General features: G+C 42.0%; 5 protein-coding genes, 3 long non-coding RNA genes, 1 other non-coding gene and 1 pseudogene across 36 annotated transcripts; 5 read left to right on the top strand and 5 right to left on the bottom strand.

Annotated features, from left to right (window-relative positions):
- Nucleotides 1-12,425: 12,425 nt before the first annotated feature.
- TMED5 (transmembrane p24 trafficking protein 5) lies at nt 12,426-27,684 on the bottom strand. 2 transcript variants are annotated; one of them, XM_031680444.2, is made up of 5 exons: nt 27,089-27,684; nt 21,979-22,076; nt 16,598-16,781; nt 15,822-15,876; nt 15,129-15,244 (listed from the first exon to the last, which is right to left on the bottom strand). In XM_031680444.2, the coding sequence occupies exons 1-5, from the start codon at nt 27,266-27,268 to the stop codon at nt 15,183-15,185; spliced, it is 579 nt and encodes a 192-aa protein (XP_031536304.1). In that variant the 5' UTR covers nt 27,269-27,684; the 3' UTR covers nt 15,129-15,182. The 2 variants fall into 2 exon arrangements, with proteins under 2 accessions (XP_031536303.1, XP_031536304.1); XM_031680443.2 differs by lacking the exon at nt 15,822-15,876 and having other exon boundaries at nt 12,426-15,244; nt 27,089-27,603.
- CCDC18 (coiled-coil domain containing 18) lies at nt 26,952-128,314 on the top strand. 11 transcript variants are annotated; one of them, XM_072968204.1, is made up of 33 exons: nt 27,738-27,872; nt 28,374-28,556; nt 28,974-29,049; nt 29,732-29,867; nt 30,364-30,538; nt 32,754-32,915; nt 34,417-34,523; nt 34,990-35,118; nt 41,617-41,713; nt 43,027-43,148; nt 44,052-44,343; nt 46,537-46,661; nt 47,519-47,679; nt 58,837-59,057; nt 60,203-60,313; nt 60,780-60,911; nt 73,467-73,601; nt 73,772-73,849; nt 78,538-78,654; nt 82,436-82,603; nt 85,636-85,778; nt 89,652-89,815; nt 90,031-90,244; nt 93,605-93,704; nt 97,608-97,724; nt 98,728-98,871; nt 100,421-100,624; nt 102,342-102,479; nt 106,449-106,649; nt 107,315-107,353; nt 112,122-112,589; nt 116,292-116,345; nt 127,990-128,314. In XM_072968204.1, exons 4-32 carry the CDS (start codon nt 29,734-29,736, stop codon nt 116,304-116,306), a joined length of 4,413 nt encoding a protein of 1,470 aa, XP_072824305.1. In that variant the 5' UTR covers nt 27,738-27,872; nt 28,374-28,556; nt 28,974-29,049; nt 29,732-29,733; the 3' UTR covers nt 116,307-116,345; nt 127,990-128,314. The 11 variants fall into 11 exon arrangements, 10 of the variants coding, with proteins under 10 accessions (XP_072824301.1, XP_072824305.1, XP_072824303.1 ...); XM_072968202.1 differs by having other exon boundaries at nt 29,699-29,867; XM_072968200.1 differs by lacking the exons at nt 27,738-27,872; nt 28,974-29,049 and adding an exon at nt 26,952-27,091 and having other exon boundaries at nt 29,699-29,867.
- LOC140698306 (archaemetzincin-2 pseudogene) lies at nt 103,863-104,909 on the top strand (annotated as a pseudogene).
- Nucleotides 128,315-155,916: 27,602 nt separating the features above from the next.
- Nucleotides 155,917-157,873, bottom strand: LOC116281800 (uncharacterized). Of its 2 annotated transcripts, none has more exons than XR_004191259.2 (3): nt 157,780-157,873; nt 157,529-157,710; nt 155,917-156,530 (listed from the first exon to the last, which is right to left on the bottom strand). It is a non-coding gene; the product is annotated as an uncharacterized lncRNA (long non-coding RNA). The 2 variants fall into 2 exon arrangements; XR_012076022.1 differs by having other exon boundaries at nt 155,917-156,421.
- A 7,378-nt stretch (nt 157,874-165,251) lies between these two features.
- DR1 (down-regulator of transcription 1) lies at nt 165,252-182,107 on the top strand. Its single transcript, XM_006197327.4, has 3 exons — nt 165,252-165,750; nt 173,742-173,905; nt 179,702-182,107. The coding sequence occupies exons 1-3, from the start codon at nt 165,531-165,533 to the stop codon at nt 179,846-179,848; spliced, it is 531 nt and encodes a 176-aa protein (XP_006197389.1). The 5' UTR covers nt 165,252-165,530; the 3' UTR covers nt 179,849-182,107.
- A 29,692-nt stretch (nt 182,108-211,799) lies between these two features.
- Nucleotides 211,800-212,518, bottom strand: LOC116281795 (uncharacterized). Its single transcript, XR_004191250.2, has 2 exons — nt 212,381-212,518; nt 211,800-212,123 (listed from the first exon to the last, which is right to left on the bottom strand). It is a non-coding gene; the product is annotated as an uncharacterized lncRNA (long non-coding RNA).
- Nucleotides 212,408-314,255, top strand: FNBP1L (formin binding protein 1 like). 4 transcript variants are annotated; one of them, XM_072968192.1, is made up of 15 exons: nt 212,408-212,547; nt 262,001-262,116; nt 273,974-274,027; nt 275,279-275,426; nt 276,189-276,251; nt 283,486-283,590; nt 287,072-287,200; nt 289,373-289,519; nt 291,215-291,418; nt 299,606-299,715; nt 301,642-301,774; nt 302,165-302,259; nt 304,148-304,296; nt 305,690-305,848; nt 314,233-314,255. In XM_072968192.1, the coding sequence occupies exons 1-15, from the start codon at nt 212,524-212,526 to the stop codon at nt 314,238-314,240; spliced, it is 1,644 nt and encodes a 547-aa protein (XP_072824293.1). In that variant the 5' UTR covers nt 212,408-212,523; the 3' UTR covers nt 314,241-314,255. The 4 variants fall into 4 exon arrangements, with proteins under 4 accessions (XP_072824293.1, XP_006197392.2, XP_006197391.2 ...); XM_006197330.4 differs by lacking the exon at nt 314,233-314,255 and adding an exon at nt 307,121-310,749; XM_006197329.4 differs by lacking the exon at nt 314,233-314,255 and having other exon boundaries at nt 305,690-310,749.
- A 4,531-nt stretch (nt 314,256-318,786) lies between these two features.
- On the bottom strand, nt 318,787-506,924 carry BCAR3 (BCAR3 adaptor protein, NSP family member). 11 transcript variants are annotated; one of them, XM_072968184.1, is made up of 13 exons: nt 506,692-506,924; nt 468,036-468,247; nt 414,634-414,961; nt 389,751-389,790; nt 343,929-344,057; nt 340,637-341,067; nt 337,391-337,494; nt 335,686-336,338; nt 330,795-330,910; nt 327,079-327,250; nt 324,273-324,384; nt 322,257-322,469; nt 318,787-319,463 (listed from the first exon to the last, which is right to left on the bottom strand). In XM_072968184.1, the coding sequence occupies exons 3-13, from the start codon at nt 414,948-414,950 to the stop codon at nt 319,282-319,284; spliced, it is 2,469 nt and encodes an 822-aa protein (XP_072824285.1). In that variant the 5' UTR covers nt 414,951-414,961; nt 468,036-468,247; nt 506,692-506,924; the 3' UTR covers nt 318,787-319,281. The 11 variants fall into 11 exon arrangements, with proteins under 11 accessions (XP_072824285.1, XP_031536285.2, XP_072824286.1 ...); XM_031680425.2 differs by lacking the exon at nt 468,036-468,247 and having other exon boundaries at nt 506,692-506,712; XM_072968185.1 differs by lacking the exons at nt 468,036-468,247; nt 506,692-506,924 and adding an exon at nt 445,476-445,578.
- On the bottom strand, nt 338,786-338,862 carry TRNAP-GGG (transfer RNA proline (anticodon GGG)). The gene has a single exon. It is a non-coding gene; the product is annotated as a tRNA-Pro (tRNA).
- LOC140698301 (uncharacterized) lies at nt 421,061-438,975 on the top strand. 3 transcript variants are annotated; one of them, XR_012076014.1, is made up of 4 exons: nt 421,061-421,578; nt 432,448-432,572; nt 436,041-437,030; nt 437,122-438,975. It is a non-coding gene; the product is annotated as an uncharacterized lncRNA (long non-coding RNA). The 3 variants fall into 3 exon arrangements; XR_012076015.1 differs by having other exon boundaries at nt 436,041-437,241; nt 437,387-438,975; XR_012076013.1 differs by having other exon boundaries at nt 436,041-438,975.
- Nucleotides 506,925-533,034: the final 26,110 nt, after the last annotated feature.

The raw sequence follows: 533,034 nt of genomic DNA, 5'->3' as shown, positions 1-533,034 counted from the left end.
CAATGTAGCAGTGATGAAGTCAGATCTTGCTATGGATATATTTTGTTACTAAATGTTTAACAGAAGCAAATGTTCACTGATGTGTGAGTTGAAGGTATTTCTCTTTCCCCGCTTTTATTTTAGAGGTATGTCCAACTATGCATTTTTGGTTTCTATTGTGCATGTATTCAGAGGAGTTCTATTAGTGTTGGGGGTAGAGCTAACTGTGTTTTGGGCTATTTGATAGAGTTTCTACTAGGTGCTGTTACATTTTTGGTTGGAACATGATCTGACTTGCATAGTTAAAGTAGACTTTCATAATCTGGTTCCAGAGTTGTTTGAATGAAGATGCAAAGGCAAAGGAAGATGTCTGCAACTTTGGGAAATAGTGAAAAATGCCTTCTTTATGTGGGGAAGTTTTCCTCTTTTATTGTATTTGAGTACTTCTATGAATACACTCCTACAAATCTCCTTTGGTTTCTTCTCTGGAAGTTGATCAGTCATGTTCTTTCCTCAGGAGAAGGAAAACTTGACAGTTAAATGTAAAGTGAGAATTTTGTCTTACAGTGGGATTCTTTTCTAATTAGTAGCAGTTAAGAAACTAGATATCTATCTGATACAAAGTTGGAGATGGGGAGGTCTGTGAAAGCAAACTGATTGGCTGTCTAACTAACAGGTAAGTGGGAGCAAGTACAGTATTTATAACTTTTAAGTCATAATATCAGAATACCTTGGAGCAATAACTAGATCAAAATACTATGTGGTCGTTATATTTTAAATTAGAATAAGACTGTAAGTTAACTAACTCATTCTTCTTTTTCTCCCCTACCCCTCACTTCTACCCAGCAGAATCTCTTTTTGCTTATTACCCTTGAGTTTTCTCTTTGTTGGAGATGATGAGTGTTAAAACTGGATGCTTAGTAATAACTCCTCCCTTTTGCAGGATCTTCAAGGAATGATTTCTTGTTCAAGAAAATTTTCTACTGGATTTAAGCAAGCAAACAAATAAATTCTTCATAAATGATAAAATAAACTTAATGCATAAAGCAAAAATATATCCTGTTCAAAATCATTAGTCTAATTTCTGCTCCATGTACTTCCCAAAAAGAATTCGATCCTTTTCTTCCCCTATACCTATAATGCTTTCCCAGTGAGGGGAATATAGTCCGTAATTGGGCACAAATTGGCTCATTTGGCGGCAAAGGGGAGGTGTGTGTCAAAAAAATCTTAGAAAATGGTTTGTGGTCCTCCAAAGCTCAACTACCTGACAAAAATCTTTTTCCTTAGTACATTACCTTTGTTGAGTTTTTTGAAGTATCACAAGAGCAGTACGGACACTAACTGAGTTAGTTCATGGAACATACACAAAATAATCTTAAGATCAACGCTGTGAGTGGGGAAGGCATAGCTCAAGTAGTAGAGCACGTGCTTAGCACGCACAAGGTTCTGGGTTCAATCCCCAGTACCTCCTCTAAAAATAAATAAATGAATAAACCTAATTACCTCCCCCCCTCAAAAAACAAAACAAAACAAAATTTTTAAAAAAAGATCAATGCTGTGAAACCATGGCAAATGTGTAGCTACATTCCAGAAGACTGAGTGGGGTAAGTCTGGAGCTCACGTCGTGAGCGGTGGGTCTGCACATCCCTGCTGGCTTCTGCCGGCTCCCTTGTGGATGCTGTTTATGCTTGATCCTGAGTCCTCTTGTGTGACCTGGACTTGGAGAAGTAAATAAAACTAGCTTATATTTTGTTATTTTGTTCTCAAGGTTGCTTAGCCCATCATGTCAGGTGCTGAAAAGGAAAAAATACTGAGAATATCTGATTATCTAGTAGCTAGTTGAAAGTAAGTTTTTCATTAGAAACTCATTCTTGATACCTCTTTATAAACTATAGTTGCTCTTTAAGCAACTTTTAAACCATTAAAGGTCAGAAACATTTAAAATGCTGCTTCATTGAAGGTTTTTCTAGAGTTTATTAAGTACTCCATGTTTTAAAAAACACCGTTCTTAGCATGGTAACCTTCTCCTAATCACTGACAGGTTTTGAACATTGATTTATTGTCTGTTGCTGTAAAATGGTTGTCCTCTCAGGGATCCAGATGTGAGTCTTAGTCTTAGGGACTTAGGCTAAATAGAGCTTTTATATTTGTCTGCTTTTCATGTATCTTTTTTGTCAGTTTCCGTGTTAATAATCCATACTTACTCACGATGTATTGTGCAGCTTTCTCCCATTCCAGTCAATCCCACCTAGATTCTAATCTTTATTAATTTACTGTAGACTGGGAAGAATTTAAGCAAGGTTTTCTGAAACAGATAGTAACGATGTAAATAAAAATTTGAACCTTTTGTTACCCATAATTCTGATTTATTTATAGATTCTTGAGTAATGGTTCAAGAGTGATTTCCTTTGAAAAAAAGTAAAATGTTTTTAAAAAATCATTCATTACTCAACACAAGTTTTTAAAAACTAACATTTTAATTGAAATATTTATGATCATAGGTTGCATTAGGTTTTCTGTTACCAAAGACGCAACTAAAATAGTTATTCAACTGTCATTGAATAATTGAACACAGAAAATAAAAAATCTTCCATTTACAGGTTCCTAGAGTTGGAAAAATTCTTCAGCATTCTGTATTACATCTTGTGTGGCATAGAAGGCTTTGTCTGGTCACCTGGGAATTTAAAGCCCTGATTAAGAAGCCTAATTGGTTGTAGAATCCATGGCAAAATAGAATTGCGATAAAACCACAGGAATGTGTAGCTGAGGCAAGGGTCAGCAGCTGTCGTGATGATTAAATTCAAAATTTCCACTGTCTCCTAGCCTATCACTGCGGAAAATGCATTTATTGGAGCAAATTCGGCCATTGGTTGTGCAGATTGGATCCATTTCTCTGGTGCAAAAATTAACCGATCTACATACACGTTACAGTCTGGCATTTTGCACATGTCTCCTGAAGGTGCAAAAGCAGTTTCAGAATAAAGAAGTGCCAAGTTAGTGATGAAAATAACTTTGATCCTTGATGAGAAAACAGACATTTCATCAAATCTTTTTCTTTTTAAGACTAAGGAAGTGTCATTGTTCTAGGCAGTCAATATCGTTTTGAGTAATTAACAAGTTTTTGTTTTTCTTGCTTCCTATTTTAAAACATATAAGTGGTTGAGGTTTTTTGAAATCTCGACAGCTGGAAAAGTGAGCTAAGTGTAATACAGGCTAGAGCAGGTTGATTATTCTGAGGCTCTAATGATCTTCAGATTGACTTAAGTTGGCAAAACTATATGGCAAAAAACCCCCAAAACCAGTGTGCTTGCAGGTACACTCGTGGTTATTGGTGATGGATTCAGGAACCAAAACTGTTCCTCTGTAAGTGTTAGATGAGCTGGCTGGCTTTTGCTTTCCAACAAGGTGTCAGAGTTGGCTTGTGCCGTCTGTGCATTATTGTTAGGGAACAGGTTTTTTTCCATTTTGGACTTGTCACATAAGACTAGTATTATTTTAGAGAATAGCAAATTGACAACGGTTTTATTACATGCACATATTTAATAGTCATAAAAGTAGTCTAAAGGAATAGAGAGGAGATGGTATTTCAATTCAGTAATTCAGTACTGATTTTCATGACATTATAGGTTAAATGAATACAGAAATTGATTGTAGTAAAGTAATTTCTTAGTGCTTTTAAGTGCTGAAATTGATCACAGTTAAGCTTTAAAATGTCAATCTTAAGAGGATCATTATTTCAAAGAAAATAATTGTTTTACCAAATTCATACAGTAATGTTTGTCAGCTAAATTTGGTTTGTTTTTTGATCTTGGCTAAATAACTGAGGAAAATGTAAAAAATAATTTACCTATGCTATTCATTGCCTTTGGAAGGTATAATTTAAAATGTCTCAATAGGGTCAAACTCTTGGTTTTCTTGAGGTTATTTTTAAAATAATTTTCAAAAATTTGATAATATTAAAACTAAGTTTGTACTTAAAAAGTAATACTTAATATAAAAATGTGCTTTAAGATATAATTTACATTTATTTGGGGGCCTTTTCTAGAGAAAATGTGTGTGTTGTCAGTCATGTTATAATCAAGTTTTATCTTCTGGTTGAAAATACCAGTGTCATAGATGAGCAAAATTAACAAAATACGCAGTTATTTATATTTGGAATTTTATTGTCTGAGGGTCATTGAAATTATCTTTGTATTCCTTAAGCATACTCTGACTTAAAAAAGCAAATGTTGGATAACTTAGAAACATGGCATAAGGGTTAAAGGGAACCACTGGATTACATTTTTTTTTTTTAGAGAATAAACAAAATAGTGACCCATACCTAATATCAAGTTACACTGAAAATATGGACCTTCACCATTAAGAACAACTTTAAGATTTATGTTGTAGTGAAAAATACCTTCATGAAATAGAATCTGATCTGTTCGTCGTGATTATTGTCTTGAACTTCTTACAGCATATCTGGGTATAACTTTGGTTTACATTTTTAAAATGATATACTTCGAAAAAAATTAAATTGAAGTATTATTGATTTACAGTGTTTCAGGTGTACAGCCAAGTGATTCAGTTACACACACACATATATATATATATATAAGTATGTGTTTTTCAGATTCTTTCCATTGTAGGTTATGACAAGATATTGAATATAGTTCCCCATGCTATACGCCAGGCACTTGTTTATATATTTTATATACAGTAGTGTGTGTCTGTTAATCCCAAATTCCAGATTCATCACTCCCCCTAGCTGTGGACTTTTAATGCAAGACATTATTAATTGAGAGGTTGCCCTGATCTGCTTATTTATAAACAAGATCCACCTTATCATAAGTTCAGGTAAAATACAGTTTTTGTTTAAAAAGAAAAACTCAAAATGTGTTTATTTCTTAAGGACTTCATTATTGCTCTTATTTTTTAAGATGAAAAGGTTATTTTTCTGGCTATTTAAGAAGCTATTTGTATTAGTTTCCTAGGGCTAACCGTAACAAATTAGCACAAACTTGAATAAAACTACAGCAGTTTATCTCTCACGGTTCTAGAGGCTAAAATCTGAGATCAAAATAATGACCAAGTTGGTTCCTTTTGGAGCTCCTGAGGGAGAATATTCCATGTCTCTCTTTTGGCTTCTGGTAGCAGGCAGCAATCCTTGGCATTCCTTAACTGTAGACATATATTCCATTTTCTGCCTCCGATTTGCACGGCCGTACATGGCCTTACTCTGTGTCCAGTCTCCCTCTCCTTTCTCATAAAGACACCAGTCATTGGATTAAGGGCCCACCCCAAATCAGGACGAACATAATCTCAAGATCCTAAATTACTTACATTTGGCGAGACCCTGTTTCTAAATAAAGTCACAATCACAGGTACTTGGAGTTAGGACTTAGACATCTCTCTAGGAGACAACCCACTTAAGTGGGTTTTTCAAACCATTCTGTGCTATTTATTTAAATGCAGCAACTATATTTTGAATAGAAAAACCTATGAGTTGCTTATAAAAGAAAAATAAATTTTTAAGAGCCCTACTGTGGATTCTTTTTTTAAAAAAATTTTGGGGGGAGGTAATTAGGTTTTTTAATTTAATTAATTGATTAATTTTTTGATGGGGGTACTGGGGATTGAAGCCAGGACCTTGTGCATGCTAGGCACACCCTCTACCACTGAGTTACACCGTCCTCCCTGCTATGAGTGCTTAAATTATGCAGTGCACAGCGATAAATAGAACTAAATTTGAGTTGAAATACGGTGAGTACTGTGGAATGTTGGTACAAAGTTCCATAGGAACTTAGAGTAAATCTAAGAGAAGCATTAATGAAGAATTCATTGAAGGGAATCTCATTTGAATTTGGTTTTAAAGGATGGTAGGATTTTGATGGGGAAAAAATGGGGTAGAATAAGAAGCAGCATAAATAAATTCAAAGAGTTGGAATTTTGACAGGGAAAGGGGGAGTCCAGTGAATATTACTTGAGGGAATGTTACAGTCTTGGGGAGTTAGGACATAAACATGAGAACCAAGCAACATTTGAAAATCGCATACGACTGCAGGTATCCAAATACGTGCTGTACCACTGGGGAAGTGAGGTTAGTTTGGACTGCAGTGTTTGTCAGATTGTACCCTGGAGGATGGTTCGGTTGAAATAGCTAAAGGAGAGAAAAGCTCACGTTCAGAATGAGGGAACCCGGAAGGGATAGGCCTGAGAATGAGCAGTTCATGTATTGTCTGAGGGCCTGCTGTTTTTCAGGACCCAGCAGGAGAAAAATGTGACGTAGATAACAATTGCCTCCTCTTTGCTGGGAGATTTAGAATGTTACGCTGAACTATTTAAGTGTCAAGAGTGCCAGGAGGATTTAAGGGAAGGGAGAGCTTAGTTTTGCCTGGAGCCTGGCTGTGGAGGACATTTGGGAAGAAGGAATTATTGGTGGTAGGGATCTGTGGGGAAGGAAATCTTTTAATATTAGGGCATTGCACAGAGCAGGAAGAGCAAGCAAAGGCATGAAGCCTGCACAGAGAAGGTCGGTTGGGCCTGGGTAGTGTGGCATGGCTGAGGCTGGACATGACCTGGGTCCTGATGGGACTGCTGGGCTAAGCTGTGTGTTCGTTGATCTGGCCCTGGTGTGCAGAAAGGGTTAGAGGGAGAAAGGTGCACAGCCAGCGGGCGCTAATCCCAAGTTGAGGTAAATCTAAGGTAGGAGAAGAGGTGGGACTGGGAACACTTTATAACAGCTGCTGCCTTCTACTAGGCATTTCCCAGAAACTTCTGCTCCTTCTTATTAAACACTTGCTCATCACCATTCTTTTTTTTTTTTAAATAGACTTTCTTTTTTAGAGCAGTTTCAGGTTTACAGCAGAATTGAGCAGGAAATACAGAGTTCCCACATAGCCCTCCCCACCCACACTTACCTACTCCCCTGCCTTCAACATCCCTCGTCAGTGTGGCATATTTGGTACAATCGATGAACCATTCTTTAAGCAAAGGCCTAGAACACTCAAATTTCTTCATGGTTGTACTGTGGAAGGTATGTAGACATGTTTTAATAAAAAATTTAAGGGTCTTACCTGCTATCATAGGATAGAAATAATGATTAGAGCAGGTTTAAGGTATTAGCTGAACAAAAACCATATTTGTTTTGTTGAAACATGTAACACCTATATAGTGGGAAGCCACTGTACTGTTTTATTTGAAAGCTTACTTTGAAGCAAAAGCGCTTGGAAGTGTTTTCAAGAGGATGCTTCCTGGGGCTTTCCAAGTAGATCCCCTGTAATGGGTATTCAGAAGTCCACACTGCTCCAGAATGGTATTGCACAAAGAGCAGGTTGTAATAAAAATCAAACCTGAAAGTGTTTTTTAAAAAGAAATGTTGAAAAAGACTAATGTGCAAACAGTTTGGGTTTAAAAAAAATTAGGAAGGTACTCTGTCCTGGGAAGAAAAATTAACAATAATACATTAAACAGTTATAAGATATTCAAAATGGTGAGTGAAAATGTCATGGTTTTCTTGGCAATCTCCAGAAAGCAGCATTAAAATATTTCAAGTAGTTAGTGAAACTGACCTCTTTAAAAATTATACGTATGTTTTTGGCATTGACAAATACAAATTTAGGTTAAAAAATGTCAAGCATTTGCTGTATCTATAGTAGTAAAAATTGAAAACTAGTTAAATGCTACAATCAGTAAGTAATCCATTCCCTTCATGAGGAAGCTACAATAGTCTCCAATTATGGATTTTCTCGTAATAGAAATTGCTCACATCTGGGGTTAAAAGTAATGTTTTTTCCTCATCTAAACCTGACTTGGAGGAAATAATGCTAATTTGTTTCTTAATGTATTGCTTTTCTGCCTACCCTCCGGTTGTTGCATATTAGCTGGCAACAAAAAGGAGAATTAGTGAAGTGGTTCCAAGAGAGTGAAGATGTGGTTTAGAGGAAAGAGGCGATGATGGGGAAGTACGGAGGATGTAGATGAGAAAAAACAGGAGGAAATCTTTTATCAACTTGTTTTTTACCCCAAGTGAAAAAAATTTACTATTTCCTAACTATGATATAAAAAATATTTCTCAGTGAAAAATTCAGATGACACAAAACTTAATAGTTTATAGTTCTGAAAATCCTCCAAGTTCTACAATCTGGAGATAATGGTATATAAGCCATAGCCTTCAAGCCTATCTCTGTTTGAAAGAGGATTGTTCATGCTGTTTTGAAACTTCACTTTCCACTTAATAGTGTGCTTCATCTTTGTTCCAGCAAACACTCTTCTGGGCATTGTGGCACAACAAATGTGTTCTGGGCATCGTGCTGGGTGCAGTGTTTAGAACAGACACATTCTCTGCCTTCAGATTAATAGAGTCTAGTAGAGGGTTAGTGTAACTGAAGTCTGATACAGTGTGATCAGTGATTTGAAAGGGAAGTGCAGAGGGAGCATGGGAAAGGGGCACAACCTAAGTTTGAGGGATCTGGCAAAACCTCCTGGAGCAACTAATGACAAAGCTGGAAAAATGAGTGGCTGATAATTCCTGAATATTACTACTAGTATTCTTCCCCAGTTACACTTCCAACTCTTTAAAGGCAGATTCTTTGCTTTTGTATTCCCCAAAGTACTGGACATAGTGATCAAGTTTTCCTTTTTCTGAAATATTTAACTTTGCCTTGGGTATACTGTGATGCATGTAACGGGTACTAGAGGCTACGGGGAAGCAAAGGTATCACACCCTGACCTGCCCTTGAGTGCCAGAGAGGAAATGCTCTCCTCTGTTTGGACATAAGCCCTTAGACGTAGTGCTCCTTCGTCTAAACAAACTGAACTTTGCAGTCTTTTCTCCTTTGCTGTTTATCCAAAGGATAGTAATTACCAGCACACTTGTTTTTAAATGTATGGCAATAAAGAACTTACAATGGTTTATATTATACTTAATAAGTTGCTTCTCAGTTGCATGTCCTGTATATGTCTTAATTCTAAAATCCTTTACAACAGATTTTGTTACCTTTATGGGTGAAGGAATCAATCATACAATGTTTAAGATTTTCCTTATACATGTGTTCCATGATTGTCCACTGAAAAGTCAGCATTTGAAAAAGCCAACGATAGCGTCTCTTGAGATTCACATAATGACTTTTCAACATTTGAGAAGTAAGTGTAGTCTTCCCATGTTGGTATTCTAATAACCACTTATTGGTAATATAATCTCTGGACAATTTGGGGGAATGTAATTGCTCTGAAAAGGAAAAAAGGTTAACTTTGGACTCTTCTTTCATATTTCATGTAAAAACGATCAGGCTCAACTCCTTAGCACCTGGAAGAATACCGTGTTTCACCTTCCTGCTAATAACTAAATTCTTAAGAACTGAACCAATACCTAAAATGACAATTGTTTTTTCAGTAAGAATATTTTGGTTTTATTTAAATTATTTACTCATTCGTGGATTCATTCAGAAATATGTATATTATAACACACTAATGTCTGTTTCAGGTATAAAATTCACCTGCCCCATTTTTGTTTTAAATTTTTATTTTGAAATAATTATAGATTCACAAGACATTGCAAAAAACCAAAAGTACAGGGAGTTCCTGTGTACTCTTCAGTTTCCCCCAATGGCGACATCGTACGTATACCACAGTATCAAATCCAGAAAATTGACGTTGATGCAATCCAGAGTTTATTCAGATTTTACTGATTTTAGAAGCACTCATTTGTGTGTGTGTATATAGCTCTGTGAATTTGGTAACATGTATATTTGTGTAACCATCACAATCAAGACTGAACTGTTCCACAACAAGCCTGACTTTTTTAGCCACATTCCCTTTCTTCTCTCCATTCCTAACACCTGGCAACCACTAATCTGTTTTCTATTGCTATAATTTTGTTATTTCAAGGATGTTACATAAAAGGACTCATACAGTGTATAAGCTTCTACAATTTCTTCCCCACTAATCATAATTCCTTTGAGGTCCATCCAAATTGTTGCATGTGTCAATAGTTTGTTCCTTTTTATTGCTTCATTGTGTTCCATAGTACGGTTGTACCAAAGTTGAACCATTCACTCTTTAAAGGACATTTGGGTTATTTCCAATTTTGAGCTATTACAAATGAAGTTGCTATGTATAATATGTGTGCAGGTTTTTATTTGAGCTTATGTTTTCATTTCTCAGGGATGTGTCCAAGAATATATATGCTGGCTTGCATGGTAAGTGCATATATAGTGTTAAAAGAAACTGCCAAAATATTTTCCAGACTGACTCTACCACGTGAGTGTGATCCAACTTCTCTTACATCTTACCAGCATTTGATGTTGTAACTATTTATTTATTTTAGCCACTGTGGTTGACATGTAGTGACTAGAATTTTTCTAATGGCTAATGATGCTGAACGTCTTTTCATGTGCATATTTGCCATCCACATATTTCTTCAGTGAAATGTTTGTTCATGTCACTTGCTCATTTTTTTGCTGTTGAGCTTTGAGAATTCTTTATATACTCTAGTCCTTTCTAGGATACGTGGTTTCCATCTATTTTCTTTCCGTTATCAGCTTATTTTTTCATCCCCTTAACATGTTGATCGCTCACTGTGGAGTGAGTGCCCCTGAGGAAAAACAACTGTCACCCAGCTTTGGGTGAAGTAGCGATCAATGTGTTAACAGTCTTCCATAGAGCAAAAGTTTTCACTTTTGATTAAGTCCAGTTTATCGGTTTTTCCTTTTATGGGTTTATTTGCTGTTGAGTGTGGAAATTCTTTGTTTCGACCTAAGTCCTGAAGATTTTCTCATTTTTTTTCCAAAAAGCTTTATAGTTTTAACATTTAAGTTCATGTTTTTACCTGTTTGTCCCAGTTGCTTCACCATTTAAAAAGCTGTCTTTTCCCTATTGAATTGCTTTTGCACCTTTGTTAAAAATCAGTTGGACTTGGTGTATTCCAGAATCCCTGTTCCATTGATCTATGTGTCTATCCCTGCACCAGAACCACACTGTGTTGACTCCTGTAGCTGTTAACATAGGGTAGACTATTTTTTTAAGATTGTCTTATTCTTTTGCCTTTCCATTCTGTATAAACTTTAGAATAAGCTTGTCCCTGTCTACAAAAAACAAAATGAAATTTTGCTGGATTTTGATAAGAATTATGTTAAACTTGTAGATTAAGGAAGAATTGACCTTTTTACTATGTTGAGCTTTCCAGTCTCTGTACACGGTATGTTTATTTATTTAGGTTTCCTTTCGCCAGTCATTTCATATTGATCCTGTACATGTTTTGTTAGATTTATACCTAAGTATGTCATTTTCTTTGACAAGCAAGAATCAAGCAAAAGAACTCTAAAATGTGTCTTTTGAAGCTCTCGCCTTTTCTTTCAGCTTTCTCCTATCAGTAATATTACTGAGTGTTTTTGGAATTGAAGTTAAGAATAGAAAGTTCATGTTTATTAGGCCATCCTTCCATTTTATTCCAGATGTAGAAATAACCCCTTTCACTGGGGGTGGGTAGAGCTCAGTGGTGGAGCACATCTGAGCACCCACAGGATCCTGGCTTCCATCTCCAGTACCCCCATTAGAGAGAGAGAGAGAATCCCATTCACAATGTCTGATCATTATTGCCCCTCGAAAAATTCCAGGACCGGGGAGCAGTCCCTTCCTTTACATGTAAGGGAGTTCATCTCACTGTTGGACAACTGATTTTCATTGTTCATTTTGCTGTTGACTCACGGTCATTAAAGACCTCCAAATTTTTTTCCTGCCTTGTTTTCTCACTTTTCCTTCCAGATGCGGGAATCCAGAGAGTCCATCTCAATGTGCTCTCAGGACATCATCTTAGGTCTGGATTCTTCATTCTGTGTCCTTCTCCCAGATACACATTAGGTGTTAATTATGGCTCCAGTTTCCAACAATACAAGCCTTCTAAAAGCCCAGACACCGGAAAGTGATGGGAATGCAGAAGCAGAAAGGTGCCTAAGGAACCCTACCGGCTTGTGGGGGAAGAGTGGTATGAAGGAAGTCACCAATAACACGCCAGCCTTCACCATGCTCTGGACTCTTACACGCTCTTATTTCCGCAGTGGGGCGGAGGAGGAGGACAAGCTCCCTGGGCGCTTACCTGGCGTCCCAGACTTTCCGAACTGTGCCCTTTGCCTCTGTATGCTGAGCACCTTTTAGTTACAATGCATGTTTGGGCAACAGAAGAGTAAGTGCATATATAAACAGAACTCTAATGCAGGGTAGAATGATACACGATAAAAAGTGCAGAGAAGTATGGGTTTTCAAATGGAAGGGCTAAGATGACATCAATAAAGGTTCTAAGGATGGGACAGCATTTACAATGACTGGCAGGTAAGTAATTCATTCTTTGTAACATTTACTATATATATTCAGTGCAGCATTCACTCTTCATTTAGTGTGGCTGCGTCCACAGCTATCAAGAAGTCTGAGCGACACTGACTGTGCATTATCACACTTCAACTAAAAAACCATCACAGAATGAATCCATTTATTTAAAAACTTCAGATAAAGACTTTTCTTTGGGGAAGCATACAGTTATAGGGACTCAATTTTTATCAATTTTAGGACACAATGCTTAAGAAGGATAAACACACCTAATGTAAAATTACATTTCAGTTTGTAATTCATTTCAATGTTACTTCAACTACTTATTCACCTTCTATGTCTTGACATTCACATGAAAGAACAGCAATCATTAATGAACCGAATGCAAACCATAGTGGAACTCTAGGCCTTAGATATTGTATTTTAAAAGTGCACATAAAACCTGAAGACAAAAGCATATTAAGTGATAAATAGCTTACTCAACTTTAGCCTAACTTCAGTTTCAAAACTGAATACTGACATTATAAAACCATATGATGCAGATAAACAATATTCCTTTAGAAATATTAAAGAATTTAGTTCTTTGCTTACAAGTTTTACTTTTTAGATAATACAGGTAACATGCTTCTTAAATAATCTCTCTTTCCACTTTGTCTATAAAAATAAAATTGTCCTCAATATTCCTAAATTTGTTCTCCAAATAAGGCCATTATTATATATTGAGAAGTCACTGAACCAAAGGTGTAGATTTAGTGGCACAAATCACATGTGGACGAGGATGTAACAAAGTCATTGTCAGGGAAGGAGTCGGAGCACAGCACAGTAACCAGCCATACGTAAGAGGTAGAATCTTAATCACAGTTTCGTGGGAAAGATGCAGTAGTTTGTGTCTGTGTTGTTCATTAGGTATAGTACTTTAAGTTTGCTTCTCACCATGAGTTTAGCAGAAGGGGATGGGGGGGGGCTCCTCATGGGCAATAATCTTACTGGCCCTTGTGTTACAGGGGCTACTCCTGAACACTTAAAGCACTTTCTTGGCCAGTTAAGGTACTCAGTCATCTATGGATGGCATTTATGTATCTCATTTTTAAAAAGGTTCAGAGAAGGGAAACCTAAGCTATTCTCCCAAAAAGAAGAGGGAAATATGTAAGAAGGAGGGGGAATGTATCTCTTTCTGTACCCCTCTTGAAGTGTAAATTACAGATGAAACCACTCTCTGGATATCATTATTGCTTATTCACAGTCCCAGCAGTTCTAACCTACAGACGTTGTTCTGTACTCAAGTTTGTAAGTTGATTGTTTTGAACTCCTATGTCATAAACAGTATGACAAATGGGTGTAACCTAAAAACTCTATGCCATTCATAATGTAACTAAATTACTAGTACTTGAGTAAGAGGGGATGGCAGAGCCGATACGGTCACTCACATACTGAGTGTTTAAACTTGGAATTCTGTGGGTTTCCAATCCTTGCTTGAATGTCAGTAAATAAAGTGGTCAGAAATGTCATTTTATGTAAGTTATAATAAAAACTGTAATAAATATGTACACCCAGGAGAGTTTATGTTCCATAAAATGTACCTGAATAATTGAAAGATAATTCAAAACAGAATAAAACAATTGTAAAAAGTAAACCCCACAGCCAAAACTCAGTTTCTTCCAGTTAACTGAAAATTAATCTCATGATTGATATTAGGATTGAGTCATTATTATGAGCCAACCAGATTCCAGATACCTGTTTATAGTTTAAGTCAACTTTATTTTGACTGGATATTCTCAGATTTCCCTAATTTCTTTTATATTGATTTTATTTTTTATTGATTTTGAGAACTCAAAAAAGGAGATATTTATATTAGGCCCAGATCCTTTTAGCAACATTTCCTTCACAACTGCTGGTAATAATGTATCATCTAAGTCAGTAAATATGTTAAAACTAACGTAACACTGTTGGTAATATAAAAATAAAATTATTTTCCCTCACATTTAATTTTAAGATCCTGTATCTTAGTTAAGGACTAGACAGAATGTATCCTTAGGGAGACTGAGAGCAATCTTTAACTTCTTCACTTCAAAGTGAAAATCTGTCCTAATTTTAATAAGTTTGGCAGCATTTTTAAGAATTATTCAAAATGTCAGCTTTTATGAGTACAGGCTAAGTATATAAAACTAATGCTTTCTGCTTATTTTTTAAAATGAAACATACTTGGTTATAAAAAATCTCCCATCTGTTTTTCACACCTATGCTTGTATTTACATCATAGGAGATACCTGTAAAAAGCTGAGTCTTTGTCTTCTGAAGATATCCATGGTTAGGTAATTCTCAGGTGACTTATAACTTAATATACTGAAAAATTCTACAATTAATTTATAATTGCCACATTTACAAAGAAACTTCTGGGTAAAAGAATCTTTTAAAAACATTGTCTGGGGTTACATTTAGACCCAACGTTCATTTATTTAAATCACCTAAGACAACTGCAAAATTTTTTCAAATTAGGAAACTGCCGTTATTAATATGGCTTCATTCATTTGTATCTGTACCCTGTAAGTTATTTGTTATACACTTAAGTACAACTGGAACAATAAGATTACTTGTACAGATGACAGTGAAGACTTTTCTTTCACACTGAAATTTACTTATGATAATGCCTGAAAATGTTTTGGAAAAGACTATTAACAGTCGACTGTAATAGTTTATTGCATTTTTCTGTCCTTTTTTTCAACGTTAAATACCCAAGTTTGGAGTTTTAAGTTCTACTTTTCCTCTTATCTTCAAACAGACTCTTCAGCATATAAACCTGAATGGCTGACACCACCACCATTACTACTAAATTAACCACAGACCAGAAATTGACTCTATCAAAGTTGCTTTCTTGTATGTTTCGATCACGAGCTTCAAATGCTCTAAGCAAAGTTTGGATATGACCACTTTTGCTTAGTCTGGACTTGATACTGTTGATGGATTCCTGGAGATAAATAAAATAATTTTAGTATAAAACAATGCTCAGTAATTTTAAATTAATTAAAAATGTGCTTCACAGTACTCAGTTTAATATCCAATTACAATTTTAATTAAGAGAGGTACTACTTAGATTACCTAAAGATCTTTATTACATAAAGTTTATGGAATAGTCCTCATAATGTATTTATTGCTTACAATTAGTTATTTAAAAAAAGAACAAAGCTACTGTGAATTGAAAATAGGTAATATGAAAATATATTTGCATGGCATAGTGTAATTTAGACATACATTGTCTTCTTAGCCCTTACAACTGTAAGAAAAGGACTATGTTTTAAAAAACCTAACTGATGACAGCTTTTGGGTATTTACATAATGCACTATGCGTTTGTAATATTTTCTTCTTTGAATGTTGGTCTGGTCCAGTTTGGTATCCAGAAAAACATACAATGTTTTTATCTCACAAAGTAGTAGTGAAATTAGAAATATTTCAATTTTAGATGCTCTTATTACTATACATCCAAAAGTATAATCTGTTTTTAATACAAAAATGTTCCAGGATCACATTTATAAAACAGGCTTACCAAGAGGCATTCTAAGTTGTACATCTTCCAAAAAAACTATTTTTATAGCAGGGTCCTGGTGAAAAATGCCTTGACAACTATAAAAGGTCTACATGAATATAAGGTAAACTGAGATTCAAAATGATGTCAAGGTATTGATGGCAAAAAAAAAACCCCCCAAAAACCAGATTTGCTTAAAGTCCTCATTTAAATGCAAAAAATATACACAAAATTTCAGACTGCTCTGCTAAATGTATAAAACTATATTTCATTATGCATATTTATCATAAAGCATAAAGCAATACAAGCAAAGAAGCCATAATTAAATGTTTTTACTCCTGAGTATAGTGCTAGCTTCTGATAATAATTGCTAGGTTTGGTCTGAGTAATGTTAACAGTATTGCCAAATTAATTAATCAAGTAATATCAGATTCCATGTTATAAAAACTATGCTGTGAGAAGAAAAAAGCCTGTACATCTTAAATGTATACAAATTACTCAGTTTTACTCTATGTGCAAGTATGCCACAGATCATTACACTCTTCTGTCTGTGAACGTTCTAAGGGAGTCTGTGTTCAAATTCTAGCTGTCCCTCTCTCTGGTTATGTGACAGAAACATTACAAAATATCCCTAAGTCATAATTTTCCTCATTGGAAAGATGGAGATGATAATCCTCATAGAGGTAAGTAAGGATAAATGAGTTAATGCAGATAAAATGCTTAGCTCAGTGCCTATCATGTGGTAAGGTCTCTGGATGTTAGTAATTTGTATTATTTTATTAAAAGACCATACTGACCAGAATGTCTTCCAGTTTCATATCCAACATATCTGTGCCAGTAATGTATTTCTTCCAGTCCTCTTGTTCTTGCTCCTGTTCTCCCATGTTATCCAGGATTAATTCAAAGAAAATCACCTTCTCAGAAATGGTACTGAATGTATTATCAAAGCAAAACATGTAGTCACCAACTTCTGTCTCTATCCTGTATTTCAAAAAAGGACATGTCTTCAGTTATCTGCACTTCCATCTGGGATCAAAGGAAAGACTACTATAAAAGAGAAGAAATAACATCGTTTATAATAATTGGATAGCTTGTTGATAGAAAGATTTCTTTAATATTGAAAGATAATTAATAATTTCTTGGGAAAGTGGCAACCTGGAAGTATACGTTCAAGTACTTGCAACTTAAGATGTGCTTGGTGTTTACTCAGTGAATTATGGTAAATAATCTTGACCTAATTTTTGGAAGAGAACAGGATTAAAAACCTAGATACATGATAATTCACAATGAACCTTAATATTTGCATATTATTGAAAATAATTTGTAATGAGTTCAATTCATACGGAAATACCACTATAAACCTCCCCTTTAATTGAGATTAATCTGTAAAGTGAGTTTTGTTTTGTTTTGTTATGAAAAGCAGTGATGCAGACATAGAAAACAAACTGGTTATCAAAGGGGAAAGAGACTGGGGGGAGTGATAAATTAAGAGTTTGAGATTAACATATACACACTACTATATATATAACATACATAATCAACAAGGACCTACTGTAGAGCACAGAGAACTATATTCAATATCTTGTAATAATCTATAATGGAAAAGAATCTGAAAAAGGACATATATGTATAACTGAATCGCTTTGCTGTTTACCTGAAACTAACGCAACATGATAAATCAACCATACTTCAATAAAATTTTTTAAAAATTAAAAAAATAAAAATTAAAAGTGATGGATTGTCCTAAATGCTTTTTTCCAGGCCCCTTACGAATTAAATACATCTTTATAATATCGTTTACAAAGATTAGGGATGTGTTCAGTGGCCAACAACCAGAGATTTACTCAAAGCGGCATTACCTTTACTGAATAAATGCCACTCACATCTAAACTGAACTTAGGATCTTGGTCCCATTAGTGTCACAGTCAAGATAACTGGCCTGGGCAGAGTTACTTTAGCAAAGTAGTTTTCTAATAATTTTTTTGTAGGGAGAAACTTTAACAAACAAAATACTGCACAGGCTAATGACATTAACTACTGCTGGCCATAAAAAAAGTTCAAAGTTCAAAATGTTTTAGTTTTTGTTGTGACTATTCATGTGAAAATCTAAATGATTTTCAATAATCTCCAATATGCTGGACTGCTTAAATTTTGAGGCAGCTTATATTATTTTCTACAACTTTCTGAACAAAAAAGATGTGATTCTCACATCTTTTAAGCCAATCTCCATCCTCTCCCCCCCTTTTCTGACTTAACTGTTTTGTTGAAGCGTACGAGAGAACTACTCAGCAATGTGATTGGATTTTAGCATATATACTACAAATAAAAATAGCCAGTACTTGTATACCCCTTCATAATTTACACACTGCTTTCATATATTTTCTCTCTTTTAACCCTTACCCTCATGTTTGAAACTGGGCACAATTGACCTTTTCAAGGTAAGTAGAACAAGGTTCACATAGATGAAGACACTTGCCCATGATCATGCAGCCTGTTACTGGCACAGGTGAAGCTGGGTTTTCTGCCTCTCTAGTTACTTGATCTCTCTACAGCACTGTTCACAGCCAGCCTGTATTCTTCACAGTCTCCTCAATCATGACACACCTTTGTTTTTTGAGAGTGCATTTCACCTTTGGAAGGAGCCTGAAGCAAATGCTGGTATGAACACAGCAGGGAGCAATATTAAAAGGAATAAAACAATGAAATGTCATGACTGTTATGTAACATGACCTAGATGTGGGGCATTTCCTGAGGAAATTTTCCCACTATATTCTGATTAATGGCATCACTGTTACAGTAAGTGTATAATCACCAAAGGTGACTATTCTGAAGGGCAGCATTCACTTAGACTGTGCATTCTCGGTGGAGGGATACTGCCCCCTAAGGGAGAAAACTGCTCAAGAGGGGCAGAAAAATCTTAGACATGGTGGTACTGTGACCCTCCAAAGCTCAATCCTACCTGACAAAATCTTGTTCCTTTGTATTTAATTTTCTCTTATTGGATTTTCTTGAGCATATCACAAGCACTATGAGTTCTTGAAAGATATACAAAATGTATGCAGGACCAGTGCTACAAAATGTTAGCACACAGCTGTGACGGGAGGACTGTAGGTGGACTGACTGCTTGATCCAGGAGTCACGGTTGAGGTGGCCTGCACATGCCTGCTGATGCCACAGGCTCCCTGGTGGATGTGTGCGTCTGGCCGCCTGGTGTTATTCTCTACAGCCTTCTGTGGGCCCAACTACTTAGGAATGTGACTAGATTTTAGCATATATATTATAAATAAAAATAGCCACCAACACCTGTACATTCCTTCATAATTTACACACTGCTCTCATATATTTTATCTCTTTTAATCTTGAATTTTGGGAGGGAGTTTGAATAAAACTAGTTTATATTTTATTATTTAATTTTACAAAGGTTATTCAGCTCATCATTAACTATGCCAAACACAGGGGAAAAAGTCAATAATATCTGAATGACTTTTTGAGTAGCTAAAGTTACTTTCCCACATCAAGCAAAAGTTTAAGGTCACTGAAAGAAATTAATGTAATTTGTTTCAATCATTCTACTTTCCTTGAAAAATGGAATGATTTAAAAAATTTTAATTACATTACTCTTATGTCTATAAATTGCTAATTTGCATATATAATTAACAATATATAAGCAAATAAATCATATTAAAAGTTATTCAGAAAATACAAAGTTAGTGTTAATGGTTTTTCAATCTTTTAATTTTGTCTTAGTTTTACTTAACCCAACTTTATTTAGCCATTCTTAACCCTGCAATGGATAAAAAGGGTAAGCTGTGTAACTATTCTTTTTATAGATAAAGCACAGATATACAGCAAGAAAAAAAAAAAAGGGCATGTGGTATATCTTTGGTATTAAAATTTCATGGGAGATGATGAGGGAAAAAGTCCTAAAAAGGCTACATGGGGACGGTGGAGAAATGAAAAATGTCTGAGAAGCACTGACTCAGATATAGGAGTTTAGCACGTGTATACAACACACAAAAAAAAGATGTTTACTACATTCTAGTTAATATAAACCTCTTTTTAAATCTGTGTTGCCTGCCTTTAATACAAAGGACTCTTATTACTGCAAATGATACAAAATATTATCCAAATAAAAGCAGACAAAAGAGTGAATTTTCCTTCCAAGTAGAAAAACAATTAGCATTCAGTCGTCTGGTGTGAGTTTGGGTAATAGTAATTCAGTGGTTTAGAAAAACGCTTTTATATATGACTCCTCCTCACGGCAGGCAGTGCTAGACAAACAGGTATTACCTACACTGTCTAAGGCTCTGTCTGGAGACATTTTTACCAACCCTGACTTCCGGAAGGGACAGTATTTGTTTCAAAGATTTAATTTAAGGAAAAAAAACTACTTCAGTGGTATAACTGAGATTTTAGTTGCCTTTAAAAAGTTAATATAACTAAAGATACAATTTCTGTTTACGTCTAATTTTTAGAAAGTAGATTTGTAAATTTGGTGTAGTGGTTAAGAGTTGGCCTGACTGGTTTTAAATCGTTGCATCGCTGTTCATTAGCTGTGTAACCTTCAGCAACGTACTTAACTGCTCTGTGCCTCAATTTCTTCATTGGTAAAATGATAACAATATCATGTACCTCACAGGACTGTAGGGAAGAATAAAAAAATTAATACATGTAAAGTGCTTAGAACAGTGACCTGGCACATCAAAAGAACTCAATAAATGTGAATTCTTACAAACTCATTCTTTTCTCCTGTGGTTTAATGAGAGGTCATTCTATGCAAAAAAGCAATAAGATACTTTCCCCCCTAACGGTTAATTTTAATTTATCTATAACTGAAAGCAGGAAATTAGAAAGAAATTTAAATTGGCAGAAATTCTATACATTTCCCATATTCTGACATTTGAAGATGAACTACACTTTTACTTCTTGTTCATACACCTATCAAGAGAAAGCTTAGTTAATTCCATGTATATCAATCTCAACTGACTTTAAAATTACTATTCCTCTTATATTTATCAACAGTTTGTGCAAATTTTTTGAGCTCTGCATAGGTAAAATGCCGTTTTCAGAAGCAGTTTTAAATGAGTATCTTAAAAAATTATGGTTGAGACTTTCCCCCCCACTCTCGTTCACTCATACATGTATTCAGTAATTACTGAGTATCAGTTACATGCCAGGTACTTTGACTAACAAAGGCCAATGAATTATAACAATAGCTAGTACTTAACACAGTGCTATGTGCCAGAGATGTTCTAAGCATCGTATGGTATAAAGCAGGAATTTTGGTTCATCCTGCCTCCTCCTTTTAATAAATGTGTATCCCTGCAGACTTATTTAATTTCTCTGAGCCTCCTGGTCTGTAAAATGGGAATTGGGGAATCAAAGAATCTATCTCACAGTGCGTTGGAATGATTAATTTAGAAGCATATAAAATGCAAAGCCCAGTTTATGGCAAATATTAGACACTCCATACTTGCTCTTCTTATTCCTATAAACAGTTTGAACATAATAACGAGTAAAGAAAGCGCCACAATAAAATAATAGACTGGAACAGACTAACACCTCTGAGATACGAGCAAAGAGAAATGAGACATCAGAGGACAATGTATGGCCCTTTTATCAAACTCTAAACTCAAAGAGTAATAAGAAGTATTTTCTTTCTCTATGGTTTCCTGTGGTCAGATCTTTTTACTTTCAGGCCTTCTAATTATCTAAAAAGAGTGAGGTTCAAGTAAAATAAAAAGTTATACATGTAGAGGTGTATTGTTCTGTTGTTTCAAGAAAGAAAACAACAGGCAAGGAAGATAGAGCTAGCAGCTCAAGGAACTTAAAGACACATACCTGCAGTAGTAACTTATAGCTAAGATGGAAAACGCCTGTGCTGTCCAGAAAGGCAGGCTCACAAGGCCTCAACAGACTGAGTGCCGTACCTAGGGAATACCTACCTAACCAAAGCAAAGGAAACATTCAGTCAGGATCAAAAAAACATGCCTAAACAAAAAGGAGGTTAACAGAAGGCATTTTAGCTTAAGACAGACCACTATCAAGGACGGACTAACACGTTCACGTGGAAGCATTTGATGCTGCTCCTTAGTATCAGATGTGCTGAACCTGCCTGCTCTGCCAACAGCCCCCTGGCGTGATTCAGACCAAAGAGCTCAACTAAGTGATTACTTACGTGTGAACTCCATCTGATTTTCTTTGTTCAAAAACTAAGGTTCTTCCTTCTGGAGAGGCAAGATGGAAATCAATATCTAATCCTGCTCCATCTAAAACCTACAGAAAGGCACAGAAGAAGAGAACACATTTTACAAATTCTGAAAATAAGTTATATTAAGTAGATCCTTTATGAGAAAATTTCATTTGTAAACCCACAGGGTAAGACAGTCAACAGACTCGTCTCAGGGCTAGAAAGGAGCACAAAGACCATCTGGTTCAAAATTCCATTCATTTTTGGAACATGTCCCTTTGGTGCCAACTCCTGTTGCCATCATTACATTTAGGCCTTATGGGTATTACCAAAATAATCTTCCTAAAACAGTGCCTTCATTGAAAAGCCCTGCAGAGTAGAAAGAAACACAGAAGAGAGTTCAACTTGGGCAATTTACAGTTTGCTATGTAACTTCTGAGTGTCTTTCCTCCTCAGTAAAATAATAATTAGCTACTTCTTAGCCTGGAACCCAAGGACTCCATGATCTGATTCCAACCGACTTCAACGCATCATCTACTATTTCTCAATATGAACTGTATAATCCAAGTAAGCTATTTCCTTACTGGACAATAAACACAACCTTTTCCTTTACAGTCTCCAAATGTCCTGATGATGGTGACGATGGCAGCTAACAAGCACAGTTTATGCCACACATTGTTTCAGGTGCTTTATCCTTCACAACATGGCAAACAAGTGGCACGGTCAAAATCTGAACTCAGCAATCTGCCTCCAAAGGCTACTCTTTTTCTTATATAGCATCACTTTATTTTTTTCTTGGTGGCTTTAATGGAGCAAGATAAAATATTACCTAACTCCTATGCTCTACTTAACCCATCAACAGAACTGGTTTCAAATGGCTAGCTAAATAGACATAATTCTTTTTCTTCTTTAAATCTCAATGAAATGAAGAAAACATAACAGTACAAATAATCCATAACAACACTTGAAATCTAGGAAAGCTGTTAACAGTTTGAAGAGTAAGGAATTTCTGGAAGATAGTCCACTGAGCTACCAATACCTATCAATCTCAAAAGTCTCCCACAGACTAGAGAATCACCAAGTGTTTGTTGAAACTGATGCCCTGATTTTCATATTACTGGTTTTTCTCAGAGAATCAAATTCTGAAAAAATAATATAAATAAACTTTAAAATGCTTGTATTATATATCAGATAATTGTATTATATATCTTCAGAGAAAATCAAGAATGCAAAATTCATTAAAAAATGAAGATGCTGATATGAAAAAGTTCTTAGAAAAAACAAAAATGTGATTGCCAAAATAAAGCCTTAACAAATGTAATGACAGCAGAATGGACAAGGATAGAGACTAAAAATCAGAGAACTAGAAGGAGCCAAGAAATTCTCAGAACGAGGTAAAAAGGTATAGGCAGATAGTCTGAAGGCAATGGTAAGACCCGTATGAAGGACAGAGCTAAAGATTTCAAATATCCACCTAGAGTATTTCAAAAAGAAGAACCAAGAGAAATGAAGAGAGGAATTTATCAAATTAAGAAAATAAAAATTCCTGCACCAAAAGATAAAAATCTTTAGACTAAAAGGGTCTAATAGATGTGAAGCAGGACAAATGAAACAAGGTTAAAAAACCCTACTGACTTTTCCAACGGATTTATAAAGAACAACCTAGAAACTCCCAAAGCGAAGTAGCAGAGAACTGAAAAAAGCAAGAACTGGCACCAGCACTCCTGCGTATACACCAGATGCAGAAATCACAATGAAGTCACGTCTTCAATGTTCCCCAATGAAAAAATTACATTTACTGAAGTGAAAGCAAAAGGTAAAGCCATTTTCAGATATCCAAGTACTCAAAGTGCTCAAAAGTATTACTCAAGGTTATCCTCCAAAAAAACCAAAACCATATCCATTAAATCAAAAAACAAGCAATATAAAAAAACTAAACAAAGACGCGAGCAAAGCAAAAGATATTATTGGTAGTAACTGTCATGCTTCATGAAATCGTTAAAATGGTATTTAAAAATACAGAAGGTAACTTAAAAATTATACAAAATATCTATTGAAAATATAAAATAAAACAGTACCATAATCTGAAACTAAACTTCCCAGTGATTTCAATGGATCACGTCGGACGACTGCCACTTTCCCTGCTTTGTAATAGTCTTTCAGTCCCTCAAAGTGTTACTCAGTCTTCTTCCTCAGAGCCTCGCATTACCACATGTTGTTCTGTTCACCCATCGCCTTGTTCCACTCCCCAGCAGTCCCCCTCCTCTGTTATCCCTAGTAAGCCTTCCACAGATCTGAATTCCACTTCTAGGATGTCTTCTCTCACTTCCCAGATGAAATCAAGCTCTCCTACTAAACACTCTCTTAGCTTATGAACTTAGCTTCACAGCAGCACTTAGCAGAGTTCTAACTTCACACTTATTAGTATAATACTTTGATAAACGTCCTTCCCCTCACAAGACTGCATGAGTGCAGGGAGGATATTCTTCTCATCATTGCATCTATAATACCCAGCATATGTTTACACAAATTAAGCACTCAATAATTTAAAGTTTTAAGTGAATGATATATTTTATTTATAAGATAAATGTATTGACATTAAAAAATTTCAAGAACTTAATACAATGTGGGGCTGGTCAATTATCCTAAGTGTCCTGCTACACCTGAAAAGTAAGTAATGGTTAAAATTGTTCAATATGTCACAGTAAACCAAGGACAATGTTTAGAATGTCTGTTCCCTGACATTTTATTTTTTTAAAGGAGGTACTGGGTATTGAACCTAGGACCTCAAGCATGCTAAGCATGCACTCTACCCACCCTCCCGGTTCCCTGACATTCTAAAAACTAAAACAAAACCCAGTAGCTTGTAGTTACTGGAAAATTAATCACGGAGTTGGAAAATGCAAAGGGCTGAAGATGATTTCCACCCTATCAACTGTTCCAACACTGTCTAGGACAACAGACACGTAACAATTTTACTTCTTTTCTCAATCAAAACGATTACATTGTTTAGGGAGAATGCTTTAGGAGAATAGTCCCTTTGAAAGTGATCAAAGATGCAAAATATAAGGCTAAACCACACCAGCTACATAACTCTGTATGTGTAAATATAAAAAAAAAGCGAACATTCATTGAATGTTTACTAAGTGTCAGGGATGGTACATGAACACTTAGGTCAAATCAACTTTTACTAGTACCATTTCGATTTTAAAAGTGTAGGGTTAAGTAACTTGTTCAAGATCATACAGGTAGTATGTGACAGAGTCAGAATTTCAACCTAGGCATTTTTTTTCTCTACTGTTGGAGCTCTTAATCATAAAAGGTTAGGAGTTTAAAATTGATTTCTTCCTTAATACCTGGGTAAATACTGATGAATTCTGAGCAATAAAAATTGTTTTCTTATCTAGACTATTTCTCTAACCCTGTAGCTGGTTTCCTTGCCTTTAATCTTGCCCTCCTTAAGTCCATCTTCCTCACTGTAAAACACTTTTGACTCTTACCACAGTGCTTATTAATCTTCAGTGTCCCTCGTACAGAAAAAGGTCAAAGCTAAGTAGCATGGCGCAGAAGCTAAGATTCATGATTCATGATCTAGCCTCCTGACTGCTCCAGTCTCTTTTTCTTCTCTTCCCTAGACTTTATCGTCTGAAGGTCCAACAAAAACTCAGCACTTGTAGTGTCCACTACACACTGCCCACTGCTAAAACACTCATACTATGCATTTTCAGAACTTTCTATTCATTTTGTTCCTTTTCCTGAAATGTCCCTCCTTCCTTGCATTCCTGTATCACTTAAGCATCTTTCTAGATTCCAATTTATTTTCTCCCAAAATCATTTTCTGAAACCCCAGAAGAAGCCCTCCTCCAATAGCACCTAACCATATTTTACTGAAATTACATGTTTATGAGCCAGTACTTAAATATTAAGATCCTTGAAAAGGGCTCTTTTGCTCGTTGGCTCCTCCATGTCCAACCCTCCACCCTCAATTATTGACACATGGTAATTGTTCAGTAAATGAACTTTGAACTGGACTGGAAATCAAGAAATATTGAGATCTAGCCTCAATTTTGCTCACTAATTATATGACATTAGATACTTTACTCTCTATGCTTACTTTATGCATCTATAAATCTAATTCTAGAGTTCCTTTGGATGAAAATTCTACTTGGCTCTATATGTGACCTGTTTTTGAAAAAAAATTCTCTACATCAACTATAAAAAATTAACATCTGGTTAAAAATTAAGTAACTTGTAAAAAATTTAAAGATGACCCATACCAAGGTTTTTTTTTTTTTTTTTTGCAGTGCTTCTTAGAAACATTGAAATCAGATGTATTGGAGCTAACAAGATTTCTTCTTAGAAATTACTCTCTACCAGAATGACTACATAAATCAAGACAATTCCCCATTAATATTATGCAGACAGTAAAAAAAGAAAGCAATGGTATGAGAGAAATGCTAAGAATGCTGAATGAAAGATTATAAAGTTTTAATATACAATTTTTTAAATGGATATATAACTGAGAAAAAAATGTACCATTAAACACACCAATAGCCCCTTTCAAAACATTCCAAAATAGGATTTAGTGATAGTCACATGGTCACAGTTGAAAAATCCTTAACTGAAGCAATGACCGTGTAGATTTATAATACCGGAACTGGGTGAGAGTGGTGGGGGTGATTAAAGCGAGTGTCACCATCTCATCCAATGACTAAGGAGAACGTGTATTAGGCCTGTATTGTGAAATTCCCAGGACTGCAGCGTGTCCGGGCTAGAAAAGCCTTGGGCGAATTATGAAACCAAGAGAAAAATCACCGACATCACCAGAGCTGGCCCCTTTCCGACGGGAGGAAAGGGTCAGGGTTAGGGTTGGAGCGCGGCTAGTGGTTCCAGGTCCCGCCCGGCGTCTCGATCCCCAGCCCCAGCGAGCGCCGGGCCTCGCGCGCCTGCGCGGAACCGGCCCGCGTCCCTGGCGGCCTCGCCCTGCACACTCGCCCCTCCGCCACTCGCGCCGTCGGCAGGAAGTTTCCGAGCGGGTGAGAGGCGGCGAGGCGCAGCTACGCCGAAGGAAGGAGGCTGGCTCGGCCGCGGCACTTACTTGGTACTCGATCTCCAGCGAGGCCTTCAGGGGCATGGGCTGGTAGAAGCACTCCTTCTGGCCCGCCGGAAGGGTAAACGTGAAGTCGCTGTCTAAGGAGGGCGTGAAGCCGGCCGCCCCCGGCAGCAGCAGAGCGCCCAAGAGCACCACCGGGAAGGGCAGCCAGATCTCGCCGCCCATCCCTGCCGGGCCGACCACGGGCTGAAAGAGGCGTGGGAGGGGGTGTTCCTGGGGCCTCGGCCCCGCCTTTACCCCCCGGAGTCCTCGAGGCGGGCAGGGAAACTCGGAGACTGAAGACACTCCAGGCGGAGGCCGGGGCGGAGGGGCGTTTCTCACGGGGGAAACGCCGGCCTACCGAGGGTGGGGGCTGAGGGCGGAGCCCACCGTCCGCGTGCACACCCTCCCGGGCCTCGGCTCCCGCAGGCCCGGCGTCAGCACCGCCCACTTGGCACCCCAGCGGCCTCGGCGCTCCGGCTCCCCTCCCACCAATGGGCGTCGCGGCGGTGACTGTGGGAAGTGTAGTTCCGGGGGAGAGGCTGGTCCGCGCTCGCGGACCTCAAGTCCCGACAGGCCCCGCGCCCGGGGCCTCTCCACGCACGGCCTGCGCGGGGGCGGGGCTGCGGCCGAGGAGGCGCGTCCCCAACGGCTCCCGCGGCGGTTGGAACTCGGCGTGGCTGGGGCTCGCTGCTTTCCCGCGTCCTGTGTCGGGGGTTCCACGCCCGGGCCCGCCAGCCGGTCCGAGGTTTCCGAACGCAGACCGCAGCGCGGCGTGCGCCGTCGTCGGGTGGGTCTCTCACCGCGACCTGGGTGGCGAGCGGCCGCCTCTGAGGGTGGGAAGCGGCCCGCCTTGGGGAGCTCGGGTCCGCTCCCTCTCCGTCCCTCGGATGCGTTTCGTGTGGTCCGCGCTCGCTGCTCTGCAGGGTTGTATTTTAGCTGAAGAGAAGTCGGAGGGGAAGCTGTCATGTTTTCCTCCGCTTCTTGCAGGGGAACCGGTTCTGTCAAATTGAGCGTTCTTGATACAGGACAGTAACTGTAAAGTTAGCACCTCCTTCCTGCATGAGGAGGCCTTTCCCACCGCAGCCCATCTCCGTACGGGCAGGGATGAGCGCTTGCTCTTCTGCGTGGCGGGTGTGCGTGTGCACCTGCACACGCGTTGTTCCTGGGGCCTGTAGGTACCTGAGGGGCTTTCCCACGTACGTGGATTTGGTTGAATCATGATATCGAGTGGCATTTTAGAATTTGTCCAAATTTTCTTTACCCCTTTTTTCCCTTCACCGCCCTGTAGGGAGCTAGAGATGTTGCAAAGGTAAAGCTGAATGGGGACCGATCCGTTGACTTTTGTTTGGGAGAGTCTTCTCATTTAAGCCGAAGCAAATTTGTGGAAACAAGAGGAAAGAGGATAGAAACATTTTTTTCTCTACAAAGATCCCATAACATTTAATTTCCTGCCACAGTTTCTAACAATAAGGTGGGAGTTTTCTTTTGATCTTACTCTCTACATTTTGAGTGAGGAATAAATTTGTCATGTTATTTTAGCTGCGTGAGGAGAAGGAAGCGCAGTTTAGTAACCATCATATTCGAGGAAAATATTGAGTTTTTCTTAAGTGCTTTACAGTCCTGAACAAAATACACAGGACTCCTAACCTTTTGGAGTTTGAGATGCTGTCAGCATTCTAGAAGGGTGATGAAAGAGATACTACAATGATAAAGGTAAATGGGAACTGAAAGAGGAATGTAATTTTAAGATATGCAGAAAGGTGTAGTAGAGATTACAAAGCCTTCATTTTAATTGTATTATTAATAATATGTGTCTTAATATATAATAATTATATATTTGTTATTACTAATAGAATGTGGTCCTTTATCATGATTTTTGTGTACAAAGGTACTTAGAGAATTTCACAACCCTAAAGATACCCATCAGTTGAAGAAATAAAAGCTTTAAAGCCTCATATATTTCTGTGAGTTAACAATTCTGCTAATGTCATTTTGATCTCTGTGGTTGTGATGTGAGTGTGTATGATTTTTAAATTTTATAAGCATAGTGAATGGGAGATCAGGATAACTTTTATCTGATATAAATTATCTTTAAGAAAATACGAATGATTTTAATGATACCAATTTTGTTAGACGTTCAGAGCTTGTAACGTGATTGTGTAAGTTCAGACACTTCATATTGAAGTTAGTCTGTAATAAGGAAAATGCAGCGTGACAGTTAAAGGGTCTTTGGATCTTGATGACTTAGGTTCAGGTCTTGGTTCTACCGTTTACCGTTTGTGTAACCTTGAACAAGTTATTTAGTTTGTCTCATTCTTAGTTTCTTCATCTTTAATATGGGATGAAAATACTTAGTTACACAATTGTTAGAAGGATTAAAGGTGCTTAGTAAAGGGGAACTATAGTAACTATACCCTGGCTATAATGAAAAATGGATTCATTGAAATGCTATTGAATTTTCCATTATGGCTTTACACTGCAGAGAAGTTGATTGTTGCTGGGGGTTTTGTTTTAAATTACCATGAAAGATTTAATGACATTTGAAATAGAAAAATGATGAGTTAAATTTTATTAGTGTGAGAGTATTTTGACTGACACCACAGATTCTTTCAGGCAGGGTACGAGAAATTCACTTCTTTTTTAAAGAAATGGAATCTAGTTCATCAGACTACTATAATAAAGACAATGAAGAAGAAAGTTTGCGTGCAAATGTTGCTTCCTTAAGACATGAACTGAAGATAACAGAATGGAGCTTACAGAGTTTAGGAGAAGAGTTATCCAGGTGAGTTAAGTAAAATTACATATGGAATTCTGACTATGACATTAATTTATGAATGTAAAATGTATGAATTTCATTATTAAATACTATGTTTCTGATGTGTCTGGAATAGGAAACAATGTTCTATAATTTTGAATATAACTCTTGGTTTAGGGAAAAAGTAGAACTATTAGAGAAACACTTACATATTAAGACCTTTAATATATTGGGACTCAGCATATAAAATACAAGTTTGTGCTTAGTTAATCTTTTATTATTATGACTGTTGTTTGAAACTTAAGTTACCTTAGCATAGAGGCTCTAGAAATACATAGATTGCTAGTTTAAAACTAATTATGGTTTATTTTAAAGTTATGAAATACCTTAAGTTCATTTGTGGCATCTGATTTCCAGCAGCATTTCAAGTTCTTCCCTTTGTTTTTTTTAAGTTAATATATAGAAATTTAGAGTGAATACTTAAGTATCGAATAACTGAAATGTATTTTTCTTTTTTTTCTAGTGTTAGTCCAAGTGAAAATTCGGATTATGCCTCTAATCGCTCAAGGTGTGAAAGGCTTATTCTGGAAGATCTTTCTCAGCCTAGCCAGCTTGGATTTTTGAATTACTCACCTTATAAAAAAGTTTGTAAGATGCCCAATGCGGGTACTGATTTTCAAAAGAAGCCAAGAGATAAGGTTATTGTTTTTAGCTCTGTTTACTTAAAAGAGTTTTAGTTTTAGACCCGTCTACTTGAAATACTTTCTCTTTGAGTTTTTTCTTCAAATAACTTATTCATGTTTTCCATAGTCTTTTACTATAGTGCTCAAGACTCGGAATTTAAATATAGTGGTTCTTGTTCTGTCCTAACAAGTTAGAGAGTAGTTATTTTGGTGTACTATCCTATTTTTAAGCTTATATATTTATTACCTTTTTGCAGTTAAGTATCTTGTTTTCTTAAGTAAATTGTAACCCTCTTGATTATAGCACTGTACCACACACGTAATAGATAATCAGTATTTATTAAGTCGTTACAGTATACTTACTGGTTAGCCTGGATCTGGTGCTCCTTTCATTATCTCTAAATTTTGTGGATGATGTTAGATGTCTTTCCTGATCTGGAACTCACTCTCTCTCCCTCTTTTTTATTTAGTCATATTATCTATCTCCCTGTGTGTACTCTTCTTCCTTACTCAACCCTTTTATCTCCTTTTCCATTCTCTTCTTTTTTATTACTCCTCTGCCAGCATGCATATATACATATGGTTGCATATGCACACTGTAATCTTTTTTGATAAAAATTTGCTCTTCCCTCTTCAGAAAGCCAACAACTGAGATTTTCTTTTTTAAGGAAGCTGCTTGATGAAGCTATCTGAGCCTACATTTTAGAAAATAAATTCAAATTCCATGTCTACAAGGATTATGTAACTTTGGGAAATGTGGTATCTATTCTGAATTGCTGATTGTTTTTATTATATATATGCCTTCGTTGAAATCACTGAATTTTACCATAAGCAAAATCAAAAGACATATGACAAATTGGAGGGGACAAAATATTGGTCCCTATTAAAGACAAAGAGTTAATCTCTTTAATATATAAAGAGCTCCTAGAAAGAAGGAATGATCAACAATGCAGTGGAAATATGGGCAAAAGACGTGAATGGAAAAGGAAATTAAAATGATCTTCAAACAAATAAAAGGGTGTTCAGTCTCAGTCATAATAAGAGAAATTCACTACCAAATTATTAAACATCCAGATATTTGACGCTATTTGTTGGCGCTATTAGAGGGAAATAGGCAGTCTCATACATTGCTGATAGAAATGCAAAGTAATACAACCCTTATGGAGAGGCATTTGGTAAAATTTACCAGAATCACAAATGCATTTACCCTTAACTTGGAAATCCCTTTTCTGGAAAACTACCTTATACAGGTACACCTGCACAAGTTCAGAATAAGGCATTGTTTTTCATAACAGAAGACTAGAAATAGCTCAAGTGTCTAGTAATACTGGACGAACAAACATGCAGTGGAAATTGTAGCTGAGGGGGTTAAAAAAAAAGAATAGGAATTTCTCACTAAATTGATTGTTAAGAGATTTCCAGAATAAATTTTTTAAGTGAAAAATGTAAGATGCAGAGCACCGTATGTACTATGTTGGTTTTTGCATAAGGAGCTGTGGGGACTGAGTAATTTGTGTTGCTTGTATATGCAGGTGGAAACACTAGAAGTCTAGATTAACACCTTCAATAACTCTCCTATTTCAGGAGTTTACTACTTTTTGCTGTCTGTTATAGAAAAATTCATAAACATGAAACTTGTAAAGATGGTTGCCTGTCTACTAAAGATGGGAATGATCCTTCTGTATGTACTCTTTTATATAGTTCTGACTTTTTAATTGCATAAGTATATAACTTATTCAAAAAATAAAATTGAAATCATTTTGAAAACCTCAACTCATGAAAATTAAAATAATTTAAAATGTATATTCACAAGAATATAATAGAAATATATGTACAGTTAAAGAATAATTTATCCATTTTGTTTTTGGTGGACATTTGGGATTTTATTGTTTTTACATCTTTAATCTTCAGGTGCAAAAGCTTCTACCAGATTTATACCCAGGGGTAATATTGTTGAGTTGTAGCATGTTCGGCTTTGCTGGATGACATCAAGAACTTTTCGAAAGTGTACCACTGTTTTCCAAGCTGTGCTTAGTTATGCACATGTTCACCAGCAGTGGAGGAGAGAGTCCTGATTGTCTCACGTATCCCCACCAATACTGACTAAATGTCTTAATTCAGTTTTCCAAACTGCTTAATCATTTTATTGATAATTGTTCATTATTTCCATTAATGACATGTAATACCTACTGAAATAATCTAAAATAGATTGTTCTTTTTCATTTTTCAGATGTCTTTTTCATCTTCTGCCTCTGTGGATCAGGAGATCAAAAGTCTTCGAGAGAAACTTAATAAACTTAGGCAACAGAATGCTTGTTTGGTCTCACAGAATCATTCTTTAATGACTAAAATAGAATCTGTTCACTTTGAATTAACTCAGTCAAGAGCAAAAGTATGTTTCTTGAAGTGGTGACTATGCCAACAGAAAATAATTCTAATCATTTTAGGATTTATAATTGGAAAAATGTTCATTGTATTGCCTTAGTGTGTTATGCATAATCATTTTTATTATGATAATATAGTATCAACATGTTATAGAATCAGTTTTATGTGAATTTAATATCTGAAAAGTAGGAGAACTTGTGTAGTTTATGCATTTAGATAAGTCATGGTTTCTAAACATTTAAAGATTACCAATTTGTATGGTTTTACTTCTTGTAGAAAGGAAATATAGCTTGCTTATTTTCCCCTTTGAAATAATAAATTTTCATATTGAAAACTTAGAATAGAAAAAAGAAAAGGGAGAAAAATAACCAGTTTCCACCATCTAGGAACTACCTAATTGGTTTATACATAGTTGAATCCAGACTGTTTGAATAGTTTTCTTTTTTCCTGTGTTTTACTTCTTACGTAGTCAAAGCATTTTCTGATGTACTTACTTAGCTTTTACAACTGTCAATTTTTTATGGTAGCATAATGTTTACTTATGTGAGTATAACCATAATTTAATTAATAATACCCCTGTTTAAGTGGTTTCCTATATTTTGCTGTATGATACAAAAAATTAGAAGAAACCAAAATGTCCAATAATAGAGGCACAATAAAATAAATAATATATATATCTGTGCAATGGATTGCTACAAAGCTTTTTGTTTTTTAGGCAAATATATCAGTACAAAATGCAAAGTTGACTTTTATGTACCATTGTTAGGTTTAAGTGGTACAATATGTGTAAAGGCACTTACAGTGGTGTCTGCACAGTCATTACTCAAAAACTTACCTAATGTATTTAGTGGCAGAAAAGCATTAAAGAGCAGCGCACACATACAAACATATACAAATATAATAATTGTTTTTTATGAAATGAGCACACGTGTCTATATATTTGTGCTTGTGTGTGTATAGCTATACATACATATGACATCTAAGGACAGGACTATGCTTCACGATGCTGTTGATAACTTCAGGAAGGATTAGAAGGTCATGGTAAGGCTTTCACTATTTGCTTTTATAGATAGACTGTTTTAAAATGGGAGCTTTTTATTTGTGTGTGTGTGTATTTTTCAAACAAAACAACTGAGCTGAAGGAGAAAAGGTGCTGCAGTGACATAAAGCTTTTTTGGTGTTTGGGATTATTTCTGGGATAGATTTCTAGAATGATCAAATCACAAAGAATTTTTTCAGGCATTTAATTGCACGCTACATTCAGTATTCTAATTTTTGGTGGTTGTTGCATTTCTACATTTTAAAACTTCTTTCTGGGAAAAATATTTTGTTTCTCTTGCTGAGACTGGATTGTGATGATGACATGCCCATGTAAATCAATAGACAGGATGCGTTTCACAACTCAACAGCTGAGGAGTAGAACCCCCTGTCAGAGGGTAGAAAACTAAAGACCAAGCAGATTAATTTATTTTGTGAGGAAAGTACTCTAGAAGTTGTTTTTGTTCTAGGTTTCTATGCTTGAATCTGCTGAACAACAGGCAGCCAATGTGCCAATCTTAGAAGAACAGATCATAAATTTGGAAGCAGAAGTTTCAGCCCAAGATAAAGTTTTGAGGTAAACAGACTTTTTATAGCTTTAAAATTTTTATTTCCTACTCTTTGACGTATCTTATTAAATTTTGTCCGCCACCCCAATAAATCTGTAGTGGTCTGTATACTGTCTTAGAACTTGTTGAATCTATTTTTGGTCCATCATACTTCCTCTTGGCTGCAGGATACATGTAGTAAAATGGGGGCTAAAAAAGACTAAGATGATATGATATGATAATGCTTCTAGTATCTGATCATTAAATAGGATATAAGCTTTTATTTCAGATACATTAATCATTTGATAGAAGTATCCTTTTATTCCTTATAAAAACCCATAGTTGACAAGTAATGAATATGCCTTTTTTCTATCTCTTGTTAAGTATTTATTTCTCTTAACTGAGTGATTTAGGGAATAGAATTCCTGAAGTTGAACTATTCTTGCATACCTGGAATAATCTCTTCAACAGCCTTTAAAAAAATCTGTTTTATAGAGAGGCAGAAGATAAATTGGAGCAGAGTCAGAAAATGGTGATTGAAAAGGAACAGAGTTTGCAGAAATGCCAACAGGAATGTATAAAGTTGAAGGTAGACTTACTTGAACAAAGTAAACAAGGAAAGAGGTATGCGTTTTTAAAGCAAATAATTGTTTTTATAGGGGGGAAATATATAATGCCTATTTAAAATTCTACCTGGTTTTTGAAGTGGAAAATTTTTAGAAATCTGGCAGTAGGATAATTTAGTGTTCTTTTTTTTTTGTCCAATAATTAAAAAAAAATTTCCGTCAAAATTTTCACATGTGAACTTTATGTTATTGGTATTTTGAATTGGTATTAATTCCTTAAAGCGTGGTAATGTTTATCAGTGTAACGGTATTTACTTACTTCTGAAATTAAATAAAATTCGTAAGTGTGGTTGGGTCTCCTTTAGGAATATATAAGTAATGCCAAAATACCTATTTTGTATAAACCATGCCCTAAGATAAAGTTTTATAGGTAGCCTTGACCGTATAACCATTAACTCCGAATATCAGTTAACTTTTAAACTAGTAGAGATTATAAGTTTCTTAGTTTAATGAGATTTTACATTATAATAATGTGAATTATGATGAAAATTAGAAAACCTGAAGCAGTGATGTAAAAAATATTGCATATCACAGCTTGTGATATTCTTAAGGGAAAAACTAAGCCTCCTGTGCATATATTAAAATTAATATATGAATAAGCTAAAACATGCAATTTATATAGTCAGGAAAAAGACATAAAAGAAAAAACCTCAAAAGAAAAATATAAGTAATTAAATAATAAATATTTAAGGGTGAAATGATAAATAGAAAGCAAAGAAACAATAGAGAATCCCCAAGGCCTAAATCTGGTTCTTTTCATAGTGACCAAGATAATGGGCATCAGACAAGGTTAATCCAGGAGAAAAGACACAAAAAACAATATTGGAATTGAAAAGGGACTCCTAAGTTACAGATTTAGCTGTGATTTAAGAAAAAAGGCCAAATACTATGAACCATTTCAGCATAATACATTTGAAAACTTAGACTAAATTATTTTCCAACAAAATAAAGTTTAACAAAACTAACTTGAGAATAAATTGAATACTTTACTAGATGTCTAGCCTGTAAAGATACTGAGTCAATAGTCAGAAACTTGTCCACAAGAAAGTGAAATAATTAAGATGATGATGACAAAAGGAAACAGTCCCATTATGGGCCACAGTGGCTAAAATGAAAGACTCATAGTGTCAAGTTTTGAATGTTGTGGAGCAGCTGGAATTCTAATACATTTCCAGTAGGAGTATAAATTGATAGAACCACTTTGGGAAACTGTTCGCCAGTATCTACTAAAGCTAAACATAAGTAACAGAAATGAAGGCCTGCATCTGTCAAAGGACATGTGCAAGGATGCTCAAAGTCGTTTTATTCATAATAGCTAAGTGTTCATCAACAATAGAATCAATCAATAAATAATATTCTATTCACATTATGAAGTATAGGCATCAGTGAACAAGAGCGACTATAGGTATTTAACAATAGGGATGAATGTCACAGATACAATGTTAAGCAAAGGAAACCAGATGTAAAAGAATCCTGTGTATTTTCTTAAGAACTCAAGAATAGGCAAAATTAATATATGGTATTAAAAATACAAATGGTGCGTACCTTTTTAGGTAAAGAGTATTGGCTGAGAGGGTGTACAGGGAGCCTTTTGGGTGCTGGAAATATTCTATATTTGATCTGGATAGTAGTTATGTTGGTATATACATATATACAGATTCATTCACCTCAGACTTGAGCACTTTACTCAATAAAAAATTAAAGTAAAAACTGTAGGTTAAATATGAAAAAACCTACAGAAGATTTGTACACTCTTACTGGAGTTTTAAAAATGTTCTCAGGATGTGTTTTCATCAGATCTGGAAAGACATGCAGACATGGAAAATGCTGTCATGAAAGAAGCGTTTATACTCACAGATTTCTAGAAGTAGGAGACATGACATGTCATGTAGACCATACAGAGAAGTATCAGGGTTGATTAGGAGGCAGAGAGAGTTGAGGAAAACATGAAAAGAGATTTTACTGTGGTTTCTGTGGGAAGAAATGGTTGAGGTAGGGTAAGCAGCCTTTGGATTGGTTAGTGTGAATACTCTCAGTGGGCTGAAGTGTAAGACTGTCCTGAGTTGTCTGGTACCTGGTCTGAGGGTGATGAGGAATTTTGGCCCAGAGCGTAAGAGCCAGATAGAGGAACGGGGAGTGGGCTCTGGATTACTTAGTTTGCACGTGAAAGGTGCATGCCCAGGTGAGGAGTTTACTGTCTCTGAGAATTGGCTAGCCTTGGGAGTGCCAGTTTTCCTAGGGTCAGTAAGGCCCCAGATGTCAAAACATCAGAATAAAAAGACATAGTGCAATGGAGAAAGTCATAAAGGTTTATTGAAAGTCTTAAGATCTAACTAATAAGGTATATACCATTTTTCTGGATGGGAACCTAATATAAAGGTGTCATTTTTTCCTAAAATAATTTATACATTCAGTATATTTCCAATCAATATCCCAATAGAATTTTTGGTAGAACTTAATGAACTGACCCTAAAAAGCATATGGAACCCAGGTCCAGGAACAAACAAGGCAATTTTGAAGCTGTGGACCAAGGGGGAGAACATGCCTATAGATACCAAGACTTAGAAAGTTATGCTAATTAAGTCAGTATGATACAGTTACAGCAATAAGAAGATCAGTGATACAGAACAGAGACTCTAAAGCAAGCACACATACAGTGGAAATTTGGTATGTAACAGGTGCCATTACGAATCAGGGCAAAGGATGGAAGAATCAGTAATTAAGGTGCTGGACGAACTGACATTATATGTTTCATATGTGATACAATGAAAAGGGCACAGCACCGTTTATGTGCTATGCCTCTCAAGAATGAATAGCTTGAATCTAATCATGAGGAAACATCAGACAAGCTCAGGTTGATCTTCTGTAAAACAACTGTTTATTCTTTACAATTGTCAGTGTCATGAAAGACTAAGAAAAACTGAGAAGATGTTCCAGATTAAAGAGACTTAACGAGACTTGATAACTAGAAGCAGTGTGTGATCCTGGATCAGAAGAAAGAAAATTCCATAAAGGAATTATTGGGATAATTGATAAAATTTATATGGGAATTTTGTATTAGACAGTGATACTGTATCAATTTTAGATTTCGTATGTTTGGTAGATACTTGTGGTTATATGAAACAACATTCATATTCTTAGGAGATAATGTGCTAAAGTATTTAGGGGTAAAGTAATTACTCTAGCATACAGTTTAGTGCAAAAAAATCAAGTGAGAGATAAAAGGCAATGGTGGCAAAGTGTCAAAAAGTGGTGAATCCACATTAAGGGTGTACTGATTTAAAATTTTTTTTTTAAGTTCAAAAAGTGATGCTGGGAGAATTGATTATTGATTAAAAAATTAGATTTTTTTTGCCTCATACTGTACCTGCATTTAAAAAAAAATTACAGATGCATTAAAGGCCCAATTGTGAAGGTAAAACTTTTAAGAGAAAATACAGGGGAATAGTTTCTAGGTTCTTTCATGATGGGGAAGAATGTTTTAAAATGAGAGTCAGAAGGCATAAATATTATACAGGGAAAGTGTGCTTAATTTTAAGTTCATTAAAATAAAAGCCTCTGTTGTATAAAACACATCAATTAAGATGTAAAAAAGACAAGTCAGATGCTTGGGAGAATACCTGCAAATAATATAGTTCACAAAGATTAGTATCCAGAATTTGTAAAGAACTCGCATGAATCAATGAGAAAAGCAGGGGAAAATCCAGTAACAGAAGACAGAGAATCTGAAGAGGTAAAGGACAGGAAACTCAAATGGCCAATGAAACATGAAAGTTGCTTAATCTTGCTGTCATCAGAAATGCAAATTAAAACTTCAGTGAGGTTGTAAAGCTACAGTCATCATTAGGTTGACAAAAGTTTTTAATTTGATGATAGTTATAATACCCTAATGAGCATTTCTTGTGTGTAAACATTTTTCTAAATGCTTTAGGTTTATAACTTTATTCCTCAAGCACATGAGATCACTAATATACTCATTTTATAGCTGAAGAAACTGAATTAGAGAGAAGTTAAGGTCATCAGTTAGAAGGTGGTAAAGGTAGAATTTGAACCCAAACACTGTGGCGCTAGGGCCCCCTGGATTGAAATCCATGCCCAAGGTAGTAGTGCAGAGCAGTTAGCTAGAAAGATTTTGGAAACAGATTCCATTCCCTATAACCTGTGAGATCTTGGCCAAGTTACTTAACCTCTCAGTGGCTCATTTTTGGGGAACGGCCTTTATTACAGATTGTTGGGAAGCTTAATTAGGTTACTATTTTATTGTTTTTCTATACTGCTTCAATCTAAATGTGGGTGAAGATGTGATGCAACAAACTCATACACATTTCTGGTTGGGAGAGTAAATTGTTATAATTGCTGTACTGATTTTTTTAAAGGATTTAATAAAATGGAAGGTGCACTTTCTTAGTACCTTCAACTTTGAAATACCTTTTGGAAAATGTCTAGCAGTTCAGCTGGTAGTTATTTGTCTTAAAGAAACTCTTGCACGTATTGCCCAGGAACTGTGCACGGGAATGTTCATTGCAGTGTTGTTTGTATTAGCTGGAAGCAACCTCAATGTCTATCAACTTAGAAAAAGAAGGCAAATGATCGTATTTATACAACAGAATAGTATATAGTCGATTTTAAAAACTGAACCATAGTCACATGGGTGAACATACTGATAACAAACAAAAGAGTTCTGCAGAAGGATGTATACAGTGTAGTGCCATTCATATAAAGTGTAAAACATGGAAAAAAGGCTACGATATTTCATTGAATGTAAGATTCCACAGATTTTAAGATGCATTGTTATTTTAATAATCACTAAGAAAAAATATCACCATGAAACTATGACATACTATCAGTCATAAAATATGTATCAGTTTTAGAGATGTTAAAAAACGTGAAAACAGTATTTGTATTAAAATAGATAAACTATGATGTACTATTTGTGGATTTTTAGGTTAACATGTGAATGTACAAAATGTAGGGTAATTAAAAAACGAAGTCAGACTAGGGTTACCTCTGTGGAAGAAGTCAGGGGAATGGGATTTGGAGGAGAACACACAAGGACCGCAACTCTGTAATGTTTGTAATGTTTTATTTACCTAAAATAAAGAAGGCTACATGAAACAAAAATAGCAAAGACTTAAGATTCATGAAAGTTGGGTTGCTAGTACCTGGATATATTTATCCATTCTTTTCTGTGTGGCTGAAAATATCATGACCTTTTTGAAAAAATTGGTGGTGAGAAAGTGTAGGTACGTGTGAAGTGGATAGGCTTAGCTTGAAAGGATGGATGGCAGAGGAAAGCAATATATCTGTTGAGATTTTTGTCTGTTTAAGTGAGCAATGCAGGTTCTCTGAATTCTAGCTCTGCCAGCTAAGGAATGGAATATATTCTCTTAGATTTTCAAATAAATCCCTTATTGTTTAAACTCTATTTTTTTATCTGAAACTTGGAACCAAGTAGACATCTCTTATATCCACAGTTGCTATCCAAACTTAAGAACCACATATATTCAGGAAGTAAGAGATACTTTCACTTGAGTTTGTAAGCTAATAGAGAGGAGACTAAGGATATAGAAGATAGAATAAGTTCCTGAAAGGGAAGAGCTAAGGTCCAGAGTATAGATAAAGGAATTCACCTTGAATAAGAGGAGAATCACTAACTTCAAAGGAATTGATGAAAATAGGTTTGAATATAGAAAAGTTTTTAGGTGTGAGTATGAAGCTGATCAAGTTCCAGCCTAGTAGTCTCAATTCAGTGTGAGAAGTACGAGGAAAGGTCCGGGTCAGCTATGAGGTGCGACAGCGTTGATGGGCTAAGACAGTGCTTGGTACTGGTTGGATTTTGTTGTTCAGATTTTATATCTTGTATTAATAGAAGTTACTGTTGAAATACCTTTTTGAAAATTTAATTGGCCTTTGCAAAGATCACAGAATTAACTGAGTATTTTTAATATACTAGACAGTGGACTAATTCTGTAATACCTGATCTTTGAAAATTTATTAAATAGCCTCAGGCTACATCCCTAATTGTTTTTTACAGACAGAGAAAAAATTACCAACAGAATGTATGTATGTTTCCAAGTTTGTGTTTGTAAGTGTTCTGTGTTATATTTTATTTTTCATATTGTTAGAGTGGGGAGATTATTGTAGTCTAATCTTCATTTTGCCATTTGTAAGCCTTGTACTCTTTTTTTTAAGCTACTTGATGTTTTATTTTTATTTTTTTTAAACATTTTTTTAAATTGAGGTGTGGTCATTTTACAATGTTGTGTCAAATTCCAGTGTAGAGACAATGTTTCAGTTATACATGAACATACATACATTCACTGTCACGTTCTCTTTTGCTGTGAGCCACCACGAGATCCTGTACTTATACTCTTTTTTAGCACAGAGAAATCTGCTTCTCTAGTTACTCCTTACAATACAGGTTACTTTGAAACTTAAGTATACAAGTGCAGAGCATTCTTTACTTTTTTATTGATTATCCCTTTTTGAATTTTAGAGCTGAACGACAAAGGAATGAAGCACTATATAATGCTGAAGAGCTGAGTAAAGCTTTCCAACATTATAAAGAAAAAGTGGCTGAGAAACTAGAAAAGGTAGGAGGAAGTTGTGCAAATTCAGTGTTTTGTATTACTGTTCATATTCTGAAAATAAAAATAGACATCAGTAGAATATCTTTATCGTTAAAGCAGGGAGTAATTTTTATGATCTCATTCATAATAAAATCATTAAAACAAAGAATTTATAACTATTAGGTATAATCACAATTTTCTTATAATGAGCTGAAACTTTTTATCCAAATAAGGAAAAGAAGATAAGAGAAGGAAAAAAGTACAGAGAAAGGTGGGGTGAATGAGCAGAGCCTGGAGCTGCAGACGTAAAAGCAAGAAATTTGTTCCCATCACCTCAGTGAAAATGAAGGCAGAGTAGATTATGTAGCCTTATAGTGGCTTAACTACATTCATTGAGTATCTTCAAGTAATACGAGTTAATAACCCTGTTTCGAGGGAGGCCACATGTTGGATGTTCAAAATGTTATTCAGATAAATTCTTTATGTCCTTAACTAATATTTATAAATTCTGTTCAAGGAAACGTAGAGGAAAGAAATATTATTGTTTAAAATAAAATCAAGAGCCCATTAGATACGGAAATCTGAAGTGTGAAATTAGTAAGGTCACTATTTTGAAAGGCTTGGAAAAGACCCCTGTGGGAATGAAATACTGTAGAAGGGATTTCTTCCTAGGGTAATCTGGAGGGGGAGGTAGGATAGAGTACCTAGTGGGGGAACATCCTCTGGGAGAGGGAGGACTTCAAAGAGGAAAGAGAGGAAAATGTAAGAGATGATTTTTTTATACTTCTCCTTAGAATTATGAGTTTCAAACTGCTCAGCAGAGACCTGTAGTTAGATAGATACAACAATGGAAGTGGGGCAGATCTGTCCAGTCCTCCCCTCCCCCTACTCAAACCTGGGTGCTTGACTTTTATCTATTTTAAATTTGGGGCTGCGATTTAACTGGGGTGTTCTGTGGCTAAAATTCAAAAATTACCTCTCTGAAACATTTGCACTAAAGTCACATTATTCTGTAGTAACTTGTACAGCATCTTTACGTGAGTTGCTTGCCTTGTCCACATGATGCCAGAGCACTTCTGCTTTCAGGTAGTCGTGCCATTGTCCCTCTGTTGAAGGTTCTTAACCTTTTCTGGACAGGTAGTAGCATCCTCCTCCTTGTCCTTTGTTACTGCCTAGGAAGTTCACTTTGCTCCTTTCACTACAAGGCTGGGGACTTAAACTTGTGGAACACTTACTCCGCTCTCTTACTTATTTCTGAAATCACTACATTTTAGTTTGAAACACCTACAACTTATGACCACATTAGTGTGTCCACTTAAAACAAATTATTGTTTTAGGTTCAAGCTGAAGAAGAAATATTAGAGAAAAATCTAATTAACTGTGAAAAAGAAAATAAAAGGCTACAGGAAAAGTGTGGTCTATATAAAAGTGAACTTGAAATTCTGAAAGAGAAATTAAGGTACAGTATCCTGTTGTAGAAAAGGATTTTTGTGTGGAAATAGAGAAAAGCTGAAACATTTTAAAATAGAATATTTTGAATACTGTAATTATGGCCTTAAATTTTATAGAAAGATATAGGCATTGTAACTGAAATTGTTTTCTATATATAAAGTTAGGATTTTAAATGAATGAAGCATGGTGTTGATATTAATATACTTGTAAATATAAGTAATATCAACATATTTGCTTTAAGTATATTTAGAAAATATTAGCACAGACACGATGTCCTTTTAGTGTGACCGCATTAGCTAGTTAGTAAAATATGTATTCTTAATGTCATCAAGAATCACTAATACAACCTTCTCATTTCAAGGATGTTAAAAATGTGAAAAGAGGAACTGATAAAATACAATAACAGTTCTAAACATTAGATTGTTCAAATGTGTGACATGTTTTTATAGATACACATAGATATTAAAAAATATTACTGCCTTGTAATCTGTTAATTGTTAATTAGACTCTGTCTTTTAGAATTGTGGCTAATAATTCATGATTTTTCCTTATACTATCTGAAACTTCTTTGTATTGCAAACTGTGTCAGGATTTTGGAGTTAGCTTTCCTGTCATACAAAGGGAGCAGAAATGCTTCCAAGATAGTGGGGTTATTCTGCCCAACTACTTACTATGAGACACTGGGCAAGTTTTGTAACCTTTCTTTGCTTCATTTTCTTCATCTATGAGCAGGGTATAACAGTAGTGCCAACCACATTAAGTTGTGAGTACCTAGCATGCAGAAAGTAGGCACTTAGTAAATGTGAGCAAGTATTATTATTTCAGAATTAAGCCTTAAAATATCTTAAAAGTGAGATTAACTAAATATGATTATTGAAAATGAATGTATATTTTCATTTTTGTTTCTTAGGCAGTTAAAAGAAGAAAATAATAATGGAAAAGAAAAATTAAGGATCATGGCAGTGAAAAATTCCGAAGTCATGGCGCAACTAACTGAATCTAGACAAAATATTCTGAAGCTAGAGAGTGAGTTAGAGGACAAGGATGAAGTACTTAGAGAAAAATTTTCTCTAATGAATGAAAATCGAGAATTAAAGGTTCGTATTGCAACACAGAATGAGCGACTGGATTTGTGTCAGCAAGAGATAGAAAGTTCAAGGGTGGAACTGAGAAGTTTGGAAAAAATTATGTCCCAGATGCCAGTAAGTATGTGTGACAAGGAAAAGTTTACCAAAGTGCTTTATTAGAGATCATTTTGTTGTTGCTTTGTTACCTTCTGTTTGTTTACCTTTACATGTCTACTTTCAGTCATCAGCTCTTTTCTAATCCTTTTTTCCCCTGCGCTTCCCTTTCTACCATTCCACCCTTTCTCAGTCTCTCAGACACCATGTATAAGAATGGCACCAAATTTAAAAACAAAGAATAGTTTTATTGAAGTAACACTTACATACCACAAAATTCACCCATTTTAAGTGTAATGTTTCAGTGATTTTTAGTAAATTGACAAGTTTTGGAACAGTTACCACGATCCAGTTTTCAAACACTTCTGTCATTTCCAAAAGTTCCTTGTGCCCATTTATAATTAGTTCCTGTATTCACCCTCACCCCTGGGGAATCACTAATCTGCTTTCTGTTGGAGATTTGTCTTTTCTGGACATTTCATATAAATGAAATTATACTATATATGGTCTTTTGCGTTTTTCCTGTTTTTGAGGATCATTCATTGTGATGTATATTAGTATTTATTTTTAATTATTGAGTATTATTCCTTTATATGGATATGCCACATTTGATTTATTCATTCACCAATAGATGGACATTTGGGTTGTTTCTGCTTTTGGTCTATTATGAATGATGCTGCCATGAACATTGGTGTACAAGTCTCCGTCCACATATTTCTCTTGAGTAGATACCCAGAAGTAGAATTGCTGAATCAAATGAGTAAATTTATTCCAAACTGTTGTCAAAGTGACTGCACCATTTTACATTCTCACCAGTAATATATGGGGATTTCTGTTTCTCTGCATCTTAGCCAACATTTGTTACTGTCTGTCACTTTGATTATAGTCATCTTAGTGGGTATGAACTGGTATCACCCTGTGGTTTTAATTTGCAGCTCCCTATTGACTATGTTGTTTAACTTTTCATATACCTATTAGAATTGCACAGAACATTAAAATGTTTGTATGGTAGTAGCTTCTCTATGAGTTATATAGATGACCGTATTATAATTAGGAGATTAGGAAGAAGGTAAGTATACCTGTGTTAGAAATTTGTTATTGATAGGTTCAAAATAAAAGTGAGATGAGAGAAAGGTAGATAAATGTGTCATGGCTAGTTTCACATTTGGATGGATGGTAGACGCTTACCAATTTTAAACTGTCGTGGAATTATGAAGCTGAAAGGGACCTTAGTAATCATCTGGTTTAGTATCGTCATTTTATTGGTAAAGAAATGTACTCAAGGAAGTAAATAATTTGTCCAGCTAGCTAGTGGCAAAATTAAAACTAGGATGTGTGATTCTTGGTTCTCATCCCTCTGCTGTATCTACTTTCCTAGAATACTGATTATTTGCTTAGAGTTTTAATGTCCTGTTCGCTTTTGAAATTTGATAGTAATCAGATTAGGTAGTATTCATTTTAAATTGATACTTCCATTTAACTCAGTGTCAAGAATTAATTGATATGTGATTCTCAGAGTGGTGTGGTAATACATGCTTGATCCTGGGTGACATGGTTTGGAAATGTGAATTTTTTCTATTTCCAGAAAGTGTGATTTAGTTACAGGTTGAAGGCAGTAGTCAGTAAGTGCTTACCTTGCCCCTTTTCACAGCTAATTTAAAAAATTCTCTATTTCTCCCAACATATGGAATATATATAGAGACCAATGTAGCATATTTGCTAAATCTGGGAAACATATTGATATCTACTTCAGATATTTTTAGATTAAAATTTTATAGGGAAATAAAGCCTTATTTATATACCTCATTAGCTCTCCATTGCCTTCCTCTCTCCTCAGAGGTAGCCACTGTTCTGAAATCCATGGGTGTCCTCTGTATTTTAAATATTGTCATATATGAATGTATCTAGAAATATGTGTATATATATAGTTCAGTGGATTTTTGAAAATACTACATGTGTTTCTGTTGTTTTTCACTCAATATTATGTTATGTGATGTCTCTGTAATAATTTATATGATGCAGGTTTATTTTAATTATTGTAGTTTTTCCATTATGTTAATATTTCATAAGGAACATATACATTCTCCTATTGGTAAGTGTTAGATTGTTTCTATTGAATTTTTCAAACACAGTTTTTCAAACTTGGGGTTTGTCATAAAACAAATTGTAACATAGATATTATAAGTTTATATATGTTTGTTTTTAAACTTGCAGTTAAAAAGAGAAATGTTTGGTTTTAAATCATCTCTTTCTAAGCATCAGATGAGTATTTTGTCAAACAAGGAAGACAGTTACATTGGCTGCTGTGAGACGAATAAAATGGTGATTTCAGAATTGAGGTACGGTTTTCAGATACTGAAGTTGTAGCAAATGCAATATTTTAAATTGGTAATCAGATTAAGATCTTTAATCAAGAAGTTGAAAAATATACAGAAAAGTCCAGAGAGTATTATAACAAATATCCGTATTTCCACAACTAAGAATTGATTTTCCTTAACATTTTTTGATATTTTTTTCAAATCCATTTCTTTAAATAAAAAGTAGAACATTACAGGGTGGATAATACCCTTGGATCCTTCCACAAGTCCCATTCTCCTCCTGAGTATCCCCCATTACGAAATGGGTGTATATTCTTCAGTTCATTTTGTGTATAATTGGACTCATACACATAAATACACTGTTTTTATGTTGTTTGTAATTTTGCTTTTTCACTCACCATCATTTTTTAAATTCATCCATATTCAGGTAGGTAGGTAGAGTGATTGCTCAATGGATGGATTAGTTTAGTTAGTTTTGCTTTAATAGCTATGTAAGAATCTATCCTATAACTACGTCACAGTTTATCTGTTCCTTATTGATAGTTACCTTAAAATTCTAGTTTTTTTTTGTTACAAATAGTCCTGCAGAGTACATACTTATACATGTTTCCTGTACAATATGCGAGAGTTTCTCTAGCAGATATTTCTAAAAGTGAAATTGCTGGGTCATAAGGTGTGTTATCAAGTGTCTAAAGTAGCTGAACCAGGTTATAATTTAATCAGTAGTATATGAGAATTTCTCTGTCCAGCCAATAGTAGACTAATACTAGAGTTTAAAAACTTTTTTTAATTAAAATTTTTTTAATTTGAAAAGGTGACAGCTATAAGGTACTTTTCTAGAATCTTTCTAATGTTTGGTTTATTTTCTTTTGTGCCAGGATTAAGCTTGCAATAAAAGAGGCAGAAATTCAAAAGCTTCATGCAAACCTGACTGCAAATCAGTTATCTCACAGTCTTTTTGCTTGTAATGACAACCAAGAAAGTGGCAAATTAAATAGTTTAGAAACAGAACCTGTAAAACTAGGAGGTAATCAAGTAGGTGAGTATATTATATTCAATTCTTTCACTAAATTATAATCAGAGTTCTTCATGATAGTTTTTTAAAGAAACAGATTATCAGTTATCAAACATACTTAATAATCTGTTGTTGCAAGTTTTGTATTGCTAAAACAGCTAAAAGTTCAAGTTATTTCTTGAACTTTGCATCATTCTTTAAAAATGTACTTTATTGAAGTAAAATGTGCTTACAGTAATGTGCATCCATTTAAGTGTAAATTTCTATGTGTTTGGTTAATGGTTTTTTTGATATGTTTATATACCCGTTACCATCACCACCATCAAGACATATAGTAGTCTCCCCTAATCCTCAGAGAATACTTTCCAGGACCCCCGTGGATGCCTGAAGTTGGAGATAGTACTGAACCCTATACAGTACTATGTTTTTTCCTATGCATATGTACATAACAAAGTTTAATCTATAAATTAGGCACATAAGAGATTAACAACAACTAATAATAAAATAGAACTATTATAACAATATACTATAATAAAAGTTATGTAAATGTGGCCTATCTCTCCCTCAAAATATCCTATTAAAAATCATATACAAATTTAATGCAGTTTCCATCTTCACACATTGTGGCTGTAAACTTTTTGCAGTTTGAGATGTGACAGCAAAACTAGCACAAATTTCTTTTTTCTTCTTCACAATTTCATGAAGATTCTTTCTTACCATAGGTCTTAGCAACCTCAATATAAGATTTCTTTCCTTATTAAGTTTAGAACTTTCACGTTTTCCCTTATAGGAAGCACGTTACAGCTTCTCTTTGAGATACTTGAATTGCTAGCATCACTACTCTTGCACTTTGGGACCATTGTTCAGTAAAGTAAGCATTCCTTGAACACAAACACTGCAATACTGCGACAGTGTTTGATTTGACAGATTTGATAGGCTAGATGGCTACTAAATGACTATTGGGTGGGATACATAAAACAGAAGGGTTATTTCCATACTAAGGAGTTGGAGCTGGATGGCGAGGGACAGTATGAGACTTCATCGTGCTACTCAGAATCTCAGAATGGCACATAGTTTAAGACTTATGAATTGTTTATTTCTGGAATTTTCCATTTATGATTTTTGAGCCTCATTTGGCAGCAGGTAACCGAAAGCATAGAATGCAAAACTGAGAAGGGAGAACTACAGTGTAACATTTTCCTCATGATCCTTGTACCCCTTCCCAGTTTACTTTGGGTTTAATTTTCTCTTTTAAAAATTTTCTTAAAGTGAAAGCTTAGATTGTCAATTTTAAACTTTTATTCTTTCCTAATGTATTTTTTTTACATTTTTTTATTGATTCATAATCATTTTACAGTGTTGTGTCAAATTCCAGTGTTCAGCACAATTTTTCAGTCATTCATGGACATATACACACTCATTGTCACATTTTTTTTCTCTGTGATTTATCATAACATTTTGTGTATATTTCCCTGTGCTATACAGTGTAATCTTGTTTATCTATTCTACAATTTTGAAATCCCAGTCTATCCCTTCCCACCCTCTACCCCCCCCGCCCCGGTAACCACAAGTCTGTATTCTCTGTCCATGAGTCTATTTCTGTCCTGTATTTATGCTTTGTTTTTGTTTGTTTGTTTGTTTTTGTTTTTTAGATTCCACATATGAGTGATCTCATATGGTATTTTTCTTTCTCTTTCTGGCTTACTTCACTTAGAATGATATTCTCTAGGAGCATCCATGTTGCTGCAAATGGCATTATGTTGTCGGTTTTTATGGCTGAGTAGTATTCCATTGTATAAATATACCACATCTTCTTTATCCAGTCACCTGTTGATGGACATTTAGGTTGTTTCCATGTTTTGGCTATTGTAAATAGTGCTGCTATGAACATTGGGGTGCAGGTGTCATCCTGAAGTAGACTTCCTTCTGGGTACAAGCCCAGGAGTGGGATTCCTGGGTCATATGGTAAGTCTATTCCTAGTCTTTTGAGGAATCTCCACACTGTTTTCCATAGTGGCTGCACCAAACTGCATTCCCACCAGCAGTGTAGAAGGGTTCCCCTTTCTCCACAGCCTCTCCAGCATTTGTCATTTGTGGATTTTTGAATGACGGCCATTCTGACTGGTGTGAGGTGATACCTCATTGTAGTTTTGATTTGCATTTCTCTGATAATTAGTGATATTGAGCATTTTTTCATGTGCTTTTTGATCATTTGTATGTCTTCCTTGGAGAGTTGCTTGTTTAGGTCTTCTGCCCATTTTTGGATTGGGTTGTTTATTTTTTTCTTATTGAGTCGTATGAGCTGCTTATATATTTTGGAGATCAAGCCTTTGTCGGTTTCACTTGCAAAAATTTTCTCCCATTCCGTAGGTTTTCTTCTTGTTTTATTTCTGTTTCCTTTGCTCTGCAGAAGCTTGTAAGTTTCATTAGGTCCCATTTGTTTATTCTTGCTTTTATTTCTTCTAGGAGAAAATTTTTGAAATGTAAGTATTTAAGTATATAAACTTCTTTAGGCAGTGTTGTAGCCGCATCCCACTAATGTTTGTATGTTATGTTTTCATTTTATTCAGTTCAGAATAACTTACCTCTTGTGTGTATTTCCAAATATTTAGACATTTTCCAGTTATCTCTCTGTTATTAGTGGTGGACATTAGGTTGTTTCCATTAATCGAAAGAATTAATGAATGAACCTGATTTCAGTTTTTTAAATGTTTTAATACTCAGTTCATTTGCCAGCATATGGTCTGTCTTGATGAATATTCCAAATTCACTTGAGGAAAATCTGTATTCTGTCATTACTGGGTGGATTTTTCCCCCAGTTCTTTCGAGATACAGTTGCCATGCAGCACTGTGTAAGTCTGTGCATAGTTTGATGACTTGACTTACATATATTGTGAAATGACTACCACAGTAAGTGTGGTTAATCTTCATCATCTCATATACATACAAAAAAAGGAAAAAAGTTTTTTTCCCTTTTGATGAGAACTCTTAGTATCTACTCTCTTAACAGCTTTCAAATCCATGATACAACCTGTAACCTACTGTCATCAAGTTGTACATTTGGACCCACTTTTATTTTTAATATGCTTGGTTCTTAGCTGATAATTAACATGAAGAAACCACTGTCCAGAAGAAAACTTTCAATATTTGTAATAATAACAAATCACTTGAATATCTTTTTACTTTCATTTTTCAGTTTTATTAGGTAGAATTGTTAAAATGTGACTGCACATATAATAATATACTGCATGTAAATACATATATTCAATATGCTGCACATTTTAAAAAATTTACATATATATACTGTTCATTGTTTCTAAGAAAGTTTAGAACTTTAGCTTTTTTTAATAAACATTTTTTTTATTGAGTTATAGTCATTCCACAATGCTGTGTCAGAACTTCAGCTTTTTAAACTTACATAGTTATGAAAGGAATAAAGCCAACTACAAAAAAAGAGTTATTTCAAAAAGATACATATACCCTACTATTAACAGCAACATTATTTATAATTGCCAAAATATGGAAGCATCCTAAGTGCACATCAATAGATGAATAAATAAAGAAGATGCAACATTTATATGTAATGGAATACAACTCACCCATAAGATAGAAGGGTATTTGCCATTTGCAGCCCTTCATTCACTTTTTTTTCCTTTTCACTTCAAAAGCCAGAATTTTATAACTGGCATAAACATTTCCATTGCATCAAAAAGAACAACATGCCTAGAAAAGCTTAACCAAGGAAGTTACCTATACTCTGAAAACTCTAAAACATTGATGAAGGAAATCGAAGACAATACAAAGAAATGGAAAGATGTCTTGTGCTCTTGGATTGAAAGAATCATTATTAAAATGGCTGTGCTACCCAAAGCAAAACTACTCAATGACATTCTTCACAGAACTAGAACAAATAATTCCAAAATTTATATGGAACCATAAAAGACCTCAAACTGCCAAAGCAGTCTTTTGTAGATCTTTTTTTTTCTTCTCTTTCATCTTTTTTTTCTCTTTTCTTATAGTTTGATGATTAGAAAAGGTCCTTTAACATTTGTTGTAAAGCTGGTTTAGTGGTGCTGAATTCTTTTAGCTTTTGTTTATCTGTGAAGCTTTTGATTTCTACATGAAATCTGAACGAGAGCCTTGCTGGATAGAGTGTTCTGGTTGTAGGTTTTTCCCTTTCGTCACTTTAAATATATCTTGCTACTGTCTTCTGGCCTGTGAAGTTTCTTTTGAAAAATCAGCGTATAACCTTATGAGAGTTCCCTTGTGTGTTATTTGTTGCTTTTCTCTTGTTAATTGTAATATTTTCTCCTTATCCTTAAGTATTGTCAATTTGATGACTGTGTGCCTTGGTGTGTTCCTCTGGGTTAATCCTGTGTGGAGCTCTATGTGCTTCCTGGACTTGGGTGACTGTTTCCTTTCCCAAGTTGGGGAAGTTTTCAGTTATTATCTCTCCAAAAATTTTCTCAGGTCCTCTCTCTCTTCTCTTTCTGGGACCCCTATAATGTGAATATTAGTGCACTTCATGTTGTCCCAGAGTTCTCTTAAACTATCCTCATTTCTTTTCATTCTTTTTTCTTCTTTTCTGTTCTGCAGTAGTGATTTCCACTAATCTGTCTTCTAGCTCACTGATCCATTCTTCTGCCCCCTTTAGTCTTTTCTTGGTTCCTTCTAGTGTGTTACTCATTTCAGTGATTTTATTCTTCAACTCTGGATATTCTTTATATTTTCCAACTCTTTGCTAAAAACTTTACTCTGTGCATCTATACTCCTCTTGAGTTGTCTGAACATCTTCATCATTATTTTAAATTCTTTCTCAGATAAATTGCCTATTTCCTCATCACTTATTCTTGGGATTTTATCTTGTAACTTGGCCTGGGAGATATTCCTCTGCTGCCTCATATTGTTTACTTTCTATTTTTAGGTAGGTTATTTAATGTTTCTTGACCTTGGAGAGGTGGCCTTCTGTGGGAGACGTCCTATGCGTCCCAGCAGTACACTCCTCTCCTGTCACCTGAGGGCCAGGGTCCTCCAGTCCCTAATGAGTCTGGCCTGTGTTTGTGGATTCCTTCCACAGGCTTTGGGGTTGTTGTTTTCTTTTTTCTGGTATCTGCCCCCTGGTGGATGAGGCTGGACTAGAGGCTTATTCAGGTTTCCTTGCAAAAGGAGCTGGTGCTTGCCCACTGCTGGGTGAAGCTTGGTCCTGGACCTCTGGTGGGTAGGGCCCACCAGTGTGTAGAGTCCTTTGTGGCTTAGGAAGTCTGATGATGGGTGGGGCTGTGTTCCTACCCGGTATGTTGTTTGGCATGAGGCTTCCCTACAGGCATTTGGGTGAGGCTAGATGTTGGTACTAATGATCCACTCAAGATGTCAGCCTCCAGGTAAGCTCATGTAGATGAACATTCCCAGAATGTCCACCACCAGCTTTTACGTCCCCTGGGTGAGTTGCAGCCGTCCCTTACATCCCCAGGAGACCTTCCAAAACCAGCAGGCACGCCTGGCCCAGGTTCCTATGAAATCACTGCCTCTGCCTTTGGACCCGGCACACTCGAGATTCTGTGTATGCTTCCCAAGAGAGTGAAGTCTCTGTTTCTCCCAGTCCCGTGGGGCTCCTGGAGCTAGGCCCCACTGCCCTTCAAAACCAGATGTCCCGGGGTCTCCTCCTCCCAATGCCAGACCGCCTGGCTGGGGAGCCTGACTTGGGGCTTGGAGCTCTCACTCCTGTGGGAGGGCCTCTGTGACTTAATTATTCTTCAGCTTGTGGGTCGCCCACCCCTGGGGGTATGGGGCCCAATTGTATAGTCAGCTCGCCCCTCCTACCATCCTGATGTGGTTCCCTCTTTGTGTTTCCCGTTGAAGACCATCTTTGCTAGATTCCGGTCTTTTTTTTGATGTTTGTCTAGCAGTCAGTTGTGATTTTCTTGTAGCTACAAGGAGAGGCGAGCTTGTGGTCCTACCACTCTGCCATCTTGACCGGAAATCTTCTGGCCCTTTGCTTTTTTTCTTGATGAGTCTGACTAAAGGTTTATCAGTTTTGTTTATCTTTCAAAGAACCAGCTCTAGTTCCACTGATGTTTTCTATTATTTTTTCTTAGTGTCTATTTCATTTATTTGTGCTCTTTATTATTTCCTTTTATTAACTTTGGGGATTTGTGTGTGTGTGTGTGTGTTCTTGTTCTTTTTCTGGTTCCTTTAGGTGTAAGGTTAGGTTGTTTATTAGAGATTTTTGTTTTAGGAGGTAGGCTTGAATTGCTATAAACTCTCTTAGACCTGCTTTTGCTGCGTCTCATAGATTTTGGACATTTTGTTCCCATTTTCATTTGTCAACAGGTATTTTTTAATTTTCTCTTTGATTTCTTCAGTGATCCATTTGTTGTTTAGTAGCATATCGTTTAGCTTCATGTGTTAATTTTTTGTGTTTTTTTGCCTTGTAGTTGATTTCTTGTCTTACTGTGTTATGACCAGAAAAGATGCTTGATACGATTTTAATCTTCTTAAATTTATTGGGACTTACCTTGAGGCCTAGCATGTTATCTGTTCTGGAGAATGTCCCATGTGGACTTGAAAAGAATGTGTATTCTACTGCTTTTGGATGGAATGTTCTATATATATCTTTTAAGTCCATCTAGTCCAATCGTCATTTAAGGCCAGTGTTTTCTTACTGATTTTATGTCTAGATGATCTGTCTATTGATGTCAGTGGGGTATTAAAACTCCCTACTATTATTGTGTTGCTGTCAGTGTCTCCCTTTGTTTAATATTTGTTTTGTGTAACTAGGTGCTCCTATGTTGGGTGAAAATATATTTATAATTGTTATATCCTCTTATTGAATTGATCCCTTGATTATTATGTAATGTTCTTTGTTTCTTTTTACAATCTTTGTTTTAAGGTGTATTTCATCTGATGTAAGTATTACTACCCCAGCTTTCTTTTTGTTTTTATTTGCATTTATGTATATCTTTCTCCATCCCCTCACTTTCAGTCTGTCTGTGTGTTTAGATCTGAATCACTTATAGGCAGAATATATATGGGCCTGTTTTTTTTTAATCCATTCAGCCACTTTATGTCTTTTGATTGGATCATTTAGTATATTTTTCCATTTCCCCCCCATTTACATTTAAAGTAATAATTGACATGTATGTACTTACTGTTGTTTTGTTAATTATTTTTCTGTTTTTGTAGTTCTTTTTTGTTTCTGTTGCTCCCTTCCCATGTGATTTGGTGACTGTCTTTAGTGTTATGATTGGATTTCTTTCTCTTTTTGTGTCTATGTAGAATTTTGATTTGAGTTCACCATGAGATTTATATGTAATGTATTTTATGTATATATATATATATGAATGATTACTTTGAGTTGATAATCTCCTAAGTTTGAACATATTCTAACAGGATAGAGTGTTTTTTGAATACTAATCATGTTAAATTTGCTAATGGTGTTGTTTACACTTTTTATTCCTAATGGTTTTCTTTGAACTTGTTCTAATCAATTACTGAGAAATTAGTGTTGAAATCTGCAGATATATATGTGGGTTTTTAAATTTATCCTTTCAATTCTGTCAGTCTGATGTCTGCTTTGTCTGAACTTAATATAGCCACCTCAGCTATTTTTTCAATTGAGGTTAATTGACATACAACATTGTAGTAGTTTTAGTTGTTCAACATAATGATTTGATATATGTTAATACTTCGAAATGAATACCAGAGTAAGTTTAATTAACAGCCATCACTATACATAGTTAAACATTTTAAAAAATTTTAGTGAGAATTTTTAAGATCTACTCTTTCAGCAATTTTCAAATGCACCATACACTATTATTAATTACAGTCACCATGCTGTGTACTGTATCCCTGGAGCTTATTTATCTTATAAAGGAATGCTTATACCTTTTGACCACTTTCACCCATTTCATCCACCCCCAGCCCTACCTCTAGCAACCATCAATCTGTTCTCTGTATCTATGAGTTTGGTGTTTTGTTTTGTTTTGTTTTTTTACATTTAGCATATAAGTGAAATATTACAGTGTTTGCCTTTGTCTGTCTGAATCATTGCAATTAGCCTATGTCCTCAAGGTCTAGGATGTCCTTTTTTTGGCAGTATAGTATACATTTTATACATTTTCTTCATCCATTCATCCGTCAGTGGACACTAGGGTGTTTCCATGTCTTGGCTATTGTAAATAATGCTGCAGTGAACATAGGAATGCAGATGTGTTTTCAAGATAGTGATTTTGTTTCCTTTGAATAAATATCCAGAAGTGGAATTGTTGAATCATATGATAGTTGTATTTTAATTTCTTGAGGAACCCGTGGTGGCTTTATAGTAGCTGCACCAATTTACATTCCTACCAGTGGTGTGTAAGGGTTCCCTTTTCTCAACCAACAGTTGTTATTTGTTGTCCTTTTGATAATAGCCATTCTGACAGGTGTGAGTTAGTATCTCACTGTGGTTTTGACTTGGATTTCCCTGATGATTTGTGATGTTAAGCACCTTTTCACATACCTGCTGGCCACTGGTGTGTGTTGTCTGGAAAATTATCTATTCATATCTTCTGCCTTTTTTTTTTTTTTTTGCTGTTGAATTATATGAGTTTTTACATATATTTTGAATATAACCCCAGATATATGATTTACAAGTATTTTCTCCCATTGCATAGATTGACTTTTCATTTTGTTTGTGGTCTCTTTTGCTGTACAGAAGCTTTTCAGTTTGATATAACCCACTTGTTTGTCTTTGCTTTTGTTACCTTCACTTTTGGTGTGAAATCCAAAAAAATTCACTGCCAAGACTGACGTCTTGGAGCTTACAGGCTGTCTTTTCTTCTAGGAGTTTCATGGTTTCTAGTCTTATGTTCACATCTTTAATCCATTTTAAATTAATTTTTGTGTATGGTGTAAGATAATGGTCTAGTTTCATTATTTTATTTTACATTTTTTATTGAGTTATAGTCATTTTACAGTGTTGTGTCTAGTTTAGTTCTTTTGTATGTTGCTGTCCAGTTTTCCCAACACCATTTATTGAAGAGACTATTCTTTCCCCAGGGAATATTCTTCACTCCTTTGTTGTAAATCAATTGACCACATATGCATGGGTTTATTTGTGGTCTTTCTAGTTTGTTCCATTGGTCTGTGTCTGTTTTTATGCCAGTACCATACTTTTTTGATGACTGTAGCTTTGTAATATAGTTTGAAATAAGGCAGCATGATACTCCAGGTTTATTCTTGTTTGTCTTTTGTGGTTCCATATAAATTTTAGGATCGTTTGTTCAATTTCTGTGAGAAATGCCATTGGAATTTTGATAGAGGTTGAATTGAATTAGTAGGTCACTTTGGGTATTATGGACATTTCATAATGTTAATTATTCTAATCCATGAACTTGAAATATCTTTCCATTTATTTGTGTCTTCAGTTTCTTTCATTGGTGTTTTATAGTTTTCAGTATATTGCCTTGGTTATATTTATTTCTAAGGAATTTTTCTTGACTCAATTGTGAATGGGATTGTTTTCTAAATTTCTCTTTCTGATAGTTTGTAATTAGAATGCACATTTTTCCACTTGAGGTGAAATGTAGGAACTTTACAAGGTTAAATTTCCCTTTACCATTCCTATTTTATATTATAATTGTCCAGTGTATTACACCAACATACATTGACAATGTTATTTTTTCTTTTAACTGTCATAGATCTGATAGTTCATCACTCCTGCTATTTTTGATTAGTGTTTACCTAATAAGACTTTTTCCAACCTTTAATGTGTATCTTTATATGTAAGTGAGTTTCTGATAGAAAGCATATAATTAGTTCTTGCTTTTATAACCAGTCAGACATTTTTTGCTCTTTAATTGGAATGTTTAGATTATTTACATTTAGTGTATCTATTGATCTTTTTGGGTTTAAATCTACCATCTTGGCATTTGTTTGCTATTTATTCTGTTAGCATTTGTTCATTTTTCTTGCCTTCTTTTAGATCAGTTATATTTTAGCATTCCATTTTTTAATGTCCTCTATAGAGCAGTGAACTGTACATCTTCATTTTTTTAGTGGTTGCCCTAATCGTTAACATATGCATTTTTAACCTATCATGCTCTGTCTTCAAATACAGTGGAAGGGGTGGGGGTGGTTATAGCTCAGTGCTTGAGCCCATGCGTGGCATGCACAAGGTCCTGGGTTCAATCCCCAGTGCCTCCAAAGGAAGATTAAATTGTAAAAACTCACAACTAAATAAATGATAAAAAGACACAATGGGCTGCCGGTAGCAGAACTGGCAGCAGAGAAAGTTAGATATCAAGATAATCTAAATGATTAGAGGGAAGAGAACGATGGGATCAGCAGAGGGAATTCGAGTTATTGGAGGTGCTGAGAGTGTATGTCACAGATTCTCTAATATCAGAGAGGAACAGAGCCAATGATAGTTTGCTTAGAAAGTGAAATGTCAGGGGGTATGGAGAACTGATGGAAAATAGTACTGATGCAGCCCTTGAAGGCGTAGTACATCTCTGCACGTTTCCACCTCTGTGTGTGCTCATACCGCCATCTACATTATGCGTCTACTTTAAAGCATTCCCAAAAGCTTTTTTGCCTTTGGGTGGGCATAGGTAGGTACATTTATAGTGGAGAAAACCTGCATTCATGCAACTACCTCTGATAACTCTCAGTAGTTTGAAAAAGCATCACTGAATTGTCATCAGCTAGTTTGGGTTAAGCCTTCACTGTTTTTGGCTATTGAACCTACATCTGTATATAATATATTGAAATATTAATGATCTCAGGTTATCCAAATAAATTAATGATGTATTTCAGTTTAAAAAAATAGGACAATGTTTGGGTGTTTGGGTTTGTTTTTTTTTAAAACAATGTTTTGTATCCAGACAATGGGATTTTTAAAGGTGGAGAAGGGCTCTTTGTAGTACGAAGGAATAGTTCTTCTTGTACGAAGGAATAGTCTAGAAAAGTGAATGATTCAGAGGAACTTATTCCTGTTTTGTTATGTATTTAATAATAGAAAGTACTTTGCTTACTGTGTCCTTTTTAATATTTTTCTTAGTGTATGTTTCATTCTCCATCCCTTTTAGTATTCTTTAGATCAGAAACTGAACTTTTTATGATTAAATCTTTCAACACTGAAATAAGTTTTTATTTTTTAACTTTTATACAGAACAATTTTCCTTTTATGTTTATTAACAGAAAGTATAAAAGATAAAAATCAACATACTGTGAACAAGCAATATGAAAGAGAAAGGCAAAGACTTGCTTCTGGAATAGAAGAATTACGTGATAAGTTGCTGCAAATAGAAGCTGAAAATTCTGATTTGAAGGTTAACATGGCCCACAGAACTAGTCAGTTTCAGCTGATTCAAGAGGAGCTGCTAGAGAAGGCTTCAAACTCTAGCAGACTTGAAAGTGAAGTAAGCTTGAATTAGCTGTTGATACATACTAAATTTTGAGACAGAAAAAAAGTATTGTTGCGGGGTTTTGTAAAAATTGTATGTTAAGGTCCAGATTTATACATTAAAAAAAATTAATGGTGCCAACATAAGTTACGACTTTTTAAAAAATTGTCCTTGGAAATTTTGGGTTTTTAACATGTTAAAAGTAGGAAAATACTCTAGTGGCTAAATTTGGTGGAACTTAAACTATACTGCAATCTATTACTTCTTCCAAGAGTAAGTTAATATGGCTAATACATATTTACAAGTAAAAAAGTTGGATTACTGTAAAAAAGGAGTAATAATAGAGGATTTGAAATTTTAGCCAACTGTAGAAACACCTGGACAGCCTGTTAAACATGCAGGTTTTGGGTCCTATTCTAGTGATTCTGATTCAGTAGATATGGAATAATGCTAAAGAGTGTGCATTTTTAAACATCTACATGTGAATCTGATGCAGATATATTATTCGTTACCTCCTGAAAAGAGGATAATGTATGCTTTGTGACTACCTGATCTTCATTTCCACTGAAAAGAGAACAAGGATGCCTTCTTTGGTAGTTGTGGACCAACCAGGACCACATGTGTATATGCTGTACTCAGCCTTCAAACCAGAGGCTGCAGCTGTCTGTAGGGGCACTTTTTATATGCTTGATTTCTCATCTTAAAGCCTGTAGCCAAGACTGGGAAAAGACCTGTGGGATAGGAACTTATGTAAGTAATGGAAAAGGAGATTTAGGCAGTCTGTAACTATAGCCATCAGCTTACTTAGAAAATTGCCAAGCACTGAGGTTAATAACTGTTTTTTAATTAAAAAATTAACACAGTCTTGTTGAAAATACAGAAAGGGACAAAGAAGATAATAAAACTGGTAATTCTATGACCAGAAATTATTATGGTTAACATTTCATTATACTGATTTCAATCTTTAACAGCTACTTTTAAGAAATGAGTTGGGGTGCAATTCTGTTTGAACACAAGGGTCTGAATTAAGTTAGGTATGTATTACACAGATGGAATAAGCTATGTCATATTTCTAGTCTTCCCTTAACTATTTTTTCTTCTGAATTATCTGTCATTTATTTTTTAAAAATAATTTTTTATTCATTTCAATGTGTTTTCAGATGACAAAGAAATGTTCTCAGCTTTTAACTCTAGAGAAACAGCTGGAAGAAAAAATTGTTGCTTATTCCTCTATTGCTGCAAAAAATGCAGAACTAGAACAGGAACTTATGGTAAAAATTATTCTCTTTTTTTTTTCTACAAATTCACCGTGGCTTTAAGGAACTTAAATATGCTTGTAACAGCATGTTGTTTTAGTATCATTATTCTAAAATATGCTAAATAGGAAAATATAAATTCAAACTCTTGATTGTTCAGTTTTTATTCCTATATTTTTTAAGTTAGTATGGCAATTTATTATCTAAAGTTTCTTATTTTTATTTTAGTAGAATTGAAGGAGATGATAGTAGTTTTTTGATCTGCTTCACAGTATTTTTAAATATCTTACTCGTATCATTTTGATACAATTTGTGAAATAACCACTTTGTCTTTTTATAAATATTTAAATATTTTTGAAATTTGACATGTTAACTACTATTATTCTTTAAAGAGCAGGGTATGATAAAGTATGCTTTGCTAATGTACTTTTATGTAAAACTATTTTAATTCTATTCTTTTAAAGTGCTTTTGTATTTCTAGGAAAAAAATGAAAAGATTAGAAGTCTAGAAACCAATATCAATACAGAACATGAAAAAATTTGTTTAGCTTTTGAAAAGGCAAAAAAAATTCATCTTGACCAGCATAAAGAGATGGAAAAGCAGATTGAAAAAGTAAGATATTAATTATGTTTTTACAAGTAGATGTAATGTATATTCAGGATGTGAATGCTGAAAAGAACTTCTAGCACTATTAGCCCAGCTTGCTTTATTTTAATAGATGAGGAAAGAAAAACTTAGAAAAGTTACTAGCAAGTACTATAATTAGAATCCCATTACGTCTGGATCATTTTACAATGCTTTCTCATATGGTACTCCTGCCATTTTGGTCCTGATCATTATTTTTTGACATTATCAAACTAAGAGTGATTCTGTAGATTCTTTTCCACTAGAGATACCATTTGCTTGAAGATCAGTTGAGAGTAGAAGCCCTCTTAATCTTGGGCTAAAAGCTAAGAGTAAAAATAAAAACAAAAGTAAAGTAGAAATTGTGAGACCAAAAACACAAGAATAAATAAAAAATAGATAATTTGGATGGATTTAATAGCAGAATATAGCTCTCACACACATACAAAAATATGAGCTTGAAATATGGTGCAATAGAAAGTATTCAGTGTAAACAGAAAAAAAGATCTGGGAAAAAGTGAACAGATTCTCAGGGACCGGCTGGACAGTATCAGAAGGTCTAACATTTATGTCATCAGAGTACCAGAGAAGGGGATAATGAAACTGGTGCAAAAACTATTTGAAGGAATAATGACTGAGAACTTGGCAAATTTGTGAAGGAAATAGGTTTATAAATTCGACAAGCTCAAAGATGATAAAATCAGAGAAAACCACTTTTGGACAAATCAAAATAGTTGCTGAAAATCTTGAAAGCAGTCTGAGATAAATAACACATTGCCTAGAGCAGCAAAGATTAAAATTACTGCAGACTTCTCATCAAAAAATAAAAAACTATGAAGGTTAGAAGACTGAAGGTTTTTTTTTTTCAGTCCTGAGAGAGAAAAATTGTCAGCCTAGAATTTTATGTCCAGCAATAATATTCTTTAGGATATATAAAGATATTTTTACATGGAGGACAATTTAGAGAACTTGTCACCAGCAGTCTTGTTCTAAAATGAAGGATAAAGTTCTTCAGGCAAAAGAGAAATCATACCAGAGGGAAAATTCAAGCTTCAGGGATGAAGGGAGGGCAACAACAACAGTAAATATTTGATTAAATACCATGAGCTGTATTTCTTCTCTTGAGATTTTTATAACATCTGTGACAGCTGAAAGAAAAATTTGTGTTGTTTACTGAGATTTTCAGTGTATGTTGGTGTAATACATTGGACAACTACAGTATAAACTAGGACCGGTAAAGGGACCTATAATCTTGTGAAGTGTCTCCATTTCACTTCAAGAGGAAAAATCTTAATTCTGAGTAAACTATGGAAAGTTAAAAACACTGGTTTTCCCTTATCCACAGGTTATATGTTCCAAGACCTCAAGTGGATGCCTAAAACCCTGGATAGTACCAAGCTCTGCATATACTATGTTTTTTCCTATATTTTCATATTTATAATGAAGTTTAATTTATAAATTAGGCACAGTAAGAGAATATCCAAATTGCCAGCATCACTACTCTTATACTTCGGGGTCATTATTTAGTAAAATAAGGGTTACTTGCATACATGCATTACCATACCATGACAGTCAGTCTGATAACTGAGATGGCTCCTAAGTGACTAACGGGCAGTGTGGATATGATGGGCAAAGAGATGAGTCACATCCTTGTCAGGAAAGAGTTGTCCCCATGGTCTCGTCATGTTACTCGGAATGGCGTGCAATTTAAAACTTATAAATTATTTCTTTACGGAATTTTTTATGTAATATTTTCAGACCACAGTTGACTGTGAGTAACTGAAACTGGAGAGTGAAACTGCAGATGGGGGTACTACTGTAGATACACTAGAATCCCTAGAGCAACCACTAAAAAAACTGTACAGATTCAGTAAAAAGCCAGTAGATAGATTAAAAAAGAATTCTGAAAATATTCATATATTTGAATGAAGGCTGGAAAGGGGAAACAGGAATGAAAAATATAGGAGACAAAGAGAAAACCAGTAACAAAGGGATGTGTACTTAAATGCAGGCATATCAAATATTAATTTAGATGTAAGTGTTCTAAACACACCAAATAAAACATTGCAATTGTGAGACTGACAAAACAAGACTCAGGTATATACTCTCTTCAGGAAGTCCATGGTAAATATGAAGATTTAGACAGGTTAAATATAAAAGGATGGAAAAAAATGTACCAGGCAGACAAACAATAATCAAAAGAAAGCAAGAGTGGCTATTTAAATATCAGAAAAAGTAGACTTTAGAACAAAGAAAAATCCCCAGGGCTGAAGAGGAAAATTATGTTATAATAAAAGGCTCTATTCACCAAGAAGACGTAACAGCCCTAAGTGCGTATCTACCTAACAGAATAATTTCAGAATATGTGAAGCAAAAGTGAAAAAGTCTGAAAGGAGAAAGAAATTGGTCCAAAATTACAACTGAAGATATCAACATTACTCTTCTTCTGCAATTGATAGAATAAATAGATTAAAAAATCAGCAAAGAGCTTCCCTGAACAACAGTCAACCAGCTTAGCCTGACACATTTATAGAATATTCCACCCAACATCAAAATGCTCATTCTTCTCCAGGACACCTGAAATATTCACCAAGATACACCATACCCTAGATCATAAAATCAGTCTTACCAAATTTAAAAGAATTAAAGTCATATAACAGTTGTCTCTTGGTATCCATGGACAGTTAGTTCCAGGACCCACTGTTGGAAGATCTGCTGATGCTCAGGTCCCTTGGTCAGCCCTGCATGTCTGCAGTTAACTAACCGCGGATCATTTAGCACTATGTATTTATTGAAAAAGATCTGCCTATAAGTGGACCTGCACAGTTCAGACCCATGTTCAAGGGTCAGCTGTAGTATGTTCTCTGACCATAGTGGAATTAAACTAGAACCATCGACCAATGAGTAAGTCTCCGGGGAAACTGAAAATACTTTGAATGAAAATGAAAACACAAAACATCTGAGCTTGTAGAATGTAGCTAGAGTTCTTAGAGCTTTATAGCATTAAATGCATATGTTAGAAGAAAATAGAGAAAAATCAATAATCTAAACTTCCACATTAAGAAACTAGGAAAAGAAGAGCAAAAAAAAAAAAAAGAAACAAAGATGGAAATAATAAAAAGCATAGTTGAAAGGAGTTGGAATTCGAGAAGAGAATGTTAGAGAAATCAGTGAAATCCAAAGCTGGTTCTCTGAAAAGATCAATATTATGTATAAACTTCTAGCCAGTCTGACCAAGTTAGAAAAAAAAGAGAGGAAACACAAATTACCTGTGTCAGGAGTGAGTAGGGGTATGTCACTAGAGACCTCAGCGATATTAAAGGCTAATAAGGAGAGGAGAGAGGTTTATCCTGTGAATAGAAGGCTGGCTCAACATTCAGAAAAAAGTCACTGTAATCTACCATATTAGCATACAAAAAAAACCTGTAAGATCATATCAATAGATGCAAAAAAAGCATTTGACAAAATTCAGCATTCTCCTATGATAACAACTCTCAGCCAGTTAGAAGAGTACTTTATTAACCTGATAAAGGGTATCCTCCCCCAAAATCCTATAGATGATATCTTTTTAAAAAATTTTTATTGAAGTGTAGTTGATTTATAATGTGGTTTCAGATGTACAGGAAAGCGATTCAGTTATGCGTACACATACATATATATTTTTCTTTCCAGATTCTTTTTCATTATATGTTATTACAAGAAATTGAGTATAGTTCCCTGTGCTATATCCTACAGCTATAGGACAGTAGGTTCTATAGATGATAGCTTAATAGTAAAACACTTAATACTTTCCTGTAAGATTGGAAACAGCAAGAATATCTACTCTCATCACTCCTATTTAAATCATACAGAAAAGCCCAAAAGAAAGAAAAGACATATCTATCAGAGGAAACAAAACTATCCCTGTTTTCAGACAACATGATTGTCTGTGTAGAAAATCCCAAAGAATTTACAAAAATACCTTAGAACTAATGAGTGAGCAAGGTCACAGGATGCAAAGTTAACATCCATATCAGTTGTATTCTGTGTATAGTTGACCCTTGAACAACACTGGTTTGAACTGTTTGGGTCCCCTTATCCTCGCATTTTTTTCCATTTGTACAATGCTACACAATCTGCGGTTGGCTGAATCAATGGATGCGAAACTGCTGATGGGGAGTGCAGACTGCAAAGTTATTCAGATTTTCGACTGTGCAGGGGGTTTATGCCATTAACCCTCGCGTTGTTCAAGGGTCAGTTGTACTAGCAGTGAACAAATGGAAGCTAAAATTTAAAAATCAGTACTACTGACAATAGCTCCAGGGAGTTGAAGTACACAGGTTTAAGTACAACAAAACATGTGGACTATCTGTGGTGAGAACTGCAAAAGGTTGAGAGGAATCAAAGGCCTTAAATAAATGGAAAGAAATATCATTTCTGTGTGTTCAAAGTCTCAATATATTTAGGAAGTCAGTTCACTTGAAGTAGATTTCTCAATTTAATGCATTTCCAATAAAGATCCCAGTAAAATTGTTTGTTTACATAGATAGCTGATTTTAAATTTTGTAATGGAAAGGCAAAGAGACTAGAATAACCAAAACAAGTTTGAAAAAGAACAAAGTTAGCGTTAGTGAATTTATGCTACCATATTTTAAGACTACAGTAATCAGTACAGTGAGGTAGTAGCGAAATAATAGACACATAGATGAAACGAATAAAATATAGATTCTAAAAACAGACCTGGTAAATACGGTCAGCTGATTTTTAACAAAGGTACAGAACCAATTTAGATTGGAGAGAGAATAGTGTTTCAATACATAGTGCTGGGACAATTGGACATTGTATGCAAGAATATGGAACTGCAATATATATCTTATATAAAAACAAATTCTAAGTGAATTGTAGATTCAAATATAAAATTTTAAAAAACTATAAAATTCATAGGAGAAAATCTTCATGAACTTATGTTAGGAAAAGAGTTCTTAGATGTAAAACCAAAACACTGTAAGGGAAAAATTGATAAATCGAAATTCATCAAAATTAAGAATGTTTCTTATGTGAAAGACATTATTAAAAGAATGAAGAGACAAGCTATAGACTGAAAGTATTTGTAAATCACATATCCAACAAAGAACTTTTACCCATTAAATATAAAGAATTCTCAAAATTCATCAATAAGAAAACAACCCAATATAGATGCTTCATCAGAAAAGATATACAGATGGCAAATAGACGTATGAAAACATGTTGAACATGATTCATCATTAGGGAAATGCAAATTAAACGCAAAATGAAATACCACTGCATTCCTATTGGAACACTGAGAATGGCAGGAAGAGAGGAAGGAAGGATGGACTCGACAGTAACAAATGCTGCTGGATGCAGAACAGCTGGGTTTCTCAAATATTGCTGGTAGGAGTGCAAAGTGGAAAATTGCTAAAACAATTTGACATTTTCTTAAGAAGTTAAACATTAACATATGGCCCCACACCCCTAGATATTTGAAATGAAAATTTATATTTACAGTAAAACCTACTACATATGTTTATAGTAGCGTTATTCATAGTTGCCAAAATCTGGAAACAACCCAGTGTCTTTCAGTGGGTAAATGGATAAACAAACTATGGTGTCGCAGTACAGTGGAATACTACTCAGTAATAACAAGGAATAATCTATTGATTCAAGGGAAAACATGGGTGGCTCTCCAAGGCGTTATGTTAACAGAAACTGATTGTAAAATATTATGTACAATTCTATTTCTTTGACATTTTCAGTAAAGTCAAAAGCTACAGGATGAGATAAACAACCAATTTATACTGTATAGCACAGGTAGGTATATTCAGAATCTTGTAGTAATCTGTAATTGAAAAAATATGAAAACGAATATATGTATGTGTATATATGACTGAACTATTATGCTGTGTACCAGAAATTGACACAACATTGTGAAATGACTGTACTTCATTAAAAAAAAAAGCTATAGGATGAATATAAGTTTATTGGTTGCCAGGTATTGGGCAGGATGAAAAGTTTGACTATAAAGGATTAACATGAGAAATCTTGAGGGTGGAGGAACCATTCTGTATCCTGATGGTGGTGTGAGTTTTATGAATCTATGCATGTGTTACAAAAAAAACCCTCAGAATCATACACCAAAAAAATGAATACAAACCAAGTTTTTAAAAGTCTCCCACCCCAGAATCATTGTTACACTCTTAGTTTATATCTTTCAGAGCAGTTTCTCTGCATCTTTGCAAACTCAACATGTATGTAGTATTCATTTACACAAACACACATGTACATAAAGTAAATGTAATTTTTAATAGCTTCATTTTATAGAATGGTTGCTATTTGAGTTTTCTGGTTTTTTAGAATTATAATTAGTTTTCAGTAACTTCGTTGTAGTTTGTTTAACTTAGCATAATGTTCTCAAGGTTAACCCATGTTGTAGCATTTTGCAAAATTTCCTCCATTTATAAGGCTGAGTAACATTCCATTGTAGATATATACCAAAGTTTGCTTATCCATTCATCTGTTGGTGACCACTTGGTTTGTTTCCACATTTTAGCTATTTTGAATAATGCTGGTATGATGATGAGGGTGTACAAATATCTCTTTGAGATCCTGCTTTACATTATTTTATGTATACATCCATAAGTAGAATTACTGATAACATGGTAATTCTATTATTTATTTTTTGAGGAACCACCATGCTGTTTTCCACAGCAGCTATACCATTTTCCAGTCCTACCAACAGAGCACAAGTGTTCCAATTTCTCCATATCTTTGTAAACACTTGTTTTCTGTTTTTTAGATAGGAGCCATCCTAATGAGTGTGAGGTGGTAGCTCACTGTAGTTTTGATTTGCATTTCCCTAATGATCAGTGATGTTGAGAATCTTTTCATGTGCTTGTTGGCCATTCATATATCTTCTGTGGAGAAATGTCTGTTCAATTCCTTTGCTCATTTTAAAATAAGGTTATTTTTGTGTTGTTGAGTTTTAGGACTTCTCTGTATATTCTGGATATTGATCCTTTATCAGGTATATGATGTGCAAATATTTTCTCCCATTCTGTGAGTTTCCGTTTTACTCTGTTGAGAGTGCCTTTGGATGCACAGAATACTCAAATTTTCATGAAGTCCAGTTTGTCTGTTTTTTCTTTTGTTGCCTGTGCCTTTGGTGTCATATCTAAGAAATTATTACCACACCCAATGTCATGAAGCTTTTGTCTTATGTTTTCTTTTAGGAGTTTTATTGTTTTATGTCTTACATTTAGGTCCTTGATGCATTTTGAGTTAATTTTTGTATAATGCTAGACAAGGGTCCAACTTCATTCTTCTGCATGTGGATATCCGGTTTTCTCAGCATCATTTGTTGAAAGGCCTGTCTTTCCCCTACTGAACGGTTTTGGCACCCTTGGCAAAAATCACTTGACCATATATGCAAGGATTTATTTCTGGGTTCTCTATTCCATTGGTCTATATGTCTGTTTTATGCCAAAACTACAGTTTTGATTACTGTAGCTTTGTAATAGATTTGACGTCAGAAAGTAGGGGTCCTCCAAAATTGTGCCGAACACTGGAATTTGACACAACATTGTAAAATGATTATAAATCAATAAAAAATGTTAAAAAATAAAAAAAAGAAAGTAGGGGTCCTCCAGTTTTGTTCATTTTCAAGATTGTCTTGGCTGTTCAGGGTCACTTGAGATTCCATATGAATTTTAGGATGGGTTTTTCTTTTTCTACAAAAAAATGCCATTGGGATTTTGCTAGGGATTGTGTTGCATCTGGTAATATTGGCATTTTAACAATATTAAGTCTTCTAATCCATGAACATGGAATATGTTTCTATTTATTTATGTCTTTTAATTTCTTCTAGCAGTATTTCATAATTTTCATTGTATAAGTCATTCACCTTCTTGGTTAATTCCTAAGTAATTATTCGTTTTGATGCTATTGTAAGTGAAATTGTTTTCATAATTTTCTTTTCAGAGTGTTCATTGTTCATGTATAGGAGTGCAACTTATTTTCGTTGAATTGTGTCCTCTACTTTTCTGAATTCATTCATTAGTTCTAATAGTTTTATTGTGTGGAATCTTAGGGTTTTCTATGTAAAAGATCATTTGATCTGCAAACAGATAATTTTACTTCTTCTTTTCCAATTTGGATGGCTTTCATTTCTTTTTCTTGCCTAATTGCTCTAACTAGAAGAACTTCCAGTACTATGTTGAATAGAAGTGGTGAGAGGAGCATTCCTTTCTTGTCCCTGATCTTATAGGAAGAACCTTCAATCTTTGACCATTGAGTATGTTACATGTAGGTTTTTCATATAAGGCTTTTATTATTTTAAGATAGTTTCCTTCTATTCCTAGTTGGTTGAGTGCTTTTATCAAGAAAGGGTGTTGAATTTTGTCAAATGTTTTCTTCTGCATCAATTGAGATGCTCGTGTGTTTTTTTTTTTCCTTCATTCTGTTAATACTGCATGTAACACTGACTATTTTTCATTGCATTCCAGGAATAAATTTCACTTGATCATGGTGTTTAATCCCTTTAGCATGCTCCTGGACTTGGATTGTTAGTATTTTGTGGAGAATTTTTGCCTCAGTGTTCATAAGCGATATTTTTCAGTAGTTTCCTTTTCTTGTAATGTCTTTGTCTGGGTTTGGTATCAGGTTAATGCTGGCCTTAACAGTGTTAGGGAACGTTCTCTCCTTAATTTTTTGAAAAAGTTTGAGAAGGATTGGTATTAGCTGTTTTTTATATGTTTGGTAGAATTCCCAAACAAAGCCACCAGGTTCAGAACCTTTCTTTTTTGAGAGATTTTTGATTACTTATTCAATCTCCTTACTAATTATAGGTCTGTTCAGATTATCTATTTCTTTATGATGTAGTCTTTGTAGGTTTTGTGTTCCTAGGAATTTGCCCATTTCACCTAGATTTTCCAATTTGTTGGTATACAATTATTCACTGTACTTCCGTATGATTTTTTTTTTTATTTCTGTAGAGTTGGTAGTAATATCCCTACTTTCATTTCTGATTTGGGTAATACTGAATTTTCTTTTTTAGTTCACCTAGCTAAAGATTTGTCAATTTTGTATGTTTTTTTGAAGAACCAATTTTTCACTTAATTGATATTCTTCATTGGTTTTTTGTTCTCTGTTTGTTGATCTTTCCTGCAATCTTTATTATTCTTTCCTTTCCCTAGCTTTGAATTTACTTTCTTTTTTCTAGTTTCCTATGTTTTAAAGTTAGGTTATTAACTAGAGGTCTTTTTTTTTTTAATGTAAGCATTTATAGCTATAAATTACCCCCTTAGCATTGCTTTTGCTGTGTCCCATAAATTTTGGTAAGTTTTTTGTTTGTTTTCATTCATCTCTAAGTATTTCCTAATTTCCCTTGTGAATTCTTCTTTGACTTATTGGTTTTTTGAAAATGTATTGCTTAATAAATACCACAGTTTCATTAATTTTCCAATTTTCCTTTTGTTACTGATTTCTAACTTCATCTCACTGTGGTTGGAGAATATATTTTGTATGACAGCTATCTTATAAAGTTTATTGAGACTTAAATTTGTGGCCTTGACGTATTGTCTATCCTGGAAAATATCTCATGTGCACTTGAAAAGAATGTGTTCTCTGTTGTTTGGGGGTAGAGGATGCTGCATATGTCTATTAAATATGATTGGTTTATTGTGTTGAGTCCTCTGTTTCCTTACTTATGTTCTCTCAGTTGTTCTACCCATTATTGAGCATGGGATATTGAAGTCTTCCAACTATTATTGTAGAACTGTCTATTTCTCATTTCAGTTCTGTCCATTTTTGTTTCATATGTTTTGAAGGCCTGTCTTTGGTGAATAAATGTTTATAATTGTTGTATCTTATTGCTGTATTATAATAACTTTTTATTAATTTAATATATATTATCTGTCTTTGCTTCATATCTTTTAAAATTTAAAGTCTCATTTGTCTAATATTAGTATTGCTACCTGTGCTCTCTTTTGGTTACTATTTTCATGGAACATCTTTTCCTGTCCTTTCATTTTTAATCTATTTGTATCTTTGGATCTAAAATTAGTCTCTTATAACAAAATGTAGTTGGATGTGTAGTTTTCTTCATTCTGCCAGTCTGTGTCTTTTGGAGAGTTTAATCCATTTGCACTTCAAGTAATTACTGATAAGGAGGGACTTATTCCTGTCATTTTGCTCTTTGTTTTCTATGTGCCTTATAGCTTTTTTATTTCTCATTTCCTGCGTTACTATCTTTTGAATTTAGTTGATATTTGGTAGTAAAATTTTAAAATTTCTTTTTGTGTCTACTTTATAGCTGTTTTCTTTGTGGCTACCACAGGAATTATATTTAACATCCTAAAGTTATAGCACTCTAATTTGAATTTGTGCCACCATAATTTCAATAACATACAAAAACTCTGTTCCGTTATAGTTTCATCTTCGTGCCTTTCAGTTGTTGCTGTCACAAATTTACATCTTTATATATTGTGTGCCCCAAAGCACAAACTGATTATTCATTTGAATGAATTAGTCTCTTAAATTACATAGAAAACAAGATTTGGAGTTACAAACCAAAGTTACAGTAATACTAGCTTTTACACTAATAACTATTTTTTTCCTTTAAGTGTGTTAGTCTCTTAAATCATTTAGAAAACAAAAAGTAGAAGTTACAGTCCATTGTTACAATAATGCTACCTTTTACAATTGCCCATATATTTAGCTTTTTAAAGATTTTTGTTTCTCCATGTGGCTTCAAGTTACCATCTAGTGTTCTTTCATTTCACCTTGCAGAATACCCTTGAGTATTTCTAGCAGGGCATGTCTAGTGGTCAGAGACTCCCCCAGCTTTTATCTATCTGGGAATGTGTTAATTTCTCCCTCACTTCTTGAAGAAGTTTTGCCAGACAGAAGGTTCTTGGTAAACAGGTCTTTTTTTTTTTTATTTTGAATATATCAGCCCACTATCTTCTGACTTCAAGTATTTCTGATCAGAAATCCGCATGTAATCTTACTGAGTATCCCTTGTATGCACTGATTTGCTAATCTCTTACTGCTTTCAAGATTCTCTCTCTCTTTGCCATTGTCTTCTGAAAGTTTGACTATAATGTATCTCATTGTGAGTCTCTTTGAGTTCATCTGACTTGGATTTTGTTAAGATTCCTGAATGTTTAAATTCATGTTTTTCATCGAATTTGGGAGATTTTCAATCATTATTTATTCATATATTTTTTCTGTCCCTTTTTCTCTCTCACCTCCTTCTGGGACTCCCTTGATGTGCAGGTAGATCTGCTTGATGGTCTCCAACCTGCCCTTATGTTCTGTTCACTTTTCTTCAATCTTTTTCCTTTCTGTTCCTCTAATTTCTGATGTGTTGATTATTTTTATTTGTGGATTTTCATTTCACAGTTTCTTGATTTTATTATTTTCTAGTTAAACTGTTGCTGCTATATTTTTATTATATTTATGTATATGTGATATATAACACATATGTATAATTTTTATACATTTGTATAGATAATATGCACATATATACATATAAGCATATCAGTTTATTCATATTTTGACTTCACAAAAGTTTTTTAGACATTTGATTATACCAGTCAATTAGTGATGGAGTTGTAGGGAGTGAGACTCTTGTACATTTCTAATGAAAGTATAAATTTTGATGTACTTTGAAGAGAAATACCTAATGAAGTTGGAAATGTGCATATACTCTAGCCAGGAAGTCCACTTCTAGGTGGCATGTTCTAAAGAAATTCTAATACATGTACATAAAGAATATTATTCTAATACATGTACAAAGAATATTATTGTAACATTGTCACAAAAGTGGAAAAGCAGAATATTTAACTGTTCCTAAGTGGAAGAGTGAAGAAACTGGTTTCTTGTTAGTGTGGAATATTATATTGTCATAAAAAATGAACTAGAGCCACATAAAGATATATGGATAAATATTTAAACAATACTAAGTGAAAAAACAAGTTGCTAAAACTTACAGAAGTGTTGATATTGTCTATATAAATTTTCAAAACAGAATATTACATACTGTTCATGGATCTACATATGTAGTTAAAAGCACAAAACACATGTATGAGAATGAAACACACCGGAGAATGATACAGACCATAGTATTGGTAAGGCAGGAAAGGATAAAACATGGGCATGTGATTTCATTTCTTCTCTTGAGAGAAACTAAAGGAAATCTGGCAAAATTCAATAATCTATGTAATTTAACATGTGGATATTATATTCTTTTCTCTGTACTGTTGACCCCTGAACAATGTGGGAGTTAAGAGTTCCAACTCCTGTGCAGTTGAAAATCCACGTATAACTTTACAGTCAGCCCTTTCTATTCATGGTTCCTATGTGTGGATTCAACCAACCGTGGATGTTGGGAATGATGTAGTACTACAATACATATTTATTGAAAAAAATCTGCGTATAAGTGGACCAGGCAGTTTAAACTTGTCTTATTCTAGGATCAACTGTATTTAAAATGTTTCAAATTGTTTTAAAAAATGAAAATTATTAAATCCTATTTTTTATGTTTAGCTTGAATCTCAACTAGAGAATAAAGAACAACAATTTAAAGAACAAGAAAAGACTATATCCATGTTGCAGCAAGATATAATATGTAAACAACATCATCTTGAATCACTAGACAGACTCCTGACAGAAAGCAAAGGGGTAAAATCATCTTTATAAAAATGCTGTCGAAAAACTGACCAATATTTTAAGTTTATGTTTCTTTGACATGCTTTTAATTCTAATCAAATTGTTTGTTTAACAACACGTTACTAATGCTGAAATAGTTATACATATACAAATATTTTTGCTACCATTCTGTATGTTCTCAGGAAATGGAAAAGGAAAATATGAAGAAAGATGAAGCTTTGAAAGCATTACAGAACCAAGTATCTGAAGAAACAATCAAGGCTAGTATACTTATGCTTAAAATTTTTATTTTACTTTATTTTTTTGTTAATGGAGACATTCCTGGGCTTTTTCAATTTTCTCTATAACTTGTCAAAATCATTTACATAAAAATAAATTAACTGGTAAAATCTTTACCTAACTTGGTTCCTTTAAGTAGTATATTTTTCCAGTGTGAATGTGTCTTAATTATTTGATAGTTGATAATCTAGTTTGTAGATTATCTAACATCTTTTCTTTTTGCCTTAAGGAAGGCTTGTGTTTTAATAAAAAAAAAATTTTTTTTAACTGTAGCTTCTTACTGATGTTACCAGTAAAGAATTAACAGAGGAAATGATGAGAGATGAAACTACAAACAGTCTGGTTTTGCTTCTTTTTACCCGTTCTGCTATACAATTAAGTAGGGAATAAATCCAGAATTTCTGAGTGAAATACAGTTTGTGGCTAGTATATTCTTATGGTTAAAAGTGTGGGCTTTGAAGCTAAACTGACTTGGATTTCAGTTCTGGCTTCAGAGTGGTTGCTAACTGACCATAACCTTTGCCAGTTTATTTAAGCTCTCTGAACTTTAATTTCTTCTTGTGTAAAGGAAGGATAATAATGCCTTTGAAGAGGGTGGGTTTGAGGATTAAATGAAATGAGGTACATAAAATGCTTATTAACACTAAGTTACTGAAAATTTACTAAGTAGTTACTATACATACATTATTTTTTCATTTGAATTTTTAGTGTTAAAAATAATTTCATTCTGTGACCTTCATTTTGTCATATATGGATTAAACATAAAGAATATTTTTAAAATCTGTTATTTATTTTTGCCTAGTACTCTGTTTTTAATCCATTTTGTGACCATGTATACCCATATAAACCCAGTTATGTGTTTATCTGTAACTTTCCTATAGTATTCTCCAAAACTTTTAACATTTAATGCCATGACAATTCATTTCCTCTTAAAAATAACCTCTAAGATCATTACTATTTTAAAAAATCATTATTCTACAAAGGTTGTAGGCATGAAATAATTTAATTAAATAAAATCCATATTACTACTTAACTGCTGTTTTTCATTAAATTACCTGACACATCTACCTAGTCATCTGGTAAGTTATTTCCATATGTTAATAATCACATATGAGATAGGAAGGAGTACAGCTAAAGAATGAATTATGATATTTGGTTTTATTCCTTTGATTCTTTTAATAGATTTGTTTTTATTGGGGAAAAAGTCAAAATGAGGAAGAAATATAGAAGCAAAGTTCCTATGACTCAGGCTGTACTTAATGATTCAAACATATCAGATATTTGTAAGAACAAAATAGAAGTTTGAAATCTAGGCCTCTTCTTGATTGTGTCATTACCCCTTTTCTTTCCTGACTTTTGGCCATATCCCTTTGCATGCCTCAGATTGTTCTTTGCATAAAAAAATATGAATTTTCTATCTGCAGGAGAGTTATAAGGATCAGTTTAAAGTTATGTAACTTCTAAAAGTATGATTAAAGAGAGCTGAAAGATTGATAGGAAAGTTCTGAACAGGTAACAAAAGAAACCCAGTAAATTAAAGCAATTATGTTACCTGCTATTAAATAGAAAATTGAGAAGGTGCTTATTAGATACAGATTTATTTTATTTTGTTTTGCTTTGCTTTTACTTCCACTCTAGATTTTTGTTTTGTTTTTGTTTTTTCTTCCCAAAGAAAGTCGTAAGTGGAAAAAAATTAATAAAAGAGACTGGCTTGGGTACTTTTGTTGAAAATAGGTAGCCTAAAGCCCCTACCTGGTTGCCCCTAGAATGTGCCCCAGATGAGGTTCTTTGGTTCAGCAGAGCAGTTTCTTTGTTTTGATTTCATTCATTCATGTATGTGTATATATATATATATATATACACACACATGTATATTTATAAGTGATTTTATTCATATAATATTCAGACCCTTAAGCTCTTTGTTGAAATAAGAAATCCAAGAGTAGTAGATGTTTTGGCATTTATTAATTATTTATTAGTTTTAATGAATTTATTTTAATTAAATTTTATTTTGAAAATTTTCAGACCTACAGAAAAATTGGAAGAATAGTACAGAGGACATCTGTGTACCATTCACCTAGATTCGCTGACTTAATTCTAGCCATACTCACTTCATCTTTTTCTGCACACGTATGCACAGACCCTCTAGTGCGTGCACCCACCCAGTCCCAGCCCTGCTCACACATTTCCTTTTTGCTAGTCCACCTGAGAGATTGCAGATGTCGTAATACTTTGTACCCTTACTACTTAAACTTGCATCTCCTATGAACAGAAACTTTCTCCTACCTGATTATACCACCTCTGTACACCAGAGAAAGTGAGCATTACTTTAGTAACATCATTCAACACATAGTCCGTACTGAAATTTTCCAAATTATTAAAAAATGTTCTTAATAATTTTGCTATTCAAAACATGGTCTATGGACTAGCATCACCTGGGAGCTTGTTTGACTTGCAGAATATCACATCTACTGAACAGAGCTGGGACTAAGGACTCAAGTGAAGCAAGGGAGGTGCCTCTGCCCCAAAATTTAAGGAGGTATTTACTCTCAGGGTTGTACAGGTGAGGGTTGGCACTTACATGATCCTGAAAGTAAGTACTTCCTTAAATTTTGAGCCCTAGACACCTTCTTGCCTTACCGTAGTCCTGGCTCTGATACTGAATCAGAATCTGTATTTCATTGGAGGTATCCAGGTGATTTGTATGCATGTCAGAACCTTGAGAAACACTACTTAAGCTTGTTCCTTTTCTTTCCCCATTTTAGGATTCAGTTGTAATTCACGTTTTGTATTTAACTTTTTAGATTCTCCTGAACTCACTGTCTCCTGTTCTTCATGACACTGAATCTTTCGAAAAGTCTAGGTCAACCATAATACCGCATATATACCACAGACACAGACCTACACAGCAGGTTACTGTGTTCTTCCCATTGTTTCACATCAGGAGGCACATGATATCAAACCACCCTATTATTGGCATTGTCAATCTTGACACCTTATTTAAGGTGGTTCACTGCCAGATTGCACCATTTTAAGGGCAAAATTTTACCTTTATAATTGGTAAGTAATATGTAGGGTAATTCTTTGAGGCCATGTTGCAAGTCCTGTTCCTCAACAACATTATGATCAGTGGTTTTAACATCTAGTGATGAATCTTGCCTGGATGACTTTTTTCCATTGTTAATTATCAGGCATAGATTTTATATTTTTTTCTGTGTATCAAAGATGTTACAAGTACCAGTGCTCATTCTCATGCTTAAGAAAGAAAACTTGCAAATACTTATACTTTTCATAGAACAATTTAAAAATTATTAGGGCAACAGTTTATTAATAAAGATAATTATTCAGAATTACAAACTTTTTAGCTGTTAATGGGTATATTCATAGGATACAGGGACAGTCTTTGAAACTGTGTGTCTTTCAAGATTCTCTTTTTGGAAATAAGATTTCCAAATTCATAATAATTTCATGATGTAGAATAATATCTGCAAGAGGGAACTTTTTTTTTCTTTTTGTTGAAATTTCTTTCACACTTTCATGTCTCCTTACTAGAATGCTATTAGCATTGAGGGGGAAAAAACATTCCTGTTAAACTCAAAATTACCATAAGGAAAAGGAGGGAACAAGATAAGAATTTTATTAACAGATGGGATATGGATCATGTATGCAAATTTTGAAAAAAAATTTACTGCAATTTGGGTTGCTCTTTTGTCCTTTGAAGTTAAGGTTAGTGTGAAGCATTTGCAGCTGTATGAACACTTGAACCAAGTTAACACCACTGCCTTTCTGAAAATGTTTTCACTGATTCAAAGCAAAAGCAGCCTTCTCTGAAATAAGGCTTTTTTCCCCTAGCTGACAAAAACATTTCTTTTTGAGGGTGGGAGGAAGCACGAATTCCTCACAGAAGGCACGGACCCCTTGAGCAGTTGAGGGCAAGGGCATGAACCTTGGCTACAAGGAGCTGGGCTGAGAGTTCCACGCTCCCAGGCTGAAACAGGCCTTCAGGAACCCAGGCTAGAGCCTGAAAGTTCCAGGTGGGCACTGTTACCACCATCTCGGCATTCTTTCCCAAACCTGCCTGCCCCTCCGCTTGGTCAGCATTTCATTTTCTTAGTGACTTCAGCATATTTAGAATATTCACACCATAGCATTGTTAGCACAATACATCAGTTTGTACTTTTATTATATTTCTTGATCAAGGGAACTTAAGGAATAGGTTTAAATAACTTCTTACCTTTTTAGGTAAATGCTTGAAGGTGTGTGACCTATGGGACAGTTAGCCCCACTCTATCTTGCCAATCTCATCTCCTCAGTACACATCTCTTATAAATTTGTGCTTTGGTACCCTAAACTCCTGCCAACTTCTTACCATTTCTTTTCACAGTGCCTTGTCTCTGAATGTACTTCCCTCTTCCTGGAATGCCCTTCTTCACTTGTTCTTGTTTATTCTTCATGATGGTAGTCTCTGGTTTCCTAGTTTTCAATAATAATTAGTTTTCTAAATAAATCTCTTCTGTGAAAAGCATTTTGTATCCTAAGTTGGACAGCATATTTACTGTTTGAAGCAATGAGATAACAATAGGAGATAACTTTGTAAAATATTGAGCATATAACAAGCACTCATTAGTATTAGCTGATTTTCCTTTTTTTTCCTTTTTTTCCTGCGTAGGTCAAACAACTAGACTCAGCATTGGAAATTTGTAAGGAGGAACTTGCTTTGCATTTAAACCAGTTGGAAGGAAATAAGGAAAAGTTTGAAAAACAACTAAAGAAGAAATCTGAAGAGGTAAATTAACGTTTCTTTTACATATAGCGTATTTTTCAAGTGATTTCTTTTTGAGATATTTATTTTCAACATACTTTATTTATTTATTTTAATGCAGGTATTGGGGATTGAACCCAGGACCTCGTGCATGCCAAGCACACACTCTACCACTAAGCTATACCCTCCCCCTGCAAGATACTTTATGTAGCTAATATAAAAAAATCCTTCCAGTAAAATGTAAATTCCAATTTTATATTCTTTAATAAACAGACATTATATGACATGTAAAACACAAAATATGACACTTTAAAATTCTCATTCTTGTATCTATTTTTAGGGAATCAGGAGATTAAATTACTATTGATCACACAATAATCCTAATATAAAATGATTAACACTTTGAGCGTTGTTTTAGATTTAGAGGTTATAAAATTCTTCAAATTTTTTTTCTTCTATTTGTCTGAAGGATTGAGAATTAGGTTTAGAAATTCAACTTTCTTTATTAATATGAATATTTTAGACACTAGATAGAAGACTTTTCTTGAATTATCATATTTATCTCTATGTCCTCAATGTCAGCCACTGCTTTCAACAGAATAGGTTGTCACTATTTGCTCAGAGGGATAATCTTAGTGAAGAATTCCTTTATTTCTATTTAGATTTTATAATATATGTATTTAAACCTTAAATTCATGTTTAGAAATAGTTCCCAACAAATCTTCATTAAAGTTGACTTGAATGTATCAGAAAAAATCCAACCAGAAAAACAGAAATCCTTATATATCTTTAAAATGGAGGGAATTTTTATACTGAGAATTAGAAACAAGAGATGGAAGGGCAGAGATGCTGAGGTGACTCAGATCAGAGATTATCATGAGCAGTGACCCCTACTATCCTTAGGGATGGAGGAACATCAGGAAGAGAGGATGTGACTCTGAGCCAGAAGTAGGGCTGCCCCATGGAGTTAGGGCCACAGAGAAGGAGTCTGTCTGGTGGAAACTGGGGCCATAGAGGGGAGAACTGCTGCTATTGCCCCCCTGCCAGTGGCCAAACCTAGCTACCATCCAGGGGGCAGTTTCCTGCAATACACAGAGTAGAGCAAGGGAAAAGTAGAGATACACCTAGAGCAAATAGTAGTTGGCTAGCACTCCAGAGTTAGGTACATCACATAATTATGTAACTTAAGAGGTTAAAAAAAAGAAATCTTTGTATTTTATATGATTCTGTCCTTTTCCTTCTACCTCCCTTCATGAATGTTTTTGTAGCATCTTTGACAAATGGGCATATATTTCTTATATGGAAATTAAACCACCTAAACTATAGTTACTTTTACTTTTTACAAAAAGAATGTCTTTTTTTTTAAAACCATGATCTTCTTTAAAACATTACTTAAGAGAAAAAAAAAGAACATGGGCCAAAAACATTGTAAGTGAACTATACTTGAAAAAGAAAAAAGAATATGGGAGGGAGAAGAACATGGGTTTATTTCCTGATCACACTTCCTGTCCATAACCTGGCAGGTTGGGGTTCCCCAAACAAACAAACAAGCAAACAGATCCTCACACATTGCTTAGGCATTTATTCTATAGCCCTCACTGCACTGCAGCATAAATGGACTTGGCAGAAAGGAAATCTGGAGACAGGCCATGTTTGTAATAATGGAATGTGTTGAGCTTTAGAATTTGTGTTCTTAGAAATAGCGTCAGATAAAACAAAGGCCATAAAGAAAGATAAAGAAGGGCACTATATAATGATCGAAGGAGCAATATGAGATGAGGATATGACACTCATTAACATATATGCACCCAATATGGCAGCACCGAAATATATAGAACAAATACTAACAGACATAAAGGGAGGAGTTGATGGGAACACAACAGTGGGAGCCTTTAACAGCTCACTAACATCGTTAGGTCTTCCAGACAGAAGATCAATAAGGCAATGGAGATGACTCAGTAGGACAGTTGAACTTCATTGATATTTTTAGGACACAAAAAACAATATACATTCTTTTCAAGTGCTCATCGAACATTCTCTAGGATAGACCACACATTCAGGCACAAAAGATGCCTCAACAAATTTAAGAGAATAGAAATTATTTCAGGCATCTTTTCTGACCACAGTGTCATGATACTAGAAATCAACCACAGAAAAGGAAATGAGAAGAAAATGACTGCATGGAGACTGAACAACATGCTACTGAAAAACCAGGAGCTAGTAGAAAAACAAAGAAAACAGGTGTTACAGATACAGATTTGCCCTAAAGAAATTATTTTCATACAGACAAAATTAAGTCAAATAGATTAGCATAAAAAGAGGATTATAATAATATTAGAAATTGCTTAGTTGCCTATTATATCTTACATTCTCCAAGTTTACAGTGTCATCATGCAGTGAAGAAGTTTGAAATTTATGAGTTTCTTATCATACCCAAAAAATATTTGGCCCCTAAGCCTTTCATAATGCTGCTGAATTGTTCGACTGCTGGATAATTAGAAAAAAAAAAACCAAGTCAAGATTCTCCTTTGCTATTTCTTAGGAGTTTAAAATTACTTTTTTCTGGAGTGATATTTATTAGAAAGATTGTTTGCTTTAAAGGAATGGATTTATTTTCTTTCATTTTAAAAGTAGTTATTACATAAACACCAGTAAGAAATCTTTTAAAGAAGATTTACTTATAATCTACTCTCTATTACCAATTCTCTCTAATATTTTTCACTTTGTATTTGCCTGAATGTTTTTCATAATTAATGAAATGTGGTTCTGTTTTTTTCCCACTTCAATTTATTTTGTAAAATTTTATATTTGCTACTGTCTTTTAAATTATGGTTTTAAATTGATGCATCTTTTAAAATGTAATTTATAGATCATCATTTAGTAAACCTTGCCCTTACTTTAGGGAGCAGGTGAAGAGTAGTATAAAATATACATTAAATTATGCTTCATTATTTTAAAATAATTTGGCAATTTTTAGAATTTGGATTACTTTGACAGAGGGCTTTTTTCCCCCTTCTTAGTAGATTATTCCAGATAACTGTAAAGGTATCATTTAACACAGTTTTGGGGACCAGCATATTCAAGTCCTATATATTTAGAGTGAATGAATGCAGTTTCTTAGTTGGTATTGTTATTCCTTTATGTGATTTTTTTGGAGAATGAATATTCAAGAGTTCTTTGCTGGGATATTATTTTACAAACAACAGCAATAATAGCAACAATAATTTACTAAATAGCACCTAACATTCATGCAGTGTTTTTATGGCTATAGTTTATTATCAGTAAGGGGAAAGGTGTATCAGATGGAGTGTGGAGAAATCCATGGCTTCCTGTGTTTTCTCCCTTCTTCTGAGAGAAGTCACATAGAATATACTCCTTTCTGTGGCAGTGAAATATGGCAACATGTGTGCAGTACTTTCTGCCTAGGGAAGCCTGCTTATGACTCAGAGTTCAAGGTTTTTTACTGTGGCTGGTCACATAGGGACAGCCATAAGTATCAAAATTCCAAACTCCCAGAAGGAAAGCATGATTCAGTGCCCCAGCCAGGGAAAACAATCTCATTGCTTGGGGAATGTTTCAAAAGCCACATTCCCAGACAAGCCAAGAGCCAGCCCTATTAGCAGGCCCTTCTAACATATCTTCCTGTCAGAAAAATGAGCTCCCCCTTCCACATAATAAATGATAGCTTTGGGTACAATGTCCCTCATGACAAGTGGAAATAATTATCCAATAAGGTAGACAACATTGACATTTTATTGCTTTTTATTTGAAACATGTCATAATGAGAACTGTATATATTTCTTAGGTATATTGTTTACAGAAGGAGCTGAAGATTAAAAATCACAGTCTTCAAGAGACTACTGAGCAAAATGTTATTCTGCAGCATACTCTTCACCAGCAGCAGCAGATGTTACAACAAGAGACAATTAGAAATGGAGAGCTAGAAGACACTCAGACTAAACTTGAGAAACAGGTCTGTATTATTGGTCAAAATGGTTTTATGAAACAACAGTTCACAAAATTGATAATAGATTTTTTTTTGCTAGCTATATAAACTGCCATTTAACCTCAAAGATATCATAAACATTCTAAATTAACATGGTAAAATTAGTAGTTTTATTCCTATGTAATGTATCCATGTAATACCACAGGCACATTTTTGTCACTCCATACAATTTAGTTACAATTTAGTCTTCATCATTCAGTTTCTCCCTCCTCTTTGGACCTGAATATAATACCTATCTGAATCATTATAGCTTCCAATAGAATCGTTATAACTTCCAATTTCCTCTTTTTGGATCAGAACACGTGTGATAATCCCTAAAGAAACGCCAAGCAATGCGCTAAAAGAAAAATCCCAAAGGAAACTACTCATTTTTAAAAATGAGTTATTACTCCAAAGAAATAGTCCTAGGAAATTTTGTACTAGAATCAGTTTTTCTCTTTCATTCATTACCAGATTTATCTGAATTCTACTGACAGATATTTTACATTTTTTGTTTTGTTTTTCTTATCAAAGTTTACAGAAAAGTATAAATTAGAAAATGATAGTTCCTTGTAATCTCACTACATCCCATCTTTTTGTCATTTGTATGACTTTTAATCTGTGTGTTCTAAATTCATCCTCAGCCTCTCCACGGGAACTAAAGAATCTCCTCTCTGTGCATTCAGACATATCAGGTGGTATTCCCTGTTTCCTTTCTCAGAGACATCTATCCTGTGACTCTCCATCTGTTTTGTTCAAGTCTAGACCTCCTGTTTGCTATACCTGATGTACAGCTTCATCCTGAAGTATTTCTTCATCTCATCTGTGGTTTTTTTCTTTCTTTCTTTTTATTGAGTTATAGTCAGTTTACAATGTTGTGTCAATTTCTGGTGTACAGCACAGTTTTTCAGTCATACATGAGTATACATATATTCATTTTCGTATTCTTTTTCACTGTGAGCTACTACAAAATCTTGACTGTTTTCCTGTGCTATACAGTATACACTTGTTTATATATTCTTTATATACTTATCAGTATCTATAAATCTCGAACTCCCAGTCTGTCCCTACCCACCCTCCTCCCTGCTGGCAACCACAAGTTTGTATTCTATGTCTCTGAGTCTGTTTCTGTTTTGTATTTAAGTTCATTTGTCTTCTGTTTTGGTTTTTTTTTTTAGATTCCACATATGAGTTATCATACGGTATTTTTCTTTCCCTTTCTGGCTGACTTCACTTAGAATGGCATTCTCCAAGGACATCCATGTTGCTGCAAATGGCATTGTGTTGTCATCTTATGGCTGAATAGTATTCCATTGTATAAATATACCACAGCTTCTTTATCCAGTCATCTGTCGGTGGACATTTGGGTCGTTTCCATGTCTTGGCTATTATATCATCTGTGTTTGATTTCCACTTTCTAAATCCCTCATGGTTGACTCTGGTTTTTGTAGGATTGATTAGAATTTTTGTTCTTTCTAAAATTGTTTTCATTTCTGTAATGGTTTTATGGTTTTCTCCTGGGGTTTTTTCCTTAAATCTACCAGTTCATTTATATTTTTCACTTGGTAACTTTATTTCTTCATGATCTTTGTTTTAAGAAATTTTTATATTGTCTCTGATTTCTTTGAGAGTCTAAAGAAGTTTATATCTAAAAATTCCTTAAGTATTTGGCATAAATTTTCCAGTATATATATTTTTTCTACTTTTTATTCATGTTCCACTATGCACATGTTTAATGTTGAATTCTTTCAGATTACTACTTATCTTTAGATTTTTTCTGCTCATGAATGTGCCATTTAATCAAGCACAGAGTGGGTAGATTTTCCATGGTTCCCATCCCTTTTTACCTGGGTACTATTTTAACTTTATACTTGGAACTTGAGTTGGACGTGTGAATATTGATGACTTATAATCTGTACCTCGTTCTTCAGTAATAGGTTTTAGAAAAGCAGGGAGAATATTAAAATCATTAGCCAGATATTAACTTTGAGATCATAGTCATGTAAATGTTCATGGAAAACACGGAGTGACTGAGGTTAACTAAGAAGAGAATATAGAATGAGGGATAAGATGATTGACTTCAACAGAGCTCTGAGTGGTGCAGTGTATGGAAGCCAAAGTACTTTATGAATAAGGGATGATAGTTGGTGTCATGGGTTGCTGCAATCAGTGTCAAGGAAATTGAGGGTTGAGAAATGCCCATTGGAATTAGCAACACGGAAGTCACTGGTGACATAGTGTAGTTTCTATAGAGTGGCCAGAGTGCTGTGGGCTGAGGAATGAATGAGAAGTGAGAGGAATGGCACATCAAGCATAGACAACTCTGAGAAATTGGGCTATAAAGAGGAGGAAAGAAAGGGTGGTAGTTGGAGGGATGTAGAGGTATAAAGGGAAGTTTTTTTTTATCATGGGAAGGCTTTGAACATGTTTAACTGCTAATAGAAAGAAACCAGTAGAGAGACTGAAGATACAGCAGAAAGCAGAGAGAGTCAGTAGTATGATGTTCCTAAGAAGATGGATAGGAATTGAATCTAAAACACTTATGAAGCAATTTGGCTTATATAGGAGGAAAAAACACCTCCTTCAATGTAGTAAAACAGAAGGAAGAAAGAATAGGAACAAATAGATGCAAGTTGTAATGCCTGAGGGCGGATGGAAATCCTTCCCTGAATGAATCAATTTGTGAAGAAAGAAAGGAACATAATTTGACAAAAGAAGAAAGAACATTTCAATTGAGGATAATGAAAAGGGGAACACTTTACCATTATTTTGTATGATTCTTAGAAGTCCTGTTTTAGTGTATGTGGTCACTTCTATATGTATGAAGTATCTTTATTATGAAAAATGAAGTTCTGCTTTCATATTTCCAAAATGTTGCTTCTTGGTCTATACTTTGATTTTTGTAAAATATTTCGAAACTGAATGATAGGCTAGGCTACAGATTTATATAAATATTTTTCTTCTGAAGAACATTGAGCTGTGTCTGAATTTAAAATACTTACTGAAAATTGCTTTACAAGGTATCAAAACTGGAACAAGAGCTTCAAAAACAAAGGGAAAATTCAGCTGAAAAGTTGAGAAAAATGGAGGAGAAATGTGAAGCAGCCACATATGAAGCAGATTTGAAAAGGCAAAAAGTTATTGAGCTTACTGGTACTGCCAGGTAAAATGAATATGTTAGTTTTTATTTACCTTCCTGCTTCAACATCAATAGTATTTTTAGTATCAGATAATACTCAGTGAAGCATTTGCTTGAGGAATTAATTTCCCCACGGTCTGTGTCCCTATAGCATTTTGTTTGCACCTCCCTCATGTCCCTCATTATGCCTTTTGTATTACAGTTTAATAGCCTTAACCCTCCTATACTGCAAGTTCCTTAAGGCCAAGATAATATGTAGTTTATTTTAAGGTCCTCTCACAACAGTTAGCATAGATTCTCATCCCTCACAGGCACTCAGCAACTGTTGTATTAAATTAAATTGTGAATAATATTAAAAGTTGCAAGCAAAGATGTACTCAGAGGAAATTTTCTATGAGAGGGAGTAACTTAACAGAAGAAAACAGTGGTTCTCAACATTGACTGAACATTAGAATCACCTGAGGAGCTTTGAAAAGTACTGATGCTGAGGTCCCACCTCTGATGATTTAATATGACTGGGCTGGGCCTGGGAACTGTGAGCTGAAAGCTGTGTGTAGCTTCCCCAGGCCTCTTCTACTTTGTGGACAAGATTGACATAATTAATAATACATTCTTAATTAGCCCACCGTTCTACCAACAGGAATCAAGAGTTAACTTATACATTTGAGCTCAAACCACAGCATTTGAAGACTCCCTCTCACCTTCTGACAGCAGTAAAGATAAGGCTTCCTGCTTTGAGTAGCATCTTGCTTCCCCAGATGTCCTCCACTCTCTCAGTGGGGTCAAGAGGATAGCCTTTGTTTCTGACTAAGGCCACAGCTCTTTAGCCCTTCTTACTTCTATTGACATTTGTCTGTCCACTGACAGCCTCACCAACAGTGTGTACCTTAATTGCACAAAGACTTAATCACATTATAACTTCATCCTTGCTTGTGCCAGGCACCACAGAAGCATTAGATATCCAGGCATTAGATTTACTCTCATCTCATACTAAGTCCCCAAAACCTCTTCATGGATCTTCTTCTTCCCTTCTCCCACCCCGTGAAAGTTTCTGAAGGATTTTCACTGTAGCCTCTGGCATTCACAGTCCGTCCTGAGAGACATCCCCAGTATTCTCTCTCTCTCCTTTTCTCTTGCTGTGACAGAAATCTGACTCTCCTCTTAGGACATTGCTTCCTCCCCTGCAGCCCTCTTAAATGAGAACTTCTCCCCACAGTTCTTGGATCACAGGGCTGTGGTGTGGAATAGTGTAACAGATACTGTGAGCCTCACGTCGTCGGATCGTATCCCCCTTCACTGTTGCTGACACCTGCAGGCCGCCTGACTGACTTTACTCCCTTCAGTACTACTGTCATTACTCTTGGGGATTTCAGTATACATTTATCTGGCTGATTGTCTGGGACTCACTAACATAATTTGCTGTAGATCTTGTCATTGCCAGTATATCCAGTATTTTAATATAATCTGAATACTATGCATCTACCCCTATATTATTACCTCATTCCCTTTAATACCCCAAATTCAACAATTCTTTGATCTAGCTAGGAACTCTGATCAGTCAATTCCACCATTGTCTCACTTCCTAATGTCCTTTCTCCTCTCTATTTACCCAGCTTAAATTCTAGTTAGTCTTTAAAGTCACTGATTTGCATATACCCACAACTCCCTTCCCTCTCTCTTGCTTTATGGTACACAAAACTAAAAGTCCAACTCAGACCAATTTATGCCTGCATCTTTACAGAGTTAAAATCTGTTATATATCTCCTTGAATCTATTTTAAAATTAAGATATCTCCAGATACAAAGAGAGAGAAGTAATTCATTGAGCACCTTCTATGTGCCAAGCAGTGTTCTAGGTGAACACCTCCTCTCAATCTCCAAATGCATCCCTAGGATATGGGCTTTACTATCCTGGTTTTCAAAATAAGGAAGCTGAAACTCAAGCTAGGGTATGGGATGTACAATTTGGATATGCTCTAAAACCAAGTTTTTTTCTGTTATGCAACTATGAATAGGTTCTTCTGGTACTACATGTAAATGTCACTGCAAGTGAGTGACCCAGACCCTGGTTCCTCAGTGCTGAGCCCCATGAAACACGTGTTAGATTTCTGAAACTGCCTCCATAACTGTTTTAAAATCTTTTTTACATTTGAAGAAGCCAGTCTCAGCTTCCATATTCTGAAAGTTTAGTATTAATTTACATAATCCTTCCTTTGATCCTGTTTCCAAACTCAGACTTGATTGCCCTCAGTAACTCTGCAACAAAAAGGTGAAGTATTTCTGGAAAAACTGGTGGGTTTAAAGCCTGTCAGGAAAATTTGAAAATTACGGGAAAACTTTTAGCATTGGATTATTTATACAATTGTTAAAGGTTTTCAAGCCCTTAAATATTTATTATAGTCTGTGAATCCCTCACTTACCTAGCTTCAGGAAAGAATGAGTAGTTAACTCCTAAGTCAAGAAGGAAGAGTGGAATTTATCTTTACCAAGTACTGAAACCTTAAAGCAAAACAAAAAACTTTATGGTAGAAATTTTCTACCAAAACAAAAAAAAAATTTTGAGGTATCAGTGGTTTTGGATGGGGATCTTGCACAGACAGCAGGCAGGACATGGCGAGCGTCTTCCTGCTTGGGGGAGGGAAAGAGGAGGTGACTGTTTATGAGGGGAACTGGCAGCAGGTTGACTCACCGGTTACCAGGGAGAGCATGTAGACAGCTGTGCATTTTGAATTCTTGTATTTTTAAAAATGATTTCCTCCCCATTTCTTTGCTGACAGTCAGCTCTTGGTACTGTATGTCAGCCTGTTTTTATTGTTCTTTTCTAATTCGGTTTTGCATCTACTCGAGTATAAGAAAAGAATTAGTCAGGCTAAAAATCATTTACCTGGGATTTCAGAGATGTAGGAGAGTCATTAGTACTTGTCTAATCTAATAGTTTTTAGCTTTGTTGGGTCATGGACATATTTAAGGATATGATAAAAAGCTGTGGATTATTTTCTGTATATAGACATACATATGCATACATAATTTTGCATATTGTTTCAGGAGTTTTGTAGTCTTCCTCACGTTCACTCATGGACATCAGATTAGAACATCAGAGTTCAAAAGAACGGTAACAGTGACAAAATGCTGATGCAGAGGAGCATCACCTCTGCCTACCGTTGAGGATGTTAGCAACTGCTGAATTAGTGACTGTCACTTCGGATTGACTAATAAATGGACTTAAAACTTCCTCTCACTATGTTGATGAGTCTATAGGCAGAGAAGCTTCCATGTTGGAATAATTCAAGACTAACTAAAACTTAGTAAACCTGACCCTCTCACTGTTATAACTATTTGTATGTAACCTTCCAGTTTCCTCATCTGTAAAAGCAAGAAAATTGCAATAGTGTGCGAATCTCTGGTCCCTTTAAAGTTATAAAAGGTAACATTAATAATAAAGGTCTGAGTGAAAGTAACTGTGACTTGGCTCTCTTGACCACTGACTTGGCCAAGTCATACTACTCGTGCTATGAATAGTGTGGTGTTTGTGCTGAATATTTTGATTGGCTTCTTCATTTTCTGTGTTGCAGGTACCAGAAAATACAGGTGACTGAGGCACCTGCCTGTGGATGTCCTCAGTACATTCAAAGTTTTATAAAAGTTAACTGTAATTAGATTGAAAAGAATGCTAGCATTGCTAAGTGTTATCAGGTAGTACAGTGTATGTAATTGGTGCAGAATTACAAATCTTTTAGTAGAGCATTTTTAACAATACAATAGGTGATTTAAGGTTCTGACTAGACGTTTTGCTATTATTTGTCTGTATATAACTTGCAGATTTTGTTCAGTGAGAGATAAGTCAGTTGATTTTTGTTTCCTAATTATTATTTATTACTTATTTTCTGTTTTTAATTAGGCAAGTAAAACTTGAGATGGATCAGTACAAAGAAGAGCTGTGTAAAATGGAAAAGGAAATAATGCACCTAAAACGGGATGGAGAAAATAAAGCAATGCATCTCTCTCAGTTAGACATGATATTAGAGCAGACAAAGACCGAACTAGATAAGAAAACAAATGCTGGTAAGCAACAGGTTAGATGAGCATAGCTGCCTCCAGATGTGTATTTAAAGAAATGGAATAAAGTGAGAATTTGAGATGAGGGGGAAGGGACAATCCGTATTATTCTGCCTCTTGTAGATGAATAAAATTGGATATTCATAACTATAATTATTTATAAAGTTCTTAATAGCAAGTAGTTTCTATATAGTTCTAAAATGATTCTCTGCTTTTAACAGTGAAAGAGTTAGAAAAGTTACAGCACCGCACTGAAACTGAACTAGCAGAAGCCTTGCAGAAACGGGAGGCACTAGAGGCTGAACTACAAAATGCTCATGGAGAGTTAAAAAGTACTTTAAGACAGCTCCAGGAACTGAGAGATGTGCTACAGAAGGCTCAGTTATCATTAGAGGAAAAGTATACTGCTGTAAAGGATCTCACAGCTGAAGTCAGGTGAGTTAAATACTAAGAAATGATATCACAATTACAGATACTTCACTTTGTTACTCTTACTCCTTGGGTTATACTACAGAGTTTGTTGTTGAATTCTAGGTGTCCAAACTTCTCAACTGCCTTTGGCTCACTGTGGCTTATCCTAGGCTGCTCTTCCCATGCTCTGTCTAACTAATTCAGCTGTTGCTATTGGCTAATACTACCATCTTTGGTCTTTGGACCATTTTATATTGGTCCTCTCCTATATCCCATAGTGGTAAAAAGATGATGGGACCAGCATACAGTAGTGGTTAATAGCAAAATAATAACAACAATATTGTTCTTTATATTAAGTCCTTATTTTGTGCCAGGGCTATGCCAAGGACTTCATAAATGATCTCAGTCATTTCTTTACAACAACCTGTGAGATACATACATATCATTACTTTTTATGCTTGAGAAAACTGAGGCTTGAGAAAATTAAGTAAAATGCCAAAGTCAGATAGTAGGGTCCAGAAACACAAGTCTGTCCAACTCTAAAATCTGGGTTCTTAGATTAGCAGAGATAGCATAAGATGCTATTCCAGCACATACCTATGGAGAGTAGAGGTGGAGAGCTAGACCAGAGCCAAAGTGTGGGAAATGGATTCTGAGGAGGAAAGCAGGAGTACAAACCAAGGTGTGAAATGTGTAATGAAAGACCATGATAGAGAGCAGCCAGGTGACCCAGAAACTTAGGTGTTGTATCCTATGATTCAGTTTAGGACCTGCTTTCTTTTCTACCCACAAACTCATTCTTAGTAAATTTCATGTAGCTTTAAATACCATGATACTTCCAAACCCGTATCTCTAGTAATGGCCATTTCCTCCAACTCCAGACTCGTATCTAATGACTAACTTCTTATCCCCACATAAATATTTTTAAGAGGCATCTTGGCTAAAACAATTCATTGTTTTACTTATAACCCTGCCCTTTCTCAATCTCATTATTAGCAATTGCTTGAACCAGAAATCTTTAAGATTATTCTTATCTTTTTCCATCCAATCTACTAGCAAGTTATGTCAACTTTATTTCCAAAACATGTTCTGAAATCTATTGATTTCTTGGCCTTTTTTCTGTGACCACCTTAGCACAAGCCATCATCATCTTTCACCTGGTCTGTTGCTGTGGCTTCCCAGCTGGTCTGCCAGCTTAAATTCTTGATCCTCCCCACAATCCAGTCTCTACAGAATGGATTTCAATTTATGATTTAAAACATAAATCAGAGCATATTGCTTCCCTTCTTAAACCTTCTAATGGCTTCCCCAAAGATTCAGAATAATAATCAAGCTCCTTGGGAAATATAAATCAAAACCATAGTGAGATACCACTTCACACCAAGATGGCCATAGTAAAAACAAAGAAACACAAATAGAAAATAACAAATGGGAAACCAGAATGGTTACAGCCTCTGTGGAAAACAGTTTGGCAGTCCCTCAAAAAGTTAAACATAATATTAACCATATAACTCAGCAATTCCACTCCTAGGTTTGTACCCGAAAGAATTGAAAGCAGGTGTTCAAACAATAATGGTGCACAAATGTTCATAGAACCTCTATTCAATAGACACAAAGTAGAAACAACCCAAATGGCCATTGATAGTTGTGAATGAATAAACACGATGTGATATATCCATAAAAATATTAATCAGCCATGAAGAGGAATAGAGTACTGATACTTGCTACAACATGGATGAACCTTGAAGATATAATGCTAAATGAAAGAAACCACATATATGTTGCATAATTCCATTTATATGAAATATTCAGAATTAGCAAATCCATAGAGAAAGAAAGCAGATTAACTGTTGCCAGGGAATGAGGGAAGTGAGAATAGAAAATAATTACTAATGGGTTTGGGCTCTCCATTTGGGGTGATGAAAAAAGTACTTGAAATAGACAGTGGTGATGGTTACACAACATTGTGAATGGACTTAGTGTAACCAAATTGTGCATTTTAACATTAAAATGGTAAATCTTCTGTTATATGTATTTTACCACAATTGAAGAAAAAAAAAACAACCCAAGCTCCTTTTCCTGGAGTACAAAGCCCTGTATAACAAGGTTCCTGCCTACTTTTCCAGCCTCATTTCGTATTGTTCTCCTTACTTCTGCCCTTTTTATTATACTTAAAACTTACCAAGTTTTTTCCCACCTTAAGACTTTCGCCATGGCTGTTTCTTCAGCCTGAAATAACTTTTGTATGGCCAGCTTCTTCATACCCTTCGCATTACGTCAGAGGGCCCTTTCCTGACCACCTATTCTAAAGTAGCCTGCTAGTCACCATCTCATCACTGTATTTAATGCTCTAACATCGTACTTTATGTTATGATAATTTTCTTGTTGAGTTTATTATTTGTGATCCATATTCTCTCCTAGACCTATGAGAATATCAACTCCATGTGATGAAGGACATCTAGCCTGTTGACTATTAAATAAATCCACCATAAATAGAACTTTGACATAGAGGAAACATCTAGTGAATATTTGTTAATCGAATGAATGGATAAAAGAAGTAAAAACAAAATCTTAAAATTATAGCTAGTAACTGAATTTTGGAAACTCAGCTGTTTGCATAGGCAGCAATTAAATCTTTAGAATTCATTTCATAGTACTTTTAGAATATTAGTTTAGCCTTGTGTTAGCTCTTCAGACTTTTCGGAGAACAGTAAACAGCTGATTAAAGAAGTTTCGAATTTGCTTTTTAAAATCAGCAGCTGTATTCAATAATGTTTCATATTTAAGACTGGAAAGTCTTATGAAGATTTTCAAGATCAACATTTTCATCCTTTGTCATATCAGAACTTAGATTAGAATTTGAAATTGAAATTCTTTGATCACAGGCTTCAGAGAAATCTTAACATTGTGTCATATTAAGTGTAAAATTCTGAAAAGAAATACGGTGGTCATTTACTGAGCAGTGGTTATCAGGGACATCAACCATGAGATAAATGCCTCATTCAATTATAATAAACTCACAGCTATAATACAAAAAAGACTTTCAAACACTCCTGTGATCTATAGATGAAAAAATGTGGATATATTTTTTAAGTTCTTATACTGATTCAATCTTTTTCCCTGAGAGTGCTTTTAACCTTTAACTTAAATTGTCTGCAATAGTAGAAGCTGAGTTAACTTTTTGCCTTTTAAAACACTCTATTAAAGTAATTGTATTGATATCAGTCATTTTGTACATTATTCCTTTAATTTGAACTCTTTCAATCTGAATTGCATATATTCTGTCACTTCTAACTTACAGGAAATGTAACCCAACTGACTTAATTTTTTAAAGCTATAATATTCCTTCTTACTTGCTTTGACCTTCACTTTGATAAATTACAGGGAATGCAGAATGGAGATTGAAGACAAAAAGCAAGAACTCCTTGAAATGGATCAGGCACTTAAAGAGAGAAATTGGGAGCTTAAGCAGAGAGCAGCTCAGGTTGGTTTTCTTTACTATATTTTAATGAAATTTTCTGTTAAAATACAATTATACAGTTTCAGAGGTCATCTCTTTTTAGTAAAGTGGACATTTATAGCTATTTCTTTTCTCTGTACACATAAATATTCTTAAAATTAGAAATATATCATCTGTGTCTTGCTATTTTTGCAGCAGATGGGCTTTTGAGAATGAAGTTTAGCTTAGTACTGAATCTTTGGATCTCTTACGTTACTGTATATCAGAAGAAAATTGAATTAAAGGAGTTACTTGCTCAGCTAGTGTTGGAGGAACAAAAATACTCAGAAGGCATGATTTAGCAGCAGCTTTTTTTAAAAGATTTTATTTTTTAGAGCAGTTTCAAGTTCACAGCAAAATTGAGCAGAAGGCACAGAGATTTCCCATGTATCTTCTGCCCCCGCAAATGCACAGCCTTTTCCATTATCAGCATTTCCCACGAGAATGGTACATTTGTTAAAAGTGATTAACCTACATTGACACATCATAATCACTTAAAGTCCATAGTTTATATTATGGTTCACTGTTGTGTTATACATTCTGTTAGTTTGGACAGGTATCCATCATTATGGTATCATTCAGAATATTTCTGTGCCCCACCTATTCATCCCTCGCCCTCTTCCCCTAACCCTGGCAGTCATTGTTCTTTTTGTTGTCTCTGAGTTTTACCTTTTCCAGAATGTCAGTAGTTGGAATCATACAGTATGTAACCTTTTCAGATTGGCTTCTTTTACTTAGTAATATGCATTTAAGGTTCCTCCATGTCTTTTCATTGCTTATAGTTTATATCTTTTTAGCACTGAGTAACATTCCATTGTCTGATATACTATGTGATTTATTTAGCCATTCACCTTTAGAAGGACGTCTCGATTGTTCCCAAGTTTTGGCAGTTATAGATAAAGCTGCTATAAACATCCATGTTCAGGTTTTTTTTGTGGACATAAGTTTTCAGCTTCTTTGGGTAAATACCAGGAAGTGCAATTGCTGGATTGTATGGTCAGAGTATGTTTAGTGTTAATAAGACACTTCCAAAATGGCTGTACCATTTTGCATTCCCGCCAGCAAAGAATGAGAGTTTCTATTGCTCCACATCCTGGCTAGTATCTGGTGTTGTCAATGTTTCCAGTTTTGGCCATTCTACTAGATGTGTAGTGGTATCTCCTTGTTTTATTTGCATTTCTCTGATGACATATGATGTGAAACATCTTTCATATGCTTATTTACCACCTGTATATTTTAATTGGTAAGGTGTCTGTTAAGGTTTTTGGCCAACTTTTTAATTAGTTTATTTGATTTTCTTTTGTTGAGTTTTAAGGTTTTTTTGTATATTTCGGATATCTGGCCTTTTCCATTGTATCTTTTGCAAATATTTTCTCCCAATCTGTGGCTTTTCTTCTCATTCTTTTGACATTGGCTTTCACAGAGCAGAAGATTCTAACTCTAAATGAAGTCCAACTTATCAATTATTTCTTTCATGGATTGTGCCTTTGGTGTTGTATTTTAAAAGTTATTGCCATACCCAAGGTCATGCAGGTTTTCTCCTGTTATCTTCTAGAAGTTTTATAGGTTTTTTTTTGTTTGTTTTGTTTTTTACTTTTAGGTCTGTGATTCATTTTGTGTTAATTTTTGTGAAGGCTGTAAGGTCTGTGTCTAGATTTGCTTTTTTGCATGTGAATGCCCATTTATTCCAGCACCTTCTGTTTAAAAGACTATCTTTCCTCCATTGTATTTCCTTTGCTCCTCTGTCAAAGATCAGTTGACTATGTTTGCATGGGTTTTGTTTCTGGTCTCTCTGTTCTGTTCCACTGATCTAGTCACCTATTCTTTCACCAGTACCACACTGTCTTGATCACTGAAGCTTTATAGTAAGTCTTGAAGTTGGATAATGTCAGTTTTCCAACTTTGTTCTTCTCTTTCAAAATCGTGTTGGCCATTCTGGCTCTTTTGCCTCTCCGTATAAACTTTAGAATCAGTTTGTTGATACACACAAATTAACTTGCTGGGATTTTGATTGGAATTGCCTTGAATCTGTACATCAAGTTGGGAAGAACTGACTTCTTGACAATATTAAGTCTTTCCATCCATGAACATGAACTCTCTCTCTGAAAGAATATCATCCTTGGATTTCTTTCACTGGAGTTTTATAATTTTCCATATATAGATCTTATACATATTTTGTTAGATTTATAACTGTTTCATTTTGGGGAATGCTAAGGTAAATGATAATTGTGTTTTTAACTTCAAATTTCTCTTGTTCATTGCTGGTATATAGGAAAGCGATTGACTTTTGTGTATTGATCTCATATCCTGCAGTCTCCCTGTAATCACTTATTAGTTTCAGGAATTTTTTTATTGAATCTTTTGGATTTTATACATAGATCATCATGTCATCTGCAAACAAAAAATTTTATGTCTTCCTTCCCCTCTAAATACCATTTATTTCCTTTTCTTATCTTACTGTATTAGCTAGGACATCCTATACACTGTAGAAAAAGCAGTAGTGAGAGGGAGTATCTTTGCCTTGTATCTGATCTTAGTGGGAAAGCTTCTAGTTTCTCACTGTTAAATATGATGTTAGCTCTTGGTTTTTTTTAGGTATTCTTTATCAAGTGGAGGAAGTTACCCTCTATTTCTAGTTTACCAGGAGTTTTTTATCATGAATGGGTGTTTGACTCTATCAAGTGTTTTTTTCTGCATCTGTTGATATGATCATGTGATTTTTCTTTAGCCTATTGATGTGATTAGTAGCATTAATTTTCAAATGTTGAAAAGCCTTTTATACCTACTTAGAAAAAAATCCCATTTGTGTATAATTCTTTTTATACGTTGTTGGATTTGATTTGATAATATTTTGTTGAGAATTTTTACATCTATGTTCATGAAAGATATTGGTCTATAGTTTTTTTTTTTCATAATGTCTCTGTCTGGTTTTGATATTACAGTAATGCTGACCTCATCAAATGAGTATTTACTCTACTTGTATCTTCTGAGCGAGCTTGTGGAGAATTGGTATAATTTCTCCCTTAAATGTTTGGCAGAATTCACCAATGAACCCATCTGAGCCTGGTGCTTTCTGTTTTGAAAAGTTATTAATCATTGATTCAATATCTTTAGTAGATACAGGCTTTTTCAGATTGTTTCTTCTTGTATGAGTTTTGGCAGATTGTGCTTTTCAAGTAATTGGTTTGTTTCACCTAGTTTTATTAAATTTATGGGCAGAGAGTTGTTCATAATATTTTTCTATTGTCCTCTTAATGTCCTTGAGATTTATAGTAATATCTCCTCTTTCATTTCTGATGTTAGTAATTTATATCCTCCCTCTAGCTTTTTTTTTCCCTTTTTTTTTTTTTTGGTTAGTTTGGCTTATTGATATTATTGATCTTTTCCAAGAACCAGCTTTTGGCTTTGTTGATTTTTCTCTGTTGATTTCCCAATTTTAATTTCATTGATTTCTGGTCTAATTTTTATTATTTCTTTTCTTCTGCTTAGTTTGAATTTAATTTTCCCCTCCTTTTGTTTGCCAAGCTGGAAGCTTAAATGATTGACTTTAGATCTTCTTTCCTAATATATGCATTCAATGCCTCCAAGCAGTGTTTTTGCTGTATCCCACAGTTTTTGTTGTGTTATATTGTATTTAGCAGCATTTATGTAGCATAAAATGAAGTCTGAATCATTTTCTTTGTCGTTTATGTGAACATAATCATATATGGGGCTCAAGACCCAGTATTAGTAAGCAAGGATTATTTTTCTCATTCTTTTTAATAATTTATTTGAGATGCATTTGTTCTTCAGCCATACCCACTGTAAACAATTCTCAAACACATTCGAGGCACACTATTTTCCACAGTAGAACAAAATTGAACAGTTTAGCGTTACTTTTGTATTTAGGTTACACATTTGGATATGACTATTCGTGAGCACAGGGGAGAAATGGAACAGAAAATAATTAAATTAGAAGGTACTCTGGAGAAATCAGAATTGGAGCTTAAAGAAAGCAACAAACAGGTAAATTATTTAAAATCACATACTTTAAGTTATTTTTTTAAAAAAACTCCTTAACCATAAGCGTCTGTTATTCACATAATACGACTTTTTAATAGAATACATAACAATAAAAATGCTATATAATTTTAATCATCCTGCACATGCTTATATTTATTTTTTTCTCTTTAATTCCCCCCCAGCTTTATCGAGGTATAATTGACAATAAAAAATGGCACATATTTAAAGTGTACAGTGTGATGTTTTAATACATATATTCATTGTGAAATAATTACCACAATCAAACTAAGTAACATATTTGTCACCTCATATAGTTACCCTTTTTTTTTTTTTTTTTTTTTTTGGTGAGAACACTTACCAGGTATATACAACATAGTATTACTGACTGTGGTCACTCACTGTGCCATACATTGACTCTCCAGAGTTTATTCATCCTGCATAACTGAAACTTTGTACCCTTTGACCAACACTTCCCCATGTCCCTCACTCCCAGCTCTTGGTGCCTATCCTCTTAATGGTATTTTGAATTTGTTTGGTTTTTTTTGTATCAGTGTGCTAACATATTGTAATGTATGCATGTCTGAATATGTGTAAGATGTTTCTGGAAGGATTTGGAAGTAACTCTGTTAACTGTGTTTGCCTCTTTGGAAGGAACACAGTGAGAAGGGGACTTTGTTTTCACTAACTGTGCTTTTTAAGTTCACGCACATATTACCTATAAAATTATTTGGAAGGCCGTGTAATGTTTGTTGTTTTAAAGTACCCTTATTTTCCTTATGCAAATGTAATTGAGACTTCCATCTCTGTTATTGTATTTTAGGTATACACATAAGCATCTTACTAGGCACAAGATGTTCATGTCAGTGTTATGGTTGTCTTAAGAAAAGCACATTTTTAAATATTGCTACTTTAGTGATATGTGTTTAAAGCTTTACTTACATGGATTGTAGTTACGATTGAATTATTTTTCCTTAGTTACATTAATATTGCTCTGTTTAAAATTCAGATAGAAAGTTTGAATGAAAAATTGAAAAATGCCAAAGAACAGCTTCGAGAAAAAGAGTTTATAACACTGCAGAATGAACAGGAGATAAGTCAACTGAAGAAAGAAACTGAACGGACACAACAAAAGATAAATGAAATGGAAAGCGTAAGCAAATTATTTTCCTCTTAAGGAACAAGATTGTTATAAATCTTTATGTTCTAAACTGACTGGTTTCAGTATACAGAAACTGTGCATAAGCATTTTTAGACTAAATATTTGTGTCAAATACCTATTAGTTTCTTTGGTCTTCTTAATTACATTATTCTAATTATAGACGAGGGCATCGTTTTATTTATCTTTATATTCCCTACAGGAATTGGCATGATATCTCTCACAGTAAATCCACGATGTGTGCTCACTTGGTCAACAAATATATATGTATATATTTTTTTAAATTGAGAATCTATTATGTAATAGAACTGAAGATCAGATATTATCTCCTTTGTCCTTGAGGAATTCTATCCAGAGAATGAATGAACAGATAATTGTATATTATTGAGGACAACTACATTGAGTTGCCATATGAAATTTCATGACTTCATATCATCAGTTTGCATATGTGTTGACTACTGAACCCATTCCATCTACTTGCCTTTTTAAGAAGTGAATTTGCTTCTAAGAGCTCTCATGGATATAACTTTTTCTTGTTTTTAAGTACCATATTCAACTTTAAAATGTAATATATAGCTCTTTATTGTATTTGATTAACTGATATTCTGTCTCCTCCAATACAATATAAACTCTAGAAGGGTAGCCGCTTTGTCTCCTTTGTTCACTCCTGTATCCTCAACACCTAGAATAATACATATCACATAGTACTCATGAATAAATATTTTTTGAGTTATATACATAAATTAAGCAGGGTCTCTGAGAGCATGTTTGGACCCCAGTGAGAAAAAAATGATTACTGGCTCCATCATTTTGTGTTCCATAACAAGAACTGGCTAAAAATACTTACATGAGATTTACACTGATACATGGCACAGCTGGACCCGGAGCCCCTCCTAGACGTCATGATCCGAGTGATTTGTGCTGGTTTCTCTCCTTCTTAACAGCCCTACAGTCGAGTGTCATTACCTACCATCTAACGTACCTCACAGGCTAATTAGATCTAATTTACTTTTTACTGATTTTTCTAATCCTCTAAGAAATAATGATTTACTAGGGATTTAACAGGAATGTAAAAGTACTTCAGAGGGAGTAGCAGTCCCAGTGACAAATTTCACTTTCACAGAGAATAAGGTCATCCTTAACCCAGCCATGTGGATTGATGGTGGGTTTTGATTATTAATGCCAGTATGTTCTCCATCTTTGACATGGATAATCAAATATTAACTTCTTTCTTCTCTTTAATTATTATTTATTCTGTCATGTTACATCATAATGATAAAGGATTATACAGCTTGCATATTAAATTCACATAAAATACACCTGTGGGTCCCAGATTTATTAAAGTACTTTTTGTGATTTTCTAATTATTAAAAAAAAATTTTCTGAATATGAGTTTCACAGTGGATGATATTCATTGTATGTTAAATTACATAGAGGTTTAGTTAGGAGGGGGGAAATCACTTATTAAAAGAGAAATCAGAATGAGAAACAGGTTATCTGTATCATTTTATTTTGAAACCCAGAAGTGTTTTGTGCATTTCAGGTTATGAAAGAGCAGGAACAGTACATTGCAACTCAGTACAAGGAGGCCGTAGATACGGAGCAGGAATTGAGGCTTACTCGGGAGCAGCTGCACAGTTCGCATACAGAACTGGTAGAGGCTCGTCGTCAGCAAGTCCAAGCACAGAGAGAAATAGAAAGGCTCTCAAGTGAACTGGAGGAAATAAAGCAACTCTCTAAAGAGAAAGTAACCCCTCTTCTATTTTTACCTTACTGAAAATCATTAAGTTTTTAACATTAACTTGTTTCAGCTGTAGAATATAGTTTTTGCAAAAGTTAATTGTGTTCCACAACAATGTGAATGTACTTAATGCCACCAAATTGTACACTGAAAGATGGTTAAGGTGGTAAATTTCATGTTATGTATATTTTACCAAAAATTTTAAAAGAGAAAAACTGCTATATTTAGCATAGCATTGTAGTACAACTGGCAGGTCTCTCAGAACTGAGTTTTGGTTAGAATAATTAGTTTTCAATAAATTGAATTATAAGGTGCTTTCAGACTTTCTAGTGAATGTAAGCTGTCACTTGAAGAAAAAATGAATCTAATAAATCTTTTGAGTAAAACTTTTCATATTTGTAGCCATTCATAAGTGAAAACTATCTAAATTTGTAACTGTTAGAAATCTGTAGTCCAGAACTTTCGGGGAGGAAAAATGCTTTTAAAAAGCAAGAACACTAATATAAATTGTGTTTCCCCAATATTTGGTAGAAAATAAACAACCTGACTTAAAAATATTAGATTGGTATACTGGGGTTAATTACTTAGACTTTGAGAAAACTGTATTGGTGTTCTGGAAAAGTTCTTAACGATTTTTCTGCTTTCTATTATAGTCACTAATTCAGTATAGGAATTGAGTTAAAATGTTTTTACATTTAATTTTGGTTAACCTAATGATGCCTTTAGTCACATTTCTGGATGGTTAGAATAATAAAGAATACATAAGGAACTTTTATTAGAATATGTCAAGCACATGGGAGTCTACTAGGAAAGGGAAGCTGTTAACTTTTATTTCATCCTGCCCTTGTCAGTAGTATCTGAATGTAGTATAATTGATTTTATCTGGCAGACTAAACTCAATCCAACAATAAGTGAAAGTGGGGAATTATTTTAAGTGACATTTTAAATGGGACCAACTCTTGGTTCTTTGTGTGTGAGTAGGTCACTTTATTCCAGTTATACCTAGTCTTTCTTGCATAAACCATACTCATATTCTATCATTTTTTTTTCCAATTTTGGTTTCTTAAAATCAGAAAAGAATTAAAAGACATTTGTAAATCAGCTGAAGGATAGCATCTCTTATATTTTTAATTGGAATTTCCCACAGAGTTTCACAACTATCGTGACTGTTTCTAACTGGGTGGCAGGTATTTGTGACTTACTCACTGAGCTGTCTCAAAGCACATACTTAGTTTTCATAAAAACATTCCTTTGCACACATATTTCATCAATGTTCATATTGCATAATAAAATTGCATAATTATAGTCACAAGCACAACTAGCATAAATAGGTTTGAATAAATATACAACTGAGTCTAGATAAACAAATAGCACATCTGGTGAGAAAACATGCGTGGGCATAGCCAAGGGTAGAGTATTATCTGCCAGAGTTCAGCAGGCTGTGGTTATTAGTTTATTTTCCAGAAGCATTGGTTAGTGAACTTCTATTATAATAAGAAGCAATATACTAATATTTTCCCATTAGTAGTCTCTTAAATGTCTAGATTAAAATCTAGATTAATACGCTTTAAAAAGTATACCATTTAATAAGCTAATTTTGGATATGAACATTTATATATTTTTATAAGAGGTGCAAATACTTCCACAAATGTGCTGGATTGGCTTAGCAATAATAACCAAATGAACAAGAGACACAGCCTTTACTTAATATGTCGTTTTTAAGGAAGCTCATGGAAACCATTTAGCTGAAGAATTGGGAGCTTCTCAAGTCCGTGAAGCTCATTTAGAAGCAAGAATGCAAGCAGAAATCAAGAAATTGTCAGCAGAAATAGAATCTCTCAAAGAAGCTTATCATCTAGAGGTAAAGAAAAATTTAATTTGCTCCATTACTCTCTGCTAAAGTGTGTTGCCCTGTCTGGACAAAGTGTAAGTCTAGCTCTCAAATGTGCATTGGCGAGTAACACACTGTGATCCTCCACTTCTGGTAGCCTCCACATACAACTTTCACTTCATATCCAGGGAGCTAATATTCTGTAGGGTTAAGAGCTTGAATTCTTGAGCCAGGCATTGTGCTTCTAAATCTCAGCTCATCGCTTGGCAACTAACTTAACATCTCTGACTAAAATGGATGTAATAATGATACCTATCTCATAGAACTGTGTTGAAGATTAAATGGGTTAATGAATGTAGTTACAGTTCTTACACCAGAGCCTGGCACATCATCATCATCATCATCGTTGGTTATAAAATAGCACTTGCTGAAACGAATTAGCGTATAAGCAGTTTCATGTGATGTGAATCTATTAATGCATTGTAATCTCCAGCATTTGTTCTGGTATAAGTTAGAGAGGCAATATGATACTTTGCTTTTTACCTATCAGTATGTTCTGAGCCTTTATAGAAATGGACAGTGTTATCAATTAGAATAGCATTTCTTGTCTTTTTAAAACTATATTTGAAGATATCCAGAATTTATGTTTAAGATCTAAATAAATTACTTACGAAGTTCTAATAAAGCATTTTTCTACATGGCAAGGGTTGCAAATACATTTATATTAAACTCCTTTCGAGAGAGTTTGGTAACATCTTGGTGAGGATAGGTTGAATCTGCTGTCACCATGTCTTGCTTAAATGCATTTGGAGTCAGATCTGTTTGAAAACATGTGTGTTTCCCAAACAAAACACATTTGCAGGCTAAGTCCAGTTCTCAGGCCAAGAGATTACATCTTTTGGTCTTCAGAGACAAACGTAAATGCTCATGAGTTCAGTGTAATTATTTAATTGATATTAGCTGCTCAAGTTAGTGACCATCAGTGAGAATTGGTCCATCTCAGGTGTTTGCAGCAATGACTCAGTATGCTCTTATTATATGGTCTGTGCTCTACTTTTATTTTTAATTATCTAATTTTTTACTTTTAGTTTTATAAGCCGCCTGAAATTATTTATAAACAGATAGTACATAAAATGAATTATTACAGTTGGTTCTAGTATTGCTGTTTAATATCTGATACTAATTTTTATGTGTGTCATATAAAAATACCTAATATGGGCACTCACACAGAGGCTGCCACTGGCAGCTTTGAGGCCTGTTGGGGATGAAGGCACCTAGCACAATGCTTTTTTGGCCAGGCCCAGACATACTGGTCCTTGTAAGCCTCGTGGAGGAACAGCTGTTTAACCCATTCAGACAGAAGGATGAAAGCTCTATACAGGAACATGATGTGAATGGAAGAGAACTTTTGTTATGCAAACTGTATGGCATTCTGAACAGATACTAAAAACTCAAAGAACTCAACACTTACATCACAGTATAAGTTAGATGCTGGTGAAGCAGCGTTTGATAAATGAAGCCTTTCAGCCACACAGTGATCCTTTTGGACCTTGCATTTGCAATCAGATTGGATCACCTTCCATCCTGAAGCTCCCCAAGACTTTGAACAGTTTTTCAGTGATCCTTACAGAAAGATACCCTCACCAGAGAAATGCAGTGTTTATATACAGTGCATTGGGTCTCTAGGAAACACCAGAGCTGTCAGTGAAGAATATATGAAACGGCTCAAGGGCTACTGTGGAGCAATTTTCTCTGGCCTGACAGTGAAGCTCCTAGACCTGGCTCCTGTCTCTGCGAGGAGCTGTTGTTCCTTTAAAGTCAGTGATGACACACAAATGCTACAAATTCATGCAGGGCACACCCTGAAGTTCTTAAAAAATAAGAAACCTAAAGATGGCTTCTGTACTGTGGGAATAACAAGGGTTGATCTTCACACGAGACTCGTGGAATTTGCCTTTGGACAGGCCTCTGACAGATAGTGCAGGGATACTCAGCTTTGCCAGGTAGGGCGGGTTTTTTTATAGCTCGCATTATGAAAGCAAAGTAAAGAAGTTGCAGAAAACATCTTCAAACGACTATTCAATTTTTCAGAACTGTTACATTTCTGAAGTGATTAGTGGTTTGCTGCTTCTGTCCTATAAGACTTTAACCCATGAGACTGGACACATATTTGGACTTTGACACTGCCAGTGGTTTGAATACCTAATAGAAGGTTCCAAACACTTGGAAGAAGCTGACCAGTGCCCCCTAAACCTTTGCCCTATCTGCGCAAGTTACAGCGCGCTGTTGGTTGCAACATCACAGAAGGATACAAAACCCTGGCGAGGTGGATTAAAGGTGAATCTGCTGACACACTCAAAACATAGTCCTGAGGATAATGTGGACTTACCAAAACCTGCGGAAGCCTGTAAGGAATGGAAAAAGTGGCTGATAAAATGCCTTGCTGTTTTCCAAAGATAAGGGCCTTCAAGTAGGAGTAATTATAATAAATACAGGGGTTTTTTAGGTAGTATTTCTGGGGGGTACTTAGCAAAGATTTTTTGAAGTATGTGTTGTTTGGATATAAAAATGAAATAATATGTCATTAAAGTAATAGAAAAGGGGGTCAATAATTTTTAACAGTATTTTTTAAAATACGGGTTTCAGAATCATCAAGAAAGTCACTTAATAATAATTGAAAACTCCTAATTTTTCAGTGAGAGTAAGATTTTTTTAAACTTTATCTTGGAAAATTTTACACATTCAAAAGTAGAGAGTATGGTAGAAATCCTCCTGTGCATTATTCAGCTTCGGTCATTATCAGTTCATGGCCAGTTTGATTTAGTCTAATGTACATTGACTGTTTCTCTTATCTAAAAGGATATACTTTTGAGAATGAAAAAGGGTGCTATTCGTAACTATACCAGGACACCAGGCACAAACCTAGATAGTCATAGGCAAACTGTAAAGTCTGGTCACCGTATCTTTAACCTTACCCACTTCCCTTTCTTCCCTCCCTCACATATCACATATTTTTTCCGAAGCAAATCCCAAACATCATTATTTTATCAGTAAACATTTTAGTAAATATCTCTGAAAGATAAGGGCTATTTTTAAAAAACATAACCACAATGCCTTTATTACACCTAAAAATTGACTGTAATCCCTTAATGTCATGAAACATCCAGTCATTGTTCAGATTTTCTCAGTTATCACAAAAATGTCTTTATAATTGATTTGTTCAAATTGGGATCCAAAAACAGTCCATTGTATTTAGTTAACGGTTCTTAAGTAAATTTAGGATTGTGGGTTCCTTCTCCCCCCTTTTTTTCTCTAGTATGTTGTTTGTTGAGAAATCAGATGTTTGTAACTACAAACAGAATGTACTTAGGTTTAGATGGATATAGAAAGTGTTGTGGGCACTATGTGGTGAGCCAGTGATGTGCCAGTGATGTGGGTTGTTAACAGAATTACCAGAGAGTGAGAAAAGTTTAATAGATACGCTGCTATAGGCAATCGCAGGCCACATAGGCAGGAGGTGCCCACGTGAGCACCGGGAAGAATGTGCAGGCTCTTTAATTGGAGGGAGGGGGCTGTGAATACAAGGAGTAGGGGGCTGCATGATCAGTTCGTGCACAGGTACCTGATTGGTTGTAAGATCTGTCAGGGACTTCTCTGAACAATAGGATTTATGACTTTGATGAGTGCAGGATGTGAGGCCTGTCGCCTAGGGTATTGTGACATGGGCTATCTCCTGGGGTGATAAGTTTTGTTAGGGTAAGCACACATCAAGGGATTTTTTTTTTTATCCTGCAGAAATGCAGATATGCAGAGTGGTCCTGCAGTGGGGAGTAGGGGTCAAGGTGTCACTGGCTCCAGGGACACGGAGAGCCCAGGAGTGAGGGTTTTATGACTCCAGGGAGTGCCAGCCGGCTCCACAGAAAGTATTAAAAGTGTTGTTGAAACCAACTTCACTCTATTTTCTTTCTTCTTTTCCTTTTCAATTTTGGGGCTATATAGATGATTTCACATCAGGAGAACCATGCAAAGTGGAAGATTTCTGCTGACTCTCAAAAAACTTCTGTTCAGCAACTAAATGAACAGTTAGAGAAGGCAAAACTAGAATTAGAAGAAGCTCAGGACACTGTAAGCAATTTGCATCAACAAGTCCAAGACAGGAATGAAGTAATTGAAGCTACAAATGAAGCATTACTTATAAAAGTAAGTAAACATATAAAAGTACATAAAGCAAAATATGATAAAGTAAATTTATGACTAATTTTCCCATCCTTGTAGTTTGTGGAGGGCTGTGTAACCCAAAATTGACCTGTTTGAATAAAAAGCACTTTATTTAGAAGATACTGAATTTGAGAATTATTAATATAATATAACATAATATGATTAACACATGAGAAAAATTTATAATTGTTCAAATATTATTTATTTATTTATTTATTTTTTGGTGAGAACATTTACATTATACTCTTTCAAAAATTTTCAATTATATAACACAGTGTTACCGACTATAGTCATCTTGTTATGCATTAGACACACAGACTTTATTTTATACCTAAAAGGTTGTAGCCTTTTTGCAACCTCTCCTATTTCCCCCACGTCCGTGTCTCTGGCAACCATTTTTTTGCTCACTGTTTCTGAGAGTTTGACTCTTTTTTCTTTTTCTTTTCCTTTTTTTTTTTAAGATTTCACATTTAAGTGTTACTGGGCAGTATTTGTCTTTCTCTTTTGTTTCATTGAGCATAGTGCCCTCAAGGTCCATTCACGTTGTCCCAAATGGCACATTGTATATTCATCATTGTATGTATATTTACCACATTTTCTTTATCCACTCATCCATTGATGGGCACTTTTGCCTTTTCCTTATCTAGACTATTATGAATAATGCTGCGATGAACACAGGAGTGCAGGTATCTCTTTAATACCCTGTTTTCATTCCCTTTGAATATATACCCAGAAGTGATGATATTGCTGGATCATATGGTAGATCTGTTTTTAATTTTTGGAAGAACCTCCATACTGTTTTTCATAGTGGCTGCACCAATATACATTCTCATCAACAGTATACAAGGGCTTCCTTTTCACCATACGCTCGCCAACACTTGTGTTTTTGGTGATAGCCATTCTAACAGGTATGAAGTGGTATTCCATTTGGTTTTGATTTGCATTTCCCAGATGATTAGTGATGTTGAACACCCTCAGTTTTGTTTTTGATGTCACGATTTACTTCTTTTTACCAGTGTACCCATTAACAAGTTATTTACAGTCATTTTTAATACTTTTGTCTTTTAACCTTTATACTATAGTAATAAGTGATTTACCCAACACCATTACAACATTAGAGTGTTATGCATTTAACTGTAATATATATATGTACCTTTATCAGTGAGATTTAACTTTCCGTTTTTTCCTGTTACTAGTTAGCATCCTTTTGTTTTAGCTTGAAGAAGTCCCTTTAACATTTCTTGCGAAGTCAGTCTAGTGGAGATGAACTTCAGCTTTTGCTTGTCTGGAAAACTCCTTATCTCTCTTTCAATTCTGAAGGACAGCTGCCAGGAAGAATATTCTTGGTCGGCAGTTTTTTTTCTTTCAGCACTTTGAATTTGTCATGCCACTGCCTTCTGGCCTGTAGTTTCTGCTGCTAGTCTTATGGGGTTCCTTTGTACGTAACAAGCTGTTTTCTCTTACTGCTTTTAAGATTGTTTCCTTGTCTTCAACTTTTGAGGGTTTAATTATAGTATGTCTTAATGTGGGTCTCTTTGGATTCATCATATTTCAGCTCTTTGGGCTTCTTGGATCTGGTTGTCTGTTTCTTTCCTCAAATTAGGGAAGTCATTATTTCTTTGAATAAGCTTTGTGTGCTTTTCTCTTTTCTCCTCCTAGGACCTGTGTAACATGTGCACTGTTGCACTGGGTGATGTCCCTTTAGTCCCTTACCTTTCTTACTCTTCTCTCTTTTTTCTTTTTGCTCCTCTGATTGGATGCATTCTGCTGCCGTCTCTTTGAGTTTGCTGATCCTTCCTTTCCCTTGATCTAGTCTGCAGTTGAAGCCTTCTATTGGATTTTTCAGTTCAGTTACTATATTCACTTTGATTTCTGCTTGGTATTTTCTTATATTTTCTTTCTCCTTGTTGAAATTCTCACTGTGTTTATGCATTATTTTCTTAATCTTGGTAAATATCTTTATGATGGCTATTTTGAACTCTTTTTCAGTTAAGTCTCTTGTCTCTGTCTCTTTAAAGTCTGTTCCTTTCTTCATTTTTCTTGACTTTCTGTGTTGGTTTCTGCACAGTAGACAAAACAGCCACCTCTCCCAGTCTTGGTGGAGTGATCTCATGCAGGAGATGTGCCTTAATCAGCCTGGCCTGAGCTCTTGTTGTCTTTCAAACCTTTGTGATTGTTCAAGCAGCCATCTTTGATCTTAGTGGATCCCAGTAGTTGAAGGTATGCCAAGACCTGTCAGTATCCCAAAGGGGAGGATCTCAGTCAGTCTTAGATGCAGGCTTATTGGAAACTGGACCCTCAGACAACAACTGAGAAAGTTTTTAGTTAGGGCCCTTCCAGGGAGACACTGGGAGACAGGTTTTTTTGCCTTTTCCCTCTGCACTGGGCTTTGGTGTATAGCTGCAAGCTGTGCTCCTGTGCCCTTTAAGAACTGCTTCCTTGTTTGCTAGTCCTGTTGGACTCGTAAATGCACATCCTATTGGCTGTCAGAGCCATGCAGGCCAGGGGTCTTGACGCAGGCTGCAGCTTCAAAGACTTGGGCACCAGACATGTACAAATCTCTTCCAAGGAGACACTTGTAATTTGGAGGGGCACAAGGGAAAAGATGGAGAAAGTGTCTGCTGACTTCCCCAGTTGAAGTATTTTGGGGGACCACCACTCAGGTGGGAGTTTTAAAAGTTGGTGCACTAGATGTGGGGTCCAAGCCCTCTGCTCTTCAGGAAGAAACTGGGAGTCAGATGTTTCCTCCCATTGTGTAGCCCTGTGCTAGGCATGGGATTTATGGCAAAAGTGAGTCTCAGCTTTCCTACTAGTTTTAATGTGGACATTTTCTCATTCACACAATGTGTAGATGTTTCTCAGTCAGTTTCTTTCAGAAAGAACTGCTCACTGTGTAGCTGTAGATTTGGTGTTTTGTGCATGGGACTCAGAGATATGGGAGGAGCCTGCCTGCATTGCCCTCTTGGACTGAATCTTGTACAAATGCAGACTTAATCATAATGTTTATTTTAAATGATTTTATACTTGATGACTTTTAAAAGGTAGGAGCATTTTTCAAAACCAGGCAAGTTCCTCTAAAAATTACAAAATAGAAAATGTAAGATTATATTCAAAAAAATTTTTTTTCTAGATTTGAGTGTGTAAGTCATTATTCATATAGCCTCTTGCTACTTACTCACCCCTTTTATTGTGGTATTTTACTCTGCAATTTGGAATTAATATCAGTATTAATGCATAGACATAAAAATTTTAATATTCAGACTGCCAATATATATGATTAACATTGTCAGCTAAGGCCTTAAAGAACCTAACTGACAGTTATGAAGCAATAAATGATTTTATAGCAAAATGAAAGTTATTGAAAAAGTTACTTTCAATGAAAGTTATTTTTCAATAAACTCAGTTTATACCCTAGAAATATTTGTAATTATTAAGTTGAGCAGTTAAATTCCTTTTATAAAATACTTGATGTTCATAGTACTAGAGGAAAGCTAAATAGACATAATCTAAAATTATGTTTCAATTGAATACTATGTTTTTATTAACATATATCTAGTGTTCTGAGAATTTACAACATTTATACAAAATTATAAAATTTCATTGCAGAAAATTAACTCTAAGAATTTTAAAGATTCTGCATTTTATATCTCTTGTCACAGTAGTTATCTCTGCTCACTTGTTAGATATTACCAATGTGATAAATACAATTGGATTATACTTATCAATTATTCAGAAGTTTTTAAGTTCGACTACTTAGGAAATTGCCAAAATAGCAGCAATTCTTAAATGAACCATAGATACATAAATACAGAGATCTTAGACCATGTACCACGACTAGCCAATATACCAGTCAGAAGGTAGAATTTCTTTGTTTTCTGACAGTAGCTCTCTAAGTCAACATCAGCTGGCTTTAAAGTCTAGATTGTGGAGGAATTGAGGAGAATAAAAGAGAAAGAAAGAAGAAAAGCTGAGAAAAGAGCAGAAGCTGGCACACATATAACAATAAGAAGTAACTATAAATAATGGAAAGCAGTAACAGTAGCAGTAAATGACAGAGAACAGAAACAGAAGTGAGGGAGAAGACAAGAAGGAACACTGTTTGAGGCAGCTGATCTCTCCCACTCACTTTCTTTGGTACCCTAACAAGTATCGTAGAATTTGAGGGTGACTGGAGTAAGGGCAAAGCTAAATCTATTTTCTGAGAGCCCTGAAGACATCACTATATTATGGTGCACTACGATAATGATCACAGCATTGACCTTCTTTGAATCTTAAGAAGTTGAATTATGTTTAATGTATTCAGTATACTATATTTCTTTGTAGAAGTTAGGTGTTAAACTAAGTTAAATGGAATCCTACTTATTTGAGATACCACAGTTCTCAAATTTGGCTAGATAACACACAGGAGTTTAAAAAAACTTTAACTGCACATGACCCTATATGTGTCAATCTTATAGCTACTGCATTAATTGTGATTATAAGAGTGTGAATGTAAGATTTACTGCAAAAACTTAGTGCTTCCACCACTTATAAATCAAGTTTATCTAGCTGAAGTAGTATAAAGATATCAAAGAACTGAAACATTATGTTAAACTTTCATTTTATAATGCACACTGTGGTTATGACAGTTTTAGTTCTAAACACAATGCTTTTAGAAAGAATAGAAACTATCAGATTAAAAGTGACTGATTTAGAAGTATGTATCTTATTGATACTTGTAAGAAAAGGAGAAGAAAATGTATTTGAACAGAGACCACTACATATATTTTTAAATTTGAAATTAAAATGTCCTCTCTCTCCCTCTTTTTTTTTTCTTTTTTTTGACTTTATAGTTATTTCTCTGTATGCAGTCTCATTCTTAGGATCCCAGAGTTCGGTTGGAGGACCCAAATGAAGGACATGGAAAAATAGAAATGAAAAGTTTGTTAAATAAGGGTTGATTTATTAAATATTATTAATCACTTAAGGTTTTCCTTTGAAAAATTTCTAGTAAAGCTTTCTTGTGATGAAGCCATATAAAACAGTAACTAATACACATTTATTTCCTATTAGAAATTCTGAAGGGAGTTGGTTTTTGTGTGTATATATGTTAGATTAACAAATGATAGTGAACCATTATACTTTTGCAGAAAATTTTCTGGATTTAAGATTTCAGACGAATAGAAATTGATATCGTCATTAACACTAACAAAGAAAAAAACTATAAGGAAAAATCTAGTTTTCATGGAATTCCTTAGTATAGTTTAATCATTCTTGTAGTGAACATAGATAATTGCCCCAAAATGAAGGGTTTTAACAGAGCTTGGAAAACTCCCATGAGTTGTTATAAAAAGAATTCCTATATTGGGATGAAGTTTAACTTAAATGACTTCTAAGAGTCTGTGATTTTCTAAGTAATTCATTTCATTTAACAAAAATGTATTTAGCACCCACTATGTACCAATTTTTCTACAGGAATCAGAATTAACCAGATTACAAGCCAAAATTTCTGGACATGAAAGGACAGAAGACATCAAATTTCTAGCAGCCCCATTTACATTTCCCATGGAAGTTATGCCTGATACTCAAGATCCAAAATTTGCTAAACATTCTCACACAACTTTTTTCAAGTGTAGAAAACTACGTCGCTCTATTAGTGCGAGTGACCTTAGTTTCAGAACTCATGGTGATGAAGACCTTTCTGAAGAATTGTTGCAGGACTTAAAAAAAATGCAATTGGAAAAACCTTCAACAGTAGAAGAAAGCCAGAAGAATCTGACTTATACCCAGTCAGACTCATTTAAACCTCTCGCATATGACCTAGAAGATGATAGTTCTGAGAATAATGACTTCAGTACACTTAGTGGAATGCTGAGATACATAAACAGAGAAGTGAGACTATTAAAAAAGTCTTCTATGCAAGCAGGTGCTGGTCCAACTCAGGTATGTAAAGCATACGTTAGAAGTTATGATAATTTGTCTCCAGAGAATATCATTTAATTGCTTGTAGAAAAAAAGACCCATATATTTAAATGAAGCACTTATGCCATTAGGTGATGTGCACAAATATTGAAAGTATGAAAAAATTCATTGTAAGTTTTGAATGCTTTTACCCCAGACAAGTTGAGTTGAAAATTTAGATTTTTAATATTAACCTTTGTTAAAGTTACCTATGTATCTGATTAAATATAATCTCTATATTTGAAGACTAATTCTACCTCATATTAGGAAAGTATTTTGAACTCCAGAACATTGGAGAATGTTTTATGGAGTTCCAAAATTAGTTGTATTCCTTGACTTCCTGGAAACCATTCCAGTAAAAATTATTAAGGTAGCCTTTGTTTTGTTCATAGACTTCTATAATGGCTCAGAATATCTCATTCACATAATTTTTCTACCCCATTATTCCTTGAGCATATCATACTGAAGAGGCAACTTTATCCCTACTACACGTACCTTACAGACAGTTGGTGTTGTTTATAAGCAGTTAATCTATAATTTGCATACAGAAATAATCTCTTCCAGCTAATGTCAGCTTTTTTTCAAATGCCCATTTACCTCATTTTCAAACATAACAAAATAGGTTTGGTGGCTTAAAAAGTTTAAAAAGTGTTTTTAGAATGGATCCAAGACAAAGACTGTTGGAGCTTCTGTTCATTTCTCCACATTTTTCCGAATGTTAAAAAGCTTAATTTATTATTTATAAGCAGAAAACTATAGAAATATAATGATATTCTTACTGGCAAAACAAAATTTGGACATTATGAAATTTCAAGTGTATAGCAAACAAGGTGATAAACAAGACAATTTTCTATAAAGCCTGATAAAATTAGTTTTCATCTAGCCTTTAAAACCACAGTTGTGTTTCCTGTTTATCGTTTATTCAGCCACTTGATTCATTTAGTATTTATTGAGCATCTACTATATACTAGGCACCAGGATTATAGAAATAAACAAAACAAAAACAATCAAAACCCGGTCCAAACAGAGCTTACATTTTAGTGGGGAGATCATCAATGAGCAAGTAGATATATGCTGTAATGTCGGGTGGAAATGTGTTATGAAGGAAAGCTGGTAAGAGGATACAGTGTGACTGGGGTACTGCTTTATATGGGGTGATCAGGGAAAGTCTCACCAGAAGGTGACATTTAATCAGAGTCTTGTAGGAAGGAAGTAAGGAATTAAACTATCTCATCTCTGAAGGAAGAACATTAGAGGAGAGGGAGCAACAGGTGCTAAAGTCCTGAGGTGGTAGCATACCTGGCACGGTCAAAAAAACAGCTAGGGGGTGTGTGGCTGATTTATTGTAAATAGAAGGGTGAGAAGTGGGAGATAAGAGATAATGCTGAGGGTCGGGTAGTAGGGTAGGAGTACCCTAGTGTAGATCCTTTCAGAACTTGGGATTTTATTTGAAGTCTGATAGGAAGCCATTGAAAGGTTCTGCTTAGGAAAGGGACATGATCTGATTTATATTTTTAAAGGGTCAGTCTGACTGCTTTATGAAGAATGGATGATAAAGGGATAAGAACAGAGATTATCTTGGAGGTTACTTGTAACAATCCAGGCAAGAGATGGTTTTGAATAGGCAGGGGGGTAGATGTGGAAGTGTTGAAAATGGCTCCATTTCTGGATATATTTTGCAGGTAGAGCCAGCAGTATTTGATGCAGGTTTTTAGTGAAACAAATCAAGGAAGACTCCAAAGATTTTGGCCATTCTGAGCATTTACTGAGATGGGGAATAATAGCAGATGATCAGATTCTGAGGCATGGAGAGAATCAAGAGTTTTATTTTAGATATATTAAATTTGAGAGTTCTGTTAGATGTCCAAGTGGAGAAGACAAATGAATGGTTGAGTTTATGAGACTGAAATTATAAAATTTGGATATCATCAACATATAGTTGGTAATTAGAGCCAAATGCTGGATTAAGTCGGTGGAATTACTGGAGGTTGAAAAAAAATAAGTTCCAAAAACTAAGCCTACTTTACTAAGGCTAAATTACTTTTAGCATTCAAGTAATTTAAGTTAAAGCTAACTGAGAAGTAAGCGTGACACAGGAGAAAAATTAGGAGAGTATATCCCATAAGCCAAGTAAGAACATTTTTCTTCTTCAAGGAGGATGAGGTCATCTGTGTCAAATGTTGCTAAATAAGACGAGGATTGATAACTGATGTCATGATTGTTAATGTGGAATCAGTTGATGACTTTTTAAAGAATGGCTTCACAGAAATAGGATAAAAGCCTGATTAAGAGTGGGATCAGAGATAAAGGGAGAGGAACAAATGGAAGCACCAAGAATAGACAGCTCTTTTGATACACAGTACAGCAGAGAAATGAGAGGGACACGATGAAAAGGGAGAGTTTTTCATTTTGTTTTTTAGGGTAAGAGATAAAACAGTATTTTGTATGTTGATGAAAGTGATCCAATAAACAGTGAAACTGATAACTCAAGACAGGACAGTGAAAGGAGTAAAACCCTTAAAGTAGGCTAAAGGAGACAGGATCCAGCAGAGAAGTAGAATTGGCCTTGGATAAAAAAGGGAGTTTATCTACTGTACAAGGAAGGAAGGCAGCATATAAAGGTACAGAAACATCTGGAGTGGAAGAAACACATGATGATAGGAGGGAAGAAATTCTGCTATTGTCTTTATTTTCTTAATGAAATAAGAAGCTGGGTTATCAGCTGAGGCATAGCAAATTTATGGTATAACAGATTAGTAGCAAACTACATTGGCAAGTCCATTCATAATAAATCCTCTAAAACAGCAGTATTTTGCTTTCAGACTCAGACGGAAGCTTCAGAACTCACAAAAAATGCCACATGCACACAATTTCAAGGAGTTCACAGACTTCAGGAACTCCTGTTTTAGATGAGAGCAGCAGAAGTGTGAGCTAACTAGCAGATTCACGGCTTTTTAGGAAGTTGTAAGAAGTACTGTTTATATCCAGCTTACTTTCAAAAAGGAAAAGTAGTTTACAGAATATGAATATGGTCTGTATACCCTGCAATAAGATGAAAGCTAATGGGGAAAATCAGCTGTAGGGTAACACAGGCAGGAGGAAAACAAGATGAAGCAGGAGTACAGGTAGTGCCCAGAGACAGGTTAACATTTTCAAATTCCTGGCCCCAGAAAAGGCCAAGATGTGAGAGGAATATTTGACCTGTAATTTTAGAATCTTCTGAGGCTCTTCCCTCTATTTTCCTATTTCTCTGTGTTGTGCTACTTTTTTGTGCAAATATTTCTCTTGTCTCCCTCCTTTCCTGCTCTTTTTTTCCCCTCTATCCTCTCTTTCACTGGCTTCTTTCATGTGGTCCTTCATTTGCCTATCTTACTGGTGCTCTCAGTTGAACTATAATGTGACACGAGTGTCTAAATGTCTTATTTTTATTATGCCAGCTGTTTTTGTTTTTAAAATTAATTTAGTTTAACCCTTGCACTCCCTCCAAACCCCTCCACCAGAAGTATTTGCTTTTTCGACCGATGTGGTTTGTTACTGACTTTTTCTGCTTCATATTTTTCAGCTGACTAAATATCTTCCACTCTTGCTTTAAATTGTACCCTTGATTACTATAGTGGGCTTTTAGTCCTCAGTCAATTATTTCAAATACTTCAAATATTAATCTATTATTTTGTATTATTCCAGGGAGAAAATTTATAATTAAAAGAAGATGCTGATGTGATGAAAAATGGGATTTTTTGGTACTGTGCTGTATTTACTTATTATATGTAGTTCTTAGAAGTTGTTATTTTATTGCTTTTGAATAAATTTTATATCTTAATATTTTTAAAGAAACTTCTTTCTTCTAAAGCTTACTTATAGTCTTTGTGAAAAATAATTATTTATTATTTTGGTTTAAACTTGCTGTTTTCCTTGTCTTTATTTTTTTATGTAGAAATCATTAAAATGCATAATAAGTACATTGAGTAATTTATATTTTCAATCAAACTACAATATTGCTTGCTCATTTTTCTAATAATGCTTTTTAAAAAATAAGTAATATGAATTAAAAAAAGTAATATGAATTTACAAATCTTTCTTTCATAGGTTCATAACTGTACTAATAATGACTAACTTTTGTTAAGTGTTTACTGTTTATCAGGCACTATTTTTAGTACTTTATATTTGTTTACTCATTTAATCCACAAAACAATCTTGTGAAGTAGATACTATAGGCATACCTTGGAGATATTGCAGATTCAGTTCGAGATCACTGCAATAAAGCAAATATCACAGCAGACAAATCACATGAATTTTTTGGCTTCCCAGTGCATATAAAAGTTATGTTTACAGTATATGTAGCAACATCTAAAAAAATCAGTGTCCATGCCTTAATTTTAAAATGCTTTATTGCTAAAAAAAATCAAATCATTATCCGAGCCTTCGGCAAATTATAATCTTTTTGCTAGTGGAGGATCTTTCCTCTATCTTGGTGGTTGCTGAAGGTTGAGGTGGCTGTTATAATTTCTTTCTTTCTTTTTTTTTTTAATTTAACAAATTGGCAGTTTATTCAAACACAACATGTATAAATGCCAAATGAAGTCTAGAAATAAAACAATACTGAAATCAGAGCAAAGGAGTTGTTCTTGAAGTAGCTAGGTAATTGAGGTCTGTCTGATTTCTTCTGGCTTGAGTTGTGTGGAGATGTGTGTTTAGCTTTGATTCTATCAATCTTTCATTTGCTTCTCTGTCAGAAACAGTTCATATTTATTTTCAAATAACTTTGGTCTTTTATTCGGGAAAATAGCACCAAAGAAATGCTCAAACATACGGACTACTATTTAAACACAGAGGAGAAAGTTATCTAAATTGCCCAGAAGCTTTTATGAAGTACAAATGTAGGTGCAATAGATAAATTTCTTTTTTTTTAATTCATTTTAATAGACTTTATTCCTTTAGAACAGTTTCAGGTTCACAACAGAATTGAGCAGAAAATACAGAGTTCGCACATAGCCCTCCCCACCCGCACATGTATACGCTCCAACCCTCAACATCCCTCATCAGTGTGCCTTATTTGGTACAATCGATGAATCAATTTGGACACATTATTATCAACCAAAGTCCATTCTTTACATTAGGGTCCACTCTTGATGTTGTACATGCTGTGGGCTTTGACAAGTGTATAATGACATGTAGCCACCACTATAGTATCATATAGAATAATTTAATTGCCCTAAAAATCCCTTGTGCTACATCTATTCATTCCTTGCTTCCTCCTTCTCCCCAAATCCCTGGAAACCACAATCTTTTTATTGTTTCTGTAGCTTTGCATTTTCCAAAATGTCATTTGGTTGGAATCGTATAGTCTGTAGCCTTTTCAGACTGGCTTCTTTCATTTAGTAATGTGTCTTTTAAATTTCTTCTGTGTCTTTCATGGCTTGATAGATCATTTTGTTTTACTGCACATATATTTTAAAATTTACATACATGTACTGTTCATTGTTTCTAAGAACGTTTAGAGGTTTAGCTTTTTAAACTTGCATAGTTATCAAAGGAATAAAGACAGCCACAAAACAAGAATTAACTCAAAAAGATATATACAACCTGCTATTAAAAGCAACATTGTTTATAATTGCCAAGATATGGAAGCATCCCAAGTGCACTCAATAGTTGAATAGATAATAAAGATGCAGTATGTGTGTGTGTATATATATATATATATATATATATATATATATATAACGGAATACAACTCACCCATAAAAAAGAAGGATATTATGCCATTTGCAACCCTTCATTCACTTTTTTTTTTCACTTCAAAAACCAGAATTTTGTAACAGGCAGAGACATTTCCATTGCATCAAAAACAACAAAATACCTAGAAATAAACTTAACCAAGGAGGTTACCCGTACTCTGAAAACTGAAATGACACAAAGAAATGGAAAGATTTCTTGTGCTCTTGGATTGGAAGAATCAACACTATCAAAATGGCCACACTACCCAAAGCAATCCACAGATCCAACGCAACCCCCATCAAAATACTCATGACACTCCTCACAGAACTAGAACAAACGATTCCAAAATTTATAAGGAACCACAAAAGACCCCGAACAGCCAAAGCAATCTTTTGTAGGTCTTCTTTTTCTTTTCTCTTTCTTCTTTTTGTTCTCTTTTGTTATGGTTTGATGACTGGAGAAGGTCCTTTAACATTTGTTGTAAAGCTGGTTTGGTGGTACTGAATTCTTTTAGCTTTTGTTTATCTGTGAAGCTTTTGATTTCTCCATCAAATCTGAACGAGAGCCTTGCTGGATGGAGTATTCTTGGTTGTAAGTTTCCCCCTTGAATCACTTCAGATCCATTGTGCCGCTCCCTTCTGGCCTGTAGAGTTTCTGCTGAAAAATCAGCTGATAACCTTATGGGAGTTCCCTTGTATGTTATTTGTTGCTTTTCTCTTGCTAATTTTAATATTTTCTCCTTATCCTTAATTGTTGTCAATTTGATGACTGTGTGCCTTGGTGTGTTCCTCTTTGGGTTGATCCTGTGTGGAGCTCTCTGCACTTCCAGGACTTGGGTGACTGTTTCCTTTCCCAGGTTGGGGAAGTTTTCAGTTACTATCTCTCCAAGAATTTTCTCAGGTCCTTTCTCTCTCTCTTGTCTTTCTGGGACCCCTATAATGTGAATATTGGAGCACTTCATGTTTTCCCAGAGTTCTCTTAAACTATCCTCATTCCTTTTTATTCTTTTTTCTGCTCTGCATTAGTGATTTCCATTAATCTGTCTTCTAGCTCACTGATCCGTTCTTCTGACTCATTTAGTCTATTCTTGGTTCCTTCTAGTATATTGCTCATTTCACTGATTTTATTCTTCAACTCTGAGTATTCTTTATATTTTCCAACTCTTTGCTAAAAACTTCACTTTGTGCATCTATACTCCTCTTGAGTTCTTTGAACATCTTGGCCATCATTACTTTAAACTCTTTCTCAGATAAGTTACCTATCTCCTAATCACTTATTTCTTCTTCTAGCTGTGATAATTTCTTAAAATAAGGCAATGAAGAAGTTTGCCACATTGACTCTTTCTTTAATAAACAGTTCTCTGTAATATACAATGCTGTTTGATAGCATTTTACCCACAATATGACTGCTTTCAGAATTGGATTCAATTCTCTGAAGTCCTGCCCCTGCTTTATCAAGTAAGTTTATATAATATTTTAAGTCATTTGTTGTTGTTTCAACAGTCTTCACAGAAGCTTCACCAGGAATAGATTCCATCTCAAGAAACTACTCTCTTTCCTCATATGTAAGAAGCAACTCCTCATTTATTCAAGTTTTATCATGAGTTGGCAGCAGTTCAGTCACATCTTCAGGCTCCACTTCTAATTCTAGTTCTCTTGCTGCTTCCTCCACTGAAGTCTTAAACCCCTCCAAGTCATCTATGAGAGTGGGGATCAACTTCTTTCAAACTCCTGTGAATGTTGATATTTTGACCTCCCAGGAATCACAAATGTTCGTAGTGGCATTTAGCTTGGTGAATCCTTTCCAGAAGGTTTTCAGTTTACTTTGCTCAGATCCATTAGAGGAATCAGTTGCTATGGCAGCTCTGGCCTTATAAAGTATATTTCTTAAAATAAGACTTGAAAGTGGAAATTACTCCTTGATCTGTGGACTGCAGAACTGCCCTGGATTAGGCTTTGGCTTAAGGGAATGTTGTGGCTGGTTTGATCTTCTGTCCAGACTAAAACTTTCTTCTTATCAACAATAAGTAACATAAAGTACCTAGAAATTAATTAAATGTAAGACATTAAGAGCTGTATATTTAAGTTTAAAACACTGCCAAGACAAAAATTTAAAGAGACAGAGGTATATACCACATTCATGGTATTCAGTATTGCTAAAATGTCAGTTCTCTTTCAAATTAATGTGTAGATTCAATGCAAACCCAAACAAAATCCCAATAGTTTTTTTTTTGTTTTTAAGAAGTTGACAAGCTGATTCTAAAAGTTAATTGGAAATGCCAAGGACCTAGAATAGACAAATAATCTTGAAAAAGAACACCGTTGGAGGACTTACACTACACTACTTGATTTTAAGAATTAAATTACAATATCAGTAGAACTAAAAGAGTTCACAAATATATCAGTGGAACAAAATAGATTATATATTTGTATGTTATATATGATTTAATATGTATACATATATAATATATAAAGGTATATATTTAATTGATTTTCAGCAAGGCACCAAAGTAGTTCAATGTTGAAAATAAAGTCCTTAGCAAATAATGATGGAACTATTGGAGAAACTTAAGGGGAGAAAAGAATCTCAATCTCTACCTCATATTATGTTTAAAATTGTTATGGTGGACCATAGACCTCTAAATGTAAAGGCTGAAACTAAAAAGATTCTAGAAGAAACAGAATAACTTAATGACCTTGGAGTAGGTAGAGATTTCTTTCAATTTTTTTATTTTTATTCAACTTTAATGATTACATTCCATTTACAGTTATTACAAAATATTTGCTACATTCCCTGTGTTGTACAATACATCCTTGAGCCTGTCTTACACCAGTAGTTTGTACCTTTTACACCCCCACCCCTGTATTGTCCCTCTCCACCCTCCCCGCTGGTAACCACTCTGTAACTGGGCTTCCTTTTGTTACATTCACTAGTTTGTTATGTTTTTCAGATTCCACATATAAGTTCTGTCGTACAGTGTTTCTCTTTATCTGTCTGACTTATTTCACTTAGTATAATGCCTCCAGATCCATCCATGTTGCTGCAAATGGCAAAATTATTTTTTTAAGCCTGAGTAGTATCCTATTGCATATATATACCACCTCTCCTTTATCTAGTTATCTGTTGATGGACACTTATGTTGTTTCCATGTCTTGGCAATTGTAAATAATGCTGCTATGAACATTAGGGTACGTGTATCTTTTTGAATTAATTGTTTTTGGTTTTTTCAGATAGATAGCCAGGAGGAGTGGAATTGCTGGGTCATATGGTAGTTTTATTTTTTTAGTTTTTTGAGAAGCCTCTGTACTGCTTTCCACAGTGACTGCACCAGTTTCCATTCCCACCAACACTGTACAAGAGTCCCCTTTTCTCCACATCCTCACCAACATTTGTTATTTGTAAACATTTTGGTGATAGCCATTCAGACAGGTGTTAGGTGGTATCTCATTGTGGTTTTGATTTGCATTTCCCTGATGATTAGCAGTGTTGAGCATCTGTTCATGTGCCTGTTGTCCATCTGCACTTCATCTTTGGAAAAATGTCTGTTCAGTTTTTCTGCCCATTTTTTAGTCGGGTCATTTGTTTCTTTGATATTAAATTCTGTGATGTGTTTATATATGTTGGCTATTAATCCCTTACTGGTCATATTATTTACAAATATTTTCTCCCATTCAGTAGGTCGTCTTTTTGTTTTGTCAGTGGTTTCTTTTGCTGTGCAAACGCTTTTAAGTTTGATTAGGTCCCATTTGTTTACTTCTGCTTTTATTTCCTTTGCTTTAGGAGATGGATCGAAAAAAATATTGCTTCAATTTATATCAGAGTGCCTGTGTTTTCCTCTAGGAGTTTTATAGTTTCCAGCCTTATAGTTAGGTCTTTAATCCATTTTGAGTTTATTTTTGTATATGGTGTTAGAGAATGTTCTAATTTCATTTTTTTACATGTAGCTGTCTAGTTTTCTCCACAGCATTTATTTAAGAGACTGTCTTTTTTCTATTGTATATTCTTGTATCTTTTGTCATGGGTTAATTGACCGTAAGTGTGTGGGTTTATTTCTGGGTTCTCTATCCTGTTCCATTGATCTATGTTTCTGTTTCTTGTGCCAGTACCATACTGTTTTGATTACTGTAGCTTTGTAGTATAGTCTGAAGTCAGGGAGTGTGATTCTGTCAGCTCCATTCTTCTTTCTCAAGATTGTTTTGGCTATCCAGAGTCTTTTGTGTTTCCATACAAATTTTTAAATTATTTGTTCTAGTTCTGTGAAAAATGCCGTTGGTATTTTGACAGAGATTGCATTGAATCTGTATATTGTTGTGGTAATATGGTCATTTTAACAGTATTCATTCTTCCAATCCAAGAACATAGTACATCTTTCCATCTGTTTGTGTCATCATTAATTTCTTTCGTCAGTGTCTTATAGTTTTTGGAGTACAGTTCTCTTGCCTCCTTAAGTAGGTTTATTCCTAAGTATTTTATTCTTTTTGATGCAGTTGTACATTGGGTTGTTTCCTTAATTTCTTTCTTTTTGTTTTTTTGTGTTTTTTTGATATTTCATTGTTAGTGTAGAGAAATGCAGCAGATTTCTGTATATTAAATTTGTATCCTGCAACTTTACCAAATTCATCGATGAGCTCTAGTAGTTTTCTAGTGTCATCTTTAGGATTTTCTGTATATAGTATCATGTCATCTGCAAACAGTAACAGTTTCATTTCTTCCTTTCCAATTTGGATTGCTTTTATTTCCTTTTATACTCTGATTGCTGTGACTAGGACTTCCAAGACTATGTTGAATAAAAGTGGTGAGAGTGGGCATCCTTGTCTTCTTCCTGATCTTTGAGGGAATGCTTTCAGCTTTTCACCATTGAGTGTGATGTTAGCTGTGGGTTTGTCATATATGCCTTTATTGTGTTGAGGTATATTCCCTCTTTGCCCAATTCTGGAGTTTTTATTATAAATGGATATTGAATTTTATCCAAAGCTTTTTTTGCATCTGTTGAGATGATCATTTGGTTTTTATTCTTCAGTTTGTTAATATGGTGTATCACATTGATTTGCAGATTTTGAAAAATCCTTGCATCCCAGGGATAAGTCCCACTTAATCATGGTGTAATCCTTTTAATGTATTGTTGGATTCAGTTTGCTAGTATTTTGTTAAGGATTTTTGCATCTATGTTCGTCAGTGATATTGGCCTGTCATTCCTTGTTTTGTGGTATCTTTGTCTAGTTTTGGTATCAGGGGATGGTGGCCTCATAGAATGAGCTCAGAAGTGTTCCTTCCTCTGCAGTTTTTGAGGATAGTTTCAGAAGGGTAGATTTTAACTCTTCTGTAAATATTTGGTTGAATTCCCCTGAGAAGCCATCTGGTCCTGGACTTTCGTCTGTTGGGAGTTTTTGAATTACTGATTCAATTTCATTACTGGTAATTCATCTGTTCACAGTTTCTATTTCTAACTGGTTCAATCTTGGAGACTGTACCTTTCTAAGAATTTGTCTATTTCTTATAGGCTGTCCATTTTATTGGAGTATAGTTGTTTGTAGTAATCTTTTATGATCCTTTATATTTCTGTGGTGTTAGTTGTAACTTCTCCTTTTTTCATTTCTAATTTTATTGATTTGATCCCTCTCCCTTTTTTTCTTGATAAGTCTGGCTAAAAGTTTATCAATTTTATTTATCTTTTCAAGAAACCAACTGTTAGTTTCATTGATCTTTTCTATATTTTTAGTCTCTATTTCTGCTGTGGTCTTTATGATTTCTTTCCTTCTGCTAACTTTGGGTTTTGTTTATTCTTCTTTCTTTAGTTCCTTTAGGTCTAAAGTTGGATTGTTTATTTTAGAGTTTTCTTGTTTCCTAGGGTAAGCTTGTATCGCTATAAATTCCCTCCTAGAACTGCTTTTGCTGCATCCCATACGTTTTGGGTCATCATGTTTTCATTTTCATTTGTCTCTAGGTGTTTTTTTTTACTTCCTCTTTAATTTCTTCAGTGATCCATTGGTTGTTTAGTAGCATATCACTTAGCCTCCACATGTTTATGTTTTTACAGTTGTTTTTCTTGTAGTTGATTTCTAGTCTCATAGCATTATGGTTGGAAAACATGCTTGATATGATTTCAGTTTTCTTAAATTTACTGAGCTGTTTTGTGGCCTGGTATGTTGTTTATCCTGGAGAATGTTCCATGTGCATTTGAAAAGAATATGTATTACACTGCTTTTGGATGGAATGCTCTCTGTACATCAATTAAGAACATTTGAGCTGTGATTCCTTGTTGATTTTCTGTCTAGATGATCTGTCCATTGATATAAGTGAATGTTAAAGTCTCATACTATTACTGTGTTACTGTTGAGTTCTCCTTTTATGTCTGTTAATATTTGCCTTATATATTGAGGTGCTCCTATGTTGGGTGTGTATATACAGTTGTTATATCTTCCTGAATTGATCTCTTGCTCATTATGTAGTTCCTTTTTTGTCTCTTGTAACAGTCTTTATTTTAAAGTCTGTTTTGTCTGATATAAGTGTTTCTACTCTGGCTTTCTTTTGATTTCCATTTGCACGGAATACCTTTTTCCATCCTCTGACTTTCAGTCTGTATGTGTCTCTAGATCTGAAAGAGTCTCCTGTAGGCAGCACATATATGTGTCTTGTTTTTGAATCCATTCAGCTACTTTATGTCTTTTGATGGGAGCATGTTGTCTGTTAATGATTAAATTAATCATCAATATGTATGTTCTTATTGCTATTTTGTTAATTGCTTTGGATTTGTTTTTGTAGGTCTTTCCCCCCTACCCTTTTTTTCTTCTCGTCTTTTGTGATCGTCTCTAGTGTTATGTTTGGATTCCTTTTTATTTTTCATTTGTATATCTACTATAGGTTTTTGATTTGTAGTTACCATGAGGGTATTGTATAGTAGTGTCTCTCTCTATATATAGATACAGATATAGATACAGATGTAGATATATAGATATACAGACACACACGTGATTGATTGTTTTAAGTTGCTGATTTCTTAATTTCAAACGTATTTTTAAAACCCTGAATTTGTACTCTCCTCTTCTTACAATTACCGTTTTTGATGTTGTATTTTACATCTAATTGTTTTGTGTGTCCCTTAACTGCTTATTTTGGATATAGACTATTTTACTACTTTTGTCTTTTAATCTCCCTACTAACTTTGTATGTAGATGATTTCCTACCTTTACTGTAAGTTTGCCTTTACTGGTGAGCTTTTCCATTTCATAATTTTCTTGTTTATAGATGTGACCCTTTCTTTTTTGTCTGGAGAAGTTCCTTTAACATTTGTTGTAAAGCTGTTTCGATGCTGCTGAACTCTTGATGGTGCTTGTCTGTAAAGCATTTTATTTCTCCATCACATCTGAGCAAGAGCCTTCTTGGGTTGAGTGTTCTTGGTTGTAGATCTTTCCCTTTCATCACTTTAAATACATTGTGCCACTCCCTTCTGGCCTGAAGAGTTTCCACTGAAAAATCAGCTGATAGCCTTATGGGAGTTCCCTTGTATGTTATTTGTTGCTTTTACCTTGCTGCTCTTAATATTCTCTCTGTATCTTTCATTTTTGTCATCTTGATTGCAGTGTGTCTTAGTGTGCTCCTCTTTGGGTTAATCCTGTCTGGGACTCTGCTCTTCTGGATTTGGGTGACTGTTTCCTTTCCCAGGTTAGGGAAATTTTCAGGTCTTATGTCTTCAAATATTTTCTTAGGCCCTTTCTCCCTCTCTTCTTTTTCTGAGACTCCTATAGTGTGAATATTAGTGTGCTAGATGTTGTCCCAGAAGTCTCTTAAAATGTCCTCATTTCTTTTCATTCTTTTTTCTGCTCAGCGGCAGTAATTTCCACTACTCTGTCTTCCAGCTCACTAATCCATTCCTCGGTATCATTTAGTCTACTATTGATTCTTTCTAGTGTATTTTTCATTTCAGTTATTTTATTTTTCATCTTTGGTTGTTCTTTATATTTTCTAACTGTTTGTTTAAAACTTCCAACTTCTCACTCAAAATATCTTAGGACCCAAAAAGCACTAATTATAAAAGGAAAGTTAATAAATGACTTGATCAAAATTAAAAATATCTCTCAAATCTCACTATTAAGAAAATGAAAAGGCATACTACATGGTGAGAGATATAAATATATGAGGCAGAAAACTTCTGTTGAAAGGTTGTAAAAACAGAAAACCTCACTATAAATAAAAAATTAAAAAGACAAACATCTCAATTTAGAAATAGTAGACTTAAACAGATACTTCACAGAATAAAAAAGACTGACAACACTGAATGATGTGGAACATCTGGAGTCACTTTGGAAAATTGTTTTGCAGTTCCTTTTAATTTCTACAGACATCTGCTATATGATGCATCAGTACCAGTCCCAGATATTTAGCCAAAAGAAAGGAAAATAAATGCCCACCAAAAAGACTTGTACATTAATGTTCACATTACCTTTTCTCATGTATGGCCAAAAACTGGAAAAACTCAAATGTCCATGAGTAGAAGAATCAATAGGCAACTTGATATATTCATACATGTAAGTACTATAAAAATAATAAACTACTGTTATATAGAATAACTCAATAAAATAAATTTTTTAAAAAGAATAACATGGATAAATCTCAAAAATGTAATGAAGAAAGCTATATACAGAACTAAATACTATGATTCCGTTTACATGAATTTTAAGAACAGACAAAAACAATGTAGAATGGAAATCTAAACAATGCTTGTCTCAGGGGTAGGGAATTAAATGGAAAGGGATAGGAAGAGACTTTCTGAGATAATAGAAATGTTCTAGCTTGAATAGATTATTTGCTACACAGGTGTATGTATTTAACAAAACTCATTGAAGTTATATGCTTAGAACAGCTGAATTCCACTGTTCGTAAGTTCTATATTAATAATAAAAATTTAGATATTTAAGAAGAAGAGATGGGCTTTGAGAACATAGAGATCTGGTTTGATCCTGGTTTCTCCACTTTTATAAGCACATGACCTTGAATTAGTTACTGAATAACGAAACTTCAGTCTCCTTAAACGTAAAATAGAAGCAATAGCTCCCTCAGAAGCTGATTGTAAGGATGAAATTGGATAATGCACATGAAATGCTAGTACACTTTCTGGGTAGAGTAAGTATTCAATAGACGATAACTGCCGTCCCTGAGGCAGTGTAACGATGAGGTGAAGAGTGTGGCCTCTGGAACCAGATTACCTTTGAAGCAGTTCAGAGCCTTGCTTTGCTGCCACTTTAACTGTCTCACTTTGGGAAAGTCATTTAACCTCTCTGTGCCTTTGTTTCCTCAGTTATAAAATAAAATAATAACACATGCCTCAAATGGTTATTATGGTTATTAAATAAGTCAATACACATTAAAGCACTTAGAATAATACCTGGCATATAGTAAGTGATCAGTAAATGCTATAAGCTATTAGCTGCTGTTATTATTCATTTTCTTATTCAACCTAAATATTGATTGTCTGTCACTTCTCTATCACATTCTCTTGCCAAAATTTTAGTTCTTTAGTTACATGGGAAAACTTCACTGAATTCATTACTGTCCTTTTTCTCACTATATTTGTATTTAAGTTGTTGTATATTGTTTGAGAAAAGCATGCAACTGTGCTGTGGTGAAGACTATCAGTTTTTTCAGTTCTTTTCCGTTTTCTATAATTGCAGAGTTTTAGCTGGGCCCATGGCCAGACTATATTTCCAGGCCTCTCCAGTGATTAAGTTCTCACCGGAAGACTACAAGCGGAAATGAAGTGTACAGCTTCAGGCCTGGGCATCAAAATATTACATATGTGCTCCTCCAAGGTCTTTTCCTTTTTCTGGAGCTGGAATTGCCTACAACCCAACTTCAACTATGTAGATGAGGAAAACACCATAGGAGATGGCAGATAAACAAAATAAAAAGAACCTGGGTGCCTAAGTGACCTGGAACATTCTCCTTGGACTATTTAATGAGAGAGAAATAAACTTCTGTCTTTTTAAGCCACTGAATTTGAGGATCTCTTTGTAAAGCAGCTTACTCTTACCCTAACACACACAGCTGTGATTTTACACCATTGCCTCAGAATTCTTTGTGTTAACTTTTATCTCTGTCTGGGTCAGGCCTTTACTGCTTCTCTTGAGTCTGTTGTGACACCCACCTACAGATACACACATATTTAGCAGATGACTTCACCGCCTGCTTCAGAGACAGAATGGTAGCTGTCAGAAGAGAATTCCTGCTACTTCCTACCTAATTTTATAAACTTAATCTGCACTCAGTTTGCCTCTTCGTCGTCTCAGTGAAGGCTGAGCTTCCCTCTGGATACTCTGTTCACCTGCATTTTGGATCCCTTTCTGTCTCCCCAGGGGCTTCCCTGCAGTTACTTTCCCCATCTCTATTGTCAGTCTTTTCCTGTGTACCAGCTTTTTGCCATCAACATTAAATATATCCAAGTCTTACCTAACCTGAAAAAGAAAAGTATTTTCTTCAATCTCACATCCTCAGTCTAGTTACCTGTTTTGTCGTATGCTTACATGGCCCAGATTCTTGAAAGAATCCATTAAACCATCTGTTTCCCTCTCGTTTCCCTTCTCCCCTTCTCATTTGCCTGCAAGAAGTTCAGCTTTTTTGGTAGTTTCCCAAGCAGATCCCAGGATCTTCCATGAGTGTTCTATGTCCTTTACATGCACCCTGGCTATCAGTTGTCGTCTTCACAAAAGAGGCAAAATTACCAATACAAATACCCTAACTGGCCATTCTAAAACATGTGATTTGCTTTAAGGCTATTCAAGAGATGCATGCATAATAGGTAAGACCGTATTATTTTGTTTTCAGTAGATGTCCAGTTCCACTTTGTTCTGATTCCCCGGTATCAGATTATAATTACACATTTGCTTCCCATTCAACTTCTTTTTATTAGTAAAATGATCATATAATCCATGCCATTATGACTGTCTAGTAAATTTCATTTATAAATTAGCATTTGGGTTAAATATCAGTCTTTGATGAATGATTAGATTTTGTTATCTGCAAAGCTAAGGGTCAAGCCATAGGCCACGGTAATTTCCTGAGGGAATACCGTGATGTGACTCTTGTGAGAGGTCTGTTAGCTCTCTGAAAATAAAGCCCTACCGCTTGGTATACACAGAAAGTGAAAAACGGGGGAAAGGTATACACTAATGGGCAGAGTGAACACATTGTAGCCCTACATCAGGATAAATAAAATAACTTTTTGTTGGCAGAGAATGGAATTGTTCTTTAATCTATGCCTCTCTGAAGGGAAAATTTTTAAGACCTAGGAGGTGCCAAACTTATTTTTTACTTAATGGATTGGCAAAACGACTATAGAATAAAAGCAAAGTATAATTTAAAGGTGAGGGAGTACTAGAACAGTTTTAGAATTAATACAACATAAATTAGGTTAAGCTGTGATCAGAAAGAGCTGGGATCACAGTTTCAAACACTTACCAGTGGCCCTGATTATTTAACCAAGCAGTGAAAACCAACGTGGACTCACAAGCCCAAGTCTAAGAGAAACTAGGGCCAGCTAGACAGAGAGTGAACTGCAGCTCTGAGGAAGATGATTACTCCAAGTAGGGAAGTACAGATACAGTAATGAAAATATCAAAATTTCACTTTACTCTATGTAACATAAAACATACCATTGCCTCTATCAAAACTTTAAGTTTACTTAGGTTAGTAGAAGTTTCTTCAAATGGTTATGAGCTTACTGAAAGAATCCTGTAATTTAATAAATGTCTGGTTTTGCCCTCTGTCCCTGGGACATGTTACAAGGCTGTGGAGAACTGGAAAGATGAGAGAAGTTGGGTAGAAGGCATTCTGACAGCCTAGGATCCTGGGGACCTATTTCTGTCACTCATGACTAAACTTCTAAGGAAACTTTTGAACTTTTTTTTTGAAGAGAACAGTCCATACTAAGAAGTTTCACTGAGACTTGGTGGAACAAGGCTCATCTGTGAAATGACAGCAGTGGGTGATCCCTGGATCCCTGTTCAGGAACAGCTGTACAAAGGTAAGGGTAAGTTGAGAAGTTGGACTGCTGAATGAAACTGGGAAGAGAGCATGATTCACGAAGGCACACAACTGAGTGAGGGTTAAAGGAGAGATAAACAAATGATTTAACTGTGGGAGATGCTATAGGCCACACCAAGTACTGTGGACAATTCTTTTTTTTCTTATCAGTATTTTTATTTTTATTTCTATTGACGTATAGTCAGTTACAATGTGTCAATTTCCAGTCATGCATATATAATACATATGTTCATTTTCATTATAGGTTACTACAAGATATTGAATATAGTTCCCTGTGCTATACAAAAGAAACTTGTTGTTTATCCATTTTATATATAGTAGTTAGTATCTGCAAATCTCAAACTCCCAAATTTATCCCTTCCCACAGTAACCATAAAATTGCTTACAATGTCTACGAGTCTCTTTCTGTTTTGTAGATGAGTTCATTATTGCCCTCTTTCTTTCTTTTCGTTTTTTTAGATTCCACATATGAGTGATCTCATATGGTATCTTTCTTTCTCTTTCTGGCTTACTTCACTTAGAATGACATTCTCCAGGTTCATCCACGTTGCTGCAAATGATGTTATTTTATTATTTTTATGGCAGAGTAGTATTCCCTTGTATAAACATACCACAACTTCTTTATCCAGTCATCTGTCAATGGACATTTATGTTGTTTCCATGTCTTGGCTATTGTAAATAGTGCTGCTATGAACATTTGGGGTACAGGTTCAGTAAATTTGGCAGGAAGGGAATGAAAATCTATGAAATAAAACTTACTCAACTGAGATCTAAAATCTGAGCCAAATCTCTCTCGATGCCACAGTATGATTCCAGTATAGGCATTTCAGTAGCCTCCTGTACAACTTACTAATTCTCTCATCTTTAAATAGACTAAACAGCAGTGGAACAACAATAGAATCATTTTAACCTAATAACTAAATCAGCTGAATGATGAGTGGTTTAAATGTACTTCTCAGTATTTTTGTAGTCTGGCCATAATTCCATTTACCTTAATAAGTTTGTATATCCTCATATATTGTGATTCGTTTGAAACGTTAATAGCCTCAGCATTTTACAGCAGACACTCTGTCTAAAGGAGTTAGGAAGACAGAAAGCTTTTAGTTCAAGTAATTTTCCCTTGAATAGAGAGCTCAATGAGCCATTTCCTCATGCTGAAATAAAAGCTGTTTAATGAGAACACAGATCAGATTCTGTTACTAGAAAACATCTGTTTGTATAACGAACCCATGCAAACAGTATTTGATGTACCTAAACTCTAAATTTTTGACAACATTTTAGGTTTCATTTAAACTTCTTGTGTTACCCTGATCAGTATGCTTATTTGCTTGAATATTTTTGAATGGTACTTGTTTTAACCTTCGAATTCATTGCACAGTGGCTGTTTTTCTTAATCACTCAAAGATCACTTTTAATATGCTGTTTCATATCCTTCTAATCTTTGTTTTGATCACAGGGATTTTTAAAAATTATTAAAATATAATCAATGCACAAATGTGTTAATTTCAGGTGTACTACATCGTGGTCTAACATTTGCGTCCATTATGGGACGATCATCGCAATAAATCTGACCATCTGTCCCCATAAGAAGTTATTACAATGTTATTGACCATATTTCTTCTGCTGTGTGTTGTATCTCTGTGGCGTATTTATTTTAAAACTGGATGTTTTTTACCTCTTAATTCAATTCACCAGTTTCCCCCCACCTACCCACCCCCACCCTACTACCCATTTGTTTTCTGTATCTATGAGTCTGTTTCATTTTGTTTTGTTTGTTTGCTTACAGATTACACATATTTGTGAGAATATAAGGTATCTGTCTTTCTCTGTCTGACTTATTTCATTTAGTGTAATACTCTCTAGATCCATCCATGTTGCCAAAAATGGCAAGAGTCCTTTTTTTTTTTTCTGGCTGAGCAACAGTTCATTGTATATAGGATAGATGAATGCATAAAGAACATGTACATATGTCACATCATCTTTATGCATTCATCTATCAGTGAACACGTAGGTCACTTCCGTATCTTAGCGACTGTAAAAAATGCCACAGAGAACATTGGAGTGTATCTTCTAGTCAATATTTTGGGGGTTTTTTGGTAAAAATCCAGAACTGAAATTCCTGGGTCATATGGGAATTCTATTTTTGATTTTTTGAGAAAACTCTGTACTGTTTTCCACATTGGTTGCACCAGTTTACAGTCCCACCAGCAGTGCGCAGGGATCCCTTTATCCACATCCTCGCTATCACTTGCTGTTTGTTGCGTTTTTGATGATACCCATTCCGAGAGGTATAAGGGGGTGTCTCATTGTGTCTGGGTTTGCATTTCTCTGATGGTTAGTGATGCTGGCATTTTTCCTCTATCTGTTGGCCTTTTGTGTGTCTTCTTTGGAAAAAAACTCTTATCAGGTCCATTGCCCATTTTTAAAACAGGTTGTTTTTTAGATGTTGAGTTATATGAGTTCTTTGTTTTCAATATTAACCCCGTATCATATACATTGTTTGCAAGTATCTTTTTGCTTTGTTGATAGTTTACTTTGCTGTGCAAAATAATTTTAGGTTTAGTCCCATTTGGTTTTGCTTCTAAAATATAATGCTAAGACTGATGTCAAAGTGCATACTGCCTATGTTTTCTTCTTTTTCTATGAAAAATGCCACTGGTATTTTGATGGGGAGTGCACTGAATCTGTAGATTGCTGTAGGTGGTATGGTCATTTTAGCAGCATTAATTCTTCCAGGCCACAAGCATGGTATATCTTTCCTTTTGTTTGTGTTGTCTTCAGTTTCTTTGAACAATATCTTACAGTTTTCCAAGTGCAGGTCTTTCACCCGCTTGGTTAGATTTATTCCTAGATATTTTATTCTTTTGATGTAATCATATATGAGATTGTTTTCTTAATTTCTTTTTTTTAATATTTTTTATTAAAGTATAGTTGATTTGCAATGTTAGTTTCAGGTATACAGCAAAGTGATTCAGTTATACATTTACATACATATGTATGCACATATATTTTCAGATTCTTTTCCATTATAGCTTATTACAAGAAACTAAATATAGTTCCCTGTGCAATACAGTAGGTCCTTGCCGTTTATGTATTTTATATATAGTAGTATATAGCTGTTAATCCCAAACTCCTAATTTATCCCTCCCACCCTTTCCTCTTTGGTAACCATAGTTTGTTTTATGTGTCCATGAGTCTATTTTTGGTTTGTAAGTAAAATTAGTATCTTTTCTTAGATTCCACGTATAAGTATTATATTTGTCTTTCTCTGTCTGACTTACTTCACTTAATATGATAATCTCTAGGTCCATGCATGTTGCTGCAAATGGCATTACTTCATTCATACATATCTGGACTGCTGCCAGCCTGCTGGTGGGTGGGGAAGCCCCCAGGGCTAATAGGCTACAGGGAGGATTCCATGATGGTGCTTACCAGCACCACAGTCCTTGCAGTAGAATGAGCTCCCATAACTGACTGCTGCCAGCACCTGCATTCCTGGGGGAAGTCTCAGTGCGCCCTGCCTCTCTGGGAGGCTGTCCAAGATCAGCAGGTGGGTCTGACCTTGGCCACTTTCAGGCTACTCTGTTCTGGGGCTCAGAGCATGTCAGATTTTGCATGCACCCTAAAAAAATGGAATCTCTGTTTCCTGTAGTCCTCTAGCTCTCCTGAATGCAATCCCCACTGGCTTCAAAGCCAGACATGCTGAGAATTCGTCTTCCCAGGATTTGACTCCGTGCCGGGAACCCGAAATGTAGCTTGGACTTCCCTCTCCTTGGGGAAGACCTCTGGAATTGTGATATTCGTCCAGTCCGTGGCCTGCTAACCTGCGGTGTGAGTCCTGACTGTACTGTATCTGTACCCCTCCTACCCATCTTGTGGTTCCTTCTTTACATTTTTTTAAATGTAGTTCTTTCTTTTTTTTTTAATGGAGGCACTGGGGGTTGAACCCAGGACCTTGTGCATGCTAAACATGCACCCTACCACTGAGCTATTCCCACCCTCTCTTGCTTATCTCTTGTTTTTCTAGTTTCTGTGTTTTCAGCTGTGCTCGTCTTTCCGGCGCATCTTCAGGTCGTCCTCGTAGGTGGTTGCCCTGTAAGGAGCTGTAGTTTTGGTGTACCCATGGGAGGAGGTGAGGGTCTTCCTACTCTGCCGTTTTGCCCCCCTCCTCAATGGCTGATTTTTAATCACAGTCTGCCTTATTCTCTGCCCCATCTGACACCATCCACTACCACGGCTTGCTGCTCTCATCTCTGTGATATTCTCAAATGCCACTGTCTATGGTCCTCCTGTTCCTTACACAGTCCTTATCTTGGACTCCCTCACTGCTTCAGATGTTGTGATTTCCTTGGACCTCTTCTTTTATTTCTGATAGGCTTATCTGAATGCCTCACCACTCTCACGGCTTCACTTACAGATGTGTAGAAGCCTGCCGTCCAGTAGACTAATTGCTGTTTGTTCACTGCCATTTCATTTTGTCAATGACTTAGTTATTTTCAATAATTTAATTGTTTTACAGGCAAATATTGTAAATTTTAAAATTTATCTCTGCAGAACTTCTTTGTCAGTGTATTACAGCAAAGTATTTTGTTTTGTTTTATTTTTTCCTAAAACATTTGGTTATTTTTTTCCTAAAGGTCGTTTCCTCAAAAGTGCATTTTAGGATCCACATGCATGGAATCAAAGCAGCCACTAGAGGGCGCCAGCCACTTGCCGATGACTGAGTAACAGGTTCCCCCTCCTTCCCGTTTCTGAACTATTTGTAAATCAGAAACGTCAAGTTTTCTTGGTAAAAGCCTCAGTTGAGATGTTTATATTCTCTGTCTTTTGTGACTTGTGTTGATACATAAACATGAAAGCAGAGATATGGCCACACTTTTCTCCCCAGCATACAAACAGCTTCTGTGTTCCATGCTACAGGGCAAAATGACTGGTTCAGAGTTACAGCTTTCTCGACTTTTCTTTGCCTGCCCCTCTGCGGTGTTTTATTTTTCCCCTCAGCTGTGAAGTTTATCCTATACTTTCATTGTTCAGCAGAATGGCTGTAATGATACTGAGTGACTTTAAAAGTGGTCAGGTTCCTTTCCTCCCCATTTCTGTTTTTCTACCTTCCCTCTCCTCCTCTCGTATAGTCCCAAGCATGTTTTCCTCTTTCTTTTACATTTTTCAAATATTTTACTTCTGAAAGCAATGCTACAAGAAAGGGGGAGGTCATGCTGTACAAAACTAGGGGTATGAGAAGGCTGACAGAGTAGAGTGGAGCGGGAAGCTGCCTGTTTGGTATAAACTTCCTTGGGCTGGGCTTCCATGGCAGGCGCGGGAGAGTGTGGTCCCTCATCATCCAGACAGAAAAGAATCTCCCCAAGTCTTTCTAGAGGAGAAGAGGAAGCAAGATGAGTGGCCCTGAAGCATCCGGGAATGTAGTTCACAGTAACGCAGTGTTAGCTAATGAGGCAAAGTCCATTACTGTTGTAGACAAAAGATCAGAGTCCGTAAACTCAAGCAGAGAGAAGAGCTGCCACATTATTGAGACCAAAAATCCACTTAAATTAGTTTTCATTCTTGAAATAGTGGCATAAAGAAAGTTTTGTGGGAGTGCATAACTGCACATCGTGACTCCCTCAGAATGCCCCGAAAGTGTCCGTTGTCTTTATAATCCACTACAGCTTTTCATCCCTGAAGTATCTGAATTCTTTAGGTGAGTCTTCTATTTCAGCTTATAAATCCTCTTGGGATTAGACGCTCCTCATGCTCACAGTCATTTATTTATTTTAAAAAACATTACTGTGCACTTACTTTGTGCCAGGCACTGCTTTATATACGTCCTGAGAATACAAAGGTGAAAAGACAGAATTCCCTCACCCCTGAAGAGATTAGCAGAGTGGGAAAGGTGGCCTTGTAAATAATGTGTAAATAGTAGTCTTGTCCCAAATGAACTTTTGTAAGGATGCTTCCTCTAATATTCTAGAACTTACACAACAAATTCAAGTAGACACTATACCACTTGTAAACCAAAGTACTCTACAAATACATCATTCTTATTATAAAGTGTAGTTTTTAATGCATAAAACAGTGCTTCCTTTCCTTTCTGATCCTTACCGTCAGTCACTTTTGAATATGCCTGCAATGTGCCAGTCACTGGGCTAGGATACAAACATGAAAATGACATTGCCTCTGACTCTCCAAGTTGCTTATCTTACATCTCCTCTCTCCTCAAACCTCCGCACTTCATCTTCCCTCAACTGGCGATCTCACTTTACACTTCGCAGAAGGAACAGAAGCCATCAGGCAATAATCACCTCATCTTCTCACCATCAGGTCTGCCAACACGCCTCACTCTGAACACTTGCACGATGAAGAAGCACACCCTGCCTTCTCTCGCGTGCTGGGTCGCGTGTCTGCCTAGTTGAAGATTTCATTCCTGCCACAATCTGCCCTCTTTTCTGCACCATGCCTTAGTATTGTCCTTAAGTAAACTCCGCCTGGAGTCCGCAGCCTCGCCAGCTTCTGTCCTCTGTCTCAGCACCTTTCCCAGGGAAACTCACCAACCGTTGCTTGTTCTTGCTTCCTCCACTTTCTCACTTCTCCTCTGTTCAACCCACTCCACTCAGATGTTCATCGCATTTGGTGAAATGACCCTGTCAGATCTGCCACCAGTGACTTCATCTTGCTGAACACAGTATCAGTTCTCAGTCCTCTCTAATTTGACTTCTCTGCAGGGGCAGAGATGATCACTCCTCCTATTTAAAACACGTTCTACTATTGGCTTCCATTACCACGACCCTCAGGTTTTCTCCTGTATCACCGGAGTTGCCTCTGGGTCCCGTCTTCCTTTTCTCCACCTAACACTCTGACTATTAAAGTGCCCTGGCTCTTGGTTCTAGGGCCTCTTCTGCACTTAAACCCCATAGGTAATTATATCCAGTCTCACTGCTTTAAGTACAGCCTGTGAGATGATGGATTGCACAATTGTGTGTCCGACTCTGTTCTCTCCCAGAATTCCACACTTGAGTATCCAGCTGCCTTCTTACATCTCCACTTACGTCTCTTAGCATATCTGAAATATGACAAGACCAAGACAGAATTATTGGTCTCCCTCCAGAATTTTTCCCTATCCCAATCTTCTCCATCTTGGGTAAAGCGTCCCCACTCACCCAGTGCTGCTTCTCACCACCCCATCCAGTCCGTCAGCAAGCCTGGTTAGCCTTCGCTGCCAAGTGGAAACTGGATCGAACGTCTCACCGCCATGACTGCTCCCACCTTGATCCAAGCCACCCTCATCTCTTGCCTGGATGACTGCAGTGGCCACCTGACCTTTCTCCCAGTCTGCCTTCTTGCCCACCACCAGAGAAGCCAGAGAGACTTTAAAAGAAGATCGCATCACTGTCATACTGAAAACCCTCTGATAACTTCCTATTGCCATTAGAATAAACTGAAGCTCCTTTCCAGGGCTTCCGAGACCGGCAGAGCTCCCTGGACCTCTGCTACCACTCTCACCTTGTTCACTGCGCTCTGGCCACGTGCCTGCCTCAGAGCCCTCGCTTAATACCAAATGCATTTCTGTCTCAAGCTTTCGATCTTACTGCTCCCCATGCCTGGAACACTCTTCCCACAGATCTCTTCCCGTGGCTGACTCCTCGTCAGTCACCTCCCGGAGTTGTCAGTGCAAATGCTGTCTCCTTAGGTCCCCTCACCGTTCTGTCCAAAGTGTTCTGTCCACCCACTGCCTACCCCACAACCGTCATTCTATACCCATCGCCCTGTTTTGTTTTTTTCATCACCTGAAAGTATTCATTGTCTCTCTCCTCACCAGAATGTAAGGTAACAGACAGGTTTCTCATGTGTTTTACTCTCTGCTGTATCTCCAGTGTCTGGCATATAGAGATGCTTAATAAACAATTATTAAATGAGTGAAAAATTGAATGAATGAATGAATGAGAAGACATGAAAGCCAGTGTATAACAACCCTCAGGGATATGAGCTCTGACGCAGAAAACCAGCCAAGGAAGTGAGCCATGAAGATAAGCAGCTGTCTAATTGCTGGATACTTTTTATGTACCTTGAAAATGTAAGATTGCATTTTTATTATTCAGATACTGAATGTTTAAAGATAGTTAGACTAAACAGCTTTCATATAGGAAATCGTCCCTTGCCACGTTTCAGCTCCATGTGATTCTTCCAAATGAGGGCCGCATTTCTCATCCCCTTTTCAGGTTTATACAACACACTCTTCACAGAAACAGTAGCAAATGAATAGCTAGGATTGTCAGTATCTTTGAGATGCTACAGTTAAATGATGTTTTGGACTTTGTTAAGTGCAGGACAATTGCTTTTAGGACGTCTGTGAAATACTCTGTCACCTCAGAATTAGTAAGTGTATTTTAAGTAAGTTATCAAGGAGCATCATATATTGTGATCTTAGGTCTTCCTTTATTTCTCAGTCAGGCTCGTTGAGGAATAATTTATCTACAGTGACATTCACCCCCTTAACATATACAGTTCTGTGAATTTTGATGACAATATCCCGTCATGTAACCATGACCACAATCAAGACACAGAACATTTCTATTGTCTCAAAGTTTCCTCACGCATCTCTGTAATCCGCCACCTTCCCCACCCCCTGCCTACCACTGATTTGTATAGTTTGTCCTTTTGATTTTTTGATAATGCTTTTGATGTTCGTCTGTGTTGTTACACGCATCAGTGGCTTGTTCCTTTTCATTGCCGAGTGGTATTTCATTATGTGACTGGACTGTACTGTTCCTTTCTAGGATAACTTCATTTTAAAGTATTATATCCTGAAATATGGTTTTCTGGAAGACATTTTGGGTTTGCTAAATAAACATTTATTGAGCCTTTTCTGTGTGCCTGTGGATTCTGAGGTAAATAAGATGCAGTTTTCTATTGAAGGGGAAATAACACAGCAGGGAAAAGAATACGGTGTAAATTTTTCTGTTGTTTTTAGAAAGGATCTAACAGAGGGCAGGTTCTGTTAGACTGAGAACTCGGAAATGTGACCATATATAGTATTTCACTATGCAATGATTTCACAAATCTAGTTTTTAGTTCTCTTCACACGCTTTAGTAAGTGTTCAATGTCCCAATTAAAATCTCAAGATGCGATAACACGGTAATCAAGGACACAGATTTTAGGCCCAGAATAACGTAGATTCAGTTACCGTGCTCGCTGCTTCTTTGGTGGTGTGGACACTTGCTGTTTTCTCTTTCCTTAGCAGCATCCCCTGTGCTTGTGGGAGGGGCTCCCTCAAACCGGGTGTGGGCTGCCCTCCCTCAGGCACTGACTCTGTGAGTCTTGGACCCTCTTTTATTTTTGGTGGGAGGGAGGTGAGTAGGTTTATTTCTTTATTTATTTAAGGGAAGTACCAGGGATTGAACCCAGGACCTTGCACATGCTAAGCACGCACTCTACCCCTGAGCTGTGCCCTCCCCACTCTGGGCTCTCTCGATTTCCTAGGTTGGCTCCACTGCCCTTCCCACCACAGTTACACTCGGCCACCAGACCCCTCACTGTCTGCTCTGTGACTGATTCAGAAGCAACAGAGCTAGTGCTTTGAATGTTTACCTTGTGCCGGGAACGTTAATAAACCTTCTAATACATCAGCTCACTTAATGCATTGTGACCACGCATTTTGCATAGCGTTCTTATGCAGTCACTGTTATTATCCCCATTTTTCACCCGAGGAAACAGATGTTTAGAGATGTTTGTGGAAGTCACGTGGCTGGTACGCGGTAGGGCCCGCTGCTCTCAGAGCCCTTGCTCGCACCCACAGGGCTGTGGCACTCAGGAGCCGCACCGCATTCCTGACTCAGGACGTGTCCAGCAGGGCCTCTGGCCTCCCGCTGCAGGGGTGGGGGAGGTGGGTATTCAGTGTCCCGTTTTTACCTCCACCGCGCTTTAGCTTTACTGGCACCGTGGATTCTGTGAGTCTTGTTAAATGCTGGGTGGTTTTCGCTGCTATTTTTGGTTCATTCAGCTTTTACCAGAGAGCCACAGCCTTGTTATCATAGCCTTTGAGGGCTTCAGCATGACATTTACCTCTTTCAGACTAGACATGATCCGTCTCATCCTGGCTGTCTGTGGTCTGGGGGCTCTTAGCTTCCCCTGCTGCGGGAGTTTTCTCCAGGCTCTCATGGCTTTGTTACTTCTCTTTGGAAATTGCGACATTTTTTCCATGAAACTGGGTTAATATCTCTCATTTTGTTTAATCTTTTGGGTGCTTCTCTCTTTGCAGCTTAAGTTTGCTGAGGACAAATCTCCTACTGTTCTGCCTGTTACACTGCAACAGACTGAATATTTGTGTCCCCAGGTTCATACGCTGAAATCCCAGCCCCTAAGGTGTTAGGAGGTGGGGCCTTTGGTAGGTGGTTAGGTCATGAGGGAGGGTCCTTGTGAGTGGAGTTGACCCTTCTGCCATAGAAGGTTACGGTGAAAAGACAGAGCGGCCACCCCGACCACCGTGGCCAAGGCAGTGCCCCATCTCCCCAGTCACCTTCATCCCAGTGTCCTGTTGCAGCTTCTTCATCACACTTATCGGTTCTTTATTCATTTATTTTTATGGGTTTATTGCTTGTCCTCCCTCACCAGAACATAAGCTCCTTGGGGACCATACTGTCTGTCTTATTCACAGCCGAATTTCCAGTACTTGGGACAATATAGATCGCAAAATAGATACACAATAAATGTTTGTTTTAAATAGGCTACTTCTTTATTCTGCAAGTAGGCTGAGAGAAGGCTTTTCTCTGTGATACGGGACACAAAGTGTCTGACCGATAGAAACAGGTGGGGCAGGAGTTTCAGAAGGATGATGAATCATTTTAGATTCTTCTCTCGCTGTTCAAATGGTGGGCCTTTTCTTTAAAAAAAATCAATAGTTGAAAGTTTGATTCTAATTGTTTCTTAAAAAGTAATTTTAAGGAAGAATTTGACTTTTTACCCTTTGAGATAGCATTGGCTTTTAAAAATAATCAATCTCACATCTTTTTACAATTCTGGCCTAGAATTGATTTCCCTTAATTCATTGTTTTTGTTTTCAATTTCCCCCCTTTTCTTTAAAGGATCTGCTGTATCTGGCCCTGACTACGCAAGACCAAACTCAGGAAAGTATAAATGTCACTGCTTGCTTTCCTCGTGGCCCTTCCTCGTAGCCTCGAGTGAGCCCTCACTGTGCCCACATCCACGGTTCATCTCTGCTTCCCATCAATGAAGCCTTAAGTCTTTCACGAGAGTTAAGTTCATGCTTTGCTGTCCATGCTTCTCTCCCATCAGCAGTCTGCGTCGTTTGCAAGAATTACATGGGCATGGTTTCCTTATGTGCATCTGTCACTTTCTACACTTGAACAAAAAGTTCTATTCAAGGTATATCTGGGCTGAAACATTTATTTTCTTACTCAACTTTTTAATGATGTTTTCTTAAAATGACTCATTACATTTTTTCATTACTTCATTTTTATTGGCTCACACATGCTACTCCTCCAGGATGTTGCTGTGAGCTAGATGTGAATTTCTGAAGGTGATAAATAGAGCAATTAAACAAAAACCAGTTTTGGACAGATGAAAGCACTGCTAGTTACTCTTTCTGGGAAAGGTGCACCTACACACATAACGACACAGCCCTTGGAAGCTAGATCAACCTGCTGGACGTGCTGAGCCAGCTCTAGCCTATTCTGAAAGTAGACAGCATGTGTGATTAATTTTGGAGATGTGTCAGAAAGCCAAATGTGTTTCTGTGCGATATCACATGTTAGTAACTTCATGCAAGCTTTTGACTTGCCTTTTTGCAAAAACCTAAATGCTGTTTACAGGTGTGACTAAAGAAGCAGAGTAGACGTGGACACACGGTAACTGGTTAGCAGCCAGACAGACCCCTGCAGGGCCCTGTACTGCGCCCGAACCAGGGCTTTTAAGAACAAACCTCTACTCGTATGTGTGTCTGCAGAGCAAAGAGCTCTAAGAAATTAAGTGGTGCTCAAGCCTCTCTCAGCCTGCAGCTGATCTGGAACCAGACTAGGGAGCCTGCTTTGTGAGAATAGTCCACCCTGGGTCACCGCATGCGCAGGAGGAAGGAACAGGGCGTCGCTCTGCGTGTGTGTCTGGGACTCTTCTCTCTCCGAACAGCTGCTGGAGGGCTGAGAGTTTCCTTGATCTATTTTCTCACCTCCAAGCTAATCTGGATGTAAACTATTCCTAGACTAAATATTGGCTTAATTAATTCTTGTGAATTTCCAAGGGAGATTGCACAGCAACGCTTGCTCTGACCCACCAAATGTCACCTTCATTTCCCAGACCACACTCGGGGGCTTCCGAGATGGGGGATGGCAAAATCAGTGGTGTCTGGCTCTAAGTTCTCACTCTGGTTTCCTTATAAGGACGTCGAACTTCCGAAGTTTTTCTCATTTCCACGGGCCCCAAGTGCTCTCAGGGCTCTAGGAGCTTTTTTCTTGCTCAGGATGTGCCTCCTGCCAGGCTCCCACCGGACTCCGCAGCCGTCTGTCCCAGCTCCCGCTGCGGCTCTGCCCAAAACTGATGGAGGGGAGGGAGGGGTTCCCAAATCTTCCTTCTGGGGAATGATACAGATTTTTAGCTGTAAACTAGCCCTTGGGCTAATGGGCTGATGCAGTGTAAGCCTCCAAGGGGCAGCTTTCTTTTTTTTCAGCTTCACTGTTCTTTTTCTTAAGAATTTAAAGCAAATTTCCTCAAAGATTAGACCAGAGAAGCATTCATCTGTGTCATAATAAGCAATTCCTCATAGGCAGATGGCCACATCTCTTGGTTTTCTGCCTCCTTGAGATGGATTTCCTACCCTCCCAGGCAGCCCCAACCTTTCCCCACAGAATGGTTAGGAAAAGTCTCTTACTGTTTGGTTTAGGAAATAACGGCCGTGGTATTCTAGGGGATCGACCATCAGCCTCAAATTCACTTCCTCTAGGTGGTTTTGAGGCTTTGAGACCCTCATGCAAATAACATTCTCTTACTCTGATATCTCAGATTTTCTCAAATAAATTAGAAGACTACACATCTTCACATCTTTCTTTTCCCCTATGTCACCAAGGTGGGCCTGGTATATACAGCACCCTTAATACTTTCCCAAGCTTGATGGCATTCCCAGGGAGCTGCGGGACATGCCTCTGCCTTACGCTGCCCGCACCTTGGCATCAGCCTCCATTTCGCAGCAATCCTAACCTACGCCAGCCCTTCCAAACCCTCCAAACAAATCCTACACGTGCATGATTACAAAACAGCCTCCACCGCCGCCCTGTGCGCGCGCGCACACACACACACACACACACACACACACACACACACTAGGACCCGTGAATTTAAATTATTTAGCAAAGATGGAAAAATGTTTGCTTTGGAGGCAAAATAAGCAACATTTTCAGATAAGCAGAATGACTTTCATATTGTCTATTAATTGTAAACAAAACAGGATTTTAGAGTCTGCCACCACCATAGTGAAGCCCTATCATCTCCTGCCTGGAACGCCAAAACACATTCCCTACGCCCAACACATTCCCCACACAATAACCAGTGTTTAAATCATCGTTGTCACTTCCTCGCTTAGAGCCTCTGATGGCGCGCCTTGCCACGGAGCGGAAGCCGAGCTCCGCGCGCCGGCCTCCGCGCGCTCCTCTCCCCGCCCGCCGGGCGCACGCGCTCTCCGCCTGCTCGCTCTGCGGGCTGGAGAGGCTGCAGGCCCCGCCCAGCCCCAGGTGGCTCCTCCTCGTTCTTCAGGCTTCAGGTGAGATGTCACCTCCCCAGACGGCCTTCCCTGACCACGACAGTGGTAATTGTGCTGTTACTAGTCTTACAGTAACAGCAGACAAGGGGACGAGCGGGTCACCCTGTGACTCTCCACCACCTTCACAGCGCAGCTGTGTCCTCTCTGCCTGTTCGTCTATTCATTGTCCGTCCCCTCAGCTCCAGTGGTGGCTTCTCCACAGCATCAGTACTGAGGCTTGGTCACGGCTGGGTCCCCGCCTCCTGGCGCACACACCAGGCAAGCAGTCAAGACTTGCTGAAGGAGTGAAGTCCAGGGTTGGGAAGTAGCGCAGAACTCTTCTCATCCGTCCAGTCCCTTGCGCAATCTGCCCTCTGCAACGCAGAGGCTACTTGAGTAGTGGTGTTTTTGCTGATGGAAAACAAAAAAGAGCAGTCGGAAGGAGCTGATTCCCTTTCCCTGATTTTACCTTATTTGTCCTGACATCAGCTTTGCTTTTCACCACACAGACAAATAGTCATATGAGTCATTGATTCTTAGCAAAGCAGCTAATCATGCGGCCACTCCCTTGGAGGTGCTGGCAGTTGAGTGGGTTTTAAATTAATGTTCATCTATTTGTCAATGAAGTCTTAAAGATTTTTGTCTATTAACGTCTCTAATTATCCCTTAATGAATTATTTTCCAAACCATAGGCTTTGGCTCATTGGTTAGTAATGAAATCTATTTATTACATCACAACCAGCACTTGAAAACTAGATTTAAAAACGAGTGCTCTGCATATTGTAGAGATAAATGCTCTCTAACAGACTCTGCTTTCAGCCACACGTGTGACTGTGTGTACGTGTGTACTACGTCTTCACATAAATATATTTCTTGTTGTGGGAAATCAGCAACAACAACACAAGTCTGAAAGCCGCTGCCTAAATGAGCGTCCGTTGTCTCCCGGAGGAAGGGAGGCTGGTAGTCCTGAGACGACGCTTGGCTGCACCTCCTGGGCTCTGGTAGCCAGGACTCTGAGACTGTTCAGAACTGAGATGGGTGACAGTGGTGTCCTGCCACGCCTCGCAGAAAGCACCATCCCCGGCAGCCTGTAGCACCGTCAGAAGGAGCTCCTAGAAACAGGCAGAGCGCGTCAGCTGTTTGAAATAAACTACAGATACAGCAGATGTATCATTATGATCATTATTAGTTCTTCATTACTTTTCTTCTCTATTCCTATATCTGAATAACTTTGGTCCAACAGACTAGGGCCAAAATGACCAGGAGGCTGGTAAGAGCTGGGGTGGATGGGAAGTGAGTGAAGGGTTTCAGCCCAAAAAGAACATTGTGGGGGTCTCGTCTTCGTGCTGGTTTTCTTCTGATGGCTTCTCCTTTTACAGTGAAACAGGAAGCAAGATCACCCACTGAGCATGAGGACGGGGAGGAGATGCTGGAGGTCCGAGGAGAGGAGAAGGTGTGTGGCAGTGGCAGAGTGAACTGGATCTGACCGTGGGCAGCACTGAGGGGTGCGTGTTACAGTGGTCCAGTGAGCACGGCACGTGTTTGGCTGGGGTACAGGCATGCAGCAGAGAAGTGAATGTAACCACAGGTGGAGGGAAAGCTCACAGCCTCAACAAAGCAGAGCACCTGGAATGACATGGCGTGTCGGCGCACTGAAGAGGCCTGTTAGGAATCAGAAGCGATTCTTCTGGCTCCAGTGTCCACCCAGAAAGCTGAGAAACTGCCTGGCACTTGCCTCTTGCCAGTGAAATGTGAGGCACACCACGCTGAATAAAGAGGCTGTCAGCTGCCCCTTAAGTCTTCCAGTTCTGAGCCGTGGAATCCCAACCACAGGAGTCATTTAGTTGTCTGATTCAGCCACCTCTGCTCGCAGTGCCAGGTGGGCCTTCTTATAACAACGATGACCAGAAACAGGCTGAGCCCCCACTGTGGAGCAAGAGTTACAAACAGTTCACTGGACAAGTAATTTCAGCACAACTCCAATAAATCATAATGACTGTTCGGTGGGGCGGGGGGCTCGTATTCCTCCTCACTGAGAGGCCAGTGAGGCTAAGCACTTGCTTCTAGTCTAGTCATAATGTGACGTCTTCTTTTCCTGCCTTAATCAAGTGAGTCAAGCAGTCCTCCTCTGTGTAACCTACTCTTTTAATCTCAAGATCTTCCGCCTTAGGGTATGTGCCTTGTTGAATCTGAGTCTGCATGACCAGCTGCCAGCAATGCTCACTCTCCACCTTGCATCCACTCGCAACAACGTTTTCTTTCATTCAGCACATCTTTATCTAATGCCTGTTGGGTATCTGGCCCTGGAGATGCAAAGGAAACCAGATAAAATCACCCCCGCCCTCGCCGAGCCTGCTCTGTGTGCGGCTCTGCCCCGTGCAGCCCGCGACTCTGTGGACGTTCAGAGCAGGATTTTTTGACCTAGTCTGAAGGGATGAGAAAAGACATCCTGAAAGAAGGGATATTTAAACCAAAACCTAAACTTTACTTTATGTATCAACTTTCTGCAGATGGTGTTGCTAAGTAGGATTCAAGTCTGCAAATGCCTTCTGCCACTTCCAGGAATGTGGCCATTGTCTGTCTCTCCAGAGTGTTCTCAAGCAGGAAGAGGGGAAGATCTTTTAAACTCTCCTCTTTTTATGTAAAAGAATAACTTTCAAATTAGAGTCTAAGTTGGAAATTCTCCCCATTTGACAGAAAACGGCTGCCACGTAACCCCCGCGCAGCACTGCCCAGCATCCCTGCAGGTCACGGCCGCCCAAGGCGTCGAGGCTTTGCCACTTACGCCCACAGCCACTCCACACAGCCTACCTACTGACGGAGCAGTTTTAAGATGAATTATTTATGCGTACCCTCGAAGTAGAGTATTTTGGGGATTTTTTAAAAAAGGATATATATATATATATATATATATATATATATATATATATATATATATATATCTTCTAGAAATGCTAGCCCACCCTTCCCCCTATTTGAGTCTCTTCTATCCTTTTCTGCCTTCCTTCCAGGGCTGTTTCTGACTAAGGTGCATTGTAAGGATGCTAGCTGTTTCTGGGAAAACAGCAAACCAACCAGCCCTTACTATTTCTCAACAAGCAGTACTAAAAATACCAGGATATACTGCTACACTTTTTAGTAAATAGATTATTTCAACCAGCCCATTTATAAGCATTTAAACTTGTTACCGCCAAATTTGTTGGGCAAGATAGTATGGTGAGAAAATCAGTTCTTTTGAACAAACTCGATCATTGTCATTGTAGAGAAGGATAACTACTTATTTTTCTATGGAATGTTGTCATAGGTTTAAAAAAAAGGTACCAGTACCTCTCTCAACTCTCATTTAGTCTGACCTTCAAGGTCACGAGACGAGTCACGTAGGTAGGTCTTTGCGGCTGCAGTCACATCCCGGCTGCCCCTCAGCTCGGTCCGCTTTGCCCAAGGGAGGAAGACCATTCCTGCCGGGATCCACAAGACCTACAGCATAGCGGACACATTTGGAACATCTTGGTGGCTCACAAAGAACCTTCATCTGGTCCCTCACCTCCGGCAGCGCTGTGTACGTTACCCAGGCCCCGGCCGCGGAGGCTGGACGGAGGACAGGCTGCGCGCTCGAGCCGAGCAGCGTTCTTGCCAGGGAGTGTGCAGGTGCGGATGGGAGGAGGGAGAGGAGGAGTCTCCACGCGGCTGGAACTGTGCACGGGAATCTGGGAGCTGCGACTGCCGTCTGCCAGCTGCCCTACGGCTCGAGTGACTGAGGAAGCCAGGCGCTGGGGGAAGCCACGAAGTGGAAACCGTGGGTCTCGGAGTCCTGCTGGCCTTCCTGTTCCAATTTCAGCCCTTCCGATGCGTACGTTCCTGCCCTTGGCTCGGTGAGACAGCCCTACTTTCTGATAGCTTCCCCTTTTGTACGTAAAATAGTTCAAGCTGTTTTCTACCCTTTGTAAGCATGAACATCCCGACGAATCCTGAGGCTGGGGTTCTGCCCCCTCAGTCGCTCTGGAGAGACGGCTCCCGCCAGCCTGCCGTGGCGCGTGGCGCGTGGCGCGCACGCTGCTGCCTCCTCGTCAGTCCTGCGGGGCCGGTCGAACGGGAGCACGTGCCCGAAACAGAGAGGCAAGCACTAGACGGCGCTGATGTCAAATCCAGCCACATCATTTACCTGCTGGTTGATCTTAAACAAGCACCGTAAGCGCTCCGAACCTCCCTTTGTTTATATATTAACACCTGCCTTGCAGAGTTGATTAAGTAAAATGATGTAAAGTTCTAGCACAGGGAGGGGCACGCAGTCGGCACTCGACGCCTGACGGCCACAGACACAGCCGGAATGGTGACCCAGAAACATCGCAGCTCTCGGCCAGGTAAGCTGTGGCGATACTGTCGTTGGGTATCCAGCGACACACACAAGGTGCTCCTTACACGTGTAAGCAATGAGGTATTTCGACGGTTTTTGGTTTGTCTGCTATTAACACTTCTCTGCAATGCGCATCCGTACAACTAAATCTTCAGGCACATGTTTTATTTTCTTAGGATAAGTTCTTCTTAAGCTAAAGAGCAGGTGTGTGTTCTGGCTCTTGACGCATACTGCCAAAATTCCGTCCAGAAACTGAACCTGGTTACACCTCCACCAGCAGTGTGTGCCTGCGTGTCGGAGGAGCCGACAGCTCGTTGTCCCCCAGACCCGTTCTCCCGGTCTTCCACGACAGCTGAGTTTTACCTGAGCAGACGGTCGGACGCCCGGCTGACTACACTGTCCTGCTTCTCTTGCCACTGAGTGTGGCCATGAAACCAAGTTCTTACCGTTAGATCATGAGACCCACAACTTACATGTCATTTACTTACAAGGAAACTGCTTACCTCCTAGTGCCTCTCCTCCTCCCTCCCCCTGGGCTGGAGCTCAAACTCAGCTGGGGCACGTAAATAGGGACAACACCCTAGGGGCCAGCAGAGCAAAAAGACAGGGACCTCCAGACCCTGAAGGCTTCATGGAGCAGAAACCCACCCCTTCACTCGCCTGGAGCACTCACCTGCAGCCTGCTACAATCGTCTCTTGGCTACAGAATCCAAGCCTGTACCTCAATAGCACAGTGGAGTTGATGCCTTTTTATTAGTAACAGTAAGACACTTTGAAGTACCAATTAGGTTTATACAATCAGCAGATTATGTATGACGATTTGTATCATCCATGACCACCAAAATGGTGTATCACGCACTCACATGTTCCAGTATTTTATTTTTCAGTAAGCATGGTTTAACCTGCATTAAGAACAAATTCCTTTATTATACAGGTTTTAGTGTCAGTTACTCTACCCTTTCTCTTCACAATGGCTCCTTCATTGTTAATGCATAGCGTGTCTCTCCTTACAGCAAGCTACTGAATTTCGGGTGTATAATTGACCTACACAGATTTAAGCATTTACTGTGGAGTTCTTTATATCCAAGTATAAGCTTGCAGTTGATCGTTTGTAAATATTTTGCAGGATTATAGGTCAGATTTCTAAAAACTTAAATTAGTTGTACAATCCATTATGGAGACCATAGTCCAATTTTTATAAAAGTAATTCCCTTATATTGCAGTAGGTCTGATGTTAACTACTCCTCTTCTTTGGTAGCTTGTGGAAGCTTGAGATATATTTCACTGATGCTCTGTCATCATATGTTGGACTACATATGAGAACCAGGTTATGTATGGATGAGTCTAGAAATAAAATAAATGCCAAACTGCTCTGTGATGAACACCTTCTTTGTTCCTCTTCTCTCAAGGATCACGGCTCTGTGCTGTGTACTGACTAATGTCTAAAAACAGATGCTTTGTTTATTTTATCCAGTTTCATGGTTATTTATTGTGGAAAGGTAAACTCATTACAGTTGATTCTTGAGCAACAAAGTTTTGAACTGTGCGGGTCCTCTTGTATGCAGAATTTTTTCAATAAATATATTGGAAAAAGTTTTAGAGATTTGTGACAACTTGAAAAACTTACAGATGAACTGCATAGCCTGGAAATATCCCCCAAATTAAGGAAAAGTGAAGTATGTCATGAATGCATAAAATATACATAGATACTAGTCTAACCTGACATAGACATGAGGTGAGTGATATTTACTGTAAAGTTAACAGTGTATTAGTTTTCTTTCTGTTTTATAACTTTTCTTTTAAAGAATACATTACCATACAGTTCGCCTCTCTTTCATAACTGGAGAAACTGCATACCCGCCTATTATCACAGGTAAGTAGTTTTTTTAAAAACATGTACCAGTGTTTCCAATATTGTATTATGTGTGTGTGTTTTGTTTTTGTAATGGAGGTACCGGGGCTAGAACCCAGGACCTTGTGCGTGCTAAGCACGCGCTCTGCCACTGAGCTGTACCCTTCCCCTCCAATACTGTATTATGAACATGGCTGTAATACTGTATGTCATAAAGTTTTTTATAAAGACTCACTCATTGGTGTGTAGGCTAGGATACCATGAGGCAGTCATATGGCTGCTGCTCCATTATCAGTGCATGAATCATTATAAACAAATACGAATTTCTTTTTCACGTTATCTTTTCATTTGTGATGCCTAGTGTTAGTAACGTGTACAGCATCCACAGTGTTTTGTATCATGTAAGACAATATTGATGTAGGTGCTGACAGATGATTTACCTTGTAAATACATGATGTAAACTTACTGTATCGACAAATACAGAACAAAACTGTGAATGTATTCTCTCTTCCTTATGAATTTCTTCGTACACTTTCTTCTTGCTATCTTCCTTTAGGAATACAGTGTATAATACATATAACACGCAGAGTACAGGTTAATCGACTGTGTTATCGTTGTTGGTAAGGCTTTCAGTCAATAGTAGGCTGTTACTAGTTAAATTTGGGAGGAGTCAGAATTTATATGTGGATTTCTGACTGCACAGGGGTTGGCACTCCTAACCCCCTTGTATGTTCTGTCAAGGCTGAGCCAGAAATCTCTGTGAAATTTTGAATTTTATTTTTCCAGTTTAATGCCTATGATAAGGACTGTCTCACATTAAATAAACAAGCAAGAACCAAGACAGCCCTGAGAACCGGTCATATCACCGGCCCTTCTTCAGCGCAGTCCACTGACCCTTCCCCACGGAGGTGGCCACAGCTCCCTTCGTCTCTCCTCCCCCTTGTGCTGCTCCCACTCGTTCCCTCCCCGTCTCCTCGGAGTGTGTGCTGCAAAGCATCTGCCTTCTCACAGCTTTGGCCCACTGAAGGCTTCCACGGCCTCTAAGTATCTTTTCACCTTCAACATCAGTTTCTACTACAGGCTTACTAACCAGCCCTCTGCATCTCATGTTGGAATTCTTAAACAGATGATCTAACCGCAACCCTGTCTCTCTCTGGGTGAAATCTGGGGGGCCAAAGCTTTTTTCCTAGCGATGGCAGGGAAAGCAGGTGAAAAGGGGAAGTGGCTTGGTCACTCTGTGAAAAACATGGCCACCCAGGGCTGCTCGTCAGTCAGGGCCATGGTCAGAGTTCTGCCAGAAGGAGCGACGGGTGTGGCCGTCACTGAGATGGACCTGGAGCAGTGATTTATTTACAAACCTCTCCCCCTGCTTCTAAATGTGAGCTTTTGAGGGTAGCAGGCATGTTTTAAGCATTCTTTAATGCCCTGCACATTGCTTGGAACATAGTAGGTTTTCACTATATTTTATTCAACAAATGAATGAATTGATGATGAATGGTATCTTGGCTCCTCAGCTAGACTGTTGGGTCCCTTAATTGGATAGATGGATTCTTAAAATTAACAAATCACAAGACTACCTTGGCAATTGTTTTAAGAAATGCTGTTTTTTTTTTAAAATACTTGAAGTACTAATAGAAATGTTTTGTAATGTTGCTTTAATGATTTTAATTAGTACCCATATCAGTTTTTAATCAGTTACATAACAGTTCTGGCGTGACCTGGGATAAGACTTTGTCTTCTCATGCATCTTAGATACTCCCCAATTAGAATTTTTAAAATACTAATTTAGATTGGTTTTCCTCATTTGTTTGAATAGTATTTTACAGCACTTCTCTGGGTAATGAAAACCATTCTGTGCAGACAGTAGGTATGCACTTAATTATCTGTCAGCTTCCCTGTGAGCTAGTGAGTCACTGACCCGGAAGCTGGAGTGGGGCGATGTGCACCACGGAGAACTTACTCGTCGCATGGTAACACAGAGCCTTCTTGCCTGCTACTTCTTCCCACATCTCTGTCATATTTAAAGGGGGAAATTGTTATTTACTTCAGGTTGTATATTCCAATATGTTTTTAAGGGCACAAATTCCTAACCTCAGCCATTCTTGTGTATTAAACATTGCCATAGGAACAATAAAAATTAGTGGTTATAAATAATGCCTTATGAAGTGAAAAATCATCTGCCAATTCTACAGCATTTTAAGATTCAAAACTACTTTTTCTCAGTTTTGCATCATGATTTTCAAGGTGTTTCATTCAAAACATTCTTTTTTTTTTTAAATTGAGGTACGGTCAGTTACAATGTGTCAGTCTCTGGTGTACAGTGCAATGTTCCAGTCATGCATATACATATATACATATTCGTTTCCATGTTTTTGGAATCAAAGCATTCTTAACCAACTGGCCAACTGATGATTCTTACAGATTTTGAAAAGGCAATCAGTAAGTAACACTCTATATTTAATTTTAGAATGTATTTGTTTATCCAAAAAATAACTCCTGTTCATTGTAGGAAATTTTAAAATAATGACAGGCAAAAAAGAAGTACATTTAACAATTCAGTAAGCCCCCTTCCCTGTGGTTTATTATACTTTCCCAATACCTTTCTAGTAATTATATATGTGGATGCGAGGGTGGTGGAGAGGGAAAGACACAGAGAGAGAGGGAGAGCGAGTGAGGTAGAAGACCCTCTCCCAGTGCATTTTGCCCTGTATCCCATTTTTTTTTAACTTAACAATACATAGTGAACATTTTTCAAATATATTTAATATGATATCATTTTTAATGGTTGAATATCACAGACATATTAAATAAATTTACCACATTTTTTTAACCAGATCCCTTTTTATTGAACATTTTAATTTTGTCAAATTTTCACTGATACCAAACATAAAACCAAAAAAGAAGGAGAGAGAGAGAAAGGGGTGGGGCAAAGGGAAGGAGCAAGAAGAGAAATTGCAACAAGTATCTTGTGACAGACATCATTATTTCCTTAGCAAATATTCTATCATTATATTGACGTGCAATTTGTCATTAAAAAGTATGTACTTTTCAGACATTTTGTCAAAGATCAAATTAGAACAGGCCATAGTGCCCTCTCCAACACTGGATAGTCTTTTAAAATAATTATTATCAATTAGATAGATAAAGAAGGCATTTTAGTAATTTGCTTTTTTATTACTGATGAAAAAGAAAAAATATATCTTTATTGACCCTTTTTATTCCTTCTTTTCTGACTTACCTGCAGGAGTCCTTTGCCCATTTTTCTGTTTGGTTATTTATCTTTTTCTTATTGATTTGTAAGACTTCTTAACCTTGTGTCCCTTTTTTTCCCTTCCAGTTTGGTATTTGCTCTTTAAGTTTTTTGGTAATTTCTGAAACACTTTTTAGTTTTCTATGTATTTTAAAAGTCAATCTTTGCTTTACATTTCATGAAATATAATTCCCATTTCCAAGATCATGTAAGTATTTTTCTATATTTTCTTTTGGTAATTTTATGGTTTCATTTTTATATTAAAATCTCTAATCTATCAGAATTTAATTTGGCACATGGTTTATTTTTTTTCCTACAAACAAGTGGCTCCTTCATTTATTGCATAATTTATATTCTCCTTGCTGATTACGAATGCCACTTCTATTATCTATCTCCTTGGATCTAAGTGACATTGAATTGCAAAGTCAAACTTTAAAGCTGCTTGACAGATCTAACCATTTTCCCTCGCAGTAGGCAACTGTGTGGAGGTTGAAGAGATGTCAGTCCAGATGCCAGAAAAAATACTGAATAAATCTCTGGCTTTTTTTTTTTTTAAATCAAGACCGTTATAAATATTTTACAACAGTGTCATTGTTAATGTAGACTTGTGTGCTTAGATATTCTAAATGTTTTATCACTATGTATCTGGGCTGTAATGACATATATTTTATGATCATATTTTGCTCAACAAGCCAATAGTCTTAATGTAGTATGTGTGATATATGCATAAATGTATGTATTTCCATCATTATTCTGAAGCTAAATATTATCTGTGAAATTATGAAATGCTCAAAAATTTCATATACATGAGTTAACTTCCTATAACCAGTTCATAAATCTTCAAGTTAAACATGTTGGTTCATGTTTTTCCGATAGAATCAACACAATTCCAGCACAGAAACTGAAATCAACTGTATTGTCCTTTAAAGTGAAGCTGCAAACACAGCGAGAAGCATCTGTGTAAAAGACAGATTTATCTTTGCGCTTCACACGTCCTTTTCACCTAAAAACAAGGAACAAAAAAGTACGTATTTCTAATCTAAGTAATAACTCTACTTTTAGTTTTAGTGACGGCGACAGGTTTGATGGTGAACACTGTAGACTAGGGTTTACTTGGGAACAGTGGCTTCTCAACCATTTTGCCTATAATTCAGCCACAAATTAAGCCCCTTACCATTAGGTGCTCCTGAAAATATCATAATTGGTCAGTTAATCCATTTCCTATTCATTGTGACGAATGTTGGCCTGAACCCTGACAACGATTTAGGTCAAGTTCCATAACATAAATGTAATTCCCACAATTAAGGGTAAATCTGCAGAATTTTATGTTAGATTGCTCCAAGGATTGACATTTATGTGTATATTTCTTCCCCTACATACTTTTCTAAGACATTTTTAGAGATATTTTGGTACATTTGATAAATGTTAAAAAAACACACACATGCTATTAAAAACCAAGATTAAATCTTGTGTGTGAGCCCGACTGAAAAAAGAGCCGCATGGTTGTCACCAAGCAAGTGGTCTGTGAACTCCTGGGGCAGAATCTCTAAAGCCCGTTCTTTTCCCAGTGCTCGTTTCTGGTGAAGAAAACAAGGCAGGAGGCGAGGGAATTTAGCCTGAAAAAGGCTTATTCCCCCCACCCCCTGGGAGATACATTTGGTTTTCTCTCTTGGCTCATAATACAAAGTATGGCTGCTCTCCAAATCAGGAGAATAGTTTTTTTTTTTTAATGTTTCTCACTTCCTTCTCTTTAATCTTCTTCTACAGTGTATAGAGACTATCTCCCACGCCATCTCCACAAGTTTCTCAGACATCATTCTTCGTTTCACCTGCTCTGACTTTCTGTTCTATACCAAGAATCCCTTGGTCAGTTCCCCCCCGCCTCTCCTGTTAAACGCAGACTTCTGTGCTAGAAAGCCAGGCAGCACGCCTCCTCCTGGGCGAGCTCCTCGTTTCACTCCTGCTCCTTGTCTTGCTCCCTTTGCTCTTGATTGTTCCAGGCTCGTTTTCTTTCCCCATCAGTCCTCTTCTGCTCACAGTCATCATCATGTTCCCATATGTCAGACGTGTGTTCATAATTCAAGGCGAGGGAGGCAATTGTGTGGACCACACATTGCCATTTTCATTTTATGGCTTAGTTCAGATACTTTTTTTTTTTATGAGGGGGAGGTAATTAGGCTTATTCATTTATTTATGTTTGGAGGAGGTGCTGGGGATTGAACCCAGGGCCTTGGGCCTGCTAAGCACACACTCTACCACTTGAGCTGTACCCTCCCCACCAGATACTTTTAATTGGAACACCCATGAGCACAGGAATTGTGTCCCTCTTGTGCACCCCTGCACATGCAGTGTCCACCACAGAATGCTCAGTACATTTTTATTGAATTAATAATAACAGCCACCATTTAATACATTGACTTACCAAATGATAGGTATCATGCTAGGCACAAAGGGTATGTCCATTTTATAGATGAAAAAACTGAAACTTAGAAAAATTAAATCAGTTGTTCTTGGTTGCAAGGCTAAAGTTGAAGAGCCAAAGCAGGACTTAACCCCAGGCGTGGAAGGCCAAGCGCCCACACTAACAGTGCAGAGGCGAGGTAACACAGCTGTGTAGAAGGGCTGTTCTGGAGCCAGACAGCATGGCTTTAAATCTTGACCCTGTCACTTAAGAGTTAACAAACTCTGTGCTTCAGTTTCATTATCCCTAAAACAAAGACCATTTATGGAACAAGCATTAGTCGGTTCCCAGTCATTCCCCCTCAGAGTCGTTCTCCAATCCACTGCTTTGCCTTTGTTTAGTTTCCCACAGTTGGCGCTGAAGATGACCAAAGGCTTAGACTTCTAGACGTGAAGGCTGAAATTACCCTGGTAGGCAAAGCTCTCAGTCAGCTAGGACGCTGGCGCCCAGCAAGGGAGCTTGGAACGGTCATCATACACACCAGCTGTGGCTGCAGCAGTAGCAGGAAGGAGGGGTCTGCAGAGACACTGCTGGAATGTCTGCACACTGAAAAATTACCCTACCTTTTCCCCCTTTAAAAAAGCTATCGCTGTTTTCTACTTCCTCCTTTCTTTCTGTAGCAACCATTGACACCCCTGGCCCCCAAAATTTTATAGAGTGTACTAGTAGTAATTACACTTACCATCTAGTCCTTGGATTGCAAGACCAAGAGGAACCACACCTAGAGACTGTCCCAGCACTAGAACAATGGGCACTTTCCATCCAGGGGCCAGGCCCAAGAGGGCAATAGCCCTAAGAGGTCCCTTCCACCAGCTGGATGTGCCTTTGGGCTGGGAAGAGGGCAGAAGCAGGGCCTCTGGTACTAGAATGGCTGGATCAAATACGCTGGAGGCATTTTTGTCATTGTACATGTGGGGAAAGGCAACTAAACAATAAGATACCTCTTAGGCCAGACACACCGCTCACAGTGACCTCTCCCTCCCCAGCGTAGGGGTGGAACATCGGCAAACAGCCACACATGTAACTTGTAACCTAGTCACGGCTGAGTGACCCGGGGCTAGAAATCTGATCCAGACTGGCCAGACTTGCTCCCTGGGAAGCTGGAATTTTGAACAGGGATGCTTAGAGATGGGGAGTTGTCTACACCCCACGAGGACGGTTATGGATCCCTACTACTGAGCTTCCCTGGTTATCCAGCAATTGTCAGGACTCTGTGAGGTACACCAGTGTCTGTCTGGTAAAGTCAACTTCACTGCCTGGAATTGTTAGTCACAACTGGAAGAGCCTTAAGCACCACACTTCCCTGAATAGCTCTCTCTCATGCTGCTTCTTCGTACGTTCCTCTCCCTCCACCCTCCACCAATGTATCACAGCTCACCAAGAATGAATGCCATGATGTTCTGTCTCACTGAGGCTTTGCTGTTCCCCTGCATGAAATTCCTTTCCCTCTCTTACTGAAAACCTTTTCAAGAATATCTCCTCTGTAACACTTTCAATCATCACCCCACATTTACCTGCTTTGATTTGGAAGGTCCTCCACCATACCAATAGGGCCTGTCACGCCACAATCACGGCACATATCACGCTGCACTGTAGTCCCTGGTTTATTTGCCCGTCTCCCACGAGACAGCAGGCTCCTCGATAGAAGAGGCAACTTCCCGTTTGACCTTATTTCTCCAGTTCCTTGTTACAGTGTCTGGCACATAGGAGACCCATTAAGTATGAGGAAACAGTTTCTGCATCATGAGAACATGCTCAGGCTTACCTGCTGGAAGGATGTGAGAGACGAAGGAGAAGAGCCAAGGCCTTTCTACACCTGATGACAGACAGCTGGTCCGCAAACAAACGGGAGTCCAGCCAAAACTGGTGGAGCCGCCTCCCTGACCCGCAGCTGCCTGTGGAAAGGAGCAAGCCCAGCTAAGTCAGAAGAGCCGCCCAGCTGACGCAGGGACTCCGAAGAGATTACAAATGGTTAGTGTTTTAATCCACCGGCCTTTGGGGTAGTTTGTCAGGCAGCATTTTTTTTGTGGGAATAAATAATTGGTACAATATCTGTGGATTAGATTTCACCTGGGGATAGCCAGCTAGAGAGCTCTGCTAGCTAAACAAAGATTTAAAATTCAAGGACTGCTTTTTCAAGTCTCATTGTGAGTGGGAAGAATGGATACACTGTGAATCAGTAGAAAAATTTTCTCTCTACTTGATAGTATTAGACACTTAAAGAACTAGATTAATTAAAAATTTTAAAAACACCTTAAAGAAAAGATACAAAGTAAAATCAATAATTTCTCTGTTCCAACACAACTATGTTAGTTTTTGTATGTTTCTTTTCAGCCTTTATCCATGTACATAGGTATTTTCATGTAGTTCTATAACAATAGTGTTGCATTTTGCTCTAATACTAAGGGGAAAGTGACATATTCATACATAATTATTTCAATAGCTACATAATAATTCTTCAGATATACGATGTTATTTCTCTATTATTTTAGTTAGATTACTTTTTTCTATCAAGGATGTGGCAAAATACAGCTTTTTTCTTTCTTTGATATAATTGCTTTCGGTATGAAGGCCAGGATGGTGTCTCTCTTGTTTACTGCCATGTCCTAAGCACCTAGCAAAGTATATGGTAGGCACCCAATAAACATCTATTGAATGGATGCACTGTGTGAATGAATAATGGGATTTACACACATAGGCTTCCTAGTTCCACCTGCTTCAAAAGCTTTTAAAATTAGCACAATTGAAATAGATTCAAAAGCTGTATCATTTGAAAGAAAAACTCATTTGCATCATACCTTAAATGTATCACCTGTAGCCAAAGGAATTTGTTATTCACCTTAAAATTTCTGAATTACTTACAAAGTTGACCCACAGAATAGACAAAAGAAGAAATTCCAAGGTTTTTATTCATGAGCTGCTTGCACAAACATCACTAGATGAACACCATCTCTTACTCCCAGTCCTTATTCCCTTCTCTGCAACACTTGGCACTTCTGGCTACTTCTTTCTTTTCTCAAATCAGTCTACGTGACAGTGAATTTATACAACTTTCTTGCTATTTCTCTGACCTCTCTTTTGCCCTCGCTAGTGGTCATTCTCTAAAGATTTCTTTTGTCCTCTGCTCATCTCCTTTTGCAACCTCTGTCAATAGTCACTGGCTTCTAATCTTGTCTTCAGTCGCTCCTCTTTGTGAACCATGCCCAGATCTGTGTGTCTAATCCTGATTACGGCATCTGTGCTTTTTCAGTCTCATCCACCTCCATTTCCTTAAGACTTTTTTGCTTGTATTTTCCATCTTCGCCTCTTTTCCTTTGAACTACATGTGTCTCCTAGCCTTTGCAAGTCTTCCTTGGCTCTGCTTCTTCCTCAAGCCGCCATCCCTTTGCCACTTTCCCTTCACCGCCAAACTTTTGAGAGGTGTACTGGGCCCTTTGGCTCCAGTTCTTCCCCTCACTCCTCTCACGTTTGCATGTTGACTTCTGCTTTCTCCTACAGACCTTCTGCACTTCAGTGACTGTTCGATCCCCTTCCCGCAGCGCCTGTCTGTGGCATCTCACACGACTTCAGCTCTCCCTTCGTGGCTTCCTTTGCACTATGCTTTCTTGGTTTCTATCTAGTGTCCCCTGACATCCTGTCTTCTTTTTGCTTTTTGTCTTCAGACTTCTTTTTAACTCTGTTATCTTTAAAGGTCCCCATTCACTTCCAGAGTTAACAGATATTTACTGAATGTCTAACATGTGCCGGGAACTGTGCGGTCCCCAGGGATGCAGGAATGAACAAATGAGACACTCACTGGATTTCCCCTTCCTCACTTGCAGATGCAGTTAGAAGCAAAATCCTAAAAATTCTGTTTCCAAATGACTGATTAGTTCCTTCTACCTTATTATCACGAAACTCTTTGTTCAGGTCTCTGTCATTATTAAGTTGTTTTCATCGTAGCCTAATAATTAATAACCAGTGTCCTTGTTTCTATCCCAGTCCAGCCCACAGGCTATCCCAGACTAATCTTTTTAAACATTTATGTCATCTCCCTTCAAAAATGTTCACTGGCCCTTTCCACTGTCTACAGAAGAAATGCTGAACTACTTAAAAGGATGTTGGAAAGACCTGAGGCTTTAAAGTCAGAAACCTTGGGTTGAATTCCCAATCTATCATTTACTCACTCTGTGATCTTAAATAACCTTGCTGTATATTGATTTTCCCATCTCCAAGGTGGGATTAATGACTAGTAATAAAGACCAAAAAGATGTGAAAGTGCTTTATTTTTAAAGTGTTAAAATTAATATCTCTTTTTTTATTTAGGTAGTTACTATATTGAAATTAGCCTAAGATTTAGAGTTAACAACAAAAAAACAAGCCTGGTTTCAAATTCAGCTCTATATTATCTGTGAGACTTTGAACAAATTCGTACATCTCTCTAAAACTGTTTTCCCATCAAAACACCCATTTTGTATGGCTATCTGAAAATTAAATGGAATAGTGAATATGAAAACTTCTAGCACAGTGTGTAGCTTGTAATAGGCACTGACTGGTTACCTTTTGGGCCTAATTTACTTTTCCTGCAGCATACCCACTACACCTCTTTACAAATCCTATAAGCCACTCCAGGCTATTTGATTTTCTCAATTCCTATGATGCACTTTTGTGTTTCTTCTTCGGCTGCATACTCTTCCTTCTCTATCAAAATTCAACTCAATCTTTAAGGCTCAGTTGAAATGTGGAGTCTTCGCTTAGTCCCTGTGTGTCTCACAGCTGATGTGTTACTTGCTCTTTCCTTCATACACTTTTGTATGTTTATCGCAGTATTTTTTTCAATCTGGCTTATATTCTGATTCTTCCAACAGATTGTAGAGGCCTTGAAAACAAGAAGGACGTTGTAGTCACCTTCGTTTCTCTTACATTGTACTTGGACAGCAGACACTCAGTTACTGAGGGAGCATAGATTCAGATGCTGGCTTTCCCTTTCTACTGCCTGTAGGACATCACTTCCCTAAAGGCCTACTATTGCTTCAAACCCAAACACGTGCAAAAGCACGCACATCTTCTCCAAGCCGCTCCCTTTCAATTCTGCCATTACCCTATTCCCTAATCCCAGTTTCTGAGGTCAAAATTTAGAATTGTATTTGACTAATCTGCCTCCTTGAACATCTAGGAACCAAACTATCAGGTATTTCCAACTCTCTGTGAAATAGTTCTTGGATTTACCTTTCTTTTCACTCCCATTATTCCATTTCTAGGAGTAATAATTATCAGCGTAATGGTGATTATTTGTAACAACTATCACCATTTATTGAGCATTTAGGTTCTGGGCTAAATACTTTATATGCATTATGTCATTTGATCCTTAACACATCTGTAAAGCAAGTACTCTTATGTTACAGATGGGAAAAATCAAGACACTGCTTATGTACTTTGCCCAAGGTTACGGTTAAGTGGCAGAGTGGGGCTCAAACCCAGATCCGAAGCCAAAGCCCTCGAATGAGTTGGACTCTTTCACGTTGTGTAGAACAAAATAGGATTTTCAGAGGAATATTATGAAGATATTTAGGAAGTAAGCAAGCACGGCAAACTGTTCCATGGAAAACTACTGTCTCTTCAAAAGCAGAATATGCCAACACTCTAGCAATTGTTTTGGGGGCTCTCTGATGTGAGCACCTGAGACCCTGAAGCTCCTCTCCTTGCTTCTGTTGCCCTTAGTGCAGCTGAGTGACTTCTCTCTCTCCTCCTTTTTTTTTTTAAGCAGACTTGGCCATTCCTTTATTGGAAGGGGTATGCTTTGTTGAACTCTACAAGCTTGTGAGCCCAAAGAGATTTCAAGTTGAAGATCCAGTTGGTTTTTCTTTGAGGTCGTAATGGCCCTGAATAAAGCCACAGGTATGGCAACTATGCCAGCACCTACAGACCTGGAAGATGTGGCCAGCGCGGAGCAAATGGCAATAACAGAGGCGGACGCACCGCACGCGGAACCAGGCCTGCAGTCCGACAGCTGCCCACTCTTGACAGATGCCCTCTACCTCTCGGCCGCTGCCCTTTACCTCTTGGCTTCTGCTGCTTCATGACTTCTGCTGCTCATACGTTTGGCTCTCTCACTTTCCTCTCACTACTGTACAACACAACTGCTTTACTTCAATTAAGGCAATCTCACTGTCTTAAGAACAATTTCTGTCTCCACAACTTCATGTTGTCACTTTGAACACAAATACTTTCTTCTTTTCTCTCCACTTCAAAATATAGTCAAAAGCCTGTTATTTTAAGTCCCCTTCATTACTTCTTCCCAATGGCTCCAACGGATTTTTGAGTGACTACTATGTGTTAAGTCTTCTTGCTGACCCATGATGAACCCACAACATGAACAAAAAATAACCCTTTTTTGAGATTTAGGGATTGTTAGTTCTTGCCACCTGGTCTAGCCTGCCCTGCCTGCTGTGCTGGCTTCAGGGAAGTAATTTAGCTTTACTAAGCTTCAATTTCCTTATCTGTAAAATAGAGATTAAAACAGTATCTATCAAACAAGTTTGTTCTGGGGATTAAATGAGATAAAACAGGTAAAAGTACTTGGGTAAAAAAAGGTATTTAGCACAGTGCTAAGCACAAAACAAGTGTATAAATGTTAGTTACTAAAATTTTTTGAATTATCACCCCTAGCAATTGGTGTGTTATTAATGACAAATGAGCTCAGCGGAGGGCATTGCTTGCTTTTTCAAATGTTAAGCTTCAAATTACAAATGTTATAAAATTATTGTCAGTAATTTTAGCATGAATGGATTAACACATCTAAAGATAACTACTATAGAGCTAATCTAACTCATCATAAGAAACAGCTCTATTATGTTTCTTTTTCATATCATGAGTTTTGGGATACCATGAAAAAATGTTTTAAATATATGCGTTCTCTCTAAAACTCTTAAAGCTTATTAAAGAGATGTTATCCTTGTTTTCAAAGTCTATCTATAACACGGACATATTGTTCTATAAATAACTATTTAAATTTGGGATCCAGTTTAAAATATTTCATGATGTATCACCCTGCTATTTATATTTAATTAAATTTTCTCGCAGCCACATTATGTATGATTTATTACTGGGTGAAGACTGCCCAGACCTGGTAAAGATGATAATCATAACACTGACATCTATGTAATAATTCATAATGTTATAAGTGCTTTTACAGACAGTCTCATTTGACTTTGAATCTTTTGAGTGATATATTTCCACTTCTAGTTGAAATAAAAGGAAGCTTGGAGAGTGTCCTGTCTAACAAAAAACTGGAACTGGAACCTAGGTTTCCTTACTACACATTTCATGCCTATGCTACCACAGAACCCTGTTGTACTAAACTATTATTGGAATAACGTGTGCTCTACTGATCTATGTATCTTAACCCTATAAATCTATGTAGCATAAATGTTATATGAAAAAGCAAAACTATCAGCATTATGTTTTTTCCTGAACAACAAGATTTGAGTCAGCGACAATGTGTTAATTTGGGGAACATTTTTTTTGCTAGCTAGCTTTTTCAGACTGACAAACTTGGTAAGGCCAAGATAAATTGAGACAATATACTCTTTAAATCAACAGTAAATTGACTTACAAAAAACACTTAATAAAAAGAGCCAACAGTTTCACATTCCCATTTTGAAAATAAAATTTCTTTGATTAAACAATATTTTAAAATTTTCATTTTTCACTAAACTTAGTAATACTGAAGAACAAGGGTCTACATGTCAGAAATTAAAGAACCTGCAAGTGTACTGGAGAAAATGCTAAATGAAAATAAAATGTAATTAACTGAGGTCTCCTCAAGGTGCCACACCTAGTGTCTTAGGAAAACAAGGTATTAAGAAAAGCCAGCGTTGTCCAGCGTATGGAGAACAATGTATCTGATAAACTAAAGTGCGTAAACTCATTTAAATGGTACCTCGGTTACTTTTTAAAAACTGCAACACCCTGCATAGCCTCTTTTTCAAAATGACAGTGTGGCAAATTTAGTTTTCAAAAATAATGCAATTTTTGTTAAGAACTTAACACTCGTTTGCTTCTCTGGAGAGAAACAAAACTGAGAGTAGCTTAAGACACTTTAACCCACTTTTTTTTCCGTCTCAACAGAAGCCAACGTGCAATAAATACATCACGAAAAATGTCTTAAGTTGGAACCTAACTTGACTCACGGTACACTAAGCGTTTCCACTACGTTGGATCCTACTTCTAGTTTCCAGTTTAGCCACTAGTAGTGACTGGGACGGTAAGTCACTTCTCTGAATGTTTCATTTCCCATAAAACGAGAACGGGTGGCCCCAAAAAGAGCTCTGATGTGAGCAACGCCTGCCACACACCACCGAGAGCAATGGACGAGGCCGACCCACGCACACGGGTTCCGCTTTCCCCACATCGCACCCCCGGGCCCAGGCCTCGTTCCCCTTCCTTTCAATCCCAATTCGGGCTCCTTTCCTTAGCGAGTTCTTTTAACGAAACGCAGCGCTCCTTTGTCTCCGAACGCGGCTGGGAAGGGGTTTCGAGGCCGCAGCTGGCTGGGAGAAGGCAGAGGCGGAGACCCGCCCGCCCACACACCCCGTCCCGGGCCCGCGCCGGCTTAGAACTCGCCGGTGCCGAGGCGCGCGCCCGCCCGGCTGCCGTCCCCGTGACGGGGTGGGACCCGGGGCGCGAGCCTGGCCCGCGGCGGACGGAAGCTGCCGGAGAAGGCGGGCGGTTCCAGCCGGCGCGAGTGGGGGAAGGGCGGCAGCCACACCCGGAAGTCGGTCTGAAGGTGGGGGGAACGTGTGGGGGCGAGGCTTCCGGTAGCGCAAAGGGTGTCGGGAGAGGCTTCCAGCAAACCTTCTTCCCTGGCATCTGGGGGGACCACCGTTGCCGCGGCTTCGCCTTCCACGATCTGCGTTCCGGCTAAACGGCCACGGCGGCCGCCCCTGCCGCTCCCCTTGTGCTTGGTTGTGTCCCTGTTCGTTCCCTGGCGGCCGCCCGGGTTCAAGCAGCGGCCGCGGCCGACATGTTGTGAGGCGGCGGCGCGGGTGTCTGAAGGATGGTTTGGCCGAGGCGGCGGCAGCGGCTGCTGGCGGCGGCGGCGGCAGCGGGGGCTCCGGCTGTGTAGAGCCCGGCCCGCTGGGTGTCCCCCCGTACCGCGGCCAGGCCTGTGCCCCTGGACCTTGCCTCTGCTCCGGCGCCGTTGGGGACCGGTTAGGCGACAGCGCACACCCCTCTGAGGAGACACGAAGGTGGTTCTCCAGTGCTCAAATTTCCGGACCACCTCGCTTTCCCCTCCCCGACTTGGCCAGTGCTGTCTCCAGAGTCCTCAGCCCCCCGACTTGACCCCCAGCCTCGCCCAAAGCGCACACACGGTGTTCCCTGCCCTCTCTGCCCCCCTCTTAATTCTCTGCGCCCTCTTCTCAGAGCGCCCCCGGGATCACTCTCCGAGGGCGGCCTTTTGAAACACCTTGGTGGAGTAGTGGACCAGAGCCGGGGAGTTTTTACAAGTCGGGGCGCGAGAGGTACGAAGGTACGATGGCTTCCTCATCTGGCAACGATGATGACCTCACTATACCCAGAGCTGCTATCAATAAGATGATCAAAGAGACTCTCCCTAGTGTCCGGGTGGCCAACGATGCCCGGGAGCTGGTGGTGAACTGCTGCACTGAATTCATTCACCTTATATCTTCTGAAGCCAATGAGATCTGCAACAAATCGGAAAAGAAGACCATCTCACCAGAGCACGTCATCCAGGGTAAGTGATCTGTGTGGGATTTTGGTTAAAAGAGGGTCCGGGGACAGCCTGCTAGTCGCGTGACCTATTCCTGTCAGCCTTCGGTCCTGTCTCTTAGTTAGTACTGGTAACTGAAAAAGCCATGCGGGGTGGCATGGAGGTAGCCGGCGCCTTAAAATCCCTATGTGGTGTCCTCGTGGTCCTTTTCAAACAGCGAATGCAAGTAAGGATTCGCAGGCGTTCAGAACACCTAACATTTCCCACAATAAAGCATTGGTAGTGGCCTCAATTTACAGCCAGGTAAGCCGAAGTAACAAGAATTGTGCCTGCCTAAAGTGAAACCGAGACGTGACAACTGAGAAAGTGCCTGCCTCAAGTGGAACCTCGATCGTGACAACTAAGAGAGGAACCCAGACGCTCTACCCTGGAGAATCAGAGTTCACACAGGAACTTCAAGCATGAGTGGAGACAGCACCCCTTCCCCACCCGACCTTTTCACCAGAGCAGGGGAAAAGGTGAAAGTTCAGAACACATGAGTGAAAATACTCTTAACGTGGGTGTTCAACGTTGTAAAGTTTATTGATGTTGAATAGAGTATATTTTCTGCTTTAAAAATGGTTTCATGGTCCTACCACTCATCAACAAGTTGCCAAAGCGCTTCAGTTCTATTCTCTATGAAAAAAGGGGGGATGTCAGTATTTCCTTCTGTCCTTCCTTCTTTCCTTTTATCCTTCCTTCCCTCTCTTCTTTTTGTTTTTGTTTTTGTAGCTTGCTTTGTAATATGGAGATAGATATTTAAAGCTAGGATTGAAAGATTGTGAGATTTTTTTTTTTAATGGAACATTTCCCTGTCCTTTCCTGCTTCCATTCCTGTTGAGATATAAACACTTAAGCTTTTATTCAACACCACTTCTGAAAGTTTAAGTGTCTTCTCTCCTCTTATCTTGGGAAAGATTTAGTTCAGTAATAGGGATTTGTGGGACCGTATTCTGATGGCTTGTTTCAGGGATGGGGAGACATATTTACTAGCCATTATGTTTTGGGACGCACCTTCTGTGACTTTTACGTGTACTCTCATGAAAAAATTGCATTCAGTTTGAGGTGATAACTTGCCTTTTATAATAACTCAGTTAAAATTCTAACAATTTCTTGATTGCTTTTGAAGTCAGAAAAAAAATCATGGTTAATTTAATTTTGGTAGGCAGGCAGTTGTCTACCATTTTATTTTTATAATTTAATTTCTTAAAAGGTGACTTTCCTATCCAAAGTAGAGGACACATCTGCTCATATTCACCATATGCAGTATTCTACTGTCAATATTGACAAAAGGATTAAATGATTCATTTTTGACCCTTAATAGTGTGTGGACGGTAAATTTAGAACATTCTCCGCCATTTCCATTTCAGTACAGAAGGCGAAAAAAAATCCCTAGGAAAAAGTGTATTTGATTTTAAAGCTACTATTTTCTTCTACTTGTTTGATGTACTCTGGCAAGTAAAATGAAAGCTAAGTTGTCTATTTTTCCTCTTGTGTTTTTATGTTTACATTGTGTGTGCAATTGTTACAAGTCTTTCACAAGATTATCTAACACAGATAGCTATAATTTCCTTTTACAACTCACAAAAGAGAAAAAAGATCTTTTATCAACATTGCCTTTCTAAAGAAAATTACCAAAGATTTCAAAAGGATCTGCCTGAACATTTGTTTACACCACAGAAGTGGGGATTATTCCAAAAATCTAATAACACATTACAGTCTGTCTTCTTGGGTAGAGTTTATTCTTTTCTAGGATATATTTAGATTTCTGATTGACATGATGGAATAAAAATGCAGCTGTAGCGAGCAGTATGCTAAATAGCTCAACTTTGGAATATGCTAAATTCGGTTTAACGTAGGAGTCAGAAAGTTCCAGTGAAAGCATTTTCCTTGTGTACTGAGAATGATTTTATTAATTTAAAAAAAATCATGTATTGACCTAAAGATCTTTAAAATGTACCTTTTTTTGGTCTTGTAACATTGCTGTTGTTAAGTGGATAAGGACCTACATTTTAACCCAAAATCCTCCTCGGTTACAGGAATCTCATATTGCTCAGTCATTAAAGAGGCTGTTATTTTGAGTGGTTAAAAATTTTTTTTAAAGAAATCCTTTAAGGTGTGTACTTTTTAGGTGTTTAAACAGTGTTTTTACAGACTAACTCTGGAAAGCTGGGTATGACATTTTTTATGCTGTTCTGTCAGGGTTGATTATTTAGGAATGTAAGATATTTCCAAGTGGAATAACAATGTTCATTTTAAAGTGGTTTGATTCTAACATGTTAAAGTTTGAATTTTTTTAGTGATAAGTTTAATGAACTAGACTTTGCTTCAGGACATTTCACTTGTTCCCTTGCCACTTTGCTTTACCTTCTGAGAGCAAATTAAGCATTTGAGGCAGTCTATAAAGTGCAAACTAAAGTTGAAATAATTTTATTGCCTGTAAATCTGTGAAACTATATAGCTTAGTTAAAATTAAAAATTTTTTTTCTAAATATTTTACTCATTTTGAGTTTGAGAATATGGACTTGGTGTTGAAGATCGCATATATACAAATTGTGGGAGTTCTAAGCTATAAAATGTGTTCCTTTGATTTCAGTGCTGGGTTTCTGTAAACACATGCTCTTAAATGAGTTTTAACATGTTCTGTTGCATTATGGAAAGAACTGACGTTGAGAGTCAAGAGCTGCAAGTTCTGTACTGGAAAGTCTTTGGCCTTAGGGAGATCTGTTAACTTTCCTCATTTATGTATAAATAATACTTAATGGTTTCAGGTGTAATTAGCAATTACTGAGACTCAGTCAGGATTGAGAATTACATGAAATATGCTATAATAAGTAAAAATTTAGAAAGTTTATAGTGATACTGATTAAAATATAAAACTGAAAGTCTGTTATGTTTAAGCTTACATCATGATGCCATTTGTAAAGCCAAAGTGTAAATAAGAATATTTTCATTTCGTACTTTAAATTTCTTGCTACATTTTTTTTTTCATTTTCATGAGACTAGTAACTGAAAGTTTGAAAGTTTCTGAGAATTCACTTCTTCAAAAACTGTGTTGCTCCAAGTTATCTGTGTTGAAGGACTTTAAAAAAAAAATCTTCTAAGTGAAGTAAGCCAGAAAGAGTAAGAAAAATACCACATGATATCACTCACATGGGATTAAAAAAAAAAAGACAAATTTATTTACAAAACAGAAACAGACTCACACACATAGAAAACAAACTTATGGTTACTGGGGGAAAGGGATGGGAAGGGATAAATTGGGAGTTAGAGATTTGCAGATACTAATATATATAAAATAGATAAACAGCAAGTGTATACTGTATAGCACAGGGAACTATATTCAATATTTTGTAGTAGCCTTTCATGGAAAAGAATATGAAGACGAATATATGTATGTTCATGTATGACTGAAACATTATACTGTAAACCAGAAATTGACACAACATTGTAAACTGACTATACTTCAATAAAAATATATATGCAAAAAAATTCTAATCCCTCTCACACTGGTACTTTGGTAAAATACAATACAAATGAATCATTAGAAAAACAAAATGAGAAGTTTTGATATTAGATTCAAGACATATAAATTACTCAGTCAAATTGCTATGAAGTTTCTCTTTTTTTCCCCAGCTTTTTGAGAGATAATTGACATATAATATTGTGTAAGTTTAAGGTATGCAATGTAATGATTTGATATATGTATATATTGTAAAAGGATTACCACAACAAAGTTAGTTAACATAGCTATCACCTCACATAGTTACAGTTTTGCTGTGAAGTTTCTTAAATGCTTACTTTGAATTTCAGTACTTAACTCATTGCAGACCATTACAAGCGATTCTGGCATAAGTCCACGGATCACACTTTGAGTGGCTTTGCTCTAAAGCTTAAACCACAGTCTGTTCTGGAAAGTGGATGTGAAGTAGTTTTGAAACCAGAGCATCTGAGTGATTGCAGAGAAGTTGTAATAATCATGAGAATTAGAATGATATTGTGTTGCTTAAATAATCATCCATATTGATACTTTTTCCAGAGGGATACATGTAATTTACATTGCACAGTTTATCACAGAATCAGGTGCTTTTCAAGTTAGGATTTATTATTTTCTTTAAAATTGATATGTCTTTTGTTTTTGTTTTCCTTCTGCCACCCAATTACTTTTGAATACTACTATGTACTTGGCACTGTGCTAGATACAGCTAAGGATATAAAGATGAATGATACTTGATTCTTGCTCTGCCACCAGTCTTTCATTGTTGTCCCAGATTCCCAGGAGTAGTGATGCCCTAGAGGGCAGGCCCTTAAGGGTCTTTGCCAGGCCAATAAGCCAAGAAGTCACTTTGGCCTGTATCCTCTCAGTGTATTTTAAGTGAACTACATCATCCTCCTCCCTCAACATACAAACAAAAGAAAATAGAGAAATTAGACAGTGCTATTTTATATTTCATATATAACGTATTTTAGTTTTTTTAAATGAAAAGCATGCATTATACATTTGAAGTATAAAGTAAATTCACACAAATTCATATTATAACAAAACTTTTGAGGAATACATAATTTTTTGTTGTAAAATATGAGATAAGCCTGTATTGAAATTCTTGTTGGGTGAAAGTTTTTACTTTTTAAGAAAAAAAATTTGTAAGTGGCTGTCTTGGTAATGTCTGTCTTTTAAATTGAAAAGACATGCTAAGTATTTTTCTTTCTAATATGCCATGCACTTTTCTGGGTGCAATTTTAAGATAGACGGCTGAGGGCAGCAGACAGACCTCTAAGAAACAAGTGATATGTCTATTTTACCCACAAATTTTAAAAAAATGTATTATTATTATTTTTATTTTGTTTCATTTTATTTTGGCTCTTTACTCTGAGATCCTTAGAGCCAGGACCATCAATAGTCCATAAAGTCCCCTAGTACAAATTAGAAAAAGGCACTTCTTCCTTAAAAACCTTTCCTACCGTCTGCCAGAAGTGCCACAGCTCTATGGGTTTGCAGTGTTAGAGGCTCTCCTCAGTATGGTACTGCTGTGCACTGCACAGCCTGCACGACTGTTCACTCATGGCCCTGCTCAGGAGCCGTTTCCCTTCCCCTTGAAGAGTCTCCTGTGTGTAAAATGGGAATGCTTACTTACTACATGATAACAAAGGATGTGGCATAGCCCTGTTTAGAAGGTACTGTATCCAGTTATTCATATCTGTTAGCCAGATGTGATTAAAATGAGGATTAAAGTCAGTGTAGTTTTAAATTAAATTTGTGGCTGCGTTTGTTGAACCATTTTGGTGTGAGTACAGTATTTATACATAGCAGCTCTTTAAATAATATTAAATATTAACTTTGGACTTACTTGCAAGTTTTTTTGAAAGCCATGCTCTCAACTTCAAATGTGTCTAAAAGTGAGGGGTTTTTTTGTCTGTTTTTTTGTTTTTTAAATTTTTAGCCCAAGCCTTCCATGATTTAAGGTCATTTGGACTGGATTTTCTTAATGTCTAGTCTAGTAATTTATGACATTTTGAAGAGCTGGCTCTCCATTGTATGATTTGTTAATTTTGAAAATTTAATATACTTAATTCAGCTTGAATTTAATGGTGTGGTAATACATAGCTGTACATTTATTTAGGTCCTGTACACTTTCTAGGGTACTTTCTTAAATGTAAGAGAAAAAATAAGGATGAATAATACATAGTCCAAATTAGTTAAGTGGCTCTTACGTGCTAGACACTATGTTAAACGCCTTAGATTAATTACTTGTTGATTCCTACAGGCCTTAAAATAGTAAAAGTCTAATAGTGAATACTTAGTTTTGCTCCTTCTGTGAGCTAGCCTCTGTTCTGAACTCTTTGTTTACATTAATTCATTTATTCGCATTTGATCAGATGAAATGTAGGTACTGTTATTCTTGTTTTAGAGGAAGAGAGATGAAGGAACTCATCTAGAGTCACATAACTAATATGAGGCAGAGCTGGGAGTCAGTCCCTGGCAACCTTAGGATCTGCATGCTTAATCACTGAAGCGCCTCTGGGTATAGGAAGACACTGTGAAATAGATGCTACTCTCATTTTAGAGATGGAAAATTGAAGCTTAAAGATATTAAGCAACATACTCAAGGTTATGCAAATACAGTGACAACCAAGTTTCAAATTCTAAATCTATCTGATTTCAAAAAGGGTAGATAGTTCTGTCTAGGAGGATCCAACAAGCTTAATTTGAAGTTGGAATTTGATCTGTACCTTGAATGAATTACTGTCAGCATGAATTTGGGGAACTGGTACCTGTTGGGAGACATTGAGCGGTCAGATTTAGGAGAAGTATGCAGGGATTTAATGGCAGAAATAAAGCTGGAAAGGTAGGTGGGGCTCGATCCTGGAGGACCTTGTTGTATGGCCAAGGAAATAAGGTTTGCTTTAGGATGTGGCAGGAAATCATAAGTCATTTACTTGGTTTCTTTTGGTATTGTCCCCAGCCAATATTACTGAAAATACACTGCTGTGTTTGTGCCTTTAAAAAAGAGTAAATGTAAAACAAAATCTTTGGCTTCTAGCATTGACATTTAGAAAATAATGTCTGTTAATTCAAGTGAAAAAGTGCAGGCTGCCTAATCTTCACTTAAGTTTCCACTGTGCCCCAAGCTCCTTGAGGCCAGGAATTATGTGGTAGTTAATTTGGTAAACAGAACTCAGAATAAAGTTTTAATGAAATTTTTTGGGGATGAGGGGAATTGGTAAGTTACCTTAATTAAAATTCAAGTAATAGCACTCTGCTTTTCGGCATTATTTCTAAAGAAGGTTGATTGAAAACAACTTAACATATGAAATAATTAAAGTTGTAAATCACTCCAAATGTCTTAAAAACCACAGTTTACATGGGAATGTGGGATTTTAAAAGTATATTTGGTATTCTTCCTGAAGAGCAAATTTCTAAAGTTAGAACTTAGGGCATCTTTACTGAGGGCAGTCTGGTTCATCATAATTGTTGAAAAAGTGTAAGAACTAATGAATAAAGTTCATTTACTGTGTTTTTCACCACCTCTATTTCATCATTGGCTCAGAAAACAATATGACTTTGGGGCATTAATCAACATATTAAAAACTCTAAAATATAGTTTTAAATACTCTGAGCCAAAAGGATATTTTATGCATTGTCTTTCTGGTACCTTCTTCATTTAGAGAGTGCATCATTTTCTTACAAATTTTTCTTTCTAAATGTGAAAAAATAAAGGGAGAGAATTTTTTTTTGTTTATGTTTCTTCTGTCCTTATAGTCCTCCTTTATCCCAGTTTTTCTGCCACATCACTTGAATTCAAATGTTTTTATAGTGTTTCCTGTTAAGTTTTATTTTCAAGAGAAACTTTGGCTGAATATAAATGCTGAATTTCATAAGTTATTTCCATCAGTAAACTTGGCAATTTGAGTGTCTTTGCTAAAAATAGTTTCTTATTGGTATATTAGACAAAAGAAGAATTTATCTATTCTTTCTTCCTATCCTACTGAAAGAGCATTTGTTACCAGCTTACTCTAAGCCAAATGGCACAATATATGTTATTAACAAATATATTCCAAATATTTGCTTTTTTTGGTATTCTTTGAGAAAGTAAGTGATTTAATTGACTGATTTACTTTAAGTGGTATAGGAAAATTTTTTTTTACTAAAACCACATGTTCTTACATCAGACCCTTTTTTTTCCCCTCACAGGAAATGCTTTGGTTTTTAAAAAATTAGAAAGAAAAAGAAAAGTTAAGGCCTGTGCCTTGAAGTGTTCCTTAAATTTTAACTCATTTGCATTCTGATATTAAGAAAGTTGATAATATATTTTGCCTTAGCTGTCCGATGATTACTGTGCAACTATAAAATAGGTCAAAATTACTAGAAAACAACAAGCTCCCCTTTCAAAAAAAAAAAAAGCCACAAAACTTAATGTTCCATAGGTGAGGGAAAAGTTGTATTTTATCACTTTTTCATATTTTCATTTCCCTAGCACTAGAAAGTTTGGGCTTTGGCTCTTATATCAGTGAAGTAAAAGAAGTCTTACAAGAATGCAAGACAGTAGCATTAAAAAGAAGAAAGGCCAGTTCTCGTTTGGAAAACCTTGGCATTCCTGAAGAAGAGTTATTGAGACAGCAACAGGAATTATTTGCAAAAGTAAGTAATGCATTTTAAATGATTTTCATGTGAATCCCACCCTTTTTGCTAACAGAAATCATACTGGTTCATGAAATCCTTTCCTAAGTCAGCATTCGTACCCAGAGATTTTTCTTTCTGTGACTGATGGTTTGATCAAAGAGTCTGATGTTAGGTCTGGTGGCCAGCTTGACTTTTCTTTGGCCAGCTGTTTACTTTATATAAAAGTAAATATTTGCAGCAACCTGTTTTCTAAGGAGAACAACTCCAAATAACTACTGAGATTTTACTTTGATGTTTTTTCAGACAGAATAACCATTTAAAAGCATGAAAAGTATACCTAAACATTCTTCAGGTGTTTAAAATCATGGGCTGGTGAGAAATTGTTGTATCAAGTTTTTTTTGTATCAAAATTTTAGATGAATGGCATATAAGAAAAATCTGATTAACATCTACCTTGTAGTTAAATTAGGCCTTTAATACACCTTTAAAACATTCTAATCTTAAAAAACTTCGAAGGGCCAGTGGAACAGAGAAAGGGGTGCAAACTTTTCTCCTTTTTTGTTTGTTTCAGTTCTAAGGCCCAATCTGTGAAGTATTAGCAATAAGTACTGATATCCTTCTATTTTTTTTAAAAAAGGAAGAGACCACAGGGATCTGTGATTCGGTGGAATTTATGGCTAGCCTCTCAGAATTTCCCCAGTGTTACCTCTGGTCCTGCCTTAGCCCATCCTCAGAATCCTAGGTACCTTCTTCATTCCCTTCCAGGTCCCCTTGGTAGCAAAATGGAAGCAAACTCTGTAACACATTTTGGAGCCACTCTCGATGGACGATTGCATTTTTCAAAGATGACCGCTTATTGTGCCTCACTTTCATGTTCTCGTGGTTCGCTGTGCCTTGGCGTTGTGACAGAGGCGACATAGGCTGGCAGCACTCGTGGCCTATAAAAATACCTAGGGATGAGGATTACGGGGTGCAGAAGTTCACACTGTACAGCTTCCACATGGAGTGAATAGACACCACAACCAATAGGCACACATACCCATGCTGATGACAGACACCAGCACAAAAAGACTCTCCATCAATACTTCCCACTCAGGCATGGGGTGCACTGGGCATTGCCCTAGTGCACACAGGCATGCAGGGCAAGAACAAGAGGAAGAAGCTGAGAAAGACTAACCTTCCCTTCTTCTCTGCCAGGTTTCTTGAAGCTGGGCAGAAGGCAGTTACTGAGTACAGTGATTCTTGAATGTGACTGAATATTTACTCCACACAAGACTGAGAGCTTAATAACCTAATTACTAAGAATGCAAATCACTGTTCAAGGCTAAATTTATCAGCAGAGGATAAGATACCTTAATGGTATTTTATATCTTTTCTTCTCTGTATCTTCTCCCCACCTACCCTGCAGAGGCAGGGGCAAGGGGTTATGAACTTGAAAAATGATAACAGCTTAAAAAATAATTCAGTCTGTGTTTGGATACTACTAAAATACTCACACTGCTCAAGCAAACTGTCTGTATATAAAAACCATTTTTAAAATAAAGCATTTGACTTACTTTCCAATGAGAAGATCCTGAAAGTTAGACCTAAATCGTTGAGTCAGAGGTGGTTCTGTGGTAAAAACGATTTAAAATATGGAGTGTTTCAGTTCCATAGAGATACTTACTTCATTATGGGAATAGAGCTATGTGGTCATTTCTAAATGTCTGTCTCTGCCATTAGTCTGTAAGCTCCCTGAGTGCGGGGCCCATTAATTGTATTTCTAGCATCCGCCCAACATAGTAACTGGCACAGGGAGAGGATTCAGTAAATATTTGTTGAATGAGTAACTGAGTTGAGTTGATGAGTCAAGGAGTCACAGAACTCTAGGGGTAGAAGAGACATAGTTCAGCCTTGATCTTCCAAATTATGATTGTGAGGTTCAAGGAGGTTGAAGAACTTACACACCTTTTTTTTTTAAAGAAAGAGAGGACAAGGTGAAGCTGTTCTTTCCCTATAAAGTTCTCGCTTCTCATTTGAAATTGCAAGGCAGTTTTTATTTGATTAGAAGAGGTGAGGTTTGCTGCCAGTTACTGTAATTACCATTGGAACTGGAAAGTATGATTTTAGGTCATCTCTTCCAGATTGGCACCATAATTGATCTCTTTGCAGTCATAACTAGTTTGATTTACATTAAAAAAATTTGAGTTTTAAGTGTTATCAAGTACTAGACATCAGATACCATTTAAACTAATAAAAAAGATATAAGCTGACTAACATTTACTGAGTTCTAACCATGTGTTAATCGTGTTGCCAGGTAATTTTCCAGTGATACTTCATTTAATCCCCACAGTGACCTATGAGATAGGTGCTAAGGAAGAGAAGCTTTTGAGGCAAGCATGAACAATGTTATAATCCATATAAATATGAGGTACCAAAGGAGGAGTGATAATTTTTTAAAAAATTAATGGCTATTTATTAATTCTCTGCTATTGCAGATCACCTAGAAGGTGATAAAGTAAATATTTAATGAAAGTGAAAAGATGATCTGCTAAATACTTCACACACTTTGCAGAGCTTTTATAAATAATATAAATTTTATTATACCCACTTACTCATTAAGAAACAAACGCAGAGATGGAGAAACTTGCATGCGATCATTTGTTCTACAGATATTATTGAAGTCTTCGCTATTCACCAGATATAGTGTGAGTTGCTAGGCTTATAAGAGTATAGAAAAGAGAGATGGTTCCTGTCATTATGTGGCTTAGTTTACTGGGAAGGATTAACTTAAACAAATAAAATGGGTAAATTTGTACAATTAGGAAGTGTTGGAGTCTAAATTCAAACTCATCTTCTGACTCCAAAACCTGTACTCTTTCTATAACACCATGCTAATGCTCTAGCCACCATTTTGTTTGCTTAAATTTATTTTGGAACTTTTAAGTAGAGTATGCTTTATCCTTTCCAGGGCAAAAAGATGAATGAAAGAAATAGTTGACTGCCTGCCAAATCTGTCCTCACCCCTCTGCCCTTGTCATCTGTTTTGTTTTTCCCCTTTTCTTACCTCCCTTCTTTCTTTCTCTATCCTGCGGGTGAAAATACCCTAGTATTTCTTTGCTCTTGTGAGAAAAATTAGCATAGAAGTAAAATTATAGATACTCCTTAGTGCTTTTCCTGGAGCACAAAGTACTTAAGTCTTAAATATAAAAGGAACTAAGTTATAACATCTTTTTCATCACTTTCATTTCACTTAATCATTTAGACTTTTATTTTAAATACTAACATAATAGCAGCCTCATTTGAAGCTGTCTTTATCTGCTAGCAACAAATATTTGGGGGAGAAGAACCATTACTAATTTGAGATTAAACTTAAGCGTAAATTATAAATGAGTCATTTTAGTATATGGGAGTAGGAATCTTAAAACATAATGAAAATCTGCAGAAAAAGTGAATTAGGAAGTACACGCCTACTTACCTCTTTTTCACTTTTCCATTTTAGAAGGAAAATATTTGGGATGGATTGGGTAAGAGGCAAGAGAGGGAAAAAGAAATTAGAATAAGTACCACTGAAAATTTTAATTTGTGGAAATGAATACAAATAATATTTACCATCAACATTGATTTTAAAGCCATCAGAATGCTTATAAAAACATCCTTCAGAAAGAGAAGTATGGGAGCCAGTACGGGGCCGTGGTATCTAAATGTCAGTTAAGTTCTAAATGTAAGCAGTGCATATCTTTCCAGATCATTGAATAAACTACCAGATAAAGCAACTTGGTAGTAAGACCTGTGTAGCGGCTTGAAATTATTTGAATTATTTTTCTGTGCCCCGAAATTATACCCCGTTATGATTGATTAGGCTACAGAGTAGATATTCTTAAGTTGACTAAATTGATAGTTTTGGTTTGCCCTACAATTTTCAAGTATTTTCTGTGAAGTACTCTTAGTCTATTTTGAACTCTGGGTATTCATGCCATAAAAGTAAATATGCCTGTGTGTTATCGAAGTATTTTCCGTATTCCTTTATAAAAATGAATGGAAGTAGTTATTGGAACACTTGGTTTTTAATTTCCTAAATAAACACGAAAAAAGCTTTTGTCTTGTAGGGGAGGTATAATTATAGGTACACTAAAAACTGTAATATGAGGCCTGACTACTCTCACGAGGAAGATCTAAAGCAATCCCCAAGTACAGAGACATCACACTAGACGTTAGTGGCGTGGAAGTGTTCCGGTTCCTGCGCAGCTGTCTCAGCTGTGCTCCACTTTGACACTGGGCCCAGTACTCTGCGAACCACATTTCTGCTTTAGTTGACGTCCCTTAGACTCTGCTGCCAGTAGGGGGCTCTAGAGGGTATTTCAAGGCTGATGAGGAGGCACTTACTCCTTTTTCTTCCGGTTGGCTTCAGGCTCCTTTGAGCTTCTTCATCCTGGCTGCAACAGTTTCCACCTGTAGCAGGAGCTGAGTCTGGTTTGCAGTTTCTCTGGCACTTACAGAACCAGCCTGCACATGCATCCCTTTCCTCAGGAATGTGGGTCTCAAACCGTGGGGCCGCCCTCTAAGCTCAGAGATGCTAGTACCAGATGGTCTAGGGCCCTTCCTCAGAAGTCTGAGTTTCAGTTCCCTGGGTTGCTCCTCTAAGCTTCTAAGTTTTTAAAATTCCAGCCTCTTCCCTTGTTCCCCCAGTTATTATGTGATCAGCAATCTCACTCCTGGGCATGTATCTGGAGGGAACTCTAATTTGAAAAGATACATACACCCCAGTGTTCACAGCAGCACTATATACAGTAGCCAAGACATGGAAACAACCTAAATGTCCATCGACAGATGACTGGATAAAGAAGTTGTGGTGTATTTATACAATGGAATACTCCTCAGTGATAAAAAAGAATAAAATGATTGCACTTGCAGCAACATGGGTGGACCTGGAGACTGTTATTCTAAGTGAAGTAAGCCAGAAGGATAAGGAAAAATACCATATGATATCACTCATAGGTGGAATCTTAAAAAAAAAAGAAAGAAAGAAATTAAATTGGGTCATACAACAGGGCATATAAATTGAGAAGGGGCCGTGCTGTTGCAACAGTGCATGTAATGCGTATGTTTGCATCTTGGCTTCTTGAATCCTGTGGTGGTTTTTATAGGGAATATTTCAGATTAATGGATTTTAACTATCCCACTTAAATTCAGTGCTGGATGAGTGTGTTTCCACTGGTGTGTATATGGGAAGGGTGTGTTGTGTGTGTGTATTTATAGAGAGAGGGGAGAGGGACAGAGGAAGAAAGGTATCTATAAGGTAGGGAACTGATAGAAACTTGAAAGAAGTATCAAGATAGCTATTGCATTCATGTACAGTGCTTTCCCCTAACAGTTACAGGTACTGTACTAGAGAACTTTTAAACCACAGAAATCATTTTTAAATTGAAAATGTTTATGTCAAAATTGTAGGTTGAGAGGACAGAAGAATGAAGTGAAACAAAAGAGGGAGAAACGCAGGAAAAAGTTACCAAAGAGAAAATATTATGGTTTTTCTGTACACTTCTTTAGCTTCTTCGTTTGAACCACCATGTGAAATAAAAAGAAAACTTTCATGGGAAACTTTTGTGGAGACTTTTGAAAATTCTCTGTAAGTGAGTTGACAGAGAAGTAATCTTTACCTGTATTTTCTTACAGAGTTCATGTTGTCCTGATGTGCAGCAACTATGTAGTGGTTGGAAAATATCCGAATTTGGCCTTGACTTAAGTTTGCAATTGGCTTAATATACATTTAACCGCGTGCACATTGTAGGGTTTTAAAATTTTTTAATTTGTTTTTATACTTTTGGTGTTCAGGCTCGACAGCAGCAAGCGGAGCTGGCCCAGCAGGAGTGGCTTCAGATGCAGCAGGCGGCCCAGCAGGCGCAGCTGGCTGCTGCCTCAGCGGGCGCGTCCAGCCAGGCGGGGTCTTCTCAGGACGAGGAGGAAGAAGACGACCTCTGAGACTCACCGGCCGAGTTTCTGCTGCTTCTGTCGGTGTTTCTCCCTGTACGAGAGACCATGAAGGAAGTGCTTATCTGTAACTGCGTATGCGTCTGGGTGGACTTGCCATTGGTATTCTAGGGATGTCTGCTGTTGAGTTTCATCTATTGTGCGCTGTTCGTGTAAAAAATGTCTCTTTGAACTATTGAAAATTTAAGGCTCAGTATAATATCAATTTTGAATTTTTAATGGTGTTTATGAAATTTTAGATAGCAGTGAGTCCTTTATTTGATCAATAAACAGTGTTACAGAAAACTTCAAGTTTATAAAAATACAGTGAAATTTATACAGAAACTCTAAATCTGCATTTGCATTTCCTCTGCCCTTTTAACTAAACTAAAAATTGGGAATTTTAAATTATTGAGGAGGGGATGCTGTGTGATGGAGTAGACATTAGATCAGGTTGGTGAAAAAACAAAGTTCAGTTCTATAGTATCTGAATTTTTTGTCTTTTAAAATGAGTATATATACAGGCAATAAATATATATATGCTCAGATAAATATACTTGTTTAAAAAAGAAAATCCCAAAACAAGACATTCAAAAATTAGGAAGGAGTGTGTTCAGTAGTAGTTGTAAAATTTGGTAGGTTATGTTTTTTATTTTGTTTTTGTTCTATGTAGAGGTAAAAACCGCAGTTTTATTATGGCATAATTCATCTTGAGCTACACGATTGCATTTCAGAGGCTACCCAGCTTTGAGGACTGTCTTGATTCTTAGTATTTCACTCCAATAATTGTTAATAGTATTACTTGCTTAGTCCATCCATGTTTACTGGAACTTGTGAAACAATTGCTTGGGTTCCGTTGGTTTAACTGAGGTTCATGAATATTCAAACCTTTGCTCGGGAAAGAAGTGAAAGTTAATGAGCATGCTTGCTGTAAAAGAGGAATTTTTTTTCTTGTAATTTAACTTGTAGTTATAGTTTACTTATTGTTTGTTTTTAGCATTACTCCTGCAGTTTCTTGACTAGATGGCCTAGAGTGTCCAGTGCTTCCTTTTGAAATGGCATCATTGTCTCCATCTTAATTGAGTGATAGCTTTAAAAATGATTGGTTTTGTTCTGTTTAAGAAAGCGTGTCATGATTGATCAGCCCTATATGAAACATAAGTAGTTTTCAACCTGCTCATTAAATGCAAGAAGCTTTAATTTGGTTCTAATAAATAAAGTATGGTAGTGATTTTTAGGGAATTTGGTGTGTTGAAGAAATGGCATATTATTTGTATTTTAGAAACAGAATGGAAAAGCCGCTTAAGATAGTATGAAGTAATCTAAATCTATGTCAGTTGCCAAATCATTTAAATTTCTATATCCACCAAGCCCAAAGATAGACTGCGGCTGCTGGGATTCCAGTTTTAATTGAAGAGCTGATAAGTAAGTAAAGTTTACAAGTATTAGATTTCTTAATGATCATACTTTGCAGTTTTAGAAAAAGTGAAATATTGTCACGCTTCCTCCATGCCACAAATAGGTGACTCTTGCTGAACGTTTTGAGTTGAAACTGGCATTGTATCCATGAAGTGCGTTTGGACAAGATAGAAGGGATTGTTTTTTAAAAAGTTTAAGTACCAAAGGTAGTCTAGTCTAAGAAGTAGTAAGTTATGTGTCGGCTTTTCTAATTTGTACTGTAACACCTTACACTTTCTATTTTAAGTGTATATGTTTCTTAAGTAAACAACTTAGATATTTTTCCATACCTTTTTTTTTCTGATGCAGAGTTCAGGTTAATTAATATTTTACTGCATCTGATAATGTATTAAATGTTTGAATCCTAGTGACTTTTCATTTTGACATTCTTGTGATTTCATATGCTGTATTCTTCAAGCAATAAAATCTGATGTGTTTTATACATTGTTTTTTATATTTAATGATCTGTACAGATTAATGGCATGACATTTCAGTTATTACCATTTTTACTAGTCTCCAGAATCTTAGGCCCAAAAGACATTTTGATCATTTGGTGTATAGTACTTGACTTTCTCCTTTGTTTACTGTTGCTTCAGAAAACATGGTTTTTCTCGTATTTTTGTAATTTACAGTCCTAGGATGCAAGCATAACAAAGCTAGTTAAGCAATGTTACTTCTAGCTTATTTTCCAGCAGTTAAAATTCACTATTATATTCTGTCTGTTGTTGAGATTTTTAAAATCTTTTGGAGAGAGAAACAAAAATCTTTAAGGTTCTTGAGAAATAAAGTTATGTTTAGTAAGCATTTTCCCCACCTCCTTGAATATATGTCTATCTTTTTTAGCAGACCGTCAGATTGATAAGTGTTGAAAAGGCATCAATTTTTAAAATTATATACACCATGCATATAGAAGAGTACACAAATAAGGGTTCTGACAAACTGAGCGTACTCATTTTGCCAGCCCTCAGATCAAGAAACAGAGTATTATGAGCATCACAGAAGCCTGCCTTTGGCCCCATCTTAACGTTATCTTCTCCTTCCTCCCCAGAGGTAACTATTACTCTGACTTCTAAAATCGTAGTTTTATGTGTCTTTTTTTTTTTATGTAAATGCGGTCATACGTGATACACTTTTTTAACTCATCATTATATTTGTGAGTGTATTGGTTTCCTGATGCCACTGTGACAAAATACCACAAACTTAGTGACTTAAAACAGCACAAATTTGTTCTCTTACAGTCCTGGAGATCAGAAGTCCAAAATCAGTTTCATTAGGCAGAAGTCACAGTTGGCTCATGAATCTGGAAATTGTGAGTTGAGAATCTGTTTCTTTGTCTTTTTTTGGATTCCATTGGCTGCCAATAGTCCTTGGCTTGTGGGTCCCTCCTCCACGTTCAAAGTCTCTGCTTTTATCATCACATCATCTCTTCTTTTATGGTCAGATTTTCCTCTGCATCTCCATTTAGGGCCCACCTGGATAACCCATTTCAAGATCCTTAATTTGATCACATCCACCAAGTCTCTTTTGCCATAAAAAGTAATGTTTATAGGTTCCAGGGCTTTGACCCTGGATATCTTAAGGTGCTATTCAACCTTCCAGAGTGAGATTCTTTCATATTGTTGCACGTGTTTGTCATTCATTCATTCTCATCGCTGAATAGTGTTTCATGAATTTATCCATTTTTTATTATATGCAGAATTTATTTATCCATTCTACCATTGATGGATATTTGAGAATTTTTTAATTCTGGGCTATTATGAATAATACTATGGAGAACATTCTTATATGTGTCTTTTGGTGAGTGTGTAAATATGCATTTCTGTTTGAATATATATCCGGGAGTGGAATTGCTGGGTCATGGGGTATGCATGTATTTGGTGTTTAGTAAGTACTGTCAGTTTTCCAAAGTGTAAGAAGGCATCATTTTAATGTACACTATAAAATGAATCACCCTACTGGTCTGGTGGCCTGAGAATGTTAATGAGTGTCTTGAAATACCTAAATTACACCAAATGAGTTATACTTGCTACCGCAGGTCTGTTATTTAATATCATGCCAGAGGAAAATAAAAGCAAAAGTATTTGTTCTTGTTACTGACACAGGTATAATGCATTCATTAGATCCTAGGAAGAAATGCAAGTTTTAGGTAATCATAATTAGTATGTTGAGTTTATAAATAGTATGTATGTTTAGTTGTAGAAAATCCATGATTTAAATTTTTAATGGAATTAAAAATTTTTTTGTTATAACTTTATTTGGATAAATAGAAACTTCCTCATATATCCAAATAGCCACTGGGAAAAACTATCCAATCCAGGTAGGCTAGGCACTGCCTGCAGCTGGTTTCACTTGAATTTTTTTTTTTTTTTTAACTTCTCCGTCCCTAACAGCTCATCCTTTTCTGTTCTGCACCTTGTCTCATGGCGTAGAGTACCATGGATAGGACTGGCCGGGGTGAAGAAAATGGCAGCATAAATAGCCTCCTCTCTCCCACCCCCGCTTTTCATTATAGGCCATTACAAGGTATCAAATGTAGTCCCCTGTGCTGTGCAGTAGGACCTTGCTGCTTATCTATTTTATATACAGTAGGTAGTACTCCCAATTTACCCCTCCACCCTCCCCCGCTTCCCCCAGGTAACCACAAGTTCGTTTTCTGTGTGAGTCTGTTTCTGTTTTGTAAGTAAGTTCATTTGTGTCCTTCTTTTCGATTCCACATGTAAGTGATATCATATGGTATTTTTCTTTCTCTTTCTGGCTTAACTTCACTTAGAATGACATTCTCCAGGACCATCCATGTTGCTGCAAATGGCATTGTTTTATTCCTCTTTATGGCACCTTATTCCATTGTATAAATATATCACAGCTTCTTTATTCAGTCATGTCAGTGGACATTTAGGTTGCTTCCATGTCTTGGTTATTGTAACTAGTGCTGCTATGAATATTGAGGTGCATGTATCTTTTCAAATTAGAGTTTCCAAAAGAGATTAACTTTTAATTTGTGATCAGTTTCTACCAGAAATCAAGCAACTTAGCAAAACCTTAGGACAAGACCTTAGAACAGGATTTCCCAACCCAGCATTGTTGGTGTTTTGTTGTGAGACGCTGTCCTGTGTATTGTGGGGAGTTTAGCAGCATCCCTGGCCTATACCTGCTAGCAGCCAGTAGTAGCCACTGTCCCCTGCCCCGTTGTGACAGCCTAAAAATGTCTGCAGACTGCCAAATGTCCCCTGGCGTGCAAAAATCACCCCCTGTTGAGAACCACTGCCTTACAACATCCAGGTTTTTACTTTTACGATAGGGATGGGAGAAGGACTGAAACAACCTCTGTTGGAAGCAAAACACGGTGTATGTATAAAAATACAGAAACAGGGTGATTTGGAGAGAACAGGCCCAGGATTAAAATCTATTTCCAGGAAAGTCAGATTGTAAAGGTAGCTCTTGACTTCACGCCTTCTGATCCCTTCACCCCCAGGACCCAAGTCTAGTTCTCAGGAATCTACCTCCTCGCTGGTTTTCACCCAGAGGTCCTAGCCACACCCAGTTGATCAAATATACTGTCTCATTAGTATGTACATCTTGTAACAAGCATGATTTTTTGAAAAAATTAAATATACATAAATATACAGGTTAAATATACATAGAAAATTTACCATTTTAACAACTTCTAAGTGTTCACTTGCTATTTCATTACTCCAAACTGAAACATTGTACTCAGTAAACAATAACTACCCATTCTTCTCTTCACCCAGCCCCTGGTAACCACTATGCTATTTTCTGTTTCTATAAATTTGACTATTCTGGGTACTTCATATAAGTGGAATCATAGTGTCCTTTTGTGTCTGGCTTATTTCACTTAGCATAATCCTTTCAAGGTTCATCCATGTTGAGCATGTATCAAAACTTCATTCCTTTTTAAGGCTGAAAAATATTCCATTGTATGTACATGCTATATTTTGTTTATTCATCTGTCAAAGAATAAGTTGCTTCCATCTTTTGGCTACTACAAATAATGCTATTGTGAACAAGTTTACAAATAGCCATGTGGTCCCTAACACTTTTTTTTTTTAGTGTACAGATCTATATATTGAGAACTGAAACGAAAGCAGCATAGCATGAATGCACATATAAAAACAATTTTTAGCATTCGATAAATGTGACATGAGCAAAGGAGACCAACACTTTTGTACGAGATCTTTATACGTGTTCTTTTCATTTTCCATCACCTCTGCGAGGGTAGGCATTCTTATTCCAGAGTGGCAGGCTGGTAACACAGCTATACCATTAAATATAGTAGACCTACAAGATGCAGTATTTATGAAACTTCCTATCTTATACATAATGTAATGAGTATGGAAAATAATGTAGTCTATGGCTATTTCCTTTCAATTTCATCTTACCTAGTATGTTTCTTGCTTCTGTATACTTATGTATGAATAGCCCTTGTTTGTCATTGACATGGCATTAGTAGTGGAGCTAGAAGAAAATTTGCCAGAAGAAAATTTTAGTGTGATTAAGAGGTTTTTATTGGGGATTGAGGATGGAGGGAGCGAATCAGAAAGGACATATCTCATAATGGAAGAAGAACCTGCTTGCTGACTACTAGGGGAAATGTGCAGGCCCAGAATTGTCTGCTTATGCAGATTTCTTCTAAAAAATTTGTTGCTTTTATTGAACCCATAAAAATACCATTAACTTCATATTTATGTCATTAATAAACTTCTAGGATCTGCGTAGTAAAGTGTAGTACTTATAGTTAAGAGGTTAACAATGGTATTTTTTTCAGAAGCATTTATTTGGTGTGTTACACAGGATAGGGTGTGTTTTATAAGCCTGATAGTGTTAGGTTTGTATGTGCAGTTGAATCTCATATATAATAGTAGCCCCTACAACATTTGATATCTTTATTATAAACGTTTTATAAATAAGGAAACCAAAATTAAAAGATGTTAAGTAATACAGTTAACGCCTAATAAGTGGAAGCATCAGAAGTTGAACCCCAATCCAAGTAGTTCTAGGGATTATGTTTCTTCTGCTAGATCATCCTCCTTCCCCCCAAAAGTATTCTGGAAATACTAGGTTGAATTTTTATACCTTCATTTGAAGGTCATTTAAAAAAATTATAAGTCTGCCTGAGGATAGCAAAATTGTGTGCTATTGCAGTATAATTGTAGAGCTCACTCTAAGGAAGCAGAGGTAACGTCTGGTAATATTTTTAGCTTCCTTTTCCTGCACACTGTTGTCCAAGTGATTCACTCAGTGTTATGCAGAATATAAAACGTTACAGAAGTTATTTCATGAAGTTCATTTATAGTATAGGCTTTATATAGGACTTTCCTTTTGGTTAAAATACTTGAAAGTTCATAGAACAGTGTGACCTGGCATTAGGTTTCTAGACTTTCATGTTATCCAAATGTGGCAGAATTTAAAAATTTTTTGGAGTAAGCTACCCAAAACCACGTCCAAGTTAAAAAATTTAATAATAAGGCCCTATTTCTTCATAGCCCAATAACAAGCTTACTGTTACACAGTAGGAAACAGGCTCTGGTAGCAATGGCCCATTATTTAGAATTTGAAATTAAGGGTTGTGGGGGTTTTTTTATTTTTCAGTTTTATTAGGTAGAATTGTTACAGTTTGTACATACACAATATATTGCATGAAAATACATACATACAATATACTACACATATTTCTTAAAAATTCACATGTATGTACTGTTCATTGTTTCTAAGAACGCTTAGAGCTTTAGCTTTTTAAACTTACATAGTAATCAAAGGAATGAAGCCAACCACAAAATAGAAATTAATTCACAAAGATACATACGCCCCACCATTAACAGCAACATTATTTATAATTGCCAAGATACGGAAGCATACGGCTTGCGTTCTTACTGGAGCTGATAAGGCAGCAGCTGTTAACGTAAGGGAGTACTCGGAGGAAGCACCGCCTCCCCCATCCGTGTAGGACTGAGTTTGCCGTGTTCCAGGCACGGTGCCGCGGAGGCTGAGCAACTGTAAACCCTCAGCTTCCAGCCTGAGGATCTTCTCCCCTGAGTCTTGCCCTAGCCTCCTCACCGGCCTTGCTGCCAGGCCCTCCTGTTCTCATCCATCCTTCGTTGCTACCAGTGTTATTTTTCTAAAATACAAATGTGAGTGAGACTCCTCTGCTTCCTGGGGATCACAGGTTAAAGTCCAAACTCCTGAGCTTTATGTAAAGTACCTTCCACAACATGATTCAGCTTCTTGTCCACTTTCTCAGTTGTGCTGCAACCTGGGCAGCCATGCCGTCTCTTTCACACGTGACTACCTTTACATGTGCTTCTCCCCCCGATCTGGAATGACGTTTTCCCTTCTTCACCCGGCAGACTTCTCACCGTATGGCCTGATCCAGCTTAAACTTTAGCTCCTGAGTGTTTCGGAGCCTCCATGCACAGTCACCCCTTCTCTGACTACCTGTGCACGTGCTGCACGTTTCTGTCTTTGAATCCATATGCCATATTGTAACTTGCGTGTGCGCAGATCTGTTACAGTGGGAGCTCTGGAGGGCAGAGGCCATCTCCTTATCACAGTATCCCTGGCAGCTGACATGGTGCAGGTTTTTCCAGTTGAACTTACAAATGTCTTCTCGGTCAGCCCTCATTTCACCTGGTGTTCCACACCATATGTACAACATATAATATTGTACAATACACAATGCACAGCGGGTACTCTAAATATTTGATGGTGATGATCATGGAAAAGAAGAAAAATTACATGTCATGCGCTGTGTTTAAGAAGAAACGTTCATATATAAATCATTTATGAAAAACTTTCAGGAAAATAGTATTTCAATACTGAAAGGGTGGAAATTATCAGAAAAACCTCGCCACCCCCAGGGCATAGCACCTTCTCTGGCTCTAGGAGTGCAAGATCACAAAAGGTTACACCACGCGATTAGCCAGAAAAACAGAAGCCACTCGAGGTATTTCAAGCAAAGAGTGATTTAATACAAGGAATTAAATTAAATTAAAACTGGAAAAGTAAAAACGGCAATATTGCCCAACAGTGAAGAACTTTGAGAACTCTGGAGCTTCTGCTCATCTGCTGACTTTCATTCGTGCAAGAGCCCTCTTACTGCAGAAGAAATCACTTTCAACTCAGCAGCTTAAAACAGCAGTCATACTGTTTGCCACAGTTTTGTGAAAGGCCTGGACTCGGCTGACTGGTTCTGCTTCCCGTGACGTCATCTGAGGCTACAGTCATCTGGGGGCTCCCTCACATGGCTGGTGGCTGGCACTGACTGTCAGACGGGATCTCAGCCTGAATGGTCAGTTGCAGCAACTTGATCCTACTCCACGTAGACCTGGACTTCTTAAAGCACAGTGTATCTCAAAAGTGTACGCAAGGGAAGGAAGTGGAAACGGCTGGTCCTCCTAAGCCCTGGACTCAGAAGTCCCAGAATATCATTTCTACCACATGCTATTGGTCAGAGCAATTTCAGGGCCAGCCCAAAGTCAAAGAGAGAGGATGTGAGCAGACAGGAAGGGGATGAATTGTTGGGAACTGTCTTTGGACATGCTGACTCTCTGCTCTAGAATGCCTTTTTTTCCCTTTCCTGACAAGCTTTTATTCATGCTACAAGATCCAGCTGATACTTCAGTCCACATCTAGGCCCTCCCCTGATGCCCCCAGGGCTGCTCAGTAACCCCTCTTCCTCTGTACACTCTGTGCCTGTGGCATGTATTTCTGTCTGTCTATCTGTCATTCCCTATAATTTATTTGCTTACTTTTTTTTGAAAATGTCTAGGATATAGGAATAGTGTCAAAATCATCATCTATCTCTAGCAACTGTATTAGTAAAGGTTTTTGCAGTTGAACTAACAAGTATCTGCTTGTGGTCAGTGCTGATGGAGCCTGGTATTCCACACCATCTACTCCTGGAATTTGTAATGTGTAATGTGGGGCCTTAAGCAAGAGAGATACTCAGTGAATATTCAATGGTGATAATAATGGAAAAGGAGAAAACATTTAACTTCTAGCATTCCCTTTATGAAGAAGGAACCATGTGTGAATCATTTAAAAACAATTTTCAGGAAAATTGGTATTTTAGTCCTTAAATTTTACCCTGGAAAACTTTACCTTATCTAGGAAAATAATGTTCCCAGCATAGCACACTCTGTTCTGGGAATGCCGGGTAGAATGTCATACTATATAATCAATCAGAAAGCGGGAGCTACTTGAGGTATTTGAAGGAAGTGGGGATTTAATACAGGAAATTAGACAGCAGAATTGTTAGAAAGGCTGGAAAGGCAGAAGGAGGTGACGTTGCGCAGAGACGAGGCACCGCAGGGAGCAGCTGCTCCCCTGGAGCCCGGGGCGTTTGCGGAATTGCAGTCCTGCAGGAACCCATACCTCGCATGACCCCCGGAGCTCTGCGCCTCTGCTCCGCGCCTGCTGCGGCCGCACGGGGCGCCCACGCCCAGCCGCTGCCCAGGCGCCAGGGAGCCTCCTGCTGTAAGAGGACGCAGCGATCTGCGGGTGCCACCACTGCTGGGCCAGGAGACTGCCTCTGCCCCCTTCAGCTTGCGCAGCTCTTGCACGTGGCCACAGCGGACAGAACGTTCTGAAGAAATGCCTGGGCTTCTCAGTCCCTGCAGTAAAGGGATGGGGATGAAGCTGAACACATCACAGTGACTGGAACATGGCATTATAAACATAGCTTACAAAAGGAATACAGTGATTAAAGCTGTCACCATAGCTATGCCCAGACTGGAAGACTCATGCTTTTATTTCATTTATTTATTTAATTTTATTAAAATATAGTCAAATTACAGGGTGTTAATTTCTGGTGTACAGCGTGGTGATTCAGTTATACACACACACACTTTCTTTTTCATTATAGATTACTACAAGATACTGAATATAGTTCCCTGTGCTGCACAGTACAACCTTCCTGCTTGTCTATTTTATATATAGTGGTATCTGCAAATCCCAAACTGCCTGTTTATCCCTCCTGCCCTTCTTCCCCCTGGTAACCATACCTTTGTTTTCTGTCTGTGAGTCTGTTTCTGTTTTGTAAATAAATTCATTTGTATCCTTTTTTTTTTTTTAAGATGCCACAAATAAGTGATATCATATGGTATTTTTCTTTCTCTTTCTGGCTTACTTCACTTAGAATGACAGTCTCCAAGTCCATTCATGTTGCTGCAAATGGCATTATTTCATTCTTTTTTATAGCTGAGTAGTAGTCCAGTGTGTGTGTGTGTGTGTGTGTGTGTGTGTGTGTGTGTGTATCTCACATCTTCTTTATCCAGCTGTGTGTTGATGGACATTTAGGTTGCTTCCATGTCTTGGCTGTTGTAAATAGTGCTGCTGTGAACATTGGGGTGCATGTTATCTTTTTGAATTAGAGTTCCCTCTGGAACTCTATATGCCCAGGAGTGGGATTGCTGGATCATGTGGTAAGTCTGTTTTTACTCTTTTAAGTAATCTCCATACTGTTTTCCATAGTGATTGCACCAAATTACATTCGCATGAATAGTGTAGGAGGGCTCCCTTTCCTCCACAGCCTCTCCAGCATTTATCGTATGTGTACTTTTTAATGATGGACATTCTGACAAGTGTGAGGTGATACCTCATTGTAGTTTTGATTTGCATTTCTCTGATAACTAATGATCTTGAACATCTTTTCATGTGACTATTGGCCAATCATGCTTTTAAATATTTGATACAATAAAAATAAGTTTTTGAACCAGTATCTAGAATTAGTTCTGCTTTTGTAGTACTAGGTGATCTTAGGTAACTTTCAACTTTAATTTTCTAACTAGTACATTAGAAAAGCTACCTAATTTGGCAGTATTTCAAAGATACAGAGGTAGAAGGACCTTTAAACCTATTAGGGAAAAAAATTATGTATGTGTACTTATAAATGTGTTTGTGTGTATCAATGTATTGATACACACATGCATAGTATATTGTGCAGCAAAAAGACTACTGTAGTTTGTGAAAATAGAATTTTTTTTTTGCCACATAAGGTCTGTATGATTTTGGTAGAAAACTGGTCAAAAGTTGAAATATAGCTCCACTAATGTTTATTAAGGCATTGTAACTGTGCCGGGAACTAGGAACACAAAAATGCATATTATACACCCCAATTCAGTAAATATTTATTAATATCCATCCACTAGGTACTGGGTCTATCAAGATGAATAAGGCCAGATTTTTTTCCTATAAGGACCTCATAATCTAGGGAAAGTCTCGTAAACAAATGATCACAAAATTGTGGTTTGTGTTGATAAGAAATTGGTAGTAGGATCAAAAAATTGAATGGTGAGATTTTTAAATTTAATTGACATAAGAAACTTGGAGTTTACTCAAGAAGATGCCATGTCTGGGAGGGAAAATATTGGCTCTGAAATAAATGATGAACATCTCAGCAGCTAGAACTGAGGATTTTTTGGTTTGGTGTGGAAAATGCTCACTTTGGGAAATACTGAAAAGTAGTTTTAAAAAGTCAGATGTAATCTTACCCCGGAGACAGTCACTGGTGTGTATTCCTTTCTAATCCAAGGACATCTTTTTTTAAAAATGGAAATAAAATCCCCAAAGAAAGGCTTTTGAGTCCGCAAGGCATGGCAGACTGCATGTAAATTAGAAGGAAAAAAAAAGAAAGAAGGATCCATTTGCACCAGGTGTTTCAAACTTCGAAATACACACTTGAACTCAGTTATCATTGTCCCAGTTCTCATTCCTCCACTTTTACTTGCCTTTTCTAGGAATGGCACCACCATCTACCCCGTTGTGCAATCAGAAACATCCAACTACTTTCAGGAGTAATCCTAACAATCTAATTGGATCATCCCTTTGATTGAAATCCTTGAATTGTTCCTGATAGACTTGGGGATCAAGTGTCATTTTTTTTTTTTAGTATATACAGCCCTTCACCATCTAGCTCCCACCCACCTCACTAGCTCGACCTGTCCTGGTACCCACACAACTCTCCATTCCGGCTTCAGTCAAATGTTTGAAGCTCCACAAAGGTGTGGTGATGTTCTCCTGTCAGTGTCCATCTACTGCTCTTCGTCTAGAACACCATTACCCACCCCCATGTTCTCTCTGTTTAACTGCTTCTCAGAAACCCAAGGGTTGCGTTTCAAGATGCTGCAATCTATTCTGTTCCCCCACTGCCCCAAGCACGTATCTCTGACATAGCATTGTCATGCTGTCCTGGAACCACTGGTGTATTTATCTTTTTAACTCAACCCGGAGCTCCTTGAGGATGAGGACTGTGTTTTGATGGTTTTAGGTCAAACCACTGAGCATCCACACCTAGAACATTGTGAGTGGCCTGGGCTCCGCATTAGGAAGGACACTGGGGAAAATCTGGAGAGATAAAGCCTGGAGAACAATAGCACGAGAGAAGCAGCTTTGCGATGAGCAATCTAGGACACTAGTGCTTCGGCCAGAGGGGTGTGAACCCACCTCAAATTTACAAACATTATGACAGTAAATATCAAATTTATTAAAGCCCCAAATTTGGAATGAAAGGAATATTTTTTGAAGTGGAAACCCCATAAGGGTTCTGTTTGGGAAGTCCTACTTGGCACAGTGAAAAATTAACTTATATAATTAATTCAGATCTGGTGGAGAACAAATAGACTCAACAAAGCTTTTAGCAAATTGACAGATGACAGAACCTTCAACAGCAACCGAGAAAGAGTGCCACATGCCTAACGTAATGGTGACTATAAGCGCTAACTGTGCTTTCTGTTTTGTTTTGTTTTGTTTGTTCATCTGTTTTGTTTTATTTTTCAGATTCCACATATAAGTGAAGTCTCCAGCATGGATGGACCTGGAGATTGTCATACTAAGTGAGGTAAGCCAGAAAGAGAAAGAAAAATACCATATGATGATATCACTTCTATGTGGCATCTAAAAAATGACACAAATAAACTTACAAAACAGAAACAGACTCACAGACATAGAAAACAAACTTATGGTTACCAAAGGAGAAGGGGTGGGAGGGAAAAATTAGGAGTCTGGGATTAGCAGATACAAACTACTACATACAAAATAGATAAACAACAAGGTCCTACTGTACAGCAGCACAGGGAACTATATTCAGTATCTTGTAATAGCCTATAATGAAAAAGAATATGAGAATGAATATGTATGTATGTGTAACAGAACGACTATGCTGTACACCAGAAACTAACACAACATTGTAAAGTGACTATACAGCAATTAAAAAATTTAAAAAAAACCCTATGTCTGAAGAGACAAGTTCCCCGTGGACAGGTTAGCCACAGCAAAGACTCCCTTTGAGAAGGAGACACTTAGCTGTGATGCTTCTGAACTCCTGCGGGGCAGCTGTCTGAGGACCCTCTATCACCTTGGGGTGTGGGGAATGTTCCTTCTCTAAGTCCTGACCCTGCTCTGTGGGAGTGACTCTCCCATCATTGTCGCCACTGCTCCTGATTCTGCGGTTGACTTTTCCTTTTCCACCGTCCTCCTTGGCTGCTTCTGGAATGGGTGTTTGGCGAATATGCCTCCTTAGGGGCTGAGCAGCTTTCTTAGTCTACTTTCCGCACACAGACAGTTGGAGTTCTACAAGTGAAAAATCATGTTCTCTTTTAGTCTAGGCTAGTGGTTATTTTGGAAATACAACTCTCTCAGAAACCTAATGAGAAGGAGGAAAAAACCCCCTAAACAAGAGTTTTCATGAGCTACACACTTCAAGACATCATTCTCACTTGGTATGTAATTCTTTGTTTTCTAGCCCCTATTCGTACCTCTGTCCCTCTGTCTCTCCCTCCTAATGATTATACAGTCCCCCTCTCTCATACTGATTACATAGATTTATCAGGCTTTGATGGGAGAGTCACTTTCCCTTAATCTCTTTTCCCCTAAGCCATTGTATCTAAAAAGCATTAGTTGGTTGGGTCTTTGATCTGGGACCTATTAATCCATTCAGAGTCTTTTAAAAATTGGTAAATCAGCCATTCTTTTAATTTTATGCATTGCCTCCAGGCTGAGTTTTAGTTATCCTTTGATATTGCAAACATTTCTCAATTCTATCTTTAACTCGTTGGGGTTGAGAAGTACTTTCCTATTTCAACGCTATAAGTCCTCAGGTTGGTGGACTCTTTCTTCCTTTCATTCTTGCTTGCAAACTGGTCAGTATTTTCTTTTTGACCTCATCTCTTTTTTGTAACATCTTGCCAAATTCAGCCAACAGCAGTGAACACACAACATTCCGTTTTCCAATCTTCCCCTCAACTTACAATTGTATTACATGACGTGTCTTCCAAGTTAACTGTAGGCCACAGTTTTATGAAATGTTTCACCACTGCATCGCAGGGATTGCTGTCTTTCCATCCTTTGGAAATTTCCTTGCTGCCTGCCATCTCTCTCGTAAATATTTTAGGTTCTTGTTATGGCAACACCTCATTTTAGATAACAATTTCTACCTAAATGAGGATGATCTAGATTTTGCTGCAGTAACAACCCTAACTTCTCAGTGGCTCAAAACAATAAAGATTTATCCATCACTCAGGCTGCTGATTTTCCCCAAACAGACATGGAGCCTACCTCTCCATGTTCCCAAAGACGTGAACGCTCACCCTGTGAGACGCCTGAAGACCCTTGGGGGCCACACGATTAACAAACGCACCCTTTTCACGAGCTGATCTGCCCGAGTTTGAGCCTGTGGTGGAAGCGTGGACTCTCCTTTCTCACATCCCCTTTCACAGTTGCTCTTGTCCTGTTCTGTAAAGATTAACCTCTCTCACACTCCACATTCTTCTAGCTGTGTATCCCCAGGTTTTAAAAACTTCCATGATACAGAAAGGGACAATTTGAATATTTTTGTTGATGTAGAGATAATGAATGACTGGGTAGCAAATCCTTTTGCAATTGTTTCAATTGTTTTTTTCTTTCCAGAAATTTAAAGGAGAAACTGAGTTTTCAGCAGACAAATCAGTACAGATGCTCTGTGATGATAGATCATTATGTGACTTATTTTGCACACAATTCCGAAGTTCAAAGAATTGAGTGATGAGTCACATTGCTATGTCAAAAAGCCTTCCACTCCCACCTACTTGTTTTTCGGTGCTTACGCCTATTAAAACAGAAAACTAGGAACAGAATTGGTGCTGAATTCTTTCTCATTCTAGCAATCAGTCTTATTCATCCTTACCAAAAAACCCCCCAAAACAAGCCCATCTAACTCATTAAGAAATGCATTTCCGATAAAATTGGACTTAAATGTTTAATAATTTTCAAAATGTGTAATGTATTTTCATGGTCTTCATAAGTTTTATATAATAATGATTGAAATGATAAATATACACAAATTTTTTTTAGTATTCTCAGCCTTATGGTCAGAGGAAACAAAAGCTTTTTGTAAGGAAATGTTACATGTTTATTTTTGTTGCAAAGGAGTGTGATAGGATAGCCAATGAAAGACTTTCAAGTATAAAAAGTATTTGGATAAAGTACTTCAGAAGTGGCATAGGAATGAGTTCAAGGAGAAAAACAATAATCTAAAATTTCTCTCTGTTACAAAAGAGTTTACTCATGCATTTTTTAAAAATAGATGATGGTTAGTTAAAGAGATATTAGCTATTGAAGCAGGTTAACTGTCAAATCTGAATGGCTTAAATAGAAATTTCTGACTCACATAAAAATCTAATAGCTGGTGGAGAGACAGGTGGTAATGGGAGGGAAGTTGTACGAGGAAAAGAATCTTTGCTCATCGTAGTTTTTCAGAATCTAGCTGGTGGAAGAGGGGAGAGAGAGAGCAGTGTGCAGGCCATGCATTGGTAGTTTTTATGGGCCAGACTGAGAAGTGACGTGAATCATTTCCATGCATATTCTGTTGTCCAGAATTCAGTCTCCATGGCCACATCTGATTTCAAGGGGTGCTTTGTGCCTATGAAGAAAAGGAGGTAGGTTGGGTAAACAGCTAATCAGTCTGTGTTACAATGGTGGATATCAAATTGTTAATATATGTAGATTCATTTCTTCATACAATTAAAAGAGCAAAGTCACAAATCTGTTTTTAAGTGGCAGTATTTCAAATGCCATGGAAAATATGCCTTTCACAATTATTTATATTTATGATGAAAAATTTTATATCAAACTTCAAAATGAGTGAGGACCAGTAGCAATGAGCACTGCCAACACCAAGACCTTGGTTTTGAAGACTGTTCTCTACTAAAAGGAATCAGGGCTCCTTGGAGAAATGGCTGATTTTAGGGCTGGAGCAAGATTCGCCTGGAGCATCTTGTAGCTCCAATAAAAACGGAACGTAATACCTACCCCACCACGGCAGGAGAATTGGACCTGTCAAAGAGACACAAGGGCAAAACCAAAGGAACTCCTGACGGCCAAAGCTGGGACAATTGAAGTAACAAAATGATGTAGTATTAGATTATACTCCAGAGTATAAAACCTTACAGAAGAATTTCAAATAATTTATATAAACACCGCCCCCTCCTAAGGTGAGCCTTAGTCACCATTTCCCCTTGGAAGTGAGCTGGAGTGATTCATTCCAAAGAATAGAGTGTAGAATGGGAAAAATAGTAACATCACAGTGAGGACATCTGGCAGGTACCACCTTAACCAAGTGATTAAGGTTAAACATTGCCAGTGTTGTCACGTGGACATCATGTACACCCCGATACATGTAATGGGAAGGGTGTTTCACCTCTGTTTGTGGCGTTCTTCCTGAAAATCCACAACCTTAGTTTAATCATGAGAAAAACCTCAGACAAATCCAAATTGAGAGACATTCTAGAAAAATATCTGGCCTCAAAATTGCCGCGGTCGTCAAAAACAAGGAACATCTGAAAACCTGCCACAGACTAGAGAATGCTAAGAGGAAATGACAGCTGAATGCAAAGTGGTATCCTGGATTGGATTCTGGAACAGAAAAAAGGCTATTAAAAAGAAAAAAAAAAACTAGTGAGATCTGAATACAGCATGTAGTTTAGTGAATAGTAGTGTACCACTGTTGGTTTCTTGGCTTTGATAAATATACTGCGATGTTGTAACGTTAAGGGAAACTGGAACTGGGTGATGAGTGTAAGAGAACTCTCTGTGCTACCTTTGCACTTTTCTTTAAATCTAAAATAGCATCAAACAACTGTTTACTCTTAAAGATTTGTTTGGAAACCCTCTCCTCATTCTGTCCACCAGTCCTAACCTATTATGGCATGAACTTGCCTAACCTGGATTAAGCTCCCATTCCCACAAAAGACCCACCTTAAAACACAGCTTCCTCAAGCCTTGTAAGTATCCTGCATTTGCCCTCCCTCCTCTGAGACGTTCTTAGAACCTGGTCTGGGAAGTGGTGATTTCCCTCACCACGGTAAGCATTAAACTGTTTTGCTTTCCCCATAGGTTCTTTTGGTAGTCCTTTGGTAGGAGCCATCGTTTAAAAAGAGCAAACATTAAAGATATTTCTTGAGGAAAATGTGAATGAGTCAATTATTAGATGACATCATAAAATTATTAATACTTTTCTTTGGTATAGTAATGAGGTTACATGTAAAAACATCCTTATTCCTAGAACATATTTGCTAAACTATCTGAGGGTAAAATGTCTTTTCACACGTAAACTATTTAAGAATAAAATGTGATGACGTCTGCAAGTTGTTTTTAAATGGTTCAGAAATAAAATACACACACACAAAGTACAACAAAGTGTTGACAAATGTTAAGTCTATCCTAGGTAGATGCTAACAGAAGGTATATGGTGTTCAATTGTTTGTTTTTTCATTTTTCCATATATGTGGAATTTTTCCTAATGAAATGTTAGTAATAAAAAACGATAAGTGCTTATAGTTATAACTTTCAAATTGAAGGTCATATAGATCTGTATGATAGTTTTCAGCAGGTGAACAGCACCATAGTTCATAAGGTGTCATTGATTGTGGCAACTGCTTGCCATTTGAATGGTAGGTAGTCCCACTACACAAATTAAAACACCTAGATACCACATGTCTGGAAGATAGCGATGCCCAATCTATGTTTGTTGAGCTGGTACGATAATGGAGAGAAGGCAGGACTAGGGGTAAGGAGGACAGGGTTTTCTAATCCTGGGCCTAATCAGCAATGAAACCTTGAGGAAACCACTTATCTTTTCTAGATCCTAGTGTCCTTATTATAGAAAGAGAAAATTAGATAAGATGGTTTTTAAGACCTCTTCAAGCATCTAAGCACAAGAATGTATACCTCCTTAAAATTCAGGAAAGCTTTCACTTCTTATATAAGGTGTTATAAATTTGAAATTTTTTATCCAAAAACAAATCTGGGCTTAGTGGAAAACTTGGAGCAACATAATACCTCCTGGTTAATCATAGCTGACACTTATATAGTACTCCCTGGCTTACCAAATGCTTTCATACACATTACCTCAGAATCAACCTGACAACTCAGACACTGACCATAAATGTCTTGGTATCATATGCAATTTATGAATTTGTATATTTCCCAGAATAGGATAAAGATCTGTAGTCACTGGAGAAAAGAGGGGAATGTGTCATATATAGTAGAAGTTACAGCCTGGATCTCACTCCAGGTATGTGTAGGGAAGCTTTTTGTGAGTGTATCTATTAGTTAACAAAATGGCAGCTTGCAAATGGAAACTTAAGTGGAAGTAAAAATTATAAACCTGAACGCTTTGATTTAGGAATAAACTATAGGTCAAATAACATTTGATGAGAAGGCTTGCTGAGAGACAGTGCAGAGCATCAGTTAAGCACATGAATTCTGAAACCAACCTTACCTATATCTAAATCTCAACCTGTCATTGTCAGGCCAAATGACTTTTGGACTTGACTTCTACGTGACTCACTTTCCTTATTTGTAAAATAGGGATAAAAACAATACCTACCTCTTAGAATTGTTGTACACATTAAAATATTTAATATTTGTAAAATGTCTGGAACAGTGATTACACAAAATATAACTTATGTTTGTTAAATAAAAATTTAAAGTATAAGTACCTCCTCATACATCATCATATTTGCAGGATTATCCACCATGACCTAGTGAGATTTATTCCTAGAATGCAAGGATGGTTTGACATATGAAAATCTATCTGTGTGATGTGTATGCCACACTATGCCACAATATGCCACAATGAAGGTAAAAAACACATGAAATCTCATATCATGCAGAAAAAGCACTTGACAAAATTCAACACCATTTCATGATAAAACTAGGAATGGAAGGAAATTGCTTCAATAGAATAAAAGCCATATATGAAAAGCCCACAGCTAACTTTATATTCAATGGTGATAGACAGAAAGCTTTTCCTCTAAGATCAGGAACAAGGGAAGGATGCCTCATTTCACCACTTCTACTCAACATAGTACTGGAGGTTTTAGCCAGAGCAATTAGATGAGAAGAAATAAAAAGCATCCAAACTAGAAAGGAAGAAGTATAATTATCTCTGTGAGACGATGATATGCTCTACAGGTAGAAATCCTTAAAGATTCCACAGAAAAGCTGTTAGAACTAATACATTCAGCAAAGTAGTAGGATACAAAGCCAACACACAAAAATCGGCTGCATTTCTGTGCATTAACAGACTGAAAAGAAAATTAAAACAATTTCATTTACAATAGCATCAGTGAGAATAAAATACTCAAGAATTAACTTAGCAAGGAGTTGAAGACTTGTGCAATGAAAACTGTAAATCATTGCTGAAAGAATTTAAAGAAGACAAACATAAATGGAAAGACATCTCATGTTGATAGATTGGAAGACTTAATATTGTTACCTGTCAATAATATCCAAAGTGACCTATAGATTCAATGCAATTGCTACCAAAATCTCAATGACATTTTTGCAGAAATAGAAAACCTATCCTGAAATTCATGTGGCATCACAAGGGACCCAAAATAAAGAAAGCAATATTGAAAACGATGAACAAAAATGGATGACTCACACTTTCTGATTTCCAAACATATTACAAAGCTACAGTAATCAAAATAGTGTGGTAACAGCATAAAGACAGACAATAGGCCAATGAAATAGAATAGAGAGCCAAGAAATAAGCCCTCATATATGTGGTCAAGTGACTTTTCACAAAAGTGCTAAGACTGTTCTATGGGAGAAGTATAGTCTTTTCAAAAAAGGTGCTAGGAAAACTGGATATCCACATGTGAGGAAATGAAATTGGATCCTTACCTGGTGCTATATAAAAAAAATTAACTCAAAGTGGTTGAAAGAAAAATGTAAGACCTGAAACTATAAAATGCTTAGAAGAAAACATAGGGCAAAATTTCACAACACTGGATTTTGCACTGGCTTTTTAAATATGACAACAAAAGCAGAGGCAACAAAAGAAAAAAATAGACAAAGACTTCATCAAAATTAAGAAATTTTGTACATCAAAAGACACCATCAACAAAGTAAAAAGGCAATCCGTAGAATGGGAGAAAACTATTTGCAAAATCACATATCTGATGAGGGAGTAATATCCAGAATATATAGAGAACTTCTAAAACTCAACAATTTTTTAAAAATCCACTGAAAAAAATGGGCTAAAGTTGTGAACAGACATTTCTCCAAAGAAGATATACAAAAGGCCAATAAGCGCATAAAGATATTCAGGATCACTAATAATTAGAGAAATGCAAATCAAAACTATAAAGAGTGACCACTTCGTAGTCATTAGAATGGATGTCATCACAAAAATACAAAATAACACATGTTGGAGAGGATGCGGAGGAACTGGATCACTTGTTCACTGTTAACGGTATGTAAAGTTGTCCAATTGCTGTGGACAATTTATAGTGATTCCTTAAAAAATTAAACATAGAAATTACCGTGTGATTCAGCAGTTCCACTTCTGGGTATATACCCAAAATAACTGAAAGCAGGGACTTGATCAGCTATTTGTGTACCCATGTTCAGAGCAGTATTATTTACAATAGCTAAAATGTGTGTGCAACCCAAGTGCCCATCTACAGATAAAAGGAGAGGTAAAATGTGATATATACACACAATGGACTACTATTCAGCCTTAAAAATAGGAAGGAAATTCTGACAGGCTGCAACATGGATGAAACTTCAGAACATTACGCTAAGTGAAATAAGCCAGTCACAAAAAGACAAAGAGTGCCTAATTCCACTTACACAAGGTACTTGGAGTAATCAAAATTGTAAAGACAGCAGAATGGAATGGGAGTTGTTTAATGGGTATAGAGTTTCAGTTTTTCAGGATGCTTTTGATGACATTGGACCAACATGGATAACCAGGATAATCTCATCTCAAGATTCTTAACGTAATCACATCTCGAAAGTACCTTTTGCCATATAAGGTAACTTATTCATAGGTTCTGAGTATTAGGACGTGGACATCTTTGGTGAGTTGCTATTCAACCTAGCACACCATTCCCCCAAAATGAAAGCATATATTCACACAAATACGTTTATACAGTTGTTCTTAGTGCCTTTATTCGTAATATTTGCAAATAGATCATTTCTGAAACAAAAAAACTAAATATCCATCAACAAATGAATAGATAAGCAAATTGTGCTATATCTACACAATGGAACACTACTCAACAACAAAAAGAAACAATTTATACAGCAACAACATGGATTAATTCAAAATAATTACACTGAAAGAAAGGAGCCAGAAAATAAAGAGTACAGATATCATGATTCCATTTATATAAAATTCTAGAAAACACAGATTTATCTATAATGAACAGAAGCAAATCAGTGACTGCGTAGGGACAGAGGAGGATGGGGGAGATAAGTTTGGATTAGAAAGGGTCACATAGGCACTTTTGAGGGTGATTGGAAATATTGTCTTGATTGTTGTGATGGTTTAAAGAATACAGATATATATCTTTCTTTAAAGATGTACAGTTTATTATGTGTCAATTATACCTCAATAGAACTTTAATACAAACAAAAATAATTGATTAGTTCTGTTTGGATTAAATGTAAGGCGTTGGGGCATTTTGCTGGAAGATACAACTATATTCATCTTGATTGCTTGGTGATAAAACTGGATTTGAGAAGGAATGGAGTGCTAGAAGAAATATAACCCAAACTTCCTCTTTTCCACTTCTGATTTTTTTGGTTTTCCACAGAAGTTGTTTAGAGCCACTAGAAAGGTTGCTCGTTATCTTGAAGACTCTTTCAGAAGGCTCTGCCTAGGGAAAAGCTTCTTTGCTTTCAAAAATATCTAGTTAACACTTGAGGTTCAAAAGTGCTTATTCGCACCTAGAATTCTCACTTAGGATTCTCCACATTTTTCTTTTAGTTGATTTCATCATTGTGCATATTTCTCCTCTTGTATCTTCACGGTAACAGGAGTATATGTTGTGCTGCTGCCTGGCATTTGCTGTACTAAGTGGGCTGTAATTTGTAAGGACTATAAAGTATGGCCAAGAGAAAGAATAAAAATTATAATAGGGTTGTTAACTTGCACAAAGAAACGGAAAAGTCTCTTATATTTTAGATTTAACAATCCTGAATTAATGTCATATTTATATCATGCCCTAATATTTACATGTACTAATATTATACTTAATATTTACATCAAGTCCAAATATTTGCCTAATATTTGCAGATGATAAATTCTACAGAAGAGCAGTCCCGCAAATGCAGCCGAAGTCAAGGTTCTTCTGCTCACTGCAGGGACAGGTTGTCTGTGTCTCTACAGTGCAGCATTCTTGCCATTAGGTGGCAGTCAAAACTAAGGCAATGATTAACCATGTATTTTTAAAATTATGTCTGTACTCTATACCTTTTAATTCTTGAATGTAATGTAGATTAACTTGTTTACTGTTTCCTGATGTTTATGATTACATATTTTCATGGATGACCTTATCTGGCTATCTTTCTATTTAAGCCTTGCCAAATTATCTTTTGTACTTAAATACATTTAAATGTATTATTTTAATTAATTATATATCAGCAAGTATAGTTTTTTATAGGAAAGAAATAATCGTAACAGATAATATGTTTAGTTTAGAAGTTTGGGAGTCACAGATGAATTGACTTTCTCCAAACTTAAAAACACTCAGCCCTAAGCTTCTTTCTTGTGGATTACTCACTCTTTTTTTTTTTTTCAATTTGGGGGGGTAATTAGGTTCATTTATTTATGTTAAATGGAGGTTTGAACCTAGGACCTCGTGCATGCTAAGCACACACTCCAACCACTGTGCTATCCCCGTCCCCTCACAACACCCTCTACTGCGGATTATTCACTCTTTAATAAGCACTTAACTCACCTCTGCTGATCTTTGCCAGGAATGTGGAAATACTGGTTGCTTTGGAGTTTCTGAATTCCTTTTGTTAATTTTTAAAGAGTTTCTTTTAATCTGGATTTCTGAACAAGATTTAAAATGGTAACAAACTGATGCCATTTTAATGTGCAATTTAAAAAAACTTTCAAGTTTGAGGGGATTTATTCGCTTTAAAAAAAATCTACAAAAATTTCTCTGCACTTTACAAATCTAAAATAATTAGCTCTTGCCGATTCTTTTCCTGGACAAAAGAAAAAAAAAGAGTACAATTAAGGACATTATTTCATAAAAAGTTTTCACTTTAAGGTTTTTTTAATCATATTTTAATTCTAGTTTATTGATAATTTGAAAGCAAATAAGAATGAGACAACAGGTATTTGACATCAAAGAAAATGAAAATCAGTGCCAGAAATATGACTTACCTATATCAATGGTCAACTTTAAAGCTATGCAGAACATGAATTTTTATTTACTATTTGAGAACTTTTGATATTCATTTATTAAATGGTAACTGAGTACTTATTCTGTGCCAAGAATAGATCTTTCATCGGAGAAGAAAGACAAGTAAAAGACTGAATTATTATCTGGTTGGAGGACATACAGAGGCACATCAAGTTCAAAGTCAGGAGAGGACAGACGAGGAAAAGGGAGGTTCACAGAAGGCTTCTCAGAGTCACCACATGCAAGGTGTGCCCTCAAGAACTGGTACGAGTTAACCAGATGGAGAGGGACACCCGCACAGAGGCATACGACAGTCCTCAGGCAGTCATGAAACTAGCTGCAGTCGATTCGGGTTCAGGTTCGGCTGGAGTGCAGGAACAACGGCAGGGAACAGCAGGGAACGGTAGGACCTGATCTGAGGGGTAGTGAGAGGCCATATAGCGAAGGTTCTTGAATGTTAACATTCCACAGAAAGTGCAAAATTCACAATTCTATAATGTTTCTTTTTCTTAACGATGCCAACTTAAGGATTTTAGGGTGACCATTCTGGATCCTTTTTATCAACAAATATTTGGGATTATCATGGGAAAAATTGGACCACTGTTTTCCAAAGAATAAATGAAATACTACCCATGATGACCTCAGAAATTAAATCTGTGGCTGAAGAGGATTTCCAAGAAAGCCCAGGACTACTGTTAATAGAAGAATTCCAGACACTATTTTCTAGGACACAGGTTCATAGTAATGTCCAGACTTGTTTTTGTACATGAAATCAAATGCATTGCATAAATCGTGGTGCAGTTACGTAATTTGTGGCATTCCTTTTCTCTGAACACAATGGACCAGAAATAGAGCACTAAGGAAAAGGAATAAAAATGGATTTTTTTCTCAGATGTTATGTTTTCCAATTTTGCTGAAATGGAGAGAAGCAAAGCACAGGTAAAGCAAAGAGAAGCGGGGTGAAGGCTGATTTCAGGACAGCGGCCCCAGTCTTGCTCCAGTGCACTGTGCTGGCGGCTGTTTTCTCTCTGCAGATTTAACCCTGAAAACTGTGGTCGTTTCTTGAACATTGAATGACATCTGCTGGGTAGTGGGTAGGATGAAGTTGTCAAGGGTTAGGAAATAGCCAAAGTAAAATCAATGAATCACTGAAGTAGTTATTAAAGTTTATCGTGTACACACCAAAAAGCCAGCTTGCAAATTAGAGGCACTCAACCGGTAACATGGAACCAGGCTCAGGGGTGTATTGTTATAAAGTAGCTTATGTAGTGAGACAACTGTGACTGTTATTCTTCACTGTGGCAGGTTACCCCATACCAACCTTGGGAAACAGTCCAGGTTTTGCTTAAGATTTCTAGAAGCATAAGCAAGCAATGACTCAGGTCAGGTTAGCCTCCCAAAATAAGCTGTATTAAACTTTATTTTTATGACTAAGCTGGTTTCATCTGCTCAGGGCTCTTTCAAGGCTGGTCTCCCTTTGTTTTTAACAAGGTGAATTGTGAACAGGTGGGGCTGTCTCCTGAACCAGGCTGGGAGAATTCCTGTGATTCCAGAACACTTGGAGGTGTTTCAGGAGTGGCAGATCCTTGCTAATCCCTGCCCCACCTACTACTAGAAGTGCAAAAAAGGCAAGTTTCTTAACAGAAGGATAAGCAGCTACTCAGTTACTCCATGGTGTACTCTCACCGCCGAAAACATTCTTTTGTTGTCTGCTCTCTGGAGCCTTCAGCTGAAACACTGGGCTGTTTCATGTCTCACCACTCCTGAGTGTGGACTGGTTTGACTCACCTCCTGTCAGTTCTACACAGATCTTCTCCAACATAGCTAAAGTGGGTCTGAATCTTTTCTTGGAAATACTGGGGATGGTGTGTGTTTGAGTGTGGAGTATATATATTTGCATTTGTTGTTTTTTTTTTTTTTGATAAATGCCATAGAACAGTGTGTGTGTGATTTTGATGTATAATCATAATACATTGTGAAGTTAAAAAAAAAAAAAGAACCACAAACATTATGGCCCAACCACTGGAAATTTGGAAATTCTGACTTAGTAGGCCTAGAGGGAGATCTAGGCACTGTTGTTACTTTTGTAGTTTTAAATAGACAACATGCAGACAATATAATAAAATTAAATGGTACAAGAGAGTAATGGTGAAAAGTAAAACTTCTCACCCCAGTCTCCTAGCTCCCCTCTCCAGTTTTTTGCATGTCCTTCCAGAGGAATTCTGTGCAAATAAATGCATATTTAGAAGTTCCTCCCTTTAAACAAAAATGACAACCTTCTCTACCCACTCTTCTTAACCTGGTCAGGCATATAGTTTTTAAGAGTCACTGATAAAATGTATGCTTTTTGTTTCTGAGAAAAAGCTATAGATACATTTATTAAAAATCTTTTACATTCAATTTCAAGTGTTCACCAGTTCCCTCAAATCCATGACCTAAATTCGTCTGGTTAAGGGTCCCTCAGCTAGGGTGTTTAATCTAAGATCAGCCCAAGTGCTTAGTGTTGCCAGATAAAATACAGGATGCCCAGTAAAATGTCAATTTCAGAAAGAAAACAAATAATTTTTTAGTATAAGTATGTCCCATCTAATATTTGCAATATTGGAAACTCAAATTTAACTGGAAGCTCTCTATTTTTATTTGCTAAATATGGCAACTCTATATAAAATTTTGATTCATTGGAAGCTATTCAAACTAATTCTGTAGAATTTTCTATATTAAATATAACCTAGATTATAATTATAGGACCAGGCTCTTCAGGCTAAAGCCAGATACTCAGTGTTTAACCAGAAATTGGGTATCAGTTGGCTTTTTTCAAAACAAGTACCTTTAATTTGTTGTTTTATCTAGTGAGATAAAACTATATTGTATAATAAAGTGGTCACTAAAATAAAACATACCTTGAATTTACATATCGTAGGTCATTTAACTTTCAAAGAACTGAAAATGTCTAGAGTCTGAGCTATTTTGGTCCTTAAAATGAGCATTAAAATCTTAGCTAAATAGATTTGGACAAAGATGAAGAGAACCAGCCTAGAGGTAAGTTCTTTGTGTTTTTAAAGTATAATTGGTATACAACATTAGATTAGTTTCAGTTATACAACATAGTAATTTGACATTTGTATACATTGTAAAATGATTCCCACAAGTCTAGTTAGAAGTAAGTTTTCATTATTGATTATTTAAATCACCTTTATTATGAAAAAATAATATTAAGAATTGACTTATAGGTAGTGTAAAATTCTGGCATAGAGGATGCAAAATAATGATTTATAACTTTTAAAGTAAATCAATAACATGTTATAATAGGAATATATGTATGTGTGTGTGTGAGTGTGTATGTGTGTGTATATGACTGGGACATTATGCTGTACACCAGAAATGGACACATTGTAACTGACAATCCATGATAAAAAATAACATGTTATAATAAATATTAAATGACAAAGACTTGCAAATGTTTGAATCTTAATATGAAGACAGTAGAAACAAAGATTACCATAATGGGTATGATTCTGCCACATGGGAAGAAAAAATTATAGTCTGGTTAGACCCTGAATATCCCAAATACATCTGAATGGACACAGTAAAATTAAAATTTATTATTGCATTTTGGAATTGTTCTCACTTAGTAGCTAATTGTATCTTTTCGTTCCCTTCACTGTTAACCTGCATAGGAGTTAGACAGTGGTGTGTTAATGTTTAGTAGTTAGTTCTCCAAGGGAAAAAACAACCCTGATTGGTAGCATTTGCCAATTTCCATGGTGTAAATACTCTCACCATTTCTGATATCAATCCAGCATTTTAAACAACCTATTTGCAAAATTCCTGAAAATTTAACAACTGGCTCTTATGAGCCTGTAATAGCTGGTTTTATTTCTATAAGTGCATATGGTATACCTAATTGGATTTCACTAAAAAAAAAAAAATAGAGGACTAGGTGTTCTGTTTGTTAATTGATGTGCATATCTTGAAATTTTGTCAACACAAGCCAAAAGAAAAAACCTACAACAACAACAACAACAACAAAAGGAATGCTTTAAAAGTTTAATCTGGAGATTTTGAATGGGCTTGGGAAAGTTTAATAAACACCTGAAGAAATCGGTTACTTTTGTTCTGCCAGGTCTCCTGGCTCTGGAGAATTTAACCTAGGTAAATATCTAAATGCTTTTAAAGTTGCACGGTGCTATAGTAACCAGTGGGAAAGAACCAATCATCGTAGAAAAGTGGAAATGAGTTACCTCTTTAAGCAAATCTATTCCATTTGATTCATGTAGAACTTTCTTTTACTTTTACTTTTGCCAAGTTTCACACGAGCAGTTATATAAAATGTTTTTAAGTGGATTCAATAATGGAGAGCAGAATCCCCAAAGACAGAATCGTAGGTGGTTTTCACTCTTTTGTTCCCTTTCTTTCTTTTCAGTGAGCCGCCTTATACTAAGCTCTTGACGTTCTGAATTTCTTCCAATTCTTGGTTAGTGCAGGAAGAAGTGACGACTGTTAACTAGCCAGGACCATTCTTCACTTGGCTGGCGCAGACCAGTATTTCACTATGATCCCGTTTCTGGTGTAGTGCTCCATTTGAAGCATTAAAACAGAGATGCCAATCACATTGCCTTGATTTTCTTCCTAAAGTAGTTTCAGCTTGATTGTTCCGGCCGTCCTATGTAAGTAATAATTCTATTTGTGGACACTGCCACTACAGTTTTAATTTTAAGACATAGCCTTAAGGAAAAGAATTGCTATTGTTTATGCTAGAGGTTGTTTCCTTTCAATGGTGGAAGTTCTGTATGATTGATAACCATTTATGGATGGAACACTGATACACACATGCAGAGAAAAGTTCTCTATGCTCCAAATATTAAGTTGGCCTAACGCTTTATTTTTTATTTGGAAATACATTTCAAAAAAGTGCTTGAGACATTATTAACCTTATATATGGAGTAAACCTTTGCAAAAATTTAATTTTAAGACGGGATTGATTTATGGTTGGAAGTTGATGTATTTGGGCTAGTAAATTATTCTATATTTCAGAATGCTGCAGTGAACAACTATGTTTCACAATCTGACTGAATAAGGAAATTCATGCTGGGAATTTTTTTCTTTAATTGAGGTATAGTTGATGTACAATATTATATAAGTTTCAGGTGTAGAACATAGTGAGTCACAATTTTTTAAGGTTATATTCCATTTATAGTTATTATAAAATATTGGCTGTATTCCTTGTGTTGTACTATATAACCTTGTAGCCTACTTATTTCGTGCACAGTAGCCTGTACCTCTTAATCCCTTACCCCTATTTTGCCACTCCCTCCTTCCCTCTCTCCACTGGTAATCACTAGTTTGTTCTCTATATCTGTGAGTCTGTTGCTTTTTTGTTATATTAACTAGTTTGTTCTTTTTTAGATTTCACATATAAGTAATATCATACAGAATTTGTCTCTGACTTATTTTACTTAACATAATACCCTCCAAGTCCATCCATGTTGTTGCAAATGGCAAAATTTTCATTCTTTTTAATGGCTGAATACTATTCCATTATATACATATACCACATTTTCTTCATCCAGTCACTGATTGATTATTAAATTGCTTCCATATCTTGGCAATTGTAAATAATGCTGCTATGAACATTGAGGTGCACATATCTTTTTGAATTCATGTTTTTGTCTTTTTCAGATATATACTCATGAGTGGAATTGCTGGCTTATATGGTAGTTCCATTTTTAGTTTTTTTAGAAACTTCCATACTGTTTTCCACAATGGATGCACTGATTTACATTCCCAACCATAGTGTACGAGGGTTCCCTTTTCTTCACACCCTCACTAATGTTTGTTACTTAAATATGTTCTTTTTGATTATAGCCATTCTGACAGGTGTGAGATGATATCTCTGTGGTTTTAAATTGCATTTCTCTGATAATTAACAATGTTGAGCATGTTTTCATGTGCCTGTTGCCCATCTGTATGCCTGTCATGCTGGGAAAATTTGAAACTGAAAAGAGCATTAGCTCAATGTTTATATTATTTCCTTGATTCCTTCTTAGTGTTGATTACCTTATAAAATATGTGATAGGAAACAGAAACTGCGTGGTGATGGATTGCCAAAATAGGTCAAGCAGCAAAAAGGTATAATAAGATAATTGGTTTGACAGAATTTTTTAAATCACTGAATGATGTAAAATATGATTTGAGGGTAGCATCTGGAATAAATTAATAATAGATTGCTGTTATACCAAAGGGATTTTGCTTTCAAGATGCTAAAAGTTATGTTTTATGTTTTTTAGAGGTAAAAATGATGTGTTTGAACTGCTCACAAAATGCCTTGTCATGGGTCCATAAAGAGTAAATAAAAATAACTTAATACCCAATGGATTTTGATTATGTCAAAATCATCAGTCTTGTAAACTGCCATTCTGATAATATACATGAGGGTATGTGACTATATATGTGTGTATAAAATGCCTCTGGATGTTTGTTAGCTAAAATGCCCCTTACTATTTCAGAGATTTGTTTTCAGTCTGAAATCTGATTGATCTTTATTGTTTTCGTAACAAAATAAAACACAAAATATATTTATTCTTTTTAATAATTTTTGCTTAAAGAGAAGTAAATAGTGAATTTTAATATCATGAAAGAGTTTTGTAAGTTAGATAATTTCTTGGGGATTATCACTTTAAGTTGGTTATACGAATTATATTTAAATGTTATAGGTTAAAAGAAACAATTTTTTTTAACTTGATGCCCCCAAACATACCTTTTGGAGAGAAATTGTTCTAAGTGTTCTAAATTTTGTTCTGTTCAGAAATTTTGGAAGAAGAAAAATGCTCATCTAGGAGATGACTCAATGTTCAGTTGGAGAATTGTGTAAACAGTGTGGTTGAGGATAATCTTTACCGTGAATAGTAGATTATTTTACTTTTAAAGGGAAAGCATGTATTTTTTTTAAAAAAGGTGGGTGTGGTGGATAGCAGTGTTAGGTGATATAAATGACCTTGAAGGAAACAGAAAAATGTTGAAAAGAGAACGTGTTCAGTCAATGCTTAACAGCCTTTTCACTTCATGGCATAGTTAAGTATTTAAATATTGGCCACAACCCGCTTGGAAGAGGGTATGTGTATGCTCAAACTGGACTCAGAGAACAGCGGCAAACAATTTCGCAAGAGGAATGGCTGGACGGTTAGGAATTTGCCCCAAGCTCCAGAGGGAGCACAGCCACGCAGGTGGACAAGGGTTAAAGCGGAAGAGATTGGGGCACCTGGGCAGGCCCCATAGGGGAGGGGTTTCAAATGCTGACAAGCCGGTCGGGAGAACTTAAAAGACACTGCTGTCAAGACACACCGAGGAGTACTCCTCTATTAGCGACTGGATTGAAGGCGCGCGCGCGCGTGTGTGTGTGTAGCAATTAACGCTAAAGCATCTGTTTGGGAGTTGCTAAGCGTACGTCGTATCTGCTAGCAGCCGGTCTAACTTGCTGACTGCAGTTAATGATTACACAGAAAGGCCGGGAAGTAAGTCCACAGAGAACAAAGGAAATGGTGGACCAGCCTCCAAGGTCCCGGTATTCTGAGTGAGAGTGAGAGCGATCTCAAGTTCCGAACAGGCTCTTTGCACCGCCTGGTAGGAATCTGCCCCCCATCCAACACCCCCACACCAGGTGCTCGTCCCAGGAAAGGGGGCAAGCTCACTTCTCCTTTCCTGCAGGTGACAGCTCGGCTCACACTTGCCCATGTCTTCCACCTCCTGTCATGGCAACATCCCAAAATGAATGCTGAAACATCTGCCTCTTTTTATGATTTCCTGACAACTTATAAAATTAGAACGCTTTATTAAAAACAGAATCGGGGGCACGTTGCATTCACATTGGACGCTCTACATATTTTAGTGATTCCCAAGATTGCCTTAACCATTAAGACTTTTTTATAAATAAAACACAACTCTCCACCATCTAAACCCAAGGATTTGGATGAGGGTTCCTCGTCTGGGCTTCTCGAAGTGGAGGCGGCACGGAGGCAGGAAGGCGCTGCCTCACTTAAGGGGGCTCAGGGCAAAGAAGGGAGGTGGGCGTCTTCTCTCCCTTTCCTTCGCGGAGACAGAGGTCCGAGCAGCGGCGGCGGGGGGGTAGCTCGAGCCTGGAGGGACGAGAAGCCAGAGAGCCGAGTTGAAGGACAAGCCGGGCGGGGCGGCCCTCGAGCGAGGAGACCCCGCGGGCCTGCGCCGGGCGCGCGCGGGTCCGCCCCGATCCCAGGGTGCAACGCGGCCGCCCCCTCCCCTCCCCTCCCCTCCCGGCGGCCCGCCTCCCCTCAGCCCGGGCCCCTGCCCTGCCGGCTCCGGGAGGCGGGGACGCGGCGTCGGCGTCGGCTTCTCCAGGCGCGTCTCTCTCACTCACAGGGGAGCCCGGCGTTGGCGGCGCCTTCGCAGGCTGAGCAGAGGAGCCGAGAGCCCTCCAGTGGTCGGACAGACTGACGGCGGAGCCGACGGACGGACGAACAGCGGGGCAGCCGGACGGCTCGAGCCGCCTCAAGTTACGCCATGAGCTGGGGCACGGAGCTGTGGGTGAGTCGGGGAGAGGGGCGGGCGCAGACCCCGGCCCGGCGGGGCTCTGGCTGGGCGGGCGCCGCTGGCCGTCGGCGGCCGGAGCGCGTCGGGCAGTCCCCGCCTCTGGCGGCGGCGGCGGCTGGGGGTCCCTCTTCCCTTTGTGTGCAGAACCCTCGTCCCTCCTGGCCCAGGGCTGAGAGGCTGCCGGTCCGCGCCCGCCTGTGCCGCCGCGGCGGGCCCGAGGGCAGCGCCCGGACGGCCTGGGAGCGGCCGCCGCCGTCCTCTCCCGGCCCCTTTCCCCCCTCCGCCGTCTCTTTCCCGGCGCCTGGCTCGGTGCCGGGCCGCGCTTCTCTGCCTTTGTATCTCCCCGCCCGGAGGCGGGGGAGGGGGCCCATTGTCCCGAAGGGGCGCTGTTCGGGGGCGGGGAGGGGCCTCGCCGGCGCCCCCAGCCCGGAGGAGGGTCCCCGGGGCGAGGGCGGCGCGGGGCCGGGGCGGCGCGGGGAGCGCGAGACGCCGCCCGCCTCCCTCGCCCCAGGTAGGGGGAGCCGGGCGGCTTTGTTCGGAGCCCGGCCTCCGGCCAGCCAGGCCCAGCCCACACGCCCATTTCCCTCTCCCTGTCTCCGCGCTCCAGACCAGGGTGGCTCCGGGAACTCCGGCTGGGCCCCCCGCCGCTGCTGCTTCGGGCCGGGGGGCTGGCTTTTGGGGTCTGAATTAAATTGAGTGACCGATGCTGAAGCTAGTTTTGCCGAAGGAGCGCACGGCTTCCCGGGTGCTTTACTTCCCCTTGCGTTCTTTATTCTCACTCCTCCCGCTTTTCTTTCTTCCTTGCTTTTCTTGGGCGCCGAAGGCTCCGGACAATGCCCAGGGTCTGGCCAGGTGCGGGGGCCTGTAACGGCGGGAGAGCCCGCCGGCGACGCCGCGGCGGAGGGTGCAGGTGTGGCGGGCAGTGATTGCCCAGGTGTTGCCCGGGCGCCGGGCGTGGGGCGCTGTCCCGGGCGCCGCCTGGCGCAGCCACTCCCCTTTTATCCCACCTGTGCGTATTTTCCGTGCCTTTTGTTAACCAGCATCTGGTGAAATCACTGTAGAGAAAGAGAAGGAACTTTTTTGTCTCCATACGTACGGTTAAGATGGGAAATGAGGGCAATTCGGCTAATTGAAGGGCAGTGTTTTATGTTATTTTTCACGTTTCACTCACAGATTGGGAACCTTACAACTGAAAGAGACTTTAGAGTTCATCTAATGGAATACCTACTTAGCCAGCCAAGGAATCTGTAACGTTCTGGATAGGTGTTTGCCCAGTCTCTAAACACACCACTCCAGAGAAAATACCTCAGGAACCTCTCCATTTCGTTCTTAGATAGCAGTAATTGTTCTTGTATTGGAGAGGATTATACAGTAAATTGTATAAAATTTAACTTTTTACGTTGGTTAGATTCTCAGGCATTATTGCTCTTTTCTTTTTGATTTAATACATTCTATAATTGATTAGTATGTCATTAATGAAAGGAGATATATTTTCATTTTCTTTTTTTATAATTAGAAAATATTTTTATTTTTACCTACACAAATGATCAGCGTTTCAGAGGACGCAAAAATGTAAGGAGAATACTTTTAAAAATTACAGGTAGTAAAACAGTGGAGGAATATTAGATTTAACTCTAAATGTAGATTGAGGGAAAAAATCGTTTTGTATCACAGTATAGAAAAGCAGTTTTAAGGAAAAAGTAAAATATTTTAGTGAAGACTAAAATGCGATTTTTAAAGTTTAAAAAATTTTAATTTAAGCATATAATGCATTCAGAAGCAATTACCTCCCTCCACCCCCATCTCCTGTAATTTGGTTATTTACTTTCAGCGTTTGAGTAGTTTCTCAGCAACTTAAAAAGGTAAACTATAAAGAGATGGAAATTTTTGTTCTAACAAAAAATTTATTTTGTATCCCTTTGGAAATTAAGAAAAGTTAACAAATTTTTCCCTTAACATTTAATGTATTCATGTTTGAAATTTTTTTTAGTGATTTGAGGATTTGAGGAAGGCATTTATTAGGAATTAAATAATGAAGAATGAACTAATATCAACTGGATGCTTAAACCTTAAATAAGTATAAGCTGGTGTAGAGGACTATTGTTGGGACCGGAAGAGACTTTAGAAAAATTTGACTAGGCTTCTCCCGCCATCAACTGTTCTCCGTTTTGAATATGGATATTGTGCTTCCAGTAGATCGGAACCAACACCTAAACTATGCTCTTGCCATTGAGGAATTTGAGGTTGGGAAAATTCTCTTGAACATTTGAATTTAGAAACCAGTTCTAATTATTTTTATGTTTAGGATCACATTACTGTCCCAGAGTTAAACCTTACTGAGAACATGTTGTTACAAAAAAATGGTAATACAGTTATGCACTCAAACTTAGGTTTATTTCTTAGAATCATTGGAGTTTATTGCTCTCTTAAGTCTCACGTTATTTAAACTTGAGAATAAAGTAAATTAAAACCATCTAATACTGACTCTTGGGGACAGAACTAATAGTGATAGGCAAAGTGGGCCTGTCAGACTTGTGTAGTTGTTGAGAGGATGCGAATTAACTGGTAATAAATTTCAGCTGTGCTTTAAGAGATTGCAAATGTTCCAAATGAGCATTTTAGTAAGGTAGTGAGTAAATGCTAGAGACTCAATTCTGGGTTCTGTGTTCTGGGTAATATGCAAAGAGATGACAGCGTCTTCATCTCTTCAGGATGCATTGTTTATTGTGTTGATTTCTTTATTACCATGGGAAGAATGGTTGGATCAAAAAGTCTGAATATGAATTAATGATTTCACAAAGCGCAGGTTTTGTAATTATTACCTCTTTACAAAAAAGGAAATTAGGGATTACAGAAACCCCGTGTTTAGTCACTAAGTTTTACTTATTAGGAGATAGCTTTTTCATTTTTTTTGAGGAGCTAAAGTTCAATGGAAAAAAATCAGTGTGTGTATGGACAGTGAATATGTGTAGAAAGATGGAAAAAATGTGAGCACATCCCATTCATATCATGATTATTAAAAAATTAGCTCCCCTAGGAAAATGAGGGGACTAGTCTGGAAATTAGAAAGTAAGTTCAAATATCTGAATTTATTTATAGGGACTTATAAACATTTGTTATGCCTTAGTTTCGTGGCCTATGATTTTTGGCCCTTAGTTTTAAGAGTGTATAATTTAAAAGCTATTGTTACTTTTTGGCATATTATTAGCTAAGTGCATTTGACAAAGCTCATGATACATTTTTGGAAGAAACTGAGGAATGTGCATTGAATGATAGATTCAGTGGATTCTTTATTTTACACTCCTAGTCTTAACACTTTAATATAATGCTTCGTTATCTTTGTTCTCTTTATATAGCACTTATATTTTAATACTTATATTGTATATGTACTAGACTGTTGAGTCCTTGCGTGTAGGATTGGGTTAATCTTTTTGTTTTCACTAATACAGTGTCCATTGATGATCGATCATACATGTTTTGCCCAATTAATAGTTCATTGCATTAGCTAGAGTATTGATTAATGATTAATAATTGCATCCTGGAGGAAGTTTTTATGGTTTTGAAGTCCTTTGTAGGTGATGATAGATTAGGTGGTATAGATAACAATTCAGGAAGGTTGAAACAATGTGAAGCCAACATGATGAAGTTAAGTTTTCGTACTTGGGTTGAACGTTTCTCACATTGGGAAAGAATTGACCTCTAAAGGTAGTTTCTGTGAATTTACCTGACGGATAGCCTGATGGTGTGACTGCCAAAATAGCTGATGAAATGGTCACTAGATTTACCGTGGTAATCATTTTGAAATATATAGAAATACTGAATCACTATATTGTGTAACAGAAACAAACATAGTGTTGTATGTCAGTTATACTTCAAAAACAGAAGCATAGAAAGAGAGATCAGATTTGTAGTTAGCAAAGGTGGAAATGGGGAGGTGGGGAAGGGAGAATTAGATGAAGGCAGTTCAAAGGTATAAACTTACAGTTGCAAGATAAATAAGTACTAGGGATGTAATGTACAACGTGATAAGTATAATGAAAACTGCTGTATATGATATATGAAGGTTGTTAGGAGAGGAAGTCCTGAGTTCTCATCCTAAAGAAAAAAATTCTTTTCTCTTTCTTTAGTTTTGTATCTATATGAGATGGTAAATATTCACAATATTTATTGTAGTAATCATTTTATGGTGCATTTAAGTCATAATTATGGTGTACACCTTAAACCATACAGCACTGCATATCAATTATATCTCAATAAAACTGGAAGAAGAAGAAAACCAAAATACCTTATGAAATCTTAGGCCACATTAATAGATTTGTCTGAACAAAGGAATTTGGTTCTATTGTAGTCTATAGTGGTTAGACTGTATCTGTAAGTTGACGTTAGTTTTACTTCAGATTTTTCAGAAGGCACTTACCTAGAGGAGGTTGACAAAGAAAACTCCCTATTAGTGTGAACTGTATTTTTTTTTCCAAAGGCCATGAAACTACTGTAGGAATTTAATTCAAAAAATAAAATAATTATTGAGTGTATGACAGGCAAATACTGTACAGTGTGTGGTAAGGGTTATAAAGGCTTATAATACAAGCCCTGCTGTGAAAAAACTGAGTCATTTTGAGGTGATACTACTTTCCTAACTCTAGAATATTCCCCTACATTGATATCACTGTTCAGTATGTCCTCTGTCCACCAGTTCCTTTCAACCCTCTCCCTCCAGAATACACATTCTGGATGTTACCTTTCTTATCGGGTACTACCTTATATTTATATTTAATCTTTGGAAAATAGTCATGGTACAGTTACTCAGATCTTACATTCCTTTTTGTTGGGAGAAATTGTCATGTTCAACATTGTATTACAGATGTTGTTTCTAGTTAAGGAGAGTGATGTTTAATCAAGACACCTGTTTATGCCACCATTCTATCCTGACAATAATAAGGTAGAAGTGGGGGAGCTGCCTCTAACCACTATCTCAACTCTGCACTGCTACTTCCTTAAAACGCTCATTTCCACTCCCCTTTCCTGCCTTTATCTTAAAACACTCACTCTCCTTTCCTTCCCCCAGTGTATAAAATGTACGTTTGGCTGGAAACTTAAAAACCTGGTCTACCTACTTTTCCCTATGTATCAGCTCCTGCTTGCAGGCACAAAATAGGACAAGAGAATAGTAATGGTTTGTAATTATGGAACACCATCTCTGTGCAACTGCATAATCATATCTGCAGGATATTAAAAACTAATAGGAAAATATTATATAAAGGTTTTATTTTGTAGGAAGCAAAAACTCCATATATTAGAAAATTTTCCGTAAGTTCTTGATAGAGAATTAATCATTAGATTCATGAAATATTAGTATATATCTGTTAGATGTTGGAAAAGCAAATATTTAAAATTAGCTTTTACTATTTTCGGTGCACTTTAAATTTGTTGTTTCTAGAATGTAAGAGTCATCTGTTTTATTCCTGTTGTATCCCTGCTGTATACCTAATTTGTAGAAAAGAAATAGGCATATGATAAACACTGAAATACTTGTTGATTGGGGGGAATTGCTATAACTCTGTCATTAAATTATGTTTTGAATATAAATGTCACTTATTTTTTTCCCCCAACATGTCTATTTCTCATATCCCTAATCTTAGGGATTCTTTTTATAATCAGAAATACAACTACTTCTGCCTTTTCATATGAAGTTTTTCTCCATTTACTTGGGTCTAGAATTCTTATTTCCTTGATTATTTGAGCACAAATGAGTATCTTAAAGCATACTTTATGGCTTTTTGGATTCTAAAATGAAAACTGAACATTCTGTTGTATACATTGACTATTAACGGGTTGTCATGTAAGAATAATGTAAATGTAAATTGTCTGAAACTTAATTGGGAAAACAAAAGATTGATTTTTCAGAGAGTAAAAGTTAGGATGATTCTGAGATTTTTGAAGAATGTTAATAGTTGAGATTTTTTCCAACATAAATTATAAAAATCAAAATCATTAGAATCACTGTGGTATATAGCTTTTAAATAAACACAGAAATCATTACTTTTGAATCATCTTCTGGACTTAGACCATGAACTAAATTAACATCCTTTACAATTTCCAAGGCTGAATGTAATTAATACTTGTTAAGTTTTAAAAATCTGAATATTTTCTTATTTCATACTCATTTTAAATAAATCTTCATTAAAATACAACATTCATAAAGTGTACAGTTCTTACATGTACAACATTAAGATTTAAAAAAATAAAATGAATACACTCATTCATATAACTCTCACCAAGAGCAAATACGAAAGTCTCCCTTATGCCATCCCCAGTAAATATCCCCCAAAGGTAACCACTATTCTGACCTGCACTGCTATTGAGTAGGTTTGTTAAGTTTTTTTTTAACCTCACAAAAATAGTACCATACGATATGTACTCTTTTTCATCTGACTTCTTCCATTTAATATGATCTCTGTGAGAGTCATCTTAATACATCCATTGTACGTATAGGATTTGTATTTTCTTCTGCCATATGCCTGGGTTCACTCCTAGTCTGGGACCACCTTAAATCAAGTTCAGGGCTTGAAATTCCCTTGTTGGATTTTGATTTTTGTACCCATATCTCTTGCAATGTTATCAAAACAAAAATTCTGATTTTCAGGATTGCCAAATATCCTCAGGACAAAGCTTGTGTGTGCTTTTTTTCCTTTCTGGATTCTCATTTTTACTCACTGTAACTGTGTAATTTTTTTATTACCTTGGTCCTGTAAAAGTTTTGAAATATGTTTTATCCATATTTTAAAGTTTTTATCCAGTGGAATAGTAGTAGTTGATCCTAATAACCTAGCCTGCCACTACTGGAAGCTGGAAATTCTTACATTGAGGTTTTTTTTTTTTTGTCATTATATTTCTAATTTCTAAGAGCTGTTTTTTTGTTTTCTGAATGTACTTTTAAAATAGCATCTTCTCCTTGCATATTGGGGCAATATCTTAGTTCTTTGTGTATACTAAAGATAGGTTTTTTGTTTTCTTATGTTTAGTTTTCTTATCCTTGCATAGTATCTGAAGCCCCCATGTTGCTTTTGTCTCTTGGTTTTGGTTCCTGTCTTTATCGTGTTAGAGACTTTCCTTAAATATTTTGTGATCTCAGGACCCTGGAAAGATGTCTGTCAATATGAGTGCATACTAAGCTCTGATAGGCCCTGCCTGTAGGTTTAGGTTTGGGCTGGTTCCTCTTACTGGAGAATATTAGAAAGCAATATATGGGGCTGGGCATGCTTGTTGATACTGGGATTTTATTTCTTGTAGTCCCTCTCTGCTGATAAAATAAATATATGTGTATACTAAGCCATGTCTATAAATATTTCTTTATGTTAAGCATCTGTATATTAAATATGGGTTCTTCCTGATGTCTCCAGCTCTAATCCACTATTACATGTATCTTTCTAGCCCCTGCCCCTTGCTTATCTGTAAATTCTTAGTCTAACAGCTCTATTTGGCTGCCATCCATTTGCTTAATTGTTTCCTTCTAGTCTGTATATACAGCAATATCAGGGGTTACACCTGTAGCCCCGTGGGGAACAGCTTGATCAACTTGAGTACAGGACATACGTGTAGTTCCTTCCCTTCAGTCTTACAGACTTCTCATTTTCAGAGTTACTTAGGTGAGCACTGTTCCCCCATCCCCAGTGAGGTGGTTCCATACTTTTGTAATATAGTTAGATTCTCTTATCACAGTCTGCATTCTTTCCTAGGAACCTCTGACTTTTGTCAGTGATTTAAAGAAAAAAAATTGCATACATTAAGGTTCATTCTTTGTGCTGTGAAGTTTGGTAGGTTTTAGCAAATGTATGATGTCATACTCAACATTTCAAGAATCATGTAGAATAGTTTAACCTCTAAAAAATCTCCTCTGGCCCCTCTCACCCCCATTAGGATGGCTGCTGTTAAAACAACAGAAACTAACAAGTGTTGGTGAGGATGTGAAGAAATTAGAACCCTTGGGCACTAGTGCAGCTACTGTGAAAAAGCATGGCAGTTCCTCAAAAATTCTGTGTAGTATTACCACATGATCTAGCAGTTCCATTGCTGGGTATATACCCAACAGAATTGAAAGCAGGGTCTTGAAGAAGAGATATTCATACATCTATGTTTACAGCATTATTTATAGTAGCCAGAAGGTAGAAGGAACCCAGGTATTCATCAAGAGATAAATGGATAAGCAAAATGGTGTATAGATACAATAAGACATTATTAAGCTATAAAAAGGAAGGAAATGCTGACTTATGCTACAGAATGTGGATAAACCTTGAGGATGTTATGCTAAGTGAAATAAGCCAGTCACGAAAAGACAAATACTGTATGATTCCATGTATATGAGGTACCTAGAGTAGTATTCATAGAGACAGAAAGTAGCATGGTGGTTGCTGGGGGAAATATGTTTTTGTTTCTCTTGGGCATATACTTAAGAGTGGAATTGCTGGGTTATATGATAACTGTGTTTAACTGTTTGAGGCACTCCCAAACTGTTTTGCATTTTATATTCCTACTAGCAATCTATGAAGGTTCTGGATTTCTTTACATCCTTGCCCAAACTTGTCATCTGACTTCGTGATTATAGCCTCATAGTGGGTATAAAGTGGTATCTCATTGTGGTTTTGATTTGCATTTACCTTATGACAGATGATGTTGTGCATCTTTTCTGATGCTTATTGTGCATTTGTGTATCTTTGGAGAAATGTCTGTTAACCTCACTCAAGTTTTAAATATTAATGTTCACAATAATTTGCTGTGGTAATATGTATTAGTAAAATATGAATAAAAAACAATGTTGAAGGCCGTGGTACTATATTGAGAAAAAGAGAAATTTAATTGTGATACTGAGAAGATACTGTTTTTACATTTGATGTTTCTTCTCAAACTTTTTGGCCACTCTTTCAAACTAAGAGATGTTTGATTTTGGCATTTAATTTGAGAAACTTAAAATCTATGTGTAAATGTTAGCTTTTACTTAAAGAAACTTACCAACTCTCTGACACTCCACTTGACTTGCTTCCCTTAGTTCTGACTATGATGACAGCCCTTGTCTAGGTTGGAAGCTTTATTATGTTGTTAGATCTCAGTAGTTTCAGCTGTGAAGGGCCAGGAGAGGCAGGGTCTAGGAGATATCTGAAAACCTACATAATTCATATGTGACCTTTGAATTCTGAATTTTATTACAGAATTTAGTTAATCCCCATAACTAAGGTATTTTGATTTTTCTTCACTTCTGTGTAAGAAGAGTAATGGCAACTTTCTTTTTTAGTAATTGATGATTATAAATGCAACCGTGGTCTTTATTTACTCATTCGTATTGTAGATAGAATATTAGCTGTTGTGTTAGTCAAAGCCACTATTTTATTTTCTATTCCTCAGTATTTTGACTCTATTCTAGGTCGAGAACATAGTTCTTTCTCATCTCTCCTGCTTACTTCCACGTTAGGTAAAATGTTGATCCATATTCCTATGTTCAACTTCTGCTGGTTCAGAGGTTTATTGATTTGTTTATTAATTGAACAACAACAGCAGCAACTCTTACTTCAGGCAGCGTTTGGTCACTTGGCCACTTTGGCTTGGAGATTCTGCTTTGTTAAGTTCTGGGGATGTTGTGTGGTCAGCCATCTGGAGTTCTGTAAGACTTTGTTGGTGATGGTGGTTCTTAGTCCTGGCTGAGAAACATTGCTGTTAATTAGCAGTCCTCCAATCTGGATGATCATTTGAATCACCTTGGGAATTTGAAGGCAGTGACAACAAAACACCCTAGATGATTCTCATAATACCAAGATTTCAGAATCATTACTTTACCTGCTCTAAAATCTATACTTATGTTAAGCCAGGACATTGGAAAACTCCTTTTACTTAGACTGCATCATATTCTCTTACTACTCCCATTAAATTGCTTTTAGTAATATTACTAGGAATAAGCAAATGATTATTGAGTACGTAGGATATTTGAGCAGTGTGTCTTACTTTTGGGGGCTCACAGGGTTTAAGTTTCCTGTCCAAAACTACTTCACAGTGAGTGGTAGAACTAGGATATAAATTCTGGTATTTGTGTTCAGAACCTTCATTCTTTATCAGGAATGTTACACTACCTTTATTGAGTTGCCTTTGTTGAGACCAGCCATCAGTGTATGTACAGAGAGGTTTTGTTTGTTTTTAATTGAAGTATAGTCAGTTTACAATGTTGTGTTAGTTTCTGGTGTACAGCATAATGTGTCAGTCATACATACACATACATATATTCCTTTTCATTTTTTCATTATAGTTTACCACAGTATATTGAATATAATTCCCAGTGCTATACAGAGGAAACTCTTATCTATTTTATATATAGTAGTTAGTATCTGCAAATCTCAAACTCTCAATTTATCCCTCCTCGCCCCCTTCCCTCCAGTAACTATATATTTGTTTTCTGTCTGTGAGTCTATTTCTGTTTTGTAAATAAATTCATTTGTGTGTATGTGTGTGCTTGGTTTTTTTGTTTTGTTTTGTTTTTAGATTCCATATATGAGTGATATCTTACGGTATTTTTCTTTCTCTTTCTGGCTTACTTCACTTAGAATGATGATCTCCAGGGCCATCCATGCTGCTGCAAATGGCATTATTTTATTCGTTTTTATGGCTGAGTAGTAGTCCACCGTGTACAAATATACTACAACTTCTTTATCCAGTTGTCTGTCAGTGGACATTTAGGTTGTTTCCAAGTCTTGGCTATTGTAAATAGTGCTATGAACATTGGGGTGCATGTATCTTTTCAAATTAGAGCTTCCTCCAGGTATATACCCAGGGGTGAGATTGCTGGATCACAGGGTAAGTCTATTTTTAGTTTTTTGAGGCATCTCCATACTGTTTCCTGTAATGGCTGCACCAAACTACATGCCCACCAGCAGTGTAGGAGGGCTCCCTTTCCTTCACACCCTCTCCAGCATTTACTATTTGTGGACTTTTGAATGATGACCATTCTGACTGGTGTAAGGTGATAACCTCATTGTAGTTTTGATTTGCATTTCTCTGATGGTTAGTGATATTGAGCATTTTTTCATGTGCCTGTTGGTCACTTGTATATCTTCATTGGAGAATTGCTTGTTGAGGTCTTCTGCCCACTTTTAGATTGGGTTGTTTATTTGTTATTAAATTGTATGAGCTGTTTATATATTCTGGAAATTAAGCCCTTGTCAGTTGCATCATTTGCAAATATTTTCTCCCATTCCATAGGTGGTCTTTTTCATTTTATCTATGGTGTCCTTTGCTGTGTAAAAGCTTATCAGTTTAATTAGATCTCATTTGTTTATTTTAGCTTTTATTTCTATTGCTTGGGTAGGCTGCCCTAGGAGAACATTGCTCAGATTTATGTCTGAAAATGTTTTGCCTATATTTTCTTCTGGGAGGTTTATAGTCTTATGTTTAAGTCTTTAAGCCATTTTGAGTTTATTTTTGTGTATGGTGTGAAGGGAGTGTTCTAATTTCATTGATTTACATGTGGCTCTCCAGTTTTCCCAGCACCACTTGTTGAAGAGACTGTCTTCTCTCCATTGTGTATTCTTGCCCCCTTCGTTGAAAATTAATTGACTGTAAGTCTGTAGGTTTATTTCTGGGCTATTCTGTGCCATTGAGCCATTATGTCTATTTTTGTGCCAGTACCATGCTTTTAAATTACTGTAGCTTTGTAGTATGGTCTGAAGCCTGGGGTCTGGCCTTTGTTCTTTTTCTTCAGTATTGCTTTGGCAATTCTGGGTCTTTTGTGATTCCATATAAATTTAAGGATTGTTTATTCTAGTTCTGTGAAGTATTAGAATTATTCCATTCATTAAAAGGAAACAAAGTAATGCTTTCTGCTGTTCACTTTACTTTATGGGGTCAGAAATATAATTGGTAAATCAAGCTCTAACTGGTAGTTTTATATATTAAAATGGCTCATTTCTCCATATTAATTCTACACGTTGCTATCCTACTGAATTCTCTTACTTTTTTGTAGCAATTTTTCAGTCATTTTTAAAAGCTTTCCAGGTATTGTAGGTATCAGATCTGCAAGTAGTGATACTCTGCCTTTTCCTTTTGCAATGTTTATACCTCTAATTTCTTCCTCGTGTTTAATTTTATTAGTATATTAGTATATTAAAATATCATATGACATGTCACTGAACACCAACATTGGAATACTAATGCACAAATAGTATGTAACTTATTCTGTGTTCACTTAAGGCATTTATTCAGCTCTTAGTAGATTAAAAGTTCTAAGTGCAGAATTTACTTTTAATTGTTCGTATCTCTCACCAGTGTCATTTACAAGCTGTTAAACCCCAAGCCTTACTTTTCACATTTGTAAATTAGGAGCATACCTACCATCAGGTGAGATTAAGTGAAAAATTAATGAAAAAATAAGTCTGAAACACATGTATAAATAATGGCAATATGCTGTTTCACTATGATTTTTATAAGCAACAATTACTGAATTATATGTTGGAATAAGAACTAAGGCAAATATAAACCTATTTATATTTATATTTATATCTATATATGTTACTACCAACCAAGATTTTTTATCTTAAATACATAATAGAAAAAGATGTTTGTTTACAAAATAACAGGTTGTATATATTCATTCTATAAACTTCTCTGTGTACTTGATGCTGTAAAGCTCTTCTGGTTCTTATTAGACCTTTAAGTACTGTTAACACAAAAATTTATTACAGTACAGAGCCATTATTGCTTCTTAGATATGAGAGTAAAGGAAAAATGCTCTAAATATAAATGTAAGTGAATTTAAAGGAAGAGATCACTCATTGTAAAACTGAGAATCACAACCTTCCTGTGCAATAGAGGCAGACGGGCAGGAAAGAAATACTTTGGTCTGGTTTGAAAAATCCATATTTCTATTTCAGATATCCAGCCAAACCCATATCCTGCATTAATGCATTTTGTGGTTGAAACATTTTTATCTTAGAAAACTAGAAGGTGTAATAAGACATTAACATGTTTTTAATAGTCTACCATTTGTTTGTTTTTTCTAATCCTTTCTTTAACTTTAAGTACCGTATGGACACAGACTACCTAATTATTCGATTATGAGAAACTTTATTTTTAAAAATGTCTGACTGGAACATATTCAATTTTCTTTGGTTCCAGAATAAGCGAACTATATGAATTAAGAAGTTTAGGATTAACAGATATACATTACTATATATAAAATAGACAGACAACAGGGACCTACTGTATGGCACAGGGAAGTGTATTCAATTTCTTATAATAACATATAATGGAAAAGAATCTGAAAAGAAAAAAAAATATGTATGTATATGTATAACTGAATTGCTTTGCTGTACACCTGAAACTAACATTGTAAGTCAACTTCAATACAAAATAAAATACAAAAAAAGAATCCTGTCATTTAGGGATAGTTAGGGAAGTGATAGTTGGGGAAATATGAAACAGAATCTGAGATGAATGGCAGGATCTTTCCCTTCTCCCTTCTGGGCAACTCAGGTGAGGCCGAGCAAGGTTGGTTTCCTCACAGAGCTGGGAGCTGTGATGGCCTGGAGCAGGGCATTGGAACTTGAGTCTTGAGGAGGGCTTGTGTGCTAGAGGGTGAGCTGTAATGTTAAGGCAGAGCCTAAGTGGGGTGAGGTTAGCCTTCACATCAGGGGGTGGTGTGCTCAGTGTGGGGTGTCAGAGCATGAGTGGGATGAGGAGGATGACCATGGGGGAAAGCTGAGAGAGTGGCAGCTATATCTCATTGCAGTAATTGTAACCCAGGTGGAATGATGAGGGCATCCATTCAAGAGGGCAGCCAGGCTCAGGGTAGTGGAGCCCATGTTGAGCAAGATTGGGGAATCTGTTTGGATGGGTGAGCACAGTGACCTCAGCCCAATTCAGAGGGTCAGAGAAGGGGATGGTAGCAGCAGTCTAACAAGGATGTGAAGGCTCGAGTATAGCCAGGAAGGTACCTAGATGGGGAGAAGTAGAAGTAGCAAAGGAGATTGGTTACATACTAGGGATCGTTGAAATGAGTAAATATATTAAGAATAAAAGTAGGCAAGTGTTTCACTTCGTAGAAGGAAATTACAAATATTGAAAAGGTACTGGTGGTGGTAGATTGGAATTGGAGATGCTGGTGTGAACTCAAGACTTTCAGTATATTATAAAGATAGGTAAAGAAAAGAAGTACATGTATGTGTATGTACCCAAGATCTGTTCATTGAGAGGGCCTTGGAATATAGTGATACGCTTTACAGCAATGAGAGCACCCAGTATCCAAATCTTGGCTTTCTCCACTGAAAGGAACAAGAGTTCTTTGGAGAAATAACTGTTTCCAGGGCTGGGTCAGGGAAAGCAAAAGATGAGCCTGAAATATCTTGTGTCAGAAAGTGTGGAAGGGTTCAAAGAATGATGAGGACACGTAAAACAGATGTCAGCTTAAAGGGGCTCCCACTGGCCAACTGTGGGACAGTTTCAGCATCAAAATAGATAATGATGGCTATGAATGATAATCCATGGAATAAAACAGGAACCCATGAGTCCATACCGATATAAATAAGTAAATGAATGAATTGAAAGTTTGATGAGGAAAATATATTTCATAGTTTTAAGGTTGCTTGCAAAGGGAAGAAGTAACGTTACACTGGAAAGGCCTGGCAGTTATCCCCTTAATCAGGTGATCAGTTAGCATCACCAGTAATGGGACTAATTGAAGTCATTTATTTGCCACCTGATTGGATGAAATGAGAAGGACACTGCATCATTTCCTGTGTGAAAATTGCATAATCTGAATCGGGGGAAAGACTAGACAAACTCAAATCAATGATCATTCTACAAAATAACTGACTTAAGCCTTAAAAAGTGTTAAAGTCATGAAAGATAAAGAAAGAGGAACTGTTATAGGTTGAAGGAAACTAAAGAAACATGACAATAATTGTAACATCATTCTAGACCAGATCCAATTGTTGTAAAAGATGTAGTTGGATCAGTTGACAAAACTTGAATGGGGTCTGAGAATTAGGTGGTAGTATTGTATCAGTGTTAATTTCCTAATTCTGATAGTTACATCTCTGTTATGTAGGAGAATGTCCTCATTTGTAGGAAATACACACTAAAGCATTTGGTTGTGAGAAATAGTAAGTGGGAAGCTGAGAAGTAGAAACAGCAAGTACGTAAAACTCTTTGGAGGAATTTGCTAAGAAAGGAAACAGGACTGGAGCTAGATGAGGGCATGGAGTAAGGGACTTTCTTAGTTTTTGTCCTTTTTTTTTTTTTTAGCATGGATGATGTTACAGGATGTACGTTTATGAATGAGAAAGATGTAGAGGAAAGGGAAAATGATAATGCAAGAGAGTGTATGATTTCGGAAGCAGTGTACCTAAGTAAGAAATGGTATGGGGATCAGTGCACAAATGAAGGAACTGATCTTAGGAGCAGGGACCAGTGGAACAGAAAAGGCAGAGTACAGGCTGATAGTTTAATGATGCAAAGATGAGGAAATTATCCATAGACGGCTTCAGTTTTCTCAGTGAAAAAAAGATGGGATCTAAGTTAATAACTGAGAATGAGAAAAGGAAGTATAGGGTATGGAGGTTTCAAGAGAAAGTGGCAAATAGTCATTGTGAGGAGCAGGAGAGTGAACAGACCAGGAAAATGGGATCAAAGGGTAACCTGAAGGCTCTCATGAGGTTTGTGATGAAAAATAAAAGTGAGACCAAGCAGTGTGAGTGTTTGTCTCCAGCTACATTCAGCTGACTGGATTTGGGCATACAGAGGAGTTAGATAGCTGGATATTGTCTAGTTCTCAGGGTTGGGATTTTATCAAAAGTATAGCAAAGTGAGAGAAAGACAAAAAGAGTTGAGGATGCTTGCCAAGGGAGTGATTATCATAGACTAAATGAGACTGCTCAGTACTGAATACGTTTCTCCCTTGATGCTATGTCAGAAATGGGCACTCATGGACTTAACTGTTTTAAGACTCTCATGAAAACGTGTAACTCTTGGCTTTTCCCAGCAGTTACTAACTAATCAGACTTCCTCCAAAGTGTTAACTGTATTAAGACTACTTTTATTCAGTTCATTGTAGAATGCCTGGGAATCCCAAGAATTCTTTCATTTGTTAAAAAACAGTAACATTTAAAGATCTTACTGGTTTTATTCAGTGGTTCATGAGTCAGGCAGCATTCAGTCTAGCAGATAGAAAGGAGCTCCAGGGAGTTCTACAAAATGAAATTTCACTAAGTAGAAGGGAGCAGGAACTAGTCACTTACAGTAGGCAAAAAAATGAATTGGTTATTGTAAAGTTGCTTTCCTGTAGGGGATTTCAGGAGTCTGTCAGGCAGATTATCTGACTCCTGCTGATCAGGCAATTCCTGATTGACTGGTTTAAGATTCCATTTCTGGGATAGTTAAAACTGTGTTAAATCTTGGTTTGGTGACTTGGGGCCTAGTATAAGCAACTCCATTTTGGGCTTGTCTTGCTTTTGTAAATCCTCCCCGTATCTTTTATCTTGAGGCAGAAGCATTAAATAGTATCTCGAATATGTTACAATTTTGAAATTGTTTAATTCTCAGTTTCTGTTTCCTTGTACCAAAAATAATCATCATGGAGGTTGTGTCTCCCTCATAATGGTTCTGAACATTACTGCTCGTTTCCAATTCCAGATCTTGGCTGCTGTCATCTCCTCTTTAGCGTCTTACCCAGAATCTCATCACCCTCATTTTTATTCTTTAAAAGTCTGACTTAAAACTCTCTTGGCTTCATCTTAATGTATGTGTCTTTTAAATTTGTGAGGGCTCATAGAAGGCACACTCTGCTTCTCCTACCTCCTCTTCCCACCCAGGTCAGTTCTTCAGAGCAGTCCTGTTCTTTTAAGTAGTTATAAAATAATTTCTGGGCTTATAGTCTTTGGATTTCCAGTGTATCTTCTAGAAGAAGTGTAGACCAGGATTTCTTAACCTTGACTCTGTTGACATTTGGGTTGGATAATTCTTTGTTGAGGTAGAGATGGAGCTCTGTATTGTAAGAGATTTAGCAGCATCCTTCCTCTCTGTCCACTAGATACCAGTAGCAGTCGCTCCTCCCTCCCCTCATGGCTGTGACATCCAAAAATGTCTCCAGACATTGTCAAATGTCCCTTGGGTGGGGAGGGGTCAGAACTGAACCCAGTTGAGAAACATATTGTAGATTGATTGTTTTTTAGCTAGTAAAAGTTGTGTATGTGTCTTCAAGTCTGTCATGTGTATAAAGTCTTATCTTTAAATCTTCATGAAAATTTGCATACAAGCTTAATTTAAGTCATTTTAAGTGAGCTGGATGAATATACGTCTAGTATGATAGCAGGCCCTTGGTAGATTTTTCCTGGTTTGAAATGAGTGATGTACAATTTGATGAATTTTGATAGATGTATACACCCATGAAACCACTACCACAATCGAGATAGCTAACATTTCCATCACTCCCCAAGAGGTGCAATTTTCGAATTCCCAATTTATCCCTTCCCACTATACTTAATTTTTATACCTTCTGTATTATACCTTGACATTATCAGGAACAGAAGTAGGAGTTAGAAAAATGTAACTCAATTTGCTTATAGTTTAAAAAAAATGACTGTGAATTCAAATACTAGCCTGCAAACAGAACCTGTTCTGTTTTTGCAAAGACATTAAAATTATAGAAAATCTGATTATTTAGCCACACAAAAAATGAAAATCACTGGATGTTCTGATCTATAATATGTGTCTGTAGTGTCAGGGAAGGGCCTTTTGGCATATCTGGTAAGAACCAGTACAGATGTTCAGGGCCATGGCAGCTTATATTTTCCACTATTAATCTTGTCTGGTAACATGTTTAAGTTGACCTAGAGTTGGTGGTACAAGCCACCTCTAAAAAAAAATCTTTTAGAGTGTATTTAAGATGAGGATTTTTGATGATTGGAAGTCTGTCACAGCTTGTTATATCACTGTATATGTGATATGTTCATGAGAATTAAAAAAAAACTATTCAGTTAAAAAAGAAGTCAAAATGTTCTGTAAAACTACAGTCAGTACTTGATGGTTCCAAATTAGTAAAAGCAACTAACATTGAACACTTACATATATGCTTTACATGTGTTCATTTACACATGTTTATTTACTTTTAATAAAAAACCCTACAGGATGGGTGTTTAATTATTATTCCTTAGCTTACAGATGAGGAAAGTTAGACACAGAGATTAAGTAGTTTGGGCAGGTTCCCAAGCATCAGTAAGAGGTGGGATTGGGATTCAACCCCAGGTGGTCTGGCTTCAGGATCTGAACGCTAGACTACTCTGCTGTTCTGTGTCCTACAGATATTGCTGGTGGCAGGTGTTCACTCCTAGATTAACTTTGATCTGTCAGCCAGGTCTCCCAAAATAAATGGGTATAAACTGAAAGAATACACATACAGGTATCAGCTGAACAAAGTATTTGGAGAGTAAATCTGCCAAAAAAAACATAAATTGTCTTCCAGAGTCAAATGTTAGGGACTTGAAAAAAATCATAAATAACACTGTTCCCATCTACAACTCTTGATAACTGAGAAAGAGCTGTGTATTAACTTGCTTTTGTTCTGAGTGTTCCTTTCAGCAAGGAAAAGGTTCTGATGCTGAAACCATGAGTGTGATATGTCTTGTCACCCTATCCTGTTTTCAGTTGTGTGCATGTCTCAGAACTCAACATCTCTTCTAGGTGTGGAAGAAAAATAGTTTTAAAAAAATATTTAAAAGTAAAAATTGACTTTATGCAACACATATTTATTGAGCATTTACTGTGCACAAACATTGTGCCAAACATGTTCTTAGCTAATCCTTATAGAACTTTAAAATCACAGGGCTTAAAACAAATCACATTCTCCAAATATGGGGCTTACTTACTACAATAGTTAGTAACTCTAAGTAACAACACTCTATATATGTGGTGGTTCCAGTTAAAAAGCTAGGTTTTTGTTTTAGTTTCTTCCCAGTATCTTGTGTTTAGTATTTTAATGCCCCTGGAGAACTGTAGCCCTACTGCCCTTTCCTAGTTCCTGCCAACATTCCGGCTCCTGGTATTCTTCTGTTCGTATTAGTACACCTCACCCACTGAAGTGAGATGTACTGTTTTTAGTACATCTGGCAAATAATCCAATATCTGAACCTCAGCCACCACTCTACTCGATTCCTGTCTGGAACTTTTGTTGCCCAGATGGACCAGATTGGACTTTTCTGTTACTGAGAATGCCATCGAACAATGTCTCCAAAACTGGCAGTATATCAAAATTTGTGGACTCTTAAACCCAGAGATTGATTCAGTAGGCCTGGGATGATTCCCAGAATTTATTACCTTTATTTAAGCACCCTAGGTGCTCCTTATCTGAGGGTCAATGTTTGGGAGTCTTTGCTTTGGACTGTTGATTCTCAAATGTGGTCCCACAACAGATACTTCACTAATATTGCATAAAATGAGAAAAGTAAGTATTACATGGTAATTTTTTTGTAAGATGTTAATCATACTAATTTAAAGGACTGTCTTATTTTGAGATAATATATTCTCTTGGGGAGGGCACTACATTTTTTCTTTTTAAATGATGACGTGTAGAATGGTGATTTATGTATTTTATTTATTAAAGATGTTAAAACAAACACAAAGTTGGCAGTCTTTTGCCAGTCCCCAAAATCTAATTGAGATTGTACTGGTCCATGAAATTCAAAAGTTCAGGAACCCCTTGCCTTAGACTGCTTAACTACCTGGTCAAGTAACAAACCCAGGCAGTTTTTCCAAGGGCTAGTTTCCCCAGTTTCACTTGGCTAGAAAGCTTTCTGCTTTCCAACCCAGATAGCCTCAGAACTATGCCATGTACTTTGTAACTTGAATGTTTGGTGTCTCTACTGCAGGACATTCAAGATCTTCCAACTGTGGGAACTTTATGTTAAAAGATTAATGTATAGAAGTTACTAATTTTTTTATTGATAACAGTGATGAAGGTTAGCCTATAATCAAATAAATGAATTTTTAGTAATTTTAAAAAGCAGTAAGAATGCAATTAACTATATTCATAGGAAAGTGAGAGACTCAATACTTTTCACAGGTTTAACTATTATCAAAAGTTAACAACATTATGTTTAGCGCCCAAATCCATGCTAAGATTTAGATACTGTGTCTTTCAGCTTTTATTTTAGCAATTTTATGAAAGAGAATGTGCTTTCCAAGCTAGGTGGACATAAATATTATGCAGAAATTAGCCATTCAGAAGTTTCTGGGGCATGCTGAGATTTATATAGCCATTTCCAAAAATACCAAAAGCAGTATTTCTTCTTACGGGAAGTTTTATTTTGAGTCAAGTTTTCTTTAATTCATGCAGTTGCGATGACGGGAAAGATACTTGGTGATTCAGACAAGTCTTGAGGTTTGCTTTCCAAAAGGCAGCCATTGAATAATACATCAAAATTTGTAACTTCACAGAATCTTTTTATTTTCCCTCCAGAGCACTGCAGTTCTTCACAGTTTATGATTTTACTGAACTCAGATCAGTTCATCAAGGAGAAATGAATAAATGTCTCGTAGCCACTTGCTCGATGCACATACCATCCTTCGTCTAAATACTTTGGACAAATTGTTAATGTTTTTCTTTTTCTTCAAGTGTCGAATGGAAAGACTCCCAACTCTGTACCCCTCATAAATCACTTAACCTCTGAGAAACCATTTCTCTATAAAATAAAGATAATACTACCAATTTAATAGGGTCATGGGTGAAGATTAAATGAGATAATATATATAAACTTTCTCCATACTTTGGGCACTGGAGCGTACTTCCCTTCAGGTATCTTTATACTTTCTTACTGATGTCCCTAGAGGCATTTTATAAATTGGATCTCAGGGTCTTTTAATTCTAAAACCTCCTAATTTAAGGAAGCTTCATAAATGTCTTCAAGTTTCCACATGACAGTTTCCAGACTGTATTTCCAAATCTCCCAGTTAGCACAGGATGAAATAACACTTACGGTAGAATTATGAGAAGAATCCATAATCCCGATCACTTCCTCCAGTGCATGATAGTATTAATCTTGTGTTACCATGGAAACCTTTCAGATAAATGCTGCAGTGGAAGAGATGCAAAGTCAATAAGGAGGTGAAACTTCCCTCCGTTTGTTGTAGATGTCCCTCCACATCGTGAAACAGTCTCCTTAATTTTTTTAGAAGCACTTAGATACGCCTCAGGTGTCCATGTGTGCTAACTCTTTTTTTTTTTTCCTTTTGGCTAAAAATCTCAGGGAGCCAGTTGTTGGATACTAGTCCCTGAATATTTTAGTGAAAGCACACTTCGGACCCAATCTTCATTACCACTACCAGCCTATCAGTAGTCATTTGGTATTAACATCATCAGAAAGGAAAACAGTGTTGATACTTAAAATATTTAAGAGATGAAATTAAGGAAACTAATGGGTAAAATAACAATAGTCAAAAATTTTGTCCAATTTATGAAGTCACATTTGTAAGAATGTAATTAATTCCTTTGCTAAAATGAAGACAGTAAAATTCAAGAGAAACTGAGGTTCAAAACAGATTTTTATTTTTTTTAATTTTTTTTAATTTTTGTTTTTCACTGAGGTAACATTGATTTATAACATTTCATGTTTCATGTGTATAACATTATATTTCTGCTTATGTATACCCTGCATTGTGTTCACCACCATATATTTATTTTCCATTGTTATCATATAGTTGACCCCCTTTACCCATTTCACCCTCCCCCATTCCCCTCTGCTAACCACTACTCTGTTCTCTGTATCTACATATTTGTTTTTGTGTAGTTTGTTTATTTTTTTGCATATGTCTATTTTATTTCTTAAAAGAAAGATTTTTAAATGCTAACATTTTACCACCATTCTTCAAATTTTTTAAGAAAAAATGTTAATAGGTAAATTAATAAATACCCACAATATACTCATGCATACACACACATACATATTTTTATATTTAAACATATAAAACATTCAATGAATAAAATTACAGGAATTTTTTATCCTTCGACAACTTTATTCTTTTCCTTAACATATGTTTTTATAATTTCTGTATGTTGATACATGTAGGCCTGAGTCACTCTGTCTAGTTTCTGTATAATATTCCATTATACGAATAATGCATTAATCTGTGTAATCTATGTATGTATGTATCTATCTTGATCAAACTTTCTAGAGGCTTGCCTAGTGTACTAACTTTCAAAGGAAAATTTAAAAAATTTTTTCTCCATTTTTTCCCTGGAGTATTAATTTGTGTGTTGTTTTTATGATTTTGTTGCTTCAGCTTTCTCATTGTTCTTTTGATTTCTTCGTTTGGTTTCTGGATTAAATGCTAGCTCACTTATTTGTAATAAATATATTTAAGACTATTCATAACTTCTAAGCACTGCTTTAGCTATATCACAAATTTTGGCATTTTTTTATTTCAGTTTTTTAACTATCAGTTATTAACATTTTATAATATTCTTTGAATTACTTTCATTTTTCAGTTTTATTACATGGAATTGTTACAGTTTGCGCATGAACAATATATTGCATGTAAATACATCTACACAATTTATTGCACATATTTAAAAAAATTTGTATGTACTGTTCAGTGTTTCTAAGAACATTTAGAGCTTTAGCTTTTAAACTTACATAGTTATCAAATGAATAAAGCCAACCACAAAATAAGAAATAATTCAAAAAGATACATACACCCTGCTATTAACAGCAACATTATTTATAATTGCCAAGATATGGAAGCATCCTAAGTGTACATCAATAGATGAATGGATAAAGATGTAGCATATTATGTAATGATATACAACTTACCCATAAGACAGAAGGGTATTTTGCCATTTGCAGCCCTTCATTCACTTTCTTTTTTTCCACTTCAAAAACCAGAATTTTATAACTGGCACAAACATTTCCGTTGCATCAAAAACAACAAAATACCTAGAAATAAACTTAAGCAAGGAGGTTACCTGTACTCTAAAAACTGTAAAACATCGATGAAAGAAATTGAAGATGATATGAAGAAATGGAAAGATATCTTGTGCTATTGAATTGGAAGAATCAGCATTATCAAAATGGCTATACTTCCCAAAACAATTTACAGATCCAATGCAACCTCCGTTAAAATACTCATGACATTCTTCACAGAACTAGAACAAACAATTCCAAAATTTATATGGGACCATAAAAGATCCCGAACTGCCAAAGTAATCTTTTGTAGGTCTCTTTTTCTTTTCTCTTTCTTCTTTTTGCTCCCTTTTCTTATGGTTTGATGACTAGAGAAGTTCTTTTAACATTTGTTGCAAAGTTGGTTTGGTGGTGCTGGATTCTTTTAGCTTTTGTTTATCTGTGAAGTTTTTGATTTCTCCATCAAATCTGAACGAGAGCTTTCCTAGATAGAGTATTCTTGGTTGTTAGCTTTTCCCTTTCATCACTTCAAATCCATTGTGCCACTCCCTTCTGGCCTGTAGAGTTTCTGCTGAAAAATCAGCTAACCTTATGGGAGTTCCCTTTTTTGTTATTTGTTGCTTTTCTCTTGCTGATTTTAATATTTTATCCTTATCCTTAATTTTTGTCAGTGTGATTACTATGTGCCTTGGTGTATTCCTCTTTGGGTTGATCCTGTATGGAACTCTCTGCACTTCCGGATTTGGGTAACTGTTTTCTCTCCCAAGTTGGGGAATTTATTTTGTTTCTGTTTATTCATTTTTTAATATTTCACATGAGTGAAGTCATATGGCATTTGTCTTTCTCTGTTTCACTTAGCATAATATCAAGGTCCATCCATGGGGTTTTTTTGTTTAAATTAAACACATTTTGATTGAAGTATAGTTGATTTACAATGTTGTGTTAGTTTCTGGTGTATAGCATACTGATTCAGTTATACACATACATATATTTCTCTTTCATTATAGGTTATTATAAAATATTGAATACAGTTCTTTGTGCTGTACAGTAGGACCTTGTTTATCAATTTTCTACACAGTACCTTGTGTCTGCTAATCCCAAACTCCTAATTTATCCCCCCCACCTTCCCGTTTGGTAATCATAGTTTGTTTTCTGTGTTTGTGAGTCATTTTCTGTTTTGTAAATAAGTTCATTTGTATCATTTTTTTTTAGATTCCACAGATAAATGATACGATATTTGCCTTTCTCTGACACTTACTGTGGTAGTCTCTAGGACCATCCATGCTGCAGATGGCATCATTTCATTCTTTTTTTATAGCTGAGTAGTATTCCATTATGTGTGTTTTTTGTGTGTGTGTGTGTGTACACACCACATCTTTATCCAGTCATCTGTCAAAGGACATTGAGACTGTTTCCATGTCTTGGCTATTATTAATAGTGCTGCTATGAACACTGGGGTGCACATATCATTTCAAATTGGCGTTTTCTCTGGGATATATGCCCAGAATTGGGATTGCTGATCTTAGGGTAAGTCTATTTTCAGTTTTTTAAGGGATCTCCATACTGTTTTCCATGATGTCTGCACCAAACTACATTTTCACCAGCAGTGTACGAGGGTTCCCTTTTCTCCACACCCTCTCCAGTATTTATCTTTTGTAAAGTCTATCCATATTATTGCAGATGGCAAGATTTCATCTTTTTTATGGCTGAGTAGTATTCTATTGTATTCATATATCGCATCTTGTTTATCCATTCATCTGTTGATAGGCAGTTAGGTTTCCAAATCTTGGCTATTGTAAATAATGCTGCAGTGAACATGAGGGTGCAGATATCTTTTCACATTAGCGTTTTTATAACCTTTGGATAAATACCCAGAAGTGGAATAGGTGAACCATTGGTAGCTCTTTTCTTAATTTTTTGAGACTTTCCATGCTGTCTTCCATAGTGACTGCAGCAGTTGACATTCTTACCAACTGTGTTTGAGGGTTCTCTTTTCTCTATATCCTTGCTGACACTTTTTATTTCTTGTCTTTTTGATAATAACCATTCTGACAGGTGTGAGATGATATCTCATTGTGGTTTTCATTTACATTCTGTAATAATTAGTGATGTTGGACATCTTTATATGTGCCTGTTGTGTCTGTATGTCTCTGGAAAAATATCTAGCTCTGCTGCCCATTTTTTCATCAGGTTGTTTGTTTTTTGTTGTTGTTGAGTTGTATGAGTTCTTTCTATATTTTGGTTATTAACTCCTTATTGGATGCATCATTTACAAATACCTTTTTCCATTTGGTCGGTTGTCTTCTTGTTTTATTGATGGTTTCCTTTGCTGTGCAGAAACCTCTTAGTTTGATATAATTCCATTTGTTTATTTTTGCTTTTGTTTCCCTTTCCTGAGGGGGCATTCCTAGAAAGATATTGCGAGGACTGATGTCAAAGAACATATTGCTTATGTTTTCCTTTATAATAAGTTGTATGGTCTCAGGCCTTACATTTGAGTCTTTATTCCATTTTGAGTTAATTTTTGTGTATGGTTTGAGATAGTGCTCTAGTTTCATTTTTTTACATGTGGCTGTCCAGTTTTCCTAACACCATTTATTAAAGAGACTGTCCTTTCTCCCTTGTATGTTGTTTGCTCCTTTGTTGTAAATTTATTTCTCATGTATGTGGGTTTCTTTCTGGGCTCTCAGTTCTGTTCCATTGATCTATGTATCTGTTCTTCTACTAGTACCATGATATTTTTATTACTAAGACTTTGTATAGTTTGAAATCAGGGAGTGTGATACCTCCATCTTTGTTCTTTTTTCTCAGGATTGCTTTGGCTATTTGAGGTCTTTTGTGATCCCACATACATTTCTTTCTTCCTTTCTTCCTTTCATTTATTTTATTTATAAAATTTTCTTTTTACAGGGAAGGTAATTAGATTCATTCATTCATTCATTTAAAGAGGCGCTACCGGGGATTAAACCCAGGACCTAGTCCATACTAAGCATACGCTCTACCACTGAACTATGCCCTTCCCTGCACATACATTATAAAATATTTTGTTCTATTTCTGTGAAAGATTACTTTGGAATTTTCATACGCATTGCATTGAATCTGTAACTTGTATTAGGTAATAACATTTTGACATGTTAATTCTTCCAACCCATGAGAACAGACTTTTTTTGTGTGTGTCTTCAATTTCTTTTCACAATATCTTACAGTTTTTAGTGTACAGGTCTTTCACTTCCTTGGTTAAATGTATTCCTAGGTATTTTATTCTTTTTGTTGGGGATTGTAAGTGGGTTGTTTTCTTAATTTCTCTTTCTTCTAGCTCATTTTTAACATATAGAAGTGCAACAGATTTTTGTATCTTGATTTTTTGTCTCCTTCAGTAAAGTAAAATACTTCACTGTATTTTAAAATTATTTCTAATAGTTTTTTGGTGGAGTTTTAGGGTTTTCTGTACATAAAATCAATCATGTTATTTGCACATAGTGATAGTTTTACTTCTTCTTTTCCAGTTTAGAGACCTTTTATTTCTTTTTCTTGCTTAATTGCTCTAGCTAGGACTTCAATACTCAGTTAAATAAGGGTAGTGAGAGTGGGTGGGCATCCTTGTCTCTTTCTTGATTTTAAAGGGATCACTTTCGATTTTTTACCACTGAGTGTTATGTTAGCTGTAGGTTTGTCACATGTGGTGTTTCTTATGTTGAGGTACATCCCTTCTCGCTTTATCAAAAGGTTTTTTTAAAATCATAAATGGGTGTTGAATCTTGTCCGATGCATTTTCTGCATCTATTGAGATGATGATACTGCTTTATCCCTCATTTAGGTAATGTGGTATATCACATTGATTTGTGGATGTTGAACCATCCTTTCATCCCTGGAGTAACTCCTACTTGGTCGTGGTGTATGGTCCATGCATTGTTGAATGCATGTTGAATTCAGTTTGCTAATATTTTGTTTAGGACTTCTACATCTATACTCATAGGGATATTGGCTTGTAATCTTTTCTTGCAGCATTCTTTTCTGATTTTGGTGTAAGGAAATGCTGGCCTAATTAAATGAATTTGGAAGTGTTCCTTTCTCTCAAGTTTTTTGTAATAATTTGAGAAGGGTAGGTTTTAAGCCTTCTCAGAATTTTTTGTAGAAGTCTCCTGTCTGGTCCTAGACTTTTTTTGTGGGAGAGCTTTTTGATTACTGTTTTAATCTCTCTACTAGTGTTTGGTCTATTTGGATTGTCTGTTTCTTCTTGTTTCAGTCTTGGAAGGTTGTTTGATTCTAAGAATTAGTCTATTTCTTCTAGATTGTCTTGATTTGTTGGTGTCAGTTTACTTCTGAGCTGGGAATAGAACAAAAAGTAACAGACTGCTGTCCAGTTATAATACCTTTTTTAGTACTTTCTTCTATGCCACCTGTGAATAAATAGTCTAATTCTGTATAAATGTTGGTCATTTTCCTCAATTCTTTTTTAAAGTAGATGGGGAAATAAATTTAAGAAAGATGAAAAAGGAAAAGTGTTGGTCTACATGTAAAATTTTAGTCTATTCTTTTTCAGTACAAATCTACTAGAAAAACACAGTAATAACCTGAAATTTCTTTTGCCTTATTTCCATTTTTTCTTAGTTGCTAAACTTTGTACTTTTCTCCTAGTTTATTTTTTAATTGTTATTCTAAATATATGATTTATTTCACATTAGCAAATAGAAGTCATTCTTTTTCTGTTGACACTCATTTTGCTGTAGACGTGAAAGGTCTAGTATAAATTTTAGTAGTCTCATTTTAAAACCTATTTCATAGATGTAATACTTATAAGCACATCTTCATGCAGTGTGAGGTTTATGCCAATACTGTTTTAGGAGTGAAAAAGAATCAGTCTTAAGAGTTTCTTTTAAGAAGTCTGAAATTATGTATTCATACAAAAAGTGCTTTGCACAATAATGGTATATGGAAATGAAGGCTAGTAGCAGCTACACTACATGCTCACAGGCTAGTCTTTGAGGTTAAAATAAGAGTCACATAGAAGTGATATGAAAAGGACAAAGAGGCCACGTGAATTTAAAGTAGCAGTATTAACAGCGTCTAGTTTATGTTAATGTGCAAGAGAATTATTTACTTGACCATTTTCCTTTACTCAGTGCCTCTCACCAGTGTTACAATTACATAGGAGAGAATAAAGAACAGCTAAGTTACGTACATGTTTTCTGAATGTTACTGCCTTTGCATCTTAGAGACTCCTCTGATTAATGTACAATACTTTCTTATCTATCATACAGAAATTTACTTTAATATTAACATTAATTACATAATTTCGTAATTCTAAATATTAAGACTTTCCAATGCTACTTATGAAAATAAACCATAAAAATTCTTTCTGGGCCAGTTCTGCTTCTTCCAAAATACAATAGAGCATATAGAGGTATAACTAAATTATGTCAGTATTTAGACCAGAGTTATGCTAAGAGCAGTATGAGGGCACTCTGGTGTTATTCCCATGAATACACTAACAACTAAGTATCTCTTCAGATTAAAGCCAGGAAGTCTGTTCTCTAAATAGTAAATATAATCTGAGAGCATTTCCTTAACTAAGTGTACTGAGTTGAAGGAGCAAAACAGGAAAAAGTAATTAAGAAGTTTGGATCCTCGATTTAGCTCTGTTACTCAGCTTTGTTACGTTGGGCAAATAGTTTAATCTCTAGGCTTCAGTTTCCTTATCTGTAAATAAAGAGGCTGATATTTGAAGTCCCTTCTAGCCTTAAGGGCCTGTGATCAGATTTCATACCTACATTGCATTCATGGAATAGATCAAGTCTCAAACAGAGGAAAGGGAAAGACACTAGAGTAAAAGGAAAAATGAGCCTGGAGGGAAGAAAACCAAGAAATCAAAGAGAGACCGTGCAAAAGGATGCTTAGCACTATTCTAGGGAATTTTCATGTTAAACATTTGAATGCATGTACGGAAAGACTGTCTCTGCTCTTGACCCCCCATTTTGCTAGTCATATCGTCTGATTTCAGGACAGAGGATAAAATGTCAACATCAGGGGAATGATACTGCATTATTGGTGCAAGGGCAGAAGAAGAGTAGCAGAACGTGGTCCAGGATAGTGGGTAGCAAGGACAGCAGTGAAAGTGGATGACCAGAGAATCTGAGCCAGGGCAAAAGAGTATATAATAACATGAAGAAAACTAGATTTAAAGTAGTTTATCCCCAACTGTCGTCCCTGCTTTACCCTGGGCTCAAGCTTGAGATTTGAACAGTGGTACTGAAAAGTAGAGGCTAATGTGAAGCAGAAATGAAAGTCTGTAGGATCCCAAAGTTACAGAGTTGTGAAATGAGAGGGACAGGTAGGAAGATGGGTCATCAATATGGATGCTGTTGCGTTGTCAGACATTGTGTAATTAATCAAGGAAGGTGTTAGATAATATACAGGTGTAAAGCTTGTGTCAGACCTTGGTGTCACATAACAGATATGTTTTGCTAATATGTAAACTTATTTTGTATCAATAAAATCAGTTTAATTGTGCTAAGAATGCATACTATTTTAAAGGACTCCTTACAGAGCACAATTATACTGTAATATTCTTATAAATAAAGCATTCAGATATTGAGTTTGCTGGAAGACAAAAAACTATGTTATGCAGGTTCAGATATACAAATCTGACCACAGTTGTTAACATCACTATTGTATTTAATATTATTCTGGGAGTACTAACCAGTAAAATCAAAGAGAAATTTTGATTATTTGATTAATAACTCTTCTTCTCACTAAGTATATTTTTACTCACATTGTATCCCTGGTACCAAGCTCAACACTCATTCAGTTGTTAAATTAAATGAATAATAACAGATACCAGTTCTAAGCACTCTGTTGAATGCTTTATTTACATTTCATTTAATGTTCTCACTTTAGAGTCATTTAATTTCTCCAGTTTTACAGCTGGAGACAGGCTCAGAGACAAAGAGCTAATAAATGATATTAGGCTAGGTTTGAGATACAAAGAATTTTAAATAGATCCTGCACTTAGAGATTATAGTCTACTAAAAGCTGAATAAATGCTTTAAGTGAACATAGAAAACATTAACATACTATTTGTGCATACTTACTGCAGTTTTGATGTTTAATCTGATATACCATGTGCTATTTTAATGCATTGATGTAGCACTGTTTTTGTTGGTGTAATGCAGTTACTTTGGAATTTAAAATATCTGAATCATTCACATCTTGAGATGTGCCCAGCTAGTTGCATACTCTTCATTAGAATTTCAGATTAAGCAAGAGTTACTTTTCTATAACTCCACAATTTTCAAGAGAAGGAGGAAGAAAATAATCAATAAAGCATAGCTCTGTGTCAAGAATAATTGTAATTTAATTCAAAGACTTTATGAATAAATAGAATATAAACATGAAAGTACTGAAATCAGTATTGTAACTGTTGGAACCTCCAACTCTACATGATAAGAATAAAGGAGACAAAGACCAAAACAAAAGTGCTTTTTGAAGTAAAAGCTATAGCTCTCTCTCAGTAAAGAAGATTTTAGCCCCTTTTCAAGAAATCAACTGTTCCAAAAGTTTTCTCAAAAGTTCAAGAGATTATTTGAAGAATAAATTATCAGAGGAAAATATGTTGTATTTGCTTATAGCTCTCTCCTTACTTCTCTCTTCAGATAGAAAATGTATCAGCAGCTGGAAAATTATGCATGAGAATATGCACAGTAGAAATGATACTGCTTAATTCCCTGACATAAATCATAGCAGTGTTCTCCTAGGGCAGTCCACCAAGGCACTAGATGTAAAAGCAAAAATAAGCAAATGAGACTTAATTAAACTTAAAAGCTTTTGCACAACAAAAGAAACTATAAACAAAACAAAGACAGCTTACAGAATGGGAGAAAATACTTGCAAATGATGTGACTGACAAGGGCTTAATTTCCAGAATATACAAACAGCTTATACAACTCAATAACAGAAAAATGACCCAGCCCCAAAATGGGCAGAAGACCTAAACAAACATGTCTCCAATGAAGACATATAGATGGCCAGTAGGCACATCAAAAAATGCTCAATATCACTAATTATCAGAGAAATGAAAATCAACACTACCGTGGGATGTCACTTTACATTCATTAGGATGGCTATATCAAGAAAACAGAAAACAGTAAGTGCTGGCAAGGATGCGGAGAAATTGGAATTCTTGGGCACTATGGATGGGTATGTAAATGTTCCAGCCACTTGGGAAAAACCAGTATGGTGGTTCCTCAAAAATTAACCAAAGAATTACTGTATGATTTAGCAGTTTCATTTGGAATAGACCAAAAAGAGTTGAAAGCAGAGTTTTGAAGAGATACTTGTACGTCTCTGTTCTTTGCAGCATTATTCACAATAGCTGGAAGGTAGAAGCAACACAGTGTCCATTGACATTGAATGAATAAGCAAATGGTACTATGTACATAATAGAATATTATTCAGCCTTAAAAAGGATGGACATTATGATTCATGCTACCATGTGGAAGAACCTTGAGGACAGTGTGCTAAATTAACTAATCCAGCCACAAAAACAAATAGCTGTATGATTACACTGTTACAAGGTGGCCAGAGTAGTTAGAATCATAGAGACAAAGTAGAGTGGTGGTTTTCGGGGGCTGAGTGGAGGGGAGAATGGGGAGCTATTGTTTTTAATGAAACTCTGTAGAGTTTCAGTTTTGCAAGATGGGAAGGGTTCTGTTGATTTGATAGTGGTGATAGTTGTGCAACAATGAATGTCACTGAACTGTACACTTGAAAATAGTTAAGATGGTAAACTTTGTTATCTATATTTTATTACAATTTATAAAATGATATCGTAGGGAATCAGTAAAACATGTACAGCTTAAAAACCTTAAAAAAGAAAATTGTCTTGGGCATCTGTTGACCTAATGAACCCAGCTAATCAACCAACTGATCCACTGCAGTAGCTATACAACACTATTTAGAAATACCTTTGTTTCTCTGTAGCTTCATATTTGGAATTACATACCCATTTTGTAACTGTTTCTACTTTGTAAAAGAGCTGATAACTTTGAATAGCAGGTTTAAGTTTTTGACTTAGGAGTTTTAGGTTCTTTTTAGTGAATTCAAAGATGACTTTACACACATGCAGATAGAACTCTAGCCTTGACTTCACATTCATTTTTTAAAGCATATTCTGTAAAACCCTGCTGTAGTGACAAAATGCAAAAAGTTTAAGATCCAAAAATTTTAGCTACGCAAAATACAGCGTAAGGTTTGTGAAAATGTACTGAACTGGTGACAGGTTGTACTGAACTGACTTCCCTGGAGTGAGGAGGTTCCAAGTGATCTTGTGTTCAGTCATTTTGTTCCCTACTCTCTGAAGGACTTTAGTTTGCTGCTTTTTGAGAACCAGAGCAGAACAGAGGACGAGAAACAACTACTCTGTATTCAAATTTGTATAACCTCTCTCTGGAGGCTCTGCGTTTTCCAGTGATTTGATGTTTGTTAGCATTATTAGAAACATGATAAAAAAAATCCTTTTGATTTCCAGAGACAAAGGTTTTGTTCCCAAAGATTTAAGTTAAATTTGTTGCATTTAAAGAAACGTTAGCTGTATTAATTGGGATTCTTTGAGAAGCAGTCACTCAAATGGGATTAAACCTGCTAGAAATGCCTGTGAGAGGAAATGGGGAAGGAGCCAGAGGAGGCTGAGAGAGTTGTGAGGCCACCATGCAAGTCTGACCCTGGAGGAAGAAAGGAAGGAAGATGGAGTAGAAGCATCTTAGGCTGCAGTGAAACCCTGAGGAGACTTTGACAAGATTTTCGAGGAGTTCTTAAGCCAAACACATCTGTTGGAAGACTCCTTGGTTTCCTTCAGCCAGGTCTGTCTTCGTATCGCTGCCTTCCTGAGTCATTGTGTGGGAGCAGCCGGTGGGAGGCCTGGCAGCGGGGGCCCTGGTCAGCTGTGCTCCTTGTGATTAGAAATCTGTTCTCATAACCTCGCCAACATCTTTTTATAATTTATTTTTTATGTGGACTCTATTATGACCTGCTAAATTACTGCCTTTGACATAGCTGTTTTAATTAAGGACTTTTGTGTATTCGTTTATAAACCATACTTGGAGAAGCTGAAGAATTGTAATATTTTTGTGTTGTCATATATATGTATGTGTATACTTGTTTATATTTATGTATATTTGATGCTTATCAATTTAAATTATGAATGCAGAAGAGGGAGAGGTGCTCTTTTTTCCCCCGTTCAGATCTTTAACATCTGCAATATCCTTATTCTCAACTAATGACCTTGCCTTCTGTTTATCGAAAGGAAGTGATCACAAGAGAATCTTCCACAAGCTACCGCCACCGTCAAGCTGCCTAAACCTGTGCCGATTTACTCTGCCTTCTCTCCTGTTACTGTAACCCAGCTGCCCATGTTCTTAGCAAAGCTTAGTCCCCGCACTTAACGCATGCATCTCCTGTTACCTACTGTTGTTCCAGTATCTTTCCTCTTCTATATTATCAGTGTTTTCCTTTTTTGGTATTACTTCCATTAGCATATAATCATTGTTTTTCCCATCTAAACACCACTCACACTTGACTGTTTCTTTCTTTAGCTATCACCTTATATTGCTTCTCTCCTTTTAAGCAGAATCCCTTGAAAGTGGTGTTGGTGTTCACTGTCTGTAATTTCTTTCTAATCTCTTTTTGAACCCATTTTGGTCAGGCTTTTGCCTTTACTACTTCAGTAAAACTGCTCTTGTGAATGATTTGCATGTTGCTAAATCTGATGGTCTTCTTGAAATCTTCCTTTGAGTAGCATTTGACAAAGTAGATCACTTCTTCCTCCTTGAAATAATGTTATTCATTTGGCTTCCAAGATACCAAACTTTTCTGATTTTACTCTTACTTCACTAGTCAGTTCTTATCAGTGTGCTTTGCCAGTCCCTTCTCAATTCCTTGGCTTCTGAGTGTTGGTGTCCAACAGAACTTAATTGAGACTGCATTCAGGATCATGTTTTATGATATATCTTTGGGGGACCACTTCTGTTGAATTCCAGGTATGTATTTAACTGCCTACTCAACATATGCACCTGGATGTCTAGGGACATCTCAGACATAACTGTCTAGAACCAAAACTCTTGTCTTCTTTTGACCAAACTTGTTTACAGAAATCGCCTCAGTTTAGTTCAAAACAGCCTTGTCTTTCTAGTTCATGGTGCTCAAAATTGATGTCTCTCTTTCCCAGCCCACACTCAAAACATGAGAAAATTTTGTTGACATTGCCTTCAGAATAAATCCAAAATCTTAGCACTTTTGCACCTCTCTGCTGCTTCTGCCTTGAATCAAGCCAGCCTCTCTGGTCTCGATTATTGCCGTAGCCTTCCCCAGAAGTCTCCCTTGGCCTTGAAGCAATTTTTATCAACATAGACGTCAGAACCATCTGTTTAAAAACCCAAGTCGGGTCATGTCAAGCTTTGCTCAAGACCCAGCAGTGGGTTTCATTTCACTCAGGGTTAAAGCCAGATTCTTTGTGGTGGAGGATTAGACACATGTGGTCTGCATTCTGACCCTTAGCACCTTCATTTCAACTTTTACTACTCTTCCTTCTGCTCAGTCAGCGTAGCCTGCTTATTCAGCTTCTTGCTCTTCCGGGAATACATCAAGCATACGCAGGCTCAGAGTCTGAAAGATTTGGACAACTAAACCTGAAACTGTACTACTTCTTGAGGTAAGCAGAGGCGCAGGGTTGTGGACTGTTTTCCAGAGTAAGAGGCAGGAAGGCAGAATAAAAACACCTAAGGGTTTGTGGTAAAAATAGAGTTGGAGAATGAGGACATATCTTACGGTTGCTTCTCTTTAGTGAGGTAGGAAGCAAGATTGTAGTGAGATGGATAGGAGATGATGTAAGTTTAAAGGAACAAGGTTTAAGGTAGTTGGTTAGGATAATGGCATAGTGAATGGCTTCAGGCTGAGTAGCATTAAAGCCTGTTAGGTTAATAGGCACAGATTTCAAAGTATGACCAGTCAGTACGATTATTTCTTTTTCTTTTTTCCACCTTTCTTCAGCAGCATGGGAAAGGGTTGAATATAAAACTAGGATTGAAACTTGACAAAGTGAGAGGGGGAAAGGACAGTGAGTATCTTTGTAAGGAATGATTATAAAGATGTCTTATGGAATTCAAACTGTAAAGATGGGAATGAAGGCATGAGGGGAGTGAGGAATAGTAATAACGTGTCAGGATCAATGGATTGTCTCTGGAGGCGGGGTGTAAAAATGATAGGCCTGGGGGTACTGGAGTTAGTGATTTGATAGACAGGGCTAGCTATCTCAGAATGAGATTCTTGAAATTTATTGGAAAGGGAGGGGTGTTGCTAATGACACTGGAGATGACTGTTGGAGTGAGCTGCTGAGGTTGTAGAGGAGAGAGTCCTATGAGAAGTAAAAAATATGCAGAGGGATGTTGGAAGGATCACCTGGATAGATTTTGAAGTCACTAAGAGCTTAATTTAAAATTTGATTAAAATTTTAATTAAAAGCTAAGTGAGTGAATTTCCCAAATATGCAGGTTTGCATCTGTCTTTTAAAAAATGAAACAAAACCTCGAGAAAATAAATCCAAATAATTAAGCTGATTTTTAAAAAAAACTTACAATTAAATTCCTCAGCTTACTTTGGAGGTAGATGTTGTTGACTGTAAATTTCTCAGCTCCATGAGACTTAAACAAAAAGGTGAAGTTTCCAGGGCCCCATGTGAATCAAAGAATGAAAGAAGTCAGTTGTGTTAGATCCTAAAACCGTTTTTGGTAGTACTTTGGTGTTCAGAAGTGCTGGAGAAACTTTGGCAGACAGTTAGAGCCATAGAGTAAGCCCAAACTAGGACAGCAAAGTCATTCTTCTGCTTTTTAGTGAAGAAAGTCTTTTTCTTTAAAACAGTTGTGACCCTTGGCTTTACCAAAAACATTTCACTGGGACTTCATTTGGATGCAAGGATGTGTCAAAGTAATTAGGAAAACAAGGACTGAATATTAAGTAGTGCCTTCAAAAAATTATAATATTCTGTGATACATAAAATAGTTCTTTTTATTTAAATTATATTAAATATATCATTTATAGACAAAAAATAAAAAGATTGAGTAAATACAATATTTGTTACAATGCTTATTACATAGTAGAACCTTGGAGCAGTATATAATTCATTTGATCATGCTAGATGGTGTGGACATTGAAGTTCGTGCCAATGCCAGCTTTAATTTAGAATGTTTTCCTTGTGTTCCCAAATGAAAAAGGTAAAATAACTTTAAATATTTTTCAAGATTAAACAGTGCCTGAAGGAAACAAGAGTTTTCTTGAGTTTAAATATGAGATGATAAAATTTAATCATGGCACAGCACTCATGGAGAGATAGATTTCACAGAAGAATGAATGTGTTGGAACAGGAACTATGGGCATGATTCAGGCAAGGAAATAGAAGGAATTGGACTTGGCTTGTAACCTAGAAGAAATCCTAGACGTAAGAGCATTGCTAAAAGTGGAAAAAATAGGGAAATGAGGATAAGGTGCCTATTTTGATGACTTAATATTCTTATTTCTAATCCATAGATGGTTTCAGAATTCTGCTTAATTTCGCTTCTTTAGTTTGTCTTTCCCCACATTTCCCGTAGTCCAAGGTATTTGCTGGCATGGAGCAGGAAGAAGTGTAATCTCAGGCTTTGAACTAAAGGGATTGGAAGGTATTACCTTTGAAGGCCTAAAGCTTTAGGATTCTGATTCTTACTTATTTTACTTAAGTGCTTTCTGTTTTATTTTGTGGTAGTAAAAGTCATTCCTCCGCTTCCAGGCATCTTCTCTCATGCTCACTAATGGTATGAGGTCTAAGGAAAGGCTGAATGACTTCTTACCAGGAATGTTGTTAAAAGTAGTTACGCATTCTTTGTGTGTGTGTATTGGGCAGTTTCTAACTTTGAGATTTTCAATTTGTTCCTTGCATTGAAGCTCCCTAGTGACCAGAATTATTTTTAGCCTTATATTTCTTTCCGTGAAAGAAATGCATCATTTTAAATAACACTATACACAATAGTTCTTCATTTGGATACTAAGGATAATAACTGGCAGTGATTTTAAGAGATTATCTAGCTCCATTCTGTTTTGGTTGCCAGTCATCTATGGGCAAATCAGTTAGGCGTTCTGGGCATCAGCTTCCACATTTACAAAGTGAAGGGTCTGGGACCATTATTTAATAAACATTAGTTACTGTAAACTTACCTATCAAATAGTGGTGTGTTAATAGTAGAAAGAAAATGAGATTGGAGTCTAGGGTTGAAGTCCTTAATTTCAGAAACTTGGTTTTTGCATTTGTAAAATGCCTTATCGATAGGCTTTTGTAGGTGACATCTAGTAACGTATGTGAAGATACTTTGTAAATTCAAAAGTATATGTAAATAGAATGGTTATTCAGTTATTAAGTGTTTTTTATGTGCTGCTCTGTGAAGAAGTTCACTTTGTTATCTTTTCTGGTTTTAACATTTATTAAGTCATTGAATCCCATAAAAATACTAAAATCATTATGAACAAATTAAGCTATTTGAATGATTGTTTGGAAACTGGTATATCAAAATGAAAAGTAAGCTTGTATTCTGTTATCTAATGTTGTACCTTGGATTCAGAGGAATAAGACCAACTTTAGAATGAAGGTTTCCCCCTACCCCAGTTTCAAATTTGATCTGTTTTGAGTCCTTAGAGAAAAGTAAAATACCTAGTAAAATTACAGAATTTAAAGTGAACATTTGTTCACTGAATATTGTAACATTTCAAGCATGAATCTTGTTTGGATCTCTTACTTTACCTTTATTATTTATATGAATAGGGCTAAATTAGCTTCTCTCTTCACTTTTTAAGATTTAAATCACTCACTTTTGAATGTTTAGAGGTTGTGACATTTATATTTCTTAATGTAATGTAATTAAAATGTCCAGTTGAAAACCCAGATATGTTCAATGGATTAAGTAAAATTTAAAGTGAAAAATGTTTCTTCTGTATTGAATGTCATAACATTAGAGTTATGACATAAATTCATATTTACAATTTGTGCATTTATTTGAGGCAAAACCCAGCTTATAATATGGCTATATAGTATGATACTCAAAATTTTCTATTTCAAGACTTCTGTCTTTTAGAGGCACTTTTTTTTCCAAATCAGATTTCCCCTACCCCCAAGTGTTTACAAAGTAGAGAACTTTGTTTAACTTGTAGTCAAATTTGTGTATCTTGCTTTTATGCTGCCTTTTTTTTTTAATTGAAGTACTGTCAGTTACCATGTGTCAATTTCTGGTGCACAGCACAGTGTCCCAGTCATGCATATACATACATGTATTTGTTTTCATATTCTTTTTCATTAAAGGTTATTACAAGATATTGAACATAGTCCCCTGTGCTATACAGCAGAAACCTTTTTAAGAAATCTGTTTTTATGTATAGTGACTAACATTTGTAAATCTCAAACTCCCAAATTTATCCCTTCCCACCCCCTTTTCCTGGTAACCATGATTGTTTACTGTGTCTGTGAGTCTGTTTTGTAGAGGAGTTCATAGTGTCCATTTTTTTCTTTTTTCTTTTTGATTCCACATATGAGTAATACATAGTATTTTTCTTTCTTTTTCTGGCTTAGAATGATGATCTCTGGTTCTACGCATGTTGCTGCAAATGGCATTATTTCAGTCTTTTTATGGCTGAGTAGTATTCCATTGTATAAATATACCATCTGCTGCCTTTTAATGCTGATTGATATGTTTTTAGTTGGCTTTTATTTGGAATCTATTTACTTAAAAATACATAAACCATAGTCAAATACAATTAACTAAATTATTGGGCTTCTCTAATATATTCTGCTTGTTCAGTTGTCCAGTGATATTTTTGAATATTTTCAAAATCAACATTAAAAATTAAGAATTGTATCCAGAGAGATTTTATAGCTTGTAACTTAACGTTAGTAACTGAAAAATAAAATTTGACTGTACTTTCTCAATATTCTGGTTAGTTGAACTTCTATATGTTTGTTATGGTGGCAATTCTAAAAATACCTTTTAGAGGGTTAATATATAGAGATAGCCTGAGGTTCTGTCTGTTTATAGTCTGTTTTCAGTATTGGAGAAAATAGAAATGACAGTAAAATTTTACAAACAATGTGACATAGATTTCAGATACCAAGTTCTTTAGATGATTTAATTTTTCTTTGGAAAACCTGAAAGAGCTTGAAATAGACCTGGGGAGGTTGGGGAATGTATATTTGGAGCAATGTATCCTAAATTTAATTTGGAGGGTGATTAACTTAAATAGAAGACTGGAATTCTTTGTGGACACAAGAGAAGGGAAAGATAACAGAAAACAGACTATATCAGTAGTTTGGGGAGGACTTGATATAGATCAGATGTTAATGCATAATTTAAAGCAAGGGTCTTCAAAGTAGAGCACACAAGATGATCTACTGAGATAAGGAGAAAAGAGCTTCTGTTTGTTTATGTTATCTAAAAAGTAAGAAACAGTGCACTTTACTAGTATTTTAAAGATGAATTATCACTTGGGTCTTCTCTTGACTTAATGTTTTCTATAAAGAAATCATGGATTAAATAGAATATTATAATGTGATTATAGGCAAGCAATAAGAAATGATGAGGCTGATGCTTCTCATGTTAATATATTTGGTAAAAATGTAAATAATGTTTATTAGAAAAGAAAAGAAATGCAATTGTTACCAAGTCCAAGCTCCTCCTGCTCACCCTGTGACAGGACAGGCCAATCAATCAATAGAGATGAATTGTTGGGGCAAGGAATAGTGACTCTGCTTGGAAGGAGAGCAGACCAAGAAGATGGTGGAGTAGTGTCCCAAAGAACCATCTTAGCTGAGTTGGAATTCAGGCTTCATTTAAAGGGGAGGGGATGTAACTGATTGCTGCCCTTTTTAAAAAAATTTGGGGTTTTTTTTTTTGGTCTTGAGTTATATAAGTTCTTCCTTTATTTTGGATATTGACCCCCTTATTGGGTGTATCATTTGCAAATATCTTGTCGCATTCAGTAGGTGGTCCTTGTTTTATTTTTGCTTTTGTTTCTTTTTCCTTAGGAGACATATCCAAAAACAATATTAACATTACTAAGACTGATATGAAAGAGCTTAATGTCTGTGTTATCTTCAAATTTATTTTTACACATGGTATGAGAGAGTAGTCAGTTAGACTTTTTGCATGTAGCTGTCCAGTTTTCCCTGCACCGCTAATGGAAGAGAGTGTCTTTTCTCCATTGTGTATTCTTGCCATCTTTGTTGTAGATTAAATGACCATGTAAATGTGGGTTTATTTTATTTCATTGATTTTGTGTGTGTTTTGTGTCTGTACCATACTGCTTTGATTACTGAGCTTTGTAGTATAGTTTGAAATCAGGGAGTGTGATATCTCTAGCTTTATTCTTCTTTCTCAAAATTGTTTTGGCTATATGGAATCTTTTGTGTTTCCGTACCCATTTTGGAATTGTCCTAGTTCTGTGAAAAATGCCACTGGTATTTTGATAGGACTGGCATTTAATCTGTAGATTGCTTTGTGTTGTATGGTCATTTTAACAGTATTAATTCTTCTTATCAGTGAGAACAGTGTATCTTTCCATTTGTGTTGTCTTTAATTTCTTTCATCAGTGTCTTATAGTTTTCTGAGTTAAGGTCTTTTACCTTCTTAGTTGGGTTTATTCCTAGGTATTTTATTCTTTTTGATGTGATTGTAAATGGACTGTTTTTTAATTACTCTTTCTGATAGTTTGTTGATGGTGTATAGAAATGCAACAGATTCCTGTATACTAACTTTGTGTCCTATAACTTTACCTAATTCATTGATGAGTTCTAGTAGTTTTTTGTTGGTGTCTTTAGGATTTTCTATGTATAGTGTCATGTCATTTGCAGACAGTGACAGTTTTATTTCTTCCAGTTTGGATTCCTTTTTTTTTATTTTCCTTGTCTGATTGCTATGGCTGGGACTTTCAATACTATGTTGAATAAAAGTGACAAGAGTGGGCATCCTTGTCTTGTTCTTAATCTTAGAGAAACATCATTGGATGTGATGTTAACTGTGGGCTTGTCATTTATGGCCTTTATTATGTTGAGATAATGTTTCCTCTGTACCGGTTTTGTTGAGAGTTTTTATCATTAATGGATGTTGAATTTTGTCAAATGCTTTTTCTGCATCTATTGAGATGATCATATGATTTTTTTAATTCTTCAGTTTGTTTATGTGTGTCACATGGATTGATTTATGTATATTGAACCATCCTTGCATCCTTGGGATAAATCCCACTTGATCATGGTGTATGATACTTCTAATGTGTTGTTGAATTTGGCTTGATACTTTTTTTTTGCATCTATGTTCATCTGTTCTTTTGGCCTGAAATATGCTTTTTTTGGTGACATCTTTGTCTGAGTTTGGTATCAAGATGATGGTGACTTCATAAAATGAGTTCAAAAGTGTTCCATCTCTGCAATTTTTTGGAACAGTTTGAAGATAGGTGTTAACTCTTCTCTAAATGTTTGAAAGAATTCATCTCTGAAGCCATCTGGTCCTGGACTTTTGTTTGTTGGATGTTCTGTGATTTCTGATTCGATTTTATTACTAGTAATTGGTCTGTTGATATTTCTATCCTGGTTCAGTCTTGGGAGATTGAATATTTCTAGGAATTTGTTCATTATTTCTGATTTTATTGATTTGGGCCCTCTTTTTTTTCCTTGATAAGTCTGGTTAAAGGTTTATTGATTTCCTTTTGCTTTTCAGAGAACCAGCTCTTAGTTTCCTTGATCTTTTCTATTAGTTTTTAAGGCTCTATTTCATTTATTTCTGTTCTGGTTTGTAATTTCTTTCTTTTTACTAACTTTGGGTTGTGTTTATTCTTGTTTTTCTAGTTCTTTTAGGTGTGCATTTAGGTTGTTTATTTGTAGTTTTTCTTGTTTCCTGAGGTAGGCTTGTATCACTATAAACTTTCTTAGAACTGTTTCTGCTGCATCCCATGGATTTGGGATTGTTATGTTTTCATTTGTCTCCATTTGTATTTATTTTTATTTTTATTTTTAAATTTCTTTAGTGATCCATTGGTGGTTTTGTAGTGTATTATTTAGCCTCCACATGTTAGTGGGTTTTTTTTTTTTGCAGTTTTTTCTTGTAGTTTATTTGTAGTGTCATAGTGTTGTAGTTGGAAAAGATTCTTGATACTGTTTTAATCTTCTTAAGTTTACTGAGAGTTGTTTTGAAGTCTAGCGTGTGATCTATCCTGGAGAATGCTCCATGTGCACTTGAAAATAATATATATTCTGCTGCTTTCAAATGGAATGCTCTATTGTATATCAGTTAAGTCCATCTGGTTTAATGTATCATTTAAGTCCAGTGTTTGTTTCCCTATTGATTTTCTGTCTGGATGATCCGTCCTTTAATGTAATTCTCCCTTTATATCTGTTAATATTTTCTTTATGTATTTAGATGATCCTATGTTGGGTGCACATATATTTACAATTGTTATATCTTCATGGATTGATCCCTTGGTCATTAAGTAATGTCCTTTTTAGTCTTTTGTTACAGTCTTTGTTTTAAAGTCTATTTTGTCTAATATAATATTGCTACTCTGGCTTTCTTTTAATTTCCATTTACATGGAATACCTTTTTCCATCCCTCACTTTCAGTCTGTGTATGTGTGTTTAGATCTGAAGTGAGTCTCTTGTTGGCAGCATGGATATAGATCTTGTTTTTGTATCCATTCAGCCACTCTGTAGCTTTTGATTGGAGCAGTTTGTCCATTTACATGTAAAATAATTATTGATAGATATGCACTTGCTGCCATTGTGTTGATTGTTTTTGTAGTAATTTTTTGTTCCTTTCTTTTGCTCTCTTCCCTTGTGATTTGAAAACTGTCTTCAGTGTTATATTTAGATTCTTTTTTCTTGTGTTTATGTATCTATCATAGATTTTTGGTTTGTGATTACCATAAGGTTTATGTATATAAATTTGTATGTATACATGATTGTTTTAAGTTGCTCATCTCTTAAGTTTGAATGCATTTAACAACCTTGCATTTTTATTCTCCCTTACTGTTCACTGTTTCAACACCATATAGTACATCTTTTAGTTTTGTATATTCCTTAATTACTTACTGTGGATATAGATGATTTTACTCCTTTGCCTTCTAACCTTATTACTAGCTTTATAGGTGGTTGATTTACTACCTTTACTGTATATTTGCCTTTACCAATTTTTTTTTTCTTTTGATAATTTTTATATTTCTGGTTGTGGCTTTTTCTTTTACTGATTAGAGAAAGTCCCTTTGACATTTCTTATAAAACTGGTTTAGTGGTGTTGAACTCTTTCAGCTTTTGCTTATCTGTAAAGCTTTAGGTTTCTCCATCAAATCTGAATGAAAGCCTTATTGGGTAGACTGTTCTTATTTGTAGGTTTTTTTTCTTTTGTCACTTTAAATATTTTGTGCCTCTCCCTTCTGGCCTGCAGTTTTTCCCAAAAAGTCAGTTGATAGCTTTATGTAAGTTCTTTTTACATAACTTGCTTTTCCCTTGCTGCTTTTAATATTCTCACTTTATCTCCATTTTTTGCCATTTTAATCACAGTGTGTCTTGGAGTGGTCCTCTTTGGGTTGATCCTGTTTGGGACACTCTGCTTCCTGGACATGGATGCCTTTCCTTTCCCAGGTTAGGGATGTTTTTAGCTATTATGTCTTCAGATATGTTCTCTGCTGCTTTCTCTCTCTCTTTTCTCCTTTTGGGTTTCCTTTAATGCAAATGCTAGTGTATTTGATGTTCTAGAGGTCTCTTAAATTGTCCTTGTTTCTTTTTATTATTATTATTATTTCTGTTCAGCTTCAGGGATTTCCACTGTTCTGTTCTCTAGCTTGCTGATTCGTTCCTCAGTACCACCTGATCTACCATTGATTCCTTGTAGTGTATTTTTTTTTATTGTATTCTCCATCTCTATTTGGTTCTTCTTCATATTTTCTAACTCTTTGTTAGAACCTCTAACTTCTTACTTTGTCCAGTGTTATTCCAGGTTCTTTGAACATCTTTACAATCATTACCTTAAACTCTGTATTGGGTAGGTTGCTTATCTCCACTTCACTTAGGTCTTCTAGGGTTTTATCTTGTTCCTTCATTGGGAACATACTGCTCTCTTGCCTCATTTACTGTTTTTGTTTCTGTGTGTTTGGTAAGCTGGTTAGGCCTCCTGACTTTGGAGAAGTGGCCTTTTGTAGAAGATGTTTTGTATCCCAGCAGCATACTTTCCTCTGATCAGCAGAGCTTATACTCTAGGGGTACTTCCTCTGTGGGTTGTGTGGGTCCCTGTTGTGGTGAGCTGACTGCTTGGTGCAGTCTGGCAGGCATGATTTGCCCCTGGTCTAGTTGGCTGCTGAGCCCTTGTGTAGAGGCTGCTGTCCATTGGTGAGTGGGGCCCGGTAATGAGGCTTCTGGCTGCAGAATCCTTGGTGGCCCCAGGGCCGGTGCTGGCCCGCTGGTGGAGCCATGTTCCAGCATGGCGGCTTGTGGGGCCCTTCTGGATCTAATGTCTGCCTGCTGGTGTGTGGGGCCTGTTCCTGACATGGCGGCTGCAGGGTCTGGAGTGTCCCAGAGTTGGTGTTGGCCTAATGGTATGTGGAACTAGGTTCTGGGACAGGTGGTTAACGTGTCCCAGGTGTCTCAGGTTGGTGACAGTCTGCTGGTGGATGGGACTTTACCCTGCCTGGGTGACTGCTTGGCCTGAGACATCCCAGTGCTGGTGCTTAGAAGATTGTTGGACAGGGCTGGGTCCCGGTGCTAGTAAGCTAGAGGGAGAATTCAAAATGGCGCTTGCTAGCACCAGTGTCCTCATGGTAGAACGAGCTCCCCAATGTGGCTGCTGCCATTTTCTGTGTCCCTAGGGTGAGCTCCAGTTGCCTCCTACCTCTCCAAGATTAGCAATAGCTTCTGATCTGGGCTCCTTTCAAATCACTGCTTCTGCCTTAGATCCTGGAATGTGTGAGATTTTGTGTTCACCCTTTATGAGTGGCTTCTTTATTTCCTTCAGCCATCTGGCTCTCTGAAAATAAGCCCCAGTCGGCTTCAAAGCCAAACATTCTTGATGCTCATCTTCCCAGTGCAGGACCCCTGGACTGGGGATCCCAGTGTGGGGCTCAGATCCCTTTCTCCTTAGCCAGAACTTCTGCAGTTGTAATTAGACTCCTGTTTTTTGGGTCGCCCACTTGGGGGTATCGGTCTTGACTGTACTGCATCTGTTCTCCTACCTGGCTCATTGTTGTTCCTTCTTTATATCTTTAGTTGCAGATCTTTTTTGCTCCTCTCTTGGTCTCTCATCAGTAGTTGTTTGTAAGTAGTTGTAATTTTGGTGTGCCTGTTGGAGGAAGTGAGCTCATCTTCTTACTCTGGTACCTTGGCCACCCTGACCTATGTAGTTTTTTAGTGATGTTTAAAATAATATAATAACCAATGAAGACTATACTGAATTTATTGACAAGTATTTTTCATTGTGGTAAAATATAGATAACATTATGTTTACCATTTTAAGTGTACAGTTCATTGACTTGAAGTATGTTTATAGTGTTGTGCAGTCATCACCACCATCCATCTCCAGAACTTTTTTCATTTTCCCAAGTGGAAACTACCCATTAAACAGTAACTCCTCTTTCTTCCCTGCCCTCAGTACCTCGGAATCAACCACATTCTACTTTCTGTCTCTTTGTATTTGACTACTTTAGGTATTTCATATAAATGAAACCATACCATATTTGTCCTTTTGTGTCTCAATTATTTCACTTAGAATAATGCCTCAAGGTTCATCCATTTTATAGCATGTGTCAGAATATCCTTCTAAGGCTGAGTAATAATCCATTGTATGTATACATCACATTTTATTTATCCATTCATCTGCTGATGGACATGAGGGTTGCTTCCAACTTTTGGTTATTGTGAATAATGCTGCTCTGAACATGAGTGACTGGAATCTTCTTGAAATTTCAAAGTTAATGGTAAACTACAGTGTTAGAAATAATACTTGCTATGCCTTTTATGGTAAAAGTAGTAATATATGTAAAACAATGTGGTGACAAACTAATGATCTCAACAAATATTGTTTGAAGGCTCATAGAAGATACCTCTAAGGAAGTATGTTTTTGGAGAAATTATATGCTAAAAATTTATTATACAGTTTGTTATAGTACACATTTCTAATAGCTTAAGAGTGTTTGCTAGATTTTATTTCAGTAATGAATTATATTTTGAAATACTTTTTTGTGAACCACTAGAGGAAAGTGTGTTGAAGATTTATTCTCAATATGAATTGACTTGAACAGTGTTTTATGAAAAAACAACCACTGATAAACCAGTACATTAAGTTTCCTTTAACAAGGAATTTGGAATATGGTTGCATTTAATCACTTCATCATTTATAGAAGTGAGCAAACACAGTTAAATCCAGAAGTCTGAAGAACATTAGAGCATATTTTATGGTTAACTTTATATAAATAATACCTTTAAAATACAGTGAATAGACTTTTTACAGTATTACCAAATGAAATGGGGATGGACCATTGAAAAACTTGCTGTTCATCTCCTATTGTTTCTAATTTGTTGACTTTTTCTTTAATAAATGGCTGTTAGTAATATGTTTTCCTAGCAGAGTTTTTTTTTTCTTTTAATAAAGAAAATTTAATCTGTTTCTTCAAGATGAAAGAGATTTTAATAGTGAATAGCTGCTTTTCCAAAGAAACCTGAGCTGTAGAAAAAGCATTTTGAGGATGAGCATTTGGGAATGCATCCAACATTACTATGTAATTTTTTTTGCTGAAAATGTTTATGTCACCTACAAATATATCTGCATACTTAAACCCCTTGGAAACAGAATTTTATTGGTTGTTTTAGTCAGGGTTCTCCATAGAAACGGAATCAATGATGTGTGTGTGTATAGTGAGAGAAAGAGAGGGTTGGGGGAGAGAAAGATAGATAGATATTGACTTATAATATTGATTAATAAGATATTGATTTATAATTGAGTCACACGATTTTGGAGGCTTGGGGATTCCAGACTCTACCCAGGGAAGAGTTACAGTTCTAGCCCAAAAGCAGTCTCCTGGGGAAGGTCAGTTTTTGTTTTAGTAAGTCCTTCAACTAATTGGTTGAGACCCATCCACATTTTGGAGGATAATGTGTTTAACTCCACCAAATTCAGCAATTTAAATGTTAATCTTATACAGAAAACATCTTCACAGAAACATCTAAGATAATATTTGACCACATATCTGGGCAGCGTGGCCCAGTCCAATTGACATATAAAATCATAACACAGTCAGTTTCAGTGGAATCTGACCCTATTTGTTAAAAATATAAAGATGCAGTGTTTTCTGATAGGTTTGTAAAAATAGCACTGACATTTATTTAGTCAAATTTTAATGTAAACCTTTGCATAAAAAAAAATTGAAGCAGGGGACTTTTTCCATTTAGAACTTTATATCTTTGTGAGGTGTCATTTGTCTCACAAGCTATGATAACCACTAATCTAACTGTTCTAGTTTAGAACCAAGGCCTTCAGATTACTTTGCCATTAAGTAGTAAACCAAGATTTTAGAAATAATAAAGCATATTCAATTCATTGCTCTCATTAAAATTGTTGTTTTAAAAAGTTATAGCCCCAAGTCTTTTGTTTGTTAAATGAGTTTAAAAAAGCTATTTAAAATAATATTTATTCCATTTTCATTTCTTTTTAAAATTTCTATTTTTGTAGATTTCATAATTTAATAGCATAGTATATATAATTTATGAAAATATACATATAATAGACGTATTTATTTAGAATTTTTACTGACTAGGTTATATAATAAAAATTTTTAGAGATTTCATTTAGAAGATAAGATTGATATAAAATTTGATGAAGAGGATGATGGGAAGAAGCCTTTGAAGCATTTTGGAAAAATGAAGAATGATTGTTTTAGCTTCACACTATTCTTTTTCTGCAATTTTTTTTTTCTTACCATGTTCTCTTTATTTGGTCTTCATATTTTTTCTATAGTAGGAGCTTAAGATTAAAAATATGACTAATTGATTTATATTAGGTGTCTAAAACCCAGCCTAGTCTCTGGACATAATAGGGTCTGTATGTTTCTTGACTTCCATTGTGTACCAGATAGCTCTTAACGATACACTGTTTGCCCTTTGTTAAAAACTATCCCATATGAAGCCCCTCCATGATGATTTTTCTGCATGGCTGTAGATTTTTTCTGGAATGTTTTGCTATTGTTGTTGAGAGTTTTTCAATTTGAAAGAGATATCCAATTTATAATGGGAAATATTAGTAATAATCCAATTAAGTTTACTGAGCAGTGCATTCTCTTGCAGTTTTCAAATCTACTTTGGAAGCCAAATAATAATGAAAAAGTTGCAGGAAAGACTAGAATTACAGTAGTAATACTAAACGATGATAGCCAGATGAATTCTATCTCTGCTATTTAGATAGACTTTACTTTTATGAATAGAAGTTTTAAATGATTTAAGGTAGGGAAAGAGACAAAAGGCAGAGATTTTGAGATGATTCATTTGTAAATAACACATGTGATTAAACCATGGGTGATTTGAAAAGATAAAAACAACTAGAGATTATAAAGGGATGATATTTGAATATTTTGCCAGCATCCTGGATTTTTGATATGAGAGAGGGAGAGAGCACCAAGTTACTAGCCAGTTTGGAGATGATTCTTGAAGGCTAGGAAATGATGGTTTCTCAGGCAACGGGTAGAAGGGAGTATCTTTTGAAGATTTAAAGAGCCTTGTAGGACAGTGGTCTGTGTTGTGTGTTAGTATCATGTTCACTGCGTTGTAGAACACTTCATGACATCACCATAATCCTACTGAGGTGGGTGATAGGACTGCCATTTTAAGATGGAAAAAGTGTAAAGAACCTTGGTAACTTGCCCAAGGTCAAAACATATGGTAAATGCAAAGCCCAGAATTTGACCCCAGGTTTATTTGATTCTGTTCAAACAGTTTTTCGTTAAGAACCCGCTATAGTGCTGGGCATAGTGTTTATGCCTTAGGAGTTCAGGGTTGAATAATTCATGGCTCCTGCCCTCAATATAGTATAACAAGTGAATAAAATAATAATTTGTATTTATAGGGAGCCTTGGGGAACCAGAGAAAGACCACTTAGCCCAGTCTGAGAGTTTAGGGCCATTTTCTGCAGGACATAAAGGGCCTGAACTGAATGTCAAGGGAGGAAGAAGAGTTAATTGCAAAGAGGTGACCTGAGGAGGGTGTTGCGACCAGGGGGAACCGCATGTGTAAAGGCATTCAGGCAAGAAATAGCATGATTTATACTGAAGAACCTATTTCTGTACAGGTCTTAAAAGGGTAAGATCGGTGGGGACCAGCAGAAGGGCCTGTTTTTTTTTATACCTCATTGTCTCTCTGGACAAATATCAGAAGCTGGTTAAAATATTTGTGGATTAAACTTTAGACTTTTCAATGTGGTTTTACCTTCCTTTTCTAGGATCAGTTCGACAGCTTAGACAAGCATACACAATGGGGAATTGATTTTTTGGAAAGATATGCCAAATTTGTTAAAGAGAGGATAGAAATTGAACAGAACTATGCGAAACAGTTGAGGTAAGTTTTTTTTTCTTCCATTCTCAGAAATGAAATAACATGTTTAAATATTTGGATATTAGATAAATGTGATATGCCAGAGGTTAAATTCTGTGTTTTTCATCAGAATTAGATGAAACTAGGTAACTGGTTTAATGACTGATTTAATTAAATCATTGCTGAGTATACCATAAGGAATATTGGCTAGCTAAATCTTGAGTAGCTTTCATTCCAGAAAGATACTTAAAATCATAAAATCAGGAAGCAAAATTCCAGCAAAAAAGAATACTTGGATATTAATTCTATATGTTACTGTTTTGTTCCCCTGTAACTTTTTTGCTTTAATAATCTTTCCAAAGAATTGAAGATTTCTCTAGTTTCTTTGCAATTACTGAGATTCAGCAGTTGCGTGTGATGAGCTGAGTTTCTTTCTGTCAAAAATCAGATATTTACTGATGAAAGTGATTTTAGAATATGTGTTAGAAGATGAAAGTTTGAAAGGGAAAATTTTAATCTTAAAACAAACGAAGTTTATCTTAAGATTTTGTTCAAGCAGAAAATCACTGTTAGATCACAATTGAGAAGTAGTTTTACTGCAACTTACTCAACAAAAATGGTGCTTGAAATCTGAAGACTAGACAGCAGTGTAAAGGTTCTAGCTGTAGAGATTACCGTGCTTCACATTGCATAGTGACAGAAGAATCCAGCCTAAAAAGGCACACGTGAGTAAAAAATCCAGGCAGAGTCTGACTTACAGGTCAAATGTGTTTAGGCTCCATTTCTTGGCTCTGCTTCCCTTTGCTGCCTTTATCCTCAGGTTCTAGTCAGTACCGTCCTTTCTACCCCTTCAGCTCTAGATTTCATATCTTTATACACCCACATCCTGGGGGAAGAATGGTGGTCTTCGTTGTTGTGCATTTGGGGGAGGAGAGGAGAAGGGAAAGGGGGAAAGAAGGAAGTGAAAGAAGGGAGAGGAAGCGGATGAAAGGAGAGCAGAATTCAAGCTTGTACCGGTTTCTTTTTTGCAGAAATCCCAGCAGAGGTCTTCTTTTGTCTTGCTGACCCTGGTTAGGTTGGTTATATGCTTAGGCTGAGCAGTTCACTAACATGAGAACAGTAGGTTTACATACTAATAGGTAATGATGGGGAGGGATAGTTGCCCTAAAGAAATTTAGGATAGTAGGTAGGTCACAGAAGGAAGAGGGATATTTGAGTGATAAACAGCATGTGTCTACTACAATAGTAGTGGTTTATGCAGTCAGCTGACTGGGTGTAGGAATGAAATAGACTAGTATAATGAATACTTACAATATTTTTATAATGATATACATACTACTTTTATGAGATTTATTGAAATAGAAGCATCATGCTAATTTTCTGATCCATTTGCTTCCTCAGTGTTTTTTTTAAAACAAGATATTTTCTATATGAAAATATGAAAAGGGAACCTGTTAGTATATTAATAGTTGTGATATTTTACCTGTCCAAAGTTGTTACTATTATTATTACTGTTAATGGAGGTACTGGGGATTGAACCCAGGACCTCATGCATGCTAAGCGTGTGCTGTACCACTGAGCTATATATGGTCCTCCCCAATCCCCTCAACCTTTCCAAAGTTATGATCTGGGAACTTTACTGCTCAGGAATCTGGAAGCATCAAGGACCTCTGAAAAGTTAGAATAGCAATTAAAAAACTCATGTATTCATGGGTGAACAGTGAGAAATTTCCCTCATTTAATTTTTAATTCTAGCACTTTTTTTTGTTTTTAAGTTTTACAATAAAGTGAAAAGAAGGAATGCTGTAGACAATACAGTGATGTTACAGCCGTGTGAAGTGACAAACAATAAAAAAATTAAAATATGGTAGAGAACATATAAAAAATGTTTCCAGCCTAAAAGTACATGTCAGTAAATGAAGGATGAAAAATACTGTGGAATAAGCAGTTTAAATAAATCAGGTATAGTAGCATACTTAAACTTAAAAGGCTCCTCATTAGAGTAAAAACCAAGTTGCAGAACTGAATATAGGTTCTGCTTACTTGAGTTTGCATGTACAGCTATGTGTACAATTTGTATGTATTCTGAAGAGATCTGAAATATACTCCACGTTGTTTTAGTGGTTACCCGTGGGGAATGAGGGTTGGGGTGGGAGGGGAAGGAACTTACACTTTTTACTTATACTTTTAAATTACTGAAGTGTTTTTCAGTGAAGATGGTATATTTCAAAAGAAATTATAAGTTATAAAATAAAAATTGATAATTTATAAGGTAAAACTTCAGCAATCTGCAATATTTAATTGTCCAGAATAACTTGGGCCTCAAGGGTTTCACGATGGCCAAGGTTTTACCAGAGTAACAGGACTCTAATCAAATGGCAGACTTGTCTACCTTTCTGTTTTGACTGATAATAACTGTTAACATTTTCACTTACTTGCAAAAAGAGATTTGAACACTACTTCTTTGAAGCACAAATGGTAAGAACCCACAATTACATGATACGAAAAATATAATTTGGTACTGAGAAAGTAGGTTTTATTATGTGCAGTGCTCCATTTCAGTGATTTGCATCTTTTTTCTGTCCCAGCATGCTAAAGAAATTAAGCACATGTTCTTCCAAACAGTGGCTCTCACTTGAAATGCTTCTCATCAAGGGCAGGATTATCAGAAGGTGCTGAGGAATTCCAATTAGGAGGGGTTGGTAGGAGGCATGTGTAACTTGCAACCATTTAACTCCCTTCCCTTTCTCTAATGAGATTTGCTACTTTGGATGAATACTTAGTAAATGATTGAATTATCAGCTGTTTTTTATAGTATCTGTTTTGTCCCAAAGGAAGAGGTGTGGCTTGTTTATTTCCTCCCCTTTAATGGGAAAAATTCTTTTGGTTAACTCCCTCCTGTTTTTGCTACTGCAGAGGACAGGTTTTTTTTTTTTGTAATAGTGGGGTAGCTCTTTTTTTCTCCTAGGTAATAACTATATTCAGAATGTGAAATACTTACATTTCAAAAATATTGGAAGATTAAATTTTGCAATATAGTTTTTATAAATATATTTTTTAATTTGCATACATTTAATTTGCTATGTAATTTTGGGACTCCCAGCTTATTTTCTTCTCTTTACTTTGATGGCCTTGGTGTAACTTTTGTTATATTTTTGTTATTGATTCATTTTTGGTAGTTTGAGGATGCGAATAAATAGAAAATAAAGCATCTAATAATGTTTGGAGACATAGTTATAAACAACTGAATCACGTCTATTTTGATTTATGTAAGTGGTGACTTTGAATCACTTGGTAGAACGTTTTTTGTTTGTGAACATGAATTGAAATCAGTCATTCTTCTAATAAATTTATACTATTTTATTTGTGTGGTAGAGATTAAATTTTCCTAAGTGAAAAAAAGAAGCTCTTTATATGTATGCCAGTGTGTATCATTTTTTTCTAGTTAAAATAATTAGAGCATTAAGTTCTAGCATAGAGATTGCTATATAAAATTATATTCCCCTAGTTCCACCCCAGATTATCCCTTTTTGACCCAAATGCGGCAGTGTGGTTCTAGAAGAGAAATAGATTGGATGACAGGAAGCCTAAAAACTGCTCTTCCCTAACCAGAACAGAAATCACCCCAGAGTTCTTTGATCTTGTTTATTTCTGTACCCTTGCTAGCCCTGGCAACATAGCTGGTACCTCTGAAGCTGAGTGAATGTAAGTCGAATACACAAATAATTGAATGATAACATGTGTCAGTTTAGTTTAGAAGTAAGACTCTCTAACTATATGCTGAACCTTTGACCGTGGACTGCTTTCTATCCATAGTAGAGCTTGTGTCGTATACTGTCCCTGAGATGAGGTTGTTCTACACATTTAGGAGGGGGTTAGATGTAAAATAATGAAGATAAAACCAGTTTCTACTTTCTATCTAGTCTTTATTTTCTCATGCTTCTTTATCAGAATTTTCTGTTTCTGTTGTCACTGTTCAATCTCTGAAGAGCCCAGAGAGCTCATCTTTTACTGACTTGTGGAAAGTGGAGATTACTTTTATTCTTTGGCCGTTGTTTAACTCTTGACTCTTCGGCCTCGCCTGAATTTTTGATCAACTGGTTAAAGTAGTAAACCCTAATAGGGCATCTGGATACAGGACTGTTCCCTGTGTTCTGGGGTTTAGATGAACTTTCTTCATAGAACTGAATCCTGTGGAAACTCATCCTTGTCAGTCCTTTGTAGTTCCCGAGCCTACCTGGTACATATCTAGGTGCCTGTATCTAAATGGTATGCTGGCTAAATAATTTTTGCCTCTTAACTTTAGAATATAATCTCCCTCATAAAATGTAAACTCCACAGAGGGAAGAGATTTTTGTTAGTTCTGTGCAGTGCATATTCCTAACTTGGAGAACAAGGCCTGGCACAGAGCATGCATTTTTTTTTTGGTATTTACTTAACACTTATGTAGCATATAATAATGTGCCAGCGCTATTCTGAGTGCTTTTACACATATTGAGATATTTCATTTTCATAAAAACTCATTGAGATGTCAGAATTATTTTATACATTAGGAAACTGCGTTAAAGAGAGGTGAAGAAAGAGCCAGCTGGGTTCGTCTGGTTGCAGAGTCTGAGCACATTGTGCTGCTTCTTAGCATAGGGAGAAAGACTAATTCTCTGTTGAAGAGGATTTTTTCTATCACCAGTACCTAGTATTACTGAGATGTCTTTGGGTTTCTAAGGTGTTTTACTATAGACAATAATAAATTATCTAAAAACTGCACAATACACTCTTTCCAGCTAACACATCTGTTTATAATGTAACAATTGTAGAAATTCAGTTAAATATAAATTACGTATTCATCAATTTAGGTCTAGTTCTATCTTTTCCATAAAGATAAGAAAAGGTTAAAAAAAATTTAACACTTTAGAAGTCCTTCCTTTAAAGAAAATGTTTTTGTCATTAAGGAAAGTTAAAAACTAATCTTTCGGGAAGCCCTGTTTACTTTCATTTCCTTCCTAAGAGGCATTAAGAATATTTCTGGGTTTTTTAAAACCTCTTTTAGAAAATATTTGTTATTTTATTATTTATTTATTTGTTTATTTATTTAAATGTATTTATTTATTTTGGGGGGGGATTAAGTTTGTTTGTATGGAGGCCCTGGTGATTGAACCCAGGACCTTGTGCATGCCAAGCAGGCACTCTGTCAGTGAGCTATACCCTGCCCCCCCCATTCTTTTAAATATGAGAATTTACAATAAATACTTTTTACTTTTATTATTCCCATAACCTATTATAAACTGGAGTTAGGGGTAGCATAATGTTACTTTAGTTCTCTTTGATTTTGCCTTTAATAGTCTCCTTAATTGTATTAGCTATTTTCTGCTGATGATTTATCGGAGGAGAGGAAACAGCAGGACAATTGGGGAGCCTTTCTTCAGTGTCACAGAACTATATTTTAATATGTTCGACTTGGACTTCATATAGTTATCATTAGAATATTTCAGCTGTTTGTTTTTTGATTATCAGCATTTTTCTGCTCCTATCCTTGTACTTTGTGTGTGCCACAAAGCTCTATTTTTATCTCATTTCATTCTCTTACATCTAAAAAGATGCCCTCCACCCCAACTTAATTATCCAGCAAACTACTAACTTACATTTGCAACAATGGGGTTATTTGAGTTTCATTTTCAGTTTACACATGCTACTATCTCATTTAATGTTCTCAAGAATTCGTTGATCTTTGTCGTCGTATTTCTAAGAGTATGCCCAGTAGTAAGCATGCAACAGTAAACTTCTGTGGAATGGTTCAGTCAGTGAACTCTACCACTTGACTAGTCAAGGAACTCAGGGTCATCACCTTAACAAGAATTGCAAAGTCTATTCCTGATTTTTTATATTAAAATGTATTCTTAAATGGTGAAGCAGACTCTAACAAGTAAAACATAAAGCTCTTACGAAAGAAAATAAGTTGAAACCAGTTGTGTTATTTTGATAGTGAACTTTCATGAAAAAGATTTAGAAACGTTGTTTAAATAACTATAAAAAGATAAGAATGTTGTTAATGATATTGTCTGTATACGTCCCTTAGTTAATCTCTTAGCTCTTTCATAATGCCTTTAATAGTTTTATTTCCAAGTTATCTGTAGCCATTTGAATTGTGTAGCAGTGTCTAAAATGAGATAAAATGTTTATTTCATCATCCTCTATGTGTAAAGTATAGGCAAATCAGACAGATTTAGCTGCTTATTTGAATCCAGGACTGTGTTATATAGTTCTCCTTAAGAATCTAATATTTAGAAGGAAAACAGAAGTTAACAACTTGCAGAACAAAATTTATCTGAAAAGTGTAATACTCAAATCTGTGGTGGCAATCTGCTTCTCCTCAGTCTAAATTGAGCAGATAAAATAATTTTTCTCTTTTCTGTTTGAACATACCTGAAAATATTCTGAAAGATTTGCAGTTGCCTGGAAACCACGTTGTTAAGCCTGTCACATCCTAAATAGCAATGAATTGTTGCATGTATTCTCTGGGTGGGTATAGACTATGAAGCTGATACTATACACCCATATATTATCGACATTTTAGGTACTGAGTATCCTTGACGTGGTAAAGGTAAAGTAAAAGCAGGAAGTAGAATCTTAAACGAGAATAGGTGCTAACTTTGTTTATGTTCACGTTCATTGACGCTTGTTTGATTTTCTTCTAGGTCTTTCAGACATGAATACTTAGGTCTTCTTATTTCTTGTCATCAGTCTGTTTCAACATCTGCCACCAGTAGAAGTATAAAAATTGAGAATGAAGCATGTCCCTTTGAAAAATAAATATAATATTCAGAATTTGTCTAGTACCACTTACAGTGATCCCCTTTTTACGGTCACTTTTAAAAAAATTATAAAAAGTACCTAAAATGAAATTTACCATTTTAATAATTTTTAAGTGTTTATTTCAACTATGTTAATTAAGTATATTCATACTGCTCTACAACCAATCCCTAGAACTTACTCATCTTGAAAAACTCAAACTCTATACCTGTTAAACAACAACTCCCCATTTTTCCCTTTCTTTGGCCCCTGGCAATTCTACTTTCTGTTTCTATAAATTTGACTTCTCTAGGTATCGCATGAGTGAAATCATACAGTATTGTGTGTGTGTGATTGGCTTATTTCAGTTAGCATAATGTCATAGGGGTTTATCTGTGGTGGGGTGTGTCTCGGAATTTTCTTCCTTTTAAAGGCTGAATATTATTCCATTATATGGATAATTCCACATTTTATTTATCCATTCATTGGTGGATAGACATTTGGGTTTTTTCCACCTTTTAAGTATTGTGAATAATGATGCTATGAGCATTGTGTCCAAATATCTGTTTGAATCCCTGCTTTCAATTCTTTGGGCTGTAAACCTAGAAGAGGAATTGCCAAATCATATGGTAATTCTATGTTTAATTTTTTCAGGACTACCATTCTGTTTTCTGTAGTGGCTGATCTATTTTGCATTCCTACCAGTAGTGCACAAGGATTCCAGTTTCTCCACATCCTTACTTTCTGTTTGTTGTTTTTGTTTTTGATAGTAGTCATCCTAATGAGTGTAAGAAATCTCATTGTTGCTCTGATTTGCATTTCCCTAATGATCAGTGACATTACACATTTTTTCCAATGCTTGCTGGCTATTTGTATAGCTTTGGAGAAATGCTATTCAAGTACTTTGCTTATTTTTTAATTGGATTATTTGGGTTTTTTGTTACTGATTTTTAGGTGTTCTGTATATATTCTGGATTGTAACCTCTTATATATTATTTGCAGATCCTTTCTCCCATTCTATAGTTGCCTTTTCACTCTTTGGATTGTGGCCTTTGATGCACAAAAGTTTAATATTTTAATGTTCAGCTTATTTATTTATTTCTTTTGTTGTCTGTGCTTTGGTGTCATATTCAAGAAACCATTGCCAAATCCAATGTTGTGAAGCTTTTCCCTGTGTTTTCTTCTAAGAATTTTATACTTTTAGCTGTTACGTTTAGATCTTTGACCCATTTTGAGTTAATCTTTGTATATGGTGTAAGGTCAGTGAAGAACTTCATTCTTTTGTATGTGGATATCTTTTATATTAAATTTTGCAGTATAAGAAAAGATTTGTGGCTGTAAGTGATGAAAAACCCAGTTTGAGCTAGCTGAAGTTTAATGGTAAATTTATTGACAAGAGATACTTGTTGATTTATTTATTGATACCTTTTACTGATTTGATTTTTTAAAATTGAGTTCAAGAAGAGGTTGAACAGCTCAGCTGCGGGAAGACCTGGAATGTACCTGCGTCACAGGAAATAAAAAGCCCGTATCTGAAACACGGCCAGACAGGCCCAGCCCTTTGTTGTCGTTCTCCCTCCCTCCCTGCACTTCTTTTTCCCTCCCTCCTTCTTTTTTGGCTTTTGTGTGTGTGTGTGTGTGTTGGCTTCATTCTTTTAGAGCAGATTGGCTTTTTTTCTCCACATGGCAGGAAACACACTCACCAACAGTGCCAGTTTTATGTGTCAAGAGATTCAGCTCTCATACTGGTCTGAAAGCCCCTTATCATTTCACACTTTCTGAGTAGCCTCATTCTCATTCATTATTTTATGTATCTCAGGTGTTGGAACCAGATATGAGGTGGGTTTTTCCTTTGTTCTTTATTAGCTATGTGACCACTGACAAATTATTTAATATGTCTTGAATCCTGTAAAATAGGGCTGCTTGCAAGTTTGTTATAAGTGTGAAAGTGCTTAGTTTAGAGATTGACAGGTAATACATGGTTGACAAATGGTAGCTCCTGTGGTTCTGTTGTCCTCACACATGTTGACTCTCACTTCTGTATCTTGATCCCAAAAGTTTCTTCAGAGTTCCAGTTTTTACTGCATTTCTCCATTGGACATTTTAATTTAGCTGTTTTGCAGTGTCAGTTAAGAAGCAATCAGCTTCAATAGGAATCCTCTCATATAACAAGTAGTTTAGAAAGAGGGGATTCTTGAGTTTAGTGATGTCAAGGCATTTTTATAAATTTCTTAGTCTGAAAGTTGTTGCAGTAGCTTCAATAATCCTGTCTTCACATACCTGTATCCAAAGCAATAAAAAAGTGTGAAGAAGGGACTTCTTTTGTAATTTTTCCCAGTCTATTATAAAAATTATCACAAAAAAGTTTTAATGAGAGTTAATTAGGAAATAGAATCTATAGGACTTGAACACCTTAAGGTGAGTGAAACTTGATAAAGTACGGATGATTGCCAAATTATTGGCTTAAATGTCTTAAGTGGATAGTGGTATCATTAATATAAGAAAACAATAAGGTTAACAAAAGAAAATACGTTCTAACTTAGACTTGTTGAATTTGATGTACCTTGGCAGATGGACAGTGTCTCCAATAGCCATTGTTTCTCCTGTAATAACTTTACTGAGGTATAAGTCATATACCACAAAATTCACCCTTTTAAAGTACACAAGTCAGTGATTTTTAGTATATTCACAGAATTGTGCAGTCATCACCACTGTCTAATTTCAGAACATTTCATCAGCCCTGCAAGAAACCCCGTAGTATCAGCAGTCATTCCCCACTTGCCCTTCTCTCAGGCCCTGACAACCATAAATCTACTTTATCTCTGTGGATTTGCCTATTCTAATCAACTTTTTGAATCATTCATCATCTCTTCCCCATCTTCCCTTTTGAGTTCTCTTTTAGGAAGGACTGTAGGTCATGCACAGTTACTAGTTTGCTAGCTATGATTCATCCCTTTCTATCCGTGTCGTACCTGAAGTGATAAATGCGTAGCACATAGAAGGTTTGCTGATGTTTTAGTAAATAAATAAATTTATCCACAAAGATGATTTTTGGTAGTGTTTCAGGTAACTGGGATTAAGAGGCACTGGTTAAGAGTAGTTCGAGTTTCTTAATATGGCTTAGAAGGGCCTCTGCTACCATTCCCACCCACCGGCCTTTCCAGCCTCGCTGCTTGCCATCCTGACTCACACTTGATGTTCCAGCAACGTGTAACTCATCATAGTTCGTAAACGCCATGTTTTTTCCTCTTATTTCCTTGCCTTTGCTTTTAGATCCTCTCTGTTTAGAACACACCCCCACCCCACTCCCTGCTCCGGATTTCACGTTGCCCAATTCTTGTTAACCTCTTTAGGTGAATCGGAAATTTCGGCCTGCCTTCTCTGAGGAAGCCCCCTGCAGAGCGCTCTGTTGTTCGTATCATTGTGTTATGTGGAAGTGTTTCATACATTTGATACTACTCTGGGCCGAGGCTCTCTGCTAACACTGTTGGAGCATGTGCCTGTAGAGTTAATTTATGAATTAGGTCCATGTGTTTATACAGTAATGCGCTAATTATTAATAAAGCTTTTGATGAACAAACACATAAGTGGTCTAAGGCCGTCATCCTGTACCTTTACAACCAGTGAGGACTGTGAGGTTTTTGATGGCAGAAACTCAGTAAACTTTGCTGCAGGCTCTTTCGTCAGTGCCTTGCCTGTTCTTTCCCTGGCTCCTCGGGTGTTAGGGCCTCCTTCTCTTTCCTGTCACAGCACCCTTTGCACTCCTTTACCACAGCGCCCATCCCTGCTGTCTGTGGTGGGTGTTCGTGTTTATTTGTCTCTTTTCGGTGGAGGGAGTCTTTTGAGCACAGGTACTCTTTCATCTTGGATGTTCCCAGAAGCTTGCACAGTGCTTAGCACATAGGAGACAGTTGTTTTTAGAATGAATAAATTAAACTGAGTAAGTGGAATGAATTGATAATAATCTGAGAATAACTAAGACCGTGATTCTTTTATAATATTTATTTCAAAGACCATAGGGTCATTAACTTTTAAGATGCTTAAGTTTAAACCAGTACACCTCAGACTATTTATGATGATATACTAGTTTCTTTTAAAATTTCTACCTATGAGTTTATAAAATACAATAAAAATTTAATACTAGAAAAAATGATATAAAAAGAAACATACAAAATGTATTTTTACTTTTAGATTCAACAGACATAAAGTTACTCTCAGCTTCTGTACTTGGCTTGTCATGGGTAGGTAACAGAGTCTGTGGACTTTTACTGGTCCATGGATCATACTTTGAGTAGCATGATATAAAAGCACTGTGGTAAATGCTTTTGCAAACATTATCCACTTTAATTCTCATAACCCTAAGAGGTAGAGGTAGAAGTACTGTTATCACCATTTTTAAAAAAACTGGGCACAGAGATGGTGAGTAAATTGCCCAAGGTCACACAGATGCCACATAAAACCCAGGTAGTCCAGTTTGACTCCAGAGTCCAAGTGCTTGTCTGCCTCTGGTTTTGCAAAGGTGAAATGAGGTGACATTCTAGTCCCAGACTATCAAGAATGGACAGAGATGTAGGCAAAGAAAGTTACAAGTTGGAATGCAGTTCATTTGCCTAAAAAAGAGAAGGTTAAGAGTCACATGATTTTCATATACGAGTAGTTATGGAGGATACCGACCAACTGTTCTTTAACCCTATTCGTGAGTCCGCATCTGTTTAAATGCTACCTTAGTTAGTATTAAATTCCCTGATTTGCAAAACAAAATAATGACCGTATTTCTTTGAAATATGTGTCTTTCTGCTATAACTCAGTTTCATATACTGAGTACTTTCATTCTTGTATTCTTCTTACTTCTTTTCTTCTTTGATAGCATAATCAACCAAATTATGATTACACTCATAAGCACAGAAATAACATTTCTTTCTACAGGTATCAATATTTTCAGAAAAAAAATGTAATTAACATGGTAATAGATGATCATGTTACTGTCTTAATTATTTTATATCATTAAATTCTTGATTTAATGATATTGGAAACTTTTAGGATATCTGAATTTCAACAGCAGTATTTTTAATAAACTTTAAATATCTTCTTATAGAAATCTGGTTAAGAAGTACTGTCCCAAACGTTCCTCCAAAGATGAAGAGCCAAGGTAAATTATATACCTGTTTATTACTGCATATTAAAATTTAAAAGTACCTGTTTTTATTATTTAGTAAAATGTGCTGTTAATTTTTTATAAAGATTTTTAAAAGTTTATTGTAATAAAAAATCACAATGTTTATGAAAGAGGAAACTACTATTTATTCTTATGAAGATGCATACTTTAGTGGGCTTGGTAATAGTCAAAATGTGGGTTTTAAGTAATATGTGGACTGAGACTCCACCTGAATGATGTAGTCTCTGGAAGAAAAGGGTATTTTCCCCTGTACTTTATTTTGTAGTTGTGAGCTTGTTAGATTCTTGCTTTTTACTTTTACAAGTAGTAAAACAGTTTGGCTGATTGGTTTAAAGGGGTAATGAAAAAGGATGAGGTTTTCAGGGTAATTTTGGAATAAAATAAAACCTCTGAATAAAAGGTTGAGAATTACCTATAAGCTTTTTGGCATTCTTAAAACAAGGGGGATATGTGGTTGGTTGTAAAATGCAGAAACAAAAAGAGACTAGATTTCAAATAAACAATTTTGTGTGTAATTGCCAGTTGTTAGGATTCTCAGGTTTAGTGTTAATGGAGTCCTGTCTGAGTTGTCTGCCTTCAGCTTATGTGAGAGTGTTCCGGAAGAGTATTCAAGTAGGTCTGTATATTTTAATACAGTGATTCTCTTTGTTTCTCTCCTTCCCTTCACACACATTTTTTTACCCTTATTTTTGCCCCTTCTTACCCCTCTTTGATGCCAACCATTGTGGCAGTTCACTTCCATTCAGGATGTGGGCAGGCATACAGGCAGCTGTGTCCAGAGCTGATAGAAAAATTGTTCTGTAGATCACCCATCGAGATGCATTTGAGTGGTATGATTGGCAGGTTCTGTCCTCGAGAGCAAGCACACCATCTCTGCAACAGGTTCAGCTGGCAAGCCTAGGAGTCCAGCCAAGTTCGTTCCCAAGCTCAGGCCAGTCAGTTGGCAACTTAAGAGATTCCAGTTTGCCAAACGAGCCTGCAGGTAGTATTCTTATTATTTTTGACCCCTTGATTGATAAATTAAGACTACTCAAAGATACACAGACGTGTACAACTTGAGCTTAATGCAGGATTCTTTTCATACAAAGTTAATTTAGAGCTACTAGCTGAGATTTAGGTTGAGTGTGCTATGATTTGCAAGTGTCAGGCTAAATCTATACCTCACAAAAAACATTTGTTATGAAAATAAAAATAATTTCACCATTTTCAATATGTTTTTGTCAGGTTTACTTCGTGTATAGCCTTTTTTAACATCCTTAACGAGTTAAATGACTATGCAGGACAGCGAGAAGTAGTAGCAGAAGAAATGGCGCACAGAGTTTATGGTGAATTAATGAGATATGCTCATGATCTGAAAACTGAAAGAAAAATGGTAATTCTTATCGTTTTTATACAATAGTACATGAAATATTTTCACAGAAATAATTACTTTGCTTTTTAAAATTATTTTCATTCAGCATAAACTGGTTTTCTTTTTCACTAAATTTCTTCTAGCTACAATTATCTCAAGACACTCTTGCTAATTTGTGATCCTTTTAGATTTAAGACCAAGGTTTGGTAAACTCCAACCAGTGGACCAAACTAGCTTATTGCCTGTTTTTGTTTCTTAGTTCCTACGAGCTAAGAAAGGTTTTACATTTTTGGATAGTTGAAAAGAAAATGAAAAAATGAATAATTTCACAGCATGTGAAAATTAAATGAAATTCAAATTTCAGTGACTGTAAGTAAAAGTTTTATTGGAACAGACACACACTCATTCACTCACGTATTGTGTGCAGCTGCTTTTGCATTACATCAGCAGAGCTGAATATTTGTAACAGAGACCATGTGGTTTGCAAAGCCTAAAATACTTATCTGATCCTTTGTAAAAAACTTTGTCAGTCCCTATTCAAGCTAATTCTGAATTTTTCAAGAGAGTGTATCTGTCTTAAATGTTATATTTAAAGCATTTAAATAACATTCTATAAGATGCATTTTAGGGTTTTTGCTTTACTAATAATCTCTAAGTCAGGGTAAAGTTACATAATTAGTACCTTGGGGGGAAAAATTAAGTAAAAAGCCTTTTGGGGACTTTAGGTTTTAATTAGTATTTGAATGTAATTTAAAAATTTGTCTTTTTTGGTTTGATCTTCAGCATCTTCAAGAGGGGCGAAAAGCTCAACAGTACCTTGACATGTGCTGGAAACAGATGGATAATGTGAGTTACAGTGTTCTCATGTTTAACATAAAACTTTGCAGAGCAGTTTAGCCCTAAATTCTCTTATGCTTCACATCTATTTGAGTTTAATATTCCTCAGTGTAGTGTTCGTAATTTGACATTGGTGAAATAGAGAATGTGAGATTATCTTGTCTGTGTCCTTTTTTTTCTATATGGTTCAATACTTGTACCAACTGTATAATCGTCAGATGATTGTAAACATTTAAAAAGGTTCTTTTTGACTTTGTGGTTGTTACTGTAGAATATTGATAGAGCAGTACTACTGAGCCATAGAAAAGAATAAGATGATGATAGTTGGAGCAGCATTGGATGGACCTGGAGATTGTCATACCAAATAAAGTAAGCCAGAAAGAGAAAGAAAAATACCATATGATATCACTTATACGTGGGATCTAAAAAAAAAGACACAAATGAACTTATTTACAAAACAGACAGACTCATAGTCAAAGAGAACAAATTTACAGTTACCGGGGGGAATGGGGAGGGTAGAGAATTAAATTGGGAGTTCAGGATTTGCAGACACTAACACACATAAAATAGATAAGCAGCAACATCGACACTGATAGTGGATAGGAGTGATGAGGAAGTGACGGTGTATCTTAGAAGACCCTTTGACCGAGACTAAGAGAACCTAGATTCTAGTCCTGCCTTTTCCTTAGCCCTGGACTTTTTTCTTGACTTCATTTCTAGCATATGAAAAATGAAGACAATGGACTAGATTATATGAAATGTTTTTTCCTGTTCAATGATTCTATAATAATGTAAATGTTTCTAGTACTGGGCTGCTGGTCATAGACTATCCCACTGTAAAAAATAAAATACTTTATAGGGTAGAATATAAAAGCATAATAATTATTTACTTTAAAAACTTTCCAAAGGTACTTGCTAATGTGGTTTCTCTTAAATATCCTGGCATATAGTCGTTTGTAAACTAAGATGTCTACATGAACATTGTCATCTTCTTTACTTAAATGATGTGCTGTGGTATAAGATTGATATTTCTTTTGAACTGTCATGTTAGCAAGCCATTAACTCTTTACCTGCATATTTTTATGATAGACATTATTCCTTGAAAATTATGCCGAAGGGAGTTTTTCACGTTAAATTAATCAGTTTAGCTTGTGGTTGTTGGAAAAGGAATGTTAAGTTTGAGATTAAAAAAAACCTCATGCATATATATGTGTATGGTTTTCAGTCACTTTCTTTACTTTTTAAGGATTCAAACATGTATTCAAAGCTTAGATTAAATTTCTGCTATGTAACTGTCATTGAGGTAAGAGTCTAATCACCAGTACTGATGGAGAATTCTTAGGTATATTAGTCTGTTTTCTTTTTTGTTTTGATTTTCTTTCTAACTGGTTTCAGCAAGACTTTTAGGGAGTATTTACATTTATTAAATTTTAAATTGCCTTAACTAGCATCCTTAGTATCTGTCTTTCTTTTGCACAAAATAACAGACTCCTACACTCATGAGTCATTGGACCCTTTAAAAACTAGAGTTGGCACAAATCGTTCCTGTTGACATGTGCTGATTTACCTTTAGAACAGTTGGTAGTTATTAAGCAAAAGTTACAAGGGTCGTAAGAAAGAAGCATCGAAAAATACAGGAGAGATTTCTGTAAAGCATTAAGAATACCGTGAAGTAAAGTTGAGTTCAGCTCAACTCATGTTTATTGAAGGCATCCATAACATGTACTGAACCTGGTACAAAAGCAAATATGATATGGTTCTTGTTTTTGTAGAGCCTAGAGTCTAGTGAGGGAGACAGACAAATATAATTTCTGTATAATACGTAGGAATATGTGCAGGATCCTTTTCTCATTCCATATCTTCATGTTTAATCAAGCAAATGAAATTGTAAAATTCCTAATGTGTTTGAAATAATTGAGAGAAGATTTAAGAGCTAGGAGAGACAGATTGAGTTAGTGACAGAGTTTTGAACATTGAGGAAAAAAAATTAAAAGTTATTAACCCCAAGATAAACAAAATAGGCCCCACTGACATTTAAGATGAAGGCAGAAGACAGTAGCTTGCAAAGAAGACTCTTTGAAGGAATGGTCAGAGATTGAGAAGATAAGATAGAAGCATCAGAGATGCCAGGTCTGTCAATTAGGTGGCTCCGAGGAGCAACATATGAGTTTATAAGAACAGGGCTTAGAAACAGATCAGTTCCAGAGCTGGTCTGTAGCTCAGTGATGCCACCAAGGCTGCCTCTCCTTTCTGTCTACTTTGCTGTCTTGACCATGTTGGTTTTTTCCTCAGGCTTGTCCCTTTATGGTCAATAGTTGGCTTAAGCAGCCAGCCACCACATCCTGATTCAGACACACGCAGAAGCAGGGAAAGGGAAGCACTTCTCTTGTAACTTTTTCTCTTTTTGTCAAGGAAGGAAAACTTCCCCAGAAAACCCCCAGCAGCTTCCTCATGGGTACCTCTGACAGCATGAGATGATTTGATCACGCCTCGGCTGTGGGCAGGCTGACAAAGCAGGTGTCGGCTACTTGCAGCCTCCATGTGGGGAGATGGGCTCCTCTAAAGGGAGCAGGGGTGTGGAAGTGGCTGTTGACTAGTCTGCCGCTCAGAGGATGAGTGGAAGGAGAGTCTTCTCTGGAGTATATGCCTGTGTTGTACAACGATAGAATTCCTCTCAGGGAAGGAGTATTTTTAAGTATTGTATTCATGATTCTTTTGCTGTTGCAAGGAAATTATTAGGTAGGTTTTTTTCACAAACAGTAAGACACCCAATATAAAAATACTTTTGTATGTGAGTTGCCTCAGATTACGCCAGAATTGGTAGCTATGGCTATTCAGTTTGAAAACACAGCTCTGAACTGAGTTTCAGAAAATTAAACATGGAAATTTAATTTTAATCTTCACAGGAAAGTGACATTCTGTATATTGTGCATATTTGGATATATTTATATGCTTTGAATAAGTTGTAAGTATCTCATTTGCTGTCTCATACTAATCAAAATAGTACATTTAAAAATTTTTCTAAGAAATTTCTGAGCACATTTATTTGATGTAAGTTACAGGTATGTCTGGTTCTAGCTTTAAGGCAAATTGACCTAACTCAAACTTCTTGGCTATAAATACCTCGATATAACAGCTAAAATATTTTTTTATTGTATTTTAAGCTCTTTGCAGAGCTACCTGAAAGAAAGAGAAATTTCTGACTGCTGGAAACTTAAGGGTAAACTAAAAGCTAGAGCAATATATGTATGAGCTGATACAGTGGCATTTGAAAAGTGGTTCTAGAGGTGTTAAGGGGTAGTTTACTGGACCTTGCTAAGGGCTTGGCTTTTAGCACTCACAAAGACAGAGTTTAGGTTTTAGCTCTGTGTATTTGGAGAGTTGAAACTGAAATCCCTTAGAAAATTTGTTCCTTTGAAGGTCTAAGCCTTTAGTGAAAGGTGGCAGAACTTTGCCTGCTGGCCAAGGGAGACAGCAGAGAAACTTGTCTCTATCTGAAGGTCAAGGAGTGGAAAGTATCCTCTGAGAAGTTTAAGTCCTTTGACCTTGTAGGTAGGAGATTCTCACTAACGGTGTAGTTTTGTCATCCCCAAGATAGGAAATTGACATGGTAACTGGTTAGGTTAATACAAAATGTTGACACCCTCTGCTTTCTTCTGAGTAATTCTCAGAATACAGGTAACAAGGCATATATTTTATTTATTTTTAATGGAAGTACTGGGAATTGAACACAGGGCCTCATGCTTGCTAAGCATGCACTCTGCCACTGAGCTATATCCTCCTCCTGCCCCTGAAAGAATCTTGTTTGTAGAATCTAACTAGCTTGAGAGGAAAGACTTGAAGATACCAAGATCTCTTTGAGGAAACTGCCTCGCCATATCACTATACAAGAAAAGGTCATAATCCAATTAGTTTTTTAAATAAGAGCAAATAGGCAAGGATCCCCAGACATTTAAAGAAAGCATCTAATGTAAACACTGAGATCAAAACTACTATGCAGAAAAAAAAAAAGCAACTTTGAAGAAACAGTGACTATGAAAGGAAATGGAAATTAAAAAGCAAAACAAACAAAACACACAGAATTATTATTAATATTCTCATAGGGAATAGAGAAGCTATTACATCCATGAAATAGGAGCAAAATGCTGTTAAGAAAGGAACCATACAAGAGCAAAAAATAACATGATAATAGCAGAAATGAAAAGCTCCCTGGAAAGAATGAAGTTGAAGAAATCTCTCAAAGTAGAGCAAAATGACAGGGGTTGAAAATACGAGAGAAAATACAAGAGAATAAGAGGACTCATTCTGTAGGTTCATTTTCAAGGTAATAAGCATCTTAAAAAAGAGAAAACATAGAAAATGGTTGGGTAAAATTAATTCAGGAAAATTTCCCTAGGACAGAAAGAAATGAGTTTCCAGATGGGAAAGGATTTTCCAGATAGGTACCCAGCACGGTGGATTCACAACAAGACATAGCTTTTAGAACAGTTAGGAGAGAGAGAAGGTCCTTCCAACCTCCAGAGAGGAAAAACAAAATAGAAAATAAACATGTTTTATGCAAAGGATTAGGACTCAGAATGGAAGCAGGAATACAGAAGACAGTGGAGTGGTACTTTTACATTTCCTAAGGAAGAGTTTCCTACTCAGAGTTTCACATCCAGCCAGATTGTTTCAATTGGAGTAGATGGAAAGGCGTTTTCATTCGTGGAGACTTAAAACATTGTCTTCCACAAACCTTTTTTTAAGGAATGTGTTCCTTAAATGTGTTCCTTAAATGTGTTCCTACTGCTGAATGTGTTCCAGTGAAATAGAGAAATGAACCAAGAAAGGGGAAGGCGTGGAACTAGGAAATCGGAGATGCAAATCAAGGGAGAGGTGAAAGGAGCCCCCAGCATGATGGTGAGGTGAACCCCAAGGCGGCAGCTATGCAGTAGGCTTATTAGCTCGGTGACCAGTCTAAATCTCAACAGGTCAGAAGCCTCTGGGCTCTTGATTTCATTAAGGAAATAAAATTGATAGACTTTCTGAATGTGTTCGAGTTAACTGAGGAGAGGTTTAAAAAACTGGGGAAACTAGAATTGAATTAGAAAAAAGAACATTGACAACTAAGCAGAATTTTTTTTTTAGGAAAAGGCATTAACTCCAGAATAAAAAAAAGTTTTTGAAGGAAAGTAAGTGTATCACACACTCAGTTGTGAATAGCTTTTGCAAAGTCATAGTAATTTGAATTAAATTAAAAAATTTTTAAAGGCCTGGTTCTGGGCTGATGGTATTCCTGGTACACTGGGAAGAAACAACACAGAACTACTTTGGAGGGATGTTTCCAACATTCCAAGCTACACTGGGATCCTCCCCCCCCAAATAAAAAGCAAACAGTGAAACCAATCAACCAAACAAATATACAAAAATCAAACAAAAACACCTAACAAACCAAAAAACTCCAGATGAAGATGAGCATAAAATAAAAAATTACAAAATACATATGGCTGTTTTTATCTGGAAGAGATGAGATATATAATAAATATTAGTCATCCTAATTTTTTTCCTTCATAGTCTTATAACATCTGATATTTAAGGCACATAGTTTGATTGTAATAGTAAAATTTCTTTTCTAATTTAGAAAAATTTTAATGTGCAATTTTATACAATACACAGTGACAGCATTTAAAGTTACTTTTTAAAAAATTGAAATGTAGTTGGTTTACAATATTGTATTTTAGGTGTACAGCAAAGCAATTCGTAAATAAATTTTTCAGATTATTTTCCATTATAGGTTGTTATAAGATATTGAATATAGCTTTTGTGCTGTATAGTAAATCCTTGTTGCTTATCTATTTATTTATACTAGTTTGTATCTATTAATCCTATATTCCTAATTTATCCCTCCCCTATCCCTTTTCCCTTTTGGTAACCCTAAGTTTGTTTTCTGTGTCTGTGAGTCTGTTTCTGTTTTGTATATAGATTCATTTATATTATTTTTTAGATTTCACATGTAAGTGATACCATATAATATTTCTCTTTCTCTGTCTGACTTAACTTTGCTTAGTATGATCCATTCATACTAAGCTAGGTCCATCCATGTTGCTGTAGATGGTAATATTTCATTCTTTTTTGTGTCTGAGTAATATTTCATTGTGTGTGTATTAGAGTTTTCATCTTTTTTGGATTTATGCTCAGGAGTGAGATTGCTGGATCATATGACAGTTCTGATTTTAGTTTTTTGAGAAACCTGCTGTTTTCCACAGTGGCTGAACCAATTCTCATTCCCACCAACGATGTATGAGGGTTCCTTTTCCTCTACACCCTCTCCAGCATTTATTATCTGTAGACTTTTTGATGATAATCCTTCTGACCAGCATAAGGTGATAATTCATTGTGGTTTTAACTTGCATTTCTTTGATAATTAGTGATGTTGAACATCTTGTCACATGCCTATTGGCTATCTGTATGTCTTCTTTGGAAAAATGTCTATTTAGGTCTTCTGCCCATTTTTTTATTGGGTTTTCTTTTTTGATATTCAGTTGTATGAACTGTTTGTATGTTTTGGATATTAACCCCTTGTCAGTCACATCATTTGCAAATATTTTCTCCTAGTCTGTAGGTTGTCTTTTCATTTTGTTGATGGTTTCCTTTGCTGTGCAAAAGCTTTTTTTTTAAGTTTGATTAGGTCCCATTTGTTTATTTTTGCTTTTATTTCTTTTGCCTTGGGAGACTGATCTAAGAAAATATCGTTATGATTTATGTCCAAGAATGTTTTACTTATGTTCTCTTATAGGAGTTTAATGGTGTCATGTCTTATATTTAGGTCTTTAATCCATTTGGAATTTATTTTTGTATATGGTGTGAGGGAGTGTTCTAATTTCATTGATTTGCATGTGACTGTCCAGCTTTCCCAGCACCACTTGCTGAAGAGACTGTCTTTTCTCCATTGTATATTCTTTCGTCCTTTTTTGAAGATTAATTGACCATAGGTGTGTGAGTTATTTCTGGGTTCTCTGTTCTGTTGTATTGATCTGTATGTCTTGTTTTTGTGCCAGTACCATGCTGCTTTGATTACTGTAGCTTTGTATTATTATCTCAAGTCTGGGAGGGTTATGCCTCCAGCTTTGTTTTTTCCTCTCAGGATTGCTTCAACAATTCTGGGTCTTTTGTGGTTCCATATAAATTTTAGTATTATTTGTTACTTTTTAATGAGATAAATCTAATTTTATTTCTCAGTATTGTATTTTAATTTTTTTAACAGAGTAAAAAGAAATTTGAAAGAGAATGTAGAGAGGCAGAAAAGGCACAACAGAGTTATGAAAGATTGGATAATGATACTAATGCAACCAAGGCAGATGTTGAAAAGGTAAGAAATAATCCGGACTGACTTTAATATCAAAATATTATTACTTGCATTTGGAGAGTAGTTACAATATTTGTGTTGATATTAGAGTTTCCCCAAGAGACATACTACATCTAAATCTAAAATACACAAATATTTGCATACTTTAAATTACACATATTAGTCTGAGAAAGTAATTACAACAAAGTAAGTTACTGTATTCATGTCTTACCTGCATTCAAAGTGTGTAGGAAAGACACAGTTGCTATTAGGAATGAACTTCTATCATACTCCAAAATCAGGTAGAAAGTCTAGGGTATGTTGATGGGGTATGCAGATAGAGGTGGGGTGGCGTGCTTCCCAGCTCTGTGGAAGGGAAAACGTGATAAAACTGCCAGCGGTGTGATACTTACCATTTGTTTGTTTATTAATTAAGTCAAGCATTCATTCATTTTGGAAAACTGAACTCTCTCTCGTCGTTCACTGGCTGATTCTGGACCAGCTGTTCCGTAGTGTAACTATTGGGAGAATCAGCCCCGTAACTGCTGCTGCTTAGCTTCTCCTTCTCTCCTGCTCTATGTGCTTTATTTTGAGAACATTTGACACAATGTAGTGCTGAAATGTTGGGATTTTGAAATATAGATGGATGTGACCCCATGTTTTTGTATATACAAATGCCTACTATTCGTGTATTTTCTCCTTAGAATTTTGTAATTCCCCATAGGATTAGAACATGAAAAAAATAAGAAGGGAGGAATAATTTATGTTCTACCTTCCATGTTCTGTACCAGTTTTTTAAAAACCCTAAAATCAGATAAATTTCAGGTTACAGTTACCTTAAAGTTCTTCTGGTGTGACTTGTGATGCTTTTATCTTGTCTACCCTAATTTTAATAACTTGTATACCTTTAATGATAGTAGGTTCCCTGTCATTGGAAACATACAATCTTAAAGCAGTCTGTTCATTTTTTTAAAAAACTTAAACATTTCCTTATATAGACCCCACTTGTCTCCCTGTTCAGCTTTAGTTTCTTTGAGGTACCAGAAAAATGTCAAATCTATTTTTTTCTCAAAATAGGTTTTTTATGTATTTGTAGCAGATTGAACTGTTGTGAACTATTGTGTTTCATCAATTATTCCACATATGAAATAGCTTCAAGTTACCTTTCTTGATGACTGCTTTCTTTTGCATATCTTTTAATTCATCAGTATTCCACTAAAAGCGTATTACCTCAAATTGGGTATAGTCCAGGTATGATCTGATCAGTTCTGAGTTTGATTAATGCCCTAGTTTTGAACACTAAATTTATGTTAATTATAGTCTAAATGTATATCGACATTTTTTTTGGTCACCCACATTGTTTGGATTGACTCTCTTTGAGTTTATGGTTAACTGAAATCCCCATGTCTTTTCATATATAGTGTGGTATGAGACTGTGTGTCTCAGACAGAACGGAATTGGTACTGTTGGTATTTTAAATGCATATGGTACATCTTTATCAATTATTAGATCTGATCCTGCTTTAAGATTTCTGCTACTGATTTTGATCATCCACTGTGTTAATGTAGTTTCCTGCCGGGTATCATGTCATACGCATAGTGTGTTATCATTACTCGATGAAAACGTGGACCACAGCACTTGCCCACAGCACTGCTTGCTGTGTGGGAGGCTTCCTTGCTGGCTGACACTGACTCCTCAAGAACTCCCTTGACCAAATACCAGCTGAATGCATGGTTTAACTGCTAGGCAAGTTAGGGAAACTCTGCAACTGGACCCTCATTTTTAAAGTATTTCTTTATTTTGTCTACAAAGGTATATTACAGACTGGTCAGTTATCTTGAAATCTAGATATAATATACCTACTACTTAGTTTGGCCTAACTAGTTCAAAATTTTAATGTTTACATCTTCCTTTTTTATTCTTATTTGTTTGAAATCCTTCTAATTACTAGAGTATTAGGAAGTTTTTTTAAGGTTTGCTTTAGGAGCTAGAGAATAGAGGAATTCTGTTTGAAGGGACCAGGGAGAAAAGGGAACATAGTTTCAAGCAACTACTGATAAAAGTTAAAAAAAAAAAAAAAAAAAAAAAGGTAGAGGGAGCAGGCTGATTACTGTATTTTCCTAAAGAAAAGGAATGCAGCTGCACGACTTTGTGAATATACATAACTCTACTGAACTGTACACTTAAAAATGACGACTATGGTACATTTTGTTATGTGTATTCTACCACAGTTTAAAAAATTAGTGGACTCTGAAAAGAGGAAGAAAGACAGTAGGTGTAAAGCCCAAAATACTCCGGAGAAGGCGTCAGCCGCTTCAGCTGCTGACCTTACACTCTTACGTTGCTGTGCTGGAGCCTTCGTCCCAGGCCTTGGCAGTCACAGCCAGTGACATGCAACAGGAGGAGCTTCCCCTGCAGAACCATTTTGGGTAGAGAATACTTTGGAATCCTTTCTTCCATCATGGCTTGTGGGAGGAGAGAGAAAAAGGGGAAGGAGTGGATGAATGTGTACTGACAGCCCCAGGTTGGAACTTGAAGTGTATTTTTCTGTAGAAATACTTTGGGCCATAGTGTTTAGTTTCCGTAGTACTTACAATCTTCAAGTACACTGTGGATTAAATGGATATTTGTTTACCACCTGTTTCTGTAGTCCTGTTAGTTTCTGAGTTCAGAAGAACTAACTTGTGGACCTGCTGTTAGAAGGTTAGAGACAATAGTTGTAAAAACTGGAATTAGAATAATGATGTGTATTCACAATGTGCTTTACAGTTTTCAAAGCACTCTCATGTAACGTGACTTATAGCTTAGAACACTGAAAAATTAAGTTCAGTTTTTTGTTTTTTCCTATTACTTTAGAACAGCTGAGAACATTGTTTAGATTCTCTTCCAATAAATCTGGAATTAATGATTTGTGTTGTTTGTATTCTAATGTTTTCACCATTGTAGGTGGTACTAATGACTCATTCGAAAAGCATTTCTACAAGAACTTGGGATGAACAGAACTATATTCTAAACAAACATTCCTTGAAGTATCTGTGGTTTTGTCTGGAGGTGGAAATGATTGTTAAACATTGCATTATCCCCAAATCACATTCACTGTGGTTGAGTTGAATATAGCTGGATCGTGTTAAGAGAAATGTTTTAGTGTTATCTTTGTAACTACGTAAATTATCGCTGATGCTTTTTTCTCTTCTGATGAAAAGCTTTACTGTTTCAAACCATAATATTATCATTTATTTAATTAAAAAAATCTGGATTTGTTAAGGAGGAACTTGCTTTGAATGGATTATTACAAAGGGTAGAACTCACTATTGCAGTGAGAGCAAGGGAATCCTGCAGCAGGGAGCCTGCTCTGGCCATGGGATCTGTAAGCATCTCCTTTAATTTTACACAGTATCAGTAGTTCGAATAAGTCTAGTTTTGATATAACTTCTAGAAAAGTGATTAGCTGTGATGTTGTTACTCTTGCTCTCATTGGTAATGGTGTGGACCAATTTACTTCTAGGCTAAACAGCAGTTGAACCTGCGTACACATATGGCTGACGAAAATAAGAATGAATATGCTGCCCAGTTACAAAACTTTAATGGAGAACAGCACAAACATTTCTACGTAGTGATTCCTCAAATCTACAAGGTAAAACTTAGAGATACAAAATTAACCTAATTTTAGATAGAGAAGAGCTAGTCTTTAAATGTAAAACTTTAAAATTCAGCCATCGATCAGAATGTTTCTAGATTCACTAGTCATCAAGATTAGTGATAAGAAATTTCTTTATCATGGATGTTCCTGGAGAATGTCATTCTAAGTGAAGTAAGCCAGAAAGAGAAAGAAAAATACCCATATGAGATCGCTTATATGTGGAATCTAAACAAAACAAAACAAAACATAAGTACAAAATAGAAACAGGCTCATAGACATAGAATACAAACTTGTGGTTGCCAAGGGGGCGGGGGTGGGAAGGGACAGACTGGGATTTCAAAATGTAGAATAGATAAACAAGATTATACTGTATAGCACAGGGAAATATATACAAGATCTTATGGTAGCTCAGAGTGAAAAAAAAGTGTGACAATGAATATATGTATGTTCATGTATAACTTGAAAAATTGTGCTCTACACTGGAATTTGATACAACATTGTAAAATGACTATAACTCTCAAAAATGTTATAAAGATTTCTTTATGATTGTAGATTTGAAAATAAATTTTTACTAGCTTTGAAATCACAAATTTTTCTACAGATTTATTGTTAGTATATTAAACAGTTCACTAAAACAATGACAATTTCTAGATAATTATTATGAGATGGAATTCATTGGAATTGCATATTGTAGTCTTCTCACCTAGAATTGGGATGTAGCTTTTTGACACCATAACAGAATCATTGGCATTAGTCCAGATGGCAGGAATAAATCTTATGAAATGCATTTGCCTGCTTGTCTTCCTAGCTGCCAGATCATAAATGTAATTCAGGTTTATAAATGCCATCCATCATTATTTGATGATAGCAGTCGCCAAACAGCCTTCAGATAAAGACCCTGGAATTTACGTGAGAGTTAAAATATGTTACTGCTTATTTCTAGAAAGAAGAGACATTAGAGAAAAGGGATTTAGTGAAATGCTACTGAAAGAGGTAGTACCTGCAAGAGTAGAGTTTATGTGAAAGGAGTGTCTGTCCAAATACACTTTGTTCCCCCTCTAAGGCCATTCGGAAGTGTGAAGGAAGCACAGTGAGTGGCGGTGGGCTAGGGAGGGTGTCAGGTTTCAGGCATTTAATCCAGTCCACCAGTTCTTACTCTTCGGTGCTTTTCTGGGCTTATTAAAGCCTTCATATTCTGGGGAGACCTTAAGTTGCAGACCCCACTGCTTTTTGCGTTTAGGGTTTTGATGCTTTTGTTTGGACTTTGCTATGGAGCAGTCTTGGCACTTTGCGACGCTGGGAACAGTTCTTTTGTGAAAATGCAGGTATCAAAATAAATTCTGAGGCTTTGGGATGTAATTAAAGAGGAAAAAGTAGTATGAAAGCTATGAGAGTTAGGGGACTTGAGCAGTGTATCTGCTTCCTAGGAGAAAAAAGTTCATTTTTTTGTTTTTTTTTTCACCTTCCAGTTTTATTGAAATATATAAAAAAAAGGTCATTGTTGGCAAATAGGAAGTGTCAAAAAATGCCTTTACATTATTTGGCTTCATGTGACCTGATATAATTCTTAGTGGCATGTGTCAATGAATTTTTGAATTGTGAAGATTCCATACATGTACCACTTTGACCTTGTGGCTTCCTGTTTTTCCTCTTGTGTCCCCAACCTTTTGATAGTCACGCTGGGCTGTAGATTGTGGTAGGTCTGGGTACCTGTCGGTGTGCGGTCAACCATGGATTCTTGGTCTAGTCGGATCTTACCAAAGTGTTGTGAGCTAACTTAAGGATTTACAAGTCTCAGATTTGTATATGTTGTAGGCCAATTGCTAAAAAGGAAAAAAGTGTCAAAGTTCTGCTTTCAAGTGAAACTTTCCCTGGAAGCATAAACAGTAGTAACTGCTCTGACTGAAGCGTGACACGCTGAGGTTGTGTGAGGCCGGGAGCTGGCAGCCTGTAGAGGGTCCCTTAGGAGGCTTGGAAACTGGTGTCATGTGGTTTTAGGATGCACTAAAAGCCCTGAGTTATTTCTTTTGCCATTTAACAGCCTTCAAATTTTAAGTACTTTAATTTGGTAGCCACCTGTTAAAATTTTTGTTTTTGATTTTGAAGGAGGCTGCTTCAGAATGAAAAGAAAACTGTTTTCCTTTTTTTTTAATTCCTAATTATTAGCAACTACAAGAAATGGATGAACGAAGGACTATTAAACTCAGTGAATGTTACAGAGGATTTGCAGACTCAGAACGCAAAGTTATTCCTATCATTTCAAAGTGTTTGGAAGGAATGATTCTTGCAGCAAAATCAGTTGATGAAAGACGAGTAAGTGCTTTATAATTACATTTGAATGATGTATTTGCTTTAAGTTAGTGAAATGAATTGGGAAAGTGAGGAAGTAATTGTGGTAGTTGATTCATCAAGTTATATTCTGTAGAAGTAAGTCTGGCAATAGATTGGACTCCTTTGGCTGTAAGGACCATTCTACTAAACACTAAGGCTATAATTGTTTAAAAGAAAAGAGTTCGAACCCTTCTCTTTCCTTTCCCCACTAATTTTCTAGTTCTATTCCAAGAGTATAACTAACCTCTGAACTGTATGTTACAAACTGTATTAGTCTAGTGAAAGTTTAGAGAAGGAAATAGTCAGGTCTGCAGTTGTTGCTCGTAACATGAGAGTTGGCACTTGCACTGGATTTCAAAGCACAGGTAGTGTATGGAATGATGACTCATGAGAAAAGGAGGGAACTGGAACAGCGGTGCTCCTCTTGAGGAAATAAATCTAATCACGTTGTATCTTGATTAAGGTCTAGCAGAGTCTTGTACTTGGTCATTTCTCAGTAAATGTTGATTTAGTGACCAAGAAGGTTGGTTAACAGAAACTGAGGATATGAGGGAAGAGCAAGAAAAGAGAATTAGCATTTGGGGAGTACCAGGTACATACTACATATTTTAGTCTTTACAGCAAATTGATTTTATATTAGCAAGCAGCTTCCCTGTAACAAATACAATTCGGACTTAAATTTTAAAAAGAGGATTTGGGGTTCTTTAATTGGGAATTCAAAGATACATTTATATTTTGGTATGGTTGAATCCAACATTACAAAATAGTTAGGTCTCTCCTCTCTCACTCTTCTTACTTGTTAGCAAATGATTAGTGGGGGTGGTATTAGTGACAAAAAAAAAAAAAGAGGAGGTATGACTTGAGGATAACTCTTGGCTAAATGATAGATAAAAAGTACTATTAACAGAAATAGGGAATAAGAGAGGTGATTACAGTTTGGGGGAGGAGTTTGTAGAGATAAATTATTTTCTTCAAAATAATGAGTTCAAGGTGTTAGTAGAACATTCAGATAGAGGTATGTATGTCCAAAACCAATATATAGTACTTATGTGAGTTTTAAAGTTTTGGGTAAATGGTATTGAACTTTATAATTTCAAAGTTGCTTTCTGCATTCTCTACTGTTTGTGAGATCTTTCTGTTAACATTCTCAAATATGTCTTTAGTGTATTTAATTTAATCTTTCCCCTGTTGGGTGAATAAATGAATTTCTGCTCATCCCTTACCCTCTTTTACAATTAGATGCCCTTTCCTCTGTTCCAAAGGTCATCTTCTTTGTAGACATCCTGTAAAGCAGAACTCCTTTTTCTTTTAAAACTTAGGATTTCTACTTGAGAATAACCTTCTTCGTATGTTCTTTCTGTCAGGTAGATCTCACATATCAGCTAGCTGATATGTTAAGATGAATTTCAGTGGGCTAAAGCTATGTAGTGAAAACATTCATGAATATTACAAATTAATAAAATGGTAGTTTGTAAATTAGTATTTTTATAGGAATTAAAATATTTAGAGTTTATTACATATTTACACGAAGAAGTTACTCACTTTAAACCTTTAATGATTATCATAGAATTATTTAAATCTTTATTTGTTGTTCTCTTACATAGATTAATGTTTTGAAAGTTAATACGGTATTATAAGCAAATGAAATGGTTTTAAAAGCATGTCTCTTGTGTATAGGACTCTCAGATGGTAGTAGACTCCTTCAAGTCTGGATTTGAACCTCCAGGAGACTTTCCATTTGAAGATTACAGTCAGCATATTTATAGAACCATTTCTGATGGGACTATCAGTGCATCCAAACAGGAAATTGGGAAGGTGGATGCCAAAACCACAGTAGGAAAGGCCAAGGGCAAGCTGTGGCTCTTTGGAAAGAAGCCAAAGGTAAAAGTCATAGAATTCCTCTATGCTAATAATTTTGTTTTAGTTTGTCGCTTAAACTGATTTAGGTATTAAATGGATAATGGTCGTCTATTAAATAGAAAATATTTTTATTTGAATGATTCAGTTAACTTTTCACTTAGCAGACACATAGAATTTTGTACCTTAATAGTAAAAACTATGTCTGGATTTAACATTTGACCACCACTTAATAATGAGTAAAAATGTTAAGTAAGTTGTTAATGTCTCTTAAATTACATGCTTTTGAAATTTCATTTGCATGAAATCAAATTTTTAAGGAAGCATTATGATCTGACTGACAGTAAGACCACCAAAATTGCAGTTCTCAGCTGGAATGATTGACCACAGCAATAATAAATGTCAAATTAGATCTTATAGATCTTACTAATAAAGTTATTTTTATCATCTGTGTGAATATATAGTGGGAAGAGCTCAATGTGTGAGATTATTTGAAGTTTAAAAAAAAATCTCTAGTTCACTAAGAGAATCTCTTAACTTCTTGAAACCCATCTTTTGATGTGCTAGATAAATTTAGCTCGGCAGATAAGCAAATGGTATAGATGGGTGCTTAATCTTCTTACCAATTTAGTGATTATAATAGTGTCATATCAGTAGGACAGTTTGCACTTTTAATCTGATGTGCTGTATTTATTAAAGTATACATGATTATCTTAATTCATTTTTCTGGTCTGGACATATGAATGTAGATAAAGTTTAACTCAAATTATAGTATATCTATAGATATCTTTAGAAGCACAATTATAGTTAACTGAAGCTTTATTCATGCTTTTCATAATATTGTCCAGTTCAGAGGTGAGACTTTTTAAAGTCAGATCAGAATAGCTAGGAAAGCTTAGAAAAACAAGAAATGCTGAAAATTCTTTTAAGAAAAGAGATGCAATAAAGATGAAATAGAAATAGTCTGAGCGGAAAGCCACAAATGTAATGACATTTTTTTGCCTACTTGCGATGATAATCAGTATGAATATTTTTTCTTGATAGACATTGCCTGTTTCGATAACTTTGCCTGTAGCTGCTGCCTTCACCTCTGACAAGTAGAGGTTTAGTGTGTCTAACTAGGAGTGCTGATATTCTTAAAGTCAGAAGGGAATTTTTTTTATCTAGGTCATATTGCTCTAACGTTATAATTTGTATACTCTATATTTTTAATCTGTAAACTTGTAAAAAATGATCAAGTGAATGGTACAGTTTTTAAAGTAAATTTGACTTCTTAAAATGATAGTTTTGGGCAAAATTATGTTAACTTTCTTATAATATTTTATAGAAAACTTTATTTGAGATAATTTGTGAAAAGTGTGTTGCCAAAAATAGAATTTTCATTTAGGAAAAAAACTATGCACATTTGGCTTATTGATTCCTCTCTTTATTTCCATGTTAGCCACAGTCCCCACCCTTAACCCCTGCTAGTTTATTCACATCCAGTACTCCTAACGGGTCCCAGTTTCTCACATTCTCCATTGAGCCCGTGCATTATTGTATGAATGAAATAAAAACAGGGAAGCCCAGAATTCCTTCTTTCAGAAGTCTCAAAAGAGGGGTAAGTTTAATAATGGGTTAAAATGCATGATGGCCTATTGTGTGTGTAGTGTGGCTTCTAATACTCTCCACCCTCATTATAAGGCTCTCTCCTATAAATATGTAGTTTAAAACACCACAGAATTCAGTATAGCTGCCCTCAAGTTAAAGACAACTCCTCTGTATAACATTTGAAATGCTCAACCATGAAAGAATGGTATTATAAAGAGGGTGCTGGGTACAATCATACTAGCTATTTTTTTTGTTTATGTGAAGTCATATGTCCACCATTGTCTTGTAATGTATTTACATTTTTAAGACTTTCAGTAATTTGTCACTGGAGTTACTCATGTAATAATTTGTCACTAATGATGACTTCTGTGAATTTATAAAATTACTTTGTTGACAAAATAATGAAGTTCAATTTTAATTGCCCTACTTTTAAAAGCATAAAACACAATTTCCACTAGTTAAATAAAAAATTAAAGGTAGGCATGTTAAATGTCAAGTCTATAGATCAAATTAAGACAATGTACTAGAAAATATTTTGTAAGTTATAAAGCCTATAAAAATAATAGATATTGAGTCATTTTTACATGGAATTTGTTTTCTTGAGCTAAAAAAAGTAAAGTATTACCGTATTTTTCCCTTTTTCTCCAATAGGCTAGCGTTTGGCATTTGCTTATAACTAAAGATACTCTGTAAATGAAAAATTTTAGAATAGTAAAGAGCAAATATTTAAATTTTCTTAGCAACAACTGTTATACTACTGATAAACTGGTATTACTATATTAGGCTAATTTCTCATCTGATTTTAAGGGTGTGTTTGTAACATTCATAGCTCATAATTTAGATACATTTATACATTTACAAAATTTGTATGAGCATTTGTTTGGACACATGAAAAACTAGGTGTGATAACCCACAGATGAGAACTCAGACTGAGTGTCGTGAGAAGCCCGACGCTAACACCAGTTCACTGTGACTGGGCGCGCTCTTGCTTGCTCTCCCTCTCTCCCCGCCCTCTTCCTGCTTCTCCCCTTCTCCTCTCCTCTCCACCTTTCTTCCTTCTTTCGCTTGTCTCTTTTCTCCTTCTCTGTCTAGCCTGTTTTTCTTACTTTTTGTAGCCCTTTCTGTCTTTAAATTGCTTTAGTTTTGGATTTCTCTTTTGGCCACGTGTAGAACAAGATGTGTTAATTTAGAGCAAGATTATATTATTATTTACTTTTCCATTAAAACAATATGGCAAGCTTAAATGATGTCTGTAATGCAGCAGAAATGTCCTAGAGTATATGTTCCTTTTGGGACTTCCTTTTTTCTAGTAATGACATGAACTTCTTTGTATCTCCCTCACTTAATTCTGTATATGGATAATATTATAGGTTAATTCATGACATTTTTCAGAAATCCCTGTGAATAAATCTGCATTATACCTACAGGTACTACAGGTACCTGTAATCACTTTTAAAAGTTCTTAACAGTTGTTGGAAAGACTTAAAGAAATCATACCTGTGATTTCTGTTGTCTGAGTTATGAGGGTAGAATTTAATTACCATCTTTCTTCTCTATGATGATTTGGACTTCATTAATATTCTGTTGCATTTCATGAGAAATTACCATATTTTTGAAATCATTTATATATCCTACATATTGAGGCTACCAGACCCATTTATAGTGTAGGGACACAGCATAATCTTAGAGATGTGAAGTAAATGTGATTCTGTGAAAAACAGATTAGACAGAACTGTGAACCCCAGAGAGAGAAGCTGAAATATGTGATACCTTCGTTTTTATTGAAATAAATCCACAGGTAGAACTTTATAACTGTAGTTTGGTCATTATTTATCATATTTCTACATACTGCTTTAATTTTAAATATTAGTAATTTTTAGGGGGGAGTCCTATTTCCAGAGGGCCATAACAGTCCCACTTTTATCATTAGTCATCATGCCGAAGTAAAAATGCAGTGTGCAAGGTAGAAAATACGGCAAGCAAACCAGCTAGGGATGGGAGGGCAGAGCAGGAAGTAGTTGTTATCTTGGCATTGAGAAGTTTCTTTCTGTTTGGATTGGTGTTTGGTAGTTTACTAGATACTATTTCCAAATTAATGCACAGAGATGTTTTCTTTCCACTTAAGAATTTTCTCAGTATAGAATAATTAAAAAAGAAGAGAAGCTTTAGAAAGCTAGTTTATATATAGTTTTTACATGGATTTACATGTAAGTCCATTAAACTTACAAACACTTAAGGTTTTTTTAAAGCTGTACCATTCAAATTCAAATCAGAATTCAAATCAGAAACTCTTGTTTTTGAGCTATATTTGTTAATGTCAGTTTTCCTAAATACCTACATTTGGCTTTTCTAAACAACTAAAATTTCTTTTTCTTTCTTTCTTAAGAAAACCTAGCATATGCAATACCCAGTATCTTTAAGGATATGAGAAATGTTACCTTGGACCAATGTTTTTGAATTTGATGGTGCTGCTGGTAGACCTTTTCTGAGAGACGAGGATCTATAATTTCGTCATGTGTCATCAAGATCAAACCATTAATAGATATTTGGTGCACACCCCAAAATTATTCTTTTCTTAATTTTTATTCTATAGCTATTTCATTAGCGCTTACTCTGAGTATTCTGTTTTTTTTAAGAGGTATATTTATCTAGCAGTAACAAGTCCATATTTTCTATCTAAATTATTCATGATCTTACGAACTTCTATAGAGTCATTTTTGTAAGCTTTTATTTATCCAGAATACAGTTCTCAGGATTTTCCTACCTTTAAATTAAATATGCCTAGTGATTTTAATTGCTTGATTTCCTTTTTTAGCTCCCTTGTATATTTCTTAAGATCTAGTAGGTATGTGAAATCTTCTAGTTATAGATAAATGCAAATTGCATGTGAGAGTAAAGTTTCCCTACTGAACATGAATTACTTTAAAAAAAGAAAATACATTTCTAATATTTTACAAAGAACTTGAGTTTTCATATCCCCAAATCTAAAGTTAATAAACTGTAAATTTCTAACTGATAGTAAAACTAGATTAGATAAAAGCTGAAACATTTGATATTTCTGTTATAAATATCTTAATGTTTTCTCTAAAATGTATTAATAAACTGAAAAAATAATTTGTATCACTTAGAAATTTAGCTGGTGAAAATTATCATAAAAGATGAATTCAGATACTTCACCTATTTTGTTTCTTGTCACCTATATGATTTTGTTTTAATAATGTTTACAGAAGACTGTAATATCTTTAAAATTTAAGCCTTCTCATCATCTTATCAAGAATTTTGTCATAGAAAAATAAGTTGTGGTTTTTATTCCCTGAAACTACTGACAGTCTAAAGAATGTTAAGCTTAATTTGGAAAGATAATGGATAGCAAATGTCATCTTTTCTTATCATCATAACCATTAATATATATGGCCAGTTCATCAGAGATAAGGGGTAGATATTTTTGTCAGCTCTTTTTTAAAATCCATATTTTTATGTGAAATTCTACCTGATGTCCCCCCACCTTCTCTAAGACATCATGATTTAGAAAACAGGGACAAATAAAAATTTAGAGGCTGCTAAACACATGAAATGAACATGAAGATTAACTTTGTAAAGCTCTGCTGTGTACCGTGGGTCACAGGTTGTGTGTGTGTATGCACGTGTGTTTAGTTGGGATACTGGATAGATGCAGTGCCAGTTGCAGAACACTGCTAACCCACAGAACATCGGTTATATGTACATATACATATATACACACTGTATGAGAGCACTTGGCTATGTATTTCATGTTTTCAGAAATAATAAATTTTAACCAATTTTTCTAAAAATTGAAGTTACATAGTTTCAGTGTTGCTTTTTGAGCTCATGGATTTTGAATGAAAACTAAAAAACAGAAGCTATATCTTCAAAGCAAAATTCATATATTTGTCTGTTAGGAAATATGTATGGGAAACTTGAATCTGGGTGACTCACTGATTATTTTGATAATAGTGTGTTTTTTAAATGTATCTATACATTCAAAACAGCACCTGAAAACAACAGTAGAAATGTTACCCTTACCTACCCATGACATACTTAAATTCAAAGCACTATTTTGACCAATAAAAATTCAGATAATGGTGTTTTTGCATAATGCATTGGGAAGTGTTCCATTCTTTAATATTTTATGTAATATTTCTTTAAAAATGGCCAATATTAGATCTTTTATATTCAACTTTTCAAATAATTGGTATTTTGAGAATGAAGAGCTATATAAGTGAAATCCACTTATGTAAAAATTCTCTTTTAAGCCAAAGAATGCGTGATTACTGGTAGAATGATTACTGTTTACTTTTGAGTTTTAGTTGCACTTAGAAAATATCTGCCCATTATCATCAGTGTATTTTATTTTATTTTTTGCAAGTAATTTACTTTCCAAAAAGTGTGGTTAAATTGTTTTTCTGGCATAATTGTTTGGATTGTGAATTGTACACGATTTATTTTAATACTATAAAAACGGTATAAGTTATTGCATCTTCTGTATTATGGTTTCATGTGAATAATATACCATTTCTTTCTGTTTTCCATTGAACTATTCAGTGGTCGGTGAAGATGGTAAGCCTTATGTGCTGATCTATATACTGTGCCAACATTAAATAATCACAAAACATTGTTTTGTTTAATTCAAAACAAGTGATAAGGTACATCCCCACATGTTCACCTTGTGTGTGTCTTTTTATAATTTAATCCATAGTCCAACATATGCCAGTACCTCTTGATGTCATAAATTTTTAAAATGTGGTTATCTGTAATTAGCTCATTAAATTCTTAAATGTTATTAGGCGGAATCTTTGTCATGTTACAGAGAATAAAATTGTAGTAAAACATTTTAAAAGTTACATAGTAGAACAAAAGTTCATGTTTTTACGAAAGGAAAATTGAAGAAAAATGATTTTTCTTAACATTCTTTGAAAAGATTGTGTAAATTTGACTCGTAGTTTATCACAAGAATCATTAGATTTTCCAAAAAGTAAGAAGAATTTCCTACTGATTTCGTTAGAGTTGGTGCTTTCTTCTTCTGTACTACTGAATGGGAATAAAAGCACAAATACCTAAATACCGTGTGTGTGCGCGTGCGTGCGCGAGTATGTGTGTGATATTCCTTTATATTTCAAGCAAATTACTAGAACTACATTGTAAAGACCTAACCCCCAATTTATTGGGTGCTTGCATAGTTTCTCATTTTTGGAAGATAGACCAGTCTTTTTCAGACTCTTGCAGTTTGGCCTTTTTATGAATTCCCATTTAGTGGGAGAGTTTGTTAAGTGCTTCAGAGTCTTCTTACATCCATAGGAAATAGTGAGTTTAGTTCTCATATTCTGTAAAGGCCACTTGTGAAAAATTTTGTTATAAATTAAATGTTACATGGCTTATCTTGAGTTTTATCTTTTTTAAACACAAGGGAAGCATTCTTAAAGATGGTGAAATAAAGCTGTTTAGCGTATATCGTAGGCATAAGTGATTCAAGGAGCGAGGATGCTTTTGTTTTAGGAGTTCATTTCAGCAACACTTGAAAAATTGAACTTGCATGTTCTTAACATTTCCCTTTTAAAAAGAAAAATGAAGATTGATAGTTGTCCTCAATTTTGAGTATTTAAAATCTTACAAAAATATGGGGCTTGTATTAAATGGAATAATCAGTAGTTGTCAGTATTAGTTCGATTGTGTAATTTGTAGTAAGATAGCTAAGGTCATAGTGACATGATTAACATTTAAGAGGAGAAAGACATTTGAATCAGAAGTTTACACCTAAATACTAGGACTTACTCTTAAATGATACAGTTTCTTGAATATCGAAACACGAAGTTTACAAATGTCAACCATCCTTCCTAAGGAAGGATTGTATCTTTCTTTGGATTACATCTTTATTTCAGGAACAACTGAAGTGTGTTATTTGGTTGTACAAAAGGATAATTGAAAATTTCTTATTGGAATGTAAGTTCCACTTACATTTCACTCAGTGGATAGTTTTCTACATTTTGTTTTTTAATGATCAGGTATGTTTTGCTTTTAACAAATGGCTTAATAAATATAATCATTCAAAGACTGTGTAATATCAAAATATATTTCATTAATTAGATTGTCTTCATGAGGTAAGTTGCTTACTTAATCATAAAAACGTTTCGTATTTTTAGTCTAAACATTTGTTATATCCTGACTGTCATGGTAATAGGTTTGATTTGGGAATGTGGTGTAATATGTTATATATAAAACAATAATTTGTATAGGTGAGAAATGTTACGTGTTTCCATTTTGTTGTTGTTGCTGTAAGAAGGTTCATTTGTATTTATTTTAACTTTACCAAGACCTGAAAATAATATGATACTGGTAGTTACCAGTTATATGTATCTGGTGATATTTTTACCTATCCTGTTTCGTAATTGTATAAACTGACTGGAATCTGAGCTCTTTCTTCAATATGATTGTTTTAATTAATCAGACATATACATGTCTATGTAGATTTTTTTTTCTTAAAAGGGGTTGTTTGGGCCTAATTTGAAGTTAAAGTTGATACATATTCTTATTTTATAGTGGGTATACTTTAGAAATAAAATCTCATGAAAATGTCTTTTATAATGATTTAGATTCTCTTTTCAGGGCCCAGCACTAGAAGATTTCAGTCATCTGCCACCAGAACAGAGACGTAAAAAACTACAGCAGCGCATCGATGAACTTAACAGAGAACTACAGAAAGAATCAGACCAAAAGTATTTTCTCATTAAATCCTCTCCACCATTGTTATTCCTTTCAGAGTCTGCTTTGAATGATCTGTTTAAATGTGATGTATAAAACACTTAAAAATTATACATCCTCACTGAAATATCTTTTGAGGAAAAAATACACTCCTAAACTTTAGAAAATTGTGTTTGCTTTGACACACTTTTAAAATGAAATGTTAGAGAATTTCTTAGGTTGCCGATTACTTATGGGATGCTATATACATATTTATGCCTTCCATAAATTTGCAGAATAGTTTGATTTATCAAGAGTAGTTTCACCAACACTAACCATCTTATACTTTGATAAATTTTTACTTTCTTTGGTATATAAGTTGGGCTCAATAGAAACCTGAGGCTGTAATTATTTTGTTTCTAGCAGAAATGTTGGGAAACAGTGTTTGAATACCTATAGCCTCGGATTCATTCTCTCATAGCTTTAATTTTTTTCCAATTTTATAAAAAATTTCCGCTGGTTCAGTTTCGCTTTAATGAAGATAGAGATCCAGATGTGATGAATAAACGGTTTTTACAGTGCGTTGGTGACTTACTGTTCGCTTTTACACTGAAGATAAAATTAGAGCTTAAACTCTAGCATGAATGGTTGGGTTTTGATGTTAGGAATTGTACATCAGGTGTGATGGTATTGAGTGCAGCTGATTCTCATTATTTGCAGTAATTATGTTCCATAAGCTCACTTTGAACACTGAATTCTGGCAAATACTGAAATGGGGAAAACAGGTTTTGGCTCTGGTTAGCCTCTGTGTGCATTTTCATCAACTGATCTATACGTAACCTTGTTTTAAATGTGTTTCTATTTAAAGACACATTACTTAATATATGTTGTTGATTCATTTGAACTCAGGGTCAATAGCACTATAATTTATGCCTGAACAAAGATTACCTAACACATGTATTTTCTCCATAAGGCATCTCTTGAACTTAAGAACACTAGACAGCACTTTAGTACTATGCTTAGGGACTATTTTAAACAGAAAAATCACCAAGAAAGCACAGAAATACAAAAAATGGGATATTGAAGGTAGACCATAAACAGGGCACTTGTGCAGAGTGTCTAGAACTTAGGAAAGAAAGAGGACTGGAGATTCTTATTTGAGAATCATCTAACGATAGATTGATATTGAAACATAACAATTATATCTCAATAAACTGGAAAAAAACAAATGAAACAATGAAAAATCATCCTTGGAAAGGAAGACTATAGGATAAGATGAGAAGAAGCCTCTGTCATTTTATGTAACACACTTAAATGATAAACAAAAGAAGAAAAGGAACCAGCAAGGGAGATAAGGAGACAGTTGAGTTGAGGGGAAGGGAAAAGAAAATGTAAACACTAGGCGATCAAGAAAGAAAAGAATATTAAGTGTTAGTGATGCCAGAGACAAGGAGAGCTTATTGAGGCATAGCCTAGAGTGATATGATTAGAGAAGTGAAGAGGGAATGAGTTTAGAGTGAGAAGAGCAAGTTTAAAGGTGGCATGGACGAGTGGGCGGACGATGAAGCTGTGAACTGACAGAAGGAACACTGTTGTCTGGTTTGAAATATGATGAGTTTGATTTGGGACATGATGAGTTTAAGAAAATTGAGGAATATTCTTCTGCAGTCCTTGATTAAGTTGTGTGTGTGTGTGTATAATCTCATTTAGGAAGCAAGAAGGGAAAAATGAAATCTTTTTTTAAATTCTAATTGTTTTTTTAAAAGACTGTCTCTCCATAAAATATTAACTATATACACATTATCTGCTTTGTGCAGATTACCTTCAACTAGGTAGTGTTTGAATGTGAAAAGATAAGACTCTTGTAAGATTAGGCTGCATGTGTGTCCCATAATCAAATGAAACTCACTTAGAACATATGAAGTGATCATTTAATTTTGTGGCTTCCTTCTCATTTTCAGAGATGCACTCAACAAAATGAAAGATGTATATGAGAAAAATCCACAAATGGGGGATCCAGGGAGCTTGCAGCCCAAGTTAGCAGAGACCATGAATAACATTGACCGCCTGAGAATGGAAATCCACAAGAATGAGGTAGGGTTGTTAGGTAGCAGTTGTCTGAGATACATTCATTTTTATAAACGTCATCATGATAGATTGGTTGATAGATTGGTTTCTACTAGAATTATCTTCAAATATTTATTTAATTTTAGAGTTTATAATCTTATGGTATCATTATGGTATATAATCTTTAGAATTAGTTCCTCATTGAAATCTTTTCCTTACTTAAAACTTTATGTAAAACTAAACATACTGTTTTTTTAATCAGCTGTAAAGTTGATCATTGATCAAATTGGAATAAAGTTTTTCCTTCTCTTAAGTATTACATAATCACAGAAACTAAAAGCACATGTTAAATGTAAACTATCTTAAAAGATTTTAAAAATATTTTTTGAGCTTGGTTTTACTTATTTTTTCCATAAGGCTTGGCTCTCTGAAGTCGAAGGCAAAACAGGTGGGAGAGGAGACAGAAGACATAGCAGTGACATAAATCATCTTGTAACACAGGGACGAGAAAGGTTATTTTTTGCATTTTATTTGTATTTCTTCTTTTCCCCTAGACTTTTATCACTCTTTTTTCTTAAATTAGGAAAAAAGAATTATATGAAATTTAACAGGTTTGCTTTTTAATAACTCAGTATTTGAACCTTAATAATTTTTGTTTCTTTATAGTAGATATTGCTGCTCAGTTCTAGTTTGCCATGCATCCAGAAACAGAGGTAGGAACTTGGAAAATTCTTGGAGCAACAGTCTGGAGACAGAGCCTCCTCGGGTGTGGGAAGATTTCCTTAAGGTTTAGATGGAGTTGGGTAGTTTATGCCAAAGAAGAATTTAACTGTCAAATTGCTCAAAGTTTTGTGAAGGGAAAAAAAATGCATATTGTTAGATTGGTCTGGAACTTCCAAAAGGCATTTTGCTAAGTTCCCATGTTTTCATACCATTTGTGACATTTCCTCCCTCTGTTTAATATGTTTTTCCCCTTCATAATAAAATCCAACAAATTACTATTTACCTTACAGAGGATTTTGAGAGATCTAATATCATATCTTGGTTTACTACCCAGTTACATTGTAATCTGAACAGATTCATTTTTAATGCTCTCTGAGTCTCAATTTCCTAAAGTATAAAATAGGTTAAAATGCCTGTCATACAGGCTTATTGGTAATAAATGAAATAACGTACAGAAAGCACCTAGTCGTAAAATACCTGGTAATGTCATGTGCTTGGCAGGCGTTGGTTCCTCCTCCTCCTCCTCTCTGTTACTACTTTTTGAAAGAATACATATCATTAGTATATCAAGAGATACTCACATACCCTGGTTTTTGTTATTAGGTAAAACCTAGATAAAATAATCTAATCTCTGGTGTGTTATTAAGAAGGTGGCTTCCAGGCGAACTGAAAGTGCTGCTAAATCTCACCATGTAGGTTTCCCTGTCACTAAAATCTTACTCAGTTATTTGATTCTTTAGCAAAATTATTAACATTTCCCTCTTTTTGAATTATACATTTTTTAAGAAGAAAATGCCTTTGATTTACCTGCTCTTTCGGATTTTCTTAGTTACTGACTTCCCTGTTAACATGATTAACTGGGAAATAATTTTACTAGGAGTCTTTTGCTTTTCAGTGACAGAATGAATGCTCTACCCATATTGGCTTAAACTAAAAAGGGATTTTATTGGCTGATCAGGGAACGCTTGATCTAGGAACTCAGATGATGCCCTCAGGACTCAGTCTCTCTCTGCCTCACAGTTCTACCTTCCACTGTGTTGGCTTCATTTTAAGGCTGTATGTGGTGATCATCCCAAAGCTCTAGGCTCCTATTTCTCCAGGTTCAAGTCCAGTGGGAAAGGAAGGGAGCTTCTCTTTCAGCCATCCCAAGTGAAAGACTCGGCATCTCTTATATCCTACTGGATTGTAGGCATACTAGTGAGCTACTCACTCTGGCCGTGTAAGTTCTTTGCTAGGATGGGCCCTCTCCTCTGGAGCCAAGAGAGAGCAACTCCACCTGAGCCCGTGCACTGAACATGGACTTGGTGGGTCCCCTAAGAAATTTTAGGATCTCTTGGAAAAGGTGGGGTGATGAATCTGGGATGATAAACGACAAGTGTCTGTGACGTTTTTTCATTTTATCTCTGGACCCAGTGATGGACGTACATACTGAATACATGTTATATGCCTAAAACATTGTGATCTTTTAATTTTTTAATTTCAGGAAATTCAGTAAAGAAGCATTTTGTATTAGAAGCAACACACACACACTTAAACATTTAAGAAAATAAAGGCTTAATTTAGAACTGTGTCATTGATACCTGATTCTCTGAATTGATCCTGGGGAGATCATCTTGTGGATAATATAAAAAATTTTCATGTTTGTGATACTTGACCAGAGATAATTTTGTTTTACAGTCCTGAGGGAAGTTACACTGATGATGCAAACCAAGAAGTCCGTGGGCCACCCCAGCAGCATGGTCACCACAGTGAGTTTGATGATGAATTTGAAGACGATGATCCCTTGCCTGCTATTGGACACTGCAAAGCTATCTACCCTTTCGATGGTATGATTTTCTTATTACACCATATTTGATAAAATTGGTTCCTTAAAATCTATACACGCTGAGTCATGCACTTTAGTGTTCTTAGCTAAATAAGAAATCTAATTGCCAGAAAATTATAATCCCAGTTCATTAGTGTGAGTTTGTTTTAACTGTATAACATAAATATAGATTTTTCTTACCCATGTGGCACTGGAAGAAAATTACCTGTGTTATCAGCATCCTAATAAAGATAATTGTTTAATTACGAACTTTGGCTGATAACAGAATTTCCCGCAGGAGTCTTACTGATGTACTCATCAGAGTCGAAGCCTCTTGGGCATGTAGCTCAACCCAGAAAGTGGAAGGCTGGTAGGTAGCAGTCGCTTCATGCTCTTCCTTGTAGCTTGTTAACACTGAGTGACAGGCGCAAGGCAGATGGCAGGGCTGAGTGCCACCGCCACATCCTGACTGGGCGCCGTATTTCCAGGTGAGGGAAGAGAGAGCATGGTAGCTTCTGACTCTGCCGTCCCTTCCCCAGGGTAGCTGGAGAGGAGGACGGCGTTGTGGCCCTCCGCTGCAGGCTTTTGTTACCCTTCCCTCTCTTAGACTTTGAAAAATCCCTTCTTTCATTTTACAGAGGAGCAGAGTAACATCTTCACAAAGAAGTTGTTCTAAAATGGTGTACGATGTAAGGTCTTTCCCCATTCGTCCATTGTGGTGTTTTTTAAATTGAGTAGTTTTTAGTTATTCCTCTTCCAGAGAAAATAATATTAAATAAGGTCTTGCTATAATGCAATGTAGAGTGAGGAAGGAATTTAGTATATGTTAAAGGAAGATTCATTTGTGATAATTGTCACTGCTAATTGCTGGGGATGGGGAAGAGAGCCCTGAGGCTGACGGCGTTTTGAAGGAAGCGTGTGCTTTGTGGTGAGAAGCACTCTGCTTCTACCATTAGCAGAGTTGAACCTTATTTTTCTCTCTGCTCTCTCTTCAGATTATTTTCTTTCCTTCTTCCTTCCAACCCTCTCGATGTCTTGTTATTATTTTCCTGATCTAAACCTCATAAATTTTCTGTATAGCAGTGCCTCTCAAATTCGGGGAAGAAGTTGGTGGGGTGAGGTAGGAGAGCGCCCTGTCGAATCATACCGCGTTGCTGTGGCTCAGACACTTCATCTGCCACGTGGCGCTGCCAGTCATGCCGCCGTGAGGCGGTGCTGTGCAGCTTCGGCGTGCGAAGGTGTTTGGCAGACTGCAGAGCGCCATAGACTTCTGTTCAGCTGAGGAGAGTCGGTGGGCTCATGGTTCTACATACACTGAAGTCTAGTAGGGTTTCGTGTTGTGTTGCATTTGTAACTTGTATTCCAAATTATTGCTATGCTTAAATTATGCTTGTGCTATGAAAACTCTCATTCAGGACATAATGAAGGTACTCTGGCAATGAAGGAAGGTGAAGTTCTATACATCATTGAGGAGGACAAAGGTGATGGATGGACAAGAGCTCGGAGACAGAACGGTGAAGAAGGCTACGTTCCCACATCGTACATAGATGTAACTCTAGAGAAAAACAGTAAAGGTGCAGTAACTTACATCTAAACTAACCAGGCAGCTTTGTAACATGTGTGACATAGGAATGATAACATAAAATGAAGACATGTTCAACGGGTGGGAAAACAAACGTTTTAAGGCATCCAAGATTTACTGTTCACTATGTGAGCTGAGTACAGGCTCAATCTTAGAGGTGTGAATATTACCACAAGAAACTGTTCTCGTGATGCTTTACCATTTGCGTGATGTTGGTGTGAAGCTTAATTGATGCCTTTTGCTTTATGTCCTGCTTAAGTCTGTGTGAAGGATTTGTGTTTTTCTGCCTTATAAATCGTAGAATTTGATCTGTTGGGCAGGAATCCGTAGATAGAAAGCTCGCCAGCCAGCCCCCTGCATGTTGCTTCAGGAAGTAACAGTGACTGTAGTGAATTCAAATAAGTACAACTGCTCTGAAATGCTGTAAAAGCTGATACCCAAAAGAGTGGTTTGGTCTAGGAGTTTGAATTTTTAGCTACAGTTTCTAGGAAGAAAAGTAAAAATAGTTGGCTATCTGGGTAAAATAGTCATTTTCATTTTTCTCCCTGTTATTAACTTTGGTTTCCTGAAGGAAGAAAACAGGCGTGTAGCACACAGCCTGTTTCAGTAGTAGGGTGACCTGGAGACCTGCAGAGTAAACCACTTAAGCAAATAAGATGACTTTCTTTGGAGACCCTAAGATGTCTTCAGGTTTTGTAGTAATTTTCAGTAATGTACAGCCTTACTTCCAAATTAATGCTTGTACTTTTCATCTTGAAACGTCTTGGGAAATATCACTTGAGTGACATTAGCATTTAGCAATTGTACATAGGAAAATAGATTCGTCAAAAACTGAGATAGAGGAAACCTTGCCTGGAGGGGAAGGACTGGCAAATTTTACTTTGAAAGAAAAACAGCTTTTTTTTGACTTACTGGGTTTTAGGAATATATCTGTACTATCATGGAGGGTATTTCCTCATTTTAGCCAAATCATCAATTATTAGGATATTTTTTCCAATTAATTTAAATAAGCATTTGTTGGAAACACTGTACAGGCAAGACTTGCACAGTGCTAGTTGTGTGGGGAGGTAAAGTGAGGAAGCAGTTAAGAGATGAGACTGGTCCTTAATTTTGTTCATATTCCAAAAATTTCTGGTGTTTTTAATAGCTGACTATAAAATGATTTTTAGAGACATTTGAGACGGACACTTTAAACTGAACACCCACTTTGGTCTTACCAAAGGTCTTCAGTAATTGTTCTTTTCTTTTTCCTCCTGGACTGCAGGTTCCTGAAGAGGGTTTCTGAGGAAATGGGCAAGATGTTGAAGGAGGTTACATGCAGCTGCTCTTGGGGGGAGGGTATTAGAGTTGTCAGGCTCAAAGAGAGAGTGAGAGAAGCAAGTTGCATGAGTGCATGCAGACATGATTATTTTTTACTAACTTCATTAGCATTTCCGTACATTGTTTTAAAAAATCATTGTAATACCGACCCTTAAATTCATTGTTCACAGTTGTTCATATAAAGGGAAAAAAGCAACAGTAGCCAGCCTTTTTTCCATTTATTTTACTGATATCCAAATCAGAAAGAATGTAGAGCTGTCATTAAATTTGTCTTACATTTGGCTGTCCCAGCAGGACTGCCTCTCTCCCAGCTCTGCTTTAATTGGCTTTTAGACCCATTGTCTGTTAGAATCCTTGCCATTTGTCAGTGTCTGCCTGCGCCACCTCTGTGCTTGCTTAACATCCTGTTGCATGTCTAGAGTGACCGGGTGTAGATTTTTCAGGCATGTCTTTATAATCCCTTGTTCTTGTCAAAGCCTTCGTTTTGTTCACGTTTGTGGTGCAAGTCACTCTGTCAGACATCTCCAGCACTAATGTTTCATCCTAGTACTTGTGTGTGCTGCTGTAACTTCCCCCTGCAAAACACTCCAGTTTTGGCATTATGAAGAAGTAGTTTGTGAACCCGAAGAATTTATGACCAGAAAAAGGAGACATCTCTGCTCTAGCCTACGGCCCTGTTGAAAGAACCCTGAAACGTGATACATCTTCAGCACCTCAGTCTGGGAAGAATCTCTGGTCAGCACTGAAATCCTGGCGTAATAAACACAGGAGACGCTCACCACCTCAAGACAAAGGACTGTTGTCAGAAGTCAGCTGCTTCCATTCAAACGCTGCCTTAAACTAGAGTGCCTGAACCTGCTGATTGCCAACACTACCGCTGCAGCGTCCCACAGAGGGCTTCGTGTCAGCTCAGTGTGACCTCCTTTAACTTGGCGGAGCTGCCGCAGCTGCCAGCACAACCCTGCTAGGCGGCTTTGAGAGCTCTGCCATGTTCGATGGTGCGTCTTCAGATTTATGCCTCAAACTACAGACACATCCGAGTCCATTTTACTTTACTTAGTGTTCTTAAGAGAAGTTCTGTGGACCTTTCCCCACTGTCTTTTTGAGTTACCATGTTCTCAATTATTATGTGACAGTCTGCTTCCAAGTGATGGTTTTGTTTGATCCGGATAAAATTTAGTGAACCTTTGTAATGATCTGTGTGCACTTTTACTTGTAAAATGGGAATTTCTGTATGTTTATACTTGTAAATATAATTGTCATCAGCGCCCTTAATGCTCATGTTGTCCCGCCTCGCATTTGTGATCCTGTTAATGACTTGGATCGTGACTAATTTCTTAGTGGTGGTTAACAGGGAGGGGGTGGGGGTGGGGCGGGGATGTTTGTAACATGGAAACTTCATTAATTTGGTTCTTTACTGTTTTGAGGGAAGAAAGAGAATGTGAAATGGTCTGTGTATTATTGGATTTTAAGCAATATTTTAGAAGCTGTGTGACTGCTTTAATAATTTTTCCCAGTGTTATTTGAATTGTACTACCGGTTATACTAAAGCTGAATGACAGTTGTGTGAAAGTTAATGCCTTCGTAAGACCAAGTACCCCCGTTACACAGCTGACATATAGTGTATTACCTTTAAGGCTAGTAAACTATGAAGTTTAGATTTTGAATCTCGTTACAGGGTTATTTATATAATGTGACATTATTCAATACTGACAGATTACATAAGGTAGTTTTAAAATCCAGTGCTATTTTTGTTTTAAAGGTTAGCAGCGAAGAGGAAATGTGATCTGGCTGTGTTTGTCTTCTGTACAAAGCCTGAAGTGCTTGTGTTTTTTTGGCCAACAGCCACAGAGGGCAAAGTTTAAGCTTTCTTGTAAGGACTAACTGTTCTTTTCAAGCTACTGTTTGTTTTTCTAAAAGCAGGATTTGTTTTCGTGGGAGGCAAGTTCCTTCTCGTGGAATGGTGCAGCCTGTACGTGGGTTACTACAATAGGAAAGACATTTGTACTTGCACAATCTAAATCATTCTTAAAGTTTGAACATGTGAATTGTCCAAAAGAAATCTTTAATTTTTCAGTAATTTTTACTCTTTTTGTGCACATGTTGATTTCTTAATGGTAAATGCTTTGTTTAAGATAGTGTTCTCTGTTGAGAATATTTTCATGGAATAAAACAGTCTTTTCATGGTCAGTTAAGCTGTATAGTGTTATCTCTTATTGCTTTGTGAACTAAAAGAGATGTAATGATTTTGTTCTTGAGTGTGCTCAATTCCAGGTAATACAAAGTAGAGGACCACGTTCTGTAAGTGGAGGCATCTATGATGGGCAACCTTCTTTGCAAAGCAGTTTTGAAAATTTTATTCTGTTTTTAGTTCCTTTCAAGCTTTCCTAAAGGGAAAAACGTTAGCTGTTTCTTTAAATTCAAGTTGAGATAATACTTTGGATGTTTTGTCTTTGTTATACAGTGGTTGTGTTACAGGGACTTTCCTTTTATACCAGCTTGTTCTCTGCATCTGTAAGAACCGTCCCTGCACTGCTGGGCTTGCTCGTGCTGCAGCTGCTCAGCGTTTCCTGTGCTTCTGCTTGAGGCCCTGGTCAGTCAGAGTGCTCGTGTCTTCCTGGTGTTTCAAAACATGGAAATAGGGTGTTTGCCACAATTAGCGTCACATCTGTGATTTTAGAAGTCTTAATTTCAGAATATTCACCTTGTTAAAAGGGCAGATATGAAAGTCTGACTGGTAACTTCTAGAAACCCTAAAAGGAAGTGAAACTCAGGGCTGATCCTCAACAATGAGGGGTTGCAGTTGATGAGATGGAAGTTTAGAAATCTGTGCCAAGCTTGAAAGCAGGGGCACATACAAAGCAAAATAGCAAGAAAACAGTGTCAGCCAAAAACTCAACAGTGAAAAGGCCTTACTAGCTGAACTGTCAGGGAAGTCAGACCTGGCTTGGTTGGTGGGGAGCAGTAACTCCGTCGTGACATTAACAAAAGGAGAAAGGATCCTCAGACTTGCTGGGAAGGGTAGGTTTTCTTTGTGAAGAAGATATTAGTTTAGGTGAAAAAATACTAAAAAAAAACACCAAACCTACTTCAGGGAGCTCGTACAGCTGGGACCAGGTATACTCCTGACCATAGTCATTGCCTGTAACCTAAGAAGCTGTAGAAGGTATAAGAGATGCCGAAAGATTATGGGATGGGAAAATACAAATTTGGAAGAGTAAATTCTAGGAACTTTGACAGCTTTTAAAAGTACTAGATAATTTTGTCAGCATTTAGGAGAAAATGCAATGGGCAACTGACCCAGGTCTGAAGAATAATTCAAGTTAGTGTCATTCCTTCCTGTAGATGCAGACGGGGACTCTGCAGACGTAATTGTGCTGGTTTCAGCTCGATTTCAGTAACTGATAACATTTCTTGCTCATTTTTGTGTGAGATAGCATTGTGACAGTATTGTTGTAGAGAATGTGAGCTTGGAACGAGCTGATTCGGTAACCCAGAATGTCAACCTCGAGGAGAATTTCTCATGGAAAACATATGTATGTCATGAACCGTAATAAAATGAATGTAAATCTATCACTCTCCTTAAGAAATAGAAAATTGCCATGTCCATCAAAGATAACTATTATCCTGAGTTTTATGTTTATTATTTTGTTTTTCTTCATTTTCTCACATGAGTATTTTTTTCTAGATCTGAGTAGCTTTCTGTGTTTTTGAGCTCTGTAAAGATGGTGTCATTCTCTGCTCTGAGAAGGGCTGGCTTTCAGCCCGTGCGCACCAGTACGGCCAGTTACTGCTGTATGTGTCCGTACTGCTTGGTAAAGAATGATTCTGAGAAGTGGTAGAGCTCGTTAGTCATGAGAGTTCCAGCGCATGTGGTTTGTCTCAGGACCCGCACATGGCGCTGTGGGAACCCGCTCCTGGCTCGAACCCTGCGGACAGAGCTGACGGGCTTACGTCGACCGACTATTGTTCCAGGTGCTGGGGAACCTGCTTGGTTTGTTAAGCCCCTTCTTGACTGGAGAGGGACTGGGGCAGCTAAGCTGAGAAAGACTCCCCCTCTGTTCGTCTTCTGAAGAAGTTACCTCATCCTGCTCACGGGGGGTGGGGGGAGATGCGTCGAAGCTCTGCAGTAGCTGGGGAGACTGGAGGGGAGTGTGAGTAGACACAGGCGTTGGAGGACGTAGCCCCGTGGTGCAGTAATGGCCCTTTAGATGGCTTTTTCAGTTTGGTTTTATTTGGCCACTTCCTCCGCTGTGGAAGGTAACGTGCCTTGTGTATTGAAGAGGTGTGAGGAGAGGGATGCTGGCAAACTTCGGCTAGAACCCGGGAGAGTGTGGCGAGGGGCAGCACAACTCCTGTTCTGTTACCCTCTCTTTCTTTGGCTGGTTTCAGAAGTATTGCTCCCTCCGCCCTCTCACCTCTTCCGACCCACTTTCTCTCTCCCTTGCCTGGGCAGACCAGGCTGCTTGGCCCAGGGCCCGCACAAACCCTGGTAGACTCGCTCAGTTTGTTTTTATTCTCCCCACTTTCTCTTTCTGTCTTTGTCCTGGATCATAATTGTCACCACCCAGTCATTGTTTGTTTCCTCGTTGGCCAGTGTAGGGGTCAGCCTTGGGTGTGGAATGAGACAGACTTAAAACACGAGCTCCCAGTTCTGGCAGCCAAGTCGCCAGTCCCCACCCAGCTTGCTCCCTCTTCCCCACCTTCTCCACTCTCTTTCCTCTAGCTGGGAGCTCTTACCGCTGGCTCTTGGCATGTAGCCTGCCTCCAGATGGTACTGTTTTGTTCCATGAGGTGAGATGGGGATCAGTTGCACGTCCTTTCTCTTTAGGTGCCAGACAGCACATTAGTAAATTAATGACTAGTGACTGAATGGGGGAAGTCATTGGAAGAGTCTGCCGCCCTATTGTAAAGCATAGGGGCAATCCTTGTGCTATACAGTGGGTTCTTGTTTATTTTATGTATAGTAGTTTGTATATATAGTACCTGGTGACGGCCATGTCAAACAAAACATTATACCAACCCAGCTGTTCAAATTATTTGGAAATTTTAATGACTCATGAATGATCTACTTTAATTACCTGTTAAAGTTTTATTACATAGTTTATTTAAAGAATAACATGGATTATTTTTACTTGTTTGTGCATTGATTTGTGTATTAATTTACTGGTTCACGTGTAACTGTATTATTAACATCCCAGTTGTTAAGTACTTTGAATATTGCGTGCTATCTTCTGAGACTTGCTTTTTTAATGCAACAGTATTCTGAGATTTATTCATGTTTATGCATAGTTCATTTTACTATGTATAGTATTCCATTATATAAATATACAGAATTTATCCATTCTCCTGTTGATGGACATTTGGGTTTTTTCCTGAATTTTGCTAGCATAAACCGTGCTCTTTATGCACATCCGTGTGCATATTTACTGATACAAGAGTTTCTGTAAGGTCTCTATTTCAGAGTGGAATTGCTAAGTTGTGGGTTATATTTATCTTCAGTTTAAAAAGGTAATGCCACATTTTCTCCTTAAAAGTGATTGTCCCATTTTTACCCACCTACAAGTTATGTATAAAGGTTATTTTATGCTTCATATCCTGGCCAACAACTTAAGAGTAAGACTTCTCAATTTTTGTCAGTTCAGTGGATGTAAAGTAGCATTTCATTGTAGTGTTAATTTCCTTTTCCATGATTATTGGTGAAGTTGAACATCTTTTCATGTTTACCATTTGTGTTTGTTTTTCTATGAAAAACCTGTATCGTGTGCCTGTCTTTGGTTGGTTGTCTTTCCATGTTTATTCAGGGCAGTTCTTCACGTGTTAAGTATGCTAATAGTATTACTTACCTCTTGCTGTGTAACACAGCTGGTCTCTTTGACTCACAGTTTCCCAGAAGATTGCAGTCATCTCAAAGCTTTGACTGAGGCTGAAGAGTCTGCTTCCTGGATCATTCATGTGATTGTTGGCAGGCCTCAGTTCCTTGCCACGTGCACCTCTTCGTGGGGATGTTCATAATGTGGCATCTTGCTTCCCCCATATCGTGATCCAAGAGAGAAAAACTCAGGATGGAATCTGTAGTCTTTTATAACCTAATCTCAGATGTGAATACCGTTGCTTCTGCCCTATGCACTTGGTGGTGCAAACCAACCCTGGTACTATAGGAGGGGGCAACACAAGGGTGTGAATAGCAGATGGCCTGGAACATCTGGGGCCATCTTGGAGGCCGCCTACCATACTAATCCTTTGTCAGTTTTATGTGTTGCTAGTCTCAGTTCTTTCAATTTATCTATGATATCTTTTGATGAATAGTTCATTTTAATGTAGATTGATCAATCTTTCGTATTTAATGTTCTATCTAGTTTAAGAAATTCTTCCTTGATTCAAAGTAAAGATGATATTCTGTATTCTAAAAGTGTTACAGTTTTGCCTTTCACATGTAGGGTTTTTTTTTTTTTGAAGTATAGTTGATCTACAACATTGTGTTAGTTTCAGGTATATGACAAAGTGATTCAGTTATATTTACTTTTTCAGATTATTTTCCATTATATGTTATTACAAGATACTGAATATAGTTCCTTGTGCTATACAGTAGGTTCTTGTTATTTTATATGTAGTACTTTGTATCTGTTTATCCCAAACTCCTACTATATCCCTACCCCCTTTTCCCCTTTGGTAACCATAAGTTTGTTTTCTCTGAGTCTATTTCTGTTTTGTAAGTAAGTTCATCTATATAATTATTTTAGATTCCACATATTAGTGATACCATATTTGTCTTTCTCTGACTTACTTTGCTTAGTATGATCTCTCATATTGCTGCAAATGGCATTATTTCATTCCTTTTTATGGCTGAGTAATATTCCATTGTGTGTGTGCGCGCGCACGTTTGTATCTATATGTATCTACCTATAGATACATACACACACAAACCACATCTGCTTTATCCATTCACCTGTTGGTGGACATTTAGGTTGCTTCCATGTCTTGGCTATTGTAAATATTGCTGCTGTGAACATTGCAGTGCATATATCTTTTTGAATTAGTTCTCATCTTTTCCAGGTATGTGACCAGGAGTGGGATTGCTGGATCATATGGTAAGTCTGCTTTTATTTTTCTAAGGGACCTCCATACAGTTCTCCATAGTGGCTGCACCAATTTACATTCCCACCAACAATGTAGAAGGGTTTCCTTTTCTCCACAGTCTCCTGCATTTATTATTTGTAGACTTTTTGATGATGGCCATTCTGACTCGTGTGAGGTGATAACCTCATTGTAGTTTTGATTTGCATTTCTCTGATAATTAGCAATGTCGAGCATCTTGTTGTGTGCCTCTTGGCCATTTGTATGTCTTCTTTGGGGAAATGTCTATTTAGATCTTCTGCCCATTTTTGGATTGGGTGGTTTTGATTTTTTGATATTAAGCTGTATGAGCTATCTGTGTATTTTGGAAATTAATCCCTTGTTGGTTTTGCATCATTTGCAAATATTTTATCCCAGTCCATAGGTTGTCTTTTCATTTTGTTGATGGTTTCCTTTGCTGTGCATAAGCTTTTGTTAGTTTGATTAGGTCCCATTTGTTTATTTTTGCTTTTATTTCCATTAATCTAGGAGAAAGACCCCCCTCCCCCGATTGCTGTGATTTATGTCAGAGTGCTCTCTCTGCCTGTGCTTTCCTCTAGGAGTTTTATATTATCTAGTCTTACATTTAGGTTTTAACCTGTTTTGAGTTTACTTTTGTGTATGGTATTAGAGACTGTCCTAATGTCACTCTTTGACATATAGCTGTCCAGTTTTCCCAGCACCACTTATTGAAGAGATTGTCTTTTCTCTGTTGTGTATCTTTGCCTCTTTTGACGTGGATGAACTGCCTGTAAGCGCATGGGTTTATTGCTGGGCTTTCTGTCCTGTTCCACTGATCTGTGTGTCTGTTTCTGTGCCTGTTCCATGCTGCTGTGATTTCCGCAGTGTAGTCTGAAGTCGGAGAGCGTAGTTCCTCCAGCTCCTTCTTTTTTGAGATTGTTTTGGCTACTTGGTGTCTTTTCTTGTTTCCATACAAATTTAAAGATTTTTTGTTCTAGTTCTGTGAAAGATGCCACTGGTAATTTGATAGGGCTGGCACTGAGTCTGTAGATTGCCTTGGGCAGCATGGTCATTTTAACAGTATTGAGTCTTCCAACCCAGGAAAATGGTCTGTCTTTCCATTTGTGTTGTCTTCATTTTCTTTCATCAGTGTCTCATAGTTTTTGGAATACAGGTCTCTTACCTCCATAGGTAGGTTTATTCCTAGCTATGTTACTCTTTTTGATGTGATAGGAGATGGGATTGCTTCCTTAATTTCTGTTTCTGATAACTCATTGTTAGTGTATAGAATGCAACAGACTTCAGTTTATTAATTTTGTATCCTGCAACTTTACCAAATTCATTAATGAGTTCTAATAGTTTTCTGCTGGCGTCGGTAGGATTTTCTATGTATAGTATCATCCTGTGTAGGTTAATTCATCTAGATTTTATCTTGGTATATGCTATGAGGGAAGGAACCATCCCTCCCCCTTCATTTATTTAACCAATTGTCCAAAAATTAAAAATCATCCTTTCCTCCACTGATTGGCACTGTTACTCCTGTCATATATCAAATTTCTAATGACAGTTTCTCGATTACTGTAACTCAGTAATGAACTTTTACATTTGGTAGAACAGATTACACTTTCCCTCCTGTCTTACTTTCCTAGGATGGTCTTGACTTCTGAGCCATGCAAGTTTTAGGAAAAGCTTACCAAGTTAGCTTGAAAAGTCCTATTGAATTTTGAGTGAGATCACACTGAGCTTATAGATCGTTTTAAGAACTAATGTCTCTAATACTGAACCTTCTAATTTATGAACACGGTGCCTTCATTTACTTTTTTCCAGTGGTTTTCCAGTATTTTTTAAAATAAACTTAAAAGTTTTCTTCAAGTTCTTTTACTTGTTTTGTTAGAAGTATTTCTAGTTAGCATATATTTTACAAAATGTTTTAACACATTACAGAATATTCAGAAAAATGCGTAAAACATAAATGTGTAGCTGAAGTTATTAGAAAGTCAGTGAGTCAGGAAATGAAGCACTGCCAGCGCCTCAGGAGCCCACCGCATCCCTCTCAGGCAGAGCGCCCTGCTCCCCCTCCTGTAACTATCCTAACCTTTTTTAAAATGAATTTTCAATTTTTGTGTATTTTTATGCTTTATGTCTTGTAAATAGTATAAGGTGGTTGTTTTAAATCTAGTTGATTATCTAACTTTAACTGGAGGCTTCAGTCGCTTATGTTTATGATTGTTGATGAGTTCAGACTTCCTTTTGTTGTCTTTGTGCCTGCTAGTCATCTCACTTTTTGATGTCTCTTTACATATATTTTTTGTTTATTTTCTCCATTTTTTTCTTCTACTAGTTTGAAACTGTGACCCTAATTTCTGTTCATGTAGTATTTACCCTTGACACTTTGCATATTCACTTACAACTTAAGGCTAATCAATCTCTTAATCCTTCTCCTGACTAGAAGAACAGCACTTTACCAGAACTCTGGTAACTCTGATCTCGTCCCACTCCCAGTTTGTGCTGCTGTTTTAATTGCCTTTTTAATTAACCTCACATAGTAGACGCTGTTTTTTAGTGTTTGTTTAGATACACCTAGAAGCTTAGCAGTTTCTCTGTGCACCAATCCTTCTTAAATCTCAGACCTTTCTTCTGGATGAATTCCTTCCTCCTGATCTTTCTTTCGTTCTCGAGCTCTGATGAGATGCATTGGGTCATTCCATTTCACATCTTTTAAGTCTTTTCATCTCTGTCTTCTATTTTTCCTCTCCTTGTCTCTGCTGCATTCTGGGCGTGGTCTTCAGATATGTCTTCCAGTTTATTAAAGCTTCAGTTCGATCTAATCTTCTGTTTAGTATTAGCATCCATTGAGTTTTTAGTTTCATTTATTATACATTTCTGAAGGACTGACTTAGTTTCTCCTAAAATTTGATCATTTTAAAATAGTCGTTTCCTGTTTGAGTTCACTTTTTCTTTATACACATCTGTATGATTGCTTTGCCTTCAAAATACAGTAATTCCAGTGTCTGAAGGTGTTGGGATTCTAAATCTTTTTTCCTAGCATTTTATTTTTCATGGCACTATTATTTATTTATGTATTTATATATGTATATTTTTTGTTTGTTTGGGTTTGTTTTACTTTAATCTGTGGGAAAACTGGATACTTCCTCCTGAGAGGCTGAATTGTTGCCAAGCCCCTGGGATGCCACCAACTTGACACCATTGTAAATCAATTTCTTGGTTTTGAGTTTTGTAAATTTTACTCAGACCTATTTGAAACAGGCTCATAGTTCCAAATCCTCACCGAAGACCATCATCCTTACAATGATTTTCCTCTAGTAGCTGTGCGTGAAAGACCTGCCTACCTTCTGGGAACCTCTCTTTGCTGGCAGATGGATTTTCTCCCAGCCTCTTGACAGGGGGCCTTTAAGGATCCCTACTTCATGGAGGCATTTCATGTTCAGCTGCCCTAAGACACTGTCTCCCATTACTGAGTAGACGGCAGTACTTGCCTCTAGGGCCACCCAGGTTTTTAAGTTCTCTTGCAGAGTTGCTTTAGATTTGCCATTCCTTTTGGCGGGTGAGTTGGGGAGGATTGCTTGTTGGGGATTTTCCTTTCATTCTATCAGGCTTAAAAGGTGCGTTAAAAGGTACGTTTATAATAATTTAGTTACAGTGAGAGGGCCTCCTAAGAGGATCTGGGTCACCATATTGCCAGAAGTAGAAGGGTGCTTTCGTTTTTTTCAGCAAATAAAAAAATGAAGAATCCTTTTAAAAACTGAGAGAAGGGCTTCATGATTCTAGGCCCCATTAATGGAAATACGGAGTCTAGGATTTGAAATCAGTAATCGCATTGTATTAAACAGACCCACCGCGAAGCTTGTACTCAGTTCTAGTAGGCATATTTAAGGTGACCAGTAATAGGGTGATAATTATGATACAACCTCTGGAACCAGCAAACCGTAAGTTTTCAAAGGCTATTTAACATCATGGAGAAATTTTTGCAACTTATTTGAGAAAAGTTGTATACAGAACTATTCTGCGTGGCCCCCAAATTATTTAGGAGACAGGAAGAAATAGCAAATTGGTAAGTGACAGTTGGTGGCAGAGTGACAGAAGTTTATTAAAGTCTTGTATTCCATATTTTCTACAGTAGGAAAAAAACTGAGGTGGATACTGGTAAACTAGACAGTATCCCCCTTTGAGAAGTCAAAAACCTAGAAAACAAACCTAGAAAACTCATACTTAGCTAGAGGAAAAGGTAACAGTCAATTATCTTGAAATGGGTGAAATAATGTCACGAAACACTACCATTTGGCGCTCACGCTGTACCAGGTGCTGCACAGGACCTGACGAGGTTAGCTCGACCGGAGCCCAGCTGCTGGCGGGCCCCACAGCTTCCGCTGGAGCCAGCCCCGCCTCGTGTCGCCGCTCACTCTGCCCCCGAGCCTGGAACCATAAATTTTCCGTACCACTCTCGTTGACTCTGGTTTACTGTCAGGATACAGTGGCAGGGGAGAGGATGCCCCAGGAAGGTAGGAGGTAGAATTACTGTACTACAACGAATTGTTTAATATATAGAGACGGGATACAGTTGTTTCACAAAAAGATATATTTTCATATGACTATTTACATTTTTCGTATTTAGTTAAAGAATATCATACAACTGATATCTTCTGAAATGTTTTATGCTTTTAAACTCTTTTCTATTTACACTTATCTGACATGGAATTAAAACTAAAATGGTCAAATAACTTGGTAATAGAAAGCAACCAGCCAGCATAGCTAGGCCTTCTCTTAAGTTAGCTGATCAAAATTAGCAATAGTTACCTTAATAAATTATCATTTGTTTTAAAATCAGTAGTAATTGTAAACAATGTATAAATAAGTGTGCTCTGTGCTCTGTTCAATGTTTAATATCCTGTGGGCACTAAAAGCTTGTAATATTGTCAGATTTGCACATTAGTACTTCATCGAATGATAAGCTTTCCCAAAGAAGAAACTGGACAAGTTTGAAATTACACCCTAAGTTTTTCTGGAGAGTCACGAAAGCTCTGGCTGCTTTAAAGGAGGCGGCTCCAGTTTCCGTGAGAGGGCAGTTAAAATCTGGTTGAATTTCTCATATCTCTCTGTCTGATTGACTTGTGCACCTTTGCTGCCCCATAGCAATCTCATTTGAAATTCAGTCTTGAAGATTTCACTCATTTCTTCATCTGGTTGAAAACCTAATGAAAACAAAACAAAAAAACTTACTTCAGTTCTGCCCGAAACAGTGTTGAAAAAGATTGAAAATTTGATTTTTTTAAAGTAGGATCAAAATGAACATCTTCTGTCAGAAGTTGAAGAATGCCCCCCAGGAAAGATACAGGACCTACTGAGGGAGGGCAGAGCCCCTCAAGGACCTGAGCACCGTCAGAGAGGGAGTAACAGGTAATCTCACTAAGATGTGGTGGAGTGAAATTCGTGTGCACGAGCCCCCAGGGGTTGTAGTGCTGTGAGAGGAGTGTTCAGAGTACCTTGTGTTTTATTTTTTACAGCTTTATTGGTGTATAACTTACTTGCCATGATTCACTCATTTTAGCTGCGCAGTTTGATTTATAACCATGTGTTCAGTTGCACAGCCATCACCACCAGTTTTAGAATACTTCCATCACCTGGAAGAATCTCTGGTCCCACTTACACTCACCTCCTGTGCCTGCCCCAGCCACAGCCAGCCACTAATCTACTTTCCGTCGCTACCGTTTTGACTTTTCTGAAGTTTGGTCTAAATGGAATGACACAATACGGGCTCTTTTGTGCCTGGCTTCTCTCACTTAACATGGTGTTTGGGGGATTAGCCCATATTGTGTGTTAGAATCACTCGTTCCTTTTTATTCTGAGGTGTATACAGTTACATGGACATTTAGATTTTTTTCAGTTTCTGGCTATTATGAATAATGTAAACATTTGTGATTAAGTCTTTGTGGACATGTGTTTTCATTTCTCTAGGAGTGGAATTTCTGGGTCATGTGGCTTTTTTTTTTTAACAACTTTGCATTCTTTTTTATTGAAGTCTGGTAGGGTCATATGGTTTTAAATACATGCTTACTTCTAAAGAAACTGTCAGAACTTTTCCAAAATGGCTGTACACTTTATACATGACTTTATACACTGTAAAATGAAGAGTCCAGCTTCACGTGCTGTGACCTCCAAGTACTGCCATTCTGGACGGTGTGTGGTGGGATCTCATCGTGGTTTAAATTTACGTTTCCTTAGTAACTAGGCTTTGAACGTTTCCCCACGTGGCTCCCTGTCATCGTATATCCGCTCTGGCGTCGTGTCTATTCAGACCTCGTTTGTCTTCTCACTGAGTTGTTCGCGTTCTTTATTCTAGAGAGAAGTCCTTTATCCAGATGTATGTTTGCCAGATGTTTTCTTCTAGTCTGTGGCGTGCCTTTTCAATAATGGTGTCTTTCAAAGAGCAAAATGTAAAATTTTGATTTAGCAGTGTTTTCTGTTGTGGTTCATGCTTTTTGTGTCTTAAAAAGTTTGGCCTAATTCAGGGATAAAAGGGTTTTCTCCTGTGTTTTCTTACAGAAGTGTATGACATTACACTTACATTGAGTGTATGACATTTTGAGTGTACTCTCTGAGGTCAAGATGGAGAGTCTTTCATCTTTCTGCATATGATACGCAGTAGTGCCAGGGCCATTTGTTGAAAGGTTACTTTATCCAATGAATTACCTTGACACCTCTGTCAAAAAGAACTTGATAGTCGTATGTGTGGCCCTGTTTCAAGCTCTTTTAGGTATACTTACGGCCAAGGATGTTCAGCCAGCTCTGGGAAAGCAGGGGGAGCCTCTAGCCAGTCACACGGGCATGCTTCTCAGCCTGGGTTGTTGCTGGAGTAAGTGGGCTCTGTCATTAGCTAGATGCCCACCCTCTGGAGCACAGCATCCTGAGGATGGAGAGAGCCAACAGAGGCCAGAGGACGTCTCCAGTCACTCAGCTAACATGCTCTGAGCCCCCGTCCTGGGTGCTGGTTTACGTTGGTGAGCAAACCTCTGCCCTTGCTGGGCTCACGTCGCTGCCAGCAGTGGGAACTCGCTATGGAAACCTGCAACCAGCAGATGCTTTTCAGGTGACTTGCGGTGGACTCGTCTTCTAAACTGGCTTAGGCAACACCCAGTGTAGCGTACTCATTAGTTTTGCGTAGCAGGCATTCTAGTATCTGGGAACTGAGTTACGTGCTTGTTTGTGTCCTAACTGCCAACCTGGAGACCCTTCTGAGGAAAAAATAAATGAAACAAACTGTGTTTCTGAATTAACAACTATGTTCTAGGACGCAGGCCTCTCTCCCTGCGCCATATAGTTCTTAACCCTGTGTATCAAACTGTGGCCCTTGAAGACTCCTAAAAGGTGCACCGTGAGGAAGAGAACACAGTCACCCCTGAAAACGGCGCTGGGGAAGCCCTTGTCCTTGCACGTGCTTCCTCAGTGGTCCTCTTGCTTCTGAGCTTCAGCCTTCAAAACAAATCTGCCCATGTGGTGACACTGTCCCATGTCTAAACCCCGTCGCTGGCTCTTCCTCTGCCACAGTCCTCCCTGGGAGGCCTTCCTTCCCACCTGTGTCCCCCTCCTTAACACACACTTTACACTAATCCAACCCTGGATGCTTGTGGTTTGTACTTTGCTCCAAGCTCTCTCAGTGCCTTTGCTTGTGTTGGACCCTCTGATGCTTAGAGCAGGGGAGCTCACTTCCCGGTGTGTCGGGGAAGAAACATGATCGCGGACAAGCTGACCCTTTCTGTGTATTCTGTGCCACTGACACAAAAGAACTCATAAAAGGAAGGGAGAAACAGTATCCTTAAGTCATGTAGAAATTAAGAGTAAGTAACGATCAATCATACAGGAGATGGAATTCCCCTGCCTTAATCTTTCCTACGTGGTCTTTTTCTAATTCAGAGCATCCGTGCTCTCTCAGTCCTTCATTCCAGTTACTGCAGAGTAGCGAGCAGCTTACCAAAGCCAGCTCTTACCTGCCAGGACCCTCTCAGCGTTCCTCCGGTAGCCGTCTGCAGCTTCCGCCATGAGTCGGGCTGTTGTCAAGTGGTTCAGCATAATCTCACAGCTTTCATCGTTTTTTTCCCACATGTCAGTTCCTTCAAAAGCGACAGCCTCGCGCTCCATTAAGGTCACAAGAGGCATCAGCAGGGGGACTGATACGTTGTTTGGGGGTGTACACGTGGACTCTGAAAAAACATACGATGTGGAAAACTTTACCCCTTGTTTTTCAAAGTTAAGTACAGATAATTGCAGTCGAAGAGGGCAACGCAGGAGGAGCCTGGGCTCACCTCCTGCGTGGACACCAAATCTACAGCTAAATACAGGACGGCTACCTCTAAAAAAACCCCTAAAAACTGAGTAACTCCTATGCACTGGGCAGATGAGAGAAGACCCACATCAAAGCAGGCAGCAGAGGGTGGGGCACAATCGCACCATACACCCCACTCCTGGCACAGCGACCCATAGTCAGGAGGGAACTCAAAACCTGGAGCTTCCCCCTGAGAAGCGAAGGGCTTGAACCCCACATGAGGCACCCCAACTTTTAAGACCTGCACCTGAGATACGAGCCCCCAAAACATCTAAATTTGAAAACCAGCAGTGCTTGTATCTGCAGGGTTATAATCACTTGAGAAACAGTTCTTACAGGGCTCGCGAGTGTGAGCTCAGTGCGGAGGCAGCCAGTCAGGAAGCGCCTGGACATTATACGAAGGAGGCTCATTAGCTAATCTTGAAGCTTTGGCCTGAGGGCCAGGCTTCTGGTTTGGCATACAATAATACCCCAAAAATATACTGAACTCATGACAGCAAAAAAAAAAAATCCAGTTGAAAAGTGGGCAGAGGACCTGAGTAGACATTTTTCCAAAGAAGACAGACGGACGGCCAGGGTAGACAAAAAGGAGCCCCAAGTCACTAACCCTCATGGAAATGCAAATCAACTACAACACTGTGTCACCTCACAGCTGTTAGGATGATCAGTATCAGAAAGACAAATAACAAGCGTTGGCAAGGATGTGGAGAAAAGGGAGCGCTTGTGCACTGTTGGTGGGAAGGTAAATTGCTTCAGCCACTATGGAAAACTGGAGGTTCCTCAAAGAATTAAAAATAGAACTGCCATATAGTCCAGCAGTGTCACCTGTGGGTGCTTACCCGAAGAAAGTAAAAACATTAATTTGAAAAGATAGATGCACTCCTCTGTTCACTGCAGTATTATTTATAATAACCAAGCTGTGGAACCAACCTAAATGTCCATCAGTGGATGAATGAATAAAGAAGGTGGAAAATACATACATATAAAAATACACACACACGTACACACAGCGGACTATTATTCAGCTATTAAAGAATGAAATCCTGTCATTTGTGACAACACAGATGGAACTGAGGGCATTATGCTAAGTGATGTAAGTCAGAAAAAAAGAAACACCATGTGAGCTCACTTATATGTGGGCAGGTAAGGGAAGACGCCCTCCAGCTCACAGGTGTAGAGAACAGACTGGTGGCTGCCCGAGGTGGCGGAAGGGGTGGAGTGGAACCACGAATGGGGTCAGAGGTGCTTTCCACTTATGTAGTGAGTAAGCCACGGGCTGTGGTTAATAACACAGTATTGCACATTTGAAAGTAGCCGGCAGAGTGGATCTGGGAAGTTCCCACCATGAGAAAAAAAAACTGGTGGTAGGTGTTCACTGGACTCACTGTGGTCATTCTGCAACAACACAAGAATCCAGTCAGCACGTTGCACGCCTGAGGCCAATACGTCGCTTATGCCTCAGTTTACAAAGTTAAGCAAAGAATGAGCTGCCCGGTCGCCCGTGTCTCATTTCTGGCAACGGCAGGCCTTCTACAAGCAATGCTGTCATCTGATAAAAGCCTCGGTGACCCCTCAGCAATCCTGCAAAGAACTCGAAGCCTCATAAGCAGCTCTGCTCAGTGCTTTGATCAGACCAGAACCGACAGGACACTCGGGCCCGCACCGCGCAGCCGGTGCTCACCTCTGCCTTCGTGCAGAATTTTGCTGAAAGGCTTCAGCTGTTTCTCGTAGAGGATGGCGGTTTGGGTGTACTGGTGCCGCAGGGCAGTCCACGTTTTTTCTAACCTTCTGATCTGGAAGAAAGAAAGGTGTTATTGTTTTGGAAAAGGCTCTTTTTAAAACTACCTTTTTGCTTAAGTTTTGGAATGGGTGATAGATGTAGATGGTAAAAACTCACAGCAGTTGAACAGTGTACAGAGAAAAGCTGATCCCCCACCCCCACCCCGCTCCGCGTTACTCTAATGGCCCATCAAGACACACGCACACCCCTTTTCAAATAATTAAAAGCATATCATACTATACAATATTCTCCTGTTCCTTGTTTGGGAATTACTCCATATAAGTACATACAAAACAGCATAGAACAGCCTCATTTTGTTAAACTCCTGCCTAATGTTCCATTTTATGCATAAACTGTGGTTTAACTAGCTTCCTATAGATAAGAGCTTTAAACATTTTTTTTATTACAAAATTACCTCAGATTTTGCTGATGTGCACAAGGATGAAAATATCTGGAGGTAAGTTTCCAGAAGTGGAAGAACTACTGGGTCACAAAATACATGTATTCTAAATTCTGAGCGGAGTTGCCAGCCGTCCTCCACAGAGGTGACACCGCTGGGAGGCCGCAGGACCGGGACGTACAGCACTGCCGTGTTACTCGTAAGACAGAGACACGTGGAAAGCTGCCCAGCCCACGTGATGGCACTGCTCATTCCTCTTCATTTCTTTTGAAACAACTGAGGCAATACCCACAGACGCCACTGACGCTGACTGACGGCCCCTCCCTCGCACCCTGAGGCCAGCAAGCCTGCTTTGGGCTCTTCTGCGGAAAACAGGGAGGGGGGAGGGCCCTGATGTTTAGGGAGCGAGGTATTCGAGGAGTTTCATTTAACCCTCACAGCGCCGCAGGAGGCGGCTGTTTTGGCTACATTTTACAAGTCAGATTAGGTGACTTGCTCAGTTTCACAGCTGGTAAAGGGCAGAGCTGTGACTCATTTCCTTGGCTTCTAAGAGCTCCCTGTGTGTTTCAAGAGGAAGGCGAGACAGGATCACCATCAGCAGATCTGCTGGGAAGGAAAGGACGTGGCTGCTCTTCCAGTGGCCGCCCCCCACGCCGCCCCCTTTCCTCGCGGTCTCCACCTCCTCCCGCCCCGAAGCACCTGCCTTTCTGAAAGGAGCCCTTGGCTCTGGGCTAGGCCCCTCTCCTGGGTGCTCTCTCGAGACCAAAAGCTGAGAAGAGAAGGCAGCGCATGTGGCTGTTCGGCAGGGACAGGTTTAGATGACACGTGGAAAACCCTCTGGGGGTTACGCCTGGGTCTGCCGCTTCCCTCCCCAAGCAGGGTCCTGGCTCATCCCAGGGCCCTGCATACCTTGGAGGACTCTGTCCTCTCATTGCTCAAGGGCTCCAGCAGGGAAGAGTTTGACGCTGCTGGCGGGGAGAGAGCCACCTATAAAGGCATGTTTAGGTGCTTGGGGGTGAGCCCCTAATTGCTGAGTTTCAGTCATGGACCGCAACCATGTTGATGCCACAGAACGCCCCTTTCACTACTCTTGGAGGACACTCTGGGCTGGAGGGCCAGGCACACAGCTTAGCCTGTTAGCCCTCAAAATTATAAGCGGTACTGGTCAGAAGGAAATAAACATGTAAATTAAAAACACCTGAATGAAAAATTATAACTCCTGTTATTACAGAAGTCAGTGTATCAAAAATATGGCCAAATTTGCTAATTTCAAATATCAACCCTATAAAATTTCAGTGCACTGAAAAATTTTGAGAGCTCTTAGAATATTATCACTGGAACAACCCCTCCCCAAAACCGCCTGGTGAAGGCACAGAATCGTCCAGCTTCTTGTTTGAAAGGCTACCTTGCTTTCATGCAAGGAAATCATGTTCCTAACGTGGCCTGACTTGCAGGACTGTCTTCCCCAGTGGCAACAGTGGGTTCTCGGTGAGCTCCTGGCAGGACTTGAGGGACAATCTGTGGCTGTGAAACAGCCAAGCTAAACGACCAGCAGTTTGGGGTTCCTGGCTGCAGCCTGGGCCTGTGGGCTGCAGTCTCGCACTCAGTCGCCTGAACACCGAGGGCTCGGCGCTACTGGGGAGCCAACTCCGAGCAGTCGGGACAACAGGACCGCTTTCCTCTGAGGTCCATTTGGTTTCAAAGACAGGTTTTCAGTTTTCACACTCATCCTAAAAACAGCCTGTCAAAGCAGGTAAATTCAAAGTACCCAGTTTCAGAGACTCTACTTGGGCTTATACGGCAGACGGGCGAGGTATCTGAAGGTGTTAACAGGAGAGTCTGTTTTGGGTGATCTGAGGAAAGTACTCTGAGATAAACCACACTACAGATGCTCAGAGATCAGCTCCCCAAGCGTCTCAGTCTCGCAGTCGTCACCCCAAACTGCCCGCACGCCCAGTGACCTGGACAGAAGCAGCCTCTCTTACACAACACACCTGAGCCAGATGTGCCATCTGACTGGCTCTTCAGGAACACCTCAGGGCTGTTTTTGAGAATGACTCTGCTCATAGTACATCAAAGAGAAAGTGCAGGCTGTCAGCATTTATCTGCTGTTTTTAAAAACAGCCAAAATACTTAGGACACTGCTCTTGGTTGCCCCCAAATCAACGCAGCTTTCACTAAGATTCCATTTACCTTTCGAGACTGACTAAAATCATCTGACTTGCTAAGCGTGGGCTTGCAGACCACTTTGCAGAACACTGAGTACACCCAGGCCCCCGGGGCTGCACAGGGTAAGTAGAAGCTTACCTGCGGCATTTCCAAGGCCTTCATGATGGCTGAGAAAGAGTAGAGGTCCCCCATGGAGTCCTTCAGCTCCACCGCCACCTGGACGATCCTGTTGAGGGTGGCTGCTCTGTCCTCCAAAGTGCCCGTGCAGCCCAGAATGTCCACTGCAATGCCGATGGCCATCGTGTTGTGTCTGAGGGGGAGGAGGTCAGCCATCAGGCCCGGGGCCAACAGGACTAGGGGAAACAAAACCAGACTGGCCAGGGCACGGACTGGCTTTGCACTGTTTGCTGCTGTCACCCTGAGGTGCACTGGCTGCTCAGACAGTTTGGCCGCCAATTTCAACAGAGACCACCCCTACCAGGCCGACTGCATCAAGGCCTGGGTGAAGCCTCAGAGGGTGTCCTAAGCAGAGTCGAACAGGACACATGCCCCAGAACAGGGCACGTTTAGCCCCGAACCAGAGGGCCCTCCTGGGGAGACACTGCTTAGCAATGTAACTTCCACCATGAGAAGTCCTCAGTACACTGCGTCCCCCCAGCACGCTGGGGAACCCTTCCTCAAGGAAGCCCTGGCCACCTCCACGCGCCCCCTAGACTGGGGGGTGGAAGGGACAGAAAAATCAGAGAGTATGCTTGATCCCAGAAGACAACAGGGGTGTCAGAACAGAGCAAGGAGTGAGGAGCTAAGAATGGAGTGTCTGTGGCTCCGGTCAAGAGGCCAGGAAGTGAATGGAGATGTGGACAAAGACTCAACAGTGGACCGGCGGGACTTCCCAGCAAGGTCAGACCCGAGCAAACTGAAATCTTGTATCTGCTAACGATCCTCCCTTTTCTCATCCGGGACGACACAAGTCACCCTCGCAGACCCAGAACAGGAAGCAGAGGGGTCTTTGTCTCCCCAGACAATGGCAGCACGTGAAGGGGGTCACACGGCAGTCTCCTTCCTGGTGGCAGGGACAGACTGCAGCAACTCTCCTTCCTTCCCTAAACCGGGAACAGGACTTCCTGCCTCGGGTCGGATGGGCCTCAGGTGAGTTTCTTCCAGGCTGTGGTACAAGTGCTGGAGGGGAAGCCCCGACTCACAGCTACGGTGACTAAAATACAGCCTGCCTCTGAGACTCTGGGGCCACCTGTCCTGGAAGTTCAGAGCTAAGGATGTCACTCCAGGGCCCCGCTTCCCTGCGCCCGTGTGTGCTGGTCTCGCTCTCCCAGAGCCGAGAGAGGCGGGTGCACCTCGTGCCTGGCCCCCTCGTTTCCCTGACGTGCGTCAGCGCTGGGCTCTGCTGTCTCTGAGTGTGCTGGCCTGTGGGTGTGCAGAGTGCGCGCCTGGAATGTGACCTAGGCTGCTCCCAGCTGCTCCACTCCTCCGTTTACTCATCTCTAAAATGGGAGAAGGGTGGTTGTGAGAAGGGCTATGTGGTGTAGAGATAATTGAAAGTGCCTGGCAAATTGTAGTCACTGCAGGTGTCTCCACGTGCACATCTCTTTCCCTCTGTATTGGTCCCTTTTGCCCATTTGTCTCTCTTTTTTTAATCTCCTTTTCCTGATTTCTTGTCTTTCTTAATTAATGGATTCTAAATAGACTCAAAGTGTACTTTTATTATCTGTTGTTCTTATTGAAGAGTTTTGTTACCCATTTGCAAAGTGTTAAGGTTAAGCTGAACATTTTAGATGTTTCTTTTAACGAACAGTAAACCAGCTTCCCCTGCTGCCTTCACCTGATTCTTTATTCAGTGTTTTTTCCTGTGTTTTAATGGCCTTCAATAAAAGGCAGGTTCTCTACTTTGTTAAGACCTGGCGTTCTATCAATGGTCAATTGGGTAATTACAGCCATTCATTCAGCCAACATTTGCCTGAAATCTCCTGCGAACCCCACTGTGGGAAAACAGCTCAGCACAGCGGGCCTGCGGCAGAAGCCCTCGTCTCCGGCCTGGGGAAGGTCACCCCACTCGGAGGCCTGGGGTGGGTGAGGCGGTGAGTTAGAACATAAAGGGTGGTTTGATTTTGATTCTCAGACACAAGACTGCCATCTGATCCTCTAGAACTGCTACAACCTTGGCCTTTATTTAGCAAACACGCTGTAATGGAGAAAACCGCTCCCCAGGCCCCAGCATCGATTGCACGGGTCAGCCCTGGACGGGAAGCCAGGCCGGGAGCGAGACCGCAGGCAGGCGGTCGTCAGGAGAAGGAGGAAGCGGACGCAGACAAGAGGGAAGTCAGAAAATAGCCCAGAGAGAAGCCCCAAGCCTGCCGACCTCAGCCCGGGCCCAGGAGCAGCCCAGCACACCTAGTGACCTGGATAAAATCAGGCCTGCACCTCGGGGCTTTTCAGGCTGAAACTGTCACATGAGACACAGGGACGGCAGCACAGCTGCTCTCTGCTGAAACCGGGACCACCGGGCCCGAGCGGGACAGGGCAGCGCAGGGGAAGTGAGAAGCCAGGCCCCTGCGGCGCGAGGAGCGAAGAGGACGCCAGGAGAGAGAGGCTAGCGCCCAGAAGAGTCTGATCAGGGAATGGAGGAATGCTCAGAAGTCGGACCTACCACTGCCCCACACCCAGCAAGCACGCCTGAACAAACCCGCCCCCCAGGGCCTTCCACTTGCACTCCCTCCGGGTGCCTTCTGTGGGTGCGTCCGTGGCTGCGAAGCCAGAGTGACAGCGGCTTGGGAGCCATTTCAGCTGCTTCATCACCAGGTCACCTGGGAAGCAGCGGTGTGTCTGTCTGAGACACAGCGTTTACTTGGAGGGGCTGACATCCCGGGACTGCACTGTCCACGGGCCACATGTGGCTGTTTACACTTGAAACAGTAAAATAAACACTGTCCTTCAGCTGCCCCATTTCAGGTGCTCAGGAGCCACGTGTGGCTAGTGGCCACTGTAATGAGATCTCGGCCATCACAGAGAGCTGCACTGGACGGTGCTGTGAGCCAGCCCATCACGGGAGGCCACGGGCAGTGGGTGGCGGCACTCGAGCCCCCGGCCTTTGAAGCATCACTGCCTTCTTCTCACAAAAAGCCAGGCCTTGGCTGTCCGTTCAAGACCACACGGGTGTCGTGGCAATTGGGAAACAGGTTGGAAAAACAGAAGATGCACGATAACAAGACAGTTTCACCCAAGTTGACTGTCTTTTTGGTGCGTCAAAAAGGCCAACCTCTATGTAATGTGAGAGGCTAGTACAGTGTTTTTCTTAAAAACATGCCTCGCTGCTTCTGTTTCTAATTTCTAAATACCCAGCATTCACAGGAGTGAGTTTTAGCGGACAGCTGGGGCCCTGGCTTTTCATGAGGGCCGTGATGCCTTGGGGGCGGGGGCCCCGGGTGCTGTCACCCCCCGACCTCTGACCCCTCATCTGTTCAGACTCTTGTCTTCCCAGCCTTCCCCACAAACTCCCCTTAATTCCTAAAGCAGTCCTGAACTGCAGGCACAAAGGAGCCGCCACTCTGTGAGGTGCCTGGTCCGCGGCCGCCAGGGGAGGAGGTGACCCGTGCTCCCAGGCCGACGCTCTGTGCGCTCCTCCGCCTGCCCCTGGAGCAGGGACAGGAGCGTGATCCCGGTTCCCTGACGTCCTCTGTGCTGCCTCTCTGTGCTTCTGCAGGAACTGTCTGGCCACAGCTTCCAGGGAAGGCCGTTGGGGCCACAGGCCCCCTAGCGAGGCGGCCCCGGGGGGGCGGGTGCCCTGCCTCTCCCCGCCCGCCGAGTTGGAGGGGCCGGAGATGCACCGCCGCACTGCTCACCTTTCAATGATGTCCAGGCGCAGCTGGTGGCCGTACGGCAAGGTGATGAGCTCCAGCCCTGAGCTCACGCCCATGCTCTTCCTCATCTCTTCAGACACGTCAAGTATCCTCACGACCTGTCAAGAACACAAGTCAAAACCAACTGGACCAGGAAGTGAGCTCGCCGCAAACGAGGACGCAGCCCGTGGGAAGGAGTGCGCTCAGCTGGGACAGTGTGGATGCACTTCCTGCCTCTCTTTTTCAGCAGCAGCATCTGAAAGTGCAGTTTAAATATGATATTTGGAGGATTTTTAGTACACAGACTGGAATGTATTTTATTAAAGCTGGAAGGAAAGCACCTAGACTGGTCTGCAGAACCTGCACATTTGGTGTTTGACGTAGTTCCTCGAGCTTCTGTCTGACACAGGCTGGATCCCCTGCCTCCTCCGACTGCCAGCGGCCGGCCGTGTGTGCTCCGAGCGGGTTGACCCCGCGGGGGAAGAGCGGAGCCGCGGCCAAGTGCTGCTCCGCTGTCCCTGTCCGCAATGAACGGCAGGACTGGCCCCTGTGCCCCTTAGTCACGCCTCTCCTGGGCTCAGGGAACACACTCCACGTCTGGAAGCTGTTAAAAACGTGTACCATGTGAAACCCGAGGTCTCAGACACAATCCGCTTCTCCCTGAGAGGTCTTCCTTAAAGAAAACCTCTGTCCCAGCCAGCTCTCCCCATCTCAGTTCTAACAACTTACTGGAATCAGGTATTAACTGACCACTTACAGTTACTACACGTTACCTCCCAATACCACAGCTGAGACAGGGCGTCTCTGAAACAGGGCTGACGGCGCGGCGCACTGACGTCCTAACAGTACAACCAGTAGATACAGCGGGTCGAACCAGCCCTGGACACGTGACAGGCACGGGGCAGTTCCCCTCCTTGACCTGGTGGGGCTGTCCTTGGCCATAATTCTCCCGGGCATGTGAGAAGTCCAGGTGTCTTCACAACAGGCCAGAGAAAACATCTGCAAGTTTAGCTGGTATTATTAACCTTGACCCTCGACTTCTGTGGTTGAACAAAAGAACCACTGTCAGCGCTGGGGAAGGAGCGACTGGCGTCAGACTCCAGAACAGGATGCAGAATGCGGACTCTGCTCTCTGAGCCTGCTTCCTCTCCTCTAACACAACTGCTAAGTTCACCTTTCTCAAGAACTTTGCCAAGGATCCGTGACCTTCAAACCCCACACAGCTATTTCAAAAGTGACTCACTGGCCATGTGGAAGGGGGAAGAATCCTGGCCCGATCTCTGGAAAGAGATTTACACGTTGATCATGGCAGGGCAGCCCAGACGCACACCCCAGCCACCTGCGATCACACACATTTGCTTGCCTGTCGAGACACCTGCCCTATCGAGAGGCTCCAAACCCAGCACACCCACGGGCGTCCTCCTGTCCCCGCACACCAGGGTCAAAGGCCTGTCACCGGCTCAGGTTTGTTCTGGAAGGTGCTTTCCGCCCAGCCTGTTTTCCTTCAGTACAAACACGCAGCCCCCTGGTCACTGGTACCAGGAAGTGCTGGCGTCTGCTTGCCCCACGGCCAAGCTGTGGGACACGGGGTCCTGCGCTCACAGTGCAGGGCCTGGTTAGGTCTCCGGGGAAAGCCAGGCCACGAGCTCGGGGCTGCGGAGGGGACACACCCTTCTAGAGCACTTACTGTGAGCTAGACCTGCAGGGCAGGTGGTACTAGTGCCCCACGATGAGGCGTTCCGGCCACCCTCTGCTCTTCTGATACCAGCTTTCCCAGCTCAGCGGGATCTCTCAGCGCTGCGTGTTCCTCATCCCACTGTCTCGGGAGCTGCTGCGGTGACCTAGGGGAGCCCGCAAGGGACCGGCCCGGCCCTCCTCCCAGCTGCCAGGGGACCACCTACAGCGCAGTGAGACCTCCCGGCTCTGCTTCCTCCTCGTTGCCCTCAGCAGAGGGCTCTGCCCTGCCCTATGCATTCACCGGCCCGTCTCCCTCACCGAGCTGCAAGGTGTTCTGAAGGCAGCAATCTGGCCGAATCCCAGAAGTAGAGACTCAAAAACATTGAAGAGAAGACCTTCCTGGCCTTTCCCCAGCTGACCCCTATCCCCCTGGCACTGCCCACACGGAGCGAATCCTCCACAGACCGGCCCCTCGCCCCATGGCTTCTGACCTCTGAGTCTGTGTGTCTCTCTGCCACTTGGAAGGTGCTTTTTGTGTTCTTCGTCAGGCCAACTCCTATTCAGCCTTCAGAACTCATCTCAGATGTGCCCACCCTGACCCGCTCCCTCCCCCACGCTCAGGACCCTACCTCAGAGGCCCCACAGCTCCAGTGCCTTCCTTTGCAGAGCAGTTCCCACCTGGGCTGTGGTCCGAATTCCTGTATCACTGTCGCTTCTGCCTCTTCAACCATGACCAGGCCTGGCTTGGCCCACAGTAGACGCTCAATCAAGGCTCAGTGTGTAACACCGATAAACCCTTACGCAGCCTCACTCTGGGGCAGCCAAGGTGCGAGGGGGTGAGCCCTCACCACCACTGGGCTTGTGGCGTTCGTCTCAGCTGAGAGACCCGAGGGGCAAGGAGCGGCAGCATTAGACGCAGGCAGTTCATCCCCGGGGGCTAGGCCCTTGACCGCTGGGCCTCCCTTACAGCTTGTGCAGAGGCAGGTGGGCGAGAGGCCAGGGTGATGCTCATCTGCAGGGTGGGAGGGGCTCAGTGGACACCCCTGCTAGCCCCAGCCCAGGGAGGGGGCTGGATACTGCCGGGCAGGCCGCCTCCGGGTGCTCAGGACCACCCGCCGTCCTGGCCCCCGGGCTCTGTGCACAGGTGGGAGTCAGCACTTGGGCCCCAGATGCCCAGTGCCTCCTCTCGGCTTCCAGGTGGCCCCATCTGGCTGCTGCTGCATTTGGGTAACAGCAGCCTTTGTTTTATTTCCCTCTTAGAGACACTAGTTGCGCCTGCTTTGTTGGCAAAGTCCTGAAGTCAGCGGTTCAGGAAGAAAATAAAGAAATAGCAGCGGACTCAGGAGGCAGGAAGGAAGGCTGACCAGCCCTGCCTTTGGGGGCTGGGAGAATGTGGACGGGGGGGCTCCTGCCCGTGTCTCTGCCTCACTGCCTGGGGCTCAGTCCAGCCCCTCTTCCAGGGGTGCTGAAGGCAGACGGGGGAGCGGGACGCAGACCGGGAGGACAGAACACAGAGAAACAGGACGGGAAGGAGGGCAGGCTGCACACCCTCCAGCTGAGAGCAGGCACAGCGCTCGTGTCACGGCTGCCGAGGCAGCGGGAAGGCCCTGGACTCCCCTGCAGGGGTGGTCAGGCATCTCACCTCCTCCTCGACTGCCACCAAGCCCCACCTGAGGCCACAAGGGACACGGATTCACTTCCTCCCGGGAATTAGGCTGTTCAGTAACCCCAGACCCACGCCGCGGAGCCTCCTCCATGGAGAACCCAGGCAGGTCGTGCCAGGCTCCTGGCCTGTGGGCTCTGCTCTCAGATCCAGGGCCCGGTATGAGTTACTGCCCAGAACAGGAGACCTGAGTCCTCTGGCTGCCCAGACAGGTTTGGCTCACTTTAAAGCGAGGCAAGGTCTTAACAAGGCAGACGATCTGACCACTTGCGGCGCTGGCCAAGGACACCCAACCAGCTGTGCGAACAGCCCTGCTCTCCCAGTGCAGCCCCACCTCATGCGCGGACCCCCTCCCAGGCCTGGCAACGAGGTGCCGAGTGAACCTTCAGTCCTGTCTTCAGGAAGGGGTTCGTTCACCCCAGAACAGCCAGCACCTGCTTGATGCTCCTCAAAGCTGTTTTGGGGGGGCTTCCCTGCACCACTGGGAGCCTCAGTCAACTGCGGAACTCCCAGGGGCAGTGCTCTGAGACTCGATTTCCTGCCTTGATTCATGACCCAGGAAAGTTATTGAGGAAAACCCAGTTCCTCAATAAGCCCTGACCTTTGAAGCTAATTGACTTCACTGAGATACAAATGAAAAGGGCTTTAAACCTCCCTACGGTCTTATCTGTTGCTCAAATGAAGGGATCCGTATCTTTCTACTGAGGGTGGGCTGAGTGCCCCCCAGCCTGAAACATCTGCTTCCTAGAAGCCTCTCTCTGAAGGACGAGGTTGCCTGGGGCCCCCTGTGAAGTAAAGCCGCCCGTGTCTGAGGCAGTGCTTCCTGTCACGCGTGGTGGTGCTGCACACACGTACTTAGGCAGTCACCTGGAGAGAGTGTCGCGGTATGTTGTTCGACGAAAGACAAGGCTGTGGAACAACGGCACGTACAGACCGGTGCCCTTTCTGTGGAAAACAAGTAGCTGTGCCCACACTGATTTATGTGCACCTGTTTGCAGAGCAGATGTTGATTTTGTGTGATTTTTGTGTTTTCTCTTAATCTACGTTGTATGCTTTTCTAAAATTCTACCTTGCAATTGTGTTCTATAATTTTTCTGAATTGAGCAAGTAACTTTAAAAATGTTTATCCTGATGACCATTTTCGTAACAATGAAATCAACATACAACGTACGTATGTATAATGTATAATAAAACAGACGCCACCGAGGCCCTGCTACTCCAGAAGCTACATCTTCATCTACAGTCTAGTCTTCTTCGGGCTTGACTTCCCCAGTTCTGATGGAGTGGAGGCCGGGGAAGAATTAAAAAATCCGCGCCAGCCGGGGAAGGACACTGGCAGGGGTGGGGAGGAGGCGGCAGCCGGCCATCCCTGTCCCAGGTGAGTTTTACAAGCTTCCTGCCTGGGCAAGGGTTGTCCTGGCCTCTGGTTCCCACCCCTTAAATAAACCCCCACACCCGAGGTATCATCAGGGCAAAGGTAAGGCGGCGTGAAGCCCAGACCAATCCCCCTGCGGAACGCTCGCACACCAGCCCATCCCGCGCGCCGGCACCCACCTTGCAGTCCACGCTCAGCACGTACTGCGCGATGACCCTGGGGTCCTGGGTGGTGAACAGTTCTTTCGCGCGCTTCAGCATGGCCATTTCCAGGGGCTTGTTCTCAGGGGGAAGGAGTTTCGACGCGAAGTCATTGGGCTTGAACGAGGAGGCAGTCTCCAGGAGGGGCATCACGAACGTGCCCTGGTCCTCCTGCCCCTTGTGCCCTGGTGCCGGCAGTGGCCCCCAAGGCCCTGCCCCGCCATCGTCGTCAAGGATCGAGTAGCTGGTGCCAGAGTTCCGGGCACCCTGTGGCCCGTTCTGCTTGGCTGTCAGCAGCTCCACGTAGCTGTCCTGGGCACAGACGGGCGGCCCCGGCGCCCTGTCGCTGCCGGCGGCCAAGGCTGGGTTCAGTTCGCAGTAGTTGGCCTCTGAGTTGAGCCAGGTGGAGGGAGACGAGGGAGCCTTGAGGAGGGGTGCCTTGCAGGGCTTGGGGGGCGGCTTGGGGCATAGCTGGCTGTCTGAGCCCCTCAGTGCCTCCCCCACCCTAGCGTCCGAGGAGACCCTCCGAACCACCGCCGGGCTCAGGGTGGGCTCGCTGCCCGTCCTGAAAACCGGTGAGTTGGGGCAGGGGTTTGTGTCCACACCCAGGGACTGAGGGGGCAGTTTACCACCTGTGGAGGGTAAGAGAGGGTCAGAAGCTCGGCTGTGCAGAGGACACAAAGCAGACAAAACTGGCGGGATGGCTCCCCACCCTCAACTCATGCCTTGGGGTTTCAATTTTCACTCACAAAAGACAACTTCAGCGTGCTCACTGCAGGCTGATCTAGGGCAGTCAAGAGGAGGCTAAGGACTAAGCTGGCTCCACCCCACTTCTGGGGGAATTCTAAATCCCACTGACGGCCGACAGCTGGACTGCAATGTCATTTTATGTCACAGAAGGTTAGTACAGTCAGAACAGGGAAAGACTGAGCTTGGAGGGCAGAATCCAACCTTGCCCTGGGAGGTTAGCCACGTGACATAAACGGGGGCCCTGAATCACTCCCAGTGTCGGGGAGGAGCCCAGCCGGCTGTAGGGGAGAGCCAGCGACAGGCGGGGAGGAGAAAAAGACGCTGAGATAACCCACGGTGAAGCAGTTTACGAAGGGGCATCAGGAAAATCACCTGTGGTCCCCAAGGAAAGTCAGTTACAAAAATGAAAAGCACTCCCGCGGGCTGTTAACACAATTGCTTGTTGGTTTCCCCACATCCCACACCGTCTCTCTTCTGGTTGTGACGGAGAATGGAGAGGAGGAGGGGTCTCTGTGGACAGCTGCTCCACCGGGGCCCCAGGACCGACCCAACGGCCTCTGCCCAGGGAGGGACCAACTGGGGAGGCTCGTGCGTCTTGAAGACCACCAGTCAGAAACTGGGCTTAGAATCAGGAAACCTGAGTTCAAAGGCTGGCCTCACCGCTTACTAGACAGGTGACTCCAGGGACAAGTCACTTAATACCTGCGCCAGTTTTCTCAGCGGCAAAGAGGATAACCAAGCCCACCTTGAAGGCATGTGATGCGGCCAGAAGCTGGCGTGCATACAGCCCGGAGAGTCACATCTCAATACAGGTCTACAAAGCCCTCACCCTACAGCCTGCAGGCACACAGTCTTAGTCTTTCGCCAGTTGCGTGACCACAGAGGGCAGGGGAACTCTGTCATCCTCCTCCCCCCCAAACTCCCGAAGACCTACCAATTGGCAGGTAACTTTCCGACTGGTGGGCTTTGAGGGACAAAGCTCTTCGGTCCTGCATGTGATCCAGGCAGGCTGGCTGGCTACCACTCTTCTCTTTATTTCTGAAGGAAAAGACAAGCGGGGCAGAAACACATCATTAAATCGTAAAACCTTTAGGCAACGTTGTGGAAAGTTTAAAAAAAAAAAAGATTGCTCAGATGAGAGTGCTCCAGCAAACCCTTGCAGTAAAGGAACGTCTGCCGGAGGACATTACTGGCGGGGTGATGAACACCCTGCGGTGCCGTGGGCCCCGTCCCCACGACCGATCCTCCCGGGCCTAGGCTGCCTGCTCTGAGTCTTCCCATCCCGCTGAGCAGAGCAGGCTAGAGGTTTCACGACACTCTCAGGAAAACCTGATGACTGGGAATGTGTACTTTTAACAGAGCCTAAGATTGCTCACAGACCCGGGAGGAATGACGTGTGTAAGCAACATGCGTTTCCCACCAGGCCTCACAGTGCCACAGTTAGGAAGGCAGCTGTGGGGCAGTTTCCCTTTCACTGCAAATCTCCGCGTCCCCTAGTCAATCCCCAGGATCGCCCAGGGAAGGCTGTCAAACCCAACCAGGAGGACCCCACGGGGGGACCGCTCAGCCAGCCCCCTCCCGCGGCGCTGGGGAAAGGGACGCGGGTCACGGAGCACAGCCGCACAGGGAAAGCGGGAACAGAACTTCCCGCACGGTTAGCTAGCATCCCTCTGCCCCGTGCCGGCCCAGGTTGCGGATTTTTCTAATTAGCAGCAAAGAGCAGAATCTCTCTTTTGCTAAAGCAGAAAGCACTGCACCAGCCAAGTCGTCATGAACTTGAACCGACCCTCTCACAGGCTTATGTCACAGAAATCACGGAGTTCTCTCCTACCTTTGCAAGCGCCAAGGAGGAGAAGAAAAACCAGGATACCCCCAAGCGCCCAGCAACAGAGGAATTCCGGCAACCCCTCAGAGACAAGGCAGGGCAGAGGGCAAATTCCAAACAGCAGTGGCTTCTGTGGAGCGATATTTAAGCAGCGCTCACCGCCAGCGGTCAGACTCCACCGCCCGGATCCCCGGCCGAGTGCACACCTTGGCCGGCCGGCGGCCAACCAGCGCGCCTGACGTCAGGGAAGGTGCGGGGCCTCGGGTGGGCGGAGGGGCAGGGCATCGGGCCACCTTTCCTGTAGAGCCCGGCCCAGCCCCACACGGAGGCATTGCTGGGCCTGCAGCCTGTGCCAAGTGGTGACAAGGCTTAGGGAGGGCTGCTCTCAAAGGGCAGTCCGGAGTGGCTCTGTTAGGCTTGTCTCGTCCACTCAGAGACTCTCAGTCTTTCATTTTTTTTGTTTTATGAGTAGGAGGTAATTGGGTTTACTTATTTATTTGTATTTGGAGGTGGCTCTGGGGATTGAACCCAGGGCCTCGTGCATCCCAAGCAAGCGCTCTACCACTTGAGCTATACCCTCCCCCCTCATTTCTTATCTTAAAAAAACATTGTGTTTTCAATCCAGGCCTCTGAGGGTGGACCAGGAGGCCCGCCCAGCACATTCCTGCAGGGGTTCTGTGCGTCACCCTGGCTTTGTTCATGACATGAACTCCCTGCTCATGAGCTCAGCAGTCAACCCCCCCCCCGAAAGAAACAGAAGAACGGTACCCCTTTCATATCTTAAGGGATTTCATGTCCCATCTTATTACCATGAAAAGGAGAATTTCTAAATAGCAGTTCCTGCCTCCCTCCCTGTAACTGCCTTGAGCTGTACACTCTGCCGCTCCCCAGAAAACAGTCATTGGCAGGAGTATCGACACTTACCAACCACTTCTTGTGTGCTGGTGCTGTTCTAAGCACTTTGTTTATCCTAAACCACGTAACCCTCGAAAGCCCCATTTTCCCAGACAAATTAAGCGAGGCCCAGAGAGAGTGAGTAGCTTGTCCAGGGTTGACCAGGTCAATGGTGGACAAGGGTTTGAGGCCAGGCGGCAGGGTCTGCAGCCAGATGCTGACAAACGCCTACCAGAGTTTCCTGGCAGCACACGGCTGTCACTGGTGTGGCTCTCAGGGCCCTGTATTTTGCTTCTGAATTTCTGTAGTCTAGAAACTACAGTTTAAGACAGTTCCTTCTGGTCCAGGAAAATAAACCAGTGGTGGAATCAAGTGTGTTGGGTAAGCTTTGACGCCAGGGAGCGGGTAACCGACGGGCTGGGCTGGTCTTTGCCCTACCGTGCCCCCTCCTGCCTGCTTTCCTTTCGTGGCAGTTAGACAGTGTGCACAAGGACTCCTCGCCCCGCGGGTGGCGGGGCCTGTAGGAATTCAGGGACATCCCTGAGAGTCGGTGGCGGGCCCTCAGCTCAGCGTCTGGTTCTCTGAACCCTTCTTTCCGTCCGTTCCCCAAGGCTCAGACTGCAGCCCCCAGGATCTCGGAATCTCCTGTGTTAGGAATCTCATCTGTTCTGACCGAGTCAACCCCTCTTTCCACCTAAGCCTTCGGGGCTAACTTCCCTCCTGAACCCCAGAACTGCTGCTGGACACTGGCACTCAGCGAGCCCACCACCGCATCTCAGACGCAGCAACTGGCCTTTCCTCCAAAGACTACGCACGCCGGCCCCTCCCGTGGTGTCCTGATCGCCATCCTCCATCCTCCCCACAGGCGGGAGGCCTGGTCGCGGGATCCTGACTCTCGCTCCCCTCCGCCTGCACAGCCTGGCCCCCCACGACTCACTAGCTGGTGTTCCTGCGCCCTCCCCCCCCCTTCTTAGGACACCCTGTTCCCGCGTCCAGCCTTGGAGGCTTTCTCCAACCCTACGCTTGGCCTGGCCATCAAGGCCTCCCTAAACCTCCCCGGCCATCCCCCTGCGGACCCTTGCCTGGCTCCAGCCATGTACTCACTCCAGGCACAAGCCTGCCCTTTCCTGCCTCTGCACTTACGCTCACAGCGAGCCCCACTCCCTCCGTGGGGACACCCTCTCCTTGGCAGCATCCACCCTATCTTCCCAGCCTGCAGACCAGCCGGAATCCTACCTCCTTCCCGAGGTCTCTCCCGGCCAGCCCCCCCTTCGTCAGCAACGGCGTCAACTACTTTTGGCACCACCTCAACCGGGAACCAATCGCGCTGCCTCGCGACAGCTATTCCAGCAGCGCGCGGCATTCTCGTCAGCGCCCCTCACCGCTCCCGGGCCAGCGCCTCGGCCGCCGAGCCCAGCCCGGCCCCCACGGGCCCAGCGCCGCCCGGGGGGCCCGCCTCACCTGAGGAGGTTGCCGCGGGGGAAGCCCTGCTCTCGGGCCTGGGGGCCGCCCGCGGTGAGGCTCAGCCTCCTGGCCGCGGCCGGCCTTCCCTCGGCGAGGCCGCCCTCCGGGGCCGGGCCGTAGCGCGCCTCCAGGCAGCGCAGCGGCAGCGTCCGGTTGACGGGCTGGAAGATGACGGCGCCGCTCTGCCGGGACACGGGCCGCCGGCTGCCCACGTAGCAGCGCACCAGGTCGGGCACGGAGTCGAAGCGCTCCGCCTCGAACTGGTACTGCACGCGGCGGCAGGCCTCGCTCAGCCGCAGCACCGAGCGGCGGATCCTGAAGTGCTGGGGCAGGCTCCTCCACTGGCAGGTCAGGACGAAGTTTCCGGGGCTGGACAGGGAGTCCCGAACCAGGAAGTCGCCGTCCCGCCGCACGAGGCCCTCCGACACCTGGGGGACAGAAGGCGGAGTGAGGCCCGGCGCCCGCCGCCCGCCGCCGGCCGGCAGCCCGCGCTGCCGCGCCTCTTCCCCGCCGGCTCTTGACTCCGTCAGGCGTCACCGCCTCGAGGACTCGCTCATCAACCGACTCACGGTCCGCCGGGCGCCCGCCGAGCGCCGCCGCAGGCCCGGGGGTCGCAGCGGCGTCCCGCCGTCCCGCCGTCCCGGGGCTTCTGCTTCCCAAGGGGAGGCTTCTGCGTGGCGAGGACGGGACCAGCCGCAGGCCTGGCCCGCCAGGCGCCGCGAAGCTCCGGAGGAAGCAAGCCGGGAAGGGAGGCAGTGTGCTCCCGGGGGTGGGTGAGGGCTGCCCTTCAAAATGCGGTGGTGACCGGACACAAGCTCGTGGTCGCCAAGGGGTGGGGTTGGCAAGGGACAGACGGGGAGTTAAAAACTTGTAGATACTGACAGGTATATGCAGAACAGATAAACAAGGTTACACTGTATGGCACGGGGAAATACATACAAGGTCTCGTGGTAGCTCACGGCGGACAGAAAAATGTGACAATGAATACATGTATGTTCATGTATAATTAAAAAATTGTGCTCTACACTGGAATTTGACACAACATTGTAAAATGACTATAACTCAATAAAAAATGTTAAAAAAAAGACAATTAAAAAAATACAGTGGTCAGGAGGGTGCCAAGAGATGACATTTATGCAGACCTGAAGGATGCGAAGTGACAGAATATAAGAAATAAGGAAACTTGTGTCTGGGGGTCTGAGTCTCCCCTCCCTGATTACTTGGGGTGGGTGTTTGTCAGCATCCACGAGTCACCCTCAGAGCCCTCTCCTAGGACCCCCCTCCAGGCCTCATTGCTTGGGGGGAGGGTCCACAGGGCAGGAGGCCAGGCACTGTGGAATCAGACTCTTGAGTGTGAGTTCTGGACACACTGATTACTCTCTGGAGGGCCTGGAACAAAGCGGGCCAGGTCTCTCATCTCACAAAGTTACTGGGAAGATTACATATTTGGATGCATAGTATATGCAAAGCCCTAGTCACTGCCTGGAGCACTAAATGATGCTTAAAAAATCACTGACTATAAGGATGCTGGTACTTATAGCAAAGGAGACTTCATACTGTGTGACAGTGTGACAGTGTGGTTGTTCCTGTGGCCAGGCTGCCTGGGTTTGCACTCTGGCTCCACTGTGTGACAAGTTACATGGACAAGTTATGCTCAGTTACATCATCTGTAAAATGGGGCTAATTTGAGGGAGGGTACAGCTCAGTGGTAGAGCGTGTGCTTAGCATGCACAGGGTCCTGATTCAATCCCCAGCACCTCCATTTGAAAAACAATTAAAACCTTTTAAAAAGTAAAACAATAAAGATATGTTAAAATATTAAAAATAAATAAACGGGGTGATGTTACTGCAGAGCAGCTATAAAGACTTGAAGGAGTAAAGTGCCAGCTATGACCACCATTGTCATTGTCACAGTCTTTAGCTACACAACCTGGAATGATGTATCGCTGAAAATTTACACTCACGGCAAGTGGGAAACAGATTATGTGATCACAATGAGAGGGATGGCGGTGACAGACATCAGTTTTATAAACTTTGAAAACTCTTCCAGGACATTCCAATGTTTGATCAGTTAGCTTAGTACGTATGTTACCATGGTTACTTTAAAACTGCATCTTTGCCTTGAAAATTTTTCACACAGAAATTCCATTTCTTGGAATTGAGCCTAAGGAAATAATTATAGTCATGAACATAGTCGTCATCTTAAAGGACATTGGTGAGAGTGTCCAGTAAACAGTGGAGCATACAGTGGACACACAGGCAATGCAGACTGACACAGAGGAACATTTCATAGCAGGAGAAAACTCCCAGTATCGTTAAGAAAAGAAAGTGGGCTGCAAAAAAGTTATGCGCAGTGTGAGCTCGTACTTGAATCAGGAAAGTCTGGCAGGATTTATATCAAAACGTTCCTGGTGGTTTATCTCCAGGAGGGAGAATTCAAGTGAGAATTAAATTTTCTTCTTTCTACTCTGTTTTCTATTTTCTACAATCCATTTTAAACTAAGAAAAGAAGCAAAGTTAGAATCAGAATCCCTTCTTTGATGGTGCTGAGAAATCTGCTACATGAAAAAAATAATTCACAACTTGATGCCCTTCCCCCACCCCAGCCACCCCTTTCCCGTCACGTTGTGACACTGGGTGACCGACAGCCCAGATCAGGTTGCAAGAAAAACCCAGGGGAAACTCTATACCTCAGTTCTGCACTGATTTTATTTTTCAATTTCTATGCTATTAAATAAAAATGACAATCACACCAAGTACATCCTGGCTGTGGTTCTGCTCCTCTTCTTCCCCACCTCCGGGCTGGGGGCCCGGGAGGGGAGGGATGGAGAGTGAATAACCGTGGGCCCCACTAGGGCACAGGCGGCCTCTGTACCACCTGCCCTGATGATCCCTCTCTTCACCTGATTAAACCACTGCCTTAAGAAGGAAGCAGGCTCCAAAGGGCATGAGCTGCAGGCAGCTGGCCAAGACTTCAATTATCTGAACCACAGCCCAGCCTCACACTTCTCAGGCACCACCCTGCGTGTGCTGCCTCCTGCCCACTCTGTGTTCACCAGCCACAGAACGCCTGCTTCTCCTCCGTCCACTCCCTGGACGCGGGGAAATGTACTTTGGATCCTGACCTTAGCCCCTCCCAGGGTCTCCTGAGAGACAGGCCTCAGCTAAGTCCCTGCACTTCATAGTATTTCATTTCGGCTGCACTGGGGCTCGCTCCTAGTGGCCTTGGCGTGTGATCCTGCAGGGTCACGGGTCTGGGTGGTGCACGCGAGCGCGAGGGGCCGGGTACCTGGCGGGGGATGCGGCCGTGGTACCAGGCGTGGCTGCGCAGGTCCTCGCTGCTCAGCAGCAGCTCCTCCTCCAGCTCCTTCTTCAGCCTCTCGGGCGTCCTGTCCATGACGTGCCTCTCCTTGGAGAACTGCAACACAGGGCCAGCAATCACCTCCCGCCCTGCCTGGGCTGCCAGGCTGGCCGGCTGCTCGCGACGGCCTTGTCGTCGGCTGCTTTGCTCATCAGCTCAGTGTATGCCCAGAGCCTTGGTCAGGCAGGGGAGCGGGATGATGGTTACAATTAGCTGTGGCCTTTCACTTCTCTGGCCGCAAGTGTGTGGTAACATTTTCACCTGCACATGGGGACTCTGACAGGGGAGTCGGCCAGTCTTCTCAGGTAGCAGCTGAAAACCTGGGGAGCAGGGCAGGGGGCACCAGGCACATCTCGGCCCTGGAGCTTGCTCAGTCTGCTCCAGGACTGTCCTGACACGGAGCTGGGCAGCACAGAGTCCCCTCGGCCCGCGGTCAAGGGCCTGCAGGACAGCGCTGCCCCACGTGCCGTCCCTGGGCTGGGAGCGAAGGCTCTGAACTCTGTGCTCCTGGCAAACGCCAGTTCAGGAACCAAGTCTGCCTTTAGAAACGTTCAGAGCAATCGGACAGAGGAATGTCATGTCTCTTGAGTCTACTAATAGAAGTCTAAGTTTGTATTTTGTCTTTTTAATTTCGTTTTTCCAGTATTTCATTTTTTAAGACAGATTGGAAACTGCAACTTAAATCAAAACAAAGAACTGGCGCTTCCCCTCTGACAGGCTGAGAATCACTGGTCTAGGTCACCGCACAGCGGCAGGGCAGGAGTTCCGGGCGGGCAGCACTCGCTCCGGGTTTGACCAGGAACCCACACCCGCCTACAACAGCATGTGAACTGAACTTGGACACCTGCCCGGTTCCCAGCAAAGCCAGGCTCAGGGACTGTGGCTGAAGGTCACGCGCACAGGAAAAGGCAGTGTCCTTGGGTTTCCTTAGCTTCCCCAGCTTGGGCTCAAAAGCCCACAGGAATCACAGAACTACCCTCATCACACTGCCCTGCACCTGAACCAGGAAACAGCCCTCAAACCTCCTCCACGAAAGAAGATGGGATTTTCAGCTAGGCTCTTCCCCTCAGCCCAGGAGGGCACCGCCGCTGAATGGCTCCCGTGCTCTCAAGGCGGGGCTCTGGCTTCCTAGCGTTCACCTCTCCACCCCCTCCCGGCACCACTCTTCTCAGAGGCAGGCCCTCAGGAGTGCTTGATGGATGAGCTGAACTCCCATCAAAGAGATGCTGATGCTGGCGGCCCGCGCGCCTGCAGGCGTTAGCAGTGATGTTTGACACCATCGGCTTCGGTCATTAATTATGTACAGGTACATCTGACGACAGCGCACTGGGAAGGCTTGAGGACAGAATGCAGATCATCAGCCAGGCCATATCCGCTATTCCTTTACTGTCTGTCTTGCCTCCTGCTAGACTGTGAGCTTCACGAGACCAGAAGCCCATCTGCCTCCTTCCCCACTGCCCTCGAGCGATGCTGGAACACATTCAGCACTTGCACTCAGGGGATGAACAAACACCCCAACGTGAGGAATGTCTGTGACTTTTCTTAGTTAAGGAGGTTATTCCCGTGATGTTCCTCAACCTCCCCCTCTCTTACAGGGAGATGCCACCATGTGACTAAGTCCTGGCCAGGAAAGTTGAACTGCCACTTGGGTGGGACTGCCATGCTGAGAGGTGATGGCTGGAGCTGCAGCACCACCCTGACCTCGAGGAAGCAGCCACACCATAGGACTGGGAGGACCCAGGTCCCTCACGATGGTGAGGCCACTACACCAGCCCTGGACTGCCAGCCTCCAGGTCTTCCATGCGACCTTCTACCTTTTTTTAAGCCTGTTTATTTTGGGTGTTCCTGTCACTGGCAGCTGAACTAATCCTAACTTAGACTGTGACCCTGGCCTCTATTTAGCTGCCCTGACAGTCTGAACACCCAGCCTCAATCCCCGTGCTGAGCCCTGGGCCCCTTCCTGGTCTGAGCTCTGAAAACGCCGCAGCAGGCCCTATCCTCTGCGTAACCTTCCGCTCACCTTCCAGATCGAAGAGCTATTCCCACAGTTCTCTCGGCATTCTCCCTGCTCTCTGATGACCAACTCCCAGGCCACCCCCCACCCTCTCTCTCTTTCTCCACATCTCATAAACAGCAAGGGTTTTGAGGTTTTTTTTTTTTTTTAGCATTTTATATGCGACAATCTTTTACTCCAGGTTTTGAGATAACACTGCTTTACACTTGTTACCAAAAATATAATATCAACTGTCTTGTTACTTCTGTCCCAACTCCACAGAGGGAAATCCACAATTACTGTTCTCTCCCGCTGTGGACTTGGGAGACAGGGCAGGTACCAAGGGAAGGACCGAGGGAGGGAGTAAGGAGCAGTAAGACGGACCCCCTCAAACAGTCTGGGCTAGAAGACCAGACTTCAAAAAATACGCCCGTAACCTCCTGCGTAATTTGTGGTAAGTCAGGAGGTCACACAGTGGTCTAGCTTGTATTTTGAAGGGGGGGAGGGGAATGGAAGGGAAGTGAGATGAAGGGGGAGTGGGAAGGACGGAGGCAGAGCCAGGGGGAGCGGGCAACTGCAAAGGGCGCTTCACGTCCAGCCAGGGAGGGCTGCTTCTGCTGCACGGAAAGGAGCCGAGCTGGCTGCGGGGAGCATCTGCGCCAGCGGACGACGCGGGCAGGGTCTCCCAAACGCCTGAGGCGGCCACTCCACAGCCACCCGTGCACGGCCACCCTCGCGATTAAACAGTGGGGATTTGTGGGGTAGGGGCCGCCTGAAACTTTCACTTACTATTTTAATCATATATATTAATACAATTTTTATTTTCCCCAAGTGCCTATATTTTATGAGACCTTGACCTTGCTGACTCTGATTTTGCCACGGCAGGTGTAAGGGCTTTGACAGGCGGTCAACCACACAGCTGGTGACGAGTGGCCATCTAGGGACATTTGGCACAATGTCTCCCTGGGTGTCTCTGAGGGCACTGTGACTGTGCTCGAGCAGCGGGGAGACCAGGGTGGGATTCCTGCTTCCCAGGACAGGCGCACGGCACGTGTACTGCAACATCCGGCAGAATTACGATGGCTTCCCCCAAACCACCAAACTTTGCAAAAAGTACACCCGTCCGCTTAACTGCCCCCACTCTGGGAGGGATCTGAGTTTCCCCCTGAAATGCAGCCATGTCAGTCATGGCCTGGACGAATTTGGGGCCTTTGGGGCTACAAGGCAAATTCCGGTGACTTGAGGTAACACAATGGGACCTCAGCAATGGTTTTATCCAACTGCGTGTTCGTCAGCGTCCTCTGATGATTGCAACTACGAACGCCCCAAGAATCCTCCCGCCCTTCCTTAGGCCGCATTCTGAGGGAGGCACAGAGGAGAGGAGCTCTTCCTCACATACCACTCGCGCCACTGCTGTTTTGCGCACAGCCCAGAATCAAGCTGCAGGCTGAGCAGAATGCGGCACAGGCCCCGGCTCGCCTGGTGTCCGGCCTCGGGCACATAAAGGGGCCCAAGCCTACCGCTCACACCCTTTCCTGTTCCTGCGGCCTCTTCCCCTCGCTCCTATTTGCCAGCTCTTTCACACTTGTTTCTCTCCGCCTCTTCTGAATTCAGTGCGCCTCAGAACCGGCTGGACCCAGGCCCTTCTCACACTCTGTCGGCACAGGGCAGCAGGCAGTGTGACCTCCCAGGGCCAGGGTAGTGCAGCTCTGCTCTCTTAGGAGTTCACCCTGAATGGAAACGCAGTGCTCACTGGCCCTTCGGACTTCCTGTTCTTCAACTGCTAGACAGAGACAGCAAGAAAGTAATCACGAATGATCAAACTCTGCAGCAAATGCTAGAAATGATCACGTTGTATTAACACAGCTTGTTCTTCAAGCTCAAATTCTCTAGCTATTTGCCCCTGAATCTGAAGTTCATTCCTAAAAAAAAGCCTGACTCCTTGTGTTTCTAGCCTCTTATCTGGAGGGAAGCAGGTGGCAGCGAGGGGAGGCCGGAGACAGAGCTGAGTTTCACTGCACCAGCACGGGCTCCGGCCGCCCTGAGCTCATGGCCCACGGCTGCTGGGCACAGCCTCCAGGGGACAGGAAGCTGCCAGACTTTGGGTCGAGAACATTCTGCCCACGAGTCTTGCCAGGTTCATTCCAGGGCCAGATCCAGCCATGGCCACCACAAGAGAAGGATGTGGGCAGGACATACATCTTCTACTCCAAGTCTTGCCTGAAATGGATCCCCCAGAAGTGCGGGACTAGCTCTTTTTTGGGGGGTTGGGGATGTACGAAAACGTGCTATGTACATAAATTAAGTAGTAACTGGAGCAGGAAAGAAAGGGAGGGAGGGACGGGGAGGCGGAGGGAGGGAGGGAGGGAGGGCTAGTGACTCCCCTGTTGCAGTCACCCACTCACACGGCCCCACTTCTAACACCTCATCGGGCCCCAGGCCTGGGTCTGGGGTCTGAGCTGAGAGGCAGATAAATGGGCAACTAGGGCAAATGCAGGGGGTGGACAAGGCCCGCAACTGTTCAACCACACTGAAGTTTGGCTTGGAAACCAAATGACCGTACTTGTCACTTTTTGTGGAAGTCTGAGTCTAGCTACTACTTTCCTGTTACAGGCCTTTTAACAATCCTGATGTCAATGGCTGTTACAGCAGCGTTTAGGAGCACGGGCCACCCGCCCCCTCCATCCACAGGCCTCTGTGCCCCTCGCCAGCTGCGTGGCTTTGGGCAAGGGACTTCACCTCTCCACAGAGCCTCAGGCTCCCAGTCTGCAAAATGAGGGTAACGATACGTGAGGAGAGGTTGCTGAGGATGAAGCGGATCGACGTCTATAAAGCACCGACCGTACACCCTGGCACACCGACGGCACTGTTAGCTGCCGTACAGACTTGCCTCAGAATGCCGCTCATCTGGTTAAACAGAACGAACAGTCCGCATTTGAGGTCTTTAAGGCCTGATGCCCGGAGGCGCAGGGGAGTCAGCGTTTGGAAGGAAGTTTTTAAGGAGAGCTTGCTGAAGCGTCCACTGGCTACCTCGAACAGGCTTCTTCAGTCCTCTTAAGAAATCTCGCTGCTGCCTGCGCCAGGCTGTCTGGTCTGGTTCCTGGGTGGGGACCGCCCTAGCTTGTTGCGGCTGGCTCCAAAAATCACGAGCATCACTCTGATCTGGAATGAACATCTCTGCAGCTCCACACAGCCAGCAAGTCTGGTCTTGACAGGCTGGAACAGCCGGAGCCCAGGAGATGCCTGGAAAACACGTTTTGGAGGCACGGAGCCAGCTCCACCGACGTGCTGGGAACCTCGATTAACAAGGAAACCCACATTTCAACAGTCCCGCAAGGAAGAGAAAGCTGTTCCAGCCCGGGAGGAATGGAGCGTGGGGTCTATCTTCCAAGGGCTGTGCAATGTGAGATCCTGCATTTCAAATCAGGCCCAACAATGGGGCCCAGCCTCTCAGGAGGCTAGTGTTCCTAAGTCTGGGATGAGGGAGGGAGGGTGTGTGCCCCGTGATCAGAGCTCAGAGGGGGCCGTGGACGCCTATTGGCACGGAGGAGACGGTTGAGAGGATTAGACAAGGATGGCACCTGCGTTATGATGAGTATTTGCTTCACTCTCTCCCGGCCTGTAGGAAAAGCCTACAGGCCCGGTAGAATTTAAAATCGTGCAAATCACCAGGAAAGACCGTGTCCCCAGGCTGGAAGCAGAGAATGGAAAGGAAAAGACTGCGGAGGCACCAACCTGGGGCCACCAATAACCATGGCCAAGCGGTTTGCCAGCCTTCAGGGTGCTGGCAGGATGACAGCTGTCCCTGCCCTCACGAGCACAGTCTCCTGGGAGCCCACACAGGGAGCAGCTCAACACGTCCCTGAGCTCCGGCGGCAGCTGGGATCTTTTCCTGCCCCTCTAGCTCCCTAGCCTGGGCGAGTTACCCACCTCTTTGTCCTTTGGTTTTCCCCTGTATCAAAATGGCCCCATTTGGGGAGGGGAGGGGGAAAAAGAAGATGGAGTATCAGGGTTGGCCCTTGAGGATGAACCTTGAGAACAGTAAGGGTGTTTGGGGCATTTGAGCCAAGAGGGGTGGGGCTTGGTGGGATGGAAGTTCTGGCTTGGGGGGAGAGGGCTGAAGCAGGTGTACACACACACACACACACACACACACACCCCAGTATCTCCTCCTCCCCCCAGGAGAGCTCCGTCTTCTCTCCAAGTATGTGGTTCAGACCCACCTCCCTGGCCATGGCTGGCTGACCCAGGTACAGGTCCTTGAGCCAAGCTGGCCTGATCAGAGCTCTCCCTGGGATCTCTCTAAGTGCGGAGTGAAGGACACCCTATCCGCTGGTGAGAGCACCGTGAGACTGGAAGCATGGGAGCTGCTTCAAGTCTGATCCATACAGTGAGTGGATGACATCAGGGTGAGGAGAAGAGGAGGCAGAGGACGGGTCCCAGTGGCATATGCACATCCCATCCCCAGCTGATTGTATCAACCAGGAGACTCGCCAGGGACCTCAGTTAGTCTGCACTGGACTCCTGTCACTTGTGACCAGAGAAGTCCTGATCTGGGAAGGCAGGGGTCAGACAGATCAGGTGGAGGGGAGCCTGGACCTGCAGGCTGAGGGGTTAGACCTTCACACTGCAGATAGTGGGAGTTACTGAAGATCTCTGCCCAAGAAGGCAACGGGTACGAAAAATGATGCTTTTAGATGCATCAATCTGGCTGCACTGAGCAGAAGGGACTGGACGGGGCTGGGGTTAGTGGCACAAGGCCAGCTCGGAGTCTTTCGAAATGTGCTGGTGGTGCCCAAACACCCACCTCATCCAGCCTCTAGGGCTGCTGCCGTGGTGGGGATATTTACCAGAATCCACTTCAGAGCCCAGATGTCAATACGGATCAACGAAACTCCCCGTCTCTGCAGAGCCAGCCCGTCTCCCCGTTTCCCAGGCACTAGCGCCTCCTCCGCCCTCATTACTCAAACCAGACCCCTCAGAACTGCTTCTGCTGATCAAGAAATTCCTGATTCTTCCTCTCACCAAGGCCCACTCCCACCCCCACCACCCTGCCCTGTTCTCCCTGAATTTGTGTAACAGCCTCCTGACAGTTTGCAGTCCTCCACCTCCAGTGCTACAACTCGCCACCTACAAGCCACAGACTTGCCACACCATCCCTGCTCGGAGACTGCTGTCGAGGGGAGCCCCGGCCAGGGCTGACGTGAGAGCCGGAGTCTCTTCCAGCCCCTGAACTTCCCCTGGATGGATGGGCTTTTTCTGCCTAGTTTTCACTCTCCTGGGGCTGAGACCTGGTCTACAAGGGACACAGACCCCATCCTTCCCTGTGCCCCCAGACACCTGAGCTTCCTTGCAGCCCAGTGAGCTGAAGCAGCACCCTTGCCGTATACTGACACCCATACAGGGACCCAGGTCTGAGTCCACTAGCAGGTGTAGGTCACAAGAGGGCTGCGGACGGCTTGGTGAGGGTCCCAAAAATTAACCCGCCAAGGCTCGATGGATGGGGGAGCCAAGCAAGGGTACTGCTGTTATGCAGTGGGGTCCACGAGTCAGCAGGTGTCGGGCATTAAAGTTTTTAGGATTTTATTTAAAGGGCCCACATGTTCCAAAACGCTCACAGTCACCTACAAGTAAAACCCAAAGCCTTCATACGGCAGGCGGGGCCCTTCTGCATCTGGCCCTGAGCCCCCTTTCTGACACTGACACGCACTGACACAGGGTCCTGGTCGCAGGAGCCTTCCATGGCTCCCTGAACGCACAGCCCTGCACTTCCCTTCCCCGTGGCTCCATCTCGTGGTCTAGAGACAGACTTAGCTGCAGAGGTGCCACTGTGCAGCCTGGCTGGGCGCAGGCTGGGAGTGGGGAGCGGCCGGAGGGGAGTCAGATGAGGCAGGCTGGGCCTTGAAGGCCACACTCAATTAGTTTGATTTTACCCCAGAGGGCAGGGAAACCAGTAATACACTCTATGCAGCGAGGGCGATGCGGTCGCCAGGCATGAGCTCCTGGAGGGCAGAGGCCTTGTCTTATTGTCTGTGGCTCCCAGAGCCCAGCTTGGTGACTGGCACACAGCAGGTGCCCAGCAAACACCCACTGAGTGGAACCAAGCTTGCCTTCTCGCCCCCCATGTGGTGGCTTCCTTGTCACTGGGTGGGGAGAAAAAGAGTTTGGAAGTTGGTCAAGAACAGGTGACAAAAACCAGAAGGCCCAGAAATGAACCGACACCCATATGGGAAATCGGTCTACGGCAAAGTAGGCAAGAGTACACAACGGGGAAAAGGCAGCTCTTCAGTAAGTGGTGCTAGGAAGCTGGACTGCCACATGCAGGAGAGTCAAACCACACACCCTATACAAAATGAACTCAAAATAGACCAAAGAATTAAACATGAGACCTCAAACCATAAAACTTCTAGAAGAAAACCTAGGCAGTGTGCTCCTTGACACCGGTCAGTCTTCATGATGTCTTTGGATCTGTCTCCTCAGGCAAAATGAACAAAAGCAAAAATAAACAAATGGGACCGCACCAAACTAAAAAGCTTTTCACAACAATGGAAACTTGATGAAACGAAAAGCCTGCCTGCTGAACAGGAGAAGATATTTGTAAATGATATATCTGAGAAGGGGTCAACATCCAAAATACACACACAGCTCATACAGCTCAGTATCAAAAAAACAAACAACCCAATCGAAAAATGGGCAGAAGACTTAAACAGACATTTCTCCAAAGAAGACATACAGATGGCCAACAGGCACAGAAAAAGATGCTCAACATCACTAATCATCAGGGAAATGCAAGTCACAACCACAGTGAGATGTCACCTCACACCTGTCAGAATGGCTGTTCTCAAAAAGACAGCAAACAGCTACTGGTGAGGATGTGGAGAAAAGGGACTCCTTGTGCACTGCTGGTGGGATGTAAATTGGTGCAGCCACTGTGGAAGACAGTAAGGCGATTCCTCAAAATATTTAAGATGGAACTACCATGTGATCCAAGAATTCTATTCCTGGGTATTTACTTTAAGAAAACAAAAACACTAATTAAAAAAGACACATGCACCACTACGTTCACTGCAGCATTACTTGCAATAGCTAAGACTTTTAGGAAGCAACCTAAGTTCCTATAAATATGTAAATGGATAAAGAAGATCTGCCATACGTATATATGTGTATGCATATATATACACGTATACATATACACACACACACCAGAATACTATTCAGCCATAAAAAATAATGAAATCTTACCATTTGCAACAACATGGATGGACCTAGACAGTACTATGCTAAGTGAAATAAGTCAAGCAGAGAAAGACAAATACTGTGGAAGTCCAGTCACATGTGGAATCTAAAAAACAAAATAACGAACAAACTTGACAAAACAGAAGCAGATTCAGGTGCAGAAAACAAACAGGTGGTTGCTAGAGGGGAGGAGGTTGGGGGAGGAGAGAAACAGGTGAGGGAGACTAAGGTACAAACTTCTAGTTGCAAAATAAATGAGTCGGGGATGAAATGTACAGTGTGGGGAATATAGTCAATAACTATGTCATGTCTTTGTATGGTGACAGGTGGTAACCAAACCGATAATCATGAATGTATAGAAATACCAAATCACTTACTAAATGAGTTCTAGGATGTAATGCGCAACATGATAAAAATAATGAACACTGCTGTATGTTACATACGAACATTGTTAAGAGAGTAAATCCTAAGAGTTCTTGTCACAAGGAAAATACATATTTCTTCTATTTCTTTAATCTTCTGTCTATATGAGATGATGGATGATGGATGCTCACTAAACTTACTGCGGTCATCATTTCATGTGTGTGTGAGTCAGACCATTCTGCTGCACACCTTCAGCTTATCCAGCGCATCATGCCAATTATATCGCAATAAAACTGGAAGGAGAAAGAAAGACCGGGTGACCCTGGCTGCCCTTCTAGACTCCTCCCGTGTCTGCATGCATCCGGGGGTAAGAAAGAGCCCCCACTTCACAGGGTCACGTGAACCGACCCAGCCGGCACTGGAAAAAAAGGACCAGGAGCTGTTTCTGGCACACAGCAGGTGCACATGTGGAGCCACAGAGAATTTGAACCCCTTTTAAGATGACTCTAAGCTAAAAAATGGAAAGTTACCACAGTAAAGAATTAAAAAAATATATATACAACCCATCAGCAGGCTTTAGAGATATCTGGTCTTTCAGAATTTAGTTCTGATGGAATAAAAAAAGCTAGGAGTTGGAACTACCAGTTCCTACTAAGGCTTGGGTTTGTTTCTTCTGTTTATTTCAGGTCAAAGTCAACTGTTCCGGGGGTTTTGAGGTGCACTGAACAGTCCCACCTATGCAGGGTGCCACTGACCACCTGTAAGGAGACACTTTCCCTTGGGGGCGAGCTCTCTGCACGCACAGATCTCGGTGTTGCCATGTTAGCTCCAGCCGACTTCCAGCCCACAGCACACAGGGCACAGTGGCAGTGTGAGCGTGCAAGAAGCTGTGTGTGCTGCACAAGGCCGAGAGGTCCTGATACGGGGACAGCGTGCTCTGCAGGGTCTTGGAGGCTTAGTCATTGATATTTTGTTGTTATTGTTGAATTTTAAAAATTGGGATGAATTTCTAGTCATCCACTCCATGACCAAGGGTGGCAGTTAAGTTGCTTGAAATAAAAAAAGGGGGCCGGAAACGTGTGCATGAAAAGAGGAGGAGGGGAGAGAGTGAAGAGGTGGGGAGGGAGGGAGGGAGCAAGCTTCCAGGCTGTTCTCTCCGAGGTAGGAGCGGGGCCACGACACCCAGAATGCTATCAGGCTCTCGAACAAAAGCGTCTTTCTTCTGCCCTGGACCAGTTCACCCAACTGAGGGAGAGGTCAGCAACATCCAGGCGGCTCATCAGGTTGTACCAAACAACTCCACGGGTCTCATCCAGAAACTACGATTGCAAGCAAAATGACAGTCTGACTGGCACTCGGCAGCACCGTGTGAAACTGGTCTAATTTCTGAGCGAAGACCGTGTCCTCTGATGAGCTGGTGGGAAAGCCCTCGGGGTCTGTGGTGAGCTGCCCCAGGGGCTCAAGTCAGGATGACGCAAGAGTCCTGGAAGCCGGAGCTCATCTCGAAGATGTGCCAGGACGTGAAGGCCGCGCCACCGCGATCCCTGACACACAGAAAACCACGAGGAGCCGGAGGGCCCCCTCCGCTGGGAAGAGCGCACCTCTGATCACCATCACACAAGCATCGTGAAGCCGCACTACGGTTGCTACATCTCCGACTGTCTTACAAGTCAATCCGCCTAAAGATGAGATTCTTTGGAGATTTCAGAAACTCAGCCCCTTTGAACCACTGCCGTGAGCTGAACTTCAGGCAGTGGACCAGTTTACAACCAAATTCCAAAGCATATCCAGGGCTTTTAGAGATCCAGTTGGTATTTTTACCATTGAAAACCCACATAGATTGATCAGGAAGCCACAGAATGAATAAACCCGATGACCTCTGCCACTCTTAGCCCTGCCCGCGGGCCGAAAAACAAAACCCACCTCGCCAGGCTCAGGCCCGACCATTCTCAACACAAACCCCTGCTGTTTCCTCCGAGGTGGAATGGATTGCGAAATGAAACAGTTCGTCTGTTGGCTTCTGTGTCACCGCTGATTGACACTTGCCAGCTTTATGGCTTAGCTAAAAAATATTTTATGAAAATACACAGAAAGATGAAGAAAAGCTTGAATTTACTAATCCAGCTGTTCCCACTGAGTGCTAGACTTCAGCTTCTCATGCTAGCAACTGCGATTAAAGCCGAGGTCTTTACTTCAGGGAACAATTTTGTAAACAAAAGTCCAAAGAGGAAAAAACGTCAAATTCAAAGTTTTTATCTCCTATTTGTAGACAAGAGCAAATGGTGGTACGGGAAACTGGGCATCTCGGCCTGGCCCAGCCCACTGGCTCCAGGATGCATACCACACAGGACACTATATCCAAGGAGGTGCCCTTCACACGCAGTCATAGGAAATTTGTAGACAAGGGCTGCCTGGCAGATGGCAATAGAGCGTCTTAAGGAAAGGGTGCCTTATTCTAAATCACACAGAGGTACCCTATGGGCTAGCAGGGAAGGGCCCTGAGCGCGTCCCAGGGGGCTGTTTGCCTTTTAGGTGTTGTGATCTTGACAAGTGGGGACCTCTGGTCTCACCTGAGCCCCTTGCTACTGAGCCTGCTCCTTTCAACCCTGAGATTAAAGCCCAGGGAAGCAGTCTTTGTAGGCAGCCTCCTAACACATACATGCTTCATCCCATTGGCCAAAGCTCTGCAGAAACAATCAGGTAATCAGTTTCAAATCAAGAGCTTGACAGCCACTGGAAGGCTGTGCATTCATTCGATTAAGCTCAAGGACTCACGAAGTGCTCCCTGGGCCCCTCGGTCTCCTGGGCTAGATCTGAGGGGAGATGCTGACGTGGGTACGAGACACTCCACAGCCTGATGTGGGTTACAGCCTCTTTGAGGAGACAAGACATCTGAAGGGAATGTCCAGCAACAAATCATAGGTTGTTCTGCTGAAGTTCTCAGTGTTCTCTTATCTTATTTGAGGTCAGTGAGGGTTTCTGGCTCCTTCTGAGAAAGGAATCAGCAGCAAAGAGATTTCATAAAATCTCAGTAAGGTTTAGCATTCTGAATCACTTAAATTAATTTGATGTTAATGTTTAAGTTCTTTGACGATGTAAGTTCCTCTTCTGCAAATCCTAGAAAGAATTTCATCTTCAGGCCAAGATTCTGCAGATGGGTTCTGATGCCATTTTGCCATTTTTATAATTAAACCTGAGAAATTTATCAGATTCTCACTCCAGTGCCATTAAAAACTGATTTGCAATTTGCTGTTAAATTAAGATGCTTCGTTTTCTTACTCTGTGTGATCTTCCTTCTCACAGACAAATGACGATACAGGGGCCAACAGACCCCAGCACAGATAGGAAAGTGCCATCAAACCCCCTCGAGAGCCCAAGTCCGAGAGATTTCATTTCATTCATTATCAAACCTTATCAAACACTTGTCAAAAGAGGCTCAGAAACCATGAATAAGAAACATGAAGAGGATATCTGTGGAACTCCTTGCTTTTCCAGGTTCTGAGAAATTCCCATTAAAATTCTGCTTTCCGTGTGTGTAAATGAAAAAGACTAATTTAATTTTAATTTGTGCAGACTGGAGCCTTAAAGCAGCGCACCCTCCAAGCAGGCAGCGGTAACTAAATCCTTCACTCCAAACTAATTACATTCGAGTCATTCTGACTGGTCCCCACGGCTCCTCTGATGTTACCCTCCTGTTGCCTTTTATCCCCAGTCGATCTCTGGGCAAGGTCTCCCCACACCTCCCCATCCTGCTCGACCATGAAGCTACCGCTTTTGAAGCTCAATTTTGTTTTGATGGAACACCCAGGGACTGAAAATTATTTTTCACGGAAGGAGACTGATTTCGGTCTGAAAACTGCAGGAGGAATTCTAAGTGTGACAGAATGCAGTACATCCAGCGCCAAGAACGGCTTTTTTCCTTCACAAAGGTTACCCACGTGTGAAAGAAATTGCTCAAAGCCCTCATCACACCAGAAGAGCATTTCCCCCTGCTCCGCCCCGACCTGGCCCCAGGGGGTTTGCCCATCTTGTTTCTTACCCTTTCAACAAAGTATTATTTACCCATGAGCTCACTCAGTGCTCTGCCCCAAGGAGGTCTCACCTTTCTCTGGCAATAGATAAACTGAAACACAGTGAGATTTTCCATAGGCCATTTGTAGCCACTTGTTAACATCTTGCCCTGCTGAAAGCCGCGGGGGTACCTTCCCCTCTAGATCAAATTTAGATGATGACTTCCTGGAGCAGAGGTCCAAGTCACCCCCACGAGACTCCGGGCGAGAAGTCAGACGTGCTATATCTAAGGGTACCGGCTGCACTTGATCATTTATTGGGTCAGTGAAAGGAGGGGCTTCAAATAAAAGCCAGTAACAGTTCGACCTTCGAAAACCTCCTCTAAACTGCGTTGCTCCCTTCAACCGAGTCCTCAAGTGACTTCCGACAGCATGTTGCTGTCTCCCCCCAGGGCTAGCACTCGGGCTAAATAAGACAATGCAAGTGAAATATTAATTGCTCGGTCTGGCAGTGAGATTCCACGCAGCAAGAAGTGCTTTGTTAACATCGATGGAGAATGAAAAAAAAAAAAAAGAGAGAGAGAGAGAGACTGCCTGGGTAAGGCAGACCCCAAGATAAGGGCTTGAAGACCGGCTGACCAAAGTTCAAAATGCAAGGAGATCCCAGCCAGAAACCTTTACAACTGTAATCCAGGCTTGCTCATTCAACATCTTAGTCCAAACTGTGTGTGACCTGGAACACAGCTGTTCACCAAAATGGACGTCCTATTTGTTCTTCAATGAGAACATCAGAAAATCAACATCAACTTAACACAAGCACTGTCCTTCCCCTAACTCACCATGAGTGAACCCCTGAATCAACAGAACACCTGTGGCTGAAAGACACTAGGAGATGTAGCTGGAAGGGAACGCGAGGCCCGCCACACACACGGAGGAAAATCCAGGATTCAGAAAGTCTTTCGGCGTGGGGTGTGGGTGGAATCAATGACTCTCCACATTCTCTTTCCAAAATAGTACCATGACTAACAACCGTCTCAGAAATCTGCTTTGGGACAAAGCACAGTCTATGTCAGAGCTAAGCACTCAGTAGGTTCTCAGGAAAACTAAGCGATTCCTCACCAAATGGGCTTTGGCCAAACATCAACTCCATCGCTTCCAATATACAACTCACACGCACGTCACTTTAAAGGTATATATTTCTCCCTGAGGAAGTCAAAGCTCTTGCCACCCACATAGCTCATTTAACAAGCTCTGTTTTTTTAAACACATGATAAATGTCCTGGGCAGAACTCAGGGAAACAGCAGCCGGACTACGAGGGACAAGACACCCAGCACAGCTCAGATCTCATGAATCATAAGATGTCCCTGGAGTTAAACAGGTCCCAGGAATGCTTAGATCTCACCACATGGTCAAAGTCCTGAATGCTCATGATTTGTTCAGGCTTATGGAGTTAAGGGGTTGCTTGAAAACTAGCCTCCCAGTAACCCCAAGGCTGTAAAGAGCCGGCCAGGTGTAGTCTGCACAGGAAAGACTCGGGCAGCATGAGGGCTGTGTTGAAATACAGGAAGGCTTGTGCTATTATTGTCCCAGGACGACACGTCAAACATTCTTGGTTCAAATCCCTAGGGAAATGAATCCAGAACCCCTCCTGCCTGATTGCTCAGTGTCTACTCTGACCAACTAATTTGCCCTCAAAACAGACACACGGAGGAGAAAAAACATGCACCTGAAGGGCTATTACACCCATTTAACTGCAGAATAAGGCGGACACGGCAGGGCAGAGATTTTGACCCAATACAAGGAGGAATTTTCTACTAACTAGAGTTGTTCAAACGTGGGAATGTATTGCCTTTAGGGTACAGTACACCTCTCATCTCTAGAATGCCAAATACAAGGGCGACTGCCTCCTGTGAAGCTGTAGGGCAGGATGACCAGGGAGGGAGTGACTGCAGATTCCAAGTCACAGGTGATGAGGCCTGAAGTCGCACACTGCTGTGGGAGAGGCAGGAGGAAGACGCAGACGAGGGAGGTGTTTAGGAGTAAAACCATGAAGACTTATAATTGATTAGACATAGAAGGTAAACAGTGGGGAGAGGCCTGAGCGCTCCTGGAAGACGACTGAGCCACAGATCTCAGCCCGAGAGGGGAGAGGGCTGTGGACGAAGACGCAAAGCCTGAGGCCTTCAGGGTGGAGCGGCTCACGGGCCAGAGGCCCCAGGCGCCTGGAGAAGGGCCTGAGGATGCTCGGTACAGAGGGGGACTGCGATCCAGGGCCACCTAAGGGACAGGTCATAGAGGGGATATGAGGACAGGGCTAGGGGGCGCTGGCTTTTAAGAAGCAGGCTAGAGGCCGAAGACAGGGGTCTTAGTCCACTTAAGCTCCTATAAGAAGAAAACATCGACTGGGTGGCTTAAACAGCGAACATTTCTCTCACTTTCAACATTTTCTGGAGGCGGAGGAGTCTAAGATCAAGGCACCAGCAGATTTGTGTCTGATGAGGCTCACTTCCTAGCTCCCACGTGGCCCGTCCTTGCCCTGTCTGCACACGGCGGAAGGGGCAGGAGAGCTGTCCAGGGTCCTCATCCCTCACCTCGGGGCCCCACCCTCATGACCTATCACCTCCCAAACGGGCCCCCTGCTAATACCATCACACTGAAGGGGCCAACACCCAGCCCTCGCCCACTCCCCATCCAACTGTCTGAGGCTCCCCCTCACTGTCTGTTCTCCGGCTGCCTCTCTGGTTTCACCTGCTTCCACTCCTCAACTTCAGCCTCAAGTCCCGTGTGTGACGCCCTCTGTCTCCCCGGGGCCTCTTCTACCTCCTGCTCCCTTAGGAGTTGCCCAGTGTGACCTCCGGGAAGTTCCCTGACCCGGAGCTGGGTCAGTACCTCTGCCCGGCGTCTCGCCACGTGCTGCGGATGCTCCCCGCCTTCATGTCACCGCGCACCCTGGAGAGAGCTGCCTGCAAGCATATCTCCCCATCCAGACACAGGATTGCCCCTTTAGGACAAAGTCTTTCACTCTGCCTCCCCAGCACCCAGCAGGCCCTCAGTACACACCCCAGGCATCGCGGAGAAGGTGAGGGCGCGGGCGGGAAACAAGCAGATGAATCCTGAGTGGGAGACCGGCTCGCTGGTCCCTCCAGTCCCACCCAACTAAGGATCTAGGATTCTAGCTTGCTGGTCCTTTGTGCATAACTGCTTTTGTGAAAGCACACACGTATGTGAGTGGGCACGAGGGAGAGTTCTCCATACAAACCAGAAGACTGATCACAGCTCTCTCACAAGCTAGAGAAGGAGGCCGTGACGTTCTCATGGCCAGCTCCCGGGGCTGTGGACACACCCTGAAAACCCAGGTGAGGACAGAGGTGTGGCAGTGGTGCCCGACCCCAGGGGGCACCCCTCCCCTCCCCAACCGGGGCAGCCCGGCTCTCCTCTGCTGCCCTGGGGACTTCCAGGACGGGCATTAGCTAAAAGCCCTCAGAGCTGTCTTTGAAGACATCCTGAAGCCCAGCGATGGAGGCTGGGCTCTGTGTACCGCCGCACCCCCCACACGGTTGCGTGACGACCTTTGCGGCCCAGGCGCCCCGACTCTCCAGCATCCTCCCCAGTGTTTGCACAGGCCCATCTCTCTGCAGTCCTGGAGGTGCTGGCTGCTCACAGAGTTCTTCCAGGATCCCAGTCTCGTCTCTGCTTCCCACCCATGTCTCGCCAACAAAAACAAGGTGTCGGCCGTGCTCCAGGCTCTGTGGCGAAGGGGGCGCTGCGACCCAGCCCCGTCAGGCATGTCCTTCCCCAGACGCGGAGCCAGATCCCCGTGGGCCCCACATGTCAGTGGAGCGCATTTAGGTTTCTTTAAAGCTGCGCTAGGCCTTTTTTTTTTTTTAAGAGGGTAGGAAAGATAAATGAGCAACTACCAACTGCCACAAGGAGGGGCTAAGTCACTTAGAAAGACATTTTCTGAGTGGCTTTTTCCACCGTGCACAGCTCATGCTGACGGTGCACCAGCAAAGGCAGGTCACCGTGAGCACTGGGACGTCTCACCAGCGTCCAAGCTGTCATGACAGCAGACAGACCAAGGGATGGGCCACGTGGAGGACAAGCAGGACTTTGGCTCCATCACACTCCGACATGGAGGGGTGGTTTCCAATGAAAAGGAGTTCTGAGGACCCAACCCTCCGGGGATGGGCGGACAGGACACCTCGGCTACAATGTGCATTCAGAGAGGCTCCCAATACCTGGGGTGAGGCAGGGAAATGACGTAAAGTGAAACAAAACGCAACAACAGCAAAAGCACGGTCGAAGCTCCTCCCACTGCAGAGCACTTCACGGCTGCAAAGACAGTCCCATCTCTGCACGGAACTCACACGCTGAAAAGCCACTGCCTGGTCCTGACCACGCCTCCTCGCCGACAAGACCCGCGCTCCTGGGCTCGTGACTGGTCAGCCACGACTTACCGATTCCCTTCTCCGCCGACTCCATACTCCAGCCTCTCTGTTGGTGTTTTCAGGAAGGTGGCTGCTCTGCCCTCACAAGTTTACTCCCGTCTCTTTGGTTCCCCTGAGTTTCCTGATACAACCACACCACGGGTAAGGCGGCAGGTTCCAGGTCCTCGTCCCCTGCTACACACAAGGGAAGTCAGGGACGTGAAGGACCAGAGGAAGCAGGGGTCTGTCCCCACGGGCAGTCCGGGAGTGGGCTCCGCTGCGCTCTCCCAGACTCCTCCCGCAGTTGTCCGGGGCCCTGAAGGAAGGCGGCCCCACCACGGCCACAGGAGCGAGGCCAGGCCTGTGAACACCAGCTCTGCGTCCTCCCTGAAGTCTCTCCTGGAAGCGGAGGTTCACGCTACTCTTTCCCAGCTGAACTGTTAACTGAAGGATGAATATTTCCATGTCATCTTCTGCCACGTGTCAGCGGTCTTGATCTAGTATCAGAGAAAGCACACTGGGCTTGAGGCCACAAAACCCGATTTCTGCTCCTGGTTCCCCACTAAGAGATTCTGGGCAGGGAGCTTCTCTGAGCCTTGGTTTCTTCCGGGTGGAAAGGGCTAAGCTAATGCCCTGCCCCACCCAGCTTGTCTTGAGACTCCAGTGAGAAATCTGTGAAGGAACTCAGACATCGGAAAGCCTTTTGCAAACATAATGAAATGACACTATGGACTGATGCTCTGGTGGGAAGCCCTTTAAAGGCAGGAGCCATGTCTCAGTCGTCCTGAATCACCCCACCGCACCCCACCTGATGGGTGCCAACAACATGCACAGGCTTCTGCCATTGACATTCAGGGATTTTCGAACTTGAATGTGCTCCACTGATGTCTTGGAACTGGAATATCTTCATGCCAAACTCTTTTCCACTGGGTGTAAGCGATATGCCCTTTCCTTTTCTTACCCAAGACCCAGTGGTCGTCTGTGAAACGAGTGCCTTGTGTGAACCCTGCTGGGATGTTCACGTCATGGCCCTCGACACGGCTGACACACCGCATCTCTGGCCTCGGCTCCATGAAAACCAGCAATGGCTGTGTGTCCTTGACCCTCCCTGTCCACTCCCCGCCTCCTGGTTAATTCCCTTCCAGGGCCTTTGTACGTAAGTCCACACGAGGCCCTTAAACACATACTAAAATCTGCAAAGTCTCTGCAAATAAGATCTTTCTCCCTGAAAGGGCCTGTGCTATCGGTCTCCTATGCAATGAAAGAGCTTTTATATTTTTAGTTTTCTTCCCATACAACAAACACTATTAATAACACTTAACTTTCTCCAGAGATGATATGGATTAGACCAAATGGAAAGTTACCATGGCGACCGCAGTATTATTTTTGGTATGAGGAACTCATGCCAAGGGAAGCAGCATCCACGGTCAAGAACTGGGGTTTTTATTTCCGCTTTGCTATCAGGCAATCAATCCCAATTTAATTTTGAAACTCTAATTGCGATGGAAACTAATTACAAGCAGCAAGACCTGAAACCCCTAATTAAAGTGGGAGTCGGTAAAGCCACGCGGCCTCATCACCGGGGCAACGCGGGCAGGACGGGGGACTGGAGCACAGGCGCGTTTTCCCTCCCAGGAAACTGTCTAAGCAAAACAAGACAGGGGAGCACATCTCCAGGGTCGGGGGGAAGCCCTGGGCTGGGGCCGAAGGCTTCAGGCTCCGGTGAGTGAGCAGGTCAGGTGCTTTCTCTGTGCTACGAAGACGCAGCAAACTAGGACAAGGTAGGAAGCCGGGGGAAAGGGGGGTTTTCCGCCAACAGTCAGTCACCAAGAGCGGCTGAAGGACGGTGGGTTCAGACGAACCCCGCGTGTTACTGTGGCCTTACTGTGCAGGCCTTGGAGGAAATAACTGCAGAGGAACAGGGGGATCGGAACAGAGTCATCGCTCAGACCCAGGTATTTACAGGCTGGTTCCTCACACACCAAATGCTGAGCTGCACTTTTCTGAATGAGCAGAACGCGGCTCATGGAAGGATTCTATTAGAGCAAAACATACTGCCGATCCCTGAAGTGCACGATCCCCTCTGGGACCTCCCATTTCGTCTCTGGCAGCTTTAAAATGCTGTTAATGGCATGACTTCATCTGCCCCACACTAGAACGATCCATATTTAGGCCAGAAGCCACACAGTCCTCACATCACCCCACTGGGCTCTAGGATAGAAAGGGGGCCCTTAAATCAGGGAAGAAACATTTTCAACCCATGATTAATTACTCACCCTCGTCCAAATTCCTTGACAAAGAGACAAAGATGAACTCTGCTGAATGGTTAGAAAGCGACCCTGAATACTCCGACAGGGCAGGGAAGTCAGAACGCTCTCCTTTGCTCATTCAGTGTGTATGTTTCTACAAAGGGGCCTTCTTCCCTTTAACGGGGTTTCCTGTTAAATTTTCCCGTGGTAGCTCTTCCAGTGACACCGAATCAGTCAGTCCCTCAGGAGAGAGAGTGCTGCTGTCAGGGTGGCAGAAATTCCTTGAGAGCTTTCTGGTTCCAATTTCCCATGAATAAATGAGGTCCACGGCCATTCTGGGCCGACAGCTTTCCAGGGCAGACGAGCCCCAGACCAGTGACAGCCTAGACTCAGCGGACTCTCCGTGTTGGCATAGGTGGGCAACGAACAGAAGCCTCACCCTGAATTAGTCCAATGAAGTTCTTCAAATATTTTTACCAAAATAAACAGTGTATTGACATATCACACAAAACCTTTGGTACTGACGTCTCGTAACAAAGGTTAAACATGGGAGCAGTTTAAAAAAAAAAAGACAGTTTTGAATATGGAAATGTTTTGGAACCAGGCCGCGATTTGAAAGGAGTTACTTGGTGGTTTCTGTACTTACATATGCTCATTATTGACATAACGGAGCAGCAGGGAAAGTGGAGAGAGGGGCTCAGCCATCTCACATTCCTTACAAACAAGGGAAGAGAGAGAGACAGAGAGAGAAAGAAGAAAAATAGCGCCGTCTCACTGAGCTACTTTGGTATAAAATTTCAGCCCAAGGAGACGCAGTGTCCTGAAAAACAGCTCGTCCCACAGCACAGACAAGGAGCCCCCACGTCTGTGTGGCTGGACTCTGCCTCCAGGGCAGACACACCACTAGGGTTTTATGAAGATCCGTCTGTCAAAGAAAGCGCCTCTGTTTTTACAGCCAGCGGGCTGCAAACTTTTCCTAGTGCTCTCACCCCCCCACCCCCCCAAGAATTTCTGATGTACCTGCTCTCAGACCACACCTACCTTGACTCCAAGGAAAGCCTCGCGGTGGTGGAAGCAGCACAGAGCTGCCGAGAGGGCGTGGAAAGCACTGCACTCCTTGGGCATCTTTCAGCCTTCAGCCCCTGGACCACACACTTTCTTTAGGGTTAAACGGAAGGGGGCTGGAGGCGTGACAGCCCCAGTCCCGCAGCTGCCACAGCACTGCTCCCGCCCGGGGGGCCGGCGGCCGGAGGAGCGAGCCGGCTCCTTCTCCCGGGCCAGGCTGGGACCTTCCGTCTGCGCTGAAACCAATACAATCCACTCGCTCAATTCTGGCAGGCTGGTGTCCAGCCTGCCATGCACACAGTGCCAGAAATGCTCATGTGACCAGACTCGCTTTCCGATGAAATTCTAACCTCTCTTAGAAGAGGCTTTGGGCTTTGGCTGTCCCCGCAGCTTAGAGACCCAGCAGAAAACAGCACGCCCCCGGCAGCCTCTCCTCCCGGGGGCTGAAAGCAACGGGCAATCTGCTCCCAGAGGCTTTGTCCGCTTGCTTGTCACCCCAGCACCTGGGAGTTCAAGCGGCACACATCACACCACCCTGTGATGAGACAGAGGCTCCTTTGAGAAAAGGACCCAAAGGCGACCTGGGTGTGACTTTTCCCTAGGAGCAATCCTCGAGGTCCTGGGAAACCCGAGCAGGATCCCGCCCCGCTCTCCCTGCCCACCCCCAGAACTGTTTGTTTTTAATTAGGATGCTCCTGGCAGCCAGTTTGCCGCTGGTATCATTGGCACAGCCTTTACTATTGGCAAAGCAATACTGCCTTTCGGTGTTTAATTAGCAAGTCTGTCAGCAAACACCCTGAGCGGCCCGTGCCCTCCCCACCTGGCCGCCTGGCCGTGTGGGCTGGGTGGGGGACGGGGGACAGGCTGTGCACCCTCTTCTGACCCAGCTGTCTCTCTCACTCCCCTCCATCCACTGCTCACCCTGCCTAACCCAGAGCCAGCACGCGAGCCTCGTCCAACCCCACCAAGCCATTCTCCTGCGAGAGGCCTTAACCCCTCCCAAGAGCCCCCGACGCCTTCAGGGAGAGCGCTCGCTTTTCTTTTTTCATTCCAGTCGGAGTGGATTCTCAATGATTCTCTTTTGGGGGTTTTTTCAGTTTTCTTTTTTTAAAAATCAAACCCTGCTCGTAGACCGTCCGTTCCAACCGCTCCAAATATTAATTTTCTGTGGCCTCGGCCACTCAGAAATGGAATGTGTCCTGAAACTGCCTAAAACTTCACACAGGCAGGAACTTGTAATAAGGAAGAAACAGAACCTATTCAGTCCGGAAAGGAACAAACCAGATGAGGCACGAGGGAGGTATGAGAAGTATCCAACGAGATTAGTGTCGAATCCCCAGGAGGCCTCGGCCTCTGGACTAGGTCAAGCCGGCCTGTGAAAATAGAGGATTGTTTGTTCAATGCCTGGCGAGCAGCTTCTGTGCTTGAATGAGGGCTCTGGAGAGCGACAGATCTCACACCCACCCACAGGGGCAGAGGCTCGGCCCCACAAACACGTTGGATGTGGGGCCGGAGCCACAAAGAGCCTGTCACCGCCACAACGGGCCAGGGGTTGGGGGTGGGCCAGGGGGTGGACTGACTTCCTCTGCTCCTTCAGCTGGCTTCCCCCACTTCTCCTCCATGATTCCAGGGCTTAGATGTGCAGCCCTGGGTCCTGGGAAGTCCGTCTTCCCAGGTAGAACTCACGATGTCTTTGGAGATGGTCCAGTTGGTGGGTCAACACTGTCCCCCGAGGTCCATGAACGGGACCCACGAGGAAGCATTTTCTCTGCCCTCACTTCCATCGGATGGGGTTCAAAGGGTAAGTCCATGTGAGCAGCCAGGGCCCCAGCAGTTTTTGGGGGATGACTCAGCCACCAGGCCCATGGCCACCAGGTCAGGGGCCCAGTTTCACCTGCTGCTCCCCTTTGAGGGGAAAGGGCAAGAACCAGAAACTCTGTAAGGGGCTAGGCAGGCACCAACCCCGGCTTAGGAGAAGGGAGGGAGGCAGCTCCTGAGACCCTGCACAGACGGTTCGGGGTTTTTAAATTTTTTTTTCAAACCCAGGTTCCTGCCTGTAGCCCTTTCTCTCCTATGGTTCCAGGGAGATTAGTCAGCCAACGCCTCTGAATTCTGATACCCTACCCCCAGAGAGCGTGAATGAAACACATTCCTGACAGAAAATACACTTTAAAAAACTCAGACATGTAAATTACATAGAATTACGCAGTCAAGTGCTCCAGGGTAAAAGCAAAACAAAAGACACTCAGGTCACCGCAGAGTCACAGCTCTTGTCACCTGACACTTTCCCTGTTTACTCCAAAAAAATGCCTCCAAAATGCACCAAGAATCGGTCCCATCAGGACTGAAGAATGAGCTAATCTTATTAGGTAACTGTTTCCTGAGCACTTTCCCTTTTTTTTGCGCCACACCAAAAATAATTTCTAAAGCAGCACTCAAAGGTTTTAATCAATTTTCTCCCAAAATGGCCAAGGAGAGAGACTAAAATAGCATGTTGTTATTGTAACTAAAGATGGTAATTGCATGAATTTGTAAAGTGTCCTTCACTGACTTGTTATGGTTTTAAATGCCTCCCAACCACGCTGATCAATTCCCCCACCTTCTCCCCACAATGATTCTATTCTACTTACACAGAAACAGAGGACCAGAAAAGCGTGTCACTCGGCAGAGAGCAGACAAAGGAGCAGGGGCTCCAGCCTGTGCTTCTGCAGAACCTGGTATCTGATCACCAAACGCGAGGGTTTCTGATGTCTCGTAATTAAACCTGTTACTCACACAGCCCCATGAAAAAAGGCTGTGACCTGGGGCAGGAGGTCACTGTCTGACGATTTGGTACATGTGATTTAGGATCAGTCAAATTTGCATTCAGGGCTTTCTAAACACCATGCCCTTCTGGGGACAGGGGTCACATCTCTAACGAAACCCCAGGGACTGATGGAGGGGCAGGCCTGGAGCAGGCAGCACACAGCTCGGGGGACGCTCTGTGCTCTCCAGCGCCGCCCTCTGGCCTCCCGGGAGGCTCGCTCCTCAGCACCAAGAAAGACACCTGTGAGACAAGCCAGGGCCGGGCAGCCAGGTGGACCCTTGAAGGAAATCCCCGTGACCTCGGGTCAGGTGTTGCCCATCCCGTCTGGGAAGAGGGTTAAAGCGGCCCAGAAGCAGGTCCCTGCACAAGCATCGCTGCTGATGCCATTTTCCCCTCGGGCAGCCCCAATACTAACCGGCCCTATTTAGTAACCATGGAAACAGGAGCTGCCTGCCAGTCACACTCCACAGACAAGGGCTTCTCGTTGGCAGCAGCCCTTGCGCTGGGAGGGGCTGGCAGGCATTGAGCCCCTTCCCAGAGCGCCCCAGTACTCGCTGGAAGATCAGCCCCCCGTGAGGCAGACTCTCTGACGTGGCGTGGGGGGTGGTCTGCAGGGAGGACGAAGTGCCTACCAGGCATCTGCTCTTCCCGGTTTCAGGGCAACGGGGAAGACAGTGCTGCCCACACCCCCAGGCCCCCCCAGAATCAGGGTATTGAGCCTCACACGCACCGAGGTGCCCGCGGTCACTGTCAAGCAGCCCTGTGGACAGCGGCACTGCCCACGGGGGGCAGCAGGCCGTGACCAGAAGGCACCGGTCCAAGGCCACAAGGCCCTGCTGGCCGCTGCCCACTGGGGACCGGCTTGGGACGCGAGCCTAGAGGTGAACTCCAGTTTCCGCAGTCAAAAGAGCTCAACCTCTGGGGCAACCGCTGAGACACCGCCTCACTTCCCTAAAAGGTCGATCCTTCCCAGCTTCTGCCTCCACTACACCCCAGCAACCTGGCTTTCGGTGAGCAAAGACAGCTTTAAGGATCTAGGGAGTTAGACCATTTCCCCTGGTGTCCTGGAAGCAGGGAAAGTCAATCCTGACTGGCCCAGTCCTGAGGATCCGAGGATGCATCTGCAGGCCCAGCCCCTTGAAACGCATCCCGCACGCACGCGCCTGGGAAGTCCTGGGCCAGAAAGGGACACGTGTGTCTGCAGCCCCGCTTCCCAGGCCCTGGCCTGTCTGCGTGACTTCTGATCACAGTCAAACAGGAGGCAAGGTGGCAGGGGAGGAGCTCAGGGGCCTCAGAGCACCCACCCTCCCATAAAAGCCTCAGGGCTCCTGGGAAACCACTGAGGAAGGAGGAGGTTGTCAGGGAGGAAGTCATCTCCTCTTCACGCCAGACTCAGCAGCACACACACCATCAAAGACAGTTCAACACGTTTTCCTAAATGCAAACGCGATTTACTTCCTGCTCCAAGAGGGAGTGCAAACTGGACCTGGTGGGAGGAGGGCGGGGAGCACCACCGAGCTCTTAGGCCGCTTTGTGTGCTGCTGCGGACAAGATGCTCGCTCACGCTGGTGAACACAGAGGGCGCATTTATGAGCATTTGCTGCCCACATCTCCTTCTGATGGTTCCCCCAGATTCCTCATGGGGATGGAGGAGTATGGCTGTTAAACGGTCTCTATCCAGAGCGGGACTGATCCACTTAGCACAGAAACAAAGAGACCAAGCACAGTATCCACAAACAGATCTCGCTCTCCTGAGCCTTACATCCCCTTCAAAACGTGTTTCTCTGACCAGCTACTGAAATCCTGTAACTGGCAACATGAAGCAGCATTAGGTGAGCGCCAGCCCACTCTGCCTTCTCGCGCTATCACACACAATTCTGCCCCATTCCTCCCTCCACCACCTATTTCCTGATATCACTCCAGAAACCCTGTATTACGCAAGCTCAACTTGCTATTTTCAGCATTAAGGCCAAATTAAAAGAACACGCATGGGGCATAATTCCAGCCTCGCAAGCATCAGACTCAGACTTTCTGGCCGTCTCAGCCTTTTCTGAGAGTCTATGAAAAGTATAGACCCCCCTCAGAACAAAAGGCACCTATTGTAAAGTCTTACATATAATTTCAGGAGATTCCCTGTCCCCTGAAGCCCACCCTTACACCCCTGGGAGTCTTACTTATCCAAGATGACCCACCACCCACCTCCCAAGCTTCCTTCCACCACACACTTGCCGGCAGGCATCCCACCCAGAGCACCATTCGTGTCTCCTGTCAGCGACGCTCCCAGGCATTCTTTGCTGTGCACTTTTCTCTTTTCCCTTCCAGCAGCCAACAGTGACCGCAGAAGCCCCTCAGAGGCCCCTCCCACGCAGAGCGTGCAGAGATGGCCAGGCCAGAATGTTGCGAAGGCTCACCAGCCAGGACCAGCCGCACTGGCTCCCACCTCCACTGCCACTGGCTCTCCCGTCTCACGGGCACTTCTGCGAAATGACAACTTCCAAAACTGAGCTATGAGACACATATTCGCATGTCTCAAAAGTGATGCTGGGATGGAGCAGGGGACAGGGAGAGCCAGGGTGGGTCCAAGTCTTCATTGTACCACTGCAAGCTGGGTGACTTTGGAAAATGTCTTAACCTCTCTGAGCCTCAGTTTCCTCCTCTAACTTAGGAGCACCAAGTGAGATGACACATACAGAGCCTGGCACACAACACAGAGTAGGCATTCAGCAGATGCGGGCTTCCCTCCCCCAGCCAAAGGAAGGGACCACAAGACCTGTGTCCCCAGTCTGTTCCTCCGGCAGGGCACATGCCCAGCTGCACCCTGCATCTCACTCAAAGGATAGGCTTGCCCCGCAAGGAGAGCGTGGACAGCGGCGCCTTGAGCTGTGACCGGCCCCAGCCAGTACTGAAGAGACTCTTCAACCTTGAAAGCCAGGGAACAATGAGGAGGAGTTTAAGAATGTTTTTAGCTGTAAAGTATTTTTCAGCCTTTAAATTTTAGGCTCGCATATTAAAATTGCCCATATGGTCTGAATCACACTGGCTCACATGCCTCGGATGACTGTCTCCTCCAGAGCCTCTGTCAGCAGGGGAGCTGTTGTTTTCACAGGCAGCATGTGCGTTCACAGCGCCTGCCCACCTGGCCCTCACCCAGGGGGCTCCTGGGTCCTTCCGCAACTGCCGAGCTCTCCATGTCCCACCGCCGGCCCAGTCGCTCTGACTGGGGATCCCGTGGGCCCCCCTTTTCCACCGTCCCCACATCTAGCTGGCTGCAGAGCTGGGCTTCCGCCTGGGTCCTGCCTGGGTGCCCAGCCTGATGCTCCTCCAACCTGGCCCACCAGGTTCTCGCCCTGGGACTAGAGCTTCCACATACGCCTACTGTCGCCAGAGGGCACCTCCCCTGTGCCTGACCCCTTCATACTTCACTGGCCCATATTACTGGGTACTCTGATGCCAACCGTTTCTAGAATGACAACTGTGCCTGGGGGGGCCTGTGGACGCGGTGCCCGCCCTGCCCAGCTACCCTCTCTAGACGTCCTTTTCTGTGTTGCCTCTGATTCCACCTTCTGCCTGCACCTCCTCCTCTCCAGTCCCTAATGGCAGGGGTACCAGAGTTACAGCACACTCTTCCAAGGCCACTCCCCACCGGTCTCCCACCCAGAAAGGCCACCAAGTGTCTGACTGGGTGAAGCAGCCTGTGAGGGACGCCTGCAGAGGCAGAGGGCGGGGTCGGCACCAGGTGGGAGGTGGAGTCAGGACCACCTCTCCTCGTTCCAGCCTGGAGAGCTGAACAAGTAAGATGGAAAATCATCTTATTAATCCCTTCTCTGTTTTCAAGCAAATTCCAGCCATCTGAACACAATTTTCAGTGGGAAAATACCATTTTTTCATGGTTATAAACTGATCATGGTCATCATCTGAGGGACACACTGGATAATTATGCATCCCTTTCCAAAGAGTTATGAGAATCAGGCCAGACCAGGAGTGCTAACCTCAGGGTGGGACGGGGCTCCAGGAACCACTGGAAATCGTGTACACACTGTCGTATGAGTACCCGCTATTGAGGGGAAGGGTCCACGGCTTTTACCCAAGAGTCGTGTGACCTAAAAATCCCCACTGATCCAGAGAGACTTTCAGTGGCTCTTAGAGATGTGGCTGCTGAGGGTCTTACCCGACCTTCCTTCTAATGGACAGGGACATGCAGAGGACGCCCTGGTGCTCATGGACATGGGCAGACAGGAAGCCCCCCGCCCCCAGCCACCTTGGACGCAGTCAGGTCTGGGCAGGGCTGTGGCTGGTAAGAGGAGGAGGGAGACAGCTTTGAGACGAGCAGTGCCACGTTCCTTTCTGCTGCTGGAGTAGCTTCAAACACCCGCGAGAGGAGGAGAACCCTTTCACCAGCTGGGCGAAGGGCCTGTCTGCATGTAATGCTCAGTCAATGCAGAATAGCTACGGGGTGACCCTCGGCAGCCCCTCCCCAACCACAGCCTCAGGGGTGCGTTCCCTCCCAGACCGTGGCAGTCACAGAGTCCTTCCACCTCAGCCGGGCTCCTCGAGGAGCCCTCCCCACCCACGTGCGAGGTCCCGATGAGCCAGCATTTACACAGAGAACTTTCACCATAGCGTCCACTCCATACTCACACTAGGAGACGTGTATTATTATTTCCAACTCACAGATGAGATCAAACAGCTCTTCGAGTTAATAATTAACACGACTATAAATCAGAGTGGCTGGCTCTGTCGGCTGTGGTAACGGAAGCACGGACACCACCTGGTTGCCTGGAGCACCTTATCTTGTGCAACTCCGAACGGCAGCACTGTGGCTGCTGCGACACCCCTCGCCCTCCGACCCAGTGACAGATGTTCTTGGCAACACAGACAGCGGGTCTCACGCGAACTGTCCCCAGTCCGAGATCCTTATTGCTGATGGGAAAGGGCAGGACGTGTACAGACGGACACTGAGGCAGAGTCTGAGAAAAGCCAGCAGGCAGCAAAGCCCCATCACAAAGGTGATGACCGGGGGGCGAAGGGATCGTCTTTGCTGCACATGGTGACACAGCTGGGCCCATTCCTCTCAAGGAAAAGGCCGACTCTGAGCGTGTGTCGCATGAGAAGGACCGTGCTGACTACCAGCTCTTCACTTCCTGAGGCAGTGAGCTGCCAAGCACAATACCGCCCGCAGAAGTAACTTCCAGTCAACATTCGTGGGGACAATAGGTTCCTTTTGTCAGGGGCTTAAAGGGCAGTACAATCCCTGGCCTTGTGTGCACACCCAGAGAAGTGGGAGGGCAGGGTGGAGGAAGGAGCGTTATGAGGAAGAGCAGTGGGAACCCACCAGGATCAATTTATAGGAACAACACACCAGCCTCAGGGTTAGGCCACTTGCAACAAAAAGATGCAGGAACTTTTTCAGGGTCAAACTGTAAGTCACAGGGGAATCCACAGTCCCACTGCACCCCCTCCTCCTGCCTTCCCCAGACACACCTATAACTTCTCTGTGACAGCAGCGGGTCTGACAAACTGGGAGGCAATGGGCACCCAGCGCGTAAGTAACCAGGGAGGAAAAAGGTGAGTATAGGACCTGAAAAGGTCAAAACACAGGATCTCTATAAAATCTAGCATTCACGTGCCAGTGTTTATTATATGTACCCTGAGTACACAGAGACAGCAAGAAACGCAGACTAATATACGCCTGAAACTGAAAATGCAGAGGGGGGGATGTGATGTAAATAGCAGATGTTTACATTTAAAAGCTTTAACCCCACGGCATGTGTACTCATACTTGTAATGGTTGTGACAGCCAATCAGAACACTGAACACTGAATGGTCCAGGACATGTGACCTCAGTTAGACCAATCAGAGACTTTCCCTGGGATTTTTCAAACCAGAGCACAGGGACTGGTCCCCTTTTCCCCTTGGAGCATAAGCTTTAGGGTTACAAGCTTAGAACAGACAACAGCCATGTGCCCCACCACGTGGAGAGGCTGACCTGATAGAAAGCAGCCAACATGCTGAGAGAAGCACATGCAAGGATCGAGAGTCCAGACGTGCTTTCCTTCCCCAGAATGGTCACTGAGCCAGGCCACTCCACCCCTGCCCTTCCTGTAATAAACTTCCCAGCTCACATCATCAGTTTGAGAGTTTACAGGGTCGCCTTATCAGTGTGAGATTAGGGAAAACTCGAGAGCGAGAGATAACACAGCGTGGGCTCCGCTGGAGTTTACGTGAATAAGACGTGATCCCTGCATCTGGAACGCAACGTAAACTGACGTTACGCAAAAACAGGGATGATGTATGCCCACCAGTGACAGGGCAGCACCGTCGTGTTTCAGTGATGGGTGGAAACTAATGGTGTTTCACTGCCTCCCCTGAGGACTTTCTACTGCAGGACTGAGTTGTCCTGAGTTCTCAGGGATAGAGCAGACATGAACGTGTCCGTAGGACAAGGGAGAGAGATTCGTGAAGTTGGAATGTTCTCTGCCACTGAGCGTAGGTGTGAATTTTGCTCCCACACCCAGCACCCCTCCCCGGCGACAAGAAACCACTAACAAATGTTTCACTAGCCCTACTTGTGCAGGCAACCGCACCATCTTAAGTTCCCAGAGAGCTTTTCCAAGGCTGTTTTGTTTTGTAGAAAACCAAGGACCTGATTCAGAGGTACTGGCTCAGATGTTCCCTTACAAAAGGCAGGAGAACTGAACCAGGTGACATGGAGTAACAGGGAGGGCTCTCATGACTCCTAAGTCAAAGGAAAGGAAATCTGCATCATCCCCAAATTGCATTTAAATCTTCCCAGATTTGCTCCCGTGTGGTTCTTAGGTGGACATGGCCTGGAAGGAGTCGGAGAGCCCTGGCGCTCAGTCTGTGCGGCCCTAGGGGGCTTCTCTCACCCACTGCTGTGCTCTGTTTATGCAGTGAGGGGTCCCAACTCCAAGCGTCCGGCTACTGCAGTGCTCATTAAAGTGACCTTGTTCTCGTGCAGTGGTGTCAGGACCCATATCTCAGGCACCGTCCTTGCTCCAGTGCTTAGCACAATGCCGGAACATTTGAAGATTCTCACTCTGGAGCCACAAACACCTTGGAAACAGGATGCACAGTAAGTGTGCATGCATATTTGTAGAGATAAGTTACTTATTCATCATGTTTGCAAGAAGACAGGGGACTCCCCCCACAATCAAATAGTTAAGGACCACAGAGGCACACGACACCACCTGCCACACAGGGGTTGTGGTCCTCATTGGTGAACCCGCCTCGTCAGCCCTGCGGCTGGATCAGGGCTGCTTCCCACTTCAGCCCTCAGAAGCACTTTACTCTCTCCAACTGTGAACCACCTGGGTTCCCAAATGGGAAGAGGCTCCTAGACCCCAGGAATCCCCAACTCCCACTGCCGGTGCTCTGTGCGAGCCACCCTGGAATCTCTGTGAAGCAGGAGGTAAGAGGATGCAGCCCTGTTCTGCTTGGGCTCTCGAGTGAAGACCCTAGGAAGACAGAGGGGAGGAAGCTGGGCCGTAATGGACTCAGTTGGACCGCACAGCCCCCTGCAAAAGCACCACCTGGGCCTGGGAAAAATAAGGATCCAACTGGAGACTGGTGGCCACAAACCACAGGAAACAGTCCATCAGCTCCATCATTTCTTCTGTACAAAAAGCTCTTTTGAGAGTGTGAATGGGGGCTTTATGGAGTGAGCGCTCATCCACAAGCTAATAAATTTGTGAAATAGCCTCTCAGACCAGGTTCCTGCGGCCTGGACACTGAGGTCATTCAGGGAACAATCAGATGCCATCTGGAGAGAGCTGGGACTCGAAGGGCCAGGCGGCATGTTCTGGTTCCCAGGGTCTGACACATCCTTATTGTCACTGACAGAAAGGACGAACGGAGTCAGCGAGCTAATCCACACGGGGAGAGGACAATGGGCAAATGTGTGGTGATTAATAAAAGCTGAAGGATCAGGGAATGTTCGTGTTCAGCCTGCCCCAGGGAAACGGACCCCTTGACGGCACGCACACGGCCAAGCTGGGCACGTTTGTCATAAACCGGGCCTTGGCCTCACCACGCTCTGGGCTGTCACGGTTTTAGTATAAAGCAATCAGAGCAGACCGGCAGCTGCCCGGGCCGAGCGCTCCGCAGTGCGTGACGAGCAGGGCCTCAGGCGTGTGGACGCGGGTTTACCGAGGCCTCACAGCTCGCGCGGTGCTAAGGAGCAGGCCGACAACTGCACACACGTATTTCTGGGATAGAGTCTCAATTTTTTCTTATTTTTAAATGAAAATTTAATGTCTCTTCTCTATTAATAATCAATATTTTAAATGTAAATGCAATGGTTGAGCAAGTTGGGTTCAAAAAAACAGCGAAAGCGACGCAGGCAGTGCTCAGTGCAGTCTGCGGGCCACAGGGGCCTCTCGGGGGTCCGGGAGGGCACAACTGCTCTCGGAATAAGACTGGGGTAACATTTACGCTGACAGAGCAACAGCAATGACAGGTAAAACTGCTGGCGGCGGCAGCAAGCAAAGGAGAGGTGCCAACTGGATGAGTAGTCATTGCATTTCCTGATCACTATATTTTTAGAATTTATTTTTAAAATATTAAAAATTTTAAAGTATATTTCTTTTAAAAGTAGCCAGTTCCACTTAAGAAGTCCTTGATGAAACAGTAAAAATTACGTAGTCCTCTCTCATCTGCAAGTGACACATTCCAAGACCCCCCGTGGATGCCTGAAACTGCAAACAGTGCTGAACTGCATACATACATATATACATACTACTTTTTTTCCTACACATACATATCTATGATAAAGTTTAATTTATAAATTAAGCACAGTAAGAAAATGTCCAAGTTGCCGCATCACTACTCTTGTGCTTTGGGGCTACTGTTAAATAGAATAAAGGTTATTTGAATAAGCAACGCAACACCTTGACAGCCAACCTGAGACCCAAAGGCTGCCAGTGACTGACGGCTGGGATACACTGGACACCGGGGTGATGCACGTCCCAGGTGGGAGGGAGCCAGAGGGCAAGGGACCTCATCGTGCTACTCAGAATAGTGCACGATTTAAAACTTACAAATTGTCTGAAAAAAACAAGGACACGAATTCAAAAAGATACATGCACCCCAGTGTTCAGCACACTTTACAACAGCCAAGGCAGGGAAGCAACCGACGTGTCCATCAGCAGAGGACTGGATAAAGAAGATGTGCTGTACAGGTATGTATGTGTACACACACACACACACACACACACACACACACACTGGACTACTACTCAGCCATAAAAACGAATGAAACTTTGCCATTTCCATCACTATGGATGGACCTGGAGGGTATTTTGCTAAGCGAAGTAGATCAGACACAGAAAGGAGAGTACGGCGTGGTATCACTTACACGTGGGATCCAAAAACACAACAGTAACCTGGTGAACATTACAAAAAAGAAACAGACTCACAGATGTAGGGAGCAAACGAGTGGTTACGAGTGGGACAAGGAAGGGGGAGGGGCAGCACGGGGGTCGAGGGTTGAGAGGCACAAACTCTCACGCACGAAGCCAGCGGCAGGGCCGTCCTGTGCAGCACAGGGAACACAGCCAGCGCTCTACAGGAACTGTTAATGGAGTATAATGTTTAAAACCTGTGATCACTGTATTGCACACCTGTACGTTATATAATATTGTACATCAACCATACGTCAATATAAAAATCGTGCCCCAGCATTAAAAAGAAGTGCGAACTGTTTATAACCGGGATTTTCCATTTGAAATGTTCAGACCATGGTTGACTGTGAGCGACTGAAGCTGGGGGTCGGGGGGCCCGTGGTCACTTTATTACATGCTGGGCCTTGAGTTCATGTCTCGGACGCTGTGCGGGCGGAGACGGGAAGCACAGCCCGCGCGACGCTTGTCCCGGGCAATCGCGCGGTTAACCGCGAGCTGCGCTGGCCGCCTCCTCACGGAAGGCCGCTTCCACTGCAGAGCGTGTCTGACAAACAGCGGGCACCCAGACGTGCGCGTTTATGTGGCAGGCGTTTTCTAAAAACTGAACAAAGCGAGTCTGTCCCTTCCAAGGAAAACAACGGACCGCATTTGTTCCCAATGCTAAAACCTGCGCTTTCAACGGAAAATTAGAATTCTGGGAAACTTGAATTTATCAGCATGAGTGCTGAATATTTTAATGATTTTTCCCAACACTTTTATGATTTTTTGATGAGTGATAATAACAATGAATGTTTTTGGCACTGAATTGTGAAATATGTTAACATTTGGGAGCTCTGCAAAATTCAGCAAACTGATATTTTTCAAATGATCAGTGCATGATAATACAAAATCACACATGGGTAAGATCCATTCACACTGCCAGAGACACCAATAGATTTTAAGGCAATAGAGTAAAAACAAAACAAAACCTCGTTGATAGGGTCTCGGATTCCACACTGCAATGAACCTTCATGGAACTACAACTTTTCAAGTTTTAGTGTAATATCAAAGAAGAATACCTCTGATTATCTGAAAAGGCTATTAAAATACACCTCCTGGGGGACTAGGGGTGGGCAAGATGGGTGAAGGGGGCTAAAAGGTACAAATTTCCAGTTATAAAATGAGTAAGTCCTGGGTATGTAATGTGCATTACGGTGACTATAGTTAATAATCCTGTATTGAATATTTGACAGTAGCCAGCAGAGTGGATCTGGGAAGTTCTCATTAGGAGAAAAACTTTTTTTGTAACTATGTGTGGTGACGGGTGTTAGCTGGTCTCACTGGGGTCATTTTGCAATATATACAAACATCAAAATATTATGTTGTACAAGTGAAACTAATATAATAGTACTATGTCAATTATACCTCAATAAAAGAAGCATATGCCTCCCTTTTTGAATTACTATCTGCAAGGCCAGATTTTCTTCAGCCCTCAGCTACAACAACGCAACATGACAGACTGAAGGCTGAAGCAGATATGAGGCTCAAACTTGTTCTATTAGACCAGACACTAAAGAGATTTGCAAAAAAGTAAACCAGCGCTACTCTTCTCACTAAATCTTGTTCTGGAAAATGATTATTTTTCATAAAAACATGCTATTTATATTCACATAATGGGTTTAATATTGTTACTTTAAAGGAATTATACAAACATTAAGAATTCCTATATTTGGGTTTCTAATACAATAACAACCAAAACCCACACCACAAAAGCTCTGTGGGGTCATCAATAATTCGTAAGAATGAAAAGAAGTCTTGAGACCAAAGAGTTTGAGAACTTCTGCTCTAATACATCCAACCTACTTGTTTTACATAATTTTGATTAAGCTGTAAGTTTTCAGCATCAGCATCAAATCTATGGAGTAGACGAAGGTATACAAATAAAGAGGTATTTTAATTTTTAAGTACGTATTCTAAAAGCACTAATGCTTGTTAGAGAAAACTTGGAAACTGAGAGAAATGTGAAAAACAAAACAAAACTCCTTAGTTGCCAGAAAGTTAATTTTGACTCACTACCCAACACTCAGTCATTCTGTTCCCGGGTGTTTATCTTACGGAAATCCTCACACACCAAGCCATCTCAGCTGACAGCAACGCCACCGTCCCAGCATGTGCTGCAGCCCTCTCTCCTCCCACCACGTCCAATCCCGCAGGAGATTCGGAGGCTCTGCCTTCATACTACATGTCAAGGATCTCCCTTGTTCACCACCGCTTCCGGGACCACAGGTCCACGTCATCACCATCTGCCGTCTGGGGTCACGGTGGCCTCCCAACGGGTCCCCTGCTCCTGCCCGTGCCCCCCGCAGCTGCCAGCAACACCAAGCCAAAGCGGTCCTGAGACGGCTCCGGACCTCATTCGGCAGAAGCTAAGTCCTCCCTGGGACGCACAGGCCCCACACACCCAGCCCTGTCCCCGTCCTCACTCTCCGTCGGCCTCCCCTCTCCGTTCTCACTCACTCAGGTCCGCCCCCTCCAGCCCTGCTGGCCTCACAGCTATTCCTCAGCAGAACAGAGTCCCGGCTTCACGGCCTTGACCTTGTCACGTCCCCTCCCTGTCAGACATCACTCTCGACCTGCCCCCTGCTTGAAAGACGCCTTCCGAGCGAGGCCTTCCCTGGCCACCCTATTTAAAATGCAACGTCCCCGGACTCCGACACTTCACAGCTCCTCTCCTGGATGAATTTTTTCTGCTGAACACTTATCACTACCGAACAGGGTTTACTTGGTTGTCTTCCTTGTCATTCTTGACCCCATAACTTATGCTCCACAGAGGTAGGGACACTGTTTTGTTCACTGCTGTATCCTCAGCCCCTAGAACAGTGACCAGCAGATGGCAGACAATAAATATTTGCTAAATGACTATGACATACATAACAAATACGGCTACATGTGTGTTGAGTAGCTGCAGAAGTGCTGTTAACAAGAAGACGTTAACAAGAACCCCAATGTTGGCAGGAAACCGGCCAAACACAATTGTATGTCATACAACCGAACAGTGGACAACCAGTCAAAAGAAGAAGGTAAACCCGTATGTTTAACACGGGAGGACGTCCAACGGAAAAAGCAAGCTGCAAAGCGGTATGTCATTACACATAATTTTGGCAATCCATCAATCAGATTGCTCCCCAACTCATTTTTCTTGCTCATAACAGTCTGGTTATCTTAGAATTTCCTAGGGACACTTGACATTTTCTCACCCTTCCATTCAATAAACATGAGAGTCCCTACTCTTCCCTTAAGACCCCCTGCCGTGCTCCCCTGCCCCAGTCAGCCTGGGCGTGCACACACACACGTGGGCCCGCAGGCGTGGGGTCTGCCCCGTCGGTCTCTAACGTGGTGACACCTGTCTTCTGCCTCACTAGTACCAGATTCCTTCCTGCCAAGTCACCACTGTTTTCCAGCTGTCAAATCACAAGTCAACTATAATTTTTCCCAAGGAAAGTTTCTGGCCACCACACATGAAACTTCAGATCAATGTTAATTCCCCTACCTCAGAATCTACATTCAGTACCGCAGCATCTTATAGCTTTTTGGTCCAAGAACGTTAGACAATTAATTCTAATAATAAAATGCCTTGACAATCTTCATGTATTACAGGAAGCCAATGACAACAACTTGCCTTTTTTCATACTTTGAACACAGCCCTTAGTTCTGAAGTTGTGAGGCACTATTACATTTAAGATTAAAAGCGCCCAGAATATTCAGAAACTGAATCACAGCCACATGCTGTGCTGCTGTGACATTCAATTACCACTAGAGGGCAGAGTGGAACAGCAAACGATTCCAATGCTGAAAAGCCTGGCCTCCCATTTCGGGGTCAAGGAGTTACTGGGACCCCATGGCTGGTAGCAAGATTCCTGAGGAAGTGATGGGTCTGAGCCATAGAGGCTGCTAGAACCACACTTACCTGAAAGTGTATACTCCTGCCTCAACGTGTGAGTACTTGAGGTGACAACAGTGACCCCACAGGTTTTACCCTCTTCGAGGTCGGAAACAGAAGGAAGACTGAGGTCATGTGGGAACCTCCTTGCCGTCATGAAACAAAAGTCACTGAAGAGTTTCTGAGAACTTCTAGAGATGCGAATGCTAATTCCTCGGGGAAACGTAAGGATCCTGGGAACAGCCTCGTTCCCCCTTCCCTCAGTTTCGACGCCTTCTCCTCTGGTCGTACGCGGTTATCGGTCAGCCAGTCAGGTCCTAAGCGTTTACTAAGAGGACAAGAAAAGGCCCTTGCCCTCAGAACTCAGGTCCTAATGAGGCGCTGGCTGCTGTTACCTGGACAAACAGAATTTGGGACCAGCGCTGTGAGGGCCCCACCCAGCGCAGTGGGACAGCGAGTGGGGAGGCTGCTCTCAGCAGGGGCCAGGGGAGGCCTCTCTGAGGCAGGGAAACTGAGTCGGGAGGCACCAGCCGCACAGAGACCTGGGCGGCAGTCATAAGCCCCGGGTTTCCCATCGGACACGTCAGACACCTGCTGACAAGCCTGCGGGCGCTGACTCGGTCCGCCCTACATCCTCCCACCAACTGTTAAGGAAACTGGGCTCCAGAGAATTTCAGGAACTTGCCCAGAGGCACACAAACAAGAAATGGCTAAGATGGGGCTTTGCGTCTGATGAGCTCCCTAGGGGAGCTGTAACGAATTACCACAAACTTGGTGGCTTTAAAATAGTTCACAGTTCTGGAGGCTAGGACTCCAGAGTCCAGGGGTCACAGGGCCACACTCTCTCTGACGGCTCCAAGGTGGGCGCTCCTTGCCTCCTCTGGGCTTTGGTGATTGCTGGCAGGCCTCGTGTTCCTCGGCCTGTGCACCCATCACCCCGTCTCTGCCTCTGTCATCGCACGGCCTTGTCCCTGTGCGTCCCCACTCCTCTCTAAGTTGCCAGTCACTGGACTCGGGCCCACCCTAACCCAGCCAGACCTCATCTTGACTTGATCACACCTGCGAGACGTTATCTCCGAATGCGGTCGCATTCACAGGGTTAGGACTTCGACACATCTTTCAGGAGGATGCAGTTCCACGCACAACAGCATCACAGCACCCTCTTCAAATCACTCAGCAGTTCTACCTCAGAAGGACCTTCTAGGCTGAGCTTGGGAAGGCAAAGACGCAGGGGTAGCAGCGAGGAGTCTGAGCAAGCAGGCGGGAGAGGAGGAGGGAGGTGAAAGGGCCAGGGGAGGGCTCCGAAGTCCAGTCATAAAGCTGAGTCTGGGCAGAAGCCAGAGCTTCAATTCTTGCTTACATATTAGTTCCCCAGTCTCTTCACCGACTGTTATAATGTTTGGGATCTCAGAAGAGTCCTCTTCCTTCAGCCAGTGATGAAGGCTGCAGCACAGAACACGAGTGTGCATCTGCCCTTAGCCCACTCACAGGCTACCAGGCTCCTTCGAGCACCTCCAGAGGGCAGCTGTGACTCAAACCACTAAGTTCAGAAGCCCAGGGAGAAGTCACTTATGACTTGGGGCACTGAGAAAGCGCATCTCAGGCTCTACTGGCAGAGCAGTATCTTGCCTGAGGAGTTGTCCAGACAAGCCCCTGGCCAGAGCAGTCAGGATTCAATCCACTTCCACACACCCGTTCACCCAGCAGAGCTGAAGACACTCAACATGACGGGGGAGATGCTGCTGCTCAGAGCAGACAGGTCTCCCCGACGAGACGCTGAGATGTGTCCGCATGGAGCATCGTCACAACAGCATCGGCTCTGTGTTTGTGCCAGACCACACTGCTTGCACAAGGGCTCACTGCTGGGTCATCAGGAGAGGTCAAGGTGATGTCAGTGACGCACGGCTGCATCATGGAAGGGTCAGCATGAAAAGATGGGATTTTTGTTGAAAGCCTACTACATGTTGTTCGGAGGCAAAACAGAGACAGTGTATGTGCATACAGTCTGGAGCAAACCTCTGTACAGGGCCAGACAGCAAAATGCTCAGGCTTTGCAGTGTCATAGCTCCTCAACGCCACCATCACAGCGAGAAAGTGGCACCACATCAATGAATAACGGGTGTGGCTGTGTTTCAGTAAAACTTTATGCACGTTGAAATTTGAATTTTACAATTTTCACATTCATTTGATTAAAAAAATTAAAAACATAAAATCTAGGGGGAGGGCACAGCTCAGTGGTAGAGTGCATGCCTAGCATGCACGAGGTCCTGGGTTCAATCCCCAGCACCTTCATTAAACAAACAAACCTAATTACCCCTGCTAAAAGTTTAAAAAACTATAAACTCCATTTTCAGCTTGCAGGCGTACAACAGACAGACAGCAGGGCAGATGTGGTCTCGGGCTGTAGTTTGCCGACTGCCCCCGCCCCCAGCCTACTGATATCCACAGACACTCATGAATTAACTTAATGTCACTGGGGTAACAAGGTCTCCAACTGAAGATCTCCTTTTCTCCCCTAAAATATTTACTGGCTTCTGGTAAGACGCCAGACACTGTGTGAAGCCTGGAATTGCCCTGGCTTCCCTTCCCTCACCACCTCCATTTAAGTCCTGCCAGAAACTGTCAACTCAGCTCTTAGACTGGCTCTTAGTTCGGTCTCTACAAGGTCTCCGGCACCTGCCTGACTCCACTCCCACTGTCATATCTCAGGTTAGACACCTTCTTCCTGCGCAGCCTGACTCGACTGAACAATGACCAACACTGGAATCTGCCCCAAACTATCTGTCGCTTGAACCCATGCAGGAAACCGTCCACAAGCTCAGCGCCTTCGCCATCTCACCAGCAGTCTCACGTGGTCCGTCTCAAAGGTGGCAGCACTTACGGGTTAAAATACAAGGTTTTCGCTTGCTTTTTTAAAGTCAGGCTCACCGAGGTCTAAATCGCAAACAGCAAAAGTCACCCTTTTTAGTACCGTTCTATGGGCTTTGAAATGATCCCCAAGGAATTTCTATCATTCCCCCAAAGTTCCCTCTTGCAGTTGACCTCTCCCCCTTCCCCTTTCAAACACTGCTCTGTCTTCCAAACTGTAAATTTTTATCTGTGTCCAACAGTCCATTCCTCTTATGGCTGAACAGGATGTCGCGTTTATCTGAAGTTTATCTGCTCAGCACTCGAAGGACAGCTGAGTTGTTTCCACTTTTTGTCAATTACAAGCAATGTCACTATAAACATTCACGAACAGATTTTTAAATGCACGTATGTTTTCCTAATAAGGTTTCACTGTTTAATCAATGGCCACATTTTCACAGACCTGCAGGATAAGATGCCACTGAGTGAGCGACTGTCCTCCGTCCCTGTCCTGTCTTCTCGCCCTGCCTGAGCGACCTTTGTAAAATGGCAGTAACATGAAGCCCCCCAGGAATGTCTGCAGAGCACGTTTTTGGGGTGGAGTGGGAGGAGCTGGGGGGGAACTGTCTTCCCGTGCTCTGAATGTGGGCCCAGGGGCTGTTTCCCATTCAGTGCTGGCAGTGTTTGATCCCCTGGTCCCACGGGGCTCTGTGGATGTGCACACTCAGGCGAAAACCTGCAGAGCCAGCCAATCGGGCCATTATTTGGTTCATATAACTTGTTAAAATCTCACGGAATGTATAGCGTGCCATTGTTTTTGTAAGTCCCTTTCATGACTTTGTTCGCTGGCTAATTCAGAGCAGACTGGCCTGTTTCACTGCTGGAAGAAAGGACTTTCCTCAAAGAGGGCTATTTAACTGTGACCATGGCTGTGGCCATCTTGAGCACAAAGGGGACCTGAGTCCCGCCGCCCCCACCCAGGGCTCCCACAGCCCAGCACTTATTCTTGGCGCTGGAATTCGCATAATTACTCCTCTTTTAATCTGCTGGGTGACCTAATGTAGCCCCAGCCGGCCGCCGATTACAGGAAACGGCCTTGCTGAGATCTGAGCCTTGGACAGCCTGTCAAGTCTGTAAGACCCTCTCAGAAAGAGCATTTTTGGAGAGTTAACCCCATAAAGGACTGATGTCCCAGTCGCCCTGGGGTCCGGGGCCACGGGCGTGCACCCTGGAGGAAGGAGAAGTCAAAGGGTGCTGGTCGCCTCTCAGGACAGGCTCCAGTCCGGTCCCTTCTCCTCCTAACCTGCAAGGCAAGCCCAGAAGCTGCAGATCACTTCACAAAAGCTCACAAGAGGTTCCAGCAAGAGTCCATCAGGGCTGAAGACAAAAGAAAGGATATTCCGCACCGGGGAGCTCGCGGGAACAAAAGGCTGCACTCCGCCCTGACCCTTGCTAACCGCAGGCTCTGCGCAGTTCACAGCCTGGCCTGGAAGACCTTCTTGCTGCACCTCGGCTGATGTGAAAATACGGTCTTCCCAATGTCTTCTCTGCGCTGTTATTGCTACATTTACCAATTTGTCTTTCTTAAGGACAGTTTATTTTAAAACGTAAGAAAATCTATAATAAACATTTCTTCTAAAAGAAAAATCATGGGGGCGGGGGAGGGGATAGCTCAGTGGCAGAGTGCGTGCTCAGTCCCCAGTACCTCCATTAAACAGAAAAGAAAAGAAAAATCACAAATCTATAATAAAGTTTTCTTTAAAAAAAAAAAAACACCCAGCTCTGCTGTAGCCAATCACCTCCTCCCATTAAAAAATACTTTTTAAAGCCACTCTCAGTAAAGAGACTATTAACATAATTGTAAGGCTTGTATGTGAAAAAGCCAGAAAGAGCTAGAATCTTTAGCCTAAAAGGAACATAGGTATAAAGGGGAAGAAGATAGGATATAATACAAATTTATAAAATTGAGTGTGTGGGGGGAGGGGGGCAGCTCCTGAAGGTTAAAGAAGTGGCCTCAGGAGAAATGCAAAGAAGGAGAAAGGGTGAAAATGGAAGCAGGTTTCACAGGTTCAAGAAGGGGTCACAAAAGTGACAGCATAATGGGTCCTAACAGCCGATGCAAGAGTGTTAGGGGTAAAGCTCCGTCTTTTGAGGTAATATGACGGATGGACAATTATTATCGGTCACATCTTTGCTCTTACTGTCTCAGATGCTACATGAAATGCCATCCTTGTTCCAATAAAGGTGGTAATTTTGTGATCAAGAATGAGAGGTTAATGAAGAACCACTTACCACTTGCTAAAACCCTTCCCCTCCCCCCCCAGCTTATCACAGACATGGGGGGCCCTAAAAATGTTAAACCCTCCCCCTGGTTTTCTAGTTGTGGGAAGATGGAACCCACAGAGAGAAGGTGGTGAGTCCAAGGTCGCACTGATAATTAGACCAGAGCGTGGACCAGGCTCCCCTCCCTGGAGATCCTCGGCGCCCGTGTCACGTGGAGTCTCCTACTGGAATGCTATCTGCGAAGGGTGACACACTGAGCTATTATCATGCATACACATTTTAGCACAACTATTTCATCGAATGTTTTAAGCACTTACCTGACACAGGTCTAGGAAACCAGACGGAGTAAGTACGCTTTAAAGGCGGTAAAAATACGGCAAAAGCCAAACAGAGGCGGTAAGCAGGTAAAGCAAGTCCAGATTTTTGCCCAGGGCTCTTTCCTCTAAAAGCTATTTCCTCTGTTAAAAAAAAAAAAGGTTGGTTTTATCTGGCGCAAGGTATGCTAGGTGCGCGCAGGAAAATTCCAGGGCTGTACCGAAGTCAGCAACTTAAGAGCAGGAGGAAGGTGCAGCTGCGCGAAGAAGCGGGCTCCTCCAGACGCGGTGACAGAGAATCACTTACGTTTGATTGCAGAAACGATCACTTGATTATACACAGCAGTTAAAATCACACCTTCAAAGATGATCGTGTTTTTAAGGCACTGTGTGGCGCGGGAAATAAACATGGAGAGAGGAGGGGTCTAGGGACACAAGGAAAAGGCAGAAAAAGAAGAGAAAGAATAAACAAAGTTCCCCTCATAGCCAAAGAGACAGAAACAGTGGCGAGTAAGATCCCCGAATCCCAGGATTCTTTGGATCTGCTCGCATTTTCGCACCACATCCCAGCACGGAATTCAGCACTCAGGGAAAGGAGGTGCTGTTGCGGGTGAGCAGGGGCCCCAAGGCTCCCGCGCCAGGCACACTTCCCCCGAGGCCTCACGCAGACCAGCTCCTCGTCGCCTAGCAACCCCGGCCGGGCCCCCTTTCACGCCGTATCGATGCGCAGCAATCCAACTACGGGCAGCGTTGGGAGAACAGAGTGCAAACTGGACAGGATTGAACTGCGGAGTCATTCTCTGACCAGCTCTCTCCTGCCACAGCATGCCAGCCCCCTCACCCCACCAGTCATGGGGTCAGCCTCAGTGCCTCCTCTCCCCGAGACCCAAGGAGGCAGGGGCGGTCCCGGACGCCTCTCCTAACCCGGGCACTGGGAAAACCAGGTGAAGACGGTTAGAAAGTCTCCCATGGGAAGGAGAGCCCTGGGACTGCAGCTCCCAACAGGATGGGAATGGATGTCTGCTGGCCACAGCTGGTGCATCTACTGCCGAGGTGAGATCAGTCAGAGATCCCACGGTCCCCACGCTGAGGTCACAGTGAACTACTAAAAATCTGACTCTCCCAGAAAGGGCTCTGCATGACGCAATATACTTACACAGAATCTCTGCTTCCCTCCAGGCCCGAGAGGCACGACGGATACATGGGGATTATAGGGAAGAAACGGCTCAAAGCCAGGGGACCAAACCACATCCATTTTATCCACAACTCTCACCTCCCTCCATTATCCTTAGCCACCCTCCAGGCACCAGCTGGCACTGATTTACAAGGCATGGACTGGGCAGCAGGGCTGGAGGGGGAGGCCAAATCAGAAACGCCAGGATGGGCCTACACTGGCCCCAAAACGACTGGCACGGGGGTCCACTCGGACCCTGAGGACCAAGGCTTCTATGAACGTGCTTTCAGAGCTCCAGTGCCCATGGAGGCAAATGAAAATCCCAACATTCACTCACAAATCCAAACCAAGGGCAAAGTGAGGAAGAGGAAGAGAATGTGCCGCATCTACGAAGGACACAGATTTCGTCTGTGAAGCTCTGACCAGATTCTGACGCGCGGCCCTGCTGGTTCAGGGACACACCTTTGCTGCAGTGAAACTACAGTTCAGCCTCAGCCTGGGTGTGAGGGGGGAGAGAAAGCCACCTCCATTCCAACAAGCTTCATGACGTGGTTCTGCCAGAGTTTTCTCCTCTAGCAGACGCTCCATCTTCCGGTCTGAAGAGAAGACAGGCCAAAACCCTGGGGCAGCCACAAGCACAGCACAAAGCAACAGACCTAAAAACTCCAAAACTGAGGCGCTGACCTTGGAGTGATGAGGACGGAATGTGACTCTGAGGAGGCAAGAGCCTTAAATCCTAAGTTGCGCCATGATTTCTCCTAAAAATTCATGATATATTTTGTCATGACAAATCAGAGTTCTCTTTTCTGTAGGAGGTACCAGATGTAACTACAGTTCTCAAAAATAAAATAAAGCAAACACGCACACCTAAAAAATGGGAAGTGGGGGGCAGAAGGAAGAAGTGAAAAGCATCTTTTCTCTCTGCTCAGAAGGGAAACGTTGCTTAGAAGCTCTGCATATTTAGACGCACTGAATGTCAGCACCACCGGAAGGTAAAGCATCACACGGCTCATGGTGCCAGGTCCGCTGAGCGAGAGGCTGGCTGCTGAGTGGGAAGGAGGGCGCGGAGAGCCTCGGGGAGCCTCCAGTCCTCCTCTGAAGATAAACACAGGCGTGCAGCTCCTTGTGTACTATCTCAAAACCCAAGCGCTCTGAAAACTGAAGTTTTTTAAGTAACTCATTTGGCACGAGGACAGTCCTGACCTCATCTGGTGACAAAGTGCCACCTGAACTACAAAGAAATCACCTGCAGTCTACTTACCCGTCTGTGTGAATATTCTTACATTTCACTGCTGAAATAATGAGTCTGATTTTGGGATGTTGGACCCCAGACCCCTTTGGGGGTGTTTTATATATATATATATACGTAGCATGTTACCTTTCTAAAAAAGTTCTGAATTTTTAAAACACATCTGGCTCCCAGGGTTTCAGATAAGGGGAAGGAGTCTGTAAACCCGTAACAGGGTGATGTGAGACCCCTGCAAGATTGCTCAAAGCCCAAAAGAGTCAGTTACTTCCTGGCGGTTCCAGGCCAACCAGCTTCCTACGCAGCCCAGACAGCAACGTTACTTGGCAATGCCGTGTCAGAAATGGGAGATCTGTTACCACGGGGTCCCCACTACATGTTGAATCCTGGTTTCCTACCTTCACATATTCCAGAGTTGGGTCCAGAAGAGGCTGGTCCCTGAAAAGAGAAAATACGAACATGAGAACAGTTAGGAACAACGCATTCTTACATTGAGTAAAACGTATCCAACATCATTCACCCTGTTTATTCACATTACTAAGATGGGCCCACCTCCCAGGCCATGCCCGCAGCAGACAGATAAGGAAGTTCGAGCAGACACAGATTCCTTCCACGGTGTGGCCGGGAGGTGGCGTGGGAAGCAGGGTTCCACCATGACCTCAGTCGACGAGCGCCACGGCCTTCGCTGTCAAATTCCAGCTCCAAATGTTAGACTACTTATATGTGGCGATCTAGATTCATCTGTGCGTAAAAATTAGCCTAAAAGTCTAGAGCAGAGCCATGAGGAGGAGAGGGTGGGGGTAAAGCAGGACTGGACGGCCGAACCTGAGCACTGTGGACCAGGCGCTGTGTCGCACCCACTCCGACAGAGAACGCGGCTCAGGTGGGCGGGTCGGCTGCACAAGGTCACCCAGCACCTGGTGAGTGAGTCTGGAACCCAGCTCTGCTTCTAAACCATCTTTCTCTTTGGTGTCAGGCTGAGTAGTTCACCCCAATTTTCTCTGTGGCCCCAGTGTCATCTCTCCCCCCATCTAACGTCCGCTCACGCCCATCATAACACTATGTGAGACTTAGCCGGACAACGAGGAGTGAACAGCGGCAGCGGCACCGAGATGACAACATTACAGTGGGAGAGGATCTAAGGCAAAGGAGAGGAGGGTGAGACACGGGAGCTGCGGTTTTCAGCCCCGGCAGAGCTACAGAGAGGTGTCCCCCTCAGCAGAGGATGTGAAAAGACAGCTGCCTTAGGAGACTTACTCTTCACAACATCAGCACACACACCCCCACCCCCGAGATGAGATGATTTCTTAAAGACAGAATGGCTCAGAGCCTGGAGGAGTGGTCTTCTCGCGGCCGGCAGGGGTGTCGGTGTATCTATAAGGAAGGACTTGTCCCTCAGAAGGCGGGGGATTCCCACCGACAAGCAGCCACCTCCAGGGGGGTGAGCTCAACCCCCAGACCCACGGGGGGTTGGATGCTCCCCGCTACGGAGAGACCTCAGGAGACGGCAGCACCTCTCCTGGGCAGGAGCAGCAGGACCCCTGCTGGGGCACAACGAGTCGACCCCACAGCCCAGGAGCAGGTCATCTTGTAGTGAGGTGGTTCCAGGCCCCAAAAGCAGCCCACTTAGGGCTGCCCACAGGGCACACGCACACACAGGGCACACGCGCACACAGGGCACATGCACAGGGCACGTGCGCACAGGGCACGCACACAGAGGCAGGCTGGCGTCCGAGATGCTCTTCCCAGATGTGTAAACAGATTAGATTCTGAAACGAATCCCTTTATAAGCCACAGGATCCGAGAGAGGCTTGCGCTCACGGTCCCTGGTGCATCGCCGTCGAAGACGGGTATGAACCAGTCAGTCTTCCACAGGCTAAGACCAGGCGGACCCCGCCTTCAGGCTGGCGCTGTGTATCGGGCATCTTTCCCAACAGCGCCGAAGTCGGCTGTGCTGGGTCACCGCCTCTCCTGCCGCAGTCTGGACGTTGCGTCGATGGCACTAGGCTTTGCAGCCATGGGACCACCTGGCTAGTGGCTAAAATCTGCCTTTGGTCAGGAGGGCTTTGGCCATGTTCCCCGTTAAGTTCTCAAACCAGCTTTCTACTAAATTAATATTTTCGGCTTATGAGCACCAGTCTTAGGCTACTCAGCTGGCCCAGGGGTCTGGCTCTGGGGGTGCAGAAAGGTGCGAGAGCCACTGCAAGGCTATGTCTCCTCTTCCTCAAATTTCTATTTTTACGTCTGTTCTAAAATGCCCATTCCATCTATTCACACACAGTACGTCAGTGCGTGGGTAAACAGCGCGTACGTGCGCTGCTCAAAACGAGGATTCGGCCTTGGTCTCTCTACTACACTCCAAATAACTGAGGACTCTGAAGGGTTTTGTTTATGCGGGTTATGCCTACTGATTACCGATATTAGAAATTAAAACAAAAATTTTTGGAAGTTATTAATTCATATTTTAAAATTAAATTCATTATATATTTACATAAACAACATTTTAATGAAAAACAGGTATGCTTTTCATGGCAAAAATTTAGTGAGAAGAGTGACATTGTTTTACATTTTTGTAAAACTTTCTAATGTCTGGCTTAGGAGGAGACGGCTGACTTCTCATATCTACTTCTGCCTCCAGTGTGTTGTGATACATCGTGGTTGAAATACATGAAGAAAGCCCGCCCTCGTGCAGTTACGTAATTGGAGAGGGAGGGATATCTTAACAGACTTTTCATGTAATTGTGGATGTTCTACTTTGGTAACATACCCAAACTTGACAAGTAGTGGTTCCTCAAAGGTTAGCTGGGATGTGGGATCTGAACCCGTATCTCTTACTCTTTTGAATCTATCTTATACTCTGAATGGACCTTTTGTCCATGTGTGATTCCGTGACCACTGTTCTGGAAAATACTGGTTCACTGAGTTATGCAGGTCTTCCAAATTCTGACCCGTTATGTTATAAATCACATTTGTTAATATCATCACTGATCTCACCAGAAGTTACTAAGTATTGGGAATTGTTGAGCTCACGGTAAAGGATACAAAGTCTTCTAAAATTCTGTTTTTCACTTGAAAGCTTGAATTTTTTCATTGGCAACTAACATTGTCTAATATTTTCCCTGAGCTTCATTTCATTCATTGAGGAAATATCTGCCAAATACCAACACCACATAGTCATGATCTGCGGCTTTTTGGTGCTCAAATGTCATTCTTCCAGTAAACTCCTTTTAAAATTTTGTTCAAGATCTGCTCTCTCACCAGATTTTGCTGTAAAATCCCTTTTTCCTTTCAGCTCTTGAAAGCTGGAACATTCCCCTCTCCCTTTCTCTAGAGATGTACCTGAAAACTCCGAGCTAGTTCTCTCAGGACAGACCCCTCCAGCTCTCTTGGGAATGGGGTGGGATCACCGACAGGGACCAGACCAGCCTCCGTGGCGGGTGGCTCCTGAGGCAGCCCCGGCTACAGTCACAGGGTCCCCACTCAGAGATCGAGTCCCCTCGAGGCAGGGTGACTCTCCCCGTGCTCTCCCCACCACTCTGCTCTCCCGCCCAGAGACCCCGGCACCCAGGTGCCCGGGGTGTTCTCCCAAATGCCCCCCCCGCCCCAGATGAATTCCCATCTTCCTGTTCCATACTCCACCACACACACTTTTCTCGGCAGAAGGGAGGGAAAGCAGGAGGTGCTGGTTAGGGATAAAACTGAAATCCCCTCTTGACCTCGCCCCCAGAAGAACTCTGCTCAGGGAGCCTCGTTCACGCCCTTGGGCGAGCAGGGGGGGAAGCCCAGCGTCCTCAAGTTCTAGCTCAGGGCTCCCCAGCGCTCTAGTTCAAGGTGCGCCCTAGTGGAGCCTTGCCATCTTCTGATCACCCTTTTCATAGAGGCAAGGGAGGGGAGACAAGGAGCGTACGACAAAACCGAGTGAGTGTGTTATAAATCCAAAAGCTTTAAAACCACTGCCATGAACCAAATTAAAATTGTATTAAAATGCAGAAGTGCTGTGTCTCCTTTCTCAGCCAGCCTAACCCGAACCCTAATCTAACCAGAAAGAAGACGTCAGCTAGAAAACATAACAGCTGGCTCTGTAGCCCCAGCCTCTAATTTGAAATGGAATATCCAATTATTCCTGCAAGACCATGCAGCAAATACTCCTTAAACCACATCTTTATATTCTCCAGCAGAGATCACTAGAAAACAAACAGAGAAACTTGGCAACATAAATGAAAAGGTTTTACATCTTTTTTTTTCCTTTTGCTTGTGCCAATTACGAATCCCCACAAAGTGAATCCACGATGCTGTGTATGGCTCTGTAACTGGAGGGCCTGGCAGGCGCCCACGCCCCCATCAGGCCCGCTGGCCTGCAGAGTACCGCCCACAGACCGCGGGAAGCAGCGAGATGAAACTGGACTCTCCTGTTATTTTGTTCTTAAGTTTAGTAAGTTTGAAATCACAGCACTGTGTTCACCCCGGTCAAATCATTCTTTCCAATGTCACACTTTCTCAAGTTCATACTCAGGGAGGTCCAGTTGGGAGCTAGTATATATCTGCTGTTTAGAGTTAAGAGGTTCTCCATCTTGAATACATAAACAAGATTTCACTAACATAGATCTTTCCTGAGCTATACCCCCAGGCCTTTCCTGAGCAGTTTGAACACAGATGGAGATGGAAGCGCCCTGTGTCTGTCTTAAATTATAGGCTGTTTTAAGTGAGTGGGTGTTTACTTGCTTAAATATTATAGAATACGTCAGTGGCTAACAAACAATGCTGGCACACAAACGTCCTTTGGGATAAAACAAAAAGGATCCCGCTTGTAATAACATGATCATCGCACACCATGGAGGGATGTGAGAAATTAGACCCAGCTCTCCCAGACCGAGCAGGCTAGCGGCTCCCCTTAAACTCCGTGCACACTAGTGAAGTGCGGAGTTGGCACACTTCCTCTGTGCACATGGTGTGGTGTCTGCACTCCAGGTCACGGTGTGTGTCTTCATGGATGCATGGCTTCTCTCACTTCGAGGTGAGCAACCCAAGGGGAGCGACGTGCCTGCTTCATGCCCAGTGCGTCCCGCGGTTCTTGCGTCCATCCACAAACACTACCGAGCATCTACAATGCACCCGCAGCTGGTCAGACAAAGGCACCACAACCAAAGACAAAGGCCCTGCTTCCAGAGAGGTTGCAGGCGAGTGGGGAAGACGGAGCCACATATCCAACCCAATCTGAGTGAGTGAGGGAGTGTCCGTGGGAGGGGAAACCCCATGGAGGGGCCTTTTAGACAATGTCTGAGCTTAAGTTTGAGGGCTGAGTAGGAACCTGTCCCAGTGAAGTGTCTGTGGGGTAGGTGGTGATGAGAAATGCCCAGGGAATGAGAGAAACATGTGACAGTTTGGGGGAACCACAAGCGTTGAGGAGCTAATTTCACTCTAGTCCAGGCCACCACCATCTCTCCCTGGACCCCGCCGCCACACCCTCCCCAGTTCTACTCCATCTCCACAGTCTCCACCTAGCAGCCAGAGTGGTCCTTCCTCAGGTCACTCCCCTGCTCAAAATCCTCTAACAGCTCCCATCAGGTGAGAACAAAGCCCCGAGGTCCTCACTGTGGACTTCACAGCCTCGGTTGATGTGACCCCAGGCAGCACTGCACTAGGCAGGATTTCAAAGATGGCCCCTCCCAAGATCCCCTGTCCCTTGGCAAGTCAGTCAAACACTAACCTAGGTACTGCTGTGAAGGGGCTTTGCAGATGTAATTTAAGTCCCAAGTCGGCTGACATTAAGAAATGGCAATTATCCGAGGGAACTGACTTGAAGAGTGAGGGGGATTCGACATGTGGGACCCTGCTGCCGGTGTGATGTTATCAGAGCCTGTGACAAGGCCCAAGGCATGGAAGCTCTGGGAGACAGGGCAGCCAGGAGACATGGACCTGAGTCCTACAGCCGCAAGGAGCTGAGTTCTGCTGACAACCTGAATGAACCTGGAAACAGATCCTTCCCCAGTCTCAGGTAAGAACGCAGCCATCTTCAGTGAGAATGTGAACAGAGAACCCAGCTGAGCCACGTGGGACTGCAGCCCTATAGCACCATGGGGTAACAAATGGGTGTTAAATCATCAAATCTGCGGGAACTTGTTATTCAGCAAAAGGGCACTAACACGCTTGTTGTCCATTCCATCCAAGCCCTACTGACTCTTCTTTCTGCGGCTCAAACGCGTCAAGCCCCCTCCTGCTGTGGTGGCTGGGCACTTACTGTTCCTTGCCTGGAACCGTCTCCCCACAGATGCTCAAAGGCTCAGTCCCCCACATCACTTAGGTCTTTTTCAAACATCACTTCCTTAACCATCCTATCTAAATGAGCACTACCACCTCCCTCTATCCCGTTATCTGGCTTCATTTCCCCCATATTATCTGATATTATATGAAATGCTTACTTGCTCATGGTCTGTCTGTTCCCTGGAATATAATCCTACAAGAGTGAGGCTTCTTCAGCTTTGTTCACCTTGGTGTCCCCAGTGCTTTGCACACAGCAGGTGCCCAGAAGCCGTTGGCTGAATTAACAAATGAAAGAACAGCTAATGGAAGCCCAGGGTCGGGGGAGGCAGCGGGACTGGTGGGGAGTTTGGAGGTCAGGATGAAGGTCATAAGGGGCTTGGATGCCAAGCGAACACGTTTAGACTTTATCTTGAAAGCAGCGGGATTTGGTGAAGGATCTTAAGCTGGAGAATAACCAGAGATTTGTGCGTTAGAAAAACATCCCTCTGCAGCCGTGTGGAAAACAGATCCGTGGAGGGCAAAGTGGAGTCAGGAGGGGCAGAGACGAGGACACCAAGGGGTCTGGGTGAGAGACGATGAGACGTGGGTCAGAGTGATGGAGGGAGAAGGGGCCAGTGCACAGATGAGATGTTTTCAGAAGTGGGAATAGACAGACCTAGGTCAGTGGCTGGATTCGGCAGGTGAAAGGGAAGAAAGAGGCAAGGACAGTCCCGGAATTCTTCTAAGGGAACTGGGTGTGTGGTGCCTGGCACTTGACAGGGACTCGGCGCATTTGTTAAGAATGAACTAGCAAAAACCTCTGCCTCAGGCATTATACTGTACTGACTTCTAAGACTGCCAGGATCTGAGTCAGTAAGACTTGACCTCATTTCCACCCGTCTTCCCTGGTCAGCAGTGCACGAGTGATTGCTGCCATTCAGCTACTGAAGGTCTCAAGCAAGCCTTCCTTCCTTCTCAACAGGTAAGTAAGTTATCTTCAGGAGAGCCTTTCACAGCCCTCAGATGATGAACACATAAATCTTTCCCTCAAAGCATGAAGAAATAAAACAAACATTGAAGGGATCCCTTCGCACCAGCAAAAAATTAGTTAACTCGTGAAAGGAAAGCAGAGGACAACAAAATGAAGTATCTTTGTAGATCCTTGACGAGAGTGCCGGACTTCATACACCCCTCTGGTCTCCGTCTCCCCCACCTCAGCTGCCACTGCGTCTTCATGTTCTTTCCACAGGACCGTAAGCGCCGTGAGGTCAGGGGCGACTTCTTTTCTGTCTTACTCACCAATGTCCACTAAGCACTTACAAAAGTATTTGTCACATAGCAGCCAATTAAGAAATAAGCCAGGGCAAGAGTGGACAAATGAAAACACACAGCACAACTAACCACCCTTATCTTGTAGCTGTATAATCCAAATCAGGCCTCAGAAGGTCAGAAGCTTCTACGATGGAACATTTGTTTGCTTAATCTGGTAGACCAGATGTTCTCAGAACGAAACGATAATTAAATTACAAATGTATTTTCAAATACCTTGTTGAAGTCACAAGAAAGGGACATTCTCAAGAAATGCAGACGCATATACAAAACACATACAGAAACACAGAGCAAATCAAGAGCACAAACCATGAACGGCAACAGAAAGGTAAGGAGGGAAGAGTGCACAGCCACCCCGAAGCCCTGCGAAACGCCGCCCAGAGCCGCCAGGACCGGCGCGCGCCGAGCACCGCACCGCACCGCACGCTCCGGCAGAGGGAGCCGAGGAGGGCTGCTGTCTCCACCGCAGACTCCGACGGACAGAAACAATAGTGACAACAGTCTCCCCTAAAAATCTGTAATCACGGGTCAGCCTTTGGGATTCAAGTTTACACGACCTGCTTTGACAGAGAATCCAAGCCTGAGAAAAACTTCAAGCGCCTGGATTGGTGGGGCTATTAGTAAGGGAACAACGGAAATCCTTTCTGGAGGAAAACTTTATCAACAGAAAGCCACTCTGCACAGCCACCAATTTGGTTAAATATGATCCCCTTTCAGAAATAACCACATGCACAGGAAGACAAGCCCCAATGACTGGAAGTTACCAGAAATAACAAACTGAGATCCCCAAAGACTCCAGATATTGCAATTCCAGATAAAAGCTATAAAATAATGATGTGTGGTAAGTTTTTTAAAAGATGGAATCAAAAAGTAACCTAAGAATAAACAGGCAGTTGTAAAAATAATCTACTATAATGTCTAGAAATAAAAATCTCACTGATCAAAATATCTAGATATAAATAAATATAAAATATAACAATCACCTTCTAAACAGCAGATTAGATATGACTGAGGAAAATATTTGCGAATTAAAACAAATACATAAAGAAATTATACAAAACATAGCACAGAGAGAGAAGACGAAGGAAAATACAAAAGAGACATGGAAGGCGGAAGGAGAAGCCTTCGTCACATTGGACTGGAACTCTAGGACAGAACTGAGAGGCAAAAAGCAACCGTCAAAGAAATGATGATCGGAAATCTTCGAAATTAATGAAAGACACTAATTATCAGCTCCAGACATCTTATGACTCCTAAGCCTTATAAACAAAAATAAACACATTGTAATGAAACTACAGACCACCGAAAACAAAGATCTTAAAAACAGCAGAAGAGCAAAGAAAGGCCACCCTTGAGGCAGCGACAGGCTGATCGCAGATTTACAGCAGCCAAAAGGGAAAGCGAGGGGCACAAAATTCTTGCCCACCAAACTAGCAAGAATGAGGTGAATAAAGACAATTTGAGACAAATAAAAATTTCCTTCCTGTCCTTTAGGAAGCAGGAAAAGGATGCCAGAAGGAAAGCTTGAGATCAAGGACTGAACGATGTAAACATGTAGGCAACTCTAAACCAGCACTGATGGTGTAAAATAAGACAAACGTCTAGTCCGTGGAGTTAAAACAATCAAGTGTTGGCAAGGATGTGGAGAAACTGGGATCCTTGGGTGTCATTGGTGGGAACATAAAATGGTACAGCTGCTGTGGAAAACAATACGGTGGGTCTTCAAAAAATTTAAAAAATTTGAAATTAAAATAGAATTACCATACGATCCAGCAATTCCACTTGTGAATACATACCCCCCAAAACTGAAAGCAAGATTTTGAAAAGATACTTGTGCACACATGTTCATAGAAGCATTATTCACAGAAGCCAAAAGGTGGAAGTAACCCAAGTGTCCATTGCTAGATGAATGGATAAACAAAATGTGCTATTTACAGAATGTGGTATATACACAATGGAATATTACTTGCACTTAAAAAGGGAGACGACTCTAACACATGCTAGAATATGGAAGAACCTTGAGAACATTATGCTAAGTGAAATAAGCTAGCCACAAAAAGACAAGTACCTGTATGATTCCATTTATACGAGGCATCCAGAGTAGTCAAAATCACAGACAGAAAGTAGGATGGTGGTTGCCAGGGACAGGGGAGGAGGGGTGGGAAGTTTTGCAAGGTGAAAAGAGTTCTGGAGACTGGTTGTACAACAGTGTGGATGAACTTAACATTACTGAACTGTGCACTTAAAAATGGCTAAGATGGTAAATTTTATAGCATGTCTATTTTACCACAGTTTAAAAAAAGACAAACTAAAACACAGGGCAACAATGACACATGAGCCAAGTGGAAGGTGCCCAAAGCTCACGTCCAAGTCCTGCGTTGCTCACGAAGGAGATGTACTGTTCTACTCTGCTATGTTTTATAAAGTCACACAAAAGTATTTTTTAAACAGCCACTAAATAAATAGGAATACAGTATCTTTTTAATAAGACAATTCAAAATAAGGAAATTAAAAAAACCCATAGGTTTAAAAAATGTCCAAATAGTATAGATATGCAGAATAAGAGGCAGCTATAAACCCAAACGCATCAGCAGACATGGGAACAGTTAACCAATCAAACCCACAAGGCAGATTTTCGGCATGTAGGATACAGTACACATAAGACACAGCTGAAGTGCTGTTTTGAAGGAAACGTACAGCCTTAAATGCTTACTTTTAGAAAAGAAAGACTGAAATTAATTGAGTGACCAGCTTAAGTTAAAGGAACAGAACAAGCACTAAAAAATAGAAAAGAGATAAAAAGAACAGCAATTAAATTTTTAAAAATAATATAATTGGTGAGCAACAAAACCTGGCTCTTCAGAAGCCTAATAAAATAACGTCCGACACGGACAACCCCGGGGGGAATGAGAGAAGGCACAAAGCAACAGAGAAACAAAGGGGCATAACCGTAGAAGCGAGAGCGCACACCAGAGGGCACGAAGAACATCCTTACGCCAGTAAACCTGAAAGCGTAGGAAAAATGAACAAGTTCCTGGAAAAGTCACACGAAAACAGACTCGAAACAGAAAATCAGAATACTCCTGGAACTATTTGAAAAAATTACTCAGTTGCTCAGTGTCTCCCCGCAGACGCAGATGGTTTTTCTATCCAGCAGGTTCTGCCAAACTTCGGAATTTGTTACTTGAAAATTACACAAACTCTTCAAGAGAGTTGAAAAAGAGGATATTAAAGAACACAAGGTCAATAAAAGAATGAAAAAAGGTACAGGCTAATCTCGCACATGAACCGATATGAAAACAACCCCAAACAACATATCAACAGACCAAGCACAAGAATACATGAAAATACATCACAGTTAAATTGAGCTGACTCCAGGAATACGGGGTCAGTTTAATTCGAGGACATCCATTGGCACAGTTCACCACATTAACGGATTAAAGGATGAAGATCGTTTGGCGCCATCTAATTGATGGGGAGAAAGGGTTTTTAAAAAATCATTGTCTTTTTATGATCTCAGCAGGAAAAAGGCTAGCTCTTTACAAACTAGAAATAAAGAAGGACAAGCATATCTACCAAAATCTCCACCAAGCATCATTCTTAACAGTGAAGTATTAGACTCATGACTAAAATCAATCAGACACAGGACAAAGACCTCCACTGTTACTGCTTCTGTGCCTCACTGTCCTGGAAGCACCAGTCAGCACAGTTAACTCAGCAAAAGAAATGAAACGTGTAAGAGCTGGAAAGGGGACCGCAAAACCGCCACGATGCACAAATGATGACTGCAGACACAAAGACTATACGGAGCTTGTAAGTGGAGCAAGGTTCCTGGACGAGAAAGCACTGTGCAAAAATCTTAACATGAAATTCACTGAGGTCAGAGACTAGAAGGCTTAAATGTCAGGGATGGAGTTCTTGCTTGTGGGTGTTCATTCATCACAAATGAACTCATTCCTAGAACACTGAACTGAAATGAAATACAAAGAGACTCAAGATGAGGGCGACCAGTAGGCTCTCTCTCTGTTTACAGGAAGTAGTGGGGCCAAGGAGGACAAACACTGCAGCCTTGGGGTCTACTGGTTTACCATTTTTAACCACCCCGCGAACCGGGGCATGTCAACAACCAGGAAGGATGAATCTAACAACCAGGAGAAAGTGTGCCCTTCACTGGCAACCTCATGGCTTCAGCCTATTTGCATGTGGCTATGACCTCAGAATCTAGGGCCATCAGCCTTTGTTCTCCAGCACGAAGCTCTGTCAACATCTCAACATCCTGGCTGGGGACACACGGGGATGGGGGGATGGGGAAAAGATGGTAACAACAGGCTTTGAATCTACGAGGATTTTGCTTCCACTGGACGATGTTCCTGACTAGACCAAATGTTCTTTTAGGTAAGACTAACATGTGGGAGGGCCTAGCATTCTCATTTTCTATTTTATTAGATGACATACATGATTCTAAGGCCTTGCCCATCTCACCAGCCTCATTCCTGACCTTGTTCCTTACACTCTGGCTAATCGAAATGAACTGGAATTCCCTGAACTGAGAAGCGTGGAGTCCCCATTGGCTTCCCAGCCATTCCACCACCTCTGACCACTCCTTCCCTGACTCCCTACCCTGCCACCAATTCACAGAATTAACAACATCTCCTCAGCACTTGTCTTCTATGCACTATAAAACCTCACTGTAACAAGAGATTCTAATTCAATGCAGCATGTGCACTCCTGTCTCCCTCACTGGACCATGATCTCACTGACAACAGGGACCATATTTTATTTTACTCACTTTTGTATCCCCAGGGCACAGTTGCTCAATAAATGTTGGTTTGAATGAATGTGAGTGTGTGTGTGTGTGTGTGTGTGTCCTCTCCAGCATACAGAATATCTAGACCCTGGGCCTCCTCCCCCGCCCCACTCCCCAACTCCATGGATTCACCCAAGGGAAGAAAACTTTGGAGAGGGAGAGAGGGAACAAGAGAGAAATATTGTTCTTGGACTGACGGGCCTCCTCCTGAAGGAGATAACCCAGCCGCAGGCCTGGGGCTGAGCTGTGATGGCCTCAGACAGAACTCCCTCAGCAATGGGACGTTGTTGCTGCCAGGGCGGCGGTGGCTGGCGCCCCAGCCCCCACGAGACTAGATGTTTCCAAAGTGACCCTGAAAGGCTGGCTGCTTCAGCTGCAAATGAATCCCCCTGGACACGTCTGAAATGCCAGGGAGGAAGTTAATCAGGGAGAGATGACCAAGAGGACAGAGAGAGTACCACAGCGCCATTTCCAGCCGGTTATGGGAAAATGAAGAGATAGATGCTTAAAACAGGGCTGGCCTGGTAAGCGGAGAAATGACATCACTTGGAACAATATCAGCTAGCATGTAGTCAGATGGACAATTTCTTTACAAATACTGGGAATTACATTCAAGTCCCAAAAAGAGTTAGTTACTCACTCTAGGTGGAGGTGTATTATGTACACAGTTTTTGCTAATTAAAAAAGGGATGTAGCTTTGAAAGCAGAATTATTGCACGACTAGGTGTGCACTTAAGAAAATGTATTTTGTTCCATCACCTCGCAAAATAGGTAAGATTCACTCTCCCACGTCTCACGTTTTTTTCTTTACGAACATACTTCCCGGCCCTCGCTTGTTCAGGCAGGCTCACGAGCAGCTGACAGGATTAGAGCTGGGCTCATTTTACATTCTCCCAGAGTTAACACACGACCGAGGAGTTCCTTTTCACTACTACAAAGAACCTAGGGGTATTCCTTAATGATCGAACCAACAGATCTGCTTTAGAGCAGAGGAGCGGTCTAGACAGAAGCTCACTGCTCTGTAGCGGGGGGATCCATCTTCCATTTCTGATGTCTAGAGTAAAAGCAGTTCACCAGCTGTGATCTGGGCAGCCAAGTGTGACCACTTCCCTTGGTCTGCTTATTAAACTTCAATTAATGCTCCGAAAATCATATTAGCTTCTCTGACAACCATAGCATACTGCTGACTCATTCTGAGGCTGCAGTTACCTAAATCCCAGAGCATTTTTTCATATGTGGCTATTAAGCCAAACCCCACACTTTGAACTTTGTTTCTGAACTCCAGTCCAAGTCTTTGTCTCTCCCCATAGTCTTCCCAGTTAGCTTTGGTCTGTTGTTTCAAAGTGCCAAGATCTTTTTTGGACCTTACTTCCCGTCATTTTGACATATTAATTATTCCTCCAAGATTCATGCCATCTGCCAATGCGATCTATACGCCCATATTATTGTCTAAAAGATATTTTTAAATTGGCTAGAATGGGGCTAAGGTCATGGCCTGCAGCAGGCTTCCTGTACCATCCTCTAGCCCCAGTCTCTCTGACCCTAAGGTCATCACCAATGATTGACATCCGCACATACACTTTCTCAACATTCCTCTAATCTACCAACAAAGTCGCCCCAGGAAAGAAAGTTAATCTAGTGTGACTTGCTTTTGGCAGAGCCCCCGCTTATTACTAACGGTCGCTGCTTCTTCCACCCAGTATCCAAAAATCATTGTCCTGATAACCCTTTGCAGGCTATTTCCTGAGATCGATGTCAATCTCACTGTTTGACAGATTATCTCCCTAGTTCTTAAAATTAAAGTACTTATCTATCGGCATGTTTCCGGCAGCTCTTGGTGAGGCCAACATTTCCCCAGCATTGTGTGCTGGTTTGATAGTCTCAGCCTCCAGCTCCCTCCGTCTTCTTGGGCCTTGGGGCTTCACCCCATTTGGTGGCATCAGAGCCTCTTGTCATGGCCTCCTCTACTCTCTTCTTCCACCTCTGCCCCACTCTTTCCAATCAGAGAATTCCCTTCCTTGACAGAAAAACACAAGCCAAACAGAAGCCCAGTAGTTTGGTTTCTCTCACATCCCCTCTCTCTTTGGTTTTATTATTCCAAACATAAATTCTGAAAGCCCTTTTTGTTCCCCTTAGCATTTTCCACAATCCTCTGCTCACCCCGCTGTCTGGTTCTTTCACAGCCCAGAGCCTCCCTCTGATACGGGCCTTGCCTGCAGAGCCTGACTTTTCCTGGGTCTGGGTCCAAGGTCAGAACAGCACAGAGGAAGTGGTGGCACCGAGGAGGCAGGCCCTGAGGGAAGGATTACCTGGAAAGCACAACCTGCAATCACCTGGCCAAAGAGAGAAAGTAACTTGATACCTGGAAAGGCATCAAAGTCAGAGGTCAAGAGAAGCAGAACTGCTCGTCCAACTAGAGGAGTGACACAGAGGACTACACTGTGGTTGGGGAGCTGGGGCAGCAGCACAGAGAGAACAGGGGCAGGTGGGCTCAGATGATTCAAAACCAGCCTCCCTTCTCCTCGGGCCATGAACTCAACTGCCCTGCGCAGCCTCTGAATCTCCAGCACAGAGCCTGGCACACGGATGCTCAACGTACTTGCGGATGAATTCATCAGGTCAGCCCTGGCTCCTCACACCGCAGTGCGGGGAATCCTGTAAACAGCTCAGTCCGGGCTGGAGACAGTCCTTCCTACACATCCTTAAACACTAGAGCTACCTGGATGGTCACATACATGTTCCTCCTTCGAGCTGCGGTCAGTATGCTGGTCTCAGTTGTCCTGAACTGTGTTTCCCTTTCTCAGAGCCTCAGGCTCGGAGACCCTCTACCATCTCCCTCAACTTTGGGAATCTTTCTTCCTGCAGCCCAGAGCAGACTGCAGATGAGGACACCGCTCCCTCCCTGGCTGTCAGAGGTCCTAAGGCCTGCTCGCTTCTGCTTCTAAAACGCCTGCTTCTTTCACTTCAACAGCTGATTCCTGCTTCTGTGAGTCAGCTTCTCTCTCACCTGGAGACACCGCGATGCCTGATGAATGCGTTGACATACACTAAAAGAACGGCAGTGAAACCGCCTTCTCGGGCAGATTCCCTAATCAGTTAAAGCAGCACCATTTAAATACCCTACGTGTTGCCCCATGGTGAGTCTCCACAGGAGCCCAGGACTAGCACAGAGTGGTCCCGATTGATACAGGCTTGACGCGGTCGTGGGTTAGCTCACGCTTAGCAGAATTCTAGGAGAGCATTAAGTTAAAAGCCACTGTTGAAATCTGAACTCGGCAGCAATCAGTCAAACTGAATAGAAAAAAGAACAAGAAAAGCCATGTGGAGGCCAGTATGTCTCTTGGCAGGCACAGAGGGTCTGGCTTCAGGCTGGCTCAGCCCAAGCACAGCACTTTTGATCAAAGCAGAAGCTTTGTTTGGCTGGTATCTCTCTGCCCTTCCTGCACTCCCACTGCCCCACCCACTGCCCATCCCCTTCTAAAGGAGGTGTCTGTAGGTTTCTTCTCCACTAACTTAAAGGCAGGATAAAAGTACTATGGTTTTGAGATAATGCCCTCAAGGCCTCTAAAAGGAAAGACTTCACTCAGCCAAACGCATACAGGAACATGCGCCCTAGAGCTTCTTCCAGAGCAAGAAGCTGACCTCAGGGTGGCTGGACCTCAAGGTGGCTGCTCGTGAAAACCTTGGAAAAGCAGCCACCACCCCTCGGGCAAAAGCCTGAATGCCACCCACAGCCATCCACGTACCTCCTCTGTCCACAGAGCCATCAGGGGACGTGCGGGACCCGTCCTGGAAGGAACGTGGGAGCGTGATCACGGCGCTGCTGACATGGGCCCCCAGGGAGGGCGGCCCTGGCCACATGTCGGCTTTAATCAAGTCAAAAACGTTTTATAGAAAGAATGGAGTAATGAAAAAATGTGCTTTGTTTTATTACATGCTTAGAAGATTAGATCTTTTCCTATTGAATTTTGTCTCTCATCTAAAGAAAACCCCACTTCCTGCTGACCACCACCCCCCCGCGTGGCTCCCGCCTCATTGCCCTGCCCCCACCAAATGCTCAGCCTCTCTGCTGACTCCCTGGGATGGACTGTGCTGGGGTTCCCCAGGGCTGGGGCCGGGGGCCCTTCCCTCAGTGCTTTACACAGCTCTCTCCCTGGCTGATGGCATCCATTTCTGGCTTTAATTTCATTTCTATGCAAAATTCTAACTATACCTTTTAGCCCAGACCTCTCTCCACAGCTCCAGGCTCATAATACCAATGGGCTGGTTAATACGTCCACTTAGACATACATCTCAGACCTAGCACACATAACACAGAGGTCTCCGTTCTCTGCAATCTACCATCACCTCCTCCTCCCAAGAAAAAACAGCCCAACCAACAAATGAAGCCCTGCTCCTCTCCCATCTTCCCCATCTCAGTAAATGGTCCCCCACCACACAACCGGCTACCCAAGCCATGCTGACTACCCCACTCCCGCACCCCGCTGCATCTGACCCTCAGTAAGCCCGGAAGACTCTACCCACAAAGTAGATCTTGAATCCAGCCACCTTCACCTCCTCCACGACCACCCTGGAGCAGACCCCCACCTGCTTCCTCCGCCTTCACAACCGCCCCCTGCCCTCCCTCCAGCTCCTCCTCTTCTGTCAAGCACTTTTCTACAGAGACCAAGTAAACTGAATCAGATCATGCTGTTCCCTTGCTTAAAACCCTTTTGGGGGTGGGGTGGGGTGGGGTGGGCATAGCTCAGTGGTAGAGCACATGCTTAGCCAGCACAAGGTCCTGGGTTCAAGCCCCAGTAGCTCCATTAAAACAAAACAAAACAAAACAAAACAAAACCTTTAAAGGCTCCCCTTTGCCCTAAGGAGAAAATCTAGACTCCTTAGCGAGGTCTAGGCCAGCACTGTCCAACAGAAATACAATGTGTGAAAAACATATAATTTAAAATATTCTAGAAGCCAGTTGAAAATAGATGAAATTAATTTCAATAATTGTTATTTAACCTAATATCTCAGAAATATTATCATTTCAATACACAGTAACAGAAAAAAATCTCTTTTTATATTTAATCTTCAAATGTCCCCTCCTGCAGACAGGCCTTCCCTCCACCCAGTCTGAGGAACTCGGGGCTCTCTATTGTGTCCTTCCTGCACCCCCTCATCCTGCAGTTATACATGTGTCGCATTTGTCTGTGTGCCCCCTGAACTGGGAGCCCCCGAAGGACAGGGACCACATCTGTTTCATTCTCCACGGGATAGCTGGTGCCCAGGACAATACCTGGCACAAAACAAGCTCAGGAAGTGTTCACCAAAGAATCAACAGGGAAGACACCGATATTAAGGGCAAAGACAAGTGAGCAAGGGCTGGGCCAGTTCACCAAAGACAGGCTGTTTCCTGTCCCAGCACAATGGTGGGGCAGACCTCTTAGGGCACCGTGAGGCTGTTACACCTGCGCACGTGAGCGGTGGCCAAGACGCACTGCTGCAGGGCAGCTGAGAGCAGACGCAGGTTGAAGGATTCCAGCCAGACTCTGTCACCACGTGGGAAACTTTCCCCACAGAAGCCGCAGGCACTGAATGTAATCTCAGGTTACACGGGAGGGTTAGGAGCCTCCCAGGAGGAAGGAAGGGCGGAGACCCACATCTGAGCCCTTGCTCCAGGCCAGGGTCTGGGCTAGGCGCCCTCACGTGGGATTGCACTTGACCCCAGAGCCACCCTTTGAGGATGAGGAGATTCAGAAAGGTGAAGTAACTTACTACGGTCGTAAGGCTACCCGGTCTGGATGCTGGAGTTAGCACCAAGGTCACCAGCAGCTTTCCCTGACATCCATGACGACATCAATGTCCCAGGAAGCATGCCAGTGGCCTTCGGGGTCGGGCATCACACAGCAGAGTTGGCAGGAGAAGGATGAACAGCTGTGATGAGGGAAGCCGAGAGCAAGGACATGACCTGCTGCAGCCGGTCCTCCAGAGGCAGAACCAGGCTCAAGGGTGAAAGTCAGAGCGTTGACGCTGGCGGAGCCTTCCTGTTTAGCGGCCAGTGAGCCTTCACAGCACTCCCCAGAGGGGGTTACTTCCCCCCGTTTTATAGCTTAGAGCTGGCCCTAGCTCACACACCCAGTAAGTGGATTCACAGGATCTGAACTGAGACCTCTCAGTTCTATGCCTCAGGGTCTCTCCCCCTCTCACCTCACACGTTCGCAAGTGATCCTGGAGCCGCAGACAGTCCAGGCTGCACCAAGCCGGGGCCAGTGTGGAAGGTCCCTCAGACTTCTATAGTTTGTAAGTAACAGCACAGTCCAGAAACAAGAATACCGTCCGGGCTTGTGCTTGGGGCCTCAGAGGAGAGCCTGGAATTCTGCACGCAGGCCTGCAGTGAGTCTCAGGGACAGGCTGGGTGGTGACAGCACTACAAAGCTGTGAACAGCAGGGTGGCCGAGGCCTGAGGGCTTATCGGTCCTGTGGCTCCAGTCCAGGCCCTGTGAAGGCGTCTTCCAATCAAGAGAGCAACTTCAGCTCCTCCAGCCAGGCTGGGATGGCTCCCAAATCCACATGTGATAAGAATGTGAATAATCTGTAACTGCGCAGCATCTTCTGTTTACAATATGCTTTAACATATACTGAGAGGTGTGAAAAGCTCATAGTTTCTGACTCTCAGGAAAACTCAAAAACCTGACTCTTCCCAGACAACGTGCAGGAAGCCTGACAAAACAGGATGGAAAGCAGGTCTGTCCTGGGGACGGGGGAGGAGAAGATGTTGATCAGCTCCACTCAACAAGGACAGCTTTGTGTAATTCTCTGGTCATTTACTTGGTTGCGGTTTGCAATCAGTTAAAAAAACACCAAAAAATCCTTTAGTTTCCCCCCAGAACAGCTGAGAATGCACAGAGCCCAGCCTTTAGGTTCAAATCATCCCTGTCAGTAGGGGATTTAGGACTACTGTCAGGCAGCTGGTGGCCCGGCAGGGATTTCCCGTTCCCTGGGCTCCCCCGGCCCTGCGCCCGTGCCAGATGCCCGGCAGGGGCTGAGCTCACCTCTGACCCAGCTGCTCCTGGCTCAGCACACCAGGGGCCACGGGGGCCTGGACGTGCACCAGCCCTCGGAGCTCACTAACCCGTCCGCAACAGCTGCGCTCCAACACCAAGGGTCATTTCAAATTGTTAGTGAAAACTCAACTTGAAATTTTAAAAATAAAAATTCAATGCATAGGCAATGACTTTCTGGAGACATTCTTGGCTCTTAAGCCATTGTCACTCTGCCCGCTCAATAAATGTACCTTCTATTAAATAGAATCTATTAATCTACGAAACAGATTTTTTTTTCAACTCTAAACCCAACTTTTCCTCTATGCACCAAAAGCTTCCAATTTGCAGGGAGCCAACAAGCCCACGGATAAAGAAAATGAGACGTTTGTGTGTGGACCTTCACCTTGTAGGTCTTGTAGATTATTCTGACTCACTTTGAGTTAAGGGCTGATTTATTTGCCTGTCTCAGGAGACATTTTGCTTTGTTTAAGGAGAAAGCAGTAGTTATAGAACGTGGTGCTTCTGAAGAGGAACACATAAAACGATTTTTCAGATGAGGGCACCAACTCAGCCCAGAGTCAGGTCTCGGAATCAGTGTCTAGAGAAGGGTGTGGACGGCTCTTGTGCCTCACACTTTTGCTTCACCTTAGAAGAGCTGACACCATGCCATGGTAGGTTACTTACCGCCTGGGAAAGGATGCTGGATTTTAACTTGGGCTAACTCTGCAGACTTTCTGGCCCCCATCAGTTAAAACACTTGTGACTAGTCAGTCAGCTCCACTCATGCAAATGTATGAAACCCCACATTGTCCAGCCACATGCTCCCACAGCACCAGGGGCAGAGGAATTAGGCTCTGGGCAGCTGTTCCCAGGAACGCGTGTCTCCACGTACCCACAGGAGGAGAAGGCCCCGCAATGGACTCCAAGCGCTGGTCCTTTATCCCAGAAGCACAGACATCCCAACAACAGGAACTGGTCCCCCCTTGGCCCAAGGAAGGTCCCAGATTCGAATAAAAATTCATCCTTGAAGACAGATGAATCCAAGGGACACCAACCAAACAATGCGAATGTCAAGAGGAAACCCATCTGCAGACTTCTCCGAGAAGCCCTGCTCTGCCTGCAGAACAAAGGCTCCTTCTGTGGCATCAAGCAGCAGGTTTAAGAGCGGCCGGCTTCTGGCTTTGGCTACCTTTCAAAACCACAAGTACATCCAAGGGCAGCCAAGACAACAAAGCCAAGAGATACGGGTCTCAGAACGAGGAGACCAACTCCCCTTCCAGGCCTGCCTCCTGCCTGCCCTTGGCGGCCCAGGCTCTATCCTCCTCAAGGCGAGTGTCTGAGATGCTGCAGTCAGACTCGGGGGCTGAAGCTTCCATGTGAGAAGACAGCTCAGAGGATGCCCGCAGCGGGGCCAGCCTTCTCGGAGGGCTGAGGAGCAGTGTCTGGGGAAGGCCCTATGGTAGCTGCTGGGTCCGAATCCTAGCTCAGTCACCCACGACGGTCTGATCTTAGTTGCCCCTAAACCCTGGACTATTTTCTCAGCAGTAAATGATGACAACACGATGCCACTGCTGCCCCTCACACAGGGTTTTGATGCTCAAACAAGATAATTTATGAGCACAGCCTTTAAGATATTTTAAAACTATAAAACGTAACAGGTAAATAATTCCTGAGGATATGACACATGTTTACATGACAGCTTAATAATACAAATTTTTAGGTCAAAGGGGAGACTTCCTCTGCTTTGCCTGGGACCTCTTACAGGGTGGATATTCAGTTAATATTCAATCATAATAAAGGTGGCTTACTAACGATTAATGAGGTAAACATATTTGTTGGGACAATAGCAAACTTGCAACTTATCAGAGTATTTCACAAGAGGAGGTGCTGTCTGAAGGGTTTCCCTCTGAGTGTAGATGGGGTACACACAAAGAATGAGTTGGGTACACATGCACCCCAGTGTTCATAGCAGCACTATTTACAACAGCCAAGACATGGAAGCAACCTAAATGTCCACTGACAGATGACTGGTTAAAGAAGTTGTGGTGTATTTATACAATGGAATACTATTCAGCCATAAAAAGAATAAGATAATGCCATTTGCAGCAACAAGGATGGACCTGGAGAATGTCATACTAAGTCAAATAAGCCAGAAAGAGAAAGAAAAATACCATATGATATCACTTATGTGTGGAATTAAAAAAAAGTGACACAAATGAACTTACCTACAAGACCGAAATAGACTCACAGACATAGAAAACAAACTTGCGGTTACCAGGGGGGAAAGGGGGAATGGAGGGAGTTCAGGATTTGCAGATACTAACTACTATATACAAAACAGATGAACAACAAAGTCCCACTCTATAGCACAGGGAACTATACTCAATGCCTTGTAATAACCTATAATGAAAAAGAATATGAAAAGGAATATATATATAACTGAATCACTATGCTGTACACCAGAAATTAACACAACATTGTAAACTGATTCTATTTAAAAAAAAAAAAAAACTAAGGAGGGGAAAAAAAAGTGGGTCAAGCTCTCCAAGATGGCCCCACCAAAATCATGCCAACACCAAATGTGACGAAATGGAAGGCTTTCAGACTTGACACCTGGGCAAGTCACTGTTAACTAAAGTTAACCCCTGAATTCACTATAAAAAGAAATAAGTAAGGCCGAAAGAGGCCAAAAGAGCTGACCTGAACCAAGCCTTCCCTGCCCCTGTCCCCCTGCCAAAAAAAATCAATAATCTTGTTAAAGGTAGGTCTAAGTAGTCTTGGGTCCCCAGAATCAGAGATACAAAACTCTTAACTTTGAAACACACACGGCCCCCAGCGTCCAGCGCGAGTGAGCTGGAGCAGCGGGGGGCTGTCGGAGCCAAAAGCGGATGGGAAACGCTGCTCCTCCCGCCCGCGAGCTGGGTCCCGGCACCCCAGTCACCACCCTCCAGAGCCTCAGGCTCTCATTCACACCGCTTGCCTCCAGCTTTTCACCCTCACAGACCTTCTTTGTTGATATGTGGCTTCCTCCAAAAAGGAACTGAGGCAGCTCATAATCTCATTAGGAATACTTCAGAGGCTTTAAAAAAAATTAAGGTACTCTGAACTCCTCAGGATATTTTTTAAAATGTGTCAGGAAAATAAAATACATTAACAGTATGACTGCAGAGCGGGGGACTAGGACTTTTAATGATCCTCTGACACACAACCGCATGTCCTCACTCAGGGTGATTCTGAAGGATGTGCATTTTTCACTTCCTGTACTCACCTCTAACAATAAGATATTTTCAGTTAAGGAAAAAAAGCTGTGAATGTGGATGAATGTAATTCTGACTCAGAAACAAACCTAAATCAGCAGCGCGTGTTAAGTCTTCCACAGCCTGGACTTGAAACTCAAGACTTGTGTCCACCCCCGATAAGATCTTTTACAGAGATCTGATCTATGTCCAAGTCAGTTTTGAAGTCAAAAAGCTTTGAACTCCTGGCAGGTTGACAGCTTGGACCTTGAGTGTTTATCAGGAACTTCCTTGAGCTAGAAAGGGTGGCTCCATCACCACCTCCAGCCCCCTGCAGCTTCCCCTTGTAAGAACTGGCACCCTGCCTGGACCTTGGAACTTCCAGGAGTGAGTCTGTGATCCACTACAGACATCTAGCTCAATATAGAGTTTAACTTAATAAATAAAAAGTGGCCGCAGGAAGCCAGGGAACGGTTTAGACTCCACATTGTGCAGCCTGGCACTTGTGCTTTTTTTGGCTGGCCAGAGGTATTTTTCTATGCTGCCTCGTAGCCTGCCTAAGAGGGAGTAGTGATGGCTCTGCTTCTGCATCCTGGCCCGACAAGTGCCAGTGATGTGACATTCATAGTACCGTGCACAGCTGTGCACGCCCACAGCTACCTGCTTCCTCCGCAGGCCACCCACCTCGATTCTGCAGAACGGAGCGTTCTGAGCCCCACAACACCCCGGGGAACCTTCTGGTCTGATGTCAGAAACACTTCAGACTCTCCAGTGCTTTCTCCAAAGAATACCTGGCTCTCCACTTATTTCCTTCTTGTAACCCTGCAATTATGCAACTAAACCTAATTCTGAACTCTCGCCTGCCTAGCTCTTCCCCTGTATCCTCCTCTCAACTTGCTACCCTGCAGCCGCAGGTCACCCTGCTTCCTGTCGGTTTTTTCAAACATGTCAAACTTGCCCCCACCGCTAGTTCCTCGTCCTTGTTCTCCCAGTGCCTGGACAGCCTCCCGAGGTTCTTCTCCTCAGAGACCTGTCCACCCTATAAGAAAAGGTGCAACCCCAACAAATCTCCAGCATACCGCTCTCTTTCCTGCATTATCTGCAATTGTCTTGTTTATTTACCTGTATTTATTATCTGAGTCCTTTACTACAATGTTAGCGCTGGGAGACACTGTTTCTGATGTCCCACTGCTGTCCTGTTACTTCACATATTTCCCCACCTTATGAAAGGGCAAGAGCAGGTTACTGGAATGATCTGACAGCTAGAATGTCTTCCATGTCAGGCCAGCCCTTCAGTTAAAATACTCAGAGGAACGGGCAGAATTTTCCTGGTGAAGCATTGGTGTTTATAAAATCAACGTACTCTAGTTAATGGAGGTGCTTAGCATACAGGTATTGAACAAGTAAACGAGCTAGGATCAAAGTGGCTTCCTGTGCTACAGAGTTGGACACAAAAGGAGACACCAGGAGATACAGCAGGAGAAACCACCCCCTTCCTTAACGCATAACATCACAGGTGGCCGGTCCTCTTCAACGGGAAAAGGGCTGCAGGCGTTCTCAACCCGCTCTGACAAGCCGGCTCACGACCAGGACCACTGCAGACCCAGAGGAGAAGCCTTTCCAACCGTAAGGCTCACTCACCCCGGTCCCTGGTGAAGAGAAATCAAGTCCTATTCTGAAGTGTTCTGAAGCTGACTTGCTGACGCATCCACACAAAACCCTTCAGCACGGGGGCAACTAAGTACAGATAACCTCGCTTTTTGAAAGTTTGCTTCACACCACTTCACTTTTACGAAAAGACCTACAGCTGTACCTGATTTCACTAATCACAAGAAATCTGAAAAGGATTTTCCCTTTTGCAAAAAAAGGTGAAAAGCAAAAGCAGCGTTCAGTGCCCGTTTTCAGGGAGCTGTTACAGAGGCAGCGCGAACCCAGAGCAGCGAGCGGCACTGCCACGCTCTTTCCCCGGGACCACACGCAGCATCTCAGCATCAAGTAGCCACGGCTTTGAACTGTCTGTGAGCAGCTGCGCTTTACTTCCATTTATTTTATGTATCATTAGCAAGACGCGTCCGAAGGTGAGTGCTTCCTCACTTCACACCATTTCAGCTCATGAAATGTTTCATAGGAAACGCTCTGCATAGCGGGGAACACCTGCACGAGGAGAGGCAGGTCCTAATTTATAGACATCTTGGCATCTCTGTAGAATCGAATAGATGTCGTTCATAATCTGATGTTACGATAAAGGTCATCGTTCCTTTTGAGGGACTTAATTGATACAGGAAGTTGGCCTTAAATACTCTCAAATATTGGATGATATTAAGAAATGGTTCTTTTTTAAGACATGATAGTTTTTTACATTGTAGTTACATGTTTTAAAAATAAGAGTCCTTATCTTTGAAAGACACATACTAAAATGTTTGCAGATAAAATGAGGTCAGATTTGCTTCTCAGAGGAAGGGGGGAGGGGGAGTACAGTCAAAGCAGGCCCGGCCATGAGGTGATAACCACTGAAGCTAGTGATGGGTCCATGGGAGTTACTGAAACTATCTGCTCTCCCTTGTGCATGACATTTTTCCTAAAAAAAAAGACAATTAAAAAAAACTCTAAAACAAATCAGTTTCACTTGTGAAATGAAAGAAGTCACCTGAAGTTGAAGGTTTCGCCTCTCCAGTCTTGCAGAGGGTGCTCCTGGACGACGCCCTGGCTCAGAGGTGAGCTCTGCAGTGGGGACTTGGCATGGGGGAGGGTACCCACGTGACTGAAGTCATCACAGGACCTTATGGGAGGAGGGCCCTTCTTCTTCCGTGGAAGGGTGCCGTGTATGGACACGTCTTGATAGGCATCTGTGCGATGCTCAACAAGAGGTGACTTGCTGCTCAGAAGGTCCATGGACGAGGCCAGGGGGAACTGGTGATTCACCGGCATGTTTCTGGGAAGGCTTGCAAATTTTCCTGCAGCCATGATTCTCAACTCTAAGGGGGAAAGAAAAGAGTGAAGGTATAAATCTAAGAAAATCACAAGATCTGATTTCCTGCTCACAAAAGGAAATGGAAATACACCACATAACAAAAGAAAACGTTCAGAGAGTCAAAGGGCAAACACTGGGTGGCATCACTAGTGAAATTTAACACGCGGGCAAGTTTACCCATCTCCTTTTTTTTTCATCCTACAGAGGGATTCTCCTGGGTGGGCAGCAGATCCGCCGATGGAAAAGGACAAACACATTTCAGGGACTTCAGAGGCACACGGGCCATTTTATTACTTCAGATGAGTGAAGCGGATGGAAAAGCATGACTAACAAAAAAGAACACTGAGGAAAGACTCAAGGTTTCAGTACTGAACGCGTCAGAGAAAAAGGTATGGAGATACTAGATAATTAGCTCCCGAATTTCCACCACCCTGAAAATGATGAGAACAGGCGGAGATTACTGGAATTCCTCAGCTGCTAGGATGCCTTCGGGGCCAGACCAGCCCCTCAGTCATGCTACCCTGAGAGACGGGACAGACTTTTTCTGGCAAAGACCCGGTGCTTATAAAATAAATCCATGTACGCTAATTAACTAAGACGGCCAGGGTCAGGGGTCTGGAGGTGAGCCTCTCCTCCAGACACCTGTGGGCTCAGCTGGACAGGAAAGCCGCTGGGGTGGGACCTCCATGCACACTGTTCCCAGAGGGGTCAGGGACCCGCCTGCCACCAGCAGGAATAAGCAATGTGCGTGGGGGCCTGTACAGTCAGGGGAGAGTGGGATGGGCAGAGAAGGAAAAAAGAAAAAAAGGGGGCGGAGGGGCATGGAAAGAAAAGGAAGGTGCTGTGTGCACAGTGGCCCAGACAGCTGGTCCCTGCTCTGACCACTAGTAGAAACGTTCACCTGAGCAGGGTCCGCGCCCCCACCCCCTGAAAAACAAAGTACGGTGTTGATCTGGGCCAAATTGTATGGCATTTTTAAGGCTAATACATCGAGGAAAAGAAACACAAGCCCGAGTTAAAATTAGGGCCAGTCCCTGGAGCACAGGACCCAGAGTTCGCACCCCCAGTCACGGCACCAGACTGGCCTGGGGGCACAGCCAGGGCTAAGCCCGCAGCGCTGGCCTCCCCCGAGGCTGTTCAGGAGAACACTTGGCCCCGCAGTCTGTTCTCAGGCCCTGTGGCCCCCGTTCCTCACGACCGCCTTTCCACTGCGAGGGGAACGGCTCCGAGTGAAAAGCGTCACTCGGCAGCACGGCTGCAGGGTCAGCTCCACACAGGAGCCGGGGACTCGAGGTGGGGCTTGGAGACAGTGCAGAAGAACAGAGCCCCCCAGGAGGAGGCGGGGTGAAGACAGCAGGGTCTGCGAAGGAAGCAAACAGCAACACACACACACACACACACACACACACGACCCGCGGCTCCCACCCGAGACAGACACAGTGCTGGGGGCTGGGCGGCGGGAAGAAGACCCTTCACTCAAGGCGTGTAATCCCGACCCAGTCCTCAGTCCTTTGCCAGACCTGGTCATTCTGCGGCCTGTCTGCTCCACGTCTAACTGCGACCACACAGAAGGCCAGGCTCCTGGTGGATGCAGAACAATGGGCTGCGAGTCCCCGCGTGGGCCCCTCCCGGGTCTGGCCAGTACCTGGCACACTGTCAACACTTCTCAACGTTAGTCATTGTTATTAAAAAAGAAACCAAACTCCCTCGCCCTCCCTGCCTGATCACAGGTGACGTAAGCCGACTCGGGTCCCCTCAGCTACACAAGCACACCTCACAGCTACAAACCTCCCCTGTCCGAGCTATCTCGCCTTCTGTCTTCACAGACAGGCCCGGATTGTTTCCAAGGACCTGGAGGAGAGGCCCAGAGCCCCTCCCCCGCTCCAAACCTCTTTGTGTGCAAAGGCCCACAGTGCTGATCACATCTATTTCCAGGCTAGTCCATGGACAAGAGTCACCCAGCTCCAGTATCTCCCCCAGCCTGTTTCCTCTCTGCTCACCCAAGATCTATCTAGATTTCAAGGTTGAGCCCAAGTGCTGGAGGATGCCCTTCAGCAAGTCATCCACACCTCAGCTTATTCTCAAGGGAGGTTAACTCCTGCCCTTCCTGCTTCCAAATCAACAAATATTTAAGTGCCTCCTCTAGATAAGATCCTCAGAGAAACGAAGACGATGACGCATAAGCCCCTGCCCCAACCACGAACCTAAAGAGAGAATCCAGCCGACACCAGGGCAGTGCGGGGTGAACCCACGGGTAACTTACAGTCGGCCCGCTGCATCCGTGCCTCCCCCACATCCAGAGCCAACCAGCCGCAGACCACCTTCTGTAGTTTTTACTGCCGAAAAATATCTGTGTTTAAGTGGACCCGTGCAGTTCAAACCTGTGTCGTCCAGGGGTCAACTGTCACATAACTCATCAGTGGGCCCCTTCACGTGCTGGAGGGAAGAACACTTCGTGTTGACCAAAGGACTCAAGGAGGACCTGAGAGGGCATCTCTGGAGACGAAGGATCTTGACAGGCTGAAAGCCGCAGGGAAAAGCCTTCCAAGGGGATTTGGTGACGGCAGGAAGTGCCCCCCACAGGCTCAAGAGACTGAGCCGTGCGTGTGGCTTGACTGAAGTTAGGAAGCATTTCCTGGAAGCAGCACCAGATCGGCAAGTCTTGAAGGCGGTGCTGAGGTGTCTGGACTGGGCGGTCAGTGCTGGGGAAGCTGGGGAAGGGAGGGACCGGATCCAGTCTGGGCCTGGGCACGGAGCACTGGTAACTCTGGAGGGGAGAGAAGGGAGGTGGGGAGGTCGGCCACGACGGCAACAGGCCAGCAAGGAGTGATGGAGAACTCGGACCTGGGGCATGGCCAGGGGAAGGCAAAGGAAGGGCAGTGAGGGGCTAGAAGCTCGAGGCTCTGGCTGGGAGGAAGCAGGCCACAGCCACGGGAGGTGCTCTCCTGTAACACGCGAGGGCAGGAGCTGCTGCGCGAGGGACCAGCGGGGACCGCTGGGGCTTGCAGGCTGGATGTCGGTGTGTGCAGGCAGGAGCTGGGCCAGGATGCAGGTTTTTAAGAGTCATCAACACAAAGGGAACATTTAAACCCAAGAGTAGACCCCTTAGCTTGTTATTATCAGATGTGATAACAGATGTAAAAGTGCCTCTTAAACTGTCAGGAACCATTCACTAGGCATGAATTACATCCCTGCTCCCTCGCACCTTGGCTGCTTCAAGTCCATAAAGACCAACGCAAAGGGTGAGTTCTGAAACTTAAAGCAGCGGTTCTCAATCTAGCTGCACCTGAGTCCTCAGAAGCTTTTGGAATCCTGGCACCCAAGCCACGGCCAGACCAATGAAATTACAACCTGGGAGGGTAGGACCCTGGCATCGGTCTTATTAAAGCTCTCCAGTATTGCTCGGTGCGGAGCCAGGTTTGAGGACCACTAGGTAAGCGAGTCTCTTTGGTACAGAGCAACTGACACTCAGATGAGTTTCTGGGTATTCTCTGAGTAGAATGACGATGAGAAAGTATCACTCAGCCAACAGAAGCGTTCCTTCACTCTTCTATTTAACACATGATTAGGGAGGGCGGGCACTGTGCTGGGTGTTGAGGACAGTGTCAACGACTGTCCTCATGAGGTTCCTACTCAATGGAGGAAGCAGACAGTAAGTAATGACATAAGTGTTGGTGATCCCAGTGCTTTGGGAGGAGGGTCTAGATAAATCTAGCAGCCAGGAAAGGCTTCCCTGAGGAAGGGTTGCTGACCTGAAGGATGTGAGGCAGAGTTTAATAACTGGAGGGAGACGATCATCCCAGCTGAAGCTTCCTTACGGTTCTCAGCTGCGGCTAAGCTGGAAATACACAGGCCAAGCTCTCCTCTAAAGCTTGCTGCCTCTCACTTGGGACTCTTCCCCATTGAAATACAGTCTTGCCCTGTGTCTAGTCACTTGGAAAGACTGGCTCAAGCTTGGGCCCTAGGTCAAGCTTGAATCAATCCAATAGTAGGGGAGATGGGCGCCAGGCAGAGATATAACTTAAAAAAAAAACCCAAAACAAACAAAAAACCCACTAAAGTGGGGCAGGGGACGGAAGGGAGAATTACAGGTGGGAGAAACTTATTTGCAGTCTGTTGGTCTCTCTGTTTCCAACTTGAAATTTATTTACCTTTAATTTTTCTAGACTCCAGAAACCTGGGGGAAATCCAGGAGTGCTAGTGTGTGGAACTGAGGTTCAAGGTCTGTACCTCCCACTGGGACAGAGACGCCACTTGGCACATCTGACCACTGGGCAGAATCTCAGCGTGTGTTATGTAGATGGGATCTCAGAGAAGCAAGCCCCTTCTCTTTTTCCAGAAAAGGAAAATAACTGTTCATTCACTCAATATACGTTCTCTGAGGGTTTACAATGTACGAGAGCTGAGGATATAGCAAAACAGATAAGGTCCTGCTCTCACGGAGTCTGCACTGTGATGGGGGAGGCCAACCAACACAGACAAGAAAGCAAAGCAGGTATTACCCCGGCTGGGAGCACCCTAAAGAATGTGAAACAGGATGAAAGGAGAGAATATACTTGTTGGGGATGGAGGGCTATTTTAGCCTTGGGTAGTCTGGGAAGGCCTCCCTGCAGAGGTAACAATGACATAAAACCTGGAAAAAAAGAAGGAACCAGTCAGGAGAGGATCGGGGTCTTGAGGTGGGAAGATGTCAGTGAAAGAACAGTGGAGACTGGACTCATCTCCAGTTTCTGGCTCCCATGATGTCTCCACTTAGAGATGTTTGTTTCGATGTTCGCAGTCACTGTGTACTTTTTATGTACCATATGATTTTTTTTCAATCAAACATGGTGTGATTCAGAACCTAGGCTTTGAAGTAAGACATTCACAGGTTCAAATCCCTATTCTGCCATTGATTTGCTGTGTGGCCTGGGACGGGTGACTCAACCTCTCTGACAGTCAGATTCTCATTTGTGAAAATGGGTTAACAATACCTATTTCATGGGGTTGTTGTGAAATGTAAATAAAGTCGTTCAGAAAGCATTCAAAAAACAGCGGTCTCTTCTAAGCAGGGTAGGGACCACGTCCGTCTTGTCATTGTGTTCCTACCACAATGAGTTCACAAATGAAGTCATTGCTTCTAAGGAAGACTGTAGCCAGGAAGGATGAGGAGGGGAAATGTTTTAAACCTAGAGTAACAGAGGTAACCACACCAAACCACACAGGACGCGGACACAGATACATTCGGGCACACCAAGTGAGCCCGCATGCAGTCTAATGCCCGATCTTGAAATTATACAAAGGTCAAAGACTCCACATCTTGATATGAAAATGAGACCCGTGTGAATGTTCACAGAGCTGAAGAAATCTCGATAGGGATGCGAGTAAGCCTGACACACTCCCAACCTACATGCTACCTTCCTGATCCTGGCCAGCGCTGTGCTTCGAAACGCTTGTGAACGGCGGGGGCTTTACAAGGATGTCTCAAAGAAACTGATGATCACGTGCAAGTGGAGGCAGAGAGAAGCAGCTCACTTGTTTGGACTTTTCTATTTTACTTCTGAAATGAGACATTCTCAAGTTAAACTCACAGACGGTCACCTGATGGGGGCTCTGAGAACTTTCTAGCATACTTGAAACTCTGGAAGTGTAACCACCCCTGCTGCCCTACAATGACCGTAACAGACAATTTACAATCCAGATCTGCAGTTTTATATCTTTGCAGCATTAGACAGGAAGAGGCGCTGGGAAAACCACACATAAAATTGGCTCATCCACTCAGAATGAAGTTTGCTTGGGTGTAGGAATCAACAGTATCCCTTTATTTTGAAGTAAATTATGAAGTCTAGCCAAATGATTGAAGTATGAAAATAATTCTTCCGTGGGTTGTATTTCAAGCAACACAGCATAGGATCTACATGATAAGGTTCTTAAGACTAACATCCCTTTGACAAGCAGTCCTTTCTATACGAATAGGAGATTGAGATCTTGGTTAGTCATTCCTAGAAATGCCGGGCCTCTCAGGCAGTTCAGGGAAAGCTGGAGTCAGAGCGTGAGGGAGCCGTTGGATTGGCAAGTTGTTTACGTTACGTTCCATACGTCCGTCCTCTTGCACACTGGCGTACAACCACTTGGCCTGTGGCTTCCGGGTTATTAACTGGGCAACCCCTTCCCAATTCTGAGTCTCTCTCTGCTGAGCCCGGCCCCAGCGCCGAGGCCTCCCCCTTCCTCCCCTTCCTCCCTGATCTCGCCTCGCTCCTTGGCAACTCGCAGAGAGATTATCCGCTCTCAGACTGACCTTCTCTCCGCCAGTGTATTTTCCTTGGAGACGTCTGCGCAGCCTTGGTAGATAAGAGTCAAGGTTTAAAAGAATCTCTGATTGCACGGCTCTACTTTCTATCTCCGCCAATAGCCGTAGGCGGAAGCAGACACGAGGTTAGGTAAATGATCTTCCACCTTCGCACCTTGCTTCAAGCGAGTTAATGCCAAACCCGGAGTTTTCCAGCCCACGAAACCCCGGCCACGACCCACCGTGTTCCCCACGAAACACGCCGCCTCGCCAGCTGCTTCGGAGCCCAGCCGACTTCTCCCCGACGAGTGTCTACACCTGACCAAACTTTCAAGTGGCGGCAGCCTCGGCGGGTAAGGAAAGATGGGCTGAGATCGGAACCTCCTTCCTGTTGCGCCCACCGTCCCGCCCGTCCCTCCCCTCTCGGGCGCAGAGACACAACCAACTATTCATTCTTTCTCAACAAAGGGAGAGAGGGAGGGAGATGTTGTCAACAGTTACAGGGCGGGCTCCTTCGCTTTCTTTGCAAACTTTCCAAGAGATTAGTGGGGAAACTCGCCTCCGGCAAGCCCGGGGCTTCCAGCGGAGCCCCTTGGCCCTCGCGTTCCCCCACCCCCGCCAGTCTCCGGGCAGAGAGCGAGCGGGGAGGCGCGGCTGGCACGCAGGGGGCCGGGAGAAGCCAGCGCCCGGGAAGATGCCGCTCAGGAGCAGAGCGCCGAGATGCTCGCCGCAAGTCGCAGGGCGCCCTTCGCCGCGGCCCGGTCCGGGGAGTCCCGGCCGGTTCAGAGGCTCCCAAGGGTGCAAGCCCCGTCCCCAAGTTCTCCCTCCAGCCCCTAGACGCCAACTCGGCGAGGGTGAGGATGGGGCCCCGCCGTCCTTCCTTTCCCCATAGCCTAACGTTGGCCAACAAACTTCCCAACCCGTCCTGCAGGGAGACGGGCGGCACCCCCGAGAGGCGTGCGGCGGACACTCACCTCCCCGCGCGGCGTGCGGCCTCTCCCGCTGCGGTCCGACGCGCCGCTGCTGCTCCCGGAGCGGCAGCCGCTCACGACCCGCGGAGCAGCCCGTGCGCCCGGCGGCTGGGACTGCGGCTCCCGCCCCCGCGGCCCGGCCCCGGCAGCTGCAGGCGCGGCTCTGAGCCGGCGGGAGGGCGGCGCTCACCGGCCCTCAGCGGGTGATTTGCGGCTTCGCGGCCCCACCCCGGCCAGCCTATCCGCGCCGCCTCGCGGAACGTCCCCCCACCCGCGGCGTTTACGGGCGCTGACCTCGCCGGGCCGTCCTCTGCCGGGATTTTAGGGTTTGGCTCTCCTCGCACCTCCCCGGGAAGCCAGTCCTCAAGTGTAGGTCGACCGCTTTCTCGCCGTACCCCTCAGGAGGGAGAACCCCACCAAAGCCACTCCTCTCCCCTCCCCACATTATTTAGTTACCCAGCAGATCTGCTTTGCTTGTCTGCAAACACCTGGCTGGCTTTCAGTTTAAAGGGGTTTGACCGGGCAAAGGCCCAAGTAGCCACCAACAGCCAGGCCATGGGAACAAGCAAGTCAATCCCACCTGGATATACTGAAAGCACAGTGGGAGGTGGAAGGGGGCACTTCAGTGCTAGATGGTTTGGTGGGATAACAAATTGCAACCATGTGAAGGACTTACACCATCAGATACCAAGACCTATTATAAAGCTATAGAAGCTGTGGAAATAGGCATTGGCAACAAGGACAGACAAACCAATGGGGAGTTCAGAAACAGATCTACGTTACATGGTCACGTGATTTACAGCCAAAGATGCCGAGGTGATGCATTGGGGAAAGAGTGGTCTGTCTCTTGGGTAAATGATGTTGGACCAGTTGAACACCCACATGGAGAAAAAGCAGAATCTTGACCCCTACCTTACACCATACAAAAAAAAAAAAATTCCAGAAGAATTTTAAATCTAACTGTAAAAAGGTAAAACAATACAACTATCGAAAATAAATGTCAAAAAATATCTTCATGACCTTAAGGTAGGAAAGACTTCTTAAACACATACAGTAGTAATCATAAAGGAAAAAAACTGATCATTACATAACGTTAAAATTAAGAACTCCTGTTTATCCTAAGACACCTCTAGTGAAAAAGCAAGCCACAGACTGAGAAAAGATAGTTGCAACACATACATCCAAAAAAAAGACTTGTATGTAGAACATATAAAAGATGCTTACAAATCAGCAAGAAAAAGGCAGAAAAATTCAACTAGAAATAGCAGAATATTTCAACAGGCATTTATTTCTCAAGAGGTGATAAACAAGCATTTCTCAAAAAAGTCAAAAAAATATGAAAAGGTTCTCAGTTATCACAGAAATGCAAACTGAAGTTGCAGTGTGATCTCCCTTCACACCCACCAGAATAGCTAAAATTAGAAAATTCTGTACACACTTTAGAAACCTGTTTAGCATTACCTACTAAAGCTAACACGTGGTCTGTGACCCAGCAATTCCATCTCCAGTGTATACCCAACAGAGACAGATACACATACTCACCAAAGGACGTGTGTGGCATCTCTTTCTAACAGCCCCAAAGCAACCACCCGAAGGTCCACTAACAGAAGAGAGAGAAACTGTGGCATACTAGGAGAACGAATGAACTACTGCTGTACTCAACAGGACGCAGAGTTCTCATAAATACGTCTTGAGTGAAAGAAAGTGGACACAAATGGGCATATGCTATGTAACTCAATTTATGGAAACTTAGAAACAGTCAAAACATGTCTCTGAAGTTAAAGGCGAAGACAGCGGCTATCTTGGGGGTGGGTAGTGCTGGAAAGGGAACCCGGAGGAGGCCCCAGGTGCTGGTTACACAGATGTGTCCTATTTAACAAAAATTAACTACCCCTCATTTTACAAGAATTGATTGGTTTGTGCACTTCTCTGTAGGTATGTTTTACTCCAATAAAATGCTTTTTAAATTGTGCCATGTTGGTATATTTTATATAATTTTCATTCTCCTAAGAAAGAACTACTGGCAAGTCTGCAAGATTCTAAGTGCAGCATCCGTAAGAATCAGTTTCCACCTTTCCCTTACGGGGGCTGTTGTGGCTTTAGCTTTATCTTCCCTACCTCACTGGAAGCACAAGGGTTGATTTTTGTTAGCTATTCCCAGGGTGCTTAACGCAGTGAACGTCAAACAGAGCAGCTGGCATAGTTCCGAACTGAATTATTAGAAATGCATTTACTGATTTGCTGCTGCTCTGAAGTGTCACTGAGAACTGTGGTGAAACTTGGGTTTTTCTTGATTTTCAAAGTTCTCTGAGCACCTACTATGGGTAAAGTTTTCACTAAGTGAAGCACCATGGCGAGGTAGCAACAAAGACCAGAAGACAACTCACACCCAGGGAGGCTTTGGGCAAGCCACTGTTCCTCTCAGTCCCTGCATTTCCTCATGTGTGAGTGAGTAAAGAAGTGTTAGGAGTCAAGGAAATAATAGATGTGAAAGTGCCTGGCACATAATAGTTCTCATTAATTATTACTGGAACTGATAACACAGTCTGTCGTTTGTCTTCACGCTCCCCTGTGAGATAGGAGGCATTGCTATCCCTATTTATATGGGCGGAAACAGACTCAGGAATCAGGAAGTTCGTCATTTCAACAAATTCTTTCAGCAAACATTTGTTGTAAGCCTACTATGTGCCAAGATCCACAGCTAGTGAGAAGCAGAGTCAGAATCGGAATTAGATATTGAATTAGAACTTCAAGTTCAGTGGTCTTTCCACCACACCACAACTATTTTCACATTCGTATCCCTGGTGCCTAGCACATAGTAGGTGCTCAATACATTCATGGATGAGTAATAGGGACATTTTAATATAGTCTTTTGATTAGGTAATATGGTTTATATATTACACATGGCTCACAAGTTATATAGATATGCACACACACAGCATTTTATATATATGTGAAATGGTGTACAGTGAAAAATCTCCCTCTTAGCTCTTTCTCCCATCTGCCAGACCCCTTCCACCACAGGTAACCACTGCTTTTACTATATGTGCCTGCCAGAGGTTTCCAAGCGTGTGTGTGTGATTCCCCACCCCTACACAAACAGTAACATACTATATCCATAGTTCTATACTTTGCTTTTTTTTTCTTCACTTAATATATATCTTGGAGATTTCCCTGTATTCGTGCACAGTATTCTTTTGAAGAGATGTACCATAATTTATTCAATCAGCACCCTTCTGATGGGCATTTAGATTGTTCCCAATCTTTTCCTATTACAAACAATACTGCAGTGAATAGTCTTGTACATACATCATTGGTATCTGTAAGTATACCTGTAAGATAAATTTCCAGAGGGAAATTGCTGAGTCAAGGGTATATATATGCTTTTGTAATTTACATAAGTAATGCCAAATTGTCTTCCACAGGGATTGTACCAACTTAGACACCCCAGCAATAGAAGAAAATGCGTGTTTCCCCACATCCTTTTTAGAAGGTGTTATTAAACCTTTGAATTTTCGCCAACTTGATAAGTAAAATATAAATTTTACTGCAGTTCTCTTGTACTAAGTGACACCTTTTCATGTTTAGCAACTATTTGTTTTTCCTTTTTGGAATTTGCACCTCCATTTTTCTATCCACTTGTAGGTCTTTCTATTATCAATTTTTAGGACCTCCTTCCATATTAGGAAGCTTAGCTCTTGTGGTATGAACTTCAAATATTTTTTCAATGATAATATCAAGGAAAGAAGTGATATATGTAAAGCCCTGTTATTTTAGGATGCTCATCCCAGGAGCCATGTGGGATGAATAAGAGACGTGAGAGCCAAGGAGGGACACTGGTTAGAGCTCTGGCGGTAGCCTCACGGTCACGAGGCAAGGGCTTTGACGAGGCTGGTGGCAGCGGAAGTGGAAATGGAAGTGAAGGACCAAAGTTATCACCAAGAAATAATTGGCAGGAGGAGTTAACGATTAGCAATGACAACAATGACAACACAGCAGCCACCGCTGATTTAGGAGTAATTACAACCCAAGTACTAAGCAAAGTGCTTTCTAAGCTTGAAGCTGCGAGCTGGTGCTATTATTGCCCCCATTTCACAAATGAGAAAAGGGAGTGCCAGCAGTGAAGGAACTTGCCCAAATTCACACTAGATGTAAGTGGCAGGACCAAGGCTAACCCAGGTCTCTCTGACCCAGCTGCCTGGCAGAATGAAGGAAAATGATCAGAGGTCTGCTGTCTGAGCACCTGAGTAATGCCTGGTGACAGATGCAGAAGAAGCCGGAGCACAGCTGCCTCTGGCTGGAGAGCAGCATCCTCACTCCTAGGAACACTGAGCATTTCTCAAAGCCTTTCATGTACATGTCACTCTTCCCACAATGTCTCTGTGAGTCAAAGGGGGAAGTATCATCCCCGTTTTACTGATGAGAAGACTGAGGCACCAAGAAATTAAATAACCAGCCCCAGCTCAGATGTCATTCTCCAGGAAACCTTCCCTGAAACCCAGAACAGAGCAGATTCTTCGGTTATGTATGTTTTTAGTCTCCTTTTCTTCCTGAAAGTTGTCACAGTTCATTGATTTCTGTTATTTTTAACATCTGTTGTTCTGTGGTCTCTAAGATCCATGTCTGGTTTTGCTTTTGCTTTGTTCCTACTTTGGGGCACATAATTGGCAGGCAGTACATATTTGCTGAATGAATGAATGAGCTCCAGGCCTCTAGACCCTTTGGCTTTTCATCTTTCTACTACATCATAAAGCTCCCTATAAGCTAAATAATATAGCTGTGCTAGAAACGATTTTAGGGTTCAAATTTCTTTAAGTCTACAGGCAGCTTCCACATTAATGTTTAGACAGGGAAACCCTGGACTGCTTCACCCAAAGAGACATATAAAAGGACAACACAGCCAGTGAGATGGACTTGAAGTCCTCTGGGCGGTGCACGGGGCTTTGTCGGGGGCGCTCACCCTGGAGTTGATCCCCTCCTGCCACAAAGTAATTTGCTGAGCCTCACCCCATAACATTGTTACTTAACAGGTAGCTGGGGCACACGTTGGGCAAAATGCACTTTCAGGAAGAATAAGTCCTAAAATTTCAGCTTTGCCAGCTCTACGTGGGAACAAGCAAGAAGCAACAGATGCTTAAGCTATCATCAGTGAAGACCGAACAGAAAATCTGAACTTGAACAACTGCAGACAGAGAGACTGAGGATCCCCTGTGATTACCACATAATACACCACTGACTCAAAGAGGGCAGCTCTGATGCGGACCAGAGCAGCAAATGTGGTATTTCCTGAAGCCTGACCCTCTAGCCTCCTGGCCCCTGAAGAGCTAGCCGTGGACTTCGTGTCATGGGAATCCCGTCTACCAAGCAGGGAAGTCAACTCGGCTTCCCAAAGACCTGTATGATGGCTGCAAACTCACTGTCACATCGGAGACAGAAGTCACTGCAGGAGGGCGACAGTTGGACAGATCCTCAATAAACACTCACTGAGCGAACGAGTGAGTGGGTGACTGAAAACGAGATGGAGTTCTTGACAACACAGGCTCATTTTCTATACAAGGTGCATGTTTGAACCACCTGTTCACCAAACTCTAGACCCTTGTTCCCAGTTACTTCCTTAATCTGATGACCAGCTTTGCATTAATCAGCTTCTCAACTTATTCAACAACTGAAAGGAAATGCTCCAAAGTGCCTCTGGATAATTACGGAATTCCAGATGACTTTAAGTCCTTATTTACACAGCTCCCCTTTTCCATTTTTCCCTTCAGTAAGCATGTATTGTTTCTATTATTAAAAATGTCAGTTAGAAAACCAGTTCACCGAGCCCTACCACGTGGAAACCATCACTAGCCCAGAGAGATAGGAAGTGGGTTATGCAACCAGGAACGTTCATGCTTGTGGGGAACACAGCCCAGGCACACGGAGAGAGAGGGGCTGGCTGCAGCAGGGGCTCCCTGTGCTGTGGGAAGGCAGGGAAGGGAGAGATGAAAAGTACTAGGGGATGGAGTCTTGATGCTGGTGAAAATAAAGGAGTGTAGTTTTGAAAAAGAAAAGCTTTCCTATGGAAATGAAGGAAGAGGAAACAAATGTATGTAAAACCTAGTGCAAGGGCCACCTGGCTGCCATCTTGAGTGACAGAGGGAAGGGGCTCAGTTTAGACGCCGCAGACTGCCCATTGGCAGGTGGAGGTGAGCCATGCCAGCGCCGTTCTAGGGCAGGAGAAGGAACCTGGACAGAGAAAATGAAGGGAACGTGAGGCCTCCCAGCTCCCCTACATAAGGGGAGCCAAAAACCTCTCAGAGAAAACCGACTTGCCTGGATGTGCTCATGTCGTCCTGAGAGCAAAGCTGGCCTTCCAGATCAGTGGGCTTCAGCCTCAGAGAATTTGTTTGTGAAATGTCGGTAAGACTCTTGCATCTACCATCTTGGAAAAAAAATCTTTCTAGCAATCTTATCACTTAAAACTCAACCAGCTGCTCATTCCTTTGTGTTAGGCACTGGCCTCTCTCTCTACCATCCCCTTTTTTGTAAAGCGATGTTAATCCTTAGTGGATGACTTGATAGAACCCTGGCTCTGAATGTGCCCTCTGCCCAGCGATTCCAGTTCTAGGGCTCTGTCCTGCAGAAATGCTCGACTCACCTGCACATACTACGATATTCATGGCAGCGTTATTTGCAGTTAGAAAAAAAGTGTTTATCCACAGAGGGATGACTAAATTATAGCACACCTACCCTATGCAGCTGATAAGAAGGAGGTAATTCTACAGACACAGAAGGATACCTATGAAATACTGTTAAGTGGAAAAAGCCAAGCTGCCTCACTAATGCAAAAGTAACACACCTGTGTATTTGTGTGGGACTGTGTGTCTACAGGTGCAAAAGCGTCCGGGGGATCTTCCACCCACCAAACTGAGAGGAGAGATTAATGAGCAAGTGAGAGGGGACTTTTTCCTTTACATTATTCTAAACTGATTTTTTTCCAGTGAGCACCAATTTCCTTCATCATTAAAGATCATTTATCTAGCACTTTCTAGGTGCCATGTACTGTTCTTGGCGCTGTATGTGTACTCACTCATTTAATTCTGACAATAACCCTGTAAGTGGCCCTTTTCTCAGCCCTTTTTATAGTCAGATAAGAACACGGTCCTTGCCCGGGTCACACAAAGACATCGAAGGGTGTGAGCCTTCAACCCACACCACCTGGCTCACACTTCATGCTCTTAACCACTAAGTTACAGTGCCTCAAAGAGGTGACATAAACAAACAAACAGCGCTGCTTTTGGAACCAGGCGCACCTGCGCTTGGATCCCAGTTTTTGCTGATTAGCTGTGTGATTCTTAGCAAGCGTCTTACTTCTGGGTCAGCCCCCCCATTTGTAAAGTGGGGGTGATGGTCACCTGCCCCCTGAGACTTGTGAGAACTACACAAGATATGCTCGTGCCAGGCACTGAGCAAGTACTTGATAAATATAGACTGTTTCCTCCATTAAGATTAAATTACCAGCCCTATAATGTTTGTTAATTTAATTGGCTGTTTTGTTGATTGGCTGCCTGGCAGCATCTGGTCCTTCAAGGGTAAGTGGAGAAGGGGGATTTGGGAATAAGGGGAGAATTGGCTCAGACCGAGAAGACGAAAAGGGCTGAATTAACACTTCACTGTTTTCATAGTTTTGCCTACAGTCAGTCCAGTTAAGAAAATAAAATTGATAACATTTATATGAGTGTTTACATCATTCTAGGGTAAAATATCACCATTCCATTTTCAGAATGAGGGTATTAATTTTCAGGAATTTGCCCAAGGTCACTGAACCAATTAAATAACAGAGCCAGGACTGAAATGTACACTTTCTAATTCCACATCCACCCTCTTTCAGCAAATCCCACTGTCTGAGGTGGTGTCGGGATACCATGGCTGGGAAGTGGTGACTGCAGCCTCTCAGAAAAAAAGCGCTAAGAAGTGATGAGCATGGTAGCAACGGCGCCTCTGGGGGATATCAGTTCACATCGGCTGGTGCTGGCGGGGCCAGGGTTGGGGGTGCCCCCCCCACTTCATGCTGACACACGTGACAGAACCCCTCCCAGTGGGGTCCACACAGCCCAGGGTCGGACTACCCTGTCCCTTTCTCTCTGCCATCGATGGCCCTTCTCTTAATAGCAGTCATCACTCTATAAAACGGGACACAAGCCACCCGGGGGTTGGGGTGTGGAGTCACAGCAGGCACGCGGCTGCCAGAAGCTCGGGGAGGGTCCAGAGTGGAGGCTTGCTCACGGTTCTCAGCTCAGCAGTCTCCTGTCTCATCCCTTATTTTCAACCTGAAAGCACCAGAGGTCAGGCAGGCGTCAAGGAGGGACCTTCCTGTCCTTCTGTGAGGCTCCAACCCTATCACCCACTTCTCAGGCTCAACCAATCCCTGCGGGGCGGGGGTCATTACCATTCTGCAGAGAGAAGAGATGGCAGCCAGCAATGGATCAGAAAAACCCAGAGTTCGTGGCCTTTCCCCCAACAAGACATGAGCGTTACACAGCTCACTCCCACGTGAGGGCCGGAGTTCGCGCAAGCGCAGGGCAAGGTGCACTCCCATAACTTTTTCCCCTCAGGAGACGCTCTGGCTGATACAACGTGGATAGTCATTAAAGCTGGGGTTTGTTACGCTGTTGCCTCTCCTTCGGGGGATGCCTGAAAAATGCCATGATGAAATGGTGAAGTGAAAAATCGCAAAAGCCCTTTGAAATGCAAGTGCGTGAAAGACGTGTTAAGATAGAGACAATCTTGCATCTTACAGGTTAGTTTTTAAATAAGTTATTTACAGTCTGCGGTACTGCAGTATCAGTGACGAGGTGCTCGTCCCATACCTCAGTGCCCCAGTGGCAGAGCGGCTGGGACAGCGAGGTGGAAAGCTGGGCGAGGTCGTCAACTTGGTCCTTTCCTCTCTGATTCCTTCCTCACATGAATCCCTCCCTCCCCAACACACACACACACACACACACACACACACACACACACGGACGCTGTTCTTAGGTGTCTAGGTGGGGCAGCCCTCTCAGGTGGTGACCGTTCGGAGTTCCTTTGAATGGCCTAGTTGACAGTAGCAAGGTTACTAAATAGAACACAGTCAAGTGCCCTTGAATTAGCACAAGTGTCTGCAATGAGGAACAGAGCACCAAAGGAGGAAACACAGCCTAAATTTGCTCAATACCAACTACGTTCCCAGAGGTGGGGGTTAGTAAACCCATTTCACAGGTGAGAAAACAGAGGCAGAGTAACTAGCCAAGTTCCCATAGCTAAGACGTGGAGACCCCTCAGCTGGACTCCCTGACTTTACTGCCTACATCACCTCCCTCTGTGAACCGCTGTTTCTCAGAGTGGGCAAGAGAGTTTGAGTTGAATTGCTTGAGAAGGGTGTGGAATAGCAGCATGACTCAAAAGAAGCAAGCCAGCTGGGTTGGGGTAAAACCTGAACCCAGTGCCTGGCACTTGGTAGGTGTTCAATAGATACCTGTGAACTGGACCCTTGAACAGAGTTTCAGACGCAGGCTGGGGGTGGGTGGGTGTCTTCAGCATGTTGGGAACCACAGCCTCGGCCTCCACACACTATTGAACTTCCCCCACGGCAGGCAACGCCGTAGACAGCTCGCAGCTGTGAGCTGTGAGGTCCCAGCCTCCTGTCCGGAAGCTCTTCCCACCTGAGTGGTCTGGGAGCGGCGCCATGCCATGCCTGAGGGCTTGTCAGAAACACGGAGTCTCAGCTCCACCCCAGACCCACGGACTCAGAACCCGCATTTTAACTAGCCTCCCAGGTGACGTGTGCCCGGGCCTCGCCCCGGCTCAGCCACCCTGCGCAGGGGAACGGGCCAGCTGTCATCCTCCTCGTCCCCATCACCCCCAGGCAGCCCGGGGGACATTCCTTTTCCCTGTTGTAGGCTCAGGGGGCTAGGAGCACCTGCTGCCCTAACCTCCTTCCGCTGGAAGGACCTGTCCGAGTGGGAGTCAGGGGCAGACTTCTCAGCTGTCAGCATTTCCAGGAAGTTCAAGTCCCTGTGTGCTCCCCGTGTGACCTCGTCTGTCTCAGGGCTCATGAACGCCAAGGGTGTGACAGGAGCGCTTCCTCACAGCGCGATCAGGCAGTGACAAACGCGCCACATGGAAGGAAATTAGTGAATAATCCTCGCATATTCTGCAATGAGTCATGTTGGCCTCTTTTGGGGGTTGGGACACAGATGATCAGACTTGTGGTTTCTGTTTCCTAATTCAGAGCATATCCTTAATGAACCCCCAGAGAGTGTCCCCCGGAAGACAGGTGCTGGGCAGCAGGTCGGTGCTCCCTGACCTTGGAACACGTTACACAGAAGTAATACTATACTGCTACTCTGATCACAAAGGTAAGACAAAGGACAGATTCGATGTTTCTGTCAACAGACTGTGATGATTTGGTAACTACTGGGGACAGAAACAAGTCTGCCCCTGCCCCTGCCTGCCCCCCCACTCCCGTGCTGCCCTCTCCCATGTGCTCTGGGCTCTCGGCGCAGAGTGCAGCCGATGGTGACGGGGGGTGACGGCCTGCCCACTGCTGGAGCCCCTCCTGTGGGCGTCTGTGTGCTCTGCCCGCTCAGCCCTCTGGTTAGTACAATCGTCCTCACTTCACAGGTGAGAAAACTGAGGCTCAGCGAGGTGAAGCTGCCCAAGGTCACGTGTCTAGAAAGCATGAGGGGAACCCAGACGTGATGGGGCCCAAGGCCCAGGCCTCTCCCTTCACACCCGACCGCTTCGGTCCCACCCGGTTCCCTGCGGGGCTTCAGGTGAGGGGTGGAGAGTAGAACGGAGGGTGGCATCGCACTGCTGGCTGTCAACTCCACTCCGTGTCTGTCTGGTGCCAAACCCAGGATTCCAGATGCCCCGCGTGAGTCACCAGGGTGAAAGAGGAGCCCCCCGCCCCGGGGGCATTATCCAAGCCCGTAACCCTGGGGGACGGTGTGAACTCCTTAGAAGGGGCTTTTTACTGGCTCTGTCTGGGAAAAAGGATGAGGTAACTTCACAAAGTACGTCCGCATTTGAAACCCAGAAGACAAGCACTGGCCACTGCTCTTGCGGCCCAAGGACCAGACGATAAGGGCACAGAAAGACGGACCGGAAGGCCGATGCGAGGAGGAGAGGCGGACAGCTGCTCCGAGCTTCAACCACCCCGCTCGTAGCTGAACCCCCACCTCCAAGCCCAGAACCACGAGCATTTCAACCCTTGGTGCTCCCCATCCAAAATGCGAGCCCTCCGGGCGAGGATGCTCCCCTGCACCTTCCTGGTCTCTTCTTCTTCTTTGTTCTTTTTTTGAGGGGGGGGATTAGGTTTTTTTTTTCCAATTTTTAATGGAGGTGCTGGGGATTGAACCCAGCACCCTGTGTGCATGCTAGGCACACACCCCACCACTGAGCTATGGCCTCCTTCCTTTACCCTTCTCCATGATGCTCCTCGCACCTGGGGCATCTCTCCCAGCTCCCTCCCCAGGGTGTCTTCCAAACCTCTCCTCCACCCATTCTTCTCTAAAGCCCTCTTCTCCACCGTGAAATCAATGCTCTCAAACTTGTCTGATCATAAGAATTACCTGGGAGGAGGGAGGGTATAGCTCAAGTGGTAGAGCACATGCTTAGCACGCACGAGGTCCTGGGTTCAATCCGCAGTACCTCCATCAAAAAATTAACTAAATCCTCCTGAAAAGAAAAAAGTGGGAAATTTGCATGCAGATTCCCCAGGCCCATCCCCTGGAGGTCTGGATTGGAAAGAGCCAGGTGGAGACCAGGAGACCCCATATTTAACAAGATCCCACGTGTCCTTATGATCAGATATGTTTGGGAAACCTTGCACTGTACTCCTCCTGTTCGAGCTGGAGCTGGCTACAGTCCTCAAAGGCCCCCACACTCCTGTTCTGTGACAGCAGCTCCAATGCTCCAGCCTCGAAGTACACTGGCCTCCCAGCTCCATCGCCCTGCGCCTGTGCACCACCTCTTCTACCATGGACCACCCTACCTCTCTTCTTCCTTTCATCAAAGGTTCGGCAGTTCAGCAGCTGCCTCTGGCCCAGGCCCTCCACTGAAATTGCTCTCCCTGAGGTTAACAGTGACTCACAAAGAATGTGATTCAGTGGGCACGATTCAGACACTCTGTTATTGACCATTCTGCTACGTTTGACATCGGTGACTACTTCTTCCTTTGTGAATTTCTTTATTCTCTTGATCTCTGAGACACCATTTCCCCCTGACCCTCCTCCAACCTATTCCACAGTTTCCAGTCTGTCTTCCCTGTAGGTCCTCTTCCTCCAACCACCTTGAAGGTAGATATCTCCAGGTTCTGAACTCCGCCTCCTCTTCCTGGTCATCACACACCCTTCCATAGTTTTAAAGCCACCTGCTTCCTGTGCTAAAGTTTTACACCCAAAGGGTCTGCTAAATATGGACTACGGCATGAACAGTTCAAAATTTTAGCACACCCGAAGCCTAACTAACTGAAAAGCCTTCTTTCGTATTTTCCTATGTCAGGAAGGCACCTCCATCCAGCTGGTTGTCCAAGCTGGCACCCTGGAAGCCATCCTGGGTCCCTGTCTCCCTCCATCACCACCCACACAAATACCCAGAGCCCACCATTCACCAAGCCCTGAGCGCTTTATACCTAAATAGTCCTCAAACTCCTGCTCTCCTCTCCTTCTCCACCCCCACTCCAGCCAAGGTCCCCACAGCCTCCCAGCTGGTCTCTCTCCCTTCCGTCCTGCCTCTTCCAGTTAGGCTTCCACTCAGCCACCTGAGTGGTGTTTCCAAAATGCAAGTCTGATCCCATCTCTCCGTGACTTAAAGCCCCTCCAGAGCTTCTTGTCACCTGCAAGCTGAAGTCTGAACTATTCAGGAGGGCTCCCCCAAACACATCACTTTATTCCATGCCTCCATGTCCATGTGAAGCTTCCCCCTTCCTTTATCTAACCAACCTCCATCCCTCCCTCTTCCCTCAGCCCAGGCATCGCGTCCCCAACAACGTCTTTCCTGGCTCTGTATGGCGGGGTCGGTGACCGGCGAAGGCTCCTGTAACACCACATGACATTAGCAAATTCAGCTATTACCTGTGAAATGAAAGGAAGTTGGAGGATTGTTTTACAGGTTTACAGCCTCTGTCCACCCCCAGTTGTTACCATAGTGACTGAGAGCTGGCTCTTCCTTGCACCTATGAATGTGTTTGAAGCCAACCCTCCCCTCCCACCGCCTCTCAGAGTGAAGCATGAGGACCACCCAGGGGCCAGCCCATCTCTGTCTCTGCTCCTCAAAGGGAGTGCCTCTCCTGGCTATTGGCAAAGCTTCCAGAAACTTGGCTTTGAACCATTCACATCTAACAGGTGGTCCAGATATTCTGGCAGAGAACATGAGTTTAAAGAGAGGGAGAGATAGAATCATTGCCATGTTTTTTTGGACCACCTTAAACCCCAAGGGCCAGGTCAGCGATGAGGGAATACCGTGCTGGTGGGTGCCCAGGTGGGAGGGTGAACACTTATCCACATACTTGCCCTCCTCAGGAATCTTGAGACATCCGAGCAGGTCTTCAGGAGGGCTGTTTACAAGCCAACCTGCTGCCCTTCAGGGAGGAACAATGCATAGGCTGAGACTGACGCTAGACCCATCAGGACTCCAGGGTGCACGCCTTCTCTCTCTTTTTAAAATCTGTTTTTATATATAGTGGCTAACATTTGTAAGTCTCAAACTCCCGAATTTATCCCTTCCCACCCCCTTTCCCCGGTAACCACAAGATTGTTTACTATGTCTGCGAGTCTGTTTCTGTCTTGTAGATGAGTTCATAGTGCACTTTTTTTCTCTTACAGTGTACTCTCTTGAGCACAGTGTGAGTGGATGCTGCCCTCAGCCCCTGTAGAAGCTCCTTAGATGAGCAGGGGATTCACACTGTTATTGGAGACGGGATAGACCTTCACCTGGGCCTGGAGTGCTGATGTCAGAGAGAAGACTGTTAAATGGAGTCTGCTGAACCCTTCAGAGTCCTCTGGCCTAAGCCTTGATGTTAATGAGTCACAAGATCCTTCAAAGATGGGGCTGGAAAAGCCGACAGTGCCAGGCTCTCAGCAGCTGGCCATGCTATGGCAAGGGCTATAGCAGAGGCAGGAGCAATGAGTTCGGAGGAGGCAACAGAAATAGCATGGCCAATCCAGACCAGTAAAGCAGCAAATGGAAAAAAGGGCTGCCATGCACAGTTGTGCAGGTTGTTTACTGCACAAGGTTGCTCAGTTGAGGCAGAAAAGGAGGGCTGAAATTCGGTCTTTGCACCCATTTTCCAAGATATGTGTCCTAGTATAGAACTGCATTTTCTGAGAAAAGGAGGTACTTGTTTTTAATTTGCAAAAAGGAATCGTTTGGGATTGTCACAACCTTGATGGAGAAGACACTGGCAGGAGCAGTGAGAAAGCTTAGGTGATGGCAAGAGGAACCCAGGATCTGGCAGAAGATGACAAGGGTTTGGGGAGCCCCAGGGACCCTACTGGGGATGGGGATCAGAATTTCAGTCTATTGAGGTGCTGCCCAGGCCCCGTGGTTGTGCCCTACTCCTCCCTGTCCTCCCCGCTCCCACCATCTCACTCCCTCCTGCCCACCCGCAACCAGCCAAGGCCTCCATGGCCAGAGGAAAGAAGGTCAGTGTATTCCTGACTGTGGCCCCTGCTGCCTAAACCCTAATGACCCATTCTCGAATGGACTGGAGGACAGCTGGTATGGAGAGGTCCCCAGTGCCACACTGTGACCACAACGGGCTGTTACGGAGACCTCAGCTGGAGAGCGAGACCACCAGCTTGTGACCGTGCTGAGTAAGGAGGGGCTGTGGAGCCTTCCCACCTTGCTCCTTTCCTACCTGGAACTTCACCCTAATAGCACCCACTCCTGGTTCTAACCCCACAGGTTCTAACCTGCCAGGGGGGCTTCTGGGATTACAGCCTTGCTCTGAAACTAACAGCACACAACACAAGGGAACCTGGGGGTGGCCTCTTGCCTTTTTGCCTCGGAATAGAAGGTGGAAAGGTGAGTGGAGGGCCCCTTAGGCACAGATGCGGAGGGGAGGCCAAATCAGGGGGAACTGGCTCTTCTGAGCTGGTTTGTGTTGCACGTACATGATCATATTTAATTCTCCAACAACCCTGTGAAGTACGTATCATTATCTCCACAGTACAGATGAAGAAACTGAACGTCAGAGAGAAGCATCACCCAGGCCAGCTGGGAAGCTCCGGGGATCCGACCGGAACTCCCTGGTCTGTCTGGCTCTCGCACATGGGGTTGTGTAACCCACAGTGTGTCACCTGAGAAGATTCCCCCTTGAGGAGAGAGAAACTCAAAATAGTGAAAAGGAACCGAAAAAGCTTGAGTTTTGCTTTAGCAACTGAAGTCAAGCTCTCTACAATTTCCCTTCCTGTTCATACTTCCAGAACATTCTCAGGGGGCAGTTTCACTCCTTGCCTTCCCTAGCTCGCCCCCAAGGATGTTTGTACAGGTGGAGTCACTGCATCAAGCTGCACCTTGTGAGGGGAGGAGGGGTGGGCAGAACTCTTGAGCTGGCCACAACTGAGCCAGAAAGGAAGAGCCAGCTTCTCAACTCGCTGCTCGGCCGAAGTATCATCTCTCAGGAACAATTGCCAAGACCCACAGTTCAGCTAATAAAGTGTGAGAGCAGGAAGGGGCTGTCAACGTAACAGAACGTTTGCCGGGGGCCTGCTGTGTATTAGCCAAGCGCCGTCCAGGGACACTGCTTAGAGGCCCCTCTGACCCCCACCAGGCACACGGAGCACAGATGAGGAAACCGAGACCCAGAGAGATGACAGAGCTTGCCCAAAGTCTCCCGGCTCTCGTGAAGGGGGCTCGGACTCAAACTCACAACCTGGCTCCTGGCTGCTGCCCTGCCTCCCAAAGGTCCTCTCCCTTTTAGGGGAGAGGAAACAAGCCCGAGGGCAGAGCCAGGCAAGACGCCGGGTCTTCTGACTGGGACCCGGGGCTCCTGCCTCCACCCAGTGCTCCACACACCCGAGACCCCAGCTCGGATTTCAGATCTCACCGGACACTCTGCACCAGAAAATTCTTAAATACCTGCTATCCGGCAGGCATCTGCACTGCACTTGAGCATCCCCCGTGGGCTCACGGGAGGCTAAATACAGCTCCCGCTCCCGCTTCGGCAGGCAGTGGGCAACCGGACACAAACGGAAGCGGGCAGGGACAGTGGCGCCTCCCACACCCAGCAGTGCTTGGCGATGACTCTAGGCAGCTCCTGCAAGGCCAGCAAATATTTTGATAATCTTTCCCCTACAGGAGTCTCCTGCGAAGAACAAATGGACACAGTGGGAGCGACCTCTCAGCGGATTCCACAGGAAGAGACGCTGCATCAGTGGAGGGGCTTTTGCCCCTCGGGACTCTGGGGCAGGGAAGCAGATCTGGGGGCAGGGCTGCCCAGACATCCACCGGGCCCCACAGCCCTGGGCGTGAACAACGTCGAGGAGGGGCAGATGGGGTGGTGGGGAGAGTGCAGCCTTCGGAGTCAGGCAAGCCTGGGCTTGAGGACCGGCCCTGCCGCTGGGGGCCATGTGAGCTCACAGACCGCTGCGCATCTCTGGGCCTCAGTTTCCCTGCTGAGGAATGATACAGGTACTCACCTCCTAGACAGGCCCTTGAGAATCAGACACGGTAACATCGCGGAAGCACTGAGCACAGGGCCTGGCACTTGCAGGTGCTGAATAACCATAAATACAATTTTCCTGGAGAGCTCCCTCACTTGCCTTGAAAGAAGCTCATGGGGTGTGCTCTCTGCTGTCACTGGTGCCCTTTAGTGAGCTTCCCTGAGGGACACTGACCCAAAATGTGCCTTTGAGAGAGGAGGAGGAGCCCTGAGAGATGGGCCGCCCCTCGGCTGTAAGTTCCTGCCGCTGGGACAGAAGCTTGAGGGTCCATCCCCTCAGACGACTACCTGCCCACACACATCAGGTCAGCTGGGCAGTGAGAAAAGCCCTGCAGATTCCTGGCATGGGACATTTCCTCACAGAGGCATGGTATTTTGAAAAGGATCAAACAAAATTAACGAACATTTATAAAAAGCAAAATAATATAAAGCCATTGGGACAAAAAAGCCAGGCTGAGCAGCACAGGTGGGGCATGGGTTGGACAGGACCCGAGGACCGCTTTGACATGGTAGCCTTGGTGCTGCCCCTCCATGCCCACTGGCTAGGCCCACCCCCAGGGCCTCTTTCCAAAGATGAATTTGCCTCTATCTTCTGTGTCTATAGACCCCACAGAACAGGGACACAGAGGGCTACCTGGGGGCCCAACGTTCTCCTGGTGACTCACCGATCAGGCAGTGGGAGCCTGAGACAGAAGAACCACTTCCTGTGTCCCTGAGCCACCAGTCATCCTACCCGTACCTGCCCTGCAGCCACCTTCTCCTCTGAGAATGCCTGAGTCACTCCAGGGGCAGGGTGGGGCTGGCCCAGAGGTGGGGAGGGTGACTGCTGCTGAAGATGCCAGGCCACACATGAGCCTGCAGTTTGGGGTGGGGTGAGCAGAGGACACACTGCTTTACCCCTAAAGGAGCCTCACCTTCCTAAAGGTATTGACCCATCCCTCCTGAACCTCAGGAAAGACATGGTCGGGGGGAGTCTTAGGGCCACACATATGCCCTTGTCCACATCGCACCCCCTGCATACCCACAGCACTGCGACAGATGTCTTCCTGAAGCTGCACTCCGGCTAACACTTCCCTTACATGGTCCCAGAATCCTGTTTGATGTTATAGGAAGAAAATGCATGTCTGGGTGTAGTGGTGTGTGTGGGACGGTGGGGGGATGGGGCGAGTGAGGAGGAAGAATGTTGACAAGAAATCCAAGCACATAGGCTAGAAAACTCTGAAAAACAACGGCAGTCCAGCTGTCTCCTCTGTGCCCTCAGCTTCTCAGCTCAGGCCCAGGGTCAGGGAGGTCCCTGGCCAGCTCTGCACAGCAAGCTGACCTGGGTCTCAGCCCGGCACCTGGTTTTTGGGCAATTGACATGGCTACTGTGACCATCCGGGTCCTGCAGTAAGTCCGTGGAGTCCCTGGGCTCAGGCCCAGACCCCGCCCGGTGGGGAAACAATGTGCCCTGTCCCTGACTTGATTCTGCTGCTCCGGCCACAGCGCCCCTCTGTGCGGGAGCCACAGCACTTCATTAAGACCGGAGGTCAGATGACAGCCCTGATCTCTTTGGAAACCGCACACCGGCCAGTGGCACTGAACCCACCAGCTCCCAGCCCTCCCAGGAGCTCGGGGCATCCGATCTCACTTCTGCTTCACCTACTGCCACGGGAAGGAGAGGGCCTGCTCCCACCTTGTTTTTAACTTCAAGACTACTACAACCCCGTCTTGGGAACACTCATGGTTTTCATTACAGTCAGGGTGGCGGCTACCCACGCACTTCAGAGGCTTCAGACCTGATCCCGGTCAAGCCCAGAGTTGTGGTCTCTGGGAAGCAGACAGACAAGTCTGGAGACCGGTGGAGCATCCTGCTCACCATGGTCCAGGGCTGGCTGTCCGGGCCGGTGCCAGACATAGGAGCGCACAGGTGTGCTGCTCCAGCACAAAGGTGGCTGCTCAGAAAGGACGAGCAAGTGGAACTTTGGTCAGGTCAGGCCCTCCTCTGGCTGCGGAGGGGGGGTAGATTGTACGTACAGTCTTGTGGCGAGCGATCTTATTTGGAGATATAATGAATACATTCATAAAATAAGAAAACAATTGTTAAAAAGTATTCACTTTTTAAAGATCAGCTTTGCGTGTGTAGGTGTGCATGCACGTGTGCTAGGAATTCTTTTAAAAGTGGACCACCTATGCAGGCTTTCCTATTACATGTCCTTATAATGGTAATATATCCTACACTTATATAATGCATTGTGGCTACAAGGTACTTTTATATGCCCATCCATTCATTCATTCATACAATGAATCTTCATGAGCCCCAACAAAGTTCCAGACACTTTCCTAGGCATGGGGGGGGTACACAGAGGTGAACAAGGCAGGTAAGACCCTCATTCCATGGAGCACACATTCTAGTTGGAGAGACAGACCATAAACAGCAGACAAGGGGTCAACAAGACAAGTTCAGGGAGTGATAAAAGCTTTGAAGGCCATGAGGTCAGGTAACAGAGCTGTGCTGTCCAATACGATTACTCAGAGTCTCAATGAATTAAAATTAAATAAAGTTAAATATTCATTTCACCCTTGCCACATTTCAAGTCCCGGAGAGCCACACGTGGCTCGTGGCTAGTGGTATAGACAGAACATTTCTGTCACTGCAGACATTCCTACAGGATAGCACTGAGCTGGAGAGTGACTGGGGCTCATTCAGACCAGTGGTCAGGGAGGTGCTGTGAGCTGGAACCCCGAAATGAGAAGGAACTGACAGCTCACAGACCTGGGTGGGGTGCGGGTGGGGTGAGGGGAGTGGGCAGAGCTCCAGGCACCCTGGGGCAAATGCCCAATTGTAGGCATGAGTTTGGCAAATTTGAGGAACACAGAGGAGGTTAGTGTGACGCATAAGGAGCTGGAGGCTGGGGGGGTCAAGAGTAACAAGGAAAACAGCTGATGGCCGTTGAGGGCTGACTGCGTGCCGGCATCTCTGAGGTCGGTCCCGTTCTCCTCTTTTCACAGAGGAGAACGCAGAGTAAGGAGACATGGTTAGCCAAAGTCACACAACTGCTGAGGGGACAGGGCCAGGCTCCCCCCGGCATGGTCGTGGGCGCTCAGCCTCTGTACGGTGCTGCCTCGCCAAAGAGACAGGGGCTGGTCACAAACGCCCTGTGAGGAGTTGGGACCCTGTCCGGGTGTAACGGGAAGTCACTACAAGTTTTTAGGCAGGACGGTGACCGGATCTATTGCCCTTTTAAGTGCTCGATCTGCTCACAGTGGGGAGAGTAGATTGCAGAGGGGGTTACCGCGTTAATCCAGGAATAACACTACTGTGGCTCTGACTAGGACAGCCGCAGCTCTGGGTTTTTAAAGCCTGGCCAATGTTGCACTTTCATTTTTTGGGGTTTATGTTCAAAGACTTTGGCCAAAAAAGAACCAATGCCTCTTTTCTTTTTTAAAATAACAAAAACAAACAAACAAAAAACCCCCTCCAAAACACAACAGACATACCCTGACAATCATTTAGTGATAGGAAAGCTGGTTTTTGCCAGTCTTACCTAATTCTACTTAAATACTCTTTTCTATATGCTTTAGATTGTCATCAAATTAGGTCAAGGGTCTTCCCAAACTGGGAAGGTGTTGTGTCTCCACCCAGGGTTGCAGCTACAGCTGAGAAGGTGCGGTCCTGACACAGGTGGGAACCAGGGCGTGGGGTGTGCGTGTGGAAGAGGACCTCGTGGACCGGACAGGGTCTAAACATCCTGATCTCGAGCCTTTAGCGGGCAGGCTTTAGGACTGCACGGATAGCCAGGGCTCCCCAGACCAGTGCAGCTGCGACATTGACTTTGGATGTGCTGTCTGTGTTTTCCAGGTTCTCTTGTAGCAGAAGGAATAAAGGCAAACTGACAGACCTCCCAGGGAGAGCTGCATGAATGTTATTTCGTATGAATCTCCTCCAAGCTCCCGCACGCGGTCAATCGCCTGAGGTGCTTATTACATAAAATGCAACTTCTAACCTCCTCGGGCCCTGAACGCTCTCCCTGCGCCAATTCCCACTGCTTCTTCAGACCTTCTCTTCCTGGAGGGGGTGGGATTGAGGGAAGCAAGGCAGCTCAGCTAGTGTTTGCTTCCCTTCAGCCACAGCTGCCTCCGAGTGTGGCGGCCTGCTTCGGGGCGCAGGTCCAGGTCGAGATCACAGCCCTGCGGTCGTCCTGGCACCTGACCCTTTCCCCTGTGCCGAGTTATCTAATGTCTCTGTGGCTCCCTTTCCTCATCCCTAAAGTGAGGATAATTATTGTTAACTATTGTTCTCTCTCACAGTGCTGTTCTGAGAACTCAGTAAGTTAGAATTAAGTAAGTAAAACAGAACAATTATCACCATTAGCGATGACCTCAGATCATCATTACTGGCAGGGCAAGGGTAGGAGCAAAAGATGGCCAGATCCACTCATGGCCATCGACGATAAATAAGGGTCCAGAACCGCCCTGCAGCCACCGCCCTGGAGCCTCTGCAGCATAGTCGGGGGGTTCCTGGGCTCCGGGCACTGCCCCAGAAGTCACTTCCTAGGCTGGACCACACCACCCCGCAGCCTGGCCAGTTTCCGCTGGCTCGGCACTGCTGGTGCTCTGGCCAGTCAGGCCGCTCCCCACCTCACCATCACCCCCCTCCCGGGCTGGCTCTGGTCCTCGCAGCAGCCCCTCCAGGCTTCTCAGCATGGTGTGAGGGAGTGAGGGGAGCTCAGGCCTGGCTGGGGCCACTTCCTGTGGCTCTGCCCGAGGTGGCGCCCTGTGGGGCGGGCCTCGGGCTGGGGGGACCTGGGCCTGCAGCCCTCCTGGGGCTGCCCCCCGGGGCTGGGCCAACACCGCCCCTGCCCCTGCCACCCAGACGCTTCTGTGTCTGTGGTCAGCAGCTGACAGTCTGATTCTAAATAACAGTGACTCACAGGACAGTGGTTCCCTTTTTGTCAGAGCAGTCCTGTGTAGATTAAGCCTTTCTCCCAGGTAAAGAAGGTCCTTGCTTCTCAGTGGAAGTCGAGGGTGGCAAGCAAAGGGCTGTGATTAGGAGCAAAATGACCCCCACCACTGACAAAGCAGGGAGACCCTGGACAAGAGCTTAACCACGGGCTCCTCGTCGAAAAACGGGGTCAGGGACAGGACTCACTGCACAGGTTGTTATGAGAGTTGAATGAGGTGATATCTATGCAGAGCTTAAAGCTCTACCTGGCATACGGTAAGTGCTTACATAAATGTTTGAAAAGTAACCGATGACGGGGACTTGGTCATATAAAATCGGGATAACAGAACACTACACAGCCATAGTTAACAGCTTGTCTGCTATACAAGAGCAGCGATGTGGAAACATACTCATTGTCTATTACGAAGTGAAACAGCAGACTCTCAAACTACAGTATACCATTATTGTTGGAAAAAAAACCAATATATATTGCAAAATATACTAAAAGTATACATGCCAAAAGGGTGTTTTTCTATCTCCCAAACTATCTGTCTTCCGTGTGTTACTCTAGTAATAAAAACAAGAAAATAAAAATTATTCAGCACTAAAAAACGACAATTATTCAAATGTAACAGTCATACATACCCCAGGATAAGTGATCCTGCCTTATAATGATGATGAAGATGATTCTGACAACTCCCAAGCCTGAATCATTCAAAGCTGAGGCTGACGGGTGACCACCACCACATGCTTTAATGACTAGCCAAATGCTATCATCAAGAAGAAAAAATAATAATATCACACGCTCATATGGCTGTAACATTCTACTTTCCTTCCGGGAACGGTCAAAAGCTGACCTTGCCAATGCAGCCAGATTCAAATCTTCCCGAAACAACAGGCGACCAACGTACGTAAAACAAACGAAGATGCAAACGGCAGCGTGCAGAAGCAGTGAACTGAGCTTGCTTCGCAAGGTGCCGAGGGCAGGGTGTCACGAACATTGCATGCGTAGACAGGATGGGGTGGGGTGGGGGAGCATTCCTCCAGACATTGAGTCAGAGGTTGTAAGAAGGAAATGGAACTCCAGGGGCTGCTCAGATAAAGGAAGGAGATAAGCATCTCCTTTTACTGCTCACTTGCGTAGAACTAGAGTGGAGAGTAAGTACCCCCTGAACCTGACCTTCAGTAATGAGCAGACTTCTCACCCTGCTCCAGGGATTTACAAAACAATTAAGCCCCCCCACACGCTGCACATGGACTCTGATGGATGGGACTGATGCTAAAGTGAACACTCTGTGTGTCAAAGAACAGGAAGCAGGATGAATCCCCAAACCATCTTAACCTCACTTCCAAGGTGCCTGTCTGGGGCTGTGCCTGGCTTCCCCGCCAACACTCACAGGTTCACATCCCCCTTTCCCGAATCCACCCCACAAGTGCATCCTGGGCAAGGTGTCATGATCTTCTTCATCTCCATGTTTTTAACTCATAAAATTTCTCCCCAGCATCCTGTTACCCTCAGAAGATGTAAAGAACTTGAAAGAGAAACAGAATCCTAGTTGCAAATTCTGAAGTTGTGCTGGCCGAATGAAACTTCTGACTGACAGAAACCGGTTTCAGGTCCCCCTTCTATCTTTGCGGTGTCACCACCATAGAGTCCCTCGTGTAACTTACCCTGGTCACAAACCGCGCTGAAATCTACAGGAGAAAGAGCACTGCAGTAAAGCCCCCAAACACTTGAACTGCCTGGAACTGCTGCTTCCTTTCCAAAGAACCACGGGGTCCTGGGGCTGCCTCGGCCCCTCCCAGGGCTGTGCCCAGCCCACAGGCAGGAGGCTGGCAGGCTGTTGGTTCTGTTTTTCAGCAAGAGCTGGCGGTGATTAGGACACCCAGATGCTTTCTGCTGACGCTTGTGGGGATCAACTTGCCGGCGTCAGGCTTATTAAACAGGGGTCACACATCTTGTATCAGGAGAACTGACTGCACATTTGAAGAAGGAATGAAGAGAATCACCAGGAGAAGAGCCACGATAACCTGAAAAAAGTCCTCTTTGTGTTCAGAGAAGTGGGGCTGGGGAGCCCGGATGAAGCCAGAGCTTTTCCCTTCCAAGAGCATCTGGCTCCAAGCCAGGGAGAGGGAAGGAGCGAGGGGCGTCCCAGGCTCCCCGAGGCCCCTGAGTGCGGGGCCCAGGAGGGAGCCCAGGCCTTCCCCGAGGTGAGGCTGTTTCCCTGGTCCCTTCAGTGGGACCAGCTTCCTGACCCGGGGAGTTGGGGAGGCTACACTGATTTATAGCTGCATTTCTTTGCCCTTCTTTCTGATCCTCCCAGCCTGTGGTCTGTTCAAAGCACACTCAGGGGAAGGAGAGACCAATGAATCTGCCGAACCGGGAAGTGGTTTTGAGTGAGCAGCGAGACTGTGACACACGCTTTGTCTTAAAATGAGTCCCTTGCGCTTCAGTGGAGCGCAGCTGCGGTCTGCCCAGGTGTCTGCAGTGGCTCCCAGAACACAGAGCTCCTCCCTCAGGGCCTGTAGGGGACCCTGTACCAGGATGTCTTCAGCTATTGGCGTGAGATGAGGACCGGCAGTGGTGAGGGGTTCCGGGGAAGCCCCCCTCTCAACCACCCTCAGAACAGCAAGGGGGAGGGAGGGGGTCTCACCTGGACTAGCGATTGAAAGGGGAGAAAGAGGGCGGTTTAGATGGAAAAACTGTTTTTTTATTCTATTTGTCATTTACGATTTTAGATTGGCGGAGAAAATTCTTTATCTGATCAACGCAACACAACCCTCCTCTGCAAGGACTGGAGTTTTTCTCCTACACCGTGGTCCCGGTGGAATCTTTTTCATTGATGGAACATCAAGCAATTATTTCACATCTCCATTTCAAGTATACATATTTTCAAAACAAGACAAAATACGTTATCTTTCTATAATTAAGTCGCAAAGTAAACAGATCTGCTCGATGCTGTGTTTGCTTTGCTTTCCCTCAGCAAAGCTGTTTGGGGAACACTCACATCTTTATTTAAAAATATTTTTAACCATTTATTTCTTGAGTTTTTTCTAACCCCTTAACAGAGACACTGGTGACTGAACCCAGGACCTCGTGCACGTCAAGCACATGCTCTACCACTGAGCTATACTCCCCACCCCGCCCCCACTTATAACTTTGGATTTTTTTCACTAGACAAAAAATGGTTAGGCCAGCTCGACCAACCCACAAAGGAATGAGATAAGAGTCCAGGAACCCCACTATTACTGAAATAGTACAAGTCCATTCCTGGCGAGACAGGGAGCGAGGGCTGAAAACCAAGAGAGGCTGGCCAAGAGGTGGCTTCCGTCCCCACGTGTCTTTGCACCTGCTGGAGGGGCCGTCCCCGTCTTGCTGCAGGTTTCTGCCACCTCTTCCTTTGCCGCTTGAAGGGCACTTCTGAGCAGGGGAACTAACACCCCCAAGTCACTAATTTGGAGGGACCTCATCCGAGCAGGGCCAAGCGGGGAACTCCACGCAGGGCCTTAGGAGCCCGCTAAGCCCTGCCCCGCCAGCTGCAAACCTCGTCACTCTTCCCTGAAGGATGGCGGGGCCAGCTGAGACTTCCCCGAAGTGCAGCCTGAGTGATGGTTGTGAACTCAACCCCTGAGCCGTGCCTGCGTTCCGGCTCAGTGTTAGCCGCTCCCCTGACCCACTTACCCCCCCTACTCTCAGTCTGCTGACTTCCCATCACAGTGACCGTCCCATTTCTTGAACCCTTAACACAGTTTCATGGCTGAGTTTTCCAGGCTTCCTGAACACCAGTGTCTCAAAGAGCCTCCCCCCGCCCCGTTTACGTCTCTTAACGCTCGCTGAGGGACCCTTCCGCGGACTCCCTAGGTGCCCCGTGGCGCCCACGCCCTCCCCCTCCGCGACCTTGACCCGCTCACCTCCCGACGCTCCCTTCCCCCTCAGTTGTCCCTCTTTTCCTTCCTGCCACTTGTCTCTGCTTCCCACACTCCTCTTTTACTCCCGCTTCCCTCTGCCGCCCGCCGTCATCCCACCACATCATGGGCCCCCGGGGGCCTGGGTGGGCGTCAGCGGAAGGTGAGGCGTGGCCCCCACCGAGGACAGCGCACTCTGTTTCTAACGGGTTTTCCCGGTTCTCACAGTCACCCTTCATGCCTGAGGCCAAGGAAGGACAGGGTGCCCTCGGGCTGCGCTGCCACCCTCGCCTTCTCACTAGTCTAAGAACCCGGGCTTCCGGGAACCCCAGGGCAGGTCCCCAGTCACCTGGCTTCTTGTTGCTCCTAAAAGAAACTTCTTAGTAAGAGCCACAAGGCCACACCTGACGGCTCAGGTCCCCCCTGGCCTTTCAGCTCAGGGGGGGCCACACTTGCTCTCTGAACTCCTGCCACATCGGCCTCCTTCAGCTTCTCACGTGTGCTATGTTCCCTCCTGCCCCACAGCCACGCTGTTCCAGCCGTCCATCTGTCCGCAACGACCACCTCCTCCCCCTGCTCCGTCTACTTAACTCCTTTTGTTAGTTACCTGCTGCTGTGTAACAAGTACCCCTAAGCCTACCAGCTTCAAACGACAGAAACGTGTTACCTCACAGTCTCTTTGTGTCAGGAATCTGAGAGCAACTCAGCTGGAAGGTTCTGAGTCAGGGTCTCGCAAGGTGTCACATTCGAGCTGTCAGCCTGGGCTCCCGTCACCGGAGCTGGAGGCCCCTCCCCAGCCGACTCACGTGGCGCTTGGAAGACTTCGGGCCTCTCCGGCTTGGGCTGTTGGTGGAGATCTGAGCCTTTCTGTGGGCCGCCTGAGCGTCCTCAGGGCACAGACGCTGGCTTCTCCTCCCAGAATGAATGATCAGAAAGAGAGAGGAGGAGCCCACGACAGCAGCTGTCGTCTTTTGTAACCTAATCTCAGAAGTGACACGTCGTGCCTGCTGCCACACGCGATCGGTCAAGCGGGGCAGCCTGGTACGGAGTGGGAGGGGACGCACTAGGGCTCCCAGGAGGTGGGGGTCACTGGGGCCATCGTGGGCGGCTGGCTTGACCATCACTCCCTTGCCCTGAACGTATATTTGTAGGAGTTTGTGATTGAAGTTGGTCTCCTCCATTGGACCAGAAGCTTCTTGAGAGCCAGTATCCATTTTGCTCATGTATCAAATAGCTTTTGTTATAAAACAAACCAGCTGAAAGTTTAGTGCCTTAAGAAAAGTATTCATTTATTATTTCTCATGGGTCTGCAGGTCATCTGGAGCTCTGCTGACCCGGACCAGGCTCGGCTGACCCGGCTGGGCTTGCCCGCGTGTCTGGCGTCCGCTTCGGAGTTAGCTGGGGCGGCTGGGCCCACCGGGGCCTGGATCCTGAACCTGCCCTCTACCTGCCGGGTGGCCCCTGGCAAGTTCCTGTGCCCGGCTGAGCCCCGGTTTCTGTTTCCACACAGTGGGAGTGCCTACCTCACAGGTGTTGTAGGGTTTGAGTGCAACTGGTTACGTGAGTGCAGAATACGGTGGCAGGCACTGAGGAACATCGCCCCCTTCCCTCCACCCTATGCCCTACCTCACCTTGACACCTGGCCCCTCCAGCCCCGGCCGTGGCTCATACAGCCTGACCCCGGGAAGCCACCTCTGTTCCACACCTCTCTGGGCCCCTTAACACAGTCACTGGCATAAACACGAGCACAGGTAAACCCCAAGTAGCAGTGCAATTCCTGCTGCCACAGGTGGGCAGGAAGACTGCCAACCACAGGTGATTTTTGCCATCACCTGGCTCAGCGCTCTCGTCCTGGAGCCAGGAGGAGCCTCCTCTGTGCCCCTCGGGTGTCTGGAAGCCCAGCTGTTGCTTGGTCCTACTGACTGTGCCCTCCGGCCACCGTAAATGTGCTCAGATCCACTCTTTAGTCCGCAGACATTTCTTTCCAGGCTGGCTGTCTTCTATTTCCTCTCTTCCTTCCTTCCACCTCCTTCTCCTCTCCTCTCCCTCCTCATACTCCTCACCTGTCTTACTATTTTTGATCTTTTTCCATATGTCAAGTAGCATGCTAAGCACTTTATACTAATTGTCTCATGAATTCTCACATCAACCCTATGGCATAAGAACTACTACTGCCATTTCCTTGATGAAGAGACTGAGGCTCAGAGAGTTCCCATGACTTGCTCATGGCTACACACTTGGTGGGTGGTAGGACCTGGATGAAACCTGGGTTCTGGTCCCAAAGCTGTTACCCTCTCCCCTACTTTATACCCTCCTTCCTCTTGTTGCCTAGTTGTGTGTCCTGTGGCAACTTCCTGCTAGAATGTTCCTTTCCCTCTCTATATGGCTGCTCTGCAGGTTATTGGTGTTTTCTTAAAGATTACCACCTTCCTCCTCAGCTCTTCACTTCCCTTTTCCCTAGGGCAGTGCAGCTCAACAGAACTTTCTTTTTTTTTTCTTTTTAATTGAAATGTTGTCAGTTTACAATGTGGTGTTAGTTTCTGGTGTACAGTGTAGTGATTCAGTTATATATATGTATTCCTTTTCATATTCTTTTTCATTATAGGCTGTTACAAGGTATTGAATATAGTTCCCTGTGCTGTACAGTAGGACCTTGTTTTTCATCTATTTCATACATAGTAGTTAGTATCTGCAAATCCTGAACTCCCAATTTATCCCTTCCTGCCCCCTTTCCCCCTGGTAACCGTAAGCTTATTTTCTATGTCTGTGACTCTAAGAGAGTCTTTCTGTGGTGATGGAACTGTTCTCTGCTCTGTCCATTACAGTAGCCAGTAGACACATGCGGCGTTTGAGAATTTTTGATATGTGGCTAGTATGGCTGAAAATCTGCATTTTAAATTGTATTTAATTGTAACTAATTTAAACTGAAATAGTCTTATGTGGTTAATGGCTGCTCCACTGGACAACTCAAGGGTCTCGTCTGCGCGTCTGTTACTGAGGGGAGGATGGGGGCTCAGGGTGGGGAGAGAGAGATGGGGAGAGAACTTCACGGAGCCACAGAACTATTTCACATGAGTGTTGAACCTTGACTAAGCTTCTCATAAGGAAAAATCATTTAATGATGTCCAAATTCCTGGTCCCACATTCTTCCCTGGACCTCTGCCCTCCAGTCACCAAATTTCTAGTGAGGTCAGCAAGAATGCCAGGGCCGAGTAATTACACTGAGTCTCTTCAGAGAGACGGCCTTCCTGGGCAACATGCAGATTGAAACGCCCTCATCCCGGTGCAGGGAGAGAGGGAGGAATCACTGACGGCAGATTCCCTTCTCCAGTGGGCGCTGCTGAAATCGGCATTCAGTCAGTACAACCTTCGGCCTCCATTCGCAATTCTGCAGAACTTCCCACTCTGTAGAATTTAATGTGGATTAAAAAACTCACAAGCAATGGTTCCAGGAACTGAAATGCCATTTTCTCTTTAGCGAATCAAGACAGCTTCCAGGACTTCCACACAAAGAGACCTCAGAAATGGCTTCTTGATGAATCTGAATACAACAATCCTTCAGTGATTAACAAATTTCTACAGGAAAACTCTGCCCAGTTCTGGAAGCAAAAAATTATTCTCTTATTTATTTATTCAATTTTCATCTATTTACCCACAAACATTTTCTGAGTTCACAGGAAATTCTAAAATGCAAGTGGAAAAGGGGGAGTTAAAAAATGATAAAGACAATTTTTATAGCTTCAATTTCTTTTTCAGTCCAAAAGTAAATAGGTAGGTTTTGTGCTAGTAACCCACAGGACATGGAGCGTTGAGTCTGTGCTCTCAGTATCTTTTATCCATTTATCAGGTATCTTATCCACTTATTTGTTTGTCAAATATCGTCAAGTCCCTTTAATGCACAGACTGTCCATTTAGTTATAGTCACAAGAAAACTGAGGTTATAAAGCACTTTAATTGTACTTTTATTAGGGAAGTTACCTCAATAAGCTGCAATTTATCTCTTCACATATCTGCCTTCCTCTAGAGTGGGGGTCCCCCAGGGCCATCACCTTACTGACTGCAGCGTCCTGGTTATTAAATAACCCCTGGAGGAACGTAAAGCTATGAGGGGGAATGTGTGGCTCCAGTGGCAGAGCGCCTGCTTAGCGTGCGTGCACTCCTGGGTTCAATCCCCGTGTACCTCCTCTAAAAATACATTAATAAATAAACCGAGTTAACTGCCTGCCAAAGACAACCAAAACTACAGACATGTGGTACTTGGCTAGATCCATGATCCAAGTCAAAATCCCACGGGAACCTGAAGTAACTTGTGCTGAGATCAGCCTCCCGTGAATTCACTGAATCCTCCCTTAGTTATGGTTTCAGCCTCTAGTGTCTTAAGGTCTAAGAAATCCTCTGAGTGAACTGATCACAGATAGGACTCTGTTTCTTTCTTTTCTGTGCATATGTCCTGAAGCCTCACCAGGTTCAGAGCTTGTCCTCGGTCTACTTCTAGCAACACGGTATTTGTAAAGATGTAAAGATGGTAACAGTGTCAGCTGTGACCTTGATATTTTTATGAACGTCTGTCGCATCCATTTTTGATGTTTGCTTTTACAGATCAAAATGTGTTCTTGAAACAAAAAGCCTTTTTCCAATATGAAAGCCACCTATTTTGCCCGTTTTTCATCTCTGTATACTCTTCTCTAGGAGCCTTTTATAAAGTCCAATGACAAAAACCATATAAAATATTTATTCAGTTATTCATTTATTCGAAGACTTATTCAACGAATTTTTATTGCTTGACCACCATGTGCCAGGCACTGCGACTCCATCGCAGTTAAGACTAGATCAAATCACAAACAGAAGCGCCTCCTTGTTCTCCCTCCTTGCTCTGCTCTCTTGCTCAGCTTCTACAGCAAACAGTATGCTTCCTGTTATAGGCTGAATGGTGTTCCCTCAAAATTTAGGTGTTGACGCCCCAGCCTCCAGTACCTGCTAACAGGACAGTATTTGGAGACAGGGCCTTAAGGAGGTAATTAAGGTAAAATGAGTCATATGGGTGGATGCTAATCTCATGTGACTGGTGTCCTTATAAACAGGTGATTAAGACACAGACAAACACAGAGAGAAGACCACGTGAAGACATGGAGAAGACGGCCGTCTATAAACCGAGGAGAGAGACCTCAGAAAAAACCAACCCGGCTGACGCTTTGACCTCGGGCTTCCAGCCTCCAGAACTGTGAGGAGAATAAGAAAAACAAATGCTGGGGGCTTTAAGCCACACAGCCTGAAGTGTGCTGCTACTTATTCTAGCCCCAGCAGTGGGATACATCTGGCAATTCATCACCCCTGGATCTCCTTCTCTTCTCTTCTCTTCTCTTCTCTTCTCTTCTCTTTCTCTATTCGATTCATCTTTTCTTTTCTCATCCTTGTCTTTCCGTTTGTTTGTTTTGAACTGTTGACGACCGCTTTTAGAAATGTCTGCTTTACTTTCTCTGGTGTACCTTCTTTCCTCGAGCAGGCTGTACATTTCTTAAGGGAAAAATGACAAACACCCTCTTTGGGATTTTCACCTGTCCCTGTGCAGTAATCAGGGTCATTTTAAAGGCAGAGAAACAGAGGTCCTGGGGGGACCAGCTGAGGTGCCCAGGAGCTCTCAGCCGTCCGGGAGGAGGGCTGGGGTTCCCAGGAGAGCTGCCTGGCTCCCAGAGCTGCCGCACCTGCCGCCTCTCCAGTCTGCCTCCGTGAGTGCCTGAGCTGGTGGCTCCCAGTTACTGGAACACCCCAGAGAGCTGAGCTCAGCCCTGGCCCACGGCAGATCTTCAAAAACTGTGTATGGGGCTTGATCTAAATAAATGCAGATGGTTTGGCTGATCCAGGGCAACTAACCCAAGAGCACTCCTTCTCCCACGTTAGGGACAGATGGCAGCTCTTCTGGAGAAATTTAAAGACCTGAGGTTTTATGAATCATTATCTCTTCCTTTCCCCATAAAAGTTGCAGGCTTGAATAAGACCTGACATCATAAAACTCCTAGAAGAGAATACAGGCAAAACATTCTCTGACATAAATTGTACCAACGTTTCCTTAGGTCTGTCTCCCAAGGCAATAGAAATGAAAGCAAAAATAAACAAATGGGACCTAATCAAATGTAAGCTTTTGCACAGCAAAGGAAACCATAAACAAGATGAAAAGACAACCTATGGACTGGGAGAAAATGTTTGCAAACACTGTGACCGACAAGGGCTTAATTTCCAAAATATACACACAGCTCACACAACTTACTAACAAAAAAACAAACACTCCATCAAAAAATGGGCAGAAGACCTAAATAGATATTCCTCCAAAGAAGACATCCAGTGGCAACAGGCACATGAGAAGATGCCAACATCACTAATGATGAGAGAAGCGCAAATCAAAACTACAGGGAGGCACCACCTCACACTGGTCAGAACGGCCTCATCAAGAAGTCTACAAATAACAAATGCTGGAGACAGTGTGGAGAAAAGGATACCCTCCTGCACTCTGTTGGTGAGAATGTAAATTGCTATAGCCACTACAGAACAGTGTGGTACTTCCTTAAAAACTGAAAATAGAGTTGCCATATGACCCAGCAATCTTACTCTTGGGCATATATCCAGAGAAAGCTCTAATTCGAAAAGACACATGCATCCAAATGTTCACAGCAGCTCTGTTTACAATGGCCAAGACGTGGAAACAACCTAAATGCCCATTGACAGTGACTGGATAAAGATGTGGTATATATACACAGTGGTAGACTACTCAGCCACAAGAAAGAATGAAATAATGCCATTTGCAGCAACGTGGATGGACATAGAGGTTATCATACTAAGTGAGGTAAGTCAGACAGAGACACACAAATATCATATGATATCACTTATATGTGGAATCTAAAATATGACACAAATTAATTTTATTTATGAAACAAACACAAGCTCACAGATACAGAAAACAAACTTATGGTTACCAAAGGGGAAAGGCGCTGGGGGAGAAATAAATGAGGAGTTTGGGATTAATAGATACAAACTACTGTGCACACAGATAAACAATGAGGTCCTACTGTATGGCACAGAGAACTATGCTAAATATCCTGTAACAAACCATAATGGGAAAGAATATGAAAACTAATATGTATGTATATGTATAACTGAGTCACTTTGCTGTACACCAGAAGCTAACACAATATTGTAAGTCAACTATATGTGGAAGAAACCCCACAAAACTGCAGGCTTGGCCTTCACTATGCACGTTTCAGACTTCTGTCAGAACAAGCCACAAACCTTAATGCATATGACTAGGACTCAGCCCACTTGCAATTATTTGTGGTGACAAGGAGCAAAGATGGCTTCCGCCAAGGATGTTGACAGCTGCCGACACCGCCGAGTTTCCTTTGGACCGAGAGTGGTAGCGTGCTTCCCAGGAGCGGGGAGGCCGGCAGGCCAGGCCACAGGGCCGGGGGGGCGAGAGGCAGGCCCGGAGCAGCCACTGGAGGACTCAGGCTCCACTGTGGCCTAAACCCGTGGGAAACAATGGTTATTCAAATGCTCCTCTGGCAGTGAAGGTGCTTATAAAAATAGGTCTGACCTTTCGTGCTTTTCTAATTTTGCAACACATGTATTTAGTATCTATTCAAAAATCAATGAATTTTTTTAAAAAAAGATCTGTATATTCTTACATCCAAAGCTTGAAACAATACAGAGTTAACTTAAGAGCACTGGCCTGGAAGTCGGTAGAACCAGGTGTTAGTTTCTACACCGCCACTAATTCTGTTTCTAAAACACAGATTTCTCCTGCTTAAAACCCTCAGAAGCCCAGTCACTTACAGAGTTAACTGCAGCTTTTAGCCAGGCCTGTGAGGTCAGGGGTGATCTAGCATCACGTACCTAGTGGAGGCTTCCACAGAAGCAGAGCCTTAGGTAGGACTTGGATGCAAGCAGTGTAGGACCCCTCGAGGGAGGTGACCCCCAGTGCGCGCTAAGGCAGTGGGGGTGCGAGAGACAGGCACGGGGGGAATGCCAGTAAAGGGGCCATCACGGGCTGGTGACCACTGTGGGAAACTTGGGTTCAATCTCCCCTGTCCCTCTGAGAGGCTGTGGAGACACACGTTAGCATATTCTGACCAAGGGAGGAGGCTGGGGAGTTTATCACCAGCTCCCTTCCTCACCAGTTGACCCGAGGGCATCAGCTCCTCAGCCCTCTGGGTCTGCTTCACACAAGGGCTGAACGGGCTTCTTACGGCTGCCCGGAGAATGCACTCAAGCTGGGAGGTGCGGGTACTTGAGCAGGGAAGCTGCAGATGGACTGGACAGAACACAAAAGTGGCCACAACACTACGCAGTTCTTTCCATCAAGACGTGGAATCTGCTTCTTTACCCCCTGCATCTGGGATGGCACTTTGGGGAATGGGATGCAGAGGCTGCAAGGTTAGAGAGGGTCTTGGCCTGGGCCTCAGCAGACCTTTCAGCATCTGCTCTTCCCCTCGTGGAGCTGTGCTGCCACTGTGCGACGAAGGCCAGGCGGGGCTGCTGGAGGACAGGGGGCCCCATGGGGCAGAGAGGAGTCAGCCAGCTGAGTGCCCCCAGCCAGCTTGCCAGCTGACCAGAGATACCTGAGTGAGTCCAGCTCAGCCCAGAAGGATGACTCAGATGAGCCCAGCCTAAATTACTGAGCTCATAATCATAATTTAAATTCTATATGCTTTTTTAAAATTGCAGTATAGTCGATTTACAATGTTGTGTTAGTCTCTGGTGTACAGCATAGTGATTCAGTTATGCACACACACATATATATATTCTTTTTCATTATAGGTTACTACAAGATATTGAATATGTTCCCTGTGCTATACATACAGTAAAACCTTGTTGTTTACCTGCTTTATACATAGTAGTTAGTATCTGCAAATTCTGACCTTCTAATTTATCCCTCCTCCTCCCCTTTCTCTGCTGGTAACTGAAAGTTTGTTCTCTATGTCTGTGAATCTGTTTCTTAAATTGTTTCCTTGAACCACTGAATTTGGGATAGTTTGTTACGCAGCAAAAGCTGACTGATAGAGCATTTAAAGGAACTGTCCAAGCTACAGGTAAGCTCTGAAGTAGGTGAAGAGGCACTGACAGCTTCTACTGCAAAACTTGTATTAGCTTTCTTTTGCTGGGCAACAAATCACCCTAAAACACTGTGGCTTAAAACAACAAACATCTCATACGGTCTCTGAAGGTCAGAATTTGGGAGGAGCTTAGCTGGGTGGCTCTGGCTCAGGGTATCTCCCCAGGTTACTGTCAAGTTGTTGGCTGGGGCTGCGGTCATGTAAGGAGGATCAGCTATCAAGCTCACTCATGTGTCTGTTGACAAGATTCCTTAGTTCCTTACCGGCTGGTGGCTGGAGGCCTCGATTCCTCACCATGGGGGCCTCTCCATGGCACTGCTCACAGCACGGCTGTCCTCTATTGGTCAGCACAGGTCAACTGTGGAACAGTGTTGGCCATACAAAGGTGTGAATGCCAAGAGCTGGGATCACTGGGAGCTCCCTGGAGGCTGCCACCACACTACCTTTTCTCCCCCTGCAATACACGCCACACTTCAAATGACCCACTCATTCCCCAAATCCGTAATAATGATAACAGCTATTGTCGTCTTTGCAAGCCTACGAAGTGCCAGGCACTGTGATAGTTTATGTATAAAAGCCGCAACCTTTCCTGGTTCGTGAGCCCTTGTCCCCCGAGGGAAGCCCTCCTGTGATATTATGATACCGTAAGAAACATACATTTGGTCTCCATCCCCAGTTCCTGGCACAGAGCTCTCAAAACCCGTGAAGCTTCTGGGGGACAGCGTTTCGAGGAGTGACTTCTGTTATTCAGAACGAGCCCCTTTCGAACACGCCTGCCTTCCCTGGGTGGCCGAGCCGTCACTTAGTCAGTCCCCTCCCTGGGCCACGATGCCTGGTGGACACCAGTCAGGGCCGGTGCCGGAGGCTGCTCCTCGCTTCTGCATCTCCACAGGCGCAGAACGTGACTCTGGCCTGCCTTTGTTTTTCTCCCCCCAATAAAAGGAATTCAGGAACCCCAATGTTCACAGCAGCACTATTTACAATACCCAAGACATGGCAACAACCTAGATGTCCATCAGCAGATGACTGGACAAAGAAGCTGTGGCATATTTATACAAGGGAATACTATTCGGCCACAAAAAGAATAAAATAATGCCATTTGCAGCAACATGGATGGAACTGGAGATCATCTTTCTAAGTGAAGAAAGCCAGAAAGAGAAAGAAAAATACCATATGAGATCGCTCATATGTGGAATCTGTAAAAAACAGAAAAAAGACGAACTTATTTACAAAACAAACAGACTTACAGACGTAGAAAACAAACTTATGGTTACCAGTAGGGGGAGGGGGTGGGAAGGGATAGACTGGGAGTTTGAGATTTGCAGATATTGACCAATATATACAAAATAGATAAACAGCAAGTTTACACTGTACAGGGAACTGTATTCAATATCCTGTAGTAACTTCTGGTGGAAAAGACTACGAAAACGAATATACGTATGTTCACGCATGACTGAAGCGTTGTGCTGTGCACCAGAAACTGACACAACATTGTAAACTGACTATATGTCAGTAAATGCACTTTAGAAAAAGGAAAGGAATTCAGAATTCCTTTAAACGGACAACAAAAGGTAGAAAAGGAAAGGACATCCTGAGGAACAAGGGCAGCACCCCCACCCACTCCCCACACGCTGGTCCTGGGGCCCGGCCCTGCAGCTTTCCTTTTACCTCTTTCCCTCGCTTAGGAGGAGAAAAAGGCTCTGGCCTTTCCCCGTGCTCTCAGGTCACCGCCGGCCCTGTTGCGTGGCTGCTGGGGGCACTGGGAGTGCATCAGACAGCTGCAAAGGGCCTGAGGCAGCGGCCTGGGTGCTGCTGGCTGAGACCACGCCGACCCCTGCTAGCAGCCACTGCACATGGCTGGGTTGGCAGGTCTGGAGGCCTTAGAAGTTCAGGGATGCCTCAGGCTGGAAACATTTCAGAGTCACTTAGGTGGGGCAGGAAGGAAGGGTAGGGAAGGCTCCTCTGAAGTCAGCACAGCGGGAGCCAGCCATGGCGGGGAGGAGGGCGGTTACTTAGTTCCTGCCGTGCCCTGCAGACGGGAGCCCAGAGCTGGTGGCTCAGAACCCTCGGGAGCGTCTTGAGTCTGGCGGATACAGCAGCACAGCAGTGGCCTGTCTGTGCTGCTCCCTCTGCCCACAGAGTCCACTTTGTCCACCCAGAAGAGTCTCAACATCCTTTAAGATCAAACCTGAATGACCCCTCCTCTGGGAAGCCCTCCTTGACTGCACATAGGAAGCATTTCTCCATAAGAGCCCACATGGCCCTGTACTGTGATTCTCCCGTTAACGACACTGAACTCATAGAGACCCACTGCCTGGCGGCCCAGAGACCTCAGGGACAGAGTGGGCCCTCAGTAACTGTCTGCTGATCTGAGAGTGAGAGAGGATATCTGAGGAAGGTTCTCGATGTGCTCCAAGAAGGAGGCATTCCACTCCCCAGGCCCGTTCTTTTCCACTAATGAACCAAGCGCATCTCTCCCAGACTCCAGCGGGAGCTGCTCTTTCAGAGTGTTTGAGCGCTGTGACCACTCACCTCCTGGGAGGCCCTGTGGGAAAGCAAGGAGGGGGCCACCCCTGGAGCTAGGACTCCTTGGGTTCAAATTCCGTCTCCACCACCTCCCAGCTGCGCGGCGCTGGGCAGGATGGAAGACAGCACGAGGACCGACCACAGGCCTCCTTGGGAGGAGGCAGGCAGCAGCACTTAGAGCCACCTGGCCCGAAACACGTCTGCAGCGTCAGCGGTCATTCCAATTCCCCCTGTCTTCCCCAGACCACAGAAGCAAAACTCCAAAGGACCTCAGGACTGCCCTGAATGTGTCTGGGGACAAAGAGTGTGCTGGGGACTGATCACCACTGCTGTTTCCACAGGCGCAGGCCAGGTCCGGTGAGGCAGAGGGCAGCCCCAGGCCAGTGTTGAAAGGAAGGCCTCTGTAAGGGAGGGGGTGACCCTGGCTCCTTGTGCCTGAGCCAGCGCACTCGTGAGCCTCCCCTGCACCCTGGTCTGGGACTCCCGAGGAGGGCCTGCTTGGATCTCGGGCCTGTCACTTTGTTTTTGGCCTCCTGGCCTTTGCTGCTGTCCTCGGGGACAGGCTATTTTAGGTAGCAGTCAAAATAAAACTGAGATTAACCCAGAATTCTTGGCAGTCAAACAATACCATAATTATGTGCTTTTTCCCTTCAGAAATCAGGCAGCCGCACTGACCCGCAGGGGTCTGCGGGTGCTTTGAGGATAATAAGGCCTCCGTCCTGCGCTTTGTCACCTTCGCACACCCTTCACCGCGGGCGGCCACCCGAGAGCCACTGCTGCTTCTCCAAGGAGTCCTATTGTCCCAACAACAATACAGCTTGCCCTCACACCAGACGCTGGCAGGCTGGAAGGGCGACTTACTACTTTCTATATCCTAGATCCCCTTGCAGGGGTCCTGGTACCAGGGGCTGGCGGCCGAGAGGGAACAGAGGACGCTTGTCGTCCAGGGCTGGCTTTCAGGGCAGGAAGTCACCGCAGGAATGCGTCTGGGCTTTGACTGCCAACAAGGGACGCAGACCCCCTGGCCGGGCAAACAGGCCCCTTCCTCTGTGCTGGGAGCCGGGGGGAGGGGAGGGAATTAGTCACACACAAGAGCAACAGGATTAGGACCCTGAGAGTAAAACCCTCGCTGCAGCCCAGAAAGGGGAAAAAGAATGGGGGATTCAAGTAGTTTGGGGGGTGGGGTTGCGATGAGGTAATGAAGGTCACGGCCTGAAGAACAAAGAAGCAGCCGTGATGAGAGGCTTGGGGCAGATCTCCAGTCCCCCAGCAGGATGTCAGAGCCCCTGGATGAGGGAAAGGAGGCACCAGACTCCAGTCCCAGAGCAGCCCCCGAGGTGTGGCTGGAAAAACACAATTTTCCCCAGCACTGACTTGTTCCTGGGAACAAGGTGCTTCTGGAAGCACGAAGCTCCCAGCAGAATGCTAGGTATCAGCCAGGATTGTTGGCCTTGTGGTGAGATTAGAAACAGAAAACACACGCCAGTGCCCCTGGCCAAGCCACTCACTGGCAGGGAGGCAAACGGCCGCAGACACGGCCCCCTGCGTGGACGGAGTGCCGTGCGGGCGGTCCCCAGGCCGCGCCCTCCCCACCAGGAGGGCCCGGGGGCTCCACTGGTGACTGCAGCTCTCGTGCCTTGAGAGCCCATCAGTGCCCCCGGATCCTGAGGCCCCGGCCTCCCGCCAGCTCTCCTGGGAGGTGCTCCCAAAGGAATGCCGATCTTTAACGACGGATATCCACTTCCTGCCTGGTGTCAGTTTGTTTGACTGTTATTTTTGTCTCAAAAGCCTGGCACGTCTGTCTCTCTCTGCCACTCAAGCCACAGGAACGACAAGCTGCGGGAGGCTGACGCTGGGCCCCACCCACATGCCCGGAGAAGTGAGCTTGTCCGAGACAGGACCCTGAGTGCCGTCTCGAGGGCGGACAAAGGAGGGAGAGGCTGAGTGACGCGGGTGTAGGAGGCCAGGAGTCTTACGCAGGTGGGCCTGGAACGCAGGGCCTCCCGCTGCTCTTCCTGGTATCCTAGATGGGTCTTCATTCTGCAAGGGCCGCCCTGCTGGCATCTTTCATCCTGTGTGGTCTCTAATTGGACAGGGAAGTCACATTCCATTGTGAAGGAGGAGCCACTGGGCCACCTCCCTCTGGGGACCGCACGGCAGCGCCTCTGTCCTGTAGCGCTGGCAGGACCTGACTGACCCCCCCCCCCCGTCGGGGGGAAGGGGGCTTTGGACAGACAGCGTGGGTGGCGATAAAGTGATGAGCAAGGTCTGGGAACGGACCTCTCTGGGCTTCAGCTGGTGCCTGGGGGCTCAGCCAAGGTACAAATAGGAACGTCTAGAGGGGAGCAGAGGACCCCCGAGTGAGGACAGCCGGTTGCCGGTGGCGGGGCTCTTGTCCGGCCTTGCAGGCTGGGGACGTTTACAAAGAAAGGGCTGCCATCATAACTGACCCCTGCAAACGGATGTCCTGCGGGCTGCGTCCTAGAGCCTTGGGAGGGAGTGTGGCCCTGCTGACTTTGATTTCAACTTCTGGCCTCCAGAAGGGATAGAGAATACGTTTCTATTGTTTTAAGTAGCACCATTTACGGTAGTTTGTTACCGCAGGCCTAGGAGACCAGTACCTCCTAAAGCAGCGGACAGAGCGGTGCGCACAGCGGGCTGGACGGCGCGCTCACAGCCCCCACCTGCGGGGCCGGCGGGCAGCGGGCTGGGCAGCGGGGAGGCTGAACCGAGCCGCAGCTGGGACGGGGGCCCCGCCTGTCCTGGAGCAGCGAGGCCGGGATGGCCCCTCAGAGCTGTCTCAGCGGGAGCCCTTGGCAGCCACCCTCCCAGCCTCAGGGGGGATGAGAGCCTCGATCCAGAAACGGGAAACTGGGGCACGTCGGCGTGCGCCACCACACACCTCACCCCGGTCTTTCTAGCCTTCTCTCTACTGCACACTTAACGCCTGAAACACCTGAGCTTTAGGTAGTTTGCACATACACTTAGCAGAGTATTTGAGGTATAAATCTATTGTCAAACGTCCCCAAGCTTTGTGTGTTGAAGTCTACAGAACGGGCTCACTTCAAGGAGGCAGAACTATCTTGTCCACTAAGTCACCGTGCGACTCTTCCAGGACTCAGAGCTCTCTCTCTAGGTAGCACCTCTCTCCGTTCCGGACACACCGGCCGTCTCTCAGCTCTCAGATGTCTCTCTTGACGCTAGTTTGTTTTTGACGCGTCCTGCCCTCTCTGCCTAGTGAACTTCTCTCCCCGGAGCTCCCCCCGCCGAACACCTGACTCCCTCCTGCTCATCCTTGGCGTCTCAACCGAAACCCCACTTTCACAGAGAGGCCTGTGCTGACACCCCTGAATTAACCCCCAACAGACCTTGAGCTTCCCTTTTTATTCTTCATCACACTGACAACTGCTGCTTCATCAGCTCCTGACACTGGGCTGACGGGCAGAGATATTTATTGAATTACACATAATCTCCCCTTGCAGCACCTGGGGTCTCAATTAAGTCTCATTTACCACCCTTTGCCTCCTTCAGTGCCCAGCAGAGTACTGTGTACTCATGGACACTTGCTCAATGGTTTTGAATGACTCAGTGGTTTTAAACAGTGGTTACGTGTGTGTGTGTATCTCCAGACTGCTCACCCTTATACCCAGGAGCTAAAGACACACAGGGTATGGCCCCATGAGATGCTCTCCTTGGGGTCTGCGTGACCAGCCCCACAAAGCCCATGCGTCCAGCACCACTGGCCTTCCGGTAAGTTCTAGGGGGAATTTCTGACCTGCATCTCTGGGATCTTCCCTACAACAGATTCTAAATAATGTACGTGATACTTCCTCCGTCCCCTGCCTGCTCTGAGGGTGCGCTTGCCTCCCAAGAGTACAGCATGGAAAAGGGGGGAAGACAAGCCTCACAACGGGGAAACACAATCACTCGGTCAAGTGATCCAGGTTAGCGTCAGCGACAAGCCACGCTGATGACGGACGGGTACCTTGGTTTACTGTGATGAGATGGTGCTTCACCTCAGTGGTCTTCCTCCGCCAAACTCATACCCTTAGTCCAGCCGTGAGAAAAGCAGGAAACGCAAATCGTGGGACGTTCTACAAAATATCGACCAGTACTCCTCAAAACTGCCTCGGTCATCCAAACAGGGAGAGTCAGACACCCCCACAGGCCAGAGGGGAGTGAGGATGCGTGGATGCAACGTGCAGTATTGGCTGGGATCCTCGAGCAGAAAAGAACACTGGGGGGAAACTAGTGAAATCTGAACAAAGGGTGGGGCTTAGTTAATAGTCATATTCTGGTGTTGGTTTCTTAGTGTGACAAACGTTCCTCGTGATGCAAGATGTTAACAACAGGGGAAACTAGGCGAGGGGTAAAAGGGAATTTGGCACTAGATTTGCAACTTTTCTGTAGATCTAGATCTATTCTTTTTTTTCAGCCTGGGAGAAATCCAGCACCAGCTCCCTGCCAGGGGAAAGCCACGGGGCCCGCTCAGTCCTCCAATGACCTGCTTTACTGGGTGGGGAGTAGGTTAGGAAGGAAGGAGGTGAAAGGTCAGGGGCTCAGCCATAAAAACACATTCTAAATGGGATGGAAACGCCAGTGGGAAGCCTGTGTCTTATATAAATAAATAATAGATACTAAAAAATTTTTTTCAGGTGCCACCTTAATCAAAACAACTTTCTCGGCCTCAGACACGGTTCATGGCTGAAAGATTGCACAAGAAGGTTCAACAACCTACTCTCCACTCCTTCTCTAGCTCGGGTGGAGTGTGGACAGTCAACATCCAGCATCTCTTCACAAATAGTCTTATTCAGCCCCGTGGGCAGGGCAGGGGTGGAGGGGCCAGTCCTCTCAGGCTCTATGTTTTGAGAGCCTTCTCCTCGCCTGCCCCCACCCCATCCCGGCCAAGAAGGCAGTGAGGGCTCTGCCACCAGCTCCCAGGGCCCATAGAAGCTGAGGCTCCCCGGGGCCTCCCGGAGCTGAGCAGTGGGCCTGGCAGGCAGAGCTGGGAGACAGGGCTGGGAAGGGCAAGCCTCCTGGGCAGGTGACATCTCCCCACTGTCAGCAGGCCCAGGAGAGAGGTTCCTCTCCAGGGAAAGTGAGAAAGAGAGAAGAGAAAGGAAACAGTGAGTGTACGTAAGGGAAAGAAAGAGATTCACAGAACCAGCTTCACCGAGTGGAGGCAAAATTAGCAGGGCCGGTGGCCCAGGACGGGGCCCTGGGTAAAACCTGCTTCCAGATAACGCGCTCAGTGCCAGGGGAGCTTTGAAAGGTCAACAAAGCCGTGGGGACAGAGAGAGCAGCCCTGAAGGGTGGGGGTGGGCAGAGAATGAAAGGGGACTGGAAAGCAGAGTCTGGTTGGAAAGACCTGAGCTTTGCAAAATGCCTTCAGCAGTTGCCATGGCGTTAGAACAGCTTTTCCTAAGCCCTTGTGACAGCCAGGCTGCTCTTGTCACCCTCTGGGATCACGGCCAATGGCTCCCATCGCCCTCTCCTGCCCCAAGGGAGCCCTCACTGTCCTTCAGCTGCATCACCTTTTCCAAGACTTTGAACCCCAGAAAAGGTCCATGGGGAAGTAAAGAGGTCTCCTGTCCCCTCCTGCCTGACCTCTCCTGGGGCAGCAACTCCAGAAGGCCCCAATACCAACTGGGCTCTGCCAAAGGAGGCCTCTCCGGCCCCTGACCTGCAGCCATGATCATTTCTCCACAGACATCTGCCTCATGCAAACAGCAGCTGCAGAGGGTGATTGTCCTGTACCCAGAACCCTCCATCAGCGGGGTTAGTATCTGAGATCCCTGCAAAGCAGCAACACAAAATGCGAAATTGAGACCAATGTGGCATTTTACCAGGTCTTTATGGGAAAAGAGTTTGGGAATATGGGTTTTCACTACACTCTAGGTTATAGGCTGGTTTGAAAAAGTCCCCAAGGGTCCAAGCACCAAATGAGACACCCCCTCTACCTGGCCTGGCCCTGCAGGGTCCTCTCCAGCCCCGTCAGTCAGACTCACACCTTTTCCTATTTAAAAGAGGGATTTGGAAGAGATGAACACCGTAAGTTTCCTCTTAGGTTATGAAGCTTCAGAAACAGCTTCCTACCAGAAGAGAGGAGACTCAAGCTCATCAGACGTTTATCCTGTCCTATGAAGCATCTCTGAATCACTCAAGGTTAACATCACCATGTGATTCTTTGGAAATATAATTCTTTTCAGAAAGACAGTTCATGGATCTAAAGGATCTAGGGTGGAGATACTATAAGGGGACTGTAAAGTCAAATCACAATATCTCAGACTCATTCATAAACATAAAATACAACATGAGAGAAGATTTGTTTTCCCCCCTCCAGTTCACGAATCTTTGGCCATTTATCCTCAGGCTGATTATCTAAAAAAATGTAACTTCTTTTTAAATGGAATACATGGTTTACTAAAATATCTTGGATGTAGATTTTGCTTTTGAGAGCATTGAATTAATACATGAAAAGTAAAGAAGCAGAGGCGTCATGGAACATACAAACTGAGTCTATACAAAGTGCAGGTAAGGTCCGAAATTAAACCATCAACATGGAGCAAAAGATCCAAACTCGTCTGCTAATGTAAGTCCTGCTTTGGCCTGTGAAACCCACCTGGACCAAGGCTGAGGCAAACGTGGGTCACATGGAGAGGGAGGTGCCTGTGAAGGAGGGCTCCCACGGAAGAACAGATTACCTTTTTTTAAGCACATGAAGAAGTGCATAATCATAAAATAGCTGGTTAAAAATAAAGTTCCCAAGGTAAAGGCAGAGCTCAAAGGATGCACAGGGCAGTGAAAATACCCTGTAGGGCACTGTCACGGCGGGTACATGTCTTTAGACGCTTGTCCAAACCCACAGCGAACTGGTGACGTGTCAGTGTCGGATCAGCCTTGGTAAGCCCTGTGCCACCCTGGTGAGTGATGCTGGTAACGAGGCAGCTACGCACACGGGGGGACGGGGGGCGTATGGGAAATCTCTGTACCTTCCTCTCAATTTTCTTGTAAAAAGAAAATGTCCCTAAGGACTAAGCACACTGAAAACCCCCAATATTTATTTTCTCATCCCTCCCCTGAAGCAGCAGTGGGCCCTGCCCGGACGGTTACAGGTGTCACAGAACACGGAGTCGGGGACGGGAACAGGAGGATGCTGGTCTGGGGTCGAGCAGAGCTGAGAGCCCCTTCCCCAGGACTGCAGGGGGCAGCAGCCTCACAGTGGGTGGTGAGGATTAATATGCACCCGTTTCCTTGCAAGGAGCTTTGAGCCCCTCGGATGAAAAGCACAAGGTAAACACAGGCCAGCACCCATCCCTCCGCTCAGAGATCTCTGTGCCGCTGGGTGGGGTCTGCATGTGTGTGCACGTCTGCGTACCTGTGTGCACCCCTTTCCAGATCCTCTCATTTGCTCAGAGCCCTTGGCCCACGGGTCCTGGTGCAGTTTAAATATTACTCAAACATCATTTTTTCCTTTCAAGCGTTAGGCCCCATAGGCAGTAGACAAGTTAATTTGAAGAGCAGAACCTAAATCCGAAACCCAGTCTCTGAGGAGCAGCAACCAGCGGCTCTTCTCCTGAAAATGTGGCCTTCTGTCGTTCCCAAAGCGGGGCAAGAACTGGCTCTCTATTGGAGAAGAAAGTTTAAGGCGCCCGAGGCGAACAGGCTAGCTGGCAGCCGGCAGACCGGATGAAGGCAGGTGCCACCTCACACTTGTAATTACATTGCGTCTTCAGGCAGAGTTCAAAGTGTCTGCACACCTCACCTAACTGATGTGTACAACATCTGAGAGGTATGTAGGGGTGGGCAGTGGAAACCCATTTCCGAGATGGGAAAGCTTGAGGTCCAGAAAGGTGACACGCTGTCTATATTCTGAGGCCATGCGTTTCGACAAGGTCTGCAAACCTCTCAGGTCCAAGGAAGTATTCTGGGCTAACCATGAGCATTCTCTGTAAGAACTATTAATTTTGCATTCATTTTGATGCTAATCTAAAAGCATTTTGTCGTATGTTTGACCCGCTGACAACAGAGCACTGACATGGTTTCAAGGCACACATTCGTGTTTGTATTTATAATCATGTCATCTAACAGTGCCTCTGTTTATCTTTTAGTATAGTGTTCCTCAAACTAGGGTGGACGGATATATGTTTAGGGTTCGTTGGATGCACTAGTTTGGGAAATGCTGCCCTCTGACACAGAGCATTCCTGTAGGATCTGCCACACTGTGGCTGAATCTTGGGCAAGAGCCAGACGGAAACGGTGGGACTGCAAGAGGCAGGCTCCCACAGCCCCAGGGGCCAAAGCGGGCGGCACGTGAGGCTGTGATCCGGCCTGGGCTGACCTCCGGGGAGGTCAGGTGGGCGGGTGGGGGCACGACGTTGCAGGGCAGTGGTGCTGCTTGTAAACATGTGGTGGCAGCCCTACAGCTCTGCTTGGGCCACCAGGGGCCAGCCATCATGGGCAGTGACCGGGACATCCAGGCAGGGCAGGGACCCAGAAAGAGAGGCAGAGCCAGCTACAGGTCCCCTAGGACTCAGGACAAACCAGGAAACCAAGGCGGGGATTCAGTGTTACCACTGGGCCAACCTGGAGGGGGTTCAGAATCGTGGGCACACAGGGGTGCCCATCCCCGCGCCCTAGCACCAGCAGCACAGGGGCTTCCCACCCAGTTAGCTCCGACTCACCCTTCACTTACCAGATTAAATGTCAGTCCCTCTGGGACTCCTCCCCGGCCCCTGACTCGGTGAAGCTCTCTGCCGGACCCACACTTGCCTGGGACCCTCTTCCACTGGGCGTGCTGCTCAGGGTCTGCGTCCCTCACTGCCCGCAGGCCCGAGGACAGGGGCTGTGCCTGGCCCGTTCACCGCTGTGCTCCCCTCACTGGCACGTCGCGGGGCTCCGTAAATACTGTCGATGAAATATAAACAATGTGTGTACCAGGTCCTTCTGGTCTGAGCCTCCGGTGTGCCCTCTGGCTTGGTCAGAAGTGGTCTGTGTGGACCTGGCCGCGCAGAGTCCCAGGACGAAAGCAGCAAAGCGACATTCTACAGAAACGGTCTCACAGCCCCACGCCGGAGGCCCCAGCTGCAGGACACGCGACTCTCCTGATCTGACTGCCCAGACAGAGGCCCTCTCTCCCGCTCCTCAGCTCTGACTGGGTCACCGCAGACAGCGCGGGGCCATTCTGAGACTTCCCTAAGCATGAGGCACTTCTGCTTTTGGAGAACACACCCCATATCAGAAACTCTGACACGCTCTTTCCTCTCACATGAAACGCAACATATTTAACCACATATGAGGTGCGTTCAGATGCAGTTGACTAGCTGGAATCCCCACCTTTCAGTTTTGATTTCATAGTCTCCTTTTTTCAGTTTGAAAAATTATATAAGGTTTTCAAGTCTTGAAATTATTTATAGGCCCACGAAAAGCTCATTTAGTCATTTATTGGATAACGTGGTCCTGGGTCCAAGGTGGTTATGTTCCATGGCCTGAACCACCAAGCCAGCTCCTAGCAGCTGCTGGCGGGAACCAAACTTCCTTATGAGACCCACACACGTCTCTTCCGAGCACAGCATTTAGCAGCCTTCCTGCGACTCTATAGGCAGAACAGAGGAAGAACATTCCTGCCAACAGAAGTAAGGGCCTTGACTGTGAGTGGGCGGTGGGCACTCGCTCCTAAATCAGGCACGTGGAACGCAGGGCAATCCAGCCGGGCCGGAGTCACTACACGCTGACTGCGGCGATGGAACTTGGAGAATCCAGGAGGGAGAAAACAGTGTGGTAGGAAGGGTGGGAAGAAAGGAGAGCTAATTTAATAGTGAAATTACTAAATTAAATTAAGGAAAAGCTCCCAAACTTCCATTTAAAAACAACAGATTGAACATCCAGTTTCATGGAGTGAGGAGTGGGGATGAGTGCACTTACACAGCACACCAGGCATTACCCTACGTCCTACAGCAGGTCGGCGCCGCCAGGCGGTTCTCGTATGTAGACGGAGTATGTGTGACTACCCCCTACAATATGACAGTGTGAACGAAGGACACAAAGCAATAATTACGGGGGGACGGATGAGGAGGCAGTATTAAGGGGACCCAAGGGGCTCGGGAAGAACTCACAGAGAAGGTGGCTTCCTAACTGGATACTGAAGGAGGAAGGGGATTTTTCCAGTGATAATAAGAGAGGAACAGAATCTCAGGAAGGGGAGGCAACATGAGCAAAAGCTGTTAAAAATGAAAAGTAATAATGGTCAACGTTCACGGAGTGCATTCTAAGTGCCAGGTTCTGCTCCAAGCACTTCACGGTCACTCTCCTCATAACCCTCTGCTGGCAACGCTGCTGCTCCACACCATGGGGCTGAGGGACCTGAGGCACTGGGAGGTGAAGTCCCTGCACAGTGGGGCTCCACAGCCCCGTCCTCAGCCTCCTCCCCTTGACCCCTGCAGGTTCGCAGGGGAGCAGAGGGGGAGAGTCCACTTGGCTGGATCCAGGCTCTTGACAGGGGCTGGAGGAACTGGATGATGAGACTGAAAAAAAACTGGACCAGACTGGGAGAATTCTTAAATGCCAGGTTAGGATTTTAAACTTTATCCTGTAGCCCTTTCTCAGAGTGGAGTCCGTGGGTCATCTGCGTGAGAGCCATCTCGACCCTGCTATGTCACGGAATCCTGGGCCTCACCCCAGACCTACTGAGTCAGGAGCTCCGGGACGGGGCCTTGTATCTGAATTTTTTTAAAGCTCTTCAGGCAATTCTTCTGTACACTCAGCTTTGAGAGCCACAGCTGTAGGCAGTGTGGATATCTGGCCACTTTTAAGTTGGGAAGTAAGTGATCAGATATACTTTTTAGAAAGCAAGGTTTTGAGCAGTGGATGAGTTGAGAGGAAAAGCCTCGAAGCAGAAGGTCAACCAAGAGCCTTCCGTCCTCTCCAGCCATGGTGACAGCCTGGACTAGGCAAACAGTGAATATCAAGGCAGGCTGCAGAGGCGCAATGATAATGACCTGGGGAGAAAGTGAGGTGTGGACAATTATTTAGAAGTTTCTGCTTGGGTGGCCAGTGATGACATTGGGCAGTAATCGTAGAGCACACACTTGGATTTAGGAGGCTCACGTTCAAAGCCAAGCTCTGGCACCTGCCAAAAGTACGACAATGGTGGCACCTCAATTTCTTCATCTGCAAATTGGGGACAATATTACTCATCTCATAGTATTGTTGTGAGGATTAAATGATACACTCAAAGGAAATATGCACGATTCTGACACTCGATACTTTCCATGCTTATTTCCAAAAAGGAAGATTGAGAATAAAACTAAATGGAGGAGGAGAACATGCCTAGCAGGCACCCCCAGGCCGCGGTCACAGTCGGAAGCCCCTCAAGCCCGCCCTGCAGGTCGGTGATGGGGCCGCCGGTCTCAGCGCCAAGGGTGAGCTGGGCTGGAAGGAATGCGCTGAGGCCGAGAGAGCTGGCCGCAGGTCAGAGGTGAGTTTCTGCCTGGCACCGGCATCTTCCATGGTGGGTAGCAGCCTCTCCGACAGCACATCTGTAAAGTCCATCACCAGAGGGCTGGGCACGTTGGGGCAGACCGGCAGCCAAGTCCAGAAAAGCCTGCTGGAAGACGCATGGCATCTGGGCGCATTCCCAGCTGCAGAGAAGCCGTCCCGAGTCAGGTAGGGGGTGGTCCAGGGTTAGGACGAGGGCTGTGAGGTAACATACAGGACACCTAGTTAAGTCTGAATTTCTGATAAACATGAGTCATGTTATAGCATAAGGATGACCCATGGAATATTTAAACTAAAATGTTATTCACTGTTTACCTGAAGTTAAAGTTTAACTGGGTGTCCTGTATTTTTGGCTGCTAAATCTGGCAATCTTAGCACCCTTCAAGTCTATACAAGTTGACTTTGGAGCCACGACCAGAAAACAGGAACCAGAGGAGGGACAGGGAGGTCAAGGGGCTCTGCCTGAGATCTCTGAGGACGACACGGCTTCTGGACCCCGTGCAGGAGACACGTGGGTCTGGGCCCGGCACTGCCTCTAACCTGGAATTCCAGCCTTCACTTGCCCGTCAGCTACTGAACTTTCTTTCTCCTCGTCATACGTGTTACTCTCCCAGATTCTGGGCCCTGGGTTTCTCGCTGTACCACTGTGAGACCACTGCCCTTCCCTCGGGAGTGGGCCCTTTCTGACTGGCATGGCTACGTGGCAGCTGCCACATCCTTAGTGACCCCTGCTCTGGTTAGAGGAGGGGTTTCAGGGCTACAGAGAAGCCTGTGAGACAGGAAACGCAGTGCTACCAAGGCTGGGAGAAAACGGGGCTGTGTTATGAGTGATCAAAAACAGTCAGGTGTCTAGTGCGTATAAAACAGATAAACAGCAAGGTCCTCCTGCGCAGCACAAGGAACTATACTCAATACCTTGTAATAGCCTACAATGAAAAAGAACATGAAAAGGAACGCACGTATGTATAACTGACTCACTATGCCGTACACCAGAATTAACACGCTGTAAATCAACTATATCAACAAATACAATTGGAAACAAAAACAGTGACGTGTTCATGAGGGACATACCTAGATGCTGAATCTGCTGAATTTAAGGTCCTGTATATTTTCATAAATCCAGTAATGACTAGTTGAAATGTTTATGCTTTGATCTTTTAATTCAGTGTTACACTTTCCAGAAACTAGAAAACGACTACGAATGCATTCTGTGTAATCTTTGGCTCAGGTACCCTTGCCTCTAGCAATGCAGCCTCTTAGGCCCTGAGGCAGGGTCAGCTTGATGGATGTGTGACCCGTGCGACCCTGAGCTCAGAGGGTCCCCTGCTTGGTTTAGTGCTATGCTCTTGCCACCTTGTCATAATTTACAGTTTCTGAACAAGGGGCCCCACATTTTCATTTTGTACTGAGCCTCGCAAATGATGTGCTCAGCTCTTCCCTCGGGGTGCACTATGCCTAGAAACTGAGTTTAGTACGTGAAAGAAGAAAAAAGTTTCTGAAATTCCAGCCTTGAAAACCCTGAACTCGTGACGTGGTGGCATGTCACCCACAGGAAGGCAAGTCAACTCAGGCAGGTATCCTATCACCTGGAAGGCTGCTCACAGTGACACAGAATGTTGACAAAGCTGCCAGGTGTGGCACGTCAGGCCGAGCAAAGTCAGCACACAGAGTCAGTTCAAAAAGGGGCTCTTCCCCACGGACACGGGCGCCAACGGCACAAAGCTAAGGGGCTGGCTGTGGGAGGGGCCTTCCTGCCTCGGCCACAAACTGGGCCACCCACTTAACCCCACAGAGCACGTCCCCGAATCCTCAGCCAGCAGCTCCTGACCCTCGTCAGCCATCAGGGTTGGCACCAGCCCTCACCCGGCGGCTTCGGTCAGTGAGCCCCGGGTGAGCCTGGGTGAGCCTGGGTGAGCCTGGGACTGCCAGCGCGCGGCGCAGGGGGAGGGGTGCTTGGGCTTGTCCCCTCTGCTCTCTCAACATTCTTTCCCTTCTTTTGTCTTTCTATTCAGTGCCCTCTGCTCCCAACCCCCAGTCCCCTGTCCCCTTCCAGTCCCAAAACCCCTGATGCGTCTGGATTCCCACAGGATCGGCCGCTCTGTGGAGCAGAGGTCAGGGAGGGGGTGGCCTTTCCCATCCTTTTTGTTCTGGTCCAGTGGCCTGGCCTAATATCTTTGCTATCTTAGGTGATAGGAACTAGGGACTGGCTGCCAAGCCGAGAAGCTGAGTGGGAAATTCAGCAGAGCGGCGTTTTTGTTTATTTCTCATAGGAAGTTAGGAATTACCCCAGAGCACCGGCTGTGTTTTCAGCTGACAGCCTTGTGTCTGGCCTCGGATAAAAGTGCTCCCACTGACTTCCATGTCCTCTGCCACTGGCAGAGCGCTGATAACAGCTGCCGGTAACCCGGGACGAGCTTGGCCCTCTGCCTGCTCGTCCCTGCTCTAGAGCCTTGCTTGGCTGACATCAAGTGACCGGCATCCAAATCTGCCAGATGGCCTCAGAAGACATGCTCACCAGAGTCAGATGTAATTCAAGACGCTGGCACTTGGAGGAAGTTAGTGGTGGTGGTCGGGCCCCATGTCCCCCCTGCTCCCAGTGATAGCAGTGGCGGCAAGGCCCAGACTAAGACAGCAGCTTGCACCTGGGGAAGAACGTGCCAGATGATAATAGACGACACTGGTTTTAATGCCTGGAACCTGCATGGAGACCTCAGAGTGCAGTGTTAAGCTCATCGGCTGAGGTCAGACTGCCCGGACTTGGAGCCTCACTCTGACACCTGTTAACTGTGTGACCATGGGGAAGTCACTTAACCTCTGTGTGCTTTGGTTTCCTCATCAGTTAAATGGGGAGGTTGTTATGAGGATTAAATGTGTCAATATCCATAAAACACTTAGAACAATGCCTGGCCCATATCAAGTGCTCAGTCACTGTCTTCTATTATTTTTATTATTATTATTATTATTATTATTATTATTATTATTATTATTATTATTAATCCTTATAAAGACACTGCAAGGAATGCATGTTGAGAAGTTAAAAACTAGCTTCAAAGAGGTTAAATAACTTGTCCAAGTAACACATGGTAAGTGATGGACGCAGAGTCCGCGCACCACCCTCCACACCGTGATGCTGTGGAGAGAGCAATGGAGAGTTGCCTGGGTCTGGCATCTCTAACCAGCGTCCCCAGCCCTGAAGATGTCCTTCTGAGTTTACCCAGGGCACTGGAGAAGGGGGGTTGGGGGTGCAGGGTGTCAAAGTGAAGGCATCTATCTGGAGGAACAATTAGCCAAGCAGGGGACCGGAGCGAGAGGCAGGGCGAGGCATGCTAGACGGCTCCACTCACCCTTCCTGCTCTAATCGGGTGAGTCCTCACAGTGAAACCTCAGCCAGCAGAGCAGCGCCACGTAACTACCACAGCCTGGTCTGTCACAGTCTGAGGGAAGCGGTGGAGGGCCGCAGTTCAAGGTTTACAGCAAGAGGCACTCTTGATTGCTGTGGCTGACATGGTGCTAATGGTTTCTAATAATCTCCCAAATCTCTGTTAAGTGTTTGTCACATGAGCTGTGAGTAAAACTCCTGCTCCCAGGGGACCTTGGAAAGCTTCTCTCCACCTGCCAGGTTCCATTTTCTCTAACTGGCTTGAGCACCTGGGCTCGCGCAAAGGGGATTTACACCTATTAGAGGCAGTTGTCCGTATACTACACAGACTCCATCCTTCTTGTCTGCTTTTGGTGAAAGAAACTCTTCCCCAAACTGAATTAGACTAAGAATTAAAAATCTCTTGTGTTTAAAAACACTGACAAAGCCATCCCAGGTTTCTGCTGAAGTTCATCCTTTTACAGATTGAAACAGGGAGCTTTTCTTGTAACCCCACTATTTAGAAAACAAACAAACAACGAAACCCACATGAAACTATTTCAGAAATGCTACCACACAGAAAAGAAATCCTCTTGCCAAAATGCCACCATATAAAGAAGGCAATTGAAGAAAAGGGCACTTGTTGAAATGCCACCAACATCATACTGAATAGAATTGGAAAGGAAATTAATATCCCACTTAACTCCATAAAGCTTTTTTAAATCACTCCTTATTTTAAAAAATGGAGCCTATGTTATTAAATCATATTTATTGAATAGTAGAATGTCAACTTCCTTTATGTAAGAATAATAAAAATTATTTTATAAGCTTTTGGCATCAGGGAAAATTTGAGTGCTCACTTGAAAACAGTCCAGAGGTGACTGGGCTGGGTAACAGCAGACCTGTGTTCTTAGCACAAGTGTTAGGTTCATTATTTATCTGCTGCATAATAAAATTACCTCCAAACTTAGTGGCTTAAAACAATAATGATTTATCGCCCCTCTCAATTTCCATGAGTCAGGAATTTGGTTCTGGCTCAGATTTTCTCATGAGATTATAGCCAATGTCCGCCCAGGCTGCAGGGTCAGTTCCCGAGGCGGCTCATCGCGTGGCTGGTACAAGCTGGTGTGGCTGTGGGCAGGAGGCCTCAGTGCTTCCCAACATGGGCTTCTCCAGGCACTGCTTGAGTGTCCTCAAGGCCTGGGGACTGCCTTCACCCAGAGTGATGCAAGAGACTGAGGTGAAACCCACAGTGCCGCCTGTGACCTCCACCGTGCCTTCTACCAGACTCTACTGGTCACCCAGGCTGGCCATGCTCGGTGTGGGAGCAGACCGCACAAAGCCATGAATACCAGGAGGCAAGAACCACTGGGGGCCACCTTCGAGACTGGCCACCCTGGGTGGCCCTATACTAACCAGTTCCAAGAAGCTTTCTGTTGGTGCCAAGTATTCTTTTCTTATTTTCTCATAACATCCAACTCTGCTCATCACCCCACTAAACAGTTCTGCTTTCAATTATACATAGAAATTTAGAGCTGAACAGCACTGCAGTGATCACCTATGCCAATTCCAAATGCCTCTTGAGACTAAACATAAAATGACACATTTACAGTTTCCTCTCCTCTCCTGGACTGGAAGCTCCTCGAAGACAGGGATTGTGTCTTATTTTTGCATATTCCCAGTGCCCAGCATGAAGCCTGCAGGACAGAGGTGCCCTGTGGACGGCTAAGTGTTCTGTCTTGGATGAATCATTTTCGTTCTCTGGACCTCAGCTTTCTTGCTGGTATTGGACGGGAAGGGTTTTAAGCCACTTGCCACTTTACCATGTGAAGAGCCTTTTTCTCCTAATGGAATGTGGCAGGACAGCTTTTCACTGCTTCCTGGAGGAGCTCCTTTTGGTTTGGGATAGAGAGAGTCCACTGGCTGTTGTACTAGGGAAGCACAGACCCTCAAAAGACGGTGGTGGGATAAGCTGTCATCCACGAGCTCTAGTTCAAGAACCCTTCCCTGGTGAGCTGTGGGGTGGGGGGAGGCGGACGGCAGTTCCAGGCAGAGACTCCCTTCCTCCGTGGGTTAATCTGATTGTCACTCCTCTGCTAGAAATCCCTCTGCTTCCCTCCTGCCAACAGAGCAGAAGTCAGATTCCTCAGTCTGCATCTCTGGCTGCACACCACCTTCCCCTCATGGACCCCTTGCTCCGGGCATGCCGCATGCTGCCTGTCCCCTGCCCAGAGCTGCAGGCCCTTTATCCATGGGAAGTAACCCTTCACCCCGACGTGGCCTGTGCCATGCACACTCCAGGCCAGCACTCTCCAAGGACACTGCAAACTGAGTGTAAGTTGTTCTGGAGGTTGTATTCCCAAGAGACCCTTGTAATGAAAACTAAGATGCATTTAAAAAATTTTTCCTAAAACATTTCATCTAATAGGGAATGGGAAACAGATTATAAATTAATTACTTGTGCTTTTTCAGGGTTTTATTTGATGTACCAAATCATGCTGGGGAGAAATCTGAGCACAGGAGAAAGAAAGGTCTGGAGGTGGCCTTCCGTAACAGTGGGCTCGTAGCCACGCAGAGGCAGGTCACCCTGCGAACAGCTCCGACTACACCATAAACACCCATCTCACAGTTCCCACTGCTCTGGAGCACACAGCCTCTGCACCGGGAGCTTCATAAAAGTAAATTCACCTGAACTTACCCAATAAGCCCCTTTCACTGGGGGAACTGCTGACACGTCTTTTCCTCCGGGTGTTTGTCTAACGTGGCTTCAAGCAGGTGGAGTCGTCCCCAGTTCACTCCTTTGGGAAATGCTGTGAGGGCTTTGCTGAGAGCAGTCAATACCCAGGAAGTACAGATAAGTCCATTCCTACCAAGTTACTCCTGAGTACACTGACCTCATTGTTTGCTCATAAGGTGAATTGGTATTTATTTAATGCGTCTCTTTGAATAGAGATTATGGGTTGGTCTGGGTGCCTGTCATCTCTCCGTCTACTTTATTGTTGTCTGTTTCTTAAAAAGGGGGGCTACCGCTTAATGGTGGCAACAGCCCGACATCACATAAAAGGGTGCTGGGGAAGGCAGGAGGACGCGGAGTGGGAGGTGGCAGAGGTGCAGGGAAAACCCGCGGACCTAACCTAGTCGGGCCGGGTGGACCCGCATCCTGCCAGGCAGCAGGCTGGACACGGGAGCTCCGACGGCCCACGCTGTACATCACATTTACCCAGACCGTCCACGTCCTCCAGCTCGCTCCACCCAGGCAATCGCCCTGCTCAATAAGCACTGTCATCCCCACTTTACCGCCTGGAAGAGCCGAGGCTCAGAGTGAGATGCGGCTCTGAGTCACGGTGGAACTCAGTGGCAGAATCACTGATTCCCAAGGATGCTCGACGGAAGGGCCAGCTGCAGGCGAAGTATGACGTTGGCCAGGTTGTCCAGACCATCAGGCCCCGTCTCTAGCCCTCAGGACCCGCTCTAACGGGGGTAAGCACCCCTAACGCTGGCCTATCTCAGGGTTAGGTGCACTGAGAGGCCCACGGCACTTCTCCAACAGCGGCGCTTTGCATGAGCAACCAGTGCGTGTTAGAGAGAATGTGGGAACCCCCCACCACTTGTGCCTCTCAAGTCACAGCACACAGGCCACCCACCCGCAGACAGGCTGGTCCTTCTGCACACAGGGAACCAGGGCTTGAAAAGAGTCCCCGAGAAAAACCAAGATGCACACTGGGGCTCTCCTCCGCGCTCTCTGGAGCAGGGCTCCCTTGAAACCTTCCGTGTTCCCCACTGTATTGTTGCTGATGAAGGGGGCTGAGCCTGAGGCAGACGCCTGCCTTCCTGCTCCTACAGAAACCCCTGTCCTGCCTTCCTTGGCTGGCGCTCCCAGACCTCCCTCACTGACATGATTTATTGCCTTCATTAAGCGGGATGCTTAACCAAATTCGACGGATTTCATGTCTTCCCCACGAGGAAATCCCCTCAGGAAGCAAGCTGACATGGTGCCTGAAAGAAGAAAGAAACTGCGAAGGAAAGCCACTCGTCCCAACTCTGCAGTTTCTCTTTTCCCTCCCGGGCCTTCTCTGACCTGCCTGAGCTGGGCCAAGACCCAGAGGCATTTCTTTTTAATTGAATTATCTCCCGGGAACCACAGCCGGAAGTCAGGCGCACACACATCAGTCCTGCACGGCAGCTACACCTTCCTTGTGGGGTGGCTGGGCCTCGGGGGGTCGGAGGGCTTGAGGATGACAGCAACTCTCTTCCCACAAGCAACAGACCCTTTCAGAAAGCCGGCGGGGGGCCTGGGAGGTGGGGCCCACCAGGCAGGACAGTAGCAGGCTCTCCGCATCTCAGGAGACTGCACTGTCCGGGAGGGAGAGGGTGCTGCCGGCGTGGCGGTGGCGGTGCAGCCGGGCGGGCAGGCAGATTTAGCCTCTCCCTGCCTGCAGGGAGGTGGGCACTTTGGGGACAGACGATTTCCCCCTGCAGCAAATGAACAGAGCTTCTGTCCACAGCGCCCGTGGGGGAGCAGGGAGCCCACTGCTCACTTGCTCCCAGTACCACTTTGTCATAGACTTTCCTTGTTATTCAGAATTTACTAAACATTAGCCTCTTGGGCTAAAATCTTCCATGCAAATTAAAGGTGGGCGATAAACAAGCATTTCTCTCTCTCCCAGCCACTCACCATCTCCCCGCCCCCCTTGAATCCATCCCCTCTACCCCAGCACACTCAAATAAACATGCCAGACACTCTTAGGACTTAAGAGGCAGAGAAAAGGGTCCTGGATCCCCGTGTTTCTCTTCCAGTGTTCACAACTGTGCTTGTAGGGCAGGGACGCCTTCCTGCCTTACTCACTTGTTCCTTGGTTTCCTCATCTGAAAAAGGAAGCTATTCACTTTACTCCTGGGCATATTTCTATCTTTCTAAGACGGTAAATTTTTTAAAATTGAAGTAGAGTTGATTTACAGTGTTGCGTTAGTTTCCGGTGTACAGCGCAGTGATTCAGTTCTACGTATGTGCATATTCTTTTCCATTATGGTATATTACAGGATATTAGTATAGTTCCCGATGCTATACAGTATGACTTTGTTTTTCATCTATTCCGTATACAGTAATTTGAATCTGTTAATTCCAAACTCCTCATTTATCCCTAACCTCAGCTTTAGTAACCAGAAGTTTGTTTTCTATGTGAGTCTGTTTCTGTTTTGTAAATAAGTTCATTTGTATCATTTTCTTCAGACTTCACATTAAAGTGACATCATATGATATTTGTCCTTTTCTGTCTGACTTACTTCACTTAGTATGATAATCTCTAGGTCCATCCATGTTGCTGGACAACATCCATGTTGTTAATGGTATTATTTCATTCTTTTTTATGGCTGAGTAGTATTCCATTGTATATATATACCACATCCTCTTTATCCATTCATCTTTTGATGGACACTTAGGTTGCTTCCATGTCTTGGCTATTACAAATAGTGCTGCTGTGAACAGTGGGGTGCATGTGTCTTTTCGAATTGGAGTTTTCTCTGGATATAACTCCTGGGCATATTTCTGAGGGTAAGTGGTGATATAAGGGAAAGTGCTTGGAGCTCTTTGGAAGACAGAAGCTTTTATTCATTCATACATAGTATTTGTGTGAGTTTACAGATTAGAGGTCTTTGGAGTGATAGAAGGCTGCAACTTTAATCAATAATTCAAAAGAGGTCTGATACTTTCCTTGGGCTCTCCCTGGGGAGAGGCAGCTGACTGTGGATCAGCGCTTGGATTTGTAAGCATGAGAGGCAGGAGGATACCGAGAGCATCCAATGTGCCGAGCCTCCCAGGACAGGCACAGAGGAGGTGGGCAACGGCGGTCCCAGCCCGCGTCCCAGAGGAGCCTGAGCTGGGTGTCATTACTGTCCTGGAGCTGGAAAGGATGCTCCAGATAAAGGTATTACAAGGTCGTGCTCAATCCCAGTCTCCCCCTCCCAAGCCACGCCTCCCACTTCATCCTTTCAGGATGCCTTTTGCAACGAGCATTTGCAAACACTACATACAAAGCTGAGAGGTTCTCTGTTCTTAATCCCTGAAGAAGAAGAGCTTCATGGGTAGTTTAAAATCTTAAAAAGAACCCTAATACCTTTTGCTGAACAGAGCAACTTTCTCAGAGCAGCAGAAAGGGAGAGGCCGTTACTAAACTGGTTCTCCGCACAGCCCATGGGCATCCTCGGGGAACACAGGGTTGGCCCAGCACGCACACCTATAAACATACACACACGCTCCGGGCTCAAAACCCCAAATCCACCCCTCCCACTCAGCGCCACCCCTTAGTTTCGACTTTTTCTTTGTCCTCTGCTTCCCAGCCAAACTTCTTGAAGAGAGGCCTACACTCTGTCCTCACTAACATGACTCACTCCTGAGCCCTTCTGCTCTGGCTTTCACCCCTATCTGTCCCTGAAAACGCTTCCCCTCCGGCTACCGGCCACCTCTCAACCATCCAGTGCGGTGGGTGCTCAGCCCTGCTCAAAGCCCTCCCTTCCCCAGGCTCCTGCGACACTGCTCCGCCTGGCTCTTCTGAATCTCCTTTTAGCTTCAGATTCTCCCTTCTCGGTTTCCTTCACTGACTCTGTACCTCTCTCTCTTAAATACTGGCTTTCCCTGGGTTCTGGTCTTGGTCATCTTTGTTTTCCTCATTCTTCGTATTTTTAGTGAACATTTTTCTTTTTTTCTTTTTTATGGTTGACCAGCCCCTCTGCACGGCCTTCTTCAGTGGAGAAGTCCCCACCTGAAGAGTTTAGGTGGGAAGCAGAGAAAGTCTAGAAGCTCACTTTTCGTCTTCCCTTAAAGTGCAGACATGTGACCTGGGCTCCGGCAAAGAGACGTACCTGAGGCCCACCTATGCGCGGAGAGCCGGGCTCACAAAGGCAGGTGCGGAGGGGCTCCCTCTGGTGAGGACGATGCTGCCATGACCAGGTACTGGAAGTCGTGTCCAGTGTCCAGCAGTACACGCTGTGGTCTCCACGCCCCGTGTTGCTAGTCAGGGTGAGGGCCACCCCCTGCTTTCCACAAAGATCCATCTCTTGAGTAATAGCATCACATCATCACATTTTCAGGACTTGCTGTCTTTACCCCAAGTCGTTGACTGAACCTCCTAAATCTCCCAATTTTGTCTCCGCTTGTGTCCCAGCACCACTGCGCTGGGTCAGGATCTCAGCTCCCACCCGGACCATTGAAACAGCCGCCTATGAGTTTCCCTGCCTCTTGCCTCATGCCTTTCAGTCTAATTTGCACAGATGACAGAGTTTTACATTGGTCTCTCCCAAATGTAAGACTGAATTTGTTGTTCCCATGTTTAAAATCTTCCAGTAGCTCCCCATCACTTTCAGGGTAAAATCTGAGCCCTTCAACATGACACTCAGGTTCCACCCCCACTGCTGCCCACCTACACCGTGCTCCAGCCATACCTAAGTCCTTACGTTTCCTGCACTCGCCACCCTGATCAACACGTCTAGACCTTTGCTCACTGCGATCCTGGAGACCCCTGTCTGTGCCAGTCCCACCCACCGCCAGCAGTAATAACTCACCGAGTGCCTCCGATTCTGACTGAGAGCCAAGCCTGCTGGTTCGCTGGAAGGCCCTCACCTTAAGAAAAGGGAAACGCCTGCTTCCCTGTGTCCTGTGTCCAGTGTCTCTGGAATAAACAGACCCTCGCCCATTTATTTCTCCAGCACATATTTATTGAATGAGCACTGAGTGTTGGGTACTGGGCTAGGTGCTGGGATTGCGCAAGAGACAGACAGCCAGCGTCCACCTTCGCGGAGCAGAGAACCAGCTGAGCTCCCACCGTCTGAGGCCTGCCTGCTCATCTGGGCTTCAGCCCTGCCTTCCGAATTCCGCTCCAGCTCCCAGCTCCCCCACTGTCCCCACTGGCCAGCTCCCACCTCCTTCCCTCCTCTCCTCTCACAGAGGGTGGCATGCTAGCTGCTGGGTCCTTTCCTCCCCCCGCGTGATCTCCTTGATCTCTCACTCTATCATCCATCCATCCGACACCTTGGTGATTAATGCCACTCAGGCTAGACTTGAGTTGGCCACACTCAATAATCTTGTGAATGTAACTTTTAGCTCCTCCAGAGAGGAAAGTAGCTCCTTTGACCACCATCCTTCTCAACTTCCCAACCAGACACCACCGTTCACTTCTGTCCTCTCTCCCCACTGGGTCACGGCAGGTCTTGCTGTTTAAACTCCCCCCCTCCATGATTTTCCATGTCTGGCAGAGGTTTACTCCTCCTTCAGGCTGTGCGGAGGTCATCTCATCTGGGAAGTCCTCACCCCACCCCACCCACACTTCTCCCACACGTGGGCTTCGTGATATGCTTCTATCTCTATTAGCACTCACCCAACTCTACTGTAATTCTGTCTTCTCCACTTGACTAGGCTACATCTTACAGCATTATTGTCCCTTGTTCCTGGCCCAGTATGTGACATAGAGTGAAATGTAAGTATAAACAAGGCCAATGCAAGGAGAAGATCCGACTCTCACACTGCATTCATCTCTCGAATTAGATCGTCTTCCCAACGTTCCCATTTCTATTCATGTAAATGACTGTTTATGCAAATGACAACGCTAGTCTTCCAGACCTAATCCATCTAGTTCTAATCCATCTTCCACTTCTCCCCCTCCCTTCGTTCAGTGGCAAATATTTAACAACTGGCTCTCAGGGAGAAAATCTCTGTTTTGTAGTGTTTTCTGAATTCCATGGTGTGAATATTCTCACATGGCTGATCTCAAGCTACCAACATGATGGTTCTGAAGGCAGAGCTGGGGAAGGTGTGCTCAGTGACTCTTCGAGCCAGTAGGAGCCAGCTCCTATGCACTGTTGCCTCCACTCTTCACAGTTAATCGGTCCAAGTCCAGCTCATCCTCCCTCAGTTCTCAACATCCAACTCTGCTCCAGCAATTCATGCCTGACCACAGCTGCCCTTGCTTCCATGCCACACCCTTTCCCAGGGAAATCTGTCCTTCCAATGTTACAGTTTTTCATTGCATTCGTTTCCTGTGGCCGCTATAAGAAATTGCCATGGATCTGGGGGCTTAAAACAGCACAATGGTATTCTCTCATGCTCTGGAGGCCAGAAGTCTGCAGTCAGTTTCCCTGGTGCAAAATCAAGGTGTTGGCAGGGCTGGGCTCCCTCTGGAGGCTCCAAGGGGGAGTCTGTTCCTTGCCTCTTTCAACTCTGGTGGCAGCTGGCATTCCTTGGCTTGTGGCTGCATCATTCCAATGGTCCCTGTGGCCACACTGCCTTATCCTCTTCTGTCGGTGTCAGATCTCCCCGTCTCCCATAGGGAACCTTGTGATTGCACTTAGGGCCTGCCTAGATAATCCAGGATAACGTCCCTATCTCAGAATCCTTAACCTGGTCACAACTACAAAGACCCTTTTCCCTACAAGGTAGCATTAGTGGGTTCCAGACATATCTGGGGATCATTATTCAGCCTACTGTGTTTATTATTTGATACATGCCCAGGCCTTCTCCATTAGGGTGCCACAGTGGGGGTGAGCCCCGTCCTCTGCCCTCAGCAGTGTCTTACTGCATCCTGCGGGGCTTTCCTCCGCTTGCCTGGCCTTTTCCATTCTGCTTGGCTCTGGTGAGCTCTCAGTCTTTAGTAATCCTAATTTCCTGCTGACACTCTTTTCACTCATAGTAAAGAGCAGGTTTGTTTTCCAAAGAAAAACATACATGGAGTGTGTTTTTTTTTTTAATGGTTAAATAACCCACTAGATATTAGCTTGTGAGTGTGCTGTGCTCTAAAGTGTATGTGTGTGTGTGTGTGTGTGTGTGTGTGTGTGTCTTACGTCCTCCATCAGAACAGTTCTATAGAATGAGAAGGAGGTGAAGTCACAGGTCAGTCAGCCCCAAGGGGATGTTGGTGATAAACTGGTAGTGAATTATGCCAGGACCATATCTCCTTGGGGACCAGTATAAGGGTCCCACAGAAGCTCACTCATGAATGTTCCTGTATCTAGAAGGAATCCCTCCCCCTAAATGTAGGAAACTTGGGAAATATGGGAATAAGAAGGACCTAACAGCCTAACCTCACTTAGCAGAATCACTACTGGTATGTTGGTGCCAATAAAGTTTTGATGATCATCTTTGTAGAAATTGTTTTTCCATATTTAAGGTTACTTCTTTATATCCATGAATTCCCAGAATGACTGGGTCCAACTGAATACTGTTAAAAAAACCTTCATACCACTTCTGAGTTTGGGTGGCTGTGCACCGTTTTCAGCCCAGAGATCTAGGTCTCTTTAAATCGGCTCATCTCTCTGTGTTCAAGCTTCCTCCACTTTCTTCTCCCATGAGAACCATCCACTACAGCCAGGATGGGCTGTGCTCCTGCCTCCTACACGCTTCATGTCTGTCCTCCAGCTCTAGTCTAGCTTTTCGGGTTCCTGGAATGCCCAGTCTTCTCAGATTGCCCATCCCTTGCCCCTCTTTCAAGGCCCAGTTCAAGTCCCCTCTTGGGAAAACCCTTCTTTAAAAAGGCTGCCACATGTGGGGTCAGTGTCATGCAGGGAAAAGAGTATCTGATTTGGAGTTAGAGTCTCTGGGTTCACATCCATGAGATCCCTGAGATAAAAATCGTTTCTCCTTCTGGGGCTTCAGTTTCCTCCTTTCATAGAAGAGGAGTTATAATCCTAGTTCAGACTACCTCCAAAGTTGTCAGAAATAAATAAAATCATGAATAGGAGAATGTTTTCAAAGCTTCATAACTACAAGACTATAATGTTATGTCTTCCTTCATCAGTTCTCCTTTGGTCCTTACCATCTGGGCTACATGATAAATAGCACTTGACAGACTGACCTATTTCTCCTTCAATAGCGTCACATACCTGGAACTATATTCTTGCTTGATATAATGTTGTATGGGAAACTGGCTTGTTTACTGCGGCCTATGTGTGTGTTTCTCAGCCCTCCAATTAGATTGGGATGTATGGTGGTAGGAATGGTGGCTTATGCTTTTTTTTGTTCCCCACGATGCCCAGCACAGAGCTGGATGCAGCAAAAGTACTGAATAAACACTTGACTGAGTGCTCACAATGAAAGAAATGGAAAAACCCCTAGAAATGCACAATCTCCCAAGACTGAACCAGGAAGAAATAGAAAATATGAACAGACCAATTATCATTAATGAAACTGAATCAGTAATTAAAAAAAAAACTCCCAGCAAACAGAAGTCCAGGACCAGGTGGCTTCATAGGTGAATTCTACCAAATATCTGGAGAAGAGTTAACACCTATCCTTCTGAAACTATTCCAGAAGGTTGCAGTGGAAGGGATAGCTCCAAACTCATTATATGAGGGCACCATCATCCTGATACCAAAACCAGACAAAGATAATCACAAAAAAAGAAAATTACAGGCCAATATCATTGATGAACATAGATGCAAAAATCCTCAACAAAATAATAGCAAACCAGCTCCAACAATACATTAAAGGGATCATACACCATGATCAAGTGATATCTATCACAGAGCTATAGGATTTTTCAATATCTGCAAATCAATCTGAGTGATACGCCACTTTAACAAATTGAAGAATAAAAACCATATGACCATCTCAACAGATGCAGAAAAAGGTTTTGATGAAATTCAACATCAATTTATGATAAAAACTCTCCATAAAGTGGGCATAGAGGGAACATATCTCAGCATAATAAGGGCCATATATGACAAAACCACAGCTAACATCACACTCAATGGTGAAAAGCTGAAAGCATTCCCTCTAAGATCAGGAACAAGACAAGGATGCCCACTCTTGCCACTTTTATTCAGCATAGTTTTGGAAGCTCTAGATACAGCAATCAGAGAAGAAAAGAAACTAAGAGGAATCCAAACTGCAAAGGAAGAAGTAAAACTGTCACTGTGTGCAGATGACATGATACTATACATAGAAAACCCTAATGGCATCACCAGAAAATTACTAGAGCTCATCAATGAATTTGGTAAAATTGCAGGATACAAGATTAATATACAGAAGTCTGTTGCATTTCCATAAAATATCAGAAAGAAATTAAGGAAACAATCTCATTTACCATTGTATCAAAAAGAATAAAATATCTGGGAATAAATCTAAGAAGGCAAAAGACCTGTATTCTGAAATTTATAAGACATTGACGAAAGGAATTGAAGATGACACAGATGGAAAGACATACCCTGTTCTCGGATTGGAAGAATCAATACTGTTAAAATAACTATACTGCCCAAGGCAATCTACAGATTCAATGCCAGCCCTATCAAATCACCAATGGCATTTTTCACAGAACTGGAACAAAATTTTAAAAAATTTGTATGGAAACACAAAAGACTCCGAATAGCCAAAACAATCTTGGGAAAGAACAGTGCTGGAGGAATCATGCTCCCTGGCTTCAGACTATACTACAAAGCTACAGTAGTCAAAACAGTATGGTACTGGCACAAAGACATACCATAGATCAATAGAACAGGATAGAAAACCCAAAAATAAATCCCACACTATGGTCAATTAATCTATGACAAAGGAGGCAAGAATACACAATGGAGAAAAAGAGTCTCTTCAATAAGTGGTTCTGGGAAAACTGGACAGCGACATGTAAAAGAATGAAATTAAGATATTCTGTAACACCATATACAAAAGTAAGCTCAAAATGGATTAAAGATCTAAATGTAAGACCAGATACTTTAAAACTCCTAGAGGAAAACATGGGCAGAGCACTCTTTGACATAAACCGTAGCAATATTTTATTGAATCCACCTCCTATGGTAATCGAAACAAAAACAAAAATAAACAAATGGGACCTAATCAAACTTAAAAGTTTGGCACAGCAAAGGAAACCATAAACAAAAGGAAAAGACATCCTACAAAAATGGGAGAAAATATTTGTAAATGATGTGACTGGGATTAACTTCCAAAATACACAAACAGCTCACACAGCTCAATATCAGAAAAACAAACAACCCAATCAAAAAATGGGCAGAAGACCTAACAAGACATTCCTCCCATGAAGACATGCAGACAGCCCACAGGCACGTGGAAAGATGCTCAGCGTCACTAATTAGAGAACAGCAAATCAAGTTCACAAGGATGCAGCACCTCACGCTGGGCAGAATGGCCATCATGAGAAAGTTTACAAGTAATAAATGTTGGCAAGAGTGTGGAGAAAAGGGAGCCCTCCTACACTGTTGGATCACTGAAGAAATCAGAGAGGAAATAAAAAATACCAAGAGACAAATGAAAATGAAAACATGATGACCCAAAACCCATGGGATGCAGCAAAAGCAGTTTTCAGAGGGAAGTTCATAGTGATACAAGATCACCTCAGGAAATTGGAAAAATCTCAGATAACCTAACCTTACACCTAAAGCAACTAGAGAAAGAAGAACAAACAAAACCCAAAGTTGGTAGAAGGAAAGAAATCATAAAGATCACAGCAGAAATAAATGAAATAAAGACCAAAAAAAAGTAGAAAAAAAATTAATGAAACTAAAAGCTGGTTCTTTGAAAAGATAAACCAAATTGATAAACCTTTAGCCAGACTCATCAAGAAAAAAAAGCGAGGGCCCAAATCAGTAGAATCAGAAATGAAAAAGGAGAAGTTACAACTGTCGCCACAGAAACACAAAGCATTGTAAGAGTCTGTTATGAGCAACCATACGCCAATAAAATGGACAGCCTAGAAGAAACGGACAAAGTCTTAGAAAGGCACCGCCTCCCAAGACTGAACCAGGAAGAGATGGAAACCATGAACAGATGAAAATCAGCTTCTCTAACAGTGACTAGGAAACTGTATAGTACAGGTTGGCCACATTTTAAGAAAATCCAATTTCTAGAAACCTAACTTTATAAAATTGAAATTATGAAGTAAATTTTCACAGGTGTTCTTTACTAATAAAGTTTTCATTCTTGTATCACTCCTGAGTCAATTAAAACAGATAATGTGAAAATGTTTTTCAGTCACAAAATCAGGGCCACAAGTACTGAGTAGAGTGAATTGTATCTGCACAAATTCAGTAATTTTATACCCATAAAAGCTTCATTCTTAGTGTTGACTTGCTCAGTGAGTCATTTGCTTGAAGGTGATCTTGATTGTTTGCTCTTCCTGCTCTGGTTGAAAAGTTTCAGCTTTAAGTTATGTGGTAAATGGGGGTCTCTTATCTTGAGACGAGGCACCAGAATTGAGCTCAGGTGAAGGAATTTGTACTCCAGTTGAGCAAAGATTATCCTTTCAGCTCCTTTGATACTTGGCACTGAACCAAGAAATCTAAAATTAGCTGCCTTCAGAATCCAGGTGTGTGCTAAGTGGAGGCAATTCAGTTTGTCTGGGGAAGTCGCAGAAATTGCTGAAACAATAAAGTTTTGCTTCCTGCACGAAAGCCAACTTTTCAGGACTGCCTCCTTCTACAAGGAACAGAAAACTGCCGCGATTCAGAGCTGAGAGGGACCAGAGAGGGCGTCGTGTATGAGCTCCTCATCCCATAGCTCAGGGGAGTGAAGTGCCCGGCCTCGCTGAGCCTGATTCCACACTGCAAAGTGGGGTCACGCTGCTTGCCTGCCCCTCTCTCAAAGGTATTGTGGAGATTAAGTGAATGGGTTTTTTATACTGTAAGCATAGGTGTTATCCTCTTCTTTATTCACTTTGATGGCTCTAAATCACGTCTACACGTTCTCTCACACTCCTCCCAACCAGAAAGGCCCTCTGCTGACTAGAGGCAGCCAACACTGGAGACGTGCTTGTAACCAACAGAATGCAGCCAACTTCGGAGGCCAGGTCAGAAAAGGCGATTCTGCGTCTGCCTGGTTCTCTTGGGACACTCGCTCTGGAAGAAGCGGGGCACCGTGTTAGAAGTTCAGCTACCCTGAGATGTCATGCTGTGTGACAGCCACCCGGAGGGGCCATCTGAGGCCCTCTGGCCAGCAGTCCTCATCTTCAAGTCCCTCCCAGGCCAGGCCCCAGACATGTGAGAGAATGACCCTCCAGGTGACACTAGCTCCCAACCGCTGAGATATCTCCGATTTTGAACCTTCCCTGTTAATGTCCCAGACATCCTGGAACAGAGATGAGCCATCCTTGCTGTGTGCTTTCTGAATCCCTGACCCACAGAGTCCACAAGCATAATAAAATGACTGGGTTATTTGGCCACGAAATTTGTGCTGTTTGTTACTTAGCACTGGTAATGGTAACAGCCCCACTGCAACCGCAGGAAAACACCGAGCATTGTGCTTGCTCTGTTCCAGGCACCATGGCAAGTACCTCACATACTCACTTGGCTGCTTCCTGACCACATCTCAGGGAGGAAGTCGTGCTTTCCCATCTCACAGTGAGGAACCTGCTGATTGGAGGGGCTCACGAGTCCCTCAGGTTCCACAGGGATTAAGAGGCAGGGCCAGGACCAAGCCTGGGTCTGGCCTGACTACGAAGTCCCCCACTGAGCTGCAGCTGAGTCCTCCTGGGTAGTGGGTGACAGCGGGACTGTCCCCGCCACCCCTGGACCCGCAGTCTCCGGGCCTTTCCCCGACGCCCAGTGTGTCTGGTTCCTCCCGTTCCTCTCTTTCCCCACTTGCCACTAACCATCCCCTTCTTCCAAGAGCTGGAAAGAAACCTCTTCATTTTCCTGACTCAGCCAGCTTTCAGGTTGGCTTGGCTACTAGCCCCACGGAGGCTTTAGAACTCAGGCGGCCGCTCTGCTCCTTCCTGTGGCTCCCACAGCCGTGCAGCTTTACCTCACAAGCCCTCTTTGCCTCACAGGCCAAGCCCATCAGACTAGCTTTTTCTGAGCTGCAGGGGGAAAATTAACAAATAATTCACAGAGCAAATCATTCACACAACCTGATCTCAAAAACAGGCTGTGTGACCCATTTGTTCTTGGCCCCAGAGCCACTAGCACACTTGTGACAAACTACCCAGAAGGTTCTCTCCACACGGATGATCTCATCTCTCCACACGGATGATCTCATCCCGCTCTTGTGGGCCGCGAGCCCCCAGACTGCTCCGACGAGAGGGCGTGTGGCGCAGGCTGCTGCCCCAGCAAGGCCTTTCCCGCCTGAAAGGGCAAATCCACGCCCGCGTTGGCCCTGGTACCCACAGATCCCCTGAAGCTGCGGATCCATCCACGGACCCCGATAAAGGCACGTGTGTCTGAGTGTCTTCAAGAGCAGCGCTCAGCACGCACCTCCGTGCCTCGCACCTGAAGGGCTCCTTCGGCTGCTCACATGAGGCCTCTGAGCAGCTCACCTGCACACGGCTCAGCCAGCCCTCGGCAAAGCCACACCTCAGAGGCCACTGCCAAGAGGCCACTCCTCAAAGACAGACGTGAAAGAAGGTCAGCACTCACTCGTCCACTTCAAACTGTCGCTACCACGGAGCGTGACGGGAGCCGGCTCCGGGCCCGGCAGGGGGACCCCCGGGGCAACGCAGGCCTCGGCCCGCCACGGGAGCGCCCCGGGAAGGGCTGCGGCCAACAGCCGGCGCCGCTGAGCTCGCAGGCCTCCCAGCTCACCCGTGCGGAGACCGGGCCCAGGGCCTCGTGCGCGCCACGCAGCAGCTCCGCCTGGGCCACCCCCTCCCCCGGGCCCGGCCTCGGAAGCACTGGGACACGTCGGCCGGCGCCTGGCCTCGCGTGCAGATGAAGACGTCTGTTCTCAGCCTTGCCTTCAGGGACCTCACCAGGTGTCAACAGGTTGTGACAAGTCACTTATTGTCAATAATAGGAAGCACCAAAGATTTGAAATAAGAGCAGATGCGTGATTATAATACAATATCGTTGCTCAGTGAGGTCATGATTTTCCCATCTGACACACCCACAGCAAGGAAACTCGTTCTGACACAGGAAAAGGGTTGGAGAGGGACAGTCTGAGCTCTGTGAGTGGCACATGATGAATGTCACACTCGGAGGGCCGTCTGTGCTGCACCCCGAGGGAAAAGGCGGAGAACCGCTGTGAGCCCAGCGAGGGCCGGGTATGCACAGAACCACCCTCCACACGACCAACAGAGGGGCCGCCTCTCCCCTGCCTCGCAGAGAGGGACTAGCCAGTGGTGGCTGCCTTTCAAGAAGCCGCCAAAGCTGAAGGGGTGGCTGTTGTTGGACTCTGGCAAGATTTTTTGTTCATTTGCTGTTTGTTTAGGGAAAAAACGGTCCACCGGCTCCAGCTGTGGCAGTGTCTGCTCCTGGGAGCGTCCCCCTCTAGCTGACATCTCACAGGTGACCCGGGATGAATCACGTGGTGAATCTCTCCAGTAACGGCAATGCTGTCTATTTCCATAGCGCTGTCAGCTTACAGAGCATTTCTACACCCGCTGGCTCTGGTAGGTTCAGCTTCAAGACCCCGTGGAGTGGGTCTTACCGCCACCTACACGTGAAGGAGTCATGTCGGAGGGGGCTTGCTCCCAGTCCACAGCAGGTGAGTGACAGAGCTGGGACTCAAGTCCAGGTCTTCTGTTCCAAACCGCGTTTCTTGCATTACACCCAGGTTGTGCTACACCCAACCTCGTGAGGGTGACGGACAAAGATGCCACGTCTAAAGGGAATTCAGGCTTGCATGTTGTTGGATGGAGGTCTCGCTGGTGCGTGGAAGCCTGTTTCTCTGCAGCGGTGATACACTAACTTCTCTCTGCTTATTCTGTTTTCTTGGCTTTGTCTTGGCAGCCCTCCTGCAGAATTTCCTTTGCCTTAAGTACACCCACCCCTCAACACACACACACAAATACACACACACACACCCCTAGGGCTTTTCCAGACCTGGCAGGAGGGAATACTTCCATTTAGAACTTTAATAAGCAGTCCAAACCAGGGACTGCCTGAGAACCCCAGGTCTTACCTCCTGCTACTGGAAGGCCGGAACACCTACCAGCTACCACGGACTTAAAGGTTCTTTAATGGTTGCTACTGAGCTCCTTTGCATGTGGACTTAAGGGTGCCTCAAAGTGGCTTAAATCCCAGGAAATCTAGCAGAGAAGACAGGTTAAAAATGGTCCCACACCTTTGCCCCTTCTTCCACACACACACATACACACACCCCCCCCATCCTACACACCTAGGTCAGGCAGTGGCTCTGTGACTAAGATGCTCCACCCAGGGGAGAATGTGGTGCCCAGACTGTGCCCTGGGCCCTGCTCGTCAACTGCCAGTGAAAGTCCAGGACAAAGTGTGTCTTAATCAAAGTGCTTCTTGAACTTCACACTGAATGGCCATCTGAAGGGTGACTGTAGCACTCTCACAGTCAGAGAAATGAAACTTTTTGGCTTTGTTAATGCTGAGTCTTGGCTCAGGGTTCAAAGGCTGCATGGAATTCTGCCCCGTACATACGTGCAAACATTTGAAGAACTGCTCGTTCAGTCTTCCCAGAAAAAACGCCCGCATCCTACCGTGTTTCTTCATCTTCGGTCTTGTTGACACAGGGGTCATTGAGAGCCTGAGTCTGAGGCTCAGCTGCCCTTTCGTTGTCTGTACACGAAGGGCAAAGTGCAGAGCAACCAGATACAAGTGGTGGCATATGGTCATCGGGGGGGACCTCTGGCATTTCTACAGCACTTCATCTTTCTGGGCGGCTTGCGTGCTGCCCTTTGACCCACCCAACACGTCTTAGAGGTGAAGTTGAGCTAGGCTTTTTATCATCATTACATCAATGAAGAATTCGAAATCCATAGATATATAAAGAGATACAGGGTGAGAGTGCGTATGTGCGTGCCTGAGCGTATGTGTGCACATCACACACACGCACGTGCTCAGAAGGGAGGAAACGTTTCATCATTTTAAATTACCTAAGAGGACATCTGATGCTAGGGGCCATTACATCACTTAACTTTTTTGTTTATTATTCCGTATCAGGGTTATCTGGAGTCACACTGGCTCCAGGGATCAGACCGAACACAGTGGGAAACCCCACAGGCGGGAGCCAGCCTGCAGCTGAAGTTCACCTGCTCTGGACAAGTAAGCGGAGGGAGACTCTGCCCCCCGTCACGGGGGCTGCATGGCCATCCTGTCCAGAGCCTCTGACAATGTGAGTGTGTGATGGAGAGCTGTCAGCAGCACAGACAAAATGCACAGCACTGGTCATCAGAACTGCAGAGCAGTGTGCCACCCTAAAGGACAAAACTGAGCTGCCTTTTAACTGCATGCGGGCCTTGGCAGCAGGAGTTGCCCCTCTTCTAGAAAGCAGCAGCTGGTCCAGAGTCGTCCAAGGGCTCCTCTTGGGGTGCTCACTCTTACCCCCCTCCCCCCACTCTATCTCTGCAGCACCAACTCCCTGCTACCCCCGAGTGGCACCGAGCCCTCCTTCGCTGCCTGCTCAAAAGCAGCCTGGCGGCCACCCTGGAAAGCCCATCACACGCTTTGTGTTCCGCAAGTCCTTGTAAACTCTGCGTTTGCGTTTTCTTTCTCCCTGGGGGCTCTTGGGGTAAAAAGGTGAGGAACAAGTCGTGTCTTGTGCTGGTTTTCCAGCTTCATCTGGAATTATTATAGAAGTACATTAAAAAGTCATGTTTTAAGAAAAACATTAACAGAAACTGAAGGGGCCTGGGTTCGTTCCTAAGAGGTAATGTAGCGTTTGGACAGATGTGTGTCTGTGGCCCCGTCCCTCCTCCACTGGGTGCACCACGGGGAACACCCAGGCACGGCCCCTGGAGAGGGTTGGAATGGTTTTTGGTACCAACAACCCTCAGAGAGTCCCATGGCTTTTACAACTAGTCCCTTGCATTCCCATGGCTTCCGTATCAGACACCGTGTAAAAGTTAGCCTCAAATGTGAGGTCCCTGGCCTTACAAACTTACACCCTAGGCTTCTAGAGTTGCCTGGAATGGGCGAGGGAGATGCAGAGCTGCTCTGGGCTCTTGGAGGTTGGGGCTGGGGGACCTGAAGTGCGTGCTGTGACCAGCTGTGGTGCCAGTTCAGCCCCCAGGTCAGGAAGTCACTGTGGTCGACGTCAGTTCGGGATCTGATGTGTAGGTGAGTGTTTCTGGCCTCTGAGTTCTCAGAGAACAGTGACTTTGGGTATCTTGCTCCGGTACAAAGAGGAAGACCCTCACTCCTGGTTCCTGTCATAGTCGGGGGCTTGTGTTCAGACTGAGGAAATCCAGTGATCTTCCAAAAGGAGTGCACATGGTTTGGGGCCTGGCTGGGGGATGAAGCCAGGCCACAGAGCTGGGGTGAGGCCTAGCTGGCGTCTCCCTTCCGCTCCCCTCTCCTCTAGGAGCAGACCACACAGCAGCTCCTGGCTTCTCTCCCCTCTTATCTTATTCTCTTATCTGTTGCATTTGCATCTCACTCACTCAGAGGAGCTGGCTAACGGGTGAGTCTAGCTGCATAACTGCCCAGCTGACTTCAGATGGAGGGAAGTAGTGGCTTGGCGAGGTGCGTTTGCCCAGGCAACCAGGAATAAGGCTGCTTCTGCAGCATGTGTCCAGGCAACTGTGGGACAAAGAGCCGACTCTCTCTAGACAGCATCGGGACTCCCCCGGACCTCTCCTCCTCTCCTTGACCCGCAGCAGGAGCAGACAACCCCCCATGGGCTGTACAGGGCCGGGCAGGCATCCTTCAGAGTTAACTCCTCCCCAGGTCACTCCTTCCCCAACCTCCCAGCCTCCCGGATAGAGGGCCTCCCCACATTGCATCTCCCACCACCCAGCCTCCCTGCTGGTGTGAAGTGGAGCCTGCAGCCCACCCAGGCCTGGACCTCAGCGCTGACAGTCCTCCTGTCCACTATCTCATGGGTCGGCTTCCCTGGGAAACAGACTTTGGGAGGGAGATTTACACGCAAGTGGTTCCCTGAGGAGGATGCTTGGGAAAGACACCGAGGCGGGGAGAGAAGCAGCCTCACACACGGGGGCAAGCAGTGTGCAGTCAGCACAGAGGGCTCAGCTGATTCCCCGGGAGCTCTGAAGCTGAGGGGCCCTTCAGAGAGGTGCCGGATGGAGGCAAAGGGCTGAGAGCGTGTGCCTCTGCATCGTCCAGGCACTGAATGCAGTTGTCCCTGCGGTGGGGGCATAACCTTGTTCTTTGGGGAGGAACCCAGCTGCCCCCCTATCAGCAGACAACACCCCTGGCAGCCAGGAGAACGAGGGCCTCGGTTCTGAAGGGAGATCTGAGCAGCACATCCCCACCAGGGTGCAGAGAAAGAGGATGACCAGTTCCTCCTGCTCCCGGTCAACCCCTTGGCCTGACCTGTCAGGAGACCCGGCCGGGGAGAAGAGATGGAGGATTTCCAGGGAGCGTCAGCTGAGAGCTGCTGGGCAGGCCTGGCCGGCGGAAGATGGACTGGCTGCCATCGTGGGGATGGAGTGCACATGACCTGCCTTAAACCCAAGTGGGTCTAACACACCCAAAGAATTTGTCTGAGAAAAGCCCCTAGTTGGGAGCTGGTTTTAGGATGGTCTAAATCTACGCCACTCTGCTGTGTTTCCAAATGGTTACTGCAGCTAATAGCCAACACGCTGCTCCAAGCTTCCTGGTAAATGCCATTTGTAAATGCCATGGGACCCCAGGAGGAGAACATGTGAGAAATACTGACCAAAGGAGCAATGTCTGCCTATCTTTCATCCTTCTTATGTGTATTTATCTTCTCCTTCCAAACAACCTGAGTTCCCCAAGTCCCTTAAATCAGGTCCAGCTTGGGACTCTGTTCTCTGTTCACCGCCGGGGCACCATCGTCGCATCTTTATTTTTCCATCTCATTTGGGAGGAAGGACGGGGGGGATGTTGGTGACTGAGGAGGGGGTGTGGGGGATAGAACGAGAGAAGCTCTGCTCTCTGCCACTGCCAACCCTTCTCCAAACCCAGTGGGAGAGTGGTTGGTTGAGGCAGGTGAACCGTGGAAGGTTCCAGGCCTGCACGCCCCAGCCGTGCAGCATAGCTGAGAGCACCCTGCTGCCCCTCCCCCGACACTACTGTGCAGAACTGGGCATAACACCCGCTCGTCACCCCGCCAGCTAACCTCCCAAAGTGTCGCTGAGGCGACGGCAGCCTGTGAAACAGTCAGCCGGACTCTGCAGTCGTGTGGCAAGTGTGGCAAGGGTGAAATGTTGCCCCAGTAGTCCAGAAGGGCCTTCGACACCAACAGAGAGCCATTATGACAACAGGAAGGGCCGAAAGCCAGGGACCCAAAGGTCTCTCTCTCCCTCTCCCCTTCAAGACAGAGAGAGATGGTAACCCTGTGGTGCTCGGCTGGTTCCCCAGCAACGCCCGTCAGGGCCCTGAAGCCCCCCTCCCCGCCCCAGCCCCCTAGCCCCGCCAGACCCAGGAGGGCAGGAGTCGCTCTTGGCTGGAAGGCTGCCTGCCCGGCCAGGTCAGGGGTGGCGCCTGGACCGTCACCAAGTGGCTTCTGGTCCTGGAGGAAGCAGCCTGTGGGCTGGGAACGCTGCAGGAGCCTCACAGGGGATTTTTGTTTTTTCAAGCCAACTGCTTTTTCTTCCATTTTTCATTCCAGCCGCATCAACCAAACATTTCAATAATCACATGACACATGTTTATTGAAAACCCATTAACCCCAACACTCTCGGGAAAACCCTTGCTCTCCTCACACACTGCTTCTTCCACCCCTAAGGTCCTCCTCCCTCCTCTCCGCAGAGACACCCTTCAAGACGCAGCCTGAGGCCCACTCTCTCTTGAAGCCATCCTTGTCACCCCCGCGGCTGTGAGCTTCCCTTATGATCATGTCATTGCACGATCTGGACACTTCTACAATAGCTAACATTTACTGAATACTTACTGCACGCCAGGCTCTATTCCAAGTGCTCTACGTGTAAAACTCATCTAAAGCTCACAATTATCCTATGAAGCAGACATTATTTCTCCCATTTCACAGATGAGGAAATCAAGGCTCAGAGAGGTTAAGTAACCTGCCCAAGGTCACACAGCTAATAAGTGGTAGAGCAAGCATTTGAATCTAGGCAGGTGGATTTCAAACATCACCCTCTCAAGCAATATGCTGTAATTATACTGCTTCTCAATGGCTTTCCACAGCTCTCAGGAGAGCGTCCAAACTCCTTAGCACTCAAGGCCCCTCATTTTAGACTCATCCCTTTTCGTTTGCCGACATGCAACCCTCACTCCCCCACCCCAGAGAGGTGTGCTAGTAAACGTTTAACAACTGGCTCTCTGGAAAATAAAGCCCTGATGTGTAGCATTTGCCCATCTGCACGGTGTAAATACCCCCACCACGGCCGATTTCAGGCTGTGACCATGACATCACTGAACGAGGAGCTGGGAAGTGATGTATGCAGCCGGCTGGCAGGAGTGCACTGTGGGCTCAGGCACACTGCAGACGCCATCCATCTCTATCACCCACCATGACTCTGCCCAGCAAGGACAGTGTGCCTTGGACCACAAGCCACCCATCCACCTGGTCACTGACCCACGGTTCATGTGTGGATCTGGAAAGCTCCAGCAAAGGTCCACATTCATTTCTCCTTGCTCACCACCCACCTCTGGCAGCCTGAGGGCAGGGCTGAGAACACCAACTAGGACGTGAAGGCTGATGGCCATCCTTCAGATAGGCACCTGTCCCCTGCTTGCCACAGCAGGTTTCACCTACCACAGCCCTGCCCTCCACCCAGAACAGCCCATCCACAGCAGTCAGGACTTCACCCCTGGGATGTAACGCCCGAGTCTCAGAGCATCCCTCCTGCCCCGGCTGCACCCGGCCAGAGAGGTCCTGGCCGCTCACCTGTGGACATCCATCCTTAGCCTCTCCCTGTCTCAGCCCACCCACACTTCCTGGGTGCCATCTCTTCTCCTTATTTCATGTGATGATGGCCCCCGCATGTGGATGTCACTGGCCCTCCGCCCAGACGTCCCGCAGGCACCTCCCACCCAGCAGCTCTCAGGCCTCATCCATCATCTTTATCCGCAGACTCATTCCTTACTCTGTAGTCTCCTCTCTGTGCCTCAGACCCCAGGCCCCGTCCACAGTCCTCTGGGGAAAGTGTCCTCCCGGCTGTGGCACGTGTGTGGGGTCTCCTGTCCAAGCAGGAACTCACCCTGAGCCCAAGCAGCCCCCCGGATGGCTGTCCCTGCTCAGAAGCTGGAGAGCTTCCTGCCAGGCATGGGCCAGGACGGACTTCCTGGGCTGTTCCTGGGGAAACAGGTTGTAATTGTGTCCTTCAGACCAGGCAGGTGCTTCCTTTCCCTTCATCTGCCTCTGATGCAAAGTGCAGTGACCCACAGGACACTGGGAATGGCTTGGAGAGACATTTTCTTGTTAATTAAGTATTTACTGTATCACTACATAAATCATACACACCATGTAAGAATACCGGTTTTCGCTGCTTATGACTGAAGGTTAATGCCTCCCACTGAGACCTCAGCAACCCTCCGTTCTTGTGAGTCTGAGTCTGGGGGCGCCTGGGGCTATCTCTCTGGGGTCACCAGTGCGCATCTTCAAACGCGGTGCCAGCTCACAGGGAAACGGGGCAGCAGGTCAAACACAAGGGAAGTTTATTCAGGGGATGGGGTTCTAGCTTCACAGCGGAGCCATTGAACAGCACTGGGGACCCCTCCAGACCAGTCTAGACCACCTGAGTCAGTGAATTAAAAGCACTTCAGAGAAGTGTAGTTTGGGGACAAAGTTTGTGTGTGTGCGTGCACGCACGTGTGTGTGCATGTGTGTGTGTGTAGAAGGGTGACCACCCTCCTCCGTTTCAGAGGTGGTGCTGATAATGACCAGGCTGCCACATGCCTTTCCAGCCAGATCCAGGGGGGAGAGTCCCAGGAGGTGGGCAACCAGAACTCCTCAAAGACTCCTCTGCCCGGGCTTTTCTTTCTGACTATAGGAATGCTGGTCACTCTGCTGCCTGGGCCACTGGGCTCTGTCCAGAGAAGGTCTTGGCTTCAGGGTGCACCAGCCTGAGGCTGAGCGCGCCTGCCTGCCCACATGCCACCCCTGACTCCTCTCTCCTTAGAACCCTCTTCAAGTTGTTTAGATAACCACACGGTCTCCATTTTGACGGTATCAGCCGTAATCCTGTCGCGATAAATGGGCTGTGCTGGATCTTTCTAAGTCTATCTGGTGGAGGTTTCCAGGGAAGTTTTCTAGTGCTTATCTGATCAACTGGGGCCAATTCACTAAGCTCCGAAGTAATGGAATCTGCTTTAATCTTCAAGACACTGAAACAATGACACGTAGACAAAGATGGCTGAGACAAAAATTCCTAGCACGACAAAGGCTATGTTGTAGAGACCGAGAAAGAGAAAGACCTTAGGACAGAATTTACAGCCACACGGCGGGGGAGGGGCAGGCACCTCGATCCCAAATGGCAAATAAGTGACGGAGGAAGAAGCCTCCTTTTCTGTTTAATGAGCTAGCACATCACTGGTTTCGAAGCAGTCAACTGGTTTTGAACCTGGTGCCAGACTACCGAGCTCCATCAAGAACTAAGAGGGATCCACAAGAAGCTACGCACAGTGCCCCTACGCAGGGTGGGAACTGCGCAGGAGGAGGGGGAGCTTGGGAGGAGGAATTTTCGCTGTATAAGAGTCTATACTTTCTGAGTTTTAAACCATGTAAATGCATTCATGATTCCTTTATAAAATTAAAATTTGAAAATCCATATGAAGTTCAATTTACTCTGTTACTTTGAAAAAAATAAATATCACACCCAATACAACATTTCAATTAGGCAGATCTGAAATTAGAGGTTACAAAAGTACATACTTCCAGGTGTGGAAAACACCGTTCGTCAAGGAGCTCTGAGCCCCTTAATTTGTGGTCTTAGTCTAGGGACAGGGACATTGTGGGGCTGGCGCCTTTCAGGCCTGGCTGAGGTCACCATCAGTGACAATCAACGTGACTGGCGAGCAGGTGGCTACCTGCAAGACTGTAGCATCAGAGTCAACAGCAGGGCAGTGATTAATGACCCTGTTTGTAGAGAGAAGCACCCCCTGGAGAAGCCAAGTGCCAAGAAGGGAAGCCCGAAGCCCTGCCCAAAAGGCGAGTGAGGCAGGAGGCAATGCGAACAGCCGCCAAAAAGCAGATGTGCAGATAGAAGGAAACTGGGAGAGGAACCCATGCCAAAGGGTGAGCTAAGCCAGGAAAGAAAACTGCACCCTGGTGGGTTTCAGCTGTGAAGTGTGCTGTAGAAACCTACATGGTTCACATGAGCAAATCAGGGAGAGGGGCTGGCCATGTGGACAAGCTGAAAAGTGTCCAGGGGAGAGGCTAGAAGAAAACCCCAGCACCTGCCTAGGGAAAGAGGGGGACGTGCTCGGTAAAGCAGTGAAGCTAAAAGAGAGCCGAGAGTGAGATCTGGTCACCTGGAGGAGAACGCAGAAACAAAGGAAGCGGGGGACTGTGTGAAGAAGAAAAGTTGACACCAAAAGGCCAGCAGCAGAGAGAGCTTTGGATTCTGCTGCTGCCATTCCAGAAACCCGTGGGGGGAGCGGAGACAGGGCAGCGTGGAGGGAGGAAGGCCGGAAGGGCTCTTTGGGGCCTGTCCTTTCATGGGGATAAGGTGTCTGGCAGAATGCAGAATGGGGCCCTGCACAGGAGACACGCAGGTCTCCCTCGAGTCATAAAACCTCTCCTCTGGGCCCCTGGGGGCACTCACGCTGCAGTAGGTCCCCCAAGGGACCTTGAACAGTCACAGATGAAAACAATCCCTTTTAGCCCAAAGGCCGTCCTCTCTCCCCGCTCGAGGACAGACAGCAGGCTGCAAGACCTGAGATATCAGTGTCACCCCACTGGTCCCCAGGGGCCTCCAAGCACTGGCTCAGAAAGGCCCTGGCGTGTCCGGGGCTCTGCGGGGTAAGGTCAGTGCACACACTTCCAAGACAAGCAAAGAGCCAGCTCTGTAATTTCCTGACACTGAGGGAGGAGGCGGGACGAGCACAGGCCAGATAACTTCCCGAACAGCACAGCTGGCAAGCACACCCACACCATGAGGCTGCAACTCCCTGAACTAATTAAAAGGCAGAGCAATGAGAATGTCTGGATTGCCGCACAAGCATCTCTTGGGGGAAATATGTCTATGGTATTGCACACCCAGGGCTCCCCCTTCATGCCCAAGAGCCAAGGCAGACACAGGTGATTACAGTTCAGAACTAAGTATGTGTGTAGAGATGTGTGAACGTGTGTCTGTGTGGGTGATGGCTGATAAGAACTCAGGCAGAGAGAATTACGCTGTGTGTGATGGGAGACAGCCAAGGCCACGGCAGGTACCGTCTTCCCTCTGATTCCCCTCAGGGACTGAACAGGCAAAGGGCTTGAGTCGCACCATGAAGGAACTGGTGTGGCCACTGTGGCGGCGGGCGAGGGGAGCCTCCAACTTACAAGGAGGCATTGTAGCGTATCAGTCTCTGGGAAGTGTTTTTCTCTTTCTTTTTAAGTTTAGACGCTTACTGAGTTTAACCCTGCTTGGAGCCAGAATGAACCAAATCAACATTAAGGATTTTTCTGCTTTGTGAATCTATGAAAAGGAAATTTATTTTGAATTCCTTCCTTGTAATAACACTCCGTCAGGTTTGGAAAATTCCCCTGGTGCAGAAAGCCCACAGCACTTCCGCACCTGTGGACTGGGGGTCCCAGAGGAGCCCAGCGGGCAGGGTCCTTTCAGGAGCTCTGCCCACCTCGAGGGCCACCAGGAGAGCTGTTTGATGAGGGTGCTGGGAATGCAGCTGAGCTGCAGAATGCCAGATTAAACTCTGACACCAAGAAAGAGAAGGGAGCAGCACACCCTGCATCTTTTCTCTGGGGAGGGCCCTGGTGGAGGCCGGACTTCATCCTGGAACAGTGATAGACTGTACCGTCCAGGCTCATGAGAAAGAAGGAAAGCCTTCTGAGCAAGGTAAACTGGGAGGTGCCTTCACTGTCTCTTGGCCCAGATTCCATTGGGAATTGATCCCAAGTCTTTGGTAAAGAAGATTCTAAGCTGAAACAGCAAGAGAGCCCTTTGAGGCATCTAACAGAAGAGCTGTGACCTTGGTGGGGGAGAGCCTGCCTCATCCCAGGTGGGGACTGCCAGGCGAGGACTGCCAGGCGAGGGGCAGCGCCAGCAATGCCGCTGATGATGGGTGCAGGCCATCCAGACAGAGCAGAGTGTGGCTCTGACTGCAGCCTCCAGAAGACCTGAATGGTTGCTAAAAACAGCATGAGGCCACTGGGACTCTGTCAGGTTAAAGCTGTGCCTTCAGTGGGCCTGGAGTTCCAGTGGCCCTACCAAGAGGGAGCTCAGAGTCAAAGATATCTTTGCTGCCACTACACTGCCCCTTTCTGACGGTGCCCCTCAGGCTGGGGAGGTGCTATATACGTAGGATGGCATGTAACCTGGCAGCATCCCTGAAATGCATCAGAGGGTACGATTACCCGACTTCAGAGAAAGGGAAACGAATGACTCCAAGGTTATCAACAGTTTATCCAAACTCCATTCTGTGGGAAGACCTGTATTTGGGAGTGAGGGAGGACACTGGGCTGTGGGTGCAAACCCCAGCGCACCCTCATTTTTCTAGACAATCAACAAATTGTTTCAGGACCACAGGCAGCAGCAGAGGAGCCCCACCTGGGTGCTCACAGCCCCACTTGCTCCTTCTTTGCCGACGGTTGTCATCTCTGGTCCCTTACGCCCAGCCCAGGCTCCCAGCGGAAGCTCTGAGGAACTTCCGAGGCCAAGCAGAGAACAGCTGAAGACCACTGCCCTGCACCTTCAGCACTGGTGTGAGAAATCAGCTGTCTTCACCCTCAAGTTCTGCCCTCATCCAGTACTAATTGTACAAGGTAATGTTAATTAAGTACTTAATATATCCATGTTCTGCATTCTCACTGTATCTTTACAACCCTGTAGGGTTAATCCTACTATTATATCCATTTTATAGATGAGGAAACTGAGTTAGTCACAGAAAGATAAGTGATTTATCTGAGGTCACACAGGCAATCCAGTTCCAGAGCCCATCCCCACAGCCACTCTGCCATGGCTGTGTGCTTCAATTTCAGGTATGGAACAAAGGGGAAAATGGTACGAAACGCGAAACTTCATAGGACAACTTGGCTCATGAAGCCACCAGGGACCTGGAAAAGCCATCCTTTTTAATGCCGGGTGTGGGAGTTCTGTTCCCTATTAAGATCCTGCCTTTTATCATCCTGAGAAAACTAGGGCGGGTTATGTAACCTCTCCGTGTACCTGCTTCCTTCCCCAGTGGAACTAACGAGTGGACCAGGAGGCATGGGTGGATCTGGATCAGGGAAAACACGCTGAGGCTGCTAAGGAAGAGAAGTCAGGGATCAGAATGTCTGTTCAGTTTGCAAAGTGTGTGGCGTTGTGGCCAGATGAGAGGATCACACACTTGGAGAACTTGGGGAGCGTGCAGATCTTAGAAGCTGTGTTCTGTAGGACCTTCAGTGTTTCTGGGGTGAATGCCTCACCCAACACATCCTTCGAACCACACTCCCAAGACAATGCGGGGGCCTACAGGGCCAGGGAGCTCATTAGAGCACCAGGAAGCCAACCCTGGCTGCAAGGCCCCCTTCTCCTGCCCACAGAACCCACACCGGCAGGTGACAGTGTTCTCCGACGCTGCTTCTTACGCCACACCACGTCCGCCTCCCTCCGGCCAGAGTCTAACTCCGCTCCCTGGAGAGGCCAGAGCAGATCACACCCCAAGCCCACGGCAGCCCTTGCAGGATGGGGAGCGGCCAGGCCTCCCCGACACGCCCTTCCAGGCTCGGCTCCTTCAGTTCTCATTCAGCCTTATTTCCCCACCCTTCTCTGAATGCACTTGGGTTTGTCAGTTGTTCCGCTGGCCTTCCATTGATTCTACAGACATTTACTGAGTTCCTTCCAGGGAGACAGTAAGTAGACTCTGAGAATGCACAGAAAAAGCTTAGTCTCTGCCTCGAGGGGCTCACATCCTGAGGCGGGGAGCGTATTCTCAAGCAATTGCAGCATGGTGTGGGAGGTGCTGTGACAGAGGCCAGCCCAGGGGGCTCTGAACGTCTAGGGGATGCGTCCAGGGGTGTGTGTGTGTGTGTATGTGTGTGTGCGTGTGTGCCTTGGGAACTGCACTCCAGAGGGCAGAGATGGGAGAGAAGTTCTGGGAACTGCCTGTGGTTTGGAACGAGTCAGGGTCGTGGGTCAGGGGAGGATAACAGATCAGACAGGCTTGAGAGGTCCGCAGGGGTCAGATCATGAAGGACACTGTACGTCACTCTCCTGAGGGCAACAGGGAGCTATGGAAGGCTTGTAAGCAGGAGAGTGACACAATCAAACTTAGCTTTTAGGAACAACCACTCTGATTGCTAAGTGGGAGGGAGTAGTCGAGGCAGATGTGAGCCTGGAGGCAGGAGGTGTCGTGGCCAGAGCAGAGCACAGGACCCCAACCTTCCTCTGGGAGCCGAGCCTCTCCAGATGCCACCTGTGATTCAGCTCCACCGGTGGCCACAGCTCACTCCGGGCTCACCTTCAGAAGCAACAAGACCTTTTCTATAGGAACAGCGATGCTAGCTCTTTCCTGGCGTTTATGTCTGCAACTGGTTGTTTTCAGGTTAACGTCATCAGTTTCAGCCCTTCTTTCAGGTTGTTGAAATCTTTGTGCATCTTGACTTAAAGCCTTCATTTTTACTTAAGGGGAAATACTGAAGGATGTGCCACAGGGCATGTGGGGTAATCCGTGGTGGAAGCAACACTGAACCCAGGTCTCCTGACTCCTGAACCAGGCCCCCTTGTTATTCTGCCTCTGTAGGAAGTTGATCTGTTCAGAGGAATTAGAATCAAGATTGACTACAAGCAACAATTTACGTGGGAGAACAGACCCCAAAGGCAGGAAGGGAGGACACTATACCCCTTTCTAATGTCTCCTCTCATTGACTGAAAAGATCCCTGCATTTGAATCTGCAATCACAGGGATGGCGTTGCAGGTCTTCAGGCAGCCGAAGGGCTCAGTCGTTCTGAGGCTCACTGAGAGCCTCTTGTCAATGTCAAAAGTCTTGAAAGAATCTCATAGGATGAAAAAAAATCTTCCACGCTAGTGAATGCTTAACAAAAAAGCTTCTCTATGGAACTGAACTAGCTCAGAACGTAAAAGCTGTCCAGGGAGACTGGACAGGTGATGGGAAACGGGACACCCCTGCGGGGAGTGGGCTGGGGGGCAGCAAAAAGAAAGCTTCCCTGGATGAACGCCTGGAGAATCAGGGTCCTTCTCAGATAGGACCTAATCCACTTGGTCTCTGGACAGATGTCTTTCCATGGACCCATGAAACCTGGAGACTGGTCTCCCCTGGGTCTGCTCACTACAGCTTCTGCCCCTCGGGCCCGAGAACCAGCGTGGACGGTGTGCAGAGCCCTGTGCCCAGGCTCACCAGCGTGCCCTAGGCGTCCGCCCCCACCCCAGCACCACACCTTTATTAGCGCTTTTCCTCCTTTCCTCTTTCTCCTTGATGTTAATGCTTTAAGAGATGTTTTTACACAGACCTCTACTTCTAGCCAGCTTCTTCTGCGCTTCCTCTGGTGAACTCACAGGCCCTCCACCCTTTCCCAAGGTTCAGCCCTTTCCCCACAACCCGTCACCCCACTCCTCGCTTGAATCTCCACCCCAAGTGCCACCAGTGCAACGCTTTCCTAGTGTCCTCTGTCTGCTCTGAAGCCAAATGACATTATGGAACCAGCAGACTTGTCACATGAGCAAAAGCCTTATCGATCCCTTCACAATAAGCATGTGCTCGTCTTTGAGGAACTGCGGACGGGCCGGATTTCACAAAGGCACGTAAGAGCAGTAAGGAACAGCTCCAAAATACACTGGTCAGCAAGAGACTGTAGATAAGCCCTTATCAGCTTTTCAGGCACCGTGAGCGCTTTTTTTTTTAAAGAGGAGAAACAAATCAAGCCGCATGCGTTTTGCTCTGAGCCCTGACCCTTACTGTCCAGTGTGCAAAGGAAGCCCCCCCGCCTGAGCTGAGACGTTGACCGCCTCCCAAGCCCGTCCCCGTGGTCAGTAAAGCTCTCCTCAGGGAAGCCACGTCCTGAACTTATCTGACCTGAGATCAGGTTGCAGGAGCTCTACTAAAGCCACCACCCGGAGAGCACGTTTTAAAAGAGCCTTTTCTCGAGCCCGCTCTCTGGTTTCTCACACATCTTCAGTGACACCTGAAAAGCTTTGTTGAGGTGAAATGTATTTGTCTGTGTCCGAGTTGGTCAAATTGCCTCTCTTCCTTGCCAGGAAATTCCGATTTCTGGCAAGAGATGCCACATAAAGTCCCACGGGGCAAGGAAGAAAGCCTCAGTGACACAGAGGACTTCCAGAGAATTAAACACAAACCGTAGGTTGTTTGTTGCTTTTTGTTTTCAAAGGATGAACTGAAATGAAATCTTACTTTGCTTGCCCACTCAGCACGCCGCCTTTCACAGAGGAGACACTGAGCACTGACCACTCTTGGCCATCAGAGGCACTGGCCATGTCAGCAGTTTACCGTCGTAACTTTAAACATCTCACCCACGGAAGAGTTGCGTCCCGGTGAACCCAGGCACGTTTAACGTGCCTCAGCCCCAGGCTCCTTGCAAACCAGCACACTTACCTGGTGGCTTGATGCCAACGCTTCGCCTCTCCCCGGCTGGCGCGTCACACACGAGGTGCGGGGGGCATCCGTCCCGCCGGGCCGGGGCAGCTGTCTGCCTTCAGCGTCCCCACGCCTTGGAAGCCAGGCACGCTCCTGCCCTCCCAGCGGCTGGGGAGCCGCAAGGTGCTACGGTCGGTCGGGGCCTGGAGGTTTGCCGCGTGATTGCTTCATACCACAGGGAGTGTCCTGCCCCAAGCTGAAAGAATGAAGGAGGAGTTTCCTTAAGAAATGCAGCTTTTCAACAAAATTCCTTTTCTCTGTGTGTACAAGAAGGTGCATGGCAACGTTATCTGTAAGAGGAAATAACTGGGGGAACGATTGCCAATTGGGGGCCGAAATAAATAACGGTATTTTCACACAGTGGAATAAAAAAAGAAGAGGATCTGTATTTGTTGCTACGGAAAGGTCTCTAAGATAGACTGCGGGGTGAAAAAAAAAAAGGCAAGTTGCAGACAGTATTTGCAGTAAGGTCCAAATCGCGTTTATTTTTGTATATGCTTAGAAAAAACCTGTGGAGTGATTCACAAGAAACTTGGCACAGTGGAGGCTCTGGGAGGCGTGATCTTACTTTTTGGCTCTTTTGAGATTTTCTTTTTTACCTTGTGTATGTACATGGTCCTTTTGTAATAAGAGGAATTTTTAAAAATTCCTTCTTGCCTAATGAAAAATATTCCTGTCAGCTAGACCAGAGCTTCCAACAAACAAAACTTCTCCGTCATCAATCAAGCTGCAGTGGATGATTCTGAAAAGAGAAACTCAATATCCTGGAAAAGCGTATTGAACAGTAAGTTTCAGTGAGTCTGGGGACGGGAGAATCTTCAGAAGGCAGATTCTGACACTTCCCGAAGCTGAGAAGCACTGAATTAACGCACTGCATTTTATTTTTATAATTTTATATTCTGGAAAAATTTAGCATATAGATAGTATAATGAACTCCCATGCACCCAGCACCAAGCTTCCTTAATGAACACGGCTAATCCTGTTTCATGTCTAACCCACCCCCCACCCTCCTTCCAAACATACGTCATTTTCTCTGAGGGTATGTATTCTCCTCAGTTACGAACTCTCTCTCTTTCAAACAGTACCACCACACCATTATGTTTTTAAACCTTGTCAACAACCCCTCTATGTCATTAAATACCTAGTAAGTATTCAGATTTCCAAATGAGAGCTATACATTGCATTTCGTTGCTGCATCTGTTATGTTCATTTTAATTCACAGGTTTCTCTGTTTTTCCCTTGCAGTTTATTTGCTGACGAAACCAAATCATTTGTCCTGTAGAATTACTCACACTTTGACTTTGCTGATCTTCCTGTGGTATTTTATAGCAAGCTCTCCAGTCCCTTCTGTGTCCTGTAAATTGGTAGTTAGATCGAGCCTTGGTTTCATTTGGGTCTAATTCTTTGGCAATAATGTGCCTTCCTGTGATACTCGCTGCCCTGGATGATTGTAATTAATTGTGTCCCAAAAGGTATGCTGAGGTCCTAACCCCCCTGCCCATGGAGGTAATCAGGTTAAGTGATTACCTAATCCAGCCCTTACAAGAGGAACATTTGGCGACGACAGACTCAGAGAGAAGACGGTCATGTGACCACAGAGGCAGGCGCTGGAGTGTTACTCCTACAAGCCTAGGAATGCCACGGTTTGCTGACAAACACCAGAAGCTAGAAGAGGAAAGGGAGGACCCCTCCTGGCGTCCCGGGGGAGCAGGCCCTGCCAGCACCGTGACTTCAGACTCTAGACTCCAGGACTGTGGGACATTAAATTTCTTCTTTAAGCTCCCAGTCTGCGGTACTTTGTTATGGCCATCTTAGGAACTACTATTATCACCTTCACCTAGAACCATCATTTATTTCAGGGCCTGTCAAGTAAATGACATTCCTTCTTAATCACTGGTGGAATACTTCTGCGAAAAGCAGCCTGCCCTCCTCTGTGGTTTGGCTACTCTGAAGTTCAATTCATATGGCACAGGTAGATTCTTTCTGTTTACTTGCCTGTTTTCAGAACAATGGGTTGGCCTCCTAACATCATCCAGTGGTGTTTTTTTTTTCCCTTGAGCATCATTTATGAACTTGTGAATTTTCAACATGACTCATGTGTTTCGATCCTTTCCAGTTATTCTTGTTCATGTGTAAATTGTCCCATTCGGGGCCAGTGGGAGCCTTGACAAGTTGACTTCTGAGTACTTTCAGTGGGACTCTAGGAATTTCAGGTATGTTGTGATGTTCCAGGCTGATCACATGCATTTCCTGTCTCAAACCAGAACCATCCTTTTCCCCAAGAAGCCCTGGTTCCATTTAGTGGAGGTGAAATAATATTAAGGGACTATAAAACGCCACTAGGGGAACACGTTCCATTTGATTTGTCATTGTTTCTAAGCCTTTTTAGTGGGCAGAACTAGGAAACAGAATTTCAAAATATGTAAAGGTATCAACAGTTCACACTAATATTTTCTATTCAGTTTAAGATGATAAAATGATTACTAAATTTTTAAATTCTGTATTTGCACCTGTCTCTTACAGTGAAATTCTTGGTTTCTATTAACTTAACATAATTACTTATTTTGCTTGTTTTACATATAGCTAAGAATTTCAGAAGAATAATATAAATACTAGTACTAACAACAGGAATATTGAAAAGTTTAAGACTTTTTGGAGCTCTTATTGCCTTACGATTTCTCCCACTAGGATGTACTGCAACTTACTCTGTTAATCTCTTGAAATAATTCCTCTCTGTGCGGTTGGCCACCAACTCAATATACAGTTAGAAACATTATCTTGATTACGATTTTAGGAAATTGTATTTTTTTCCATTTGATTTAATTTAGTCTACATTTTTTAATATAAATTATTCCCATGAGTCCAAAATCAAACCTACGAAACAAGGTATATTCAGAGTCTAGCTTTTAACCCTACCCCTTCCTAGTCTCCACCATCTCTCTACAGATAGCCATTAAAAAACCCCATGATTTATTCTTCTGTTGGTTTTAACAAATGAGGCAAAACTCACCGTCTTTGTTCTTTAATGTCAATAAGGACTTCACTGAGGTGACTTTACTTGTTAAGTGTACAGCTTGACGAATTCTGACAAATACACACACTCATCTAAGCAGATCAGGAGAAGATGTACTTCCATCGCCCTGGAAAGTTACTTTGTCCCCACTCCAAGAGGCAACGCCTACCCCAGAAATCGCTACTATTCTGATGTCTACACCAGAGACATTTTGTTCATCCTTGGCTTTTATGTAAAGCGAACTGACCGTGCAGGGTGTACTCTTCTGTACTTGGCTCAATGAGTGTTTGAGAGTTGTCCATGCTGGGGTCCTAGCGGTTCATTATTTGCTATTGCTGAATAGTACTTACAAGTTGTTTCTCCCTTCATCTGTTGGTAGACTTCTGGATTGTTTCTAGTTATTGTCTACTATGAATAAAGCTGCGAAGAAGTGTCTCATGTAAGTCATCTTTCCGTGGCTATGTGCATTCATTTCTCTGGGTGTGTGCTTGGAAGTGGAACGGCGGGGGCACAGGCGGTGGTGGAGCCAGCTTGTGCAGCATGGGGCTGGTTATGCCCATTTCTTCCCTACTTTACTTTCAGTGACTTCCCATTGCAGCTTGAAATCAGCCATGGGAGGAAGATTTATCCCACGGAAATAGGCAAATTCTATAGATCAAGACTTCCTTCTCCTCCATCCCCAAAGCCAACAGCTAAACATTTACGAGCACACTGCCAGCTACAAGGAAGGTATGTATTTAAATTTACTAGAAACTACCAATTTCCCAAAATGGTTATACCATTTTACATTCCAACCAGAGGTGCATAGAAGTTCCTGTTGAGCCTCATCTCTGCCAGTACTTGGTGTTCAACTTGGCCTTTGTAATTTTAGCCACTCTGACGGGTGGGTAGGATCTTCTTATTGTAATTTTAGTTTATATCTTCTTAATGACGAATGATCTTCAGCACCATTTCATACGCTTATTGGCCTTTTGCTGTTGTGGTGTGTTGGCCCTTCGGCTTCTGCGTGACTGTGCTTACTTATTAGTTCTAGTGGCTTATTCCTTTGGCCAAAGGACTAAATGTCCTTGTGCACAATCTTGGGATGCAGACAGTTTTATTTCTTCCTTTCCAATCTTTATGTCTTTTCTCTTGCCTTACTGCACTTATTTTTAAAAAAAAATTAGAATGGCATATATTTTCTTAGATAAACTGCATTGTACTATACACGCTTTGATTCATCTTGCTTTTCCCTTAACAGTGTACCTTAAAGCACATCACGCTAGGATGCAGATAAACAGTGCTCTTTATAACATCATTTTACTGACTTGAAAAGGTGTGACAACACCCTGAGGAACTTAAAAGATTATATTTTTATGTGGAGATGAGTTAATAAGATCACAGAAATGTATTTCTTGGGCCTTCTCTCTACGGGCTGCCCGGCTGCCTTCAGGGAGAGCACTGTTGACACTTGGCAAGGTCTAGTTCTGGCAGGTGAGTGATCCCTCTGTCCTGGCTGGGGGTCAGAAATGTACACACCCACATAAGAAAAGGCATCCTCCTCCGTAATCACAGCACGCCACCCTTGCCCCAGGCTCTCCTCAGCAACCCTTCCACGCATCCAGTCCCATTTCATTGTTTCAGTACTCATGTTTCAAGAAGGTTCATCCTCCAGCTCTTATAGCAATACAGAGAAAAGATACTTCGGCCAATTCTTGTACCCATTTCCCAAAAATGCAATTTGGTCTGTGAAAGTTCTTGGACTTAGCAATATATATATATATATATATATATATATATATATATATGACATATATATATATGACACACACATATATATAAATATATATAAATATATATACATATATATAATATACACACACACACACACACCCCCCAACTCCCAGGAACAACTTTCAATCTAGGCTGCTGTAATCTTGCTGAAAAACATGGGGTATACAGTTGGGCTTTCAATCTTGGTTGGCTGGATGTTACTCAGAAAGGCTTCCGTGTCTAGCAATGCAACCCACCTCCCTCTGAGCACCTTGAAAAAGGACGGAGCCATAAAGTTACCCAAGTTTTAAATGCAAACACCTTTTAGCCCACCAATTTCACAAAATTACAGCATGTACATGTTCAAGGATGTTTATTGCAACATTATTTATAATAGAAAACCTGGACATAATCTAAATGTCAGTTGGCAGAAAACTGGTTAAATCATGGTACATCCAACTAATGGAAAACAATGCAGATATTTGAAAGAATAAAAACTATCTGAATGTACTGTTGTGGCACATCCTTTAAGGTAAATTAAGTTAGAAAGCAAGGTGAAAAAGAACTGCTATAACACAGTTAATGGGTCTAAGCTTGAAGAGAAGCTAGATTACGTGAAAGCAGGGCTATATATAGCCACACACGCAGGGAAAGGCACTTATATTTCTGGAAGGGTGGACTTCTAACTGCTACCAATGTGTACTTTTAGGGCAAAACCTGGTGGACAGAAGGAAGTGGAGAATTTTACTTTGTATTTAACATCTTTCTAAAGTCCTAAAATTGTTTTACTCTGCACTTGTTACTATTATTTTTTAATGAAACAAACAATTTTTAAAAATGGTGGCTGGAATCTACTTACAAGAACACCATCAGCCAGACCTTGAACGTGGGACATTCTGAGACAAAAAAAAAAAATCACCATCATGAAAAACAAATAGCCGTTGGGAAAAAAGACTGGAGGCTAGCAAAGAAGACCATCTTCAACTAGAAACACAGAGGGGGAACCACAGTGGGACAGGAGGAGAGGTGTGCTCATGAAACAACTGGCTCCATAGCCCCAGGGGTGGCGACCCACACGCTGAAGAACAGTTAAGTCGCAGAGGCCCTCCCACAGGAGGGAGAGCTCCAAGCCCCACGCCAGGCTCCCAAGCCCAGGGTTCCGGCATTGGGAGGAGGAGACCCCAGGACATCTGGTTTTGAGGACCAGCGGGGCCTAGCTCCAGAAGCCCCACGGGACAGGGGGAAACAGAGACTTCATTCTCTTGGGAAGCGCACACAGAATCTCACATGTGCCAAGTACAGGGGCAGAGGCAGTGATTTCATAGGAACATAAGCCAGACCTGCCTTGGTTTTGGAGGGTCTCCTGGGAGGTAGGGGGTGGCTACAGCTCACACAGGGGACATAAAAGCTGGTGGCAGACATTCCAGGAGTGTTCATCTACATGAGCTTCCCTGGAGGCTGACATCTTGAGTGGATCATTAGCACCAAGACCTAGCCTCACCCAAAAGCCTGTAGGGAAGCCTCACGCCAAACAACTTACAGGGTGGGAATACAGCCACACCCACCAACAGGCTTCCCGAGCCACAAATACCTCTCTACCCGCTAAAGGTCCAGGACAAAGTTTCACCCAGCAGTGGGCAGCCACCGACTCCTCCTTCCAGGAAACTTCCATAAACCTCTAGTCCAGCCTCATCCACCAGGGGCAGATACCAGAAATAAGAAAACAACAACCCCAAAGCCTGTGGAAGGAATCCACAAACACAGGCCAGACTCTACACAGGGACCAGCTGGACCCTGGCCCTCGGGTGACAAGAGAGGAGTGTACTGCTGGGACACATAGGACATTTCCCACAGAGGGTCATTTCTCCAAGGTCGAGAAATGTAACTAACCTAACAAAAAATACAAATAGAAAGACAGACAACATGAGGTGGCAGAGAAATATCTTCCAGGCTATGGTACAAGATAAAAATCCCAGACGAAGTAAGTGATGAGGAGATAAGCAATTTATCTGAGAATTTAGAATGATGGCAAAGATACTCAGAGAACTCAAGAGGAATATAGATGCAAAGAGTGAAGTTTTTAGCAAAGAGATGGAAAATATAAAGAATACCCAAACAGAGTTGAAGAAAAAAATCACTGAAATGAGTAACACACTAGAAGGAACCAAGAAAAGACTAAAGGGGGCAGAAGAATGGATCAGTGAGCTAGAAGACAGATTAGTGGAAATCACTACTGCAGAACAGGAAAGAAGAAAAAAGAATGACAAGAAATGAGGATCGTTTAAGAGCACTCTGGGACAACATGAAGTGCACTAATATCCACATGATAGGGGTCCCAGAAAGAGACGAGAGAGAGAAAGGACCTGAGGAAATTTTTGGAGAGAGAATCACTGAAAATTTCCCCAACTTGGGAAAGGAAACAGTCACCCAAGTCCAGGAAATGCAGAGAGTTCCACATAGGATCAACCCAAAGAGGAAAACATCAAGGCACATAGTCATCAAGGTGACAAAAATTAAGGATTAGGAGAAAATATTAAAATTACCAGAGAAAAGCAACAAATAACATACAAGGGAACTCTCATAAGGTTATCAGCTGATTTTTCAGCAGAAACTTCACAGGCCAGAAGGGAGTGGCATGGTATATTTAAAGTGATCAACGGCAAAAACTTACAACCAAGAATACTCTATCCAGCAAGGCTCTCGTTCAGATTTGATGGAGAAATCAAAAGATGGAGATAAACAAAAGCTGAAAGAACTGAGCACCACCAAACCAGCTTTACAACAAATGTTTAAGGACCTTCTCTAGTCATCAGACCACAAGAAAAGAGAACAAAAAGAAGAAAGAGAAAAAAAAAGACCTACAAAAGATTGCTTTGGCAATTTGGGGTCTTTTATGGTTCCATATAAACTTTGGAATTGTTTGTTCTATTCTGTGAAGAATGTCATGAGTATTTTAATGGAGGTTGCATTGGATCTGTAGTCTGCTTTGGGTAGTATGGCCATTAATCCAAGAGCACAAGGTATCTTTCCATTTCTTTGTATCATCTTCAATTTCCTTTACTAATGTTTTACATTTTCAGTGTATAGGTAACCTCCTCAGTTAAGTTTATTTCTAGGTATTTTGTTGTTTTTGATGAAACGGAAATGTTTATGCTAGTTATGAAATTCTGGTTTTTAAAGTGCAAAAAAAGTGAGTGAAGGGCCACAAATGGCAAAATGTCCTTTTTTGTGGGTGAGTTGTTTTCCATTGCATATATACTGCATCTTCTTTATCCATTCATCTGTTGATGTGCACTTGGGATGCTTCCATGTCTTGGCAATTATAAATAGTGCTGCTGTTAATAGTGGGGCATATGTATCTTTTTGAATTAATGTCTTTGTTTTTCTCAGATATATGCCCAGGAGTGGAATTGCTTGGCCATATGGTAGCTCTATTTTTAGGTTTTTGAGAAACCTCCATATTGTTTTCCATGGTGGCTGCATCAATTTGCATTCCCACCAGCAGTGTACAAGGGTTCCCTTTTCTTCACATCCTTGCCAACATTTGTTACTTGTGTTATTTTTGATGATGGCCATTCTGGCAGGTATGAGATGATGTCTCATTGGTTTTGATTTGCATTTCCCTGATATTAGTGAAGTTGAGCAACTTTTCATGTTCCTGTGGGCCATGTGCATTTCCTCTTTTTTAAAAAATGTTCAGTTCTTCTGCCATATGTTAAATGGGTTGTTTGTTTGTTTGTTTACTTTTTAACTGAAGGACAACTGATTGAAAATGTTGTATTAGTTTCTGCTGGATGGACTTGGAGGGCGTTATGCTAAGTGAAATAAGTCAGAAAGAGAAAGACAAATACAGTAAGATAACACTTACATGTGGAATCTAAAATAAAAAAATACAACAAACTAGCAAGTATAACAGAAAAGAAACAGACTCACAGATGTAGAGAAGGAGCTAATGGTGGGTCTCCCAGAGAATGAGGGACTGGCTCATGGTGCTCCTTCCATTCCAGCACTCATCATTGCCTGGGGAAATGTCAAAATCTGGCTGATGATTCTCTTAAAACCCTGGCCTCAAAATTCATTGGCTTTATCAAATGCAACGACTTTTATCTGTCTTCTACCTCAGCCACCCACAGCATCAGGTTCTCTAAAACACAAGCACAGAGACTGGAAAAGAAAATGGAGACAGGTGAATGGGGAGCAAAGAGGAAGCAAAACAAGATGGTGGGAGCCAGGATTTTCTTTAGCAACAGGTCTGGGAGGCTCAAAGCACCATCGTGAAGGTGGGTTTGACATGCTTTATGGATGATTTCATTGGTTTAAAAACTTACTTGACCTGGTCAGAAATGATAATATTCTGGTTAATAAAACATTTTTGTTTGAAGATACATATTACTGGGGAGCAGGGGTAAACTGGGAGTTTGGGATTAGCAGATACAAACCACGATATATAAGATAGATAAACAACAAGGTCCTACTGTGTAGAACAAGGAACTATATTCGACACCTTGTAATAACCTATAATGAAAATGAATCTGAAAAAGAACCTATATATGTATAACTGAGTCAGTATGCTATATACCAGAAACTAACAACATTGCAAATCAACTATACTTCAATAAGAAAGAAATTCAGGGGGGAGGGTATAGCTCAGTGGCAGAACGTATACTTAGCATGCATGAGGTCCTAGGTTCAATCCCCAGGACCCCCATTTTAAAAACAGAAGATACATATTATTAAACAGAAAAGAAGAATAAAAGATACTGAAACCTCACTGAACATCATTTAACCATTATTTGCTGAATGATAACATCCATTGCCTTTTCAGAGCACTTTTGCACATTTTATGTCATTTTGATCTCAAAACAGTCCTGTCCTGGCTCCCTGCTATGATCCTGCAATGAATCAGGCCCATTGTTAGAAACCTAGACGTCAGTGCATTGGATCAACATAGGCTGGCTTCACCATGGAGTACTCTTGGGGCCCAAGGGGAGGGCTGGGGGTAAGAGGAAGGTGGCCCGCTTGTGCAGAGCTGTGGAGTGGAGAAGACAGCCCAGTTCTGCAAGGTCCAGCTGAGTAAATAATTTGCTCCTAGTCTGGTGGGTCTATGCCAGGGGTCTGCGAACTTTCTGTAAAGGGGTAAAATGTATGATAATACAAAAGAAATAGCATGGCTATGCTCCAGCAAAACTTTATTTACGGACACTGAAATTTGAATTTAATTTTTACACATCATGAAATGCTACTTTTCTTTTGATTTTTTTCAACCATTTACAAATATAAAAATCATTCTTAGCTCAAGAGACATTCTGAAACATCCAGTGGGCAGGACTTGGCACACAAGCCATAGTTTGCCAATCCCTGGTCTGTGCCAGCACACCCATCAGGGAACTCGGCAGCTGGCATTCTGTGCCCAGACTAATAGTGATCATGGCAGCTGCCATTCTGAACACCTGCTCTATGCTGAATACTATGAAGATGGTTTACATATTTATTATCATTTAGTCTTCATATAATCACACAAGGCATGCCATGCCCACTTTACAGATGATGAAGACAGGGCTCTGGGAGGACCATCTGCCTGAGCTCACATAACCAGTAAGGCTAGGAGATTCCTCATCTGTCTACAAAGACTGTGCTCATTCTAGTATGTGAGGATGCCCCCCACGCCAGCTCCCCACCGCACACACGCCAGCTCCCCACCACACACATGTCTGGGTCTCAAGTCTCCCTACATCTTCCTTCTGTTTGGCTGTTTTGACTCTTGCTTTCACCTTCGTTTTGTCCCCCACCTTAACATTTGTCTTCTCCCTGACTTGCCAATCGTTCAGGCTGGACACCAGGAAATCTATCTCTTCAACTTCACTTAAATCTGTGGGTTTGGGTCATGGAAGCTTGAGCCAGGATAGAGTGCCTTCCCTGGGGCAGACAGGAGCTGCTGCAGCCACAAGGTGAGTTTCACCCAAAGCCTTTACAAGATGCTGAGTGTCAAAGCCAGAAAAACCCAGACCAATGTGAAGTCTAAAGGTGGGAGGACCCAGGAGAGAGGGGCACCAGGGTCAGGACATAAGAGGGCTGGAAGGGAAGGGATGCAAAGTTAAGTCTGCATTAGTTGCCCTGTATGGAGCAGTGAGCTCCAAGGCCATCCTTTGACTGTGGTCTGCTTTGAGGGGCACTGGGCAGGCAGGCCTGGCATGAAGGTGCATGGTCAGAGCAGAGAGGCTCATGTTGGGACCCCCTTCCTTGCAGCAGCAGTGTTCCTGGGCACCACTCTGCATCTTCAGCTCCACTGTTACTGATCTAAGCCCTAGAGGAGAGGGTCCCAGATGGGTCCAGGTGAAACTATCCATGGACCATAGAAGACTGGGCTCACTTGTAGCAAGGCTGATGTGTAAGGGGCATTGGGGCCATGCTGACATTGGTGGGGCACTGTGGCTCCTGAGAGGTCAGTTCAGTTTGAGGCCAGTCCCCAGACGGCAGAGTCCAGTCCTGGGTGGAGAGGGACAGAGAGGTCATGGAAGGAGTCCAATCCCAGCAGAGCAAGTGCAGTCTATCAGGACATCAGTGCCAAAGGTCAGTACCCATCAGCACCAGTCACCACGCCAGAGATGAGGCGACAGCCACCTCTGGGGTCAGTAAGGGAAGCGCCAGGTCTCACCAACTCAAATGGGTGAGAGTGACTCCAGTGGGCTCCCAGGCTTGGAAGGCACCGAGGACCTCAGGGCAGGACAGGCTTTCTTAAATAATACCCCTAAATCACAAGCCCAAAGGCCAGTATAAGACTGATCATTTTAACTACAGACCTTAAGCACTTCTGTTCATCAAAGAGCCATGAAGAATTGAGACGATAAGCCACAAACTGGGGGAAGGTATTCGCAACACGTACGACCAACAAAGGGCTGGTATCCAGAATACATAAAGACCTCCTACAAGTCAGTGCTATTCTGAAAAGGGGCAAACACGTGAATTAGCAACAACTGACAAGACTGACAATATCAAAGGATGTGGGACATTCCACAGAGTGCAAACTAGCTCAGCCACTTGAGAAACATATTTAGGATCACACAGTAAAGCAGAAACTGTAACTCCTCTATCACCTAGGAGTCCCACTCCGACCCTAAGCTACAGTTTCTCAACCTCGGCACGACTGACATCTCGGACCAGATAATCCTTTGCAGTAGAAGCTGTCATGTGCATTGCAGGGTGTTCAGCAGCATCCCTGGCCTCAGTCCACTAGATGCCGGAAGCCATGCCCCCTGTCCGAGGTATGAAAACCAAAAATGTCTGGGACACTTGCCGAATGTTCCTGACATTGCTATAAAAAAAACCCTGGTTGAGAACCACTGTCCTAGGCTCTGTGCACCCACAGACTTCTGCAAGAATGTTCACAGCAGAATTGTACAAAATAGCAAAAAGCATTAACACACAAGAAAAATTTTAGAAGACTGTAAACATTAATATCCAACAAAAGAATGGACAACTAAATTGCGACAAATAAATGGCAATGAAATATTACAGTTCTGAAAGTGAGTAAACTTCTTGCAAGAATATAAATGACTCTCATAATTGGGAAAACAACGCTGTGGAAGAAGGTATTTAGTATGAACGTTTCTATGAAGTTTAAAACCTGCAGAAGTAAATGGCGTATATCTAGGGGTACGTACAGAGGGGGTGTGGTAGGCTGAACTTCCCCCAACAGCACTTCTGGTCCCACCTCTTCTTCCAGGACCTGGCCACTCCTCCGTCAAGAGGTGGAGTTGGTGACCCCTCCCCTTGAACAGGTGGGACTCGGTGATGCTTCAGCTAACAGACACTATGTCACCGTGTGACTTCTGAGGCCAGGTCACAAAGGCCAGGCAGCTTCAGCCTGGTTTTCTCCTTGGCATGCTCGTCCCCGAAACTGGGCCACCACGTTGCGAGGAAGCCCAGGCCACGTGGGCAGGTCACGCGGAGAAGACCCGGGGCCCCAGGCCTCAGCCGGCTGGTGAGTGAGTCCTCTGAAAGGACAGAGACCTGGAGCCCCAGCCGAGCCGCCCCAGCTGCTGCTGTGTGAGGCAGAGATGCGTCTTCCCTGCAGAATCCCACCCAAACGGCAGGAAGGGGAGAAAAAGATTGTTACTGTTTTATGCCACTAAGTTGTGAGGTGGTTTGATAAACAGAAGTAGATTTCTGAGATGGACGGTAAAAACTGTAGTGATCAGCAAGTGAATAACATAAAATGCAGGAACCTGGTCACTGACGGGGAGAGGGCTGGGGGACGCGACCACTCAGGGGCCGTGAGGAACTGCCCGCCACAGAATGTTCCAGCCCGGGGCTGAGCCCACCTGGATGGACAGGGAAACCACAGAGCTTCCTGCTCCCGGGCACCTGCCGTGCTGAAGGCTAGCAGTTCTCCCCAGCGTTAGAGCTGAAGAAAAACTCAAGCCCAGAGGGGGAGGGGGTGTCCCCACTACGGAGCGCGGGCACAGCCGGGCCCCACCTGCCCGCTGTCCCGGCAGGGCAGGCCCCGCTCCCCGGGGGCCGAGCTGGGAGACGGAGCAGTGACGGCTCTTCCGGTTGTCAGTCAACACTTAACCGTTATCTGCTGACATTTGGGAAACAAAACCGAGTGCCCTTGACAGGACAAATTCAGAACTGGTTCTGAACAGTGGCCTGAACCTGGACACTTACCTCCCGGAGACAAGGTCTCTGTGCGCAGACTAGGCTCTCGGCGAGCCTGTGGGGCCGGGAGCCCGTCCCCGGTGCTCCCTGCACGACTTCCCTCGGCCCTGCCGGGACTCCACGCTGCCTGGACCCAGCGTTCATCAGGCCGTGCAGACAGCAGACGCCGGGTCTCGTCGTGGGCACTCCCGGAAGGGCCGGCCTGGGAGGGCTGGGGTCGGGCTGGGCAGGGGCACTGTTCTGGGAATGGGCGCACATCACTCCTTTCTGTTCCTCAAATGAGCAGAGCTGCAGACGGCCGCAAACAAGAAACAGCGACCTACTAAGTGGTCAGATTTAAAAAGAAACAAACCCGCCGGTGTAGCTTTTCAAAGGAGGTGCTTTGAAAACTCAAAAAAGAAAAAAGAAAAGGCATTATGAGACATAAAATGTAACGAGGGAGTGGTGGCAGGGAGTGGTGGGGACTGTGGCAAACGGACTGAGGACAGGCCTTTCCTGAGGGGGCCACCCCTGCCCAGCAGCAGCCCGTGCTGAGGCGAGGACAGCCTGGCCTGGATCCACCCAGACTTTTCTGATGGTGAAGAAAAGCCAGACATTCAGATGCTTATGTAATTTTTTCACAGAAGCAGTCACAATTTTAAAAATAATGTGCCAGCTAAACCAGACATACATATGAGTAGTACCTGGATGTGCCAAAGGGATGTAACTGCCTCACAGGGCTACAGAGAGGAAGACTGAGCTGGAATAGAACAGCAATTAGCAGACATGCATCAGGAAAACCTAATAAAAAACAGGTCAGAGTCTACTGACGGACTGTGTTTCCCGAAGGTGACACAGTACTGTCCCTTCCCACCTGCTGTGTCTGTTGTGTGACGTTGACACTCCTTTCATCAAATGGGAGGGCGGGCTTTCTTCCCTCCCCTTGAACCTGACAAGGACTTGACAATCTCCTGAACGACCGCAGAAATGACACTATGTGACATCTGAAGGTAGGTCATAGAAATGCCATGCTCATCTGCCTTCCCCTCGGGGGTGCCCGTCTCCGCAGCCTAGCCTCCACGCTAGGAGGGAGTGCAAGCAGCCTGTGGAGAGATCCACGCTGAGCGGAACCAGCCCACACACCCCGCGGGGCTCCCAGCCAAAGGCAGCTCCAAGGTGCCAGCAGTGTGAGTGAATCATCTGGAAAGTAGGTCCCCCAGCTCCCATTTGAGCAGCCCCAGTGGAGACCAGGCTGAGCAGAGACAAACCACGCCAGCTCAGGCCTGCCTGAATTGCAGATTTGTAAGCAAAACAAATTCATGTTGTTGTTTTAAGTCACTAAGCTTTGTTGTTTTTTTTTTTAATATAGCAATAGATAACTGGAACAGGGTCAAAAATTAAACTTTTAAGCCAGAGACACTCCTGGAAGGGTGAAGAAGAAAGAGACCCAAGGTCAACTCAGGAGCTCCCAAAGCACAGAAGTGAAAGTTTTTAGGTCGAAAGGAAAAGGAGCTTTTCTTCCAGATTTCCTAGGCTGAGACAGAACCCGCTGAGACAAGTGATGGGGGGAACGGACCATCTGAGCTTGAATTCAACCCCAGAGTTAGACTGAGGTGGGAGTTGTAACCCTTCCACATCTGAGTGTGGTTATAAGTTCAAATCCTTTTCAGGTTTGAAGACTGAGCATCCAGGCCAGCACTTCTCAAAGCAGGACTCTCACTCTACCCCCTGCATCCAACCTTCAAGAAGGGGGTCTGTGAAGCTGCATTTTCAACCACTTTCCAGATAATTCTTTTGTACCAATTTAGAAAACTATGCCCCACTCATCTCCCATGTAACCCCTTCAGACATGGTCTTGGGGTTTATTTCTTGGGAAAATGCTTTAAGGAGCCCAAGACCTAAACAAGCAATCCTCCAATGAAGACCTACAAATGGCCAATAGGCACGTGATGAAAAAATGCTCAATATCACAAGTTATCAGATAAATGCAAATCAAAAGTACAACGAGGTATCAGCTCACACCAGTCAGAATGGCCATCATTCAAGTCCATGAATGATAAATGCTGGACGGGCTGTGGAGAAAAGGGGGCCCTCCTACACTGCTGGTGGGCATGTAGCTTGGTGCAGCCATTATGGAAACCAGTATGGAGACTCCTCAAAAGACTAAAAGTAGACTTACCATATGATCCAGCAACCCCACTCCTGGGCAAATATCCAGAGGGAACCTTAATTCAAAAAGATACATGCACTCCAGTGTTCATAGCAGCATTATTTACAATAGCCAAGATATGGAAGTAACCTAAATGTCCATCAACAGATGACTGGATAAAGAAGCTGTGGCATATTTATACAATGGAATACAACTCAGCCATAAAAAAAGAATAAAATAATGCCATTTGCTGCAACATGGATGGCCCTGGAGAATGTCATTCTAAGTGAAGTAAGCCAGAAAGAGAAAGAAAAATGCCATATGATATCACTTATATGTGGAATCTAAAAAAAAAAGCCAAACAAACTTATTTACAGAACAGAAACAGACTCACAGACATAGAAAACAAACTTATGGTTACCATAGGGGAAGGGGGTGGGAAGGGATAGATTGGGAGTTCGAGATTTGCCGATACTAATATATATAAAATAGATAAACAACAAGTTCATACTACAGAGTACAGGGAACTATATTCAACATCTTGTAGTAACTTATGGTGAAAAAGAATAAAGAAAACGAATATACGTATGTTCATGTATGACTGAAGCATTGTGCTGTACACCAGAAATTGACACAACATTGTAAACTGACTATACTTCAATGAAAATATATATCAAAAAAAAAAGATCAAACATTTAAACCTCCCATGGCTTTGTCAGGGGGAGAAGCAGGTGTTTTAGGCAGAGGCCCTGCACCCCCAGGGACAGGACATAGTGGGTTTGGTGTCAGGCTTGAAGAGGTGGAGGGAAGGGGGATTTAAGACGGTGATGGGTGAAAACTCAAACTGAGATGCAGACAGAGCTGCCTGTGCAGATCGCGCCTCCTCTGGCCGGCAGCGACTTCACCTTTCCAACACGCAGCCCCCGCAGCCCCGCTCTTTGGGCATTTACCAGCCCAAATCCACACCAAGTCTTCTGCTCAGTCCCGACCCCTAGGCAGGACCCCACCTAGAAGTGCCTTCTCTTCAGTATAGAAAGAATGTAGGCTGCAAGAACTTAAGCTGAAAAAGAGTCCGTGACTTTAGTAAAAAAGGTAACTGAAAATGTTGACAAAGTATCTTCTCTGGAAGCAAGCTCAGCAGCAAACCAAGACTCAGGATCTAACACGTGAAGGCCTGCTGTGTGCTGGGTGCTGTCCAGTCACCAGAGGGAAAGCAGCGGGGCCCTTCGTGTCAGATGAAAGCTGAAAATGTTACATGCGAGTTGCAAGAATGTGTACCTAGTATTATCCTGTTTCTATAAAAAGCGTCTATGTTGATCTACGTTGGTACATTTATTAGATGATCTGGAAGAAGCGGCACCTAACCTGATCGCTGTGGTGACTTGGGGGGGCGTGGAAGCGGGGAGCAGTGTGAGATTATGAAGAAACTTTACTTCCCAATAAATTTCTCTAAAATGTTTCTTTTTACTTTTTTTTTTTGGTGATGGCAATGTATTAAGAAAATGTAATAAGAAATACTAAGAAATGTAATGAGAAACAACTGTAAGGATTATTTTAAAATACATACAGTATTTTTCCTTTGAAAGCTCTCTTTATGAGTGTATAATCTGCATACAAAAATGCACCTGTTTTAAGCATATACTTAAGTTCGGTGAGTTTTCTCTTCCAAACACCACCTCAGTCAGGACACAGGACATTTATATCACCCAAAAAGGGTTTCTTGTCCCCTCACCCTGCCCCAGGCAACTGCTGGTCTGCTTTCTACCACGAGAGATTATTTTTGGCTGTTTTAGATCTCACATAAACTACAAGAATAATACGTTATTTTCTCTTTTGTGTCTAGCTTCTTTCATTCTGCGTGCTTCTAGATTCATTCATCTTGTTATGGTATCAATATTCTGTTCCCTTTCATTTATGAATGGTATTTTATTGTATAAATATGTAACAATTTGTTTATGCATTCATCAGTTGATGGATACTTGGGCTGTTTCCAGTTGGGGGCCATCCTGCATAGAATAAAGCTGTTATGAACGCGTGTGCAAGTCTGTGTGTGTGAATATGTTTTCATTTCTTCTGGGTAAACACCTTGGAGTGGAATTGCTGGGCTCTAAACATAGGCTTAATTTTATTAAAAAAATAGGTGCTTTCATTTTGATGCAGTAATTTTTCTCACTATTTATTTTAAATAAATTATCGTGGGTGCATGTGAAGATGTAACTACCTGGATCTTCATCGCAACACTGTTTACACGTGTGCTACCCTTTACGGTCTGACCGGTTTGCGGAGTCCCACGTGGCCGTTTAAATGGGTGTTTCAGGCTTCTACTTCAGAGACTTAAGGACTTAGCATATGTATTTATTTTTTGAGACCCCACTATTAAAATAACAATAAAGGGACTAAAATGGCATAAACCGACAGGAAAGGGGCCATCCGCAGGCAGAAGTCTCAGCAAATTTCCTGGAAACAGAAAGGGCTGAGTGAAGACCAACCAATACAGCAGGTGGGTGGGCTGTGGGCAGTGAGGGCTGAGGTCCATCCAGACACTGGGAGATGCCTCAGCCTGGAAATAACAAGGCTTCTAGAAAGCAAGAAAGAAAAATGGGCAGAAAGCCACTGAAGTTCCGTATCCGCCGCAGCCGAGGCCTCTGCTGGGCGCCTTCGCCCAGATTAGACAGAGACAGGAGTCACTGTGCCAGGTTAAATGCTGGGGCGCTCGTTTCTGAAGAAACTGTACAGACACCTGGGGAGAGTCAGGTGAGCCAGCGGAGCCCGGGAGTCCAGAGGGGCGCTTCTGCACTCCTGCCTCTAGGGACCCTTGATACAAACCAAAAACCTAGCTTCCTGCCCGCTCTCCCTGGAGAGAAGCCTGTGCACACAGGCCCCGCCCGCACCCCTTGCACGGCCCCTCAGCTTCCTCAATCTTAAACAGGAATGAAAAACCAAGAGTAAACGGACATGGGAGAGACTTGGCGACAGGAAAAAGTATGAAAAAAATAAACCAACAAGCAAACATGCTTCTAGAGAAAATAGGGATCATTCACGGAGCAGGAGAGGATTAAACAAACAAAAACTTAAAAACCTCAGAGACAACTGGGAAAATGCATCGCTGGGGTAAAACAAGAAAAGGGTGTTATGAGCAAGAAACAGTCGGAGACAAGAAAGAGTTGCTGAAAATTAAAAATATATTTGCCCAAATAAGAATAATCGTAGCAGTAAGGTTCAAGGATGACGCTGAAGAAATCTCCCAAGTATAGATTTTAAGATTTTAAAACAAGTGCAAAATATATGCAGAAAAGACAAGAGACATAAAGGGATGATCTAGGGGTGTGAGGTCTAAATAACAGGAATCCCCCAAAGAGAAAAAGTTAAGACAAAAGGAAAGAAGTTATAAAAGAAAGACGGTAAATAATTTTCCAAAGTGAAGAAGGGCGTGTGTCTTCGTTAGGGTCCAGTGAAGGCCCAGCGCAACCAATGAGAAAAGGTCCACACCTTGACATGATCATCAAAAACTCTCCAAACAAGAATAAAGAGCAGATGCTACAAGATTCCGGGGGTGGGGGGACCAGATTCCACTTTGAGAGACATGTTTGACCTAGAATTTCATTCACAGCCAATGTATTAATCAAGTGAAAAGTAAAATAAAGGCATCTGCAGTATGAAAGTGCTCTAAATTTTACCTTCTGCATAGTGTCTCCTCAAGAGTTACCAAAGGACATATTCCAGCAAAATGAGGGTGTAAACTAAGAAAGAGGAAGCCATTGGGTCTTGAAGAGAGTGACTCTAATCACTGAAAGCAGTGAAGGGAAACTGCAGTGATGGCAGCCGCGCTGCAGACCCAGCAAGGAGAAGGGGCAGGAAGACAGAGAACCAGAGAGGCTGCTTGGAGAGGCTTTGTTTTGTTTTGGGGAGGAGGTGAGAAGGAGAGAAACAGAGTCAACAGAAAAATAGATTCTCTATTTCTCATTCTCTACTGAGCAGGGACATTGATCTCATAAAGAAAGAAATGTGGTCCTAATGGTTTACTTTGATCTGCTGTGAGCTATGCATCCACAGCCAAAGAAAAATAAACATTATTTTCTGGCCTTCTACTGTCAGAATCAACTTGCGCAAACATAAACAAGAACAATGATGTCAGAACAAAGTGTGAAAATACGGAACAGGCTGACAGAGGCTGGGAGGTGGAGGGAGTGTGGCCCTTCACTTACAAAGTGAGGGGTAAAGAGATGTTATCTATAGCTGATGGAGCAGGAAATGGGGGCTTAATCGTGCTCTTTGAAGTTGAAGAGGAGATGGGTCAAGCTCTGAAAATAGTCATCTAACTATATTTAGACAAGCAGGGGGAGGAGACAGGAGTGGGACAGAAATGAACGGATGCCTTGTCTATTACAGAAGGAAGTCAAGAAAAACCACTGAAGTTGCTAAAGTAATAAACAGCATCTTATTTAGAGATGTGGAGGAAACCACCAAACGAATTCTAAACAGAAATGCTTAGCATTTGTCTCAGGGAAGCAGGGCTATGAGTGGGAAGTGTGGGACAGGTGACTTGTTTTTCGTTATAAGGACTCTAGTATTATTTGATCTTAAATCATTTGCATACTTTATAACGCTGTTCCATTCATACAGAGAAAATGTTGCAGAACAGAGAATACATTTGACTTGTTGGAGATCTACAGGAACATCAGGACCTGATTTACGTGGACAGCCACAAGAACAAGGGATTTCGAACCAAGAGGTCTGCAACAAACAGCCACACTCCCGCCCCCTTTTAGTATAAGAGGCCTGAATTCTGACTTGCGGAAGATGGTTCTCCAGGACATCAGCCAGCCATTTTGTCAGTCTGCTGGATTTCCGAATAAAGTCGTTATTCCTTGCCCCAACACCTCGTCTCCCGATTTGCTGGCCTGTTGTGCGGCGAAACTGGACACGGGAACACGTGGACCAGTGCTGTGTAGCGACTTACCCCCCTCTTGCCTTAGTGGCTTCATCCATTTCCCAGCATCTGGCCTCCATTCAGGAGGGTGGCAGAGCCAGCTCACACTGCCTCCTGAGAGCCAACTGTTGTATTTTTTGGAATTGTGCGAGCTGGTTGACATAATTTGGTAGCTTGAGATCAGACATTGTGGGAGGATTTTAAAGCATGGAAATTGACAAACGCTGCCGATCAGGGCTGTCCTCCACTCCCAGCCTGTTGTCACGTATTTACCAGCACATCACTGTCTCCGATCGCCCACTTCCTGCCTGGAGGACTACTGAAGATGTTCACATGAAAGCTCACACTTAATTTTCAGTTCTCCACATCTTTAAGTATATTTAGTGGATTGTTCAAAAAAAAAAAAAAGAGAAAGAAGAAAAAAAGAACAGCTTTGTCATCCTGAATGCTTCAAATCCATTTCAGTGGCCAAAGGCTTAAGAGAACAAATGGATTCTTGTGTAACTCAACCCCAACTCAGCCATGCTGCTCACACCCCTTGTTGTCCACACTCACTGCCGTGTCCTTATCTCACAGGGAGCCTGTAGCTGAGACCTCCTTCCTGTCTGGTTTCCCTGCCTCTAGCTTCCCGCAGCCCACCCTCTCTATCTCCGCCCCGTCAGTCTTTTGAAAGCCCTGCCTCTGGTCACGTCTCCCGTCAGAGGCTCCACATTGGCTGCAAACAAGGTTCAAATTCCTGACCTGGCTCTCAGGCCTCCCCGCCCCCTTTGGGCCTATTACTCCCCAGGGAACCCAAATGATGGGCTGGACAGGACTGGTCTTTGCTCCTGCAGTTCCTTCTCCCCAGAAATCCATTTGTGTGGCACTTCACCATGACGCTATCTGTCCCTCATCCTAAGGCCCAGCCAGCGGTGACCCCAGTTGCTCTGGACTTCTTAGATTACTCTACTTGAGGCACTCGTGTCCCTCACAGCTGTGACTCCTCCGAAGCCGCAGGACACAGTCGTCTGCTACGTCACTGCAACTCCGAGGGCCGTCCAGGCAGCCCTTGGTGGCCTGTTAGAAACATAAATTCTCAGTCCCCATCCCAGGCCGGGGGGGTCAGAATCCTAGGGCGGGTGGGAGGGGAGCCCCCAGCGAGTCTAACACACCGTCCTCCTCTCCATCCCTCCTGGGCCTTTCCTACTCCAGGCCCTTTTTTATGGCTGCTCCTGGTTGTATCTTTTTGTTAAATTTTTTTCCCTGCTCCTTCAGACGCTTGCAGTCTTACCCTCTGGCAGGGTCCCCTCAGCAAGGCTCTAGGTGGTGGCTTTATCCACCCCAAATCACATTCCTTTTCTGTATCTCCCAGGCCCTGCATGCTCCCTGTGTGCCCGGCCTCTACTGAGAGGTGGGGTCTGTGGCTTGTTTCTGCACTCGGCTGGGTCCCCGGTCCTTCCTCCCTGCGGAGGTGTGAATTACACTCACTCTTCTCAAAACATTGGCTGCAAAGGCCATCTTCTAGGCCAGGTGGTCCTGTTACCAGGTAAGCTGTGAGCACAGCTTCTCTGGCCAGCTCAGGGCAAAGGTCAGGGCTTCACAGTAGCTGAAGCCACTTTCACTGAGAGAAGACCTCTCCTTGCCCCTCCCACCCCAGGAGAGAGCACTCTCTGCCTGGAATCTGGTGAGGCTGCCATAAGGCCGGTCCCTGAAGAATTATGCCGTGTGTGTGTGTGTGTGTGTGTGTAACTTTTTATTTGGACATAATTCATAGTTACGGGAAAATTGCAAGTATAGTATAAAGAAATTCCATACAATTTCATCTAGACTTACCTATCACTTACTTCTGCTCCATCTCTCTTACTGTGTTGTTCTGTGAGCTTTTCCTTAACTGTTTAAAAGCAAGTTACAGACGTTGTGTCCCTTTACCCCTAAATATTTCTAAGAACAAGGACATTCTCTCATAGAGTAGACACAGCACAATGATCAACTCTAGGAAACTCAGAATTGATAGAATATCATCTAAACCACAGACCAGATCCAAATCTCACCAGCCGCCCCAAAGACGCCCTTCACCCCCGTGACTTTTCTCCAGGCTCAGAACCCCATCAAGACCAACCATGCCCTGCGCTTCGCTGTGGTATCGTTTAGTCCCCTTTAATCTGGAACAGTTCCTTAGCCTTTCTCTTTCTTGACCTTGACATATTTGAAGGGCAATAGCCAGTTATTTGGTAGCCTGTCCCTGAATTTAAGTTTATCCGGTGTTTCATGTTTATAGTTAGGCAAGCTTTTGGCGGGGCAGGAAAATCTCGGGAGACGATGTGCACCCTTCTCAGTGTGTCTTGTCGGAGGATCCTTGGCGTCGGTCCGCCCCACTGGCAGTGGTGCGAGCTTTGACCTTTGTGAGGGCTGCCCTCTGCTGGTCATTTTCAACATTGCAGCGGCCGGGCCTCTGCGGATGATTGACGAGGGGCCCCAAGTCCGGAAGCACAGACCCTGTCGCTCTCTTGGTTGTGAGACCTTGGGAAAGCTATTCAGCTTTATTGACACTCGATTTCCTCGTCTGTGAAAATGGAGGATGACAGTCCTGTCCTGCTTCCCCTATAGGGTGGTCGAGCGTGGTAGTCCTACCAGGTGGTCATGTGGTGTTTTACGCTAATGTCCATAACCAGCGGCTGCGACCCCTCCGCAGGCCCGGCCCCGAGGTCCCCGAGAGCCAGAGCTGCCCTTCAGGACTCGCGCCTGCTCCCCGCCAAGTCCCTCACCGGTGGCTGCCATGGCACAGCTGCCTTCTTACCTGAGGCTTCCATGAGCAACGGGTTCCCAGGACTCGTGCTCGAAGGAACACAGGAGGTCCGGCCTTCACGTCTGTGTCCTGAGGGTCCGTCTGGGAGTCGCCCCTGGTCTGCGCCCCGGCCGGTCCACCCGCATCCTCCGGGGTTGCCGGCGCGCTCCCCGCCGCGCGTGCCCTCCCACCCCCACTGACGCCGGGGAACCCGTGTTTTCAGCGCAGCTCCACGTGGGCTTCCACCTGCGCCGGTCCCTGGGCGCGCGCGAGCTTGTTCGCACCCAGACCTGAGCGCTCTCACCATATTTGCTTTGCGTCCTTTGTTCTTGCCTGCCTGCCTGGCTACCGGAGCACCAGCTACTCACCAGGCTCTGCGCTGGGGCTACGTGGAGAGCAGGACGCACACTTGCCCCACAAAACTTGTAACAGTTTATTGAGTGACGGAGACAAGCAGAGCAGCCGCTGCGTCGTGCATCAGACCCCCGCGCCTTCGCAGCAGGCGGCCCCGTCCCACGTGCCTCAGCCACGCTCAGCGCCCCCGCGCGGCCCAGAGCCTGCCCGCGGTGGCGTCCCCGTGACGGGGGGCTCTCCCAGGACATCAGAAAGACTCATTTTGTGGGCTCAGAGGAGACGCTTAGAGAAGGAGAATTACAAGAAATAAGTAGACGGAGAAGAGAGAAATATTCCTCAGTGTGAAATTAGTTGTTTCTTTTCTCACTGGAGTTTACTGTAGGCGCAGAGGCGTCTGTGGAAGTGAACTCCAGCCAGCCTCTGGGGCACCACGCTTGGAGAGTCCTGGGATTCTTGAGAACCGGAGACTCAACAAATGGAGTTCCGAGCCTGCTCAGAGAAACGGGCATCACGGGCTGACACTCAGCACGGGCTGACGTACAGGGCACTTCCCTTTGTAAAACCAGCGCCCAGGTTTGGCTGTGGAGGTCAGGCTGGAAGGCACTGGCGGCGCGGGGCGGCCTGCCCAGCTTCCCCCCATCTACGCGGCCGGAGCAAGTCACTTCTCACCCCCGTGAGAGACACTACTGCCTGCCTCATCTGCCTCACAGGCTTCTTTTGAGAGGAAAAATTAAATAAAACATGGGAAGGGCCATGCACCGTTTCTGGAGAGATGCCCTGTACACCAACAGATGTATAGGAAACATGTTTGGGCCAAAAACAGGAATAAGGAGTCACCTTACAATGTAATTTTACGGCGGTTTATTAAGGAGCTTGTCTCCAGCTGGCTGGGAGCCGGTTAGAACAGTGCGGATTAAGCCGCCACAAACGGTCAGGGCGTGTGCTGAGTTGACACTGGTCTGATTCACACCAGCCCTGCTTCCTCACTCACGTGCACATTCCACACACTGAGGGTGCTAGGGAAGACTGTGAATGAGCACTCACAAGTTCAGCATTACTTCTCAAAGAACAAGCGGGTGAACAGTTAGGTCAGCCTGCGATGCAAAGGGCTGAATGCTATTTGGGGAAGTTCACAAGAAAATTCCATAAGGGTAAGGACTATGCTATCTCATGTATCACTAGTGCCACCCCTGGCATATAGTTAGCACGTGCAGTGTAAGTCCACCAGGTCCTAGTTTATCCTGCTATTGTAGCATAAGTTCTGCTCAGGAATTGACCGGAGAATAGTTTCTGTTTCTCGTGACCATAACCCCCAAGCAATACTTTGAAATGCTGCAGTTTCGAGCTTTGCTTTAATTGGTGAGTAATTCATAAAATCCTTTAGAAATTAAAATTCCCTAAAAATCAAGGAATTGATGGTAGTATTGAAGGCATTTAAGCTGTTGCCCACTGAGTTCTTAATTGACAGTGTCAACCCTCATAGCTAAGGCTGAAATATTTAGGAATGCAACCAAAAAATGAAGATAGAACAAAGCAAAATCCCCTAAACTCTCACAGCTGTAATTATAATAACAGGTACTAACTTGTATTTGCTGAAGTCCTGCAACCGCCTTCCGGGGCAGGCAAGCAGAGAGTACATGAAGGAAAAAAAAGACGACGCAGCAGGAGCAGCTACAGTGACAGGACCAGCCTGTCCGTCCTGAGCCAAGGACAGCGTACCTTCCTGGTTATTCCACAGCGTTTGCTTCTCAGCCACATGCTTCCCTGGTCCCTTCGCATCCTGTTAGCCTGAGGCGGGAAGCCCCATAAAAAGACTGGCAGGACCCCTCGGCAGTGCCGCTAGCCTCGCAGTACCGTCAGGTTCCCTGGCCCAGAAGCTCTCACTTTTTTGCCTCTACAGCGGCTAACTTACACCTAAAACTCTATTGGTTCCCTGAGCTCACTTCTGATTGGTTATTTCCTTCACTCCTGATTGGTTATTACTCTCACTTCTGATTGGTCTACTTCCCTAACTTCTGATTCGCCCATTTGTAGTACTTCGTTTGCATGGAGCTCACTCCTGATTGGTTATTTCTCCCACTCCTGATTGGTCCATCCCCCTCACTCCTGATTGGTTACTTCTCTCACTCCTGATTGGTCTATTTCTACAAAGCTTGTTCCTGGTTGATCAACTTCATCTATACTTTATTTGCATATGATGTCGCAAAGTGTAAAACTGGCAGCCTATAAATGGCCTGTGTAAACGTACAGATGGGGGTCCAGAGCTTGAGGTGTTAACTTCTCTGGGCTTGGTGGTATAATTAAACCTGAGTTCTTCAACTCTCAGAGTGCTGATCCAGGTTGCTGTTACATCTGAGCTGTAACACATTTTTCTGCAACAAGCGAACATTATCCTGGTAACAGGAATCCCTGCTGAGACTTCATATCTTCTGTTTCCTGTCTTGTTTCTGCAGGGGTTTTTTTGTTTTTGTTTTTCAGCCTTATACATGAGTGTGCACTTGCATGTGTGAGGGAGGGAATGAGTGTCAGGGCAACAAAGGGAGGGCCAAAAGGGCCACCCTAGGGGTGGCCAGGGTGGCCTGGCCATGTTTTCTGGTCCTGGGGGCTGAAAGCCATGCAGTCCTAGGGGATCTCATCCATGGCGTTTGAAAGCTGCCACTTACTGAGCACTGTGCTCAGGGCTTTACCTGTGTTGTCATCCT

This window comes from Vicugna pacos, chromosome 9 (assembly GCF_048564905.1).
Source record: "Vicugna pacos chromosome 9, VicPac4, whole genome shotgun sequence".
NCBI lineage: Eukaryota > Metazoa > Chordata > Mammalia > Artiodactyla > Camelidae > Vicugna > Vicugna pacos.
The sequence above is the reverse complement of the archived record's forward strand: the minus strand, read 5'-3'. Positions and strand labels throughout refer to the sequence as shown.

Bases quoted from the DNA above. Each gene is read 5' to 3' on its own strand.
- TMED5 (XM_031680443.2), bottom strand. From the start codon at position 27,268: ATGGGCGGCGAGATCTGGCTGCCCTTCCCGGTGGTGCTCTTGGGCGCT. The intron at 16,782-21,978 runs GTAAGTAATCAC...TTTGAAATACAG, and splicing joins AAATCAGATGGAGTTCACAC to GATAGAGACAGAAGTTGGTG. The intron at 15,245-16,597 runs GTCAGTATGGTC...ATTTATCTCCAG, and splicing joins TGAAACTGGAAGACATTCTG to GAATCCATCAACAGTATCAA.
- CCDC18 (XM_072968200.1), top strand. From the start codon at position 29,734: ATGGAATCTAGTTCATCAGACTACTATAATAAAGACAATGAAGAAGAA. The intron at 47,680-58,836 runs GTGAGTATATTA...GTTTATTAACAG, and splicing joins ACTAGGAGGTAATCAAGTAG to AAAGTATAAAAGATAAAAAT. The intron at 59,058-60,202 runs GTAAGCTTGAAT...ATGTGTTTTCAG, and splicing joins CTAGCAGACTTGAAAGTGAA to ATGACAAAGAAATGTTCTCA.
- DR1 (XM_006197327.4), top strand. From the start codon at position 165,531: ATGGCTTCCTCATCTGGCAACGATGATGACCTCACTATACCCAGAGCT. The intron at 165,751-173,741 runs GTAAGTGATCTG...TCATTTCCCTAG, and splicing joins ACCAGAGCACGTCATCCAGG to CACTAGAAAGTTTGGGCTTT. The intron at 173,906-179,701 runs GTAAGTAATGCA...TTTGGTGTTCAG, and splicing joins AACAGGAATTATTTGCAAAA to GCTCGACAGCAGCAAGCGGA.
- FNBP1L (XM_006197329.4), top strand. From the start codon at position 212,524: ATGAGCTGGGGCACGGAGCTGTGG. The intron at 274,028-275,278 runs GTAAATTATATA...TGTTTTTGTCAG, and splicing joins TCCAAAGATGAAGAGCCAAG to GTTTACTTCGTGTATAGCCT. The intron at 302,260-304,147 runs GTTATTTTTTGC...TTTGTTTTACAG, and splicing joins GTAACACAGGGACGAGAAAG to TCCTGAGGGAAGTTACACTG.
- BCAR3 (XM_072968184.1), bottom strand. From the start codon at position 414,950: ATGGCTGCAGGAAAATTTGCAAGCCTTCCCAGAAACATGCCGGTGAAT. The intron at 389,791-414,633 runs GTGACTTCTTTC...TTCTCTTTTCAG, and splicing joins GGCGAAACCTTCAACTTCAG to GGACCAGCCTCTTCTGGACC. The intron at 341,068-343,928 runs GTACCCGGCCCC...TCTGTCCCCCAG, and splicing joins ACGGCCGCATCCCCCGCCAG to GTGTCGGAGGGCCTCGTGCG.